This window comes from Spea bombifrons, chromosome 1 (genome assembly GCF_027358695.1).
Source record: "Spea bombifrons isolate aSpeBom1 chromosome 1, aSpeBom1.2.pri, whole genome shotgun sequence".
Classification (NCBI taxonomy): Eukaryota; Metazoa; Chordata; class Amphibia; order Anura; family Pelobatidae; genus Spea; species Spea bombifrons.
This window is the reverse complement of record NC_071087.1, coordinates 24016546-24593261: the sequence shown is the minus strand read 5'-3', so window position 1 is coordinate 24593261 and position 576716 is coordinate 24016546. Positions and strand designations below refer to the sequence as shown.

The 576716-nt window shown below is 37.8% G+C and overlaps 2 protein-coding genes across 2 annotated transcripts; both read left to right on the top strand.

Moving 5' to 3' along the window:
- The first annotated feature begins 116267 nt into the window (after positions 1 to 116267).
- SGCZ (sarcoglycan zeta) lies at positions 116268 to 447271 on the top strand. Its single transcript, XM_053458748.1, has 11 exons — positions 116268 to 116719; positions 194233 to 194322; positions 293377 to 293486; positions 306302 to 306369; positions 327432 to 327623; positions 396309 to 396410; positions 422315 to 422402; positions 429796 to 429918; positions 438614 to 438686; positions 445362 to 445485; positions 446507 to 447271. Exons 3-11 carry the CDS (start codon positions 293468 to 293470, stop codon positions 446699 to 446701), a joined length of 984 nt encoding a protein of 327 aa, XP_053314723.1. The 5' UTR covers positions 116268 to 116719; positions 194233 to 194322; positions 293377 to 293467; the 3' UTR covers positions 446702 to 447271.
- A 90510-nt stretch (positions 447272 to 537781) lies between these two features.
- Positions 537782 to 576259, top strand: LOC128479311 (rho GTPase-activating protein 7-like). The gene is made up of 5 exons (XM_053458209.1): positions 537782 to 537844; positions 552462 to 553534; positions 568914 to 569057; positions 575873 to 576007; positions 576170 to 576259. The coding sequence occupies exons 2-5, from the start codon at positions 552563 to 552565 to the stop codon at positions 576257 to 576259; spliced, it is 1341 nt and encodes a 446-aa protein (XP_053314184.1). The 5' UTR covers positions 537782 to 537844; positions 552462 to 552562.
- Positions 576260 to 576716: the final 457 nt, after the last annotated feature.

Sequence of the window (576716 nt, the reverse complement as noted above, 5' to 3'; positions counted from 1 at the left end):
TGTCTTGGGGACACTCCAGAAGACAAATGTGGGTGAAGCTTAACATCCGACAAAGGAACACAACCCGCTCCATCCATCCGACAAAGGAACACAAGAAAGGTTGCCATAAACAGAAACCTAACCTAAAGAAACCTAACCTAAAAAGAGACTTTACCAGAAAACGGTCTTGACCTTGCACTTGTAAACATAGGTTTAGTGAAAGTGAGAACATCAGACTTGGTGAGCCAAGGCAAGAAAGGGACACTACAGGTGTAGCATTGGAACACAGTCCCAATACAGGAATACAGCAGTAAACATGACTGGAGCCCAACAAAACTGCAGGATACACAGCTGGACAGGCAGTAGCACTGAGACATCCCAGCAGCAGACATACAAGACTGGCTGGCAAACACCAGGCATTACAACTGAGGAGCAGTCAAGTCAGAAGTGTGGTCAGGATGAGCCAATGAGGCAAACCAGAATCAGTCAAATAATAAAAACAATCTACCAGACAGAATGGAACAGGTGCAGAGCCTATAAATGTTCAGAATGGTAGGGCAGTCAGCAGTATCAGGAAAAGGAAAAGGGGGTCTTAAACAAAGGATTCCTGGTTGCAGTGCTATTACAAACACAAATAAGCACCTGAGCACAAGTGGCAGCTGTTTAAAAAGTAAGAGCACCTATCTCCAACATTGGATATGGCTCCTTTAAGAACCCTTTACTCTGCATGTGAGCAGCTACCTGGCCTGTTGTAGGAAGTAGTGGCCGCATGCAGCTGTGCTTCCATTGCTCTATTTCATGGTGTAGTGTTCGTTACAAAATATGTGTGTGCTAGTGCGTATGTTCGTTACGCTGGGGTGGGGCAAGGGGCCAGGGAGCACTAGGCTTTACCTGGCTCCAAGGCTGTAATGAACCACTTCTCCCTGGCAGAAATCCACATTAAGTGTGTATTGGACATAGGAATAGGAGGGAATGGACACCTTCATTTCCTGTTTTTAGGAAACCGATCATCTTCGATGACCTGGTATCTTTATGAGCATGGGAGAAGAAAAACTTCAGGGTAAGAAATGCTTTTGCTACCTTTTGTCACATATATGGCTTACTGAAAATAAACCCTTATTTTTTTTTAATAAATATCCAAAGCAATTCCACTGAAAAACAAAAACCACAAGCTATAGGTTCTAATTAATGAATACTAATTGTTGTGTAGACCGACTAGTAAATATTTCCCCCACCAAGAAGACATCTTGTCATATTAGACTGATGTAGAAGGGAAGGTCTGGAAAATATTTTTGTTATTAAACAAAATAATAATGTATTCATATTTGTATTAATACCCTAATACACAGATACACCAATGTTACTGAAATGAAATAGTGTGTCCTCCTTTGCCTCTGACAATCATTGCCATCATTACATGTCAATCTAGAAGCACAGTTGATGAGTCAACTTGTAAGAAGAGAACAGTAGTAATTCTATAAAGGAAGAGAAGTAGGAGAATGTTCCAAAATTTTTGTGACAAGGCATATTTTACAAAAATGCAATGAAAAAAATGTTTGCTTCACATTCTCAATATATTTCCCAATGTACAAAAAGCGTTCGTGGGAAAGGCTATCACCGCTAATTCTTACTTCAGTAATAAAAACAATTCTCAATTAACTGTAAATCTCTTGGAGGCAAAGCGTCACATTACATTAGTCACTAGTCTGTTGTCTTTTGCTGATGCTGGCAAAAGAAGTCAGTATTGATTAACCAACATATTGCAGAACAGCTTTGCAGTTGAGTGAATATGCTAATTGCTGCTTACCAGTGTTCTAAATGCACATACAGCATGCTGGATCATTTAAGAGTATCTTTGCAAACCATATTGCATATGAAAAATAATTCTTCAAATATACAAGTATACCTCTGTTCAACTTCTCTATATCTCTTCGTCAACATCAATTGTGAATTCCAACTTTAAAAATGTGTCAGTGTCTTCACCTTTCCCAAGATCAAATTTAAGTTGCAATGTCAAACTTACAGAATATACAGTACTTCAATTCAATTAGGTCTGATTCACATCATTTCAGTATTTGTTAAACCAGTGATATGGAATTTGATCATGTACTGCATCTCATATTGAAAGAAATAACTCATCAACTAGTATCATCTTTGTTATAGGGAAATCCTATGAAAACGACCCAGATAAGTGTATGCGGAATATATTTTTTTGTAAAAAAAAAAAGTTGATTTTGCAAGAGGTTTGTGTCATTGGTCTGAATAGTTTAATAGTGTTGTGTGAAATCCCCAATAAAAGTAGGACCTATTGTGCATTAATACTGATAAGGGGGTCATCTCCTTACCCAAACATTGTTACCCTACACATAAAAGGTTCACTATAATATTCACATCACAATAACAATGGAATTCCCCATTTACCTGGATAGTTAGGGACTTATTCTTATTTGTGTAATATATGTGCAAATTTTAGGGGAGGAGGGCAGAGGGATCAATTTTCCTAAAATTCATTATTAATTAAGTCATTATTATATTGTTTTTTCTCTAACCAATAATTTATTTTAATATCTAACTAATGATTGTTCTGAACAGTGGTTGCAATGATAAACTGAAGTAGAGGGAAACAATCCCTTCATGTGCTAGATATGTAATAGGTCCTCTTAAAGTGGCAATACAGTTTAGTTTTCAAACTTTAGAAAATGATTAGGCAAACATTACTTGTATGATAAGGTTACCACAATTGTTATCTTAAGCATTTGAGTAAATAATAAAAAAAACGTTATTACTTGCCATACTGCTGCTCACTTCCTCCTGTCTGTTTTCTTTCCGTGACATACAGTTACAGCCAGTGTCGACATTTCGACATGATGATCCAACAGTACATTATGGACACTGACAGGACCATCCATGGGATGGTTGGGTACACCACTTTGGGCTCTATGAACACTGCTCTGTGACAAAATGTATTATTTATTAGTTCATGATTGCATGTTGCAGTTTAATAATTATACCTAAAGCTGATGAATTTGTTTGCATTGCTTATTGTCTATTATATTACATCAATACTTAATCTGCAATTGAAATAATCTCCAGACAGAATATACATCATCTGGATACTGAGGAACTCTTACAAAGTATTTTTGTCACCGTCAATCACTGTTGCATCTGCTTCCGATGTCTATGAACAAACCATATGGAACACTCACGAAGAATATAACATTTGGTACAGCGGAATTGCTAAGGAGAGTCATTGTAAATTCATTCTGGACAGTATTTCTCTTCTGGGCATCTCTCCTTAAAATCAAGGCTGAAGATGAGACATTCCATATGGAAGAACCTGCCTCGCTTTTCTTCATAAAGCACAAACTTGTTTTGCTAAAACTGTTTTCCACCGATATCAGTTGCTTGCCAAAATTATAATCCATTTTTTTTCTAGACAAAGTCCCTAATAAGCACTCCATGTGTTGAAGCTGAAAGACTGTATTCGAGTTGACAGACATGATGAAATTGGGAAGGCAACATACTGATCAAACAGTAATCTGGCAGCATCTGAAAACATAAAATTAGAACAATCAACAAGTTTTCTATGTCAGATAATATATTCACATGCACAACAGAAGTCTCACTAATTTCCCCAGTTAAATGAACAATGTATCTACATCATGCAATGCCATTTCTGTTTGTGTTCATTCCAGTATTTTTCCACATTGATCACTTTCTCAAGTCATCAAAATTCCATATATACAAGTATATTTCTTGTACATTACTCTATATCAAGTAACATGAAGATTAATGCATTCAGCTTTTTTAAACCAAACTACTGGTGTTGGATTTGTTGCGCAAGAAACATTACACTGAAATATTGCAGTAGTTCCTTTATTGCTATTTCATCTTTCATTCAAATATGGGGAACATAATATAATATTATATAATATAATATAATATAATATATAATATAATGATATATTGTTAATATGTTAATATTATTTTAATATGCTACTCATGCCAGATCTTCAAAATAATTAATGGCATTAGAAAGATGGAATTTAAAATAAAACTTTCATAAATATTCTCCCTTTACTGGGGAACTTTTTTTAAATTAATTGTACGAAAACATATGGACCTAAAGCAAAATTAAACGTTTGTTTCAACTGTTTTTAGCCGATGTGCACAAGTCTATTAGTTATTACTGTTTTCCATTCATATAATCTCAGGACTGTGCATTTGCAGCTTAAACTGTACTGCATAGCTACAACAGCAGGGTCCTTACTTTATAATATAAGTTTATGTGTTACATGGTTATTCTAATACACTTTTTATCCTTTTTCCATCTTCATTTTGTGTGTTTTATTATTTTGTGTGCAAGGGGCTATTTCTCAGTGGGTAGAATCCCCTGTTTAATGTATTGAATGGAGACATTGTGCAAAAAAAGAAGGTGTCCTGATCTCCCAGTAACCTCGGAGGCTGTCAGCATCACTGAAAGATGTAACTGCAACAGTCTGCAATACTCTGGTGGCAGAGCAAGGGAAAAGGGTTACTAGAGCTAGTGTCGCTAGGGTGATGTCAGATGCGATGTAGTTCCCCATCTTCTGGTGCTGCATGTCGGGGGAAAGTATTGCTCAGCTATGTCACAGAGGGAGGCTTTTTTCTTTATTATTCCATATATGCCCCCACACTTGGCTAGCCATGACACCTCATGATACTCTGTAAAGTTCTCAGATGAGTATATCAGTATGCCTATATTGGAATATCACAGGAATGCTGTCCTAGAGGTCTCACTCACTCCACATAGGGACCATAAGTTGCAGGGCAGAGCCAGTGGCTAGCTTCAGTTGAGTGGTAAAGTTTGGCAGAGAGTGGGTAGAAGTATGTAGATAGCAGTGATAGCCTAACAATATTCCATCCATAACACCCAACAGTTAGAGGACTATGTAAGAGAACAGCCCGACAGCCTATGGTGTGAATGCAGGAAGTCCATGTGTCAGATATAGTTTTTTGTTAAGTGGATCTGTTTTTTTTTAGTTATATTTATAATATATTTTTATATAAATGTTATATGTGTGAATATGTCCTTCTATTCTTGAAAATAGATTTAAAATTTATGAGGGTGCACTAAATATAAAAATATTATTATAGCAATGGAACAAACAAAACAATGAAAATCTCAACAGAAATGCTCTTGAAGAGGCTATTCTATGCGAATCCACCTCCAGACCATGGCAGAAATGATTTTTTACATAACAGACCACATTAAAACAGTTGTATGCTTTTCAGGCAATATAACATTGCTCTGTGAATTCAAGTGTGGTACTGTGCTAGGATGCCACCTTTGGAATAGGTTTGTTCATGACAGTTCATCCCTGCTAGATATTCCACTGTCAACTGTAAGTGGTATTATTGGAAAGTGGAAGCATGTAGGAACAGCAGCAACTCAGCCATGAAACAGAAGACCACATAAAGAGTTGCATGGTGCATAAAAGTAGCCAACGCTCTGCTAATTCTATAGCTGAAAAGTTCCAAACTTCCACTGACATTAATATCAACACAAAAATGTGCATCGGGAGCTTTGTGGATTGGGTTTCCATGGTCAAGCAGCTGCATGCAAGCCTCATGAAAACTTGTCCTGTGGAGTGATGAATCACGCATTTCTCTGGCCATCTGACTGTATTGAGTCAACTGTAAACTTTTGTGGCTGTTTTTCAGGGGTTGGGCTAGGGCCCCTACTTCCAGTGAAGAGAAATCTTAATGCTTCAACATACCAAGACATTTTGAACAATGCTATGCTTCCACCTTTGGGGAACAACTTGGGGAAGATCTTTTTTTATTGCAGCATACTCTGCCCCAGTGCACAAAGCAAGGTCTATAAAGACATGGTTGGACGAGTTTAGTGTTGAACAGCTTGACAGGCCCACACAGATCCCTGACCTGAACCCCATTGAACACTTCTGGGATAAAGTGAAATGGAGATTGCGAGCCAGGTCTTCTAGCCCAACCTGACCTCACACATGCTCTACTGGATGAACAGGCAAAATTCTAAAAGAGACACTCCAAAATCTCGTGGAAACCCTTCCCAGAGTGAAAGCTGTAAAAGCTGCAAGGGGGGGGGGCAACTATATAACAATGTCTATGTATTTAGAATGCAATTAAATCAAAGTCCCTGTTGGTGTAATTGTCCGGTGTCCCAATACTTTTGTCCATATAGTATGTGTATGTATATATACACTCACTGGCCACTTTATTAGGTACACCTGTTCAATTGCTTGTTAACACAAATAGCTAACCAGCCAATCACATGGCAGCAACTCAATGCATTTAGGCATGTAGACATGGTCAAGACAATTTGCTGAAGTTTAAACCAAGCATCAGAATGGGGAAGAAAAGGGATTTAAGTGACTTTGAACATGGCATGGTTGTTGGTGCCAGAAAGGCTGGTCTGAGTATTTCCGAAAAAGAGAAAATATCCAGTGAGTGGCAGTTGTGTGGACGAAAATGCCTTGTTGATGTCAGAGGTCAGAGGAGAATGGGCAGACTGGTTCCAGACAGAAAGCCAACAGTAATTCAAATAACCACTTGTTACAACCAAGGTATGCAGAATACCATCTCTGAAAGCACAACACATCAAACTTGAAGCAGGTGGGCTACAGCAGCAGAAGACCACACTGGGTGCCACGCCTATCAGCCATGAACAGGAAACTGAGGCTACAATTCACACAGGCTCACCAAAATTGGACAATGGAAGACTGGAAGAATGAAGCCTTGTCTGACAAGTCTTGATTCTAGCTGAAACATTCAGATGACAGGGTCAGACTTTGGCCTAAACAACATGAAAGCATTGATCCATCCTGCCTTGTATCAACGGTTCAGGCTGGTGGTGGTGTAGTGGTGTGGGGGACATTTTCTTGGCACACCTTGGGCCCCTGAGTACCAAATGAGCATGGTTTAAACTTGACAGCTTACCTGAGTATTGTTGCTGACCATGTCCATCCCTTTATGGCCACAGTGTCCCCATCTTCTGATGGCTACTTCCAGCAGGATAATGCACCATGTCACATCTCAAACTGGTTTTTTGAACATGACGATGAGTTCACTTTACTCCAATGGCCTCCACAGTCACTCCTCTAGCTGATTAACTCATAACTCGTAAGCAGGGACTGGTAAACCCCTCAGAACAGTCTTTTTGAAGAGCCACTTGTCTCGGACGCAAGGATGCCTGGATCCGTCCTGGGCTGCCTGTGCATGTTCTTGCAAACACCGCAGGTGAGGCATCAAAGTTTGTGGTCGCAGCAGCAGTGGGTTTTTATAGCCATTGTGGGGACTTTCCAGAATCTTCCAGGGGTGTCATAGTGTTATCTCTAGGTGGCTTCTGTTCTGTGATGCAGGCTGGCCCTCTATCTTATGGTACTAGCCAGGCACTTTAAACAGAGGTCCTTCACCATGTTGTTCTTATGTTCTTGGGCGTTTCCTTATCTATTCGGCACAGTGGTCTTTACTTGTTGACATCTGACACCTACAAGTTACAAGTTATATAGATATACTTAGTTAATTAACCCTGTCATGACCAGGCTCAGGAGTCATATAATTAAAATACATTACAGTACACTCCTGTAGGCTTGCTTAGAGTATTCAGTTACAGGTCTAGCTCTACTTACTTACATAACCTGATAATGCTTCAAACTTGAACAGTATCTTATTGCATTATGTTGCGCCGCACTCAACAGATGTCCTGCATTATTGAAATAGACAGTAGGAGGTCTGGCAGTCAGGTGTCTCAATCCATTTTATTGAGGATTTCATCACTTCGGAGTCATCTCCCTTGAGTTTTGTATAGCTGACCAGATTTTGGAGATCAGCAGTGTTGGATGAAGTTGGAATTTGACTTCCACCTTCTCCCAACTCTTCTTTCTGTAAATAAATACATCTGACAACTCAGTTTAACTCAACCTTTGGTTACTAGACACTGTAGTGAAATGCTATGCTTAGTGACAGTTTTTTTATTACATTAGTTGGAAATCTAACATTTTATCTGATCATAAGAAAGTAGCTCAATTATGGTAATATAACAAATAATACACCACAAAAGCATTCTAGATTAATTCAATCTACAATATCTACACAAAACCTAATCATTTTAGTGAATATGTACACCTGGTATGGAAATAAACATTTACAAAACATGCAATAACTGGAAGTAACTTTTTCAGTTTTGTAACAAAGTTTTGACCCTTTTGGGTGAACAATGTCTCCTGTTCCTGATATTACCAAGATAGATTTGGCTGTTTTTAGATTATTATGCAGAAAAACAAACATATTTTTACTTGCAAAGAACAATCTGTCTTGTTGCAAACGTAATTCTTTGCTAACATTTGGGGGGAAAATAGATGAAGCTAATGTGCAAAACAGAAGTTAGTGACAATTTCTGACACTTGTGACATGATAGAACAATGATAAATTAGCTTTCTGGAAGGGAAATGTGTACAGATCTTTGACAAGGTCGCATCTGTTCTCTCCATAAAGCAATTAATTTATACAACACAGGTCAACACAAGATTCAATGGAGAAAGAGCTGTACGTAAAAGACTACATAATGTAAATGTTCATCATGCATTATGAAGGTAGCCATTTCAATGTCATAATGATGAATTATGGATTTTGAATCATTTGTATCAGTTGTAGCTTTGTATTTAGTCAAAATAACTGTATATTTTGTATATCCATATGTGTGTGTATATATAATATATACTGTATATTATTTAAATAAAATATACTTATAAAAAAGTAATATTAAAAGCCCAAAGAAAACATTTACTTACAAAAGTTATAAATAAACAAGTACCAAAAAATCAGAAAAATAAGCAGTGATAGAAGAGCTGTTCCCTGGAGATCCCCCAACTTTTCTGCTCTATGCCTTTCTCAAGGGTGAGCTAAGTTATCTATTCATCTATCTTAGTATAGCCTAAAAAATTAGCAAACAATTACCTTAGTTGTTACTCTAATTCTGGAAATGGCAGCCACCAATGTGGCTTGCAACATCTCAAAACAGGAATTAGAGAGCTAACAGCACTTAATAAGTATCCCATCAAAACCAGAATTGAAATGCAAACAAAACATAAAAACTGAAATATGCAAACCTCCAACACATTAAATAATGTATATGCAACAATACACACAATAAAAAAACAACATGAAAACAATATGCCAAAATCAACAAGCGCATACTATTTGGATAACATTTTAGTTTGTATTACAATCTGATAAGAAGGTTGGGCGATGTTTCAACAATAACCATTAATGACATAAGAGAGCAAACAATCTTAGGTATTTATAAGTTGATAACAGACCTAATATATAGGATAGTGTGATTAATACTGCAACTCAATGGTAAGCGCCTCCTCTTATAGTTTCTTCTTTTTTATGCATCTTTGAAAAGGAACAACATTTCATATAAATACCTGAGTTGTCACAGCAGTTATGTTATCTATCTTTTAAAATGCCCTTGTGGTTCATGTTAAACGAATTAGGAAACATGAGAGTGCCATCCGTACTAATAATTGTAAGTCATTGGTGGCTAAGCATTTTTATGCACACCAACATGGGGTAGCACTTGGTTTCAATAAATCTCTCAAAGCTCTGTGTTACAAGTCAACGTTTCAGTCTTTTATTTTCAGACTTTCATCAGGACATAACAGAGACATAGCGTGTCTAACATTTATACTATGTGTAATTACTATCATTAGGAACAGAATTTACTGCACCTGAAGTGTTCACAATCACCATATATATATATATGGTAAATCAGGTAATTTATTGAGCTCATACACACATTCACATTTTGTTCTGTGAACTCAATGTCTAAATTTGGTACTAAATGTAAAAATGGTCATGACTATAGCTTGTAATTTACTTTTATTGTATTTATTTTTATCTTACTAAAAAGAGCCAGTTTGACAAGCAACAAACCACTGAGAAAAAGACCAGTGCCAGTTCCATTTAGAAAACATTGTTCTAAAAACAAGTGCCAACACACAATGATAGAAAATATAATAAAAACTATTTAAAAACTGTATACAAAGAACTTAATTTAGTTATTATTGACGCTAAGTCAAGTGTCATAAGCAGAAAATGAAAATTGATTGATGAAATAAAAATCAGAGAATGCAAACACAAGCTTATTGTAATTTACGTCAACATACATAATGATTTCAAACAATGGCAAAACATCATGGGTCCTAGGCTTACAAACTAAGTAAACGTGCAACATAGACCTTCTTTGTATTACACAAGGTAAACCTGTAATCTGCATCGAAATTTCAGCCTTTTTTTTCCCCATGGTTAACTGAAATGAACACTACTGAGTCGAGAAAATAAATTACAACATGATAGATAAAACATCTAAAACATTGATGTTATTTAGTATGCAAACACTGTGGTCCCTATAACACTCTTGGAATTGATGCATAATAATAAGACCTTTTATTGATGTATGCATTCATATGCATACATTGCACCTGTTTGCGTTTGCCCTGAAGCCCTGGATATGTCTGCATCTAGGGAGGGAAACGGGGGCAATTTAAGTAGTGGAGTGGGAGACGTTTGTTGGCATATAGTCTCATTTTTCTATTATTCCTTCTGCCTCTACCTTCTAATCATGTAGCACCTGAGATTTGCAATATGCAATTGTTTGTATACAAATATCAACACTTAAATACCTAACAAGGTTATCAAGTGCCCAGTATGCCAAACATTCACAGAATCATAGGTTACAAGTACACATTTTTCTGCATTGCTATATGCAGTGTTCCATGCAGGCCAGACCACTTCAACAGTAAACCCCACCCCTTCAGAGGACGGTGAGGCATTTTTATACCAAAATATAGATATATGGGGTGTAACCACAAAGGATGGGTTTAACAGGAAGAGGTATGGTCATGGTAGGGCATGACTAAGGGGCCCTGGGACCCTAGATGGTATCTCCTATTTTGTATATTATTTGCAGGTCCTGACCAAACCTTTGGTTAAGCACCCCCTCTTGCCACACAGGTGTATGAAGGCTTTACATTTCTTGTGAGTTTTCTTTGGGTTAAAATGCCAAACTTTCCCACTGATTCTGCTCCTTGATAAGCAATACAGCCATAAAAGATTATATAGGACTCACCAAACTTGTGGTAGTTTGATGTAGTGGCAGGCTAAGCAATGTATGGCCGTATATTGTGATTGAATCTCCAATGCTTATGCCTTAGATAGTTTTTTGAATGTTATACACTGGGTATGCACTGAATTTGTGCTTTGTTTTGAGTAGTCTAGGGGAGTGATTAGGACCAATTGCCTCTGTTACCAACATCTTCTCACATGCTAGAGATTGCATTACTGGATGCCCCCATTGTATGTATATGAAAATGGTGACATGAGATATTTTTACACTACCTATGCTTTTTTCATACAATTTCATATAAATATACCGTATATACCGGCGTATAAGACGACTTTTTAACCCCAGAAAACTTCTTAAAAGTGGGGGGTTGTCTTATACGCCGGGTACTAACTTAGAAACCCCTAAGAAATGCATCCACCGGGTACTTACCAAGCCGGAGGTTCCCACGAAGCCACCAATCTCTAGGGGAGGGGCGAGTCTTCAGGGCCGCGCCGAGGTAGGTGCAAGATCGTGATCTCCCCAACTAGCCCTGATCAGCAGGGCTGGTTGGGGAGATCACGACCTCCCTCTAACTAGCCCAACATTAGGGAGCTCGAGGTCTGGCACTTCAGACCTCGGCTTCCCTGCTCTCTAATCACTACGCGCCGGCTATTGATGCTGAGCGCAGGGATGACGTCATGTCCCGCCGCTCGGCATCAATTGCCGGCGCGTAGTGCACTCACTGGTCAGTGTATTTGTAAGCTGGTGTGTGTGTGTATATATATATATATATATATCTTAGTTATCCCTAACCAAAAACCCACTCTATCATGCAACTTTACCAATCTTGCCCTGCTGCTGTGACAAAACAGGGAAAAACAAGCCCAAATTAATCAACTTATACATAATGTAACAGGAGGGAGGGGGGTACAAAATCAGGACTGGAAAACAGGTTAGTGAATCCACAGACAAAATGTCTCCCCAATATATATATGACCCCCTTAATCCCACCCATAACACCTTATATTATGTCCTATATATATCTCCTAGCTCTGTCAATGCGCACTCCACTTAGCAGAGCTCCATGGGCTACATGATTCTGGCAGCCTTTGAAAGTCTGGGTGAGGTGAAACGTGAAAATTTAACGACAGAAAATAGATTAGACAGCCATGGCTCTCTAAGAGGCTGACACCAATCTCAACTTCTATGAGGGGAAATTTAAATATTTTAAAAATAAGCACACTGATTGTCAAACAAAACCATAAGATAAAGGATTATAATATAAGGATATGACGATTAATAGATTAATTTAGTTATCTTAAAAGCCGTAACACCGGCAGGTCACAACTCAGAAAGGAGAAGGTCAAACTATTTCTTATGAACCAAAGCAAGTTCCGCTATTTAGTTATTGATCAGTCCAAAAGATAGAAAAATCTTTTACTGTATTCCATCCCATAAACGTTAAACCACACACAATCAACACAGTTTATTTGGCAACAACCTATCAGTGCCTGCTATTGTGTCAAATGACAATCAGGTATTCCTGGGCAGAAAATATGAATGGGGAAGAACTTTACATGGAAAAGGCTTAAGCACCCATCAGGGACAGGAATTATGTTTCTAATGTTACATTTAGTTACAAAATGTTATTTTAAGCAGAGTTGGTGTACATGTCTGCTGATGTTCCTTGTTACAGGCAAGTAGATTATCATTATTCTTTTTATTTAGGGCAATGTTTCTCACACACATGACATTAAAGAAAGAAGTACGTTCTATATATTTCCAATTTGCTCCCGATACTGAAGACCCAATATGTCTCATCAATAGTTGCTTTGCAGACCTCAGATAAATAAACGAGCAGATAAATAATAGTTACCTGGCTGCACTTTACTTGGGCCTCCCAGAAAAATAACTTCTTCGTCTACAGGCAGTACAAAATGCAGATCCCTCTGTACAGGCAACAAGCATCTCCCACTCAATTCGTAATGACTCTTGTAACTCGCGTTTTTGTTTTTAGACAATTGTGAAGTTTGTCTTCAGTGTTTTTGCTGCACTTTATATCATTTGTGTTTATATTGGTTTCACTGCGCATCACCTACTTCTGTATTTTTTTGGCTTAAATAAACAAGGCCCACAGTATCTGAAAGATCCCTTGTAGATGGAATGATGTTTCTAACTCGTGACTTTCCCAAAAGCAGCAAATACATCTGCACCCTACTCAATTGGGAAAACATGCTTTCTAGCTTCATAATGTGGTATTATTGGTATTATTTCTGGTTTAGTTACATCCTGATATGGCATATATCCACTAGGACCGCTATATGATCCTTGTTATGCAGGTGCACACACACATACACACACAGTCTTTCCTTCATTTTGGTTTATGCTTCCTTTGGTGTCTCTACACGGATGACTGCATTCAGCACTTTCTAGGACATTTCATGCAAATGGTCCCATGATTATTTCAAGATGACACTGGATTTTTTTTAATCCCAACTGAAAGCCATAAAATACCTCCTTTGCCTCATGTGCACTGTTTTTGTCCATGTACCTCTGCATCTCATGCTCTCATACTCTCACCTCTCTGTATTCTCTATCTCCCTCTATTCTTTTTTTCTCACTCTGGTGCACTCCATCTATTTCTCCTCCCTTTTCTCTCCTTATCACCCTCATTCTTCTCAATCTCTTTCTAGCAACCACCGCACACAATACTGTGCAGCAGCTCCTCCCCCAGACACAACACAATCCAACATCCCTTCCTCAACATCACTAGCAGCCTCTCCCTGACCCCACACAACACTATCTAGCAGCTCCAACAAAACACTGCGCTGTAGGATATTTTAAGCATCCTTTTACAGAAATATTATATAAAAAGTGAACAGATCTGTATTTGCGCTCTGAAAAAATTACATGATTTTTTAAAAATATTAAATTAATTGTCATGAAACTAGCCAGGTTTATGCACCTGATGAAAAGAAGTCTTAACAAGATGATATTTTTCAAATAGGGACAAATGCATTTCCACTGTTTTAATACAAAATATCAGATAAATGACTGGACTGAAATAAAATGAGATTATTTGTGAATTATCCTTTCTAACTGATAGTACTAATTTACTTGTACAGCTCTTTATCAGAAGGAGCTGAAAGTGCTTTACAATCACAAAATTATAGAAAATTATAGCATAGATCACAAAAAGTGGTTGAGTCTTTGGTATAATGCAGTTTACCCTGTGACTGGTGGACGTTTCACCGCAATTTTATCCTGACTAGCTTTTTTTATATCAAGTATATACTATAAGTAAAGTTCATGATTACAACTTCAATGCTGATTTTGCTTATTATTTAATCACTGAAGTGAAGGATTGCATGAGAGTTTTTGATTTCAACTAATTGACTTCATTGTGCCTTATAAAGGACCAACCCTGACAAATGTATCTACCAAGAACAGGTTAGGGGCACTGTACATTAAATTGTTTACATAGCTGAATTGGGGTTGTGCTTAACATTCAAAAATTCAGTTATGTAATTCTGCATTATCCAGGGCCAACCATCATATTCTTACATGGGAAGCTCACTGCAGTTGGCCTTTTATAAAACATAGTACAACTGCAACATTCCTACAAACTAATTTAGTGAAAGAACCTCAATAACTCAAGTTGGTACTTATTATAGCATTGATCCTAAACTACCAGCCAAAAGAGAGGAGAGGATTATAATATCTACACCATGCAACAGAATTTTAATTATTTAAATAACAAACAAAGATGAATGAAAAATGGGAAGATGCTTTTGGTTGGAGTTTTAGCAAAACGAAGCATGGTCGCTCTAAAAAGACTGTCAAATTTTCTTGAGTTATAATAATCTGTTGCAACTTTGTAGTTTAACCAGAAGATAGAGGTTTTATTTGCGAGGACAAATTCTTGCTATTAAATAAGGTTTTATTTCACCCTTTGGCAGCCACAGAGACTGATAAAGCTGAATAACATGAAAATATGCATTATTATAGATTTTAATATAGAAGAGAATTATTGATGTATGATCCTATATGTGTCATATAGCTAATTAAATTGAATAACTAGTTATATTTAATTATTATATTCTAAAAGCAAAATATAAAATTACAACTTCCTTGAAATAGCATTAATCCTGACAAATGTTTTGGTATATTTTGCTGTTAAGTATTCTTTAAAATGCACCAGGAACATGGATTAAATTGTATAATATTGAAATTGTTTCTAAATGTTCGTATTCAACCACTGTACCAATACTTGTATACTAGGCAGACATTTGGCGCTTGGGATAATTAATCTAACTTGCTTCACTTGTAATACAAATTAAACATCCATGCTCATTAATAAGTACTGCACAGACAATTTCTTTTCATGCATAAAAGGTAAATCTGCTTTAAAAATGGTAATGGAAGTACAACCCATTCCAGCTAAAATGTTTGCATTAAAAGGATTAAACGGCATATGAAAACCCAGAACAACTTGCAAGTACTGGGAGACACTTAAAGAAAATCATCATCACGATTTTGTCCTTACTAAATTAATTTAAACTACAACTTAATGTATACATAGAAGTTGTTTATATATATATATATATATATATATATATATATATATATATATATATATATATATACTGTATTCCTTATTTAAACATAATAAACATAATTTAATTGCCGTATTTAGTAAGATTTGAGAAAAGTGTTATTTCCACTTTAAGCAGATACTTAATAATATCACAGCTTTTATTTAGTGAATAATCAATAGCACTTTAAGGCTGTAAATGAGAGGTCATGCACTATGTGCTGATGACCTGAACAGTCTTTAGTACCATCGTGGTGTTCTAGGTAGACCTATTAGCACTGTGGCCAAATGATCAGAAAGAGGTCTATTCACTAAAGGGAATGTTTGCAGTAGACTCTCTCACTTTACTCATTATGAAGGGCTTACAATTAAAAGGGCTAAGCTGGCTAAGCTGGCTCTGCACAGTGAATAAAAAAAAGTAGTGAAGAGTCATCTCACAGATTTAAATATCCATTAAACAGGACCAACCAATCTGTCCCTGTAGCACAATCGCACTAGGGTTGGATGTTCATAATGCACACAGACGTTACGAAAGCAAAACACTTCTGCAAACTCTCTTGCCAACTTTACTGTGACTTGTGGTCAAAAGACAAGGCATGCTCCAAAATAACAGCATCAACCAGAGTGTAAAACCAAAGAGGTGAGAAGTGACATCAAAAACTGTAGTAAGGCCACACACATGGACAATTCCACACCCTGAAGCTTGAAGGCTATTTAAAAGCTTCACATATTCAACTACCTTTGGTTTATAATATGTGTTTGCCACTGCTCTTATTTATTTTAACATAAAGTAGGACAAATTAGCTACACAGCCAGGAGCTTGCTCCAAAAACAAGAGGAAGGATCTGCCTCTTTACCAGGTGGTGTCTTGAGCAGATTAAATGCTTTGTGACAAGATGTAATTCGTAGCTCCAACAGTCACCTGACACCTGAATTTAAAGGATTATTTTATCTCATGGCAAAAGCTAGCAAACAATTTTCTGTTCAGAAATTCTCTTGTCTGCCCCACAAAGGATGCCACAATCAGTTCTCACCAAAAGGTTAACAGTGCATTAACAAAGTAATAATCATGCAAGACTCTGTGAACAAGAAGGTAAAATGTCTGCTCCCAAGGTTAACACATAAGGCAGGTTTCTAATACATATATATTTTTTATTTTGATCTACATATAACATTTCACCCTGGGGGTTTATTGTTTTTTTCCTAGCAGGTTGATTTTCCTAGTTGGCCTAGGCTAGACTATTCCATCATATAAAGGTGCTGGATTATGACTTTGGCTGCCTTAAATCATTATCCAAGTCAACATTGCACCATTAATATTAACAATCATACTTCATGTGTGGTACTGATTTATTTGTAATTTTTTTAGACTGTCACCTTAACCCTCATCTAAGTTAAACTTTTATCTTTACCAAATTCTGCATTTTATGAGTTTTTTTCACTTTAACATAACTACAGCAAAACTGTGGAATAAAAGATCACCATCTTGTGATGCTATTATTCCGTGTTTTGTCCATAAAAATCACCTTCTCCAGTCTGCTGTTGGCAATATGTACAATGCTGTTGTATACGATGTTGAATCCAATGACTAGCATACCACCCCTAGAAGTGGTAAAGAAAGTGTGATTCTGAATTTTGCTGGTTCACCTTTCTCAATAGATTGGAAAAAATGCTTTCATGTGGCACATAAAGTCCAACACAGAGGGGCAGTTTGCAGACATGATAAGGCGTTCTTAATTAGAGGTTCTAATGCTTTGCCAAAAATCTTTTTTTTAGAAGAGATTAGTTGAGGTCTAAAGAATTTATAATACTTATCCTCAAAAAGGTTCTCTTGACATGCAAGACCATTGTAACTGGTCTATTTATGCCTCCTGCATTTAAAACTATAAAAATAGCTTGTGCAGTAATACAGAAAGTAAAAGAGAAAACCTATGGCCATAAAAAAATAGAACAATGAAAAATGAATGAATATACCCTTTCACAATTTCTACAATATTTGCTGAAAACATACCACAAGAAATGCCAATAGAGGCAACACTATTGTTTTATTTAACTGCATTGCAATAATTGTAAAAACTATAAATGACTTCGTTTTACTTAAATGCATACGTCTATTTAACCCAGTGATATATGTGTTGCTCATATGTGTTGGCCAATGCATTCTCTCCAGTTACATTTATAAACCATGAGAAGTTTCATAGGTCTGGCACATTAATTAACAAAGTTTTATGAATAAAACCAAACATATTGTGATGAAAAAACATGACATAATTTCTTCTTGAGGTTCAAGGTTCACATTCATAATCATTACCAAATCAAATCTTTTTTTACATTTGTATTCTTAATTAGGAGAAAAATACACATTTCTTTATAATTGTTTATAAGAAGACAATTGAACCAAATATACTGGTAGATATGTTTTAAACATTTTTGGAAAATGTTCAAGTCCATTTTGCTGAATGATTGTTAACATAAAATTGTCAATCTCTTAAAAATATTCATTTTGAAAGAAATATCCTTCTTTTCTGTTGGCCTTTGAACTTTTCTCCAAATGCTACAAAATGATATGTGATCATTCTGAAAGAACACCTAACTAGAATAAAATGTAACATTAAATTGCATGATTTATGGCCTACCACTTGTCTTATTAGAGTTTTTCTACCATTGTTTAAAGTAGCCCTGCTCTGAAAATTATGGTAGAAAAAAAGTGGAGAAAAGGCAACATACATGCCAATTTCATGCCAGATTAACAGTATTTATATTATAAAAATTAAAAAAAATACTTTTTCTGTTTATAGAATACTAATTAGGCTATGCTAAGGTATAGTATGCGGTATTTAAAACTGAACATGGAATTTTTATGAGCATCTTCTTAATAAATTCTTAATAAATTAAATATTCTATTTAATAAATGGATACCGTATCTTATTGTCTCTCTCTTTCGCTCTCCCCTCTCACTCCTCTCTCTCTCTCTCCTCTATCTCTCTGTCTCTCCCCTCTCTCTCATCTCTCGGTAATTATGTGCACAGAAGGCTATGAAAAATTGGATTTATTGTTGAACCTTTTCAAAGACAAAAAGAAAAAAGTTAAATATATGTTTGGTACAATTATTGGCACACATTGTGCTACCTCCCATTGCCAATATAACAGCTCAAAGCTATCTTCTATAATTCCTGATGAGGTTGGAGAACACATGGCAAGTGACCTGAGACCAATCTCTCCAGATACTTCAAATTTCGAAGTCCACTGGTGGACTCTCCAGGTCAGTGAACCATTTTCATGTCGATTGTGATGTATGTTTTGGATTGTTGTCCTACTGGAAGATCCAACCATAGCCAATTTTAAGCTATCTGGCAGAGACTGTCAGGTGTTCATTTCATATCTGTTGATATTTGACCCCACCTCTGGGGTTTAATGCCAAAAAGCCTGTTTTCCTAACAAAGCATCCCGGCTATTAATGCTCCTCATATCCCAGCACGCAGTACTAAAGCAGCCCGCACCAAGACAGATAAAATCAAGATATTGAGAAAGGAGGGAGGGAATGAGCAAAAAGGAAGATAAACAGAAATATAGGAGATGAAATAAGCAAAAAAGGGGAGGTAATGAGAAAGCGGTATCAAAAAAAGGGCGTAATAGAAAAGTGACAGGTAAGGAGAAAAGCGCGAGAAAGAAAAAGAGTAGGAGGGATAAACAGGATGAGATTGTGAAGATAAAGAGAACAAAAAGAGAGATCAAAAGAAAAGGGACCAATAAAGAGCAAGAGGAGAGATAGGAAGAAGAGATGAAGAGAAAGAGGAGGATAGATCATGACAAGAAGGGATCAGAGAGAAAGAGGAGTGATAAAGAGAAATGGAAGGAATAGGGGGAAAGTGAGTGATAAAGAGAATAGATAACAAGAAAAGGGAGGCTCAGGAATAGGGGGAAGATAAAGAGAAAGGGTAGAGGTAGGAAAAAAGGTAAGAAAGAGGAAAAAATGAAACGCATGGCTATTGTTGACCAAAGTAGGTCTAATATACCTTCCATCAATGAGTGTGCCACACATTCTGTCAATATATATATATATATATATATATATATATATATATATATATATTTCTTTATTGCCCCCAAGGTAAGCCCACCCATTACCTATCAGTGTATTAAGTGAATGTTAGCTTGCACAGAAGAGATTATATATGTTTCTTGAAGTACCATAGCTACCATAACACATCTTGTTTTCAATGTTTCTGTTCTGAAAATGAGGTTAAGACAACTCTGCTTTGAGATCCCTTTATAGTTTCAATTATGAGAAAAGAGGTTAATTTTAACTCATTTGAAACAAAGAAAATTTGAAAACCTTAATTACATTGAAAAACAAAGCTGCTACATCAGCTAATGAACTTAATAATTAATTCTCACAGTCAAATAAGCACTAGTTCTGCATGAAAGCACAAAGCATTTATTCTTTAAAAAAATCTGTTTGTAACTCTAGGCAACTAGTGTGGTAGCAGAGAGCCTGTTAAAGCAATGCTGACATCTTTGACAGCAAAGAGTCTGCAATTTGTGATACAATATACTTCACAGGATAGTACCCAATCCAATATAATTATCCTAATAAGTTTAAGATAGCACTGAGACTGATGAGTTAAGAGTTAACAGATTGACTTCAAAACAGAAAAAGGCTTGCATGGAATGTTAGCTTCACAGCTACTCCCAACATACTTTACAGTTTATTTGCTCATTTGGAATCCATGGAGTTGTAGAAATATATCTTATAGAGATCAGATATTTTTACAAATGGACTAGAATAAATGCCATAACATTGGCCTTGATATTGTTTTTCTTATTGGGGTAGCTGCATATGCCTATAAGAAAGTGCTCAGATCCATAACTTATTCAACACTAACACTAACCAGCATTGGGTTCATAGGATTCCCAAGAGTGCACGTGATGAACGAAGGCATCATGAGATCTACTGTCTCCATCATTTTTATTTTCACACGCATAGCTCTTAACTTGAGTATCACACATAGAGCTACTGATACAACCGAAAGCACTAGATGCCTAGAGTTACAAACAGACATAAATCTAATTGGAAATATTCCTGCCAATTTGGTAATCGCCAACTATGAACACTAAAAGACTGCAAACTGAACTATCATATGTTGGAAGCATACTACACTAGCATAGTATTATATTCAAACAAAATAGGCCAGATGTTATAATGTCAGAAATGGAAAATAATTGTATTTTCAAAGAACTTCAGCGAGAGATGGACTCTCAATCTGTTAATCTGTGACATTAAAGGAGCAGGATTGGGGTGAAGACTAACACAAAATAGAGTAAAAGGGAGCTAGGTGCAGGTGGGACCTGGGTAGAGCCAAACTCCATTCCCCCAACTCAAAGATTAAATACTAATCTCAGGTAATTTCCAGAGGTTACAGTACTTGGATTTTACTAACACTAGCGGTGTCTTCTGAGTTCTTATGTGGACTGATCACAAGAGGAATCTATATAGAAACAATTACATTCAATCCACTAACCTGTTAACAAATGTTCTTTCAGATGAACATGTTTGCTAGCTGATAAAGTACAATCAGCAATCAGGAATGTTCATTCATCAGTACAGCAATCAATTCATGCTCCCAGTGTTTTGTTTTTAAACCAGAAATCTTGTGCATTAAATTCCAATAAACAATAAGGTTCCTTTTAATATTTTATTATGCTTTCACAAAGCTAAACTGAGAGGAAAATTTGGTTGTGTTTAATTCAACAGCATGTGTTATTTCCCAAAATGTAAATTTTAAATGGGGCTTACAATTAAAAAAAAAAGAGGGACTTATAAATATACATAAATGAATATTTATGTTGAATATGTAAATTATTTAAAATATTTGAAATTTAAATACATTTTAAGATCGTTCAAAGATGATTAACATTTTTAACATTTTAATGTTATTTAGCATTAATACTGCAGTGCTTTAGAGATTAACTTTACATCTATTATACTCAATATGTCAGCGTAAATTTCATGTCAAACTACCATACTTCAGGGCACTTATGTTTTAGGAGCTGTGATTACAAACATGGCCAGAACTGAGGTTTTATTAAGAGTTTTTTACTTTGCAACCTAATGATAACTATTTATGAAGCTAAGGCATTTATGAGTAATATATTTTATGTAAAAAAAAAATTCTGCTGCTGATATACACATTATTGTACTTTTTAGGACTTTAACAACATGATAAGCTCTGAAGAGACTAAGACATAACCATTAGCAATTCTGAGCTTATGAGAAAAATACATCCGGATCTGATTTTTCTATAATTTATGTACCCACACAATTTATAATAATAATTATATAATAATAATTTATTATTGATAATACATAAAAAAATCTATACTACAAAAAGAAAACATTTTTTTGCTTACAATTTCTTCTACACAGTAGGTGACATAGTTGAAAAATGACCCAATTTTATTTGGCAACATCCCTTGATTACAGTAATAACCTGCATACATATTTTTATATGTTCAAGAGAGTCACATCCATACTTTACATATTACCCCATATTATACATTTGGGTTATGCCAATTACATCACTTGGCTCCCAATAAAATTTATTTATATTTAATTTCCCCCTTTTTTTTTTTTTTACTTTGTTTCTCCCTCTCCTCCCTCTATTGTCCTGCAATACTGATTGCAACATATGATCAGCCACCAGGGAGAGCAATCAGAGATCCCAGAGGGATCTACAAAGATCCAGGTGGGTCACTCCTGTATTCCAGTGAAGACAGGAGTGTCAGCATCGACATCTACCAAAAAAGGTATGTCTACTCGCATGATATATAATGGTGTACAAGCATTCGCAATAACCACTGTTACACACTATTACTCATCAGAAGAACATGTTTGCTAGCTGATAAAGTACAATCAGCAATCAGGAATGTTCATTCATCAGTACAGCAATCAATTCATGCTCCCAGTGTTTTGTTTTTAAACCAGAAATCTTGTGCATTAAATTCCAATAAACAATAAGGTTCCTTTTAATATTTTATTATGCTTTCACAAAGCTAAACTGAGAGGAAAATTTGGTTGTGTTTAATTCAACAGCATGTGTTATTTCCCAAAATGTAAATTTTAAATGGGGCTTACAATTAAAAAAAAAAGAGGGACTTATAAATATACATAAATGAATATTTATGTTGAATATGTAAATTATTTAAAATATTTGAAATTTAAATACATTTTAAGATCGTTCAAAGATGATTAACATTTTTAACATTTTAATGTTATTTAGCATTAATACTGCAGTGCTTTAGAGATTAACTTTACATCTATTATACTCAATATGTCAGCGTAAATTTCATGTCAAACTACCATACTTCAGGGCACTTATGTTTTAGGAGCTGTGATTACAAACATGGCCAGAACTGAGGTTTTATTAAGAGTTTTTTACTTTGCAACCTAATGATAACTATTTATGAAGCTAAGGCATTTATGAGTAATATATTTTATGTAAAAAAAAAATTCTGCTGCTGATATACACATTATTGTACTTTTTAGGACTTTAACAACATGATAAGCTCTGAAGAGACTAAGACATAACCATTAGCAATTCTGAGCTTATGAGAAAAATACATCCGGATCTGATTTTTCTATAATTTATGTACCCACACAATTTATAATAATAATTATATAATAATAATTTATTATTGATAATACATAAAAAAATCTATACTACAAAAAGAAAACATTTTTTTGCTTACAATTTCTTCTACACAGTAGGTGACATAGTTGAAAAATGACCCAATTTTATTTGGCAACATCCCTTGATTACAGTAATAACCTGCATACATATTTTTATATGTTCAAGAGAGTCACATCCATACTTTACATATTACCCCATATTATACATTTGGGTTATGCCAATTACATCACTTGGCTCCCAATAAAATTTATTTATATTTAATTTCCCCCTTTTTTTTTTTTTTACTTTGTTTCTCCCTCTCCTCCCTCTATTGTCCTGCAATACTGATTGCAACATATGATCAGCCACCAGGGAGAGCAATCAGAGATCCCAGAGGGATCTACAAAGATCCAGGTGGGTCACTCCTGTATTCCAGTGAAGACAGGAGTGTCAGCATCGACATCTACCAAAAAAGGTATGTCTACTCGCATGATATATAATGGTGTACAAGCATTCGCAATAACCACTGTTACACACTATTACTCATCAGAAGAAAGCCCAGGCTGTCAATAGAGATTTCCCTGTTGCTGCAACACTCTCCCTTATTGTAATATTGCTACTGAATCTGCTGTTTAAAGGGAAACTATCACCATCACAGATTTTGGTGCCATAGCTACTTTAGTTTAAACTTTAGTCTAAAGCTTCTCAGCAATAGGGCAGGGATAAACTTGGAGGAATAAATTGTGGCAACTGCTCATCACTCACTATGTTAGCATGCACATTTTAGGTCATGCCAGTCAGGGCAAGCAGAGACGTTCTTATTTCTCCCCCACCCAGCGTGACCGACAATTCCTGCATGACCAGCAATTTCCACATTGTCATTTCTTATTTGAATCTGTAAACACTGTTATACTGATTTATTTAGAATAGATAACTGTAAAATGTAGAGTTTGAGAAATATGACTTTACATTACATTACATTTAGCTAATCGTTGTATACTATGTCTTAAAGAACCATTATTTCACAGGAAGATGCCAAGATTTATCACAAAACTGATGTAGAATTGACAAAAAAATGTATCTGCTGGGATAAAAATTTGTGCTACCTCTCAACAGATCATTTAGAGCCATGTGCTGATGATGTCAGTGTGAACCCCTAACATCTTGTCTATGAGAAGAAGCATTGCAAGGGATTATCTTTCATTGCTCCATCAGTAAGAAATGCTCAAGGCAGTAAAGAGGATACAGTTTAAAAGTGCGCATTACATAAGGAGATGAGTAGTGAGACAAGTCGGATGAACATCTTCCTGCCCTTCCACCTTAGTTTCTTGTATTTTCTTAGGGCAAGTCAGGTTTAGCTTTTAAGCAGGTGTGCATACAGTTTTGTCCAACTGTAGCTTGGCTACCAAAGCTCTATTCTAAAGTTAAAGAATATAGCATGATGTGCAATGTCTGTTGCGCCAGATACTGATGTGTATTTAGAGTTTCCTATATAAGTGTGAAGTGTAGACTTCTGTAAGGATTTCGTTGTGGTTCTATTCTCATTCCATTGTGGTCAATATCTGTACAAATACACAACAATGAACTGAAATATTGTGCTATGTAACATTAGCTTAATATTACATTAAATGACCATTTTATTATTTTTTTACAAAATAACACATGTTGTGGTGATAATTGTGGCACCTTTTTATGCTTTAAGACCTAGGCTTTAAGTTCATCTTTTGATCTTTATAATTGGTACAATAATGTTTTGATGTTGCATTTGTACCGCAATCTGTTGTTCTGCTCACACACTTCTTTAGTTGTAGCCCAAATTAGAGTAATTTTCCTCTCAGCTCAAGTTTCAAAGCATAATCAGATGTCACACAAATATAATCACAATTAATATACCATGCATTAAAGTTTATACCATTAAAACTATTAAAATTTAAAGGGAAACTCCCTCCCTTTTTACATAGAATAACATGTAGTTTAGGTATCAGTAGTACTTTATGTGGTTTTTAGTAACTTTACATATAGTTTCTACTAGTAGGTATATTTAGCCTATATATTTACAATCTATCAAAACTGTTATGTAGTTAAACAATGTATTCAAATGATGAGCATTCCAACTGTTTGTTTTTTCTCTCATTTATTTAAGGCAAAATTATTCAAAAAATTATTGTAGAACTTAGAATTCTGTCTCTGTTTTCCAGGCTAGGCCTGATAATTACTGAACAATACAGTATTACAGAATACATAAATGTTTCAGTTCATTATGGCATTCCTACTGTGTGTGTCTAAGGATTGTTCAACAGTGTTGTATCTCTACAGCCATTTTTACTACTAAATGGAAGTCATGTCCATTAAATAGCCACCCAGTAGTGATACATTCACGTCTATGTAATCTCCGCATTGATTTATATAAATATATTGACTACGAGATTCCATTGAATATTTCTGCAAACTTTTTAAATGATGCTCCATCCTTTTCTGCTGTCAGTTTTCATTCTGACTTTAAGCTAATCTGATTGTCTTTATGCATGATTGATTGTCTTCCAGCACTTAAATTAATCCAATGTACCTTCTGCCTTAAACAATATGAGTGCTCATCTTTTCCTGTTCCTATAATTACTATGACAAATGTCCAGAAATCCAGAGAGAAATGACTACAATGTATAAAATATGCTTTTAGGTCACTTTAGAAACAATAATTCACATTTTTCTTAACATTAACTATATGGACAAAACACACAGAATGAATATTCAGATTCACCTGGGCCATTTTTACCACGCCTAAAGTAGAGGTCTTTTTTGGAGTAACTGGAAGATACATTCTATTGGCTTTATAGTAAATTTGTAGTAAATCAATACATTTACATTTAGAGGGGAAATCCTATTATTTTTTATTAGCAGTATCAGATTAAAAAATAAAATAAAAATATTTTTCTGCTTTCTTATTTGAAACAATTCTAGTTTTGGGGCAAGTGGAGGGTGGAAGTTGAGGGTTGTTGGGGATCAGACTTGATATCACACTATGTTATAGATGTTTATCTTCTCATGTATAATTGTATCAATGCTACATTGTATAAGTCCTGTAAGTAAGCCTATAAGTCTTGCATAAAAGCTAACGTAGAAAACTAGAAAACAAAAACATTCCCGGCAAGGCATAAAGGATGCCTTATTGAATTCCTTCCTCTCCTATACATGACGTTCAACAATTTGCATCAAGCATGAAGCTTAAAAGGAAAACCTATTGATAGGAAACTGGTCACAACAAGTTAACCTAAGAACGAATCAAAATTTTTTATAACCCAGGGTGCATTCACTAAAAGAGTTTGCCTGAGGGTCACAGTGTCAACGGTTTCCCTGCACATTATAAATGGCCAACCTCAGTGAATATCTCTTTGAAGAAAATCTTAGTTGGCCAATATAATCATACCTGGGAACTTAAAGCTTCCGCTACCTGGATCCCCCCCCCCTTGTGTGATGTGACCAGGACTACCCACTGACGTCAGTGGGCTTTCTCGCTGACATTGCGGGACACATCCCCATTTAAGGGGGAAATAGCCATGTCAGGACATTTAAAAAAACATAAAGAAAATTACATTATAGTTAGACACATCAGTTAATACAAAACACTGCTTATATTGCTTGAACAATTTACTAGACATAATATGCAATGTGACATGTATATCTAAAATTATTAGTCTTACATAACTGAAAATGTTACAATCACTGGTGTGTCGTTATGGACAGTCTAGTGTACTCTGTGGGCTTCAGTGGCTATGGCTAAGGGGAGATCATACCCAACAACTTTCACCAGGGCATACATAGAACAGGGAACAAACTATACGTTTTCAACTTTCACAGAACTACAATATATAGCATATTAAACAGTTCATACCATGCACACTAACTAAATGCAAGTATTTATAAAGGTTTCTACCAGCCACTGTATAATACAAAGTAGGATTCCTGAGATACACACATGTGCATCTTAGTTACTTAAGTATATTAAGTACTATTTCCAAAAGAAACAAGTTGCCTAAAGAAGCACACTAGGGGTTAACCCAAACTAGTTCATAGGCAAAATAGTATGTGTGTGCCAATAAATCATATCTTTGAAGAATAAATTATACAAAATGACCCTAGAAATACCCAAATGGGTATGAAAGCAAAAAACCACATATAAAGTTCCCACCAAGAAGAGATAAAAAAAATCAAAAGAAGAGAAGTCAAAAAGCTAACGGCACAGTATAGATTCAATGAATCTATACTGTTTGATAGCGGGATGCAAGCAGCTACAGATCATCTGCTCACACTGACTCAGTGACGCCCTGAGTTGGTAAGCAATTCAAGCTAGTGGGCCGTTGGAGTGAATAACTAATGAACTTCCCTGATGTCAGGATAGCATTTCAGGGTCCCTATTAATTGACCTTTCAATAAACCTTTCTGAGCTATTCTTCATAGACATCACTCCAGATACACCTTTCCCCAGCAACTCAACTCAGAGAGCCTTCGATACATTTCTTGAGGATTCCAAACTGAAACTACATATTTAAGATTTTTTGCTCACGTATCTTTGTTTCTAAAACTATCCGGCATCATGTATTCTCTCTGAACTGTTTGAAATGTATCACATTCAACCTTATTAGATCTGTAATTATGAGTTTGTTCCTTTGTTAATTACTTAATTTTAATTATCTCTGTCTCCTTCCATTTGCTTAAAACGCCCCCCACTTTCTTTCATGGGTGTAATTTCCTCTCTTTACAGCTATCCCTCACAGACGTCACTCCAGACATACTTACCCCTCGCAACTCAACTCAGACTGTTTAATGCCCCTACCCCCAGGTCAATATCCAATGTAGGTCTAGTTCATCACATGGGGTGACTTAATCTTGCATTTAACCACCTAACAAACTGCCCCTCTAGTCACAATTATCAGATATCTATTGATTATTTCACTCACTATACTCGCCTGCAGTCTCCAACCACTTTTATGTGGCAGGAGTCAGCAGGTTTACAACTATTTCCTTTCATTCCCCTTATGTCACTCTTATGTTCCCCAATTTGCCTCTTGAGTCTGAATGTGTTTTTCTAATTTTGTCTGTAACTTCCCTTCTTATGCTCTGTACCAAAGCACTGTGTACCTTGTTGGCTCTATATAAATACATTGTAAATAAATAAATATATACGTTTTTATTAGTTTTTTATTTATTTATTTGTAATTGTTAATATTGTTTAATCTTAAAAAAAAGTAAATCTACCCTGTCTTCTCAATCTGATCTCCCTATGTGCTCATCACACAGTGATCAGGAGGAAGGGCTCTGCAGCACTGCTTTCCTATTCATACTACATGTTCTGAGCAGTTATCAGTGACTCTATTGGGGCATTTACAGACTGTGTATGGTCTCTGTTTGGCTGACAGGTCCTGCCTGCAGCGTGAGTATTGCCATAGCAGGAAAGGAATGGCGATCACTGACTTTATCTCTATTCATTTCATGCCTTTCTATTTACTCTGTTTGAAGTATCCAAACATCATAATTTTTGTTTTATAATACAGTTCAATTCATGCATACAAAATGAATACTTACACTTTGAGGAACAAAGGACTATCTGACATAATCCAGGCTATTTCAATTAATTTGTAATTAGTAGAATTAGGCAGTTGCAAAGAAACAGGGTAACTGACCACTTGAGCTTCTTCAAGTGAACATAAAGTCATTTATCACAATTATCAGCAAGCATGATGAGAGCCACTGCAAACATCCTAGGGCATTTCATGTCAATTAATTCCACCTTGAAACCAAGATCCACTATGACCAAGTATAATTGCTGCTTTATTGATGGATAAATCCATCTTATTTATTCTAATTTTCTCAATGTAAACCTTTTCGGAATAGAATTTGAGATATAAGGGCCCGCTAAGCACAAAAATATACAGATTATAGTTGTGTCGATCTTAGCTACAAAATATTTTTTTTTTCTAACAAGAAATTAACATAAAAAGATTGCAATTTTACGCTTCAACAACCTTAAAAATGCACTAATCCATAACATGCAAATGTTATTTTTTGCAGTCATTTCCAAAATTCCCAAAAGTGACCTTGTTTACGGTACTTCTGTAAATGGGAGTCCATTTATTATTTATGTGGGTCAATTGCTAACTGTTTGGGTCAGACGCTTAATTAGCAAGGATTCTCTTACTGTTTTACACAATTATTTCTTTCTATTTCTGCCCTGTAAATGTTAACAGTAAACATTGTATGTGAATAAAAAAAGTTTAAATTAACACAAAATCTCAATGAAATACAAAGAAGAATGCCCAATATATATATTAATAATAATATAATAAGTGTTAGGCAGGTGAAAAATAATGTACCATAAGAATGCCTCCATAAATAGAATGTTAATAGTTTATTTTAACAAAAAGCAAAGTGAGTGAACAGAAATTTCAAGGCAACAGGTTTTTCCAGATGTTCTGTCCAGCTCTTTTGAAGAAGCAGAAAGAAACAGGCAATGTTAAGGACTGTAGACACAGTGGTCCTCCAAGGAAACTTAGTGTATGAGATGAAAGACACTTCATGCTTACTTTCCTTCTCAAGATGTGCAGCGGTGCCATCAGCTCAGTATCGGCAGAAAACAGTGTGACCCTGGTACAGCCATCTACTGTCAGTAGAAGTCTGGTCAGAAGTGGTCTTCATGGAAGACTTTTGGCCAAAAAGACATACGTCTGACTTGGAAACAAGGCCAACATGGTAGCAGGTGCTTATTTGGCTGGAGCAGAAGGCAGTTTGTTGTGCAAAGGGCTGGAGAGTGGTACAAGAATGAGTGTTTGCGGGCAACAGTGAAGCATGGTGGAGGCATTTCTGCAAATAAAGTTAGGAATTTTTTCAGAATAAATGGTCTCTTGGTGGCTGTGAAGAACAGGCAGATAATTATCCACCATGCAGTAACATCTTATTGGTCTCAAAGTTTTTCTGCAGCATGACAACGACCCCAAACATACAGCCAAGGTCAATAAAAAACAGATCTCAGCATTATCAAGATTGTGTGGAGAGAAATAAGCAATTGAGGCTACCTAAATCCACAGAAGAACTGCCTAAATCCACAGAAGGTTCTTCAAGATGTTTGGAACACCCTACCTTCCAAACTTCTCAAAACACTGTGTGCAAGTGTACCTAGAAGACTGGCAAATGATGGTCACACCAAATATTGATTTTATTTAGATGTTTCTTCTCTCTACTCACTTTGCATTTGCATTAAATGATAAAAATCTCTTTTTAAGCATTGTTACTTTACTTTTTTTTGCATTTTGCACGGTGCTGTACATATATATATATATATATATATATATATATATATAAATATATATAAATTTTCATGTTGAACAAAATGCAGCATTAAACTTCCTCACGCAAAGTACTATTAGCTGCCAATACTTAGTTATGCAAGCCTTATATACCACATATTAAACCATAATCATATGTTACAAATCAAATATTTTTTTTGAATTATAATTCTATGAAAATATTCATTTTCCTCATCTGTAAAAATTTTTTTTTTTAAAAAAAAAACATGAGCGTTCATCAAAATCTAAAAAGATATATTTAATACCCTCAATGCATGCTGCTTATAAAAAAAAATGATATTTTTAGTATGAACTAATTACTGTAGTTTTGAATTTGAAACAGATGTGCTTCATAAAACAATCCACATGTAAGGCATTCTCTACTGGCACTGCACTTTATGAAATATGCATTGGTATATAAAATTCATTTCAGTGTTACCTACTGATGAATATTAGTGTTCCACTTATTTCTAACACACACACAGATGCCCTTTTGGTAGATTCTTTATTTCTAATGCATTTTTGCACAACAACCCTCGAGTGAATATGCATTTGTAATGCACCCATTGCAATAAACATTACAACAAAGATTAATAAAATATGTAATATTTTCTAAATGTCTTGCAAAAAAATATATTCCACAATTGCTGAGCTATAAATGAATAATTAAAAAAGTCAAAATATCAGGTACTGTAATTAAGGCACAATAAAGTGATACGAAATCAAAAGTTCAATGAAGTTGTTTTTGGTGCAGTGGGCTTCCTTTTCCTAAAAAAAATCCTGCTATTCACAACTTTTGCCTTAATGAGCCTGTTTTTATCATGTAGTGATATGGTAATTATTCATCTTGTTAATATAATTGTGCCAACTAGCTGACAAATTATAATTTCAAATGTTTAATAGTTTTGACATTTATTCTCAACTGTCCTCCAGAATTGTATTTAAAATGATAAAGGAAAAATTATAAAAGCTTTTATTTGACATTTAAGGCAGCTGCTGTGTCTAGTGCCGACTAATAAATTGTTTACTGTATCTTTAAATTGGTGAAATGTCCAAAGTCAGTATAGGTCAATCAATGTAATGCTCTATTGTATGTACTGTATTTGCTCGATTATAAAACGAGGTTTTTTTCAGAGCAAATGCTCTGAAAAATACCCCTCGTCTTATAATCGGGGTCGTCTTATAATCAGACCTCAAATAGGTCTGACTATGAGACGACTAAGATCCAGATCCCCCACAGCTGCAGGGGACCTGGATCCTCCTGTCTCCCCCCGCCCCACTTACCGGTACTTCTGAGTCCCCGGTGTGTAGCTGGGGCAGCGTGTAGATGTCTACACGATTCGCGTAGACAACTTCCGCTGCAGCAGGAAGGAGGCGTGGCTAGCAGCGGGGGTTGTCTGCGTCGATCGCGCAGACCTTTCCCGGCTGTCAGAGATCAGAGTTCCCCGCACCGGTGCGGCACTCTGATCTCTGACAGTCGGGGAAGTCTGCGCGATGGACGCAGACAACCCCCACTGCTAGCCACACCTCCTTTCGGCTGCAGCGTAAGGGCGTGGGATCTACACGCTGCCCCGGCTACATGACAGGGAAGTCAGAAGCACCGGTAAGTTTGGGGGGGGAGTGTTAAATGGGGGGCATAAGGCATTTCCGGAGGCAGAGTGCTCTGTGAAATGCCTTTTAACCCCCTTAATGCCACTCCGCCTCCAGAAATGCCTTTTTAACCCTCTATACGCCACTCTGCCTCTTGAATGCCTTAAACCTCCCTATATGCCACTCTTCCCCATAATATGCCTTTTAACCCTCTAAATGCCAGTGGCATATAGGGGTATAAGGCATTTCTGGAGGCAGAGTGGCACATAGGGGGTCAAAAGGCATATCATGGGGCACAGTGGCATGTAGGGTTAAAAGGCATATCATGGGGAACAGTGGCATTTAGAGGGTTAAAAGGCATATCATGGGGCACAGTGGCAAATAGGGAGTATAAGGTATTTCTGGGGCAGTTGTGCATAACTGGGGGGCAGATTGGAAAATAGAAGGAAATAAAACCAAAATATTTTTCTCAATCATAGCTTTTATTAAAAAAATAGTTTAGATGAATTAACATTTACTGGTAAAACTTTTTTCCTATAGGGTCGTCTTATATTCAGGCTTTTTCTTTTTTTTCCTAAATTCATATTCAGATTTGGGGGGTCGTCTTATAATCAGGGTCGTCTTATAATCTAGCAAATACGGTAATTACTTAATGGTCAGTTAATGCACCAAAGTACGATTTTACAAGATACAAAAGAATCATTCACTTCTCTAGGATGACCACTTGCAGTGTCTGTACAAGGCTGTACAATCATTTTAAGTTTTACTTATTGGCTCAGGAGTAAAAAAAAATAATAATGATTGCATATTTGTGAATACAATGTTTAATGTAGTGAAGTCTGTAGGTCAGATCAAGGTGTGTAACAGGGTAGTCATCGATAAAGCCTGCATAGAAAGAAACAGCATATATAAAATCTAAAAGGGTATCAATGTTGCTTAAGGAATCTACTACCTCAATAAACTCTATGGTTAATATGCAAAATTGTAAATAATATATACAAAAAACCTTATGTTGTGACTCATGGGTTTCAAATCAGAATAGATTCTCCTTAAATTGTTCTCATTTATTTGTTTTAAAAATACATTAAGTCCCTGGCAGCACTGTAACACAAGTTCCATTAACGCACTAATGCTCATGGAGGATTCAATTCTCTGCATTTCAGGCGAATTAACATTATGGTACCTTTAATCCCTCAGCATCTTTTCACTCCTCTAAATTAAAGAATTTCCCATATCACCATCTCTCAATTTTGTCCAAAAGCCAATTTTTCGCCCTGTCTCCAGATCACAGTCATCATACGCTACCTTCTTTCAAATTTTTATAGCCTAGTTACAGAGATATTCCGATGCAATCAGGGTGAGCTTTTTCCACATATTCTGAACAGACTCTGATCTGCAGCATTCCCTGAGCCAGAGGTAGAGATGACAGGAGGTCATGCCCCTTGGAGGGGTGGACGCATGGGGCCAGAATGGTATATTAGGGAACAACGCTGCACCTTCTCTCCCTATTATTTATTTTTGTTCTATGTTTAGTGTGGTTGATCGCTGGCATGGTGCAAGATTTAACCATCCATAGAGGTGGTTGGACTTGTGCACAAGCCTCTGAGTTAAGTGCAGTGCCCTCGAGATTTAGTTTGGTGGATATGGGCTGCCGTGCATGGGATACCAAAAGGTGTCTTTAGGTTCAGTTAAATTAATTCTAGTTAAGCTCTGTTTCCATAATAAATTCAACTGGTTAGTGGTGTCGGTAGTGCCACAACACAAAATTCTGGGTTCCTCAATTTTACCTTCTGTCAGTTGTAACTGACCAAAAAAATTGGACTCAACATTTATCGCAAGCAATAATAGTTTAGAAACATAACCAGTTGTTCACTTTGCTTTAACATCCACTAGACACTTTCAAATAAGTTGCAAAGTTACCTTAAAGTTCTGTTCAATTAAGCTTCTGTGTTAGTCATAGTGCTACTTCTACTAATAACTAGGTCATAACTACTACAGATATCACACACAAATACTCTAATAATGGTTGATAGGAAAAATGTTATGCGTACATTCTCCTTGCAATGGTGTAATAGGTAACAGTCTGTGTGGTCCCTGCATTCCAGTAAAATCAAAACTGTGGGGACCTCAGTCTCAATTTCTGTCAGTTACCAGGCAGCAGCAGAGATTGTCTACATGGATTGTGCAACGTCCACCGGCTGCCCCTACTAGACACCAGGGAGTCTGGAGCAAGTCTGGAGGGGGCAGGGTGGCATATCAGGGGCAGAGTGGCATATAGGGGTATAAGGCATATCTGGGGAGGCAGAGTGGCAAGCCTGGAGGCAGATGTGCATAACTGGGGTCAGATTGGCAAACAAAAGGAAATAAGAAAAAGAAATGCATTTTTCTCAATCAGTTTTATGAAAAAAATAGTTTACAAGAAAGTTAATATTTACTAATAAAACTTTTTCCCTATACGGTCTTATATTCAGGCTTTTTCTTTTTTTCCCCTAAATTAATATTCAAATTTTGGAGGGTCGTCTTATAATCAGGGTCATCTTGTAATCGTGCAAATATGGCACAATCACTGACAAAGGAAATGGCATTCCTTATAAATGGAAAATGCTACAATACTTGTTGTTTCTGTATACCGGAAAGAGCCCTGGAGTTGATCTTGGTATAGTTCCTGGAAGGGATCTCCCTGTGGAGGCAACAATGTTCGTTCAAATAAGACCCACCTGAGTAGTAGCACAGCAAAAAAACAAACAGGGAAGAAATTAACACTTGTAATTGGGTATGTATAAGAGGAAAGTGAGCAGAGGAACTTGCTTTGAGGTCCTGTGAATCTTTAAGGATTCCAAAGGATAACGATAATGAAATCATGAATCACATGCAAGTAACAGCTGCAGCAGGAGTAAGCCCAAAGACAGCATAGGACATAAGGGCTCAAGGCATCAGAAACACATCAGTGTACATGTCCAGAAAGCTCTGTAAGTACACCAAACACCACCCAAACTTGTTTTAAACAGGTTATTAAATTACCCATTAAGTTGCTATCAAGGATCATCAACATTTTCCTCCTTAATTGTTTTTCAGAGTATGAGCGTTTCTTCAAGGTGCACTTGTTATTAGTTAAACTTTCAAAAGTGTTGCCTCTTAAGTTGAGAAAAATGTAAGTCTACTCTTCCTTAAATGTTCTGTAGAGTGCTGTTTTCATTTAAAGTTTTATATTTAAGGTAAATCAAGGAACACTGATGCAAAGTGATACAGTATATAACCCAGTAGGTAATCTCTATGGCCTGACAGACACCTCTTGGCCTTGTAAGTTTTGGCAGGCAGGGAAGTAGAGCCTGGCAGCTCTACAGAACGGAAGAGTAACCATATTTTAACATTGAAGGCGACATTTTCTAATAACTCCACGTTGGAGAAATTTCTGTATGTTAAAATCACACATACTTTAATTAGTTTAGCTTGAAAGGAATCAGATACAAGCAGGAATAATGAGTTACAAAAATGTTCTGCTTCTTATTCTTATTTTTATTTTCCATCTGCGCTGAACAAGGAAAGCACTATGAATTTTGTCGGCATGTTTCAGTAGGGAAGGCTAAGCTTTGATTTGAAAGGGCTTATTAAATGTATAGAAAGCAAATAATTTGTTGCTTTGTGGGACAATGGGGATAAGAGAATTAAATATTTTAAATATTTTCCAAAGTGATATACTTGCCTAGTGCAAATCTGGGTGTAAATGGATGGAGAGCTGTGTATTCCTTATTTTGTGGCCAGATAACCTGTGAACCATGCTGGGTGGCTGTCCCTGCATAGAAAATATAGGTTACAGATCATTCAATTTTTGTGGTAACTACTAGATTTGGGCACCGGGGAGGTCTTCGCGTTCGTCTTCCTGTTTGTCTTCGGGGAAAAAAAAATTCTTCGTATTCTGCAAATATTCGCCCGTTCCTGTCTTCTCTTCGAGCAAATATTCGTGGACATTCTTCGTGTTCGTTTTTTCTTCGTTTTTTTCGGTTTTGTAAAAGGGGTTAATACAGGGTTAACGCGGTACAGACCAATAGAGTCGCTCGTACAGACAGTTAATTGTCTGTACAAGCGACTTTATTGGTCATTCGTACGGACTTTTAACTGTTGCAGCAGGGAGACCAGTGGTCTCTCCCGGCCAAGTTACGGCACCAGGATTTTAAAAGGTTTTGTAGAAGGGGTTAATACGCGGTACAGACCAATAGAGTCGGTCGTACAGACTTTTAAAATCCTAATGCAGCAACTTGTCCGGCAGAGACCACTGGTCTCCCTGCTCTATCAGTTAAATGTCCGTACAAGCGACTTTATTGGTCGTTTGTTGGTTGATGCCAGAGAAAGACCCTGCAGGTGACCAATAGGCTCACTCGCACGGCCTTTTAACCCCTGACAGTGACCCTACGGATTTCAGCTTCCGTCAACTCCTGCGATTCCGCGAAGATAAGGTAGGCTAGATAGGGAAGGGACCAGGGAGATTAGTAGATGAAGACAATCACGAAGATTCTTCGTGTTGTGTGTCTTTGTCTTCGTCTACGTTTTACCGCCGCTATCTTCTCTTCTTCATGTCTCCGGAACTAACACGAAAACTCACTATTCGTGGTCGTTTTCATGTTTGCCCGAAGACGAATGCACAAGTCTAGTAACTACTACTACAAGGAAAGCTGATTTTAAGTTCAGCTTTAGCCATGCAATTCTCATGAGATTGCGTCTTTCTTTGCATACCCAGGTTCATGGTAGACTTGTGCATTCGTCTTCGGGCGAACATGAAAACGAACACGAAGAGTGCATTTTCGTTGTTTGTCCCGAAGAAGCGAATATAGCAGCGGTAAAACGTAAGCGGAGATGAAGACACACAACTCGTAGAATCTTCATGTTCGTCTTCGTCTACTAATCTCCCTGGTCCCTTCCCTATCTAGCCTACCTTATCTACGCAGCATCACAGGGGATGACAGAAGCGTAAATCCGTAGGTTCATCGTCAGGGGTTAAGTTGTGCGAACAACTCTATTGGTTGTCTGCAGGGTACAATTGGTTGATGCCAGAGGAGGACCCTGCAGGCGACCAATAGGCTCACTCGCACGGCCTTTTTAACTCCTGACGGCGAACCCACGGATTTCCACTCCCGTTAACCCCTCCAATGCTGCGTAGATAACGGGAGCGGATATCCGTAGGTTTGCCGTCAGGGGTTAACTTGGCCGGCAGAGACTACTGGCCTCCCTACTCCAACAGTTAAAAGTCCATACAAATGACCAATAAAGTCGCTTGTACAGACCTTTAACTGTTGTAGCAGGGAGACCAGTGGTCTCTGCCGGCCAAGTTGCTGGGCCAGGATTTTAAAAGTCTGTACTAGCGACCCTATTGGTCAACTGCAGGGTCCTCCTCTGGCATCAACCAACAGTAGAGGCTGTGTTGGGGGAGGAGGTCAGGTTTTTGAGAGCATGAACTTGAGCTTCAAGATGTACTTGGTTGTCTTGTACACACTGAATGGTCTGTGTCAGGACTGTAATTTGCTGGGTCAGGACAAGAGACAAGGAGCGTAGTCCAGCAAGCAACAAAGCTTAGCAACAAACAACCGCTTACCTTATGGTTAGTGGGGCATTTAGGGGGCTGCAGATTGGATCCCCTTTCTTGTGCACCTGTGGATAATTTCAAGTGTGCATTTAAGGTAGGGTACTGAGGCTCTGCCCCTTTCATTCTTCATGATCTTTTGTGCCGAAGGTAGCCTCGGTATAGCCATCATAGCAGCAGGAGCTGCCATAGTGATGGTTGTAGACAGATTTGGGCATCCTGAAACTTAGACAGCAGATGCAGCCTGCTGCGACCTGCTATACCTCCCACTGCGGGTAAGTGCATCAAGTGCACACAGGGATAAGGGACTGGTCAATGGACAAACCAGGCATATGCCCAGTAGATCAGTGCCCAATAACACCTCCCACGTACTGTCACTGTCCCTTTGTATCCTTTACTGGCTGGCTGCTGGCTTTATACGCATGGCCACTTTCTGCCAAAGTGTGACATCCACACACACATCATTATCCTCAATCCACCCTTGGATGTCATCCTTTCAGTTTAAACAAAAGCAACAAAATAATTTCAAATGGCATTCATGGGGTTAAATAAAATACATTAAAACTATATTATACAACTTCCAATTATCTTACTGTGTATTAATACTAATATCTAAGAAATCTACACATTTTGTGTATCTTTTCACTTGCATGAATATTAAATATCATTTTTAGGGATTAGCCAAATCTTAAATGGTACTTTGTCTTGCTTCTTTACTTTTGGTGCTTCTTAATACAGGTGTCTGGTTGATGTGCCAATTCACAATAGTGCTCTGCTGTTCCTGCAGCAAGCTGGCAGACCTAGACTTTTAATTAAGAGATTGTCCCTGAGAAGTCAGCTGTTACTTTGCCACTAATTAATGAGTTGGCAGGACACCTAGCATTCCTGGGGCAAAGAAAGTGAACTCATCAAATATTTTGTTGTTAATGTCCTTTTCATTGTGATTAACATAAATGATGATCCACAAACGACCGTACATAAGGAGTCATTTATCAAAGGCCAAAGGTCATGCAAATTAGGTAATATAGCAGATCGGTCACTTCATTGTCTAGTAAATTAATATGCAAATGTATAATAAAGCTGTGTCAGATACTTTTAGACTTTTTTATTAATATTGCCCTGCAATTTTCATATTTTCATTTATTAACAAGAAAGTTGTCATGTCATTGAGGGTGTGCATGGCCACAGTTAAAAATGAAAGTAGGACCTTTTGGACTAGGGATAATCTAGCAGGAAAAAAAAATTCTAGAGATTTTGGGGGCATTTTAGATACTGCTTGTGATATCATACTTCAAGACTTACTTCATACTTCAAGACTTATGGGGTCTTATTCTGACATTTTAGAGATCTCCCTGGATTGCAGACAGCAAACCTTCCTAGACAAGCCCTCACACCTGTCACCTCTAAATGAGGCTACACATGTGTGTAAAGGAGGAGTGTTAGCCTGCATTAGTTTATAAGAGAAGCTTCCTTGCAGGCCAGTGCTTGTTTGTTTTACAAGCTGTGATGTGAGTTCTTGTGCTCTGATCTGTCCCTCGCTATAGCGAGTTACCTGTGTACCGAACCTTGGAGATATTACTAGATTACCCTTTGCCTTATCTGCTTAACTGTGTACTGAACCTTGGCTATTTTACTGAATTACCCTCTGCCCTATCTGATTACCTGTGCCTCGGCTATCTTATTGAACTATCTGTACTACACCTTATTACCTGCATGGTTCACACAAACACATGCAAGCTCACATTAACACAAACTAGCATACATACACACACTTATACACTCTAAAACACACACTAAAATATGCTCATCATTTAATCACACCACACCTATCAAACACACCTGATATCATCACACTCTCCCGCCCTTACTTTACCTTGCCTGGAGCACTTCCTTATAGCTGCTCACACCCTGTGCAAAAAGTCATGCTTTTACTATGGGGTCATGTAATTCCATGGTACATCACCCCACAGAGCTCTCATCTTTGCGAGTAGGCTGGTCGAAGTTGGACTGGCCCTGTTTGATGAATTTTACACTGATATTTTCCCTCAGGTCAGTACAAAAATACAGCAAACAGGGCCTTACTGTTCCCCAAGGCTCAGTTGATCAACGCATTGCAACTCTAATGTGACAAATTCCCTCTGTGTTCTGTTGAGTTCAACAATGACTGAACTTCTAAAATCTCATGAGGGTAGTGTTCTGCTCAGTAAATGGTGAATTTGCTGTGCTCCAGATGGGTTGATTTGGATATTAATTATTGTAATGAATAGGGGTGCTGCCCTATGCCAGGCCTACCTTGAAGATGGGCTTAATCTTTTTCACACTATATTTCTTTGTGAAGACTACCATCATCTGCCATCTCATTGTCTTATAGGGTATGTAGGGAGAACCACATTGGTCTGTGGTCAGAGATCTTAGTAGTGTAAATTGGTGGTAACAATGGAGGGTAAATTAATTCTGATAGAGTAATCCGCCCCAGTGAAGGGGAAAGAGGCTGCTGCTGTCCAAGGAACTGTCAGCCTAGGCCACTTGCATTAGATGACAAACTAAATACATATAGAGCTGTTTATGTTCATAGAGAAGTTAATGATGACCTTCCTTGCACAAAAACATGCATTATGCACAAGAGAAGAGATGCTTTGATAGTTTCCATTGAGTGAAAGAAAAATACAGGAAGATATAAAGCAAGAATTAAATTCTATCGTAATATTTTTAATGTCACCCAGGAACACTTAACATATGAAAGATTTAATTTGCAACTGCTTGATACATTTGCTGTCAACACATTTTCTTAATGATACATTTGAAGCTGACAAAGGAACAAAAGAAGAGAACATACATTTTTTTCTCCTAAAACACTTATAAAAGGTGAATGAGAAAGAAGTGTATCTTCTACTATAGATAATCACAATATGGCAAGATCTTTTTATAATAAATGAAAAATATTTCAGGGGTCATGATTAAAGAGGTGCAACTCTTTCATAGTTGTTCCAAATATGGTTACAATTATGCACAATAGATCAGAAAATGTAATTGTATTTAATGATGTTTTGCTTTTTCTCCATTGTTCTGCTAAAATTAAAACTATCCATACATATAGTAAAAACATTTCTGTTACAAAATTAAAAGGTTCTTCCTACAAAAGTATTCATTAACACCTTTTGACTTTTCTTGAATCATCTTGCTACAACACCAATGCTTAGAGAAATTCTTTAGTATCTACCCTTGATGTCACAATGCAGGTGTACTTCATCACTCTTTGTAAATCTGGGAGCTAGTACGCCTCTGTAAGATTCTACACCAGGGGCGTCCAACATGCGGCCCGCGGGTCAAATGCGGCCCGCAGGACCTCGATGTGCGGCCCGCGTGAGATTGGCAGCCAGGATCACAAGGGCCCTGCTGCTTACTTGTGGGAGGGTCTATTGTCCTGCACAGAGGAAACGGGAGGCCACGCCCCCTGCTGAAGTCTGTGAGCGGCATCGAGAGCTGTAGTGCAGGTAAGGGGGTGGGGGAGGGTGTTTGAATGAGTATGCGTGATTGAGGGAATGAATCTGTGAATGAATGAATTTGTGTGTGTGTAATAGCATGGATGTGTAAGTGCTGGAACCTAGGCATGATGGGAATGTGATTGCTGTTAGCAATCACACTCCTATCATGCCAAGTGAGCCAGTACATGCTGAAACCTGGCTAGCTGCCCCCTTGTGTATTGATGCTGCCAGCAGTATGGGGTCTGCACTTACAGCCACCCTGTACCAGCATGTACTGGCTGATTTGGGATGATAGGAGTGTGATTGCTAACAGCAATCTGCTAACAGCAATCACAGTCCCATCATGCCTAGGTTCCAGCATTTACTGGTTGTCTGGGTATAAAAAGAGTGTGTTTGCTGTTAGCAATCACACTCCTATCATGCCAAGTCACAAAACTTTCTAGGCCCAGAAATCAGTGAGAGGAAAAGTAAAGGTTTTGTATCATTTACTTTTTTTTAATCTGCATATTTTATTAAAGGCCATATTTTCTCATAGTGAAAAATGAGTGCGGCCCTCGCACGTATACAATTCTGATGAAGTGGCCCACTGCAGAAAAAACTTGGACACCCCTGTTTTACACAGTAGAAAGTATCACTTACTGCCTTCATTATAATAACACAATGTTTTACTCTCTATAATCAGAAGGTAATCGCCCCTTTATTCCATGAAACAGGGCCTAGCTACTAGTGCACTAAGGCATCACAGGTCCATCTGTGTGCATCAATTTATTCTCAGCGCCTTATTTAAAGAAATTGGTAGTACAAGAAGTCCAAGACAACTCTAGAAGAGGTTGTTTATTAAAAGAATGTTATGCTTTGCAATATGCGGTTTTATCAAGTACATATTGTAAAATGCAGGCCATGGAACTATAACAGCTATGTTTAAAATTCTGTTTGTTGATTCTGGTTCTATTTACTAGCTTTAGCCAGGGCTGATGCTACGGTTCGTAGAACCCTAGATGAACTATGCACTGACTGACTTATAAATTTGTGTTGAAGCCTCCCCTCATACAACACTTAATGCAACCACCTTGGTCTCTTACATGACCCTAGCTCTGACATACCTAAAGCTGGTTGCATTTGCCAGATATTTTTAATCTATTTACCCATTTTACCAGATTATTTTGAAATTTGGTATATTCTCAAACCTCAGTATCAGTGATGTAATGAAGGGGTTGTTAGGTTAGGCTTGACCAAGAGCAGCACCTCAGCTGCCCCTCAGACCTATAATTTGCTGGTGCCAGGAAATGATGTCATATCCATGCACTCTGCATTAGGTGGTGCTGGAGAGCTACAATAGAGATTTGCTTTGATATCAATAGCATTACTGGACTGGTTTTAATGAAAATTATAAACCTCCCAAACTGTCCCATTTTGTGGAATTAAAGAAGACAATCAACCAATATGGCAACTGGCTCCTGTTTATAGGCTGCCACCCCTCTGACCAGGCGTAGTAAGCCTAGGAGACAATGTGCAACTGCTCAGTAGAGCTTTTCAATTCTCAGCTCAGAAAAGATTACAATGGGTAATTTCTGTGCCCAGTACTGACAAATATCAGTGAGTAACTTCAGACTCAAAGCAGATCTAAATTCATCTCACACATGTTAACAGCCGTAACCTCTGAGAGTCACACGTCAACACAATCTAACACTACACAATGTACCCCGTCCTAACCACCTATGACGTTACCCTTGCAAAACCAAAAAAAACGAGTCTTCCCCCCAGAAAAGATGCTTTTATTCACATCAGAAAGAAATATTTTTAATGTATGTAGTTGTGAGTAATTTGCGACATGTACAAAACTATAACCATACACAACATATTAATTGCAAGTGTGCTTCTTTATCCTCCATGCCTAATACCTGAGTTATCAAATGCAAGATTGATTAATATCTTAATTCAAAAAGCACATACATATAATCATGTTTGCTTCTGTCTTGGTTCTAGAATCAGAATCTTTTTGTCACAGAATGCAACAAGTGTGAAAGAGTAAAATTGAAAAACAAGTTATTTTGCCTTATAATTTAATATTGCTTTTGTATCCAGATATAATTAGGGTGCATTATGATGAGCAATGTTCCCTTACTTTATTCATCTATTCCTTTGTTCTATTACTGTTGCCTTTCTTTTCTCTTAAACTCCATTGTTTTGCCCAGTTAGTACCAGCTAGACGCGTGAGTCAGCTTGACAGGAAGATTCTCTTTCACACTTATCTAGAATGAGCCAATATTCTGATTTTAAAACATAAATGTACTGTAGCCTATTCCAGCTCAATCTAGACACCTTTGTTGTTTTTTTTTTCTTAACAGTACACAAAGCTTCCTTGTGTGTGAAAGTAAATTAGTGTGAAGTTTATGAAAGATTGCTTTTTAATCTACTTTTTCTTTGTTTCTCAGGTCAATAGATGAGCGCCGTCAGTACAGAATATTGTTTTACCCTTTTCCTTGAAATTTTATGTTTTCTTGCGTCTCATTTTGCCTCATCAAAAGTGATTGCCTCATATGGCTCTATCCTAATCAGATGGCTGATTAGTACAAAGTCATGGCATGGACTACTTCAACAGCTATCCTTCACTTTTAAATGGAGTTTATATGAACACTTGAACTGTAAATTCTCCTGTGCTAGGTGTTTGATCACATTGGAAAGGCAATTTATTACATAGATTAAGCACAATAAAAGGCTGTCCTTGAGGAAATACTATTTCCAAAGTAACTTATAACGATAAATAAAAGGATCCACACTAGATCAGATGGGTAATTGAACTTTTCACTGACAAATTTATGGAAGGTTTTAACAACACATGATCCAAATTGGTTTATGTGAAAATGTTCATGAAATTCTTCATTTTCCACTAAATAAGCCTGTTTCATTGAGTTTACAGATTACACTGGTTTATATATATTAGCAACCCGCCAAAAATGTATATACCATGGAAACTGCCATCATAACTGTCTGTTCTCTGGATCTGCAAGATTAATCCTTCACATTACATTTTTGCTTACCTGTTAATTTTACTTGATTGATTTGGGCAGCCTTTTTAAGGATGAGGACTGGAAAAGCAAAATAATCTCACGGCAGGAAGATAATTCTACACTAGTTTTGCCACACATTGCCCCCAGGAACGTTTGTACAGTTTATTATCTCCAAAATGAATAACTGGTTGACAAACAAAAAGCACAAGCTTGTAGTAAAAGGTGTAGCAGTGCCCTTTGCTGTGTACAACTGAATAGCTCAGTGATTTTTAACATGGCACCGTCATAGGATGTTAATATAATTTTGTTTTATTTTTTAGTGTACAGATATCTTTAGTACACAAATCTCAATTGATAATATGGCAAGATATAATCAGTTTTGAAAAAAATACATTTTCAGAGTAGAATCATATTTAATATTGGCAGTAACATTAATGTAAGCATAGTAGGGCAACGTAGAATTGTTTGTAGCTAATTTGGACAACACAATAGAACAGATGGTATTTGGCATCAATAATTTAAATGGCCATACTGGATGAACGTATGAAAGGATCATTTATTGCATCTTAATTCTCATTCTACTGCAAAACTAATATCTAACTAGAATCTAGTACATCAATACATTATTGCAGCATATAATATTACTATAAGATTTATAGTAAATATGTAACTATGCGCCATCATGGGTCAGTAATGTCTTAATGTACTAGGATTATGTAGGAAAATAACAAATAGAGAGCATATCAGATACTGTAGGGGTGTAATAGTTCCTGGATTGTTCTGCTTCTTTATGATTGACGAGAAACCTGAACTCATGGTATAACAATCAAAGCTAGAGGCACATACACTTGCAAGAATAAAAAACGGACATATTTCAAATGATAGCTGTATTAGTCATAACATTATGACCACTAACAGGTCAAGTTAATAACACTGATAATCTTGTTACCATGGAACCTGTCAGTTGGTGGGGTATATTAGGCAGCAAGGGAATATTTCGTCCTCAAAGTGTATGTGTTAGAAGCAGGAAAAAGGGGCAAGTGTAAGGATTTGAGAAACGTTGACAAGCTTTGGGTCAGAGCATCTCCAAAACTGCAGCTCTTGTGGGGTGTCCCGGTCTGCAGTGGTCAGTTATCTATCAAAAGTGGTCCAAGGAAGAAAAAGCGGTGAACTGACTACAGGGTGATGGGTAGCCAAGGCTCATCGATGCACATGGGAGGTGAAGGCTGGCCCGTGTGATCAAATCCAACAAATGAGCTACTGTAGCTAACTTTTTGTCAGAACACACAGTGCATCACAGTTTGCTGTGTATGGGGCTGTGTAGCCGCAGACCAGTCAGGGTGCCCATGCAATGGAAGAAGGTGGCCTGGTCTGACAAATCACGTTTTCATGTGGATGGCCGGGTGCGTGTGCGTCACTTACCTGGAGAAAACAAGGCAACATGATACATCCCTAGGGGCCCCACCTCGCAATTTACAGAAAGGATTTTCTGCTAACGTGTTGGTGCCACTCCTTCAGAGATCCAGTGGAGTCCATGTCTCGATGGGTCAGGGCTGTTTTGGTGGCAAAAGGGGGGACCTACACAATATTAGGCAGGTGGTCATAATTTTATGTCTGATCGGTGTTTTTATACTGGATCTAATGTTTTTTGATGTAGTGGAAGAGCTGTTTTGCAGCAGTGGAAGAGGTTAACACGGTAAGGAAAATGTAAACATCTATGGGATGAAGATACAATAAATATAATAGAAGGCCAGAGGAAGTAATAAGGAGGAAACTAGATAGAAAAAATAGTTCTTGTGTGCTCATATGTTTAATGTTTATTTATATTCGGGACCTCCATCTATCATACTCAGCATACCTCATATATATATATTTGCTCTTTCCCCTGCCTCCTAACCCCTACTCTCTTTATTTGCTATGCAGCAGATATGTTCAGTTGTAACAGATCTCCAGACATGTGATATCCTGTTCCACCAGTATGCGTGTTGCAGGAAGCAATGAAAATTGAAGCACTTTACTGCAACTGATTGGTTGCTTCATCATTGCTCTCAATGTTAATACATAAAGACTGGCTAAAAGCTAATTTAACCTATATTTAAATTTCGGGCCTTGCTGATAGTGATAGAGATCTCCACTGTATTAAAGGGAAGTTGTCCCTACATGTGCAAAGGCTTTAAGACATACTATTGCCTCCTATGGATCATCTAGGACATGATTTAATGTCAAATGCAAGAATACTCAATTGGTTGTAATGAAATTTTGAATTCATGGCCTTAATTTTTATGGAGTAAGAGAGTTATCTGCCTGGCTGAAAGCCTATCTGCCCCCTTCTACTTCCAGAAACTGATGTGATATCAGTAATGGCAGAACCTCTGACTCTGCCCCAGGCACTAAGAGTCCTAGTTTTTTTCTGTTTGATTTAATTAAACATTTTGAGATTTAAAAATGTTGTGTATTCTAGATCTTGTTAAGATTATTAAAATGGTTCTGAATGCTAGTTAGAGATTAAATTATGAGGTTAGTGATAGTTTTTACTGGGCCAACACACATAAAGAAAGATGCAACAGAAACCTAAGTGACTTTGACCTACTACAACTAAAATATACACAGCTATGCAACTTCTACCTCTGCTTTCTGAAATATTTCAAGGAAACTCTTGAGTTAGGGACACTACATCTCTGATGAGCACCTGTCACTAATATATCATAACCCTTATTAGTGGTAACAGTTTTATAAAACACATCTTATGTTGCTTCTTTGAGGACAACAGTAAATTAGTAGGCTCTGCTTATGAATGTAGTGATTCAGCAGCAACTTGGGTTATTTACTCATCAGTGTATGTTTAACTCTCAGTTGTCATATGTCATATGTCATTTCTTAATAAATCAAGTTTGAAAAACAGTAACCCACTATGCAGTTCTATGTACAGTATGTCTACCTCTACACCTATCTCTGTCTGTCCTGTCCGAATCCTCCATTGGTAATCTGATTTATTCAAAATAGGCAAAAAACACATGTTGTACACATAGCTCTTTGCAGTTTTTTTTCTGCAGTGATACTGCTGGAAACACTGAATAAATGAGATTCAATGCAGCCCCTGCTGGGATCTCAAATGATACTACCTCAGGCTCTAGAACACAACTTTGTCAGATGCAGTGGGAGTCAAACTGAGATGTTGTGTTTCTTTTACTTTTTTTAAAAATAGGTAATAATAATAAAATTAACAAATACACCCAATGAATGTAAGAGATATCATCATGACATCATAACGGTTAATGACTCATGACAAGTGAGATCTCTTAAGTCTATGAAAAATATAAGAAGGTGGTCAAAGACCTCATTCATCTCCCACTATAAATATAAAATCCAAATTATTGCTTCAACAAAAAACCATATAAAAAAGCTATATATGTGGGGTAGTAATATACATGCAAGGTTTCACTTAGAATGTATTTATTATTCATACTAAATGATTGTATCAAAAGAAAGCCCTATCTTTCCTTGAAATGCAATATATTATGTGCAAAACACAAAGGAAATTATGGTTAAACAAACATATGATTAAAATAGCAGAAAAGCCATAATATCATTTTTAATAAGCAATAATCATTTGTTGTGGTAAGTGAGTAATGTACCAAGATATGATGTCACTTTCTGAAGCACAGCATGATAGACGGCTGTCGTGGAGGTAAGTGGTATGACCCAGGGCAGCACTTAGCTAAGACACATATCTGCCATGCCTCCCCCATAGGCTCCCAGTGACAGTTTGTGTGTCTTGCATATGGTAGTTGATACAAGTGGCTACAAGTGGATAACAAAGAACATAATGAAAGAAAGCATGGAATGCTTCTTACCTAGTTCTTCTCTTATCCTATCTCCAAAGTTTTACATGATATGGATAGTTAACCTCGAGCATGGAACAACAAACTTTTCATGTTATGGAAAACAATATTCCATTGAAATGTGAAATGGTATTTTAGTTTAAAATCCAACAACCAAATAAAAACTATAATGAAACATGTTTAAATTAGTATTCATAAACAAGGCAACATAATATAATAAACTAGACATAACTAAAAGGACTGTTCTGCTGCTGTAATGGTTATGTAGACTAGTTCTTTCATTTACTGTCATTTATTTAATTCAACATGCATATATATATATATATATATATATATATATATATATATATATATATATATATATAGTGCTATCTAAAATAATAGATACCTGTAAATATCAGGTAAAATAGTTTAGCTCGCTAAACCAGTGATGGTTACATTTATCTTGAAAAATATGATTGACATTTTAGTGTCAGCAAAATATTTATTTTTAGGTTTCTCAATGGCAAGAAAAAAAGTATTGAAGTATTGAAGTTAAACATTATAGTTATTTTCTATACCTTACAATGAATTCATACATAAAAATAACTACACAGGCACCATGTTAATATTTATTATCTAATACATTTAGTATGTACTTTTTAATACATTAATATATTTACATTGGCTTTCTTTCATATGAACTGGCTATTGATATCACATGGAGTGAATTTGGTGTTATGATGTAAAATATGAATAGCATGAATACATTTTCCATTTCATAACCTTTTGCTAACCTGTGAGTCTGCAACTAATGCAGCTCTGGGGAACAGTTTGGAAGCTTTGTTTAGCTGGATTGAAACTAACCATTCAAATGAGTACAAATACTAAAAACTCTCATCATCCTGCTGTTCATTATCCTCCAAAGAGTGCAAAATTTTAATTATAACACTCTTGTTCCCAGCTTTGGTCAACTGAAAGTGGGAAAAAAACCTAGAAAAATATATGCACGTATCATTCATCCAGTATGATTTATGCTTTTGTGATACAGTGGTGGCTAAAAGGCTAATAATGTCTGATGTATTACATCCCATAAAATGGATTAAGTCGTTGCTATGAAGTTAAATTCCCTGAATAGGAGGTTAGAGCCATTATGCCATATTGATCGTCTATGTAATGCAGGGATTTTCCTTGACTTGAATGTACAGAATAAAGCAAGTCAGAGACACATATTAGCAAAATAAAAGCTTAAAAAAGTTTGCAAAATCATGTAATTCATACAGCATACAGTATATGCTTTTTCTTATTTTTATGTATATTATATAGGAGATAAATATATATATATAAATAACATTGATTAAGTTCTTCCACACCCAACTCATCCAACCATGTTTTTATTGATCCTGCTTTGTGCAATGGGCCAGAGTCATGCTAGAATAGAAAGGGCCTTCCAAAAACTGTCCCCAAAGTCGGAAGCAAGCATTTTGGACAATGCTATTGGCAGAAAACAAGGTGTGACTAGGCAGGGTTTTATTGAAATGTTGTATATGGCTATAATGGTTGACTTAAGAGAAGTGCATTTTATTTACATATTTGCATGTCTAAACAAATTAACTGATGTTTCTTATTGTTTAGGGCTCCCATGGATCATTTGGGTTGCCAATGATTTTCTGCCTTTTGTGGTTTTTTTTAAATCTATTTGCTGTTCTGTCCCATTTGTCTCTTTCCCACTGTTACCTTATTTTTCTTTTCTGCCTCATTGCTTTGTGGGACAGGGCCTTGAAGTCAGGATTTTTGTGGGACAGGGCCTTGAAGTCAGGATTTTACCAGGTAAATCAGATAACTGGGATGTATGGTACAAAGATACAACCATTAGTAAAGGACTTGGTGGCCATCATTAAGGCTGACTTAATATATATAATTATTTTTTAAGTTAGCAATATGCCATACAGCTACTTAAGCTAGCAAGCGAGAGTTGGAATAACTGGCACCCAGTTCATCATCCAGTTCACCAATGAACAACAGGAAAATGTATGAATCAATGGCAAGAAGTGGTTCCAGAACAGTCTGGCAAAGAAATCTTTAAGACACTTGCTGTTAATACATGAGATATCATCACTAGGTTCAAGTGACACATCATCAAATTATAGTGTTTTATACGGAATGATTTCCACCCCTAGGGACACTTCAATGAAGATATTTCCTTGTGTGCAAGTAGATTGCACACAAAGCTCTAGTTAGTGACAGTACATAACCGTACCACTGGGTGAGTTATATGTAAATATATCAAACACGTACAATTTAGACAAAAAATACATATTTGAACAAAGATGACACCCTATTTGAGCCACTGGTGCAATCAATTCTACAGGTTATAACACTGATTACACTCATCATTAATCTAAATATACAAAAAGGGAAGCACTTCAGCTTATTGTACAACAAGCATAAAATAAGGATTTGGGGGTGCAGCTGAAATAACTTACATGTACATCCCACAAAACAAGGAATCTGTGCACAGCCGTAATATAAATCCTATAAATAACATGCATGCAAATATAAATATTGCATATTTAGTCACACTATATAAGTGTTAATAACGGAGAGAAATAGCTAAAGTTAGCTCATTGTTTCCTTCTACATCATCCATGTCACCGTATCTCAGCAAAATCTTAAATGAAAACATTGTTTATATTAATTGATTTGAATGTGCTAATATAGTAAATATTATTTTCAAGGCCAATAATATGCACACAGCCATACATCAGCCATTTTATAAAGAAAATAAACCCAAAACATTTTCAATGGATAAACGAGAAAACCAAATGTACTCTAGTCAGAGTTCTTTGTATTCCATGCATTGTCAATATAAGCATTCTCTCCCAGACTTGCATTGTAAATGAAGTACGTGTCCACAGAAGAGTGTATTGGTTGCCATGGCAGCTGTAGAGTGTAATATTGTCCACTTGAGTTATTTATTTTGTACAATAGGTACGTAAAATTATGTAGTGAAAAAACCTTTGTGGGATGTTCTACACCCCACATCCAGAACCATTTTACTCTCAGTTTACAAAAACTTGGCACAAAATTATTGCACTAAAGGATTCTAAGGGATTTTTTTTTAATTTGTCAACTTAATTCAAAGTTATGTTGCAGTTTACAAAATCATTGAAATGTTCTAAGCCATATTTAACTTTGCTGTTTAATGGGGGTTTCAGTGCCTTATTAGGCCCTTGAGGGCTGCTAGGGGTTCACATAATGTGATCCCACTGAGTGCCTTCCTTCCAAAGTAGCCTGCACATTACATCAACTGCTATAGTACCTAGCGTGCATAACGGCTAATCTGATACAATTTAAGTGATTTAAAAATACACATATGAATGTCATTCTGCATGCAGTGACTACAACCATATGTTGTCGATCAAGATTGGAACAGCCTGAGCAAGCACTATTTTTGCAAAAGAAGTAAAAATTCATATTTAATCTGTATGTCGACAAAAATTCTGATAAGTGCTGCAAAAATATACATATTGATAAACTGTTTGCAGAAACAGAGAATAGTAATTGTTATAAATAAATCATGATGACTACATAAAAAATAAAAGCATTATTTTAAGAGGTGCTTGAATCAGATGCATCATATTACCATAATCATGGGCCACAAGGGTATATCCATCTAGGCATTGTTTGTAATTTAAGCCACATAATTTATTGTCCATACTGCATTTTTAGTACTGCAATGTACAATCATTAATGGTAATGGCTGCATATGTATTTGTGAAAATGTTTATGGGTTAGAAATGTTAGCAGAGGCATTTTGTTTTGTCTTCTTGACACAGATGCTGAGTCATGCTTTATTTATTATTATTATGTTACAAAATTAACTCCATGAGATACTCTGTCAAAATAAATATTTGTATTTGTACTCAGATTATCTGTCTATTGGCATATTTTAACAATTTATTCAATTTTACTTGAAGATTCTGAGTATCATAAATGATTATTCTTTCTTCCAGGGCAGTCCTTGGCTCTATGGGTTTGCCAAGGCGGTTGTATTTAGCTACACTAACACCTCAACTAGTTTTGCCCACTCACCCATTGCGTGTCTTTTTTGTTGTTGATGGTGTGATTTATTGGAGGAGGAACTTGTTACCTCACTGTGTTTGACTGTGACATATAAGTTATAAATTAGAAGAGCTAAAAGCATGCAGGGACATTGCTTGATTGATTTAATGCTACCTTGAAAACGGGAAACTACTTTAAGGCCACATCTACTCACAGGAAGGGTTCTGATCACTTATTTCTGCGGTAGGAGAATCTCATTGATCAGGAGCATTACTTCCTCTGCATTTGATTTGTAAACAACATGTACATTTAAACAACACAAGAACAACACTGGAAAATACCTAATATATACCTGAAAGATTTTTTGACCAACTGGATCCCTTATGGGATCCTAAAGCACTGACTACATACAGTATGGGATAAACAGCCCTTCAGCTTATATCTCATATGTGCTTGGCATGTACTCAATGGGTTAAAAGATGTTCAAGTTCTAAGTAGCTTTAAGAAAACATTTGAAGTGTTGCTAGTTAGCTTCAGAATTTTATTAGTGGTATTATAAAATGACCTCATGGAACAATAATGTTAAAAAAGGATAAGCGGAGGAATCTAAATTTCATTCAATTTAGGTAAATTGAAATATATATGTATGAACTACAAAGGCAAAGGACTTATGTGAAATCTTGTTGTTTGACAAAACAGCTTAACCCAAGCAAATACTAAATATATATAAAAGTCAATGTACCAAATTATCTAGGTAATTCAAAATTTACAATGTAAAGTCAACATTTACAGTTTAGCAATATATGTTTTATCTGTATTTTACACAAAAATATTGATGATTTGTTTTTAATAAGTAAACACATCAATAAACATGTAGTTCAAACAACGTAATGGGTTTAATCAGCCAATAACAGAAAATATGTCATATCATAAGTATAATTATATACTTCATGCCAGTAACACGTGACCTGTAAGCAAGTAAACTGAATGAAATGGCAGTAATTAAAATTATGTGCAATAAAAATAAGCACTAGTGTCATAAGCATAATTATACTCAGCATGGGAGTCACAAAAGCAATGTTCCGACATATTCGTCAAGTATGCATTTAAACGGGAGGGGGGGGCAGAGCCCATGCACGCTTTAAGCCTCTCTGAAATGAAACATTATTTTGAGTTATTACATGTTATTAAGATACTGTCCCTTAATGATGTTATTGCCTTCTAGTTAAAATTTAGAAGTGAGTTTATGAGTAACTTGTGATTTGTGGTTTTGAAGAACAAAGGACCAACTCAACCCTTCTCCTGAGTCTTTTGCATCACTGGAGCTCATTTGTAGCTTCTGGTGTTTTTTATGTTGGACTTTCCAAAGTGAAGCATTTAATATGCTTTGTATGTACAGAAAAATGGCCATATGGACAGTGCACATTAGGCTGAATGTATAGTACACAAAACATTTGCAATATGATTGTGGAGAGATAACACTCATCCTAAGTCTCAAATTATACACATAGCTGGGATATTGTTGTGTATCTTCATATGGTGACCATTTGGTCAAACGTGTGGAACTCAATAAGACTAGCCAAGGCAACTGAAACTAGACAGGGCTGTATCTCAATAACTTGAAATTGCCATGTTGTCTGCTAAATGTATTATTTGTGGTTATATTAAAGGTCCATTTGGCTAGGTTTGACTATCAACCAAAAATGGAAGCTCTCCAGCCTTGGGGTGGACAGAGTTGAACACCATTCCCAAAACCCAGAAACAACTTTCACAATTAAACTTCCCATCCGTACTCTGTGTGTATATACTTTATATATACTATATAATTATATATACACACACATATACACATACATACATACATTACTAAAATTATAAGCAATCATAATTATATGAATAAACTGTTTCATTAGTAATGCTTTCAATTCTTGGTTCAGCTTGCTATTATTTTAAACATGGAAGTATTCCCAACTCTTTTGAAAACTGTACTTCTTACTACTTCTCTGAAACTCGAAATATGTCAGAGAAGTGGGTTTCCATGGCAACAGAAGCGCAGGGCCAATATTGAATATGCACTTTCATCTACACACTGAAAACGATGAAGCTGAAAATTTTGGTGTTTATATGAAAAGTGTGAATGTTATGTCCTCCTTTTTAGCATAAGGAGTGAGGTTGGGGAAATTTGAGGCATGTTCTAAGAATAAGTGATTTTAAAATATTTGATTACAGCTTTTGTTCTCCTCACATTCACAATATACAAAATTCTTTAAATGGGATTAATAAAGCAAGGGATTATTAATTCATAAGGACAAAAACGAGGAACAAATCACAGACAGGGAAAGCAAAATAAATAAATCAAGCTGAACCAAGAAACTGAAGAAATTGGTTTATTATAGATGTTTGCTAGATTCACTTCTAGACAAACCCGAGAACCAGTATCTAATGAAACAAATACCACAGTTAGGTTGGTTACATGGTTGGGCATGGATTTTGAAAAAGAGCATTCGGCTGCTTACACTGAAAAACATGTGGCGGCAAGTTAAAGGCTGTGCATGATTTAACAATCCTTAAAAGCTTGTAAGAAAGGGCGCATGTGAGTGGATAGCATTGTGTCAGGGTCCACTCTTTGCTGCCTGAACCATGGCTTAATCATACATGTGGTAGTTCCATCTGCTACCTCCCTCTGGAGTGCTCACATTCAGATCATCAGGTACAGATGCGCCTCATTGCCTGAGTGAAGCTCTGCCTTTATAAGACCTTCAGTCAGGGCCTTGGCATTGAAGTTGAAGGACTGTTTTGCTCTGAGCCTCTTCCTGTACCTCTTCCTTGTTCCTGAACCCATGCCTGAGCCTGTTCCTGAGCCTGCGCCTGTGCCTGAGCCTGCGCCTGTGTCTTAGCCTGTTCCCGTGCCTGAGCCTGTTCCCGTGCCTGAGCCTGTTCCCGTGACTGAGCCTGTACCCGTTCTCGTCCTTTCCAGTTCTGCTACTCTGTCTGTACCTATCTCTCTGTCACTATGCATAAAGGGGTACAGACAAAATCCCCCGTATCCCCTGCACATGGACTCCTACCCGACCTTTTCCCCCATCGCACTACAGTTCCCCCATCACACTACAGCTCCCCCCATCTCGCTAGAGTTCCCCCATCTCGCTAGAGTTCCCCCCCGTCTTCTTGGTTTTGTGTATTGGTTCAATGTTTAGTTTCAGTTTATTAATAATTCAGTAGGCAGGGTTTAGTGCTAGGACCCACCGAATATTGGAGTAGTTTGGCGTAGTGGTGGGCTAAGCATACTATGGCCATATGATGTGACGGAATCTCCAATTGTTATCACACAGTCCTAAACTAGTTCCTATGTTCATGTTTGTCTGTCTCTTATGAACCTTTGCCCTTCTTTCCTGAATGATCTGAGGATCTCGGCTCCTCGCTCCATCCCCTGTGTTCCTTGTTCCCTGTCCTTTGTTGTGTCCTGTATCATGTTTGTCTTGTCTGGTTATGTTTCTTGCTCGGCCTCTCTGTCCCCCTTGCTCGCTCTGTCTACCTTGCTTGCTATGTTTCAGCTGTTACTCTGCTTAGCTTTCCTACTCCCAGAATGCAGCATCCTGCACATGATTCTAGTGCTATGTTTTATGCCTGCTCCAGGGTGCCTGCAGGATATCTCCAGTGTTCTGATTTGTTCGGGGACAACATCCGCTGCTATGTCAGGGCCCTGGTATGTGGCCGCACAACCCTAGAAGCCCACTCGGGAGAGTGCAGTCACCTTGCACCAGGCCGTGTCCAACTCCCCTACTACACAATAACTCCTGAACTCCATCTTTGGGCACTCTGGGTCATTACAGTCGTCTGTATGGACTTAGTCCCTGACTTGTGGGATACATAAGGGAATATTTGGCTTATAGGCCGCAGCAAAATGGTCCACAATTTCTATTTGCTAATGGTGGCACACTACCGTTTTTAGTGTACAGCAGTTTTAAGGAAATTTTTGCAAACCATTGAAATCTTTTGGAATTTGGGACACATTCATTCAGCATTGGGGCTCACGCATCCAGATGGGGCCTGATTAAGGAACATATTCAATAGATTGGTAGATGGGAGTCAAGTTTTTTTAAAAGTTATTAGGACACATCTTCTTTCAAGATATTAAAGAATAGGTGAGTGAACAATGTTACTGTTTGTTTATCAGTCAGCTTTCTAGGATGTCTGGTTTTGAGCGGCAAGAAGAACAGGTTGCCTGGGCAAAGTTGTCTCTGTGAGGTACTTCGTTGAAGTTGTATGGGGCAGGTGAACTGTTGAATTATAGGTGGTGAGGATGCCACTGTGAGAATAAGAGGTTAATGAATAATATAGTTAAAACAGACCCACCTTGTTATTTTATATGTCCAATGTTATATGTCGGGAAGTTTCTAAGAGAATAAAGTGTTTGAAGTTGAGAGGGAGCCACCCTCCAAACAGAGAAGAAAAAGGTTAGATATTGGTGTATGGATATACCTTAGATTGTACATGATTCAAATGTATTAAATTATGTTTTAATGAAAATGTTACATCATTTAATAAATGACCAGCAGTAGTGGGCAATACAAGGGTCATGATATATCAAACCCAACAGTCTTCTCTATATATTCTTGGACAAGCATTGTTTCAATTTCCTAAGCAAATTTTGTAGACAGACATATATTCGGTTGACAATCTTTGTTCCAGAAATGCCAGACGTGAAAATAAAAATCCACTAAGTACACAGCCCACTATATTATTTTATCTCCATCATACGATGCATAGAATATCAGTTTGATTATTAAAAGGACAAAACTGACAAATTATAGATTTAGTCTAAAGATTTAATAGTATCCCATGTAAGGCATATTTGAAACAGTGATGTGACAAAAACATTCAAATTAACATTGTGTTTATTTGTTGATATATTACAGATTTAAGTACAGATGTGAGGATTGCAGCATTTGTATAATCATAGTGTTTTTTTTTAATTGTTTGGGTTTTATCTGGTAATTTCTAACTGCTGATCATATAACATAGTCTCTTAAAGTGGAAAACTGGATTGTTAACTATCAGCATTTACATTTTGGAAAGTCTGAATTAGCATACTGGTGCAGAGTAATGGCAGTTTCATGCGTGGTTAATTAAATGCTTGGACAGCTAACTGCAAGCATATAGTAAAAAAATAAATAGACACAGGAAACTAGATGCAAACTATTATACCAAACACACACACAGCAAGAGCTAAAACCTTTTTATATTTCTTGCTGTGCCTATATATATATATATATATATATATATATATATATACATATATATATATATCATGCGTGTCATGCAGCTGTATGTAATCATAGTTTTGATTCAATGAACCATCAAACATATAGACTTTAGCCATCATATGCACTTTAAGATTTTGTTCTAGTGCAAACACGTCTGCTGCTGAGCAGGCTTGGCTGACATTTTCAGGGGTCTAAAATGTATGTACAGAAAGTGCTCTCATTGATTTTAATGGGTAAAATGTTCCAACATTTTAATGTAGTAAGTCATTTTTTTAATTTCTTTTACCTTAAATAATACATATTTGAGCACCTACAAAAATAAAAATGCTACTGGGTTAAATACATATACACATGTAACATGTATAATCGGAGGAATTTGTTTTTTTTATATCTTAGCCACTATGTCTGTGGTTACTGTATTTGTACTGTGGATGTTTGCACACCCCAGTGCCACAGCAGAAGTTCATTGCAATTTTTGCAAGTGCTTATGTTTGTTTTAATGTGTATTTACTTTTGTGTTAATAATATTATGAACTGATTTAGTTAACTGCTAAGAAAATAATAATTATATTCATGGGTCAAATACTAGGAATACTAGGAACTTAACTGTAAATGTCTAACTCACTAAAGAAGAAGTCTAACTCACTAAAGTAGGAGTAGGATAATTGCTCCTTTTTATACAATGACGGATGTGTTCTTATACTGTGTTTTTTAAAGGGCCAATTTACATTTATTTCAATTATTTTTCTATAAAATAAAGCAGCAGTGAAATGTTAAAGTACCTAACATCCTAAAATATTCTTGCACCTGGTATATAAGGGGATGCAAAACTAATCATAAAGTTTCAAGATAAAGATCAATAACAGGCCCAGACTAGCTATCGTGCAAAATGGGCAAATGCTCGTTGGCGTTTCCTTATACCTTATAACGTGCGGCCCAAGGGCCAAATGCGGCCCACTGGACTTCGAGGTGTGGCCCGCGTGAGCTGTAAGACCGCTTCCGCCGGCCGCCTAACAAAGTGAAAGCAGCCGGGGTGCACACACCGCCCAGTGGCAGCAGTGCCTCAGCTCTTCGTCCTGCCCCTTTTAAGACGTGCCGTTCAAGGGGGTGTCCTATGGAGGTTGGCGCTAGGCAGCAGAGATAGCCTTGCTTGGGATGGGACTAACCCCAGACAGTGTTAACTAGAAGGGAGGGTCTCGCCATGCAAGAAGAGTCATAACCATAATCTGTTTTATTCTTCAGTCATTATTCCGTTTTTGACCTTGTAGTGTGATTTGATTAATAAACTATATTCATGAATTTATTCCCTAATTGGGAGTGTCGTCTGCATACCCTAGAACCTGTTGACCCCTCTCTGCCGATGCAGGAGTGGAGAGCATTGGGTTAAAACAATACTATTTGCAGAACATATATATATATATATATTTATATATATATATATATCCATATCCATATATATATGTCACGGAAGCCTCCGTGCCATGGGCTCCTTACTACACTACTGAGTGCCAGCCTCCTTACTACAGACTATGGGCCCTGGTAAGGAGTGCCACGTTATCCAAATCATAAGAGACTCTAAAGACTGTGGAGCCCTGAAATAGATTTGGGGTTCCTGCATTTTGGGACTGTTATCCTTTTGTGTGTTATTAATAAAAAAATATTGTATTATTGCCTTATTTCTTAACCATTTACACACAGCACACTAAGGTCTGGGAGATAATTTAATCAAGACAATGTGTATTCCTTATCTTAGTGGTGTCTGTGTCCCTTTGTATTGTTAATACCTTTACTGCCCCTGTTGTCTCTGGGAGGCAGATTAAAGGGTATCTGTGTCTAAAATAAATCAGTTCTCCTCTTGTTGTACCTAAAGACTAGTCTTGCCTGGTTATTTGGGGACGGGAGTCACGTGAATGCACATCATGTGCCTCTGCTCCCCTCCTTCTTCCTCTGGGGGCGGGACAAGAGAAGTTGCAGAGGGAAGAAGCCGGACCCCTGCAGAAGTCTGTGAGTGAGAGATCTGCAGTGCACGTAAGGGGTGGGGGAGGGTTTATGAGCACGTATGCGTTGTTAAGGGAATGAATGAGTATTTAAATGTTTGTGAATGAGTGTGTGTGTGTGTGATAGCATGGATCTGTAAGGGGGGGGTGGTAGCATGGCATAGGGAGGCTGTAATCACACTCCTATCATGCCCAGGTTCCAGCATCTACTGGCTGTCTGGGCATGATAGGAGTGTGATTGCTGTTAGCAATCATATATGTATATATGCCTCCAGAAATGGGGCAGAGTGGCATATAGGGGATAAGGCATTTCTGGGGCAGATGTGCATAAGGGGGGGGGGCAGGTTGGGAAATAAAAGGAAATAAAAACAAAAAATATTTTTCTCAATCATAGGTTTTATTACATATAAAAAATAGTTTACACAAATTAATATTTACTACTTTTTTCCAATAGGGTAGTCTTATATGTAGGCCTTTTCTTTTTTCCTAAATTAATATCCAGATTTGGGGGGGTCGTCTTATAATCAGGGTTGAAAATGAAAATGTACAAAATAATATATAAATACTACTGTACTTACTTGTAGCATGCAGTATCTCATTTGGGAAGTCCACAGAGATAATATGTGAAATTCACTAAAATATATACAGGATACAATTGAGGGTACAATAAAACGTAACTGACAAGATCATTCTGTTAGTTACCTTGGTTATAAGACCACTTTGGTTATAAGACCACTTTGACAACAATACGTGTCATTTTTTTGCAGCCCAGATTCCATGTTCATTGGAAAATCTATGTTCCTGTTATATGTTTGTTCCTAAGAGAACCCAGCATGTGGCCTTCTTCCATTTATAACTTGAATTGTTGTTCCTAGCAACTTCAATGCTGTTCATCCAAAAGAAGACAAAAAACCCAGTTTGTAGCTCTTTCTAATTTTGCAACAAACTACGGGAAAAAATCCTTCTTGACCCCAGCATGGCAGTCAGATGTCTCCTTGGATCAATATGCCCAGTTTTATGGCCAGCAATGCCTATCCAACAAAGAATTACTATTTCAGGGTGATCCTGAGGGAGGGGCATCGATCCCAGGGTGCCAACGGAGAGCTCAGGGTCTGGAGATGTTCTGTTCCAAAAAGTTAACCCCAATTCTAAAGATGTGTAATAAAACCAGGGTTCCAAAATGCATTGCCCACCATGAGCATAGTGTAACCCCAGACCAGACAGGATTTTTTGGTCACCCTGTGTAAGCACAGGGTGACATAGACATGAGATGAGAGGGAACTGTTAAGGCAGGAAACAAGTCACTCCATGAATCTGTCTGAATTGGATTCTAGAAATCTGCCTCTGTAATCATATCAGAATAGTTCATCAAAAATGTGAAACGTTGCATATTTTGCTAAAAAAGATATCTATTTTACCCAAAAATGATGGCAGCACTTTTTTAAAATTTATGTTTTAAAATTATGGAGCAGTATAGCATTATAAAAAAAATTTTTTACATTAAAAACTTCTTAATACTTACATTTCCAATACACCTTAATGTTTCTTAAATGAACACCAATTATTTTATAACACAAAAAAATCATGTGTGTTATTATCACAAATATTATCACACTATACTTGACAGCATGGAGTCTCTGTGATTTATTCTTGGGAACTTCCAGATTTTATTTTAAATGCCATAGTTGTATACAGAAAACCATAAATTAAATTTCAACAGAAACATGATGTTTCTATAAAGCATAGTACCAAGACAAACAATGTTTTTATTAACTTTATTGATTGAAGAGATCCAAAATGCCATAAGACAAAAAATGCTGAACTTTGGATGTTAAAAAGCTTCAAAACTAAAATATCTTGATAAATAATATATTAATTCATAAAAAGCATGTAAATAAATGTAATATCTGGAACAATGACCTCTTGCACCTCTAGCAAGTCCAACCATGATTCTATCTAATGTGAAACTATTGGATATGGTGCCACCCATGTACCTTTACTGTTGCTTGTGCGCCCAATCCTTTCCTTTATAATGCGGCCCCCTGCTGGATACACTCTGCCAAACCTGTAAGAATGTTTTGTCCAACCCCGCGGTGCAGAAGATGTCTTAACACATGTAATTTATCAAACACTGGCCTTTAAGTGACAGGGCTGATTTTAATCCCCAGGCTTTTTTGTGCACATATGAAGGGAGGCTTTATATGTAGATTCATTATGTCAGTTTTTCTTGTTAATTGTATAGATGAATATTAGCTATATACTTTGCTAATACACATTTAACCACAAGTTTTTCCTTTGAAAATGTGTCATTAGGTCTTTCAATTACTTATTGTTTACATATTATACTCACGCTATAGTATAACACTCCACTTATCAGCTGGATGTATAATAGCTGAAGCATTGTGCACAATGGACACATTTTTACACGTGCTGTTTTTACATTGTAAAATATGCTTTCATCTTACTTCTAACACCATGGCAAAGGTTTTTATGAATGTATTATTAACATATGGCTCAAAAGAACCTTTCAAATGAAGGAGACTGTGGGTTATAATATATTGGGAAGATTAAAAAGAAATATTTTGTAACATTGTATGATTAAAATCATACATTTTAATGAGGATATGGGATGTAGTCATATAAATTTAGCTCTGTGGTAAAACTAATCAGTAGGTAATTAATGAATACATCATTGGAATTAATGAATACAACTTTGGAATCTATGGTGGTTCTAGTAATGCTTGGCATTTTGTTATATACCGTATTTGCTCGATTATAAGACAACGTTTTTTCCAGAGCAAATGCTCTGAAAAATACCCCTCGTCTTATAATCGGGGTCGTCTTCTAATCAGACCCCAAAAAAATGGCTGGGGCCATGCTGCTTACCGGTCGCGAGCAGCGTCTCTTCCGTTAGAAGCAGGAGGACAGGAAGCTTGTAGCTTCCTCACAGAACTCTATCTCCCCCTCCCTCCTCTGGGGGCGGGGCCAGAGAAGTTGCTGGTACAGCCGGTCCCCTGCAGAAGTCTTCGAGTGAGAGATCTGCAGTTCAGGTAAGGGGGTGGGGGAGGGTTTTTGGGTAAGTATGTGTGATTAATGTGTGAAGTATGTGCGATTAATGGAATGAATGAGTATTTAAATGTTTGTGAATGTGTGTTTGTGTGTGATAGCATGGATGTGTAAGGGGGGTGGGGGTTGTAGCATGGCATAGGGAGGCTGTAATCCCACTACTATCATCCCCAGGTTCCAGCATGTACTGGCTGCCTTGGCTTGATAGGAGTGTGATTGCTGTTAGCAGCAATCACACTCCTATCAAGCCAAGGCAGCCAGTACATGCTGGGTTAAAAGGCATATCATGGGGCTGAGTGGCATATAGGGGGTTAAAATGCATTTCTGGACCTCCCCTGTTGTCTCTGGGAGGCAGATTAAAGGGTATCTGTGTCTAAAATAAATCAGTTCTCCTCTTGTTGTACCTAAAGACTAGTCTTGCCTGGTTATTTGGGGACGGGAGTCACGTGAATGCACATCATGTGCCTCTGCTCCCCTCCTTCTTCCTCTGGGGGCGGGACAAGAGAAGTTGCAGAGGGAAGAAGCCGGACCCCTGCAGAAGTCTGTGAGTGAGAGATCTGCAGTGCACGTAAGGGGTGGGGGAGGGTTTATGAGCACGTATGCGTTGTTAAGGGAATGAATGAGTATTTAAATGTTTGTGAATGAGTGTGTGTGTGTGTGATAGCATGGATCTGTAAGGGGGGGGTGGTAGCATGGCATAGGGAGGCTGTAATCACACTCCTATCATGCCCAGGTTCCAGCATCTACTGGCTGTCTGGGCATGATAGGAGTGTGATTGCTGTTAGCAATCATATATGTATATATGCCTCCAGAAATGGGGCAGAGTGGCATATAGGGGATAAGGCATTTCTGGGGCAGATGTGCATAAGGGGGGGGGCAGGTTGGGAAATAAAAGGAAATAAAAACAAAAAATATTTTTCTCAATCATAGGTTTTATTACATATAAAAAATAGTTTACACAAATTAATATTTACTACTTTTTTCCAATAGGGTAGTCTTATATGTAGGCCTTTTCTTTTTTCCTAAATTAATATCCAGATTTGGGGGGGTCGTCTTATAATCAGGGTTGAAAATGAAAATGTACAAAATAATATATAAATACTACTGTACTTACTTGTAGCATGCAGTATCTCATTTGGGAAGTCCACAGAGATAATATGTGAAATTCACTAAAATATATACAGGATACAATTGAGGGTACAATAAAACGTAACTGACAAGATCATTCTGTTAGTTACCTTGGTTATAAGACCACTTTGGTTATAAGACCACTTTGACAACAATACGTGTCATTTTTTTGCAGCCCAGATTCCATGTTCATTGGAAAATCTATGTTCCTGTTATATGTTTGTTCCTAAGAGAACCCAGCATGTGGCCTTCTTCCATTTATAACTTGAATTGTTGTTCCTAGCAACTTCAATGCTGTTCATCCAAAAGAAGACAAAAAACCCAGTTTGTAGCTCTTTCTAATTTTGCAACAAACTACGGGAAAAAATCCTTCTTGACCCCAGCATGGCAGTCAGATGTCTCCTTGGATCAATATGCCCAGTTTTATGGCCAGCAATGCCTATCCAACAAAGAATTACTATTTCAGGGTGATCCTGAGGGAGGGGCATCGATCCCAGGGTGCCAACGGAGAGCTCAGGGTCTGGAGATGTTCTGTTCCAAAAAGTTAACCCCAATTCTAAAGATGTGTAATAAAACCAGGGTTCCAAAATGCATTGCCCACCATGAGCATAGTGTAACCCCAGACCAGACAGGATTTTTTGGTCACCCTGTGTAAGCACAGGGTGACATAGACATGAGATGAGAGGGAACTGTTAAGGCAGGAAACAAGTCACTCCATGAATCTGTCTGAATTGGATTCTAGAAATCTGCCTCTGTAATCATATCAGAATAGTTCATCAAAAATGTGAAACGTTGCATATTTTGCTAAAAAAGATATCTATTTTACCCAAAAATGATGGCAGCACTTTTTTAAAATTTATGTTTTAAAATTATGGAGCAGTATAGCATTATAAAAAAAATTTTTTACATTAAAAACTTCTTAATACTTACATTTCCAATACACCTTAATGTTTCTTAAATGAACACCAATTATTTTATAACACAAAAAAATCATGTGTGTTATTATCACAAATATTATCACACTATACTTGACAGCATGGAGTCTCTGTGATTTATTCTTGGGAACTTCCAGATTTTATTTTAAATGCCATAGTTGTATACAGAAAACCATAAATTAAATTTCAACAGAAACATGATGTTTCTATAAAGCATAGTACCAAGACAAACAATGTTTTTATTAACTTTATTGATTGAAGAGATCCAAAATGCCATAAGACAAAAAATGCTGAACTTTGGATGTTAAAAAGCTTCAAAACTAAAATATCTTGATAAATAATATATTAATTCATAAAAAGCATGTAAATAAATGTAATATCTGGAACAATGACCTCTTGCACCTCTAGCAAGTCCAACCATGATTCTATCTAATGTGAAACTATTGGATATGGTGCCACCCATGTACCTTTACTGTTGCTTGTGCGCCCAATCCTTTCCTTTATAATGCGGCCCCCTGCTGGATACACTCTGCCAAACCTGTAAGAATGTTTTGTCCAACCCCGCGGTGCAGAAGATGTCTTAACACATGTAATTTATCAAACACTGGCCTTTAAGTGACAGGGCTGATTTTAATCCCCAGGCTTTTTTGTGCACATATGAAGGGAGGCTTTATATGTAGATTCATTATGTCAGTTTTTCTTGTTAATTGTATAGATGAATATTAGCTATATACTTTGCTAATACACATTTAACCACAAGTTTTTCCTTTGAAAATGTGTCATTAGGTCTTTCAATTACTTATTGTTTACATATTATACTCACGCTATAGTATAACACTCCACTTATCAGCTGGATGTATAATAGCTGAAGCATTGTGCACAATGGACACATTTTTACACGTGCTGTTTTTACATTGTAAAATATGCTTTCATCTTACTTCTAACACCATGGCAAAGGTTTTTATGAATGTATTATTAACATATGGCTCAAAAGAACCTTTCAAATGAAGGAGACTGTGGGTTATAATATATTGGGAAGATTAAAAAGAAATATTTTGTAACATTGTATGATTAAAATCATACATTTTAATGAGGATATGGGATGTAGTCATATAAATTTAGCTCTGTGGTAAAACTAATCAGTAGGTAATTAATGAATACATCATTGGAATTAATGAATACAACTTTGGAATCTATGGTGGTTCTAGTAATGCTTGGCATTTTGTTATATACCGTATTTGCTCGATTATAAGACAAGGTTTTTTCCAGAGCAAATGCTCTGAAAAATACCCCTCGTCTTATAATCGGGGTCGTCTTCTAATCAGACCCCAAAAAAATGGCTGGGGCCATGCTGCTTACCGGTCGCGAGCAGCGTCTCTTCCGTTAGAAGCAGGAGGACAGGAAGCTTGTAGCTTCCTCACAGAACTCTATCTCCCCCTCCCTCCTCTGGGGGCGGGGCCAGAGAAGTTGCTGGTACAGCCGGTCCCCTGCAGAAGTCTTCGAGTGAGAGATCTGCAGTTCAGGTAAGGGGGTGGGGGAGGGTTTTTGGGTAAGTATGTGTGATTAATGTGTGAAGTATGTGTGATTAATGGAATGAATGAGTATTTAAATGTTTGTGAATGTGTGTTTGTGTGTGATAGCATGGATGTGTAAGGGGGGTGGGGGTTGTAGCATGGCATAGGGAGGCTGTAATCCCACTACTATCATCCCCAGGTTCCAGCATGTACTGGCTGCCTTGGCTTGATAGGAGTGTGATTGCTGTTAGCAGCAATCACACTCCTATCAAGCCAAGGCAGCCAGTACATGCTGGGTTAAAAGGCATATCATGGGGCTGAGTGGCATATAGGGGGTTAAAATGCATTTCTGGACCTCCAGAAATGCATTTTAACCCCCTATATGCCACTCAGCCCCATGATATGCATATATACCTCCAGAAATGCATTTTAACCCCCTATATGCCACTCAGCCCCATGATATGCCTTTTAACCCCCTATATGCCAGAGTGGCATATAGGGGTATAAGGCATATCATGGGGCAGAGTGGCAAATAGGGGGGGTATAAAGCATTTCTGGGGGCAGAGTGGCATAACTGGGGGGGGCAGGTTGGCAAATAAAAGGAAATTTAAAAAATATATTTACATGAATTAATATTTACTGATAAAACTTTTTTTCCTATAGGGTCGTCTTATATTCAGGCTTTTTGTTTTTTTCCTAAATTAATATTTTGATTTTGGGGGGTCGTCTTATAATCGGGGTCGTCTTATAATCGAGCAAATACGGTATATATACTCCTGGTATATGCGTTCTCAATCTAAGTCTTAAAAAGTTCCGGTGGATCGGGTTTCTCTCTCAGAAATTCTTTGATACTAAGTCGTGGCCCAGGTGCTCCATTACCATCAGACTCTGCAAAGCCTTTCTGAGGCTTTTTCTGTGTCTCTTTACGATCAGTCTAGTGTTTTCAACCATTAGACAATCAGTGTTCTCAATGGCCCCTACAATCATTGTTCACCTTTTATCATTTCTCAAAGCAAAATCTATTAAATATGATTTGTATTGATCCATTTGAGTTGCACCTTTAAGATAGTTTCCATAGTGAAGGTAGCAATAATGTCAATATGTTTCTCTACAAGGAAAACATCTCTGCAAGGTAATTATCTACCACCCTTATAACAAGAATGTCATGTCAAAGGAAGATTAAGAAAATGTCTGTTTGTGCTTGACATATTTTTGGTTTTAGTACCCCCCCCCCAAAATAGCCATACTTTAACATCCTTGGTGGTTTTAATGTGTACATATAGAATACATGTACTTAATTCACATGTCTTTTCTTGGAATATTCAACTGAAATTGTTCCTATTGCTCATCTTGTTCACTTTATGTAGCTATTCATTTTTGTTTGTTACTTTATGTCACATGCGGGAGTCTTACCATAACACATTTTCCAACACAGAGAAGCCAGTTACTTCTGTTTGAGGTAAAGCATGTTATCAGCATTACTGGTTATGCTATAAGGGTTTTAAGTGGTACATATTACAGTGTTCCTCAGTAAAAGTTCACAAAATCATTTTTTTCCCCCTTTTTTCCCTCTATAGATTTATATACATTTTAAACACATTTCAAAGGATGGCTAAGCTGGCTTTGGTATATGCCATTGCAAGCAAAACATTCTGAGTCAATATATTTTGTATCATTTCTCAGGTGAAAGTAGCAAGGACTTATCCAATCCATCAATGCTGAAAATAAATCTGCAGTGTTTTAGCACGAAATCCCAGAAGTAGCATTTTAATCCTGTCAAAAAGATTCTAATAGTAAATTTGAAAATATGCTGGGCTGGTCATCCATAAACACATAGTACAGATTTGATCTGAATCACGTTGCTTGTCAATTTACTCCTACAAAGTAGGTTATGAAGAAGAAGGTGCTAACACATAACCAGTTTGTTAGATGACCTACCGGAAATGACAAGTCCTTGACAAGGGAGTCTTTCCACTTATTTGCACATTTCATTGAGAGCTACTGTATGTATTCAAGAGTGATATGCTTCATAGCCTTATGCATCTCAACAGGATCAGCAATCAAAGACTGTGTTATAATAAAAATAAATTAGGAACAACAGACAAAGAAAAAGTAATACAGTGCACATGTCAAAATATAGCACATTATAACAAGTGCAGTACATGCTTAAAAGTGATCTGATCTACATCTATCCAAATGGATACGTTGCCTTTCTGCCATTCAAGGTCTGGCTATTTTGTTTGTATACATTTTCAGTGTAGTTTGTACACTACGGTCAGGACTAATTTTGGAGCATAAGAGCAAAGTATAGTCCAAAACTATGCCAGGAACAGTCCAATAGGTCAGGGGCCGGCGGTGATCAGAGAAAAAGGTAGTCCAAGCTAAGGTCAGGAAACAGACAAGCGGGGTATGAGAGCCAAAGGTCAAATACCGGATAATCCAAAAAAGGGTCTGTAGCAAGGCAGGCAGAGATGAACAGGAATCTGGAGTCCAAGGACATACAGGAACCAAAGTTCTGGGACGCTGGAGTAAAGTGGTCACAGTCTGAGGGGTTTTTATAGTTCTACAGGTATGTACTTGGTTGTCACAGAGGAGTGATTCCACAGCACCTGGTTCACTGTTTATATGTGTGAACATTATTGGTGGATACTTGATGGTGGAGGCAGGCTTCACTTCCCCTCCACATGTGTGCAACATTATGCTGATGTCTAGGCAACACCTGGGGTATGCTGGAACTACAGACTGCGGCTTCGGCCTACTCTGTGATCACAGAGCTTTTGGAAGACCTGCAATGATGGAGGACAGCTGGGGAGAGCAGGTAAGGGTGAGAGGGGCATGACAACGACATTGTAGATTATAGTTTCAAATAAATGTCTGCTTTTCATTATGATCTGTTGAATAGACATTTCTTACTTAGCCCATATGTAAATCAATTTATCTAAAGCTGTAGAATAATACTGATGGGTTTCATAAATTAGTTCTACTATGATTCCAAAATGTGTATTTCTTCTATTAATAAAATTTTTCAACAGTTGTTTTAGAAACAATGTAGGAGAGGTGGGGGGGTTGGTTGTTTTTTGCACAAATCATAATAAAAATAGAGGTTATTTATTGCTTTAAGAAATTGTTGACATTCATGAAGAAAAAAATGCCACAAATACATAAATGCTGCATGTTAAAATGCTTTCCATTTTCTGAAGCTTTAGTCCTGAATAAATTTGAAGAAATTCAAAATGTATGAAACATATTTCAGACAAATAAGAAATGCTACAATGACAGGTCGTGCTCTGTAAACTGCAGGACGGGACCCTCAAGGGAAACACTTCTTCATGGGCAATGATTTCACGCGATAGTCTCCTAAATGTGGTGTTAGAGGTTAATGCAGTAAGGGAATTTAGAAATGCCACCGAAAGATACTCAAGAATCTAAATATAAAAGGACATCAATGATCAAACAGAATCAAGGAATTTAGATTCTGATGCTGATCTAAACTTAAACATATTTCATGGAAACTAACTTTACTTTTATATTGTGTCTGGAACTGGTTTTTCTCTTGGGTGCGTTTTAGGATGTGAATGGATACCCCAAGAAGATTTGTTTCCCATGCATAAAATTAGCATGCAAACAATGTATTGTAAATGTTATATATGTATAAAGAAATCAGCCCTACAATTTTTTGTCTCACTGTGGTACCCCATGGGGAAACAGTCGTAAACATGGCATTTTAGAGATTTTTTTTTATCTTACTATTTTTTATTTTACAACTTATTAATGCATGCAAAATATAGTGGTCAAGTATTTTGCAAACTTTATCAAGACATGATTTGGTACTTTATTTATGCTGCCCATTTTAGAACTTTCAGCTACAATATATTAATACTGGTTATAAAATCTTTATGGGTAATATAAAACATGAAGCTTTCCATTGTTTAATATATACTCTATATCAGATATTTTCAACTCCTCAATCTCCTCCTTTCCCCAGAATTACCATCCCTATGCTGCAAGAGGGGAAGCTCTTCAGTAGTGGTCTCAGATAGTAATCAGAGTGGTCTCAAGTACTTTCTTTACTTGAGTAATTTTTATGCCCCAATGACAGGCTTTTTTAGCTGAAACATTGGCTATAGATATACATTTACATGAATAAATAGTTTGCTTCAAGCTATAACCCGAAAGGAGGAATATATACTGTATATATACACTCACTGGCCACTTTATTAGGTACACCTGTTCAATTGCTTGTTAACACAAATAGCTAATCAGCCAACCACGTGGCAGCAACTCAATACATTTAGGCATGTAGATGTGGTCAAGAGAACTTGCTGAAGTTCAAACCAAGCATCAGAATAGGGAAGAAAGGGGATTTAAGTGACTTCGAACATGGCATGGTTGTTGATGCCAGACGGGCTGGTCTGAGTATTTCAGAAACTGCTGATCTACCGAGATTTTCACGCATAACCATCTCTAGGGTATACAGAGAATGGTCCGAAAGAGAAAATATCCAGTGAACTGCAGTTATGTGGATGAAAATGCCTTGTTGACGTCAGAGGTCAAAGGAGAATGGGCAGACTGATTCGAGATGACAGAAAGGCAACAGTAACTAAAAGAACCACTCGTTACAACCAAGGTATGAAAAATACCATCTCTGAACATACAACACGTCGAACCGTGAAGCAGGTGGGCTACAGCAGCAGACCAGGTGCCACTCCTGTCAGCTAAGAACAGGAAACAGAGGCTACAATTTGTACAGGTTCACCAAAATTGTGCAATGGAAGACTGGAAGAACGCTGCCTGGTCTGATGAGTCTCAGATGGCATGGTCAGATTTTGGCGTAAACAACATGAAAGCATGGGTCCATCCTACCTTGCATCAACAGTTCAGGCTAGTGTTGGTGGTGTAATGGTGTGGGGAACATTTTCTTTGGACCCCTTAGTACCAATTAAACATTGTTTAAACTTCACAGCCTACCTGAGTATTGTTTGTGACCATGTCCATCCCTTTATGACCACAGTGTACCCATCTTCTGATGGCTACTTCCAGTAGGATAATACACCAGGTCACAAAGCTCACAGCATCTTAAACTTAAGCTCACTGTACTACAATAGCACCCAGAGTCACCAAATCTCAATCCAATAGAGCACCTTTGGGATGTAGTGAAACGGGAGATTTGCATCATGAATGTGCAGCCGACAAATCTGCAGCAACTGCGTGATGCCATCATGTCCATATGGACCAATATTTCTGAGGAATGTTTCTAGCACCTTGTAGAAAGTAAGCCATGAAGAATGAAGGCAGTTCTGAAGGCAAAAAGGGTCAAACCCGGTACTAGCAAGGTGTACCTAATAAAGTGGCCAGCGAGTGTTTGTATATATACAGTGGGGCAAAAAAGTATTTAGTCATCCACCAATTGTGCAAGTTCTCCCACTTACAAAGATGAGAGAGGCCTGTAATTTTCACCATAGGTACACTTCAACTATGAGAGACAGAATGGGGGGAAAGAATACAGGAAATCACATTGTAGGATTTCTAATGAATTCATTGGTAAATTCCTCGGTGAAATAAGTATTTGGTCACCTACAAACAAGCAAGATATCTGGCTCTCACAGACCTGTAACATCTTCTTTAAGAGTCTCCACTGTCTTTCACTCGTTACCTGTATTAATGGCACCTGTTTGAACTTGTTATCAGTATAAAAGACACCTGTCCACAACCTCAAACAGTCACACTCCAAACCCCACTATGGCCAAGACCAAAGAGCTGTCGAAGGACACCACAAACAAAATTGTAGACCTGCACCAGGATGGGAAGACTGAATCTGCAATAGGCAATCAGCTTGGTGTGAAGAAATCAACTGTGGGAGCAATTATTCGAAAATGGAAGATATACAGGACCACTGATAATCTCCCTTGATCTGGGGTTCCACGCAAGATCTCTCCCCGTGGTGTCAAAATGATCACAAGAACGGTGAGCAAAAATCCCAGAACCACACGGGGGGACCTAGTGAATGATCTGCAGAGAGCTGGGACCAAAGTAACAAAGGCTACCATCAGTAACACACTATGCCGCCAGGGACTCAAATCATGAAGCGCCAGATGTGTCCCCCTGCTTAAGCCAGTACATGTCCGGGCCCGTCTGAAGTTTGCTAGAGAGCATTTGGATGATCCAGAAGAGGATTGGGCGAATGTCATATGGTCAGATGAAACCAAGGTAAAACTTTTTGGTAGAAACTCAACTCGTCGTGTTCGGAGGAGAAAGAATGCTGAGTTGCATCCAAAGAACACCATACCTACGGTGAAGCATGGGGGTAGAAACATCATGCTTTTGAGATGTTTTTCTGCAAAGGGACCAGGACGACTGATCCATGTAAAGGAAAGAATGAATGGGGCCATGTATCGTGAGATTTTGAGTGAAAACCTCCTTCCATCAGCAAGGGCATTGAAGATGAAACGTGGCTGGGTCTTTCAGCATGACAATGATCCCAAACACACCGCCCAGGCAATGAAGGAGTCGCTTCGTAGGAAGCATTTCAAGGTCCTGGAGTGGCCTAGCCAGTCTCCAGATCTCAAACATCACTGCTCTAGAGGAGATCTGCATGGATGAATGGTCCAAAATACCAGCAACAGTGTGTGAAAACCTTGTGAAGACTTATAGAAAACGTTTGACCTCTGTAATTGCCAACAAAGGGTATATAACAAAGTATTGATATGAACTTTTGTTATTGACAAAATACTTATTTTCCACCATAATTTGCAAATAAATTCTTTAAAAATCAAACAATGTGATTTATGGACTTTGTTGTCTCGTTCTATCTCTCATAGTTGAAGTGTACCTATGGTGAAAATTACAGGCCTCTCTCATCTTTGTAAGTGGGAGAACTTGCACAATTGGTGGCTGACTAAATACTTTTTTGCCCCACTGTACATACTTTATACATGGATCCCATGAAGGTAAATGCCCGCTGTACAAGACAGCCTTTAGACAAAACATGGGTAAGAGGTGTAGTAGCCAGATCACCACTGATTGACAGCTGTTTCGTCCTTGATGGGACTGGTCAGCATGAGGTTGTGATACTGGCTTACTATTTGATGCTTGGGGAAGCACAAGAAATACCAATAACAAAAGTTATGGCGGGTAAAGGTGATGGAAAACCCTTCCATCTAAAATTCAGGGGTAGTAGAACCATTATTAAACACTCATCCACATCTACCAGACAAGCCAGAAGGCTTGTTTTTTCCCAGAAATCCCATGGTGCTGCCACAACCACAAGGAATCCTGGGTAGGCAAATGCAAATAAGGTCAACAATGATCACCGTTTGCCTCTATATCCACTTTATACATGGATCATATACAGATATATATTATACACAAAAAACTAAATACTGTCTACATTTCTAACCCTAATAAAGGGTCTCTCATTTATATTATGTTTATATATTTGTTGCCAACTTTATTAGGGTGAGAAGCGCAGACAGTATTTTGTTTTTTGTATACATTGTACAGCCAACACACTGTATTTGCAGCATGCTCACACTGTTTGGTAGGCCTCATATTATACATTTGTATTATTTGAGCCTGAGACTAGCTTAGCGCACCAACATTTTTTATTTTCCCTGTTTGCATATATTATACACACACCATGTGTTTGATGCCCTTAATGGTTAAAAAGAATAAAATAACTGAAATTTTAAATAAAACATTGAAAAAATGTAGCCTGTTGTATTATCCTTGGGATATATTTTTTCTTCAATTTGACTAAACGCTATTAAAAGCAGAATAGTTGTTTGTAAATGAGCTACATTTTTTTGTCCTAAGATCAACTTTCATTCACATTCAGTCCATGAGCAAAATTAACATTGTTTTGACACTGCCCTAAAATCATTGTAGCTCTGAACGTCAAAGATGTACATTTCATGTTTAGAAAACATGGATCTGACTTATCCTTTGTTTATTGCATTTTGCACATGTTTTGACCAGAGGCAATAAATATGTACCATGTTCTGATTATTATAATTTTGCAATGACCATTGAAAAGAAAAACAATAAAAGTATGTGAACCATTCCCTAAAGACTGCATGAAACTGCTCGTAACTGTTTCCAAAGACTAATTTCCTTTTGGTAATGTAGTTTCACCATACTTACGTCCTTCAGGAAGATATTAGGTTAATTTGGTTTGCTGAAAGAGGTGATGCAGTATACTGTATAATCCTGCTCTTGTCTTTTAATGAAAATTAATAAACTTCTATGTTTTTATACTACTACAGTCATGTGAAAAAGAAAGTACAAATACACTCTCTTTTGACATATTACACCGTGTCATGATTTATACAACAAAAATAAAGGCAAAATGGAGAAGCCTTGTGTGAAAAACTAAGTACACATTATGATTCAATAGCTTGTAGAGTCCCTTTTAGCAGCAATAACTTGAAGTAATCTTTTTCTGTACGACTATCAGTCTCTCACATCATTGTGGGGGAATTTTGGCTCACTCTTCTTTACAATATTGCTTTAGTTCAGTTCATTGAGGTTTGCTGGGCCTTTGTTTATGCATAGCTCTCTTAAGGTTCTCTTAAGGTCTAGACTGACTGAGCCATTGCAACACCTTGATTCTCATTGAGCCTTTTTCAGCCATTCTGTTGAATATTTGCTTGTGTGCTTGGTATCATTGCATCACGAACGGGATCCATACAGACGACTGTAATGACCCACAGCGAGCAATGATGGAATTTCAGGAGATACCAAGTTCACACTTACACCACAAAAATCTTGTTCTTTTTTCTAACACACAGCGTCAGTCTTGTACAATCTTATACAGTCCAGATGTCTCTGTCTGACAGAGCTTTTCTTGTGCCTTGTACTGTTCTGTGGCTCAGTTGCCTTCTTTACTCTGGAGAATCAGTTTTTATTTCTTCAATTATTGGGGGGGGGGTTGTGTAGATGTATGTGTCTGTCTGCCAGTGCCTGGCCTATGGCCTTCCTTACTCTGGTGGGATCAATTCTTGTTCCTTTTTTCTAATATGAGAAAAGTATAGTTAAAATGATACAATTTATTGGCTAACTGAGAGCTTACTTGCAAGCTTGTTGTTGTTAGGTCCCTTACTCAGGCATTAATGAAGCTAAATCAGATACCAGCAGCCACAAAAAAGAGATCGAGTACCATTAGTGGTAACCTACAATCCACAAATGGAAGCCCTGCTTAAGATCTCATAGGAATTACAAGAAATCTTGCACAGTGATGAAAGACTTCGGGCAATATTCAAACATCCCCCACTGCTTTCATTCAAACAGTCTCCCAATCTCAAACGTTTAGTGAAGAGCACCCTTCACATGTGAACAGCAAATGGTACCTCTCCCTGTCGACAAAAGTTATGCGAGACCTGTGCACACATCCTTCCCACAGATGAAATACAGATACCAGGCTCACACTTACACCACAAAATCAATGGCTACTTTACGTGCAAATCATCTAACGTGGTGTATCTCATCATATGTGCTAAATGCCCAACAGCGATGTACATGGGGAAACAGGCCAAGCATTACACAAACGGTTTAATTCCCACAGACATACCATCAACCAGAAAAAAATAGATACACCTGTTGGAGAACATTTCTGTCAGCCTGGACACAACATTTAGATGTGAAGCTGTTAGTACTGATGGGATCGTTCCACACTCAGAGGGAGAGAAAAATATGGGAGGTCAAACTAATCTGCTGGTTTAATACCCTACTGGCCTCAATAGAGAATTTTAATTAACTACAAACAATTTATTCCTGGGAACATTTGACACCTTCATGGATCTGGCATCTGTCAAATGGTTTTATGGCCCCTCTAACCAGGGAGTAAACTGACCAAAGATGCTCTGACTAAACCTTATCTGTCTGTTAGATCTCTGCTAGTCCAGCTAATTTACTGTTGAGCAAATTCCCCAATACCTCTGTGTTTATTTTAAGTTTTTGTTAACATGTGAATTGTGCTTTTGTATTTAGAAAATTCTGTTTCAGCTTCATTAATGCCTGAGGAAGCGACCTAACAACTTGGTCTCGAAAGTTCACTTTTAAACTCTGTTCACAATTAAACTCTGTTAGCCAATAAATGGTATCATTTTAAGTATACTTTTCTCCTGTTTTCTCAACCGCTAACACGGTACAAATCCTTTTACCATTTTTCTAATATGAGGAGAGAATCAGTCTTGACCAATCCTGTACAGTCTGGATGTCTCAGTCTGGCAGAGATTGTCTTTTGCTTTGCCCTGTCCTGCCTCTGCTGCAGCAGCTCAGTCCCCTTCCTTCCACTTGAGAATCATTTTTTGCTGCTGGTGGTGCTGCAGTGCAAAATGGAGTTTGGATCTCCATGAACATGCACAAGTGGCTCCATATGCAAATATGTTTTATGAAGATTAACTTGGTACCTCTTTACATAAGTAAAGACACAAACAGATTAAATTTACCTGAAATGTTTAACACAATGGAGAGACTGACTTTCATGGTAGAAAAAAAACATTGGTATTACCACAGTGAGATTTGTCTGTCAAATTGGAAAAACATTAACTGCTCTGAATGGAGTTCTGATACTCAGAAACCCTGCTTCCTGAATACATATTTGCTACAAGCGGCTCATCAAGATGTTCTATTGTTATCTAGCCATATACTGAATAATGTTACTTGAAATCATCACTTATCACTTACAATCACTTATTTGTGTCTAAGATATTGTCTGCCTGAAAAATCAATGGCTGTTGGCTAAAATCTAGAAAATAATTACCCAACATGTTATTCTCTAGCTTTAGGGGAGCTAGAACTTCTATGCTGCACAGATAGTAATCAAACATAAAAGTCATCTGCCTATAGCTACTGGCACACTTTGTAGTTTCACAACAGTCAAAATACCCACCAGCTCTAAAAGCAGAGCTACAGCCAAGTACACCTGAGCTACTAATTAGGACTTTTTACTATAGAGATGATATGCATAAAATTGTTTACAATACATGTGTAAGATTTAATGGGATTGCTTTAAAAGAGAATATTGGTCTGAAAAAAACACATATATACGCCGTCATATACACATAAAATACATTTTATATTATGTATACAGTATACTGTATTTATATCACATACACACTTATGCAAACAACATCACAAACACAAAATACATTTTATATGTATATATCTCACATACGCACTGATTCACATATACACAGCATCACATTCACATAAAATTCATTTTATATTATTTTGTATTATTAGGGAGCCTTGGAAACCATGTTGATAATATACAAACAATCATTACAGATATGAACAGTTTCAGAGAATTAACAGTCACCTACACACAGTCACACAGACAAACACATTCACATACACAGTCACACACACATACCTGGCGCCGGCTGCAGCTTACACTGACCTTAGTGTGAATGACGGACTCAGCCTGACAGGAGAAGCTTCTGAACTTTCAGCCAATCAGGAGACATGATAAGTCTCTCCATGATTGGCCTGCTCCACTGCAAATTCTTTCTCTTGGACAATGGACATGTGGTCGCCCCACCTTATTAGAAGATCCAATAAGACAAAACAATGTGGCACAAGCCACTTCTATCATTATTCTATACACATATGACTGCCACCCATGTTTGTTTATAAGCTGCCTGTCCATACTAATGCCCCGGGAACTTAAATGCTTTTATAAGACAAACTATCTTCTGTTGCAAAAAATATTACATCAATAATCTATGACACTACTCTTAAAATCACATCCAAAAATTGAATGAAATTCTAATCACTGCTGTCTATACAGAACAAACCTCAGGGATCAGTGAATATAATCAGATATCATGATCAGAACTATTCAGTTTTAAAGACTTTTTCTTTGGCTTTGTTTAGATATTTGTTATATTTTTTGAAGTAAGAAAGCCTGGAGTAAAAGTGGCATAATCACATTCCTCTATGGTTGAATGTGCTAATGGAAAAAAGCTAAACCACCCAAGGCTGCTATTCAATAAAACTTTTTTTAATGAACTGTAGCACAATTATAATTAGAAGAAATAGCATTTTCATAGATGCATATGTTCTACAAAGCAAAAGTATGTTTGGCAGTTTGTACTGTTCTGTAACTGCATGAAATGTTCACAAAATGGTGTAAATTGTAGAAATCTAGTATATTTTCCATTTTGTACTACATAGTTATTTTTTTTTTGCATTTTACACTAAACATCAGTTTAATTGCTGGGTTGCCTATGCTGCGCTACCTTAATAATGTAACAGAAGTAGGCGAGCACTTAAGAAAGGTTTCCTAATCCATACACTAAAATTTAATATGGAGTTGTTTTTTTTTTTATACTCCTATATCCACCATTGCAATTCTCTATTTGGTTATTTGGTTTTGACTATGACATGCTAATGCTGCCTTTAGCACAACAAACTTTGGAAAATGTCTAAACCTTGGCAACAACAGGCTGTGCACTCACTACTTTCCATTGTAGCAGAGTGTCATTTCTTCAGTGTTGACACACGAAAAGATATAATAAAATATTTACAAAAATGTGACGGGTGCACTCACTTTTGTGAGATACTGTATATGGTCTGTTTGCTGTTGTACCCCCTGTGTTTGCTGTATTCCAGACCACTTTGATTTTGACCCCTTGCCTGAATACCTTGTATACAAAAATGAGCTACCAGCTCTGACCTTTGCTTCCATCCGACTATTTCTCCTGTTTTTGGCCTCTGGCACTATGTTTTGGATTAGTATTTGTCCCTGTGCACTTATTCACTTTCCCAATTGAAATTACGCCAAAACTTATATAATGAAATTAATTTATCATATGAATTAAAACTCTATTCAGGGGAGGCACTTGTTACAATCTGTTCCTTAGCATATTGTATCCATACGCATCTCATTTTAAATATCCTATATGCCAACCCTAGCAACCCTAATATGCATACACAAAATTCATGATATTATCACCACACAGAAACAGCCGACAGTATTTTGGTTTTCATTTCACTACAAAAGTGCTATTTCTTTATGTCATAAATGCAGTTAGTAAATACTTTCTCTTTTTAAAAGCAACAATCATTATATATATATATATATATATATATATATATATGAATTAGTAAAACAAAATCATTCCTGATAGATGGATAGATAGGTAGATAGATGATAACCTTTGTAAAAGAACACTTGTCACTATGCTGTATTCTTCTCATTTTTGCTTCTTCAGTACCACAAAAAAACATATTAAGCTGACCAGTAAAGCTGAAACAACCTTGCAACCTTTTTGAAGTAACAGCAACCTTTGAAATCATGCTACAGCTGTAGAATGATAACGTTTACAGTGGTAAACACTGCTCTTCTGTTTATTTCACAGATCTTGACCTTCTGCAGCAAGTCTTCATAAAAGTGGTACATTCTTTTAACCATTATCCATTCTCAGAGTTAAAATGTCCCCCAAGCAACATACACACACACTTCAAATGTTGTACATTTAGAACCTGGCACTAATGATAGAGTAAATCGCTCCCACTCTGTGGAATAGCAATTCCAAACTCTACTTATATTATCCAATACTTGTTCTGATTTCCCATACCTTACACGTGCATTAAAAATTCCTGGGGAGGACACATAGCACATGTGTCCTAAAACTGCTAGGCAAAAGCTTACAGCCAGGTACTAGAATCAAATATGGCAACTCCATATTTATTTGGAATGTTATGTCCAACAAGCTCATATATTTGATGGTCAGGTGTCTACACCTGATTTAGCAGGACAGAAATTTCATGAACTGACTTGTACCAATGACTGTCTATGGAAATTGCATGCTTCTTTGATTTTATATACCTATTAACAATGAGTGTGGATGAAACATCTAAACTCAATAATTAGGAGGGGTGTCCACACATTTTTGGTCATACAGTGTAAGTCACTTCCTACTTCAATTATTCTCTGCCCCATCAGAGAGTTCTATTAATACTATTGGGATAGTGGGTTATCTCTGGCTTCGATCTTTTGCTGAACTGTTAAACACAGTCGGTGTTCCATGTCAATTTTGGGTATAATCATTTGGTTGTCCAGATCGGAATCTTTCAACTTTATCAATGGTTATGTTCTTGCTGATATCAAAGAATGTTCTATGACTTAATGTAGTAGTACTGTATTCATGGGTATTTTAATCCAGGGGTCCATTTTCCATGGTGTCTTTATTTATTCTTATTTTTTAAGATTAGCTGTATACTTCGAAAAATAGACTGATATTTGTACCTGGGAACCTGGCAGGTTAAGCTGCCTCTACCCATCTTTTTGCAGAGTAGCTTTGTGAAGAGTGGGCCTTGCAACAAGAACCAGAAATCCTTTGGTGCGTGGGAAGTGTGATCAAAATGAGAAGTGAGTGGCATAGCCTACCACAGGTCAGGCAAGGTGTGCTAAAATTGGAATGAACCTCATGAAACTCATAGATCAACTATATAATTTTTCATTGCATTGCAAATTAATAGCTCTCAATATAATGAAACAATTAAGGTAAAAAACAAATTCTGTCCTGGTCAACTTTAATCATAGGCCCAGATCTTAGATGAGTCTAGCAATGTCCTGCTGCATAAGATTAACAAGGTATTTGACTCAAGTTTTGCCAATTTTATCTGCTAAATATATCTCATATTATTAATAGAGGTTTACTTATACCGTATTTGCTCGATTATAAGACGAGGTTTTTTCCAGAGCAAATGCTCTGAAAAATACCCCTCGTCTTATAATAGGGGTCGTCTTATAATCAGACCTCAAATGGTCTGACTATGAGACTAAGATCCAGATGCCCTGGATCCTGCTGTGTATGCCCCCCCCCCCAAGTCACCGGTGCTTCTGAGTCCCTGGTGCTTAGTCCGGGCAGCGTGTAGAGCTCTGGATTCGCGTAGAGCTCTACACACTGCCCGGACTAAGCACCGGGGACTCAGATGCAGGGGTCCCCGGTGCTTAGTCCGGGCAGCGTGTAGAGCTCTACGCGAATCGCGTAGAGCGGAAGTTGTCTACACGAATTGCGTAGAGCTCTACACGCTGCGCGGACTAAGCACTAGGGGACTCAGAAGCACCGGTAAGTTTGGAGGAGGTAGGGGGATAGAGTGTTAAATGGGGGGCATAAGGCATTTCTGGAGGCAGAGTGCTCTGTGAAATGCCTTTTAACCCCCCTTAATGCCACTCTGCCGCCAGAAATGCCTTTTAACCCTCTATACGCCACTCTGCCTCCTGAAATGCCCTATACCTCCCTATATGCCACTCTGCCCCATAATATGCCTTTCAACCCCCTAAATGCCAGAGTGGCATATAGGGGTATAAGGCATTTCTGGAGGCAGAGTGGCACATAGGGGGTCAAAAGGCATATCATGGGGCACAGTGGCATATAGAGGGTTAAAAGGTATATCATGGGGCACAGTGGCATTTAGAGGGTTAAAAGGCATATCATGGGGCACAGTGGCATATAGAGGGTTAAAAGGCATATCATGGGGCACAGTGGCATATAGAGGGTTAAAAGGCGTATCATGGGGCACAGTGGCATATAGGGGGTATAAGGCATTTCTGGGGCAGAGTGGCAAGTCTGGGGGCAGATGTGCATAACTGGGGGGGCAGGTTGAAAAAAAGGAAATAAAAACAAAATATTTTTCTCAATCGTAGCTTTAATTAACAAACAATTGTTCACATAGTTTACATGAATTAACATTTACTGGTAAAACTTTTTCCTATAGGGTCGTCTTATATTCAGGCTTTTTTTTTCATAAATTAATATTCAGATTTTAATTCGTCTTATTTTATACGTCTTATAATCTAGCAAATGCGGTAAAAAAGGGACATGACTTTAATTATTAAGCAATTAAATGAAATTTAATGTAACTAATATGTTTTGTGAAAATTATTTATATAGGTAATTTAATTATATTATACTCAAGTGTAAAAACATTTATATCCTTAATGAATTAAAACAATTTGTTCATGGAGGGATTATAGAATGATACATTTAATGTATAACTTTTTTTTCAACCGAAACTTAATGACTCAAAAATGGCTCTTCTATTATCTTAAGAACTATGCCTTCCCTATTGATCATTTGATATTTAATTCAGCCAAGTCATTTAAGGGCATCATACTTTGCTAAAGCCAAATAGAAAATTATTTGGCAAGTAGAATAGCTTGGAGAGCAGGCTGTCTGTACAGCATAGCTAATGTATTCAGCTGCAGCTGTGGCAGTCAAATGCTTTTAAGAAATGGGAAATGCCTGCCTTTATATATATACACAGACAAATATTACTGGGAGAAGTCAGATAATAGCTACAGAAGCCAAAGTATAAAACTGCACACAACATGGACTCTTTCAGCTCCCAGTTTTTAACCAGCAAAAAAGAACCACCTGAGATTTATGAATAATTTACACAAAGTAGTGAGCTGTGCCAAGAGGTTGACAAAGTCATGCACAATACATCTCTGTTTAATGTCTAAGAATAACACTAATTCTTAAAACCTACAAAATCACTGCAGTATAGAGATTCAAAGGATTTTTTTAAACATTAATTTACGTAACAAAAAGCCAGTTAATCTTAAACCAAAGTCTCCTTATTCCTGTGCAGTATTTATTTTGCTGGTGGCACGACTTAGTGCTGCTGTGTTTAGTTCTAAGGCACCTGCATAAAGAGCACGTGAATCCATGTATAGATGACCAATGCGTCTCCCGGATATCCAGAGACATCCACTGAAAAGTGAACAATCAGGATTCCAATGTGAAACACTCTGATTAACATCAGGAGGAGGATATCATATGTTATGTTTCAATAAACCCCGTGTTTAACATACAATAACCTAAAAGATAACTGCAATTCAGGGGTCTGAGCACTTGGAAAATGGGAATTTAGTTTCCAAATGTGTCCATCGACTTTAGCGGGACTCAACTTACAGTTTGCATGGAACTCTTTGAAATGTGAGGTTGAGGATGACAACGAGAGATTCCACCTCAAGACGGGCAAATAAGCCCTTTAAATCCTTAGTGACTATGCAGCAATGCTAAAAAATAAAAATGTTCTCAGCCAAACTTCATGCCATCCATCCCTTATATAAGAGTGTTCTTTCCTCTAGAGCTGTGCACATCACTGGCATCCCTTTTACCGCTTAACGTCCGCACAGGAGATAAAATCTCACACACAGCAGAAGGGCACTTTTTGTCGCATTTAATGATAGCAATCCCTTTTAGGACTGTGTGGCGCATATGGAGCATGCATTTTATGCGAAAATGAGTTTCCTGTAGGAATAGTTCATATTTTATCAAAATATGAAAAATCATTGTGCTATTAATTATAATAGGGCCACACCCACAATATTAATATAAAGTGATACCCTATATTTTATCTCGGATCCTTAGTCTTGCAGATTATACTAAAATATTATAATTCAGAATGAGATATTATTCAACAACTAGAGTTTCTCAAAATATAATATATTTTGAAGACAGATATCTATACAGTATCCATATTTTTGCAATGCAAAATCTAAAACAGAACATATTTAAAACATTAAGTTATAGTATGACATGCAGCGTATTATTGATTGGTTATCAGGTATTACTTATTGGCTCATGAACTTTAAACAAACTATGGTGCAACAAGTTATAACACAGCACATTGCATTAACATATCATAGTCATCAAAATGACACCACCTTATATAAACAGAATGTGTATAAAGTTTGTGTAACTACAATTATATCAACTCCAAAAAATAAAACCGATTTTCTGTGTGTTATAACAGAACAGTTGTGCTGTGGTGTAAATTAAATGTTATTTCACAGTAATATGCAGACAATTTATGCATTTAATAGGTTGCTGGTTACAACAATACTTATCTGAGAAAATAGTCTAGATCTGTATTTAAACAAATAGCAATACTATTTTTCATAGACACACATTTACCATATCAATAAAGTATGAATTACTTGTATTTTACACAATTTTTAGTAGTAGTCAATTCAATATTGCCACCAATGGTACCAAACCAGTTAACTTTTTTTCAATCCACTCAGCAACAACCAGGCCCGGACTGGCCATCGGGCACACCGGGCATTTGCCCGGTGGGCCGGGCCACGGCAGGGCCGCATTAACTTAGGGGCTGATGGAGCCGCAGCTCCAGGCCCCTACCCTACCTACCGGGTCCGCCACTCTAAGGGGCCGGGAAGTCCCCACCAAGGCCGGCCTTACGGGTCTGCGGCCGCACAGGGTATAAATTAAAACATCGGGTTTTTTTTTTTTACTTTATTTAACATCCTCCATGTTAAATAAAGTTTTTTTAACTTTATTTAACATTGAGGATGTTAAATAAAGTTGAAAAAAACCCCCGATGTTTTAATTTAAACCCTGCGCGGCCGCAGACCCCTAAGGCCGGCCCTGGTGGGGGCTTCCCGGCCCCTTAGAGCAGGACCGGCCTTTGGGGTGTGCGACCGCACAGGGCGTCACACTCTAGGGGGCGGGGGGCGGTCACCACCAAGGGAGCGGTATCGGAGGTCTTTAACAGACCTCCGGCTCCCTTGAGTGATTTTAAGCCGGGTTGAACCCGGCTTAAAATCACTCAAGGGAACCGGAGGTCTGTTAAAGACCTCCGATACCGCTCCTATGCGAGCCTGCTCCTCCAGCGGCGGACATTACTGTCCGTCTCTGGAGGGGTGCCGGGTGCCGCAAGTTGGCACCCCCTGATGAGCGGCACCCGGCACCCCTCCAGAGACGGACAGTAATGTCCGCCGCTGGAGGAGCAGGTTCGCATAGGAGCGGTATCGGAGGTCTTTAACAGACCTCCGGTTCCCTTGAGTGATTTTAAGCCGGGTTCAACCCGGCTTAAAATCACTCAAGGGAGCCGGAGGTCTGTTAAAGACCTCCGATACCGCTCCCTTGTGATCTGCGCGGCAACAGCTGCTGTGCGCCGGGATCTGACAACAAACCCCGGCGCACAGCAGCTGTTGCCCTCTGAACCGGAAGAAGACAGAGAAGACAGAAGAACTGAAGAAGAGGAGCGAAGAGGAGGAAAAGGAGCTGTAAGGAGAAAAGAGGAAAGGTAGGAAAATATTCAGTGAGAGTGGATTAGTATATATGTGTGGATTGGTATATATGTGTGGATTGGTATATATGTGTGGATTAGTATATATGTGTGGATTGGTATATATGTGTGGATTGGTGCATGTGTGGATTGGTATATATGTGTGGATTGGAATATATGTGTGGATTGGTGTATGTGTGGATTGGTATATATGTGTGGATTGGTATATATGTGTGAATTGGTATACGTGTGGATTGGCATACGTGTGGATTGGTATGTGTGTGTGGATTGGTATGTGTGTGTGGATTGGTATACGTGTGGATTGGTATACGTGTGGATTGGTATGTGTGTGGATTGGTATGTGTGTGTGGATTGGTATGTGTGTGTGGATTGGTATACGTGTGGATTGGTATACGTGTGGATTGGTATACGTGTGGATTGGTATGTGTGTGGATTGGTATATGTGTGTGGATTGGTGTATGTGTGTGGATTGGTATATATGTGTGGATTGGTATAGGTGTGGATTGGTATACGTGTGGATTGGTATATATGTGTGGATTGGTAAGTGTGTGAGAGTGATGGGTGTTATGCTGTACCATTTCCAATGTCTTTTTCATGATCTAATTATGCTCTAAAAGTACATCATAACTCCCATCACTCTATACTGTTCCATACAGTGGCAGAGCTGGGAGGCAGAGGCCTTGCACCCTCACTGCAGGACTCCTGAAAGGTAAGTGAACTTCAAAGAGGGAGAGGGTAGATAGTTAGGAGGGGGTAGATAGGGAAAAGGGCGTGAGACGGGGGAAAGAGGGTAGATAGGGAGAAGGGAGTGAGAAGGGGTAGATAGGGGAGAAGGGAGTGAGAAGGGGTAGATGGGGCAGAAGGGAGTGAGAAGGGGTAGATAGGGCAATCATACTCCTATCATGCCAAGTCTGCGAGTACATCCTGGAATCTGGGTATGCCTGGGCATGATAGGAATGTGATTGCTGTTAACAATCATATATATATACATATAATATTGTTTTTTTAATTGTTTTGTCCTATTTTGGTGTGTTACTTACTTTAAATTAAAGTGTTAGATTTTTTTATGGTGTGGGGAGGTCATTTCGGTTTCGGACAGGTAAAAAGGAGTAGTCCGCACAGGGCGCCAGAACACCTAAGGCCGGCTCTGCCTTAGAGTGGCGGACCCGGTTGCAGTTGCGGCGGGCTTAAGGGGCTCTGCCTTAATGCGGCCATATTTTAAGGTACTAGCCTGGAGCTGCAGCTCCATCAGCCCCTAAGTCAATCCTGCCCTGCCACAGGCGCGGTCGCAGTTGCTGCTTGCTCTGGCAACAAGGTAAGTAGGGTGAGGGAGGGGGCTGCAGTGAGAAGGGGCAGAGGGGGGTTAGGTAGTGAGAAAGGGAGAGAGGGGATAGATAGAGGCGGTACATATTGATAAGTGGGGAAGGGGGTTACATAGTGAAAAGGGGGAACATAGTGAGAAGGGGCAGATAAGATGATGAGAGGGGGTAGTGTGAATGCGTATGAGAATGAATGAATAAATGTGTGGATGAATTGTGTGAATGCGTATGACAATTAATGAATTCATGTGAGGATGAATTGCTTGAATGATTTGTGAGACTGCATTAATGAATGTGTTAATGATTTGTGTGAATGATTAAATGCAAAGATGGTACCATGAGGGTGGGCTTTAACAATAAATAAATAAATAAATAAATATGGGCTGCTCAGGCTTAAATGCCCGGGCCTATTTTTTGTCCCAGTCCGGGCCTGGCAACAACAACAAAAATCTCAGTTTGGAATTGCAAACTGACAAAAGGCAAAATGCATTAATTAGCGTGGCAACCAACAAATCACTATGTCTTACTATGCTAGTCTTTTAGAGTGTTATTACTAACAAATAATTTAAAAAGAAACTAACAAGTACTCAAATAATTAATTTAAACTGTAATTGTGCAATTGTTACAGATTATCAGTGAGCTTTTAATAGATATAAATAATGTCTATACTTCAACAAGTAATTATATTACAATTACAGGATTAAACCTTATGCATTGCTGCCAAATTTATGAGTTATAAGATGCAGTTCTCATAAACCATTTTATACAATAAAAAATAACATTAATTATTTATATTTTATTTATGCCAAAAAGGAATACAATTATTCTAAATGCTGTAAAAGACAAATTCACCTAAAATTTGAAAAATATAATTACATTTACTACCTCTTGTTGCTGATGTCCAACTGGTCTCTGTGGATGAGGAATTATAAATCCAGTTACAATGGAGAAAGGAAGGAGAATCAGTGAACCGGCAACAGACTCATGGGCGGCAAAGGCTCCAAGATGCACATGGGGGACAATGGCTGGCCCATGTGGCAAATCCAACAGACGAACTACTGTAGCTCAAATTGATGAAAAAGTTAATGCTGGTTCTGATACATGTCAGAACACACAGTGCATCACAGTTGGTTGCGTATGGGGCTGCCATTCAGGGCGCTCATGCTGGCCCCCTACAACCGGCACATGAGCATAAGAACTGGACCACTGAGCAATGGAAGAAGGGCACTAGGATGTATCAACTGAGGCCCCACCCAGCAACTTACAGGACCTAAAGGATCTGCTGCTAACGTCTTGGTGTCAGATACCACACCACACCTTCAGAGGTCTAGTGGAGTCCATGCCTTGAAGGGTCAGGGCTGTTTTGACAGCAAAAGGGGGACCTCCACAATACTAGGCAGGTGGTCATAATGTTATTGTGTACAATTCTGGAGACCACATCTCTAGAAGGATATTGACACATTGGAGAGAGTTCAGAGGAGAGTGGTTTGCAGGACATCAATTATCAGGAAAGATTAAAGGATCATAATATGTACAGCTTGAAGGAAAGAAGAGAGAGGGGAGATAAAATAGAAACATTCAAATACGTAATGTGATTTAACAAAGTATAGGAGACAAGCTTATTTGAATAGAAGAGCAATGTTAGAACAAGGGGTCATGATCTAAAACTAGAGGGTCAGAGGCTTTGATTTAAGGTAAGAGAGTTCTACGTTCGTCTCCTAGCAGAAGTGGTGGAGACTAATACAGTGAGGGAAATTAAACAAATATGGATAGACATAAGACTTATATGGGTTTAAACCCCTGAGCAGACTAGATGGGCTGAGTGGTTCTTATCTGCCCTCAAATTCTATGTTTAAGTAATTATAATTAGAAGCCTAATCATGTGATTTAGCACTAAGAGGAGCTCTCATGTAAGGAGTCATTTTAGTTATTCACCAGTAATGAAACCAATAACTCAAAAACATGAAGAAAGTTATATCAAAGGCCAAATAACTTAATTACCCATTTATCAAATATCCAAGGCTTTGGGTGGAATTGGTCCAGACATTATGACTCCAGAATACCATCCATTAAAAGGGTTGGAAAGACTTGACCATTAAAATGAACTAATTAGCCTTGAACATAATTAGTGATATCTTAGAATGTTCTCAAATTTCTAAGATACTCTTATAATTCTGTATATGTGTAAAATAGTAGGTAGGTGTAGACTAGGTGTAGACTAGGTAAATTAGGTAGGTGTAGACTAGTAGGTAAATTGTAGACCTGCACCAGGATGGGAAGACTGAATCTGCAATAGGCAATCAGCTTGGTGTGAAGAAATCAACTGTGGGAGCAATTATTCGAAAATGGAAGATATACAGGACCACTGATAATCTCCCTTGATCTGGGGTTCCACGCAAGATCTCTCCCCGTGGTGTCAAAATGATCACAAGAACGGTGAGCAAAAATCCCAGAACCACACGGGGGGACCTAGTGAATGATCTGCAGAGAGCTGGGACCAAAGTAACAAAGGCTACCATCAGTAACACACTATGCCGCCAGGGACTCAAATCATGAAGCGCCAGATGTGTCCCCCTGCTTAAGCCAGTACATGTCCGGGCCCGTCTGAAGTTTGCTAGAGAGCATTTGGATGATCCAGAAGAGGATTGGGCGAATGTCATATGGTCAGATGAAACCAAGGTAAAACTTTTTGGTAGAAACTCAACTCGTCGTGTTCGGAGGAGAAAGAATGCTGAGTTGCATCCAAAGAACACCATACCTACGGTGAAGCATGGGGGTAGAAACATCATGCTTTTGAGATGTTTTTCTGCAAAGGGACCAGGACGACTGATCCATGTAAAGGAAAGAATGAATGGGGCCATGTATCGTGAGATTTTGAGTGAAAACCTCCTTCCATCAGCAAGGGCATTGAAGATGAAACGTGGCTGGGTCTTTCAGCATGACAATGATCCCAAACACACCGCCCAGGCAATGAAGGAGTCGCTTCGTAGGAAGCATTTCAAGGTCCTGGAGTGGCCTAGCCAGTCTCCAGATCTCAAACATCACTGCTCTAGAGGAGATCTGCATGGATGAATGGTCCAAAATACCAGCAACAGTGTGTGAAAACCTTGTGAAGACTTATAGAAAACGTTTGACCTCTGTAATTGCCAACAAAGGGTATATAACAAAGTATTGATATGAACTTTTGTTATTGACAAAATACTTATTTTCCACCATAATTTGCAAATAAATTCTTTAAAAATCAAACAATGTGATTTATGGACTTTGTTGTCTCGTTCTATCTCTCATAGTTGAAGTGTACCTATGGTGAAAATTACAGGCCTCTCTCATCTTTGTAAGTGGGAGAACTTGCACAATTGGTGGCTGACTAAATACTTTTTTGCCCCACTGTACATACTTTATACATGGATCCCATGAAGGTAAATGCCCGCTGTACAAGACAGCCTTTAGACAAAACATGGGTAAGAGGTGTAGTAGCCAGATCACCACTGATTGACAGCTGTTTCGTCCTTGATGGGACTGGTCAGCATGAGGTTGTGATACTGGCTTACTATTTGATGCTTGGGGAAGCACAAGAAATACCAATAACAAAAGTTATGGCGGGTAAAGGTGATGGAAAACCCTTCCATCTAAAATTCAGGGGTAGTAGAACCATTATTAAACACTCATCCACATCTACCAGACAAGCCAGAAGGCTTGTTTTTTCCCAGAAATCCCATGGTGCTGCCACAACCACAAGGAATCCTGGGTAGGCAAATGCAAATAAGGTCAACAATGATCACCGTTTGCCTCTATATCCACTTTATACATGGATCATATACAGATATATATTATACACAAAAAACTAAATACTGTCTACATTTCTAACCCTAATAAAGGGTCTCTCATTTATATTATGTTTATATATTTGTTGCCAACTTTATTAGGGTGAGAAGCGCAGACAGTATTTTGTTTTTTGTATACATTGTACAGCCAACACACTGTATTTGCAGCATGCTCACACTGTTTGGTAGGCCTCATATTATACATTTGTATTATTTGAGCCTGAGACTAGCTTAGCGCACCAACATTTTTTATTTTCCCTGTTTGCATATATTATACACACACCATGTGTTTGATGCCCTTAATGGTTAAAAAGAATAAAATAACTGAAATTTTAAATAAAACATTGAAAAAATGTAGCCTGTTGTATTATCCTTGGGATATATTTTTTCTTCAATTTGACTAAACGCTATTAAAAGCAGAATAGTTGTTTGTAAATGAGCTACATTTTTTTGTCCTAAGATCAACTTTCATTCACATTCAGTCCATGAGCAAAATTAACATTGTTTTGACACTGCCCTAAAATCATTGTAGCTCTGAACGTCAAAGATGTACATTTCATGTTTAGAAAACATGGATCTGACTTATCCTTTGTTTATTGCATTTTGCACATGTTTTGACCAGAGGCAATAAATATGTACCATGTTCTGATTATTATAATTTTGCAATGACCATTGAAAAGAAAAACAATAAAAGTATGTGAACCATTCCCTAAAGACTGCATGAAACTGCTCGTAACTGTTTCCAAAGACTAATTTCCTTTTGGTAATGTAGTTTCACCATACTTACGTCCTTCAGGAAGATATTAGGTTAATTTGGTTTGCTGAAAGAGGTGATGCAGTATACTGTATAATCCTGCTCTTGTCTTTTAATGAAAATTAATAAACTTCTATGTTTTTATACTACTACAGTCATGTGAAAAAGAAAGTACAAATACACTCTCTTTTGACATATTACACCGTGTCATGATTTATACAACAAAAATAAAGGCAAAATGGAGAAGCCTTGTGTGAAAAACTAAGTACACATTATGATTCAATAGCTTGTAGAGTCCCTTTTAGCAGCAATAACTTGAAGTAATCTTTTTCTGTACGACTATCAGTCTCTCACATCATTGTGGGGGAATTTTGGCTCACTCTTCTTTACAATATTGCTTTAGTTCAGTTCATTGAGGTTTGCTGGGCCTTTGTTTATGCATAGCTCTCTTAAGGTTCTCTTAAGGTCTAGACTGACTGAGCCATTGCAACACCTTGATTCTCATTGAGCCTTTTTCAGCCATTCTGTTGAATATTTGCTTGTGTGCTTGGTATCATTGCATCACGAACGGGATCCATACAGACGACTGTAATGACCCACAGCGAGCAATGATGGAATTTCAGGAGATACCAAGTTCACACTTACACCACAAAAATCTTGTTCTTTTTTCTAACACACAGCGTCAGTCTTGTACAATCTTATACAGTCCAGATGTCTCTGTCTGACAGAGCTTTTCTTGTGCCTTGTACTGTTCTGTGGCTCAGTTGCCTTCTTTACTCTGGAGAATCAGTTTTTATTTCTTCAATTATTGGGGGGGGGGTTGTGTAGATGTATGTGTCTGTCTGCCAGTGCCTGGCCTATGGCCTTCCTTACTCTGGTGGGATCAATTCTTGTTCCTTTTTTCTAATATGAGAAAAGTATAGTTAAAATGATACAATTTATTGGCTAACTGAGAGCTTACTTGCAAGCTTGTTGTTGTTAGGTCCCTTACTCAGGCATTAATGAAGCTAAATCAGATACCAGCAGCCACAAAAAAGAGATCGAGTACCATTAGTGGTAACCTACAATCCACAAATGGAAGCCCTGCTTAAGATCTCATAGGAATTACAAGAAATCTTGCACAGTGATGAAAGACTTCGGGCAATATTCAAACATCCCCCACTGCTTTCATTCAAACAGTCTCCCAATCTCAAACGTTTAGTGAAGAGCACCCTTCACATGTGAACAGCAAATGGTACCTCTCCCTGTCGACAAAAGTTATGCGAGACCTGTGCACACATCCTTCCCACAGATGAAATACAGATACCAGGCTCACACTTACACCACAAAATCAATGGCTACTTTACGTGCAAATCATCTAACGTGGTGTATCTCATCATATGTGCTAAATGCCCAACAGCGATGTACATGGGGAAACAGGCCAAGCATTACACAAACGGTTTAATTCCCACAGACATACCATCAACCAGAAAAAAATAGATACACCTGTTGGAGAACATTTCTGTCAGCCTGGACACAACATTTAGATGTGAAGCTGTTAGTACTGATGGGATCGTTCCACACTCAGAGGGAGAGAAAAATATGGGAGGTCAAACTAATCTGCTGGTTTAATACCCTACTGGCCTCAATAGAGAATTTTAATTAACTACAAACAATTTATTCCTGGGAACATTTGACACCTTCATGGATCTGGCATCTGTCAAATGGTTTTATGGCCCCTCTAACCAGGGAGTAAACTGACCAAAGATGCTCTGACTAAACCTTATCTGTCTGTTAGATCTCTGCTAGTCCAGCTAATTTACTGTTGAGCAAATTCCCCAATACCTCTGTGTTTATTTTAAGTTTTTGTTAACATGTGAATTGTGCTTTTGTATTTAGAAAATTCTGTTTCAGCTTCATTAATGCCTGAGGAAGCGACCTAACAACTTGGTCTCGAAAGTTCACTTTTAAACTCTGTTCACAATTAAACTCTGTTAGCCAATAAATGGTATCATTTTAAGTATACTTTTCTCCTGTTTTCTCAACCGCTAACACGGTACAAATCCTTTTACCATTTTTCTAATATGAGGAGAGAATCAGTCTTGACCAATCCTGTACAGTCTGGATGTCTCAGTCTGGCAGAGATTGTCTTTTGCTTTGCCCTGTCCTGCCTCTGCTGCAGCAGCTCAGTCCCCTTCCTTCCACTTGAGAATCATTTTTTGCTGCTGGTGGTGCTGCAGTGCAAAATGGAGTTTGGATCTCCATGAACATGCACAAGTGGCTCCATATGCAAATATGTTTTATGAAGATTAACTTGGTACCTCTTTACATAAGTAAAGACACAAACAGATTAAATTTACCTGAAATGTTTAACACAATGGAGAGACTGACTTTCATGGTAGAAAAAAAACATTGGTATTACCACAGTGAGATTTGTCTGTCAAATTGGAAAAACATTAACTGCTCTGAATGGAGTTCTGATACTCAGAAACCCTGCTTCCTGAATACATATTTGCTACAAGCGGCTCATCAAGATGTTCTATTGTTATCTAGCCATATACTGAATAATGTTACTTGAAATCATCACTTATCACTTACAATCACTTATTTGTGTCTAAGATATTGTCTGCCTGAAAAATCAATGGCTGTTGGCTAAAATCTAGAAAATAATTACCCAACATGTTATTCTCTAGCTTTAGGGGAGCTAGAACTTCTATGCTGCACAGATAGTAATCAAACATAAAAGTCATCTGCCTATAGCTACTGGCACACTTTGTAGTTTCACAACAGTCAAAATACCCACCAGCTCTAAAAGCAGAGCTACAGCCAAGTACACCTGAGCTACTAATTAGGACTTTTTACTATAGAGATGATATGCATAAAATTGTTTACAATACATGTGTAAGATTTAATGGGATTGCTTTAAAAGAGAATATTGGTCTGAAAAAAACACATATATACGCCGTCATATACACATAAAATACATTTTATATTATGTATACAGTATACTGTATTTATATCACATACACACTTATGCAAACAACATCACAAACACAAAATACATTTTATATGTATATATCTCACATACGCACTGATTCACATATACACAGCATCACATTCACATAAAATTCATTTTATATTATTTTGTATTATTAGGGAGCCTTGGAAACCATGTTGATAATATACAAACAATCATTACAGATATGAACAGTTTCAGAGAATTAACAGTCACCTACACACAGTCACACAGACAAACACATTCACATACACAGTCACACACACATACCTGGCGCCGGCTGCAGCTTACACTGACCTTAGTGTGAATGACGGACTCAGCCTGACAGGAGAAGCTTCTGAACTTTCAGCCAATCAGGAGACATGATAAGTCTCTCCATGATTGGCCTGCTCCACTGCAAATTCTTTCTCTTGGACAATGGACATGTGGTCGCCCCACCTTATTAGAAGATCCAATAAGACAAAACAATGTGGCACAAGCCACTTCTATCATTATTCTATACACATATGACTGCCACCCATGTTTGTTTATAAGCTGCCTGTCCATACTAATGCCCCGGGAACTTAAATGCTTTTATAAGACAAACTATCTTCTGTTGCAAAAAATATTACATCAATAATCTATGACACTACTCTTAAAATCACATCCAAAAATTGAATGAAATTCTAATCACTGCTGTCTATACAGAACAAACCTCAGGGATCAGTGAATATAATCAGATATCATGATCAGAACTATTCAGTTTTAAAGACTTTTTCTTTGGCTTTGTTTAGATATTTGTTATATTTTTTGAAGTAAGAAAGCCTGGAGTAAAAGTGGCATAATCACATTCCTCTATGGTTGAATGTGCTAATGGAAAAAAGCTAAACCACCCAAGGCTGCTATTCAATAAAACTTTTTTTAATGAACTGTAGCACAATTATAATTAGAAGAAATAGCATTTTCATAGATGCATATGTTCTACAAAGCAAAAGTATGTTTGGCAGTTTGTACTGTTCTGTAACTGCATGAAATGTTCACAAAATGGTGTAAATTGTAGAAATCTAGTATATTTTCCATTTTGTACTACATAGTTATTTTTTTTTTGCATTTTACACTAAACATCAGTTTAATTGCTGGGTTGCCTATGCTGCGCTACCTTAATAATGTAACAGAAGTAGGCGAGCACTTAAGAAAGGTTTCCTAATCCATACACTAAAATTTAATATGGAGTTGTTTTTTTTTTTATACTCCTATATCCACCATTGCAATTCTCTATTTGGTTATTTGGTTTTGACTATGACATGCTAATGCTGCCTTTAGCACAACAAACTTTGGAAAATGTCTAAACCTTGGCAACAACAGGCTGTGCACTCACTACTTTCCATTGTAGCAGAGTGTCATTTCTTCAGTGTTGACACACGAAAAGATATAATAAAATATTTACAAAAATGTGACGGGTGCACTCACTTTTGTGAGATACTGTATATGGTCTGTTTGCTGTTGTACCCCCTGTGTTTGCTGTATTCCAGACCACTTTGATTTTGACCCCTTGCCTGAATACCTTGTATACAAAAATGAGCTACCAGCTCTGACCTTTGCTTCCATCCGACTATTTCTCCTGTTTTTGGCCTCTGGCACTATGTTTTGGATTAGTATTTGTCCCTGTGCACTTATTCACTTTCCCAATTGAAATTACGCCAAAACTTATATAATGAAATTAATTTATCATATGAATTAAAACTCTATTCAGGGGAGGCACTTGTTACAATCTGTTCCTTAGCATATTGTATCCATACGCATCTCATTTTAAATATCCTATATGCCAACCCTAGCAACCCTAATATGCATACACAAAATTCATGATATTATCACCACACAGAAACAGCCGACAGTATTTTGGTTTTCATTTCACTACAAAAGTGCTATTTCTTTATGTCATAAATGCAGTTAGTAAATACTTTCTCTTTTTAAAAGCAACAATCATTATATATATATATATATATATATATATATATATGAATTAGTAAAACAAAATCATTCCTGATAGATGGATAGATAGGTAGATAGATGATAACCTTTGTAAAAGAACACTTGTCACTATGCTGTATTCTTCTCATTTTTGCTTCTTCAGTACCACAAAAAAACATATTAAGCTGACCAGTAAAGCTGAAACAACCTTGCAACCTTTTTGAAGTAACAGCAACCTTTGAAATCATGCTACAGCTGTAGAATGATAACGTTTACAGTGGTAAACACTGCTCTTCTGTTTATTTCACAGATCTTGACCTTCTGCAGCAAGTCTTCATAAAAGTGGTACATTCTTTTAACCATTATCCATTCTCAGAGTTAAAATGTCCCCCAAGCAACATACACACACACTTCAAATGTTGTACATTTAGAACCTGGCACTAATGATAGAGTAAATCGCTCCCACTCTGTGGAATAGCAATTCCAAACTCTACTTATATTATCCAATACTTGTTCTGATTTCCCATACCTTACACGTGCATTAAAAATTCCTGGGGAGGACACATAGCACATGTGTCCTAAAACTGCTAGGCAAAAGCTTACAGCCAGGTACTAGAATCAAATATGGCAACTCCATATTTATTTGGAATGTTATGTCCAACAAGCTCATATATTTGATGGTCAGGTGTCTACACCTGATTTAGCAGGACAGAAATTTCATGAACTGACTTGTACCAATGACTGTCTATGGAAATTGCATGCTTCTTTGATTTTATATACCTATTAACAATGAGTGTGGATGAAACATCTAAACTCAATAATTAGGAGGGGTGTCCACACATTTTTGGTCATACAGTGTAAGTCACTTCCTACTTCAATTATTCTCTGCCCCATCAGAGAGTTCTATTAATACTATTGGGATAGTGGGTTATCTCTGGCTTCGATCTTTTGCTGAACTGTTAAACACAGTCGGTGTTCCATGTCAATTTTGGGTATAATCATTTGGTTGTCCAGATCGGAATCTTTCAACTTTATCAATGGTTATGTTCTTGCTGATATCAAAGAATGTTCTATGACTTAATGTAGTAGTACTGTATTCATGGGTATTTTAATCCAGGGGTCCATTTTCCATGGTGTCTTTATTTATTCTTATTTTTTAAGATTAGCTGTATACTTCGAAAAATAGACTGATATTTGTACCTGGGAACCTGGCAGGTTAAGCTGCCTCTACCCATCTTTTTGCAGAGTAGCTTTGTGAAGAGTGGGCCTTGCAACAAGAACCAGAAATCCTTTGGTGCGTGGGAAGTGTGATCAAAATGAGAAGTGAGTGGCATAGCCTACCACAGGTCAGGCAAGGTGTGCTAAAATTGGAATGAACCTCATGAAACTCATAGATCAACTATATAATTTTTCATTGCATTGCAAATTAATAGCTCTCAATATAATGAAACAATTAAGGTAAAAAACAAATTCTGTCCTGGTCAACTTTAATCATAGGCCCAGATCTTAGATGAGTCTAGCAATGTCCTGCTGCATAAGATTAACAAGGTATTTGACTCAAGTTTTGCCAATTTTATCTGCTAAATATATCTCATATTATTAATAGAGGTTTACTTATACCGTATTTGCTCGATTATAAGACGAGGTTTTTTCCAGAGCAAATGCTCTGAAAAATACCCCTCGTCTTATAATAGGGGTCGTCTTATAATCAGACCTCAAATGGTCTGACTATGAGACTAAGATCCAGATGCCCTGGATCCTGCTGTGTATGCCCCCCCCCCCAAGTCACCGGTGCTTCTGAGTCCCTGGTGCTTAGTCCGGGCAGCGTGTAGAGCTCTGGATTCGCGTAGAGCTCTACACACTGCCCGGACTAAGCACCGGGGACTCAGATGCAGGGGTCCCCGGTGCTTAGTCCGGGCAGCGTGTAGAGCTCTACGCGAATCGCGTAGAGCGGAAGTTGTCTACACGAATTGCGTAGAGCTCTACACGCTGCGCGGACTAAGCACTAGGGGACTCAGAAGCACCGGTAAGTTTGGAGGAGGTAGGGGGATAGAGTGTTAAATGGGGGGCATAAGGCATTTCTGGAGGCAGAGTGCTCTGTGAAATGCCTTTTAACCCCCCTTAATGCCACTCTGCCGCCAGAAATGCCTTTTAACCCTCTATACGCCACTCTGCCTCCTGAAATGCCCTATACCTCCCTATATGCCACTCTGCCCCATAATATGCCTTTCAACCCCCTAAATGCCAGAGTGGCATATAGGGGTATAAGGCATTTCTGGAGGCAGAGTGGCACATAGGGGGTCAAAAGGCATATCATGGGGCACAGTGGCATATAGAGGGTTAAAAGGTATATCATGGGGCACAGTGGCATTTAGAGGGTTAAAAGGCATATCATGGGGCACAGTGGCATATAGAGGGTTAAAAGGCATATCATGGGGCACAGTGGCATATAGAGGGTTAAAAGGCGTATCATGGGGCACAGTGGCATATAGGGGGTATAAGGCATTTCTGGGGCAGAGTGGCAAGTCTGGGGGCAGATGTGCATAACTGGGGGGGCAGGTTGAAAAAAAGGAAATAAAAACAAAATATTTTTCTCAATCGTAGCTTTAATTAACAAACAATTGTTCACATAGTTTACATGAATTAACATTTACTGGTAAAACTTTTTCCTATAGGGTCGTCTTATATTCAGGCTTTTTTTTTCATAAATTAATATTCAGATTTTAATTCGTCTTATTTTATACGTCTTATAATCTAGCAAATGCGGTAAAAAAGGGACATGACTTTAATTATTAAGCAATTAAATGAAATTTAATGTAACTAATATGTTTTGTGAAAATTATTTATATAGGTAATTTAATTATATTATACTCAAGTGTAAAAACATTTATATCCTTAATGAATTAAAACAATTTGTTCATGGAGGGATTATAGAATGATACATTTAATGTATAACTTTTTTTTCAACCGAAACTTAATGACTCAAAAATGGCTCTTCTATTATCTTAAGAACTATGCCTTCCCTATTGATCATTTGATATTTAATTCAGCCAAGTCATTTAAGGGCATCATACTTTGCTAAAGCCAAATAGAAAATTATTTGGCAAGTAGAATAGCTTGGAGAGCAGGCTGTCTGTACAGCATAGCTAATGTATTCAGCTGCAGCTGTGGCAGTCAAATGCTTTTAAGAAATGGGAAATGCCTGCCTTTATATATATACACAGACAAATATTACTGGGAGAAGTCAGATAATAGCTACAGAAGCCAAAGTATAAAACTGCACACAACATGGACTCTTTCAGCTCCCAGTTTTTAACCAGCAAAAAAGAACCACCTGAGATTTATGAATAATTTACACAAAGTAGTGAGCTGTGCCAAGAGGTTGACAAAGTCATGCACAATACATCTCTGTTTAATGTCTAAGAATAACACTAATTCTTAAAACCTACAAAATCACTGCAGTATAGAGATTCAAAGGATTTTTTTAAACATTAATTTACGTAACAAAAAGCCAGTTAATCTTAAACCAAAGTCTCCTTATTCCTGTGCAGTATTTATTTTGCTGGTGGCACGACTTAGTGCTGCTGTGTTTAGTTCTAAGGCACCTGCATAAAGAGCACGTGAATCCATGTATAGATGACCAATGCGTCTCCCGGATATCCAGAGACATCCACTGAAAAGTGAACAATCAGGATTCCAATGTGAAACACTCTGATTAACATCAGGAGGAGGATATCATATGTTATGTTTCAATAAACCCCGTGTTTAACATACAATAACCTAAAAGATAACTGCAATTCAGGGGTCTGAGCACTTGGAAAATGGGAATTTAGTTTCCAAATGTGTCCATCGACTTTAGCGGGACTCAACTTACAGTTTGCATGGAACTCTTTGAAATGTGAGGTTGAGGATGACAACGAGAGATTCCACCTCAAGACGGGCAAATAAGCCCTTTAAATCCTTAGTGACTATGCAGCAATGCTAAAAAATAAAAATGTTCTCAGCCAAACTTCATGCCATCCATCCCTTATATAAGAGTGTTCTTTCCTCTAGAGCTGTGCACATCACTGGCATCCCTTTTACCGCTTAACGTCCGCACAGGAGATAAAATCTCACACACAGCAGAAGGGCACTTTTTGTCGCATTTAATGATAGCAATCCCTTTTAGGACTGTGTGGCGCATATGGAGCATGCATTTTATGCGAAAATGAGTTTCCTGTAGGAATAGTTCATATTTTATCAAAATATGAAAAATCATTGTGCTATTAATTATAATAGGGCCACACCCACAATATTAATATAAAGTGATACCCTATATTTTATCTCGGATCCTTAGTCTTGCAGATTATACTAAAATATTATAATTCAGAATGAGATATTATTCAACAACTAGAGTTTCTCAAAATATAATATATTTTGAAGACAGATATCTATACAGTATCCATATTTTTGCAATGCAAAATCTAAAACAGAACATATTTAAAACATTAAGTTATAGTATGACATGCAGCGTATTATTGATTGGTTATCAGGTATTACTTATTGGCTCATGAACTTTAAACAAACTATGGTGCAACAAGTTATAACACAGCACATTGCATTAACATATCATAGTCATCAAAATGACACCACCTTATATAAACAGAATGTGTATAAAGTTTGTGTAACTACAATTATATCAACTCCAAAAAATAAAACCGATTTTCTGTGTGTTATAACAGAACAGTTGTGCTGTGGTGTAAATTAAATGTTATTTCACAGTAATATGCAGACAATTTATGCATTTAATAGGTTGCTGGTTACAACAATACTTATCTGAGAAAATAGTCTAGATCTGTATTTAAACAAATAGCAATACTATTTTTCATAGACACACATTTACCATATCAATAAAGTATGAATTACTTGTATTTTACACAATTTTTAGTAGTAGTCAATTCAATATTGCCACCAATGGTACCAAACCAGTTAACTTTTTTTCAATCCACTCAGCAACAACCAGGCCCGGACTGGCCATCGGGCACACCGGGCATTTGCCCGGTGGGCCGGGCCACGGCAGGGCCGCATTAACTTAGGGGCTGATGGAGCCGCAGCTCCAGGCCCCTACCCTACCTACCGGGTCCGCCACTCTAAGGGGCCGGGAAGTCCCCACCAAGGCCGGCCTTACGGGTCTGCGGCCGCACAGGGTATAAATTAAAACATCGGGTTTTTTTTTTTTACTTTATTTAACATCCTCCATGTTAAATAAAGTTTTTTTAACTTTATTTAACATTGAGGATGTTAAATAAAGTTGAAAAAAACCCCCGATGTTTTAATTTAAACCCTGCGCGGCCGCAGACCCCTAAGGCCGGCCCTGGTGGGGGCTTCCCGGCCCCTTAGAGCAGGACCGGCCTTTGGGGTGTGCGACCGCACAGGGCGTCACACTCTAGGGGGCGGGGGGCGGTCACCACCAAGGGAGCGGTATCGGAGGTCTTTAACAGACCTCCGGCTCCCTTGAGTGATTTTAAGCCGGGTTGAACCCGGCTTAAAATCACTCAAGGGAACCGGAGGTCTGTTAAAGACCTCCGATACCGCTCCTATGCGAGCCTGCTCCTCCAGCGGCGGACATTACTGTCCGTCTCTGGAGGGGTGCCGGGTGCCGCAAGTTGGCACCCCCTGATGAGCGGCACCCGGCACCCCTCCAGAGACGGACAGTAATGTCCGCCGCTGGAGGAGCAGGTTCGCATAGGAGCGGTATCGGAGGTCTTTAACAGACCTCCGGTTCCCTTGAGTGATTTTAAGCCGGGTTCAACCCGGCTTAAAATCACTCAAGGGAGCCGGAGGTCTGTTAAAGACCTCCGATACCGCTCCCTTGTGATCTGCGCGGCAACAGCTGCTGTGCGCCGGGATCTGACAACAAACCCCGGCGCACAGCAGCTGTTGCCCTCTGAACCGGAAGAAGACAGAGAAGACAGAAGAACTGAAGAAGAGGAGCGAAGAGGAGGAAAAGGAGCTGTAAGGAGAAAAGAGGAAAGGTAGGAAAATATTCAGTGAGAGTGGATTAGTATATATGTGTGGATTGGTATATATGTGTGGATTGGTATATATGTGTGGATTAGTATATATGTGTGGATTGGTATATATGTGTGGATTGGTGCATGTGTGGATTGGTATATATGTGTGGATTGGAATATATGTGTGGATTGGTGTATGTGTGGATTGGTATATATGTGTGGATTGGTATATATGTGTGAATTGGTATACGTGTGGATTGGCATACGTGTGGATTGGTATGTGTGTGTGGATTGGTATGTGTGTGTGGATTGGTATACGTGTGGATTGGTATACGTGTGGATTGGTATGTGTGTGGATTGGTATGTGTGTGTGGATTGGTATGTGTGTGTGGATTGGTATACGTGTGGATTGGTATACGTGTGGATTGGTATACGTGTGGATTGGTATGTGTGTGGATTGGTATATGTGTGTGGATTGGTGTATGTGTGTGGATTGGTATATATGTGTGGATTGGTATAGGTGTGGATTGGTATACGTGTGGATTGGTATATATGTGTGGATTGGTAAGTGTGTGAGAGTGATGGGTGTTATGCTGTACCATTTCCAATGTCTTTTTCATGATCTAATTATGCTCTAAAAGTACATCATAACTCCCATCACTCTATACTGTTCCATACAGTGGCAGAGCTGGGAGGCAGAGGCCTTGCACCCTCACTGCAGGACTCCTGAAAGGTAAGTGAACTTCAAAGAGGGAGAGGGTAGATAGTTAGGAGGGGGTAGATAGGGAAAAGGGCGTGAGACGGGGGAAAGAGGGTAGATAGGGAGAAGGGAGTGAGAAGGGGTAGATAGGGGAGAAGGGAGTGAGAAGGGGTAGATGGGGCAGAAGGGAGTGAGAAGGGGTAGATAGGGCAATCATACTCCTATCATGCCAAGTCTGCGAGTACATCCTGGAATCTGGGTATGCCTGGGCATGATAGGAATGTGATTGCTGTTAACAATCATATATATATACATATAATATTGTTTTTTTAATTGTTTTGTCCTATTTTGGTGTGTTACTTACTTTAAATTAAAGTGTTAGATTTTTTTATGGTGTGGGGAGGTCATTTCGGTTTCGGACAGGTAAAAAGGAGTAGTCCGCACAGGGCGCCAGAACACCTAAGGCCGGCTCTGCCTTAGAGTGGCGGACCCGGTTGCAGTTGCGGCGGGCTTAAGGGGCTCTGCCTTAATGCGGCCATATTTTAAGGTACTAGCCTGGAGCTGCAGCTCCATCAGCCCCTAGGTCAATCCTGCCCTGCCACAGGCGCGGTCGCAGTTGCTGCTTGCTCTGGCAACAAGGTAAGTAGGGTGAGGGAGGGGGCTGCAGTGAGAAGGGGCAGAGGGGGGTTAGGTAGTGAGAAAGGGAGAGAGGGGATAGATAGAGGCGGTACATATTGATAAGTGGGGAAGGGGGTTACATAGTGAAAAGGGGGAACATAGTGAGAAGGGGCAGATAAGATGATGAGAGGGGGTAGTGTGAATGCGTATGAGAATGAATGAATAAATGTGTGGATGAATTGTGTGAATGCGTATGACAATTAATGAATTCATGTGAGGATGAATTGCTTGAATGATTTGTGAGACTGCATTAATGAATGTGTTAATGATTTGTGTGAATGATTAAATGCAAAGATGGTACCATGAGGGTGGGCTTTAACAATAAATAAATAAATAAATAAATATGGGCTGCTCAGGCTTAAATGCCCGGGCCTATTTTTTGTCCCAGTCCGGGCCTGGCAACAACAACAAAAATCTCAGTTTGGAATTGCAAACTGACAAAAGGCAAAATGCATTAATTAGCGTGGCAACCAACAAATCACTATGTCTTACTATGCTAGTCTTTTAGAGTGTTATTACTAACAAATAATTTAAAAAGAAACTAACAAGTACTCAAATAATTAATTTAAACTGTAATTGTGCAATTGTTACAGATTATCAGTGAGCTTTTAATAGATATAAATAATGTCTATACTTCAACAAGTAATTATATTACAATTACAGGATTAAACCTTATGCATTGCTGCCAAATTTATGAGTTATAAGATGCAGTTCTCATAAACCATTTTATACAATAAAAAATAACATTAATTATTTATATTTTATTTATGCCAAAAAGGAATACAATTATTCTAAATGCTGTAAAAGACAAATTCACCTAAAATTTGAAAAATATAATTACATTTACTACCTCTTGTTGCTGATGTCCAACTGGTCTCTGTGGATGAGGAATTATAAATCCAGTTACAATGGAGAAAGGAAGGAGAATCAGTGAACCGGCAACAGACTCATGGGCGGCAAAGGCTCCAAGATGCACATGGGGGACAATGGCTGGCCCATGTGGCAAATCCAACAGACGAACTACTGTAGCTCAAATTGATGAAAAAGTTAATGCTGGTTCTGATACATGTCAGAACACACAGTGCATCACAGTTGGTTGCGTATGGGGCTGCCATTCAGGGCGCTCATGCTGGCCCCCTACAACCGGCACATGAGCATAAGAACTGGACCACTGAGCAATGGAAGAAGGGCACTAGGATGTATCAACTGAGGCCCCACCCAGCAACTTACAGGACCTAAAGGATCTGCTGCTAACGTCTTGGTGTCAGATACCACACCACACCTTCAGAGGTCTAGTGGAGTCCATGCCTTGAAGGGTCAGGGCTGTTTTGACAGCAAAAGGGGGACCTCCACAATACTAGGCAGGTGGTCATAATGTTATTGTGTACAATTCTGGAGACCACATCTCTAGAAGGATATTGACACATTGGAGAGAGTTCAGAGGAGAGTGGTTTGCAGGACATCAATTATCAGGAAAGATTAAAGGATCATAATATGTACAGCTTGAAGGAAAGAAGAGAGAGGGGAGATAAAATAGAAACATTCAAATACGTAATGTGATTTAACAAAGTATAGGAGACAAGCTTATTTGAATAGAAGAGCAATGTTAGAACAAGGGGTCATGATCTAAAACTAGAGGGTCAGAGGCTTTGATTTAAGGTAAGAGAGTTCTACGTTCGTCTCCTAGCAGAAGTGGTGGAGACTAATACAGTGAGGGAAATTAAACAAATATGGATAGACATAAGACTTATATGGGTTTAAACCCCTGAGCAGACTAGATGGGCTGAGTGGTTCTTATCTGCCCTCAAATTCTATGTTTAAGTAATTATAATTAGAAGCCTAATCATGTGATTTAGCACTAAGAGGAGCTCTCATGTAAGGAGTCATTTTAGTTATTCACCAGTAATGAAACCAATAACTCAAAAACATGAAGAAAGTTATATCAAAGGCCAAATAACTTAATTACCCATTTATCAAATATCCAAGGCTTTGGGTGGAATTGGTCCAGACATTATGACTCCAGAATACCATCCATTAAAAGGGTTGGAAAGACTTGACCATTAAAATGAACTAATTAGCCTTGAACATAATTAGTGATATCTTAGAATGTTCTCAAATTTCTAAGATACTCTTATAATTCTGTATATGTGTAAAATAGTAGGTAGGTGTAGACTAGTATATAAGGCAGTGGCAATGGTATACCAGAAAAATATTTTATGTGCATAAGATATAAAAAAGAACTAGGTATACGCTATCATATATTCTTACTCAATAAGAGTGCCGGTGCAAAATTGTTCAGAACATCACCTTTCCGACCAAGACCTGGTGTATGTATGTGAGCATGAATGTCTATGTATAAGTGTATGTGAGCATGAATGTGTGTTTGTGTGTTACCATAGATGTGTATGTGTAAGTGTGTGTGAGCAAAAATGTGTATGTGGAAAGACATGGCAGGCATATGAGAATATAAGACATAAAGGGGGAAAGAGATGGCAGGCATGGAAAACTAAAAGACATAATGGGGGAAAGAAATGACATGGAGGAATCTAAGACAAAAAATGTGTTATATTCTTCCATGCCCGCTATCCAGAGCCATAGCTAGCTACTTTAGCTCTGGAGGCAACAATAGAAAATTTGATACTGCCTTCTCAATTTCCTCCCACAGGTCATCAGGACAGCCATTTTAAGCCAGTCAGTTTGGAGCAGTAATGGTGCAGAAGATGTATACTCTTGTATTCTTGTCAGTGATCATAAACCTGATTATTAATTTAGCGTCAGCAGTAAAGTAAAGTTGTATTTAAATACTGGCCTCATATCTGATCTCATATACTGCACTTACACACACCTGCATATAAACACACATATATACATACACTGCCTGTCCATACACATACATACACTGCCCATATACACACATATACATACATATACACTGCAATTACACACACCTGCCAATACACATATGTACACTTCCCATTTACACATCTGCCCATACACACACCCACAGCTTACAATCACCCAACCCTTTCGCTCCATCATCTACCCCCTTTCCTCACTATCCCCCTACCCCCTTTCTTATCTTCCTTTCTCCTCCTTCTCTTCTTCTCCTTATTTTTTGTCATTGTAGTGTGAAGTCTGCGTCTGTTGCTTCAGACCTCTCCCTTAACACATCCTGGTATTGCGCACAGCGATTGATGCTAAGAGCCGGGATGTGACGTCAGAAGCCGAGGTGTGGGCCAGTTAGAGGGAGATCCGTGATCCCCTAATCCATACCTCCCAACTGTCCCGCTTTGTGTGGGATCGCCCCAATTCTTCCCCTCTATTTTGTTGTCCTGCTGAGCTCTACCTCTGTCCTGCTTTTTGGGTAGGGCAGCGGGTTTCGAGACCGCATCTGAAAGCATTCTTCTGTGTGCAGGTCACAGGAGAATGCATATTGCAAATGTGCATCCCCCTTTATGATCATGTGCATGCGAATCAAGATGCCAGGGGACAGAGCTTGAGAGGTGAGCACTACTTCGCACACAATAGCTAATATCTCTCAGGTTCTGCCCCCTGATTTCCTGATGCACATAGGGTAGTGTGAGGCCCCTCACAGCTGCGCCTGTGGCCATTGCCTCACCCTTGCTACGGCTCTGCATATATCTCTTTCCCCTTACCTTATATTCCCCTGTACCTGCCATTTTCCCCCCTTCCTGTCTTATATTCCTCCATGCCTGTCACCTCTTTTCCCTGTTATGTCTTGTATTCCTCCATGCCTCCCGTCTCTTTCCCCCTTAATGTGTTATTTTCCTCCGTGCCTGCTATCGCTTTCCCTCCTTTTTCTTATATTCTTTCGTGCCCGTCTGTTTTCCCCTTTATGTCACCTTCATTACATGTCGAAAAGGGGCATAGCATGATGAAATTAAAATTATGCCCCCCCTGAAAAAAATTCTGCAGGCACCCATGGCTCTGACTCCATTTTGGTTTTTTTTGGGAAGTATATGATACCTATTCACCGGTATAAATTATCTGACACCTGGGTGAGTGCACATTTAACACCCATTCTCCCTAGTGCTGACAGAGAGTTCATGGACCAATTCAGTCTTTAATACTTAGTTTACTCATTATTGTAGCAAACTATAATTGTAATAACTAGAATATGCTCCCTACAGGGTGGAATTATACTTAAAAGATATTTCAATATAATAACAAAAAATAGCGCATATGGCAAATAGTAACAAAACAAAATGCAAACAATTATTTCTTTAAATAACAGCACATAAACTTATACTTCTCTCCACAGACTATAGAGACAAAAAACATAAGGACACTTAGGAAGTGCTCATCACTGCAGCAATCAATATTCTGACATTTTCAAAATGAAGGCCTGACACAGCATGTGAACATAAAACAGTAAATATGCTGTTCACATATAAACACACATTTAAATGCTTACTATTTAACTTCTAGTTACAGAATTTGTTTGAAAACACTACAAGGAAGAAAAATTACATGTATTTTTTACATTCTTTGACTGAAGTATATATTTGTAAGTGAATGTAAAATCTTGCCCTTTGTTGTTTGGAGATACCTTTTATTTAAGAAATATAAGGATAAACCTAGTTTTACGTGTAGGGTTGCCACCTTTTACTGAGCCATTTCCTGGACTGGATAACCTTTCACTTGCTGCTCCGGGGGTGTGGACGGATGGCACTTAGAGAAGTGTTTTGAGATTTTGTTCATCAGAGAAAAAGGAGAGCAAAAATAAAGAAAAGAAAAACGTGTGAGTGCAAAAGAAAGGACAAAAGGAAATTAGTCGAGACGAAAGAGAAAGGAAGGAAGAGAGAAAGAAAAGAGAAGGAACAAGGTAAAAAGGCGATAAGAGAAAGGAGGAATGATGAGATGGAAAAACACAAAAACAAAAAGGAGAGAATGGAAACAAAAGATACAATACAGAATAGAAGAAATTGGGAAGAGAGATAAAGTCAACACACCTCACTTTAGCTCTCACAGATGCAACCAGGCACACACACTATCATTCCCAGATGCCCACACTTACACATCCACTCACACACTAACATAATCAGACACATAAGCACATCCAGACACTAACATATATTAAGACTTGCACATAACACAGACGCTCACACTAATACAACAAACACAGACACTCACACTAACATTTCCAGACACACACTAACATATCCAGACACAAAGACACCCAGACACTCACGCACCCAGACAAAATAGGATTTCACTCACCACCAAACCAGAGACATAAAGAGGTAAGTTCAGGACCCATGACTTACCTCTTTATTTCAGGGCTCTCAGTGAAACTGGGACCTGTGGAAACTCTAGTTATATGCGTAGCCTGCTAGTGTTAGGTGAACCAATGTGCTGGAAAACTCACCCTATGTTTTTTGACAGGTAAGTTTGCTTCCTTGTTCCCCTCATGTGCACAGGTTGTTTCCTTAGTTCTTACAGCATCATCTCAGCCAGCCTGACCATAGACAAAAGAGGCAGGTGACATCCTCCAAAGATGTCACTTGCCTGAAGTCCATATGAGGTCTCAGATGCCATTTGCGGCTGATGACGTGAAGCCATGTACTGCTAACAAAAAGGATTTCCATACAAACATAATGTTGCATGACACATTGTGCATGACATCATTGCTGCAGTGTTCAGAGTTCATGGAGAAAGAGGCTGATTAGTGGCAGAGGATCATGGGCAACAGATTATTTGTGTTAAAGCTGAATTAATTCTATCTACCCTTGGCAAGCTTTTCCTGTCGGATTTGTCCATTCATAATGCATTGTTAAAGTAAGGTCTGTTGTCCTACACATCTTATCAACAACTGATTGTTTATTAAATACTCGAGTAATACAATTACACAGTCATTGTGATTTTGAAAGGCAAAGAAAAACACACAAAATACAGTATATTATAAAAAAAACACAATTGTATGCCTCAAACTTTATGGATTTATAAAACTTGGAGTTTGATGCATTGTATCTGCCAAAGGGATTTATAGTAAGATACTCTATATTATCTAGCTTTCTAGTTTCATGAGAAATACCTTAAAGCCTTAGACTGTAAGAAAAGCAAAGCCTGAGAAAAGGATTTCACCAAATTTATCTTAATACTAGCAAAATGTTTTTCCATTGCCCTGCAAAGATGTCAACAAGATATGTATTGCTTAACATTTGTATGTGTTGTGTTCAGAAAAGTAACACAATTAACAGATTTAGGTATAATGTTATTTATCTGATAAATGTGCATTTACCACCTTAGAAGTAACCCAAACATAGAAAAGGGGCCCCTCTGTTGTCGCTATACAGGGAACACTACTCAGACTGTAAATTCTATGAGGCAGGGGCCTTGTTTCCTAATGAATCCATGCCTATTGTACCACAATGAAAATGTCTGTAGACAACTGTAGTTATTATACCTCCCCTTTTATTATAGTGTAAGCTGTAAACACTAAGCTCATCTCTTAGCACTTAATAAAATATACATACAGTAGATGCGTAAATGTGCAATTTACGAGTCACAGCATAGACATTGTTGGATTATATTACACATTGCTGAACATAAATTCCAACCGCCATTAGGAAGAGACAACACATATTTTACTACATGTTCAGTCACTTCTTATGTATTATTTCTTCTTATTATTAAAGTGCCCACGCAACATATATATTGTTGGACAGGCGTTTTTAAATGATTTTACAATATACAATCCATCATTTAATGTGATTAATATGTTACAAAATATAAACCCCCCCCACACACACATTTTTGCAATCTTACTTCTACCAGTTAGGCGGCACTGATGAAAAACCTTGATTTATTTATTATTTTTATTATTATTATTAGTAGTAGTAGTAGTAGTAGTAGTATTTAAACTTCATCTTTTTTCTCTCTTGGAACCAGACAGTATCTCAGTACCCCATAGGATGTAATGGTCCGTTTATTTATTAATTTAGATTAATTTAGATTTGTGTTGTCTCTTCCTAATGGCGGTTGGAATTTATGTTCAGCAATGTGTAATATAATCCAACAATGTCTATGCTGTGACTCGTAAATTGCATATTTACGCATCTACTCATACTTATGTATGTATATTTTATTAAGTGCTAAGAGATGAGTTTAGTGTTTACAGCTTACACTATAATAAAAGGGGAGGTATAATAACTACAGTTGTCTACAGACTTATCAGATGAATGCAGGGACATGTGAACATAGAGACCCTGGCTTGTTTAGTTATCTGCCTTAATTGATATTTAATTTGATGGGTCTCTTTTTTTTAAAGTGGGTGTTAAATGTGGATGAACTACAACATCTATGATTCCCAACAGCCTTTTTGAGATACAATATGCGTTAAAAATCCAGCAATACCTCAGCTTAACATCAGTTTATGTGAAAGCTCATGCTTACCAGAATGCAGGGCTGGCCCTACCATATAGGCAAGCTGCCTATGATGCAGAGGCTCTCTGTATGAACATGTATGTTAGGAAGAGACTATATGAGGGTAAAATGTATTTAGCATTTCTTTAGTTTAATTGCTCTATTTTATTTCATACAAAGCTTGGGTTCTCCTCATTTATGAAGTATTTGATCAGTGATCACAACCTAAATTCTAGCTATCATATGATTTAATGAAAACCATAAAAAGCCCATCAGAATTCAGGTATATTTTAAACGTGTCAGATGTACTTTGTTTCTCTTTTTTCTTTTTCCTGTTTGAAAACATGCTGTCAGAATTGATGCAATCATGAGAAACAATCAAGGATATGGACTAAAGTTGATTTCCAAAAATGTCCAATGGGAACCATCTGCTGGACAACAAGAATATTACAAAATGGGAAATGGAGATGTGATCTCTTTACCACTGTCACTTCAAAACAAGGATTTTGTCAATCAAAACTTTAAACAAGATTGAATGCTTCACTTTGTTTCAATTTACTATCAGGAGCTCAACCTAGCTATAAGAAAAATAAAGAGCATACAAAAACTTTGCTTGGTAACCAAGCTAAAAAAAATACAGACAAAAAACCTTTATTTTATAGGTACAGATGAAAATAGCCTTTGCTTTAAAAAAGACGGTGATGGGGTTTTTAAGTAGCAAGGCAACTTTATTGTAAATGCCGGTCACATTTGCAAAGGGCTCTACTCTCTCATTTGGCCTTCTATTTTGTAGCGCCATCTATAGGTGGAATTACTTTCTGTTGCAAATCCAATCTGTAACCATTTTAATCTACTTACTCTGGTATTCAATATTAAAAAGGCCAATAATTTATTCCTGGGATTTAGTGTTATTGCCCAAGGTAAATAACATCCAATCGGTAAAAGTATTCATGAAAATACAGGCAAATAATTTTCTAAAGACTTTTCTGTTGATTAACAATCCATACTATTGGTCTATGAAACCTCTGCCGAGTGGTCTTTAGGCCAGCATCATGTGTTATTATAGATTAAAAACACCATGGAATTATGTAAATATGTTGATTTTAACACAGGTATGCTGAATATTATTCTGATAAATTATTATGTATAATATGGACATTTCCCCAGTGAGATATTGTACGCAAATATATATATATATTTTTAGTAGAAGAAAACACATAAATGCTTAACACAAGATTTAGCTAAGCAAGTTTGGAATTGCCCACTATAACTCCTTTAAGATCTGATACCTGGCTTTTTCACTGCAGTACCAATCAAGTGCAAAACTAAACATGCCAAGAAAATTCTATAATATAAAAAACGTATTTACAAAGAACAAGATCACAAAAAAATGAAAAGCACTAATAGAAACATAATCATAGAAACATCAGAATAAGTCACTCTATTCCTTTAGTGACAAAAATACATAACTGTAGCTGTCCTTAAAATGTCACAGGAGAGAAAATGTAGTAATATTTATTTATTTATATAAATTTATATTTACGTATATTTTATATACTCTAAGCCACACTCAGTTTGCCACTGCTTTGGGTTTAACCCCCGCAAAATTGGCGTGCACTCAATGATCAAATAATGAGAGTGGGTTTGCTAAGATCAGCTGTTGAGTACAAATGGTGACTCTATAGGCGAGCTGAAAGATTTTTGAGAGAACAGGGGCAATTCTTGAAATGGTGCACCGGAATCACTTCTTATAAATAACCCCAATATATGCCATAATAGCACATGCTTAAAGGGTCTGACAGCTCACTCTGTATATACATGCAACCAAGTCTTAAAATGGTAATTGGTTCTCTTATTGCTGGAAGCATGACTGTACCATCATCGTTATTAGATGTACTTAGCACATAGGTAGTACAATTGTACATATCTTCCCATATGTCATTTATTTTTACATAATTGTTTCCTTGCTCTTGCAGAATGTAAAAATATAGTAGTGGAGAATGAATGTTTCTACATGAGCTGGTAAGTTCTGCTGCTTCCCATTAAAGGCCACTCAGACACGTACAGTAAAAATAGAAGTTAATGACTGTCAAATTAATGTGTCTTTATATAGCTGCATTGGTTGCATAGTTCGTAATTAGCTGAATGACTCAGTGTGCTGCATTTTCGCTCCGTACTGTCCATTTCTGTATGGTTGGTAAATTTCTAGACTAACTATTCACGTATCCTGTTACAATAGTTTATTGCGCATAAACAGCATATTTCCATCACAGAATTCTGGTGGTACTGTAGACCGTTAATGTTAGAAGATGCTAACCATTGCATTTGTATATTTTCCTGCATGAACAAGCATTTTCTGGCACGACCAGTAATGTACCCTTGGATTCCCAAGATATTTTAAGAGGAAATTCTTTGAGGGGAAAGTGGGGTCCTTGACCCCACACTTGCAAAAGCAGCCAGATAGTGGCCACCAAAGAGAAGAAATAACCATTGAAAATCTTACACATTAGGCTATACACCTTAGGTTCTATACATCTTAAACAGGTTTACAATAATCATTACATGGTGCAAACACAACATTCTAAGGAGAACTTATTCTATTGTATTTACTAATATGAGATTTTAAATAAATATTGCATTTTTTGAGGCAGCTGCATATTACCCAATTTATTTTCAATCATGGGCAGGTAAAATGGGTACCGAAAAATAGGACAGAACAGGACATCTTATAAGTTGTGATACTGACTCGAGGACATTGAGTCCCTTGGCTATTAATTGCTAATTATCTACAAGACTGGTATAATTTTGGAAAATTACATTTTCTTTGAAAGATTCTTCCTATCTCATTTGAATTGCTTAACATAGTGAGGTAACTTCCTATTTAAAATTCCCAATGGTACAGTATGATTCAGTGTACATTAACTTTTTAGAAACTAATTTCCAAATCTACTTATTTCAAAGGTTGTTTTGCTTCCCTTTATTCTTTTCTCTTTTGTTCCTTCCAATATCTACTTTAAAAAACGTTATCATACAAGAAACAATAGAAAGACACTTCATGATTGAAACAATAAGGCCTAGCCAAGAACCAACATTATCGCTGTTGCCTCAGACATCAAATGGGTGGATATCGCACTCATGTGAGTATCATGTGATGTTATGTGTCCTCAGCAATGCTCTTTTTTACCTCATATGGAGTTCCATGGAGCGGCCGATCAGCTTATATACTTTGGGCAAAACACAATCCTTTTAATCATTCACGGTGTCTTTAGAACTGGAACCCCTCCACCCCAAACCACTGCCAAACACCAGTTGACCAACCGTTTCTCATTAAACTGACTACCCTCCAGTTTGTGTGTAATATGTACATGGATCAGGGTACATGAAATATAAATTCTAATTCTCTTTAAGCCCCAGATACAAGTAAATACCCCTTACCCAAAACATGTCATGATAACTCAAAATGTGAGATCTCAGAAACAAGCATAAATATACACTGACATTGTGGGAGAAATGTATTATTATTTTGAATGTATTACTAAAATCCAAAGCATATCAAAAATATATTTATAGGATAGGAACACTGCCAATAAAATAAAACCCAACACTGTGTTACATTAACAATTGTGATGTTCAACAAACACATCTATAAACTCACATGCCACAGTTCAGGTTGCCATTAAGGATAAACAATGGGAACTCTATGGAAGCCATTGATTGGTTTCTGTGTTTACTGAACAATCCAAAACCACTCACTGTATCCTATAACATTGAGCCATTAATACTTCCAACCCTTCAAGTGAAATGGAAGAAACTGTGTTTGTGAATTGCTTAATCCCTCTTTGGCACCACAAAATAAAAATACTATGCATCATAAAGCAGAATCCTAGTGAATCCTAGCTAATTCTGCAAGAAGAAATGAGCTGACCCATTGTGGTATCAGTCAAATTACAAATTCAACTCTCTTTCATGTCCTAGAAATTCTGGGGGTAGTGAATACACCTGTATTTGTTGGATCCAAATGGCCATTGTCCATTACTACGCATATGTCATGAAAAAAGGCACACTTTACTTCTTGGATATAAGATTTTATGGTTGTTTTCTGCTAATCTTTAATAATTTGTGCACCCAAAAGAAATATACTATTTTATAATTACATACATTATCCTAAGAGCTAAATGAAATAGTTAAATACTTAAGGCCTCCACTCATCTTATATACCGTAAACATGGAGATCATGCTGTATGCGCAAATGAGGCATGGATCCAGGTCAGAATACAAAAAGTTAAGGCTTTTTTGGATACATCTACGATAAGAAATAATTTGGCTTCTATCCTAAGTGTTTGCCCGTTGTCGCTGCCCCACGATCAACTCTTTGGTCAGCATTTTTCAGATTTTATTCTAATATAATAAACTATATTGTTGGAATATAATATTTAAAAATAATGTGTAATACAATATTTAATACAACTGTATATTCAACTCGAACATACCATTTTAAAATAATTTTAAATAGACAGCCAAATATTTATTGGAACAGCCTTGTTCTTATTTTTTTGTCTTCTATTCTAAACTATGTTGCATGAATATAAGTGTCGCTGAATAAATAAGCATCAAACGTTCACAAATGACATAATAGGATTATTATTTTGAAGCAAATCTTTTTTTCCCAGGCTTATACATAGAGAGACTAGGGATATGAAAAATGCAAGTAGATGTCAATTGGTTTTATTTCCTGGCTGCTCTTACATTTATGCTATCTAGCCACCAGTAGAAGGATATAATCAATCCAGCATTTTAAAAGCTATAAGGAATAAAGCTGATTGGATTTTACACCTGCAATAAATCTTGCTTATCAAGTGAGTTGAAATCATTGCAGTAATAAAAGCAGGAATGAATTGGTTAATTGGGAAAGATCAAGGTGGCTGTGGCTATCTCCAGAACCGTGCTGTGTCTGCCAAGTTGCAGAAATGCATAGATCCACTGGCTGGAGGCTTTGCAAGCTAATGTGGATGTGGGGGAAAAAGGAGGCTTTAAGACCTGGGAGGCATGTGAAAGGAAGACTTGCTTTTGACAGAGAAGAGAAATCCCTTCAGTGCTGACCGAGAGAAGAGAGTAGCGAAGTCAGTCATCTGCTGGTGAAGGACAGTAAAACAGGAAAGCAGGGGAGAAGAGAAAAAAAAAGGATTCTCTGTACCTTCTCTGGTCTTCAGACGAGAACCCACCTTTTATTCTGTCCTCTCAACTCTCCCAGCATAACCTTCAAAGGAGAGACCCTTTCCTTGGAGACTTTGTTGATTTGTGCACGGATTTGATTTGGTGGAGGGATCGCTTAAAGTGACAGTTCTTTCAGATCACAGGCAACATTTGTGATTTTTTTTTTTTTTTGGAAAGGAGGTGGGCATTGGGAAGAGGGCACATCTATTCTGCATATTGATCATTGATGGTGTGGACGCACATGATGCTAATCTAGCAAGGAGGGTAACCACGACCAGGGAAGGGATTCGATGACATGCCCTGCTCTTCAGTTTCAAAACATTTCTGTGAAATTTGCCGCATGAAGCTGAGGCTTTTTTCCCTTAGGTTGCAGCAATTCACTCATTAGGATATAAATAGTAATCCTGTGCACACAATCTCTATTTCACAGCAGACAGAGGGGGTGGTGTGCCCACCGGGATCACCTGTGGTTTAATGTTCTCTGCGAGTGACAAAAGTGAATTGTCCTTATTTCTAAGCATCTTTTAATGTCTATGCACCCTTGGATAATGAGACTGTCAGAGGCTGCCTGGGTTTGCAGAAGAAGCCTGACTTTGGAGAAGGAGCCAAGAGTCTAGCTCTTCCAACTTCCAGATCACTTTCCCACTGCATGGGCACAAACCCCAAGGAGAAGCAGGTAGGTCCTTCTGTTTGATTCCAGCTCATCTTATCAGTGTGATGGAGTAGATGTGGATGCTTCAACCTGGCATCCTTGTTCATGATGTTTTATAGCCCTTAGAGGGCCATAATGAAACCAGTTATGTAGGCATCGCATATACACAACTTTATCTAGTGTTCCCATATACATTGATTGGACCACATTGATTCTATAATGATATCCATTTCAGTATAAAACTTAGCATGTTTGTTAAATTGGACTCCCTGTGTCTGGAGCCTCAGCAGTGTTCAATGATAACTGATCAGCTGCAGGAAAACACCATAGCACTGTCTGCTCCTCATCAGACTGCATGTAGAATATAACCTTTATCAGTGATCAATACACTGATGAACCGTCATGATATTGTGCATTTACTGTGTGTTATACCTTTTATAAGACTATGGAGAAAATCCATTAACCCTCTTAGAAAGGGCTCACTCTAACACACAGCATCCCTTTTGCATATATTTCATCTGGGCTGGTGCTTATGCATGGGGATCTTGACTAAAAAGAACAAATTGTAATGCAGTGTTTGGGATTTTGATTAACTTTTTCAAATGCCTTGTGAGTTTGTGAGCTATTAGCTGTAATAAATGTATTACCGTCGTGACTGGTACATAAAAGGTTAATTTTATTTTGTGGGTTAAACTATAATGATGAAAAATGCAAGAAGGACCAGTGGGTAACCTCCAATACAAAATATATATACCTACAATGATTTGGTCAATTTTGTAACGTGAAGACTTGTCTGAAGCAATATATGTATATTTTATGTAGCATATTGGTCATTAAAAGTTTTGTTTCTACTAGGATGCTAGAACATAGAATCTATTCACTCTCTGATGTATGCAGTTGACAGTAGATCTGATAATTATTACATTCATGGATGACACAATGGCAGTTGTTTTAACCCCTATTTATAACAATGTTGGTTTGGCAAATATTTATAAATAATCTAGAACAAGGTGCCTATAAAAACATGGTAAGTGTATATTCTTGTTCATCATCACCTAACGCACAATGTGACATTATATCACAAAAACAGAATTATTTCCCGTGTGAATGGGTCGGTTTATGTACTTTATTACTCTATGTATTCTGGTTGATGAACAAGATCAGAAGATACTCGGCGACATGCATAGCTCAGCGTTCTGCTTGATAAATCCCCTGTGCATTCCTGAAGTTTTGTAGCAAAGCCAGTCTTGTTTCCAGGCAAGCTTTTTAAATTCCCAGTGTCATTTCTATAAGCAGATTGTGTATTCATGAATTGATTTGAGGACCTAAGACTGGTATGTAAAATGTTCACACATAATATTTTATGGATTCATACCAGACCCAATAATAAGTATTCTACAAAGCTTATACATAACATAATATCTGCATTGTATGTTCTGTAGCTACAAACAACCACAATAGATAAAACATATTTATTTAAGTAAACCTTATTGTAATATTAGCTGATGAATAATTACTGGGAGATAAATATTCACAATCCCAACATATCTAGCAGTAGTATCTTTCAGTGTTTAGGGATGTAACTCGTATAACCTGGGCCAGACTGGCAGTAGAGACTAGCCCTGAAAATAATGGAATTTTGGACCCATTGGGCCATTCTTGTTCACACCGCACAGAATTATAGTGTCAAGATTATCTTCCTTATTATTCCCCCATCATCATCCCCAGATAAATGAAGAGTAAAAATGAACCTACAATTTGGATATTAAATATAATTATAAATAAAATAATATATAATAAAAAAGTTAACTTTTTAGATGCCTTCACAGCTACAATGATACAAACTCAAACACACAGAACACTTTCAGGCATGCTTGTGTCACCACATACCAATCCCACCCAAACTAGTGCACATGGGGAGATGCACAAAACAATGGCAGGTGTACTACTTGTGTTTCTGCCTTTTAGCACAACTGCTAGAAGCAATGTAGAATGCTGGCTGGATGAGGATGTGCCAGGCAGAACATCAACACCATTGTAGAACCTGTTTAGGTACAGCAACATTATATAACTAGTGCCTGTATATTTATTAAAAGGACACTTGAACCATCATATGCCCTTTAATGGATATAATAGGTGCATAATGCCTCATGTGGTCCATTGTGCAAATGCACAAGGGGGTGCAGTCCGCTCCAGCTCTGGCTCTGCTAAACGCTGCATGGAGTGGCCTGCTTAGACCCCAGTGTGCTTGGGTAAAGTTTTCCCACTGAATTTGATGGGAGCACTTTCTGCCACTCATTGGATGCTTAAGCTGTCTGTTTTATTTATTTATTTTTGTTTTGGAAGAATGCACTTCAAAATACAGAGATTTGGTCTTTATTTAGAGTACATTAATATGCATGTATTTATAGTATGGATGCCAGGAACATTAGGCTGTCACTTTAAAATATAGTCTGCTTCCGGTTATTTTGCTATACCATGTAAGCTTTCAGATGTCATTGTTGGTAGTAAAGAACCAATTGGCCGTTTATGATTTTCTTGTATAGTTTATCACAATCTTATGCAAGTACTAGGGATATTTATTGCTATTATTCTGAATCATATGCTTCTTATTGCAGTCATTTGAGTGGAAAGAGGAGCTGGCTCTTGCATATCATAAAATCTTCCCAGCTTCAAAAATGAAAAGATTCACAGCCAAAACAAGGTTTGCCTTGTTAGTAAATTATGTTCATCCCCGAATCTCTCAAGTGAAAGCATGTGGCAAAATCAATTCAATTTACAAAATGAAACAAAAAAATACGTGCTTATTTCTGCAATCTTACATTTTCAAAACCGAGCATAAGTTATATCCCATAGTGTCCCCCTTTACTAACCCCCAAAAATGTGCTGGGTATTTTTTTACTCCTGCGGTTTTACTCAATAAGTTAAAGATGAATACATGTTACATGCAGTATGGTAGAAATAAACTTGATATGTTTTTTTATATTATATTTTAATATATTATTTATTTGTGCTAAATTATCTATCATATGCAATATACTAATAGATAACAAGATCAACAAAATGTTATGAGAATTCACTGGTTATGACAAGCATAATGTGGAGATTAAAAGGTGTTGGAATTCAATATTTGTTAAATAACTAATGTGTGAATTTGCATGAGAGTAGCAATTTAAACTTTGCCATCAAAAAAACTTGCAGGTGTGGGCAGTATTCTGTGTGTTGTGGGTGGAAGCTAGTGATGGGAAGTTCGGATCATTAAAGTGAATCGGATCATTTCGACTCGTTCATTGAAATGATCCGATTCATGATCCAAATCTTCGGATCATTCTGTGTGACTCCCAGGAGTTACTGTTTCCCAGTCCCTCCCTGCAGGCACACTAACGATTGGCCCCGCCCCTTTCATTATAGTCAATGAACCCTTCTGCCTGCCTACTCTAGTGATGTCATTGAAGGCAGAGAATCGTTCAAAGATTCGAATCTTACAGAGATCCAGATCCCTGTAAGATTTGGATCCCTGTAAGATCCAGATCCCTGTAATATTCTCTGAATGATTCGAATCTCTTTCTTCTGTCCTCAACTATTATTACATTTTTATATTTGTCACTTTGGCAGTAGGACTGCTTTCATTTATTATACAAATGTTTTTGTGAGTATTACTAGTAGCCACTTGGTCATAGAGAGGACAGACCTTTAGACAGACTCATATTTTTTCTCATATTGAGTAATTAGGGGCTAGGGGTGCTATAAATGATTGACTGTTACTGTTCAAAGAAAGGATCCCATGCTAGATTTATTATTTACAAATGGAGACGTAATTTTAGATATCACTGTATAGGAATATTTCTGCTCCGATGGTTATCAATCAGTGTGGTTTAATGTGGGGTTGGATGTTATAGTAAAATGGATAAGCTAGCGGCTGAAAGGCAGGAAACACAAGGTTGTAGTTTATGATGACATTAAGTAAAATTTGAGAGGAATGGTGTAGGCTAGGAAAAGCTTTTAATAAAAAAATGTTTATTAAACAGATAATATAGATAGAATACTGATTTCTGAATTTCTTCCATTAGATGTCATGGCATTCTGGATTATTTTTGTCAAAGAGCAATAAGTAGAATAGATTAATGACTAAGGACATTTCATGAACCCAATAATAGTATTATCCACATAACCAACAACAATATATGTTGATACACACTATGACTTGAATAGTCATAACAATTATATTAATCAGAAAAATTCAATTGTATTAATATTTTCTTTTTAATGGAGCCTTAAAGTTGTCACGATACAGTCTAACCATCCTGCATGAAGAGAGACGTTCAGCCGCATGCTTAACTGTGGCTAATATGTAGATTGAAAACTCACGTGGTCTTGACCATAGGTATTTTAAACTCAGCTGAAATCTCTGATTAATGAAGAATTTGAGTGCAACTTCAGATGACAGCTCTAGTCTTCGACAATTACCTCCAATGACAATGTAGTTCCTTACAAAGCCAATATATTTTTGGTGTACAATTTTATAGAAATCGTTGCCAACCTTACTCAGTCTCCTCGATAAGCTGATATCCTGGTTTACGTGAAAATGACCCCCTGATGGTAGTGATTAGTCTGCCTACTAGCCTTCGTGCTCTGCTTGAGAGCTTACGGCGACAGGGCTTTAATATGTCATCTTCTTCTTTGGCCTGGTTGTGTAAAAACAAAATGAAATGTTCAACAGATCAAATATACTTACGGTATGTTGGCTATTGTCAGTGATTAATGGCCATATTTCATGTAATCTGAAATGTCTTATTTTTACTCATGTATATTTAGAAGTATACATATAGGAAATATTCATCCAGTCATTTATTTCTCTTCCATTTTATATTAGGCAGTGCTAGGTTTATGTACAATCATTGTTGGACCTCAGGTTTAGGGACATCTGGTTAATCTGTGCTCACCATTATAATGGAGCAACAATGATAAAACCTTTCCATCAATAGAGCGTTTGTAAATCTTGGGCAACAATTACAAAGCAAAAAAGAAACAGATGTAATTCATTACTATTCAGTGAAAAGATGCAACGAGCAAACACAATCACTGCTGTAAGTAAAGCTGAGCTACTGATAATACATGTTACCTACCAACTCAGTACTGTAGGCGCATGCTCCAAGCCGATTAGTAATCAGACAAGGTGTCCACTTGTCTTCCAATTCGTGAATGGCAAGCACATCATGGTGTAGGCAAAAGCCCAATGCCATGTGTTCTGCCATGCTCTGCAAAAAAAAATATATATATATAAGCCATGGAAAGTTATTCAGTTCTTCCCTGCAAATGGCGTGGTAAGTAAGTTCTAAAATATATGTGAATTGAATGAATAATGATGCTACTACTCTATTTATAAAGTGCAATTGTGGTGGCTTCCAATTATGGGATTATAATAACTAAGAATATAATAAAGAATTTGAATAGTAGGACAAGGCAGTTGTAGCTAGACAGGAGGATTAGCATAGGGGTTTTTCCAACCAGGTGCTTTTTTCTCCTGTAATGAGTTATTTACAGGCTTTTCACTAATCTAGACTTTTCACTAAATCTTAAAAATGTCTTTTCTATTGAATGATTAAATTAAGTGTATTTTAAATATACTTACATGTATACTTGATCTCTAGTTTGTCTTTAAAAACAAGCTTGCTCACTAGCGTGGGTAATATTGTATTGCTCTGTCAACTGTCAGTACAATACTGAGAGGATGTCCCAGGAGGAGCATCACAGAACAATGGGACATCAGCATGAGATCATAATGTGCCCTGGCACGGATAAATGTTCCATGCTAACTAGGAACAGGTATAGAGTAGGGATATACATCATACATAGGTCTCACCATTATTCTATGATTGCACTATACATATAGGTAGATAGATACAATTTTAATTTTAGGTAAAGAATTTACATTTTGGGAATGGAAGGATTTTTCACCCCATCTTTTGTTTCAATTACTCATATTATTAGACTTTAAGTTCACGAGTTGGGCCCTCTTAACCCACATATGCTATATTTATGGAAAATAGCCCCCTCAGGTTATTTCAGTATTAGTACCTAAGTACTTGTCATGGAGCCATTTTGTTATAAAATTTTTGTGTTTTTTTTGTACCAAAACTCGTATGTATTTGTTGCACAGGCTATATGCATGTGAGCAAAAATTCACAGAAATTTATTCATCTGCACCTCTAGATTATGGAATTACTCCACACGTATAAGATTTTGTTTTAATTTAAAAAAAAATATTATTTGTTACAGTCGATTTCTTGCAATGTGGGGTGGCTTTTTGTGGCACCATGCCTCTTTCCCTACATGTCAAGTTTTTTCTGCCAAGTTTCTAACTATAGATCAGCTGACACAGTTTTTGTGGAGGGATGGTAGCGTGCTCAATGCAGCAAAGAGTAAATTATTGCAAAATGTGCGTATATGTATATAACACACACATATAATTTTTTGTGTATGACACTTTTCTGTATACTTACATTCTGTTATTTATGACGTTATTTTATTGAGCACCTTGCTAAATTGATTTTGTTTTCCCATTTGTATAAATGGTAACATTGAAATTAGAGATATTATAAAAATCCTAAAGGAACATCTATGGTAGGTGTAATCAGAAATGTACATTGGTGTGGGAACCAAAATATTTCTGAAAATATGATGAATGATTTATAATTTGATTGTGTCTATATTTATGTTAACAGTAGATGAGGGATATGGTATGTCCCTGCAGAAAATTAGAAATGTAAAAGGAATCAACAGCACCAAAACAGGCTCCCTGCATCAATACATCCTGGCAGCTGCAACATTATAACATTTAGTTTTTCTATACGCATCCTCCCAACAAACAATGACTATTTTTGATTAAAATAAATATATATATTTTTATGCATAAAGTGTTGTTTGCAACCTTAATAATGTAACAATTTACTCAGATAAATGGAAATCTTTACCTGTACAATAATACAGAATACATTGAAGGTCTAAGGTCTCTTAGCTTCACACTTCAGGTCTTGCTGTCTGTCCTAACCAATGTCCAGATATGTTGCAGTTTCTGTCATTACGCATCGTGATACAGTGGTAGAGGAATAGATAGGAATCAATTCCAACACCTGAATCATTCCAGTAAACAAAGTGTCCGAAAAAGGAGCAGAGCTCCTGCTCTCGTTTGGTACACCGTGTTTATTGTTTTACGGATACCTTTAATTTGCCTTGAATTTCTACCTTCTGTTCTCAGCTATCATTTCATGTATATTTTTTTTACCACTTTGTTATACAAAGATTGTTGTGCATTTTAATGCTACCCATGTGACTATCGAGGGGACAGATTTCAGTTGTGAAATACTGGGGACACCCTGTGCATATTGAGTACTTTGGGATGGGGGTGCTTCAGATGTTTGAGTGTTGCTGTTCATCCGGTGAAGACATTTCATTGGACCCAAGAAAGCAGCCCATGCTAGATTTATTAGTTGCAAACGGAGCCTTGAGGACTGGTTTCCAAATCCCTGATCTACTGTATGTAATATGTAATCCTTAAAAGATTCTACCCTCTAACGTTTTGCCCCCATAGATATGTAAAAGCAAGCACCATGCCCTAGTACCCAACAAAAAAAAAAACAAATATCAGAAGGCAAATAAAGCTAGAGTGCCCTCAAGTATTGATCTCTACCTCTGAGTGTATTTTACCTGAAGAGTAAGGCAGTTGACATTTGTTTGAAGCTTATGAAATTTATTTTCATATTCAAGTTATTCTCTCTATTTAGGTATATTTGCTACTAGAATGTAATTTATTTCTGGGAGCCTAGTGCTTGCATTTTTATATCAAGGACTGGGAAATAGTAATGCTGTTTTTAAATATTTAAGATTGACATATCTATTCTTAATTTCGATTACTTTGGAATATATTTCATTGTGAAAAATAGTTTTTTTTTTTTAATTGTCTCAAACCATCAAGGGAAAAGATATAGTGCAGATTAAAACCAAGACTTTTTATTTACAAAATAAGGTTCATCACATTGGCTGATGAAGCATAATTAATTATTGTATATGCCAATTTAATACATCCAAAAAACTGTAGTCTGGATGAAGGCACAACTTGGATAGAGAATATGATCCATTTAAACTGAGAACTAATAGTTTGGATAAGCCAGATATCATTTTTTTTAGTAAGATGATATACATCTATTGAAAATTTAAAAGTGGTGCTGATTTTACACAAATATGCATATTTGCTACTTTAAAATGCCCTACTTTAAAATGGGACCTCTGGCACTAATGAAACTTAATAGGAACTACACGGGTCTATTATTAAACCTTATCATATTATTAAAAATTAATAATAGTATCCTATTAACAATATTAGTACCAATGACATAATCAACTGTAGATTCAACTAAAGTGAACATATCAACCACGTGTTCTTTTTAATGTATAGTTTGTCCTTGATCATTGAGAAATAGAGCATAATTGGTGTTAATTAATCCAGTCCTTTAAAAATCTCCTTTCTTCTATCCGCATGCTCACAAATTTCCCCTAAAAAAAAAAATCCCGAACTACAATCAGATTCCACCAAATGGGAAGGAGGGTTTAATGTAATGCAGAGGATTAAATCAATGAGGAGGGATAATAATTTAATTTAAATTTAAACAGGATGTTAAACTCACGACTTCCATTATATAACCACATTGTGGGATTTTAAAACGTATAATTGCTTTTTAACATCTTATCAAATAAATGTAGGCTGTTTCATAATCACGGGTCCTCTGAAGTTAGTTAAACTTTGAACTAAGGGTTTTAATATTAAGTTATGTTATACTTCAATTAGGTAAAAGAAACCCCCAAAACCTAAGGATTATTATGAGAATACCTGATGTATTATGATATTAGCATAATTTCACAGATGTTCTTCTTTAATTTTTACTTTCCGTATGATCAATGTTACTCAGAAGCCAAGTATATTTCCTGGCTGAAAATAAAATTTGACAACCTTTTCTTAATACAGAATATTTATTTTTCTGTTATGACATATTACATTTGAAAACTGATGCATTTCAGAAATTATCACATCTATATACTACGAATGCCATTTCGTTCCTAAGTTGAACTAGTAAAATATTGATAGATACCAAGACCATTATTACATTTTGATGTTGTACTGATGTTTTCTTTTCATCCATTTATTTACTTTTATTTTATATTTTTTCAACATAAAAAATTAATTTTTGATGCCCAGGCGTTTCAATATTGCCAAAATGGATGCTTCTTGATTGTTGCAAGAAGTATTTATAATTTATATTTTCTGCAGTCATTTTATATCATTCATTTTCCAATTCGTGATGGAGATTTTGAATGCAATACTATGCATTTGTCCAGCATCAACATTTATTTCCTTATTAGTTAAGATCAGTCTGGTTAAAGCCACTTAGATGATTCATTTAATAAAATTATGGGGACATAAGCAGTGAAATGTTTTCAGTGCTATTTTTAGAACATGCGCAGCATGCAATATAACAGTACTGTAGCTTGCAACCAGGGACAGATTTTTTTTTAGCTCACTATAAGTGAATTGTTCAATGATGATATTCTATAATTTATAATTTTTTTAATGCTTCTAAACTTAGCAATATATAAGATGCTTGTAAGTTCTACAGTTTGCGGGGTTTTGAGCATATACATAATTTTTCAAATATTTTTCCAACAACCTGCCTGTCATTTCAGAAATCTTCAACAAAGCAAAAAGAGTTAGAGGTCGATAAAATAATTTGAAAAATAAATTAGTCATTTTAAAGTGATTAAAAAAAATTCTACATATGAGCATTGAAAACAAAGGGTGATTATAATACATTAACATTTCATAATTTCTTCTTTCAACATCTGTGATGAGGTTGTATCCTTGTTGCACAAATACTGCATTTCAATATATTTGGCGGGTGCATTTACTAGTTAGGTAGTCAGTTTTGTTATTTTATCCTGCTCTATATCATGGAAACATAGGACTTAACAACAGGCATTTTTGCCCTATCTAGTCTGCCCATTTGTTTTCTTGTAAAATGTTCAGGCCTTGGTCTTCTCTTATATCCAAGGTAGCCTTATTCAAATCCCATGCATGTTTAACTTCCCTCACCATACTAACCACTATCAATTCTTTCTAAAAGCTGTTCAGCTTTTCTACCAACGTCTTGGCAAAGTTTAGGCTTCCTTACATTACAGCTAACATTGTCTCCCCAACATTTTGGGTAGCACCAGGGCTGGATTAACCGTAGGGCAATGGAACAATTGTTTCAGAGCCACAGAATGCCCAATCTTGTAGTAAACGATTGGTAGCAGACCTTGTGTTGTAAATTGTGCTGCTTTAGATTAATGTAAGGACTGTGAGACACTAGCAGAGAGAAGTCAGCCCTAGAGCAAGTATGCACATTATCTGATTAATCTAGTGCAGAGCTAACTCGTCTCTCCCAGTGTCCGTCTACCCCCAGATAGCAAAAGTGTAAGGGCTTTAGGTCACAGCATGTTCTCTGATTGGATGTTCAGACTCCTCCTTTCCTTAATTCATTGCCCTCTTTACCTTTCTCTCCATGTTACATTGGCGTTTGGGCCTGGTCACAGGCTGCACAGGAGCTTGTACTCGAATGGTGAGAGGACTGCATCCCCAAGACAACAAGGAAGTATCTCAATGTGCAAGTCTATGTTGTTTTAGAGAAACTAGTTGTTTCTACTCATTTGTCATGTGGTAATACTATATTGTGCCCTACTACATTTTTTACAACTTATTTTAGTACTTTTTTTTGCCAATCATAATTATATGAATGGGGCAGTCTTGACAGGTGTTATGTACCACTTGCAAGTCCTGTCCAATGTTCCAACAGATTGGCACTAAATTGACTGCACATGTGCAGTGTGGCGCAATAACGAAAGGGGCATTTTTGTAATGCTCCATGGCCCCAAGGTTCTTAATGTCGCATTGAACAGCCAAGATCTCCATTGACTTTATAGCTCCCTTGGCGGGGAAGATCAGTGGATGTCCCTAACTGGCCCATGATCCACAGCATTCAGGAAAATTGGGATTGTCCTATGAAATATGGGACTATTGGTAGGTATTGTATAGTAGTCTTATGTAGGTTTGCGTTGTCATTCTTTCTAACTGTTTATTTTCATTCCTTTACTTTGAATTCCATTGCTCATGGTGGACATTTACTGGGGTCTGTGGTGGACAATTTAATGATGTTCTGTGGACCTTCATAACCCCTGCCACGGACATTGGTGTCATTGAATGAACATTTTGCCTATTCCTGATCTCCTGGCAGGTTAAAAGGAAGAAAAAAGCATAGGATCTGTTATAACATTATACAGGTTTCATGTTTTTTTTTCCTTGTTATTTATGAAATTTGTGTACTCATTCTCATGGTTCTGGTTTAAGAAAATTGGTACATATTTTAGACACGTTGAATTCTTATAAAGGAAATTACAATTACTTGAAAAGACAGACTAGGAATTGTACTTATATATTAAGATATATTCGATGATCCAGTATATAAAAAAAAAACCTCAGAAGTGCACCATACCGTTTGTTTAGCCATCTGCCTATTTTACTTTTAAGATCTATTAAGTGTGGAACATATGGGAAACCTGACTAATTATAAAAATGTTGCCCAACTCTTCTATTAAGCACTTCTTAGCTGGACAGATCCTTAGGAATCCTAGTAAATAAAAGGTTAAACTGTTTTAAGTAAATTCAGTATTTCCCACCTGTGCAGTGCAGGGATAGCAGACATCTGTTAGTGTTGGCTATACTACCATATAGAGCCGTGTTTAATCTACCATTCTAGTCTCCAGCTACTGAACTTTTCCATTTTAATCCCCTTTATAGTGTATATTATGAACAGGTTCTGCCTAACTGTAACTACAGCACTAAATCCTGTGTTCTGTCTTAATTTGGCTGAAGCTACAGAAGCAGCCCCATGTGCCTAGTTTCTTAGTTTGTTGTTTGCCTCTAGTCCAATTTGCATAACTTGTTTCTATAGTCAACTCCTCTAAGAAGCCTGAGTTGGGGCTTTGCATCTAAAAGCATGAGATTAGAGACATACAGTGTGAGCCATTATTAGCTGGTTACTGGATATAGAAACATCATTTAATTATTCCTTAGAATGCATGTTGGGTATTGTAGCACTTACGTTACTTATGTGCAATACATAATGTAAAACTATAATTCTTATATACACTTTGGAAACCTTGGTCTCTTTCACTGAAAAAAAAATAATATAGTATATACACACACATGCACGATATGGACAAAAGTATTGAGACACCTGGCCGTTTAAACCAACAGGGACTTTGATGACATTGCATTCTAAATACATTAATATGAAGTTGGTCCCCCTATTTCAGCTTCCACTCTTCTGGAAAGGCTTTCCGCAAGATTTTGTCGTGTTTCTGTGGGGAATTTTTGCCCATTCATCCAGTAGTGGATTTGTGAGGTCAGGCACTGATGTTGGACGAGAAGGCCTGGTTCGCAATCTCTGTTCCAGTTCATCAAAAAAGTTTGTGAAAAGCCTTTGTTATAGCTGCAAAGGGGGACCAACTACACTAATGTCTATGTATTTAGAATCCAATGTCATCAAAGTCCCTATTGGGACAAAGTTTAGGTGTCAAGCAGGGCCGGACTGGGACTGAAAAGCAGCCCTGGAAAAATTTGGAGACCAGCCCCATATAGTTTATCTCACGGTGAATCTCTTATACCCACACGCACCCCTTATACACACCCAAGTCACACTATGTGCCATTCTTTTTATCTCATTATTTGTATTAAAATGCCAGAAAGCAAAAGTGTTAAAAGGCCCTAATAAATGAAATACATTACACAGAATGGGATCAAAACATTTACTACTGCGAACATTTTTAGATGAAAGAGTTCCATTTTATTCAGTGGAACAAAACACTGATCACATTATTCTTCACGATATTCTGGTAAGAAACTTTTATTTCTTTATTAATTCATGTAGACTATTTTTTTCCATATTTAATAAAAGCTATGATTGAGACATGTTTGGTTTTTATTTCCTTTCATTTGACAACCTACCCCCGAGTTATGCACCTCTGTACCCAGGCTTGCCACTCTGCCCCCTGATATGCCTTCTAACCCCCTATATGCCAATCTGCCTCCAGAAATGCCTTATACCCCTATATGCCACTCTGTCCCATGATATGCCACTCTGCCATATAGGGGATTAAAAGGCATATCCTGGAGGCAGAGTGGCATGAAGGGGATTAAAAGGCATATCATGGGGCACTCTGCCTCCAGAAAAGCCTTATGCCCCCCTATATGCCACTCTGCCTCCCTGATATGCTTTATACCCTCCTATATGCCACTCTGCCCCATAATATGCCTTTTAATCCCCTATATGCCACTCTGCCTCCAGAAATGCCGTTTACTCCCTATGTGACTCTGCCTCCAGAAATGCCTTATACCCCCCATATGCCACTCTGCCTCCCTGATATGCCCAAACCCTCCTATATGCCCCTCTGCCCCGTGATATGCCTTTTAACCCCTTTTTTGCCACTCCACCTCCAGAAATGCCTTTTGACCCCCTATATGTCACTCTGCATCCAGAAATGCCTTATACCCCTATATGCCACTCTGTCCCATGATATGCCTTCTAACCCCCTATATGCCACTCTGCCATATAGGGGGTTAAAAGGCATATCATGGGACAGAGTGGCACATAGGGGGGTATAAGACATTTCTGGAGGCAGAGTGGCATAAAGGGGGTTAAAAGGCATATCATGGGGCACTCTGCCTACAGAAAAGCCTTATGCCCCCTATATGCCACTCTGCCTCCCCAATATGCTTTATACCCTCCTATATGCCCCTCTGCCCCATGACATCCCTTTTAACTCCCGTTATGCCACTCTGCCTCCAGATATGCCTTTTGGCCCCCTATATGTCACTCTGCATCCAGAAATGCCTTATACCCCTATATGCAACTCTGGCATATAGGGGGTTAAAAGGCATATCATGGGACAGAGTGGCATATAGGGGGATATAAGGCATTTCTGGAGGCAGAGTGGCATATGGGGGGACACACTTACATACACACACATGCCGATTTTTTTTGTTTTTAACAAATACAAAAAACATTATACAGTACAAAAAATACATTATTTTACTCACCTTCTACTTCTCTTGACTTCCTGGTAGCTGCACACCGTTCTCCTCTATGCTGACAGGATGCCACTGACCTGACATCCGGTGCTGCAGCAGTCTGAGTGCGAGGGGACGGAGCTTCCACCTCACGCGGCTCCCATCACTATGCAGCCATCAGACTGCCGAGAATGTAATCTAAACGGCCGATGCGTGCTGATGCCGCCGGCCGGAGCTACTTTAACACTTTTTTTTTTATTTATATGGTAAGCTGGATCGGCTTGCCATATAAAGTAAAAAAAAAGTATTAAAGCAGAGCCGGCCGGCGGCATCAGCACGCATCGGCCGTTCAGATTACATTCCCAGCAATCTGATGGCCGCATAGTGATGGGAGCAGCGTGAGGGGTGAAAGGTCAGTGCGAGGGGGCGGAGCTTTCACCCCTCACACTGCTCCCATCACTAGGCGGCCATCGCACACGGCTGCTGGGTGCTGATGCCGGCCGGCCGCATCAGCACCCAGCGGCTGCTTTGATTAGATTTTGGGCAGCCTGGGGGGCAGCTCAGCGGCTGTCTTCATGGCCGCCCAGCCCACGGACCTTCCGGCCCACCGGGAAATTTCCCGGTATCCCGGTGGGCCAGTCCGGCCCTGGTGTCAAGACTACTGTCCCCGGTGTTCCTCCACTGGAGGTCATTATATAACAGGCAGGGAGATGTGTTGGGCCAAGCACTACTCGCATATGGGTTGGATCTGCAGAAGGACTATACCAAGGGCGTCCAACGTGAGCAGGGCCGGACTGGCCTGCCGGCATACTTACCGGTGGACCGGCAGACCAATGTTCACATGGTGTGGCCGCGAGGTGAGGTGGTAAGACCGCCGTGTGTGCATGCTGGCCGCTTTTATTTTATTAGGCGGCTGGCACGATGTGTGCTGCTCAGTGGCAGGGCCTCAGTGAGGCTCTTCCTCACCGCCCCTTTCAAGACGTGATGCTCATGGGGGCGGGGCTCACAGAAGAGTTCCTCATGACAGGGAGAGGATCGTAACGTTGGAGGAGAGCAGGAAAAAAGAAAAGTGAAAATTTAAGTAGGGGTACAAGGAAAGTGGACCCTTTATTTAAGGGAGGGGGAATTCCATTGGGACATCATTAAAACCTAAATAATACAAAAGGGGGATGGCTGGGTTTTAAAATTACAAAATCAATATAAACAGGGGTGTGGGTGGCTGGAGGTAATGGGCAACACATACATTAATAATAAAGGGAGGCTGACTGGGGGGCATCACTTTAACCACTATAAAAGAGGTGGGGGCCTCAATACACAAGGGAGGAGGGTTGGCTGGGGGCAACACATAAATTAATATGCATGGGTGTGGTGGCATAAATGCACAAAGGGGGGCAATACACAAGGTTGTGGAGAGGAACACATAAATCAATACTAAAAGGGGTCCTGGCTGGGGCATTAATACACAAGGGGAAAAAATATAAAAGGGTGTAGAAAATACATTTTTTATGCTTCGTAGTGGCAGTGCATGTCCTGGTGTGTGTGTGTTTGAGTGTCGGTGTGACATAGCCTGTCCTGGTGTGTGGTGTGGCAGAGTCTGTCCTGGTGTTTGTTTGGGTGTCGGTGTTGCAGAGCCTGTCCTGGTGTGTGTGGTGTGGCAGAGCCTGTCCTGGTGTTTGTTTGGGTGTCGTTGTGTTGCAGAGCCTGTTCTGGTGTGTGTGTTTGGGTGTGGCAGAGCCTGTCCTGGTGTGTATTTGGTCATCTGTTTCCTGGCACTTTACTTTCCGTAGGAATAAATTGAACTAGTTTATTTTTTACTTATCCAGAGATAAAATGTCCTCCTGAATTTGTAGTCACTTCAGAGGACAAAGCTTTCTAGGTCCAGAAATCGGTGAGAGGAAAAGTAAAAGTTTTGTGTTATTTACTCTGTTTCAATCTGCATATTTTATTAAAAAGGATCCGTGGCACTAAATTGTGGCTTCAGGCGTCCCGTTGTATGATGATTTTTTTTTTAGTTTACTGATTACTCCCAATCCTGTCACATAAGATTCTATTTTATATTATCCACAACCAGTTACCGGAATTTCTTAGGAAGTACTGCTTCAAGGGAAGCAAATCAACCCAATTTTTTTAATGATTTTTCTAATTGCCTTTTGTGAGTAAAGGTGGGCAAAGTTCTAGGAAACGCTGTTTGTCTACAACCCTGCATGTCTATGATCCAAAAATTGAGTATCTAACCGCTGCTATGTCATATAACAAAGTGACACAAATTTCATTTGGTGCTGCTATTTGTATGAGAGCCTGAGATAAAAACTTAATTCCTTTAAAATATTGTATTAATGGTTAGAAAGAAAATAATTCAAACACTGTATTAAATAGCATACGATTTTCCACAAGACAAATCTAAGACATTTTGCAAGTACAAGTAAAACATTTATCCTAGAAATGAGATACAAAGTCTACAATAAAGAAACCGCATTATGTTTGATGACCTGCTTGCCGTTTCTTGATTTTGTTTAAATTACTCATTTTCATTTCATATGTTACTCAGGCAAACTTGTTAAAAGCATATGAGGCGTTAAGGAGGAATAATCAAGAAAAAAAGCAAAAAATATTCAATACAGGTTGGTTTTTATAACCAATATTAAATATGTGTTAGACTGATATGTTTAATTGCTGTCATCTTTAATTTCTTAGAGATAAATATGCATTGATACAGGACTGAAAACAGTATTTCTTTATATACTGGTACTTTTTAAGCACTGTTTTTTATTCCTCTAAGCATTTCAAGTATCCAAAAAGTGGGTAACATTCACCTACCCTGCCAGTCCACCCCACTGACTGCATTCAGTTTTTATACAAGCCAGAGGGTCAGATAATCTCCTAAAAATAGACAAACTAGATACATGAAAAGCAAAGAAAACCACCAAAAACATGAAAAAATTAATAATTCTGCAGCTCCCATAGATATATGATAATGATAATTACTTAAATACATAGATGTGTGTGTGTATGTACCGTATTTGCTCGATTAAAAGACGACCCTGATTATAAGACGACCCCCCAAAATCTGAATATTAATTTAGGAAAAAAAGAAAACGCCTGAATATAAGACGACCCTATAGGAAAAAAGTTTTACCAGTAAATGTTAATTCATGTAAACTATGTGAACAATTGTTTGTTAATAAAAGCTATGATTGAGAAAAATATTTTGTTTTTATTTCCTTTTTTTACAACCTGCCCCCCCAGTTATGCACATCTGCCCCCAGGCTTGCCACTCTGCCCCAGAAATGCCTTTTACCCCCTATATGCCACTGTGCCCCATGATATGCCTTTTAACCCTCTAAATGCTACTGTGCCCCATGATACGCCTTTTAACCCTCTATATGCCACTGTGCCCCATGATATGCTATTTGAGGTCTGATTATAAGACGAGGGATATTTTTCAGAGCAGTTGCTCTGGAAAAAACCTTGTCTTATAATCGAGCAAATACGGTATATATATATATATATATATATATATATAATTACACCGATCAGCCATTACATTATGAGCACCTGCCTAATATTGTATATTGCTTTTAGCAGCGAACAGGGGTCCGCATGGGCAACCTGACTGGTCAGAGGCTAGAAAGCCATTAGACATTAATGGCTGTGTGTTGAGTTATATTTGGGGGACAGCAAATTTACACTGTTATACAGGCTGTACACTCACTACTTCACATTGTAGCAGAGTGTCATTTCTTCAGTGTAAAGATATTGTGAGATATACTTTTGTGAGATACTGTGTGTGTGTATATATGTGTATATGTCTGTGTGTGTGTTTTATATATATATAGGGCTGCAACTAACGATTATTTTAATAATCGATTAGTTGGCCGATTATTTTTTCGATTAATCGATTAATCGGATAAAAAAAAACAATATGCAAATTTTTCGTTTATTTAAAAGAATTTAATGAACTGGATGTTAAAAAACAACTTAAAATTTACATTAACATTCTTATTTTGTTATGATGTAATAAAAAACAATATTTTCAAAGTACAAGAACCCAAACACAATATTTATGAAACAAAATAACCCCAAACATTCTGAAAAGAGGTGGACTATTACTGTTCAAGAAACTTTGCCCCAGCACTTTGCACTTTGCACCCAGCACTTTGCACCCAGCACTTTGCACCCAGCACTTTGCACCCAGCACTTTGCACCCAGCCCTGGCACTTTGCACCCAGCACTTTGCACCCAGCACTTTGCCCCAGCCCTGGCACTTTGCATCCAGCACTTTGCACCCAGCATTCAGCACTTTGCACCGGCACTTTGCACTTTGCACCCAGCCCTGGCACTTTGCACCCAGCACTTTGCACCCAGCCCTGGCACTTTGCACCCAACACTGGCACTTTGCACCCAGCACTTTGCACTGTGCCCCTGCACCCAGTCTCTAACTCTGCCCTGCACCCAGCCCTGCCCCCACATTCTGCCCTGCCCCCACACTCACACTCTGCCCTGCACCCACTCTGCCCTGCACCCACACTCACACCCTGCCCTGCATCCCCACCCCCACTCTGCCCTGCACCCAGTCTCCCACTCTGCTCTGCACCCACACTCACACCCTGCATCCCCACCCCCACTCTGCCCTGCACCCAGTCTCCTGCCCTGCACCCCCCACCCCCACTCTGCCCTGCACCCCCACCCCCACTCTGCCCTGCACCCCCACCCCCACTCTGCCCTGCACCCACACTCACGAACCGCTCTGTGCGAATGGAGCCACTCGCACAGAGCGAACCGCTCTGTGCGAATGGAGCCACTCGCACAGAGCGAACCGCTCTGTGCGAATGGAGCCACTCGCACAGAGCGAACCGCTCTGTGCGAATGGAGCCACTCGCACAGAGCGAACCGCTCTGTGCGAATGGAGCCACTCGCACAGAGCGAACCGCTCTGTGCGAATGGAGCCACTCGCACAGAGCGAACCGCTCTGTGCGAATGGAGCCACTCGCACAGAGCGAACCGCTCTGTGCGAGTGGAGCCACTCGCACAGAGCGAACCGCTCTGTGCGAGTGGAGCCACTCGCACAGAGCGAACCGCTCTGTGCGAGTGGAGCCACTCGCACAGAGCGAACCGCTCTGTGCGAGTGGCTCCATTCGCACAGAGCGATTCGCTCTGTGCGAGTGGCTCTGTGCGATCCGTGCACATAGACATGAAGAATACTTACCTCCGGAACGCGTCACATCCGTCACGTAGCTAAAAGAAGGCGGAGACTGCAGAGCGTGTAGCAGAAGCGGGGAACGCTCACGGAGGTAAGTAAAAGGAGCCGAGTGCTCCAACAACGAATTGATCACTCGATTAATCGATAACGGAAATCGTTATCGATGATTTCCGTTATCGATTATTATCGATTTTATCGATTCGTTGTTTCAGCTCTATATATATATATATATATATACATATATATATATATATATATATATATATATATGTGTGTGTATATATATATATATATATATATATATAAAATCACTGTTTATTCAGTAAAGTTTTTTTTTCCAATTAATCCTTTGTGTACTTCAGAGCAATTTTCAGAATAAGAGGAAATTACATGACTCAACAGGAAAACTGTTCCCAATTGTCGCTAAACAAGAGTTTATGCAAATACATTTGGCTCTGCCATGGTGCTGAAACATCCACATAGTTCTTTGTGACTCGTAAAAAAGGTTTAAAGAACATTATGATTTTTTTATCCACGCTAAAATGGCATGGTGTGCCATAACAAGAATGTCTCATTTATATATGGTAGACAAAGGTTCACATTCTACTGTATGTATAATAAACACAGATTATTTCCAGGAATCAGTTGGGTAAATAGCCTTAAGGTGATGCAAGCAGATTACATTGCTGATGAATTTGCATATCTGTATTTTGATTCACTTATCCTGTAAAACCAGATTTCGAGACAAACTATTAATGAACTTCTCCATCTTTCCTTGCAAAATGAGTTATTAACCAATGTATTCAATTTCTTTTCCAAGGCTTTTGTGATTTATGATGGATTTGGTATGTTAGAATTCTGTATCACTGTATATTGGTTTACAAAAATAAAAAAAAGGTAGATAAATTGTAGCTTCTAGTAATACTCTGACATTGCATGTTCCAAATCCCATGGTTGCAGCAAACATACACCAAACCACATACTTTTACAAAACAGTGCACTTGTTTTCTATATTTTTATTTATTACGTTTTTTTACTACTCTTGGGCTTTATTGCAAGTAAACCTAAAATGGGATCTACTGAGTTTATAAATTTCAATGAAAAGCTGGCACATGCACTGAAAGCATGTGCTGAGACCTTAGATTGTAGCTTTCTTCTGAGGAATCTTTACCCTCCAACATGATTTGATGGACAGCAGGTAAGCAGGCACTCACCTTGGAATTGCTTATCTCTTAGAAGTAGATAAGTACTGTTTGACAAAAGTAATCTGCCTTTTGTTTACCTGCAGATAGTTTTGTTTAATGTTTAGGATAGCCTTAGTGTGTTCATGTATGCTTATGCCATTCTTACCATTTTCCCCAAATCCCACAATCTGCAATTTACAAATACAATGGAATTAACTATTTTTATAGATTTGAAACAGCAATACAAAGTGTTTATGTGTATGTAATCAAAGCCTAACTTTGCGTAAATATTCTTCCAATTTATCTGTCTTATTATAAGTTGATGATTTTTGTTGAATGACTCAGGCAACCTTTATTAAAAAGGTTTCTGTCATATTGCCTCTCTCCTCACTCCACAAGATAATTATCTTCTATTTTTGTCAAATTTGTATAATTATCACAAACACAGCAGATACCTATTTCAACTATGGTTCAAAGAACAACTCTACTATTGGACCATTTGTTGCTTAGCCTGGCCTGACCTTCCATAGGGGAGAAGTGTATCCTAAGCATCAGCTCTCAAATTCAATCTATAACAAAGTGCTGTTTATTTACTAAGGAAGGAATGTTATAAATACATTTACATCAACAACATCCCATCTTGATTACAGAACAGAACATACTCCATGTTTTGGATTTATGTACATGGTAAGAACCAAATGTATGTAGATTTTTTTCTTTTCTGTTATTTATCTCTACAGGACATATGTTTGGCTCCAGTATAATTATATGACATGCCTCTTCCTGATATATAGTTTACATATTTTGTGTGCTTTAAAAAGAAGATGATCCAGTTTAGGCACAGTGTTATGTGTCAAATTATAGCTCAAGCTGTCAAATTAAAGTGACACTCATCAATTTTGTTGATGATTTCCCCAATATTAAGATGCAGAATAATTTAAAATGCAGTTCAGATTTTAACATGGAAATGAGAACTAATTTGTACAAAGTTAAAAAAATCCGTTCCAGAATTTCACACTCAATAAACAATTACAACATATATGTGCAATTATGAATATACTATTTTCTTGTTTCTAACTCATTAACTACCAGAACCATATGGTTTATCCCACCTTCTATGCCTTCCTAGATGTCAGGTCCCTACCTAAAGCTTAATCTTTCCAAAACAGAATTTATACCTTTCCTTTCTACCACAGTACCTAAATCCTAAATTAATGCTGAAATAAACCCCCAAATTATAGGCAATGAAACTTAAATTAGAAGTTTCTAATAATTGACATATAATAAATGACATAATCTAGATTGCCAATTACATGAGAACCTGTGATATAATTATCATTACATTTGAACCTACTGAAGACCAGTGGACTTTTTGAATGCGTTAAAATGCGGTTATTTTATTTGTTAAGAATGGATTTTATTTCCAAGTTAGTAAAACTGGAAGTTAGAATATTGTGCTGCTTTATGCCCTCATGAAATGAAATCAAGCCCCAGGAAAGGGACAGAGACATTGCCTGTTCTAGTCATGGTGGCATAAAGCAGCACGCTATTATAATTTCCAATTGCACTGGTCTCAAGTGTGTATTAGGGTAATTCTATATGTTGGTTGAAATTCTGATCATAGCTACAGCCTATGCAACTCTAAGATTGTTTTCTATGCCTTTAGGTGAAGTTCACTTTTCAGTTGGCCTAGTGAGAATACTCAGATGTTCAACATAGATTTTAATTTACTTATATTTATATAACAAGTCCTACAGTAGTAGTATCTACAGGTTTCAGTAAACAAAGACGAATAAAGGAAAAAATAGCTTTTTTCTGGTAGCAGATGCACTCTAAAGGATCGTTAGCAAGTGCTGGAATCTAGCCCATCTGCAATGTTGATGTTGTATTACACTTGTAATGCACCCTTTAAAATTAAAATAATAAAAGCTCTACTATCCACTGCTGAATTTAAGACAAGAAGAGGGAAATCCTGCAGAGAATGGTATAATTTTAAAAAAGCTAATTGGAATGGAATTGCTTGATGACTTTCTTGGCCAGTGTGCTCCTACTTCTCTGTAGTGTCAACCCAGAAAAGCTCCTTACAGTGGTGCCTGGTATAAAAAGCAGTCCTTTTCATTCCCTAGAAACAGCATTGGCTCTCATGGTATGCAGATGTAAGCCTGATTGTATGGATAATTCTCTGTCACCGTTCCTCGTCTGCTGCTCTTCTGTGCCAATCACTTAATTGGCTGCCCACACTGTCAAATTGAAACTTCTGACCCTGACCTACAGAGCCCCTAATAACTCTGAACCCCTGTATATCTGTGCCCTCCTATCCAAATATATCCTTAATCGCCCTCTTTGTTCCTTTCATGTCCTTTGTCATTTGTCTCTCTTCTACCATCATTACATTCCCAACCCCGCAGATTTCGCCCGTGCTATAGCCCTTCTCCGGAATTCCCTTCCCCATTATGTTAGATTTTCTCCATTGTATGCAAATTTCAAAAGGATACAACCTTTCCTCATAACACTCCCAGCCAGCATTCTGTCTAAGCCATCTGAACAACCAACAAACTTGACAGCTCATATTGACTCAACCAACTCATCCTCAACCAAGCAGTCCTCTCCTACTGTTTCACTTTCCATTTAACCGACTAGATGGTATCAGTTTGTTATAGTTTGTGATTTTAAAATGATCCTACCAACTCCGATTGTAAAGCACTATGGAATCTGCTGGCGCTATATAAATAAATGTAATGTAATAATAAGTATTCTATGCAATATATAATTTGAATCATTGACTGGTTTACTTTAAGATAGCAAATCTAAAATGTCAAATACTAAGGGAAAGAAACCTTCAGCATACCCAGGAACGCTGGCTCTCCATTTTATGTGTGGGTGGCTAAGTGAGGGGATGAGACTAACCAGCTCTGTAAGTGAAGCTAACTTGCATGTAGGTGGGACTAGCTATACATGGCATGGGGCCAGCTCTGACTAGAAGTGGATCTAGCCTCAGACAGTCTTGAGTTAGGAGAAAAAGTGAGTGTGTGGATTTGAGCATGACTAAATATTGCCCCCCTGCCCAGTGGAAAAGGAAAGCAGCCCAGGAAAGCAGCGCTTTACCTGGAGACTCCAGACACTTGAAATGTTACCAGGTGTGTTCATGAGTTAGATTTAAAACAAATGCAGTTACTGACTTTTCTATCACTACATATCATTAAAGTATGGCGGTACCTAAGTGACGCATTTAAACATGTGTCCTTGGTGATATTGATATTATTGTAATTTTTTTCTCATGACTGTCTACTAGCCTGTATGACAAATGACTATAGCTTTTTATGCATACTGGCAATGAGGATTTAGTAAACCAATAATGTGTTAGTAACCCAAAAGAACACATTAATCTCATGTGAATTTTACATTTCCTATGCATTTTTCTTTCTCTCTAATTGTGGCTGGGTAATTAAGATATCCAGTTTGCATGATCAAAACAAGTTTATTATAAACTTTTCCAGCCTTTCTGAATACATTAATACAACTGTTCACTAATTTACTTTGATTGAATGTCTTCCAAAATCTTTCGGCTTCAGTGCTCTTTTTTTTTATTTTCGTAAAAAAAATATTATTGAAGGTTAGGTCATAAGTGAAACCTAAAAATCATAATACATGCAGTGACTTCAATCGGAAAAAGAGCTGACTTAGAAGAATCCCTAAGTAACTTAAAACTATAGCTGAGATTCCATAAATTATCTATCTTGATAATCAAAAAGGATTTAAAATTAGGTTAGAAACACTGCAGAGATTTCAGAGTCATGCACTAAGAATAGTGGGCACTCTTTAAAACATAGCTTTAAACCTGGATGTTTGTCTGGAACTTAAATGGATTAAGGATTTCTCTTAAAGGCTTGTAATTAGCCAATTAGCTATTTTGGTATTACTCTGGGGTAGTTATTTGGCATTACTTAATTAATTAAAACCACCTATAGCATGTGCTTTTTGTTTGTCAATATGCATATTTGCTTAAGAGATATTAGTTGTGAGGTTTGCGGGTAGGTCTGGATCCCAGATGCAGGAGATACACATACATATACAATGTTCAATGACAAGAGAGGCCAAACACAGTCAACACAGTTCCAAGGTGGCGCAACAGCAACACTCATAAACCGCAAGGATGATAATCCAGGAGAACTGGATGAGGGGAAAGGAGAAAGTAGGAAAGGAACAAATAAACAAAGGATTCACTACAGGATAACAGCAAGTTTCAAATACATGAAAACTAGGGCAATTGAGCAATTTCTGGTGGATCTTATGTAATCCCTGGACATCATGATGTAAGGTGTTATTGCAGATGCATCCTGATTGCATTTTATGACTTGTGCAGGGAAGGACTAGCACCTTTTGGCCCAGGAGGCAGGAAAAGCCACACGACCCCATTGACATCCTGCACACAACATATTCGCTGATTGTATTGGATGAATGGGGAGAGAGGTTGTCCCTGTGGTGAGCACGGAGACTCTACCTTGTTCTTCAGAAGTACTCTGAAGAGGAGCGAAGAGTTAAGAAGTAAAGACAGGGCAGCAGAATCAGAGACGGAGCAGCGTAGAAGGAAAATCAAAGAAGGAGATGCAGAAGCAGAGAAGGAGCAGCAGCAGCTTAGAAAGAAATGCAGAATTGTAGACACATTAGTGGATAAGGAGAAGCAGGGAACCAGGTAGTAGGGAGAGAGTGGGTACAAGTGAATGGGTGAAAGCAACAAATTACGTTTCTGATAAAAGCCCTCCGAATTTAGTCTGAACTGAAAGGGCAGGAAACAAAATCCATCATACGAAAACGAAACAAACATTTTTAACTGTTCTTGGTTCACGTGCACAAGTCTAGTTAACAGCCATTTGGCTCATCTAATCTGCCTACTTTTTTTTTCTTCTATAAAGACCTCACACGTTGTTTGGCTCTTGGTCTTATATTCAGGAGAAATATGTGCACTCCTCTTACTGTGTAAATTTACCAACCTAATGATATACAAGTTAGTTCAAATTTAGCGTAACACAAAAAGTTCTACCTGCAGGAACACATGCAAGAAAGAACCACAATGCTTTGTGGATAAATCCATTTATTTTTATACATGTTCTAAATCAGTGATTACTAACCCAGCATTCCACCTGTTAAGTGATAAACCTAGACCAGAACTACCCTCACAACGAAAAAAAGGCTGAGTGGGCAATTCTTTTCCCCATAACTCTCAAATAATTATATTTTTGCATATTGTATTTTAAGACACCTTTAAAACTTAACCATGTTTTCATTGCCAATGTGTTAGATGTAATTTCACACCTCAGCAGCCGTATGCTGTCAGCTAGCGGAGCGGTTTATTTTACTCCTCTGCATTATTAAACATATTTTAGGTGGAAATCAATATAATGGACTGAAATAATAATGAACAGAGTTCTGAAATTAATGTTTAGAAGCAAGCAAATCTGCCCAGAAGCACAATTTAAGATAATAAAAATGTTTGTTTTGTTATATTTACAGAGTATAACCTAAGATTTCAGATTGATTGATGTTTCTGAAATAATTTTGGTATCGTGGTCACATTTTGCGGGTGGTCCCGCAGACATCACAGGACACGCATCATTGTATTAGTGGAGTGGGTGACGAGTGGGGTGTACCACAGCTCCGCTACCACGACCCAGAGTTTCCTCACATTGACCCGGAAAAATGGCGCTACATCCAGAGTCTCTGGGCAAAACCAGGAGTGTTCCCAGTTATGGCTATCAATATTAGATTCACAAGCCTCGATTTGATATTGGATTACATGAATCAATCAAGACCCCAGACCAGCTCACCTAAAAGGCCCACAAGCCAAGTAGAACTTGACATGTGGATAGCGTGGTCTTAAAGCATATTCATCTTGATGGCTTAATATGTCTCCTCTGATTCTATCTCGACTATGCTAAAACTCTGTGGGCTCGGGTCTGCACCAATTCACCCAGCATTGTATTTTGAATATATACTAGCTTAAAAAGATTAGCTGCCTTTAGATGTTTTATAGTATATGATTACTGGGGAGAGTTTTCACTGAGAGCAGGATCCTAATGTGTAAAACATTATACATTATTTATTTTTTATTTTTTTGCACCATGGCTTATAGCCAGAACTCAAAATGAAACTACATTGTTGTTTAAAGTGTCCACCTCTCTACCTAGCATTCTAGGCTATATACGCAAAAAAAACCCAGTTCTGGCTTTTTCAAATTTTGCACAAATTAGGGGGAAAAAATTCCTTCTTGACCCCAGAATGGCAGTCAGATCTCTCCTTGGATCAAGAAGCTGTTTCACCATAATTTAAATATTATATCCCTCATATCCATGAATATTATGTTTTTCCTCTGCCTTTGACTAAATCTCCTTTCTTCCAGTCTTTCTTCCAGTCTAAATATATATATACCTCCATCTCACCTTTATAACCGTCCTTGATAAAGGAATTATTTTTCTATTATACTTAAACTAGATAAAAGTATAACACAAAAGAATCCAACCACACTCTTCACAAATAACATAATGTTATAAATATTGTGGCATGTATAAGGATCCCATCCTCAAAGGAGGGCAACTCCTGTAAACTTTTTACACTGAGCAAGAAAAGAGTTCTGCAAAAGATATATATTATATATACATAGCCATATTTCCTCCATATGCTCTGATTTTCTTCTTTAAACCTCTGTTGTCTATATAATGAAATACCGTATTTGCTCGATTATAAGACGAGGTTTTTTTCAGAGCAAATGCTCTGAAAAATACCCCTCGTCTTATAATCGGGGTCGTCTTCTAATCAGACCTCAAATAGAGGTCTGATTAGGAGACTAAGATCCAGATCCCCCGCACCGCTGCAGGGGACCTGGATCCTCCTGTCGTCGCCCCCCCCACACACACACACTTACCGGTGCTTCCGGAGGTGAAGTTGGCAGCGGGGGTTTGTATGCGTCCGTCGCAAATACCTTCCCCGACTGTCAGAGATCATTGTTCCAGAGTTCCTGATCTCTGACAGCCGGGGAAGGTATTTGCGACGGACGCATACAAACCCCCGCTGCCAACTCCACCTCCTTCCGGCTGCCGCGGAATGAGACGTCAACCCGCTGCCCCGGCAATACACCAGGAAATTGGAAGCACCGGTAAGTAAGTGTGTGTGTGTGTGTGTGTGTGTGTGTGTGTGTGTAGGGCATTTCTGGAATGCCTTACACCCCTATATGCCACTCTGGCACTTAGGGGGTTAAAAGGCATATTATGGGGCAGAGTGGCATATAGGGAGGTATAAGGCATTTCAGGAGGCAGAGTGGCGTTAAGGGGGCATTTAATAGTGCACTCTGCCTCCTGAAATGCCTTATACCTCCCTATATGCCACTCTGCCCCATAATATGCCTTTAACCCCCTAAATGCCAGAGTGGCATATAGGGGTATAAGGCATTTCTGGAGGCAGAGTGCTCTATATAATGCCTTTTAACTCCCTTAATGCCACTCTGCCTCCTGGAATGCCTTATACCTCCCTATATGCCACTCTGCCCCATAATATGCATTTTAACCCCCTAAATGCCAGAATGGGATATAGGGGTATAAGGCATTTCTGGAGGCAGAGTGGCACATAGGGGGTCAAAAGGCATACCATGGGGCACAGTGGCATATAGAGGGTTAAAAGGCATATCATGGGCCACAGTGCCATATTGGTGTGGCAAGCCTGGGGGCAGATGTGCGTAACTGGGGGACAGGTTGGAAAATACAATAGAAAATATAAAAGAAATAAAAACAAAAAAAAATATTTTTCTCAATCATAGCTTTTATTAAAAAAAATAGTTTACATGAATTAACATTTACTGGTAAAACTTTTTTCCTTTAGGGTCGTCTTATATTCAGGCTTTTTCTTTTTTTCCTAAGTTAATATTCAGATTTTGGGGGGTCGTCTTATAATCAGGGTCGTCTTATAATCGAGCAAATACGGTACTTTATATATGTTTTTTATCAATAAGTTTTTGTACAATAATAAAATAATATATTTTATATAAGGGCTTTTGCAGAACTCTTTTCTTGCTCAGTGTAAATAGATAAAAGTATATTGCTCCCTCCCAGATTCAGCTTTCTTAGCCATGGAAATCCTAAAAGACTTTGTTTTCAAAGATGTGAACGAGGTGCAAAAACACAGCTTTTGCCACTTTCATTTTTAATATTTGACACATAGTAAATCTGCTTAACAATTACTGAAAATGACCACTGTAATGGTCATGACACAATCAGGCTAAAATCAATGTAATTTACAAGTGAAATGTAGACAGACTGTTCCTCAAGGTATCTCGCAGGATAGCGAGAAGTGCTAAATTCTTAAGGTCTTTATCTGGTGGCTGCTGCTGCATCTTATCAGGAAATTACTGTTTTGAGCTATTTATCAGTATTACTCAATTTATAATCTTCCTTTTATAACTAGAATGTTCACCTAAGATTCATAAGGTTCTGTGCACTTTTATTATGATCTTATGCAGTATTTTTCACTCCCTTGTGTTCCAGATGTGAACATTTGTAGTATTTTTGTACAGGTCAAGGTCACACAGTATTTCACTTCATTTTATGTATAGGTCAGAAACAAAGCATTCTTGGATTCCAAAGAACCCAAGTGCATGCCGCCTCAATTCCTCTGTTTCACTTTACGCAATGAACGACCAACCTTGATGAGCTAAATCCCGAAAGTATCCACATATGATTATGGAGGGCTATTTCAACTCTCCATGCAGGAAAAGCCCTTAAGTTTAAACATTTATAAAGCATAGTCGTTAGTTGAAATAGGGGCTTAGTGAATGCACCTCATAGAATATTTGGTCCCCTACCTTGGATGGTAACAAGCAATAAATGAAGTAGCCTGGATGCCATGTTGTGGTATCCTGATTCACTAACAATAGGCATCATTCACAATATTCTGTGTTAAATGCAACATCCGTTGGTTGGGAATGCAAATAAATCTTGCCAGCTAGTTGAATGACATACATCTCCACACAAACCGCTTTATACTGTTTTTCCACGGTGTCCCAATGCACGCTTGTTTGTCTGGGAAGAGCAGATTCACACTAAGATCAAAATCTGTTTTCTACTGGTGCTGGAATAAATATGTTAACAAGTATAGATACTGGTGTAGCATTTTACATTTTGTTTTGTGTTAAGTTGTTTTTTTTTTTTAAACTGTAGTATGTCAATTATTGGCATATTATATTTAAACATTACAAATTTTTCCAAGGACTTATTGTCTGTATTCAAACCAAATTATGTTCTCCATTATGCCATTAAAATTAACTATGCCTTCCTGTTTTTAAACACATTTTTATAGAACTACATAAACCCTACTCGTATAATCTAGAAGGATAAAATATAAAATTGTAGATTTACAGAATTGATTCTGGGTACTTGCCATTCACATATTCTACGGCAGTCCCTGCAAAGGAAATGTGTATTGAACAGTTACTACTTTACAGTTTCTGAGCATCATTTTCTGCAGCTAGAAAGCCTTCAATTCTCTTTGTTCATCAATCAATCATGCTTTACTTTAAATATAGAGAAATTTATATTACACCTTGATTTACGTCTAATATAATCTATATATTGGGTTTTTAGGGACAATCATGCCATCTAATGCATATGATATGTGGTCCGTTTATATTTACGTTATATCCCCCTTGAAAAATGCATGAATTTTGCACAACCCCCCCCCCCCCATTTTCCCTTTTTCCCACCCTCCAGGTATTTTCCAAGCAGGAGATGTGTTAAACCAAAGGTGTCCACCCGCGGCACTCCAGCTGCTGCAGGTCTACATCTCCCATACTCCTCAGCCAGCTGTAGGGAGATGTAGTCCTGCAGCAGCTGGAGGACCGCAGGTTGGATACCCCTGTGTACAGCTGAACACATCTCCTGCCATGTGATATACTGATGCTGGAGCAGGGGGCCTAATGAGCCAGTGGAGAGAATCAGTGGACCCCAGGTGCGGTGGAGAGCTTGCAGGTCTGTGGCTGCAGCTTCTCCTTAAAGTAAGCGATTGTTTTACTTTTAAAAAGCATATTAAAGTACATTAAAATGCATTATTCTTTGGTGAGGTTGTCAGTGACATGAAACTGTCCTGTGTGCTGTTTGAATAGGTTGAATAGGTGGATTATCTGGATTCTGGTAAGGATATAAACATTTTTTCCAGTATAATTAACCATGTCATGGCTGTGTAATAAATATGCACATTAGTGAATCTGTTGCTTAAGGGGTGGTGTATAGATAATGGAAATAAATCTCAGGCAATTTGGTTTCAATTTGTATTACTGCATGCAGGGTATCTCATATGTAAACAGTGTTTCCTATCATAGTGTTTCCTATCCTAGGGACTGTTTTTTTTACCCTCTGAGTATCATGGTATATATCTTTGACTTCATCCCAGCCTGGGAATTGCTTTTTAAAAGTCTTCACACATAGCAAACACTTCAAGGACACCTTCTGAAACATAGCACGTAGCAAATGTAGCAAAAGACACACGTTTCATCTGAAAGAAAACCCAAGCTATGGGATATGAGATATACAACTATACAATTCTTTTTAGTGTGAATTTAACTTTCTAACTGGGGATTTAAAATAGAGCATGTTCGATGTTAAATATTGAAAAAATTACATGAACAAGTAAGAAAGTGACATTTTTTGGAGCATTTAAATTCAGCTGATTGACGTTTTCCAGCTTTTTTTTCCCCAAATGAATATGAGAATTCAGAACAAAGTTCAAAGTAAAACCCTGTGGTATTTTACCAATTATATTTGTGGTGTTTATCATTGTAGCTCTTCTCGCTTGTACATCATTATTAAAGTAGTTCTTAAGGAGTACAAGGTACACTGGCAAAATGTTAAGCCTTATTGCATCAAACTGCTTTATAATATTTTATTTATTTCAGAGTTACTAGACAAATGCAGGTACTGGTTTTATAATTAATGGATATCATTAGCTTTAATAATGCAAAATGAAGATACTGCTGTACAAGTTAACAGCAATTATTAATATGAGGTATGCACACGTATAGCTTCCACGGAATATTATTACATACTGTCAAATGAACATGCCTACACAGCTCACCCAGACAAATATATCAATACTACACTTTGAGTCTTTTGAGACCTTACTGTCAAACACTTTTCATAAATAAAAGGAGAGGGGAAAATTAGAATCATTTTGATGAGCCCCATGGTTTGTTGCCTATCCTTGTGTTGATGCCTATTCTTTTGTAATCATTTTAGTCCAATATCCCAAAGTGCCAATTCTGATCTGAGCTGGAACTCTGTCGTGGTGCCTAGATCCAGTCTTGTAATTTTATGTAGCCAGCAGAAGGATCACTAAAGATCACATTGAAGCTGCCATTTGGAAACAAAGGAAAGTAAATATATATTAATGATCAGCTATAATATTATGAGCACCTGCCTAATATTGTGTAGGTCACACCATATTTGCTTTGTGGCAGGGCGCAGTATCCTGCTAAAGGGGCCAATGCCATTGGGGAATATCGTGTCCATGAAAGGGTGTACATGGTCTGCAACAATGCTTAGGTAGGTGGCACATGTCACATCCACATGAATGGCAGGACCCCAGGTTTCCCAGCTGAACATTGCCCAAAGCATCACCCTACCTCTACTGTCTTCCCATAATGCATCATGGTGCCATGTGTTCTCCAGGTAAGCGACACACGCACCCGGTCATCCATGTAAAACAAAACTGGCCCGCCTTCATCCCCCATGTGAATAAATGAGCCTTGGCCGCCAATGACCCTGTCGCCAGTTCACCCCTTTTCGTTCCTTGGACCACTTTTGACCTACTGACCACTGCAAACACACCTCACAAGAGCTGTAATTTTGGAGATGCTCTAACCAGTCGTCTAGCCATCACAATCTGGGCCATGCCTATTTTTCCGCTTCTAACACATCAACTGTGAGGAAGAAATAAAAGACAGGTATTGGTGGTGAGGAAGAAATGTTCACTTGCTGCCTAATGTATCCCACCCACTGACAGGTGCCATAATAACAAGATTATCAGTGTTATTCACCTGTCAGTGGTCATAATGTAATGGCTGATAGGTGTATGCGTGTAAATAGATATAGACAAAAGTATTGGGACACCTGAACATTACACCAACAGGTACTTTGATGACATTGTATTCTTAATACATAGACATTAATATGTAGTTGGTCCTTCCTTTGCAGCTATATGAGCTTCCACTCTTCTGGGAAGGCTGTGGAGTGTTTCTGTGGACACGTTTGCCCATTCATCCAGTAGAGCATTTGAAAACCTGACTAGCTGGCACAGAGTCCTGATCTCAATCCCTAAGTATACATTTAATGAGGGAACAATTATATATTTTTGCATCAAAAATAACTATTTAAAAACGAAATTAAATTTATTTAAAAGTGTTTGAAAATGTAACCTGCTTCCAAGTTCTGCATGTAAAGCAGTATTAGCAAACATTAGCTGTCAGTATGCTGTTTGTCTTACATCTAGGGGACCAGGGGAAGGCTGGCACTATTTAGCCCTGGGGCAAGTGTGGCACAATAACATGGACAGCATTTGACAGACAAAGGCTTTAGGCAGTGGGCCAAAATCTTGAAATCAGAGCAGCCCTGCAAGCAGAAGGCAGCCCTCCCCTGACTAGTACTACATGGGATGATGTACACAGAGCAAAGAAGATAAAATAGCATGCAGTCTGGGGTAAACAAGATATTGCTGCAGTTGTTGGACAAAATCTTACATAATTCCCAACCAGCGTTTGGCTTGCTGTATGCAGGTTCAGAATTACCTTTTTTACATTGTTTCCCTAACCAAGATTTTATTTGTAAATTTGAATGCACCCACAGAAATTATATATTGTTTTTTCAAGGGCCAGTAGATTTTTCTTTTGGATGCCATGTGTAGATGTATAGTTCAATATTTAGTATGCATAATACATTCACAAAATGAGTCTAGGTTTTATTATTTAAATAGATTCTGTAAGCTGCACTATATGATCAAGAGTATGTTGACACCTGCCCATCACACTAATATGAGCTTGTTATAAATCTCGTTCCAAAACCATTGATATGGAGCCCCCATTTCCAGCTATAAGAGCCTCCACAGAGTCTGGTAGCCAGCAAACGTCTGCGGGGTGGACACAGACAACTCCCGCAGCTGCTGGCACTTTCGCCAGGACTTCTGTGACTGAGTACCGGCATCACATGACCTTCCGGTGTTCAGTCATAGAAGCCCCGGTGGAACTTACGCCGCCCTCCACCCGCTGCCCCCACTAGACACCAGGGAGTCAGAAGCACTGGTAAGTTGTAGGGGAGTGTTATATGGGGGGCGTAAGGCTTTTCTGGAGGCAGAGTGCCCCATGATATGCCACTTAACCCCCTTTATGGCTCCAGAAATGCCTTTTAACCCCTATATGCCAAAATTCCAGTTGTGGGCACAAATAATGCCTGTAGCCAAACAATACTGCAATACACATGTAAGGTGTGGTACTGACTAGTTGTATATGCATTAGACATGTACAAATGTACATTTTTCTGTTCAGTTTTTGCTCATTATTGGGGGGCATTTTCAATTTTGGAACATACCGTATTTGCTCGATTGTAAGACGAGGTTTTTTTCAGAGCAAATGCTCTGAAAAATACCCCTCGTCTTCTAATCGGGGTCGTCTTCTAATCAGACCTCAAATAGAGGTCTGATTAGGAGACTAAGATCCAGATCCCCCGCACCGCTGCAGGGGACCTGGATCCTCCTGTCTCACCCGACCCCCCCCCATCATACACACACTTACCGGTGCTTCCTGCTGTGTTGCCGGGGCAGCGGGTTGACGTCTACGCGATCCGCGTAGACAACGTCCGCTGCAGCCGGAAGGAGGTGTGGCTAGCAGCGGGGGTTGTCTGCGTCCGTCGCATAGACCTTCCCCGACTGTCAGAGATCAGAGTTCCCCGCACCGGTGCGGGGAACTCTGATCTCTGACAGCCGGGGAAAGTATACGCGACGGACGCATACAAACCCCCGCTGCTAGCCACACCTCCTTCCGGCTGCAGCAGAAGGCGACGTCAACCCGCTGCCCCGGCTGGAAGCACCGGTAAGAGAGGGGGGAGAGCGGGGGAAAGGGGGTGAGAGAGGGGGGGTGAGAGAGTGTGTGTGTGTGTGTGTGTGTGTTAGTTAAATGGGGGTATTGGGTGTGTGTGTGTGTTAAATGGGGGCATAGGGCATTTCTGGAGTGGCGTTAAGGGGGCATTTAATAGAGCACTCTGCCTCCTGAAATGCCTTATACCTCCCTATATGCCACTCTGCCCCATAATATGCATTTTAACCCCCTAAATGCCAGAATGGGATATAGGGGTATAAGGCATTTCTGGAGGCAGAGTGGCACATAGGGGGTCAAAAGGCATACCATGGGGCACAGTGGCATATAGAGGGTTAAAAGGCATATCATGGGCCACAGTGCCATATTGGAGTGGCAAGCCTGGGGGCAGATGTGCGTAACTGGGGGACAGGTTGGAAAATACAAGAAATAAAAACAAAAAAAATCTTTTTCTCAATCATAGCTTTTATTAAAAAAAATAGTTTACATGAATTAACATTTACTGGTAAAACTTTTTACCTTTGGGGTCGTCTTATATTCAGGCTTTTTCTTTTTTTCCTAAGTTAATATTCAGATTTTGGGGGGTCGTCTTATAATCAGGGTCGTCTTATAATCGAGCAAATACGGTAATTCATTGCCTGGTGCCCACATTCGCTCTCATACATACTGTGAAAGTGTAAACCCCAGGGAGATGCTTAGTTTGGCATTTGGGTACAGGTGCTATCCAGATCGTAAATATGGGTCCCTGGGGTGGAGCAATTGGAGAGCAGGGTGGGCCAGTGCTCCGTTCCCCCATTCTGTGGAAAATCCATGCCTGCTTTTCCAGGAGGCTAGAAGTCTGCAGGATCTGGTCCGGGGTTCCTATGGGGCCGGCGTCAGGCACAGGTGCTGGACATTAAAAACCCTTGGAGCCTGATAATCAGAGAGACTGTTGGGGGAAGAAGAAGTTTCCCTGTGCTCCCAGGGCAAGGAGAGGCCCCGAAGAAGACAATCCCCGAGCCAAGTGAGGCAATACCTGCCTGTACCTGTGTGCTGTCTGGGGGAGGTTTTCTAGAGCCTGGCTTAGCTGGGTCAGGCTGGGAGGTCAAGTTAGTGGGTGATTATGCCGGTCAGTCTGGGCCAGCATCGAACAGTTAGCGAGGGCTCCCATCTGGAGCTAGGTTTTTTATGATTTTGTTTTGGGGTGTTGCATTTTCCACAGCTCTGACCTTTTTTTCAGTTTACCTAAATCATTTCTCCCTCCAGGAACATCAACCCTGTTGCAAATGTTTGTGTCGTCAGCAAATAAACATACCTTTCCATCAAGACCATCTGCAATATCACTAATAAACATATAGGAATGGGTCCAAGTACAGATCCCTGAGGTATCCCACTTGCTCTGAATATATGCCATTGACTACAATCCTCTGTTGTCTGTCACTCAGCCTCACTCCTTAATCGATTCAACAACATTGGGATCTAAACTCAGAGATTGCAGTTTATTTATAAATCTTCTATGTGGGACAGTGTCAAAGGCCTTCCTGAAATCTAGATACGCAATGTCTACTGCACCACCTTGAATTACTTTAGTCACACAATCAAAAAAAATCAATACAATTTGTTTGGCATGATCTTCTTGAGATAAACCCATGTTGTTTTTGATCTTGAAACCCATGTGACTTCAGATGTTCAACAATCCTTTCCTTTAACATTGTTACCATTCATTTTCTACAGATGTGAGACAAACTGGCCTGTAGCTGCCTAACTCCTCCCTACTGCCTTTTTTTGTGTGAATGGGCACAACATTTGCTAATTTCCAATTCCCTGGGACAATTCCCGTTACCAATGATTTGTTAAATAAATGCGTTAACAGTTTTGCTAGTACACCCCCAAGCTCTTATCCCATCAGGCCCCATCGACTTATTTGTCTTTACCTTAGACAACCGAAGTAGAACCTCCGCCTCGATAAACTCACATATTTCAAATGACTCAGTCTTTTTTCTTAACTGAGGTCCCATTCCCTCATTTTCATTTGTAAAAACTGAACAGAAATATTCATTGAGGCAGTCAGCTAGACCTTTATCCTCTTCTACATACATTCCTTTTGTTTTTAATCTAACTAATTCTTGTTTTACTTTCCTTTTCTTATTTGTATATCTATAATATAATCTTATCTCCAAGTATAAATACGCACATACTGTATACATATATACATAAGTATTATACGCACAGCACTTGCCTCATCCTCCTAATACCTCCCGCATGTTTCTTGTTGCCTGCAGCTCCCTCACTGAGCATCAATCCAGTCAGGTCCCATGATGTCCAGCAATCATCCTCCCTCATTGCCACTACACGCTGAGAAGTGATCTAAGGTCAGTGAGGGCGTGTGATTGGCAAACATTGCCGAACCCGATCTTATCGCTGCTTTGTAGGACAGGTGAGAGATGGGGACTATAGGAAAGCCTGGGCCTTGAATGAATTGTTCTGTGTGCTCCGCCATTAATCCAGCCGTGGTCATGGCTTTATCCTTCAGTGATGATTGCTTTTTGGTACAACTTTATTATTAATGGTAGTATTATTATTTTTATTATTATTTATTTCCTATCCTATTGTCTCACTCCCCTCAACCACCGACTAGATTGTAAGCTCGCAAGAGCAGGGCCCTCTTCTCCTTTGCACCAGTTTGTTATTATTTGTGTTTATAAATTGTTCTAATGAATGTAACAGCGCTGCGGAATCGACCGTCGCTTTATTAATAAATATAATGTAATGTAGTTTATTATGAAAATATAAATCATCATAAGTGAAGTAAATTCCTAATCCCATTTTAGGTTAAAATGTAACAGTTCCTTGTCAAATTTTACTAGTAAAAAAAATAATAATCTTAAATTCACTTATTGACCCTTTTTCATCTTGTGCACCCCCATTTATTCCTTTTTTAGTTGTGCCATAAATTTAACACATGGTATAGGCAGTATTATTTCTTAAGGATTTCTAGAAAGATGAGTTCTCTTGTGCAAACTACATGTTGTACAGTGCTCTCTGAAGACTGACAGACCTTTTTTTGTGACTTTAAATAAAAAATTACTTTATCAGTGGATTTTCTTTTTTGGTTGACGTATAGGGTTATAGGCTGCTTTAGAAGTGGAAGCATACCCATAATTAGGGAACTATTCATTCTGTAACGCTTAGTTTTAACTGTCTCATTGGGTAAGTGTTACCATGGGCTTATTTTTTTTTACTGCTAAATAAAACAATTGCTAGGTTTGCTGGATTTTGTTTTAATATTATAAGCCTTTGCAGCAAATTTTGTATTTGTTTCCACAAACACATTAATGGAATATAGTGGGCATTTTTTAGATAATTAAATATTTTACGTGAGTGATAGTTTTGTAATAGGATTTTCTAGCTGTGTGAAATAATGAAGCAGGGATTGTTTGCTTTACAATAAAGCCATTTTCTCAAGCAACATGATATTTCAAATGGTGGTGGGTGGCATGTAAGTCTTAAATGTATATTCATATATCTCTCACTCTGAAAAGAGAGAATAGGATGTTACTTTGTAAGAAAAAAACAAATCAAACTGTTAATAACAAATGAAATGTAGGGCTATGCTAGTTATAATGAACATTTCAAGTGTGTTGTACTATGTAAAAATTAAAAGACAAGGATGATGTTAACAATTGCCTTTAGGGAGGACCAATGTTTAAATAAAAATCTTTGAGTACCAACACAGGATTTGTAATGAGATTAAGTGGAAGAAATATGCTTCAAGGTTTTAGCTGTAGTGGAGAAATAGATCTTAATTACTGGTATCGCGTCTTATGATTTGGGAACTTTAACATTCTGCTCACATAAAAGAGAAATGTTAATCAGACTACATTAGTGGCAACTTTAGTGGTGTATTTGCCTTTTCGGTCCATCCTAGGGCAGCACCCCCAGTCGGCTCCCGCATCACCAATAAATTTCCAACAAAGATAACATACCGGGGTCAGTAGTTAGCCACATCCAGTGCATGATCCTCATATTTCACCTTGCCTCATCATGGGCTCTTTACATTGCCCAGTTAAAAGTTCCATTTTTGTTGCCTGTTGATCTGCCTGCCAGAGGCATTTGCTGCCCACTGACTATCGCTGAGTAACTCCTCCAATGTTTTCTGTGTTATTAAATTCCACAAAAAAGTACCGTATTTGCTCGATTATAAGACGAGGTTTTTTCCAGAGCAAATGCTCTGAAAAATACCCCTCGTCTTATAATCAGGGTCGTCTTATAATCAGACCTCAAATAGGTCTGATTATGAGACTAAGATCCAGATCCCCCGCAGCGATGCAGAGGACCTGGATCCTCCTGTGTTAACCCCCTCCCCCCCACTTACCGGTGCTTCTGAGTCCCCGGTGCTTAGGGGACCTGGACCCTCCTGTGTTATGCGCCCCCCCCAACTCAGAAGCACCGGTAAGTTTGGAGGAGGGAGGGGGAGTGTTAAATGGGGGGTGTAAGGCATTTCTGGAGGCAGAGTGCTCTTTGAAATGCCTTTTAACCCCTTAAATGCCACTCTGCCTCCTGAAATGCCTTAAACCTCCCTATATGCCACTCTTCCCCATAATATGCCTTTTAACCCTCTAAGTGCCAGATAGGGTTAAAAGGCATATAGGGTTAAAAGGCATATCATGGGGCACAGTGGCATATAGGGTTAAAAGGCATATCATGGGGCACTGTGGCATTTAGAGGGTTAAAAGGCATATCATGGGGCACAGTGGCATATAGGGGGTATAAGGCACTTCTGGGGCAGATGTGCATAACTGGGGGGCAGGTTGGAAAATAGAAGGAAATAAAACCAAAATATTTTTCTCAAGCATACCTTTTATTAAAAAAGTGTTTAAATGAATTAACATTTACTGGTAAAACTTTTTTCCTATAGGGTCGTCTTATATTCAGGCTTTTTCTTTTTTTCCTAAATTAATATTAAGATTTGGGGGGTCATCTTATAATCAGGGTCGTCTTATAATCGAGCAAATACGGTAATTCCTATTTCTGATGCAATTGATACTATAATAATCAAAAGTTGGAAAAACCCTTTTTTTTGAAACTAATGAAAAAATGTTTTAAAAATACAACGAGAAGTGTCAATTTTCTGTTTTCAACAAACTTATCTTTGACAAAATGAACATGGCAAATTTCATAGCCTTTTGTGCTAAGCCTTTTGACATCGCTTTCTGCAAAACTAAATTGTTCCCATTAAAGAAATTCTCTGTCTCTTTTAAGAATAAGTGACAAGGTGAGCAAATTTTTGAAAACGTTGACCTCAAGTGCAGTCATTTCAATTTAGTTCTTTCATATCACTAGATATGAATTTAGCTACAAATAAATAGACTTCGAGCGTTCTATTATAAAACATAACCTCACAGTACAATTTATATGTCAGGTCTTCTCTAGGATATAATTCTTCAACCACAAGCTGTATCCAGTAGCCCTGTAATATGCCCTTTTCTTTCTGCGAGTAAAAGTAATGTTGGTTCATAATATTTACTATACAAAATCCCATTTGATTGATATCTATGTCAAATTACTGTCAGATTAAGGCTATAGAAACCAAGAAAAGAGAGTAACATCTTAGGACATCTAATGAAGTTTCTTAGTTTCAGTTCAAGTTATAGGGTATTTAAATGAAGGGCCTTTCGTATTTTTTCAGTGGAATGCATGGATTATAGAAAAATATTTTTTAAGGTGCATGTAACCTTGTAATCAATATGCAATTTTGAATATCATCTTGTGTAGATGTTTAAACAAACAGTTTTAACAGGAAGTATAATGCTAGAAGTATTAGTGCTTGGGAAGAGTAGTGTTCTGTTTCAACTATTTTTTTCCAGGTGTAGGAAGCCAGAGACAACACGCTACTACTGCATGGTCATGTGACATTGTGCTTCATGTGTTTCCACTGAGATCCTGCCTCAAACACCACATAAAAGAGAAAAGCCTCCTGCTGAACACATAAACTGGCCCCGTAAAGAGCAGGTTTCTGGAGACAGATTGAGATCTAGATTGAAAATAACAGTCTGTGGCTCGGTGAAATGAGACAGCAAAGTTTGATAAGGACAATGGTGCTTTTTCTTGGAACAATACCTAATGCCACAACTGTGGTCAGAATGATGTTGTAGTGGCTGGTCAAGAACTGGTCTCATATTTGATTATGCAGTGAAGGCATGCACTGTAATGTGCGTGAAAGAGTGGGGAAACCAGAACACCAGAAACATTTAAGGGACCAAATGACATTTTCGCTAATCACACACAGTAGCATGTATTAAAAATAGAATGATGCAAGAGGAAAGACTGTTTCTTATGTATCTATGGCGTTACTTAGCTAATAATATGCTGAATATGTAGCTGAGTTTGGTTAGGTATGCTCTTAAAATGGGAAAAGCAAAACCTAGGACCACCATTAATACATTCATCTATCTTCAGTTTTAAAGAGTATTCATTTGAGTAATTAAGCCCTATGTACAAATATATATTGAGGGCTTCAAAATGCAATCTCATCTGTCACCGCATTGGCAAGCGGCATTGCTACGATCAGGGGAAATGTTGTACCAACTTAGACATGAAAATCCTTCAGAATGAGAATGTGAGCTCTGGAATGCAGTAGATGTCTGACAGTAGGCACACTGTAGAATGAACTGAATTCTTTTTGCAATGAAGAGAAATGTTGATATATAATTTAACAATGGTTGACTACCCTTGTTTTCTCAACCAAATTGAATTCAGTATATGAGGTACTTGTTTGTCCACGTGTAACTCAAGACGCTAGTTATTACATTAAAACATCATTGTTGCTGTATTTTCTATACCGTCGCACAAACAAGCACAGTAGCTTTATTCTAAATGTAAGAAATTAAGCCACTCTTTTATTCTGGATTCACGATCTAATTATTAATTCATATGAAATTTACAATTTTGAATATTACATAATACAGCATGATGCAAGAGGTACATTTCTAGTTGTTGTTGTTGAACTACAATTCCTCTAATGATCAACAGCACATGGAGAGCTTCCACTGTTCATATCTGGGAACTTGATGGCTTTGCTTCCTTAAGACACCAGGTGGGTTTTTTCAGTCTTCATGTAGGGGGCAGTGCTTGTTCATGCACACTCCCTGGCCAAGTTCTGACGACTTTCCTCTTACTAAGTGAGGCTAGCCACGACCCTGGAATGAAACAGGGCTCTGGGTAGCTGTGACATAGGATGTGCTGTGAGATGTGTGCTGTGACAACTCATGAGGTTTATTATCTTGGAACACTTTTCTTGTTTTCTTATTTTTATTTCAGCTGTCCATTTTAGTGAATCAGATATTTGCTTACAATCTGTAGTCAAACACGGCTCAAATTTAAACAATAGGTTTATGCATCCAGCTCGGTTGTGCTTCAGATGAAATGGATTTCCATACACTAAATATCATTTGGTTACTTGCTACCATACAAAATTATACTTCATAAGCTTTGCAAAATGATAGGGCACTATAGCTGAATCTTACGTAAAAAATCAATACTGGCAAAAATCAAAGGGACATTTATTTCGCACTGGTATTAGATGGATAGAAAGTGCAGTCCTGCTTATCAGTGTTTACAGCTTATGTTCCTGTGTCTTATTTGAACATATCACCGTTAAGACTAGATAAAAATCATGTACTGTACCTTACCCAGTCCTTATATTTGAAATACTACTACCATACATATCCTTCTGCTGCTGGGCTAATCCTGCATTAAGATAAATGGCTATTACTTCTGGTAGCTGCTAAAATTCAACAAACTACAAAGTGCTTTGATGCTTTTAGGTTTTGTTTTTAAACATGACACTCAGTACCTTACACAGTCTTGCATAGATAACTATTTGATAGTAAACTAAATTGGCTGTGCCCATAAAACATAAGAAATGAAACCACTACATACCTTTCACTACTGCAAAGCAGAAGTAACTACTTCCAAGGACATTTAAATCCTTCAACAACAGTCGTGACCATTGGTAGAATCTGTTGGCTAAGGTTACTGTGCTGAGACATCCTCGGGCCAGTTCACAGCAATTCTCTACAACTGTTGAGCCCATATTAGTATATGGTATGGGGCTACAATGAGGACTGAATACAAGTTTAACAATAACATTACAACTACGAACAATATGGACAGACATTACAACAGAAGACGTGAGCCCTGTCTATTAGGGGATCGAGACGGAAGTTGAATGATGGTTTTGACAAGGATGGTTTGATGAAGCCATAGCAGCATGCAGATGTTAGTGGTCTGTAGATCTCAAATGTGGGTTAATAGATATGGTGAGCACATGCCCCGGATTGCCCAGGACAGTCCTGCAATGGGACTTTAAGTCCCAGATCCCGGACAGCCTCAGTCCAGAACAATGCATTGTCCCGGAATAAGAAATCTGAGTGACGGAGGTCTCAGCCAATTAGGAGAGACTTCTCAACTCTCATAATTGCCTGAGAGCTCAGAAGCCTCTCCTGATAGGTCCCTCCTTTACACCAAGCTCAATGTAGGCTGTTGTAAAGTGAAGGAAAAGGAAAATAAAGAGGAAAAAGGGAAATAACCCATGTTCTCAGTTAGTGAGAACAAATAATAAGTAAATAAAACAGAAAACCTTGTGATACCAAAGGGAAATAGTTCTGTTGACTAAGTGTTGTCTGTAGTTTGCCTTCAGTTGAACTCCAGTATAAACACCATCTGTTCACATGTGATGGGTTCACTTTTAACGAGTGTTGCGTTGTTGTACCAATGTTTTTCTGTTCAGATGTGTGTGAAAGTTATCAAGTTTTGCATATTAGCTTGAAATAATATTAATTAGTTACATATATTGAAAGGATTTGAAATCCTTTCAATATATGTAACTAATTAATATTACAAAAAATAAGTGGCAAGAACTAGATAACGTACATGTGACTTGGGGAAGTTTAAGAATTATAAATTGCATGTCAATTGTGGTACATTTGGGGGGAAAAATTACTTTTGATCACTAGGATTGCCATTACTATAAAGAAAATAACCTAGAAAAAAAATCACCCTCTGTGAAAAATATTTCATCATATGTCCAATGCACTAAATTCAATAAATAACAATAGATTGTTAAATTACACTATTTTATTAATACTTCTGTCAAGTATATGACTCATGAATATGCAGTAGAACTTCCCATATCTTGTTTGTTCAAGCAAGCACGAAAGCAAAAACAAATGATATTTTACTGTCTACATGGAAATTAAGTTATAAAAAAAAGTAAACACATTGCTACAAATCTTTTGATGTAGCTAACATGCTGAGTATCTTTTGGCATGTATCCATGATTGAAGTGCTTACGTTTGCAGTGACTATGATTCTTATTATTTTATTTTGATTTTACACAAGACACACAAACAATACATTTTTATGTAAAATTTGTCTTACTATCGCTAGCAGTGAGAAGGCAGAGTGTTTAAAAATTGCAGCAGATGTATGATTGTAGCGTCAGAGGTCCTATTATTTGAACAGGTATAAAAACAAGGATCAGTTGGATTAAAAACATAAGAAGATAGGTATGCAGAAGATGATAAAAGTCTAGCTGCCTGCCTCAATGAATATTTTTGTTCAGAGATATTTATTACATATGGGTTTATAGAGGAAGAAGTCCTACTTCAGCTGTCTATAGTAAAGACAAATAAGTCGATGGGGCCTGATGGGATACGCCTTAAGTTATAAGAAGAGCTTAGTGGTGTACTAGCAAAACCGATAAACTGGTTTATTTAACCAATCATTGTTAACGGGAGGAGTTTCAGAAGATTGGTCATTAGCAAATATTGTGCCTATTCACAAGAAAGGTAACTGGGCAACTATAGGCCAGAAAGTCTTACATCAGAGTGGGGAAATTAATGGAAACCAAGATTCTTGATCACATCGATTTCAAAATCAGAAAAAAACATGGATTTCCTTGAAGGTGACAAAGAGTTTTGATTCTGAATGGAAAAAGTCCTCTGAACCGAAATTGTCATAATTGTTTTTTTGGTCCACTTGCACAAGTCTAGTAGATATTCAGCTATACTATCCCACTGACCATAAGTTTATGAGCCTTGACATGTCTTGAGGTTTTTTAATAAACTATTGAAAGGCACAGAATCATTATCACCTAAAAGCGGATCTGTCACTTTCTCAAGTACTACAGCATTTAGATGTGTGCACTTATGATTAATAGAGCAGGACCCTTATAAACCCACCAGTCCTGTACCACAGATCTCGGCTTCCATGGTGTTAACATATAAGCTAGGTGTCTTCAAATCAATTACACTGATTGACAAGCAAAAAACATAAGCTGCAGGTGATTTATTTATTGAATTTAATTATGCTAGGAATATGTAGTGCCAGTTCCCCTTTTAGAAATATGATTAGCAAAGTTTCATAAGAAGCACAATTTTTTTTTAAGTTTCATAAAAAAGAAATGCAGGTAGAATTGGTAGTCAAAATTTTTTTTGTCTTTTTTGTAAACTTTTGATCTGGAAAAGAAAATAGTGAACTTTAAAATGCACACAGTCTTAATTAACCATAAGATACCAAACTATTAAATGTATGCCTTTGACACTGGGACTCTTTAAAGCCTGCATAATGTGCTCTTCGCTTTAAACACTTAAAATATCTTTAAGGAATTTTCCATTGACTGGGCTTGCTGTTATCTGGGAGAGTATACAGCTGAACTCCTGTACTGTGAGAATCTGTTGCTGCTCAGAGTTTCTTAGCTACTGATTATAATACACATAAAAGCCAGCAATGACAGTGACTTATGTGATTCTTCCTACTTACAAGAATGTACATTTGCTCTCCAAGGGCAAATATGAGAGCTGCGTGCTGAAAGCCTGAGCAGGATCAATATGTCATGTAAAGATTAGAGCAATCTGCCGCTGTATATAGCTTGACCCAGAAAAAAATAAGATTTTTATTAAAAATACATTGTAAATGTTCAGGAGATCATTCAGGTGAAAAGGGTTTTGGTATTAGAAAAGATATTCCATTTGTGCATGAATGTTAATATGTCAAAGTCATATTAAATTCTTTGTGAAGGTGCTTAAAGAATTAGTAAATACTGTAAATACCATTATTGGTATCCACGTACATATATGTTCATTATATATACAGTACAGTTTACTACGGCAGTACTGAGATAATTCATAAATATAATTCATCATTAGACACTAGTAGGTGTCTTTACATTGATATTGGCAAACAAGGTCTTAGTCTGCTGGATTTAGTCCAGAGTGTTTAAAACTGCTCAAAAATAAAACTGCTTACATACATACTGTACTTTGTAACTTAGGGGTCATCAAATATTAAAGCTCCATTAGTTTGTCACAAAGACAAGGAGGTAGATGTATTTTATAATACATTTTAATGATTTAAGCAAAGATTTCAGCTTCTTTTTATTGGTGTCCAACAATCGGGATGCTCATATATGTTGTTAAATCGGGGGCCTCTCTATTTCTGCAAGCAAGTAAAAGAAGGTTTATATGGGGCTGCCATTTTCAGAGGTCTAGTCTTTATCCTTTATTGGGATATTTATCTTGATTCCTAACCAGTCATTGAGACTTACATTTCCTTTAGCCTCCACCACCATGAATGTTCAAGTTCAGTCTTGCTGTTGACTCAGAAGAAGGCGAGAAAACCCAATTGAAGCAATTTCCACTAGTGCGTAAAAGAGGGGACAATTCCTTCTTCACTCCAAAAAAAGGCAATCTGGTTTCTGACTGAAACAATGTGTAACGAATCCTGTCTCTGTTAACATTATATCCCTGTATAAACTTATTTGTTACAAATCAACCAGCCTATATTTAAAGGTATCTATCAATTTTGATAGCACATCATCTGGGGGGTAGTGAATTCCACATCTTTATTGTCCTTACTGTAAAGAATGTAGTTGCTGCTTTAAGTGAAAATTCCTTTCTTCAAGTCTGAATGGATAACCTCTGGTGGCAAGCCTCTAAAAGGACCTCCATACAAAGTGTTGCTAGTCTGACTGCAACCTACCTCCAAGAGTGTCACACCAAATTATGTTCATATATTTCTATGCCACTAGTGCTGAAGCATAGCATAGAACATGGTTCTTACAGAAATGCAGTGCCTTTATGAGCAAAATTTAAAAGGACATTAATGAAATACCAGTTTTAAGACCTACTGTTTCATGCGGAAATGTCAAAATATAATACTTAAATAAGGATGGATTCAGTTTTACATTCAGATAAATACTTAAAAGAGCTGATACATTTGTGTTTTTCCAGCAAGAAAAGTGGCTAGATTAGGCCTGTAGACCATACTCCTTAGAGTTCACATGGAGGTTTATGGATTTAGATTTCCTTTTACAGTACAAATTTTCATATGATTCAGCCCACTAACTTAATGCCGATAGTTTCTCTCTCTCCTAAGGCTTTTTTGAAATCATACACCTTTTCCAAAAAATAGATACTGTCTATACCAGAGAGCGTAAGTCACTTAAACAATATCAGTTTTCATGTACTTTAGTGATAAAACTTTACCTAGAAATCCCACTTGAGCAGAGATAGCATCTTTGTCTCTCAAGTATGTAAAATGTGCTTAAATACATCACAAGATTGTCAAAACATTATATTTTTACAGAAAATGCTTCACAGTTTATAACTAAATTATCAGTCATTTATAAAGTACATCTGTGAATTCTTCATGCCACGGAACAGTATTTGTCAAGTGCAGTATGTAGAAATGAAACACTGGCATAATTAAGTCACCAATTTATGTTTTAAGATTTTTACCTAATGCTGCAAAATTCATAGGTGTTCTGCTAAAAAGCCAATGTTGCATTACAATCAAAATTAAAATGGTGTAGTAGAGAACTAGCTCTAGATCACATGCTTGGACACAAAGTTCTGGTCCTTAGAACATAAAATGTTGTAGAATTTAAGAAATGCAGAAGAAGGTCAAAACCAGGACAACATGGTTGGGATGGAGGCAGGAGGGGAGGATAGTTCAGGGTTGAGATAAATCAGCAGGTAGGGAAATAAGAGTGTTTACTTTTTCAACTGGTTTTGTTTAAGGGAGCATTAGCACACCCAAGAGCACCGCAGCTGCAAGAGAGGCCCTATAGAGCAGCGGTCCCGAACCTTTTTGGCACCAGGGACCGGTTTTGTGGAAGACAATTTTTCCACGGACCGCTGGCGTTTGATGGGTTTGATTCAAGTGCATTACATTTATTGTGCATTTTACTTCTATTATTATTACATTTGATATATAATGAAATATATTAGCATTAGCATATACTCCATCTTACCCCACTTACACATACATTCTCACACATCCATGCTCAAACAGACACACACAATTACACATCCATGCTCACACAATTACACACACATGCTCTCACACACACACAATTACAAATCCATGTTGACATGTATTTATAAATACAAACACATATCATTCCTGCCTTCCCCACTTACCTCTCAGCACTCCTGAAAGACCTTAACATAAGGCAACCTATAATTTGTATGAACTCACTGTTCCTTTAATTTGTGCACCCGTTTCCCCAATAAATTGTATTATATAGACACCTCTCCCCATTCCTTTAATGTGTCTGCTCTTGTCCCATCGCCTTAACTTGTATGCCCCTTTGCCCATTCCATTAATTTGGAAAAATGGGCCTTGTATTCAAGCATGTATGTCATTTATGATGAAAGCATTTAGTTTTTAGGATTGGTTCCATTGATATTAATGCTATCTCTATATACTACAATCCTATCCATCTGTAATAGAACTGTCTCGACATTAAATTTTAAATTTACATATAAAACTTCAAGATGTACCATGCTTCTTACTTACAGTATGTCTATATATACATTTTTATACATTTAGGTTAAATTTAACAGATATGGTGATTCAATTATCATAATACATTACATTATTCTGTAAGAAAAATATTAAATAATAAGTATTTGATATCACTTGCATTGTTGATATTTTAAAATTAACATTTTGCAACATTTACAGTTGCTTGGTCTCTTAAAAGTCAAGTACCCTGAAGGAGCTGCCTGGTGTATAAAACAGTTTATTTATCCAATCTGGTTTAATAGGAAATGTCAGTGCCTTTTTCGCACTTCCAATGACAATCTTGAAAACAGGCATTATTCCTATGGATGTGTCGGGGTGTTGAGGGTTTTCCTAAACAAAATCACATTACTTTGAAAAACACTTAAAGGGTTTATTATGAAAATAAAATAGTCTTTTGTTATATATCCAATAAAGTCTGTTGCTAAACAACATAAAAAAACTGCCACTTTGTTTAGAAAATACCAATTATTTGAGTTTTTTTAGTACACATATTTCCTGCGGGGACAAGGCTAGTATAATGTGCACACCCAGGAAATTTCTGTGGACATCCATGCCTGTTCCTTCATTTAACCCTTTACATCAAGGCTGTGGCCTAGAAAATATAGCTGCAGACAAAAGCATTAAAAAGCATCTGTAGATTGTTCAGTAGTAGTAGATGTTAGGGTTTGCAGCAGGCCTTTGCATTTTAAAAAGTAAAATATCTGATTTACAAGGGACAGTGTGTCATAGAACACATCCGTAACAGGACACGTCGTACTTGGTTGATCTGGAACCCGATGGCAAGGAGCAGCAAACAAAATGCAGAAAGTCCAATAAGGGAAGAGACAAAGCCATAGTCAGACAATCCGAGGTCGGGGCAGGGAGCACAGTATCAAAGGTCCAGAGAGTAGCAGCCAGGAACCAGAAGAAATGCAGGACTACTGAAAGCTGAGCTTCAGAATAGTCTGGCACTGAGTTGCTTGGGACTGCCCCTGTTGCTGGGGAAACTAAGGTGGGCCTTCCCCATTCATTATGAAAGATCCTGGGGCAGTGGGGAGTATCTTCCCAGCCTCCAGTTAATGAATGCTTTAGGAGGCGTGCACACACCACGCCCTCAATGGACCTGGCGCTTGCTGGATCATGCATGATGATAGCGATGATCATGGCACGTGCGTGGATGTCCACAAGGGAAGGGTGGCATCTGGACGGATCCTGGCCCTGGCGAGGTGGATGGATGCCCGGGGACCGACCTGTAGGAGTGGAGGTAAGGGCCGGTCCTAGGCGCGCGATGTATGTGGCCCAGGCGCTGTGACACAATGATCACCTTTCCATCTACTATCCAGACTGTAAATAAATATTTTATCAAAGTTAAAATGCACTTGCATATTGTTTATTTAAATATATTTGGTATTTTGATTATTTGATTTCTACAATAATCATTGCTATCAGTTTTATAGGTTATATACCATATTTTACTTGTTCCTATGAGTGGCTTAATTAAACGTATAAAACAATCAAAGTTTCTTTTGTAATCATTTATATTACCGTATTGGCTCGAATATAGGCCGCACCCAAATATAGGCCACACCCTAAAATTTAGGTGCTTTTTTTTAAAGAAAAACATTTCTGCCCCCCGGAGATATGCTGCCACTCTGTCCCGAAGATGTGTCCCCCCGAGATATGCTGCCACTCTATCCCCCCGAGATATGCTGCCACTCTTCCCCCAAGATGTGCCCCCCCGAGATATGCTGCCACTCTATCCCCCCCCGAGATATGCTGCCACTCTGTCTCCAAGATGCCCCCCCCCACCAGACTTACCGGTGCCGGCAGGGGACATCTACGCATAATGCGTATTCAACTTCTGGTGCCGGCACTTCCGCCGTGGGAAACGTACATCACACAGACGTTCACCGGCTGCGGCGATGCGAGCATAAACAACCTCTGCTGCCAGCACGTCTGCACAATGTGCTTTAACAATCTCCTTTGCTGGGACTCCCCCCGTGGAGACGTGCCGACAGCGGAGGCTGTTTACGTGCATTGCCACTGCCGGTGAACGTCTGCACGATGCGCTTAGACAACCTCCCGTGCCGGCACTCCCCCCGTGAGAAGTGCTGGCAGGGGAGGCTGTCTGAGCGTATCAGAGAGTAGGATGCAGGTCCCCTGCATCGCTGTATCCTAACCCTGCTGCCTGCCCGGCGCCCGGAACTGCATGTCTCGGGCATCGGGCGTCGGGCGCTTTGCCCTCTTTTCCCTGAATCATCTGAGGATCTCGGTTCCTCTCGCCTCTCCCCATGTCCCAGTTAAGATATCCTATCCTTGCTTAAAGGAGAAGCGTCTGAGGATCTCGGCTCCTTGCTCCTTCCCCGGTGTTCCCTGCCTTGTTCCCTGTCCTTTGTTGTGTCCTGTACCATGTATGTCTTGTCTTGCTCGTTCTGTCCCCCTTTGCATGCTATGTTTCTGCTGTTACTCTGCTTAGCTTCCCTACTCCAAGCCTGCAGCATCCTGCTCATTTCTCTGTAGAGCTATGTCTCATGTTTGCTCCAGGGTTCCTGCAGGATATCACTTTGTTTTGTTCTGGACAACATCCGCTGCTATGTCAGGGCCCTGGTATGTGGCCGCGCAACCTTAGGTGCTAAACACTCGGGGGAGTGTGGTTGCCCTGCACCAGGCCCTTTCCAATTCCGCTAATGCGCAATATCCCCTGACACAATGGCTGATTTGATTTTTTTGTACCTTTCGTGACAATAGCTGTTTTAACATTTCTGTGGTGCTTATGTTTAGCTGTAATTTTCTTCCCTGTCATTTACTGTACCCAAACAAGGTATGGATTGTTTTTTCAGGACAAGAAGGGCTTTCTTTAGATACCCAATGTATTTATGCTTTTTTTTTGCAAGTTATAGGGCAATGAGTACAAGTAGTATATTGCTATTTCAAAACCATTTGTAATCCTGTCCCCATGTCCTATTGGGGACATCTTTTTAAGCTGGTCAGTTCAATTTACCCTCATCAAACAGTATATTTTTGAAAACTAGACACCCCAGGGTATTTCAAATACTGTTGTTTTAACCATTTCCAGGCACTTATTCTACTGCCAACCTTTGTCAATGTTTGTGGTAGTACATTTTGTGTGTTCACACACATAGTAATTCTGGTAGGAATTTATAGTTCCTGGTATATGTCACTGCCAAATAACATCGCTAGATCTGTTCAGCAACATCTTCTTAGTACAGTGATTCCACCCAGGGATAGGTTTGGGGGCTAAAAGGTTACATCTGGAAGATGCACATTTAGTTTTTTTTAAAATGTTGACATCTGGTCAGTGTGCCCCTATGCCCTATTTGTAACATCTTTGAAACCAGCTAATTAAATTTACCTCATCAAACTATATATATATTTTTTTAAACTAGACACCTTAGGGTATGTTAAATGTTGGTACTTTATCTCTTTTAATGCCAGGAGTTTTGGGAAGATACAGCGCCAATTTTAGAATTTGCTCTCAAAAATTGTTTTTATTTTTTCTTTTTACATTTTTTGGACTTTTTTTCTTTGAACTGGATGATTCCCCTTATGATGTCATGGTGAAATCACTGGGGTCTTTTTTATTTTAAAAAATTATTACATTTTTTATTTTAACTATTTTTACTTTTTCAATTTTTATATACTTTTTATTTTTTTAATTCATTGATCACATAGTGATTTGTGAGCTGGGCACATAAATTGTCTTCAAGGGATTAAAGGAATAATTGAAACTGGTTAACATCTATGTTTCTGAGTCTACCTTATGAGTTTGCCAAAGAGCACATTGACACTCTAAAATGCTATTGGGAAGATGTTTTGTGGACTGATGAAATGAAGGTTGAATTGTGGGTGGATAACACGCAGCACTCAGTATGGCTTAAAAAGGGCACCACATACCCACATGAGAACATCATCCCGATGGTGGAGGGAGCGTCATGATTTAGGGCTGCTTTGCTGCCTCAGGGCCTGGATAGCTTGCCATCATCGGGGAGGACAATTTATCAAGGTATCATACAGGATAATTTTAGGGTAGATGTCCGCCATCTGAAGCTTAGTAGAACCTGTGCAATACAGCAGAATGTTTTTTTTCTTTTAAAAAATCTGCATTTTGGGTGGCCCAGTGACAGCCCAGACCAAACCTCATTAGAGATGCTGTACTCCACAGGATGGTTAGACCAGACATCCTAAGAATATGATTGAGCTTAAGCAGTTCTGCATGAAAGAATGGTCTAAAATTGAATGCGGTGCAGGTCTGATCTGCAGCTACTAGTAGCTATTGATGCCACAGGAGCTTTGACCAGTTAGTAAATCCAATGGTTTGCCACCAGCACTGTGAATGTTTAATGGATGTATTCAATAATGACCTGAAAGATTATCATTGTTTGTGTGTTATTAGTTTAAGCACATTGTGTTTATACTTGTGACTTAGATTTTGATCAGATGATATTTAATGACCAATTAATGCAGAAAAACAGGTAATTTAAAAGGATTCAGTTACTTTTTCTTGCCACTGTATATACTATGTGTCAGGGGCGTATTAACAATGAACAGTTGCCCCACGACCCCTGGTGGCAAGGGCCCCACACACTGCTTACTTGCATACCTGGGAACTCAATGGGTTTGCCCGGAGATTGCCGGGTGAAGCTCCGGTTCTCTGGGTCAAGACCCGTTGTCATCAGTGGGCAGTCCTGGCTGCTTCCCGCAAGGGAAAGCTCCGGATAGCCGGGGCCCAGAAGTTCCCAGGTATGCTTACTTGATGAAGTATAATTTATATGTGTCTACATTGCACAGCATGCATAAAGTACTGGGTAACGTGGGAAGTCGGTGGGGGGGCCCTCACCTGCAGAGTCCACTTCCTTCTTCATGATCAGCCTTTAAGAAGCTCCTTTGTAGTCTCACGTTCCAGTCAGCAAGTGGAAGCTGCATGGCTCTCTACTTGTAAAAAAAAAAAGGCAAGGATCATAGTTACTGTGTGAACCTGCTGCTACAGGAAAAAAGTCTCTAGGTAGAAGCTGAGATCTATGTTAATGGCAGTGTATACAGGTGTATGTGTTATATGGAAAAGTACCTCATGTCCACTGTTAAAAATTGACATTTTGTTAAGATACATGGCATCAGATATATAATTATTCTAGGGGCCCTTTGTAACAGTATTGCCCCATGGCTCCACCTGACCATGATCTGCCCCTAAAATATATACTGTTTCTGTACCATACAGTTTTGCGTTGAAATAACATTTTGTAGATTAATTCACTTCTCATATTGTCTCAATGAGTTTTACTTATAAAGTGTAGAATTTAGCAGAGATAATGGTGAGTTAAGTCTGGGCCTGTCAATTTGTATTAGACAAGCAGAGAGTAATGAGTATGACTCAGAGCGCAGCACTCACAATTGCAATAAGATCAGTCAAATGAGGTAAAGGTCTATTATAAAAAGTTGCAGTTACCCATATGAATAATGAAATAAATAAGCTCAGGATATCTAAATTTGTCATCAATTTACTTCCTTTGCATTGCAATCTGTGAGTATGGTTATATATTACCTTGCAGGGGATATAGTTAGCCTAAGGCTTTTTTTTCTTTTTAAAGCAATAGAGTAGAACTTTGCCAAATTGTTAAACAGAAATCACTCTAACATAAAATCACCCAGGTCAAACAAGGCACATTTTTGTTCATAATTACTGTTTCTACCTGAATGCATCCACGATACCTTTGCCAAGTTATAAAAGGCTGTTTGGCCTGCATCACTCTTATAACTAATGAGAAATGTAGTTTATAGTTTGACAACTTTAAATTGAGAGCTATGCACTTTAACATTGTATTCTGTTGTATATTTCAAATGCCATCTAATCAAGAAACCTTTCTAGATAATACACTTTAAAAGTAGAATATGATGATTGATCAATATGTTTATCCATTAGATTATATTAGAATCTGCTAAGTATATACCAACTTTCCAGAAATAAAACACGCAAATATTTATACATGTCAACTTATAGATTATTTCAATGTCAAATATTTATAGCGTGAAGTGGAGAAAATACAAACATTTGCTGGGAATTTTGAGTCTGTCTCCCTGTTCAGCTGATAGACCTTCCTGTCTTAAAGGGACACAAACTATGCCCTACTTTCCCCTTTTAATTATCATTTTATTTCAGACAGGGTTCATCAGGACCCTATACTCTATTGCATTTTCCATTTTTCCTTGCCTAATAGCCATTTGGTTTGCATTCAACCAAACACATCTGCTGCTTGCCACTGTGTGTGAGCATCATGCTTTTTTTGTTTTTCATTTTTTTTTTCCTGTTGGTGATAAGGTAATATAGTCAGTAGGGTAACTAGTAATGTGTCCTTAGCAAACAGGTCAAAACTATTTTAAGGGTGTCCTAAATTACCGATTACCTCAGTGTTCATGGCCTGCAGTAAATCCTTTCTTTACAGTTCTCCAGGATCACCTCTACCAGATGAACTTCAGATTAAGTGAAGCAATACTATACCACAATGGCGTTAGACGTCTCATACATGAAGCTGACTATCGAAGAAAATAAAGCCTGACTTTGCCTGACTTGTGTATGAGATCACCATGTACAGCATCCATAATTACACAATTATGTTGAGTTCTACTTTTTACCTACAGTTGTGTATAAACTAGATTGTACATGGCGGTAAAAGAAACAAATACATCAGTATAAGCTATTTTAGCAGTATATAATTTAATTATTAAGCCATTAAACTAACTTAGTCGTAGGATATCGCTCCTTGACAATTTGAAATCTGTCACAGTTATGTCTGAGCCTCTCTAATATTAATTTGTGTAAATAGAATTTTTTTAAATGGTATTTTAACGAAAATTGGATGTCTTTTTTATGTAATACATTTTAAAATATTCAAAATCAATGTCATTTAAGGTTAGTTTCCATATTTGTTTAACTTAATTTATTTCTCATTTATGTACCATCTAAAACTCTTTAGATGTTTTTCCTCCTCATTAGTCATAGATATCTCGATTAAGCTGTGACCAACATGGGAATGAATCTAGGTGGCGAATGAGGATCTTTGAATCATAGCTTACTAAAACTTTAGCAGATTAAATTTATTGAAGCAGTTAATAATGTGAATGCAGAGCCAGAAGGTTATTGTCTCTGCCCCATTAGTGTGTGCAAATCATACCAAGGTATATAAACCAGACATATTTTTATCTTCCCCAAATTATTTCTTAAGATATTTTCTAAGAATAACTTAAATATGATAGACACCATATAACCAAAATTATGTGGATACTTGGGAAACCATGGGCATTCTTATGGAGCCCTTTGTGGCTATAACAACCTTCATTTTTCTGGGAAGGATTTCCATAACATTTTGGAGTGTGTCTTTGGGAATTGGCACACATTCAGCCAGAAGACCATTTGTTATTTCAGGCACTGATGTTGGATGAGAAGGCCTCGTTCACAATTAGTGTTACAATTCATCCCAAAGGTGTTGAGTGGGGTTAAGGTCGTGGCTTTCTGCAGGCCACTCCAATTCTTCCACACCGTGAACCATATCTTCATGAACCTTGCTTTGTACACAGATGCACTGTCACGCTGAAACAGCAAAGGGCATTCCCCAAATTTGTGCCATAAAGTTGCCTTTGTATGCATTAACACTACCCTTCACTGTAGCCTAGCCCAAACCCTGAAAAACATTACCCGTCCTCTGCCAAGCGTTATAGTAATCACTATGCATACTGGTAGGTAGGGTTCTTCTAGCAACTGCCAAACCCAGATTCATCCCTCAGACTTCCAGATAGTGGTGTGGTTTATCGCTGCAGAGAACGTTTCTATTGCTCCAGAGTGCTGTGGTGGTGTCCTTCAGCTGATGCTTTGCATTGCACATAGTGATCTTTCGGCTTCTGTGCAGCTGCTCAGCCATAGAAACCCATTCCATGAAGCTCCCGATACTGATGGGATGTTCCTCCATACTGCTGCGGTTGTTGCATGCCACTCGTGGTAGGGGTAGTTCAACCTCTGACTCCAAGCAAGAAGGCTTCTGCCTACTTGGGACTGGTATACTGGTGGTCACCTGATTACTGCTTTTTCGTACATGCCTGCCGCCAGCTCTGCCCAACCCACGAACACTAGAATCACTCCTTCTCATGGACAACTCCAAATGTTTGATATACTCGACGGTAAAAAAGAAAAAACAATTACAAGGTATACCCCCTACTCAGGAATTTCACACAGTTAAATCCCAAATTTTGTCACCAATATTTATTATTTAGCAATTAATTGAAGATAATAACAATATTTTGTGTTGTCCACAAATTAGAGATTTGGCTGATAGCGTTTTCAATTTAAAATAACTAAAAAAACAGTCACACTGTTCAGATGCACAAGCCCAGTAGAATGCCTGGTCTTGCCTGGTTTGGCAGTCCCAGTAATACACTACAGTAGTCATTACATTTCGCCAATCCACCCCACAACAGTACATTTTCTGCACTAAAATAAACTATTAATTAAAATGCAGTATGGCAGGTAATCAATGAGCATTAATCTCAGCCTCTGCTAAAATAACTGTCACTCACACTCCAACTCATCAGTAACTACTGCTGCTGACAAGTTAAAATGATGTCAGCACACTTATACCGTATTGGCTGCGATATAGGCCGCACCCGAATATAGGCTGCACCCTAAAAGTTAGGTGCTTTTTTAATGAAAAAAGTTTCCCCCCCCGAGATATGCTGCCACTCTGTCCCGAAGATGTACCCCCCGAGATATGCTGCCACTCTATCTCCCCCGAGATATGCTGCCACTCTACCCCCACCAAGATATGCTGCCACTCTGTCCTCAAGATGCCCCCCCCACCAGACTTACCGGTGCAGACTCCACGGGGTCTTGCGGGGCCGGCGGGGGACATCTACACATAACGCGTATTCAACTTCCGGTGCCGGCACTTTTAATTCCCAAAAAATTCCCGGCAAGGGAGATTGTTAAAGCACATCGTGTAGATGTGCCAGCAGCGGAGGTTGTTTATGCTCGCATCGCTGCTGCCCGTGAATGTCTGCGCGATGCGCTTAGACAATCTTCCGTGCCGGCACAACCCCCGTGGGAAGTGCTGGCAGGGGAGGCTGTCTGAGCGTATCAGAGAGTAGGATACGGGTCCCCTGCACCGCTGCGGGGGATCTGTATCCTAACCCCGCTGCCTGCCCGGGACTGCATGTCCCGGGCGTCGGGCGCTAGACCCCGAATATAGGCCGCACCCCCACTTTAAAGATTTAAAGTGGGGGGGGAAAGTGTGGCCTATATTCGAGTCAATACGTTATATCTAAATGCTTGTCCATTCCCCTTGTAAATGTTGATTGGCCATACAATATGTTTGTGAATTGTATTGAAATGTTTACTTCAATATAACATTTTTAAGTTTTAAAGTAATTTGAATAGCAAATTCTAATACTAACTATGAAATTAAAAACATTTCTTAACAGTGGCCTTGATATTTTCCTAAAAGTCCTTGCACATAATTACTTCAGTTTCAAACCTATCCATGTGTTGAAAGACAAAGTACAAATTCTCACAAGTACTAATTTAATGTTTTCCAATCTCAGAGCATTATACACTTTAAGTACTTAAAATTCTGATAACATCTAAAATTAAGTATGTTTAATTACCATTTATCAAGTACCGTAACATTACATAATCTCGTTAAGATGAAACATTTACTTTGAAATACTGTATCTTCATCATTACCATTAGCTATCTTTAATTTGTATCACAGTTGGCAAATAAAAAAAATGTTCAACATTATTGTTAAAATGTATTTTTCTTACTGGTTAAGAGGCCTATACGTTCTAATGAGGTGCCAGTTCAATAATTGTGATGACTGAAAATTAGATATACCATTAACTAACTTCCTGGTGAGTTGTCGTTAGTGGTCACATTTACGCTCAGGGTATTAGATTAAATATAAGGATTTGCCAAGATTCTGTAATGTATTATTGGCATACTTGGGAAGTTAATTGGTTTCACACAGAATCTTTGGGCTAGTATTCTCAATCTCCAAGCAGGAGAAAGGTATTGCGTCACACCTATTCCTACCACATATCTGTCTACTTCCAGCCTTCTCTCTACCCATTTCATCCTTGTTTGAAGTCAATGCCAATGCCAGGAAAAGAGGAGCTCTGGGCAACCAACCCTGGAAAGTCCCTTGATATGATTATCAGGTTAGAATGTGGCATATCTATATATATGTATGTATAAGTTTGGGGCAACCTTAACATTAAAGTCACCTAGTTGTCTATGTACCATGCTGGTGGTGCCACACCAATACATTTTCTAGCAAATAGAGGTGTCATTACCATAGATCATAGAGACTAGAAATGTCAGGGTTGGCCCTGAATCAAGTCTGCTACAAATGTGCCTGTTAGAAAAGTGTAGGAATTATTCAGATTTCATTGTTAGTGTGTTGGGGATATGAATTTGGATGCATGGATACATTGCATCCTGTGGTTCTGGAACAATTTTTAAAAACAGTGCCTTAAAAACTGCAAATAAGGGCAGAGCGTCTTAATGTCTGGAATGTGCATGTTTAATAGAGACAAGGAGAACCAATCAGTTTCTATGCTAGAAGTGTTAAGTACCGAAGAAGCACATATTCATTTGTATTTTGTAAAAGCTCTTCTCGTGTTGCATAAAATGGGTATGTGGATACAATAAAAAAGCGGTGTTCAATAGGCCAGTCTTCATTCTGTCACATACAAAGTTGTTTCCTGTGACCACAAAGGACACCTTACCTTACTCCTTGTGGTACTTTATGAAGACACTCGTAGGATATAACCATATGTGACCCAGGTCCCAGGAGTTACAGCTCTACTATAAATATACAAAGCCATACTTGAGAATATGTAATATTCATACAGAGCATCTTTACTCTGAACATGTGAACACATGCTAGACTTGCAGTTGACGTAAAACTTGTTCACTTCAATAATGACAATGCAAACACTTTGCTTTATTGAATAAAGGTGAAGAGCTGAATCAAAGACTAATAATCTCATGGAAGAAAGCCAGATGAATACATATATCTGTGGATTTGAAGGATATTTAAGGGGTGCTAAACCCACAATTGTAGCATCATGATAAGGTAGATTAAAGGCCACTGAGCTGTTTTAGTTGTGATTGTTACAGAAGCAAGTCTATTGTGCTGTTAAAACTTAGCCTACAAGAGCTTATTTCTATACCATCAAAATGAACTTACTGCAGTTGAAGCCCTGCATGATGTTGGATCACGTGACACTGAATTTAGCACAAACCTATAATTTGTTCAAGGAAGGCAGTATTTTACATTGTAAAGTGGTCTCTCATGCAAACTGTGGTAATCAATTCCCCAGATACACAGTTCGCCGACTATGTACACGAACAGGTATAAAGAAAGGTTTCCCTTAAAGAAGAAGTAAAAATAGACAAGGTCACCAGAGGCATTTCTTCCCTACAGATGGCCAAACTAAAGCCAATCAAGCACCTAATAGTATATCTATCTCTTTAAAAAAAAAACTTTAAAGGTACACCCTGCAGTAGTATCTCTGGAAGACCCCGGCCATCCTGGGGTGTAAATGCAATTTGCAAAGCATTGTGTTATATTTTATGGGAAGAGGAAAGGAGAATAAACCAGGTAATTGTGCATTCCTTGTCTAGATTAATTTTAAATGTGGCTGGGTACTAGAAACCTTGGATGGGGATTATTAGGTGTTAAACACTAACAATTGAACATCTTGTCAAATTAACAATGGAGACCTGCAATAACCTTAACCACTTACCCGCTTCCCCCTTGCAGTGGTGACTCAGTCGTGTCTCCGCCACAAAAAAGATGGTAACACCTCTCACTGGTTCGCGGAGGCCATCAAAGTCATTAAAGGCCACTTTTGCCGCAGCTCCCATTTTAGCACACCTGAAACCCAAGCTTCCATTCATACTTGAGGTCTGAGACAGGAGTCTTAACATCCTGTTCCTGAGAGCCAGTTGCACCCATGTGTAGGTAGGTATTCCTCCAAAAAGCTAAGGCCTGATGAATGCAACCATGAAATGGGTGACTGGGAGTTGCTGGCGATAATACTCATTCTCAAAGAATGGAGGCATTTGCTTAAGGCAACTTCTGTGCCAGTTGTGAACCTCACGGATCATAAAAACCTCTCTTACCTGTCTGAAGCTAAGCGCTTGACGCAGAGGCAGGCCTGAAAGGCCCTATTTCTATAATTCACTTTAATTATGTGGTCTCGTACCTGGCGGGGACCAAAAATGCCCGCGCTGATGCCCTGTCTAGACAGTTCTTGAATACTAAGGAGGAGAGTTCTCTTAGTCTGATTATTCCCTGGACCGAGTACTAGCCGCCATACGTACCAGCACAACATCTCCCCTCGGGGACATAGTATGGGCCATTCAAGTAGATATACCTACCGAAACTCTCTCAGGGTGCTGTTTCATACCCTTGAACCTCCATACCAAGGGAACTTTCTACCTATGCCTTTGTTGCTGCCTGTCCAGTCTGCGTTCAGACCAAATCACCCCATCACCTTCCAGTGGGTCTTCTTCAATCTATATCCAATAGTGAGAGGCCAAGTTCACACCTTGCTATGGACTTCATAATCGACCTTGGCTATGCCTCATAATCGAGTTGGCTATGCTCTTTATCAAAGAGGTCTATCAGCTATACAGGGTTCCCAAAGTCATAATTTCTGACTGTGGTAGCCAGTTTGTCTTGAGATTCTGGAAGGACTTCTGTGCGCAACTTGGTATCAAACCCTCCTCCTTTGGCTACCACCTGCAAACGAATGGGGCTACGGAAATGGCCGATCAGGCTTTAGAGCAATTTCTGCAGTGCTACATCTTGGACCATCAAAACACCTGGTTGGATCTGCTACAGTGGGCAGAATTTGCTCATAACAGTCTCGGTCTCCCCCCTTTCATGGTGAATTACGGGCATCAGCCCTCCATGATTCCCGATAGTTTCACTTCCCAGGGGATTCTGGCGCTGGAGGATCCTCTCCAGCAGATCCGTTCCACATGGGTGCAGGTCCAAGGTCACAACAATCCCAGGAGCTCCAGGCCAATCGTAAACGCCTAATTTACGATTAATGTGCGCATCCACAATGTGTTCCATGTTTTGCTGCTGAAACCCCTGGTTTATAATTGTAAGTTTGAGATCTGCTCCATAGTCGACTCTCTTTGGATCCGTGGGAAGCTTCAATATTTGGTCCATTGGAAGGGGTACAGTCCAGAGGAGAGATCTTGGGTACCAGCCCCAGATGTCCATGCTCCCACCCTCCTCCATGCACAGATGTTTTTTTATTATTTTTTATTATTATACTTTATTTAGCGCTGACAGATTCCGCAGCGCTGTACAAGATGAAAATTTTACAGATAACGACAAGTACAATACAGCAAATGACATACAGATACAAGAGGAATGAAGGGCTCTGTTCCCACAGGAACTTACAATCTAGGTGGATAAGGGGTGAGAAACATGAGATGAGTACTGTGTGGTAGTGAATGATGTTAATGTAGGGCGAGATAAGGGTTGTAAGTGAGAGAGAAGTTTTGATGTTTATGTCAGTGGTAGGCTTCCCTGAAGAGAAAAGTTTTTAGGGAGCATTTGAGGGAGGGTAGAGTTGGTGAGAGTCGGACAGCACGGGGAAGAGAGTTCCAGAGGGTTGGTGCTGCACAAGAGAAGTCCTGTAGGTGGGCATGGGAGGAGGTGATAAGTGAAGATGCAAGGAGCAGGTCGTTGTTGGATCTTAGAGGGCGGGCTGGAGTATATTTGCTGATGAGGGAGGATAGGTAGAGGAGGGTGGCGTTAGTGAGAGCTTTGTAGGATAGAGTTAGTATTTTGAATGTGATGTGGGTGGGGTGAGGAGAGAGTGGAAGGTGGAGAAAAGTTGTTTGGGGTTGGAGGAAAGAGATGAAATGAGGGAAGAAAAGTATGTTTGTTTAGCTTGCTGAAGGGCAAGTCAAGTCATGCACAGATAATCAGGAACACAAGATAAGGCACTTGCAACCAGAAACAACACAAGGTCAAGGAGGGAGTGAACCTTTTTTTTTTTTTTTAAATCTTCACATTTCAGTTGCCAAGTGGCTTTACAATTTATAAATTACAAACTACGGTATATGTGTATTTTTACGCTCTATTGTATTACCAAGTGAAAGTAGGCAAACTTTTTACTCAGGTCTTTATTAAGGCTTGTACACTTTCCTATTTAAGACTCAATCTCATCTACCCTTGCATGTTATGTTTGAAAGTGCTACCACAAATTGATTTGTGCCAGTTAACACTGTTCGTCAGTCAGTTGTGATTCACATGGAACTTCATTATAATCTGTTTCTGTAGTAGTAGCTGATATCAACTGATACAATTAGTTGCAAAATGCCCTTTCATCCAGCAAAAAATTCACATGTTTCTGAAAAACTAGTGAAAACAGTGGTAATTAAGGATGTTAAATGCAAAATCAGTACTTCCTATTTCCTATGGGAATTCCCACAAATCAGTTTGGTGGAAAATTGCTTAAAATCGTTTCGTGTGAATTTGCAACTAGAACATTTGTAGTACAGATGAAAAACTGTAAAGGAAAAATGATTTACTGATAAATCTGCTCAAGGACAATTAAAAATAATGTTTTTAAGTATTGGTATGGTGCCATTTCACACGTATAGCATGTGTAATACCTTACAGCATGGTTCTGTGATTTGTTAAAAAAAATCTAACTTGATTAGTAGTACTCAGTAGATAGCTGTAAAACAGATGTTACTGTCAATAATGAATATTGCTCCATGGAATACTTTGATAAACCTTTCATATTTCCTATTGAAATACAAATGTTCTTAGATTCAACACAGCATTGTGTACTCAACATGTGTGTCTAGTCATCAGAATCTAATTTAATTTGTTTCTCATTATCAAGCGGCCAAAACAAGAGAACTGGTATTTTCGCCCAAATTTACATTTTATTTGTTAATTTTGCATGTCAGTTTTCCAATGCCACTTGATTTTTGGCTCCTGACTTTCTCGCCAATGTCCATACTTGGGAGCTTTGTAAGGTTGGGACCCCAGAGCTCACCAGCTTGGAGATTTTCTAAGTATAATAATGTCCCGCATTGATGAAGCCGCATATGCTTTTGGGACCTCAAAGGTCCATACTATATATCCATTTAACGAAGGAGCCTCGAAAGCCCAAAGCTAAAATTCGGTGCATACCCAGCAAATACCATTACAAAATACCTATATAAGGCATATTGGGGATTGTGTCACACTATATGGCCATATATATTTTAGCTGGTCACCTATATCAAAGTACCCCAAGTTTGCAGAGCCCTATTGTATTTTTCATGGCTATATGTATTACCAAGGAGCTGAATTTGTGGGTCTGCTTTGCATTCTAACTCAAAATGTGAATCTCAAGTAATTTAAAACCTTCTTTGGACATCATTAATAAGGCACCTGTGTGGCAGGAGGAGCTCTTTATAAATACCTAGTTTAGGGTAAACCATACATCCTATCAAGTGATAGATGGAATATTCTTACTATGTTTTTATTAAAAAAAAGAAAAATTTCCCCATAAATTCCCAACCAAATAGTAACAATAGCTTAAACCAAATAGGCGCATATGGGAAGGCGTTAAATTATGTGTTTAAAACTCACTCTAGTTAAGAAATACATATGCCCACTGGAATGCCAAACTTTGACACCCAAGTTTGAAGACTACAAATCACTCTCATAAGTATTCTGGCTAAGAGTGACAAGTGTCAATAAAAAGTATTGATCCATTTTGGTTTTTAAAAATGTATTTTAATAAATAACCAGGACACCAGCATACCAGCCAGCTACTCTCACAATACATCAGATGGCACCATGTTGGCACTTTAAATTTCTCTACAGCTATTGCTACAATGGTAGCAATCTGCCATATTCAACTGCTTGATGTGCGGGCGGATGGCTGACTAAAGGCTATTTTGAAGATTGGTCACCTACCGAGAAAGCTGTTTCTTGGTATGTGACCAATCTGTAGCTTTTTCTTTTTTAAGAGAATGCCAGTGGGCAGCCTCCCCTATACACTACAGGAAGGTTTTATCCACCACCATGGACAGGTGTCCCCAGAGTACTGCCACCTATGTAGTTCTCTACCCATTGGTGGTCAGCAATGTACCACTGAGCTCCAATAGCTAAACCTAGGCCTCTGTACAGGATTGGGTAAAGAGGGTAAAGTGAGTTTGGCATTACATCTGCCTCGATAAATGTAGGTGATATCGGTTCAGTAATACGAAGACAACAATAGCATAAGAACAACACTCAATATAGATGCACAAAGGGGATGGTACCTCACTGTGAAAATAATTAACACTTGTTGGATATTGGATACCTTTAAGATCATAGAATCCTATTCTCACAGCAAGTGGCAAATTACAAATAATTTCACCCTCTCAGCTGGAAGTCTAGAGAAATAGTTGGGGCACATGATTGGGCCCTTGCTGGAGATAGAAATAACTCTAAGATGCATGTAGCACATGCAGCAAATGATAATGCTGTTTGGGATGTTGCGATATAAATATAGCATATCCTAGAATATTTACAAGATCAATGTAGAAGTGTTAATTAACATATAATGGCTTAGTAAAACACACTTTAAAAGCCCCTTTGTAGCTTAGTAATAAGATAATGTGTTTTTTTTCCAGACCATCAAGCTCCCTGCTGCTGGATCTGGGTTTAAGAAAACATTTTTTCTTATTTACTTGATTGATAAAAATGATAAAAATGTATAGAAAATTTGATGACCAGCAAAAAAACATTTTGCCCATTTAGTCTGCCATCTAGTTTTTTTTCTCTGCTGTAAAGACTCAAACCTTACTCTTTCATTGGTCTTGGTAGCTTCAGGAATATATATATAGGCAGAGAAATATGACAGTCCATACTGAGTGGATAATAGTAAAGATGACATAATGAAACTAAAAAAGGTAAAATTACCTAGGAAGTATGTTGTGAAATGTAAAATACTGAAGATAATAAGAAACAGGTGATAGCAGATGTGATAATGACATTGGAGGAGTCTGAATTATTTTTAAATGCAAGTCTATCAGTGACAACTGTAAAATGAGCTAATGGCACCACACCTTAAATAATTGAGCCTACTGTAGTAGCTCATCTTGGCTAAATCAGAAGAACCATTCAATCTGTACTTACTCTTTGTAACTAATGGCAAACAAAGTTAATTAAAGTGAATTCCATTAACATAAAAGGAGTATCAGGGAGGCAGAGTAGCATATAGGGGGTTAAAAGAATATCAGGGAGGCAGAGTGGCATATAGGGGTTAAAAAATATCAGGGAGGCAGAGTGACATACAGGGAGTTAATAGAAATATCAAGGAGGCAGAGTGGCATATAGGGGGTATAAGGCATATCTGGGGGCAGAGTGACAAATAGAGGGTCAAGAGGCATATTTGGGAGGCAGAGTGGCATATAGGGGGGTATAAGGAAAGTACATGAACTAGAACTCTTTTACTGGGAAAGCTAACATGGATCTGTGCTAAACTCACCCTAAGAACCATAATAAGGATTCACTTATATGTCCTTTACATACAACGTGGCAGTTGTTTTGTAGCATTTGGTTGCATGCTATATCCATCTGTTTATAGCAACAATGTGATTAATTCTCATTACCAAGCAATTAAGTAAGATAGTGCTATAATGTGATACAGTAAATGCATGCTGCTGCTGCAGGAATCTTAATATGAACATTAGTTTTATACTTACAGGCATGTTTGTTATTTAATTACATTTAATGTATTAATCTCAAATTATGCTAATTGTACAAAATACTAATATACAATATTAAAATCCAGGGAACAAATCAGAAAAAAATCTTAGGACTAACGATGTAACTTTCAAACTACTAAGTATCTCCGTGTAAGGCAAAAACGCTAAATGCAATATGACTGCATACAAATCAAATTGTGAACAATTGGAATAAATAACAAGGTTACTAGATAACAAATGCCACCATTTACAATTACTTTAAATAACACTTAAAGTGATTCTTTCAATCACTCTGCCTATCAATGTATTTGTTGTAGTGGTAGTTTAAAGAACCAATATGCTAATTTGTTAGAGTGAGCAAACTGGTATCTCTAAAGCTGAAGGAAAGCTGCAAGTGAGGTAATGGGGTGAGGGAGTGAGTGGGTAAGGGAGGAGTTAAAGTGCCAGTGTGTGTATAAGTGTGTTATTGTGGGAGTTAGCATGGATGTTTATATGTAAGTGAGGCTTAACATGAATGTGTTTGTGTGTGTGAACATGCATGTGTATGGGTAAGTGTGGGTTAACATAAGTGTGTGTGTTTCAGCAGTGTATTTGAGTTACAGGGGGTTTCAGATGGTGCCTGCCCTCCCCTGTTTACTTTACAAAAAATGTCTCCCTGGTTCCATTTCCCCTGAACATAATGAAACATAGAAACATTGGACAACAAGTAAGAACCATTCAGCCTGAGATTATACTTTAATCATTCCTTAAGTCTTGTCTTCAGGAGAGCCATATGCCCATACCATGTATGTTAACCTTTGCTGTTTTAACATCTACCACTTCTCCACTAATGTACCAACCTCTCGGTAAAATAGAACCTCCTATACATATGTTTTTTTTTAAGTGGAAAACATATTTAATGTAAAAATATCAGCATAAATTACCTTTTGTCCATTCCAAAAGCCAGCAGTTTACAGTAGCTAAGAATACAATACCCAATGAAGCTCAAAACATACCAAGTGTTTCTGGTGAGCATGTCACTGAGATAAAAATGCATCATTCTTGTAATCACAATATTTTAGTACAACTGTTTGATGTGACAAATAATTTTCTTATTTGGATCATGTTTTCACTTTTGTCAGAATCCAAAACATATTTGTGAAAAAATACTATTGAATTCAAATACATACCAGTGGCCACTTAATAATTAAAGAATCTTTTTATCGCTTTTTTTGCTTAAGCTGTGTTGCTGTAATGCCTTTGTAATTTTCAAAATGATATGGTTTGATAGGGGTAAATTTAATTATCTGGCTTCAAAGATGTCCCAAATAGGACATGGGGGCAGAATGACCAGATGCCAAAATAGCAAGTTAAAAAAAAAACTGAATTGCGCATGTCACAAATGTGGCCTTTTAGCCCCCAAATAAACTGACAAACCCATGCATCACTGTAATCAGGAGATGTTACTGAACACTACTTAGGGTGTTGTCTGACTGTGATGTATGCCAGGAGCTGTACATTTATACCTGAAGTGCAATTTGTGTGAAAAAAAACACAAAATAAATTACTACCACAAAGTTCAACAAAGACTGGTAGTAGAATTAGTGCATGAGAAGTGTTATATTCTATAGCTATGTTAAATACCAGCATTTGAAATACCTTGAGGGGTCTAGTTTTCAAAAATATATGATTTGATGAGGGTAAATTTGAATTGGTTAACTTTAAAGATATCCCAAATAGGACATGGGACAGGATTACTAAAACGGTTTTAAATTATTAACTTGCGTTTAATAACCTAAATCAATACTAAACAGTATAATTCAGCATTCAGTGTCTTGGGCTGGCCCTGTATGTTAGTCCTAAAAACTAAATTTTCTGTAATATTATTTGTGCTTCTTTTACTAATGTTCTTTAAAGGCAAGCCACGTGCCGCGCCTAATGGTGCTTTTCCTTTTCCACCAAATAAATGGTTAAAAGTCTTTGTAGACACATCATAATTTGCATGGGGTGGAGAGAATAGAAGAGGATGGCATTATCTTTGAGATTCTCCCCATTTACCTAATACTATTCTCCTAAAAACATAGCATTTTAGACACATGCTTACTCTGTCTAATAGAAAAATCCCTGGCTTAAACATGGATAATTACTCTTCACCGTTCTTTCCTCATATTGTTGTTAAAAATTGTATTTTATTTGTATAGAGCCAACAGGTTTTGTACTCTGTATAGGAGATTAAACACGCAAGTGAACTTGTTTAAAGTCACTTGTGGCCTGGACCTTTAATTCATGCAACAGTGTGACCCATTTATGTGTCCTGTATTAAATTCTTATATGAGTAAACATGTCTTGTAAACAAGCACATTTAATGATCTGAAAAACTACTAGTGCATTATTCATGAGCATCACTTTCTTAATGCCCTTTGTTCCCAATGAATTCATAAAAACTACAGAATTACGTGCCAAAAAGACTGTGATATAATAACCCATTTGAATCATAACCACTTATTAGGAAAAATTAGGAAACAAAAATAGAAATACATGCTGCTATGCCTGTTGGAGCAACCCATAGAGCTCTGCTTCCAGATCCTTTGCTGTGCTGTGCATAGAACACAACCTTCATTCACATTTACTATGCACTAAGTTTATATGGATAATGTGTGATGTTATGCCAGCGCGCAGTAAAATATTTCAGGGTGTAAAGTTTGTTAAAAACATGCACACAATGTAAAGTGAAACAGCATATACAGTAGTCTATTAGGTAAAATGTTATGTTACAACTCAAGTGAGTTTGTTATTGCGTATTATAATTATATTAATAAATGCAGGTCACAAAGGTTTTACTGCTTTTTAAGCTTTGCGCACAGTTAACAATTTAAAATTAGCAAGGACTCCAAAAGGGTTAAAAAGCAAAAAAAGAATAAAGATGCAATTTTGTGTGCTTTTGTTCTTATGTAAGAGCTGTCAGATTATTGATCATCAAGCTATTCTGGTACAGTAACTCAGTCATGACATCCCCAAGGCAAAATAATATGGCAGGATAACATTAAATCTGTTGGCAAAATAGATTTCAATTACAGTTATACTAAGTGTAATCTATTTTAATGATCTCTTTATTTTAAATAGCCATGGTTAGATAACCTGCTGAAGCTTGTACTTTGGCACATCTAAGCTTTGCATATTTTTGTATGCAAATGGACACCTGCGAAAATAATGTTGCCTTGTAACAAAAAATGTAAGATCCATAAAAATCCAGTACTGTGCCATAATGTAAATAACAACACTTTTATAATGTATAAAATGTTTGGTATATTGCTGCAGATAGCGAGACATTTTAATTATTCATGTACATTTTATGGACAAAGGTATTGGGAAACCTGACCATTTGTTAGGGACCAGGAACCAGACGGACACAAAACGTAAAATGCAATCACCTTTATTGTAATGACAATAGTGAACAAAGCCAAATCGTGATCCAAAAGCATATACCAAAAGACAAGCCGGGGTCAGGAACCAAGACAGATACTCAGACAAGCCGGGGTCAGGAATACAGAGATCAGCGAAGTCAGGAACAAGCCAGGAATCAGGAGCCGGGATGGACGTCAGAGAAAGCCAGGTCATACACAGGAATTCAGGAACACAGGAACACAGCAATAGCACTTGCAGCCGGAAACAACACAAGGGCAAGGAGGAAGTGAAGTTTAGCTGCTTAAATAGCCAAAAGGGGCTGGCTGTGGGCTGGACAATGGGCTGAGTCACAGGAGTGACAGGAGTGTAGCCATGGCAACCCAGCCAGGCTGTATAACCTCCAGCAATGCAGCAGAAAAGCAGCTAGACCATAACAGTACCTCCTCCTCAACGACCCCCTCCCCGCGGAGCAGGGCCGGGTTTGAGGGGAAAACGCGAGTGAAAGCCACGAAGGAGAGCGGGAGCATGGACATCTGAGGCTGGAACCCAAGATCTCTCCTCTGGACCGTACCCCTTCCAATGGACCAAATACTGGAGCTTCCCACGGAACCAACGAGAGTCGACAATGGAGCGGAGCTCGAACTCCTCATGGTTGTCTACAGTCACCGAACGGGGGCGAGGAGTGACTGTAGTAAAACGATTACAGATCAGAGGTTTCAACAGAGAGACATGGAACACATTGTGGATGTGCATGTTAGAAGGAAGATCCAGGGCATAGGCCACAGGGTTTACCCGTCGAAGGATACGGAAAGGCCCCACATACCGGGGAGCCAGTTTCTGGGAGGGCACCCGGAGGTGGAGATTTCTGGAGGATAACCAGACCCTCTCCCCGACCTGATAGGAAGGCGCGGGTAGGCGTTTACGATTAGCCTGGAGCTCCTGACACTGTTGTGAGCGTTGAAGTGCCTCTTGAACCTGCACCCATGTGGAACGGATCTGCTGGAGATGATCCTCCAGTGCCGGAATCCCCTGGGAAGTGAAATTATCAGGAATCATGGAGGGCTGATACCCATAATTCACCATGAAAGGGGAGAACCGGGTAGAGGCCGAGACAGCACTATTATGAGCAAATTCCGCCCAGGGTAGCAGATCCGACCAGTTATTTTGGTGGTCCGAGATGTAGCACCGCAGGAATTGCTCCAAGCCCTGATTGGCCCTTTCCGCAGCCCCATTAGATTGTGGGTGGTAGGCCGAGGAGAAGGAGAGTTGGATACCCAGTTGCGCACAGAAGGCCTTCCAAAATCTCGAGACGAACTGGCTACCCCGGTCAGAAAGTATGACTTTGGGAACCCCATGTAGCCGATAGATCTCCTTGATAAAAACTGTAGCCAACTCCTTAGCGGAAGGGAGCTTTTTGAATGGTATGCAGTGTATCATTTTAGAAAACCGGTCAACAACCATGAGGATAACTGTGTTACCATTAGACAGCGGAAGGTCGACTATGAAATCCATGGCAAGGTGAGACCATGGCCTCTCACCAGTAGGTATGGGTTGGAGAAGGCCCACTGGAAGGTGACGGGGTGATTTAGTCTGCGCGCAGACTGGACAGGCTGCTACGAAGGCAACAATATCTTTGTTAATTCCTGGCCACCAGTAGAGACGGGAAACCGACCAGAGAAGTTGGTTCCTCCCGGGATGACCTGCTGATTTAGGATTATGATAGGTGGAAAGTAACTTGGTACGCAGGTTGACAGGTACAAAACATCGCCCTGAGGGGGTTTCAGCAGGTGCATCTACCTGAGCGGCCCGTATTCTGTCCCCGAGGGGAGATGTTATGCTGGTACGTATGGTAGCCAGTACTCGGTCCGGGGGAATAATCGGACTAGGAGGACACTCCTCTTTAGCTTTCGAGAACTGTCTAGAGAGAGCATCGGCCCGGACATTTTTGGTCCCCGGCAGGTACGAGACCACATAATTAAAACGGGATAAAAATAATGCCCAACGGGCCTGCCTCGGAGTTAAGCGTTTAGCCTCGGACAGGTAGGTGAGATTTTTATGATCCGTGAGAATTAGGATTGGTACAGAAGTTCCCTCAAGCAAATGCCTCCATTCTTTGAGAGCCAGTATTATCGCAAGCAACTCACGGTCACCAATTTCATAGTTGCATTCCGCAGCACCTAGCTTCTTGGAGAAGTACCCACATGGGTGCAACTGGCTCTCAGGAGTAGGACGTTGAGACAGGAGGGCACCTACCCCTGTCTCAGACGCATCGACCTCAAGTATGAATGGAAGTTCGGGCTTCGGGTGTACCAAAACAGGAGCTGCGGCAAAAGCGGCCTTCAATGACTCAAAAGCTTTGATGGCCCCTGGGGACCAAAGAGAGGCATTGCCATCTTTTTTGGTCATGTCCGTAAGAGGCTTAACAATAGAGGAAAAATTTTGAATGAATTTCCTATAATAGTTAGCGAAGCCGAGGAACCTTTGAAGGGAGCGGAGACCTACAGGTCGTGGCCACTCGAGAACAGACGAGAGTTTTTCAGGATCCATAGCGAAACCGACCTCTGAAATTACGTACCCCAGAAAGGTGACCTGCTTACGGTGGAATTCGCACTTCTCCAATTTGCAAAAGAGATTATTCTCTCGTAACCTCTGTAGGACTTGGGCTACATCAGCGTGGTGGCTTTCTATGGAGGTGGAATGGATCAAAATATCATCTAGGTATACCACCACACATTGTTGGAGCATGTACCTTAGGACATCATTTATGAATTCCTGGAAAACTGCGGGGGCATTGCAGAGACCGAAAGGCATAACTAGGTATTCATAATGCCCGCTCCTGGTGTTAAACGCGGTTTTCCATTCGTGGCCCTCCTTTATCCTTACTAAGTTATACGCCCCTCGCAGGTCGAGCTTTGTAAATACCTTGGACCCTTTTAAGCGATCGAATAACTCGGTAATGAGTGGAATCGGGTAGGCATTTTTAACCGTGATACGGTTGAGCCCCCTGTAATCTATACAGGGTCTCAGTTCGCCGGTCTTCTTTTTCACAAAAAAGAATCCGGCCCCAGCAGGGGAAGAGGATTTACGGATGAACCCCCGGGACAGCGCATCCGCAACATACTCCTCCATGGCCTTATTCTCTGCGACAGATAATGGGTAGACTCGACCTCGAGGGGGTATGGCACCAGGTTGCAGCTCAATGGCGCAATCGTACGGGCGGTGAGGTGGGAGCTCACCAGCCCGGCCCTTATCGAAAACATCATGAAACTCTTGATACTCCTCAGGCAACAAAGAGACCGGAGAAGTGGTTAGCACCTTCACCACTCTCCCTAGGCATGTTTTGGAACAATTAGGCGACCATGCCAAAACTTCGGCCCTTACCCAATCAAACACGGGATTATGTTTGCGCAACCATGGATATCCTAAAACCACAGGATAATGAGGAGAGTGTATCACCTGAAGTTGAATAATTTCATGATGGAGAGCCCCGACAGCCATAGACAAAGGAGCGGTTTCATGGGTGACCTGCGGGGGCTGTAACAGTCTGCCATCGATCGCCTCAATGGCAAGCGGAGCAGTCCGAAGCTGCAACGGAATAGAGTGCTTCTGAGCAAAGGTGCTGTCAATAAAAAGGCCCGCTGCCCCCGAGTCAATGAGTGCCTCTGAAATGACAGAAATCTTGCCCCAAGTGAGACCCACCGAGACTAGAGGTTTATCCTTCTGGACATCTGGGGACGCCGAGACGCCACCTAAGGACTGTCCCCTCTGGAGCCTTAGGTGCAGGCGTTTTCCCGGACGTGTAGGGCAAGTTCGCAGCAGGTGCCCTGCTTTACCACAGTAAAGACAGAGACCCTCCCTCCTCCTAAAGGCCCTCTCCTCAACCGAGAGACGAGTAAATCCAAGCTGCATGGGTTCCACAAAGCCCGGAGTGTCGAGACCAGGAGGCATGGGAGGAGAGGGAGGCACGGGTGGGAATGAAAAGCTCGGGGTTAAGCGTATAGGAGGCCTCCGCAGGTGCTCCCGGAAGGATGGTCTCTCACGGATTCGTGAGTCAATAACGATACAAAAAGAGACCAATTCCTCCAAATCACTGGGAAGGTCCCGGGCTGCAATCTCATCCTTAAGTATACCCGAGAGCCCATTAGAAAAAGCAGCCACGAGAGCCTCATTATTCCAACCAACCTCAGCGGCCAGGGTGCGAAACTCAATAGCATAGTCCGAAACCGTCCTTGTACCCTGCCGAATGGACATTAATCGTTTGGCAGCCGAAGCAGAGCGTGCCGGTACATCAAATACCCGTTTTAGAGACGCAACAAACTCAGGGTAATTGTGTACTAAAGGTTTCTGTGTCTCCCAAAGGGGATTCGCCCATGCCAAGGCCCTGTCTGAGAGTAAAGAAATCACGAAGCCCACCTTACTCCTGTCAGACGGAAAGGCCTGAGGTACCATCTCCAGATAGATACTGACCTGGTTCAGAAAACCTCTGCACAAATTAGGGTCGCCCCCATAACGTTCGGGAAGCGGAGCAGACCCTGTCAAGCCTCTGGCAGTATTAAAATCACCAGTGGCAGACGGAGCAGAAGCAGCAGCAGGTGTAGAGGCAGCCTGTGCCGTGGGGACCTGAGCTGGCAGAACCAGATGTGCAGTACGGAGCAACAAGGTCTGGAGAGCTAACGCAAATTGGTCCATGCGCTGGTCTACCTGGTCCAGCCTGGTAAAAACATTTGGTGGATTGCCTGCCCCTTCTGGGTTCATGGCCCTTGTGTAATGTTAGGGACCAGGAACCAGACGGACACAAAACGTAAAATGCAATCACCTTTATTGTAATGACAATAGTGAACAAAGCCAAATCGTGATCCAAAAGCATATACCAAAAGACAAGCCGGGGTCAGGAACCAAGACAGATACTCAGACAAGCCGGGGTCAGGAATACAGAGATCAGCGAAGTCAGGAACAAGCCAGGAATCAGGAGCCGGGATGGACGTCAGAGAAAGCCAGGTCATACACAGGAATTCAGGAACACAGGAACACAGCAATAGCACTTGCAGCCGGAAACAACACAAGGGCAAGGAGGAAGTGAAGTTTAGCTGCTTAAATAGCCAAAAGGGGCTGGCTGTGGGCTGGACAATGGGCTGAGTCACAGGAGTGACAGGAGTGTAGCCATGGCAACCCAGCCAGGCTGTATAGCCTCCAGCAATGCAGCAGAAAAGCAGCTAGACCATAACACCATTACACCAACAAGGACTTCTATGACATACATTATATACATTATATTGTCCTTATATACATTAATACGTAGTTGGTCCCACCTTTCCATCCCCCCTTTTCACTATATATACCGTATTTGCTCGATTATAAGACGAGGTCTTCTAATCAGACCTCAAATAGAGGTCTGATTAGGAGACTAAGATCCAGATCCCCCGCACCGCTGCAGGGGACCTGGATCCTCCTGTCTCACCCCCCCCCCATCATACAAACACTTACCGATGCTTCCTGCTGTGTTGCCGGGGCAGCGGGTTGACGTCTATGCGATCCGCGTAGACAACGTCCGCTGCAGCCGGAAGGAGGTGTGGCTAGCAGCGGGGGTTGTCTGCGTCCGTTGCGTAGACCTTCCCCGACTCTCAGAGACCAGAGTTCCCCGCACCGGTGCGGGGAACTCTGATCTCTGACCTCTGACAGCCGGAGAAAGTATACGCGACGGACGCATACAAACCCCCGCTGCCAACTCCACCTCCTTGCGGCTGCAGCGGAAGGCGACGTCAACCCGCTGCCCTGGCTGGAAGCACCGGTGAGAGAGGGGTGAGAGAGGGGGGTGAGAGAGGGGGAGGGGGGAGAGAGAGAGTGTGTGTGTGTGTGTGTGTGTTAGTTAAATGGGGGTATAGGGTGTGTGTGTGTGTGTTAAATGGGGGCATAGGGCATTTCTGGAGTGGCGTTAAGGGGGCATTTAATAGAGCACTCTGCCTCCTGAAATGCCTTATACCTCCCTATATGCCATTCTGCCCCATAATATGCCTTTTAACCCCCTAAATGCCAGAGTGGCATATAGGGGTATAAGGCAGAGTGCTCTATACAATGCCTTTTAACTCCCTTAATGCCACTCTGCCTCCTGAAATGCCTTATACCTCCCTATATGCCACTCTGTCCCATAATATGCATTTTAACCCCCTAAATGACAGAATGGGATATAGGGGTATAAGGCATTTCTGGAGGCAGAGTGGCACATAGGGGGTCAAAAGGCATACCATGGGGCACAGTGGCATATAGAGGGTTAAAAGGCATATCATGGGCCACAGTGCCATATTGGGGTGGCAAGTCTGGGGGCAGATGTGCGTAACTGGGGGACAGGATGGAAAATACAAGAAATAAAAACAAAAAAAAATATTTTTCTCAATCATAGCTTTTATTAAAAAAAATAGTTTACATGAATTAACATTTACTGGTATAACTTTTTTCCTTTGGGGTCGTCTTATATTCAGGCTTTTTCTTTTTTTCCTAAGTTAATATTCAGATTTTGGGGGGTCGTCTTATAATCAGGGTCGTCTTATAATCGAGCAAATACGGTATATAGATTAACCAGGAAAGAGGGTATGACAAGACTATGTTATAACATGGCAATGATCACAAAAAAATAGGTGTGACATGTTTTATGCATGTAGTTCTGATGAATGTAGGCAACAAATGGCTGAATGGAACACATTGAGAAAGGACTAATGTTTGATAACTGATAAAAAAATGTAAATTATAAGATAAGAAACATAAAAGGATAAAATCAGACAGAGGCAATGAAAACCTTGTGTTTTCACAAAGAAGAAAAATAAATACTCAATGGCATTGTGGAAGATGGGAGAATTCAGTAAAATGAGATTGGTAATACCCTTGAAAACGTGTGGCACCTGCCATAATTCACCAACAATATGTCCTAACCAGCCTTAGACACTTAGATACTATAATGAAATATTCAAGTGTATTAATTCAAGCGTATTGATTATATTTAGCGTTCCATTTATGGTCCATCTATCGATGTTTGTTCCTTATATTATTATATAATGCTTGAGTGCATAAGTGTTCTGTTTTACATGATACATTTTAAAGCACCTGAACCATCTGCAAAAAAGAACAGGAGAGAAATACGGGGGCAGAAAAAAAGACATGGTTTGAATATTTGAAAAATAGTGTACTGTGGGAGAGAGATGGTAACAAACTAGAAATGTTAGATCTGATGTTTATGTAGAGAAACGACATTGAAGGAAAATGAAAGGGACAAGAAAATAACTTGACCCATAAACATAAAGAAAAAACTTTAGTGACAAATACTTTAATATTTCTTAATTACCAATTTACAGTGTTTGCTTTGAATTTTGTTATTGTGTGTATAGCAGGGTGTTGGCTCTCGAGTCCCTTGAAATATGGAAACATCAATAACTAATATTTGTAAGGAATATGACCTAGAGAAAATCTGATTATGGTTATAACTTTTATTTTTAAACATTATTTCTGCTGTTATGAAACCATTGATTTTAATAGAAAAGCTAAATAACACAATGTGTTATAGTAATAATCATAGTAATGGTTTCTGCTAACATTATCATTTTAGTAAAAGAAAAATCTGTCTTAACTTGTGCAAGAGATCACTTTATAGCCAGTGATTGGTGATTTGGCTTGTTCAAGAAGCCAAACCTGCCACCAAACAGCAACAGCAGAGGAGATGTTCACTGGAATGCTTACATATTTTACTTTAAAGTATAAATAATGTATTAGTAAATGTGTCCCTATTCTTTTAAAATATTTTTTCTATTGTCTATACGTTTATTTGTATATTTTAGTGTTGGACGATACCAAATAAGTCATTATTATTTTTTTTTTACCTACAGACTGTAAAGCATTAATATAGCATCACAATGAAATATCTTCTAATTTTAATGGACTGGTGATACTTGTGATGATACATCACACAAATGGTGGTAAGTAATCAAGTTAATATTTCAATAAATGCTGCTTTACTTACCTGGCAATACTTTTAACTTTGAATATATATGTGATGCACTACTTATGTTATGCATTATACAGCACTCCAGAACATTTCACTAAATAAATCAATAAATGAACTAATATATATATATATATATATATATATATATATATATATGTATATATATATATAAATATATTACAATTTAAATGGTCAAATACAACAATTTTAAAAGAGGTTTATATCATGTGTGGATTATGCGAGGCTCACAATTTTTGAGCATTTTCAATTTCATACTTAAATAATATTCACTTTGCACGCTTGCGACTTTTGACTCTCTAGAAACTTTAAATAACTGAACAGATTTCTTTATGATGTCAACAAATTCATTCGACAACTTCACGATCATCTTTCTATAATAATGAAGTTGCAGTTTATATGTTGAAGAAAAATATGTTAATGTAAGATTTTTTATTTGTGCAGTAAAAAGTAACTACAAGATTTCAGTGGCCATACTATCACACAATCAATTCTCGTCTAGATTGCAGTTGAAGAAATAAGACCCTGATACATTTTTTCCGTTACAATCTGGGCTACTATTATTTTTATTTGTCCTTTTTTCTTGTATTTTATTGCAACCTATGAGGGGTTTGATCACCGGATTTTGAAAATGTTTCTCTCTTAAAGAGATGTTCCTTGTAACAATATTACAATTCTACAATGTTAAGCCAATAGTTAGCCACTATTTTGTGTTAGGGAACCAGATTGTAAAGGCTTTGGACAGCAAGTACCAAGCCCCTAGTCCATGCTTTTGGAATCATAAAAAAATGTAATATAAAGACTCAGTAACTTAATAAAAAAGTAATGCACAGCCTTAATTTCATGTAATTTCACCTTAATAATTTCCTTCCCCATGTTCTATATTATGCTTACACACATTTTTCCATAAACCATTACTACTCTTTTACCGCTGGTGGTCAGTTGAGCATAGCTTGAATGACTTCTGAACAGTGGTACTGGTTGAATAAACCTGCAATTCCAGATAAGCTTTTATCCATCAGATTTGTCTATGTAGGAGTGAAAATATACTCGCTCAAAACATGTAGCTGAGATAAAAACAGGCAGACTTAATGGGCTGAATTGTTCTTATCGGTCTTCAAATTATACGTTCTTATAAAAGCCTTTTTCTTAAAGGAATTTTATGTTCTTAGTCTAGAATGTAGTCATACGGTTCCGACAAAGATATTCCTGTTTGCGTGTTTTGGTTTGTATTTCTTGTTTCCTTTTAATGTCACTTTTAATAGTTTCTGTGTATATATTTCGATAGAGTCTATATTTCTTGTTTACCACTGTGATTATTAACAATTCCTTTTAATGTCACTTTTAATAATGTGTTGGCTGTTCATTTTGGTCCAGTTTTGAAAGGCTAGCTGGGTACCAAGATTATTCGCACAGTGTTGCTTTTTAAAGCTGTGCACTAATATTCCTAAATTGGAGCAAAAGCAATATATTTATTTCACTGACCTTTTCACTAATCATCCATTGCTACTCCACATGTGGCAAAGCCTTTAGTCATAATCCTATTGTCCCTAGCCATGGTGCTGATAAAGAACAAACCAATATAATCTCAGTTCAATTATATAGATGTGTATATATGTTAACTGTCCCTGAAAGGTTTTAGTTTTGGGTTTGTTTGCTCTAAAAAAACAGAGATGGCTACAAGCAGATATGATAAATATATATGATTTCCAAATTGCAGAATAAGTACTGCTTGGGATTTCTCAGTGCAAATAGCATGCATAGCACGGAGATTAAAAATATCAATTTGAAGATTTATGGATTATGGTGTGCCTAACTAATCAGATGTCTTCTGATAGAAAGGATAAAGTGGCCATGTACAGTTAAACAGATCAATATTATACAGTGCAAGCCCTAGTTTTAATTCACTCTTATTCTTCAGAATTTAGTGAATAACACCAGGCAGCTTTCATTGAGCTATTCACTTTATAACAAATATGGGCTACTATAAATTGAATTGTGATGTATTTTGCACAATAGTTGGGTCACAAGGTTGTTATTGCACTTTTGTTCACTGCCTGCCCCATTATGTAACTCTTCTGGAGCTTTGATAGTCTTCCAGCAAGAGAGGAATGAATTAGTGTTCATACTCCAGCTAATTATAAAAGAGAAAATGTCTCTGCCAACACACCAATTTTCAATGCAATCAAGCAGAATCTAATATTTATATTCTGAACCTGTTTAATTAGACAAATGACTTTTCATTTTTCATACTCATAGAGACAAGTTTGAGTATTCACCACATATTGACTCGAAATATTGCACTGTGGCAGAGCTTGTGATAAAATGTGTGCTGTGTATATGACCAGGGAGAATGTAATGTAGTCATTATACAATATCCAACCAATTAACATTGTATGTAGTGTGGAATCTTAGGATGTGGAGAGTATGGGTAATAAGAGGTTAAATGTTTTCTGCATTCTGGTGATAAAAGTCTGATGCTCTGGGAGGTAGTATTCTTCTGTAGAAGAACATGATATATATATATATATATATATATATATATATATATATATATATATATATGGCAGAGGGTATAGGTCAAATTATACAGCTGAATTAGTTGGTGAGAAACTGGACCGTAAGTGTAGACTCGGAGTCAACTTCAGGGCAAATGTTGTCTGCTTAATATTACTGAAAACCCACCCATGTCATACATATTAATGTTAAGTAGGTTAAGCATTGCCTTTAATATTAAAAAGTACAGGTATTCTATTAGTGCCAACCTTTAGAAGGAGCGTACAGATTTTCTTTTGTGATCAATGTATATATATTGTGTGAAATTGTAAAGTTGCCTGCTCCTGTGCAGATCTCCCTGCAGCTGCTTGTATCCGAAATAAACTTTTATACGTTCAGAGAAGTCTGGAGGTCATCACAACGTTTGATTTCCACAACAGTAGATAAGAGACAAGGCACAATAGTGTGTGTATATATTTCGATAGAGCCTATAATAAAAGTCAACAGAGCAAACAAATTAAAATTAATATTCATAATGTTTGTTTTAGATACAACCATCCTTATCAATATGTAACAGATTTATTCTGCGTTTATGGAAGCTAGTAGCAGTGAGTGATATTTATGTTCATTGGCTTACCCAATTATGTTATATTAGCATGATGCAGGAGTGTGATCAGTAAATTACGTTGCTGTCACTTGCTCTTTAGTAAGAGGCGGATAATCACGTTCAGTACCAGGACTCTTCTCTACCTAGTGATCAAAATTGTTTTTTTTATTCCTTTAAAACTCTTTTTATTAAGAGAGAGGCAGGGCAATGTTTCAATGACAAATAATATGTTGGCATTACCGGTCAGTACAAAGTAGACACAACCGATAGTGTTTCAGTTTTCTTTTGATTTTTTTTTATATGTTTGTTCAGCAACAATTCACCTTTTGTATGTTTAGTGTGCTCTGGCAAGGTAGGGCAGATAGGGTTTCGTTTTCATATCATATTTATATCTGTTATTTAGTAAAAATAGAGAATATACATTTTTTTCCTTACTCAAGTCGGGTGCCTTTGATGAAGAAACTCTGATTTATGTTTAGCAACATCCCTAAGTAGCGTAACAATGTGCATCATAGTTTTTTTTAATTTTACAAGCAACAAGCACCATTACATATTATACTGTTTTTTTAAATTATTTTTTATCTTTTGATTAACCCAATTAATGTCTCGCAAGTCCTGCAACAGGGCAGGTTAATGGCTTTATCACAGACCCCCCTGCTTGCTTGTGTTTTTTTTCTTCTGGTACATAGAAAACATTATTAAAAATCTTACTGAGAAGTGTAACAGGACAGTAGAAAACAGGGATAAAGGGATGAAGTGCAGAAAAACCTTGTGCATAAAAAAAAACCTTGGTCTTAAAAAATGATATTTCAATCCGGTTATTCAGCAAGTCAGAGAGGCATCTGTGAAGGACCACCAGGTCCACATATTTATCATTTGAGAGCAATCAATTATGTGACCTCTCCAGGTCTGCAATTTGTTGAGAAAGCATTATCATTTCTTTGGTGCGCATCACCCTCTGATAATAAATTTCTGGGCCTCCCAGATATTGGCGAGGTAATAGTAAAGACAAGGTGTGAAATATCTTCCTCCTATATGCAATTGTCTTATCTGACCACATGTGAGGTAGTCCTAATACAAGATGCTCCTAGAAACTGAATTTTTAATGGAAAAATAAATAACACATGATTTTTAAAAAAGTCACATCAGTCCATTTTGTATTTTATGTTGTCTTGAGGCAATCCCTGGTTATTATTCCCGTCTACAAGATTTCACTCGAGCTGCCCCATATCTCTGGAATCTGCTCCCAAGGAACCTTCAGAATTCACCCTCCCTCCCGACATTCAAGAAACATCTAAAAACCCACTTCTTCAGAGAAGCATACCATCTTAGCTGCTAGAACATCCTTGTCATCGATACTCCCACCACAATACCTCTCACCCTTTCTCTATGCCTTATGTTTATCACCCCATTTTCCCTCTAGATTGTAAGCTTGCGAGCAGGGCTCTCTCCACCAAATGTATCGGTTTGTCTTAGTCTGTCAATTCTTGTCTTGTCATATCCCTTGAATTTATGTATTGTATTAAGCGCTGCGTAAACTGTTGGCACTATATATAAATAAAAGATAATAATAATAATAATAATAATAAATTAGGTATTAGGGAACCTCAGTACATGGGCTCAGACATAACTCCAACTGTCCCTTTCAAGATTGAGTCTGTTGGGAAGTATAATTTGCTCCTTTCATACTTAAATTTCAGTAGTTCCCTGTTAGAATACACATGTTACATAATAATGAATTGTTCCTAAAATTTGCTATAAATGAAACATTTGAACATCAGAATATGTTTTCAGTGATTATCTTTCACAAGAATAATGCAAATTATAACCAAATTCAGTAGCACTTTAAATTGTATTATGGAAATGCATTTATGAAAATACTGTTAACAGTATATCGAAATGATCAAAACCACATAGAACCTCTTTGTTTATCAAAGTTTCAAATGGCCATTTCCTAGCAACTGATGTTTTTTTTCTCTTTTGTGATAATAAGAGAAATTATCCTTGAATGTGTAAAAAAAAAAAAAAAAAAAAAACCAGCATGGCAAAATGACTGGATCTAATTCTTTCAATTTTAATTTCAACCTTTTGTTGTTTTCAGCCTTCATTATTTCCTTGATATGAGCCATGGAACAATTCTGCTTCATGAAAGCAGCTCACAGAGAGTCTTTAAAGGGAAGGATTGATAAAACTAACATTTAACCTAAAAAGTACAAAACGGCATATACATTTTGTGATATATAATTACTCCAAGGCTGTGAGAAACATTTAATTGTAAATTACTTGTAATGTTTTTACTTTTGTTGTTAGGAAGATATGTAAAACGTTAAAGACTCAAGACAAATTCTAGAATATACTGGTTATTAGTGTCTATTTTTTAGATGTACTCAGAAAGTGTCAAGATTAAAGGATTAGTGATGACCTTTTCTATATACTCCTATTTTAATTTTACCTGTTTCCACTAATCCCATGTCCCTGATGGTCTCCTGGGTATAAATGTACTGTGGATATTCACTTTATGTTAATCCCTTGAACCACTGTCCCTTTTCATCTACATTATACAGTATGTTTCTCACTCCATAGTTTCCCTTCCCATCTGAAGAATTTATATGGCTTTACATCTCATGTGAGTTTTGGGCCAAATTACTTTATCTTCAAAGTAACTTGCAATTAAGCAGTATATATACCGTGAGGTAAATAGAAAGTTGACATTATTGTGATTAATACCCAGCCTAAACTAATTAATTTAATTTATTCTCATAAATATGCATTCTCTGGCTTGCAAGAATATAAGACAATATAGCCATCTAGCTTTTAATACCTATTTAGAGCTTGTCTCATTGTACTGTTTATACATTATGAAATCAACTCCTTCAGTTTTCTAGAATATATACTCTGGTATCATATGATCCCTAGTGTATGTCATGTGACCAACTAAGCCATTATATTTAAGGAATTAAGCATTACGATTAGACTATTCTCTGTGGCAAAAATCCAAACTCTAATCATACACCCGTATGATAAAAGGGGTCATGTGTTTAATTTTTCTTTGATATTGTTTTAATTAACAGCTTGAAATACTATTACTACAAACATGTTAGGATCCGGATTCATGTTAAATAGTTTGAATACCATATTATAAACATATTATTTATCATTGTAAAAGAACATTTTCCACCCTTTTTTTTTCTCCAGAAAAAAACAAAAATGGCTTTGGAAAATAAAACCCAGACCCCCCCCCATTTTTTCCACCTCTACTCCACTCCCAGTTTAATGCTATATGGAAATAATAATGCCTTGGCTGTAGTTAGCCCTGCCCCTTGTGTGATCATACCTAGCTGTGCCTCCCCACAAAGCCTCTCCCTCAGAAGGAGGAGAGCTCCAGGTAGCATGAGAAGTTCCCAGGTACATTCGGTCTATACTTTAGCTAGGATAGTTTCATTTGAAATTATAAATACTTTTACAATATATTTTGTATTTCAACATTATCCAATATACTATAATATGGCATAAAGGCATAAACACCAAATTGGTATGGCACAGTTTGCATAATTGCCGTTGCCAGTAACTACAGTGTACAGAGTTACAGAAAATAAATATATATGAAAGCATGGTTAGGTGGGAGGCAGATCCTAGAAAGGTTAACGTAATTTAATGTACATTATGAAACTCTTGCCAAGAGATTGGGAGTTTCCTTGGAAGTGCTTTGTATCGGTTACAGAATTATCTATACTTACTGCTAAGAAGATGTATGTTAAAGAAGTAATTTTTAGTTCAATTATACATCTCTTAAAATAACCATAAGATGTTCCAAGTCTGTAAGATCTCACCAGGTAAACACCATAAGAGATAAAGAGGTTTATTCACTAAAATGTTGGTTGTAGCCGTTAGTTGTATTTGAGATGAAATTCCAGCAACATTCTTATACACAAAGGTCTGTGCTAGAGTCCTCAGAATTGTAAGCTGTCTCAATAAATTCCTAACAAGTAAAAGGTAAGAGATCGAGAACACTGATATTTCTTTACAGAGCATATTTACCAAGGCACTCTAATCCACTATATTTAGTGTATATCTTCTAAAAGCCTAGCTGGATGATCCTGACTCTTCTTATTTTTAGGGTATATAATAAAAAAACTGCTAACCTGGAATTATTTATTTTAAATCCGAACATAATTTAAAGGGGATATTTCAGCATATGATAGCCAAGCATCCTCTCGATACTTGTTTCCCCCCCTTGCAAATGCATGAAGAGATTCATCAGAATCTCTCCTATATAATGAATTGCCTAATCCTGACCTAGGCTGGCTTGACCTTGAATACCCTTCTGCCTGTTACCCTGATGCCTTTTTTCCATCTACAAGATCCTTCCGCAGACATTTGCCATGTGCTCCTACAACAGACATATGCTGTGTACTTCTGCCACTGACACCTGTTGTCTGCCAATTTCCTGTCACATATATCCTGTAGTTCCTGCCTTTGTCATACCAATACTTGCTGCTGTCATCGGAGTTCCTGCCACAAACATATTCTATCCATAGTCTGCTAAGATGTAGCTAAAGTTAGTCTCTATTTTTCTTTTTTCTTCCTTCCTTCCCTTTCTACATTCCTTCTTTTTTTATCCTTTTTTCACCCGCTCTCCATTCATTCCTCTTTCTTTCTTTCTTTCTTTCTTTCTTTCTTTCTTTCTTTCTTTCTTTCTTTCTTTCTTTCTTTCTTTCTTTCTTTCTTTCTTTCTTTCTTTCTTTCTTTCTTTCTCCCTTTCCCTCTCGTCACTGTGGGAATTTAAATTCTGGTAAGGACAGCATGGTCACCAGATCAAGACAGAGCTGCAAATTCTTCAGCAAACCGTTGTAATGAAATATAAACCTTTGCAAAAATGCATGACTGGAATAAATACCAGTTAGGTGATAGATGGAGAACAAGATCTGTTAAAATATGAAATAATCCCTACTGTGGCATGTTTTGATGAATTGTTGGTATAGGGGTATCTGAAAGGAGGCCAAGTAGCTGATTTATGTAAATTAACATAAAATTCTAAACTAGATGTTTCCATTAGAAGCTCATTGATTTACATAATGTTTAAAGTGTGTATAGGGTGGCACTGCTGAGCAATAATTGAAAGTCTATTGTGCAGAACATGCAGCTGTGAACAGTTGTTTGGCAGAGATTCGTTAGCAGTCTGTTGAATATGCATTGAAAACATAAATGCATTCTGTTTTTTTTATATTTTCTTTTAAATACCTGAGCTGGCTCTTTTTTTGAACATATTGTTTTCTTCTTGTTCTATTTATGTGTGAGAATTATTCGATTTGGGCAATACACACGGCTAGTTTGGCTTTAATGATACTTTTACATATATATGGGGAAGGATTTGACTTCTTGCCATGGCATGTAATTAGGCTACCTCTGGAAGAATCGATACATTTCCACACTGTCAACTTTTTTTTCATGGTAACCTATCATATCACGTATGACTGCTATTATAAGTAAGGAAAATATATTAACTTTGATTGTGCAAATGTTGTAGTTTGGTAAATATGTTACTATATTTATGTAATAGGTAGTAGCATTATTGCCTGGAATGAGACCATTCACTAATTCAATCACTCTAAAACTGTACACCCACACCAGCTTTAACATCATACAATAACACACACATTCACTAGGACTCCATAAACTAACAAACACTCTTACCTTCCCTAGAGCCTGAGTAACAGGGGCACCTGGGTGTGAAGCACCTGCCACATCTACTCTAGTGCTCTCCTGGGACTTTTTCCCCGAACTTCTTATTAAATATACATCAATGTACATTTGTAGTCCAGCAGCAATATGTGAGAATGTTATGGTTCCAAAATATTGCGAAACACATACAATTTTGAGATGAATGCTTGCATTTTGCAGTTCATATATATCTTCTTTCAGTATTATCCCATGAGTATTTGATAGTACATTACTTTCTGGTGAAGTCTGTACAAAATGTTCAGTGGAAAAATAAGCTTTCTGTGCTGAAAACACCTGGCTTCACCTCCTATGTTTGCTTATTATTCATTTTAATCGGGTAATTCTGTCAGCAATTATTTAAAACATGTCCTTAACTAGCAAATAAAACCTTTTTTTTATTTAAAGGCACATGAATGAGGCGACAGAATTTAATTATAATTAGAATGTGTAGAGAGAGCCCAGTTTTAAATATCAATGCAGACATTAAGATATACAGATGGGATAATATATATATATATATATATATATATATATAACACTCCAAATGCTGAATAAGGTAAAAATAGCTTGGTGTTATTGTTGCTACACAATTAGACAAGTTATACCAGCATATATACGCAACAAAATCTTTGCTCTACTGAGCACTAACTAAACAACATTAAAATGCTGATGGAGTTGGATGGCTTGTCCGCGTCCCAACAGAGTTCGAAATTTTCTGTTTCAGCTTCTCTCAGCAGCTTCCTTACTCCTCATGGGAAGCTAAACAAAATCTGCTCACCTTCTTGTCAGGGAAGTACTTAACAGCACCTATAATTAACTATATCAAGTGAAGTAAACGAGGGTGCTGGAACACTGGAACCTTACTCCTTACCTGCAGTCTCCAAGTGGTCCACCCCAGGACCCAAAACCTACACGGCAAAGTGCAATATCTGGTCTACAGTAACGCATGTCCCTGGGGGTCATATTCTGCATTATATTAAGTAGGAACCTTGCAGAATATAATAGCAATAGCTTATCATTTAAAAGCTTGAGGCAACCTTTTTTTGGCCCACTCTTCTTTACAACATTGCTTCAGTTCATTGAGGTTTGCGTGTATTTGTTTATGCACAGCTCTTAAGTAGAGTCTGATTTTTCAGACCAGCAAACAGCTAAAATTTTGGCTTTTATAAAGGTGGTCACACTTGCCGATGATCAATTAATCAAGAGCCTTTAATTAGCAACACCTGTCTGCTATTTAGCATCTTAATTCCTATGGAAGCAGTAAGGGTGTACTTAGATTTTCACACATGGCTTCTCCATTTTGGCTTTTTTTGTTAAAGCATGAAACAGTGTAATATGTCATGTGTTGTTTATATGAGGTTGTATTAACCTAATTTGGAGACCTGCTAAGGAACAGATGTTCCCGGCACGTCTGTGTGTATATATTTATTTATTTTTTTAATAAAATAATCAGTTGTTTAGTTACCTTCTCTACTGGCTCCCCCTACGTTTTAAAATTACTGTTTCTGAAATGAAAGCACAGTCATTAAAAACATTTAACTTGGCATTATCTTAGCCTCAGAGATGGAAGAACCTTAAACAAAAAGACTCTCAGGATACAGCTGGCATTTGATGCTTGAGCACTTCCACTGTTTTGATTCTCATGAATCTTTAAGTCAAGATCTGCTCACAGTAGAACATTTCCCTGATTAATATTCAGTGGTAGAGCAAAAGATGGTATTCCTCTGTAAGATGTATTCAACAGCAGAAAATACACACTGCATTACCAAACAGGAACTAGATAGTCAAGACGATAAGCCCTCAACTTTCCCAAGGAGCTTATTGAACCTTCTTTTAATACAATAATGAAAAGTATAAGGGGACCTCCTTTATTGACATAAACTTTGCTAGTGTTTTATGAATGTGTAATTCTTCAGCCTTGTACCATTTTTTTCTCTGAAATCTAAGATATGTCTCCTACCAGGATCATTAGGTTTCTGCATCTCCATTATGTCACCAACAAACACCACTCTGTACTGTAGAATCCAGTCTCCTGTACAACTGAAATCTATAGACCATCCTTGTGCTTTTTGATGAAGTATAAGTGGTTTTCGCAAGAATTGGTTCATCAGATTTCACAATAACTCATGTGTTTTAAAGTGTAAACCGTAACCTCAAAATACACAAATATGTGAGTGTACAAAGAGAGTAAGAGATAGAACTGCAAACCTCTCAAGCTGTGTTCACTGACCATTCAAAATGGCTGCAAAATGGGTGCTTGGGAGTTTAATATACAACCCATACATATTACACTCAAAGTAGTCACCAGACAGAAGCGTAGCTACTGAAACCAAATCCACTTGCAATCACCCAAAAGCAAACAGATTTGATTTATTGCATCTGTTTAAGAACAGCCCTAGAGGGAAAGCATTGGACGCAGGGGCAACATGACTGAGGTAAAGCCGGGTAGACACCCCCTCCGTATTTGGGTAGGTAATGCGAATAATGCATTAAGGGGCTGCGTGATGGTTGGTGGGCGGCAGGACACGTGACCAGAAGGGTATATTAGGGACCCTCTCAGGGAGTGGCCCCATGTTATTGTTTGCTGTATGGGACACCTTCCCACCCTCCCTCCTCTTTATTAGTGCTGTTCATATTGCTGCAGTTGGCCGCTGGCAAGGTGCAAGGGCTAACCACCCTTACAGGTGGTTGGACTTGTGGTGCACAAACCCCTGGGTTAAGTGCTGGACACTCCTGGGGCTGGGAACCTTGTGATTTCGCTTGTTGGATATGGGCTGCTGTACATGGGATGCTGGTAGCATGACAGGGATATAATTGATATGTCTATGCCAGCCTGTGGTAATGTTACAGTGGTATGGTTGATAAATACATGAGTTGTATCTCAGTTCTAGCTCATGTAATGAGCCTTGTTCATCTTGCATTACATGCATGCTGGGAGCTGATACGTAGTAGATCAGCTTGTCAACATACAGTAAAATAATTCCTGCTTACATGACAACGTTATAGAGCAAGTCTTCCCCACAAATATATAAAACATGATATTTAATGTATTAATTATAAAAAAAACTATTCTTGTTGACTGTGACCCCCATGTCTTAGAGAAAAATTGGATTTTTTTTGCATGTGTACCAGTATATCATGTGATTTGATGCACTTAAAGTCATCTATAAAATAATTAGTTTAACCAGTCCTGAAATGAAATGTGTAGGTATCCTTATGTAACATTTTATTTTCAAAAACATAATACATTAATATGATAAAAAAAAGTTTTATAAAGTTTTCGCCTTAATATAACTTGAAAACTATGAAAATTAGACTAGCCTCCCGGGGGGGTCGAATGTGTCCATACCACTACACTTGAAGGGTTAAATATAATTTTCATTTGGTAAGGTGTGGAATTTCTGTTAGTGGTTTATACTAATTTATTTTCAAATTAACACCACCGTGATCTGTATAGGAGTCACAAGGTGATAACCTAATTTGAGCTATGCCTTTTAGCTAACCTTCACTGCTGCTGTCTGGCATTTTAGACACCAAACTAAGAATTCTTGGTGCATTACTGTCAGAACTAGTTATTATTAGAACAATATGCTCTTGAATTCTATTTTTGTATTAAACCTGAATAAATTAGAACAAAAGAAAAACTTATTGTAAGATATTACAATGAATGTGAGCATCCAATATAAAAATTAGTTTAATTCAATTTATTTCATGTGTGTAAGCTTTTTTTTTTTTTTTAATAATCCAATAATGCAATAATTCTAACCTGGGCTTGTATGCTCATTTTAAACTAGACTTGGGCACCAGGGGGCTCTTCGTGTTCGTCTTCGTGCTCGTCTTCGGGGACAAAAAAATCTTCGTATTCCGCGAATATTCGCCCGTTCCTGTCTTCTCTTCGGGCGAATATTCGTTTTTTCTTCGTTTTTTCCGGTTAAGGGGTTAATACGGGGTTAACGCAGCTCTGGCGCCAGTACTTTAAATGTGTGTATCAGCAACTCCATTGGTCGCCAGCAGGGGGCCTCCTGCTGTCGACCAATGATCACAGTACCATATATAGCTAATATATTCTCGGGCAGAATATTCTGCTACTCAATGTAAAACCAACAGAGGGCAGCATTCTGTCCGATGATATATTAGCCATATGTGGCAGTGTGTTAATTTTCATTTATTAATTATTTAAATAAAATATATTTCCATGATCCGCTGGTCTTCCCACTGCAACAGTTAAATGTCCGCACTCGCGGGCATTAATTTTGTCGAATTTACAAACTCTTTTTTTCTATTTATTTTGGTTTTTTTTGTATTAAACTGTTAGACGAAAGGATCATGGGAATAAATGCAAATGATCACACTGCCACATATGGCTTATATATCTTTGGACAGAATGCTGCCCTCTGTTGGTTTTACATTAAGTAGCATATGTTTGAAATCCAAAGTTATTCTGCTACTCGACGTAAAACCAACAGAGGGCAGCATTCTGTCCAAAGATATATTAGCCATATGTGGCAGTGTGTTCATTTTCATTTATTAATTATTTAAATAAAATATATTTCCATGATCCGCTGGTCTCCCCGCTGCAACAGTTAAATATCCGCACTCGCGGACATTAATTTTGTCGAACTTCCAAACTCTTTTTTTCTATTCATTTTGGGGTTTTTTTGTGTTAAACTGTTAGACTATGGCTAATATATCTTTGGACAGAATGCTGCCCTCTGTTGGTTTTACGTCGAGTAGCAGAATAACTTTGGATTTCAAACATATGCTACTTAATATAAAACCAACAGAGGGCAGCATTCTGTCCAAAGATATATAAGCCATATGTGGCAGTGTGCTCATTTGCATTTATTCCCATGATCCTTTCGTCTAACAGTTTAATACAAAAAACCCCCAAAATAAATAGAAAAAAAGAGTTTGGAAGTTCGACAAAATTAATGTCCGCGAGTGCGGACATTTAACTGTTGCAGCGGGGAGACCAGCGGATCATGGAAATATATTTTATTTAAATAATTAATAAATGAAAATGAACACACTGCCACATATGGCTAATATATCATCGGACAGAATGCTGCCCTCTGTTGGTTTTACGTTGAGTAGCAGAATAACTTTGGATTTCAAGCATATGCTACTTAATGTAAAACCAACAGAGGGCAGTATTCTGTCCGAAGTTATAGTAAGTTATTTATGCTAAGTTAAATGTCCGTACCGGCGACTTTGTTGGTCGCTGGCACTGACATTTAACTGACACAGTGGGGAGACCACTGGTGTCCCTGCTTTGTCAGTTAAATGTCCGTACCGGCGACTTTGTTGGTCACTGGCACGGACTTTTAAGTTAACTGGTGCAGCAGGGTCCCAGGTTGCTTTTTTTTCTGCCTAGCAACTAGTGGTAAGGGGCCGTGCGAGTGAGCCTATTGGTCGCTTGCACAGCCCTTTACCCTACAGATTTCTGCTCCCATTATCCAACGCAGCATTGCAGGGGTTAACGGGAGCGGAAATCAGGAATTAAAAAGGCTGTGCAAGTGAGCCTATTGGTCACCTGCAGGGTCTTCCTCTGGCATCAACCAATTGTTTGATGCCAGAGGAAGACCCTGCAGGTGACCAATAGGCTCACTCACACTGCCCTGTAACCCCTGACGACGAACCTTCTGATTTCCACTTCAGTCAACTCCCGCGATGCTGTGAAGATAAGGTAAGTTAGATGGGGGAGGGACCGGGTAGATTAGTAGACGAAGGCGAAGATTCTTCGTGTGTGAGTCTTCGTCTTCGCCTACGTTTTACCTGCACTGTCTTCTCTTCTTCATGTCTTCGGAACGAACACGAAAACGCACTCTTCGTGTTCGTTTTCATGTTCGCCCGAAGACGAATGCACAAGTCTATTTTAAACAGGGATCAAAACCTTACAAAATGGCAGTAACCTGGATCTCTGTCTTATGCTCCTTGTGCAAGGCGGGAGAAGCCTTCCGTGGTATACAGTATCATCAATGACATAGTTATAATATAAAAAATGACATCATTAATAAAAAAATGTCTACATCACAAATTATGTAATCCATGGCACTGAAAGTGGAATGTTAAATTATGTGATATTATATTTAATTGTGGCATATCTAACGTGCTGAACTTCCAGGAGAACATAAACATGACAGAGGGCTATCAGAGGCATTGTTCTAACCCCTTAACGACCAGGCATGTCACAGAAAAACATTGCCGACCACTTACATGCTTGGCACGTCATGGCATTAAATAAGCTTATAAACCGATCTAAGACCATTTTCCTCGATTAAACAGTGTTGCTGTAATGTCTTAATGTTCATGCCTTGGGGTGTCAATGTCTGCCACATATAATATGAGAGCAAATGCCTGATTTAAAAGACCTTACAAGACGATCAACAATCACCTCCTAAGCTTAAATGGTGTAGCTGAAATGCTAAACCAAGATGTTTAAATAGGGACTGGAAGCAAGAGGCATGGAATTCAATTTGGCGCCACAATCAGTCAAAATGTAACTTCTGGTGTCAGGATCTGCGGCCATCTTGTGTGTGGAGTAATCTCCCATTATAAAGCCCCGGAGTTGACCACTAAAGTCCTCTGTTCCAGGAACTGACTGCCGCAGGGAGGAGAGTCTCCCTCTCCTGCGTGGCTGTGGAGTGGAAGAGGCTCTCCCCCTCCTCTAAGGCGACCACTGCGGAGGCGGCTGAGAGGTGGCTATTTAGCAGGTTTTTTCATTAACTTTTGTAGAGGAGCAAAAGATTTTTCAAATAAATTAGAAAAAGTGTTTTTTTCAGGTTTTCACTATACACACACACACTATAGGAAATTAGATAGATTAAAAAATGGTATCTGAAGAAAGCCCTTCTTGTCCTGAAAAAAAACCCCAATATATAACTTGTGTGGGTACACTAAATGAGTGAGGAAAATTACAGCTGAACACGAGGACCGCAAAATGTTAAAACAGTCTTGGTACAAAAAATAAAAAACAGCCTAGTCTTCAAGGTGTTAATGTTAGATTACAAGGATTATTAGGTTAGAATAAAATAGCATTGACTACCAATGCAGGTTGTTGTGCTGCCACTCCCTCTAGTGTTGTGAAGTACAATTTTACATATTAATCTTTAGAATTAGGATTAATAAAATGGATGATGAGTCACATTGCAGAAGACAAGGAGTCAGTGAATGGGTTGGTGTCTGACATGGATGTGCATTCACATCATTGGCACACTGTCAGTGCACCAGATTGAACTAAACTGCTATTGATGCCTTGTAAAGCTATGTAAAGTTAGTGTTGCCAGGTGACAGGGCCGGCCCGACAATGGAGCCGAGTGGGGCAACCGCTCCAGGCGGCACTTTTGAAGGGGCTGCACTTTGGCGCCCCAAGCCCTTTTTTTTTTTTTTTTAAAGCGAAAGAGAGAGAAAGGGGCGCCGAGTGGTTTTCGCTTACCAAGCTGTCAATACGCCCCTCTCTCTCTCCTCTGCGGCGAGTCTCCCTGTTCGGTCTCGGTGCCGGCTTGTAATGCTGAGTGCCGGAATATTACCTAATTTCCGGCGCTCAGCATTACAAGCCGGCACCGAGACCGAACAGGGAGACTTGCCGCAGGACTGCTGAAAGGTAAGTACAAGGGGGGGGTTAAGGGTAGATAATAGGGAGGGAGAGGAAGGGTAGATAATGGGGGGGCCGGCAGGGACGGAGGGAGAGGAAGGGTAGATAAGGGGGGGCGGCATTTGAAAATTCGCCCCAGGCGGCATTTTGCCTTGGGCCGGCCCTGCCAGGTGATGTGCAATAGTGCTAAAATATAGTACTGGTGCTGGATTGTTCATGTTATTAGTGATGACACTGATAAGTTGGTTTGTGATGTAATTGATTGTGCTATTTATGCTGTCATTAGTGATGCCATGTGTGAAGTAACTGACAAAGGCATTGATTGCTTGTGTTGTGTTTTCATGCCTGATAATTAGCAAAAACACGTGGGGGAGCAAACTTGTATTTCCTTTTTATGTTTAAGCAAGAAATTAAGTTTGACATTAACAAAAAAAAAGATTTTTTTTTTTTTTGAAAATTTTTTGAAAATTTAATAAAATAAACTCAAGTATAAAGTCAAGGCATCTGCTAACATAAATCTAGGGCATCTTCCATTACTCAGCCCCCACATCTTCACTCATCTGAACCCATTTAGCCACCCCAACTGCCTTTTCTGCACTTTGAGCTCCCTCGGTGCCCCAACAGCCTTCTGCAGACATCTCACGCCCAAAAAGGTCCTCTTCAGCCACCTCAGCCCCATCTGACGCCTAACCCTACCAACTGCTCCCTCCCGCCACCTCAGCCTCCCATCTGACCCCTCAGCCTCCAACTGCCCCCTTCAGCCCCCATCTTTCTACTGTATCCCTAACTTCAGACCCCATCTGCCCCTTTAGACCCTTTTCTTGAGCCACCTCAGCCCCCACATGTGCACCAATTACTTTGCCCATTTTAGCTCTCTAGCTACCTGCTGAGCCCTCAACTTCCCTCTTCAACCACCCCAGCCCCAATATGCCCTGTTCAGCCAACTGAACCTTCCCCTTCAGCCCCAGTATGTTCCTTCACATACCCCCCCTTTACTACCAACTACCCCCTTTAGACTCTCTTGCTATTGTTGCACCATGTCAGGCGCTGGTATGACTGGATTCAGGTTCAATGAGTTAAACCTTTATACGTGCTTTTCATATTACTATTCTAGACTACATTTCTAAGATGCACATACCCATACATCATCATGTCTCATATACTGAAATGGCTTATTTGCATAATTAATCCCAGGTAGATATTCTAAATAATTGAGTATACAGCAATATTTCCAATACACATCATTTTTTTGTATACTTTCATGAAAGTGGTAATTATGGCCTTGAAAATTCAAGGTTGGGAAACATTGCTACACCATACTGTATGCTGATAATTCACTTAACGTCATAACATATTGTAATGTAAGGTTCACAGTTTCAAGCCTTACATAGTGGATTTTATACTTCTGTATGTGTACTCTCTCTGAAAAAGACTGCTGCAAAGACACCACAACATGTGTGAAAATTAAACAATATTTAAATTTATCTAAGTGAACTCTTCAGTAGGTTCCTCCATTAGAAAACCCATGGAGGCCCTTCTGGAAAATGGAATGGAGCTTCTTCATAGGAAAATGCTTTAAAGCTCCCATGGAGAGGACCGGAATTGTGCCGTGCTGTAACAGTGTCCTTTGTGTCCACTTCCTCAATGGGCGTATTCATCACCCGAGGAAGACCATTGGTGAAAAGTGTTGTTTCCATTCCATTCCCCAGTAGGGGCTCCATGGGGTTTCTAATGGAGGAACCTACTGAAGAGTCCACATAAATGTATCTAAGTATTGTTTAATTTTCACACATATTGTGGTGGCTTTTGTAAATTTTGCACAACACCTTATTTTTGTGTACTATCTTTTACACACTTGTGGTCAGTGTGTTGGTTCTGCAGCACCAAGGTATTATACCTGTTTAAGTAGTGTTATTATACCAGATGTCATATCTATTTCAAACACTGAATATCACTTTCTCTTTTCCAATATATACTGATCAAGATATACAATGCTGGATTCCTTCTGACACAAAAAATGGTAAGAAAAACAAACTTGGAAAACTGAATTAAGTGGATATAAATGACTTGCATAATATGTAAGTTAGATACTATGTTGTAGAAATAAACTTTTCCATTGAAAAATAGAGGCTTTACATAGACCAGTATATAGGTCATGTCATACATTAAAATAAATTGAAATTCCTTGAACGCCACAGGACTCAAAACATTTGGGTAAGGAATGGAACTACTGCTTATGTGGTTGTTAACTGTATATACACAAAACATACTGAATTACACAGGGGCAGAAGTACATTATAAACCCAGTGTCTGAAACATATCAACTTCAAGATGGATGAGACATTAAAAAAAGTAGATTAAAAAACAAACAATAACTTACACATTTTGGAGCTCATCATGGCCTTGGATTACTATGTCAACCATGTATTCCAAGACACACAATGTTATATGGGTGACCGTGAAAAAGTGGCTTTGGATTCTAAGGTTGTATAGAGGAAAGCTTGAGGCAAATGTGTCCAGAGAGGAAGACAAATTGTTAATTTTACATATTTTATGGAAAAAAAACTGATCTAGAGAAAGCCACATCAGAAAAGTGACATTTTAACTATGTCCCTGTCCCCATACAATGCCAGTTGTTTCCACCATATGTCTGAATTATATGCATCAGTAGACATCTGTATTTACAAGTCTGCATATGTAGTATTAAATTGGATTGTTTATTACTAGTCATTTAACTGGGCATATATCAAAGCGTAGCAATGACTTGTTTGTGGAAAATCAATATGCAGCCTCCCTGTACAGTACAAAATGTAGGATGTAGCAGAAGATATTATAGGGGAATTATAAGTAGCACAACGTCACCTTTAGACATAACATATTGTGACCATTTTAAGACTGTTAAGATGTTCTCTGGTTTTCATATAAAAATAGAGCATAGTGTATGAGAGACAACAATACAAAACCAAGGTACACAGTATTAAGTATTATCAGAATCATTAAATATACCCATGGATGAATGTATGTGCATGCACCAAATTAACATTCACTGTGCAGAGAAACATTTTAAAGCTTCCTCCTATGTACAATGAATGTTGATTGATTTGGAGGTCACAATTGTCAGCATATCAGCACAAACACCTCATACCAACTGTCAAGCACCGTGATAGAGGGGTGAATTGAGCTTGTTTTGCAGCCACAGGACCCGGGAACCTTGCAGTCATTGAGTGGTCCATTAACTCCTCTGTATACCAAAGTATTCTAGAGTCAAATGTGAGGCCATCTGTCCGGCAGCTAAAGCTTGGCCCAAATTGGATCATGCAACAGAAGAATGATCCCATACCAGCAAGGTGTACTTAGTTTTTCACTCATGGCTTCTCCATTTTGGCTTTATTTTAGTTGAATAAATCATGACACAGTGTAATGTGTTGTTCATCTGAGGTTATATTTACCAAATGTTTAGACCTACTAAGGAAAAGGTTATTGCTATGTCCAAATATATAAAACCATAGAATTCAAAGAGGGTGTACTTTTTTCACGGGACTGTAGGTGTTAACTACTGGATTAAATTTCCATGTTAAATTCTATAACATCTCTTAAATGTGCTTGGTGGCAATTATGAAGTAAAAGTGAACCAATGTTTCTAAGATCAAAGATGACCGTTTCTACTGTTATGCATTATATTCTTTATCGACATTCTGAATTATTTTTTGTTTTATTACTTCTGTTTGATAATGGAAAAACAATGCATTTAATTTTGTGTCTTACAAACCAGAACATCACTTTTTGTTTAAATGGATATATATGATGAGCCATACAGAATGTAAAGATTCTTTCCTATATAGCTATTTACACCCCTTTAATTGGTAACACCAAGTTTGCAAAACATTTATAGGTAAAATGCATTGCATTATTATGATGACAAGGCACTACAGACATACTTAGAGTGACAGAAAGATGAACTGAACCCCTGATTAATAATTTTCAATCAACATAATCAATTAAGTTGATGTTCTTAACCTTGGCTTATGTAGACATTTATTTTTCAAAATTAAGTGATTCTTCTTAAGGACAACTATGCCACATATCTGTAATGATGAAGAAACGATGATTGTATTTCTGTACATATATTAATATATTTTGTATATCTAATATTTTCCATATTAATGAACTGCTCCAATTCTAGCAATCAACATGGCTAATGTGTATACCTTCAAACTTCTCGGCTCCGGCTACCTTGCGGGACGCGGCCAGGACTGCACACTGAGGTCGGTGGGCGGCTGGTGGGAAACACCCCCGTGTAAAGGAAAAAATGGGCAGTGATCGGGGCGTGTCAGGACCTGCTCCCGCGACCCGGAGGTCTTGACCCGGTGAACCAGAGGAGCAGCGCTCACTCTGCAATCTCCGGGTAAAACCCGGAGAGTTCCCAGCTATGCTAATGGGGCATTTATTTTAGAATGTTATATAAAGAATTTGTTTAAGGCAATGTTGACAGATGCTTAAAAAAACACAAAAAAAACCACACAATCGTCAGAAGGAGATAGGATTTATTTTAACCAGCAGATGGGAAATAAATAGTTTCAGTAACCACAGCAAACTGTTCATAGCAAACAATTAAAAATGTGAGGCTTCCCTCACAAGAAAAACATGCAAGAAAAACAAAATAAAGATTGTTAGAATTTTGATCATCTTGAAAGAACATTCAAAAGCTTCATAAACTAGAGGTCTCTTGCCTTGAGGCTTTTTTTTAGGTTAACTTAAGAATGCTTTTTTTCAGATCCATTGCAAAGAATTTACTCTGTTAGGAAACAACAAATAACCTGAAGGCCTCATGCATTTTGGTAAGAAAAGGACTGTCCCCAGGCATTCCTAAAATCCCACTAATTTCTATGAAGTCAGCATGACTGATGTTCTATTGACAAGCAGCTTTTATTCATTGTTCTTACCATGTTACCATGAGTCTTTGCAACTAATACCAAGAAAAATATATGCTAACCTAGTACCGCAATATGAATTGTAATGTGCCAAACCTGGTGAGCTTTTCCTTCCAGAAAAACTCAACTGGCTCTGTACAGTTGTGCTCAAAGGTTTGCATACCCTGGCAGAAATTGTGAAATGTTGGCATTGATTTTGAAAATATCATGCAAAAACAGACTTTTACCCTAATGGTCCTTATCAAAAGTTTACATACATAAAGGTTATTTTCTCATAACTGCGGCTTTTTAAATTGCAATTAATGACTGTGTATAAATAGTCAACGAGTTAGCTCTCACGTTCATGCACTGAGCAGGCTAGATACTGAGCCATGGGGAGCAGAAAAGACCTGCGTAAAAAGGTAATAGAACTTTATAAAAATGTTAAAGGATATAAAAAGATATCCAAAGTCAGTACTGTTTAATCACTGTTGACGTCTGGACTTCATGGTAACAACAATAACCGCTATGTTTGGAGAGGGGTCAACAAGGCCTATGGCAAAAAGAATACCATCCCCACCTTAAAGCATGGTGGTGGCTCACTGATGTTTTGGGGGAGGGTGAGCTTTAAAGGCACAGGGAATCATTGATGGCAAGATGAATGCAGCATGTTTTCAGAAGAAGTTTCCTTCTTTTCCCACATGAATGCGGCACATGGGACTTTTCAGCATCACAATGACCCTAAGCACAAGGCCTAGTTGACCCTCCAATGGTTACAGCAGAAAAAGGTCAAGGTCCTGGATTGGCCATCACAGTCTTCTGACTAATAAAGTTAAGCCACTCTGGGGCGATCTCAAACATGCAGTTCATGCAAGACAACCAAAGACTTTGCTAAAGAGGGCAATACACAGTATTAAGAACTAAGAGTATGCAGATTTTTAAACAGAGGTAATTTCTTTTTTGTTTTAGTTGTCATGTTTTGTTTTATGATTGTGCCATTCTGTTATAACCTACAGTTGAATATGAATCCCATAAGAAATGTGTTTTGGCTGCTCACTTTTATTTCCTTTGTGGGTATGCAAACATATTGATCACAAGTGTATAATGCTTATTTGAATCAATGAAATGGCTTTTTATAATACATTTTGCAGGGACAGCCATTCAAGTTGCCTTGCAAACGAATGGTTAATTTTGTATTTACTAAATGCAGTCCTATACTGTCTTGCAAAAAAGTAAAACATGAGAAACAAATACACTGTGCAATGTATGTAGAAGTTGTGCAGCTGCACATAGAATGATCCCAGTTGTTCCAATACTGTGTGCCAGCATTCTAAAGGCAGATGTAATGGCGATGCTCATAATTTATTTATCCAACTCAAGTACAAAACAATCTAACAATACATCACAGTAGTGCTACAACAAAAACCCTTTTATAGCTTTTATGGGCCTGTTAGCCCATAAGTGAAAGAAAACATGATCGATTAACATACTGCAGTCCCTACATAAATTATTGGGGTTTTGCATGTGTTTTGTTTTTTTTAAACCTCGGAAAAGGCTGCTGTTCCGGTGAAGTCCTCTGCCCTGATCCTCTAACCAGAGGAGAGGACTTCACCCAAAGCAACGCAACTTTGAGGTTCAGGCCAGGTAATGTCCACATAGGTGCCGACGAAGAGAGAAGATGAACAAGTTGAAGTGTTCGGGAAGGTAGGGAAACATTTTTAGAGTGAGTAAGTGTGCGAGTATAAAGGTGAACAACCAATTTCATCCCTGAATTAAAAATGATCCCTGATTATTGCTCGAACTGAATGGACAGGGAATGTAATTAATTGCCCGAAAATTAGTGGGACAAAGACAAACCAACAAGACTTTGTCCAAATAGTTTTTTACCTATTTGCACATGTATACTATACATTCTAAAGGGCTAACCCAGTGAGTTTCTGCTGCAGGAAATGCTTGACTAGCCCTGGATAATAAAATCAGTTATACTTCGCAGAGATCTTCTCATTGACTGAACTTGACTGAATGTATTTTGGACAGGTAGCTCAACACTTCAATATGATAACCATGATTGTCATATTGTGTTGCTAAACATCTTGAGGAAGAGTGTTATTGGAAGCTGCACGTTGGAATTTGGGTTGTTTTTTTCTGTATAGCTCAACACTTCATGCTGGGGAAACTTGCTACTGTTGAGTTACAAAACCACCTTGAAAACTCTATTTAATTTAGTAAATAAACCCCAGTTATGCATGTAGTCATTTGATGTATTCTGAAATGTTAAGGGATTGATCCAATTATATCTTTAAACCCTTGTGTGCTTGTAAAGGCTTGTTTCATGGTCAAGATAGCGTACACTGTGCACATGCCTTTTTACCCGAAAAATGTTTTCAAGAGCTTGTGTTTAGTTACAATTATGCATATACTGCTGTGATCTCAAAGCGTTATGTCATAACTATTTCTGTACTAGATAGTGAGATTTAATCCTTTATCTTTTTACTTTTTATTTTTTCTACTGTAGTAATTGTTTCTTTTTTGCTGTATTTCTTTCTATCCTTTATTTGCTTATCAGCCTTTTATCTTCTTACACTTACACCTTGGCTCTGTCTTAGGTTTAAATTTTAGTGTTAAATTCTAATCAGGAACTTGAAATTTAAGACTTGTTACTGATTTTGAGATGTGCATTTGAGGGTTCACTTAATTCTGTAGGTGCAATAGTAACCCATTATAATGAATGCTGCAGAAGAAAATGCTAGAAAAAATCCAAATATATATTTCTTTAACCGAAATAATAATTCTACATTAATGTCCTAGTATATTGTCAATCCTATATCAAATAAAATAACTAACCAACTTTAAATGATTTCACATGCTATATTTTGAACATAAATAAATAGCTGTAAATTTAAGATAAATGTTAGTACTATTATAAGATTGAATTATAAGAAACCGTTTTGGCTTTCTTTTTAGCGCATCTTTAATATAAAACTGAGGATTAGTAATTTGAAAAATAATTGCATTTACTTTCACATAATGTGACAATCTCAAAATTGACATTGAATTTTAATGTATTCTGATAGCAGTAACAAGTTAATAAGGTTTTATATTAATATGAAAATTGACAACCTGACAACTTATTTATTATTAATTTAGCATGTCAAAAACATTCAATATCTCAGAAAACACTGTTCCAACAACATTTTGAATGAAAGTAATAAAAATGGTTTAGTTCAAAGAAATGCACTGTTTTCATGTACATCTTCTTGATTTATCTTTGACTGGAGGGTGATTTATTTATTTTAATATTATTTAAGTAATAGGCAAACCAAGGAAAATTAATGGTGCAATACAAAAACTTAGATTGTCAAACAATTCTATGATTGGAAACAATTTTATGTTGTAACACTAATAAAGACTAATAAATGAGTGTGGGACACATGTTTCTGGATCATTCACCAGGACCTTTACTTTTTTTGAAAATACAGTTTTTGCCACCCAATGGTTTATAGACAAGCTGTCCACAAAAACAACAAATAACCTGTTGTCACAAAGATATGTTTGCGGACAAAGAGCCACAAGTAGTAGCTAAGGGTATAAATTATTCTTCACACCCACATCAGTCAGATGAACAACATCCTCGCGGAAAAGCCCAGCAGGATCCCCTGCCAAGTTGCCATGACGAACCACAATTCTACAGCCACAAAATGGGAAAGTCCGATTTGCTCCTGCTTGCAGGCGCTCTCCATACCTACCGCCGAGTTGGCCCCAAGCCACACAACCCTGGCTACCATATCCAACCACACCAAAACCAAAGAAGATAAGCGGAACACAGCCGCAGGGGATCTGCCTCGATGGCACTCAGCAATCTCCCCATGGGAACCCGGCAAGGATCATTCCCCCAAGATGTACCACCAAAATCTATGGATGACCTACTTGTTGGGGCTAACCAGTTCACCAATCAGGAAGCCCCCAAAGAAAGCCAACAGAAAAGCAGCCCTAAACAAATAATTCAAACAAAGATTCATAGAATCCTCAACCTCTCAACAAGCTGAGTCAGCAACAAAAAAGAGCGGTGCCTGGCCAGAGCACATACCCATCCAAACCCGCTCAAGGCCTGCCCAACAGCCCCTTGGTGACATCCTGGAATTTATACCACAAAGATAAAGCCAACATGCGGTGATTTACCCCAGCCACCAATAACTTAGTAGCATACACAAAGCACCTCCTGATATATATACAGTAGATATAACATTAAGTTGGTTTATCCCTAGATTTAGAAAACCTTGAAATCCCACATAGCTGTCAGTATACAGGAGGATTATTTAATTCATGCTGCAAGGAGACAAATCAAATCTTAAACTGTTTAACCCCCCTCAGAAACATACCTGGCCATTAAGCAGCTAGGAACATGACAAAGTGCTGTATGGTTGATACAACCTGCTTAGGTGTCACAATAATTCCTTGTGGCAGATAAGTGAGCTGATGCTCACCTACTTTAGAGTTAAGCTGTTACCATGCCTTTGATTCCAAAATGGAGGAGGGACAAACTTAATTCCCCCTAATGCTTGATGTTAGAGTAAAGAGAGAGAGTGACCCACCTCTGCCCCTGGGTGGGTTCCAGTGTAGATCCACCTACTGACCTACACTGGACCCCACCCAAATTAGCCCTTTATCCTCATTCATATAAGCCCTATCCTTCTCCATTATTGATCAATCTTAAAGGGGTCAACCCCCGAATTCAATCCTCACTGCTATTCAATGGAAATTATGTGCAGATTAACCTGTAAAAGGCACACCAGACAGTTTGCAGTGCCACAAATGTTCCTTCTATCATTTTTCTGGTGCTCAGTGGCAGTGTCCTACAGTCTTTGTTCCAACAAGAACCCCATGGGGAATGAATGATTTTACATCCAAGCACAAAGCTCAACAAGTTTGGCACTTCTTATTGTGAAGTTAGGGGAATGAAACTGCAACCATCCTGGCAACCTCCTCTAAATCAAATAAACCTTAGAGTTATTGGGATGTATTTGTTTTGCTGACAGATTACAGACAGCTTTGCTGACCTTTCTTTGTACTAACACAACTTGTAAGCCTTGGCCCAAAAGATATATACAATGAAGATAAAAGCTATATAGATCCTGTTACCTTTCATAAGAGAACTTAAAGGAGCCAAGACATTTAATCATATTTGAACTTTGAACACTGGGAAAAAATCCATACAAGTGGATTACAGTGTTCCTTTTTGAATCAAAATATACACTGAACTTCAACACCTTTAATACTGGCTCTGTACCATAGCATTAAAAACCTCTATATACCTAAACCAATATGACATAATTGCAGATTGTTAAACTCAGCTGTTATTAGTCTCTGGACACTTTTAAATCCTACCGCAAAGTGCTAGCATATCTTTTATACACATTTGATCTACAAAAAATATAGGTCTTAGGAGTGTAGTTTTAACGGGAAAAAGATATAGTTCTGACTCTACAGCAGTTTTAAAGTTCAATTAAAATGGGTTTTTGCACACTTCCAGTATTTGTAGCTTAGAATTACATTTTTATAAGTTCTTAAATATTTCCAAGGTCAATGTTAGTGTTCTATGATATTGTCATCAATTAAGCAGATTGCACTGAAAGATATACCATCAAAACTAACAAGAGACTAGCTCTATTTAGAAGGCTTTTATCACCGAGGAGCTGCTGATGACACAAAATGCAGTATAAAATTCAAATGTAAGTTCAAACATAAAGTTGAAACATTAGCAAATCAATTTCTCTATGGTACAGTTCAAAACAACAACTTTACCGCTAGAATATTTTCCATTAATATTTAATTTAGCAGTCATATATCTATCCAAACATATTTTTCTGCCTTTTGTGATTGCTATATATTGAACAAAGCCAAAGGCAAAACAGCTAAAAAGACATAAGTTCTTACGATTATTATTTTTTACCCGTGGATACATTTTATGTAAGTAGAAACATGCAACGATAGAATTTGATAGCGCATAAAACAAATAAGTCCATGTGGTTTGCCCCCTTTCTGAACAAAATGCTGTAGACAAAACAAGCATATCAATGTATATAATCATATACATCTTTACTTTTTTTAATGGTATATATAAAAAGTTACTGAATTCTTACTGAATTCCCTACCTTATTCCTTCCAATACATCTGACCTGACATTGAACCTAGGACCAAATCCTAGGTGTCCCATGCACAGCAAACGGAGAAGTCCAGGCAGTGGATAAGTAGTCTAAGGATCAAACTAGGTTTTATATTTACTTTGATAGATATGTTACATGTGCCTATTATAAGCAATCTTGTACTTTTGTAATTTCCCTACAGTTATTGGTGTAAATGGGTTTTTTTTTCTTAAAAGTATCAATAAAGTCACATTGAAGACATGTTATTTATGAATAAAAACAGAATTAAATTAAAAGACAAAAAGAAACACCAGCACAACAATCTGGACATTACAGATTTCATTGAGAATGACGCATTAAAATGCATCTGTTTGTGCTATATCTGTGTGTGCCATATAGCTTAACATTATATAAAACAATCCTCTTGTTCTAATTTAAACCATAAACATAGAAAGCACAAATATTGTGCCAAACTGTGTCATTTGGCAAACTGGTGCCTTGATAAATATTATGTAATATGGGTTATAATCATTTCACTCATATTTTCATTTAACATATTTAATTTAGCAGAGTGGAGGTTCTGCAAATCTAAATGATCTATCTTATCATTTTACTGCCAAGGACAGAATTGTGTCTGTTACATTTCTGCAATAAAGATGGTGGAGCCAGCCAGTACACATTAGAGGAACAAATTGAGCAAAATCAATTCCCACCCATTACGAGGCCAAGGATATTGTGACTCATAATTTGACTCAAGCTGAACATTACTGGGCTCGGTTACATTCAGAAATGTTCCCCCTTATCATTTGGATCATTTTAAGGGTCTAAGAACTGACTTGAAATGTACTGGATCATTTACCATGCATTTACTTTCAATAAGCACAACTCGATAAGAGCTACATGTATAAGAAAAGATAAAATCTAATAGTGTAGCAAATATTAAGGATATATTGTTATGAGTGGATGATAATGCGATCCATATAAGAGGAAAACAATTTTCTGGAAATAGCAGTAAAGAGATTTCTTCTAGGCTTGTGGCTGATGCGGGAGATTGTTTCATGCTTTGAAGGTTTGTTGCGTTAATCACTGGTATAAACTAATATGTGAATATATAAAGTTAATTAAATTAAAACAGCTTTGAGGTGGCAGGTCAGTGAATCTTGGGATCTTTTTTTTTTTACCCAGGGGCACCTTTTGATGAATTTCTTCAGGGCCCTCTCGTCAAAATGTATTTTCAACATAGAAAGTGCCCCTCCCCCATACAGTTACATAGTTAGGTAGCCAGGTGGGGCCAGCACTGTGAGAACAACAGCTTCATCTGATTGTACTTAGCTGTAAACTGTGTGCCATGTCTTTACATGTCTGTATGTGTATATGTGTACTGCTTTCCATCACATGCTTTGCCTTTCAGTGTTTCTATATTTCTAGCTTCCAGTTTTAAACAGTATAGAACTTCCAATATGGCAGAATATCCAAAAAAGTTTCACAAAGGCTGGTGGTAAAATTAGTGCATGGAAAGGGTTAAAATACCAGCATTTCAAATACCTTGGGGTGTCTAGTTTTTAAAAATATATGATTTGATGGGGTAAATTGCATTGGCCGGCTTCAAAGATACCCGAAATGGCACATGGGGGGAAGAATTACCAGATTTGGAAAAAAGGTTTTGAAATAGATAAACGCTACCTGTACTTATTGCCCCCTAACGTGCAGAAAAAAGCAAAAAAACATAAAAAACATTAGGTATTTCTAAACTCAGGACAAATAGTAGAATCTATTTAGCAGGTTTTTTCATTAGTTTTTGCAGATGAGTAAAAGTTTTTTGTTTAAAAAGTTAGAAAAAGTATTTTTTTAACAAAAAATACCCATATTTTATCATTTTTTTTATAGTAAATTAGATGATATGATAAAATTAATGGTGTCTAAAGAAAGCCATTTTTGTCCTGGAAAAAACAATATATAATATGTGTGGGAGCACGAAATGAGAAAGAAGAAAATCACAGCTAAACAGCAACACTGAAAAACGTTAAAAGAGCCATTGTCCCACAATATACTACGAGTAAAAACCCCTATTGTCCTTAAAGGGTTAAGGGAGAGATAACCCACCTATTGCAGGCAAACAAACAAATGTAACAGCATTTCAGAGGTTTTGCAATTAATTTTCGTTAGTTGGGATCGCTCTCGTTTTCAGAGATTCATATGAACGTGAAAAATTGTCAATTTATGCTAAAAAACAAGTTCATGGGAATCTGAATGCACAAGTCTAGTAGTACTAAATGTAGAAAAAGTTTATCTGGTTATATAGTGTGAAATACCCTTGGTCCTTAAGGGGTCAATGTAAAAGCTAACTGTTTCACATGATTATAGTTTAGCTTCTAAATAGAACCTTCTAAATAGAAATAGCTGACATCACCCAGTTTTTTTTTACTAGTTATTACAGTAGAGTAAATGCTATTGAGGTTGTGGCTTCTTATATATATAACAGGACAGGCAAATGTATTATATTACTGCTTATTGCCAAAGCATTACAAAGCACATCTATAGTTACTGTACATGTCATTATGAAGCCTTTTCTATGGTTAAATTGCAAATAAGCTTGCAATAAACTGTCATTATTTTTTGAAACTTCTTGGTTTTATTTTATGCTCTTGAATTATTTAGTAGGGTTGTGATCCATTCTCCTGGTAATATGCCCTCTTGAAAAAAGATAATATCTTATATTTTACAACCCATTTGATAGTGTAACAATGCTCTTTACCTCACAGTGTGACTCCTGCCAAGACAAGATAGCATTGCTTGCTTCGAAGGATTTTTTTCCTGGCATATACAATATAATGTAAATTAATCCTTTGGAATTACCTGGTTTTCTGCATTATTTGTTCATAAAATGTGATCTGATCACAAACACAATGTGCTTAAGCTAATAACATACAAAGATAATTTTTCATGTCTTTATTGAACACACCCATTAAGCCTTTACAGTGCTGGTGGAAAAAGTAATTGAACCCTTAGATTAAATAAGTGGTCAAACCTTCTTTGGCAGCAATAACCTCAAACAAGTGCTTCCGGTAGCTACAGATCAGACATGCAGAAAGTTTCAGACCATTCTTCCTCACAGAACTGCTTAAGCTCAGCCATATTGCCGTATTTGCTCGATTATAAGACGACCCTGATTATAAGACGACCCCCCAAAATCTAAATATTAATTTAGGAAAAAAACAAAAAGCCTGAATATAAGACTACCCTATAGGAAAAAAAGTTTTACCAGTAAATGTTAATTCATGTAAACAATATTTTAATATTTAATACAAGCTATGATTGAGAAAAATATATATTTTTTTATTTCCTTTTATTTTCCAACCTGCCCCCCCCCCAGTTATGCACATCTGCCCCCAGGGTTGCCACTCTGCCCCCAGATATGCCTTATACCCCCTATTTGCCACTCTGCCCCATGATGTGCCTTTTAACCCTCTATATGCCACTCTGCCTCCAGAAATGTCTTATACCCTCCTATATGCCACTCTGCCCCATGACATGCCTTTTCTGGAGGTGTGTATATATATATATATATATACTGCTAACAGCAATCACACTCCTATCAAGCCAAGGCAGCCAGTACATGCTGGAACCTGAGGATGGTGGGAGTGTGAGTACAGCCTCCCTATGCCATGCTACCACCACCCTTACACATCCATACTAACACACACTCATTCACAAACCTTTAAATACTCATTCATTCCATTAATCACACACACACACACACACTCAAACCCCCCACCCCCTTACCTGAACTGCAGATCTCCCACTCGAAGACTTCTGCAGGGGCCCGGCTGTGAGTGCAACTTCTCTGGCCCCGCCCCCAGAGGAAGGAGGGGGGAGGCAGAGTTATGTGACACTCTTCTAGCTTCCTATTCTCCTGCTGCTCACGACCAAAGCCCGCTAAGTAGCATGGCCCCAGCGGACATTTTGAGGTCTGATTAGAAGACGACCTCGATTATAAGACGAGGGGTATTTTTCAGAGCATTTGCTCTGAAAAAAACCTCGCCTTATAATCGAGCAAATACGGTATTAGGATGTCTGGTGTGAATGGCTCTCTAGTGGTCATTCCACAGCATCTCTAATCAGTTAAGGGCATTCTGTAGTATGTCCTGCTGTAGTGGCTCTGCTTCATCACCCAACCGCTACTTGCCTTTAGCTGGTGGACAGCCATCCTGACCACTCTCTGGCACTGCAGAAGTTACCTGTAATGAATGGAATCCTCACAGACTGAAAGGAAAGTGACTGCCACCTCTAGTGAGCATGCAGGTCAACACACCAACCCTTGTAAAAACGCCTTTTCTTTTTTTAAACTTTAAATGTGATTTTTTTTCTGGATCACAGCTTAGATTTATTAGCTTTTAGGGAAAAATCAATTAGAGACCAACCTTGCTCATCTTTGCAATGATTTTGGTGACAATCTGTTTACAGGTTTTAGCTTTAGGTCTGATTAAGGTTCCCACAGTGCCATATAGAAGAAATTTGTTTTTTTTTCTGCAGTTTGGTTCTTGCAAACTAGCCATTCATTATGTCATTCAATTTGCAGGGTTTAAAGGTATTGGTATTCTGACCGGGAATCCAAAATTCAGACAATCTGACATCTGCAGTCAAAAGTTTTGAGCAAAGCAAAAAAACAAGAAATCAATAGAACGAAAATGAAGTATTGAAAGCACTGGCAAGCTTTTAATAAGATATACATATTATGAAAAGGTTATATAACTTAGCTGTGAGTAACAGTTAATAAAGTCTTGGATTCACTTCCGACATTACCTCAGTGTCAGTCCATCTCAGTGCCCCACCTTAGAATATTCTGACCACCATGGAGGAAAGAGGCAAATAGGATGAACATGCATTCCATCAATTTGTACACAGCTGCAAAATCAGTTTCCTATAGACAACAGTTCTAAGCGTAAGGAGAGCGAGTACTTACCTCACCTTTTTAATTAAACACTTGCATGGGAACTAAGGTGAAAAATCATCTCTCCAATCAATATACTTCTCTACTGAATTAAATTGTAAAGGAGCATGCCATTCTTGTACTCTTGATAGTACAGTCTTCTTCATTTTAAAAACAGTGTTATTTGTTTTGAATAAGCAATGTGCATATGTATGCTTCTACCAATTGCATCTCCATCAGTTGAATACAGTATATCTATTGTCCTCTAAATGTTTCCCTGCCGTCTCTGCCGACCACTTCCACATCTTCTTTTTCATCTTCTATCTTTTATCTTCTCTTCAATCTGCTATCTTCATCCACGTCTCCGACATAACCCAGCGGGACCTTCCACCAAAATTGTGGCCCCACCGATCGGAGAATCAGGGAGTGGATATCACCATAAGTGCCACCATTTTGGTGGAAGTACCCTCTGGGTTATGTCCGTGGGGATGCGGGGCATGCAGACAAAGATAGCATATTGCAGATAGAAAAGAAGGGAGAAGATACAGAAGCAGAAATGGTGGGCAGAGAAGGTAGGGAAACATTGAGGGAGTGGGAAAAAGTGAACAAGAATGAGCGTGTCGAACAAAAATTCTGAGCTTTTTACTTTGTTTTTGTCCAATTTGTGGGGCTATGACCTTGTTTTCCTAGTCATAGTATACAGTAGCTACAGTATTGTGGACAGACTAGTGCACAATGCAAGCAAAGATCATAAAACCAGTAGTTCATGAACTATGTAGCCATGTTACAAAACATGGTCAAAAGAGATGAGGTCAGAAATCAGACTCAATTAACATAAGGACCACAAAAAAGGCGGTAAAAAGGGGTATAATAAGCTGGCCCATGCTATAATGTCAGGTACGTGAGCCCAACAAGCAAGCTTGGGATGTTAACAGGTTTCACCCATCTCTGGGTTAAGCACTGTTTTTCTTTGGCTTCATGCTCAGTATCTTCAGTCACCAGGCAGGGGAGCAGCGTTTAGTTATGCCCAGTCGTGTGGTTCCACCAACAAACATGGTTTCCGATTTATTGCACAAGTGCTAAGTCCCAGCAGTTCTCTGCATTAATATTCTCATCCTACTTCGTTTTATTTTATGTAAAATGACAACCGTGTAATAACATAGTGCTGCTTTATAGATTTACAAAGTTTAGTCAATGAAACTAATAAGCAAAACATCTTTCCTAGCACACAGAAGTACCTTGTAATTGAAGATGGGTAAGAAACCTCTTTCTTGCTGGCTGCATGTATCACTTTGAAAGACCTTTATGGTGCCAGTAAATCATACAGCACTGTTTCACATATTTACATAAATGTGCTCTTGTAAAAAAATAACTAGTCATCATGTTGTCTGTCTCATATGAGTAGTTCATAATGCCTGTGAGCTATAAAACATTAACAAACAGCCCCAGCAATGGTAGTCGTGGAAGATAAATGTGCAAGATGTTTTAATATTAATGTTAATAATATACAAGAATGAATATTATCTATTAGGAAGATGACAGCTTTAAAATTACATGTAGTATTTCTATTACAACATGTTCATCATTACCAGACAGAAAGGTAGTATCCATTTATGGTAACTCTGAATAGCATAATACATCTTATAACTATAACAAAAAAAATCTGGAGGAAAAAAATGTATAAAGATTGAAGTCATACAGACTTAAATTTTAATATTAGACTTTAGAAAGTGTAAAAAAGCTGAATAGATTACTTTATAACAATGATGAGTCACATCTGTTAGACTTCTATTTAACCAGTTTCTATCAGTGTTCAGGTTAAGAGAATAAATATGCATTTCTGTTTTGAAAACAAATGAGAATGATTAAATATATATGTAATTGGAGGATATATAATGAAAATGCTAATTAAACATTTATATGAAGCCCCCTCTCTGGCATTTATGCTATATTGTCTGTTTCGCTGTTCAATAACCAGGAAGTTAGTATTTGTTTTATCAGCCTATAAACCATGTGATATTAAGATATCCAGTTTTGTGTCCATTTACTGAAAGGCCATGTGTCAGAGGTATAATGGCACGTATGCCCCCAGACACCCACCTTTCTAGTCCTGCTTGGACCCATTCTTGTTTAAAGAATGGGTATATACAAAAAACTAATTTTGATACATATGGAGGACCCTCAGCTATCACATATATTATAGTGCATATACTCTTGTATGGCACGCCAGGTGTCAAGATAAGGATCTGCAATGCAGAGCTGGTAACACCTGATCACCTGGAACATGGTGCTTGAGAACTAAGAAGAATCCGGCTATACCGGAGCAGGACTCAATATGTCAGTACACAGGGATAAGGCAGGAATAAAGGCCAAGGGTAAGTTGAAGTCTAGTAGTCTTAGTCTTAGTAGTCTTAGCAGGAGGAGGGTTCCCAGGCCGGTCCATAATTGTTCACAAAGAGCGTTTCCGACCTGGTCTGTGTGTCTGGTATGTATGTTTGTGTATGAGCATGTATGTGTAAGTGTGTGAGCACAGATGTGTAAGTGTGATAATGACCACAGATATATTTCTGATGAGTATTTGTAAGGGAATGTGTGTAGATAATGTGCGTGACCATGTATGTGAAAGTGTGTGTTATTATGTATGTGTGCATATGTGTTGGTGTGAGTGTATAAGTCTGTGCAAATTTCAAAGTGTGTGAGGGGGAGGAGGAATAATGAGAAGAGGAGAGATAATGAGAAGTGGGAGTGATGGGGAGAAAAGGGAAGATATAGTGAAATAGGAGGAGAGATAAAGACAAATGGAAGAGATGAGATAAATAAAAAGAATGAATAAAGGGTTCGCCTGAGCCAAACTGAGAGGAGTCCCAACTGATAACTCATGGTAGAAAAGACCTGACAATTGCAGTGCAGTACATGCATTGATAAGTGAGAAAAGGTAGTGCTTCACTTTAAGTATATTAACTACAAACCCAGGCAGGCCAGCAACAGCCCTCACAAGGCTCCTCCCCTCAATCGCCGGTTTACCTGCGATTGTGTCCCTGCTGCCAGAGGCAGCTTCAGGGACATGGGCCAAGGTTTCTTCAGGTCAATTGCTGTGGGTTAAGTACCTGCAACCAATCAAAAGTGGGCTGATGATGATCAGGTCACTCCTGGCCAATAGCAGTGATCTGATCATAACGGCAGCCCCTGGATGACCCTGCCCTAGAAATAGAAAAGGGTCGTCTAAGGTAATAATGAAAACCCCCCACAAATTATTAATAAAAAATGCATAAATCAATGTCATATACAAAAATATTTTAAAAAGTTTAAACATTAAAATAGGCTTGTTCCAGTTTTGTCTCTGCAATGCCTGAGAAACATGACTTATCTATGCATAAGGGGTATTGCTGTACTCGTGGGGTGTTACTGAACACAAATCAAGATCTATTTTGTTCTTTCACATATCCACTCAGAAAAATAAACATGGAGAAACTGCAAAGTGGATGTGAAAAATGTTTTCTGTTTTTTTGGAAGGTGCTGGTGTGGAATCAGCTATGACGGTGTTTTGCTCAATAAATGAGGATACGGAATGACAGCACAACACACAGCAATTTGATCAAGCAAAACTTTAATATAGAACTCTTACCACAGCAGATAGAAAATAGTTGTGTGTGCAAACTTATATGTATGTATATATAACGAGTTAAGCAATCAATATCGCAACAATCCATGCTATAGTGTCAAATACATCACCAAGCCAAGTAGTTATCACTCCTCTAGCTGATTAACTCGCAACTCAGCAGGGACTGGGTAACCCCTCAGAACAGTCCTTTCGAAGAGCCACTTGTCTTGGACACAAGGATCCCTGGATCCATCCATGGTCTGCCCGTTGTGCAGACTTTCCAGAATCCTCCAGGGGCAATTATGTTTACGTCGTGGTGTTATCTCTAGGTGGCTTCAGTTCTGTGATGCAGGCTGGCCCTCTATTCTATGGTGCTTGCCAGACATTTTAAACAGAGGTCCTTCGCCATGCTGTTCTTATGTGCTTGTGAGGTTCCTTATCTATTTGGCACAGAGATCTGTACATGTTAAAGTCTGACGCCTAAGTTACAAGTTATATCCTTAGCTAATTAACACTGTCGTGACTGGGCTCAGGAATCATAAAATTAGAATGCATTACAATGGGGCAGGCCAATATGCCCCTTCCTAGATTCCCTGAGGTGTCTAGTTTTTGGAATTATATATAGGTTTAGAGGGTTGAAATTAACTACGGGACCTCTACTGTGCATACCTGGGAACTCTCCGGGTCTCCGGGTCAAGACCCGAATCCTCCGGGTCACGGGAGCGGGGACTTGACATCAGCGAGAACGCCCCCAACGTCAGTGGGACCGCCCATTGACATCGCGGGAACTCCCACTGATGTCAGTGGGACCTACCAACGACATCACTGATGTCAGTGGGCAGTCCTGGCCATGCCCCACAAGGGAAGGCTCCGGGTAGCCAGAGCCAAGAAGTTCCCAGGTATGCTACTGTGTCTCAAATGAGACCTGGACCCAACAAACTGATCTGTCAAAATTCCATGTTTGAAAACTGTTAGTGTGCATGTTCCTATTTTGAACCCGCAGTGCCGAAGAGACATGCCATACCCATGCATATGGGGGGTATTCCTTTCCTTGGGGGGTGTTTCTAAATACAAATCACAAGTTCTACCTAGGGAAACATTTTTACTGAAATACTGTGTTTGGATAGAATGGGTTTATTAAAAATGAAAAAAATGAAATGTTACAGCAATGTTTAGTACAGACTTGCAATAAAATGGTTAAATCAAAAGTGTTAAAATGCCCCTAGTAAAATACTTTGGGATGTCAACTTTCCAAAAATATATACCACATCTTGTTTAAATCTTGTTTAGAAACATTCATATTTAACCCTGTAATATAAGTGATGTCTCCAAAAACAGGACAAATACCTAAATACCTGAATTTACTGGTTATATATATATATATATATATATATATAGTTTTATTGGTGAAACTGAACATTTTCCCTTTTTTTCCCTAATTTTCCACGCATTTTTAGATACTATTCATACATTAAATGATGGTTTATATATATAATTATTATTTCAAAAGAAAGCCCTACTTGTGTTGAAAAAAAAAAAACTGTATAGCATGTGTGTGGATGCACTAAATTAGTTAGTGGGCAATGAGAGTTGAATAAAGTCATAGCAAAAGCACAAAAACTGCTCTGGTCATTTAGTTCAAACATGGAGGAAAAAAACAACAACAAAGCCCTGAAGGGCTTACTGTAAAAAAAAAAATTATTTACAAATTCATCTAAATTAGAAAATACTATATATGATCAAGGGCCAGTATAGAAAATAAATAAATATTTTCTAGCACATTTTAGTTTGTACTTTTCTACATATTTTATTTTGTCAGTTGCTTTCTAGAAAGCCTTTAATATTCCATTGGTGGCTTTGCATATCTGCACACTTATCCCAATTTAAATTGAACCACTGACAAATAATGAGCATGAATAATGTTTACAAAACATTTCTACAACATTTCTACAACATTAAAACTTGGTACAATACTGAAAAAAATATTGTACATTATTCAATGGAGAGAGTACCTGATTATTTCATCCATGCCCTACAGGTATATGCGTATTTTTAACAATAATGCCAAAATTAGTCTGTGAGATTTATTCTAAACTGTGAAATACCTGAAGGCCTATGTCTAAGTTGTGTCTGTCTTGTTAAAGTAAGTATCCATAGCAACAGATAATTAACATTTTAGGTTGGCTGACATTGCACTCCCATAGATTTTAGTCATTAATGTTTGGTTTTGATTAGTGTATGCCTAACTTTCTATCTATCTATATATCTATCGATCGATCAATCAATATGTGTCTATGTAGGACAAATATTGTGTTCTATATCCCACCTGCCATTAGTTTGTGATTACATGAAGCTTGCCAGCTGCTACTGAGATAGTAATGTACTGGCGGAAGAGAGAGAATAGACACACAGAGTAAAACGCTTGTAGCATCAGAATGCACTAGTACAATGTTCTGTATAGCATTATAAAATTAGCAAAAGTTCGAAAAATAAAGTCAGTAATTATGTCTAATAACAACTAACACATAACAACTAGTATTTATATAGTGCCTTTCTCCCTGTGGGACTCAAAGTGCTTTTTTTACACATGCTCGTCCTACATCAGTGCCTGACCTCACAAATGCTCTACTGGATGAATGGGCTACAATTGTTCTTATCTTACAAACAATCTTATGGAAAGCCTTCCTGAAAGAGCAGAAGCTGTTATAGCAAAGGGGGGACGACCAACTACATATTAATGTCTATGTATTTAGAATACAATGACATAAAAGTCCCTGTTGGTTTAATGGTCAGGTGTCCAAATACTTTTGTCCTTATAGTGTGTGTGTATAAACTTTTTTATATAAATGTATAAAAAGAAAAAAAAGGGCCAATACATAAATGTTCTTTTTGCGTAAAATGCAATTCATTATTAGATAACTCATAAGAAACTATATAATGAATACTTAAACATATAACATACAATTATTTAATTATGAATTTAAGTATAGATATTGGCATATAAAATCCTACCATATAATAAATATTTCTTATTTAGATTTCATAGTAACAGTGTCTGAGTTTCAGTAAAGTCTATTCTTACCTTTTATCATTTCGATAAATTATCCAAAAATAAAATTAATCTGCTACAAGCAAATAGTAGCTCAAGGATATACTTCCAAATATATATTTAGTAAATTTAAGCTTCTGTTCAATGCAGAGAATAAATGAAAAGCAACCTACAGAACACATTGAAAATATATATTTATAGTGGTTAAAACATACCGTATTTTCATGTTCTGCATTTAGTTGAAAATTAATGAAAAACGATGTCATTGTATTGTTATTGCTTGAACTGTTAAACAAAGCAGTTTCATTTCTACTTTTGTATTTTATTTTAAAAGCCCTAGGTACAAAGCAGAAGAACATGCCTAAGTACACATCAAAAGATATATATTTAGAATATTCACAAAAAAACAAAAACATTTAAACATGAATAGACACGGAAATGGAATGTTCGGTAGATCTGGGCATCATGGTTACGCCAATGATATGGTATTGTTCATAACGGTCATAGACATTCATAGAGAGAAAACAAAGCTTAGATATATTTTGGATATGAGATAAAAGATTAAGTGCCTGTTACGCAAAATATTTGTACTCTGTCTAATCTTTGTATGAAAGCAATAATAATCATCATCATGAGGAGATGAGTAAAACTCTTGCTGTTTGTTTAACAAGCAAAATAGTAACAAGTAGAATCCCACACAAAAATTATACCCTAAAGGGAAAAAAACTGTTGTGATGTAAAACTGTTATTTTTTTAATTTAGTTTTTTTTTTCAAATATTTTCAATTTCAAGGATCACTTCAAATGCCACTTTGCTGGTTTACTGTACTTTATTCCAACATGACTTAACGACATGTACAGAAACACAGCGGAAAGGGTTACAAATCCATATCTTCGCAAAGTCTTATAAATATAGGGAAATTAGTCTTATTAGTTTACAGTTGACAATTAGCTTATATAATGTCTGTTACTTTTAAGGTTATGTGATGATCACATTGTCTGATTGCAATTTCAATATTTATTATAGTGAAATCAATGGTGCTTTGTACCACAGCATACATTTAATAATTTGGTTACACTACTTAATGACTTTTGGCACCAACAGGTTCATTTAGAGTAATATTGGTATTCCAGATTTCTCCCTTTCTGCATCTTGCTAGGAGACTAGCCCCCGACTAAGTGAAGCTAGTATCTGGTCAATGGGTATTTAAGATGAACATGTGGGGAATAAGGCCTACACCCATACATATGCACATACTGTATAATCAGACTCTTAACCTAAAAGTAAATGTTCACTAATTATTAAATATTTGAAATGTAAGAACGCAGAGACGTTAAAGTAAAACAAACCACATCAGAACCTGATTAAATTCAGTAATTTTATAGGCCAAAAGCTTCACTTCTGGGATCGTCATCTATTAAAGCACTTGGATATGTGAAAAAGATATTTGATACAAAGACAGCTGGTGTGTCTCAGAGAAAAAATATATAAATTAGAGACTGATTATGCTTAATTATAATGTTGCAAGGCTCTGGAAATTATTTGAGATGAGCTTCAGCATCATAAAAACATTTGCTACATTTAAATGCAATATTTCGAAGACGTTTACTCAAGTTGTCCATGAGTAGCTCGCTGATGATGTTAAAGAGACAATCTGGTGTGACTCATCCATAAAGAAGAAGGTATAGTTTACTTCCATCCCGAGCCATGCATCATTAAAAAGGCAGGGTACTGGAATATGATGCCATATCCTACGGGTTCAGGAGGCACCTGGTGGCATTGCCAGACTTCGGTATGAGGCAGCATCAAAGGTTAACGCACTGATTATAGGTTGTATGTCATATATGTACTCCATTTTTTTGTGCAGACATTGCCTCATGGGATTACTTTGAATACACTGTTGTGTTCTATTATGCTGTATAGTAGAAAGCCTACTTAAATAGCTTGTTCTATAGCTTTGTTTTCAAATTATTTTGAAACAAGCTGACATGAATAAGTTGCTTTACTTTCAGGGTTTGCTGACTTCAACAAAAGAACTAAATAGTCACTGAAGGTCGGTCATGCATTAGGCTCTAATATTACCATTTTTATGTTTGTTGCTTTTTTCATTTTCAATGCAATTTATCAGTGGATACGTTCACTTCATTTACATACCATATCTAAATACAGGCTTCGTAAACACGTACAGTTCAGAGTTTTGACATGAATATTTTATTTGACAAGAACGTAAAAGAGATTTTCATTGAAATTACATTGTTACTTTTTTGGTTCATTTTAGACTAATTTGGTTGTATAATGTATTTATTCTCTATTTCATGCAATTGTGCTTTTCATGATTCAAATTTTAATTTTATATTCATAGTTTTGTATATTTATACAAGCATACAATGTGCTATCATGTTTCCTTCCTCGTCCAGCACAAGAGTTGAATCAGGTGAGTTTAATAATGTGTGAGTTTCAGCAACATATGTACATTCTATATTTTTATAGAATGCTAGTATATTCTGTAGTGCTATTACAGTAGGGGAAGCTAAAATATTAACAATAGTCTTAATAATTACAATATACAGTTTGACAATAAGATTAACATACATTAAGACATACTGACACAGAAGGAGAAGAATGCCCTGGTCTTAATCTATAAAGAGGTCTCATTGAAGTTCATGGAGAGCTATTATAAGGAAAATAGATATAGGTGTATTGGTCCAAAAGAGAAGAAAGTCTTTAGTCATAGGCTATACATTTCATAGAAAAGGTATCATCTATGACCAACATATAATTTGATAGCAGTTGAGAACCATTTGTCCATCTAGTCTGCCCATTTTTCCTGATATAAAGAATCAGACCTTAATCAGTCCCTGACCTTGCCTTAGATTCAGGATAGCTTTTTGCCGGTCAAATTCATCTTAAAATTCCCTTACGGTATTAGCCGCTACCACTTCTGATGGGTGGCTGTTTCATTTATTTACCACTGTCTCAGAAAAAAAAAAAAAGAGTACCTTATATATTTTCAGACCTAAAAGTTCAGGGTAAGACTGGTGTTGACGTGGCATCCCTGGCACCTTAAGGCCAGCAGTCACCAAATGACATAAGTGCATTTTTATATTATTGTAGCGTGCAGCTGGGCATATCTAGCTGGCGTCTGCATGCTGCTGCAGCCACTGGAGAAATAACTCACTGGGCATTTACCGAGCGTGCCAGATGGCCAGTCTGGGCCTGTAAGAGTCGCTTTCTCAGATGAAAATTCAATGCAAATTAGGGACACTAAGTAATATTAAATCCAATCTGTGAGATGATATTAAAAAATCTTAATATTTCTTGAAAATCCTGCAATTCATATATTTTACAAGTGAAATGTGCTTGGTGTGAAAAATATATACACCCTGTGGCTCAATTCAACCAGCTAGTAGTCCGCGACTTTCTTTTGGGTGTAAATCATAAGCATTAAATGTATAGCTGGCTTTTCTTCCCATTTTATAATTTAAGGCATTCTACTAGCTTTAAAGGCATATCCAATAACATACTCATGCCAAGGAAATTCAAATCCTCTTTTTCAGTCATATTGGGAAAACATTTTCCCCACAGACTAATTTTTTTTGTTTTTTTGCTACAAGTTATCTTTCAACTACACAACTACAGAAGAACTGGTTCTGCACAGGCTGGACCAATATTAAAAAGTAAGAGTTATGGTAAGTGGTGGATTAATTATATAAAGGCTATACTTCTGTTGTTCATTCTTTCAGGAAATTGAAATGCATATTATATGCATATTATTGGTAGTAGCCATCTGATCTCCATGTTCTCAGCATTGACATCACTACATTTCTCCATATCAGGTTTTTGTTCCTGCTTTGTTGGAAGCCAGTTTGCTTGGGTGACTTAAGAAGGATAGTTTTGAGAAGGCTTGCGAAATTAAGTCATTATCATTCAGTGTTTAAAACTGAAAGTCACTAAGAGAGGTTTGTAGAGGTAAAATTAGTCCTTGCCTATTAAAAAAAAAACTGTGCTAATAATCAATGAAAATGACATGTTGTAGAGAGTGTAATGCTTCAACATAATGATGATAATATTTGTGTAGGTGAAAGTCCATCTTCAGGCTTAATATTCCATCAGTGTTTAATTTTTAGCTAGATAATTAGTTCTGTGCATTTTACATTGGATCTTACGGAACATCTGTTAATTATCCATATGATTCATGTTTATTTTCTAGAGAATATTCCCTGAATTCAGATTCATTTTAATCTACTTGATTTTCGAAACAGTGTAATCGGAAGCTGAAACTATTCTTGATTTTCAAAACTCAGGCAGAGCTGGAAAGTGTGTTTACTCTCCATGCTCTCCTTATGGTCATAAAGGGCCATTGTTTTGAGGACAGCATAGAAGGCCCTCCATAACAAAGGGGTTACTGGTTTTAACATAAAAGGATTTCGATAAATTAAGCTAGGGACGTTTATTTCAAAGATGGAGAAATCCTAGAACAAGAGGTCGTACTCTAAAACTGGGTGATCATAGGTTTAGATGTAAAGTAAGGGAGTTTTGCTTTACTGGGAGAGTTGTAAATATGTGGAACTACTTCCCAGAAGGAGTGGTAGATGTTAATAGTAGGGGAATTTAAACATGCATGGGACCGGCATATAGTCTTTAAAGTAGAAAAAGGGGCAGACTATATGGGCTGAATGGTTCTTATCTGCCATTAAATTCTATGAATTGATACTTTTTCTGTTAGTAATACAATGGTGTAAGTTTGTATCACTTGGTACAGTGCTATTTTTGTTATTAATACATTTAGCCAAAGTCATACTACTCATACTACGTAGATAATAATGATAGTTGGGGTTCCTAGTTCTAGATTGTGCCTTAAGTTTGGAATATCATGAAAGGAAAGAAATGTCAATATTATGACTAGACTTATTTATAAAATCTTTATTATGTAAAGAAGAACACTTCTAGAAGTGGCCTTCAGAAGTCTACCATTTTTTACCAGGAACCTTGTATGAAAGTGCCTCGTCCCCTGTGTTTTGTGTATCTTTGTTATGTATTTATTAATCACCCCATATTTAAATTGTACAGTGCTACGAATTTCTAAAGATTAATTTGCCTTCCACAATGGTTGCTCTACATTTAGAAGAATGGCCCATGGTTGGATTTGTTATATTTTAGCTTTCTGGTTTGTTTAATTTTGCATTTCAGTTTTATTCTTGATATAAGTATATTTTTCTCTGTAATGTAATTTTTAGTGTGGAGACTTATGGATATTTCATTGCATTGGTATAACACTTAATTAAAGTTGGAGACCACCTTAGATACCATTAATGGTCTGAGTTAGGTAGGATTAATGGTCTGAGTTAGGTTAGCATTGCTGCCTAAAAGCAGATATCACCATTTTTATTAAAAGCATTGTGTTGTTAGTTTAAACATGCTCAACATCTTTGCTGTGTTGTAATGTGATCACCAAAGATGTGATTATGATTTTGTTGGCAAACATTATCTTCATTACCTTTGATCGTTTTGTTAAAAAAAAAACCTGTAAAAATGCCTCCCAATGATTATATTCTAACAGTGCATAGTAAGGTTTTTCCCCCTCTATGTTTTGATGTCTTCTGTATAGGATTTATTCACACTGCCATACGCTTAGCTTTTTAAAATATGATTTACATTTAGTGTATTCATTTACACAGAGACATGTTTCAGAAATCCTCTTTTTTTGGAGACTTTAAGAAGTGAACTGCAGGGTTCTGGCATCAATCAATCTGATGGGAATGTTATCAGGAAGAAGCAGATCTTAGTAAGACAAAACAGACTATTTTGTCATTGTTACTGTTCTTTACTCAAGTTTCTCATATAAAACTGTTGGTTGTGTATGACAGGATGAAACATGCATTTGAGAATTCACAAGTACTAATCAGTTGTATTGTTTCACAATGCTACACCACTGAGAGCAAAGTAACTAACCTTTTAGAATAAAACAATTTCAAAAGCAGAAGTTTTACCTGTTGGTTAAGTACTGTAATCTTCATAGCTTTATAATTATTTCCTTTATCTAAAACTTGAGTGAATAAAAATGCAAAGGATTCAGTTATCTTTATACCTTTGCAGATGTTCAACAAACATCTCTGTCATTTGTAGATAACAGTACATTTTTAGACAAAAAGCGTAATTACACAAAGCATCGTTTTTATGTTTTATCTGCATTTACCTTGTCTGGAGGGTTTTATTACCTACTTTTGCCATCTTTTATGCAATCTCTCTAAATATTTTAGCTACCATATTTACATTTTAATGCACCATTGTCTTGTGTAATGTAATGCCATCTTAGAATTAAGTGCACCTTATTCTGTGACAATCATATTCTGAAGATCAATTCTTAATTTTTGAATTTGGTATTCTTATCTCCATAGAATTGCAAGATACTTTTCAGGTATATTTATTAACCCCTTAAGGACCAGGCTGTTTTTTCACTTTGTGTACCCTTTGGGACCGTTTTAACACTTTTGCGTTGCTCGTGTTTAGACCCATTTCGTGTACCCACACAAGTTATATATTGTTTTTTTCAGGACAATAAGGGCTTTCTTCAGATACAATTGTTTTGATCATTTTATCTAATTTCCTATAAAAATAGTAAAATATGATGAAAAAATTAAAAACTCTTTAACTCATGCAAAAAACCTGCTAAATACATTTTACTATTGGTCCTGAGTTTAAAAAAACCCAATGTTTTGCTATTTCAAAACCAATTTTTTTCCAAATCTGGTCATTCTTCCCCATGTGCTATTTCAAGTATCATTAAAGCCGGCCAATGCAATTTACCCCATCAAACCATATATTTTAGAAAACTAGATACCCCAGGGTATTTCAAATGCTGGTATTGGAACTCTTTCCATACATGAGATTCTACCACCAGCCTTTGCCAAAGTTTGTGGTAGTAATTTTTTTTTGTATTTTTGTCACACAAGTTGTACTTCAGGTATGGATTTACAGCTCTTGGTGTATGTCAATGTCAAACACCCCAATATGTGTTCGGCAACATCTCCTGAGTACAGTGATACCACCCATGCATGGGTTTGTCTGGTGTTTGGGGGCTAAAAAGCCACATTTGGGAAGTGTGCCCCCCCCCCATTTTGGTCAGTCTGTGCCTATGCCCTATCTTTGAACCCAGGTACTCCAATTAACCCCATCAAGCCATTCTCTTTTTTTTTAATTAGACAACCCTTAGGTATTTGAAATGCTTTAACTTTAACTCTTTCCATGTCAAGATTTTTGGGAAGACACAGCTCTAATCTTAGCACTTTCTCATAATAATAAACTTTATTTTTTTATTTTATTGTTTTTGGATTTTTTACATTTAGCTGGAACTGGATGGTTCCTCTGATGCATAATTATTTTTAAATGTTACCGCTTTTTTCCCCCATATTTTTTTAAAATTATTTTTTTAAACATGTTATTAATCACATTGCATTGTGATTAGAAAGCTGGGCTCCATTGACTTGCGTGGTTGAATGCAATACCTGTATTCAACCTGCAAGTGGAGCCAGAGTTCTAGCTAACTTTTCCAACTTTTCCCAATGTGTAGCACCTCAACCGAATACCTATAGCACACGTAGCCCTTTCCCAGATACTTACATTTATGCGCTCCATCCTGGCTGATGCTGCAGGTGAGTGCATGCCGGCAGTAAGAATGGAGGCTGGTCAGACATGCCCCTGATGACATCATCACTGACTAAAAACCCTGAGAATGTTACAAAAGGAAGGTTCCTGTTGTTTCTTTCTTGATATTCTTGGTATTCTGTAAGACTCAGTACCTAGCTGTACCTGTGCTGACATATTTTGGTTATTTTTTTTTCCTGTTAACACTTTCTTATTTTATGCAAACACAATAGTGAGTTATATACATGTCCATGGGTTCCAAAGAAAACCCTAAGAAATAGAGGCATTGGGGAACTTTTATCACCGGCAAGACAAGGTACTGCATTAAATAAGTCTTGAATTTTCAATTCATTAATAGCTGACGTTTTACCGAAGGGCTGATAATAACAATAAGTTACCACATTTGCTCGATTATAAGCAAGTATGAGTGATTAAGGGAATGAATGAGTATTTAAATGTTTGTGAGTGTGTGTGTGATAGCGTGGATGTGTAAGGGGGGGGCAGTGGCATGGCATAGGGAGGCTATAATCACACTCCTATCATGCCCAGGTTCCAGCATGTACTGGCTGCCTGGGCATGATAGGAGTGTGATTGCTGTTAGCAATCATATATTTATATATTCCTCCAGAAATGCCTTTTAACCCAGAGTGGCATATAGTTGTATAAGGCATATCATAGGGCAGAGTGGCATATAGGGGGTTAAAAGGCATATCATGGAGCACAGTGGCATATAAGGGGGTATAAGGCAGGGGTGTCCAACCTGCGGCCCTCCAGCTGCTGCAGGACTTCATCTCCCATAGTGCTCTTTCAGCTAAGGGGCTGGCTGAGGAGTATGGGAGATATAGTTCTGCAGCAGCTGGAGGGCCGCAGGTTGGACATCCCTGGTATAAGGCATTCTGGAGGCAGAGTGGCATATAGAGGGTTAAAAGGCATATCAGGGAGGCAGAGTGGCATATAGGGGGGAATAAGGCATTTCTGGGGGCAGAGTGGCAAGCCTGGGGCAGATGTGCATAACTGGTGGGGGGGCAGGTTGGCAAATAAAAGGAAATAAAAACAAAAAATATTTTTCTCAATCATATTAAATATGAAAAAATTGTTTACATGAATTCATATTTACTAGTAAGACTTTTTTCCTATAGGGTAGTCTTATATTCAGGCTTTTTCTTTTTTCCTAAATTAATATTCAGATTTTGGGGGGTTGTCTTATGATCAGGGTCGTCTTATAATTGAGCAAACACGGTACGTTATTATTACACTAATCATCTGATAATATATATATTAAAAATGTACTTGTAAGTGAAGATACATATTTTCTTTTCTGGGCTGATGTTGAAAAAAGCATTTTACCTTTGCTGTTTGTGGTGGATTCCTGCTGTTTCACACAGTTGCATTATGGTTATAAAATGCCATTAACAGCATCTTAACACAGTAAATTTACTACACCATTTGGCTGAAAAACATCAATTCATTTCATTATACACCTAGACATACTATCTATATGCTGTAATAATAGGTTTTTAAGCACTTAAGCAGTTTCACAGATCTTTTTAAACCCCATTAGTACTTACGCTTATCTGTCTCTTGTGTTTAGAACTATTATCACACAGTATGCATCTGCCCTTATTTTCCCAATTGGCTGATAATCTATTTTTTAACCCGTGGAGTGGCAGCTGTTTGCATGCACCCACCCTCTTGGGAGGTCAGGACTTTCTTTTTTGCTATACTTATATTTAGGTGAAAACATTATGTATAAACTAGATGCCTAGTTTAACCCTTAGATTGCCAGCAGTGTACACTGTAGTTGTAGTTGGTAAAGTTGGGCTTAGAACGTCAACCACATATGTTGTATAGCAATAGATACAATCAATGTGTATGAAATTGTTTCTGTAGTGTAGTGGGATCTCTTTTGGCTCTTAAACTCATGGGCAGCCTTTTTACCTACAAAAAGTATAATACAGAACACTGTTCCTCTTTGGTGCAATTTATAAGTTTCATACTAAACTGCAAGGGCAGCCGCTTGCCAAACAGAACTAGCCACATGACTCGCTAAGACACGACTAATTACTACTCATCCTATCGTCACAGTCTCCAACAAAAATATAAACAGCTCTAACAAAAGTCTCCAATGACTGCCAAAGCAAAAGGTCACTTCTCCATTCTAATACTATTGGATATCTCTGCTGCTTTTGATACTGTTGATCACCACCTTCTTCTTGACTCACCTCACCAGGCATTCGAGATACAGCTCTCTCCTAGATCTCCTCTTATCTGTCTAACCCTTCCTTCTCTGTCAGCTTCTCTGGCAAGACATCATCACCCCCTCCACTTTCGGTTGATGTCCCCCAAGGTTCTTTCCTTGGCCCTCTGCTGTTCTCTCTTTATACTTCATCACTTGGCAAACTAATCAACTTTTCTAGCCTTCCGTATCATCTATATGCAGATGATACAAATAAGTAATTTCAAGTGAAGCGCTGAACAAATGTAATAAGTGCTGCTGAATCACTGAGGGTAAAACTCAACAGTTACCCCAAAAGTTATGTGAAATAGCAAAAGTAATTTAGTGACAGCGCTCAATAAAAAATAAAAATAAAGTTGTGGAGCAAAAAAAACAAAAACAGCAAAAAAAAAAATCATAAGGCGCATACCAGGAGGTTAAAAAGTATAAATATATGTTTGGTGTCTTAAATATATATGGTATCTTACATTAACTTACATTAGCTTACACTTCTCTTGCGTATAGTTCATATGGACTTCTGAGTGTGCGGCTCTTCCCCTCCTATTTTCAGCAATATGCATGACGCGTTTCACTCCAATAGCTTCTTCTGGTACGTGACTCTTGTATCCACCTTACATTATTTAAATCTTTTCCTTTCACTCAATTGGACTCACTCTATAATAGCCAACTATTCCTAGAAAATATTTGACCTGTTTCTTTCTTAGAGGACGTGGCCAATTTTCAATAGCCTCTGCCTTAGTGACTTGAGGTTTTACCAGTCCCCTCCCTACAGTATAGCCGAGATATTAGCAGTAAGACCAGCTTTCCTAATACTATTTAACACTGCGTCTACTTTTTCCAAATGGGAGTCCCAATCCTGGCTACATCATCTAAATATGCAGAAGCATACCTGGAGTGAGCTCTTAGAAGTTTGTTCATTAACCTCTGAAAGGTTGCTGGGGTTCCATGAAGCCCAAATGGTAAGACCGTATACTGGTAGACACCTTCAGGGATGACAAATGCAGTCTTTCTTTGCGTTTTTTGTCAGCAGGATCTGCCAATTACCCTTTGAAAGGTCTAATACACTTAGGAACCTGGCCTGTGCCAGTTTCTCAATGAGTTCATTAACTCGGGGCATAGGATATGCATCAAACTTAGAGCATTCATTAAGCTTTCTAAAATCATTGCAAAAAACTGGCTTAGGTACTAAAACTATGGGGCTAGACCATTAGCTATGTGACTCTTCAATGACTCCTAGTGCTAACATTTTTGCTACTTCTGTTTGTATTGCGCTCCTAGTTGCTTCTGGAATTCTATAGGGCTTTAATTTTACTGTAACTCCTGGTTCTGTGATAATATCATGGCAGATTTCACTAGTTCTGCCAGGAATACTAGAAAATGCATCTTTGTTTCTTTATTTCTTTATTTCTTTATTTCTTAATACCATTTCTTTGTCTTACTTCTGCTGTGGGGTGAGATTAGCAAATATTTTAACATCTGGGTTTGAGGATTCATCTAGTAACCATAGTGCTTTCCCTATCCTTCCAGGGTTTTAGCAGGTTTATATGGTAAATATGTTCGACTTTCCTACAATTAGGCTGTCAAACTTTATAATTTACAGGCCCTACTTGTTCGATAATCACATACGGGCCTTGCCAATGAGACAAGAGTTTGCTTTCGGCTGTGGGAACAAGGACCATCACTCGGTCCCCAGGCTGGAAGGATTGTACTTTTTTCTTAGAGTCTTAGGCCTTCTGGCTTGACTGCCTCTCTCCTAATGCCTCCAACAACTAACCTTTTAAACATTGAAGTGCAGGTCAGTTGAGCTGACTTCCATCTCCAATCTGCCCCAAATTAGACATAGAGCAACTAAAGCAAAATGTGAAAATTTGATGTTTGGAGTCCAACTTGAGCCCTGTAATATTCCAAAAACCACAAAAAAACTATGCATGTGAGCTGAACACTTGAGGCTGGATTTCTCTGCCAAAACACATACCCTGGGCAAAAAATCCTAAGAATCTTACAAAATTGTCTGCTTTACAGAAATATATTCTATGTCCTAAATAACTACCTCAAAATGAGGTATGTGGTGGTTAGGTTAAAATGTATTAACATTCACTGAACCATTTAAGAAATCTCTACACAGAACATATAGAGAGTTTTTCATTAACTATTGATTGGTGTATTTTTTCAGGTGACAGGTATTTAATTAAAGCAGGCAGAATTTACAAATAACAAATAAATGTGATCTATGAGATGGTAGAGCTATTATAATAAATACAAGTAGATCAGAGAAATTCCTTCAGAGTATAATTAGACCAATGATAATTTAAGTAAGAGAGCTGTGAGTAGTATTTTACTTATAATACTAATATTAATGATGCATGAAATAATTGTCTAGAGTCACTGGCAATATAATGCAAAATACTATTTAAAGGAGGGCAAAATCGACCTCTGTATTTCTAAATGCTGTAGAACCCTTTATTTAGAAACATGTATATGTCTATTCCCCTTATGGCTGACAAAGCAGTGATTCAAATGAAAAAATAATAAAAGCATGTTACTAACGCTTTATATACATGTAGCAGCCAACCATCTTTGAACACTAATTAACCCCTTAACGACAATCCACGTACATGTACGGGGTTGCCGTGCAACGGGTTAACGACAATGCCCGTACATGTATGGGCTGCCGTTAAATAGCTGCATCGCCGCGATCGCGGCGTTTTCGCCGCGATCGGCGGCTTTGCAGCATCCACGGAAGCCTCACAAGTGAGGCTGACTGTGGATCCGGGGAGGGCAGCCCTCGGCAGCCCTCCCCGGAAGAAAAATGGCCGCCGCCGCACCGATCATCAAAGATCGCGGCGGCGCCCGGCTAAAACAGCTTAGGAAGCGATCCGAATCGCTTCCTAAGCATAAATGGTGTTACTGACATGCCTCGATATCGAGGCATGTCAGTAACACTACCCCCCTACCCCGATCACCTTGTGATTGCTCCGAAGAGCAACCACAAGTGTCATCCTGTAAATGACGTTGCCGTCATTCACAGGATGGCATCAACAATAAATATGAGTTCATAGAGGGTCTATCCAGACCCTCTTGTGAACTCTCGAGCTCCTCCTGCAGGTTGAATGCAGGTACTGCATCCAACCATGCAAGGTCAATGGAGCCCAGCTCACTAATGAGTGATTAGTAAAAAAAATTAAAAAAAATTTAAAAAAAAAAAATAAAAAAATGTTTAAAAAAAATAAAAATAATATGGTAACATATAAAAATCCCCACTGTCACCAAAAAAAAAAAAAAAAAAATTAATAAGCAAGTCCTAAAATTCTTTATCTTTACAAAAATTCCAGCATGGAAAGAGTTAAAATATTGGCATTACAAATGCCCATAGGGTGTCTCGTATTAAAAAAAATGCATGAGTGGATGGGATAAATTGAATTGGCCGGGTTCAAAGGTGTCCCAAATATGGGACATGGGGGCAGTAGGATCAGATGTCTAAATGGCCAAAAAATACACACCTCACAAAGGCGGCCTTTTACGTCCCAAATAACCCAACATACCCATGCATGTGGGGTATCACTGCGCTCAGGAGATGTTACTGAACACATATTGGGATGTTGTGTGACAGGGACATATACCAGGAGCGATAAATTTATACCTGAAGTACAACGTGTGTGAAAAAAATACAAAAAAATGTACTACCATAAAGTTTCACAAAGGCTGGTGGTAAAATTAGTGCATGGAAAGGGTTAAATTACCAGCATGTGAAATACCTTGGGGTGTCTAGTTTTTAAAAATATATGACTTGATGGGGTAAATTGCATTGGCCGGCTTCAAAGATACCCGAAATGGCACATGGGGGAAGAATTACCAGATTTGGAAAAAAAGGTTTTGAAATAGCAAAACGCTACCTGTACTTATTGCCCCATAACGTGCAGAAAAAAGCAAAAAAACATAAAAACATTGGGTATTTCTAAACTCAGGACAAATAGTAGAATCTATTTAGCAGGTTTTTTCATTCGTTTTTGCAGATGAGTAAAAGTTTTTTGTTTAAAAAGTGAGAAAAAGTAATTTTTTAACAAAAAATCCCCATATTTTATCATTTTTTTTATAGTAAATTAGATGATATGATAAAATTAATGGTATCTAAAGAAAGCCCTGTTTGTCCTGAAAAAAACAATATATAATATGTGTGGGAGCACGAAATGAGAAAGAAGAAAATCACAGCTAAACAGCAACACCGAAAAATGTTAAAATAGCCATTGTCCCACAATATACTACGAGTAAAAACCCCTATTGTCCTTAAGGGGTTAATCATCGATTAAGGGAGATGTGGTCTCTAGAATTTTACATAGTAGTTTGTTTGGATTCATTAGATTCATTGCCATGTGTAGCCATCATTACAAGCCATTTTGGTGCCATTATAAGGATTTGGTGCTCCTTGATGAGGTAAAGTGGGACATATCAATACATATCAATAACAGATAGGTAGAAGTAAAAATGGGGGTGGTATCATTGATTGTTATGGCTGTGGCTGATGAGTCCAACAACCTGTGGGAGCTTTTCCTTACCTTTTTCACTCAGCATTTACAATAATGGCAAAGACTAGCTGTTGTCTGTTGGGGGGCCGGGGGAATTTTCACATAAGGGCCCGGTGGTTTCTAGTTATGCCCCTGTCACTAGCAGTAGTTACAGACTGATGGGAGTTGGAGTGTGAGACAGCTTAGCAGAGGCTGAGATTAATGGTCATTGCTCACCTACCATACTGCAAATGAATCCTTTATTTTAGTGCGGAAAATGTACTGTTGTAGGGTGGATTAGTTGATTAAGACAGTTGCCTGTTGATGTTACTAATAGACTAGTGCATTCGTATTCGGGCGAACATGAAAACAAACACGAAGAAACGAAGAAGCGAAGGTAATGGCGGTAAAGTGTACATGAAGACGACGATGCCCAAATGAAGAATCTTTGCCTACATCTACTAATCTCCCTGGTCCCTTCCCCATCTAGCCTACCTTATCCACGTGTCAGACCGGGATGTGGAGCATAGCGCAGGGACGAACATAAAAAGTTCAGAGATAAGTATACCGGGTGCCAATCCAGAAAGAGTAGTCGGGGTCACAATCCAAGGGTCGAGGCAGGCAGCAAACCAGCGGTATTGGGGTCACAATCCAAAGGTCGAGGCAGGTGGCAAACAAGCGGTATTGGGGTCACAATCCAAAAGTCGAGGCAGACGGCAGGCAGGCAGTATCGGGGTCATAATCCAAAGGTCGAGGCAGACGGCAAACAAGCGGTATCAAGGTCACAAGCCAAAGGTCGAGGCAGATGGCAAACAAGCGGTATCGGGGTCACGGAGTAAGGGTCAAAGTACAGGTAGACTTCAGGTAGATAGAGCAGGTATCACACATGTACACAGCTCAACTAGTAAGCAACCAGTAGCGTCTCCTCACCCGGCTGCCACGATCATGGAGGCAAAGCCAACCCCCCTTCTCATCGGAGGCGCTCGCGTGTGGGAGATGCAGCGCGCGCTGCCCGCAAGGTTGGGGATGTGGCTTGCCTCGTGGGAGTGTGGTCATGCCGCGGAGAGACCGGCGGTCGGGAGCAGCGAGTCGGGCTGACGGTCCCGGAGATGACGTAGGAGGTGGTCGCTTGTACGGACCTTTAACTGTTGGAGCAGGGAGACCAGTGGTCTCTGTTGGCCAAGTTGCGGCACCAGGATTTTAAAAGTCTGTACAAGCGACTATTGATTGCCAGCAGGGAGCTCCTCTGCCATCAACCAATGAAGTACAGGTGTACTTCTTTGGTTGCTCGTACGGATATTTAAAATCCTGGCGCCAAAGCTGCTGCATAGTCCGAACACAGGAACAGGCGAGTATTCGCGGAATAGGATGATTTTTTTTGCCCACGAAGACGAACACGAAGAGTTGGCCGGGTAGTTACTAGCCAAACCTGTAATTTGTAGACAAGCTAATATTTTATTATCTTTCTATATCATCTCTTATACTTCATTGATAAATGTTGGTGACAAAACCAGGCATTATAATATATAATATTGGGGAAATCCATGGGGCTGTATGTGCCTATGAAATGCCATGTCTGCTTGCCCAGGTCCAGTGCTCTACTTCTACTAATGTTGTTCCGAACCAAAAAAAGACCTCTGAATTTATCCTGCAACAAACAAAGTTTTTTGCCCACAAAAATGAAAAGAACATTGTGTTCAAAGCAATTTCGCTCGCCATGCACACATTTAATATTAAAAATGAATAGGCTTCTGTACTGACCTCAGAGGTAGTAACAAGACCTTTCTCTGAATATTCATCACCATACCTGTGAACTCTCCAGGTTTGGCCCGGAGAACTGTGGGAGAAGCGTTTCAAGCCATTGCATCCATTCGACTATTTTAAGATTGAAACCCAAAAGTTGCTATTTATTGTCTCCTATGAGGCATAGTGTTATATGCCTTGTTGAAATCTAGATAAGTATATTTACAGCCCCCACCCAGTCCTTTGTTTTACCCAGAAGAGAAAAACCCTATTTTATTATATATTTTATTGACCACTGTTGATGCTGCTTAGTGGCATGGAGTGCACAGGTAAACAATCATGTTTTGCTCCTAATTTCCAATGAGTTTCCAGAAATGTCTCCTTTCCAGTGTATAGCTTTTGGCCTACTTAAATGGGGTTGTCAAGGCAAAATATTTTTTTTATTCATTTAACTTTACCTGACTCCTCCCTGCCCCCCACTCTCATCTGGTTCTAACCATGTACTAGGTAACATTGTCCCCAGTACTTGGTCACATGCTGTATCAATTGTCAAATGTCTGCAGGTGGTATAGGAAAATTAGAAAAGTGCTCCGATTTCACCGAAATGGCGTCCAATAAATGAAACTTGGTGTGCAGCTGGCAGAGATATGTTACTAATAGTAACTAAATTAATTCACTGTGGGACTAACTGTTTGACAGAAATATGTAATTACTTTTATAAACTAATTACTTGGATTTAAGGCCAGTTAATTAGAAATCAACGTATGTTTGCAGAAAGTTTAGAGTAACAATTTGCTTTTTTTAAAGTCAAGTTATACATCCCAAATTAGCTATTGGAAGTTAATTATTTATAACAGAGGAAAACTGAACAGACAATAGACACAATGACCTTACACAATATGCACGATTAACCTTAACTATAACACATAGTGCTGTCAGTAGTATTCAACCCCTTCATGACAATGGCTGATTTTATTTTTGGTACCCTTCGTAACAATGGCTGTTTGAACATTTCTGTAGTGCTCATGTTTAGCTGTAATTTTCTTTATACAAGTTATATATTGTTCGGGACAGGAAACCATTATTTTGATTCTATTTTGATTGCATTGTAATTTACTGTATAAAAAATGCCGAAAATTTTTAAAAAAGAGGACTTTTTCTGAATTTGACTTGAAAAATATTTTACGCATCTACAAAAGCTAGTGACAAAACCTGCTAAATAGATTTTACTATTTGTTTGGGGGGGGGTTGCCTTTTTTTTACAAGTTATAAGGCAATAAGGATAAGTAACATTTTATTATTTCAAAATATGTTTTTTCCAAATCTGGTCATTCTGCGCCAATGTACTATTTGGGACATGTTTGAAGGCGGCCAATGGAATTTACCCCAATCAAAACATATATTTTTGAAAACTAGACAGGGTATTTCATATGCTAGTATTTTAACTCTTTGCATGCACTAATTGCCAGATTGTGATTTTTCACACACATTTTACTTCTCAGTTACAGCTTGTGGTATATGTCACTGTCAAAGAATACCTCATATTTGTTCAGCAACATCTCCTATGTACAGTGATACCCTCATGCATGGTCAGTTTCTGCCATGTCCTATTTTTGGGACACTTTTTTTAAAAAAAACTAGACACCCCATGGGCATTTAACATTGCATGCAACATTTTTTTCTGAAGATATAGCTTTTTACACTCTTAAAGTCATGAAGTGCCAGGCATATCAATTGTCGCCCACAGAATGTTTTTCCGTGATGTGTCTCTCACGCCAGTTGCTGTTAAGGGGTTGTTATACTATAATATGTATTGTGTTATATACCTAACTTAACTATTCCCTAAAACAAAAATCTGAAACCTGCGTGAGACACAATAAATGCTAACTAAATGATAACAGTTTATCTGGTCCTCTATTAATTGAAATTCCACATACGGCCACCAGGGTGCCTAGCATAGCCAAGACATAAGGCAACAGTCATACCTTAGCTGTATCCTTTCCATGCTCTGGGCAAGTTGTCTGCCACATGTTGTTTGGCATACTGTATTATTGGGTTGATTGGCTGGACTTGCCACCTGTAACAAATGATGCAAACCCTCCACTGAAGGTGAATGAAAAATTAAGCTTGTTATGAATAATTTATTTTTCAGTTTATATTGAAAATGCCTATTTGGAATTTTATAATTTACAATTTTAAATACTGACGGATAATGGAAACACATTATCCTGCCAACATATAGCTTCATCATTGCTACATTTTTTTACATTCAATCTTGTGGGTTCAAATATCCAGTAACAGAACCCCCCCAAAAAAAACCCCCCACTGTGGAGCAATTATTTTTACCATTAGTTGTAAGGTTTGCCACACAGAAAGCCCTGGTTGGTCTACATTATAATACAGAATTGTTTTTATGAATGCTAAATCAATACCCATTAGATGTCTTCATAAATGTGAAAAAAATAATTTAATCATGGAAATATTTTTGCAGGCAAGTTGAATGAAGCTTAAGTCCGGAATTATTCTTTATGCTCTAAGCAAGTATATAAGGAATCGATCAGGAAACTGTTTAAAAGCAAAAATTGTTACAGCATTGCAATAAAACATGCAATTTCCCCTATTTCATTGATGAAAAAGTCCACTCATCCTACCTGTGTACTGAAAAGTGTCAATTTGAAAGTACCCAACTCATTAGTTTGGTGTGAAAGGGGAACTCTAGAAAATCCTGAAGCTATAAGCACAATGGCAGCATGATCCTGAAGCCAGGCCAATCAGACTATGCTTTTATCACCCATTTAAGCAGCTATAAAGATACATAGAAAAGGAAAGCATAGGGTTAAAAAATGATGAGTTTGAAACTGTGTTCTCTCACAGGCAGAGGCAGTCCTAATACCCAATGATGGATGTGAGGGCATGATGCTGCCCTCACATGGTGGTATGAACAGCACAAACATTCATTGGAGTACATTGGTTTGTAGTAGTGTTTCTCTCATATAGAATTCATTTTTATATGTGTAATCAAAATGGCTTAAACCACTTTTATCCACATTTAGTGACCAAGTGGTTTTGTCATGGGACATAGGAACCGGGGGGGGGGGGATCATGCGGGGGGATAGATAATGGAGAAATCCCCCCAAATAAATTAGCAGGGCTGTAGGAAGGACGAGGCGGGGAAAATACGGGAGTGGGGTATGTCAAGACCCAGCTCCCGCGAGCCGATGTTGACCAGGAGAATTTCCAAGTATGATAGTCAAAAGAGCTGCCCTGTAGTTATGTTCATAGCTCCCTGTGGAAGTGCACAGGTAGCACAACCCTAATGCTATCCCAATTCTAGGTATAATTTATGTGGTTATGTTTCATTTAATACTTCTGGTATGGCGCAACATTATTAAATCAAAGATTAATGAGCTGGTGAAAACACTAGAATCAAAATAAGTTAAATATTTGCTACTTTCATCTGCATTAACCTGATCATAAAAATCAACCTCAAAGTAGTATTTCCAATTAAAGCTGAAAGCAGTAAACTAGAAGCATTGTTAAAATAGAAGCCATTGCTGTAATTAATCTCCCAGGCAGAATAAAATTAATGTTATTTAACCTTCTAGTTTTTGTGCTTTTTATCTTCTGGTACCAAAGCAACAATAAGGTAAAGTATATTTTATACAATGTAAATTCTTTTTACAGGATTATGTGGATTCCATTTGAAAAATGATGTAGAATAACTAATCTAAAAAAAATAAAGCTGTGTTTTGAGTTCCAGTTGTACATTATTTGGTTTGTCTACAGTCTACGTTTAGCGATATTCCTAAAATTCTTCAATATTGTCATTTTAAAACGGGTTCAAATTGATGATGATATACGCAACATTTATGAAAAGGCCAAGCAGTTTGTATAAGTGAATGGAATGTCACTGGCTGAAATATTACACATCACTTTTCTTATGATTAAGCTGTAATGTTCCTATATTACAGGATCTCTGTCACCTGCTCCTCAGATCAGAAGGTGATTGTGGCTTGAAGTAAATAATAAACAGCCACAGCACTGCCTGGTCAGAAAGAGCAAGTGTACCACCCTAATGACCTCTGGTGAAGTGTATTTCACACTACCAGGAAACAGTCTTGCTGCATCTGCCTGCTAATATTAAAGGAAACAAAAGTAAGGTTGGACTTACATCCCAGGCTCATCTGGGCAAAAAGATCTATTGTGCGCTCAACAAAAAAGGAAATTAAAATGGTTGTAAGTGGCATAGGCAGAAAATGTACACAACAATAAAAAATGAGTGCCGCTGCAATTGCTTAGAATTGGACAAAGCTAACCTTAAACCCATTTGTGTTTTTTTTTCTTGTATATGCTTAGGTTTTGGGTCACTTAGCTGTTTTCATGGAAAACAAGGAAATATCTAGCTGTGCTAACATCATTGTTATATGTTATAATTTTATAGTTTTATAATTAGCCCTTTAAACTTGGATTAGCCAAGACAATGTGCCATTGACACACGGGAGTGACGGGAGTCACAAAGTGCCTCTGTATTAGGGTGACCACATTTTATTTCTGCCATTCAGGGACACACTATGAAGCACATGCGATTACATTACACACACATGTATTTATATATATATATATATATATATATATATATATATATAAATACATTTTATATATATCTCACATACACACTGATTCACATATGCTATTAGATATTAATGATTAGGAAGCCTTTGAAACCATGTTGATTTCAGATTTAATAATATACATCCAACCATTACAGAGTATTAAGCCTTCCTTGGGCCCTGCCCCAAGCTCCCTAGAATGCAATCACTCCCTCCGCTCCCGCACCAAAAAACATATTTGCCACACTGACCGCAGAGAAGAGGAATTGTGAGAGTCACTGCAGTCTTCCCTCCTTCTGACCCTACCGTGATATGAGAAGTCCTCTCCCCCGTAATCATCCCCAGAGTCCCTGAGCCAGCACCACCTAATAAATTGTTCTTTGTACTTCTTATGCTTTATACATGTTGAATGTGTTTTGTATATATAATACATTAAGGTGATGTTCCATCTATACTGCCCAATTGCCATGTATAACCTTATGTGACATAAGAACCATAATTTTAGTTAAATGCCTAAACCCATCCCAGAAAAAAAGTCCTTAATCATTTTTAGGCAAAGCTTAAATGTTATATGGCACAAGCCTGGCATTGATTGGTGACAGAAATAAAAAACAAAATACTTAAATTTTCAGTGTTATTATTAGGTGATTAAAACTTGAAACAATAAAACAGATTTGTTTAAGAACATGTTTACTGTTTTGTCTAAATTGAACACCATTTTTAGATTTCAGAAAATTAGGTAAATTTAACGTTTTCAGTTTTACTCTACTGACCATTCAGATATTGTTGCCTTGTGTGTGATTTGCATAATATTTTATATTTCAGTTTTTCTGTTTCCAATTAACTTTACATTTAAATGTTGATATAGCTATGAGAATACCTACATTATAACTGTGTCAGAGTATTTTTTTCAACGCTTCTGACACAGTTATGGGATTAATCTTAATTAATGTGGAATTATATAATTTTCTTGTGCAGTTTCATCTTTAAAATCCTACAAGAAATTCTAGGTCTAAACTTACAAGGTGAATAATTTTGTAGATGCAGAAGGCAAATCATTTCTTTGCATATAAATATCCAGTTAATGCCTTTGAAATCTAAGTATCTGTTCTACAAACGTAGACTAGACACAGACCAAAGGTTTTCATTTAATTAGATTTAAGTTTAAATTAAATTTCTTGCTAATAGTCCTCAATCTTATTATGTAGGGAAAATGAGTAATTGGTTAAGGAAGCAAGTCCGCATCATGTTTGTAAATGAGGTAGGGTGAATTGTGTGCATATCATACATTTAATACATTTTAATAACATTTGTCTTATCAAGAGTCACGTGTTTAAATCTGATTGTATTAATTAACCCACAAAAGACCAGAACTTATCAAAGCTTAGAAAATGGAATCCAACATAAATTTGGTTAATGGAGGACTCCACCGTAATAGATCAATGTGTGTATCTTTATTTTAAAAGTAGACTGTGAAATTATTACTAAATGGGTCGTATTTAATTCATAACTTAGGAGATGGGACTACTGATTTGCCAGACATGAAATATAGATCTTTGAGATCATGAGTTTACATCTCATGGAATTATTTGTACAGTGGATGCATCTAAATAAATATACAGTAGTAGGGAATATAGTTTATGAAATGTTCAGCCTGGGATGGAATGCATCCAAATATCTTATCCTTCCTAACAGATGTTCACCAAAGGGGACCCCACAGAAAGCCTGCAAAGGATCCAATCTAGTAAACCTTTGCAGCTATTAGTACACTTGCAAGTAACACACACAAAACTTTACTACATCTCTATAAAAAAATAATACAACATTCTGTATAATATATGTACTAGCACCCCCCCCCCCCAAAAAAAAACTGTAAAATGTTCACATCTATCTTTCACAAAATGCAGTGATATAAAATCTTGGAGATAAGGGAGCATTTTATGTCTATAGTAATGTAATTTACATAAAGATGGAATTCGTTAACATGTGAGTAATTGTGTTATGGTAAATGCTGACTTGGCAGTCAAACGTGCTTTTGCTTTTTAATGACAAAATTGAAACAGTAAAATGAATGCATGTTTTGGAATATGTGATGCATATTTTAACATTCTTTCTAAATTCTATGCATTGTTGAATAAAATGAAAGCCTCAAGCTTCATTTGTGTGCCAAATAAATTGATTTGTTTTTTTTGTGTTTGAAAGTAAAATTCTGTATACGTGCACAGATGTTGCTTATCGTATGACACATATGAAGGTATTCTACTTATAAAAATGCATTTAAGTGAGACTCTTTAACAATATTAGAACATAATTTTACATCGTACCAGGGAATGCCCCATATCTGCTACTGCCTAGAGTGCAGCCATCAGTTTCTAATCAACCAACTAACCAAGAATTCTGTTTGAGGTACATGGTGACCATCAACTCCAATCCATTGCTCTTGTCCTTTTGTACAATGAGCCCTGAAAGTTTTATGCTAAACCCAGCCATCAGCCACCTGGACAACTAAAATGGAAGTGCATGTAGATATTTCCAAAGAGGGGGGGGGTGTATGTGTGCTTGTGACAGTTCTTACTACTTAGTTCTGTGACATCAACATGAAGCCACTGGGTAAGGAATGAAAATGCTGACCAGTCGTATAGTGAAAGTGATTTGTTTCCTTAATCTAACAGAATAGACAGTTCTTTATATGGGCAGAGAATGAAATTTATTGCCCAAAAATGAATGGGCCAACAAAAAATCGAAACATTTGTCCAAATCATTTTCTTTACGGATTGTACGGAGTATACCAAACACAATGTTGGTCTATGTAGCATGTGGGCACGAAACAGTATTTAAATGTAGAATTTAGATTTAAAAAAATGCTGATATAGTTCATTTTACACTGAAAGTTTAGTTATACATATATTCTGGGTAGATATTCTATGTTTTATTCCATGACCTTAGCTTAAATGTATTAGTCAGACTATGTTTATGAGATTATTGCCACTATTGTTAAGAAAATACCTGAGCACAGCAGGATATTATATTAAGGGCCATCTCATTATATTGGATGCAAAGTTCCTTTAAAGAAACTGCAAAAACACACAAAACAATGGACATTTAAAATATTGTTTCCATGACATACTTATCGGGTTAAAAAAGTGTCATAGCAGAAATTAAAATCTTTAAAATACATTTTTGTTAATTTACACTGAAATAATTTATTCATGTCAAAGAAAGAAGCAAATAGTTTTATTGAAAAGAGGAAGGGACACTTTTGATAAATTAAACTCATAATGTGAAGATATGATTTACTAAAATACTTAATTTTATTTCCCTTTTATATTTTACCTATTCTCTTCCATGTAATTTTCTAATGCATACTATAATGTTCCATACTGGTGCACTTTAATTCTTCCCTTGTTATGTAAGTGAATGAGTTTTATTATGAAAATACAAGCAGATAATGTACCTCAAATTTCTCCATGGCTCTGCCATCTCTTTGGATCTTGTTTTACTCAGCACTGATTTCTGTGTGCTACCAAACGTGAATATAAGGACACGTTAAGTGAAAATAAACATAATATTTCTGTGAATCATAATAAATGTGTTTTACAATGTGTTTAACTCTTTGATTTTATTGTAACTTTTTTCCCAGAATGTTGTTTAATACAGTATTACATACATTTTGCAATTTACTAAATTGTTTAAGCTGTGTATTTGCATTTTAAGACATTAAAGCATTTTAATATGATAACTAATTGAGGTAATTAAAAAATGCAGTGTTCTAATTATTAGATCAACCTAAAATGCCAACTCACCTAGCTATGAATAAACATCAGCTCTCCAGACATTGCAACACCCATTATGGTAAGCTGTTTGTTGAAAATGAACATATATGACACATATCGTATATTTCTATATCATTACTAGTTAAAGAAAATCTGTCACCTGTAACATTCTTATCTCCTTAAGATACCACTAGAAATGTTCGATATGTCTCTATATTGTAAATATGTAAGGGTTTTAGTTTAGGACTATCATACCTATTCAGACCTTTATCTTGTGGCATTTTGTGCCTAAAGCATTGTTATTTCTCACCTGTCCTGAGCTTACCTCTCCTTTTTTTATTTCTCATCTTCAAGCTGCCTTATCTTTTATCACGGGTGTAGGCTTAAGGGATAGAAAGGACTAATGTTGTGATAAACCTACTTTAATATACCTGGGATACAACATGTTCTTTACGTTCTCCTTGCTTCATGTAAAACTTTTGGTGGCAACTTTACAGAAAATACGCATATAACAGAGAGGGTATTATATTGGAGGAGCTATTTATTTTATGACTAATTCATTTATGTAGCATCATTATAGTCTGTGGTACTGACCAATGGACTTACAGAAGCCAAAGGTAAGGATGGAAGAAAACCAGAATGTATGGGGCGCAGGTGCATATATAGGGAAAAAAACAAAAAAACAACACAATATAGTATTTACATATTTATTCACTATTTATCACATTTCACCTAAGTAGCACGTATTTTTTGGATTTCTTTTGTTTTTAAAGGTAAGGATGGTCCTGCTCAAATGAGTTTAGAAGACTATTACTTGGCATCACTTGTTCTTAGGAGTTATCTTTGAGAAAACTTGAAATTCTGTTAGCATGTACCTTAATGGTGAATATGCGGGAAACAATTTTCATTTCCTGTGGGTTTTGCTATTACTTCATGAAAATAATCAGCACGTATTTCCCTAAGTATCTTCTTCTGACAATAATGCAGTAAAAAAACCCATATACATAGTAAATGTTCCCATTCTAAATCACATTTAACACATTAGCTCATCAAAGCTGCATAAGGAAACGTATTTGGATATCTCAACGCCTGCCTTTTTTTCGGATAAAAAATAAACCTTTTGAACAAATTGTAAATGCTCTTTGCAGTTATTTTCTATCCTAATCAAATAATGGTTATCTTAAAGCAATGTAATAAAGGTTGCTCTACTTAGTTACAGACCTCCCATTGTTATACTTTATAGGAACAGAGCTGCTGCCTTGTAAATTACCTGCTTCTAGAAATGTGAGATGTAAACATTGACCTACATATCAACACATGCATTCAATATGCCAAGATAAATAACATGTTTGTGTTCCAACTAATCATTTAGTAGGAAATTATTTTTTATTCAAATACCCTAACTGATAATAAATATGATATAAATATACTACTGTATTTCCAACTGGCAGTACAAACTACTGTTAGCTATTATTTATATTAAGTGTCATAATAACAATAATATATGTTAATATTTGTGGTTTGCAACATTTTGATTTGATGAAGTCGGGGGATACACATAAATAATGACCCGCTGGTTAGGTTTGCATCCAAGTGGCTGGAAAATAAAACCACCAGCACCCTGTATACCCTAAAAAGAGGTTGTAGACAGTGGGAGTTGCATAAGGAGGGAGAGTAAGATTGGCTCTGTTACAAAGCTCTATATGTTAAAAAAAAAAGAAATGCTAGCTCAGCTTATGGCCAATGTGTCTTTTAGGGAATCTGGCCCTGCATTGTGTCTGAACTGTGAAAAGCAACCCTTAATGAGCTCGGAATACTTTTTTGATTACAAAATATCTTTTGCCAAAACTCTTTTGTAATGTTACAAGGCATTCAGGGTTAGGTGGTCTGTAAAATATTTATCAATATCTTGGAATATCATATGGACTCTTTGTCAGATATTTTTGTAATAAGAATAGTTCAGCACCAAAAAACCCCTGACACCGGAGCTTCCAATGCTTCCTCTGGAGGACGACACGAGGCCTCTGTCCGACATGGCGACACAGGCTTGCACAAAACAAGACATTGCCGAAATCAAAGAACTTGTACGCTCGGTGAAACGGGACCTGATGGACCATATTCACACAGAGATCGGGGACCTGAAACGAGATCTCCACGATATCGGCACCCGCACTGACACGCTTGAACGATCGCACGCCATCATCCAACGTGACAAACGCAAAATGGCGGACAATATTGAAGTCTTGCAGCAAGAGGTCCACGCGCTCCAAGAAGCCCAGGAAGATTTGGAAAATAGATCCTGGCGCTCCAACTTTCGGCTGAGGGGGATCCCTGAAACCTACCTGGACCTGCACGGTGTGCTCCGCTCGCTCCTACACCAACTCTTCCCGCAGTCTCCACAAGAGGATGTCTTGGTGGACAGGATCCACAGGGCCCTAAGGCCTCGCCCGGGCCCTACAGAGAAGCCTAGGGATGTCATCGTGAAACTGCGCGACTATAACCTCAAGGAAGAAGTGATGAAGGCGGCCAGGTCGACGACACTCACACTCCACAACTTTGAGATTCAGGTCTATGCGGACCTCTCACCCAAGACCCTCCAGAGACGCAAACTACTCAAACCCATCACCGATCATCTCCGGGCACACTCTATTGCTTATCGTTGGAGGTTTCCGCTCGCCCTACAGGTACATACCGGTGACAAGCAAGGTTCTCTACGTTCCATTTCAGAAGAGGACTTCCTAAAGGCCCTGGATCTACCCCCTCTTTCTCTGGGTCGCAAGCGGAGCAGGCGCGACCCTGACGATCATAGGCCGGGAGACTGGCAAGAGGTTCCAGTGAACACCCCACCGTGAGGACACCTGAGTTCCGAACTGCGGTGCCACCGTGAGCTTTGTGACCTCATAGACTTTTTATTGTGAATGTTTTATTGCCTGATTTTCTCCTTCATGTTGCTCTGTTGAGGCAGAGTCCACTAGCATATTATGTCAACCTTGATGCTAGGACACAACAGACTGTTGCCGCCACTTTCCCATTCCAATGGACATCTTCATCACTTAAATATTTGGGCATCAACATTACCAACAACCCTCAGAAACTTTATGCTGCTAACTATCCCCCTCTTCTGACACTACTCCGACATGATCTCCGACTGTGGTCTCAGTACCGCATCTCCTGGATGGGCCGAACCTATGCGGTGAAAATGAACACTCTACCACGTCTGCTGTACTTATTTCGTGCCTTACCAATTGCTGTCAACGCCCGCGACATTGACATCCTTCCAATCAGGCATATACCAATTCATCTGGAATGGCAAGAGGGCCAGAATCAACCGACAATGTACATGCCTAAGGAGCGGGGCGGTCTGGCAGTTCCATGCCTTCACCTTTATTATGTATCCGCCAGACTTTTACAGATGGAATCCTGGTCTTTTCCAGCCGGCACGTTGCCCTGGGTTGACATTGAACGCAGTTGTATTCCTTACCACCAGCTACAGTTAAGTTTATGGCTCGGTCACGATCATTTGCTGGGCTTCCCACTTCTTTCCACTATGCAGGCGTCCTACTCTCTCTGGAAGAAGTCCAGACTTAAGTACCAGTTGCAGGGACGAGTGTCCCAACTGACTCCAATCCTCTTTAACCCCCTCTTCCCAGAGGGCATGGATACTGGACGATTTGGGTGGTGGATCGAGGCAGGGCTGAGCAGATTAGGAATATTAGTACGGAGAGGACAGGTACTTTCATTCGAAGAGCTACTACATCACAAGCATATGCCCCCAAAGCGAGAGATTTCAATATCTTCAGATTAGACACTTTGTGCAAACCCTGATACGTTACGTAGGTGTCTCCGAGTTGACCCTCTTCGAACAGAGGTTCCTTACCCGCCGCAGACTGCAAAGCTCTATCTCTTTACATTATTCGCATCTCATGGTCAAGACATACGGTTCTCCCCCATCATACAGAGCCCGCTGGCATGAAGCCTTACAACAAACCTTTGAAGACGATGTTTGGTGCAAGGCAGCGACTAACACACACCGACTCACTATTAACACGGTCATAAGGGAGCAATCCTACAAGGTTATTGCACACTGGTATCTTTCGCCGGTGCGGCTTTCCAAATTAAGCCATACTTCTAATGCCAAATTTTTTCGTCACTGCGGCGATGTGGGCACCTACCTCCACGTCTGGTGGTCCTGTCCGCTTGTTCTACCTATTTGGACTAAGTTCTTCCGAGACCACTCGACAGCACTGGGAACTCAATTGACCTCCCCCTCAAACGGCTCTACTAAACATGGACATAACAACGACACAGGTGTCGGTGCCAGGGCAAAAACTGGTGTTTCGGATCAAACAAGCCATAGCCAGGAGATGGAAGGGTGTTCCACCTTCGGATGATGAAATTCAATCCAACATCTGGCATATTATCTCGATGGAAAGGATTACAGATAAACTCAATGATGAGATGCAGAAATTCTCAGATGTTTGGGACCCCTGGATCGCTGCCTTTTCCCGAGGGAGCGCAGTACTGCCATTAGTTTCTCTCTGAACCAACCCCCCCATGGAGATCTACCCTACTGGGAAACACTTTTTTTCTCTCTCTCTCTCTCTCTCTCTCTCTCTTTTCTTCTCTCCTTCCCCAATTTCTTTTAGTCCTTTGTCCCCCTCTTATCCCCCCCCAGCCCCTGTTGGTTGTTGCCAATTGGCGGCAACCCTGTCAATACACCACTGCATACGCTATCTATAAGCAATCAAGAAAACGACCAAAAAAAAAAATACTGTCGACTACTTGATCAGCTGTTCCACATACTGTTAACAAACATACTGTACCAGCCATCTCTGTATGTAATCTCTTTTATTTCTGTACAACGTTTAACGTCACCTTCTCTGACAGCCTTTACATATTTTGTCTTGCAATTTGTTCTGTGACTGGCTGTACCTTTGTCTCATTATCCATCCACTGTGCCAATGTCGACATTAATAAACAGATTAAAAAAAAGAAAAAAAAAGAATATTTCAGGATTTAGACATTTTTTAACATGAATTCTCTTTTATGGATTCTCAGAAGGGCTGCCATGTATATTCAGCATGTTCAATTGAAAAATATTGTTTTTTATGACATATTTCTGTACTACCATTTATAGCCAAAAACAATGAATCTCAACAACAGTCTCACATACAACTCAAGAAGAACAACAATACTTAGCAAAATGAAAGTGAACGTTTAATTCTTAGCTGGTTGGTTTTATTTCATGTAATGTGAAAAGCTGCCACTAATAATGTCTTTTGGTAAACGTTTGACAGTTTTGTGTTTTGCAGACCATTACTGTTAATTTTAAGGATACATATGACACAATACAGACCAAATAAATGTACCTTTTCTTTAACCCCTTCGCGACCTTTGCCGGTTCAGGACCGTCATGACATGAAGGTCGCTAAATGACCTTTGACGGTCCTGAACCGTCATAAAATTAAATAAGCTTAGAAAGTGATCAACGATCACTTTCTTCGCTTAAACGGCGTTACTGTAATGCCTCGATGTCGAGGCATTCAGTAACGCCGAGATCGGCATCGGGGGCCATGTCTGGCCCCTCCCCGGGGCGTCAACAGCCGCCATACATTGTATGGCAGCGGACGCCCGTTTTAAAAGCGTTTAGGAGGCGATCGACGATCGCCTCCTAAACTTAAATGGTGTCGCTGGAATGCCTCGATCAGGAGGCATCCAGCGACACCAAACACTTACCTTTGGATGGGCTGTGACCGCTCCGGAGAGCGGTCACAGCCGCCGCTGCCGGTGATCTTCACCATCAATCAAGATGGCGGCGGCCCGGGAAAATAAACAATAAAGATGAAAGAGTTAGCTAGACGGTCTCCAGACCCTCTAGAGAACTCTGGCTCCACTTGCAGGTTGAATACAGGTACTGCATTCAACCATGCAAGTCAATGGAACCCAGCTTTCTAATCACTATGTGATTAGTAAAATATTCAAAAAAAAAATAAAAAAAAATGGAAAAAAAATTAAAAAAAAATGTGCTAACATTTAAAAATAATTATGCAGTGATGTCACTAGATGAACCATCCAGTACATTGCAAAATGTGTAAAAAAAATATAAAAAAAGTATTAAAAAAATAAAATAAAATAAAAAAATAAAGTTTATTATTTTGAGCAAGTGCTAAAATTTCTCAAAAATCTCAACAAAGAGTTAAAATAAAAGCACTTCAAATACCCAAGGGGTGTCTAATATATATAAAAAATGGCTGATGGGGTAAATTGGAGTGGCCAAGCTCAAAGATAGGGCATAGGTACAGACTGACCAAAATGGAGAAAAAAAGCGCACTTCCCAAATGTGGCATTTTAAATCTCAAACAACCCGACAAACCCATGCATGTCGGGTATCACTGCACTCAGGAGATGTTCCTGAACACATATTGGGGGGTTGTTTCACAGTGACATATACCAGGACCTGTATATCTATAACTAAAGTACAATTTGTGTGAAAAAAAAAAAAAATACTATTACAAAGTTTGACAAAGTGTAGTTCTATAATTGGTGCATGGAAAGGGTTAAAATAACAGCATTTGGAATACCCTGGGGTGTATAGTTTTCAAAAATATATGGTTTGAATGGGTTAAATTGAGTTAACCCGCTTCAAAGATATTCCAAAGAGGAGATGGAGGCAGACTGACCAAATGACCACCTGAATTACGCATGCCCCAAAAGTAGCCTTTTACCAGCCAAACAATCTGACAAACCCATGCATGTGGGGTATCGCTGTACTCAGGAGATGTTCCTGAACAAATATTGGGGGGTTGTTTGACAGTGACATATACCAGGACCTGTATATCTATAACTAAAGTACAATTTGTGTGAAAAAAAAAATAAAAAAAATTACTATTACAAAGTTTGACAAAGTGTAGTTCTATAATTGGTGCATGGAAAGGGTTAAAATAACAGCATTTGGAATACCCTGGGGTGTCTAGTTTTCAAAAATATATGGTTTGAGGGGGTTAAATTGAGTTAACCGGCTTCAAAGATCTTCCAAAGAGGAGATGGAGGCAGACTGACCAGATTTGTTAAAAAAGATTTGGAAATCATAAAACGCTGCTTGTACTTATTGCCCTATAACTTACAAAAAACAGCAAAAAAACATAAAAACATTGGGTATTTCTAAACTCAGGACAAGTAGTAGAATCTATTTAGCTAGTTTTTTTACTTGCTTTTTTAGGTGAGTAAAAGATTTTTCAAATAAAAGTCATAAAATGTGTTTTTTTTCAATTTTTCACCATGTTTTTTTTATTTTTTTTATAGTAAATAAGATGATACGATCAAAATAATGGTATCCGAAGAAAGCCCATCTTGTCCTGAAAAAAACAATATATAACTTATGTGGGTACACTAAATGGGTGAGGAGAAAATTACAGCTGAACACAAGCACCACAAAAGTGTCAAAACAGCTGCGGTCCCACAGGGTACAAAACGAAAAATGAGCCCGGTCCTTAAGGGGTTAAATCCTCTTTCTCTAGGATATAATTAAGTTTACAATTCTTTGGTAGAGTGTGCGTGAATCATAGGTTCAGTTTCTGGTTGGTTTCATATTTTTTCCGTTTTATTATAAAGACAACATTTTCAGTTGCTTAGAACTATTTGATTTTGTATATACTTGTATGTTAAATGTTTTCATCCAATTTAAAATATTTATTCATAAAAAGGAAATTCACAATTTCCTATGAATAATATTTAATTTCAAGTTGGATAGATGCCTAAATGCATAGGATAGAAGGGTGGGGAGATCATTATAATACTGGTAGTCAAAACACTAGTCATTCCAACAGATCATAGGGGTATATTATCAGGGTATCCTTTAAACATAATTTTCTTTCTTGCTTCTCATCCATTCTCAAAATGTATTAGAGATTAGATTAATTTAAAAATGATATTCTGATTTGACCTTTACAGAATTTTTTTTTAAATGATATACTTTATAAATTGACATATGATCATTATTATAATTAATAGACATAATAGGCAACCATAGTTTATACAACCAGTTGGAAATACAGTAGTGCATTTTGTTTATCGCTGAATAGATATATATACTGGAGTTCCATTGAGGTTCCGAATACAGAACATTTGAAGGCTATTGACCTTAAGCAAAGACTGTACTATATGATTTCCTTAATGGACTGTTTAGCTAAGTGCATGAGAACTTTTGAAGCGTAATAAGATGCATTTGTAGCTCAAGAGATAGTTACAATTGCAGTCCATGTTGCATTTTTTACATTTACACAAATGTAAGTTATTAGTGTGTAAATGTATGCATGTACTTTTCTTTTTTTACATTATTTAATGATTGCACCTTAGTGTTGGCCACTATTACAGTTATTTAAATAAACAAAATATAAAAAATATATTAACAAAATATACTTTAAACATGGATATAAAAGTAGTCACTGATTTTGAGGCTTCTTTTATAAAACAAATGTAGAAACTGTTACATTAATTAGCTTGATCAATAAGTGCTAGAGTTCTTGCAGACTTTAACAAGTACTAAATTTCATTATGCACTAGCCTAGTTATATATAATTTCAAGGATATGCCTCCATAAAAGAGAGTGTTTTTGTGCTTAACACTCTGACGTTAAAGATGTAAGAACATATTACCATAGTTTTTAAATACAATTTACATTGGGATGCAAATTGAGACATGGCAACAAAAGTGCTACATTCAAATGGAAAAGGAACAGGAATTAATGCTCTATAATACAAATAAATGGCGCTTTGGGGAAATCTGAGTCATTGATGCAAATATGAATTATAACATTTTCTAAGGCTCAGAATACGTGAATATGAGTAAGAAGTATTGTCTTAGAATATGGATGTTTAGCTGGATGTTTAAATAAAGCTTGTCCCCCAAGCTTCTGAATGCTACTCAGCCTATTTTAAAAAAAAACTTCATTCTATTATACAACATATAAGGTTAAAATGGATCCCCCTCGTAAGTGAAATCTGAATCCAATATGGGGAAGGGGCCCCATTTAATTTTAAATTGAATTTTTCATAAAATAAACATTAATCTGCTACCTGATAAATGCATCACTGGTTTTATCTTTAAACCACTCCATACTATATTACAAAAGAATATCTAGATAAAAATCATAAAGTATTCATAGGTAATATAATCCAAGTCAGTAGGTCAAATATATTATGCAGTAAAATGTATTCTGTAACCCTGCACAATTTTAATTATACTCTATATTTGGAAACTAATGTTCTATATGTTTTAGGATTCATGGAGCAGAAATTTAACATTTTCAGCCAATAAATACATACTTCATTATCCATCAGATGTTTAATATAGTTTTGACAGTATAACTTTTACAGTTAGGTGGTGGTGGGTAGTTGCATAATAATAATAAGGCATATACTGAATTTCAGGAATACCTTTGCCTGATTAACTAGCAGGGGAGGACTTCTGTGCCTCTTTCAAGATATATCAATCTCATCCTTCTCTTTCCTGATCCATGGAGACCTATGATGTTCTACAACAACAGAGAAATAAGAACAAACAAGATCTATGTCAATAGAGGCCCAGTCATGACAACTTAAATATATTAACTTAAACTGAGTTTCTACTGAGTTTAAAGAGCTAGCTTACATTGGGGATTGGAAGTCATCAGCCTGATAGTGTTCATTCTGCCTGTGGCGCAACATAAAATGCTGGGATGTCACTGATAACCTTTCAATGGGACTCTTTTTTCATGTTGTACCCTGTTGTAGATCTAAAATGCATTTGTTCTAGAATGTTTTGGCAGATCTGAATTTGGAACTCTGGTTATTAAGCTTGTGAGCAGGGCTCTTTGCCTGATGTATCAGTTTGTCTATCAACTCTAGTCTTGTCCCAGTACTGTAAGAAAGGCTGCATGAATTGTAAATGCTGTATAAATAAAAGATTAAAAAAATAACTCACCTGTCCCATTGCATTATGTAAATAATGTATGATAAGTGTAGAGTGTTGATTATCATATGGCAGATGTCTTCTGCGTGCCCATCAGTAACTAATTTTACTCTTGGCCATGCAAGAGTAATATTATGCCATTAGAGACCATATTATAAAGTAAAGGTCCTGTTAGGATCGAAGAGCCTTGGGGACCGCCTAAATCCTGCCTCCTGTTTTCACATTTCCATTTCTTTTATATCCTAGTTCCTGGGGCATATTTAGATAAAATGGCAACCAACAAAATAATATTTGCTTCTATTAACTGTGCAAACAGAAAAAGGGATACTTCTTTTTAAATGAAGTCTCTTGGGAACCATTTTTACTGTTTCATATATCATCCAGAATCAATGGTAGACCTGGATCAGAAGAATGGGCTGAACAAATAGTTATTTCAAAGTGATTACGGTGTTTTTTAACAGTTTTTCAGCATGCTTTGACAGTTTTGTCTACTGCAGACCTTCAGTTCTAATTTTAAGCATACCTTTCACGCAATACTGACCAACTAAATGTCCCTTCTCTTCAAATCGTCTTTCTCTAGGGTATCTGTAAGTTCATTCAGGGATAAAGTTACATTATTCTTGTGCTGGTAGAATAGGTTAGGTTTCTGGCTGGTTTCACCAATGTAACATTCTGTTTCACACTTCATGCACTTTACTATAAAGACAACATTAGCAGTTGCACAAGATTCTTTGTGTATCCTGTTAAGTAGAAGGCTTTGGTCCTATTTTTAACATGTGCATTTTATTCATCAGTTCCCTTCTAATTGTCATTTATTTCAGGTTGAATGTTTCTGGTATCAAAATCGTGAGTGGTGGCAGACTACCTGGGGGGTACAGGCAGGATTTGGGGGTTACTTTGGTATAACTGAAGTTAGTAAACCCAGAGACCTGGTGGTATTAACCACTTCATGCCCACGCCCTCCACAACGTCATGGCTTGGCAAGTAGTCCTGACCGTGACAGCATTAATGAATATGTGTAAATGATTTGTCTGAATGAGTGACAGAATAAATGATTGTATGAATAAATTGTGTGAATGAAAGTTTGAATTAGCGAGTGACTGTAAAAGTGTTTGTGTGTATCATAGATGTATAATTGATTTGTGGAAATGCAAAAATGGCAAAAGCAGGGTGTTTATGGGACTAAGATGGTACAGTTAGCGTGTTTATGGGACAAAGATGGCACAAGGCGGGCTGGTTGGGGACAAAGATGTCATATGCTGGACTGTTTGGGGACAAAGTTGACTCATGCTGGGCTGTCCAATGTGTGTAATTTGGGTGCTGGTCAGGTTCTATGTTGGCAATGTGGACACCAAGGCTGGCTTTGGGGTGTGCAACCTGTGATCTGTGCCTGTAATTTAGGAGGTTTTATCTATACCTTTTAGAGCTGAGTTCTTATGTGAATTCCAATTAATCTATACCTGCAAACCTGGGTTTTTGTGTTATTCTGTTGATCTATACCTGTTATGCTACGTTTCCTTACATTATTTATGTATACCTGCAAATATAGGGTCTTTTTGTCTTTTTCAGTTGAACAGCATGTGCTGTTTACATGTGTTGTTTGTCTGATATATACCTGAACTACAGGGAGTAAGTAAAAGAGAGCTGTGGCTTAGTGACAAATGTTTTTTTTTGGTGCGGGAGCAAAAGGAGTGATTACATGCTAGGGAGCGTGGAGGGGGCCCAAGGAAATGCTTGCCTAGGGTCCAATTTTTTCAATATAAAATATATTGGCAGCAGGGTCTAAATATATATAATATTATTAGCAGGATCTAATATTTATATGTATATATATATATATATATATAATATATTATCAGCAGGATCTAATATATATATATATATATATATATATATATATATATATATATATATTAATATATATATTGTCAGCAGGGTCTGATATTTATATATATCGGCAGCAGGGTCTAATATTTATATATATCGGCAGTAGGGGCTAATATTTATATATATAAACATATATATATCGGCAGCAGAGTCTAATTAAATTTGAAATCTTTACTTCAAAAAGATAAGTATATGTTATGTATTTAAAAATGCATGTCTAACGCATATATATACACAATATATATAGGGAAAGAGTTTGTGTGCTTTTGTCAGAGAATAGATTCGTGACCAGTTGTCTTAAACTCCTGGCTATTCAAATCTTCCATCTGTATTACTTAGTATTCAATGAAAAAGGCTGAACATGCAATATCCATATGGTTATGAAGAATATCCAGCTTTTTGTTGATATACTACGTATGTGTATATGTATGTGTGTGTGTGTATGTATGAGCATGGCAATTTGTGTATTTCATGTGTGCGCGTGTGTACATCTATAAATAGCTGGTGAAACGAATTCTCTTACTTATAGAATATTGTTTATGCAATAAATACAGAACTAAAATGAAACATAGCATAAAGCCTATCCCTAGTCAAATACATGTATTTGTTATGTAGATCATTGGAATGAACATAAATACCAAACAACTGCGGTACCAGACTGCACATGACTTGAAATGCAATGAAAAAAGTATAATATATGAAAAAGTATATTACTAGATTAATAAAAGCCCCAACTACATTAACATGTTATGGCAAAAGTGGAAAGTGATAATTGCTGGATTATTTGTTGATATCTTTCTATCAAAACCCAAATCCTATATGTGACCAAAAAGTTTTTTGCGGTCAGCATAAGAGATGAATGAGATTTACTACTGGTTATTTCACTTTACTATGATAGAACATTTACAATAAATCTGTCAAAAGGACATTTAATCTAGCTGGAGCCTGTTACAAAGATATATGGCGTGAAGGGTACAAATAATTCACTTGGGTTCCCAAACCACTTCACTATTCTCACAAATCTCTACTTCTGTAGAAAAAGCTCATTTATAATACTATCTACACCTACCACTTCCAGCACCTTTTTGGAATGAATTTGCTTAATATATATACAGTGGGGTTAGTGAATTTATATATATATATATATATATATATATATATAGTGTGTGTGTGACACACTGGAATAATAATGTCCATGAGTCTAAGAAAAAAACTTTATATGGAAAGGAAAACATCTAACTATTGTAATAATTTGTTGCACCCGGGGGGGGGCACTACAGTACACTGCATTATTGTATTTGTCTATTCGATCACAATTTTCCATCTTATTTAGCCGTGGTTCATTTTATTTATTCGCTTTTTATTTCATCTGGCAAAATAAAGAATGGAGGACACTTACATGTCCCTCACATTAACATGCAACAGTGTCTACTATGACAGAGATCTATCCCCAAAGTCAAGGCCAGTTGTAGTGTCCCAGGCAGATGGCTGTGGCATCTACGCTGAGAGGTGCTGCCACAACTTATACAGGACTGTCCCAGTTGTACTGCGCTGCCCCAATGCCCATTCTAGCCACTCCACAGACCTCTTCAGCACAGACCCCCGCATCTTCTTAAGTCAACTTGAATGCCAACCCACGTTGAAATTTTATGAAAAGCTACTTTGAAGTCACCTTTGAAGTCACATCAACAGTTACATTGAAAAAAAGCTTTAACTCAGCAAAACCCTCAGGCTAAAGTAAGATAAAAAATTAGCAGAACTCAACAGGTGACTTGCGACGTGAATCTCAGCCAAGTTGCTGTTTAAGTTGACTTAAATGCTGCCAAATTAATCTGTCGAGTCACCTTTACCAACTCTCAACACTTGTTACTCAAATAACAATTCAAACCTAATTGAATGACCCATGTTGAGTGTTGTCTTTTCAAAAGGACATTTTTTTTACATTCTGTGACAATTACGTTTATATATATATATATAAAAAGGCAATTGATTTTTACATCACAAAAGTATAACATATGGCCATGTGCAATGTATCAAGAAGTGATGTACATGGTTTCCTCACATTTTGTGCTCACAATCTCTTCTGCTAGGCTCACTGTGGCAGAAGGAGAAAAGACTGTTTGCACTAATGATCTGTAAATCTTTTACAGAAGAAGTTGGCTATATCCCAAGTAGCATTAACATAGAACCTACATATCTTACAGGTGGGCTCCCTATGATCCGCAAGACATATCCAAATTAGAATACTATATAAGCTGAAAATGTAAACTATAAAAAACATGCTACATTGCAATGGTTTTATTCAGAGATAAATCATGAGAGTGGCAATCGTAAGTCATGTGTGTAATGTCACTGTGCACTGCGTGGAGCATATCACAAAGTCAGGGATGCGCATGAAATACATTTTTCATATTTGACTTTATAATGCCATTTACATAATTTTTTTTTCTTGCTGCATGCGTTCAAAAATGATACAGTCAGCACAGGGTTGGTGTATAGATAGACTTTCTAATAAATAAACATTAAAAATAAAAATTATACATTAAAAATAACAACAACAAAAATGCAAGAGAAGCTTGCACATTTCACTTGTGGATAACGCTACCAACCTGCCTTCAACTTGTTTATAGTAATTCTGCTTAGTATTTAGTATTAGCTTGATATATATATATATATATATATATATATATATATATATATATATATATATATATATATAATCTAGTAGCATCCACTATCTAAGGCAGAACCTCTCCTATTAATGATCAATGCTTAAAAAGAACTAAAGAGGATATAAGGTTATTACTAATGGCTTGGAACTAATATCTATACTGTATATAAATATATATATATATACACTGTATAACCATTTGTACTTTGACACTGTTTTTCTTTTGCAACATGAAAAATGATGTCGTGGAACTTAGAATACTAATATTACTTGCCCGGTCTTATTTCTGTTATGATAATCTTATCTATGCAATTCTACTGCACTCCTGGAATAAAAGGTGTGCACTATGTATGAGAAATTAAAGTGTTTGTTGTATTGACAAAAATCAACATCACATTTCAAGTTTATATATATGTCCTGCCAAATACCACCAATGCCAACATAATGGGTCAAACACAGGGGTGGACTGGGGATAATGAGGCTGCCCTGGCACTTTAAGGCCTGTGATCACCTAATGACACAAGTATATCCAATGATTGGATATGACAGATCAGGAGCTGCACTGATCCTGGTCTTTTTTCAGTGCCTTACTGTTTCCCTGGACTACTTCTACTTGAAGTCTATTATAAATATCTGTTCTTTAAAAGTTTACTCCCATTAAGATAAATATGTATTGACAAATATATCACTTTAATGAATAACAAAGTTATTTTATGTAGAGAAAATGTTCTTCATAAAACATGATCTACTCTGATAACATTTGGATGTTTTGTGCAGTCTATTTAATTATTTCTCATTCTTTTCCTGCTTTACTTATTTAAATATCTTTTTTAAAATATATTTTTACAAAGTTAACAAGAATATTCGGTACTAAATTTATTGAATAAAGAATAGTCTATTTGATGCTATAAATCAATTATAGGTCATGCAGCAGACATTGAAACTAGGTTACAGTATCTTTACTAAAATATCCACACACTTAATGAGACCTCCAAGCACCTTAATGAGTTCTTAGTGTAATATATAAAACAGAAGGAATGAAATCATTAATCTTCCCTTATGATCTCTGTTTTATCATTAACCACAAAGGATTATCCTGCAAAATGAAAAATACTGTTATTAAAGTGGAATCTGATTCTGTCTATTGCAATCTCATTAGGAAACTGTAAATAAGGGATCACGATACACGTATATACAGTATGAGAGAGAGAGAGAGAGAGATAAACATGTACAGTATAAACCTAGAAGTAGGTAAATAAATTAGAGCAGTCAAAGGCAGGCCAGGATCAAGCCAGGAGATATCTAGCAAACAGAATTGTAACCCAAATAATCTAGGTTTGGAGCAAGCTGAGGTTTAACCAGGTAACCAAATGTTACACAGGCCAAATCAAAAACCAGAGATGACATCGGGAGAGTGGCAGGGTCAGAAACAACAAGCAGGATCATCAAGTCGATGATCTGAGGAGTAGAATAAGGAAGGGGTCCAAAGAAGGGTCAGGTGAATAAGCTGTGTTAGCGACTGGTATCAGGATTCAGAGCTATAAACAGCATACGCAGCAGGACACCTAAACACCTACTGGGTACACCTTTTTTTATTTATTTATTTTTAAATGTGCTTATTTTTTGGTGTTTGTATTTGATATACTGTATTATTATTGGACTATAACCATTAATAGTTACATTGCAGCATATATCTAATGCACACATACAAACACAGTTTTCATGTAGGCATCATCAGTGTCAATAAGGTTTCAAGTTAACGTATTTTATAATAATATTTTATAATAATAGTGAAATGCAAATAATCCTATATCATGCTGCTCTCCATCAAGTTTAATAAACCACCCTCCTGGAATGAACGCACCACTAGTTTTTGTTGACCTTTCACTATTTTTTTCTATTAAACTTTGAGTAGTTTTTTTTTCTCTTCTTTAGGTATGTAAAAGAAAACCAGAATATATTTACATTTTTATGTTGTTATCCCGCTGTGACCATCATTGTCTTCTTCACAGGCATCATTATTTTCTTTAGAAGTAATTTACATTTCATTCTCTCTCTCTCTCCTCCTTTTTTCATTGATTCAAATATTTTCAAGACGTTCTTATTTGTGAATGCATTACCTTATTCTATCTCGTCATAGGAGATTAATAGCACGCCTTAGAGTTTTGGGATTTTATATCAACTCTAATCAAAGTTCATTATATTATGACAATTCATATTTTGTTCTATGCTAACATTAAACTTTTTAAACTGTTTTGGATAAAGCAGTTATTATATGATTATATATTTTTGTTTTAATATTGCAGGTAATATTGCAGGTTACAAAAAACAAAAACTGTCTACCCTAATAAAGTTGGCAACAAATATATAAACATAATATAAATGTTTATACTGCTACCAAAACCTTATTAATGTGTTGGGGGAGGTGCAATTAAACCTCCTCCCTATTAACCCCTGGACAGCAAGCTGCAACCAGACTGATGAGGAGCAGTATACTGGTAGCAGTATAAACTGCTTTGTGTGCCCACTATGTAGGAGGTGAGAGTAGGTTCTCACCCTATTGAGAGTGTGCCTTGACGTGGCGGGTGAGCTTAATTATGCTTTGGCCAATTCATATAACCAAAACCTCTCATTTATATTATGTTTATTTATAACTTTATTAGGGTGAGAAGCGCAGACAGTTTTTGTTTTTTGTATACATTGTACAGCCAATACACTGTTTCTTGCGGCATGCTTACACCTGTTTGGTAGGCCTCGTATTATACATTTGTATATTTGAGCCTGTGACTAGCTTAGCGCACCGACATTTTTTCTTTTCAATATTGCAGGTTAAACAGATATAAATAATAATAGATATAGAAACAAGATACAAATTGTATAATTATTATATATTGCAACATGGAGTAAGAAAGAGACATAGAGAGTTCACACTGGGGATAGGAGGAGCATTAAATTACATCATTTAAATAATACACCTTTGCACATATCACAGACATTTACAAACACATTTCTTTTGACATATTACACATTCTAAACTTATATTTTAACAGTGTGTGATTGACCTCTTAAATGCATTTTTGTTAAATAGGTGTGATATGTATGTGCAAATGGGTAGTGGTGCATTTAACAGTCTTGATGGCACTTGTGAAGTTTGATAATGCTTAGTAATGTGTAATTAGTGCAAGAGTAGCAGTGTGGTTGAAATCTTGTTACAATTTATATCTCATGGGGTTAAATGTCCTTGGTGAAGTCTTGGCGCGTATGCCATGTGTTTTATTGGTTCTTGTATGGTGTCTAAATTTTAGTTTAGTTAGCTCTAATAGAGGTTAGAAGAAGGATCTGATGTATCTACTTCATGTGCTCAAACACACTGCGCATCTTATTAAAACGTTGTAAGAAAAGGGTTTGCTATGGTTTTAATGCATTCCTGTGGATTTCCTGTGCAGTCGTACTGTAGAACGTACCATCATTCTATGACAGGGGCGTCCAACATGCGGCCCGCGAGACCTCGAGGTGCGGCCCGCGTAAGATCGGCAGCCAGGGCAACCGATCTTACGCGAGCCGCACCTCAAGCCCTGCTACTTACTTGTGGGAGGGTCTTCTGGACTGCACACAGAGGAAGCGGAGTTCACGTGACATCCTACTTCCTCTGTGCTTTAGCAGAGAAGGCCGCGCCCCCTGCTGAAGTTTGTAAGCGGCATCGAGGAGTTGCAGTGCAGGTAAGGGGGTGGGGAGGGTGTTTGAATGAGTGTGTGTGATTGAGGGAATGAATCTGTGAATGAATGATTATATGAATAAATGAGTGTGTGTGTGTGTGTGTGTGTGATAGCATGGATGTGTAAGTGCTGGAACCTAGGCATGATGGGACTGTGATTGTTGTTAGCAATCACACTCCCATCATGCCAAGTCAGCCAGTACATGCTGAAACCTGGCCAGCTGCCCCCCTTGTGTATTGATGCTGCCAGCAGTATGGGGTCTGCACATCACTTACAGCCACCCTGTACCAGCATGTACTGGCTGACTTGGCATGATAGGAGTGTGATTGCTAACAGTCCCATCATGCCTAGGTACCAGCATTTACTGGTTGCCTGGGTTGCCAGCATTTACTGGTTGCCAAGTCATATTGCTAATTTTGTCCAGTTGTGTGTTACCTACTTTTATTAAAAATGAGTTTTTATTATTATTTTTAAAGGTGGGTGTCATTTTCGGTTTTGGCTAAGTGAACCCTGAATGTTTTGGTCCAGAATTTTCATTTTAGTTCATCCCTAGAATAAATCTAGGGAATCCTGAATTTGTAGTCGCAAAACTTTCTAGGCCCAGAAATCAGTGAGAGGAAGAGTAAAGGTTTTGTGTCATTTTACTTTATTTTAATCTGCATATTTTATTAAATATTTTTTGTCACAGTGAAAAATGAGTGCGGCCCGTGCACGTATACAATTCTGATGAAGTGGCCCACTGCAGAAAAAACTTGGACACCCCTGTTCTATGAGGTTTAGCCAAGATGCTTAATGCAAATACGGCTTAGTCAGGTCATTCAAACAAGCTTATGGTTTTCTAGGTTAAATTGTTCATCAAATTTAAATGAATTAAGATCTCAATAAAGTATGACCATTGATGTTTATGACTTCCTAATATTATATCATACTAAGTGGTGCAATTGAAAGACTGCTATGGATTACGTGGATAACTACTAATACTAGTTACGTATTTTAACAATTCTGGTGTATCAAAGTATTATTGATACATTTCGGGCCTAAAACAATTGTAACATGTATCAAAGAGAATTTGTTATTTGTTCTTCAATGACTTTAGATTTGTATCTGATTCACTTCATCGTGTATTAATGGTTAATACGCTGAAATATATTATTCAAACTGATAAAATCATGTGTTCTTAGTTTTTGTAAGAAAGTTTTGCATTTTTTAAACTACTGAATTATTCTGCAACAATATCTAATCTACTAAATGACAATTCATTTGTCCTTGTCGTCATTTTCAGTCAAGTTTGCCTGTTTGCTGTTGAATATTTATTAAATTCTGCTTACTTTTTGAGCTAATTTTTCAAAATATGCTCTGCAAGCACAGCTATTATTCATACACAAAGGAATTAATTTGGCAGAAGATTTTTTTTATATCCTCATATGATCCTCACTTCCAACCACTGTAGATAATTACCATCTACTCTGTTTGTCACGCACCATAATAGGCACTGTGATTGACTTTAAAATGTATGATTGTGAAAATCCACTTAGAGTAGCAATATGTGCAGTGACACTGTGTAATGCTCGATGTGTTTCACTAACCTCAAGCTGAAAACCAAAATGGAAAGTAATCTAAATACAAAGAGATTTTTTGTTCAGTTTGTTATACTATGTCCTATTCATGTTTGCAAAGTTATTAATCATTCTATTGGTAACTGCATCTGCAGATGATCAAAAAACAGCAGGGCCTGAGTTCCCATTACCTTAAACAGTATTTTGTATAGAGTGGGCACCATACAGGGGTGGCTCTAAGTTTTTAGTGGAAAGTTTTATTTGGAGGGGGGGACACATCTTGCGCAAGTGAGAAATAGAATAATTACACAGACTGCCATGCCCTATTCAGGCTGCGGAGCTGCATAACTCTAAATTTCCCAGTCTCGCTAGAGTTCCCCTTTGCTGTAATCCATTCCTGGATTTCCTTATGCTCTGTACTGTGCTTCTGATTCCTTGATTCCAGTTCTGCTCTTTGCTTCAGCTCTGTTCCCTTTATAAGGTGTGCCCCACCCGTTATGTCTGTTTCAGTCTGTGGTCCACAGGTATGTCTTTCTGACGTGTTTAGTTTCAATGTTTAGTTTGTTTAGTGCCTCTGTAGGCAGGGTTTAGCGTTAGGACCTACCGAATATTGGAGTACTTTGGCGTAGTGGTGGGCTAAGCATACTATGGCCATAAGATGTGACTAAATCTCCAATTGTTATCATATAGTCCTAGGCTAGTCCTGTATTTATGTGTGTAGCCTGTCCCTGTAACCTGTATCCCCGGTAGAGGGGTGTCTTGTCCTGAATACCCAGTTAAGGGGTGTCTTGTCCGCAATCACCCGGGCGAGTGTGGTTGCCCTGCACCAGGTTCCTGTGGCTCCGTTTCTGCACAGTGACTCTTGCAATTCTATCACCGAGAGCTCTGGGTCATTACAGTCGTCTGTATGGACCCAGTATGTGACATAAACTAAGGAATATTTGTAAATTACTACTGTATAACTTTGTAAATATGTCACTGTTATGCATTCCTCCCTTTACCCTCTAAAGGGCACCAAGACCACTGGAGGCCCTACACAGCTACTTAAACTGTTTATTTGTAAGTGCCACCCTTGCAGGCATACTATAAAATATAATATATAAAATATACCTTTATATCTAGGTTTTTGGGGGCTTAAGCAAAAAATTTAAAAAAGATTTACTGAAAGCCTCATCTCTAACACATGTAATAAAAAGAATAATAATGCATATGTATTGAAGGAATACTCCAGCCATCATATGCAATCTGATGCATGGCTTCTTTGTGTGTTTGCAGTTTTGCAAATGCATCGGGCAGGGGTCTGTAGAAAAACAGAGCAAATTGGCAACTTTAAAAAGGCAACATAAGTTTCAAATACCTAAGCCAAAGCAACTATGCGTACTCCACACAGGAACATGGTCATCTTGGTCATGATTCTGTATACTAAGGTTTTGTGGTTCTCTGTATTTAAGCATGTGCTAATTTGCTTTGTTATTCTGTCCAATTAAAATGGATTCTGCAATTTATCTCAGATATCTTAACAAATGTAAGTATTCCTTAGAGTTTAGCCATAAAAGTACATTTTTTGGTGTGTTTTGGATTAAATCTGTCAGTTTACATTATGAGGAGGTTTGTATAATGGATTGTGTGTAGAATGTAAAATGAAACATTTTTATGGAATCATAATAGTTTCCCTTCACCATATGTGCAGATTATTAGAATTTTATCTGTACATAAAATAAAAGGTTTCGGATTAAATATATTCCTGGCTCGTCTATTCCATAGTAATCCAGTATATCCAGGCTTCGTGGAATTCTACATGTTCATTGGACCCTGCTCTACTCAATATGAGGGATTGACCTGCACTCCTCCACTCTGGGTAGTTTCTTGGCCTACCTGCTAGTGGTTCTCCACTCTCATTCCTTTCAACCAGGTAGAACATAACACACTCTAACCCAACCTCATTTGATGCAATGATTTTACAGCTAATAGGGACTCACTGAACTTCCAGGTGGTGGACATTGGATGGGACAAGAAGGTCTGGACTCCCAGGGCTACCAGAGCATGGTCTAACCATCTGTCACATCCTATCTCCAACCCAGAAAACTGAGCCCAGATAGTAATGCTGCACAAAAGGGTGTCAATTTAGGTAAAAGTCTGCAAACTGGAAATGAGCGAAGGGGAGGATAGCAGATGTCCCGCTGACATGTCAACCCTGGGATCTAACGGGAAATCCCCTCCAAAATTGAAGTTACATCTAAAAAAAAAAAAAAAAAAAAAAAAAAAGATGGTGACGTATCTGCAAGAATGCAGATCTCTGCCCTCTACTAGCAAAGAGTAAACTTTTTATACCTGATGACTAATATGACTGTGTAGAAAGGTCAACCTCCCCTCTGGATCCAACAGATAATTATCCACTAGTAGAAGGTGTTTGTCTAACAAGGGAAGTAGTTCTCTTGGACACTTGGATTATTGCTGTAATAAGCCTAAGGGAAATAGTGATCTCTAAAACTTCTGGGAGTTTTGGGAGCCCAAATCCAGAAGCAGCCACACGTGTGGGTAAAGGGAACAAAAATTAATCATCTATCCCCGCAATACCATCAATGGGGCATATAAAAAAAGTAACCCGAGGGTCCATGCCCCAACATTTTCCTACACACAAATGGTATGATCATCCATAATATTCACTTCTTTCAACAACCCTCCCAAGCAACTCCCACACTCCAGGTCTCCCGAGGGGTCAATTTACAAAACATCTTGGGGCCCAGTGGATCACAATACATAGACTTGCAGTGGACAATCCTCCACAGTGAAAGTGACTCAAGACATACATCCATTTTATCCAGAAGACCAGGCTCCTGGTAAGAGAGTGAGAAAAGGAAGGAAGAAAGAGTAAAGAGGAGAAAAAGAGAAAGTAAAAGAAAGAGTCATGCTTCAACATTGATCTTGCCATGTTAGCCTGAGGGTCTCCCCCTCCCAACCTGAACCACTAGTTGTTGGTGCTCCGTAGGCAGATCCCAACTTGAGTATTGAGGGCGCCGGATATCTACACTGGCTGAAAATGTTCATAAGCTGGGTGGCTGAGAAAAATAAAAATAAATTGATATTACACATATATGTGTAATAATAAAATCCAATTATTATAGCCTGCATCTAGTAAAATCAACAAGGTTAATGTGGCCGGAGAGGGCACGAGAGGTTCAAAAGGCCTCGGCAAGAACTGATATGCCATCATATCGGTGCTAAGGGACTCATTCCTCTCTTTCTGGCATTATCTTGGGCGCGTGATAGGGGGTCCCCTGCCACACAGAGCATGCAGAGAAATGGCCAAGGGTAAGGAAAAGTTATCAGAAAGTAAATTATTTGGAGAATTGTGCTCTAAAGATTTTGGAAATGCTAGTGACTGACTAAAAGATAAGATTAATACTTTTGTTAGCAGTTTTTAGGCTAGTTTTGGGTTTATGTTTATTTCTGGTGTTATAAGTATTATCCAGTATCAGCTTTTAAAGTATTGGACAAACTGTCCCTTTGTTTAAAGAACATTTTCTTAATTTTACTATTATATAGCAACGCTTAGAAAGAGGAGCATTGTAATCATTAGTATTTTTAGTGACTATTGATCTAAAACCTCAAAAGCACATTTCTGCTTTCTTTGTCATATACAAAATTATAAAATACATTATTCTTGCTTTCAAAAAGGGCTTTTTAAAATCAATAATAAAGTTTCCAGCCAACAACCAGGCAAAATTTCCACATTGAATTTTAGAATCATTACAAAAATACTAATTTGTATTCATCTAAACTGTATAGGTCAAAATGAAATAACCACAAGGAGAGAGAACCAAGTTCCACAGATGATTCAGGGAAAACAGGGCAAAGGTAACACAAAATATGGATACACACAGGGCCGGCCCTATAATGGGGCAGACTGGGGCAATTGCCCCAGGCGGCACTTTAGAAGGGGCGGCACTTTGCCGCCCCAAGCGCTTTTTTTTTTTTGAAGCGGAGGAGAGAGAGAGAGAGGGGCACCGAGTGGTTTTCGCTTACCCGCTCGGTGCCCCTCTCTCTCTCTCCTCTGCGGCGAGTCTCCCTGTTCGGTCCCGGTGCCGGCTTGTAATGCAGAGCGCCGGAAGTGACGTCAATTTCCGGCGCTCAGCATTACAAGCCGGCACCGTGGCAGAGCAGGGAGACTCGCCGCAGGACTGTTTAAAGGTAAGTACCGGGGGGGGGGCGGGTCATAGATTATGGCGTCGGCGAAGTTTAAAATGCCCCCCCCGGCATCGGCGGGGGGGGCGGCATTTTAAACTTCGCCCCCCCCGGCGTCGGCGGGGGGGGCGGCGTTTTAAACTTCGCCCCAGGCGGCGTTAAGTCTTCGGCCGGCCCTGGATACACACAAATACAGGACTATCCTAGGATAACAATTGGAGATTTAGTCACATCATATGGCCATAGTAGGCTTAACCGACCACTACGCCAGCACTCCAATCTTAAGTGGGTCCTAGCACTAGACCCTGCCTACTGAATGTCTAATAAGCTGAAATCTGTGCTCACACACACACACACACATCCATGCTCACACACGCACACATACATATCCATGCTCACACACATACCGTATGTTCTCACACATACACACACATAAACATCCATGCACACACATCCATGCTCACACACAAACACACACACATCCATTATCACACAAATCTGTGCTCACACACATACATCTGTGGTCACAAACACACATACATACATACATGCATGCTCACAAACACATACACTTTCCCTCTCCCTCCTTCCATTACTCACCCCCTTTTACAACCTGAGGTTCTTGGTGGATCATCATTAAGTCCCACAGCCACTCAGGGGGAGTTGGTTGGAAGGTGAAAAACTCTGCTTTGGCTTTTTTTTTGGTATACATTGATCTTCAGGTTCTGCTTGGATTCGTTAAGCATGACAATTCCAGAGCTCATATCTGGAGGAGATTGTAGAGTAATGTGACTAGTATGGGGAGGCGGCAATTACGTAATAAGAGATATATCAATATTATATATTAATATATTGTGTTATCTTTAGTTATACTTCTTCTCTGTTAGAGAAGGTCAACATACCAGTGGTCACTAGGTGACCATAGATAACAAAACAAAACTGGATATGTTATGTAAATCTTAATGGCTTCAAGTAAGAAATGTCTGGTTTGAAGAGCTGGAGGAGAATATAAAAATGCGTGACATTAAAGAAGGTTAAAGCATATAAAAAGCACTTGTTATTTTTCCAGTAATTCTTTCTATGCTCAGTCATTGCTGCTTTATTAATACCACAGTTCATTTTCAAAATGTAAAATAGTAATGTCAGACATAAAAGTTAAAGTTGCCTTTGGCTATGAAAAAGAAGTACATCCTAGACTGTGAGTCAGCCTTTTGTTAAGAATATTAACTAATATCCACCCTCTGTATTACTACAGTCAGTGAAAGACAGCTGTGGAAGAAAGTTACCCTCCTCAATGTACAATTTTAACTTTAGAAAATGTGTTAATTTTATTGCATCTCGTGAAGAAGCATGCTTGCTTTTTTTAATATACACACAAAAAGAAAGCAGTAGACTTATGACACATGGACCAAAACAATTCAGGCTATTTTTTTGTGTGAGATTTGATTTCATTTCTTTTTTGGCAACATGTTTTGTTTTCTACCCTTTCAGTTTGGACAAGGTTTGGAGGGTGTTTAACATTCTGAAATGAAATTAGTTGTCACGCACCCTCATTCACTCTCACACTCTCACACTCTCACACTCTCACTCATTCTGTTTCACTCTCTCTCAATGTCTCCCTACCATCTCGACCAACTATTAAAGAAATGGATCAGAAATACAGTGTAGACGTTAATGTTGCAAATTACTATTGTAGTTGGAAACAACTGATTTTTAATGAGATTTCTTCACAAAGGTGTACAGGGGCCCTTTATCAGCAACCTTCACTCTTGTGTTCATTAAGGGCTAAATGATCTTTAGAAAACCCTTTTACAATTATGCTGCACAACTAGTAATGTATATGTGTATATATATATATATATATATATATATATATATATATATATATATATACACACACACAGTACCCTTCACAAATTGTTTGTCTTACATTCTGCACTCATTATATCAAACAATTGCAAACACAACACAGGTTTATTAAAAAAAATGTTAAATATTTGTGTGCCACAATTATTAGCATCCTTGTAGTCAATATTTTGTGCTACCACACCTTGCCAAGATAAGAGCTCTGAGTCTTCTATAATGTCTTATGAGGATGGAGAATACACGGCAAGGGATCTGAGACCATTCCTCCATGCAGAATCTCCCCAGATCCTTCAAGTTTCAAAGTCGACATTGGTGGACTCTCCTCTTCAGTTCACCTCACAGGTTTCCTATGGTGTTCAAGTCAGGGTACTGGGAATGGCCATTGTAGGACACTGATTTTGTGGTCAGTAAACCATTTTTTGTGTTGATTTGGTTGTATGTTTTGGATCACTGTCCTGCTCTATGTTCCATCCATGGTCCATTTAAGCTTTCTGGAAGAGGCAGTCAGGTGTTCATTTAACATCTGTGTGTATTTGATAGAGTCCATGATGCCATGTATCCTAACAAAATGTCCAGGTTCTCTGGCAGAAAAACAGTCCCAAAACATTAAAGAGCCACCATGTTTACACCACACTCTCTGTGTGCGCCAAACACAGCTTTGGTGTTTATCGCCAAAAAGCTTTAGGTTGGTTTATTTGCTGGTATATACAGCAAAGCAGAAAAAGCAGCAATATAGGCAAGTGATAGTAAATGTATTTCAAAAAATATAAAAGTACCTACATCAACATAAGTGACAATGATCAAGATTTTATGTACTCGTTTTAATATGTGTGAATATTGCTGTTTTTATAGTCATTCATTATACATACACGTATAGCCTATATTGTGGTAAACACCAACAAACACTGATTCACCTATCTATTCTGGTTAGAAAACAGAACTACATTACTCAGCATGCTATATAAACCTTGCAAGATGATAATGTCATTTTGAATTAAATGTGGAAATGACAAAGAAGATTCTGTTTATTTAACCCAAGGGATACAGTCGTGGACTGCTCTGTAAAAAAAGGGTGGCTACTTGGGAGTGGGTTATTTTAACCCCTTTTTTATACTGTATCTGTTTGCTTTTTCTTTCACATATGCTTAGTGCACCTACTCCCTGTATCGTCTTTGAATTATGAGATAAGCTCATGTATTTTATTTTGTGTGTTTACAATGAACATCACCACTTTTATATTTTTCTTTTTACTTTTTTCTGGTAGTGAGACACTAGAGGGTGAGGTGGTGCCATTTTGTCATTTTACTGACTGCAGTGTATATGTATGTGTGTGTGTATATATATAGATATATATATATACAGTACAAAATAGCCACATTCTCACAATCAGATTTCAATACAACAGAGCCATGGTTTCCTTATAAAATATATTTTTTATAAGTGTAGATTATCATTTAATACATTTTAATTTAATTAAGGGAATTTGACACATAGTTTACAAAGTAATGCAAACCATAAGAAAATAAGATTACAAAAATAATTAAATGAAATTAAAATGAAAAAGATTTCAGCGCTATGTATAATCCATCAAACAAAGCAGCTGAAAAGAAAACAATAACTGGATAATACAACAAAATTAAATACTAATTTGTACAGACACAGAAAGAACATTTGCTCCATTATGTGGTTAATGATTGTGAAATATCACATAATACCAAGTACATCTATGCAGTAATTTCTTCTGTATAAAAGAAGAAAGCTCTCAATTTTTTATTGATATTTCCTTTTAATACATACTTAATCAATACCCAGCACTAGCTCTCCTTATAAATCAGATTACTTAAACAATGAGAAATATGTTAGAAGGTGAAAACTCTCAAAAATATTTTAGCAAAGCTCCTGAAATATGTGACATCTCTATAGGCATTCTTGTTATTGTTATGATACATTTCACAGTGGCGTAACTGAAATCATTAAAACACAGGAGACTCCAAAGCTGCATGCCATAATTTATATGGGGTAGAGGCAAATAAACACTACAGTATCGTTGATCCTTTAAGGGGATGGAGGTACATTTACCAGAAAAGAAAAAATGCTTATTGCACTTGTAAAATAAAAACACAGAAACCTCACCATTGAAATGGGACACAACCATGTTTACTGTTAAGGGCAAGATTGGATTCTTTTTAAAGGCTTCAGTTTAGGTAATGAATATTATTGAATTAAAACCAGGACCATCATGGCTTCAAACAGGCGTGTCGGGTTCCACCCTGCTAGCCTGGGCTATATGATAATTATAATATTGTCATGTCTACCTGCAGCCACTAATGGCCACCCTTTCCTCTCGGTGCACCCCTTTCTGAGCCACATTTCCTGAGTTTAGCCCTACCCTTATATACCTGCTCTGCCCTTCAGTCTGGGTCTTTGCATTGTTTGGCTTTATCTTGCAGCTAAAGTTCTGTCTACCCCGGCGTGTCTCAGACTCACCTACCTGTCCAAGCCATGTGTCCTGCCTGAGGGCTTCCAAGCCGTGTGCCCTGCCTGAGAGCTTTCAATCCATGTGCCCTGCCTGAGGGCTTCCAAGCCGTGTGCCCTGCCTGAGGGCTTCCAAACCGTGTGCCCTGCCGGAAGGCTTCCAAGCTACGTGCCCTGCCAGTGGGCTTCCAGCCCTGTGCCCTTCAAACAATTCTCGCATGGAAAGATACATGGAAAGATACTGGGGTTTCTACTTTTAAAAAATGTATGATTTAATGCGGTAAATTGAATTGGCCTGGTTCAACAATGTCCCAATTAACACAGGAGAAGGATGACCACGTGTCAATTTTCCAATTTGAAAAATGCACACGTTCCAAATGTGGCCTTTTATCCCCCAAACAACCAACTGTACGTGGGAGATCCTGAACACATAAATACTACTACAAAGGCTGGTGGTAAAATGTGTGCATGAAAAGAGTTAAAATACCAGCATTTTAAATACCCTGGGGTGTCTAGTTTTCAAAAATATATGGTTTTATTGGGCACATTGAGTTGGCCAGGCTCAAAGATGTACCAAATAAGACATGAGCACAAGATCACCAAATGTCCACATTGATCAGCAAAGTTCAACATTGAAAAATGTGCATGCCCCAAATCTGGCCATTTTCCCCCCAAACAGCCAGATGCATGCATGGGTCTAGTCTTTAAGAATATATGGTTTGATGGGGAAAGTTACATTGGTCGGCTTTAAAGATACCCGAAATAGCACATGGGGCAGAATGACCAGATTTGGAAAAAATGGTGTCGAGCAGACTAGCACAGCCACCCAAGCCTTTGATTGCTCCTACAGGAGTGATTCTACAGGCTCGACATGCAAGCCCTGGAAGCCCAGGCAGACCAGTAACAGCAAAAGATAGCCCCCCACGAGACCTTGGATCACTCCTACATCAGTGATCAAAGAGGCTCCTCCCCGCAATCACCGGTTTACCGGCAACTGTGTCCCTGCTGTCTGGGGCAACTGAGTTCAGTATAAAGCTACTGTATAGATTGTTTAAGAGGTGATTCATGATATTTTGCCATTAAGGATTTACATCATTTAACTTATTTTGCTGAGAAACATATTCAGAAATAATGTGAGCATGCTCATCAAGAATGTGATAAAGAGGTAACACATACAGAAAGGTCAAACAAATGTAGCTCTGAGTTGAAAGAAGCTAATATTAATAAGCACTTACTAAAGTATATCAGAAAAATAGTATATGTTGAGGTGGTGTTACAACAATATTTATGTACAATAACAAAAGGCATAAGACCTTTTCCTGTACTGATTGTAAGTGCTTAAGACTTTTTTTATATTGACTTAAAGGTTGACAACCTTGTACATTGGCAGAGAGGTAGCTGCTATTACAAAACCAATTAGGCTTCCGTAATTATTTCTGTAATCCATTAATTTGTTAGCAAACTTACATTATGAGCAAATAAATGCATTTAAAAAAATCACAGAGTAGCATGTTAACTAATACCTAGTGTGTGCCAGATGCTAATACCATCAGATTAAAGTGCCTGGGAACCAGGGAACAGTAGAAAGTGGGTGGGGTAATAGGCTGATAGCTGCTCCTGGGCTCTTGGAAAAATGTCACTGACCCTGAGACCCCTGGAAGTAGGGTCTATTGTGGAGTTCTCCGGCATGCAGATTAGGGGCAATTTCACGCTTCCTACCTCTGCACCACAAATCCTTGTGGTGTCCTTATAGACCTAGCCCTCCCCTTAGACAGCAAGGACTACAAGGCATGTATTACTCCCCTGGATCTATGTAAATGCCGAGATATAAACTTAAGCATTAAAGAAATATTTTTTTCTGGTTCTGTAAAACAAAGCTACATCACTTCATTTGTCTGAAATAAAGAAAATAGGTCTAAAAGTTATGTGGGCATTCTTCAAACACCTTCAAGGTTCCTTGATTAAATCCTGCACTGTTGCTAAGATACTTAAATATTACCTGTACATCTAAATATATTAACTATCCTTTATTGAGTTTTTACAACTATATAGTTGGTTATTTAATGGTATTCAGCTTTCTGGCAGTTTTAATCTCAGTGGACTGCTTAACCAGTTAAAAAACAAGCACTAATTTGCTGCCTCAAATTCATGGTAGGTAGGTACTGTATCTGGGTCATGTAGTTAACCACTGTAATGGAGAACAAATCCATTTAGGGAAAGTTTAAAAAATCTTATTTTATGCAGTATCTTCCCTCTGAATCTGTAAGAGTACGTTTTACAATCATGGCGACAAATGTTTGCACATACTGAGACACTTGCGAATGTTTTTACTAATTATGATACTGCACATGGAAATAAGTCTATGTCAGGAGGTTTTTCTTTGACTTTAACGTGCATTATTTAAACAGAGTTGCATCTCCTTTCCTCCTCCATGGTTCTCCATAATGATTGGCTGTTTGAAGCAGCCAATCAGTGGCAGAAAACACTTGTATTGTATATAACTAGTTAGAAGTGTAGTGTCCATTATTAGCAATTTGGTATACTTTAAACATGACTTCTTGTTCATCCTTGATACTGGAAAGAAAATCAGGACTGATATTTTAAACAAAAATTATTCATACCAGAATTAGCTTTTCTGGAAATCTGGATTTGGAATGCTTCTGTGTAATTTTCATCCACTGAAATTTTTTCTCTCATTTCATGTTTTTCTTTCTCCCTTATAAGTTACTACGCTGCTACTTGTCTATTAATCTTAATGAATGTTCTTGTTTTGTCCCTTCCTATCTATCTTTCCTTTGTTAGATGTTTAATTTAATTACATTATTTCTTCCAAGAGGAATTGAAGCTCTTAATATAACTTTTCTGAGCTTTTCTGCATTAAAAAACTTTCACTTATAGAAATGTTTTTTATTTATTTATTTAGTATTTATTTGTATACTGAGTTGCACATTTGTCTCTGCATTTTCATCTTTTTGCCTTGTGAAAAGCCAGGTCATAAGAGGATTAGTTGCAGAGAAAGTAAATTGATGAAACTGAGATATGATTCTATGAATTTTAGTGAGATTCCTTTGACTTAAAGAGGTCACTTGCTATTAGTAAAAAAAAGTGATGGAAATGCTAGAAAAAACTGGGATCGTTTCTTTCATGTATTATTCGAATACAAAACAAATGGAGTTTTTGACAGTTTTGAAAAACTGCATGTCTCTTCCCAAACTCTTTAATATTGTATTCAGATTAATAGTGAATATGTAATGTATGTTGTAATATGTAGTAATATTTGTATTGCTTTGACAATTAAAGTGGTTATAAGAATCTTTATCGTGTGTTACAAAAAGCAACTGATTTTCTACGCATTAGCATTTAGAAGGGTTATCTGTTTTAATTCTTGGTTTGCTCTTAATTGATTATTTTTTGTTCTCTTATATGCCAAGAAAAGCTAATCCATTTAGATTTTTAAACAAATACATAATTTAAGTTTTGTAATAATGCATAGTTAAGCCTTTAGAAGCCTTGGAGGCAGAGGTGATGCAACTTCATGGACAGCTGCTTAGACATAGACATAATCAAACATAGTTGCATGTTTGTAATATGTTATTATAACAGTATTAATGAAGAAATGTTCACCTGTAACAGTTAAAAAATGTATTATTATGGGATTGAGTCTTTACTACAGAAAAAACGAACAGACTAGTAATTATTTACTAGGATGTGCTGAGTACAAGCATTGTTTACAGTAAGAGTACTAAACAATGGACACTGTATTTTCCCAAGTGTTAGACACATGTTCAAACTGTATGCATTGTGTACACAAAACCCTGATGCTGAATTTCCATTTAAGTAAAAAATACTGATTAAGCATTGCTATGCCCGCAAACTCCTAAATTCATATTGGGACCTTTGTACTACATGCAGTCCTCATTTAATGTTTGGTTAATAATGCTCAATATAAGCTATTTTGTATGGAAAATAGCCAGATACTGAAATTCTGCAGGGCTTGTCCTTCATATAGTAGAGTTAGGTCCGTGAAATAAACATTATTGGACCAACCACAATTATGTTTTTAATGAATAAATCTCATAGTCAGGGTTTACGCAGTAAGCCTATGTGCCTTTGCTACACCTTAAATGTCTTCTGGCAGACTTAAAGATTAATAGAGCTTATTTATTATAAGACAGGCAGTTATTCATGTATTTATTTATTTGCTAGTACTACCATGATGGTCCTATTTACCCTTAGAATAGGAATAATTGTTTTTTTTCTTTATAACAAAAAATTGGTGACATTACCAAGTTCTTCCTCCTATATTTTAGCCATACTTCCCAAGGATACCAGCTTTTGAGAGACAGTCATGATGTTCAGGGACTGTCATGTGTATTTTCCCACTGCCCCTAAGTTAGTGGGGATCTTGGGCCTGCCGGGAGGTCCTCTGATCTTCACTGACTGGCCCAGGGAGCTGTAAAATCAACTACAGGCCTGTGCTGTTGTAGTAGAGTGCTGCAAGCTTGCTTTTCAGGTAACATGAATGGGTGGCTACACCTCAGTTCCTGCCCACTTGCTTCTAGCTACCCACCACGACACAGGTATCCCGGTTGGGCACCTGAAATCTTACGGTTATGTTCTAGTTACATTGAACAATATCATGCAACTGTTTCATAACCAGCTGTAATCTTCTAAACATATTATAAAGAATCCTTAAAATAATGCTTGAAATACCTGCTAGCTATACTGATGTAATTTGAAACATATAATGGTTTTAATGGCAGCAGGAGAGGAAGATTTAGTGTTAACTTAGTCTAGACACACACTTCATCATACTGTTTGGCTTTATCTGTCTCCTTAATAAAATCTAAACCTTTTTTAAGAGGAAGTCTTCCATACTAATATATTTCACTTCCACTTGCGTTATGTGCCAAGTACATCAAACCTTTGTCCTTTTACTGCACTTGAATTTAGATTCTTTCAAACTAGCGTGCTAACTGAATTACCATCTGGCACAACTTTGATAGAAAATTCTCTAGCAGAGCCAAAATTTTAAATATAGGACTGATTCGTTCAGTCAGTTTAAACATTGAAATTATTAATACACATACCTGGATGAGTATTAAATAGTTAAGATTATGTGATATACGTTTGAGATAACATTTTATATGTGGCTTAAATGCCATATTTGGTTACATATTAAAAATATGAATGGTGAAAAGTGAAATATATACTGTAAAAAAAAAGCATACCTTCTAAGTGTCCAGTATGCTCAATCCCTGATAACCCTCTTTTATAGGAGCTCAAAAAATATGTACTGGTATGAGCTTATCTCAGTGTTTTACAGTCCAAATAGTGTGTATAATACCAATCACATTGTGTGTACACATTCAATTGTGCTAATTAAATACTTCTAAATACCTAATTAATAGCTGTTAATAAGTCATATAAAAAGTATTTTATAGCCCTGCTTACTGACCATAATTCAACTGTATATGCTGAAATCCTCTGTGGTGCCTGTCAGGAGGTAACCTCTGTGGGAATAAGTAAAACAACATTTTTATGTGAGATGAAACTACTTTACCTAAAGGATTTCTTACCTGACAATTTGTTTCACTGGTACAACAAGAAGGGTCATGACTCCCTCTTCATTTAATATGGTGTCTGTCTGAAATTGTACAAAAGCACTTGGCTACATTTTGACGCACAGGTTGCTACTTGGTTTTCAGGTAGCTCATCGCTGTTGAAAGATTGCCAGATTGAGGGTAAGGAATGTTTGACACATGAGCTTTATGCCAGGCACAAATTGATCCCATGATGCATTAAAGTCCAGTAATACACCAATGATTTGAGTAGCAGTGTACAGAGTTTTTTTTATATAGTAAAATGATGAAAGTTATTCATTATGCTACTTCATTAAAAAAAAAAACATTTTGTACAACACTATTTAATACACCCTGTAGTTCACTGTTAAATTACTCAGTAGCAAATATACTTTTCCTTCTGCCCTACTGTTAAGATGCTTACTGTTGTTGATTGCTTCAGGGAACCATCGTAAGGGTGGGTGAGGAGTAGGGAGAGAACTTCAGCACAAGTTGATAAGATAATGCTGGCTATGCGTAAAAATAAAATAAATCTCAGCTTCCACAAGGTGAACGTTTAAAAACTAAATATGTTTAGAGAATTTACATTGATTGACAAAATGTAGAAGCTGTTGGTAGTTTAAATTGATTTAATTATGATAAAAGTTGTGACAGCTAAAGTTCCACTTTAACAATGCAAGCTCACCGAAAAATGGATTTTTGCTAACTAAAGATAAAGACTTCAGTAAACACCTGAAACACTGTGTAAACATCAGTATTTATTGCACATAGCTAGACGATTAAACATTTAGAAAATGGGCAATCCACTACAAATTGGAAAAATGCTTTTTCATTGTCCCCAAGTTTATGATTTGAATATATATATAATGTAAATGTTGTTGTATGCATGATGCCCAAGTCATACATTTTATAATACTCAATATTTGAAGTTTATTCATTATAGAGCTGACATCTCAACTCCCTGATGTAAGTTGCATTCAATCATATTTAAGGGAGTTTGTTTTGTATTTAGGCAACTTAGGTGAAAGTTAGCCATTCCAACTTACATGCAGTGCTATTGCCATGAATTGTTTGGCTAATAATCACCTTAACAGCTTTTAATGACTTACCCTTTACCATAATGATTTAACTTTTTTCCCTTTCAGCAGCTTTAAGTATCAACATACTCCAATATAAATGCAGGGGTCTTTACAGTAATTCAATTTTTAAACACGTTTTTGAGAGTATCTGAACAAATACCACTGGACTAACAATAGTCCCCAACAACATACTTGGTTATTTTTCCATGAGTAGTTTGCATTTTTAATTTGAACTTTACATATTTGTATGTTCATGATGATAGCTGTTGAATAGGCTATGCATTGGTTCTCTTTAAATATTTTAGCGTAGGGATTGGTATAAGGCATTATATTAAACCACATTAATAACAGGTCTGTGGCTCAACAATGTTTTAACTTAAAATGTGGTGTTTTGACTGTAAGAACAAAAATGGGCTGAGTCTATCATAAGCATTAAAAAACTATCCTACAAAAGGCTAACTTGTTTGACTTCTATATTGGCAGGGGGAGTTCAGGACACCAAGACATTTCCTTTTCAAGCCCAGCAGGTACATGTAAATCAAGATGGTGTTCTGAAGAAGAAGAAACATTTGAGATGGAACTTGTTGACAGAGGTGATAGTCCTGATGTATTAATTTGTCTTCGAATGGATGTGGAATTGAATCATAACTATCGCTAATTATGACTAAAGATGGGTGATAAGGATACACTTGTTTGCATAGTTCCTGATCTATATAAACATTTAGTGCAATTTCTAATAATGTTAAGGTTTACCAAGACAAAACAACATATTTGTAATGTTGTAATGCCTCTTTTCTTGCATTAAGATGTTATAGTGATACATTGTTACATCATATATACAAGGACACATTACAGTTTTTATTTGTTATGTGTTTTGTACTTGCAAGGACTTTATTAACAACATCACATTACCTGTCAGCTCTCATGAAACAAATGTGTTATGTTTTTCTACTATACCATTTTCTCCATCGTTAGTCATTGTATGCCATTTCCTGGCACACACAGAAATTAGTGCAAGCCAAACAGGGTTAAAATAATGTAAATACATTCCTGTGGGAATGCGTCTGTAATCTTAGTGAAGAATACATTATAATATGGCCCTTACATGATATTAAATAAAAGAACACACCATAACCATCAAAATAAACTCTAAAATGTTAAGAAAAAACATTACCAACTATTTTATTATATATTTTATTATATTTATAAAAAATTATAAACGTTACATGTGTGGGGTTAGAGATATTGTATGATAGTTTGAAAAGTTGATGCCTGAATTCATCAGAATTAAGTATGTTACCACTGTAAATATTCCTGTTGATAAAGATATTTTGCAGTGATTCATTTAAATTTGTCATCCAAATGACTAGGTGTGTGTGAGTAACCTAGATCCAGAAAGGATTGCTGGGCTCCACACAGAAATAAATAGAAATATATTTATATTTTATTCATTTATTTTTGGCATATTAGATGCATATCGCAGTTCGTTTTCCATAGACACCAGTGTATTTTACTGCAGGCAGATGTGTGCAAGCATTCTTTAGCAAATGTGACTTCTCCCAGCTTCCTTTACTAAAGGTAGCATTTATCAGTAAACTTAAATATGTTTATTAAAACTCCTTTAGTTGCAAATAGGGGTAGAGGCAACAGCCAATCACTTCTGACATCTGAACACTGATGTTTTATCAACATAGATGTGGTTGGCTGCAGCTTCAGTGACTTCAATATGAAAGATGTTTACATACCCATGCTTCCTAGCATCCAGACTCATTTTCTAACTACAACAACATGCAAAATATCCTCAAGTATGCATTAAAAAATATGATTTTGGAGACTAGACTGCTCTTAATTAGACAGTTTAATAGTTCGTGAGCATCAGTGTCAGACTTGCAGATAACGGTGATTGAAAGCAGGAGTTAATTCGAAAGAACCAACTACCTATTCCATGTTATTTCTGGTGGTCAAAAACTATACGAGTAGCTTACATTAATGATAAACAGTGCAATTTAATATGAAACTTTTTTCTTGTAATCTTTAATCTGGTGCACATATATATCCTTACTTGTACATTGTTCGTATGCTTTAAGGGTCAAATGGAAAGGTTGTAGGGGCGACAGTTTGATTGCTGTTGTTGCTAATGATTATGAAGGATAAATGTTGCATTCCAAACCACAGAATAGAACCTTTTCATGAATAAGTTATCAGACACAGATATCAGAACTCCTCACTTAAATGAAGCATGTCAATCAAAGACAGACTTGTACTGTCCCCAGCCAAGTCCATCACAGTAATAAAAGATTAACGAAGACACATATGCAGTATCCCTATAGCATGCAATATCCTGAACTAAATGTGACACATTTTTCTCCATGAGATCTACTAATCACCAGGGAGAATTGCATAGCATAGCATTGTTGAAATCTCTTGGTATGTCCCCTTCAGCATACCAAGACATTTTGGACAATGCTATGCTTACAACTTTGTGGGAACAGTTTGGGGAAGGCCTTTTTCTATTCCAGTATGACTGTGTGCCTGTGCAGAAAGCAAGGTCCATAAAGCCTTGGTTGGATGAGTTTGGTGTGGAAGAACTTGACTGGCCCACACAGAGCCTGATCCCAATCCCCATTGAACACCTTTGGGATGAAGTGGAAGGGAGATTGTGAGCCAGGCCTTCTTGTCCAGCATCAGTTCCTGACCAAACAAATGCTTTACTGGATGAATGGGCAAATATTCCCGCAGAAACACCCCAAAATCTTATGGCAAGCCTTCCCAGAAGAGTGGAAGTGGTTATACCTGGGGGGAACCAACTACATATTAATGTCTATGTATTTAGAATGTGATGTCATAAAAGTCCCTAATACTTTTGTCCATTTAGTGTATGTCACTGCAAAACAAGTACAGTGATACCACTCGTGTATGAGTTTGTCAGGTTGTTTAGGGGCTAAAAGGCAACATTTAAGTAATGCAAAATTTAGTTTTTCAACATGGAATTTTGACATGTCATCCTTCCCCCGTGTCCTATTTGGGACATCTTTGAAGACGATTCAATTTACCCCATCAAACCATATATTTTTTAAAAATAGCAACCCCATAGTATTTCAAATACTATTATTTTAACTCCTTCCATGCAATAATTGTACAACAAATTTTTGTGGTATTTTGTGGTAGCATTTGTTTCATGTTTCAATTTTTTTTACATTGTACTTCAGGTATGAATTTATAGCTCCTCACTGCCAACTATCATCTCAATATGTGTCCCGCAATATCTCTAAAGTACAGTGATTCCATCCATCATACGTTTGCTTGGTTGTTTGGGTGCTAAAAGGTCACAGTTGGGAGGTGCACATTTTTCCATTTAGAATTTTAACATTTGTTCATGCTGTGCTCATGTCCTTTTTGTGAAGCAGGCCTATTCAATTTACCCCATCAAACCAAATATTTTTGAAAACTAGACATCTTAGAGTGTTTCACCTGCTAGTCTTTTAACTGTTTCAATGCACTGATTCTACCACCAGCCTTTGTCAAACTTTGTGGTGGTATTTTTTTTCTTCACATAAATTGTACTTCAGATATGAAATAAGAACTCCTGGTATATATCACTGCCAAACAACAACCCAATATGTGTTCTGCAACATCTCCTGAGTACAGTGATACCACTCATGTATAAGTCTGTCGGTTCTTTTGGGGCTAAAATTTCACATTTGAGAGGTAAGCTTTTTATTTATTTGACACCCGGTCAGCCTGAACCCATGTCCTATTTGGAAGATAATGGTTCAGTAGGTAGGATCCTCTTGAACAGGATAGGTGAAGGAGTAGCAGCAGTGAAACAGGAAACCAAAGCAGAATCGTAGCCAGGTCAGGACTAAAAGAATGCTCAAATCACAAAACAGTAGACAGGGTCAAAAACTGAATAAATCACAAAAACAATGCAGGAATGATGCAGGAGTGTTACACCAATCAAGGACAAAGATAAACTGAAAGTCCTGAGTTAACATAGGCGAAACATCAGGCAACTCCAGGTCACATGAGGTTAGCCAGGGGTCAAGGAAGCCCTATGTGTGTGCCCCTAGCGTACTAGAGGAGACGTATGACCACCTAATTGCACACTACCGCAAGAGCAAGGCCTACCACACAGCCTTGCGGGCCTGCACTGTGGGAACCCACTACTTCAAGAGGCCCAGTGGAACATTGTGGGAGTCTCGACAGGGATATATTAAACAATAACCAAGTATCACTAATTAACAATATCATTGATATATCATCACTACAAAAACAAATAATATCATATACATACTTTCAATACTGAAAATATACAAAATACTGTATAGCAATAAAAAAACAGTGTTTTAACATGCTTAATTCAATGTTAGACATAAATCTTTCACAGGTAAGAGAATAGCAATACTTGTATAGTCATCTTCTATGCATGGATTACAGCAATTACTGATAGAATTATATTTTACATTGAATCAAGTTTACAATTTCCTAAATATTGCATTTATCCAGATGAAAGCAAAAAAAGCCATTATTTAAGTCACAGCTGTTGTTTTTACCTTGGTCATAGATTAATGATGTTCTCATTTTGCATGAATGAAAAATAGCTTTTATTGTTCATTTTCATATGGTTGTTTAATCAAATACACAAGCAAAACCTTTTCTGAAAATAAATCTCCCTTTGAAACTCTTATTTAGTTTGTATTCATTGCATGTATTTATTGTGTTTTTATAAATTTCATAGTGGATTTATGTTATGAACCAGGTTGGCAATTATGGCTGTTGCTGTAGTTACTCTTGCCATTATTATGTGCAATGATACCATATCATAAATGTTGCAGCATTGCCCTGATCCATCACTTTCTCCCTATAAATTGTCTCAATGGATTCTCCCCACAACCCTACCTCCAAAAAGTGACATAGGCAAAAGGCATGGCAAACATGTGCATTTGTGGCACAGAGCAATTAGCATGGTGCACTCCTGCATCTGCAGAATGCGATATTTGAAGTAGTTTTTTTTAAATGTCCCCTAAAGTAGGATATTAAAGACCTGTGAGCACTTTATTATGCATTCTCCTAACCCCCTCCCCAAAAAATTAATAATAATAAAGAAAGAACTTACCTGACACAGATTCACCCTGAGCTTTCCCAGCTACTTGATGTGTAGGGAGATATGTTTCTGTAGAACACATTAAGCTGGGGGAGAAGGGAAAGGGGCAAATGCATAATCTCTCCACACATTTGCAAAAGGAACAACACCAAAATGTAAAGGGGCCACACAGCTATCATGTATTAAAGTGCATATGATGGCAGCAGTGTCCCTTTAATTTATCTACCGTATTACATTTTAGACTTTCCAATGCTGTTTATGGCACTCCTATGTTAAATCACTGGATTATATTTCTGCGAAAGTTCTGACTGCTGCAGAAGGAAATACGATTTTGTTATCACAAAGCTATTTTGTTTCTTCTCTTGATTATAAAACTAAGCATTGTCACAGCTCCAGTCAAGAATTCTGAGTTTATAAATTATGGAACACAATCCAACCAATGCTATTGTTTAAAACATCAAAAACATTTTATGTAACACTGCTATACAAAAAAATACATTTATGTGAAGTGTCACTGGGGCTTGTGATATATTGTTTGTCCTTATGGCCTTATTTCGTAATGGGCTTCTAATGCATATTAAAATGCTTTTCAATACCCTCTATGCATTTCATTTTATTGATTTTCAGCATGTTAATTTGGAAATATGTCAGATTTAGTTGGCACCAGATATTTATTGCTTCAAGTGTGATTAGTTGGTTGCATGTTTATTACTGCTCTGCTTTTTGTAATGGGAAACCATCACAGGTACAGCATTAAGCTTAACTACATTCATTGCTCAAAAAGTACCCATACAGTACAATTTGTGTTATTGCTTTAGAAAATGTAAAAGTGATGGGCCATGTTACCTCAGTAAAGCTTTACAACGACAAACTGAACCCAGTTGGCTCTAGAGTTTGTCTGAGATATACTAGGTTACTACTAAACGTCACCACCTCGTGCATAAACTTCATGTCAGACATAATAAAAGAGGACCTTGTTGTTGCACCAGGCCACAAGGTGGATGCCCTAGAGGGTCACTTATATGGTTGGTAGGAGGAGTAAATGAAAAGTAGAAGAAATGTATGCAGAATTTTTGTCATGTCATTTTGATGACCAATAGTCTAGTGAATACTCAACATGGTTAACATTTTTCCCCCCAGAGATATATTTCAGAACCCACTATAGTGGTTCCCCTGTTTCCATGGTATGACAATCTTTAAAGCGCTATGTATTAAGTGGGGCGAAGGCATTTGAGTCTCTGATGTATATATTATTTACTAAAATTCAGCTCTTTGGTGTAATCACATAACATTACTGTGACATCTAATTATACAGCTATGAACATTTAAGTGCTTAAACAGTCATTTGCCAGTATAATTTTCTTACATATTACACTTTCTGCATGTTACTAAACAGTATCACAAGATATTATTTTATTTAAAAACTGCAGAAATCGCCAAAACAATACAAAATGGGACAATGCTGGAACCTTTTCCGCTCTGAAAGTAGATTGTAACTGGCTTTCAAAGTTTGACATATCTTGTCAAAACTAAAACCCTTTTTCTTTGAACAAATTATTTTATTATCTTTATGCCCCCATTGTCTTCTGTTCCCCAAACCCTGCTCACTGGAGTTAGGGGGAGTTAAAACGTTTTGGAATACCTCTGGAGAGGCACCGACCCAGAGGAAAGTAATAGAGAGGATAATTCACTATACCCACCCCCTTGTTTGATTTAATAATCCCATCACCATACTGCACACATACTATGGGAGTAAGTACACAACATATATATATATATATATATATATATACACACATACATACACATACATACATGTATCTCAAAAACATAATTCTACATATTTTAAAATAAGAAAATGAAACATGGTTTCATTTCCAAAGTGTCTACAGAGCTGCACATTTAGAGAACATATGTTGAATTATAGGATGATCCAAACAAACATTTACCTGGCAGGATTTTAGATGAATATTGCCAACAAAAAAGTGATGTTAAGTTCCATGCTTAACTCATCTTATTAATCATCACAACTGTTTTATTAAGGTTTAACAAAAGCTGACAGATTCTGGAAATAAGTACTTTACTTATAGGGCTTTCTTGTATTTTTTATTATGGTATATATAATGGTGATGGTCATTACTTATTTCTCTCATTATTATGTCAACATATTTCACACTTTGCTCTTAAACACCTGGTGGTGCAAACAAAATATGAGGGTTATATAAAAGCACATAGTCAATGTAAGCACATAGTCAATGTAGTACCTAAAATCATACAATGATAACCATACATGGGACTGCCAGACTTTTTTCCTGCAAAAACCTGACATTTATTCACAAGTGGGAATCTCTCCAATTTGTAGACACATAAACAAATTCAGCTATTTCATCTATGATCATGATTCATGATCATCTATGTTGGTCAAAGATGTTCAGGTTTTTGATTACTTATGTATAACCTCTAGGTGAGAGAGCTTCTTAAAGGACTACAGAGACATTTTTATTGGAAAAGTTCAAATAGATGTGTAAATAGCAGCAAAAACCCTATGTGAATAATAATATATAAAGTTTAGGACTAATGCTTAACAACTTCAGCCATGTATGATTCATCTGAAGTAATGAATGATTGGTAATCCATTCAGTGTTTGGGCCTAAAGTAGAGTAGAACATGTAAAAATGTTTTAAAAACATTTTATGTAGTCATGAGACCGATCTAGATGATTGACCCAATAAAATCCACAGAATGAAAATACTTTTCGGTGTGCATGGGAGAAAAATGTTCAGTGTGTATGGTATAATTTGCTTTTCCTTGGGCCTAAAGTATCACCCATAGCTCATGTTTGGTGCTAAATAGATTTTTTTGTTTACTCGCTTATTTGCCCAGAATTCCACACATTATTGTGTTTTTGGGATGGAGAATAATTGGAAGAGAAGGGTTTTAGCAATAAAAAAAACACACAATGTTTCATCTGATGGTAATAGTCTTGTGGGCATGTAGAGGTTGGGAGTGGGAGAGCGAGGTGAACAGATGGAAGAATGCTATGTGTATTTTACATGATACATGATGTTACTGCCAAAGATAGACTCACCTGAAGTCCCAGTTTAAAGACAACCATGAGAAATGAATGTGATGGGTCTTTTGCCTTAATATATAAATAATTATATAGAACATTATAACATAAAATTGCCAACAACAACATATTTTACTGTTCTAAAACATTTTAAGAATCCTATTAAAATGTGTAAGACGGAATAATTGCTAGAATAAGTTTAATTTTATGTTTCATTCTCTCTTAATAGAAAAGCCATGCCATCCTTAATTTTCATAAAATAATTATTTCAGTCATCTGGGTAGATACAATATGCTCAATGTGTGCTCACTGATGAAATTTGCATTACCCTCCCCACAAATAAACAAAGTATGACAGATGGGATTTTCTTTAATTATTCTTTGGTTATATTAGTGGTTATCAGCGGCTCTGTAGATCTGGAAGAAGTGTCAGTGATTGCCCAATTTAATGCCACAGATAGGAGCAGGTGCGATGTAAACACTCCCTGATTAACAATTTCATTTAAATGTTATAACACATTTCTGTAGGGCAAATTACTCCCGATGGTAAGGAGGTGTAGTGTTTTTATAGCATAATTCACTAAACCTAGAATTTAATTATTCTAGCAATAACAAAGGCCCTTAACGTGCCAACAAACCTTCCAATATATTGGGTTTTTAGTATCAAAATAACTACAGTAAAACAAATCTATTGTTATTGGAAACATTCCTTGTGGACACAATGTAAATTATCACCTTTAGTGCTGCTGGGTATAAATTCTGTTTAGCAATTTCTGCGGTTTGGAATTGGGAACATGTACATCCTACATATTTATCACCCGGCAGCGCTTCTGCATTAGGTTGTGGTGTTGTTAGAAGAGAATTACACACAGTTATTCATTCATTTATACAGGCAAAAAAGACCATACTAAAAAGTAACTTTTTTATTTGTTTTGAGAGTTATGTTATTGAGACGCTGGATTTTTTTTGAAGCAAAGAGTCCATAAACAAGTTACTTTTTTTATAAGGTAATATTTAATAAATACATTAATGTATACAATTAATGTATATATTAAACAATATTTTACCAAATGTATATGCATTTAATATTATCCCATTTGGAGGGTTTTGCATATATCTCCATTTATATCTGTCAGTATTTGGCATATAACCTGTGCCTGCCACATTCTGTGTTAGTACAATTGTGCACATTGCGATCATTGATTGATAGAAGGTTGACTGTAAGCATAAGCGATGGGCAAGCCAGCTGCACATTAACAAACCAAGCCAAATTCTAGCCTCAACTCTTTAGTAATTATAGTTATAGTAGTTTAGGTTGAGAAAAGACTTGCGTCCTTCAAGCTCAACCCATTTCCTATTGCTTGTTAACTGCTGTTGATCCAAAAGAAGGCAAAAACCCTTATGTTTAATTATGCTTTCAATGGGGAAAAAAAACTTTCTTGATCAGATTTCTCCTTGGATCAACATGCACTAAATAAATATTAATTCCTATGCTATCTCTATCGTCTGCTTTATTAAAGAAGTATCCATGCCCCATTTAAAGGCATCTAGTGTATTTGCTGGCACCACCTCTTGACCAAAATACCAAAGCTGATTAAGCTAGAATGGCTTGAGCTTGCCTTTTTTCTTGGCAGAGACTGTCAAAGGTGTGTGGCAGCCAATCAGTAGCCAATGTGGAAAAACTCCAGGCATGCTTGTTTTTCTTTGTAAACATAGGCTATCAAACTTTGCAGAAAACCATTTACAACTTATGCAAAGCTAATGTATACATTTATTGGATTCATTATGTAAAGCATAATTTAGGAGAAACACACAATAGGCAATTAAATAAATAAAAATAATAATACTAGTAACACAATAAAATGTAAAATCATGTTATTAAAATAACATTCACAGATTTTAATAATTTAATCCTGAAAGGAAAAGTATTTTTTGTGTTTTTTTTTCTTTGTCCACAATATTTTGATTTACTTAATGTTATTTTGTATTTCTTGCATAAAATTAGAACTATGTCATGTTTAACTACTTCATGACTAGAGGTTTTTCATGTCATAGTTCATAAGGTTGAAAAAGACCAAAGTCCATCAAGTTCAACCTATATACATATTGTGTCCCTACCGTGTTGATCCAGAGGAAGGCAAAAAACCCTTATGAAGCAGATGCCAATTGCCCCATACCAGGGGGAAAATTCCTTCCCGACTCCAAATATGGCAATCAGAATAAATCCCTGGATCAACGTTCTGTCCCTATTAATCTACTATCCATAACTTGTGATATTATTGCTTTCAAGAAACACGTCCAGGCTCCTTTTAAACTCTTTTATTGAGTTTACCATTACCACTTCCTCTGGCAGAGAGTTCCATAGTCTCACCGCTCTTACTGTAAAGAACCCCCGTCTGTGCTGGTGTAGAAACCTTCTTTCCTCCAGCCGTAGAGGATGTCCCCTTGTTATAGATACAGTCCTGGGTATAAATAGGTCCTGGGAGTGATTTCTGTACTGCCCCCTTATATATTTATACATAGTTATTAAGTCCCCCCTAAGCCGTCTTTTCTCCAAACTAAATAACCCTAATTCTGATAATCTTTCTGGGTACTGCAGTCCTTCCATTCCCCTTATTACTCTGGTTGCCCGTCTTTGAACCCTCTCCAGTTCCACTATATCTTTCTTGTACACTGGTGCCCAGTACTGTACACAGTATTCCATGTGTGGTCTGACTAGTGACTTGTACAATGGTAGAATTATTTCCTTGTCATGGGCATCCATGCCCCTTTTGATGCACCCCATGATTTTATTTGCCTTAGCAGCAGCTGCCCGACACTGGTCGCTACAGGTAAATTTACTGTTAACCAAGACTCCTAAGTCCTTTTCCATGTCAGTCGTCCCCAGTGTTTTCCCATTTAATACATATTCCCAGCCTGGATTTTTCTTCCCCATGTGCATAACCTTACATTTATCCGTGTTGAACCTCATCTGCCACATCCCAGCCCAAGCCTCCAACCTATGATTTTCTCTTTTCATGTTTATCACTTTTATGTATAGTTCATTAGTTAGTGTGAATGTCTCACAAAACAATTTCACTTAGGATTTTTTTTGCCAGAAAGTAGAATACATTGCATACATAGTTTTAAAAAATATATATATTCAAGTATTCAAGAATTATTTATTGTTTTTTTTTATGTATTGCAGCAAGAGATGAAAGATTTTTAGTTTCTAGTGGGAGTTGGTATTTGAGCACTTTTTTGAGTTTTATTTTTCCTTTTTTTTTTTTGAAAGGAGGCATATTTAAATACATAAGCTATCTCTCTTGGAACCAGATGGAACCCATTCCAATGTCATGATTACATAACTGAGATCTGTGTAATTATTCATTTTCTTTTTGTTTGTATATTTAGCTATTTTTTTAATGTTTTTTTATATTTCTATTTTTTGGTACGGAGAGTTTCACTTTGATCCCCACTGCATTTGGTCACAGCAAGTGATCAGCAAGCACAACTGTATAGCCCTGCATTGGCAAATACAGTATCTTTAGCGGTAATGGGGGGCTCATCTGAGGTCCCACGATTATCTGGCAACTCTGATCATTGTTTCTGGGGGTTTTGGCTGATCATTGCTTCTGTTTGGGTATTTTTACTTTATTCAAGGCCACTCTGTTATTCATGGCCATTTACACCCACTTACCAATCTACTTCCCACTCACTTAAAACTGAGTCTATCCTCACTTCTCTGAGCAGCTAGCCCTGCCCAACACACAGCTAACTCTGTCCCATTCAGGGATTGCTCCACACCTCACAAAATCCCCAAGAAGTTTCCAGGTAGGGCAATTAGCAATAATTTGATTCTATTCACTCTATTGAATCCTAATTGAAGGTTAATGTACTAGAACAATTTCGTAATGCCATGTTGTTATAGTCCTTTCAACAGCCTTGCAAATTAAAACAATATCAGTCACCAACTTGGTTACATAACGGTATTTCACTATTCTAAGAACAAGACTCTGATGGTAAAAAAATGGAGAATCATTTTGAAATAATGTGTATTGTCATTGTGGTTTATCCTTATCCAAGCATTCATATGTTTTATATTACAAAATGGAGTGTCCTGGAAAAAAAAATTACTATTTAAAGAGGAAAGAACAAAAGAAAAGAAAGAGATGATAGAAATTGTGAAACTATGAGACAATGTTTGAGGAATAAACAGTAAGCAGTATTAACAGACAAGGAGGCAGGCTACTCATATCCATTATAATCAGGAGACCATAATCTATTTAAGGCTGGTAAAACTCTATTGAACCCAAAGGTACAATGGTTTCATCGAAAGCTTAGAGACGAAAATGCTCAGTACTAAAGTTATCCGTGTAATTAATTTCAATACAATTTGGACAAACGAAAAATTGTTCACTAAATGAATTTTGAAAGGTGTGTAATTGGTACATTTAAAAATACACAATGCTACAGCCTTTTATCACAAAGATCGATCACCTATCGTAGCATTTTGACACTGCGTGATCCCTGGCTTACACCAATTTCATAGTTCATCGCTAGCATATTATTGTTAGCTAAATCTACTCAATTTGCAGTATATTTTCTTAAAAAATATGCATAAAATGCTTAATTCGGAAACATATAGAATGCAAAAAAGTTAAAAACCGAAGACTAGACTAAATTTCCATGATTTTTTCTTACAGTACATGTAATTTATTTTATAAAAGACTGCATAATACACAAAAGGCCAGTTTTACATTCTGACCAATATGAATTGTGGAGTATTGAGCAGATATCTACACTGAATTATTTATAATCAACATGTTCAATTGCTTTAGAAAAAAGTGTTTTTGCCAGCTGGAGATATAATCGACTCCTGACTATAACGATTATGATCCTTGCTTTGTCTCTGTTAATTCTGCATCTTTTAAAATTTTTAAAGCCTCAGTCTGTCTCATTGATTCCATGTTTCTATTATTCTTTCAGACCTTAACTTCTTTTCTTCTTCTTTAAATAATAATGTATTTTCTTTTCCAGGATACTGCAAAGAACCATCTGCATCATCATGACAAGGAACCAGTAGAGATGAAAATTGGGAATGTAAAAAAAAAACATTTCCTTGCCTACCAATCTCATTAGATAAGTATATGTAAATATATTTCATCAACTTCAAAGTTATGTTGAAAGTATTAGAAATATTTTTGTTTATTTCGTGAGCAATCAGTAGCTTTTTTAAAATGTATTTTGTTGCAGAACAAGAATGGTCTCAAGAATCCACTGAATCGCCAATAAAGAAGAATGCCGTGGTTTTATTTCACAAAGTAAGAAAATTCTAATTTCACAAACTCTATTATTATACAAATGCAAGGGGGGGGGCATAGAAATTAAAAGGGGTCTCTCAACTATCATATTCATTAGAGTGCATATGATGGCTGGAGTGTGGCTTTAATTTTTTAATCCAGTAAATAAAATGGTCACTTTTAGAAAATCTATGTTTTTTTGCTATAACCCATGTACTAAACGCAACCAAATGTATTTGATGGAATACGGTTCAGAAAAAAAGAATTTTCTACACTGCATATAAAAGAGAGTTATTAGCATTCTCTTACCACGCGCTTACGCAGACACAAATAATCCTGTAAGTATTCAAACAAATGTTTCCTGATTTAAATAAATGTTGCAGTATTTTGAGTTAATTCCAGATAAAACAAAAATAAAAGTCACCCAGATGAGCTCTGCTTCCTTTTCCTGCCAAAGGAATTAAATTTCTGTACCACTGGAGACCATAACATTCAAACTAGGCTAGTGAAAGCAGTCACATAATTGTTCTCCTATGCATGCTGAAGAAACTAGTATCAGAGAGAAAAAATAGGGAAATGTAAAATCATTTTCTAAAGATACTTTATACAAGTGTAGAGCATCTAATATATATTTTAATGAATATTAAATTCTATTAGCCATTTAATTGTTTTTCCCATTTATACAATACAGATGTTAAGATTAAGCAACATCTAGAAAACATGCATACTACCAAAAACTAATTACAAGAAAGTGCAGTAACATACCGTAACCTTTCTGAAATTTCAAAGAGCCAAGACATACGTTTAGTTTTAGTCTTAAGAGTAAGGGAATTTACTGACAATTTTTATGTGACTTTGTGACTTATTCACAGCTATTTATGCAACTTATGTAAGTGATTTCAGTCAATTCTTTTTAATAGAATAGAAACATTTAGCCCATCTAGTCTAAACACAACCATGTTGTTCCCAGCCCTGAAGATGTATGAAATGAAATAAACTTGTTGCCAATTGTCCCCATGCCTATTTTCTGCTCCCCCTTCATAACATTTATTTATATATTCATTTATATAGCGCCAGAAGATTCTGTAGCACTAACCCCATGTTAATTACACTTTTTCCATTTCCTACCCCCTTTGCTCCATGTTTGTCCCACAACTCTAAATTTATAATTCTTTATAGTTATGCTATATAACAGGGTTTTTTTCTGCAGTTGGCCACTTCATCAGAAATGTATGTGTGTGTGCCGCACTCATTTTTCACTGAGAGAAAATATGGCCTATTAGCTTTATAATGGATATTAATACAGGGTTAATTTGGCGATAATGAAAAAAGCAGTGGAAAAGTTTTTTTGATCAACTTTTATAACACACACACCAGGACAGGCTCTGCCACACCAACACCCAAACACACACACCAGGACAGGCTCTGACACACCAAACACACACACACCAGGACAGGCTCTGTCACACCGACACCCAAACACACACACACCAGGACAGGCTCTGCCACACCGACACACAAACACACACAAACCAGGACAGGCTCTGTCACACAGACAGCCAAACACACCAGGACAGACTCTACCACACCGACGAAGCATAAAAATTTATTTTCTACACTGCTTTGTCATTAACTGCCCCTTTTGTATTTTTGCCCCCTTGTGTATTGAGTCCCCAGCCTGGTCCCCTTTAGTATTGATTAATGCCCCCCCATTTTGTGTATTGCCCCCCTTTGTGTATTTATGCCCCTACACCCTTGTATATTGATTTGTGTGATGCCCCAGCCAATCCCCTCCCTTGTTTATTGATGCCCCCACCCTTTTATATTGGCTAATGTGATGCCCAACCACCCTCTTGTCTATTGATACCCCCACTGCCATGTGTATTACCCCCAGCCACCCCTTATTGATTTTGTAATGCCACAACCTAGCCTTCCCCCTTTTGTATTATTTAATTTTTGTCCCAAGGGAATCCCTCCACCCTACAATATGGGTCCACTTTCCTATAACCCCCAACAATTTTTTTGGTAATACTTAAATTTTTGTGTTTTTTTTCCCTGCTGTCTTCCAACGTGACAATCCTCTTCCTGTCAGGAGGAACTCTTCTGTGAGCCCGCCCCCTTGAATGTCACGTCTTAAAAGCGGCGGGACGAAGAGTTGAGGCACTGCTGCCACTGGGAAGCACGGTGTGTACACGCCGCATGACGGCTGCTTTGAAAGTGGCCGTCTGGACGCGAAGTTTAAAGCATCCGTCGTGCGGCCGCTTTGAATGATAGCCCACAGACTGGCAGGCCCACCTGCTCATGCGAGACGCACCTCGAAGTCCGACGGGCCGCATTTGGCCCGGGGGCCACGCACTGGACGCCCCTGCTATATAATATACTTAATAGATAAAAGATACATAGATAATAAGCCAACACAGAACTGAAATGTTGCTTGTTCATTATTATTCCAGCAGCAACCCTATGCTTTCTAGGTTGCGCACTCCCCTATTTTTGTACATTTTTCTTGGGGCAAACAAGACAGATGTCAGCAATCCATAGTAAGTACCTGCTTGTATCCAGCAGATTGCCACATATTATGTAATTCATTGGCTGCTGGCTTTAAAGTGCCAGGTCGATTTTAATCTCCAGTCCTTCCAATACCTTCTATTGGACTGACATTCATACAATAAGATGTTGAGTCGCATAAGCTTTCAAGACCTAAGAGATCACTTCTTTTTTTGTCTTCTTGTAATAGATTTGAGTTTTAAATTCCAGCATTCTGTGTACCATTGTACTTTTCCCTTGATTGATTGACTTTTTTCACTGTACTACGTTTGACATTAACCCTGGTGACATGACCCAAGCTCTTAATGGAGCATAGAATGCTGAAAGCAGACTTTTAAATTACTTGAAGGCACTGTTGCTCATGACACCAGTGCCTTGGTTTCTAACATAATTGGTTATTGCTCCATTCTACATTTGTAGAGTAGCTACTGTGCTAGTTATAAAGTCCACAATTATTATTAAGTACCATTGTTTAATTAGAATTGTCACACTGTTTAATTAGAGCTGCAAAGATCTATGATTTTGTTTTGATTTTGTTTTGTGCTTTGTGGAAATATATACTTTCTGCAAAATAAAGTGACACGCTACTGTGCATTTGTCTACATGTCTATAAATATACAGTCTATCTCTTTGTTTGAGATGCTTTCCTATTCTGGACAACTGCTACTTTTAAATCTAGATTGCAAAAAAAATTGCATTATATTGTAAATGGTGCCTTATGTTTTATTATTGTTAAAATAATGGCATCCAAGGCATACACATGACTCATTTTTCAGTTGTAACCTGACTACATTTGAAAGATTGTGGATGTGACATCAGAGAGCAATGCTTTTTACAAATTTAAATATATTTCAAAGCAGCCAGTTTAACTAAGCAGTAGACAATTAAGTTATCAGAAAGACACCAGTAACAATATAAATCATACAAATCTACTAACACTGACAATTCATTTCTGCAAGTATCAAAATAGCATAATAAGAAAAGCACACAGGTAGATACAAGCTCACACTACAGGTTGGTCTTAGTAGCATTTTAAAATGAATATAACATTATTAGCATATAATGTATTTTTTTTTTTGCCTCCGTTAGAGAAATAATTTGTCTATGTGTGATATTTTAGGTGCAAAAACAGTGGCTTTTTTAAATAGAAAACCACTTTTTCTATTAGGTTTACATTTTAAGTGCAACGTGGGTCTCAGCATTCCAAACAGGCAGCAATTAGCAAAGGGTCATGCAAAAGGCTGTCTCAGTTGCACTGCAATTATGAAATGCATAATAATTTAAAAAAAATAAACATATTAGCAGTCATGGTCAGATGGTGTGCGAGGAGGTGTAATAAGCCAGTTCAATTTTTCTCATAAGAGTATGCAGATGTCATGTATAAAACCCAGGGGAGTGCTGTCAAGGGGGGAAAGGCAGTTGCAACCAGGATTCGGTTGGTGTTCAATACAGCTGCTTCCTGTGCAACCCCTTCTGGGCCACTTGACTGCACTTGCCCCCCGACCAAATGATGTCAGCCCCCCTCTGATAAAAACTGATTCTGATGCTTTTTGATATATAACTCCATTTTCTCACCTTTGCTCCACATCTTGCTAGAATCTCCATAGTAAAGATGGGACATCTATATCAGCTTATGGAAACTTGCAAGACATAGGTTAGGAAATTCAGCACTCAGACTGACAAGCCCCCCATCCCTTACTGAATTATCAAAAGCCATAACCTTTAAGATCTCAGAGATAATTTCTTCAGTTTGCATAACCTCTCATAGAATTAGAATCCACATTGCTAGTGGAAAAAGTAAGTGAAGCCCTGGATTTAATAACAGATCAAACACTCCTTTGGCAGCAATAACCTCAAACAAGCGCTTCCGGTAGCTGCGGATCAGACGTGCCTAACGTTCAGGAGGAATTTTAGACCATTCTGCCTCTAAAACAGAACTGCTTAATCTAACCCATATTTCTATGATGTTGGGTGTGAACGGCCCTCTTGAGGTCATCTCATATCTCCAACGGCTTACGGTCTGTGCTCTGGCTGACCCACTCCAAAATAAATTCTGCAATAAATTTACTTAGTGTTTAATGTCATTGTCCTGCTACATAACTTCTACTGAGTTTCAGCTGGCCACCCTGACATTATCCTGTAAGATATGTTGATAAAGCTGTCCAGGCCTCGAGGCAGCAAAGCAGCCCTAAATCATTATGTTCCCTCCACGATACTTCACCATTGATGATGTTTTCACGTAGGTGCCCTTTATTCTCCACACTTTATATGTTCCCAAAAGTGTATTAAGGGGCTCTTTGGAAAACTTCAGGCGAACAGCAATGTTATATTGGAGGGCAGCGGGTGTCTCCCTGCCATTGACTCCATGTTCAATGTTTTGCACATGTCTCTCATGAACAGAGACGTTAATCAGTTCCAATGATCCCCTCAAGCCTTTAGCTGTTACTCTAGGGTTCTTTTTTTTACCTCATTGAGCATTTTGTGTTTTACCCTTGAAGTCATCTTGGCTGGGAACTCACGTCTAGGGAGAGTAACCACAGCCCTAATGTGTACCACATTAAATGCACACTATATACAGGAGCAGGCATGTATGAAATATAAAGAAATTACATTTTGAGCACTAATCATCAGATTACAAAGGAAACTTTTGTATAAGATCAGCAGCAGTTAGGCATGATCATACTCTAAAACTCAGTAAATACTAAAAAAGTTCTGTAATACATTTCCAATATAAGTAAAGATTGGCCACATATAACTTACTAAAAAAAAGACCAGATTTCTACCTTTTAACATTGACACTGTGCCAGAAGCTCCATAGTAGACAGCAGTGGCATAACTATGGGAGTTGAGCTACTGGGGGACTGAAGCCCTGAATCTCAACTTCATAGCCCCGAATGGAGACTCTGGGGCTAAAGTATGCTTTAGCCACTAAAGCATACTTTAGCCCCAGAGTTTTCATTCAGGGCTCTGAGCCGGTTGGAGAGATCATAGCTTTCCCTCTAACCTGCCCCATAATAAAGTAAGCATGAGGTCTGTTTATACTGACCTTCGTCTACTTGCTACCTCTTGAACCACCAGCAATTAATGCCGAATGCCAGGACATCATATCCTGGTGCTCACCACCAATGGCGTATGTGGGGTGTTGCCTTGAGCACCATGTGGACAAAAGTATTGGGATACACCTCGTAATTATTGAAATCAAGGTTTGGACTTAGGTACTTTACTTTCATTGAAGGGAAATCTTAATGCTTCAGCATACCAAGACATCTTTGACAACGCTTCAAATTTTGTGGGAACAGTTCTCTCTTCCAGCATGACTGTGCCCTGGTGCACAAAGTAAGGTTCATAAAGACATGGTTGGATGAGTTTGGTGTGGAAGAACTGGCCCGCACAGAGCCCTAATCTCAACCACATCGAACACCTTTGGGATGAACTGAAATGGCAATTGTGAGCCAGGCCTACTTGGAAATTAGCGAATGTTTTGCCCATTCACAAAAAAGGCGGGAGTCGGGCAACTACAGGCCAGTAAGGCTTACATCTGTAGTGGGGAAATTAATGGAAACTATGTTAAAGGTCATGATTGTTGAACATCTGAAGTCACATGGGTTTCAAGATCATGCCAAACAAATCTTATTATTTTTTTGATTGTCAGACTAAAGTAATTGATCAAGGTGGTGCAGCAGACATTGCGTATCTGGATTTCAGTAAGGCCTTTGACACTGTGCCACATAGAAGACGTATAAATAAACTGCAATCTTTGAGTTTAGATCCCAATGTTGTTGATTAAGGATTAAGGAGTGGCTGAGTGACAGAAAACAGAGGGTTGTAGTCAATGGCGTTTATTCAGAGCAAGGTCTTGTTACCTCTTGGGCACCTCAGGGATCTGTACTTAGACCCATTCTCTTTAATATCTTTATTAGTGATATTGCAGATGGTCTTGATGGAAAGGTATGTGTATTTGCTGACGACACAAAAATTTGCAACAGGGTTGATGTTCCTGGAGGGAGAAGCCAAATGGCAAATTATTTAGGTAAACTGGAGAAATGGTCAGAGCTGAGGCAACTCTCATTCAATGTGGATAAATGCAAAGTAATGCATCTAGGGCATAAAAACCCAAGGACACAGTATTAAATTGTTGATACTGTCCTAACCTCAACGTGCGAGGAAAGAGATGATAATGATTTTCTGAGGTAGGTAGACAATTCAGTAGAGCAGCAGGAAATGCTAGCAGAATGCTTGGTTGTATAGGGAGAACATGGATGTGTATGTGTGTGTGAGCATGGATGTATAAATTAGTGGCTTGCGTGTGGCTTTCACCACTCAGCGTTTTTGAGTTGAAGATGCTTTTCCTTCCAGGCTAAAAGTCTCCGTTACCTCTGTTGTTGATGTTTCTGTAGTACGCTGTTTTTTTTTTTACAGGATAGGGTTGTTAGCCCCACACCCAACAATCTACCTTTACCCTGACTCGAGTTTGCCCAGAAGGAACTCACTGGTGGAGTTCAACTTCCTGTTAACTCCTAATAAATCTCACACGCTGACAAATAAACCCCACTATGTTTTCTAATATATTTATATTTGACAGTTAAAATGTTTTGCCATGAGATACCAATGATGCCTCTTTCAAGTGGATTAAAGTGTGTAGAACATTCACAATGTTTATCTTAAGTTACTTTTTAAAATACTAAGCTTTTTCCATATCGTTTTGAAAAGATGCTAACATAACTGTAGGGAGTTGTTTGGAAAATAGTAGGACATTATTTAGGTCACAGATTTAAGTTTATTTTTATGGTCTATTAGGGTGATCATGAAAAACGTTACAATTCCAAACACACATCTGACATTTTTTGAACATGAATGATTCATGTGCTTTATCATATATTCGGACAATCATTTTAAACACATCTTAAACTGCAAATTGAGATTTTGATCCTTTGATCTCCTTCTGCTACCATTATACACAAAGCAGAAAGCAAATGCAGATTTCAGACCTTGTGTGCAGTAGACCTTGTTTTTTCTCTGCAATATGTCCCACAGAGCACAGTGAATCAGTGCATCTAATTTCATGGTGAGTCACAAGGAGTTTATTTCATGAAGCAGGTATAACTTCTATCAATCTATCAATCTATTTTCTCTTGTTCACTCTCTGTCTGTATCATCTCTGTTTCTACTTCTCCTTTTTTCTTTCCCCGACTTTCCTTATTCTATCTCTCCTCTGCCTTACCTCTAATCCCTTTTTTCTTCTGCTATCTCTTCTTCTTTCCATCCTCTGTCCCCTTCTTTTTTCTCTCTTTCCTCTTTGTTCTCCTTCTCCCTTGCACTCCAAAAAGGTCCTCCCTCCATACAATACATACATGATCTGGCAGGTCCTTCCTTCTTCTTGCATGTCATACAAATCTAGGAATTGTACCAGAGGATTGGAGGAAGGCAGATGTGGTTCCTATTTTCAAAAAGGGTTCAAACTCTGTGCCCGGAAATTATAGACCTGTGAGCTTAACTTCCGTGGCTGGGAAAGTATTTGAAGGGCTGTTTAGGGATAATATTCAAGAATTCCTTGGGAAGAACAGTATTATTAGCAAAAATCAGCATGGTTTTAAGAAACATAGGTCCTGTCAAACTAATTTAATTGCATTCTACGAAGAAGTAAGTAGAAGTGTCGATCAGGGTGTTGCAGTGGATGTAATCTATTTGGATTTTGCCAAGGCGTTTGACACGGTTCCACACAATAGGTTAGTATTCAAACTGAAGGAAATTGGTCTAGATGCAAATTCTTGTTCTTGGGTAGAACATTGGCTTAGAGGTAGAGAACAGAGAGTTGTTATAAATGGTAAATTTTCAAGCTGGTCAAAAGTGGTAAGTGGTGTCCCTCAGGGTTCTGTTCTGGGAACATATTTATAAATGACCTGGCAGGAGGCATTGAAAGTCATGTTTCTGTGTTTGCAGATGACACTAAACTAGGTAAAGTTATACAGGGCGAGCAGGATATTACTGTGCTGCAGAGGGAATTAGATAGACTGGGGGACTGTAAATGTAAAGTTATGCACTTCGGGGTAGCGAATGCACAAGCAACCTACACCCTAAACGGTAGTGAATTAGGGGTAACAACAAATGAGAAGGATTTGGGAATTGTTATAGACAACAAACTAGGCAACGATGTGCAGTGTCAGTCTGCGGTTGCAAAGGCCAGTAAGGTATTGTCGTGTATAAAAAGGGGCATCAAGTCACGGGATATATAATTTTGCCTCTGTATAAATCAATGGTAAGGCCGCACCTTGAATATGCTGTGCAACTTTGGGCACCTATTCTAAAGAAGGATATCATAGCACTAGAAAGGGTGCAGAGGCGGGCTACAAAATTAATAAAAGGAATGGAGCACTATAGTTATGAAGAAAGGTTAACTAATTTAAATCTGTTTAGTTTAGAAAAACGTCGCCTCAGAGGGGATATGATAGGTTTATATCAATATATTCGGGGCCAATACAAACCATTGTGTGGAAATCTGTTCATAAACAGGACTATGCATAGGACACGTGGTCATGCATTCAGACTGGAAGAAAGGAGATTTAGTCTAAGGCAGAGGAAAGGGTTTTTTACAGTAAGGACAATAAGGATGTGGAATTCTCTGCCTGCAGAGGTCGTTTTATCGGAGTCTGTACAGACGTTTAAACTGCAACTGGATGGATACCTGGATAAGCATAATATTCAGGGATATAATCTTTAACTATGGGGAAACAGCTTATTGATCCAAGGAGAAATCTGACTGCCATTTTGGGGTCAAGAAGGAAATTTTTCCCCTGGTTAGTGCAAAATTGGAAAGAGCGAAACGGGGTTTTTTTTGCCTTCTTTTGGATCAACAGCAACAAATTAACAGATATAGGAAAGGCTGAATTTGATGGACGCATGTCTTTTTTCAGCCTACATAACTATGTAACTATGTAACTATGTAACTATATGTTCTCCCTTACATGCCATATGATTGCCATATGATTGCCATATGCCATATGTTTGGACTATTGAATCCATATACAGTTTTTACACATTACAAGTAATGGTTCACACTGAATTAGATACAGAGGTGAATACTGCTTGTTGGAAACTCAGATATTAGTTAGATATGCTAAAACTGTTCAAACATTTATTCATTATTTGTTTAGATACTTGGTTTGGCCATTTCAGCTATGTAGACAAGAGTAGGAATAAATCTAGATGCTTTGATGGTAGTAGCATTACTGCTTGGCTTGCACTTGTAGAAGGAAGAAAATATTAAGCATAAAAGGCAAATTTCTCCTAAGTTTTTCCATTTTAGGATCCCTATTGGTCTAAAGGCACTCTCAAAAGAGTAGTGAGGGAGGAGGCCCATATTCCTCTTAAATCGATATCACTATAATGCATCTCCTGTTTATTAGCAGTTTTGTGTATGCATAGGTAAAGATGTCATGGCTTATGAGGTACAAATTTGAAAGACGCTCAGCAATAGGATAAATGAGCGCAATTTTATTCCAAACGTGTGGCGATGTTTTAACCCGCTCAGGGGTTTTTATCAAGCCAGATTTTATTCAATGTTTTATTCAAGATTAAAAATATATTTATACTTTTTAACCTCCTGGTATCTGCCCTCTGATTTTTTTTTGGCGAAAACTGGTTTCATGTACGCCGTCAGGAACACCTGAAAGTTGCTTTATAAAGAAACAAAATACAAAGAGGCCAGGCATTTACCTGCAAAGTGTAAGAGTCTCTCCTATACTCACATATATCAAAAATATCACATATACCACTTGTTATTGTGCATGCTACACCATAAAGTTCCCTGTTTTTCTATTTTCTTTTTTTTCTTTTAAGTACCTAGAATTCTTGAGAACATATATCATCTGGAAACAAAGGTTTTGGGAAGTATATCTTTGATACAATTTTATTTATTGATATGTTTTGTTTTTTCCTTCTTTTCCCCCCACAACTTTATTTTTTTTTGAGCGCTGTCACTAATTACCTTTGTTATTTAAGGGATTTGGTGGATTTGGTGGATTTGGTGGAGTTCCGCTTATGCAATAAGCAGCCTTCATTATTGGTGCAGTCTGCCCTCTTTGCCCGCTGTATGGCTTACAAGTAGGCTTTGCCCTAGCCTAAGCCAAAATACTCACATCTACCATATATGTAATTATACTAGAGAACTCTGGTCTGGTGCGTTGCAGAAATGTATCCTTCAAATTAATTTAGAATGGTTATATTAATTTTGATCATATACCGATGATGCCAAGAGTTCACGCATATGCAGATGAAGCACTGAACACACATATATATACCTACAAACATAATATATTTGGCTAGGAATTTAAACTGAGACTTTGTTTTTGTTTTGTTAAATTGGTTTTGTGTGTTTGCTTTCCACAAATCTTGAATATTTTGAAGGGTTTTTTCCACAACATCTGAAACTTTAAATTTAGTCAGCTTGTTTGTCAAAATATGACACACAACCACTGTAATTTATAAATAGATTGTCACAAACTGGGTAAACAGATCTGATAGGAGTGCAGGGCATACAAGGGGCTCCGTCTGTACCCCACGATGCATGATGGCTTGGGGTTGTTCCAGACAGGCACAAGAAATAAAACACAGACAGAATATGCAGGTAAGATCTGTATTGCAGATGATGATAAAACAACATAAACAGATGGAAAGTCTCTAGGCTGGAAGCCTGCTGGCGGGGCACACGGATAGTAGCCCTCTGGATTGGGCGCACACAGATAGTAGCTCTCTGGATGGGGCGCACACGGCAGGTAGCCCTCTGGATGGGGCACACACAGCAGGTAGCCCTCTGGATGGGGCACACACGTCAGGTAGCCCTCTGGATTGGGCGCACAAGACAGGTAGCCCTCTGGATGGGGCGTACACGATAGGTAGCCCTTTGGATGGGACGCACATGACAGGTAAGCCCACTTACAGGGCACACGGCAGATAGCCCACTTGCAGGGCACTCAGCATGGGAGTCCACTTGTGGGGCGCTGGACGGAACTCAGGAACAGATCAGGAACAGATCAGGAACAAAATCTAGTTACCACTAGTGGTTGGTAATGGAAAATGAGCAGCACAGAGTGAACAGAATTCCAGACTGCAAAGGGTGGAACGTTACATAGATAGACTGGATAGAGGTTATAAGTAGTTGAATCCTTGGGAAAATATGAAAGTGTTAAATTAAATTAATATACCAGGGAACTTACCAGGTCTTGAGGCCGTTCCTCCAGGGGCGAGCTGACCTCCAAAATTCTTAGAGATGGTCTAGTCTGACTGGGAATGCCCCATTCACAGAGGTGAGAATGTAACAGTGTCACATAACACAACATATGTGTTAGTATGTATAAGTGTGTCTGTTAGCATGAGTGTGCGAGTGTTATCATAATGGTAAGTGTGTAAAGGTGTGTTTGTGTTGTGAGAGAATGTGTATATATGTGTCATATATGGTGCAATATGGAGTGATAATGGTAGGGAATTGAAATGATGGTTGGGGATGAATGATGATGTGGAGGTATGAATATGGTTGCAGGTGGATAATGATTGTGGTGGGGAATGATAATGAATTATGATGTGGGTGAGTGGGTATGATGATCACATGCACATGCATGCACTCTTTGCACATACATACAAATATACATACACACACCCACCAATTCTACACTTTCATATATATACACACACACACTCTGATTTGATCATTCATGGAGCACACACAACCCCCCCCCCTCAACCTCCCTCTTACATGGTTTTAGAAGAGCTACAAATGTGTTTGCACTTATCTACTGTGAAATTTATTTCTGTGTGTTAAAGAACTTTGTTTTCAGTAACTTATTTTACTTGAAAGTAATAAATGTCATACTTAAAATATTTTTTCACATTATTTGGACTATACTGGTGGTCCCAGTTGGCTTCAATCCATTACATGATGTCATGGGCCACAATGATATTAGGGTGTTTTCATATGTATCACTAATAGGTTTTTCAAATATACTTTAAAACTGCATGGTTTGTCTCTATTCTGAACAAAAAATATTGACTTGTGCCCAATAATGGCACCATAAAATATAGGGCTAGTATTCAATTATGTCTGGGGCTGGGTTTTAGTTATTTCCAGGACTTATTTTTATTGCTATTCCAGCCCTGAACTACCTGGGGCTCTCACACATGTAAGGAAGTGGCTTTGTGAGGGAGCGGTGGTAACATTGTGTGCAAGGCTAGCTGAATATAGGGGCAGGGCTAGCCCCAAGCAGCATTGAGTTTAAGGAGAAGTGGAGGAGGAGTGGGCAGGGCTAAAAGCCACTTCCACCTCCCTGGAGAAAGAGAGAAGTAACTGGGAGACTTTGGAAGCCGTTCTTAACCCGAGAGCTCCTCAGTATGCAGCTGAAACACTGTTAACTTGCCCTCCTCTGTCAAAGAAACGGTGCACAGATACATAATATATATCATAAATGAATCAATGAGCCAGAACGAAAATGGAAAGCAATTTTATTTAACCCCTTAATGACAAAGCCCGTACACGTACGGGCTCAAAATGCATTGTTTTCAATGGGTTTAGGGACCGCCCATTGTCCTTAAGGGGTTAATAAAGTACCTGCTCCAGTGGTAATTTTACGCCCACTAGGCCTGACTCACAGCAACTTGCTAGCCACTCCTAGCACCTCAATGGCTGCCATCTCCTCTTCCAGAAAGATATATGGTGCAGGGTAAAGATACTATGGAGGCTGTATCAGCCTAATTAGTGTGAACGGGCATATTACAAGAGAAATCTTTGATTTCTTCAACAGCCCTTTGAGCAGCAGTGCAACAAGGAATCTGATCGGCCAACAAGACCTTCTGATCCGGTTTTGCAGCAGTGGTGGTACAATTAAAATACCAATTGTCTGTAGTTCTAAAGACAAACCTACCTACATTCACATGGGGTCCCAAAATTATTCAGTATGTCAATAATGGTTTAAGGGACTGAGGCATCTGGGAATTCAAGTATAGTTCCATCTTTAACTCCATTAGAGACAAGTCAGTGGATGAAGACTTTTACTTTGCAAAGAGAATCACGTTTTTGATGGTGATGCGTTCCTGATTTAGCAGAAAATTCAATTGCTTTGTTGAAACAAAATTAATTCAAGAAAAAGTAGAATGCAATAGTACATTTTCTGCTGTCTTTCAAATGCATATACAGTAAACAGTGCGAGACCAGATATCACTTTCATGCTACTTAAATTTTATAATCTGCGGTAAAGGATTTTATCAAGAGAAAGTAATGTAAGTAGAGTATTTATAAACCCAAAGGATATTTTAAATGGGACTGTTCAGTCATCTAACATTCTAAGCAAACCTTTTTATAATAATACTCAATTATATTGTCACAATGTTCCAACCAGAACAACATTTTGAATTAATGTTGTTTTTTGTTCAACTACATAGTTTGTTTTATCTGAACTATATAATTTACTACATTGATATGTACATAGACACATGGCTTTATTGAGTTCCAAACAAAAAGCTTTTTTTGCCAAAAAGTCAGCATAACTGACCCAGAGTTGATATCAGCCTTTGCACTTTAAGAGACTTCATTTCTGTCTGGGGCTGGAGTCTTCCTGCACAGCCTGTGACTTTTAACATCAAATTTAACATAGTAACATAGTAACATAGTTCATAAGGTTGAAAAAAGACCAAAGTCCATCAAGTTCAACCTATATACATATTGTGTCCCTACCGTGTTGATCCAGAGGAAGGCAAAAAACCCTTATGAAGCAGATGCCAATTGCCCCATACCAGGGGGAAAATTCCTTCCCGACTCCAAATATGGCAATCAGAATAAATCCCTGGATCAACGTTCTGTCCCTATTAATCTACTATCCATAACTTGTAATATTATTGCTTTCAAGAAACACGTCCAGGCTCCTTTTAAACTCTTTTATTGAGTTTACCATTACCACTTCCTCTGGCAGAGAGTTCCATAGTCTCACCGCTCTTACTGTAAAGAACCCCCGTCTGTGCTGGTGTAGAAACCTTCTTTCCTCCAGCCGTAGAGGATGTCCCCTTGTTATAGATACAGTCCTGGGTATAAATAGGTCCTGGGAGTGATCTCTGTACTGCCCCCTTATATATTTATACATAGTTATTAAGTCCCCCCTAAGCCGTCTTTTCTCCAAACTAAATAACCCTAATTCTGATAATCTTTCTGGGTACTGCAGTCCTTCCATTCCCCTTATTACTCTGGTTGCCCGTCTTTGAACCCTCTCCAGTTCCACTATATCTTTCTTGTACACTGGTGCCCAGTACTGTACACAGTATTCCATGTGTGGTCTGACTAGTGACTTGTACAATGGTAGAATTATTTCCTTGTCATGGGCATCCATGCCCCTTTTGATGCACCCCATGATTTTATTTGCCTTAGCAGCAGCTGCCCGACACTGGTCGCTACAGGTAAATTTACTGTTAACCAAGACTCCTAAGTCCTTTTCCATGTCAGTCGTCCCCAGTGTTTTCCCATTTAATACATATTCCCAGCCTGGATTTTTCTTCCCCATGTGCATAACCTTACATTTATCCGTGTTGAACCTCATCTGCCACATCCCAGCCCAAGCCTCCAACCTATGCAGATCCATTTGTAATCGTGCACTGTCCTCTATTGTGTTAACCACGCTACAGAGCTTAGTATCGTCTGCAAAGATTGATACTTTACTATACAATCCCTCTACAAGGTCATTAATAAATATATTAAAAAGAATAGGACCCAAAACTGACCCCTGTGGTACCCCACTAGTAACAGTCACCCACTCAGAGTATGTACCATTAATAACCACCCTCTGTTTCCTATCACTGAGCCAGTTACTTACCCACATACACACATTCTCCCCCAGCCCAAGCATTCTCATTTTATGTACCAGCCTTTTATGTGGCACCGTATCAAATGCTTTGGAAAAATCAAGATATACGACATCCAGCGATTCTCCCCGATCCAGTCTTGAGCTCACCTCCTCATAAAAGCTGATCAGGTTAGTTTGACAGGACCGATCCCTTGTAAACCCATGCTGATATGGAGTCATACATTTATTTTCATTGAGATTCTCCAAAATAGCATCTCTTAGGAAACCCTCAAACAGTTTACATACAACAGAAGTTAAACTAACAGGCCTATAATTCCCCGGGTCACTTTTTGTCCCCTTTTTGAATATTGGCACAACATTTGCAATGCGCCAGTCCTGGGGAACAGACCCGGTCACTATAGAGTCCTTGAATATTAGAAATAGGGGTCTGTCTATTACATTACTTAACTCCCTTAGAACGCGGGGGTGAATGCCATCTGGACCTGGTGATTTGTCTATTTTGATTTTTTTTAGGCGGCACTGCACTTCTTCCTGGGTTAGACAGGCGACATGTACTGGGGCATTTATCTCATCCTGCTGTATATTACCTGGCATTTCATTTTCCTCTGTGAATACAGCAGAGAAGAATATATTTAATAGATTCGCTATTTCCAAATGGATAACCAGTGTCTTACCCACACACAGGTAATAGTCACGCACGACCAAAATCAGTGCTGCTGCAACGTTTCCCCTCCAGAATAAACAAAATTTGCAAAGCTTCTAAGCAGTTGTGTCATGCCCATAAATAGTAACAATACACCCGTTAAAAATTCAAAACTTTATTCAGCTTCACACATCATAGAAGACAAGACAAAGAATCGGCATCATAGACTAAACACACAAGCCCATGCAACATGGAGGAAAAGGAAGAGTTGAGTAGTGTATTAAGGGAAAAAGAAGATTGCTGAACACCCAATCAGAGCGCACTTTGTGACCTAAAGCCTTCTGATCCTTCTTGTCTGAGATGATAAGAAAGATGAGCTGGCTCTGCACTGGGGTAATATACATATCTACTGTAGGGTTGGCTCCTTTCTGCTAGTGTCTGACAGTCACTTCCAGTCACCTTAGGGCAAAATTGTGGCACTTATGGTGACGTCTTCTCCCCTGATCCTCCAATCGGTGAGAGGACACCACCATTTTGGCTGAAGTTCACATTAGGGAACTGTCATTTTAGTGGACGTTAGCACAAGGTTATGTCTGATCCAACCATCGGGTGAGGAGACGTCAACGAAAGCACCACTATTTTGCCCTAAGGTGAACTTCCGACATTGCAGCGCTTTTTGTGACATCCTCTTCCTTGAAGGATCAAGTGAAAGGATGCCACCGGAAGCGCAGCCTTTTTGGTCGAAGTCCGTTCCAGGTTATGTTCACAGAGGTTCACATGAAGATAAAAGAGAGAAGGTGAAGATCAAGCATTTGTAAAATCGGAAGTGTTCGGCAGAGAAGGTAGGGAAGCAATTAGGGAGGGTGAGTGTGAACAGAAATAAGAGTGTGGGAGAGTGAGAGAAAATGTGGGCACCAGGCAATAAATTTTGTTCTCGAATTAAAAATGCCCCTCGATTTACGTCCGAAGCAAATGGGCAGGGAATGTAATTTGTTGCCTGAAAAGGAATGGGCCAAAAATTAACCAAAAAGTGTGTCTGAATCTTTTTGGCCCATTTTTACATGTCTAATAACTTGTCCCATGAATAAGAAAGGTCATTAAATGAGTAAGTAAATTCCCCAAAACATAATACATAAATGCATTCCCTTTAATGATTGCTATTAGGGTATGTGTTTTGGTCACTGTAAAAACAACATCTAATCAAGCATCAAAGGGAAACCAAAATAAAAAAGAGCACAATATTCATATAGCTTACATAATGTAAGTTCTCTTCCAACTTTCATCCGTGAGCATTCTATTTTGTCACTTACTTTCAGAGATAAACTTTATTTTTAGCCTTAGTCATCTACCATACTAGTATTGTCTTGTAAAGGACAGACATACATTGATATGTCAGTGGTATTAATGCTTATATGTTACTATTGTAAGTCACTATATATAGAGTATGTTTGTAACAGACAAAGAAAAGTGTTTGAAGAATATAGTCTGATTTTCAATAAGGTCAGAAAAACAACTGAGCAGGCGATGTGACAAAAACCGAAAGGCTTGCAAACGAAAAGTGTTTCTGCATTAAGTTTCACTTCAAACATGGGTAAATGTCATGAAAAGGGAATGGCAAGGGCATTGTCAGAGAACTTTCATCTTCATCAAAGCCCTTTGAAGCAGTGATTGGGTCAAAGCAACAAGGAATTCTCCAACAAAGAAATTAAAAATGTGTGCCACTAAAAAATATATATTCAATCTGATTAAGTTAGGGGGTTGCATAACAAAAAAAGAAAGAAAACAGAAACTTCTGTAGAAAACAATGAAAGCTTTTAGAGTTTAGGCTTTCGGTTTTACAGATTTAGAGGATTTAAGACTATGTTTTATAATCTTTTCAGACTAAATGTTAGAAAATTGTATGCACTTATGAAATCATCTCAGGTTATTATGAAAATTATTTTTTTAATACTATCTCTAAGAAATGGGATTTAGTGTGATATTCTATGCAATTGTTGTAATAACTGTTAAGCTGTGTTGGGATCACAGGGAGAAAATTGTATACACCTTAGTTTCAGTCCTGCTTGTGGCTGTAATGAAGTCTCTGTAGTAATCTAATTGTATTGACTTAGCAGGAATGTGGAATTCTAATTGACAACATAAAGCCAAGTAGATTGCAGTATCAGAAAAGACATGCTGACTTAAGCCTAGTTGACACTGATGTCAAAACTATTAGTTGTAGCTTAAGAAAAAAAGCTCAACAAAGTTCCTTTGAATTATTATTTTTTGAATGTCTATATTTCACTTTAACACCCTTTTGTGAATGCTGAGTTTACGAAACAGTGTATAAGGGTGAAGCAGGGTGTTAACTGGGAGAGGTAGCCAAAAATATAAGGATACATTTACATGCATACCCAATAGACACCCCAATAGCCACCCCAACCCGCACCCCCAGTTGGTCATCACACCAGGCAGAAAAAACAAGGGAACTTCAAAAATCCCTAAAGACATTTGAAATCAAGATGACTGACCATTTCAACACTAAAGAAACAAGACTTAGGATTCCTGTCTCATTAATATAACCTGCATAGGGTTTTGTATCTTTTATCCTATTACACCATTATGATGGGACACATGTTTTCCTGTGCTGGTGTTAGCAATGCTTATGATTCTTTAACTATGATATGTATTCTTCACTCTCTCTGTGCTCTCCACATCCCATACCGCCACAGAATTAATGTTCCATAGAATAAGAAGTAAAACCGCATAGGCTTCCAAAGCTTCAGATATGATTATAGATGCACATAACATGTATTTACTATAATCGGTATGAATTGCCAGGCACAAAAAACATATAGTGCTTTGCACACCTGTTATACTTGTCATACATTTGGCAATGTTGACCCAGAGTGCCAAATGCTTTTTTTTAATACTGCTGCTGGATACATGTGTATCACCATGTTAATCGAGCACATGGACGTACAGCTCTGAGAAACGATATTTGCCTATTTGTCAGGAGATGTAAAGTCATGATAAAGTACAATGTATGTGTGAAAAACAAACACACAAATTTACTACCACAAACTTTAACAAAGACTGGTGGTAGAATTAAGGCATGGAAAGAGTTTAAATAATAACATTTGCTCATGCCTTTTAGACTCCAAACAACTGACAAACCTATGTATGGGTGGTGTCACTGTACTCATATTTCGGGTGTTGTTTGGCAGTGGCATATACCAGGCAGATATAAATTCATGCCTGTATGTACAATGTGTACAATGTGAAACAAAACACAAAAAATGCTACCACAAATTTGACAAAGGCTGGTTATAGAATTAGAGCATTTGAAATACCCTGGGTTGTCTAGTTTTCAAAAATACATGGTTTGATGGGTGTAAATTGAATTGAATGTCTTCAAAGTTGCCCTAAATAAGACCTGACAGGATGGCCAGATTTGAAAAAAATTGTTACTAATATGCCACTTGCACTTATCATCCTCAAACATGTAAAAAAAATTAAAAGGATCCTTCTCTCTGGCAGCCAATGAACGTGCGCGTAGACAATCTCCATCATAGAAGCCCCAGAGGAAGTGCCAGCAGCAGCAGAGGTTGTCTGTGTGCATGGCGCAGATGTCCACTGGCTGCCAGAGAGGAGGATCTAGGTCCCCTGCAGAGCTGCGGGGGATGTGGATCTTGGTCTTGTAGTCAGATCTCTATTTGAGGTCAGATTATAAGAATAATGAAGATAGGCTTTTACTTCCATGATATCAAAAATCAAAAGACAGGCTATAATGGCATCGTACCATCACAGCCAAATTAAATTAATAAAATCCCAAACAGTTACAAGATATATTGCACATAATCTGAGATGTGCAAATAAACAAATGATCTAAAGATGACGATGTTGTCTTGATCAGAAAAACTTTATAAAGTGCTTTATCAAAAGTACTTCTCAAAGTACTTTATTAAAGTGCTTTAGTTTTCCAAGGTGCTTCCACAAAAGTTGGCATATACCAAATCTGCAAATGCCTGTAGCTGCAGGGGCGTAAGATAGAGAAACAGAAATAAATAAATATAACAATAAAATAAACAATAAAATATATATCACAAAAAAACGCGTTCCGCCTCTATGTGGCTTCTTCAGGAGGAAAAAACATTTATAGTTTGATCCTTTCTAATGTTCTATTTTATATAGCCCCAGCATTGTATATTTCTGTATACGTCACCACGCTTTCCAACATGGTCAACGTATAACTTCTGTGTGTTGTTTTCAATGTGGTGCACATGTAGTTTTGTCTTCCACACATTATCACGCAATCCAATACAGCCAATGTATAGCTTTCAATACAACGGACATGCAGCCTTCCCTCCAAGGTTGCACATGCGGAATCACCAATGGGACACAATAAATTTAAAGAAAGCAAGTACATTCCCCCAGCACTCCACACAACATCCTTGGTGCCACATGCCCAAACACATATTTGGCAAGTTTGCACTCCAGTATTGACGAGGTAAAACACACATAGAAGTTTTGCAATCCCTCATCGTAAAAGGTTAATTACAGTCAAACAGTTGTTTTTCCAAGGTCTGCCTACCCCTTGCTTTCCTTATAAATGTATCAGTGCTTCTTGGAAGCTGTCACACTGTGTCTGATAGTAAGGAGTCAGCTCTACTATAACATCTACTGTCAGGGGAGAGAGCCTTCTCATTGCAAAAACAGTGTCTCTGTAGCACTGGTCAGGGTATCCACCCAGCTACTTGGCAACCCAAGAATACAATGATGTTAAAACTACTTTTAAATTATAAGGTTATACACATTAAAAACATCAAATCTATTGATGTTATTGATTACATTTTGACGATGCATTTAGATACCACTTTTATTCTGTTTTTAATGACAATGATCTATATTAACTCTTATGCAATTTCTTCAGATTACCTTTGTAGTTTTCCAGACCTATTTTAGTATCATTTAAATTATCCCGCATTGTTTTTATTTATTTATACTACAGCTTCTGCTACATTAGTTTATATGCATTATTTTTCTAATTGATCCTTTTTTTTAAATATTTCTTTCAGATGACACGAGAACAGTATATTTTGGCCACACAGCAAAATAATCTTCGCAATGAAAATACTCAATTTTATCCTGTGGGGATTTATGGGTGGCGAAAGCGGTGTTTATACTTCTTTGTCCTGCTTCTGTTGGTCACCATGATTGTTAATTTAGCAATGACAATATGGATTTTAAAAGTTATGAATTTCACAGTGGTAAGTATCAACGCTTTTACCTTGAAATTTTAATTACTAAAAAAGTTAATTCATAATGTTGTAATGCTCCATTAATTGCAATTAATAGCAATTGGCTATTGTTAATAAAACTAAGGAGCAAATGAATAAATTATCAATAATAAAGTACATTAATTACATATTTGTTAATGGTGGCATCAGTACTTAAGCTGAAAAGGTCTAAACCCATTGCACTGACAAGAAATGTTGTAAGAAAATCTGTGGTGATCACTATTGTCACATGCCAAAAAAAGCTTCCCATCCATATCCAATAATCACATTTCCAAATAACAGTGAACAACCAGATACCTAAAACATGAAAGAACTGACCACTACAGGTAAAACAAAGACACATTTTACTTAATTAAGTGACTCATAAACAAGTCAAACTTGCTGAAAAGGCATATGATAAATCACAAGCCATTCAGCTACCAGCGCCCAATTCCAAAAAATGATTGCTAACTGCTCAACCTCACTTACACTTTTAGAACACAGCACAGCACATACAGATTCCGCATTCAAACAACTGTGTGCCTGATAACATCAAAGGGATGATTTTAATTGATGTTAGTGCAGGTCACTGCCACAGTTAAAGCACATCATAGCCAATGTGATACAGCCTGTATTGTGAGTACCTTTATACTTCCTGACATTTCTTTTGATGTTTTTTTCCCTTGTGTTAATTTTTTTCCTTCTTTTGCAGATAATAATGCATATGATTTGAAATAGTTATGTTTTAATAAAGATATAATTGTATTACTATATCAAATATATATGATAGAAAATCTTCCCTATGGAATTGACCATGAATGTGGTGTAGCAATAAATACATCTATGTAAATCATAACATTTACAATTGAAGTAGTCTGGTGGCTTACTATGGGTGTGATGTGTAAATATTTCATTTTGAAATATGTATTGATTTAAGTTGGCTAAAACTTGGAGAGCTAATTGAGGTATATGAATCTACTTAGGAGGAAAAGGGAATAGTATATGTGTATGCAGCTGTATATCTTTGGGCTTACCACTCTTTACCACTCTTATTTGGGTTTATACTTCCTGACTAATGCTATTATCCTTGGCATTACATTGAGATATTTTTGAAAATGTTTTTGTGGTATTGCACATTTTATGATTACGCATGTTAGTGCGAAACACGTCAAGCTATTGTTTTTTGTTCTGCTTTGGTATGTTTTGACCCACGTGAACACTTACAAGCACTGGATCGACTTTTAGGACTTTTTAGTTTTGTTTCCTTTTCTGTTGTTCTTGCGTATTGCACAAGTAACTCAGACAACCGAAACCCTGTATTTCTGAAAAGAAGCTCTGGGGCAGAGTTACAAATCTAAAGCAATTGTTCTATAAAACATGCTTCCCAAGTGTCCCACAAAAATATTCACTTAGTGACAATCGACAGTTGACATGGATTTAAACGGCTGTAGAAAGCGAACTATGTTTGCTTTGTGCACCCAAACAGTGTTGCTGTAATGCCTTGATGTGTTAAAAGGCTGTGTATGTGTTTATCTGGGTTTATGGACAGGTGTGTGTAAAGGCAGTGTGTGTGGGCAGGTGTGTGTAAGACCAATGCATGTGTATATGTGTGTGTGTAAAGGCAGTGTGTGTGGGCAGTCGTGTGTAATGGCAGTGTATGTGTCTGTTTATGGGTAGGCATTTGTAAAAGGCAGTGTGTATGGGCAGTCATGTGTAAGGGCAATGTATGTCTATATGTATATTTATGGGCAGGTATTTGTAAAGCCAGCGTGTAAGGGCAGTGTATGTATGTGTATATGTGTGTTTATGGGCAGGTGTGTGTAAAAGCAGTGTACAAGGGCAGTGTCAATAAAATAACTTCTGTAACAAAAATAAATAACGAGGGCACAATATTCAATTCTTGCCTCAAGCGCAATAGGAACTAGCTACGGCTCTGCTCACAACAGCGTGAGAGCCTGTCGCTCTGCCTTTGCACTTATTTGTAAAGTTTAAAGAAAAGCTTTTGAGAGTTTTTCTCTCTTTCTCAGGTCTGAAGCAATACCTGAGCAAGAAAGGAAGACTTTTGAAAGCTTGTCTTTTAACTATTATGTTAATCAAATAAAAAGGTATCATTGCATACTGCAATATTCTGGTAGTTTGGCATCTTATTTATAAATATATATATATATAAAAATTGTCAGTGGCATGATTTAGTGGTGGAAGTTATTTTATTTGTGCCCCCCCCAGTTTTGACTGTGATATCTTATGTGCCCCCTATATATTGTTCCTAGAGTCACCACTGCCGCAGAAATGTTAAAACAGCCATTTTCATAAAGGGGATAAAAAATAAAATCAGCCATTGTCACGAAGGGGTTAAGATATCTAAGGCCAGCCCCACCCTTATAGCTGATGGACCCACCCCCTTGCATGGCTAGCCTCACCCATTTACATGGTTAGCCCCACTCTTTCCTAAGCCTAAGGCCCTTTCCTTAATTACTTCTCTAACCATACTGCATTTTATTGAAGTGCCCCTTTTTGGCCATTTGAAATGTTGGTATATGAAGCAAATCAAGTGTTCGTTATTTCTCTTAATATATATACCTCCTATGTAATAGATGCATCGAGTTGCAGCTGTTTCTGCCACACAAAAATGTATTTATATGAAAGTTACCTTGTAGTTACAAAGAGTTGAAATGTAAATTTTGCATACATAATTTCAGGTATTTTACTATTTGGATTTGCAATGTGGCTGTCACATATTCCTCATTAATTAAGAATGTAGCAATATTCTGTTGGATCCTGCAAATGTATTTTAAGCTCTGCAAATGTCAATCATAAAGTTTTATTTCCTATAGAAATGTTACAAAACAAAATTCAATCGGAGACATTGTTCTAAATCCTTTATAAATATTTTGATCAATATATCAAGCGCCTTAAAGCAAAGTATGTTTATAGTAATTAGAAATTTGTGTAACCAATGTGTTATTATTGAAATAGCCAGGGGCAAAAAATGCAAAGAACTAAGCAATTTTATTTTTATCAATAGTTTTCTTCAAATTATTGTTTCATAACTGAAATGCATTTGCCAGTGTCAGATTTTAAGATCCATTGTGCTACAGTTCTTGTTCTGAAACGAAAATTATTTTAAAATGCTTTTATGAATGCAGAACAAATTCTTTTCAGTCAACCGGTCTATGCAATCAAATGTTAAAGTTGGTGACTAGAACAATCTAGTGAGCCAATTCTAGGTGTCTTGTAGTGAATCGAAGGCATTGGTTCAGTAACCTGTGAAGTATGTGGCTGAAGTAATTACGGCCCGTCAGGCTTAGTGACTTCAGAAAAATAACATTTGAAGTACAATGTGATTTATTCCAACAATCAGCCACTCATGTCTAGCTTCAATTATTACAATACTTTTTTTGCAATTATTGGATTTTTGACAATTAGATTATACCTAGATATAGGCTGCCCTTAATCATAAACTGGTCTTATATTGTGTAAAATTGATTTTCAATATGTTAAATGGTAAAATCTCAATTAAAACGAATACATTACTTTTATAAATAAATAATGACAAAAATAATAACATTTTTTTAAATGGATTTTGGAGAAAATGTCAGCCTAATATTCAGGCCAATATGTTCATGGGCATTGGTAATATGTGATTAATTTACAACTATTTTTTGTTCTGTTTTTTTAAGCGATTAAAGATTAAATTGAAAATTTAGCGCAAATGTTTTTGATGTTCTACAAAGCTATATGGACTATGCTCATTGTCTTTAGTTTGGTCCTGCAGGCAGAGTAATTTAATTTACATACTTTACTGCCGTTGCATCAACGCAAATGAACCGATCACTGCAAGCACACAAGTTTAATGTCACATTGTTCTATTTCAGAAGATACACAGTTTAGATAAATGTATAGTACAAATGTATCCCATTGTGTATATACACTCACTGGCCACTTTATTAGGTGCACCTGTTCAATTGCTTGTTAACATAAATGGCAGCAACTCAATGCATTTAGGCATGTAAACGTGGTAAAAATTGCTGAAGTTCAATCCGAGCATCAGAAGGGGGAATAAAAGAGATTTAAGTGACTTTAAAAAGTGGCATGGTTGTTGGTGCCAGAAGAGCTGGTCTGAGTATTTTAGAAACTGCTGAACTATGGAGAAGGTAGGATCACTCTGGAGCCGGAGACATGAGCTTTACCTGACAGCCCCTATAAAAACCCAGCACACCATTCATTAGATGCTTAGTTATTAAGCTGACTAGCTAGCTTTGTTCTGCTCAGTTCCAATTCCCGTGTGACCTACCTAATCTACTTGAATGACTTCCGGGCATCCGACCTTGGCTTGTTTATTGAACTCTGTGTATCTCTCCAATCCTGACTCGGCTCATCTCCCGTATTGCACCTCTGCTACCTGTCCTGATCCCAGCTCACCTACCTTACTTCTGCTTTTGCCTTTGGCCCTGAATTACGGACTCCCTTGTATACCTGTTGGTATACACCCTTGTTCTCCACCCTGCTCTCCACTCCCAGCTCGTTCTGACAGACTGGTTCGAGATGACAGAAAGGCAACAGTAACTCGTTACAACCAAGGTATGCAGAATACCATGTCTGAACGTACAACACGTCGAACCTTGAAGCAGATGGGCTACAGCAGCAGAAAACCACACCGGATGCCACTCCTGTCAACTAAGAACAGGAAACTTACTGCAATTCCCACAGGCTCACCAAAATTGGACAATGGAAGAGTGGAAGAATGTTGCCTGGTCTGATGAGTCTTGATTCCAATTGCAACATTTAGACGGCAGGGTCAGACTTTGGCGTAAACAACATCAAAGCATTGATCCATCCTGTCTTTTATCAGTGGTTCAGGCTGGTGGTGGTATAATGGTGGGGGGCACAGGCTACCTGAGTATTGTTGCTGACCATGTCCATCCCTTAATGACCACATTGTACCCATCTTCTGATGGCTACTTCCAGCAGGATAATGCACCATGTCACAATGTTCACATCATCTCAAACTGTTTTTTTGAACATGACAATACGTTCACTGTACTCCATTGGCCTCCACAGTCACCAGATCTCAATCCAATAGAGCACCTTTGGGATGTGGTGAAACGGGAGATTTGCAACTGCGTGATGCCATCATGTCCATATAAACCAAAATCTCTGAGGAATGTTTCTAGCACCTTCATCTACAAAGAATATGTGTACAGTGTACATGATATACTGCAAGTAATACTTACTTAGACTGTAACCTCCTCAGTGTTACACCTACTGTGTTCCCGGGATGACATGTGCAGCAACGCGGCACACCCGCGACGATTACGAGTGGACGTGCACGTCAAAGCAGCATGTCCACGGCGTACGCACAAGTGTATGAGCGAGTCGCTGCGGCACGTCCGTGGTGCTCGCACATGGACGTACGTGTCGGTGCGGCATGCCTGCGATGCTCGCGGGTTGGTGTGCATGCCGACACAGGACGTTGGTTGTATGATGGGCGCGACGATGCCATTCTCAGTGTTAACTGGTTCATTACTCCACTTTCCCACCCTTGCTCTCTTTTAAACCCTCAGTTCCACTACTGCAGTGCCCGTTCAAAGAGTATTACTGTTGTTTGCTCTGAGTTTTTGTGTTTCTAGCACTTGTGCTATCTCTGTGTCTATCGTGTACCGAACCTTGGCTTGTCTTTGGCCTTGATCCTGTGCTGCCTGCCCCGACCTCGGATATCCTCGACTTTGCTTCAGTGCTGCCTGCCCTGATCTTGGACTTCCCTGATTTTGGCTTTGTCTTCACTACCTTGTGAGTCTGCTATTCTGTCTCTGCTACGTGGGTTCAGCTACCTGTGCTACCCCAGGGCCGCACATAACACTCAGGGCACAAACTTCTATTTCTAATGTAAGCATACCTATTGTACCTCAATAATGATGTATTACAATTGTACTTCACACATAAGTGCTTGCCTCTTCATATGCTTTAAACTGTAAATAAATGATAGCAATATGTGTGATAAAAGTTATTGGTAAGTATTAAAAATAAAGCTATAAACTATAATGGCTATATGGTTATGTCAAGGATTTATATAACACAGAAATTTAATTTGTCCATCTGCAGAGAAATATTGTTTGCAGAGTTCATTTATCAGCAAATATTATATAACCCTCTAAACTCTGAATATATGTTTCTTTGTTAATCATCCATACTCATTTCAATTGCCTGGACAATCTAAAATACTGGAAATTAAAAGTAAAAACATCGACCAACCAGCTGCTTTACTCTGCAGGTTGACCATTTGTGGTCAGAGAGAATCAAATGTTTTACATCTAGTTTATTTCATTCAAGTTTTGAGATATTTAATTAACAACTGTTAAGTCGGGACCAGACAACACCAGTAGCGGACCCACAATGCAGAGACGGGCTAGGTACAGCACTAAACAGTCCAAGGTCGCGGCAGGCAGCACAGGAGCAAAGTCCTACAAACAATCCAAGGTCGGGGCAGGCAGCACGGTAGCGAGGTCCAGTCAACAATCCAAGGTCGGGGCAGGCAGCACGGTAGCGAGGTCCAATAAACAATCCAAGGTCGGGGCAGGCAGCACGGTAGCGAGGTCCAGAAAACAATCCAAGGTCGGGGCAGGCAGCACGGTAGCGAGGTCCAGTAAACAATCCAAGGTCGGTACACGAAAAGGCAAGGCAAGGAAAATACACCCAGAGTACATATAGAGCTCATTGAACGGGCATAGACAGAAGTCAGGAGAAAGTTTAAATAAGGACAAGGCGGGACAAAACAAACAGGGGACCAATGGGAGAGGAGTGACGTCACTGCGTCCGGCGCCAAATAATGGCGCCGGAAAAACAAATAAAACAAGTGCTAAACCCGCGAGTATCGCGGGTCTCGCACTACTTAGTAGATCGGGAGCGCCGCGAGCATGCCGCAGCACCTCGCTTATTACTCTGCGAGTGCTGCCGGCATGTCGCGGCAGCTCCCGCAACAGAGTCTTGGGGGCGGCTCACGGCGGTTCGCATAGACGAATGCGACCGCCGTGAACGCGCTGCGTCTATACGCACGCCCCTCCGTGTGCGTGTAGTACACACGTCACTCGGGGAGGGCGTGTGTCTGTAGACGCGAGCGCGCCGCCCACCCGCGGTCGACCGTCGCGGGACATCGACGGAGCCGGTAAGCATAACAACAACATCTAAGTATACAGTAGCACGACCATGAAAAGTTGTATAATTTTGTTGTTAATGTCTAGCGCCATTGTGCCATAACCTCACAAGAAGAGCATTGTTCTACCCAACCGCAGATGGGATGTCCAAAGGAACTTACCATAGTGTAACTTTGGTTGCAAATTATGATTTAATTGATGACCTTGGGAATAGAAGAATACCTGGGAAATGATAGCGAAATCAAAGGAACTGTTTATTTATTATCAAACTTTCTTTTATAAAAATAAGGGTCAAAATAGATCAACAACTGCCATATATTTCATGTATTAAAGTATACTTTAATTAACATTAATGGTTAACTTACCATTAACATACTATTCTTGCATTATTACAAATAAAATTATCCAAATTTTTTTTTTACAAAATGCAATGTTTTTTCTTTCTCTAAGGTAAAGAAATTATTGATTTCACCAAATTTTGAGTTACTCCATTAACCTTCTCCTTCAGCTCAGCAATTTATGATAGTGAATTCCAAAGCAGAGTATTTTTTTTTATAATAATTTTAGAATACAATTAATGCATCAACTTATGTCATCCATAATGTGCTCAAAATAGCCTGTATAAATTAAAAGGGGCATATTGATGGAAAGTGAGGGGCAATGTGTTTTAAAAATACAATAAAATGCACAAAGACATAGTCACTGCAGTCATTGTTTTACTTTAAATCTTGTCCTGAAAGGGAGGGAACTGCCAAAATAGAATGCCAAATAAACGGAAAATATATCAGTTTTATATTCTTTTGTTTGCGAGCATGTGTGCAAATGAAGCTAATAAATGAATACTCTGACAAGCATAATAAAAAATGAGAAGCAGAAATTAATGTGTAGTTTGCCATTGGGAAACTATTAACATTTTCATTGTGCACTATATTTCATTTTGATTGTGGCATTGGCATACCATTATACAGCAGCAAATGTAGAACTTTTTAGCCATACTACAGAAAAAATATTTTCTTATCAAATTAAGTTAAAATGCCCCAAAAAAAGATTATATCATTTTGCTTTTGAGTTTTTATAATTGAAACTAGACATCGCCACAAATAGATTATTTAGCTATTCCTATTAATAATGTATTGCTAACAAATATTTATACTGTTTCAGAATTCTCAGTTTATAATGATCTACACTGATGCAATCAGTTAAAAAGTAAATGTGTTTTTTATGAAGTTTGAAAATCTGCTTTTATGAACTTTTTTGGCAATATATCTTTCCATTAATGTATTCAATAGTGATTTGACAAGGGTTTTCATCGTAGTATTTATTTATTATTATTTTATTTTACCATTCCATGAAATTGTACTATTGATTGAATAAAAATGAGATATGTTAGACTTAACTTCTACAGTATACATAATCTAGCTTTTGAAAATGTTTGTTTTCAGCCATGTTTTATTGATTGAAAATAAGAAGGTGATAAGGTGGAAAATTAAATACCATCTTTTCTGTATAAGTGGTTATGTAATCTGCATTGTACATACAGGGTGCATTTACAGAGATGCAGAGATCAGGGAATATGGGGGAGCAATATGTTTAAGATGTTGACTGGACAGGTCTCCTGGGGTTTGGCGGATGCCAGGAGAACACTACCTAATAGAATGCATAGTGCCTTTTACAAACTTTGGTGGAGGAAGATTAATGGTCTGGGACTGTTTGTCAGGGTTTGTAAAGGGTAATGTTAATGCTGCAAATATTTTTTAGACAATTGTATTACAACTTTGTGGAAACAGTTTGGGGAAGGCCCTTTTCTATTGCAGCCCAAGTGCACAAAGCAATGTCCATAAAGACAAGGTTGGATGAGTTTGGTGTGAAAGAACTTGACTAGCCCACACAGAACCCTGATTTCAACCTTATTGACACATTTTGAATGAACTGGAACAGAGATTATGAGCCAGGACTTCTTGTCCAACATCAGTGCCTGACCTCACAAATGCTCTACAGGATGAATGGGCGAAAATTCCCACAGAAACAATCCAAAATATTGTGGAAAGCCTTCCCAGAAGAGTGGAAGCTGTAATAGCAGCAAAAGGGAGAGCAACTACATATTGCATAGACATATTGTCTATGTATTTAGAATGCAATGTTATAAAAGTCCCTGTCGGTGTAATGGTCAATACTTTTGTCCATATAGTGTTAGAGTTGGACCGCCTTTTGTCTTCAAAACTGTCTTCATTCTTTGTGGCATACTTTCTACAAGGAAAAGAAAAAATGTCTTGCTACTACCAGACAGTGTGAGCATGCTGCAAATGCAGTGTGTTGGCTGTACAATGTATACAAAAAACAAAAACTGTCTGCGCTTCTCACCCTAATAAAGTTGGCAACAAATATATAAACATAAGATAAATATATATATATGATGTTAATATATTTGTTGCCAACTTTATTTGGGTGAGAAGCACAGACAGTTTTTGTTTTTTTACTTTCTACAAGATGCTGGAAACATTGCTGAGAGATTTTGGTCCATATGGAACTGATGGCATCACGCAGTTGCTGCAGATTTGTCGGCTGCACATCCATGATCCGAATCTCCCGTTCCACCGCATGCCAAAGGTGATCTATTGGATTCAGATCTGGTCATGCCCACACTTGAGGCACCCACCGCGGGAGTTCTTCTGCCCAGAATACCGCTACTAAGAGAGAAGCACTTGGGATCATCTAAGTCCTGGACTATTGCCAATAACAGCAAGGAGGCCTTAGTGCTGGCAGGTTATATAGTCAATGTAGCAAGGTATAGGTACAGCTTGAGGCAAGATACACACAGGCAGCGCAGCACATTAGGGGTTAACTCGAGCAGGATGGTCAGGCCAGCTGGGTTGGTACAAGCCAGGAGTCAAAACACAAAGCGGGTAGTATTCTGCATACCTTGGTTGTAACGAGTGGTTACATAGTTACATAGTTACATAGGCTGAAAAAAGACATGCGTCCATCAAGTTCAGCCTTTCCTATATCTGTTAATTTATTGCTGTTTGATCCAAAAGAAGGCAAAAAACCCCGGCTTCGCTCTTTCCAATTTTGCACTAACCAGGGAAAAAAATTCCTTCTTGACCCCAAAATGGCAGTCAGATTTCTCCTTGGATCAATAAGCTGTTTCCCCATAATTAAAGATTATATCCCTGAATATTATGTTTTTCCAGATATCCATCCAGTTGCAGTTTAAACGTCTGTACAGACTCTGTTAAACTACCTCTGCAGGCAGAGAATTCCACATCCTTATTGTCCTTACTGTAAAAAACCTCTGCTTTAGTCTAAATCTCCTTTCTTCCAGTCTAAATGCATGACCACGTGTCCTATGCATAGTCCTGTTTATGAACAGATTTCCACACAATGGTTTGTATTGGCCCCGAATATATTTATATAATGTTATAATATCCCCTCTGAGGCGACGTTTTTCTAAACTAAACAGATTTAAATTAGTTAACATTTCTTCATAACTATAGTGCTCCATTCCTTTTATTAATTTTGTAGCCCGCCTCTGCACCCTTTCTAGTGCTATGATATCCTTCTTTAGAAAAGGTGCCCAAAATTGCACAGCATACTCAAGGTGCGGCCTTACCATTGATTTATACAGAGGCAAAATTATATCTTTATTCCGCGACTTGATGCCCCTTTTTATACACGACAATACCTTACTGGCCTTATCAACCGCAGACTGACACTGCACATTGTTGCCTAGTTTGTTGTCTATAACAATTCCCAAATCCTTCTCATTTGTCATTACCCCTAATTCACTACCGTTTAGGGTGTAGGTTGCTTGTGCATTCGCTACCCCGAAGTGCATAACTTTACATTTATCTACATTGAATTTCATCTGCCATTTGAGTGCCCAGTCCCCCAGTCTATCTAGATCCCTCTGCAGCACTGTAATATCCTGCTCGCCCTGTATAACTTCACCTAGTTTTGTGTCATCTGCAAACACAGAAACATGACTTTCAATGCCTCATTTATAAATATGTTGAATAAAATTGGTCCCAGAACAGAACCCTGTGGGACACCACTTACCACTTTTGACCAGCTTGAAAATTTACCATTTATAACAACTCTCTGTTCTCTACCTCTAAGCCAATGTTCTACCCAAGAACAAGAATTTGCATCTAGGCCAATTTCTTTCAGTTTGAATACTAACCTATTGTGTGGAACCGTGTCAAATGCCTTGGCAAAATCCAAGTAGATTACATCCACTGCAACACCCTGATCTACACTTCTACTTACTTCTTCGTAGAATGCAATTAAATTAGTTTGACATGACCTATGTTTCATAAAACCATGCTGATTTATGCTAATAATACTATTCTTCCCAAGGAATTCTTGAATATTATCCCTAAACAGCCCTTCAAATACTTTCCCAGCAACGGAAGTTAGGCTCACAGGTCTATAATTTCCGGGCACAGAGTTGGAACCCTTTTTGAAAATAGGATTATTTGAGTTACTGTTGCCTTTCTGTCATCTCAAACCAGTCTGCCCATTCTCCTCTCATCTCTGACATCAACAAGACATTTTGGTCCACACAACTGACACTCACTGGATATTTTCTCTTTTTCGGACCATTCTCTGTAAACCCTAGAGATGGTTGTGCATGAAAATCCCAGTAGATCAGCAGTTTCTGAAATACTCAGACCAGCCCGTCTGGCACCAACAACCATGCCACGTTCAAAGTCACTTAAATCCCCTTTCTTCCCCATTCTGATGCTCGGTTTGAACTTCAGCAAGTTGTCTTGACCACGTCTACATGCCTAAATGCATTGAGTTGCTGCCATGTGATTGGCTGATTCGCTATTTGTGTTAACAAGCAATTGAACAGGTATACCTAATAAAGTGGCCAGTGAGTGTATATAGGGTATATATTAGAGAGAGATCTGCATATCTGTATGCCTTATGTTTGCATGGTTAAATTTGCAAAATGCCAGATAAATGTGTATTTGTATAAAACCTTTTTATTGATGTTTGCAATGTCATATTGTAGTTGACGCATTTAACAATCAGCTCTCATGGGGATCTATGACTTGTTCCCACATGAATAATTTATGCTGTAGCTATGATTTTTGCAGAACCAGAAATAGATACAGCTGGAGATCATTTATCACTAGGAAACTTTTCACTGAGCAAGTCTGTTTTCTCCTGTGTGTCAGGAATCAGCATTTCACTACTATTACAGTTAATGAACTGATGTTCAGGCTTTGCTCAGGACAGAGTAAAAGTTTAGCTTTGTAAATGTATCTTCAAAGTCACATGCCAAATACAGGATCATTCTATTTTTCTTATCAAGTCCCTATTTATCATTATTTATTTAATTACCTTCGTGGGCGGTGACAGCCCCGTTCAGTAAGGAGGGTGGGAGGAGCCGCCGGCAGCAGCGGGGTTGTCTGCATCGCACAGACGTCCGCTGCTGCCGCAAAGGAGGATCCAAGTCCCCTGCAGAATCCTAACCCCAATTATAGGCTGCACAATCACTTTAAGTGGGGGGAAAGTGCGGCCTATAATAGGGTAATTAAGAAACGGTTCGTGTGAACTGATCATTTTTTAAGAAACGGTTCGCGCGAACCGGTGTGAACTGGCTGAATCCCATAGACAGGTTATCACCAGTTGTATCACAATGATTACATAAATATATTTTAATTAAAAAAACTTTTTTTTTACATTTGTGTTATAATTTCTGCAGTGAAGGGTGAAACACTGCTATTAATGTAGCATGCGCTGCCTTGGAATCCCATAGAGGCTGCTGCATATATCTTAGATGCAATACACTATTTGGCATTACATGGTTGGATACCATACAATACACTTGTACATTTCCTTAAGATTGGATTCTTATTGCTTCTATTATGAACAGCCTCTAGTATTCCATAAAGAATGTCAAGTAATAACAATTGTTTTTCTCAACTAATATGTTTTACACTGAATGTATTGAGGTGACATTTTTATCAACAGAAATTCATAAAATTCTGAAGCTGAGTTCTTTCTTATGATTTTAGTGTTGTGTTTCATTAGGATGTAGCACATACAGTTATGATCAAAAGTTTTCATACCCTTGGAGAATTGGTAATATATGTACCATTTTTAAAGAGAACATGAGTGAGCAGGCAAAACATATTTCTTTTATTTCTTATGGGATTCATATTCAGCTGTAGGTTATAACAGAATGGCTCAATCATAAAACAAAACATGGCAACCAAGAAAAAAAATGAAATTACCCCTGTTTAAAAGTCTGCATACCCTTAGTTCTTAAATATTGTGCCCCCTTTAGCATTAATGACTCACTGTGGCCCTGCCCATTTGTGAAAGATAATAATAATAATAGAATTAGATAGAATAAAGATAGAATAATCTCCCTGGTCCCTTCCTCATCTAGCCTACCTTATCCACGCAGCATCGCTGGGGGTAACGGGATTTGAACTGTGTAGGTCTGCCGTCAGGAGTTAAAAAGTCCGTGCAAGTGAGCCCATTTGGTCACCTGCAGGGCCCTCCTCTGGCATCAACCAAGATGGGGAAGGGACCAAGGAGATTAGTAGACAAAGACAAAGATTCTTCGTTTTTGTACGTCTTCGTGTACATTTTACTGCGGCTATCTTCACTTTTTCGTTTATTCGGGACGAACAACGAAAACGCACTCTTCATGTTCGTTTTCATGTTCGCCCGAATACGAACGTACAAGTCTATTTTTAATTTCTATTCTGCTTTAATTTCACATAGCCTGCTAGCAAAACTCAGTTACTCAACTCTCTTTAGTCATACCATTAACATACCTACCCTTAGATCCCTACCAGTTGGTTTTGATGTTATTAGTATTGTTGTTGCTATCATTCAGTCATATAGCGTGTCTACAAATTACTAAGTATATATCTTGTACATCTGAGAAGTGATAAGAGGTGCAGGACAATGCAAGAGCAAAACAACTGGAGTGTGCGCCACAAAAAAGCAATACAATTACAGTGTATGTGCCACAACAGCAGCATCGGGAGCACACACCACAGTAGTTATTCATCCTGAATAAACTACTGAATAATCACAAAGAATGTACACAAATATTTGCTCGAACACAGGAACGGGCGAATATTCGTAGAATACGAGATTTCCCCCACACGAAGACGAACACAAAGAGTTGGCCGCTGCCCAAGTCTAATTAAAACTACTTTTAATTTCTACTGGAGAAAGTAGAGGCCTTAAAGAATATAGTAATATGACTTCAGCAATGGCCAGCAAAACCATCAGGGTATATATGTATATATTTGTTGCAGGTCAATTTAACCATATAGAATTCAAATTTATTTCTGAGATAACATGTTATCACCAAAGTTAGGTTTTCTGAATTTTAAGTGACAAAGTATACTTGTGGGATCAATGTTTATTTTAATGTTTATCCCAGTTAATATATGTATTATGTATTTGATTTTAAACAACTTTGTTAAGGTTACAATACAAACCCTCTGAAATGTATTACTTTTTTAACAATAACAGGGTTCTTTAACAACATACAGTTTTAAATCAAAGCAGAAGAAATCTGAGAACAGATAATGAATCAAAGTAAAGGTCAAGTAGCTCATGCGTTAAAAAAAAGTGTTAGGCTTTCTATCGGGGCAAATAACCTTTCATCATAATAATGTCAAATGAGCTTTCTGCTGTAATTTGGAATTCACTCAATCAAACATTAATTGAAATTCAGAAAACATGGATATGCGCTTTCATGTTTGCCCAGTCTATGATTAATTGTAGTTTTTACTTTAAATATAAAAACATATGCATTTTGAGATTCCCAAGAAACTACTGACCATTATTCATTCTTTCTCAGACAAAATGAGCTCGGAGAGGAATGAAATATTTAAATTCACTGATATGATTGTGTATTATAAAGAACCAGTCCCAGTGAGCTTTTCTTTCAAAGAGGACTGAATTAACTTTTTTGAGCTCAGCAAAAAAGTCGCACACTGGGGTTATCTCTTCATCAACTGTGTTACTAGGATACAAAGATGACCTCAGGCTGTGGTCTGAGTATGTGGATTACACTCATACCTGGGAACTTCTCCGCTCCGGCTACCCGGAGCCTTCCCTTGCGGGACGCGGCCAGGACTGCACACTCATGTCAGCGGTTGGTCCCGCTGACGTCGGTGGGCGGTCCCACTGACGTCGGGGATGTTCCCAATGACGTCGGGGGGAAACACCCCCACGTAAAGGAAAAAATGGGCAGGGAGCGGGGCGGGGAGCGGGGCGTGTCAAGACCGCGCTCCCGCGACCCAGAGGATTCGGGTCTTGACCCGGAGAACCAGAGGAGCAGCGCTCACCCGGCAATCTCCGGGTCAAACCCGGAGGGTTCCCAGGTATGATTACACTGACTGTAGGGTTGCTGGTAGACATGTAGACAAAGGCAGCAAAATGTAATATTTGAAGGTGCTGAAACAATAATAGTGACTAATTAATTTATACTATGGTAAATTGTCAATTAAAAGCAATGAAAACTAGAATTCAAAGATATAGTTGTACTTAACACACTTTAACCTTTCCTGAATAACTTTTGTTACCTCTTTATTTTACCATCTAAGTTAGGTAAAATTTAAAAAAAAATGTGTTTCTGGGTAGAAATAACAATGTTAAATCAATTATTAATTTCACAATTTGATCCAGGGCACTCATAACGCTTTCAGCAAAATTATTTATTGATCATTAAATAATAAGCTAAAATTGACAAAAAAATAATTATATATTAAAATATATACAGTGCTGGCCCTTACATGGGTCCTGGAGGGTGTGTGGGACCCAGGCCGTGCTTGGTCAGGGGCAGCAATTTGCTGCTCCAAGACACATTTTTTATGGGTGGATTCGTGAAGTGTTTCTGCACCTCTCTTTCGCCATAAATCTATCTGCCTTATTCTGGCCTCTCATTCACTTCTGCAAAAAGTCAGTGCCATGGGGACAGCCTTTCCCCCATTTGTTCAATTGGGGCAGAGGATGTGCCCAGAAGCTCTAGCCGTTTGTGGAAGTGACCACCAGGATCAGAGGTATACTGTGGGGGAACTAAGGACGCAGTAGGATTATGTAATAATGGCTCAGTTGTCCAGTAGACAAGCAAATACAAAAGGTGCAGATTATCTCTAACGGTGCAGTTGTGCATTGAGCAGAAGCAAGGCTACCCAGAGGTAACTGATGCTGTCAATTCAATATGTCAAGTTAGGCTTGCCTTGGTATAGTGGATGGCTCACCATTAGGCAATCATCAAAGATAGCTGCCCATACCACCTTACCAAAGGTTTGGCTCTGGATGGACCCCACCCAGCTCACAAATTATTCTAGTAGCCATAAAACAAAAGTGTTACAGCATTACTGTAGGTTTTTATTTTTATTTAATTTTTAATCTTTTTAGAAAAAAAATCCAGTGTCTTAACAATTATATATTTTACATTTTTGCTAATAAATAACATACCTGGTTGATTTTGAAAGCACTGTTCTCAGCATGACGTGTAGTCATAGACATAAAGTCATAGCGTAAGTATACTTTTAACTATATTTAACTATAATTGAATCTATACATTTATTACATCTATACCTAATCTTTACCTACATTTTTACATTTGAAAAATGGCAAAGGAGCCGTTAGTAATCGGAACTGAAAGAAGTATACGTCACCAAGTATTCTTGAAATTGCAAATTATGTCTTAAAAATGTTAACTGTATGACAATAAAAGGTATCATGTGAACAAATGAAATTAGCTAAATAAGAATATTTGAAATGACTAGTCATTTATTTTACTAAAGCATCTGAATATAAATCAAATCAAACAAAAGGTGATCATCTCCTAGTTTTATCTCTGCAGACAGTTTCAAAGCTGACATTTCTCTGTACTTTGTAGGAAGACTTCAAATACAGTTAAGAACAGATGCTAGACAATATGGCACATTTGATTTCATGCTGCTCATCACATGCCTGCCTCTGGCAAGTTTTAAAGGGTCAAAGATGACTCAAAATTAGTCAGTAAGGACACTGGCCATGTATAAATTCTTATCAGATAAATCAGGTGCTTCATTTCATGATAAATTACATTTACATCTATATTTTCACATATTCCAGACAACTTTGCTAATTTATTTGATTGAAGAGTGAATTGTATATTTCAGATTAGCTCCAGTCCTAATTCCTGCAAATATTTAATACTTATAATGTTATTTTTTCCACTTAATATTATAAAACATAGTCGGATTATTCTGCAGCATGCAAGTATACAAAATGTGCTCAAACCTTCTGATTGGGCTAACAAAGGTGTTGTAAAGCAATCATCACTGGAGGATGAGGGGAAGTGATGTCTTTGGTGTATGTCAGAGCTGTGAAATATAACTTCTATAATTTTGAACATCAAATGAAAAATAATAATACCCCAAAAGATGTTTTTCAGTGCTGGAATCATGCATGGTTTTATCAGTTAAGTAAAGGTTCCTCTTTAAGAAAAAGAGCACAGTATCTGCATCAGCTTTTTCCCTGCCCTCGGTTATTAGCCTCTCAGGTGATGCATTTTGCCAAAACTGTCTCCCGCTTAACACACGCTCTGGTTACTCACCACCAGGAGCTTTCAGTGGTGGCTCGCGCGTGAGTGCCAGGGCTCTAAGAAAGCATTAAACATAATTGCATTGCCACAGAGAAGGCCAGCATTCTTATAATTGGTCGACAGTAATCTTGCTAACAAAACTACCAATGCATCCCATCTTGTTCTTCAGCCATTTTTCCTACATGTTTTCTTTGCTATGTTTCTGACCTTCACATCTATCACTTTCTTATAACATATTTGCTTCATAGTCATAATACTTCTCTTGTGTTGTCTCATTATATAAGCCTTTCATTTACATTCTTATCAACTAATCAGTTATTCAACATTTACATTTAAATTTGCAAGCAATTTATTTTATTACTTTGTAGTACGTTATAGACAATAATAGTGTTTGTAGTACGTTATAGACAACATTAGTTTGTACCCAGGGGCATAACTAGAAACCACAGGGCCCTGGTGCGAAAATTGCCCCATAGCCCCCCAATAGCTGATCTGTGCCATCATTGTCCCCAACCAACTTGTCTGTGCCCCTTGCCCCTGCTTCCGACATACACTCTGGCACACATATTACACACACACACTCATACTCACTAACACACACACACACACACACACACACACACACACACACACATACACATTCATTCTAACACACACTCCATCTTACCCCACTTACACATACATGCTTACACACAAACACCTGCACATACACACACACAATTACATATCCATACTTCATACACACAAACACACACATCCATGCTCACACAAACAATTACACATCCATGCTCACACAAACAATTACACATCCATGCTCACACAAACAATTACACATCCATGCTCACAAACACACAGATATCCATACTCACGCAGACACGCAATTACACATCCATGCTCACACACACATACACACACACAATTACATATCTATGATACACATCCACTCCCCCCCCACACCCCCTGCTACCTCACACTCCTCCTGCAGCTTTCCATCTGGCTGCTCGCACCGTGGGGTCACATGATGTAACGTGACCCTGATACATTCCTGTCTCCCCATGCTGGTTCAAAATAGCTTAGAAAGGGCCTTTCCGACCTGGAGCGTATGAGGAGACAGGATCAAGGGGTCGCAGGGGTCGCCCCGGGCTCCCTAGAGGGACAGGCCCCATCGCAGTTACGCCAGTGTTTGTACCATTAGTTTGTTACGAACATGACTTCTCACATTTTAAAACAGCTAAAAAGTAGACATTCATAATGAAATAACACAAGAACATAAAAATGCATGATTTTCTTAAATCACAGCATACACTTAAATACATGCTGTTTTCTGCAGAGATTATTCTTTCCAGGAACCCTTTGGGTTGCAGAGCTGTTACTAAGGCTTTGGATGATTATTCCTAAATGACTGTCCCTCTTTTGTAAGCAAGGTTTTTATTCAGCAAGGTAGAAATTAGCGCGCTTGTTCTGCACTTTCACAACAAATCTTCCATAATGCAAAAAAGTCCCTTACTTTTATACCAAATATCTCCAAAACTATTGAAAATTAAAATAATGTTTAAAAAAATGTAATAAACATATTTATTTTCGAGGTTTTGTAACATGTTTTAAAACTGGTGGGGAAACAATGGGTAATAGGAGAATGTTTGAATGCCCATGCAAAGTACCCAGAGCTTCAAAACTATTCACATAAAATTATTTTACAAATACTTTGAAAACCTAAAATAACCCTATTGGGCAGTGCAATTTTTAGGATATAGATTAATAAATCATACATATTCACTCACAGATATGTACCCGTTTTTATTGTTTTGTTCACAGTTCAATTTCTTTCCTCACAAGAGGGAACTTTTCCATAGAGTTTCCTGGTAACATGAAAGCAATGACAGCCATTAGCAGTTTGTTAAAGTAGTAAGGTGTTAGATCTAAAGCTATATGTCAGCATAACCTTAAAACTTTTACCAGTGAGTGAGCTTTAAGAAAATGTGAGACTGGTTTATGAGGTCATAGTTTGTAACTAACATTTGTTATGCACAGCGTACAGATGTATTCTCAAAGATGTTTGGCTTTTGAGTTACAGAAGTACTTTACTGAGGTCTCTGTGTAATTTAAAAAAGCTATTATTTTGTGATATTTACACATCAGAGAACATGATTTTTATTGGGGACAGATAATAAAAGAGCTTACTTGAGTAAAATTGTTAAAATCAAATTCACGGTCTATTGCTTTCTGCAAGCAGATAAAAAATTCAAGTCGGTTTGTAGCTGTTCTTCTTAAAGTGTATCTTTTAATCTAAAACGATCAATGCAAGAACTGAAATGTCAATAATAGATTCAAATCCAGATAAATAGTCGCTTACAGGCTAAATTATTCATGCCTGCATCTGGGCCTTTTACTGTTTTTATCTTAAAAAATATAAAGCAGCGTTAATCAATAAAGCTGGAATGTATCGATCGTATTAAACCATTTGCATAACCTTTCTATTAAAATATAATTTTAAGATTGAATGTTAATTTAATGCTATCCTGTCTTAAATTATCTTGTTTATTATAATAAAAATTGAATATCAAAAATTATTTCTTTGGCGGATATCCTTGGATAATATTAGAGAGAGAATGAATAAGTGCCATGTTTGCTTGGTTTGCTCCATATAATATTACAAAATATGAGAGTCTCACAGGCTTTGTGGTCATTAGTCTCACAGAAAATGAAAAAAGTGACATACGCTCAATAGAAACGAAACACTTATTTTGCCTGAGTATTTATATGATTTCACCATAAAGTTTTTAGAGGGTGCCCATGGCTGGTTGTGTACTGTAAACAATGTTGTTCAAAGTTTTAGATTACTGAAATTACGTAACTCCTGTGAATGAGACAAAATAAAAAAGTTACTAGCTAACGATTAAACAATTACTAAGATAGGCACATGCATATTTGATATGTATATTTTATCACTATATGGTTTTATGCCATACTCCTATATAGATCCCTACAAGCACCTTCCTTTGTAGATGGCTTATGTTTTTTATTTTAAATTAATATATGATGGGTAGAGTGAAGCCTTATCTCTATCATTGCTTTGTGTGAGCTGGTTTCATGAACACAAGCTAAAAATGCACATTTGCACTGGTTAGAAAGGCCACCATAACATCAGGAAATCAACTTTATGATCTAAAACAGACATTTCTAAAGTATGTAGAAAAATGATTATATATACCTTACTGTTATTGTGTTATGTTCAGTACACGATAACCGTTTGACTTCTATGAGAACACAAAGTCATATCGGCACTTACCATCAACGCTAGTTATGTTTTCTCCTACATTAAGATTGTTTTAATGACTTCCTTAATCCACCTAGAAAATGCTATTTTTTTCATTCATCTTCTTCTGCACAGGAAATAAGTGTGTTTTCTGATCTTTTGACTGTTCTTTTTCCTTTCATGTATCTCTTAAGACAGCTGTGAACATCAATTATGTTTATTCTACTTGAAAGTTTAGGACTCAGAACAAAATGATGGCAAAACATCTTTGATGAATATGTACCCACAAAACATGAAATTTTCCTGATATATCAAAAGTTTATAAAGTTCAGATGGGTAGCTCAACATCATCCAGTTTGACATAATATCATCTAAAGGGTCTTGCGAAGCAACATATACAACTGTTGAAGCCAAAATATCCTTCCTAGCAGCTATCACATGCAAATTGCATTAAGCAGAAAAATTAATTGCTTTATATACAGTATAAAGCAGAATATACAGTACAAGCAACACCATTTTCTCTGATGCCATTCCAGTTCAATTAGCTGTTTCAGTAATCCTTGTGATACTATATAATGCTCAACTTATTTTATTAAAGATCTTATTAATGTCTCTTTAATGTAAGTGCTCTGTAACTGTTCAATACTAAACATTTAGGGTGTGGTTGTTCAAGGAGCAACCCAGCCATTATATGCTCTTCAATGTAAATGATAGCTAAGAGATCTCCTTACATTTATGTGCTGTCATCCATGCAAATACATGGCAAAGTTCTGTAGAATTCACCCCATATCAATGTCTCCCTTTCCATCCCAGTTATTTACTGTGTAGGAGATGTGTGCTGAACTGATCTCCTGGAACAATATTTACTTACCGCTGGTCGGCTTCAGTGCTGGCTCAGCAAATGTTATCCCCCACACAGTTTGGCTGTTTCAGGTACAATCATCAGACCACAGACAAGGGACATGCATCTTCTCTCTTAGATACAACCCTTTCTAAAAATGCATGTTAAAGTGCTCATAAAGAACTTAAATAACCATTCTTCTTTGGTGAGGCTGTCTGGGACATAAAACTGTCCCTTTAAGGGTCAACCCTGAAATTTCCATGTCTTGGTTGTCACTAAAGTATCTAATTTAGCCTTACTCTTTATACAAGCAGGAGTCCCTCATTAAGATACCAATAAGTCCTAATCAAAGTTGCATAACTTGGTTGATAATCATAATCATAATTTTATATTGACCATAGCTCTGTAACAAAGTAAAGGGAGTAAAATGCTTGTTCATCAAATATTTAGTATGGGTATGTTAGTGTGTGTCTGTATGTGTGTGTGTGTATCAGAGTTAGTGTATGTGTACATGTCTTACTCATCTTACTTCTCTATTTTGTCATTCTCTCTTCTCTTCCTTTTTCTCATACCACTCTTCTCCTCTCTATCTTTTCACCTTTCTCTGCTTTCCTCTTCCACGTTTCTTTCTTGTCTCTCTTCCATCTCTTCTCATTTCTCCTTTCTCTTTCTATCTCTTCTTTTCTATTGCCTCACTTTCTCTTCGCATTTGTCTATCATTTCTTTCTTCCTCTCTCTAATGAACAAAATTATGTTTTGCTGTCAATTATAAAACCATATCCCTGGTCCCACCCCTGACCCCACCCTTACGAGCAACCATTTTAAGATTGCCCAGGAAATGGCTTGACAAAAGGTGGCAACCCCAGTAAGTACACAGGGCTCATTTCATAGTATGGACAAAGCTGCATTGACATGATGAGCTTATGCACTATTGTAAATTATTTTAGGATAACTACTCCAATTTAGGAGTAAAAAATGAGTGGGGTTTCTTTAGTTGTTAGCACCACCAATATTTAAAACACCACATGGATGTTCTTTATAGATTAAAGGCTTGCCTCCTCCTTCCAATTTAATGTAAACTATGTTGGGTTTTACTAAAGTAGAACTACAGTAATTCTGGGGCAAAAATGCTAAATCTGGAGGAGACACAATTTAATGTTTCAATTAGTTGTTCCACATTTGCTCCAGAATTGGTTTGCTGTTTTCTGCGTTGTAGAGTTTGCGATAATCTCAAAAATAAAATTCAAGCACACAAATGCAACATCTAGTGTTTCCTTTCAGTAAGAGTAAAGATTTTAAGGCAGGGCTGCCCTCTCTAGAATAATCAACACATTCAGTGGATAAATCGAGAAAGAGCAAGTGTATTCTTCATGAGTCTTATAAGTGGCACTAGCCTGTGAGATGTTTTTCCTAAACCATCGTTAACTTGGATGATTGGTAATTAGAAACCGTTACTTATAATTTCTGTTTATTAACCACATTTTTGATGATATTCCACAGAATTTTTGCAACAAATACAAAGCTATGCATAAACATGAATTAACATTGACAAAGTATTTATTTTAAGGATGACTTAAAGTAGAAAAGTGTATTCATAGGACTTCATAATGTTCTAATTAGCTAGTTAATGTGCTCACTAATGTGAATATCACTGGCAAAGGCAGTTATGTTTTAATTTATTCTTCCATAATCTCTCTTGTTTTACAATATGTGGATTTGATCTCTGTTTAAAGCTCAATAAAAAGTCAATCTGTTTGCAAACAATGAATGCCAGAATTTTAAACAAACGATAATACCTTCTTATAAAAGAGAGCTGTTAAAGGGAATTATACTAATATACATCAATGTTCTTTTAGGTTAAAATGTTAGCGATGATCACCACACTTGACCAAACACATTTAGCATATGCGTTATTATCATTGTACTTATTTATTATAGAAGCACTGTTATAATATAGTCTGCAAACTATAGCCACTGAGAGTGACAGAGAAAATGGAATAGGGTGCCCTTTCACAGCAAATGCTTTTCTAGAGGTTTATTACGGTATATTGCAGAAAGGTTACCGATATTTCATGTGTGTGTACAATGGCGCAACAGTGGGACAGTGTGCACTGGCTAAATCAAGAAGATACTGTATATGCATTCACTGGAATTGTTGAGTTAGGATGTCGATAGTCATAGTGGGCTGATCCAATTTCTTCTTCTTGTTACGGTGCTGTTGTCTCACTAGGTTTTCATATGAACTATGAACTTTCATACCTTTCTAATACTTACATATGATTTTAATTTAGTAAGACTACAATTAAGGAGACTTCTAATCTGTTTTGTCACTAAACTTTAGCTGGTCTGTGAAAACATATTTGTCAAGGTCCTTAAAAGTCCTACCGTGAGCTGTGTCAAGGACTATATGTAAAATGTATATTCCTGAAGTTTTACCAGCACACGTCAACACTCTTACACAGTGTATTCACTGCTACAAACCTGATTTAGGCAAAGATGCTTTATATGTTAAAATACATAAAAAAAACTATAAAATAAATTAAAGGGCTAAGCACTGACTAAGGTTTAAGTCTTTACATCTATAAGGTCGGGCAGTCTAGATGGGAAAAAAGTTGTTATCTGCTGTAAAATTCCTACACTTCTTATAGTTTGTTCCATGTAGTTTAACATATAAAGCTTTTTTGCCTAACTAGGAGGGGCATCAGACCAGAAAATGCCCCTGATATGTAGTCTGGTTTCTGTCTGGGATGCCGTGGAATCCTTCACAATGTGTGGTGCACTCACGAGACATTTATCCCTACACTGACGTTCCAAATGCAACGAAAATGGCATGACATGCTTGCATGGAACGACAAAGTAACCTCTTATCTGGGAGTTATTTAGTCAGGGTCCAGATCCAAGCTGATTTAAATAATTTTGATTTAAACATTTTTAACATGTTTTTTTAACTTTATTTAACATGGAGGATGTTAAATAAAGTTGAAAAAAAAACCCCCCGATGTTTTAATTTAAACCCTGTGCGGCCGCAGACCCCTAAGGCCGGCCCTGGTGGGGGCTTCCCGGCCCCTTAGGGCAGGGCCGACCTTTGGGGTGTGCACCGGGTGCCGCTCATCAGGGGGTGCCAACTTGCGGCACCCGGCACCCCTCCAGAGACGGACAGTAATGTCCGCCGCTGGAGGAGCAGGCTCGCAAGGGAGCGGTATCGGAGGTCTTTAACAGACCTCCGGTTCCCTTGAGTGATTTTAAGCCGGGTTCAACCCGGCTTAAAATAACTCAAGGGAGCCGGAGGTCCGTTAAAGACCTCCGATACCGCTCCCTTTTGATCCGCGCGGCAACAGCTGCTGTGCGCCGGGGTTTGTTGTCAGATCCTGGCGCACAGCACTGAAGCCGCGCCCACCGCTGTCCGTGCCCTCTGACCCGGAAGAAGACAGAGAAGACAGAAGAACTGAAGAAGAGGAAAAGAAGCTGAAAGAAGAAAGGAAAGGTAGGAAAGCATTAAGTGAGAGTGGATTGGTATATGTGTGGGTTAGTATATATGTGTGGATTGGTATGCGTGTGGATTGGTAAGTGTGTGAGAGTGATGGGTGTTATGCTGTACCATTTCCAATGTCTTTTTCATGATCTAATTATGCTCCAAAAGTACATCATAACTCCCATCACTCTATACTGTTCCATACAGTGGCAGAGCTGGGAGGCAGAGGCCTTGCACCCCCACCGCAGGACTCCTGAAAGGTAAGTGAACTTCAAAGAGGGAGAGGGTAGATAGTTAGGAGGGGGTAGTTGCGGCGGGCTTAAGGGGCTCTGCGTTAATGCGGCCATATAGGACCAGTCAGTCCGGTCCTGACTGGGCCTATTTTAAGGTGGGGGCCTGGAGCTGCAGCTCCATCAGCCCCTAAGTCAATCCTGCCCTGCCACAGGCGCAGTCGCAGTTACTGCTTGCTCCGGCAACAAGGTAAGTTGTAAGGCGGTACATATTGAGAAGTGGGGAAGGGGGTTACATAGTGAAAAGGGGGAACATAGTGAAATGGGGGAACATAGTGAAAAGGGGCAGATAAGATGAAGAGAGGGGGTAGTGTGAATGCGTATGAGAATGAATGAATAAATGGGTGGATGAATTGTGTGAATGCGTATGACAATTAATGAATTCATGTGTGGATGAATTGCTTGAATGATTTGTGAGACTGCATTAATGAATGTGTTAATGATTTGTGTGAATGATTAAATGCAAAGATGGTACATGAAGGGTGGGCTTTAACAATAAATAAATAAATATGGGCTGCTCAGGCTTAAATGCCCGGGCCTATTTTTTGTCCCAGTCCGGGTGTGGTGTGATGGTTTGCAAAATGACCTGTCAGCTCCTCTATCACCTTCCGACCAGCGTTTCAACCTTCACATGTAACCCAGATAAACCTCATTTTGTTCCAGGGAGTCATGCATTTTTTTGTATAACGTAGATAAATAGGGGACAACCTGACAATGTTCCCCATTGCCAGCAAAAATGTGACAGTGGGGCATTGCCCGTAAATCGGGACTGTCCCATGAAATACGTAAAATATACCAACATTTTAAATTACCAATGTAGGGCACTTGTTTTATGGGATGTGGATATATATTATAGAGATGTGATTAGGTAAAGGGACTTTACCAGAGTTGTACACATCAAGCAAAATCGATTTGGATAACATTTTCATTTTGTTTTTGCCATCTATTTTTGGGCGATGAATTTTGCTTACCAGCCATTCAGCTAGGACAAAATGAGGGGGAAAAAATAATAATTGATCCCCTGGAGTAAGGACAATGAAAGAGGAGCAGCAGTAATAGTAGTAGTAGGGCACTGAGTCTGGGCAGGCAGGCAGGCACTGGCAGATGATAGGCACATGTAGGCAGATGCAGCCCCTGGGAGCAAGAGTGAATTCCCCTAATGTACAGCACTGCTGTGAAAATGTCACAGTAATTGTACCATGGACAAAAAGACATGCTCCAAAAATTATAATCTTTAGAGTAATTAAACATATTCATACTAAAAAGCAAAAATGGGCTCAAAGATGGATATTAGGAGAGGAAAGGCGGACACAGGGATTTGGGTTTCAAAGACTATCTTAGTGCTGTACATATCCCTTTAATGGAAAATTAGGGAGCATTCAAGTTCATTCTACTAAGATATAAAAGATCATCAGAGAAACTTTGCACTTGACTCTTAACTTTATCAAGTTTATTTTCATCTGTTTACAAAATAAGGAATGCTGAGCCAATTAAAACAAAGGATATAAACCCTGCTGTTTTATAATACTTTGTTGTTTACGGCATGTTGCTTACAGAAGCGGGAAAACTTTTATTAAAAAATTCAGTTTGTAAGGCTGAAGCTCAAAGTTTCTAAATAAATAAATAAAATATATAAAGTACTTTTTCTAAAAAAATAGCTGAAACTCAGACACTCTTTTGTAAGCTTATTGTTGTAATGTGTTCAGCTTTTTTTTCATGCTTGCACTAAAGGGACTTGATGCCTTGCAGGAGGAAAACTCTCACAGCCATTTCATTTTAGTAGAACAAACAAAGAACGACTCCACGTTGCACTATTTGCCTGCGTTGTTTTTAATGTTTCTCCAGTGGCTTTGTTGGACCTTTATTGTATTATATGTAGGTATAAATACATCACACTCTGCTTGCGTGGCGTGCACTTGTCTCTGGTATGACGTTAAGCTCTGATCTGAACGATAGAAAGAAGATAAGTCAACTGACTTCACACTGCAGTAATTATAAGAACCTGGAGAAACCAAAATGTGCTTCTACCACTACTTAATTTTCTCTTAACTAACTGAGATTTAATTTTTATTAAAGTTAAATATGTAAAATACTTAACTTTAATTTTACAACACTTGCATTTACAGAACTATTTAACTATTTTGCCCATACGTTATATTAACCCCTTAATGACAAAGCCCGTACATGTACGGGCTCAAAATGCATTGTTTTCAATGGGTTTAGGGACCGCCCATTGTCCTTAAGGGGTTAATATACTGTAGGCACACTAGGTCTTGGACGGCATTTCTCTTGCTGCAAAACCACTACTCAATTGTTGATCACATGGGAGATTTCTGACCTTCAAAACCAACCCGTTTACACTATGGAGGACTGTGCCAAGCTAGCACAGCCGTCATAGGATGCAATAACATATGCTATATGCCTTTAAGACATTTAGTTTGCATGATCATTCTTACCCTTCTGCAAGTGACAGGAGAATAGAGAAATAAGAAATAGGAAAGCTCTGCTGAGCCAGACTGAACCTTACCTTAAACCAGGGATTTTCTAAACAATAACACAAAATACAGCCAGTTTTGAGAAATATATTTTAATACCAAATCTGAATTTTGTGTAGATGACAGCTCTGCTGAAATCAGTGAAATCATCAGTTATTGGAGTATGTTACACTACATAAATATACTCATTAATAATCCCAAAATCATCCTATAAAAGTGGACCTTAATCCCAAATGCACACAATGTCTCAAAAAGTATTAGTAAGGGTCGTTACAAACATTTGCATGGATAATAATTCATGGCTCTCTTTTGGCAATTCATTTCAATGTATGTCATATCTGTTTTCAGTCTGATTTGAACAATGCATGTAATAATATGAAGTGACAGAAGATAAATATTGAAGTGCATTATGTTTAATATGAGAATTGTAATCTTTCCAGGTATCTATCAGTCCATCCAAAATATTATACATGCACTAGATAGAAATCAAGCAAACGGGAATGCAGCCACTTGTGTTTGGCAGAAGCTACACATTATCAGTAACAGTATTTTTACATGAAAATGTCTCAATTTTTCTACTTAACTGTTTTATAGTTTGTATTAAAAAATGTATTGCTGTCTCCTTACCTCAACATACATTTGTAGGATTTTTGTGCCCCTAACCTCAAACTGAAGAACAGCTCTGGGCCTTGCCATTGCTCATAAGATTGATTTTGAAACATTGGCGAAGGACTTTGCTAATGCTAAAGCAAGAAAAGTCCATTTTTTATAGCGCTGATAACCTTTGTGAAATTAGACTCGAACAGCTCAGATATCAAAGATTGGCACTTGCATTATTAATTGTATTTAGCCTTGTACTGTTATACATTGTTTTGCACTATAATTTTATTATAATTTGCTCTTTTGCACTTTGATTTATTGACCCATATTCATTTCATTTTTCTTGTACTGTAGTTATTTAAAGATGTTGCCAGTTGATATGCTGTACAATGCTGCAATATTATGTTTTGCATATAAAAAAAAATGTTTACAATTAAAATCTACTATTTTACCTTATTGAATTGTTTGATCCAAAAGCTTAATGGGTGAGGGGGCTGTAAAATATTTAAACTTTTGTCACCGTAGGGAAAAATTGCCCCCCTTGGCTCCGCCCCTTCTATACCAACCTTGGGGGCTGAGTCATATGAGCCCATCATACACATGATCCAACCCCCCATAGATCACAAGTCACACACCCAAAGGCCAGCCCTGGCATCCGTATTCCACACATATGACTTTCCCAGCACCCAGATTGCAGAGATACGACTTTTCCCAGCACCCAAATTGCATCCACAGAACTGACCAGCACCCATAGGACTGGGCCAGCACTCCGATTGCACACATAGGACTTGTCCCAGCATCTTTTTTGTCGCTCTCTTCTCTTTCTCTTTATATCTCCCCTTTTTTAATTCCTTCTCAGTATCTCTCCTTCTCTTTATCTCCTCTCTATTTTTCCTCTTTTCCTCTCCTTTTTATCTTAATTTCTCCTCCTCTTTCTTTTTTACCTCGCCCTTTTTCACTAGCTCTCACCTTTCAATTTATCTCTTCTCTTCCCTACCTCCACCCTTTATCTTCCCCCTTTTCTTTGATCCCCTCTTTCTCATTAGCTCTCTTCTTTTTTTCTTTATCTCATCTCTCCCATTTCTCTTTATCTCTCCTCCTATCTCTCTTTGTCTCTTCCTTTTCTCATGAACTGCTTCTCCCCTTTTCTCATTATCTCATCTGTCCCTTTTCTCTTTATCACTTCTCTTTACCTTTTCACTTTATATCTCCTCTTTTTCCAGATCTCTCCCCTTATTCATTGTCTCTCCCCTTTCTTGTTTTCTCTGCAACTTTTCCTCATCTCTGATTCCCACACTCTTCCTTTCTTCCTATCTCTCTTCTCATTACTCCCCTTTTCTACACATATTCTCTTTCTTTCTCTTCATTATCTCTTCCCTATATCTTTTTCGTTATATGTCAATCTTCTTGCCATCTCTCTTTTTTTCTCCCCATCATTTACCCTCATGAGGTCCTGTGGTGGGATGTATATGTAGATCATGTAGTCAGAATCAGACTAGAAGAATAACTGTTTATATTCAGGGTTATTGGAATTCTGAATTCTGAACATTAAAAACATATTTTAGAATTCATTGAATCCAAAATAAAAATGAAACCCCTTTGTCATATATTAATATGTTTCTCTTTACAAATCCCGATGAATGTTTTATAGATTTGAAGTTAAAATTAAGGTTGCTTGGGTGCAAATGCTTGTAGTCAGAGATGCTGGACTAGAGCTTACATCTTGATATACTATTGTATTGTCAAGATCAGCTTTCTTTTTTATTTCTGTGCCATAAATGCAAAAGTTTTGTAGAAGCAACTAGTCTCAAATTATATTATAGCAATTTGGAATGGTTTAACAACTTGGCAACCATAGCACAGCATAATCTTTAGTGTTCAATAAAGATAATCTACAATAGATCATATTTTTTTAAACTGCTTTATGAGTACATGAAATTGTGTTTCATTTAGGAAGCAATACACATTTTTAAGAATATTATTACAAATTAATTATCAGTCCAATTTAATTGACAACAAATAAGAATTATTTTGCCTATGCAGTTTAGATATATGGCCTTTTTTCCCCAAAATAATTGCTGCAATAGTTTAGTTAGTTTCTGCCTCCCTACAGAGAGAAATTTGTTGTTTTTTTTCCTTCATGTGTTGCCATGTTACCAGCGTCATGCTTACATATAAAGGAACAAAGCCATTCTTATCATTATTATCCAAAGCACTGTACAATAGGAAAAGCAAACCAAAATTTTAATGGCTTGGGGACTTTTTATGCCATTTGGGAAGAGAGCTGTCTGGTAAATTCAGGCGGATTCACAGGAAGATGAGAAGTGCCGCAGAAAGTGTCGATTTCAAGTTGTGTTTCTTGAGAAAAGTAGATTACAAAACAGATGAGGACACATAAATGAATTGTATTTTTATGTTAACACTCCAATTGACAAATAATTCTGTAAAGAAAATATTTGTGCAAAAAGAAGTTTGGTATTAAGTTCTGGTTATTTGGTTGCTAAGCGTATGGTAGCTATAGTCATGAAGAAACAATGGCAGGTGGAGTCCATTTAATTTAAACTTGGCATTAATTCCCACAGCTGGGACACTCTGTCTTTTCCTGCGTTTTTCCTGTATTATTCAGGTTTCTAAATATTAACACAAATTCCGTGGACTACTCATAAGGTATACTTGGCTGCAAAAGTTTACAGATGGTGCATTTTAAAATTTGTATTTAAGCAGCAGCATCTGGGTTTGCGGTTGACTAGTTTTGGGTTTTGTTTCAGCTTTTTTTGGTCAATTAACAAACTGGTATTGTGGTTTGCTGCGAGAGTAACATATGTGGCTGTCTTGGGATTATAAAGCAACTGGACAGCATTCCCCATCTGGAAACATTGTCTTTCATTTATCGCAACCTTTTATCTTCATGTCTCTTTTACAGTTGAATGATAACAGTGAAAAAGATTAAATCATGTGTACATCTGCTGTTAAAGGTTTACTGGAAATGTGCATGTTAATATTTATTAGGGTAAAGTATCTTAGTGTGCAGAATGGTACTTTTTGTTTTGTTTATAGAATACTCCACTTTTCCACTCCACTGTTCTAGAGCTAATGTTTCTTTAAGATGTTCTGAAGTCTAAGGCAGCACATGACCTAGTCAGTTCTCCTTGAAGATAGCTGAATTGGGGCTTTAAATACTTCCTCAGAAATGGTACTTAAGAAATATTTTTTAGGGTGCTTTTTAGGGTGCTTCTCGAATCAGTTAAACTGTTTTGTACTATAGTACAGTACATTTACCGGATGTGCATTGGTCTTTTGATTTGTTGTGTATAGTTGACAAGACTATACATTGGAATCTAGATCCCCTGGTATCCCTTTTTTCTAAGTATGAGTGCATTACATTGTTCTATGCCTGTAAAAGTCATAATTTGTATATATACAGCATAATGTGTGTTTATAAACTAAAATGCACAGAAAACAAATATATTTGGCTTTATTTTATACCGTTGATAAATAGAGCACAAGAAATCTACTGATACTCTGTAAATCAAAATTGTGCAAATGATTGACAAGACTAGATAAAGTAATGAGGCAGCACTAAGCCTTTTTGTATCCAAATACCCTCTAGCACATTATAGAGAAATGCCCCATATATGAATATGATAGCAAATTTGGTGAACAAGGGCCAGATCAATGGACATCAGAGGCAAACTTTTTTTTCCATTTTTGTCTGCATAGGTGAACTGCTTTTTAATTATTTGGTATAAAGTTATCTCCAGTGTTTAATCCAGCCAACTAACATTAAACACTTTACTGAAATGTGTATCAACAGATATCAAAGTCAAATAAACAGCTAACTCAAAAGCCATATCCCTAAACATGCCTTAAAACAATCTTGTTTAGAGACTCTCGTGTAGAGATTCATACAAGATGATTGTAACAGAAATAAATTAATAGATGTTTAAGTCTATACTTAGGACTCAAGCCCAGCAGTCCATCGCTTATTGGCCCCAGTTGTTGCTTTTTAATGACCTGGCAGTTCCCAGGGTATCATATGATACAGAGAATCTGTTTGAGAAATTAAGTAAAACTGTGGAAAAAACACTTCACATCCCCTTTAAGTGGTTTATTCCATAACTCTGCAGAGCTACATACTCTGAAGTACGAGCAAGGAGTGCTCCCGGTGATGGTATATGAAATAACAACAGTGCCTACTTTGTTTAGCATCATCACAGCAAATAGATGTTTTAAATGGTTTTAATGTGTAATCTTACTTATAAACACAATTAAAGCTTCTTGTCTTTAAAAAGGAAAGCATATTACTTAGACAGCATGATGCAAGTTGGTAATTGGTACATATATATGTTACAGCTTTAACTAACAGAATAAAGTAATTTAATATAATTTTATATATGAAAAAGCAAACTCACTAAAATACATCACAAAGCAATCTGCAGAAGAAACAGAAGTAGTAGCAAAATTGGATGTCATGCTTTGCACTATAAATAAAATCATCAAACCTCAACAATGTGTTTCGGGTTCTGTAGACTCAGCATTTACTGCAATCCGTTCTTTTAGCGTATACCATTATCAGTAACTGTTTTCAAAAACATGATTTACTCTGTCAAAATGTGATCAGCGTATCCCTAGTTATTACCACCTGGGAGGGGATATCATTGACGGATGCATTTCTGTTTACTGTTTTTATATAGATGATTCCTTTTCAGATTACATAGTAAACATCTGAAAATGTGCTTGGCCAATGTGCTCTCAGGGCAGTTGTTTTATTAACTCTAAACATTCATGCAACATTCCAGGCCAGAAAATAAAAACTATATTGTGTCAAGATACCATAAAGGGTGCTATTGTTTCCATGAAGCCAGTGGGATGTCCACATGGCAAAAGGGACGGCTGCCTATTGTCCAAACATCCCCACCTGTTCATACATAACTGCTTTCCTTGCTGGCATTCAGTGACATAGCTGACCCCTGTATGTCAGGCCTAGATCTAAAAAAACTGCTGTAAATGTTAGGTAAAACCAAAGAAGGTAGAAACAAATAGTTTTTTCAAGTGATTTAAAATATGTATTTCCCCCCCTAATGCATAAGGGATATGTATGGGTACCACCTAAAGATACTTACCCATGAACCCGCTTGATTAAAAAAGCTATGAAGATGTACTGCAAAGCTACAAAATAAGTGCCAGTGAACCAGGAGTAATACACAGAGTTTTGTTTGGAATACAGGTACCATTTATAAGGGTAACTAGAACAAATTTTTTGTTCTTGTTGTTACCAAGTACATTTCAAGTAACAATTAAGTACACTGTCCAAAAATACATACTTCTGAACACCAGCGAATAATAACATCTATATACATATTTTTTTAATTCTACTGATATGATAAATTAAAAAATTCCATTAATGTATTCATGTCTGACTGAGCTTAATGGGGGGGGGGGGGTGTCACAAGTAAAAATATTTTTGTCTTTGAGTGTACAACCCAGAGTTGCATACAGTAATGTAAGTTAGCACTGAGAAGAAAAAAAAACTGGTTGTGTCATTTAGTTCCAATAAGACTTGGATGCTGATATTGTTATGAGTCATATGAAATGATGATTCTTTATGGCAATGCTAAGTCCATTCCTCCATAGACTGTTATTAGTCAGATTGTCTTCCTGAGTGATTAAGATTGAACCATTCTGTTGTTTACCACTAAGTGGTATGATATGGATTTCAAATGTTTACCTAGTAGACTAGTAGAGCTAGAATGCATACAAATGGCTAACATGCAGCTGCTTGACAACAATATCTTATGCAAAGAGCAGAGCTTTGTAAAAATAAACACAATATTTGTGAAAACGTATTTTTAATCTGATGCTAGCAGGTGCTGGGTCTTGAGAAGCCGGTTACTAGGCTGTGTAGCAGCAGTTATTGGTAGTTCCATCTTACAGCTCTCCTGATAACACTATGATAATATGGTCAGGAAAAGAAGCAACTCTAATATTATTGATTTTATTAAGTAATGTTTTTGGTGTTTTGAACACTAGTTGGATAAGATTATTTTTGAAGATATTTGTGCATGTTTTTGTAGCGTTTCTGTTTCAGTACATCCACTGTTGAAGGTAACTTAGATAGTTCAGGACAACTAAAACACAAAGTAAATTTAGTGGGTTTGTTTTGTCATACTAACACACAGTTAATACAAGTTGTACTGTATGTGGTTGCCAAGGCTGTAGTTACAGAACAGTCCAAAATATAATTCCTTTCCTCTCTGGATGATCAATGATAATCTCAATATAGAGAATTCATTGATAATAAATCTTGTGTTGAAAAATCTTGTTACAGAAAGAAAAACATATATGAAATGGGAGTAATACCAGAAAATCATATTGTATTGGAAATTAAAATGATTTGTTCATTATAGCTTACTAAAGGGTGGCTAAGGCTAAAAATAGATATATGTAATAGTTCAAAATTCTGTATGCTCCTGATATTCACAGATCAGGTAAAATAATTCACCACGGTAATTGTATGTAATATTCAAGTAATTGACAGATACTGAACTTCAAATTTCAAAATGACCCTGTGTTCAATATATATAATGACAAGAGAGAGTTGTGCTCAAAAGTTTGCATACCCTTGGAGAATTGGTAATATATGTACCATTTTTAATGAAAACAGGAGTGAGCAGGCAAAACACATTTCTTTGAATGGCACAATCATAAAACAAAACATGGCAACAAAGAAAAAAATTAATGACCCCTGTTCAAAAGTCTGCATAACCTGAGTTCTTAATACTGTGTATTGCCCACTTTAGCATCAATGACAGCGTGCAGTCTTTTGTAATAGTTGTCTATGACTCCCAAAATTCTTTCAAGTGGTATAGCTGCCATTAGTCATGCCTCCAGGTCAAGCAAAGTCTTTGGTTGTCTTGCAAGAACTGCACGTTTGAGATCTCGGAGTGGCTCGATGATATTAAGGTCAGGAGACTGTTATGGCTACTGCAGAATATTCGCCTTTGTCTGTTCTAACCAGTGAGTTGTCAACTTGGGCTCGTGCTTAGAGTCATTGTTGTGCTGGAAAGTCCAAGAGTGTACTAAATGCGGCATTCGTGCAGAAGATTGTCTGCCAGTATTTTCTGATATGGTGTGTTCATCTTGCCATCAATTTTCACAAGATTCCCTGTGCCTTTAGAGCTCACAAACCCCCAAAACATCAGAAAGCCACCACCATGCTTCCCAGTGGGTATGGTATTCTTTTCACCTTATTGACCCCTCTCCAATATTTCTCATATAGACAATCAAAAGTAAAAGCATTAATTAAACCAGCATTTAATGCATTTTGTAATATAGATAGGGTTTTATGAGCTACTTCATTAGTGGGATCTCCCCTTACCTTATAATATAACTTTGAATCAGACAGCTGCTTTAAGAGTTCCTTCCTGTAGTCAAAATAATTCAACATGGTCACTCCACATCATTTATCAGCCAGATGAATCACAATGTTGAGGTCCTTAGCTAAACTTTTTATAACAACTACCTCATTCTTGGAAAGATTTTTTGCTTGTTGTTTATGCTCCCTTACTGTTGGTATATGGATCAAACACACTTTTTAATTTTAAATACCAATAACAAAAGTTATGGTGGTTAAAGGTGATGGAAAACCCTTCCACTTAAAATTAAGGGGGTAGTAGAAACATTGCTAAACACTCATCTACAAACACCAGACAAGCCAGAAGGCTTGTTTTTCCCTCATAAATCTCATGGTGCTGCCACAACCACAAGGGATTCTGGGTAGGCGCATGCAAACAAGGTCAATGATGATCACCTTTTGCCTCTATATCCACTTTATACATGGATCCCTTGAAAATAAATGCCCACTGTACACGACAGCCTTTAGACAAAACACATTTGTGATGGATATTGGTTTTCCAACTTGGGGATTGACTCCAATGCTACAAAGTGAATTAAAAATGTCATAACTTGGAACGTAGACGCAAATTTTTTCCCCAAACTCTCACTGCAGTGTTTTAGCCAACAATAACAATTAGATATTCCAACTATCCAATAGATAAGTATTTTTGTTATTGTACATTTTTTGTTAATCTAGCACACAATGGTAAAAACTAAGGCTTAGCACTGATAATTCAGTAAAAAAAAATTATAAATTGAAATGTGCAGAATTAGACGAATGTACCTCGTACTTATAACTGTAAACTAAAGTGTCAGATAAAACAATAATTGTAAAATCCTTAATTCTTATTCTGCCTGATTTATTTCATTATCTAAAAACACACAGGCACTGTAATCCAGTTGTCTAATGGCAAGTTTATTATTACTGTATGTTGCGTTAAATGAATATAAAACTTTTTCCCTTTTTCACTTCTAACTTTTCATTGTTAAGAAACGTGACTATTATTTTCTCATTACATATTTTAAAATTCTTTAACTTCTTATGAGATATGTCATTCTGCGATTAAAAAAAATGTATAACTTTATTTTTTGAAATCTATAATTAAAAACAATGGATAAACTATGGAAACAAAACAATTCAGTTATAATTTTGTTTCTAAAAGCATGTAATCAACATCGGAGACAATGGCACCTACAAATTATTGTCCAACAGATTCAAATTATACATAATGCGGCACAATGATTTTCATAAATCATACTCAATAGATTATAGTGTATGTATTTCACAGGCAGGGTCCCAAAGTCTGTACTAGCTATCTGAGAAATGTATCTTCAAGTGACTGTCAATTAAACTGAATGGAAAATGAAAAACAAAACATTTTGGCCTATCAACAGGTTTTGGCAGGCTTAAATTCTCTTAATTACTGATGTATCATGCACAAAATATTCTACTGCATACTGATAACCACATTTAAACATTTCTTGTTTATTTTTTTTTTTTTTTTAATGTACATTTAGGTACATTTTACATTTGCAAGTAAGCAGCAAGTGGGGGATCATTAGTACCATAGACCCTGGGGCAAATGCCCCTTTTGCCCCATTTTAATCTCCCTGGGTACAAAACGCATTCATGTAAACCTCCCACAATGTCCTGTTTTCTGTGCCATTTGTGAAACTAATTTTATCTCATTATATTAGAAAGTGTTAGTGCAAAACATTTATTGCAAATACCTTAAAAACTGCATAATAGTGTTTTAACAAAATATACAAGCAGTCTAGTATCCACTGTTGATTAATCCTCATGTTCTACAGGACAAAGATATCTGTTGACATTCATGTATTCAGTCCATCATTTGTGAAAACGTAATGCACCAAATAGCCTTATTATTTGCATGCTACTATACCATACATTGGTTTGTAGTTTTACATGAATAAAAAAAATCATTAAACTCTTGCTATCTTACTGCCAATTACCTTAAGCACGCAGAGCTCCAGAAAAGTATTACTTAATTAGAGAAGTTTGTGTAATGCCTCTGGGAGTCAGGTAATTCTAAATGCAGCAGCAAACTTTAGTTTTTTTGTCTTTTTCTGTCAACTGTAAAGCCTCTAGTCAATAGCAGGACATATAAGGGCAGAAACAATGTTATGCAATTCGAATATGTCTTTGATTATTGTCATCGGGTTCCCCGAGCAAAAGACACAAAGCCAAACATTATATAAAATGCTGTGGGATAAATGATATAAAGGTGATATTTCATTTTTATCCTGTGCATAGCTCAATTTTAAAGTGGATAGCATAGGTTGTTAGTGCAGATAAAGTCAACTAAGCCTGAGGCAATGTGCATTCATTTATTTTTTGTCTCTTAAAAAAGCACGTAGCAGAATCCTAAAGGCCATCTGAACCCCAGAGAGTCAATAGGCTTAATGGTAGGTACAAACGAGTAGGAAAGCTTTTGATTTGAAATTAACATACCTTTTTATCATTAAAATTAATATATATTTGAAGTACACAAATCAGAACATTTTAAAGTTTGTTGGAATATTTGTGTTAAATCTACAAAACTTTTGCTTATTAACCCCTTAACGACCAATGACATGCCAGGCATGTCACACAAAATGTTCAGTTAATGATGTGATGGTCAGACCAGTGATGTGGCTGGCACATCATTAAAGGTCACTTTTTTTGCTCAGTGTTACTGTAATGCCTCAATGTTAAGGAATCCAGCAACATCGAAAACTGTTCCAAGGACCCTGGGTGGTCCCTTCCAGGTGGTCCATGTGCACCATATACAAAGGCCTTCTCCTAAGCTCAAGAGGTGCTGCTAAAATGCCTTAATATTGAGGCATTAAGTGACACCGAAAACCCACCCTAGGATGCACTGTGATCGCTCCGGAGAGTGACCATGAGTGCCATAGCGAGAGATGTTGCCTCTCGCAAGATGGTGGCACACACCAAACAATAAACATGTTCCCATAATGGCCTCTCCAGACCCTCCTGAGAACTCTCAACTCCCCCTGCAGGTTGAATACAGATACTGAATTCACCCATTTAAGTCAAAGAAGCCCAGCTTACAAAATCTGATTAGTAAAATAAATAGGAAAGAAAAAATAAATAAATCCGGTAACAAGTAAAAATAATTCTCCAATAATGTCACCATCAGAGGAACCATCCAGTTCCAAAAAATATAAAAATAAAAGTTAAAAAATCTAAGTCCTAAAATTAGATGTCCCAAATAGGACATGAGCACAGACTGGCCAGGTGTCAAAACTCCAAGTGGAAAAATGTGCACCTCCCAAAAGTCTCATTTTAGCTTCAAAACAACAAACCTATGCATGGGTGATATCACTTTACTTGCTAACATTAACATAGATGTTGCTGAGCACATATTATTATTATTATCTTTAATTTATATAGCGCCAACAGTTTACACAGCGCTTAATTCAAGGGGTATGAGAAGAAAAGAATTGACAGACTAAGACAAACCGATACATTAGGTGGAGAGAGCCCTGCTTGCAAGCTTACAATCTTGAGGGAATGGGGTGACAAACATAAGGCACAGATAAAGGGTGAGAGGTAGTGTGGTGATTGTATCAATGACAAGAAAGTTCTAGCAGCTAAGATGGTATGCTTCTCTGAAGAAGTGGGTCTTGAGATGTTTCTTGAATATTGGGAGGGTGGGTGAATGCTGAATTCCTTGGGAGTAGATTCCAGAGATATGGGGCAGCTTGAGTGAAATCTTGTATACGGGAAAAGGAAGAGGTGATAAGTGAGGAGGAGAGCCTTAGCCCATGGGAAGAATGTAGGGATCGAGTAGAAGAGTATTTGCTTATGAGGGCAGAAATGTATGGAGGAACAGTATTATGGATGGCCTTATATGTCAGTACCAGGATTTTAAATTTAATTCTAAAGGTAATTGGGAGCCAGTCGAGGGTTTCACAGAGTGGGGAAGCAGAAGAGGAGTGACGTGCAAGGAAGATAAGCCTTGCAGCAGCATTTAGGACAGACTGTAGAGGAGAGAGTCAAGACAGTGGAATGCGAACCAGAAGAGTGTTGCAGTAGTCAAGACGGGAAATAATAAGTGAATGAGGTGTTGTTTGGCAGTGACTTATATCAGGAGCTGTAAATTTATACCTAAAGTAAAATTTGTGTGAAAAACCCCCCACAATAATTTATTAAAACAAACTTTTTTGCAAAGGTTGGTGGTAAAAGTAGTGCATGGAAAATGTTAAAATACCAACATTTGAAATACCTTGTGGTGTCTAATTTTCAAAAATATATGGTTTGCTGGGGTAAAGTAAAATGGCCGGCTGAAGTGGCCTCTTAGCCCCCAAACAACCCAAGAAATTTGTGCTACCACTATACTCATGAAATGTTGCTGAACACATATTGGGGTGTTACTTGTCAGTGACATATACCAGGAACTGTAAATACCTGAAATACAATGTGTCCAAATATCCCCCCCCCACAAATCTTGAGAATGGATGCTGGTACAATTAGTATATTGAAAGAGTTAAAATACTAGCATTTGAAATACACTGGGGTTTTCAAAAATATATGGATTTCATAGGGGTAAATTAAATTGGTCGACTTCAAAGATGTCCCAAATAGGACATGGGGGCATGATTACAAGGTTTAAAAAAATGCTTTTGAAAGAGCAAAACATTACTTGTAATTATTGCCCTATAACTTGCAAAGAAAAGCATAATTGGGTATTTCTAAACTCAGGAAAAATATCAGAATCTATTTAGTAGCTTTTTTCATTAGCTTTTATAGATTTTATAAATGAATATCTGAAAAGGTGGGCTTTATATTTTATTATTTTTATAGTAAGTTAGATGATATGCAAAATATTGGTATCTAAAGAAAGTCCAATATGTAACTTGTGTGGGTACAGTAAAGGTAAGAGAAGAAAATTACAACTCAACGCAAGCACTGCAAAAATGTTAAAACAGCCTTGGTCGCAAAGTGTACAAAAAGAAAAAAACAAAAAAAGACAAAAAGGGGTTAATGTAATTATTATAAATACCATTGTTAATTAAGTCTAACCAGTTGAATGTTTTTAAAGAGCTCAGAGCTACTTAGGTTTAAATGAGTAGTTTTGCTTTTCACAAAATGTTTAAGCAAAGTAATATTTAATAAACTGATCTATATAAGCCTATTTTGTCTATGACTAATCCTAACTAGTCTAGTATTCAACGTTCTGAGTAGCAACATAGGTTTGAAATTTCATAATGTTGCAGCTAAAATTAATTGATAGTAATGTAATGTGAAGATGTAGGGCCAGCAATATTTTTGTATGTGTTTTTGTATATGGCTGGGTTCCTAGTAGCGTTTAAAAGTTGCCTTTTAAGTTAATGAGCTAACACGGCCAGCTTCACTCAACAGCTCTATAGACTGTACATGACTAACCTGATTTAAATAGCAAACTGGGTGTTAACTAAAACATTGAAATGCTATCCATCCAAGTAGAGGCTGAGGAGTTTACATTTTGAGTTGTGCTGTGCAGTAGCGTACCTAACGGGGGGCGGGGGTTTGGTCCGCACCGGGTGCCGCTCATCAGGGGGGTGCCAACTTGCCGGCATCGGATACCCCTCCAGAGACGACAGTAGTGTCTGCCGCTGGAGGAGCAGGCTCGGTTGGGGAGATCAAGGATCTCCCTTTAACTGGCTTAAAATCATTCAAGGGAGCTGGAGGTCTGTTAAAGGCCTCCAAAACTGTTCTCTTGCGATGCACATGGCAACTGCTGCTGTGCGCCGGGGTTTGTTGTCCCGGCGCACAACAATGAAGCCGCGCCCACCGCCGTCCGTGCCCTCTGAATCGGAAGGAGACAGAAGAAGAAGAAGAAGAAGAAGAAGAAGAGCGAAGAGGAGGAAAAGGAGCTGACTACTGTAAGGAGAAAAGTGAGGAGGAAAGGTAGGAAAGCATTCAGTGAGAGTGCATTAGTATGTGTGGATTGGTAAGTGTGGATTGGTAAGTGGGATGGGTGTTATGCCGTACCATTTCCAATGTCTTTTTCATTATAAAATTATGCTATAAAGTACATCATAACTCCCATCATGCTGTACTGTTCCATACAGTGGCATAGCTGGGAGACAGAGGCCTCGCACTCACACCGCAGGACTCCTGAAAGGTAAGTGAACTTCAAAGGGGGAGAGGGTACATAGTTAGCAGGATGTGGATAGGGGGTAGATAGGGAGAAGGGCGAAGCGAGTGAGAAGGGGTAGATAGGGCAGAAGGGAGTAAGACAGGGGAATTAGGGGGTAGATAGAGAGAAGGGAGAAGTTAGTGAGAAGGGGTAGATAGGGCAGAAGGGAGTGAGACGGGGTTAGGGGATAGATAGGGAAAAGGGAGTGAGAAGGGATAGATAGGGCAGAAGGGAGTGAGAAGGGGTAGATAGGACAGAAGGGGGTAGACAGGACATTTTTCGTATTCGACTAAATTTGTCTGTCTCCGCGTGCTGTTTGGACAAAGTTCGTCCAACATTTTCATTTTCAAACATCCCATTCCTCCGTCCTGGTTGTGGTGGAAACAAAAAATAAACACGTAGAAGAAATTGAAATAAATTAATGAGAATCCCCTTCTCTTAGTGCAGTTAAATTGGCAGCAATGAACAAAGATTTTCATATTGCGCACATTTGTTTTTTGTTTCTTTCGTCCAATGTTGCATTTGTTAATTAGATGAAATGGTAAAATTCGGCATGAAAACAAATGCGCAAGTCTAGTTGATATGTGGAACAGTGGAAAATTAAACATGCATGGGATAAGTTATCCTGAAAAGAAGACCAAGTACTATCAAATTCTATGTTTTTATTATAATGGCTGCTATGGTGATCTTACCAGTTTGACCATTTTACCTTTGCTGTTGATGTAATTCAAAGATGTTTGGTTATATTCATTCATTCAAGAATACGTTGGCGGTTACATATGGGTTTAAGTACACCTCATGAAGAACTAAATCAATTTAAAAAAAGTGTCAAACAGGCCCTGCATAAAAAGATGAGAATTGTAATAATTCCATTTCACAGATTGAACTAGGCAAACTATGCACTTCCAAATTATAGCACCAGGCTATGAGGATAATATATGAGATACAAAAGTAGATTATACATTAATCATTTGATGCTTAGTTCAGTAACTGTAGATTATTTTTATGTCTTTCTTATTACTGGCAAAATCTACTGCAACATTTTTTTTATAAAATAAAATAGTGATTGATTAGTAAAAAAAATACTGCCTGTATACATCAGATCCATGTAGGTTTAATTTTCCAAACAACTATATTATTTAATGTATATTTCTTATTAAGTTACTATAGGGTTAAAGGCAGTATTTCACATTTTGCTCTAAAAGAGAATGTATAGGGCATCACTAAGTTAAGCGGTACCAGACTCCCAACAGCTAGCAAATAAATAATTTAGCATTTTATATAGCCCAAATTCTGTGAGTATGTCTTTTGAAGGTTTAAATTAAATACTTTTAATCTCATATAACGTTGCAGTCATGTAATATAGAAAATATTTATTTAATAGGTTTTATCTATTCCTCAAGCAAGTTTCACATCAATGCCAATTAATTACCTGCTACATCTAATATATAAAGTAGGTTATTTCCTGTCAAACATATTTACTTTCAGACAAAACAAAATCTAAAACAAATAGGACTTTGGCCTAAAAGCACTGTACTTTCATTATTATACAAGAAATATCTCCTATCAAAATACGGAAATTTCTCGGCAAACTAATTCATAACTACACTTTCATTATCAAGTCCACTTCTATCAAAATATTTTCAAAACCACAAGGAAATTGAGTGTGGCAGCTTCATTGCAAAATTTACTAGAAGGAATGCAGGTATTATTTCGCGAAAAATGAAATGCCAGAAGTCCAATGAATCATCGGCACAAGTTGTCTACAGTAATATTTCTTTTGCCCTCAGAATGTTCTAGAGAATCAAACAGTAATGGAAATATTTAGTGATTGGATATTATGTGTTCCTTATTTTTTTGTGATCTATTTCAGATCAAGGGTAAACTTTTTTGTCTGAAAAAGACAAATTCATGTGTATATTTCTTTTCTTTATAAAACAGCATTCTTGTCGTGATTTTCAGGCCCCCTGGCAATGGCAGCTTCCACATGGCCAACTTGTGATGTATTTAATCGGAACACCACAATATAATGTCATATCTCACTGCTGTTCTTCAATACATAGCAAGGTAGCTGGATGGATAAGCTAGGCGGTAACATACCTCATCCAGCCCATTCTGTGACTTGGTTTGTTAATTGGTATGCTTTTAATACATATAAAACACATGCTTCGTTTTTGTACAGGCACTGTCACATCTTTAAAAAATATTGTGCTTAAGTTGAGAGTGTCTATTTTATTCATGTACACTAATATAATCATGTAATTACAGGTCATAATAGATTTATTGTAATGTGAATACATTTTGTACAAAACTGGGAGCTTTCCAGGGCAGGCTATACAAAATAGTGATGGGAAGTTTGGATCAGTAAAGTGAATCGGATCATTTCGAGTTGTTCATTGAAATGATCTGATTCATGATCCGAATCTTCGGATCACTTAGTGTGACTCACAGGAGTTACTGTTTCCCAGTCCCTCCCTGCAGTCAGACTGATGATTGGCCCTCCTGCCTGCCGACTCTAGTGATATCACTGAAGGCAGAGAATCGTTCAGAGATTCGAATCTTACAGACATTCGAATCATTCAGAGAATACCACTGACACCATACTTTTATAAATAAATACATTAATAATCTTCACTGCCCCAGGATTTAGATTGCCCTTAGTTTGCCCCCCTTTACCTCTAACTGCACCTTAAGTTAACTTTATTAAATTAATTAAATTAACTCAGTCCTCAGCATTAAATTAACCCTAAAGACTCCATTAACCATAACTGCCCCTAAATTAACCCTAAAGACCTCTTTAACCATAACTGCACCTAAATTAACCCTAAACACCCCATTAACCATACCTGACCCTAAATTAACCCTAAACATCCTATCAACCATAACTGCCCCTAAATTAACCCTAAACACCCCATTAACCATAACTGCCCCTAAATTAACCCTAAAGACCTCTTTAACCATAACTGCACCTAAATTAACCCTAAACACCCCATTAACCATAACTGCCCCTAAATTAACCCTAAACATCCCATCAACCATAACTGCCCCTAAATTAACCCTAAACACCCTATTAACCATAACTGCCCCTAAATGAACCGTAAACATCCCATTAACTATAACTGCCCCTAAATTAACCCTTAACCCTTTGAGGCAAGGGGAAAACGATAGGAGAATTGGCGTTCTGAAGAGGAAGTATTGCTCCTAAAGAGGTATGGAAGTCAGTGTACAAATATTTGACATTTGGTACCATCTTCTTGGTACTGTATCATTTGAGAACATTTTTATTGCTACCACTTAATGGTACTCCACAGGGATTGCAGAAACTCATTTAGCAATATTAAATTGCAAATCAACTATGGCTGCTAGAAAAAGCTTCCCAGTGCCCCCAGTGAAAATAATGTTACTGATTAAAATTAGACTTCTGCATTCGTAATCGGGCGAACATGGAAATGAACACGAAGGGTGTATTTTCCCGGTTCAGCCAGAGTACCGAACACACGAACATGGCGACAGCAAAACGTATACCAAGATGAAGACACACAACACAAAGAATATTCGTGTTCGTCTTCGTCTTCATCTTCGTTTACTAATCTCCCTGGTCTCAATTGGTTGGTGCTAGAGGAGGCCCCTTCCAGCGACCAATAAAGTCGTTCTTCTGGCCATTTAACTCCTGGCGGCTCCACTCCCGTTAACCCCTGCGATGCTGCATAGATTACGGGTGGAAATACGTAGGTTCACCATCAGGAGTTAAAGACCTTTAACTCTTGGAGCAGGGAGACAGGCCAAGTTCCCCGTCAGGAGTTAAAGGGCAATGCAAGCGACTCTATTGGCGACTCTATTGGGCGTTTGTACGGACCTTTAACTTTTGGAGTGGGGAGATCCCGGCCAAGTTGCGGCACCGAGATTTTTAAAGTCTGTATGAGCGGCACCGAGATTTTTAAAGTCTGTATCAACCAATGAAGTGCCGTTGCTTAGTTGCTCGTACGGACCTTTAAAATTCTGGTGCCAAAGCTGCTGCGTAGTCCGTACCGCTTCTACAAAAAATGGCAAAAAGCAAAGAAAAACAACGAACACGAAGAATGTACACGAATATTTGCCTAAACCAAAAACAGGAACGGGCGAATATTCGTGGAATACGAAGATTTTTTCCCACACAAAGACGAACACAGAGACTTACACGAAGAGCTGGCCGGTGCCCAAGTCTAATTAAAATCTCTAATCTTCTTATAGATTTTATCTTTCTGGCACCCTCAATATTTACACTTAAGGTCTGGATATAATGCCAAGAAAAAGTAATGATAAGAATGATTCTTGAAATTGCGTGTGACAACTGAGAGCCACGGTTAGTAGAAATAGATCCCTGTCACAACTGTATCTGTTCCCAGGTAACACTAAATAAACCAATTTACTATGTTATGCAACTAAAATGTAAAAATATAATAATAAAAAGTTGGTGTGGAGTTATTTAGAAACCAATCTTATTTCTCTGTCTACAGAAAATGATATGTTTCTCTGACATTGTATTACTGCTTATCATCTGTGCTTTGGAGAATTTTGACAGGACCAAATCAAGCTTACTCAAAGAATATTACGACTTATTTTAGTACAGCATGAACTAGCTACAGATATATCATTAGATGAAATATGTTCACCATCTTTTGTGCAAAGTTTAGATTGGATGCATTTATATTATTTGGTTCTGTTCTTTGTAAGTTCCATTTTTCCACTTTTTATTCCTCAAGGACAACATTTAAATTATTAATTATTTTCACCCACACATATTTCATTTCTTTCAACACAATTCATTTTGTTTGTTTCATTTATTATGATACGAAACTGATGATATGTCAATAAAGACTGTAATATGTCATTGATCATTCAATTTTATATCTTAAAGAGTCTTTTACTTCAAACACACTATCCTTGCAGTTCCAAGGCCTTAAGGACCTCTGGACCTTTTAAATGTCCAACTTCAGCCACTTCCACCACTTCTCCCCAGGTTCCATTCCATTTTAATCAAAAACATAGACAAATCAGTATTAGACATGGCACTAAATAAGCTTTCAGGTGCACTGGTCCTCCCTGAAGTCGAAAAACATGATAAATAAAAAGCTGCACTCACAAATAAATAATTCACTATATCCTTGTAAAGACGTGGGTATTTGAACCATTTGCAAAAAGCATATTTGAGTAAACAATTTGTGAGAGCATTAAACAGTTTATTTGCGAGACTGTAGCTTTTATTTGTATTTACTCAAGGCCTAAGATTTTCAATAATATACTATTATCAAAACCATTATGACAAAAGATGTCTGAATTTCTCTTTGTCTCTTTTTTTATCAGCTCACAGTCTTGTCTCATCTACATTTATCTGTTGGTATCTCTCAAGATGCTAAAGACATAAAAGCAAAAATTACGCCATAAAAAGTGGCACATGTATTGTATAGATATTCCTTAGGTTTATACACAAAAAGAAAATATTAACTGCCAGATCAAATGTTTTAGATTTATGCACAAAAAAAAGACAGCGTTAACTGCTAGATCAAATGTATCACATTTGCACAAAAATACATATAAAGACTACTAATTCTATTTATACATATCTTCAATGGATGACTGGCAAGTCTTGTCTGTGAGTGTCTATTTTGTGTGGCCACCATGATTTCCCAGCACTGCCTTAACCCACTTGAGTATGGAGTTCACCAGAGCTTCACAGGTTGCCACTGGAGTCCTCTTCTACGCCTCAATGATGACATCATGGAGATGGTGGATGTGAGAGACCTTGCACTCCCCCACCTTCCATTTGAGGATGCCCCACAGATGCTCAATAGGGTTTAGGTCTGAAGACCTGAATGCTTGGCCAGTCCATAACCTTTACCATTAGCTTGGAGGTGTGTTTGGGGTTGTTATCATGTTGGAATACTGCCCTGCGGCCTAGTCTCTGAAGGGAGGGGATCATGCTCTGCTTCAGCATGTCACAGTACATGTTGGCATTCATGGTTCCCTCAATGAACTGTAGCTCCCCAGTGCCGGCAGCACTCATGCAGGCCCAGACGATGACACTCCCACCACCATGCTTGACTGTAGGCCAGACACACGTGTCTTTGCACTCCTCACCTGGTTGCCGCCACACACACTTGACACCATCTGAACCAAATAAGTTTATCTTGGTCTCATTGGGTTTTCTTGTGCATCATCTTTAGAAGAGGCTTTCTTGTAGGACAACAGCCATGCAGACCAATTTGATGCAGTGTGTGGTGTATTGTCTGGGCACTGACAGGCTGACCTCTCAGCCTACAACCTCTGCAGCAATGCTGGCAGCACTCATATATCTATTTCCCCAAGACAACCTCTGGATATGACGCTGAGCATGTGCACTCAATTTCTTTGGTCAACCATGGCGAGGCCTGTTCTGAGTGGAACCTGTCCTGTGAAACCTCTGTATGGTCTTGTCCACCGTTCTGCAGCTCAATTTCAGGGTATTGGCAATCTTCCTATAGCCTAGGCCATCTTTATGTAGAGCAACAATTCTTTTTTTCAGATCCTCAGCGAGTTCTTTGCCATGAGGTGCCATGTTGAACTTCCAGTGACCAGTATGAGAGAGTGTGAGAGCGATAACAGCAAATTTAACACACCTGCTCCCCATTCACACCTGAGACCTTGTAACACTAACGAGCCACATGACAACGGGGAGGGAAAATGGCTAATTGGGCCAAATATGGACATTTCCACTTAGGGGTGTTCTCACTCTGTCACTGTTGACAAAGTTTAGACATTAATGGCTGTATGTTAAGTTATTTTTAAGAGAACAGCATTTTTTCACTGTTATACAGGCTGTACACTCACTACTTTCCATTGTAGCAGAGTGTCATTTCTTCAGTGTTGTCACATGAAAAGATATAATAAAATATTTACAAAAATGTGAGGAATGTACTCACTTTTGTGAGATACTGTACATTCTAGCATACATTAACACTACCTCCTTAGCTCACTTATTGTCTCTCTCTCTCCCTACTCCCTCCTTGCCTGACTCTTCCCCTGCTCTTACTACCTTACCTTCTCTCTAACTTTCTCCATGCCCCCCTTTCTTATAGTCTCACTCTATTCCTTCATTATCCTCTCTCTCCCCAACCTTTTTACATTCTTTTTCACTTTTACTGTGGGTATAACAAAGCATTAAGTGACCCTGCCACATTCAATCTCTGTGAGTGATAATTTACTGGAGAATAGGGCTGTTCTTTTGCAAGACATTGGTGAGGTTGGTCATGGCATTTGATGTTTAAATATTTCATTTTTCAGCAAGTCACCAGCTAATTCCTAGTTGAGGGAGCCAACCCAATAGCGTAGTTATTTGCAGTCTCAGCAAATTATCAATGAATAAAATAATCAGCATATATGACTATGCATTAGTTTAACTAGAGTTCATTAAACTCTAAATAAACTTTAGCTTGACATTTGCCCTACTGTATCCGTGAAAGCACATTTTTTTTTCATCATTCAGATCCCATAACTTTTATGGTTTAGAATGTCAAACAGCTTATAAAACGCAATCATTTTTAATTAAAATCATGTCATTCTTGTAATTCATACAGTGAATTCTAAAGTCCTGACACCTTTGACCATTTTAATTTTCATTACCAATGCACATGCAAATGTTATCCGTTGTGCACAAAGTTGGTTTCCTATTGCGTGTCCTGATCACTGATTAAAATTATTGGCACAAAGGAGAGGTGCCATATTAAAGGTTAGATTATTCATTAAAATACATGTAATCAAAAGCACAGCTGGCATAAAGGTATGGTATAGCTTTCTGACTTGTGGATTGTTTTATATGTTATTATCTGCCTGCTTTATGGGAATTATAGGGAAGACAGTACAAAATTGACACAGTGTCTGTTTTGTAACTGTTGATCTTTTGCTGGTCTTAAGAGCTAAAGGGATTTCATTTATTTGTTGAGCATAATAGATATATATCTATAAACAAGACAAGAATCAAACAATAAATGTAACAATTATTTATACATTTAAATAGAATAAAAGTCACAAACACTATCAAATGAAAATAAGTGTTTACCGATTTCTAAATGAGTAGTACCCCATTTACTTATTTGTTTCTGAATTAAGTCCTGGCTTTTTACACTTCTGCAAGTTGTGATCAATGACTTATTCTTATCAATGACACTTTTTGGTTATTAAGAGTGCCAGATTAAAAATACATTTTTTTTAAATATTGTGTTGTTTTATTTTTTTATTTTAAAGAGTTCTAGATAATATAATCTTTTCAGGCATACCCATTTTATACATGTGCAGGTACTCTAGCTCTATTGTAGTAGCACAATTTTCTAGCAAACACCTTGACTTCTTATCATATAAACAACAGAACTGCTCAGTCTCAAACACCCGACCAGACACACAGACTAATGAAAGTTTGTGGAGGAACGAACGTCATTATAGCATTACTATAAAAAAATCAGCTCAACATAGTGACTGTGGAGAGAAAGTCACCCAAACTATCTGACTGATAACAATGGCAGCTTCCAGGTCTGCAGATAAAGGAAGCAGAATGGAATAAAAGGAGTTGAAAACCTTCCTTTCCAATGCTAAACTACATTACTGTATACAACACTGTTTCCATGAGACTTCTACTTTAATTATGCATTAAAAGCATGAACCCAGGCATGTTTTCCTTGAAAGATGGCCCTGCATTTTCCATAATTGAATTGGTGATATTTTTTCAGATTTTATTATGCATTATGCAGGGCCAAGTTGGCTTTCCTTGCAGAAAAACAAAGATCATTTGGGTTGGTTATTTATAAAGCAATAAAGCAAGTGACCAGTAATGCTCACACAAAGACTGCATTTGAATGTATTATCTCCTTTGCCTTGTTCTAGCTATGCCTAACTCTCCCTTTTTCTTGTTCTTTGTACATACACAATACATAAAAATATGGCTTAACTTTTAAAAGATGAATGGTAAATAACCTAACTCTTCAGACATAATTCCCATCTAGCATTGAGTGAAGCTTTTAAACATTTGTTTTTGTTAGTTGATTGCACTTAACGTTATGTTCTCATAAGGCTGCTTTTCATAATAATTTTTCATTATGTAGTATTAAAACAATTGCTGTTATCATTTTCATATCACTACGATGGAATATATCCATTGAGTACTAAATGATAATTATATATATATTAGTAGTGAATTTGGTCTGCTTTTCCCATGCAAATATTGAAATTAATTTACATATATTCTCTTTCATACCGGAATCAACAGATGCTGTAAACCAGTAACACAGTTCCCAGAAGAATCTCTATGATGCTGCTGAATTTCTAATCATAACATTTGCTGATTTCATATCAACCCAGTTAGAGCTGTCCAAGGGAAATATCTAGGGTCTTTGCAACTTTTACTGCATGAATAGCATCAATTTACTGACTGGGGCCAATATTTAACCTTGTGAAATTAAACAGAACAAATGCTGTAAAGCTGTCCTAAACATATATTAATATGACTAATTTGAAATCAATTTGTGTTTTAGTGTACAATGTTAGAATGAGTGTGTTTGTAATATGAGTGTGTAATGTTAAACTGTGTGCGTGTGTCAGTGTACAGTTTTCAGGTGTGTGCGTTTTGGGTTATGTAATTGTACAGTGTAAGTGTATAGTGTTAAACTGGGTTGGGCATTAGTGTGTGGTGTTAGAACGAGTCTGTGTTAGAGTACACTGTGTACAGTGTTACAGTGAGTGTATATGGGGTGTCAGTGTATAGTGTTAAACTGTGTTGGGTGTCAGTGTACGGTGTTAGAGTGGGTGTGTGTTACTATATAATATTAGACTGTGTGAAGTGTTCACAAGCAGTGTGTCAGTGTATGGTGTTAGACTGTTTGCATTTAGTGTATGAGCCACAGAGGTGGTACAAAGAGCAGAGCACTGAGTAGTGAACAAGCTGTACAGAGGGCAGAGAAGTTATTTCATGTCTTTACTTGGCTCAGCTGCCCCTGCATAAAGAATATTACCCTGCAACCTTCTCTGTACAGCTTCTTCTTTGCTCTGTCCTGCTAGGATTCAGAAATATTGTCAGCTATGTAATAGAATTGGGGTGCAAGAGAATATTCTTGCCTGGGGTACCACTTTTATGTGATTGGGTATGTTACTGTGTGTGTATGTGTTTGTCTGGGTATGTTACCTGTCTTGCCCCTCTACAATCTACTATGAACGCTACTGCAAGACTTATCTTCCTCTCCCATTGCTTTACTGACACCTCTCCCCTCTGTCACTGGCTGCCTGTGCGCTTCAGAGTTCATTACAAAATCCTGACTCTTAATTTTAAAGCACGTCATAGCACTTCCCCTACATACATCTCATTACTCATCTCTAAATACACTTCTTTCTGGTCTCTCTGCTCATACAATGATCTTGTTCTATCTTCTCCTAGTTCCCATGCACGCTTCCAAGTTTTATCCGAGGGCTACCCCTATTCTCTGGAATGCCCTTCCCCCTGCCTTTGGTCCATCAAAACAGACCCACTTCTTTAAGGACCTTACAACATTACACATCTACGCCGTCCCATATTCTTTTAGCTCACCTTTCCTAGTCCATCTCCTGCAATACTAGAGTGGCTGGTCCATCCTTAAAAGTGGCCCTTTTACCTAGACTTGTGCATTCGTCTTCGGGAGAACATGAAAACGAACACGAAGAGTCCGTTTTTTGTTCGTTCCGAAGAAACGTAAAAGAGAATACAGTGCCAGTGATCGTCTTCGTCTACTAATCTCCCTGGTCCCTTCCCCATCTTCACAGCATCGCGGGAGTTGGACAGAAGCGGAAATCCGTAGGTTCGCCGTCAGGGGTTACAGGGTAGTGCGAGTGAGCCTATTGGTCGCCTACAGGGACCTCCTCTGGCATCATCCAATTGGTTGATGCCAGAGGAAGACCCTGCAGGTGACCAATAGGCTCACTCGCTCTGCCTTTTTAACTCCTGATTTCCGCTCCCGTTAACCCCTGCAATGCTGAGTTGGATAACGGGAGCAGAAAACCGTAGGTTAAAGGGCCGTGCAAGCGACCAATAGGCTCACTCGCACGGTCCCTTACCACTTAAACCCCCTTAATCAATACCCTACTAATAAAACCTTCATCATCCCCTACAGCCTGTTAATAAGACATTGACTCATACTGACGATGATTTGCCATAGTAACTTAAACACACAGATTATGATCTGATACATTGATGAGGACAACGACCACTCTCAGCCATACTGATGCAGACTCATACTGGCTTTTTTCAGCTCAGCTTGTACAGCTCATATAGCATATGTTCTTTCCAATAAACCCAGTAGTTGTTAATTATTCATAGAGCATGCATATCAGCCTTCTCTTTCATTTAAAATGTTGCTTTTAACTGACATCTGCATTGTGTCTTACTGTGACATGATCTTAATATACTCTTAGACTCTCAGTATGCGTTCACCATCTGACAACATTTTCCACATCAATAGATATTTTAATTTTTGTCAATTACTTGCTGGGAGAATAACAACAACCATATTTGTCCTCTTAGTTTTTTCTTCAAAGCAAGCAACTTAACAGTTTAGCATATTCTACGAAGAGAAAACAGTATAGCTAATATGATTTGACCTGTTATCTCTGTATGTTCTTACCTTCCTAGTCTGCATTACACAAAACAGAAATACATAAAATAAATATTGAGCCCTATTTGTTGGGTGGTTACACACTACCTTACTAGAGACACATCAGTAATATGTTTGCATTAAGAATTAGACCTATTTATTCATTTTCGGGCTTTGAATACGCATTATACGCAATATTTTGTAATATCGGGAAACAAAATCTTTTTTTTTTTTAACGTTTATTAGCGTCTTCTACATCTTTGTAGAAGTCTGCCACTTAGTATCCTTCTCTTTTTGAAATCAATTTGTATTTGATGTAAGTAGAACTTTTACTTTCATGCTACAATGGAAAGTTAGTAACAGCAGTGACAGTCATTCCAGGGTTTTGTATAAGCAGATATCTGCAGACTGCCTTATATATACTTCATTTACATGATGTTACCACTTCATATAACAATACGTTAAGTATCCGCAGAAGCTGTGTGTGATAAGCTTTTTAAATAACAAAATACAAAGTAAATACTAAAAACAAATAAGTCCACAAAAGTAACAAAATTAAAATATTTCTATGTTTTATTTCCCTTTAAAAGTACCGTCATTTTGCCACCTTTATTTAAATAAAACCATCAGATCTGTGCTTTACCATGTATCAACTTTTATTATTTGGTTGCACAGAAAAACAGTTGGATAGACTGCATCCTTTATCTTTCTCATGAAGCTGTAGCTATTGTTCATTCATCAGTGACGAAGCAGATCTGATATTTAAAATAAAAAATAAGACCAAAAAAAACCAGAAAAAAAGTGGAGTAAAATGACTGAACAAGCAAAGCTAATAAAATAAATTAGGTTAAAAATAAATAAATCAGGATATGGGTAAAATAGATAAAAACAAAAATCCACATATAAATAGAATAAAATCCTCCAGATGCTCCTGGGATGTCAATAAAAACAATCTCAAACATATCTCTGAGGAACAGTCCTCTTCAATAATCCATCAGGTGCCATAACAGCAAGTAGGTTTTAGCATTCATATATTGGTGGTATGCTGCCAGGGGATCTACACAGTTTAAAAAAAATACCAAGTTCATATTTTTAGAAACAACACATGAAATTATTACCGTATTTGCTCGATTATAAGACTAGGTTTTTTCCAGAGCAAATGCTCTGAAAAATACCCCTCGTCTTATAATCGAGGTCGTCTTCTAATCAGACCTCATTCTGCTGGGGCCGTGCTGCTTACCGGGCTTTGATCGCGAGCAGTGGCATATAGGGGTATAAGGCATATCATGGGGCAGAGGGGCATATAGGGGGTTAAAAGGCATATCATGGGGCACAGTGGCATATAGGAGGGTATAAGACATTTCTGAAGGCAGAGTGGCATATAGAGGGTTAAAAGGCACATCATGGGGCAGAGTGGCAAATAGGGGGGTATAAGGCATTTATGGGGGCAGAGTGGCAAGCCTGGGGGCAGATGTGCATAACTGGGGGGGGGCAGGTTGGCAAATAAAAGGAAATAAAAAATATATTTTTCTCAATCATAGCTTTTATTAAATATGAAAATTGTTTTACATGAATTAATATTTACTAGTAAAACTTTTTTTCCTATAGGGTCGTCTTATATTCAGGCTTTTTGTTTTTTTCCTAAATTAATATTTTGATTTTTGGGGGTCGTCTTATAATCAGGGTCGTCTTATAATCAAGCAAATACAGTATATCTCTTTAGCTATACATCATGGAGCACGTAGTGGGCAAATTATATTCTAATTCTTTACATTCATATTTTTAACAGTTTTCTATCCGCACATGTATACATTAGTAAACATTGCAAAGTACATTTTTTTAACTTAAGAATCACATTCATTTTTAGGTCAAAATTTTCAGCTATAATCCCATGTTGTTAAAGTATGTAGTGTCACAACAATAGCTACTAAGCACCGAAGAGAACCAGAATCAAGAGTAATAATTTTTGCAGAAGAAATCACTTTTGCTCCCACAGTGTAGATAACTCAAACAAGGTCCTACTGAGGAAACATGTGGATAATATTGCCAATGACAAGTATCCATAATTCTGAATTGTGTTGATTCAAATGATGACACACTCAAGGTCAGCTTTTGCCTAAAAGTGTGCTTGTGTGCAGAGCCGGCCTTAAGTGTTCTGGCGCCCTGTGCGGACTACTCCTCTGGCGCCCCCCATCCCAAAAAAAAGAAAGGAAAAAAATCTCCCCCCTCTGCCACTTCTCACTATCTACCACCTCTGCCCCTTCTCACTGCCTTCCCTCCTCTGCCCCTTCTCACCCAATGTTTTAATTTAAGTCCCGGGCAGGCGCCCCTGTTGCCATGGCGCCCTGTGTGGCCGCACAGGTCGCACACCCCTAAGGCCGGCCCTGCATGTGTGTGTGTGTATTTTATTATAACAAAGGCAGTCTAGTGTCCCATACAGCCCCACCAAGGAAAAAAAAAGCGTTGTAAATACTTTAAACTGCATTCTTTATCTATAAAGAAATGCACCACTTACTTGTAGAAGAAGTTTTGCCTTTTGCACCAGTTTTGGCTTCGTGAATCCCTCCATGCATTTGCACTGGAATATACGGTATAATATAAAGTTGATATTCAGCTCAGTAGCGTACCTAGCGGGGGGCGGGGGGGGGCGGTCCGCACCGGGTGCCGCTCATCAGGGGGGTGCCAACTTGCCGGCACCGGCACCCCTCCAGAGACGGACAGTAATGTCCGCCGCTGGAGGAGCAGGCTCGCAAGAGAGCGGTATCGGAGGTCTTTAACAGACCTCCGGCTCCCTTGAGTGATTTTAAGCCGGTTCCCTTGAACCGGCTTAAAATCACTCAAGGGAGCCGGAGGTCTCTTAAAGACCTCCGATTCTGCTCCCTTGCGATCCGCGCGGCAACTGCTGCTGTGCAGAGGGCACTGTGGGCGCGGCTTCAGTGCCGCCGGGATCTGACAACAAACCCCGGCGGCACTGAAGCCGCGCCCACAGTGCCCTCTGACCCGGAAGAAGACAGAAGAAGAGGAGCGAAGAGGAAGACTGCTGTAAAAAGAAAAGACTGCTGTAAGAAGAAAAGAAGTAGAAAAGAAGGTAGGAAATCATTCATTAAGACTGAGTGACAGTGAGAGTGGATTGGTATGTGTGGAATCTGTGGATTGGTAAATGTGTGGATTGGTTTATGTGTGGATTGGTATGTGTGGAATCTGTGGATTGGTATGTGTGGAATCTGTGGATTGGTATGTGTGGAATCTGTGGATTGGTATGTGTGGTATGTGTGGAATCTGTGGATTGGTATGTGTGGTATGTGTGGAATCTGTGGATTGGTATGTGTGGAATCTGTGGATTGGTAAGTGTTGATTGGTAAATGTGTGAGAGTGATGGGTGTTATGCTGTACCATTTCCAATGTCTTTTTCATTATAATTATGCTCTAAAGTACATCATAACTCCCATCACTCTATGCTGTTCCGTACAGTGGCAGAGCTGGGAGACAGAGGCCTTGCACCCCCACCGCAGGGTGCTGGTCAGGTTCTATGTGGGCAATGTGGACGCTGGCTTTGGGGTGTGCAATCTGTGATCTATGCCTGTAATTTAGGGTGTTTTATCTATAACTTTAATGCTGAGTTTTTATGTGAATTCCAATTGATCAATACCTGAAAAGCTGGGTTTGTGTGTTAATGTGTTGGTCTATATCTGCTATGCTATGTTTCTATACATTATTTATGTTTACTAGCAAATACAGGATTTGTATGTCTTATTCAATTGATCAATAACTGGGGTGCTGTTTCCATGTGTTGTTTATTTGATCTATACCTTCAGTGCTGAGTGATTTCCAGTTGATCTATACCTGCAATGCTGGGTTTGTGTGTTCTGTTGATTTATACCTGCAATGCTATGTTTCCATACATTATTTATGTATACCTGTAAATACAGGATATTTATGTCTTATTCAGTTGCACGTGCTGTTTCCATGTGTTGTTTATTTGATCTATACCTGAACTACAGGGAGTAATTAAAAGAGAGTTGTGGTTTAGTGACGTAGGGGACAAATGGATTTTGGGGATGATTACGGGGAGAGGACCTCCCAATGTCACGGTGCAGTCAGAAAAAGGGAAGGCTGTACTGACTCTCACAGTCTTCCCCTGATCTGCAGTTGAGGGCAGTACAACATAATCCCTATCACTATACATCGATCTAGACATTTACAATAATGCAGCATAACCCCTACCACTATATACTAAGCCAGACACTGAAGTGGTAGGCCTACACCACATCAATGGCTTTGTATATAGTGATATGGGTTATGCTGCATTATTGTAAATGTCAGGCTCAATGTATAGTGATATGGATTACGCTGCCCCACCGTCAATGTGTGCTCACTATAAAGTGATAGGTGTTATCCTGTATCACCGGCAATGTGGGCCTCAGTATATATTAACAGTTATGTTGTACCACCGTCAGCGCGTGCCTCAGTATATAATGGAAACAGTTATGTTGTACTACTGTCAGCGCGTGTCTCAGTATATAATGATAGCAGTTGTGCTGCACAACTGTCAATGTCTGCCTCAGTGTATAATGATAGTTATGTTGTACTACTATAAGTGTCTAGCTCAGTATATAAAGATAGCGGTTATGCTGTACCACCATCAATATCTGGCTCAGTTATAGTGATAGGTGTTATGCTGTTCCACTGTAGTATCTGGCTCAGTGTATAGTGATAGGAGTTATGCTGTTTCACTGTAATGTTTGCCTCAATATATAATGAAATTACTTAAGCTGCACCACCGTCAATGTCTGTCTCAGTATAGAGTGATAGGCATTATGCTGTACCACCGTCACTGCCTGGCTCAGTATATAGTGATAGGTGTCATGCTATACCACAGTCAGTGTCTGGTTCATATGGTATATATAATCATGAGTCGACATGGCAACACCACTATATATGCAAATGCTTAAATGAAAAGAGAACGATGTTATGGTGACTCCTGATTATAATATCAGAATTTTTTTTAGTTTATAGTGTCTTTAGCTGCTTAGCCAGTACTTAATTTGTAATGTTTGTCACTCATTTGTTAGGGCTTCTTAGAAACTTGTTGTGTTTGTTGTTTTTTTGGGGGGTTATTAAAGAAAGCACTATTATATGTTCAGTAAATGTTATTTAAACATATTTATTTTACTTATAAGTTATTAATTTATTTTTTCAGATTTCTTGTTGTTTACGGTTGACATACAGTTTACAAATTGGTGCAATAAATATTCTTGCCAACATAATTTTGTAGATGTCTTTACATTTGGGGGGGGGGGTGCCACTTACAGGATCCGCCCCGGGTGCCAAATACTCTAGGTACGCCCCTGATTCAGCTATCATATTTATTAAAGTGCATATGTTGGCTGGAATGCCCCTTTAATTTAAAACAACTTACTCTTGTAAGATAGAGAAACCAATGCTACTAAAATTAGTATGTTTAACAATGCCATCCAGGAGACAATAAAGTTAAATCCGGTTAAATTAAGAACAATATCATCATTAGGGATGGTGTACAGTTGCTAAAGGTGCTGTTGTGTGAATCTGTTAACTTAATTTTCCTATTAGAATGTTCGTATCACATCTTTTCTACCTAGAGCTCCAATCCTGAAAACAGCAAAATATGGGTTAAGATGGGTAAATTCAGGATTTCACTTTCTCTATGCACTCAGTTTAAAATGGATTTGTTGCACCGTTTATTTTTATGCGAAACCTTGCTAGACAGTTGTCGTCATTCTAGTCTTCTAAAAGCAAAGAGTGATTATGTGGAAATAAGAATCTAACTTTCTGGTATGCTTTGTCAACCTGAACAATTCATACTTTAGGAACTTTAAATTTGCAAATTAGTTAATGCTGCTTTTGTAGCATTCGCATCGGACTACAAATATCTTCATAAGAGTACTGGTGTAAATTAATAAATCGTGTAAATCTCTGATTATCAAATATTCCATTACTGAAGTGTTGTTATGTATCACACATTCCCAATATTTCAATTAAATATCCAGATCAAATAGTTTTATCTGATTTGAACTTTGGAGTTATTTTGGATCCATATTATTTATAGAAGAGTCTTAAAATTATTACCATCATACATCGCCATGGAAACTGACAGTTCAAGCAAGACAAATACCGGAACCTTACTAATGGGAAAAATATATGAACAGATTGAATGAGACTGGCCTGTTCGGTTTTTAAAATACAGGGGCAGGTTTGGGGCCTCATTAGTGTGGGTATTGTTTCTTTGCATATAAGCCTGGAAAAAGATAGAATTCACTTTTTAAGAAAACATGGCTTTTTCAATCATCTATAGAAATGAAATCTTGAACAGTATTTATGGGCATAGTGTTGGGATGTATGCTAATAATAATCAAAGTAGCTATTAACTGTGATTCTGTTGGACACCTTTGGACTATTAGTAACATTGTAGTTGATTCAATGACTTAACAACGGTCATAAAAACATCACAGTAAGCAATTCTATGACGTGATTAAACCTCAAGCAACAATATAAATGTAACAGTAGAAACATGTACAAAATGCTTTATTCAAACCATTGAGGGCCCTGTCCTAAAAGCTATTCATTGAGATGTGTAGTTTGGACATGGACTGAAATGAATATATTTTTGCACATACATTTTCATCTAACATCCACTAGAACTGACTAAAGTAAATGTAGACACTGTACAAGAAATGATAAAACACAATGCACATGGCAAAACCACTTAACCAATAATGAGATGAAAGGAAAGATCCAAAATGTTGATTACAGCAGTTGACTAAGTTCCCATACTCAATAAAAACTTCAAAAAGTGCTCTGAGAACTCTGCCAACTCTTATGTTGGCCACTAATAAGTTATTATAGAGCTGTTAGAGTTCCCAGAATAAGTTTGGGAATTTAGCCAATAAATAATGTGTTTTTTATGTTTCCTTTTGCCTCATTGTGGGTTCTCAAACCACACGTTGTCCTCATACGGTCGATTCTGGCTTCCATGAATTTGGGGAAGGCTGAGAATGCTCGTTCTTATGCAGGTAATCAGGAGCATTGAATAGCTCCTCACATTGGTATACAAAATAAATGTGCTTTATTTCCCATGACTAAATTTAGTTGGGAGCATTAAATCAACCTTCTTATGTATTTAAGGGGAATGTTATATTGTACATTTCTTATTCAGTTGGTATTTTCACATTAGAACTGCATGAAATCATATTAGTGCAAATTATTCATCTATAAAGCTCAGTTGTAAGCAGGTCCACCATCAGAAGTTTTGAGCACAGTAGAACCCTAAAGACGGTGACCCTCTGTCCTATCTCACCCAAGCTCCTCCTATCACCTTGGTCATGCTCCTTTTATTACCCTGCCCGATCCCCCAATTGCCTCATGCTATGGTCGCATTGGGGCCATTAGGCCCTAATGCTTGCATCAGCATCGATAGTGTCATTCTTCTCATTTCCTCATACAGTTGCAATCAAAATTATTCAAACACAGTTTATTGCCAAAATGTAGACTTTCAGATGTTTGCAATGCACAAATTAAACAAAAGCAATTGAAATAGCTCAACATAATAAATGCTTCAAGTGGCTTCCCCAAACTTATAATGACTTCTCCAGTCTCAGAGAGCAGTCACAAGCGCAATAGCTATAGACTTTGCCTCTCGCAAGATGGCGGTACCAATTTAAAAAAAAAATTCTCAAGAGGGTCTCATTCTCAACAGGTACTGCATTTAACCATGCCAGTCAATGGAGCCCAGCTTACTAATCACAATGTTATTAGTAAAATAAAAAAGTGGTTAAAACCTGTTACTTGCAGTATAGTTTGAATAAAAAGCAATACGATTAATGATAGATAGTGAATAGATAAATAATTTGGTCCTTGTTTTTATTAAACTTACAAACTTTTGCTTATGTTTCCTTATTTCTGTACTGAAGCATTAGCTTTTATATTTTAATGAAACACGTGAATATATCTTGGTAATAGTGGTATCTGAAAAAGGCAATATTTCAAATCTGTTTGTTTCTCCAGCTAACAAAGATAAAGGAAATACGCTGCAATAATATTTTTGTTATGAATGAATTAGGACAGTAAACTATGTTGGTGTAAATCACATAATGTATGGAGAGTGGGTAAATGTAATGTCAAGTCATAAATATTCATTAGCAGTTCTGCAACAATTGTTTTTCATACCCTTACAAAACCTTAAAACATACTGTCTACAATATAATATATTGCAGCTTAAAGTGATGTTTTTACTTACAATAAAATACATAGATGTTAGCTATATAATTAGTTTTAAAAGTTTGTTTTCCAAGTTACATGTAATTTCATTATGCAAGGATAGAAAAGGTAAATCAATAATTCCCTTTTAAAATACAACATTTTTGTTCTAGAACAATAACATCATTTTTGAGAATTTTTTTTTACATTCAAAGAAAAATATGGCAATATTAAGTAAAGATAATCTTCTTTAATAAGCATTGTAACAGAAAAACAATAAAGCACAAAGTATAGTACAGAAAAGTAAAAGTAATTATACATGTGTGGCCGTAGGACACAATTATTTGTGGATTTAATAAACTGTCTTTGTACTATAAAAAAAGAGCCTAAATCATGATGAAGTATTAGTATGGGATTAAATAACTTAATTGTATTAAATAGTCTTGCACAATGATTTTTTTACATTTTCCTTATTCTCATGTACACTAGTATTGAAAAGTATTCTCCTTGACAATTTTATCATGAGGCCATGTTCCATAAATAAACCAAATATGCCACAGAGGTTTAGATGAAATTCAGCCTTGTAAATACAAAACAACAAAACATAGATTACATATCTTTGAGCATCAAGATGATTCCTTGCGTACATATAATGACCTAGTACAGAAAATGAGTCATATTAATTCAAGGCCATGTACATTGAAATTCTTTTTGCCATACCATCAATAATATTAATAATAGGTTTGAGAACAATTTGCAAATATTTGAGTGAAGTCACTAAGTAAAGATTATGTTGCCAAAACTAAGATAACTCAATTGACAAAGTTATTTTTTAATAGGAACCAATACTAGGAAATTGAGCAGAGAAGAACATAAATATTCCACAGTTCCATTTAAGCCTAAATAGCCCTTTAAGTGGATGGTAAAGAAACAACTTTGCCTACATTTATAGGGCGCACATGGAATTTTCTTCAATTGTTGAAATGTGAACCAATAGATCGGACAATGCTATGACTTTCACATTAAAATATTTAAAGCATCCATAAGGCTAGGTTTCCACTTGGTTTTTTTTTTGCTGAAAACGCCCATAAAAACGCCAAATTCAGCCAAATTGTGAAAAAACGCTGCGGCCAGATGTTAGCTGTTCTTCAATAGGAAATCGCATAATGCCATATCCACTTGGCGTTTTTTTGTTTGGCGTTTTTTCAGTCCTCTTTGGCTTTTTTTGCTTTTTTTGGGGTCTGTGGCAGTTTTTCAAAATCGCAGCATGTTGACACTCTGGCGTTTTTTGCAAGGAAATCTTGGCGTTTTTCTTCAACAGAAGTCTACGGGAGAGAAAATACACCATGAAAAAGCCATGTGGGTTTTTTGCCTTGATGTTTTTCATGGCGTTTTTTTCCACAGTTACAATGCAGAGGATGGACCCAGTATCTGTGTGTCCTACGAGAAATAGGCTGGAAACAAACAGTTTCACACAAAACAAAGTTCATATTGAATTGTACACCATTTGGAACAAACATGCCATTACAAACAAACATACCCAACTGGATCCTGAGTGCAACAGCAAAAATTTGCACCATCATTTGGGGCCAATCTTCCTAAGGGAACAGACATTCGGAATAAAGCATGCCTTACAAACCACAGAAAAGAGGCAAAAGGGTCCGCTGGGGCGTGTTTAAGTAGAACTCTACCAAGTAAATGACATCAGGAGGGGGCAGATACTTGCCATTTATCCTAATCCATTTTAGCTGGGTGAAACTTCTAACTTGTAAAAGCTGGAAAAACTTCCTAAGGTCAAAAAAAGCAATTTCCACAGAAAGGCTAAAACGCCAGAAAAAACTCCAGAAAAAACACCAAAAAGCAGGAAAATGCAGTGGCAGTTTTCTTGGCGTTTTTCCTGGACAAAAACCCAAGTGGAAACCTAGCCTTAGTCAAGTATTTACCTACAGTTTGAAGTACTATTTTAGTGCATTATCACACATTATCATGTATTTTGTATAGGTCTTAATATTGAATCAAATGTGCAGCACACTATTCCCAGTGTTTCACAAACTACAAAAAATATATATTTGTTCCACTGAAGTCAATAAGATGCTAACCTCATCAAGGTAATAAAAGGACACATAAACTGAGTTTGCTGTAGTAGGTCAGCCAAGACAAACATGGACAACTAATCAATCTGAGCTTGACCTTTGGAATTATAGATAGGATAGACAACCTTAAATTGTTAAACTGCATAGAAGTTACTGTTCACCTCCCCTTCCATGTTCTGAAAATTAAAATGATAATTAGATGATAACTTCTTAAATCCATTTGAAGAAATGTTTTGTTTTTTCCTTTTTTCATAACAAAAACATAATCAACCAAAGCCCTGATGTTCTTCATATCAGCTCTTCATAATGCATCAGACTAAATACAAGTAAATGACAAAGGTCAGTTAACGTCCCTATGGTATGGGAAGCATATAAACTATCGAACAGAGCTCATAAAAATTCTCATTTGGAAAATAACATCACGAACATGATGCTTGTGAAAATATAAGTTGAAGAGATGTTACACATCTATACTTCTTATTGTAAATTCCATTTTACTCTTATTGGTTTCGAAGAAAAGAAAATAATCGCCAGCTTATCATATTCCTCTATATTGAAAGATTTCCTAAAAACCTTCTTAAGCGTTACTAGTCCCATGTCTCTTTTGTATTCCCTTATTATTCTATCCCACTACATGGATGTAATTTCCATAACAATAAGCCAACAATAAATCAACAGTCCTGTAATATATGTGTGTTCAGAAAATGTCCTAGCAATGGTAATTTTCTATCCTACAGAATTTTCAAACATTATTTTCAGTTATATCTGTTTTATGGCACCACAGAATCATTTGGGACAATTATTTGGGACTCAGTATAACTACAAACTGTTTTTAAAATGTCCGCCGTAAATTACTTTTTTTTCCGGTATAGGGGTTGACCTACTTATATGCTAATACTTATAGCATTATCCTTATAGACCAGGCTTCAATTTAGATTGTTTTAAATTGTGAGAGTTAATCTGATCACGGCAGTCGTCTGTTTGATAATACACTTTTCACACAAAAATATTATTGCAGTTGTCTGCTTTTAAACAATTTGCTATTTGATATATAGCAATTAAAGATATTCAAATGATATTGCATTAGCAATAATAATTATTACAAAATTGTATTCTTCAAGGGTGGTAGCAGATAAGGTATAGCAGATTACAAAATTGACATATGACAAGGTTAGAGTATTTTTAATGTCCTGTTAACAGTATCCTTAATAACTGTAGCCAACTGAAGATTTGTAATATGCAGGTAATACTGATTGAAGGGCTCATGTTTAAAAAGTGTACCAGGAACAAACCAAAACAAAATTTCCTTCTAAAAAACCTTAGTTTTTAAACGTCACTAACTTAAGAGACCAAAGGAACCAGCAGCAGAGCCCATGCTGAATTGTGACTTGAAGTATCTTTAACACTTTAATAATTTCTTGCAAGAATATTACATTAGCACAAGAATGGATGTCTATGTGTTTGCCTCTGCTATTACCCATTTACCAGTGTTATCTCTGTACAACCATTTAATTGACTTTATTTGACAAAATCCCTGAACATAACCAGTGATCTATATTAAATGACACCTTGACCTTTCTTTGCTAATACTACATATACCATAGTGTGAAAATACAATATGCTACTTTTTTTTACAAGTACTATGGTAGCCGGATACATTTCTATCAGTGATGAACATTATCAATTATAGTAAGCGAGAAGAAGCACAAGTTTACACTCTACAATAGGGAATATGAGCATGGTAACCTGGAATAGCACTTATGCATGAATTCAAGGGTTTCCTGTTGGAGTAATTTTCTTCCAGACTTTCTTTACAAAAAAATGAAACATACTTGCCATTGGGCTGTGAAAAGCAATTAGGATACAAACACATTGCGATTCTGAACCCTGATGAAAATCAATTTCTGGTTTCTTATAGAGAGCGTTGCTCTTCAATAGGGAGTGTCCTTAGGTTCATTATTTCCAAATGCTAAGTACAAGTTCTTTGTGAATAGAATTTACTGGAATTATAGAGCATCTCTCAAGATTAGGCCACTGTACTAGGAGCCTAATTCCTGCTCAGAGTTTATACATCGCCAACCGCCTTGCAAGGTGGCTGCCTACGACACCATCCGAGATTCAAAGAGCAATCTTGAGACATCCACACCCTTGGGCAAGCACAAGAGAACGTTTGCAGAGCCTCTTCTATCAGGAATCAGGGATAGGTCAACATCGCCTCGCTATGCAAATATTTTCTTACTCTGGCAGACCTCACCACTCCACCACAGGAGAGACATGAGGCTCTTTCCCCTGCAAGTTCAGTGGACATGGACGACAGTAGGCCTGACTTGAACCACAGTCTGGGAGCGGACCCTCCTAACTCAATTAACCGATCTAATCTTCTTTATGGCAATCTTTGTGGCAAAATCACTTTAGTACGTTAATTTTGGAACGCCAGTGATGATTTCGCAATGTTGTGCACTGAGCTCACAGGCTTGAGACCTGTGTCCCTAGTCTTTTGAGGGGCATACAGCACCTCTTAAATCTCACCCTAGCAACTTGCAGACTCCTTCACTCACTGATGCTAGAACTGGAGAAAAGAGGCATTCAGTACAGTTGGGGTTTCCCATTGAATACCTAGGTGAACAACAACAACACAACAAGATACCATCATGAATTACCATCTGTGTACAAAGTGCTGGGCATCCTAGGACTACACATTGCAGACTGGAGCCTGTCAGATCTAGATCGTGAAAGAGGTCCAACCACTTAGCTAACCAGAAGAAGAATGCAAGATACGTTACACCACCCATGACGAGCACCAACAACGCTCCCGGCTAGTACCTTAAACGGAGACTGCACCATCAGGAAAACAAATGAAATTGAGGAATAGTATACCATTGCAGCTTGTCAATAATCAGAAAATAGAAGAAAAATCTATTCTTTTTTCATACATAGGAGACTGTAAAACTCACTTTAATAAATGTTCTATTGGGAATCCATCAGGTAGCATCCAGTCCTAACATGAAGACGTCTGGCCTCTCCCTCCCAGTTAAAAACCATAGCACTTTTTAACCCAAGTGATCAGCCTCCATGATCCACCTATGCAGCCATGTCTATGCAATGCAGAAAGAATTTGAAAGGCCTGACCCCCTGTCATTATGTTGGAGGGAAGGGTTTATATACTCCATCACACTTACTTTATCGAAAACCAGTACTCAGTCATCTTACCATTTACCGTCTGGGACGCACGCAAAAAGGGACTTCTCTGCTCCAAGCATACCACCTGCTACAACCTCTTTAGTATACCATGAGTACAGCCTCTTTTGGCTACAACCATAGCAGGCAACGCCTTTGGTGAGACATCATCCACTATCTTGAGCAACCCTTCTCACTTTGCAGTTCACTTATAGGAAACATCAATTAACATCTTTGCCCTCCCCGCTAATGGCGATCAGAAGTAGCCCAGGCTTTCCCCCGGGACAGGACTGGGGAACCTTCCTCTCCACTACTCTAGAGGGATCCTCCCTGTGTCAAGATTCATCAATTGTGGCGAGCTTAAACCATTGAGAAACATGAACACCCTTCTTTTCTTGATTCTTTCCACTACCTTCAACTAGGCAACTTGATCCACTCCATACCACAGCAACACACTCTCAGTAGAGAACTTAGTCAATTTGAACAACTTTATATGGGAGAGAAGCCACCCGAACATTATACAAACTATTACTCCAAGGGTAAAAGTAGAGTTACCCAATGCCAAGCTCAAATATCAACAATTGAAATCCCATAAGTTAAACAACGTACACAAAATCACAGATAAGAACAAAAGTTGATGCAATTAGCTTGCTTGGTACTAAGTGTATTTTATCCTTCAGTCTTTGATGTGTGTTTCTTTGAGGGAAACAAGTGCAATATGTTGTGTTTGAGAAAGGGTTAAATCAAACGAAAAGAGTATATTTATGACTGGACTCTTGCTTGGGGGGCTAATCCTGCTCCCTAAGTGATGAGGTGTTCATATCAGAGGATTCAATTGTAACGGGAAGCAGGTGAACTTCAAGCTGTGCAACCAGTTGCCTTTTTTCAATCCTCTTCTTGCCTATGGCCCACTGCCTAGTACTGATAACATGTGTGCTTGGGTGCAAACAGATGGAAAATATAATATGCTAGTAATTATTATGTGACATGTAGACCATAATATTTTATTAAATTAAAGCTCTGTAAGTTTCAAAGGATAATTCTGCTGAGTTACCACGAGTATGGACAAAATCATGCAGTAACATTTCCAAAGTTCAACCAAAGTGCCAGAGTTTCCTGGTGGTAAAATATCTAGTATGTAGCAACACAGTATAAATCACTTAAACTTTGTTTATTCAATACATAAATTGCATTTCATATTGCTCCATTTCCCATTTTGTCAGTAAAGTAGCAGTAAGCATGCTTGTTATATAATAATGCATTTTCACCGAATGTTTAATATATTTGAATTGATGAAATTGTTTTTACTGTTTTTAATGCAGGATGGGATGGGAAACCTAAGAATTACAAAGAAAGGCATACGACTTGAAGGTGTATCTGAATTTCTTCTACCTTTATATGTGAAAGAAATCCATTCTCGAAAGGTATTTATGATAACTACTAAAAAACTAAAATTATCCCTCAAATCTGGAAAACACCTTTGTTCATATTATCTTGAGCTGGAATATAATGTTTTTATCTTATTATGGATTGATGAAGCAGACAACTTAACTCTTGTCCCTGATTTAGAGGACTGCATTGGGAGGCGGGTCCCGCGGGAGGGCTTGCTGGTGCTGTGGGCTGGAGCAGGCGGTCAGACACTGTACATGCGGGTCCCGGTAATCCCGCGCAGTCCCGCAAGGCTGCCTTCGCGCTGCTCCCTTGCAGTGTCTCCTCTCTTGCTCCGCTCAGGAACAAAACGGAGTCACGTGATGTGACGTCACTTCCCGTGACTCCCCCTTGTTCCTGGGCGGAGCAAGAGAAGACACGCTCCAAGGGAGCAACTCGAGGGCAGCTTTGCGGGACTGCGCGGGAAATCTGCGGTTCAGGTAAGGAGGTGGGTGTGATTGGCCACAAATGTGGCGGGAGCAGGCGGGAGTGGAACACCCACATTGCGGGAGCAGGCGGGATTGTGCAGTAAGTCAGCAGGCAGGAGCGGGATTAAAAAAGCAGTCTCACGCAGGGCTCTACCCTGATTTGTGTGCCACTTTTTTTTTTGCTACTTACTAATTTCTGAGTTTACCAGATGCTGCCAACTTGAAGGGACACAAGCCATCATATGCACTTTAATGCATATGATAGCTAAGAAGTCCCTTTAAATGTACATAGTGTCCCCATAGCCCACCTCATTGCTGCTTTCCTTGCATAAAATGTTTTCGGCAGATATAGTTACCGCCATTTGGCTTCAGCCCTGGCTCAGTGAATGCTGCCGGAGGAGTTACTCTTTATACCCCAATGTGCATGTTCAGAAAATGCTCCGCTCAGGAACAAAACGGAGTCACGTGATGTGACGTCACTTCCCGTGACTCCCCCTTGTTCCTGGGTGGAGCAAGAGAAGACGCTCCGAGGGAGCAGCTCGAGGGTAGCCTTGCGGGACTGCGCGGGAAATCTGCGGTTCAGGTAAGGAGGTGGGCGTGATTGTGCAATAAATCAGCAGGCAGGAGCGGGATTAAAAAAGCAGTCCCACGCAGGGCTCTACCCTGATTTGTGGTGGTATGCATTAAAATTAAATTTACATACACCAAAATAGAGCCGCAAGTAGAGGTTCCCTCACCCAAACTTCTCATTGTAGATATCCATGAAGGAGTAGGTATTTTTGCCAACACATATCTTCATCACTTTTATCTAACATTCTTGTTATGAAATATATCACATTACCACTGTTCCTATTACTGGCTTTAGGGAAATAATTTTCTGACCCTGGAATTGCATATTATTCATTGTTACTATATTTGGATGAGAATAATTGGTTTGTCTGCTCTTAAAACCTCTCAATCATTAGCATACAGTAGCGTTCATATTAAAGCAACTAGTCAATATCTTATGATATGTTAAACATTAAAAATGTAGTAGTTGTTTCATGTAAAGAAATCAAGACACAGTAAGCTGTTGGTTTGAGGAATCATGTTGAACTCCATAACTGCATCCAGGTCAGAGGTTGGAACAGGAAACAGGAAGTACAAGGCAATGCAATATTACCATAAACAAACAGTCACAGTATTTGCATAATAACTCCATAACATCTCCCCTTTTTTGCATTCAATACAGAATTTGCAAGCAATTAACCAAAAACAGATCCTGAACAGTCTAAAACATAACATACTGTGTTACTGGTAGATACACTACAGATTGAGTCTATCTGGTGGTCTTGAAACTCGACCACTACGCAGGGCCACAGGGATTTTGCCTGGGGGAAGCTGTTCAGCTCCAAAAGGCATTGATAAGGGGCTACCATTGTTCCTGGCTGGTGTGTTTGGCACAGAAGAACATACTGGTACATGCGGCTGCATTATGTCATCCTCGTATCCTTCTGATATGACAGCAGTATTGTCTCTTCCTTGCTTACGTGGTCCAGTAGGACTAGGGGCATTGAGCGCCTCGGTAGGGTCCCGTGCAGGATGTTCATAGGTTTGTTCGGTGAGTTGTTCAGCCACTCGCAGGTCAATTCGATTGCGGCGGTAGAGACTGCCTTCCACATCCACAAGATATGAGCGAGGAGCAACCCTCTGAACACAGGTACCCAGTCTCCAGCGACCAGTCCTGTCACCAGGGAGTGGCTTCATACGGATTGGCTCTCCAACACTTAATTCAGGTAAGTCTTTGGCAGAGACATCATATGTCAGTTTGGAGAGCTGTTTCCTCCGTCGCAGTTTCTCCAGTACACCTGTTACCACACAAGGTTCAAGTAATTTGTTGGCCACTGGCAGTGAAGTCTTCAGTCTCCTTGACATCAAGCGCTGTGCAGGACTACTGTCCATGCCTTCGGTTGGGGTGTTCCTCCAATGTAGAATGGCTTTCCATGGGTCATTTCCATCATACTTGGCCTTCTTGCAAAGATTCTTTACTATCTTTACAGCTGATTCCGCTTTACCGTTAGCTTGCGGGTGCCGTGGGGAAGAGGTAAGATGCTCAAACCCCCAATCTGTAGAGAACCGTCTAAATTGCTCACATGCAAATTGAGGTCCATTATCCGAGATTACCCTGTCCGGCTGTCCATGACGTGCAAACTGTGCTTTACAACGCTTGATCGTAGTTTCAGCAGACAGATCGGGAAGGAGCTCAATCTCCCAAAAGTCAGAATAGTGATCAACAATTACTAGAAGATCTTGCCCTGCATAATTCAATAAATCCATGCTTACAATTTGCCAAGGCCGGGTGGGCAGCACATGCGACATCATGGGTTCTTTCTGTTGTGCCTGTGCATATTCATTGCATGCTGAACAACGACTAACAAAGTCTCTAATCTCATTCTGCATGTTGGGCCAGTATAAGGTATCTCGTGCCTGCCTATAGCATGCTTCTCCACCAATGTGACTGGCATGTATACGTGTCAGCATCTCCGATCTTAATGATCTTGGAATGATGACCCTTGACCCTTTGTACAGTACGCCATCCTGAATGCCGATTTCATCTCGGAAAGTCCAGTATTCTCTCACAATTAATGGCACCTCTGCTTTCGAATCTGGCCAACCATAAAGAACAACAGACTTAAGTGCTTGCAAGCTCTCGTCGATTTCTGTGTGCTGTCTTATCTGAAGCAATCGTTGGTCTGTGACATTTATATAGTCTGAATGATTAATCTGCGACAGGTCATCCAGGTGCAGCTGAACATTGCAAACTGTGTGTTGTGCACACTCAGGTGTACCACCCGCTGCTGTAGCTCTGCTAAGAGTGTCACTAATGTACATTTCAGGTCCAGGTTTATAGACAACATTTAGGCAATAGTTTTGTAATGTGAGCAACATGCTCTGTAAGCGTTTGGGTGCACACAAAAGTGGTTTCTTAAAGATTGATATCAGAGGCTTATGGTCAGTTTCTGCTGTGATCTTGTCACGACCATAGAGGTAGTGATGAAAGCGCTGGCAGGCAAACACAATACTCAGACATTCCTTTTCGATCTGTGCGTAGTTTTGCTCAGTAAGGGTCAGTGCCCTTGAAGCAAAAGCGATAGGCTGGTCAGCTTGCAATAGGCAACACCCAAGTCCACTTTTGCTTGCGTCACTTTGAATAGTCACAGGTTTTGTAACGTCATAGTACTTCAGGACAGGCGTATCCGTGACCAAACGTTTGATCTCCTGCACCGCATTATCATGCTTAGGAAGCCAATGCCAAACTGCATCCTTGTCCAGAAGCCTTCTCAACGGCTCGCAAACCTCTGAGAGATGCGGCAGGAATTTTGCTAGGTAGGTAACAAACCCTATGAAGCGCTGCAGGGATTTCACATTCGCCGGCTGAGGCATATCCAGTATGGCTCTGATTTTTTCCGGGTCAGCCTTCAAACCCTCCAAGGATAGTATGTGTCCATGGAAGCGGACCTCTTTGACCTTGAACTGCAGTTTTTTCACGCCAAGTTTTAGTTTCACCTGTCTACAACGATTCATCAGGTCAAGCAGTTTGCCATCATGATCTTGCTCTGCTTCCTCATCTGTATCCCCACAACCAACCACAAGGATGTCATCAGCTATTGGTTCAATACCACTGAGTCCAGCCAATAGTTCATGTTGTTTTCGTTGATACACCTCTGGTGCAACGGATACTCCAAAAGGCAATTTGAGCCATCTTTTCCTGCCCCAGGGAGTCCAGAAGGTTGTCATGTAGCTACTTGCATTATCCAATTTACATTGTAAAAATGCATCCCGGGCATCAACAAGTGTGAACAGACGTGCCTTAGGCAGCTTGTACAAAACATCCTCAAGAGTTGGCATGATGTAGTGGGATCGCCTCAGTGCCAGATTCAAGAATTTGGGATCGATACATATTCTTAGCTTATCAGGCTTCTTTACAATCACCATGTTACTTATCCAATCAGTCGGTTCAGTCACCGGTGCAATATGTCCATCAGCTTCATACTGGTCGAGTTGTGCCTTAACTGCCTGCTTAATGGCTACTGGCACATTGCGTGGTGCACATTGGACTGGAGGGACACTCACGTCAAGGTCAAAATGAACTTCCCCTGGTACAGATTCTACAGGTCCAGTAAAAACATCACTAAATTCCTGTAATAGAAGTTGTTTTGTCAAGGGCCCTTTGAATTGATTGTCCATCACGTTGAGCTCTGCAGGGATGGAGAAATGTATCAGCCCTAGACGCTCACAGGTTGAGCCGGATAACAGTGGCTTTTGGCAGGCTTCCACAATTTCAAACTCTAGCTTGTGCCTTAGTCCACGTATGACACATTCAGTCTTGAAGAGTCCTAAAGATTTCATAAGGTCACCTGAGTATAACTTTAGTCTGGTGTCACTTGGCAGTAGACGTGCTTCTGGTGCTAACTTCATTTTGTCTCTCAAGCACATCACATCACATGTTGCTCCTGAATCAAGCTGGCAGGATTGGGGCTTATTATTTAAATTTAAAGTGACAAACCATTTCTTTCCTCTGGTTTGCACAGCGCCGATCAATTCACTGCTGTATATCATTTCAGCGGTGTGTGGTTCTTCCTCATATGCAGATGCATTCTCCATGGTGTGTAACTTTCCTATTGATGGCTGTCTTTTACTTGACAAACATACTTTAGCAAAATGATTTGTTCTGCCACAAGACCTACAAGACTTCCCATAAGCTGGACACTGCTCTTTAATTCTTTGATGCAGAGTCCCACAATATTTACACGCTGTAGGGTCGGCAGCATTTGTGCTAAACAGGCGGCGTTGTTGCTGCGGTTTGCTTATGTGGTGTCGCTGCGTTGCAATATTTATGCTGTCGGTCTGCTGTCTGTCCTGGTCCATAACTTTCATACGCCTGTCAGTGAGCTCCGCTGTACGGCACGTTTCAATGGCTGTGTTTAAAGTTAAGTCACGTTCTCTTAGGAGACGCCTGCGTGTGCTCTCACTAGCTATACCGAGAACAATTTTGTCCCTTATTACCGTATTTGCTCGATTATAAGACGACCCCGATTATAAGACGACCCCCCAAAATCAAAATATTAATTTAGGAAAAAAACAAAAAGCCTGAATATAAGACTACCCTATAGGGAAAAAGTTTTACCAGTAAATATGAATTAATGTAAATTATTTTCATGTTTAATAAAAGCTATGATTGAGAAAAATATATTTTTTAAATTTCCTTTTATTTGCCAACCTGCCCCCCCCCAGTTATGCCACTCTGCCCCCAGAAATGCTTTATACCCCCCTATTTGCCACTCTGCCCCATGATATGCCTTATACCCCTGTATGCCACTCTGGCATATAGGGGGTTAAAAGGCATATCATGGGGCTGAGTGGCATATAGGGGGGTATAAAGCATTTCTGGAGGTATATAGGCATATCATGGGGCTGAGTGGCATATAGGGGGTTAAAATGCATTTCTGGAGGTCCAGAAATGCATTTTAACCCCCTATATGCCACTCAGCCCCATGATATGCCTTTTAACCCAGCATGTACTGGCTGCCTTGGCTTGATAGGAGTGTGATTGCTGTTAGCAGTTTGATATATATATATATATATATATCAAACTGCTAACAGCAATCACACTCCTATCAAGCCAAGGCAGCCAGTACATGCTGGAACCTGGGGATGATAGCAGTGGGATTACAGCCTCCATATGCCATGCTACAACCCCCACCCCCCTTACACATCCATGCTATCACACACACACTCACACTCATTCACAAACATTTAAATACTCATTCATTCCATTAATCACACACACTTCACACATACTCAAAAACCCTCCCCCACCCCCTCACCTGAACTGCAGATCTCCCACTCGCAGACTTCTGCAGGGGACCAGCTGTAGCAACTTCTCTGGCCCCGCCCCCAGAGGAGGGAGGGGGGAGATAGAGTTCTGTGAGGACGCTGCAAGCTTCCTGCCCTGCTTCTAACAGAAGAGACGCTGCTCGCGACCGGTAAGCAGCATTTTTTTGGGGTCTGATTAGAAGACGACCCCGATTATAAGACGAGGGGTATTTTTCAGAGCATTTGCTCTGGAAAAAACCTCGTCTTATAATCGAGCAAATACGGTAATTCATCCCTTAGTGTACCATATTCACAAGTTGCTGCCTTTTCTCTCAAGCGTGTTACAAAGTTATCAAGAGATTCTCCCTCTTCTTGTTTGCAGCATCCAAACACATATCTTTCATATATGACATTTTTAGCAGGTTTGAAATAAACTTCCAGTGCATCTAAAATTGCTGTAACATTCTCTTGCTGCCCTACTGTGAGGTTCAGATTGTGCTTATACACATGCCTACATTCACTGCCCATGATTCTCCTCAGAGTTGCTGCTTGCACTGCTGCAGATTTCTCATTTAACCCTGTAGCCAGGGAATAATCTTCAAATTCAGCTCTGAAAGTATCCCAATTGCTGCTCCAATCCCCACTGATTCTCATGCCCTCAGGGGGAGGTATGCAATTCATGGCTGCCATGTTTAAGCCTCTGAGCTCTCAAATGTCAGAAAATCCACAAAGCACAGTCTTAGGTTGTAATTCACAAACCTGTGCAGTATCCCACAGCTGCTGTGCTCCAAACAAGAGGCTCAGTTCTGAATCTAGCCACTTCTGACACCATGTTTCATGTAAAGAAATCAAGACACAGTAAGCTGTTGGTTTGAGGAATCATGTTGAACTCCATAACTGCATCCAGGTCAGAGGTTGGAACAGGAAACAGGAAGTACAAGGCAATGCAATATTACCATAAACAAACAGTCACAGTATTTGCATAATAACTCCATAACAGTAGTTCCGAGCCCATTCTATAGAATTTTAATTTCTCCACCATGCAGCATGTTCCTCTGTTGCAGAAATGAATTTGTCTTCAAGAAATATTTTTTTCAATCTATATCATAGCAGCACATAAATTTTTTTTAAAACATTGATTAGCTGTTGAATGTATGTAGATTTATCCGAACCAAAACATTTAGTGTAAAACAGCAAAAAACAGATGGCTAATCATTCCTCTGTACTTCAAAATAAACAAAAAATAATTGGAGAAACAGTGCATAAAGCCTTTATTCAATAAATATATCACGCATATATTAAAAAAAAGCTTGCAGCTAAAAGACGTGAAAAAAGTGGTTGCATTATTTTGTGTCAGCATCTTGACAGAAAGTGGGGCTTAAAATACAGAAACAGCGATTAGTAAAAGTGATGTGGATCAAAAATAATTTCATTACAAAAATAAATGAAAAAAGTACTACAGCTGTATAAATACTGTAAAAGTGCGCGCTTCAAATATATTAACATTATTTTAATCATTGTGAGAGACTGTAAACAAACATTCAATATTTGCTATTTACAGCAAAATGGCAGAAAAACAAGATAGATATGGAAATGACCTTGGTAATTCTTATGTTTCATTCAAGAAGCCATGAACTGTGGGCATTTAGCTTATTAGTATATTATTAATACAATTAAAGAATGTAAATGCAAAACTTGCTTTATAAAAAGTACAAAACATATAAATATACCCGAACTTTCTGTACTTTTCTGTTCAAACAAGAGATAAAGGGTTTTGCTAATTTTCTTTGAGTGGCTGTTATTGTTGAGTTATGGTAGTATGTAACATAACAATTTGAACTTACAGAAACAAAAGGTAAGGAGGGCCCTGCTCAAACAAGCTTACAGGGTAATCTTTCTGAATCACTCCTATCCATCCATTCATCCTTGCATGCAATCTACTACACATATAAACATTATGGGGAATAACATATGGCTTCTTTATAGTTATTCATAGCACTTAACTCTGCTTGAAAACTGGTTAGTCTTATATTTTTCTAGACAGTTTATTTTTATGATAGACTATAAACATACACAAATTATGTGTATGTTTTAATGGAGTAAATATGCTCAGTATAACCCCCTAGTCAATGGGAGCTGTGCTCATATTGAAATCAATGAGAGCAGCAGCAGCCAGTCACATATATGAACACAATGTACTGTACAATATTTTGTTAAGAATTATTAGCTTTTGACGGAGAAGACAGGTTAAAAATCAGATGTGAAACTTTAGATGAAATGTAACCAACAGTCTAATATGGCTGCTTATAGTGTGCTTATGGCTTGATTAGAGTCAACAAAGTTTGTAAATGTTTAGAAAAATGAGATAACGAGAAAACAACCTTGAAAATTACAAAAAAAGAGAAAATGCAAAATACATGAAATAAAATAGCTGGGAGGGCATGAATTAGTCCTGCTAGTGGTTATTAAAATGTATTATTTGTTTATTTGAATGTATTTTATTTTTGAAAAATTTATTAAAAACATATGTCCTAAGGAGCTTATCAGTGCCCCCTCCAACATGCACTATGGCACCCATACGTAAACACACTTACACATACTCACTAACACACATGTACACACTCATACTAACACACACTCCCTCTCAAACCATGTTATCATACACTCCATCTCCCACCACTTACACATACATGCTCACACACACTTACACATACATAGACACCCATGCTCAGACACACACACACACTTACACATCCATGCTCACACACTTATACATCCACAGTCATGCTCACTCACACTTATACATCCACTTCCATGGTCACATACACCTATACATAGACATGTATGATCACATACACTTATACATAGACATCCATGCCCACATAAACGTATACATAGACATTCATGCTTGCATATACCTGTGAGGTCACTTTTGGGTTGAGCAATCATGTTTTTCATTTAAAGGGACTATTTCTATCTTTAATAATGTCTTCCAAAGACACTTTATAAAAACCTGAAAGGTTTCCCTAGGAAACAAAAATAGACAAACCTTAACATGATTATGAGTTGTGCACTTGATATTTACTTTATTGATCTGACTAAAGAATCTAATCATTCAATCATACAAAGCCTACTTAGATATATTCTAAGGTTCTTTTACAAATTGCTGGCATGCACGCAGGCATCAATTTTTTTTAGTACATTATTTGTTATATTTTACTTGTAGGTGTGTCTGTCTTGTTTCATGAAGCTTACTGCTAATTTAAAGATCCTCTATTTCAAAAAAATAGAATAGATGAACCAATTATGGAATTATTGAGATAACAGCATGTAACAGAGATATTCTTTTTCAATAAAATAATAATAATAATAAAAAACAACAAGATGATTAATACTTCAAATCTATTATCACTTATATTTGGTGGGTATTTTTTGGTTTGTTTTGGGCTTACATAATGTAAAAGCAATTGTTTCCCCTTCGAGTTTATCGAGAGAAATTGTGGTTACTGATATCAATGCAAGCTCTAAGTTTTCATAAATTTGCATATAGCAATGCTAAAAGATCTGTGTTATTGTATAAACACAATGAAAGAAATATCTATGTACCGTTGGTACACGGATGGTGCTAAATACATGTGTTATAAAAAATCTTATTGGTCTAAAAAATGTGTTGCATATTATATGAGAATAGAATGATGCAAATAAACAGTCATTGGCCTTGTCAACATCAAAGAATAATTCATGCTGCTCTCTTCGAAAGCAGCAATTTATTTTCAGACTATAGGATTAACACTTTGACACGCAGCATAATGTATGCCAACGTCATTAATACTTCCACTGAGACAATATAAAGGGTCTTTGGATTCCACATATTTTTTTTTCTTTCTTAAGGGTGGGGTGGTGATGTCAATCTCCCTTTTTTCTTGGTTGTAAACAACATACACAGTATTTTAAAATAATAAACCGCAGTTTAATATGTATTTATTCCAGCATCTAATCAACGTACAATATAGTCAGGAAGAAATATAATTTCAATTAGTTAACTTCCACGGTGAAGGCTAAGGTTAAATACAGGGTTAAAGTAAGGCAGTTCTAAATCATAAGCAATAAAAACAAATCCAAACAAGGCACAAGATGTAATCAACTATTGTACTTTAGCGCCATTGGAAGTTGTGATGGTTACAATTTATCTTTAACATAATACATATATATTTGTGTGTGTATATATATGGACAAAAGTATTGTGACACCTGACCATTGCACCAACATGGACTGTTGTGACATCGTATTATGAATACATAGATATTAATATGTAGTTGGTCCCCCTTTGCAGCTATAACAGCTTTCACTCTTCTGTAAAAGCTTTTCATAACACTCTGGAGTGTTTCTGTGGGAATTTCAGATTAATAAAAAAACACGGCATGGTTGGTCACGTCACCTGACCAAAAATCCCGCAATGGTGTCTTGAACAGTGGATGCAGGGTGCAAAATAGTGGAGTTCCCAGCCACAAAACACAGCAATGCACTAAAGTTGGAGTATGGAGATGCATTAATTGCTCACACTTCTTTCTTCATTGCTCTATGGGATTTCAGCCCATTCATCCAGTTGAGCATTTGTGAGGCCAGGCACTGATGTTGGATAAGAAAGCCTGTCTCTCAATCTCCCTTCCAGTTTATCCTAAAGGTGTTCGATGGCATTCAGAACTTTGTGTGGGACAGTCAATTTCTTCCACACCTAACTCACCCAACCATGTCTTTATGGACCTTGCTTTATCATTGGGGCACATTGATGATGAATGGAAAAGGGCTTTCCCCAAACTGTTCTCTCAAAGTTGGAGGCATAGCATTGCTAACAATGTCTTTGTATGCTGAATGATGAAGATTGTGTTCATTATTGTAACTTAGGTGAAGATTATATGATATTTTAAGAAAAATTTATACATATATGCTAGGAATTTAAAAGGGTTCACTTACTTTTTTTTGCCACTGTATATACTACTTAGTAATTTCTGAGTTTACCAAATGCTGCCAACTTGAAGGGACACAAGCCATCATATGCACTTTAATGCATACGATAGCTGAGAAGTCCCTTTAAATGTACAGTGTGTCCCAATTGCTGCTTTCCGTGCCATTTGGCTTCAGCTCTGGCTCAGTGAATTCTGCAGGAGGAGTTACTCTTTATACCCCAATGTGCATGTGCAGAAAATGGCCATAGTGGGCCAGTGGGAGCATTTTTCTGGCAGTGGTTGGCTGCTTTAATTCTTGGACCTTTGAGGAGCAGTTCTATTTACAAAGTACTTAAAAATGCATTATTTGTAAAGGGGGCTTCCTGGAACAATGTAGTGTTCTTTTATAGTCTTTTTTTATTTGATACAGATACTGCCTGTTTTCCCAGTATGATTTACCTGTAATAAACACTGTGTTTGGTATCACAATAAAAATGTGGTGCAGGTGCGAGAAGATGTTCTTAAAAAGGACATTATGAAACTTGACAAAAATACAGAGGTTTTGTTACTAATTGAATGGAACACCTCAGTTATGAAGCAAAGGCTAGAGAAGTTGAAATTGTTTTACATTAGAAAAACAAGACATCTTAAGAGGAGATATGATATATTTATACAAAAACATACTGGGAAAATACCAGCTGCTCTCTGATGACCTGTAATAGGGCTGTGGAAAGAAAAAAAAGGTCATCCATTCGGTCTTAAAGGAAGGAATTTTCACTTAAAGGAGTAAAAGGGGTTCTTAATAAACAGCTGAATTCACTACCTACAATTGTAATGCTGTCAAATCCGATAGATGCCTTTAAATATGGGCTGGATTAGGTTTTTTTTAGCAAAGAAGAATATACAGGGACATGATTAGTTATAGCTTATTGATCCAGTGAGAAATGAGATTTGGAGTCAAGAAGGAATTTTTTTTGAGGCACAATTCCTTCATTGTGGGTTTTGTCATCTTCTGGATCAACAACAACTTTGAACTTGATGGACTTGTGTCTTTTTTCATCCTAAATTACTATGTTCCTATGTTACTATGTATATTACAATTATTTGTTGCCTGTCATAGTTGGACTTCTTAAACTAAGGGGAGGCACAAGCCTGAGCTAATGTGTGAGATAGTGGCTGGTAAATTTACCATTCGCCAAGCATTCTGTCCTCATTGATTTTATTGATTTATGTGAAGCAAATGCTGCTTCTGATGCGTTAGCATCATTGTCACACAAGTCACGTAACTTGCTAAAACGCTTACTATGGTGCCAAGAAACAGATGTAGCGAGGGGGCCCATTAGTTTCCCCTACAAGAGTGGCTTGGTTAGCTTTAGTTTGTAACACAAGCCCCTAAAGCACCTTTCAGAAATGTAACATTCTGTTAATGACATCTGTATCAGCTTATTGCCAGTTTATAAACTGGCACATATCGCTGGCTATTTTTTGTTATTATTTATTGATTTATATAGGGGCATCATATTCTGCAGCGCTGTATTCCATCAGTGCACTTAGGTGAGCACTAATATTTACATCTTCAATCATCTTCATGTTCCAAGACGCAGACATTTAAATCCAAATCAGAATACAAAACACAGGAACCTCACTACAGCTTGCAAGGGAACCCCGCAATTTTATGTTATGCCACTGCAATGGATTGGCCCAATCAGCAGGACCACCTCATTGGTAACAATTCCACTTATTAAACTTTGCATCAGAATATTGTTTAATACAATATCAAAGTATTTTAGTTTCAGAATGGAGTATGGAGTTTTATTATACATTATTAGGGACAAAGCAGAGGAGGGATAGCACCAGGGTTACATTTATGTTCCATGGAATACAATGCCAGAAATGCAAGTTATCATTTGCTAAACATTAGTAGTTTTTTTTGTGTTTTTAGCTCCACAGTTTATAGGCTACATTTTAACAAGGATTGAATTATAAAACATTTAACTTGATATTACATTAATTCAGTTATATAAACAAAATTTATATGTGTGTATACTTACTATTGTACCAAACACTGAAAGGTGCTCTGTTATTTTCATATCTTTGTGTTACCTTATATTAGGAATTTTAGGCTTTTCTGATCGATTTTAACAATCCATCTCAATAAGGCATTTTTTATAAATAAAGATTCAAGAGCAAGTTTCAGTTTTGTTATTACCTTTAACCATGTGATGAGATGGCTGACAAGGGCAGCAAGTGGATATTTGCCCCTGGAATGCTGTGTTTCAAAATGTTGGTCTACTACTTGAAGCTACATTGCGTGTTTTACTTGTGGCTCCATATGTAGCCGCTAGGATGTCTAGATTAGCAAGTGCTTTAGGGAGAACATTCCCTTTATGTGGTTTTAGGCATTACATTTCTATTAATCATGCATGTACAAATTGGAGATGTTGTCTTCCAAATACACTTAGGGATGACTATTAATTTGGCCATGAGGCTTGAATTTCTCCCTGGGGCCAATTTTTACAGCCCTCCCCTGGTAACCATACAACGAAAGTATTCAATATATTATGATTATATTGTAGTAGAATGTTGAGAAAACGGAATTCTAATGCTACTATGAAATAATACATGTAACAATTATGTTTGTCATAAAGTTGTCGTGTCCTTAAATGTTTCCTTGTCTAACAAATTGATTTCCTTTATGTCTTTCTACTTCTGTGATTTGTATGATGCTAAATTATAAGAGTTGCTTTCTCAAAAGCTATATGATTGAAAGACAGCGTGACAAAGGCTCTACAGTTTTATAATATTAGTTTGTCAAAAGATCAAAGCTCTTTTTTTAACAGAAGCATGTGAAGATAAAAAAGGCTTTGTTTATTTAATACACTTTCTGTAGAGCCAGAAAGTGTATTATATAATGAACATAGTTTCAGCTTCTAAGATTACACATTTTATCATTTTGTAGTTCTTTAAACATTAAAGAAGATTCGTAAATAAAAAAAAAAGACAGGACACTGAGACAAGGTCAATCTTTCTGTGATGAGGCTCTTTGTAAATGCATTTATACATTTTTGAAAGGAACATCAGAGTTTCTGAATCTGAAACAAATAGGTAGACTGTCAGTACAGCTGGGTGACTTTCAACTGTACAAGGACATATTGCTGAATAAAAGGTACACAAAAGTCACCAAACATTTTAACATTCAGTACAATTTCTCAGCAGGACTTGCACAAGTTGAAGTGAGAAATATTTTACATTGCTAAACTATCTATTGTCCGGTATCTGTTTTGAAAATTAATCATAAAATGACCTTTGGCTTGAAAAGTCTAAGGATCTATTATCAAGAATACTTACACTGATTGATTTTGTCTGCATTTTCATTGCAATGCTTTTTTGCTTGGAAAGATTCATTCAAAATTCAATTCAAAAGAATTCATTTGGTAATAATGTTTTCATTGTGTCACTGCTTAGCATTCATTTGACCTGAAACTAATATTTTGGTTATTCATTAAATGTTCAAAAATATTTTATTTCTTTATATGGTATTATATATATGTATTCAGGGAACAAATATAAAAAAGTATTCTTTCAAAATCTCTTTTCATTTATTGTATATAGAATAATCATAAGAATATCAAAAGAGAAGTTTGTACTAGTCGCCATATGGGAGTTGCAGCCCTCAAAAACAGGTGCACTAGCGGTACAAAAAGTATGTTATACTTTCTACATATAATATTTTTCTTTAGCATTTATGGAATTTAACTTCTTTATGTGTATATAAAATATGCATATTTATATATGACACTTTTGCATTCTGATTCCTATGAATTGCAACTGTACTGAATTTGGGCACATTCTGTGATTCATACGAAGCACTGAAAATGAGGCTAGACCCCCACGAATTAGTCAAAAACATTCAAGCACACTCTCTCACTCACTCTCTCACAATCACTCTCTAGTTGGTGGAGTTTGCGGTGACATTCTCTTCCCTATACTCCAATCGGGGAAGAGGACATCACAGAAAGCTCCGCCATTTAGTCTTCATTTCAACTCGGGCAATATGGCAGCACTTGCTCTGACGTCCTCTCCGCTATACTCCAATTGAGGGGGGAGGATGTCACTTAAAGCTCCATTATTTTTCCCCCCATTTGAAATATGGCAACGAGGATTGCCGAGATTACTTCACAGCAGGCATGAAGTATGTGAGAAAGGACATCACCGTAAGCACCACCTCTTTGGTGGAAGTTCCTGCTGTATTATGTCCAATGAGATGTGGATGAAGATAGCAGATTGAAGACTGGAGATAGATGATGAAGAACAAGATGCGAAAGCGGGAGTGGTCAGCAGAAGCGGAAGTAGTCAGAGAGGGTAGGGAAACATTTAGGGAGCATGAGAGAGAGAACGAGAGTGTGTGAGACAGATTGAATGTGGGCACTCGGCAACAAATTTCTTTCCTGAATTAGAAATTCCCTCCAATTTTTAGCCAAACCATATGGGCAGGGAACGCATGGGGGTGCATTATCCTGCTGAAAGAGGGCAATGCCATAAGGCCATGCATGGTCTGCAAAAATGCTTAGTTAGGTGGCACATGTCAAAGTAACATCCACATGAATGGCAGGACCCAGGGTTTCCCAGCAAAACATTGCCTAAAACATTACACTACATCCGCCAGCGTGCCTTCTTCCCATAGTGCATCCTGGTGCAGTGCTTTCTTCAGGTAAGCGATGCACACGCACCTGGCCATCCACGTGATGTAAAAGAAAACATGATTAATCAGACTAGGCCACTCTCTTCCATTGAGCCATGGTCCGTTTATCTTGCTTATGTGCCCATTGTAGACACTTTTGGCAGTGGACAGGGGTCAGCATGCGCATCCTGACTGGTCTGTGGCTACACAGCCCCATACACAACAAGTTGCTATGCTATGCATTGTGTATGCTGACACCTATCTATCAGAACTAGCATTAGTTTTTTCAGTAATTTGAGCTACAATAGCTCGTCTGTTGGATTTGACCACATCGGCCCCCACATGCATCAATGAGCCCTGGCCGCCCCATAAGAGCTGCAGTTTTGGAAATGCTCTGACCCTATCATCTAACCATTACAATTTGACCCTTGTTAAAACGTCGCTCAAATCCTAATGCTTGCCCATTTTTCCTGTTTCTAACACATCAACTTTGAAGATGAAATGTTCTCTCACTGCCTAATATATCCCACCCACTGACGGATGCCATGATAACAAGATTATAGGTGTTATTCACTTCACATGTCAGTGGTCATAATGTTATGGCTGACCGGTGCATATATACTGTATATTTGTTTAAAAACTATACATGTGACTGCAAACACTCAATGGTTTAATGCATGAAACATTGCATTAGATATCCATTATCAGAATAATCCACCCTTCCCACTACAAGTAAGTGCGCAATACATATTTATCCTGTTTTCAAGCACAAATGTGTAGGTGGAAAGTAAATAGTCCATGGCCTTTTTCAGAAGGTTCACTAAACTCAATTAAATGAAAATTAGATACATAATCCTATTAGTTTAGAACTTTTACAGTTAATTATGCAGAAACAAAGTAGTATAAAGCAACATTTATAGTCTTGTAAAAAATATCTGTTCACATTCAATACAATTGTGTATGCATAACACAGCAGACACCTTCCTTACGGTTTCACTACAACAGAGACAAAATGACAAGTTGTTATAGAATGTAAATAGCTGGTTATGGTTGAATATCTCTGAAATGATAACATAGTCCTAAACCCTTGAAATAGATATATAATTTAGCAAAGATACTTTACTTCGAAACTAATATTTTCATAAACCCTACCTCAGAAAAACACTCTGCAATTTTCATGTTGATTTTGACTATAAGCTACATATTTTTCTCGCATCAAATAAGCAAAACCTTGGAAGAGTGATAGCCTAGAAGTAATTTTTCCCTTCAATGTGACATTTAAGTAAAATGCACTTTTTTTTTTACACTTAGGCAACGACTACTATAAATTAGTCGAACAATAATACATTTCTGTTAACAATGTGTCAATGCCTTTGGGAGCACAGGCCTGAGAGTGTCCTTGTTACAAAAAGCTGTAACTGATAAGTAACAACAGTATGTAAACGATTGGTTTGCACATCCGTTAAAGAATAACAACACAGGAAAGATTGATCAAGTTTACTTAGATATAACAAAGAATTCCTCCAGCATATATTTCCATGAACATCTTCTTATTTGGTCAATAAATAAACAAATACGGGCAAGTAAGATTTATATGGACGAAAGTCACGTCTTTCAGTGGGACTTTGATATATCAGGTATGTCAGAAGTAATGACAGTCTAAAGTCTAAGTGATATGTTAAAGCTAGTCCTAAAAAGCTCTCCAGATAGGGCTTCATAATAACAGAAGATGAATCTGTCGAGGTTACAAAATAATCTAAGTACAGCGGCCAGCAGGGATTGTGGAGAGTATTATTAAACAGACCAAAATGAAAAAAAAAATAGCAAAAGTAGCACAATATGCGAATAAAGCCAAACTCAAACTAGATACAGTCCCTTGTGTTTAATGGTATTCCTGGGATATAATCGGTTTTCAATCCATGAAAATCTTAGTGGCTCCTGTCTGGATATATTAACATAATATGAAAGCACAGTCAATCAATGTGGAAGCCCTAGAAAAAAGAGCAACTTGTTCAATAGTAAAGAAGAACTTCCTTTTATAAGAGCGAACATTATAGCCACTGCTTTAGTGCTTAGTCTCCTTAAGAAAGAGCTGCTGTTTAGCAATGTTTTCCAACACCACCACTACTGTTCATAGAAGGGAGTCAGCCATGATTGGAGGTTGCAGGGTTGGAAGGGATCCTTATGGATGATAGGCATTTTGTAAAAGATGAAAACAATGACTAATTTCCATTTTCGTAATTATTCCTTTACCTATTTATTAACTCTTTGGAAAGTAGTAACTTATCTTAAAACATATCTTGTAATGGCTTTGTTTAAAATGAAAATGGAAAATGGAAGTAAGCTCTATGACCCGGGAAAAATAAAACATTAACAAAGCCTAAAATCATATACTTCATTCACCCAGCAGATAATTATTTTGACCTCCTTAAAGTGATAAAAGATCCCCCAATTCTGTGCTAAATCGTAATATTCTTAAAGATTGACAACAACCAACAACTCCCAGATACACAGCAGCAGCTTGTTCGCTTCATCAGAGACTGAAACTGAAGGGTATTAGCGGCGGGGTTTTTTGAGACCAATCATGATGACATCACAAGCTTGTCATAAATATTATTGGAGGAACATTAAAGGGTAGTTTTTATAACCAGCTCTGTGTACGACTGTAACTCTGATTATGGCTATGCAGTGGCTATTTGCTCTGTCCATTTCTTACCAAACAGCCAACACAGGGATCCAAAATGGGGGTTTATGGAGGACCCTCCCTACCAAACTGATCCTTATGGAGGCCTGAGCAAGCCATATGCCTGTACCACTAGTGACTGGCAAATTCTGACGAGGACTTACAAAATGACCATTTGTATCCATGCATATATGCTGCATAATAAATAATGGTCATACTTTTGTAATTATTTCAGCAATGTTACATTGATATTTATATGTCTTCTAGTTCATTTTATAGAAAAATAACGTTTCAAATAACCAAAATAAAGTTAATGGTTGAGTAGCAGTTGACTGAATTTTTGATCTACACCTACCTATTATTTACAGATTAGCAATTTTTGGCTTTTCAGTTTGCCTAAGTATCTTTTAGTTAGTATGATATGGGATCTAAATTCTATGCTTGGTTATCATCCCAAACCAAAACTATATAATCCATGTCTTAGTTATTGTTTCAAATACAAAATAAATATTTTTTTTTTTTTATTTAAACCCTGTAAAGAAAATACACGGAAAATACAATTTTACAGAACAAAAGTCTAAGTGAAATGGTAAGACATCATCCTACTTGTTGATGATCAAAAAGGACCTACTGTGCTAAAGATTTATTTCTCAAATAGAGATTTATAAATGAGTAAATATAGCACTAAGCATTGATTTTCATCCAGAAGTGAGCATTCGCACACCAATTCAGAATTCTATTTCATGTTAGATTTGCATTGGATTGCCACAATCATTCTTTTGTTTGAGATCTGGTATCCAGGCTCCAGAAAACATTTCCATAATTCATGAAGCCTCTATTCAAACAAAATAATTCTTTAATTCAGAATAGTATATTGCAGGAAAGAAAACGTTAATAGCGTAACATGTATGCCAAGTAAGTACACAATTGTAATTTACAAAATAATACAAAAATGAAATTACATTCTTTTCAAGAGGCACTCTCAAAATAGATGTTCTAAGCAGCAGGAATAGTTTAAATACTTAAACGTGTATTATTTTATTACAAGCAACAAAAGACGGGTAATCAGTTTACCCCAGATGAAATTTAAAATTGCAGTCAATGGAAATTTACAGATTTGTTTGTATGTTCAAAAATGTTTTTAAGAAATTAGGCTGTGTACAATACAAGACAAGACTATATAAATATAGTATCAGAAACTAGGAAATATAACATGTAACACAATAACACAATACACCATGAGGTCGGATAAAGGCAAGGGGTTGCCATAATAGTTTCCAGTATAGTGTAATAAAAGCTGATAAGTCACATATTTTTAGGGGATAGCTTGATATAGATAAAATGTTCAATGTATCTTAATGGAAATAAAAAATAATTCCATCTGGCTGACATATGAGAGAAAAAAGGTGATTTACTGATATTTAAATATTAATATAGTACATTGTGACAGTGATTTTTATGTGACTTTGTTGCTATTGCCATGGAAACAAATTATTCTCAATGTATGGCTTATCACATAATTTCATACCATAACCGACAATATAAACACAGGAAAATCAGATGTTAAAAAGTATAATTTCCTAATAGAATTTAGGTATTGATTTGCAATTGGGTGATATTTCAAAAGTTTTTATATACAGAAACATTTTAATAATAATGATATATCCTGCCAGCGTTGGGTTGGATTCCGTGCAAAGATTAATATATCACAATTAATTATCAATCCTGCCATACACTGTAGTAGGAAAAACTGAGATAAATTGGCTCCATTCATTAACTAAGATACAATGTATCCCTTATTTTTAATCAGATTTTTCCCTTGCAGCCTATGGAAGGATTTCTATTCAATTGCACATGATAGATTTATCACTTACATTAAATCTAGTCCGTTGCCTCGTGCAGTGCTACTTTAAAGATGGCAATTATTTTATGGATTTATTTTATGATTCTTGCTTGAGCATTCTTTGCTTTTTAATATTACCACGCAAAGTAATATATTGGATTAAGTGCATGAATATATGGAAAGGATATAAATCGAATAAGCTTACGTTGATTCCCTGTCTAAGAAGCAAAATATTTCTTAGATGTTATGGGATCCAATCTTTCTACTTTATTGTATATATATATATATATATATATATATATATATATATATATATATATATATATTGTAAAGACATGATAGCTAATATTCAGAACAGTTAATGTTGGAAATTAGTCAGATCTTGGTATATGTATAGTTTAGATTTATGCAACCTGCTTTGCCTATGGATGCTTCTTGACTTGTATGCGCTAGCCTGGGAAGGAAAACTTAGTAGCTTTATCCAGAATTCATAAACAAGACTTTGTACAGGGAAACGACTCCGCCGAGGGATTGACTTCCAATCTTTTAGAAGCCTCATGCAGAAGCAGATGACATGGCACTCCAGAGGAGTCAGGGTCAAAGACAAGCTGGGTAGTGGAGAAGCTGCAAGAAAAGCAGTGTCAGAATCTGCAATAGGGAATCCACAAGAAAGGCATGGCTAGAGGCATGCCGAATCAGCAACAGAAAACCTACAAGAAATGCAGACCAGAGGTAAATTGGGTCAGCAACCGGTAATTTACAAAAAAAGCACAACCACAGGTCACAAGAAAACAGGCTGTAATGCTCCAGCCTTGAATTTTGGGAGCAACAGTTTTATATAAGTAAGAAAAGTGTGTCTGGAGGGCTGGAGACACCCATCTACAAACTAAAGATTCAGAGGCAAGGGCAGGAAAACAGCCAGCAACATATGCACCAAGTGCCCTCGTTCACCCCTCTGATTTTGACAGAAGACAACTAGGCCAAAGGGGGCATTATTTGGTCATGCCTAATCCTGCCTATCCCACTAAAATCTAACTGGGGCTAGCCCCACCCCTATACATGGCTGACCCTGCCTTCTGAATGAAGGTGCACTCCTAGAAGAGGGGGGTTCAATGTAGCCAACACTGGGAAGATTGGCCATTTAAAGGTACTAGGAATAATATTCTTAATTTTTGGTAACTTCAGCACCTCAGATTTGGTCTCAATCTCCTCCATCTTTCTTGTTGAAGATGGCATGTAATGCCAAGTGGGCCAATCTGCCCCTTGCCCCCCATAAGCACTGGCACACATATGTACATTTACACACTCACGCTAACACACATGCTCACACATACTTACACTTACTACCACACACTTACACAATCTTGCTAACATACATGCATACACATTCATACTCACACACTTACAAATGCATGCTAACACACAAATGCTCACATACAATTACACATACACTTTCATGTTAGCACACAAACTTATACATATATTCCAACATAATACATGCATTCATGTATACTCCCTCCCTTACCCACTCACTCACTCACTCACTTCACCATCCATCCATCACCCCCTTAGCTCACCTGCAGCTTCTTCTTTTTCTGGCGCTTGCATGAGCAGCCCAGCTTTTACCACAGGGTCACCTAACCTTGTTATGCCTCCCTTGGGCTGGTTGAAAGTTGTTCACAAAGGGCCAGTTTAACCAGCCCTTTGTAAAAAAAATTCTGGACCGGCCCAAGAGGGTTTTTGGGCTCCCCTGCCTAGAATGGCTGTATTTACAAACCGTCATCTGATAGAGACAGCACTTTCCTATACTTTCACAAACCTTCTAAACACTAATAATCAGAATTTATTCGAAGGATAATTGTTGTTTAAGCCGCTTCCAAAAATCTGATTTTTAACCAGATAACATTAAAGAGAAATTGATCAACATGTACAAATGGCTGTTTTGAATGTAGTACAAAAGTTTAACTACATGTACTTATTATAATAGTACATAAATATTTTGTTGTGACTTAATTTTGCAGTTTAGCTGTTAGGCTTTCAGTTCTGTTGTAAGGTGATCTGAATATAATTGCCAACGGTGTGTAAAGCATGCAAATGGGTCACTAAATTACAGTAATTCTTACTGCCTCTAGTGCTTCCACTTTATTACAGTCAATTTGTAGTCATTCTAAATGGACATAATGAAGTTGAAAATAAAGATTATTGATAATCAATGTCACGTAGCACAAGACTAATGGTGTCAGTGAACCAATTAATCAATATGTGTGTGTATCTGGAGGAGTTGTTGAAAAATAGCCAGCAAACCTACATTAATTCCATTTGTGAGCATCATTAATACTAATGGGCTCCCATTACACAGTCTACAAAACCTTTTTTTTTTTTTTGCACCTTGCTGCATTTTAATATGTTTTCCTATTTTAGTGAATTTCTGAAGCTTTTCATATCTGTAAAATGTCCCTAAGAAACCAACAATAAAAAATTAAAAGAAAAACTACATAAAGACAGTTTTATTACTTATTTAAACATTGCTTGTTTGTCAGAACTGACAGATCTTTATAGCCTGCATTCTCTAGAAAAACTCAATATGTATTTGCCCAGTGAGTGGTACTTGTGGTTAGTTTATCACTGGTATATAGAGCATTTAAGATGTGTCAGCACTTAAAACATGTGAGATATTAGAGCATCTAGATATAGGTTTGCATTTCCTGAACATTTCCAGAGAGGTTGCTTCTGGGTGTGGGGTAGACTATCACCAGGGGCATGAACATCGGCAACAGCTACAATCTTTAGTTTAGTAGAAAGAAAGAAAAGAGAGAAGGGATAATAAAAGTAAGACACAAAGAAGAAGAGAGTGGAGAGAGACAAGGACAGATTAGCAATGGGGCAAGTGGTGCTTTTATCTGCATGGCCCTTGGTGGCAAAGAGGGTTTACCTGAAGTTGCCAGATAAATACACATGGTTGCACATTTTTTACTCACACAGCGTGTGGCTGCTTATATCCAACTGCACACTATGGGACTCAATGTGCTGATCTATTGATAATATCCACCCACCGGCCACTGGCCATTTTCCTGGTCATATATGATGTCCCAAGACTATTTATTGTTTGATTGTCAACCTGAATCCTGGATAGGTTGTAACCCGATATAGAAAGGATGATTACGTAATGATTAGATAATTATGGTCTAAATATTTCTAACACAGTTAAAGTGAAATGTATGGCATGAAAAAACAACAAAAAGAGAGGTGCAGTTGTGATGCTTTTGAGTGATGCTCTTATTTTTAAAGTAACAGAGATTCATATTATCCAATTCACCAGATAAATGAAAACAACATATTATTACCGTCTTCCTAATAAAATTGATACACAATTCTAAGTAACACACTAAATGTTCAATTAATGACCATTTTTAACTCCCTTAGTAAAATTAAATGCCCTGAAGCATTGAAAAGATTAAACCCAGTTTTTGTGTAACATATTTCTTAAACAGTTATCAAATTTTTACCACTTTTTTAAATATTTTACTATGGTATTCAGTTTCTCCTCACTTAATTTTCCTTCTAGATCTTTTGTTCCCCATGTATCTTTGCATTTAATGTTTGTTGTCAATTTTTAAATGTAATAAAGAATAAATAGTATTAAGTATTAAATGTTCTTTTAAAATATTGTTTAATAGCATCTTGGCATTAGGTTTGTTGAAATTGGAACCAGGAAAGATGCCATTAATCCAGTACTTCCATTTTCTCTTCACAGCGTACTAACTCCATACCATTAGATATATTTGTTAGTTTTCAAATATTTTTTTTTTTTATAAAAAAGTTCCGTTATCAACAACCATTTTCTTCTACTATATCAAACTAAATAAAAGGATTTATGAAAATGGCTTGATTTGCAAGTTAATCTAGCTCTGTCTCATATTTTAATAAAAGACAATGTACTATATTAATCTGTCATTTTTAGACTTAATTATTTAGTTTAACATTTAGTTAAACATAAATGACGGGCTGGAAATTTTACTTTCGAAACAAGATTATTCTATTTTCGCTGATTAAGAAGCTGAATTAAAATTGATTTTGAAGTGATATATAGTTATTAAGGAGCTAAGGAAAACCCAAAGACATTTGGTACAGATAGCAGCGGTGAGATATCTCAGGATTACTTTACATAAACACACACTCACTCTAACACATACTTACTCACATTACATACACTTACTCATACATATTTACACTGACACACACATACACACAAGGTACAGTAACACATACACACTCATTGGACTGGCCCAATTTGAAGAATTTTGGACTGGCCAGAGTAGCAAATGCCCCTCTGCCCATGGGCAAACTCGCTCATGTTCACTAATTTCATAGCAGTCTTTAATATATTCTAATCGTAATATAGTAATATAATCTAATTTAGTACAGCTTATTCGTATCTGCTAACACATACTGTTATCCACACCTATATTATTGTAGATTGTTTCTAATTTGCGGCAAAATCTGATATAGATGGGCATTGCAATTATTAATTAGAATAAAGTATGGCGTTATATTTGATGCAGCTTTTAACTCAATTGATCATCTTTTAGGTGAAAAATATTCTTAATACTCACACAATACCAATACATGAAACCAGTACTCCCAAATAGAGACAAAGAAATAGAAACAAACATATAAATGTATATTATTAAATCATAAATATATTTAATAATGAGCAATGTTTATATAACATTAAGCTAGGCATACGTTAAACCATATTATCCCAGCAAAATTGTTTTTTTTTTTAATATAATTTAACCCAAAATGCAGAAAGATTAAATGTGATCCTGCAACCAGGTGGACAATACAGGTCTACATAAATCCCATTAAAGAGGAAAAATATATATAGGTAGTCATCAGGTAGCTGTGATTTAACCTAAGTTTAAGACAGTTTTTATATGAAACATTTTTTACTGGTTTTAAGATCACCTACAGTAATACAACCATTCAATAACAAGATTACCATTTTGAGTACATTAATTTTATCTTGAAAATGTTACAATCCAGAGACTGCATATGTAAAAAATATATATTTCCAATGCTTTAAAATTGTAAGCTATAAGATTCTATTAGTATGTAGCACAATTTTAATTATACATAAAATATAGTTCCTGTACATGGCTTCCATGAAATATTAATGTTTAGATGACTACCCACAGTTTTTGTTCCATTGAGTGCTCTATATTTTATTATATATTTATTTTATTTTATTATATTTTATTATATATTTATTACAATTTAAGTTAAAAATATAGGTTTTTAATACAATATAACTTTGAGCCTTATGTTTTACTGGACTGTACCAACAATTTTCATGTGTATTGCATTTAATATTTGTAAATGTACTGTAACAATGACAAATAAACCATGTGATTTAAACCACAAGAATTATTATAACTACATTTTTAAAACATGTTTTTCCAGGACAGTGGATTGCTATTACAATCAGACAGGAATGTAACATTGAATGCAAGAAATCAGAATGGGCAATTAACTGGCCAAATGACAGTAGGTGAGTATTTCTGAAAATGTTATAAATGTTTTTGCGTGCTTTCAGTTTTAAAAACACTATGAAAATGTATGTGAAATTATGGTATATCCGAGGTCCAACCTACATGCGGCTGTTTCTCCCGCATCCTTGACACAGACAAGAATGTGCCTGATGCACGCTCTTTCACTTACACTCTCTGACACACTCTCTCAATGTCTCTCTGCCATCTCCACCGACGGCTTCCATTCTCCTTTGCCGCAGCTTTGTTTCTTCTCTGGCCTCTCTTGTTCTTCTGTCTTTTTTCTTTGTCCGCCTTTCCCAGGTATCAGCTCCATTAACTAGGCTTCCCAAAGAACTTCCTCAAATGGGAGGAACATCTGAACGCAGCCTCTTTTTCTTCGATTAGAGGGCAGAGACTATCCCCATGGGCCTTTTACGAACGTACTCCAAAAGGCCAGACTATTGCAGATAGATTCCTGGAGAAAGAGAAGCTTCCGCATCTCTGTTTTTTTGTGAAAAAATAATTGCTGCCTTAGTTACTAAATCAACTAATTGGGTTACATTTAGACACACCCAGGCATGATTGCTGCCAGCCCCATTGAATCTAACCATCAATTAAATAGAACCTGTCTTGCAAAGTAAAGTAGGCTAAAATGTCTCAAAAAGCATCACATAATGCTGTGATCTAAAGAAATTCAAGAACAGATACAAAACAAAGTCATTACCATCTATCTGTTTGTAAAGGGTTACAACACTATTCCTAAGGTTATGGGATTCCATAAAAGAGTATATCAAGGACTCATCCAGGAGGTCAAAAAAAGAACATGTAAAAAACTAACATCCGTTTGTGACCTAAAGCTCATGCACTCTTGGGTTATACAGCAAGACAATGATCCACCTCTGAAAGTCAAAAGAAACCAAATTAAGGTTTTGAGATGGCCTTGTCAAAGTCTGATAGAGATGCTGTAGCATGACCTTAAAAAGGCAGTTTATGGTTGAAAAGCCTCCAATGTGGCTGAATTAAAGCAAATCTACTATGAAGAGCAGGTCAAAATTCCTCCACAGCAATGTAGGACACATTGCCAGTTATAGCAAACATTTGGTTTTGATAATTTCTTTACCTTGAATAAATAAAAAGATCATTTAAAAGCTGTTTACTCATGTTGTTTTTGTCTTTTATTAAAATTAGTTGGATAAACTGAAAAAATTCAATGGGGCAAGTAAGCAGAAAATAGAAGAAATCTGGGAGGGGGCAAATACTTTTTCACAGCAAAATCTCAACTCTTTTCTGACAGAAGTACTAGCTCTGTTGTGGTAAACACTCTTGTTGCTAGCATTAGAAACAAAGTAACTACACAGATCATTATGTCTTAACGTAGAAATTAAAATCAATCACTCAATCTAAAAAATAACATTTCCCAAATAGTATCATCATGTGCACCAAGCCCGATATGTTTCATACTAAAGTACTGAATCAAAGGCACACCCCAGCATGCCCCAGAGTAGGGATAAAGAGGTAAATCACGACACCCAGATTTACTTCTTTATCTCCCTAATTTCCATGAGAGCCGGGCAGAGCAGGATGAGTTTCTTGTGTGTGTCTGTGTATGTATGTTTGTATGTGTGTCTTGGTATGTTAGTGTCTGTCTGGGTTTATATGTGTGTCTGACTAGGTATGTTAGTATGTGTGTATATGTAAATATGTGTGTGTTGGTATGTCAGTGTGCGAACATGTCTCTTTGGGTATGTTAGTGTGGTTGCCTGGGTTTCTTAATGTGTGTGTTTGTAGTTTAGTATGTGAATATGTCTTTGTTTAGGTATGTTAGTGTGTGTCAGGGTATTTGTCGGTGTCTGAACATGTTAGTGTGTTTCTGGGTATTTTAGTGAAAGTTTGCAAATTTAATGAAAGTATCAGAATTCATACAAATCTCCAAAAACCAGGCCAGACCCCATGAAACAGATGAAAACAAACCAAAAACACTATGGATTTTTGCAGACTTTTTCAATCCCACTCTTCACACTCTCTGAATGCCTCCCTACCTTCTCTTCCTACCACTTCCACTTCTATGTTTCGCAGCTCCCCTTCTGTGTTTCATATCTTCTTGTTCTTCTCTCTTCTTTTTTTTTCCTTCTTCTTTTTTCTTCATCTGCATATACGTGGACATAAGCTCTTCCGACTGGAAGTAGAGGACAGCATCAGAAGCTCTACCATTTTACCCTAAGATAACCCTGTGTAAAGTTCTGCCCAAATGGTGCATCTTCTTCTAGTGACATGCTCTCCCTTGATGTTTTGTCCATCGGCTCAAAATTTCAATAATAATTCAGGCCAACACATGTTCAAAAAAGTCCTTTTAAAAATGTAATATATTAATTTTTAAAAATTGTCTATAGGCTTATTTTTGATGTTGTGCTTAAGGAACCACTATTCATTGTTAGATAAACATTTATAAATAATGTATAATGGAATAACTAGAACATCAAGAATAATGGATGTTGGAATGAAATATTAACTAAATAAACTTAGTTGGCTTGCTCATTTTCATCTACATGTGATTCTTCCTGCAGATATTGTTTTCTTTTTTCAAAAGCTAGCTCTAAATCAAATTGTATAACCAACCATTATTACTAAAATGTTAACCCTTTAACTTCATGAAAATAAAAAACAAATCGTTATATGTGCTATCTCCTCAGACATATGTTACTAAAACTGTCATTTTTAAATTGAACCCCTTACATGTTATCCAAAACATCCAAAATCTTTAGTTTAGATAAGAAAAATAAATCTACATCCTTATCATGGAGAAAAAAGTTCTTTGTGATTTAAAAAAAATAATAATAATAAATATATTCAACAAATTTGAGGGTGAACTCTTTTTCTATTGAGCAGGTAGCCCTGTTAACAACTTCCTTAGAGTCTGTAGAATGTATCATTAAAAGCCACATAATAATGTGTTAATTGGGTTAATTATACTCTATGCTACTCTTAATAACTGACATCACAGTAACCATTCCATATCTATCTATCTATTCATCCATCCCTTGGCAAACCACAGACTTTTCCAATGTTTTAATGAGCTTCACGGCATGTGGTCATTATGGATTCTGCACATATAGAGATTTGCATACAATTAAATGAAAACATAATTACTTGGGTGATCTCATTGGTAAGGCAATACTTGTATATTCAGGAGATATGAAAACGTGATCTTTCCAATGCACAGTATTAGAGTTTTCATCTAATTATTCCTTTTATCTACATACCGATAGCTTAATCAAGTTTTTGAAAGTCCATAAAAAGATTTTACTACTAAATTTTCACCTTTTTCTTCTGACATTTAGACAGATCATTAATTTTGGCGTTTGCCATTTTGCAAGTGAGTAGTTGAAAGGCATAAAATGAACTGGAGATTTCATAAAATAAAATTTTGTAGGCTTATTGCATAAATTCTAAACACATAATTGAAAATGAAGCACTTTCAATTAAAAAATAAAGTCTATTTTATTAAAAGGCTTTCAGGGTTTTTTTTTTGCAATACACCAAGGCCGTGTGCTTCCGAATAATAGAATATACTTTTACTTTATTGACTCCTGCTTCAAAGTAAATACAAGCATAACGTATTAAACCATATATGAGTAAATATAGACGTTATGTGCCTGCAGCTCTTTGTTTCATCCTGTCACCTGGTATTGACTCAAAGTGTTTTACATTCTGGTCATTACCGATATATTTTGTGCAGCTAGAATTATAAATCTATAGGGCTCTTACAGTATTTTAATTATGTGACTGGTAAAACTAGTGCATTTCTTTATATTGGGGTTGTTTGTTTATTCCTGATTATATTTGCCAGATCTATAAAAAGCCTTTTCAAGTTATATCTGCTAGAAGAAAGAAAATTTACAAATTTTCATCTGTCTCTTTCAATCTTCATTTACCGTTCTTTTTAAGAGGTTTATAGAATATATATATTCATTTACAAATCCCTTTTTGTTTAAAGAATTAACAATATTGCTTATAAAATAGTGATAAAAATTTTGGTTTGACCATTTACTGCTACCGAGTACAAATGTTCCTCGTTATCTTGTGTCACTGTATCTGCTCTAGAAAGCATAAATCATTTGGGAAGAAAACGGTAGCATTGATCACTGTATTAAGTGTTCATAAAATCCAACATATTGCACACCTGTCAAACCCTGATCAATGCCATATTGGCTTCTATTTATTGCCACTAATTAAATGCATCATACTTACGTAACACAGTACATTAAAAATATAATTAAATGAATGAAGGCACATATAATTCTAATGAACTCAGACATGTTTAAGCTAATGTCCTTTTACAATGGCCTGGTATAGCTTAGCATTGTTACCTAATGTTTATCAGCATGTTTGGTTCAACATGCGTTTTGCTGAAGCCACCACAGTCTTGTTTAGCTATAGATAATGGCTTCGCCTAAAACTTCATTTGTGGCATATGAATACACAGACTTACTTACCAGTGCTTATACATATTTTCTGTTGTGGATGTGATTCTGAAACTTCATATATTTCTACTTTTTATGGTGTGATTGTGCATCTCATCTTCCACATGTTACTGTTGCATTCTTTATAAGTTGGTGCTTTCACTGCTTGGCACATCACAGTTGTCCTCAGTCTTCAGTCCTCAAAAGATGCATGCTGCTGTCATTGCATTTATTTACATTGTATATATTGGACTTCTAAGAAACAACATCATAGACAGCAACAGGAACAGCATGAACCGTTTAGTAATACAAACTACTATATTATATATTATAATGTATGTGTTCTATTGTGTGTAGCAGAATAAAACATATTTTCATTCTTATGCTTTTCCTCTAAAGACTTACCCAATTGTGTCATGCACAACATCTGAGTGTGGGTGCTGGACCTCCATTACTATGTTTATCATCTGGGCCAGGTTTTGGAGGAGACTCATGATGCAGTCAGATATAACACTCAGCTGCTCACAGCTCAAAGAGAAGGCTAAATTGCCAATGACACTGACATTCAATATGAGCATACCTGGGAACTTTCTAGAAAGTAAGGGGAACCTGCCATAGATCAGGGACTTTATGCCAGATGCCTGGGAATCATCTATTCCCTTAGAGACTCTGGTTAAACCCAGCAATTTCCAAGATATGAATATGAAATGGACATGCTGGATTGATGCTCTGTGAATCACCTAATCGCTCCTGCTCCTGGCATTCAGGATCTGGACTACAGTAGCCTGCACCCACCCAAACTATATACTGTACTTGGTTCACTAAGAAGTTGACTAACCAAATTCAACTTCGGTCACATGCCATTTCATACCACGTCTGAGTTGTTTGTGAGGGCATTGAGTGCTTTTGACATTTAATTTTGAAGGTTATAGCAGAATGCACGTGAAGATATGCATGGCCTTGCCTGTGATTTACAAAATTACCCCCCACTACATAAAAATATAAAAAACAGAATCCCTAAGATCTAAATTAACAAATGGGGTTAAGAATGAACCCTGTGCATGATGGGGGTAATTCAATAACCCTGAGGGTGTATATGTCCCTTTATACCACCTGATGGGATAAGAGGTTAAATAATCTTAAAAGCCCTGGGGGGGGGCACATATCCCCAGCTGTGTCTCCGGCTCGCCCCATCCCATTCCCTGTGGATGAGGGAGGATACAATTCTTGTCACACCTTATATAAATGTGGAAAAGTGAGCAACAGTCTAAGAATCTAAAAAAATATATACCAAAGGATTTACAAGACATAAACACTAAACAAAAGTTTCTAGGAGGCAGCTTTAAGCAAATGAGTAGCCTAAATACAGTTATTTTAGGGTTAATGGCAAAATCAGTAGGAAACTTTATGCACGGTTCTTAAACTTCATGGAACATCACTTAAGACTTTCTGAACTAAAAACTAGAGCACAACACAAATTTGAAATTACTATGTAAGTGTACTAATGCTTAGATGAGATAACATACATTATATGGATAACATGTAGTCTTTTATTACATTTTTCATTACATTTTATTTATAGACTGTCAGCAGATGCTGTAGTGCTCTTATAATATGAACGAACGAAAGATAACAATTAGGGTTGAGAATATACAAAATAAACAATAATGTTATAACACACTGGTATTATAGGTGAACCCCACTCTTGTGAGCTTACGATTTATTAGGGGGTGAGGGGTTATGAGACAGAAGACAAGGTAAAATATAATGCCAAAAGATGCCAGCAGCCCGTGTAATTAAAGGAGCTACTGACAGTCCAGTAGGTTTCACTGTGCCCAGCTTCTTTTCCAAAGAGCATTAGAAAACTGCAGGTATTGTGAGGGCCCACCAGTATCCTTCCAGCGCCATTACACATGTTTATAAAAATATACTGTATATTTAATTTGGTTTTATTGCATAGAAAGCTGTCCTTTGCTGTTGTCCTTGCTACATTGCATTTTGTTTTTACTTTAAAATGATTTAGGTATAAATGCCAGTATGCCTCTAAAACATTGTTATACACATCTGGCTATATATGGCATTAGCATTCATTTTGCAAAAAGCGCCCGGGAAGTTGCAGTGTAAGGCACTAAAATATTCTACTACCGAAGCTCATATGAAAAATCAATAGTGTGAATGAAATAGCCGTCACACAACCACTGCTGGCAGCCTGTTCTTCCAGTTTCTGAAATTCCATATGGCATTTCATTCATCTGGTGGTGGTACCATAAAGGTCATTTTAAATTAAACCCACAGAAATGGCAGTGTTATTGCTGGCTACAAAAACAACTTGAGAGTTTATGCAAAGTAGCATACAGAGAAAAAGGGAAAGACATTCCTCACGATTGTACCTGTTTAACACTATATTGTTTATAATAATATTTCAACATAAAGGGGAAATTAAATAAATTGGATTTACTGCAGATAACAGTGAAATAAACCAAGCAAAATGAGTATTGAGTAAAATGGAAGCATGCATACACAAAAAAGTTTTAACAACTTTAAAACATTAAACAGGGTAAATTGGAATACAGTAGTAAACACTAAATCTCATGGAGCCAGTAGTTTTCTGCCCAGACAAAATCAATAAGTTAAATCATTTCATAAAGAAAATGTTAATGGTTATCAGTAATTATGGTAACAGATCAAAATCAAGGGTTCCAGTTCATAGTTGTCTCCAGAACCATTGACATTGGTGCTTTTAAAAGTGTTATACAACTGTATATAGTTAACTTTGCCCTTAAAAGTATCATCCTTAATGAAAGAATAGGCCATTTAAACATTTAGCAATCAATCCTTTAGGCCACAGATCAAATTAACAATATAGAGAAAGGTATGTAGCTGCACAGCAATTATTCATCTATTTTCTCTTGAACATTGCTCATGGGCTTCCCATTTACTTTTTTCTATTAAGGGGCAGAAGCTGTAGAAGCACAGTGTAAAAGATTTGAGGTGAAGTCAAACGAGGATGGAAGGATGCTGTTTTCTGCCGATGAGGAGGAAATCACCATTGGTGCTGATAGACTCAGAGTAACAGGTAAAACAATGTTTGTAAAATTGTATTGGGGGTGACTAAGATGCTGATTCTCAAATGTTAAAGTCACTTGGCAGCAAGTCTAGGATGCGAATCCAAACACTCTGACCTGGTGTAAATGGATGCAATGGAATCAATCCAGCTCCGCTGAGTTTCAGGTCTTCTACATGCTGAATTTTGCATATAGACAGGATAATCATGGTGGCAGAAATTCATGTTTAAGATGGACCTAACTTTCTCAGCTTTCAGGCCTCAACTAAGCCGTAATAACTAAACAATTAGATAAGTAAGAATTGCATTGTATTGGCTAAACTAATAGCTAATAAATAAAACTAATGGTCAAGGTTCTGTTCCACTATTACAAATCATTAAACTCTCTATTATATTTGAGGGGGAAACTTAGGAGATATCTCATCTTATTCCTCTCTATAAAGGTTGAATCACAAGCTATTTAACATTCTTTGGTAACAAAGTAGTAGTGCCTACCTTTGTGCCACATGGCAATTATGTATTACAGGTAAGCTGAAACCTCTCATCATGCTAAAAACCCTGTGTTTCCCCTGTATAAAGTATAAGTAAATTGGTGGGATTTCTTTGATGATTTCACTGTGCAAAATTAACACAGACAAATTGTTCTGATAAAATGTTACCTTTACCTTTGAAATATGTAAATAGACCCAAGAATGAATGTAGGAATCTCCCTAAACAGCACAATCAGTCACCGACTAATCCAAGAAAGGGGTAGGTAGTGGAACTGGATTAGTTCACACAAAGGCAAATCGCTTTTACTTTCCAAAATGCCACTATGTGGTTGAGCCTCTTTTCAGTGTCAAAGTACACATTCATATCTGATGGCATAAATTATGCATTTATATTCAATGGATATTAGTAGCCTTCTATGTGGATATGAAATTGAGATTAATGAGGCCATTATAATATTAATTTACCTTTATCTTAAAATATACTTTTCTTCATATAAAATGTCTTTTGGAGCCATATTGCATAACTTGACTTTCAACAACACAGTAAATGCCATTAATTAACCTCAAGATAATATGTTAATGGAACTTTGACTTCATATTTAGAACAATAATAGGGTTTTGAATATATGACTTAATTTACATTAACATTAATTAGAGATTAGCCCAGAGTTGTTTTAAAGAGCATACCAAAGCATGTATTATATTGATGCATATATTAAATTGTTATGCTTTATACAAAAGATAAATTCAAACTATATCAAATATATATTTTTTTCAAATGCAACTCTGTTAAAGGTAAAGTCTCTAATGTCCCTTTCTACGTTGTTTATTTTTAAATTGTGTTAATTTACATTAAGGTTTAGATTTGCGTGTAGTCATTTTTTCTAATTTTTTAAATTTATATTGAATGTTTAAAAATTAAAACAGATTTCAGGTTCTCACACTACATACACATTTGTTCTACATACATTTCATGGAAGTCAGTAGATAGGAGACTGAATCCTTTTAACCCCTAAAATGATACATAATGTGCTATAACACATAATAATATTATCTGCTCACTAGGATGCAATCTCAACTAATAATAAACCAGAATAAAATCAAATGTTAACATTATATACAGTCTTCTTTATCAGTATTCCATACATGATATACCGTATTTGCTCGATTATAAGACGACCCTGATTATAAGACGACCCCCAAATCTTAATATTAATTTAGGAAAAAAAGAAAAAGCCTGAATATAAGACGACCCTATAGGAAAATTTTTTTACCAGTAAATGTTAATTCATTTAAACAATTTTTTTAATAAAAGCTATGCTTGAGAAAAATATTTTGGTTTTATTTCCTTCTATTTTCCAACCTGCCCCCCAGTTATGCACATCTGCCCCAGAAGTGCCTTATACCCCCTATATGCCACTGTGCCCCATGATATGCCTTTTAACCCTCTAAATGCCACTGTGCCCCATGATATGCCTTTTAACCCTATATGCCACTGTGCCCCATGATATGCCTTTTAACCCTATATGCCACTCTGGCACTTAGAGGGTTAAAAGGCATATTATGGGGAAGAGTGGCATATAGGGAGGTTTAAGGCATTTCAGGAGGCAGAGTGGCATTAAAGGGGTTAAAAGGCATTTCACAGAGCACTCTGCCTCCAGAAATGCCTTACACCCCCCATTTAACACTCCCTCTCCCTCCTCCAAACGTACCGGTGCTTCTGAGTTGGGGGGGCGCATAACACAGGAGGGTCCAGGTCCCCTGCATCTGAGCCCCAGGTGCTTAGTCCAGGCAGCATGTAGAGCTCCACGCGAATCGCATAGAGCTCTACACGCTGCCCGGACTAAGCACTGGGGACTCAGAAGCACCGGTAAGTTGGAGGGGGGGGCGATTGTATCGTGTAGAGCTCTACGCGATTATATCGCGTAGAGCTCTACACACAGCCCGGACTAAGCACCGGGGACTCAGATGCACCGGTAAATTGGGTCGGGGGTTAACACAGGAGGATCCAGGTCCCCTGCATCTGGGTCCCCAGTGCTTAGTCCGGGAAGCGTGTAGAGCTCTACGCGATTGTATCGCGTAGAGCTCTACACGCAGCCCGGACTAAGCACCGGGGACTCAGAAGCACCGGTAAATTGGGGGGGGGTTAACACAGGAGGATCCAGGTCCCCTGCATCGCTGCGGGGGATCTGGATCTTAGTCTCATAATCAGACCTATTTGAGGTCTGATTATAAGACGACCCTGATTATAAGACGAGGGTTATTTTTCAGAGCATTTGCTCTGGAAAAAACCTTGTCTTATAATCGGGCAAATACGGTAAGTTGCTATGTTGCCTGGGTAGAAAATTCAACTGTTTATTTTAAGCTAACAATAAAGGTGTTGACCATACCCTGTAGCATACCCAAATGACTGATCTTTTAATAATGTAGATTATACTTAATGGTATAATAAATTGCTGTGTTTTATTTGTTTTGTATTTCTATTTGTAAGCTATTATCCTTTTTTTTACCTTGTCAAGTGTAGGAAATATGTGATTCAGAAATAGTTGCTGGGCATATTAACTGTTTTTCTGCCAACCACTTTGTGCTATTTTAATAATTATATATTGCTTACTTTACTGTCAAGCAAATTTGTTGGCATTGCATAAATAATAATAATATTTCAGAATTTATGATGTTATTTGATTTAGTTTATACCAAAGGGCCTCCTTTACATGCAATGGCGTTTTCCAGAAAATGTTTTCTTTTTCTATTTTTTGTCACGTAGAAGTAGTTAGGAGACACCGTGGTCAGGTAGGACTCCAGGACAGAACAGGTCAAACAAGCCGAGGTCAGGTTTCCGGAGAGCAGGATAGTCATATAACGAGCCGAGATCAGCATACAGGAAAACAGGATAAACGTAAACGTAGCCGAGGTCAGGTATCAGGAAAACAACGAAGTCAGACAAGCCGGGGTCATACACGAGAATACAGGATCAAAGCACTATCTGGGTACTAGCACAGGGCATAGTCAACCATCAGAAGGCTATGCAACATAGAACTGAGCAGGTTTAAATAGTGAGCCGCGGGGGAAGTATGAATCTCCCGCCAAAACGTCATGACGTCACTTCCGGTGTCCTGGATTCGCGGCCATTATGAGTGTGGCGTAACCTCCCTTCATATAGCCCTGCAGTTCGCGAGCGCTGGTACAGGACGTCGTGTACCCGGAGGTCTGCCTCTCCTGCGCGGCATTTCCGAGGACGGCAGCGGTAGCGACTGTGCGGTGGAGGGTGGTCTCCCTCTCCCTCGTGGTGGCTGCTGCGGAGGTGGCCGTGCGTTGGAGGGGGGTCTCCCTCTCCTGCGCGGCCCTTCCGAGGACGGCAATGGTAACGGCCGTGCGGTGGAGGGAGGTCTCCCTCTCCTGCGTGGCACTTCCGAGACGGGCAGCGGTAGCGGCTGTGCGGTGGAGGGAGGTCTCCCTCGTGGTGGCTGCTGCGGAGGTGGCCGTGCGTTGGAGGGGGGTCTCCCTCTCCTGCGTGGCGGCTGCTGTGGCGGTAGCCGTGCATTAGAGGGGGGTCTCCCTCTCCTTCGCGGCGGCAGTTGCGGCAACGTGGGAACCGAGGATGGGTAAGTAACATTTTTATTGCAAAATGACATATCATTCTACAAACAACAGGAATGGAATTACATTATGTTTCAGAATCTTAACAAGTCCAGGTACAAACTAAAATAGATGTTGTACTTGAGATCCTCTTCAAGGCGCCAAGGTACTGTATCCTCTCCAAAAACATAATCATTTATTCAGAACTGCTGTTTTGTTCCTTGTTTTTTCTAGGAAAGACATGTATCACACATTGACATGAAAATAAGAATTTATGGTGTAATTTTTTTTTTTTTTTTAATCAAGGTCAAATTCTTTGACTTAATACAAATACAATACAATCTCACTTACTTTGAAATATTACACAGTTTGAAAATAGCTAATTAAACTGGGGGAAATGTCTCTTAGGGAATCTTCACTCAAGATTAAAATAATCAAAAGATTATCAGAGGATACCACAGGGAAACGGCATGAGGTTTGAGATTTTTTTTTAAAGCATGTCAGCATGTAAAAGTAGTTATAAAAACATAAGCCAGCAAAATTAATTTTACCCAGTGTAATTTTTTGATGCGAGGTAAACTTTAAGTCGGTCAGTGCTGAGTTAAATGTCTTTGTCAGGCACACACAAACAAGGCAAGAACTTAAAATGTCCCTCGAACAATGAGTTACTGGTATCTGGTATCAAGAATACCTTTAGAAACTGGTGAACCATTAAAAGTTCTTGTCGGGAATAACCTAAAAAAAGTAATAATAAAAATTTGAAAATGTTTTTGTTATGTATCCACTTTACCAGTGTATATACTAATCTAAATGCAAAATGATCACAAATGTTACGTAGAGCTCATTAAACCAACAGCTTTTAAATACATACTTTGAACTAATGAATGGGGAAAAATCTTCAATAGCAAGGGATTATTATGTCTTACTTGAATTCTATGGTCATTTTTAATAAACTTATGCTTTCTTCATTGTTTTTAAGGTCTACAAATTAGATACCTCTGATTATGATGTAGATAACTAGGCTTCAAAGCAATGGTGGAATTAAGCATGGGTGTAGAATTTATATCAACACGTATTTAATATGTGTGGCCGCACTCTGTGAGTGTATAAGAATGTAACAATGTGTGGCCGTGTATACCCAGAAGGTGGCAACATGCAAACAATTCAGCAGCCACTGGGCTTAAAGTGCCAGGGACACGTAGTCACCCCCCAGTCTGACCTTGGTCAATGATGAAGAAGAGGAAGAGGTGTCTTTCTGCTCCTGCATTTGTAACCCCCAGTTAGACCAGGCCTGCTAAATCTATTGTTGTTGCACCCCTTGTAACCCCTACCTTAACAATACTGTTATAGGGAATGTATGCAGTGTTACAGTCTTTCTTCAGAAGCAGAGTTTATCAGTGAACTGAGCTCCTTCTTATTATTTTCTCTTATTTTTATAGTGCCAACAATTTACGCAGCACTTCATGCAATATATATATATATACAAGGGGTATGACAAAACCAGAACTGACAGACTAAGACAAACGAATGCATTAGGTAAAGAGGGCCCTATTCACAAGCTTACTTTCTTAGACATTTATCAAACACTCTGCTGGATATAGTTCCAAACAGATTGTTATCCCCACTGAATTACAGTGAATGATGATTCACAGCAACTACTGTTAAAATGAATTTCTTTTTCAGGATTATTCCTGAAGTTTTCAACATGGTCTGAGTCAGTATGTATAGATAAGCAAATTATCCTTACACTTTGTGATGCACTGCAATTGGTTAAAAGCAGCAAGATACAGTTTTATGCTGTTCTTTACGTAACTCAATGCTTTATTGGGTTTCAGCAGAATGTTCACTGCATTGCAGAAGAAGAGTGTGTTAAACAGATACACTAGTAAATAAGAGACATGTTCTTCTTATAAATGAAGATATTTAAGGAGCACTCCAGCCATATTTCAATGTAAAACACATATTGTGGTCCATTTTACATGAAAACTAGTACATTTTACTGTATGCAAGTCAGTGCAGTCTTCCTTTAGTTATTGGAGTTAGATAAATAGACTATCCTGGCTGTCTCTACTGATGGTTCAATGACTCTAAATCATTAATAACTAAAGAATGAATGCACAAATCTGCATTTTAAAATAAAATACAGTTTTGGGATCTAATTAATCCCTATTTTTTTTTACTAAACACTACTTGTTATTGTAAAGGTTTTATTTTTACAATGCCGGATCCTTTTGTGACTCCCTAGTGTCAAAACGATTAAAAAAAATCTAAACCTAGTAAACGTAGCTCATTCTGCTAAAAGTAGTCAAAATGAGTCTTGATATTTGGCTAAAAGGTGTCACATATAGTTTTAACACAGGTATGGAATATAAAAGATCATTGGTAACAAAGATGCAAATAGATACAAAGGGATAAAATAATATATATATAGTGGATAACATAGATTAATTTGGAACTTTATGGGAAAATTGTTTTTATTCTAAATAAAATTTGAAATCACTAAAATAACCACATTGATATGTGGGCAACCAATAGTATTCTGGATTTATTTTAATGACAATATGTTTTCGCACCATATGGCTACAAGCATTGACAGGCTTCACTGGATGTATAATTCCTTCTCTCCATCCTCCTCTTCTTTCTTCCAAGCCTTAAGAAAGCCATTCATAAACATTAAAATATATGACATGTAAAAGCACATTTTACAACACATTTTCATCTAAAATGCTTTAAAAATGGAAGAAGGTTTTGGACACCATGAAAGTGGTAATAATTCCATGCATGTGGCGTGGGTAATTATATGAATCATAGTTAATGAAACAGAACCATGGAATAAGAGACTAATGGCTCTGTTAATACTTTCCTGAAGAAGTGTGCTGTATTCTAATCTTCCGCTTTACTGCACAAAACTTGGGTCTGTCAAGTGACTTATTACTTCATATTTACACACGTTCAGGCAGTTTGGTCCAGATACTGTTTTTTTTTCCCAAACACATTTTGCCTATATTACTTATAATAAATAAAGAAGAAAAATAAAATTGTCTTCTGTCTGCAAAACAATAAAACATCTCTGGCAACCATCAGAAAGATGTTTTCATAAGCACAATCCTGACACAATCTTACATGTGTATATTTTTCTTGCTTTTCATTTTGAATATTTAATTATTTGTCGAAAAAGAAAATACAGATAAGGGAATTGCCTATTAAATATATGATGGTATAATTACAATACATGTGTGTATGTAGATATTATTTCAAAATCATTCTTTATTTAGTCGGTTCCATCATTTTGTGATTCTGAGTAGAAAGATATACACTGTTTTTACATAACAGACATTTATCACTACGTTTCTACGTTGGTGGCATTTATGCCCCTTGATATCATGTCAAGCCATGCTGCTTGGGGCAAGAGTGCTGCTGAGGGCAGATGGGCTGATTGTGTCTTCCTAGCTGGCCAATTCATGAAACGGTGCTACAAGAAGCCTGATCATCCATTAACTAACATCCTCTCCCTTGCTGAGCCTATGCCAGAATATACCACTATAAACAGTTTAAAACAGATTATTCAAGACATGGCCAAATATTAAGGTTAACACAGGATACATTATACTTACACAGCTGCACAAAGTTGTAAAGACTTATCTAGAAAAAAAATCAGCGTAATATGCTGTACTGTTTTTGTCGACTAAAGAACATTTTTTATTTCACGTAATTATTCTCATGAATACACACATAACTGTGAGAAATATAACTTGGCTTGACTTTTACATGTCACTTTGCCAAATTGTGTGCCAGACAATAGCTTGATGATTTATTATGGGTCTGTGCTAGTTCTTTTGTTTAAATAAAAGACTGCCCAAATTTAGGTGAGAGCCTCCAGTATATGCTTTCTTTTCCAAAGGCTCGTTATGTGCCTTTGTTTGCCGTGCTTGGCCCTGTCAGGTGTTAGCATAATTGTTAAGGATGTCAGTATGGGGTGTGATACATATTGTTATTACATGAAAAATCACAGGCTTTGAAACAGGCATCAAGTCTTATATTTCCTGCTGCATTCTACATTTTTGGTAAACATACTCCATCATCACACATTTTTATATAATTCTCTTTTTTGTGTGGTATGTTTTTCATATGATTTCATATGGCTCAATGTATACCACAAACATGTGGCTTTTGTACTGTATTTTGGCCAAAGCACATGACCTTATGTGTCAAGGCATCCCGTGGGATACGAGAGAGAGAAAAAACATGTTACTTATGTAACATGAAATTATTAGTCTTGTAGACCAAGTACATATTTGAGGCTTTACACGCCCATGTCAAATAATTAAATATGGCTAAATCTCATGTCAATGCATTCAAGCACAGTAAATTTGGGATTGGGCAAAGACTCATCTTTACATTAATTGGTTTTAACAGAGGAGATTAACATGGTTTGTGATTCAGTGATCTGTCTAAAATTAAATCCTCAAGCGTAGAACTAGACAATGGGCACAAAAAAATGGCACCATTAAAGCCACAGGAAGCATTTGAACTTAACCTATTCAATGGGTTGCATAGAAAAATAGCACATGGTAAATATATACATTGCTTATCTATAAGGGCTATAATTGAGATAATATTGTTTTTGTTTCTTCTAGGAACTGAGGGAGCAGTTTTTGAGCACTCTGTGGAAACACCACACATAAGAGCAGGACCTTCTCAAGACCTCAGGTACATTATTATATTCATTATATTCACCAGTCGACTACTGATAACTGCTATTACAAATTTATTATTACATAGTGGAAAAGTAGTACTATGTACACATTGTCCCTTTTGGGATTGTATGTGCACAAAAAGGAGAGAAAACTTGCCTCCCATTTTGGTTCTAGACTACTCTTGCAGTAGGATTAGGCTGCAAGATTTTCCTCTGCAATGGCATATAAGAGCTAATGTTTGAGGCAGTTTTGAGTGGGGGTGCAACCTTATTACAATAAGTGTAGTCCGTTCATGACTGAGTAAGTCTCATAACATTTTCTATGTAATTACTCCCATTGGGAATTGGGTTCTCACTAAGAGCCAAGATGAGTTCAGAACCGGACATCTGTGTTCTCTGTGCATATCGTTTTATCAAACTCACCTTAGTGACAAGGTTCAAGGAGATGGCAGTATGTTAGGGGAGTAGGGATAAAGATATAAGTCCCAACTTCTGTTTATTGTGAGTGTCTAGGTTTGTGTGGTAGTGTGAATGCCCATTCCGAGGTCAAGCTCTGTATCCACCTCTGTGTAAATATAGATTAAAATGTGTCCTCAGTTGTGAAGATGCTCCAGCCTGCAGCTGCACCTTACAGAGCACTCCTGATTATTTTACAAGGAGTTAAAGACGGTAGCCGACAATAATGTAAATAAAATCCATGATAGATGTACCTATCACATGATAGATGATCCCTATGGACAACTAACAAAGCATATTGTCCATATCATACTGCATCAGCACTGGCTTACTACTTAGTAAGTATTTCAGCTTGTCATGGTCGCTGTCCCTGTGGAGTGGCCATTATGCCCAGTTAACTACAAATATCAAAATAACCAACCAGTTTGCTGGTGTGCTAAAGTTCTAATGTGACTATCCTGGTTAAATTGGTTTCTTGTAGTAGTTATGCAGTGGCATAAAAAATGCAACTAGATTCTACGCAACATAGCATTAAAAGGAAAATATCTAAGAACCAGGCAGTTCTCCTGTTATGAGATGTGGAAAATGAAGGGCAAAATGTTTGTTCATGTGTTATTCATGAAGGTCTAAAGAGAAATGTCAATCTAAGACAAACATTCACTGGATTAGCTTGGAAAGAAATCTCTGCTTTTTTATTGAATGCATTTTCAGGTCTATATGCATTATCCTGCCATCCACAATATATTCAATGTCGCTTTGAGGTTGTTGCATGTATTTGTACAGCAGTAAATAGTAAAGGTTAAATTGTGAAGTGAAAAGTTAAGCCTGGTAAAAGAGTGATCTGCATTAGGGAAACGTACTGAATCCCGAAACAGCTTTTTAAATTGGCGCTTAGTAGAAGGTAGCCTGGTAGAATAATACAAAATGTAATGTTTAACAATAATACCTACTCCGAGATGCTGCCCTAGACCTGACCCAGGCCAGTGTCTCCAGGTGCCCAGATCAGAGATCGCCCTTTTAACTGACAATTAAGCATTTAATGACATTTAAATTCAAAAATGATCTATGCTTTATCTTTGGTGCACGATCAGCATACACAATAGTATAAGTAAAATATAACAATTATAATAATTTACAAATTATCCTTTTTAAATGAATGCCCCCATTGTGGGTGTATGGTATCCTTGTCCATGCCATCATTTGACTTCTAAACAATTGTCATCTGACATGTAATTTTATTACCCTATAAGTAATGATATGTCACCTCAATCACCACATATCATGCCACATTATCTTTTCAGAAAGAGTTTGCTGCGAAATAATGGGAGATTGTCCCTAGTATTTTTTTTTTCAAGCGATTCATATGGGTTAAGTTATTACTTGAGCATTAATATATAGTTTTTCCCCTTTTACGTCCTCTTTCATATTAGTTTCCAGACACTGAATTTTTCATATAGTGTGCAAATCTGAAATCACAATGCTAATAAAGTCTCACTTTTTCATAAAGTAACTATCATTAATAAAGTAGTAGAATAGCCCTACTACTTAGGACAATAAACATATAAGAAACAGAATTACAGAATTAAGTATTACAGTAATAAAAAAAATCTGTATAAGTAAGCGCCAGAGGAGGAGAGAGGAAAGAAAGAAAAGGTAGGATCTGAAAAAGATGATTGTCACTCCAATGAACTGTTCCCAAATGTTCAAGGACAAAGAAATACAGTAAAAATTTATTGGGTGTGAGTGCTGGTAGGAACAACTAGACTGTTGAAATTGAAACAGTCAATTTTATAAACTATTTAAAAAAATGTAATTCCATAAAAAGGTACAAAATAGCTGTTATTAGTTAAAAAGTTGCAGCATAATGTTTCTGACTGATGCTGTAAACTGTCACCAAAAGTTAAAAAACGAATAGGTTTTGCTGACATGGCTTCTTCAGAGGTACATAAATGTAGTTGCAGCATACAATATTTGTTGTTTTAATGACTGTGTTAATCAAGGAACTGAAAAAAGTCTGTTCAATTTCATTCAGATATAATTTTTTTTATATAAAAAGTGTATAAGATGTGGACCCGTAAGTAGTGTTGGTGCAGCATCCGTTTATGGGCTCAGGTGAAGGCTGGTCTACCAAGATGGTACAGGTGACCTATTAAATTGACTGTTTTTTTATTTCAATTGTCTAGTTATTCCTACCAGCACTCACCCCAAATACATTTTTAAGTGTTACAGTACAAACAAAGTTTTCACTGTAACTCAGATGTAATTATTTAGTATTAAGTAGTGAAATGTCTTGGCAACTGTCTGCTTTGTGAGTTAATGCACAATAAGTATAGATTTGTGTGTTCAGTTTAATTATGTGTGATGTTATTGTCCTCATCTGTGAATAAAAATCAGACTGATTGCATAACCTTTAGTCATTATGACTAAAAAGCAAATAAGAAAAAACATAAGCACAATTTTAAAAGCTTGTTTGAGAAAGTTAGCAAACAATGCCTGGCAATTAATTTAAAGGATTGCCTTTAATAACTTCACCTAAATGCCACTACAAGGGTCGGTGGAATCAACATGAGACATTTGTATGTCTCCAAGTCTCCTCATGTCTCCGACCCCCTGCTTTGAACTTGAAAGAGCAGACATAGGAGGATATCCACTGTACAAAAGTAGTAATTGGAGAATTCAGTACCATATTTCTTTAGAGATCTCCTCTCATACTACTCTGTTTACAAGATCATAAATCTCATCTTCACTCCAATGGGATCCCCATTTAATCTAAGAATACCATGTTTTTTAACAAAACTATTATTTTAACTTACTTTCACCTAAAATTTGCATCTCTTATTATGTAATATGTAAAGTATATATTGCTGTTCTCAGGCTGATATGGCTATTGCTTATTTAACTCAACATACACCATTGCAAATGTTTATTTAGTGTATTCAACTGTAAAGATAGATAGTGGCATCACATTTAAGAGAGCCAGTAACATATGGATGAGGAGCCTGTACATGTACGGGCTTTGTCATTAAGGGGTTAAGAGAGTCAGTAACAAATGGATGAGGAGATATCACTTCTTAATCCGACCTCCCGCATTTAAAAAAGTTCTGATGGACATTGACAATGTGTACCAGGATGTCATTACATCAAACACATAGGCAGCTGGTCCTTTGAGGAAGGTTGAAATATTTTGGGTGCAGCATGCCTTAATATGCTACAACAATACTTAAGACTTATTTTTTGAAATTATGCCAGAAATCATGTTCCATGAGCCCACACAGCAAACTTATATAACAATTTGTGTAGTCAGATAAATCAGATTTTCATTTTTGTGTACTGCATTTCTGAAACTCTCTACTGGAGAGTCTGGGTACTACAATGAATGTGCTTTTTCATTCTGTAGAAAAATGAATTCATGGGAGTTTTATGGTACAGTGCAATAACTGATCTCAGGCAATGTAACTTAATTACATTTCATAATATATTGCCCCTTCTAACCTATTTTTGATTACACTTCAGACTCCACAAGTGAGGCAGATGTGAAAGAATTTCTCTCACTACAGTAATGACCACAAACAAATTGGTCTGAGCCAGTGGCTGAGTGACCTTTAATACCAGCAAGATAACCTTAACTTTAGCCCCAAATAATACGATATTAGCAATAATACAACACATGCCACAAAATATGTTATTTTACTCAATATTGTTTTTATATCATATTATTAATAGGGGATGCAAAAATTGTCATACTGTATAAAATTCTGCAATCCTTATTAATCACTGTATCACTAAAAAGGGAAGCAACACACCGCAAATGCTGGCTTCAATCACTTTATTAATAGAGAGTAAAGGGCTTGTGCTATTGTCTTCCACCCATGGGGTCCATAGGGAATACAAAAGGGTCACATTTAATAGGTTTTTTGTAGAAGTCAATGGTAGCATAAATGTTAGAGAAAGGCCGTTTCAAATAATGACTAGAGTATAATCCTAAATCAATACGTCACATAATGAGTTCAAATTCTTTTCATGCAAGTCAAAAATTCACAAATGATCCTAATACTATGTTTTCTACGTTTATACAAACACATTCTCGGTATAGTTCATTTTTTAAGATCTATACAAATCCCCAGTTTCTTCCTTTAATAGAAAATGTATTTCAGTTTCAGAGAGAGACAGAAAATGGTGGATTTCTATGTAACTCTCTTTTGGGAAGGGAACTTTTCTGTGGGTTTTGTTCACGGGCCCGATGGTTTAACATGATCTGAATGTCACATTAACTTTCAACAAACATAACATTAACAGATACTGTACATATTGTATTCTTTAGTATTATTATGTATATTTTTATTTTACTTTAACAAACCAGTAGGTTCCTGATATATTCCTCAGCACTGTAGAATGCTGTACTTTTAGCAGTATGATGGTTTGGACAAACAACTATTAAAACAAGAAAATGTGTGAGCTGTGCTTATTAAAGTGTACAGTATAATACCGTATTGGCTCTATTATAGGCCGCACTGTATTATAGGCCGCACCCTAAAAAATTTATTTTTAAAGAAAAAATAATATGAGTGGAATAGTAAAGCAGTATTTTATCATTTTTGGTATCTATCAGGAAGTTAGTCAGCATATGTTATATACAAACAGAAATTTGGAAAACCAATAGCCATTTTAAGGTCCTCCCCCTTAATTCATAATGCACCTTACTTATAGATACACCACTCTGCCCCCCAGATATGCTTTATAACTCCTGATATGCCACTCCGCCCCCAGATATGCTTTATAACCCCTATGTCACTCTGCCCCCTGATATGCTTTATAACCCCTGATATGCTACTCTGCCCCCTGATATGCTACTCTGCCCCCAGATATGCTACTCTGCCCCTAATATGTTTTATAACCCCTGATATGCCACTCTGCCCCCCAGATATGTCACTCTGCCCTCTGATATGCTGCTCTGCCCACCTCCCCCAGACTTACCAATGCATCCCCATCCGATGGGCGTCTGCGCGATGCAGACAACCGCTGCTGCTGGCCGGTAGTTCCGCCGGGCTTCTTTGACGGAGCACCATAAGGTCATGTCACAAAGTGCCAGCAGCAACAGGGGTCCGGCGCCCGAAAACCGCATGTCCCGGGCATTGGGCGATATGAATTGCACATCCCTGCGCTAAACCCCAATTACAGGCCACACCCCCACTTTAAAGACTCAAAGTGGGGGGGGGAATGTGGCCTATAATCGGGCCAATATGGTAGTTTGATTTAAATTGATCTCACATTGTGAAAGAGCAATTGAAATTGATGGTTAAAGATGGTGATTCTAAGCTAGTGCTTGTATGAATGGTTCCTAGGAGTTCATCAACAAAGCCTATATATTGCTCTTGAAATGATAAATATGTGTTCAGTACATGTTCTTGCATCGTTTTTTTTTCCTTTGAGGTCAGAGCCTAAGCAGTTCTATAAGGAAGAATGGTCTTAAATTCCTCCTGAAAGTTGTGCAGGTCTAATCTGCAACTACTGGAAGCGCTTGTTTGAGGCAATTGCTGCCAAATGAGGTTGAACCAATTACTTAATCCAATACACTTACTTCACTTACTTTTCCATCAGCACTGTGAATGTTTAATACGTGTGTTTAATAAAGATATGGAAGATTATCATTGTTTGTATGCTAATTGCTTAAGTACATTGTGTTTGAATATATTTGTGGCTGAGATGTTGTTGGTCAGATCAAACTTTATGAACAATTAGTGCAGAAAACTTGGTAATTTCAAATAGGTTAAATTGCTTGCTTAATACCGTGCTTATATACATAGATAGATAGATAGATAGATAGATAGATAGAGAGAGAGTGACTAAAAATGTGCATAGCACCTTGGACGCAAAAGAAAAAATGGGAAATGTGTGCAGGCTTGTTTAATTTAGGCCACTTCTGGTTTTGTCCATTCATATTACGCATATGCTTCTGCTATACTCCTTTTATATTTTGGTTTTCAGCAACAATTTGCTTTTCAAGAAAATTGAATTTTTCGTTTTGCCAACGAATTTCTACACTTGTTAAAACTTTTATCACAGTAATAAATAAGTAGGTTACATTAAGGAAAACCTGATTGAGGGCTTGTTATATTTTGTTCAAAATATTTATTATAATATGAATAATGTAAAGCAGTTTATCTTTAACCTTGGATAATACAACAAATTTCAATATGTTTTTCTTTTGTCTGCAATGCTCCTTTTTATTTTAGACTTGAGTCTCCAACAAGAACTTTAACAATGGAAGCACCAAAGGGAGTACAAATTAGTGCTATTGCGGGCGAATTTAAGGCCAGCTGTAGAAAAGAGCTACAGCTGCAGTCCACAGATGGAGAGGTAAGTATGAGTTAAATGGCAAAATGAATAGGAAAATATTATGGTATGATTTATGAGGATAGAAATATGGAACAGTCATACTTAATGTTTATTTTTATTATTGTACAGCACTACAGAATATGATGGTGCTATATAAAACAATAAATAATACAAATCATTATTATTACTATTATTACTTATAAAGCCTACATTTTTAGCATAAATAATGTTTATGACCTTAAAATACTGTGTATGTTGAACAACATTTTTGCACTATTTTTGCTACACAGAGATATGCAGTCTAAGAAAAATAACAGTTAAGAGTGAGAGTAAAGAAAGAGAGAATCTATGTTAAAAGAAAACAAAAATTCATTAAACTCCATTTTTAACTAATAAAGTTAAACTACTTACTAATTAAAAGCACATTTGTATGGTAACAGAATTTCATTGGTTAATATCAAATCTAACGTAATTAGATTCTCTCCCTAATTCTAAATCCCATGACATTTTCTGGCTTCGGCCAATTTGGTCCAGGCCTAGGGCTACATGTCAAAGTGGGGGTCACTCTGTTGAAGATAACTGAGAAGCAGAGGATGACTAATGGTTGGTGAGAAGTAGAAGATGACTGATAGGCGCTAAGAGGTAGTAGCAGCCAAGTAGTCCAGCTAAGAAAAATATACACTCAAGTATGTTTCTTGCCTTCAGTGAAGACAGCCAGTATTTTGTAATGCTAATAACTAAAGAATGAAAACTGTAAGTGTGCATTTTATCTTCAAATAGGGCTGGAATGTATATTTTTTAATTAAACTAGGATTGTAAGATTCCAAATATGGCCCTCTTTACCTAATGTATCAACATGTCAATTTTAGTTTTGTTGATATATGTACTGTAAGAAGTGCTGCATAAATTGTTGACACTATACAACAGAAAAGTATTAAAAAAATCACTTCATCTGTTCAAGTATAAATATTACATTGGGTTTATTGTTAATATTTTAATTTCTTCACAGCTTACTAACCTGTTCTTCTTTTTCCCCTTTCAGATATTTTTAAATGCAGACACGATCAGGCTAGGAAATTTACCACACGGTTCATTTTCATCGTCATCACCTAGCTCAGCAGGACCTCGACAGACCGTCTATGAGTTGTGTGTCTGTCCCAATGGAAAACTCTATCTTTCTCCAGCTGGAGCTAGTTCTACGTGTCAATCTAGCAGCAACATCTGCTTGTGGAGCTGAAGACACCCTTGTGTTTTCACACACCAGAATAGCCTTTTGCTACTATTCCTCTGCTTCACAGCACTGCTCACTGCCCCTTGTGACACATTACAACTCTTTAATGACCTAAAGGGTCTCTTCCAGGGTAAGAGGATATATGCTAACTGTCTGTCTTTGCAGCAGTGGTTACAATCCAAAGCAGAGGACTACAAGAAGTAACCAAACATTAAATGTTATGTTCATCAGGAAACTTGGATTACTATATACATTTTTTTGTCAGAGTGACTTACACTGGTGCCTTTGCTAAATCAAGTGAAGCACATTGATCTTGAAATTGCAGGAACCTGGGAAACTTATACAGCAAAACAAAACTGAACGGCTAACCCAAGCAAATTTGCTGAATACTTACTGCGGGAATACAATAATACAACCTTGTGTGAACAATGACAGTTGTTTTAAAGCACAATTTTCCATTTAATATTTTTGGATGTATACTTTTACCCCACAAATTAAATAAGGAAATAATAAAGTATTATGTGATATTGCCTTTAATAAACAATTAAATTCAAAATATTGTTTCTAAAAACAAAAGGCTGGATTCCTTCTCGGTGTTTCATACGACCATAGAAATGAATATTTATATGTGCTTGTTCCAGCAACAGAAGTGTGTGTCATTGATTAATTAAAAATGTTAAGGAGATACATGATAATACTGCCCAGAATGCTGGCATTTTTGGCTACACAATATACAAATGGTAATAAAAGCCATATACATATTTAAAATGAGAAAAAAATATTTGTCATAATGAATAAATGTGTTTATTCTCAAAACTCCCTATAGAAGTCAAAAGGAAAAGGTACTGTATCAATTATAAATTAGTTGAGATAAATTGAATATAGGCAACTGTTTGCAAATGCAAATTATTAATATTAAGATTAATATCTTATATTACATGGTATTGTACCTTCTAATGCTTTTAGCATAAAACATTGTTGCTCAACAATGATTCCAGAGTCTGAATGTAGCACTCAAGAGTATTTGTGTGTTCCCAACTTGAGAGGCAATAGGTACTATATTGCATTAAATAATAATAATGATTTAAAAGTGCTGTTCCACCTACTCTGCTGAATATAACATTTTTAGAATCAAATTCAACATTACCAACATCATTGCTACATCTACCCAGTGCCCAAAAATAATTCTTAAGTCATGTAAAATGTTGATTAATTAATGATTTTGTAGGGAATGGTTAATTGCCACGCGACACAAAAGCATGCAGTCAATATACAAAAAGCATTCAGCCATAAAATGCATTTTAAACCTTTGGGGGGGTGCAGATCCAAAGCTGCAGCATACCATCCCTGGCGTGGTCCCATTTGTGGCAGCTTGAAGCAGCCTATCATGGCATGAAAGTGTTCCCAATGAAATCAATGAGAATGCTTTCAGTTAATGCATGTGAGGGGTCTTGTAGCTTGTAGCTGGCTGGCGGCCAGTATAGCACTTGCGTGCAAGCTAAAAATATGTTTGGTCATTAAAAATCAAACAAATATTTTGATACATTTTAATACATTCACATTATGTCACATATTAATAAAAGTAATAAAAATAAACAAAATTTAAATGAGAAATTAGCATTGTGTGTTTAAACAAATCAAGACTTTCAGTAGAAGAAGCAAGTTTCTCTGTGGTATACTGGTAGTTCTTATTCAGGTTGGTCTCCCTTCATTAAATCTTCATGAAAAAAGAGACGTAATGTGTGACCTGTAACAACGTGTAACTGTGAATTTAAAAAAAAAAAAAAACTAAAAAAATGTCTCACAAAATGTCACACAAAACATACATTCAATTTAATTTACAGTCATTTCCATTTTGGATTTTCATCAGTTTTTAACTCGTATTGTCACATTATATACAACTGATCAACATTGGATCAACATTCTTGGAGTTCCAAGAGCTTGGCTTAAATGCTCAAATACGTTCCAATCTAACTAGGTTATTACTTTGTTTTACACAAACATTTGTTTGCACAGGTTTTAAGTAATCGTGTCAAATACATTTTTTTTAAACTAAGGTGAGATGTATATCTTATTAGCAAGATCTCGTCTGGATTTTACGTGACGCATATATCTGGAAAATGTTGCCAACAATGTTATCTTTAAAGTGTAAACAGATAATGAAAATTCCCCAGGCTTGAAAACCACACTTTGTCTTTTAGATAGCGGAATAAATTTGAGTGATCTGTTATAATTTTTTAATTGTCTCCAGTGTTACAGACAGAAACCAACCTTGGATGAAACATAATTTTATAGGATTTACTGCTTTCTGTTATTTTAAAAAGATTACTTGAATAGGATTTAAAAACATGCATAAATATGAATTATCGTCACAAATATAGTTTAGTAGAACAGTTATTTGGAGAAACTGGAAGAAATCAGTTACAAAATAGGTTTAAATTAATCCAGAAAATGGCTGAATTGAAAACTGATAGATTGTTTGCTTAGAGAAATCAGATTTAGTAATTAATTGTTATGTTAAGTATTTTCTGTTTAGCACAAAGAAAATACATTATATATATATATATATATATATATTGACTTTAGATACTCTTTTCTATCTGTTTTATTCTTAGTCTAGAGGAATGAATCGTCTACTGAATCCATAGTCACGTGCCTCCAAGAAAAAGAAAATACCTTTACTTACTGGATAACTTACCTGCCCTTGCTGGTGATAAATGTGGTTAAAAACAGGTATTATTCAGTGAGTGAATCATACTTTCCTGTAAAGTTATTACTAAGATAATGTTTTCATTGGATTGCACCTCTAACATTATCATTTAGTACTGGCTACATACGGAAGCCTAATAAAGGTTGACACTTGTAAATGTTTTACACTTACATGTAGGGGGTAAACATGTTCATTTGTCAGTGGTCCATAATGTATAGTCCTTCTTTTTAAGTTTAAAGTATATATTATGACTGCTTTATGTAAACAACAGTTTCATTTGTCCAAAAAATATTTTACATGGAAATAACTTTCAGCTGAAATATACAAAACTAAAACTACATGATGTATTACATCAGTGTTCACAAACTGTCGCATTTTATGCAGCAGATTTTATTTCTTTTATGTTTGTGCAGAGACGTCCAATTACCTGTTTTTCAAATACAAGGCGCAATGAAATCGAATTGATTACTCATGAGATTACTGCAAGACAATGGCATTCTGAAATGAGTCCAACAAGAAGCTTTTGTCAAGTGTATACATAATTTATACTGTGTTATTTGCACATAGCTGGGTAACACAATTTTCTTTGTATAGATTTAGATGTAGACTTTTATTAACTATTGATTTAAGTTACAATTTGGGGTATAATAGAAATTCACTATGAAAAAGTATACACCTTGTGTATTGAATACAGTAGAATTAACGCATTTAAACTCCAAAATTATTATTTCAACTTTTGAGGTTTATTAAACGTTGACGCATTTGTCATTTGTTCTGTCTTACCGATTTAAAGTAAAGCCTCTATGAAGGTGGCTTATTTCATCAATTTATGTAGCGTATAACATTAACATTTTCATTTACACATTTCTAGGATAATATATTGTTTGCTTAATAGAAAAAACAGCTGTGATTCCGATTCACCATTTACCAACGCTGTGGTTTTCACACTGTATTTGAAATCTCATTTTACCTGTCGCTTGCCTTGTTGTTAGTATTATTTCCAAAGCCATCTGCAAAGCTGGTGTTTGTGTAATATTTGATTTTGCTACAAAACTGCATGTTTTATTCCTACAGAACTTTAAAAAGCACAAAAATCAGATTCAGCAACCAAATGCGTTTGTGCATTTCTGACGTATGCTTTGTCCAGTGTTTGCAGCTGAACATAATTATTGTGGTAATGCAACAGTTAAAGGAGGATCACAGGCCATTAAGAACGATGATTTGCAACCTTAGGCAAACATTAAGAAAAGTGCAACAACGGGATACTGATTGTGAAACCATCTTTCATTTATTTTTGGTTTCATGCACAGTTTTTGTTCACTGTTTGCTATTTCTTCACATGTCATTCTTTACGTTTTTTACATTTAGTTTTTTATCTGCTGAAAAATATGAACCATCTCCCTGTCTGTCTGTCCATCTGTCTGTTTGTAGAGTTTGGTTTTATAGGCTGCAAAATATGGATTACCCTCATGTTTGCCCATCTGTCTATCTTAAGATTGATAGAGCCTGAGAAGCACAAAATGCTAAGGAGCCCCTATTGTAAATACCCTTAAAACAAAATATTCATATGGAAATTTTCCAGAGCAAGATAAAACAACAATCTGGAATATGATACTATATAAATCACTTAATTGCAATAAGAAACTTTGCATAAACACAATAAATTAGTTTATTATATTTTCTATAACCAAAATTGATACTGAATTTTATCAATAACATTTAAGGTTCCTTATATTTCTTGTATAATTTTCATATATGTTATATTTTTTATGGACTCAACATAGTATAGTGTTTTATGTTTAAGGGTCAGGCATTTCCTATCCATATATAATATCTGTCATTAAGGCTTTAGCTCACATATGAGTAGATTCCAAATTTGCCAATTTCATATGGTGTTGTAGTGTGTTAGACTGAGTGTGTGTTTGAGTGTATGAGCCAGGAAGGTGGTGCGCAGAGTGACATGCAGGGAGCAGAGACTGAGCAGTGAAGAAACTGTACAGAGTAGTTGGCAGAGCAGTTATTTCCTGTGCCTGAGTGTGATGCGCCATGTGTATATGGCTCTGTATAGCTTCTTCACTGCTTGATCCTGATAGGCTTAAATCACATTGCTATCTATGTAAAAAAAAAATGTTAAAGACCTTTCTCATGCTTTGGATTCATCCATCAGATAAAGCACCACATACGGTGCTGTAAAAAGTTTTTACCCTTTCACTGTTTCTTCTGCTTTTGTTATTTGTCACATTTAAATGATTCAGATCATTCAATATTTTTATATATCACTTTAATATAAGACAAAAACAACATGAGTAAACACAAAATGTAGCTTTTAAATGATCAGTTCATTTACTGAATATAAAGTGTTATTCAAAACCTATATCACTCATGTGAAAAAGCAATTAGCCCCCTACACCTTGGATTCAACTCAGGACTACAAGGCCACTCCTATTGCTTCTTTTGAGACATTCAGATGTAGACTTGCTTGTGTGCTTCGGATCATTGTTCTGCTGCATAACCCAATTGCGCTTGGGCTTTAGGTCACAAACTGATGGCTGGATACTCTCCTTCAGGATTTTCTGGTGGAGAGCAAAATTCATGGTTCCATCTATTATAGCAAGCCCCCCCCTGGTCCAGAAGCATCAAAGTAGCTCCAGACCATCACAGAAGCACCGCCATGTTTGACTTTTGCTTTGATGTTCTTATTGTGGGATGCACACTAATACAAGCTTAACATAAAATGTAACAAGACATATGTCATCCAAAAAGATTCTCTTTTGACTAAATTTAAGGTAAGTGAGGGTGCCATCTTGTACTGACCCACTTGACATTTGCCCAGTTTGCTCTCTATTGCAGTTTATCAGATGGCAAGTTCAGGACTGGTGGAAAGGTACTTCTGGCCATTTATTTTATTAAATACGTTTATGAGGGGTTCCTTTAGGGTGGTTATCAGTACCAAGCAGATGTGTAGGTGCTCATTCCATACAACCCACCTATGGTTTGATCAAGTAAACCCAAAATTAGAAGCATTGCGTAAAAAAATGTCAAGCTTTAAATCTAAAGAGAAATATGTTTTACATACTGGTATAAAAATCCCTCTTTATATATAATTTGTAGTGCGCTCATAAAAGGGATGTCATCTTTCATCCTGGTGGTGCAAGCTCTACAAAAAGGCCCAGTAACATACCAGGACTGAAGGTTTTAGTAGCCCCCAAGGTTTATTAGAGCAAAATTAGGTCCTCTGAAACTGGTCACAATCTGCTGTTAATAATGTGTGTAATATTTGATCACCCAGCATGCATATTACCCAGTGTTTGTTAACATACCACTAAATAATATATTGAAAAATGAAAAATGTGTTTATTTGATCCATCATATAATTGCACATATGCGGACATTAGATTCACACATTCAATGGCATACTCCAAAACATATCCTTTTAGATCCAGATCAGGATATGTTCATGGGGAGTATATGTATGAGGAGGGGCCCTTAAACACAGATTGCACAAGGCCCCTAGTTTTCTTGTTACATCATTGGTAACATAATGGTCCAAAACACATTTGGCATACACTGTACCCGATGCAAACATCCAGACAGGGTGTAAATACTGACAAAATCCGTTTCTATTTTAGACAGGAAAAAAAGCTGTTGCCTAATATCTCCAAACAATGATAGTAAAGAGAAAAATCCCCCCCCCCGCTATGGTGTAATTAATATTATTATTAATATTATCAGGGGATGAAGTATGCCATGGGACATACAATTTTAATTTGCCATTGTTTGATACCACTGTAGATGTAAAAGTTCAAGAATAAAGTATTTTCAAAACAAAACTCTAAACAACAATAAAAATAAGTTTATAACTAAACCATAGACATTATAAGCAGCTGTTTACATAAAAATGAAGATGGGAATTATGAATAATGTGTGTGTTATTGGTTATCCAAATGTATATGAGACTAGTTTTCTCTCAATTATTTAAATGGTATTTTCAAATTATTGTTTTAGATGTGAGTTAAAGAAAATATTATACATTTACAGATGTTTATCAGAGCAATGTCTAAGGGCTTGAATTGCTTGCAAGCTTTATAAAAGCTAATGGAGTGTATTATGTACAACTAATACTCGCGATTAGTGCTTCAACAACCAAACTATTATCTATGATGAGTACATTTTGTAAGTGTTTTTGTTTATGAGATGCAAAACAATTAAAAGATGCCTCAAAATCTGTATGGAGGCATTTATTGTGCAATTTTACAAAGACATAAAAACCCAGATTCCCTGTGCTAGAGAGAAATCTATCATCTATATATCAAGACTCAATGCTAAAATCATAGATAGATAGATAGATAGATAGATAGATAGATAGATAGATAGATAGATAGATAGATAGATAGATCACAACTGGCCAGCTTGTGTACAACAAGTTACTAAAAATCAACAATCCACCATCAAACCAACTACTGAGTGACAAGTACTCAGCTGAATTGGACATGTGGTTTGAGTGATATCTATTTGTTCTTCTGTTCCAGGGTGATCATGGCAGTGTACAGGAGCATGAAAGTACTAGCACCATCATCCTTGCTTGTGTAATAGCACCATCACTCCGCATTCAATGAAGTAATGTTCAGATGTAGATTATATATATTTAGTTTATTAAGTGACACATATGCTGTACAGCAGGGGCGTCCAACATGCAGCCCGCGGGCCGCACGATCTTACGCGGGCTGCACCTCGAGCCCTGCTACAACAAGAGCCCTGCTACTTACCTGTGGGAGGGTCTTTTGTACTGCACAGAGGAAGCGGAACCCAGCAGAGTTCACGTGACATCACATGACACTGCTCCAGTCCTGCTTCCTCTGTTCAGTACCAGAGAACGCAGAGGGAGGCCGCACCCCCTGCTGAAGTCTGTGAGCGGCATCGAGGAGCTGCAGTGCAGGTAATGGGGTGGGGAGGGTGTTTGAATGAGTATGCGTGATTGAGGGAATTAATCTGTGAATGAATGAGTATATGAATTAATGAGTGTGTGTGTGTGATAGCATGAATGTGTAAGTGCTGGAACTTAGGCATGATGGGACTGTGATTGCTGTTAGCAATCACACTCCTATCATGCCAAGTCAGCCAGCACATGCTGAAACCTGGCTAGCTGCCCCCTTGTGTATTGATGCTGCCAGCAGTATGGGGTCTGCACATCACTTACAACCACCCTGTACCAGCATGTACTGGCTAACTTGGCATGATAGGAGTGTGATTGCTAACAGCATTTACTGGTTGGATGTGTAAGTGCTGGAACCTAGGCATGATGGGACTGTGATTGCTGTTAGCAATCACACTCTTATCATGCAAGTCAGCCAGTACATGCTGACACCTAGCTAGCTGCCAGCAGTATGGGGTCTGCACATCACTTACAGCCACCCTGTACCAGCATGTACTGGCTGACTTGGCATGATAGGAGTGTGATTGCTAACAGCAATCACAGCAAGCACAGTCCCATCATGCCTTGGTACCAGCATTTACTGGTTGCCTGGGTATGATAGGAGTGTGATTGCTGTTAGCAATCACACTCCTATTATGCCAAGGTATATTGCTAATTTTTTTTGTCCAATTGTGGTGTGTTACCTACTTTTTTTAAAAAAAATGTGAATTTTTATTATTATTTTTAAAGGTGGGGGGTCATTTTCGGTTTTGGCTAAGTGAACCATGAATGTTTTGGTCCAGAATTTTCATTTTGGTGCATCCCTAGAATAAATAGAACTATTTCATTTTTAATTTTCCTAAATTTGTAGTCACAAAACTTTCTAGGCCCAGAAATCAGTGAGAGGAAAAGTAAAGGTTTTTTTGTGATTTACTTTATTTTATCTGCATATTTTATTAAAGGCCATATTTTCTCACAGTGAAAAATGAGTGCGGCCCTTGCACGTATACAATTCTGATGAAGTGGCCCACTGCAGAAAAAACTTGGACACCCCTGCTGTACAGCGTACAGCTGTGTGATTTAAATATGGAGCCATTAACAAATAGATAACAAAGATACACTGATCGATACAAATACAACTGGAGTTTGTCTGTGAGCTTTCAGTTTATCCTTATGGTACTTTAATACAAAATTCCTGGCAAGAATGATGGGCTTCTAAAAAATAAACATTAAAGGCAGCACTGCTGATTACTTGCCATGTTCTCATGCAATGCATTCTCCCTTTGGCTGACACACCTCAGTAATGCCCCAAAATGACCTTACTACAAGAGGAGTATAAAAAAATACCTATAAAAACATTACTGTTTCTTTATAAAAATGAAAAAAATGTATGTTGAGAATGTACTGCCTTAAAAAGTTTTATTTGCCTTCAACTTGCTGTGAAGTGGTGAAATATTTTGCAGCTCTCAAGTGTTTTCTGGAGGAAACAAATCATCCTTGTTTTGTACGTTCAAGTTTCTGCTTACCTTTGACTAAATACTCCTGTAAGATCTCCCAGATATTAGAATTGTGCTTTTCAGTTCACTTTCTAAACGACTGTTTAATGTTCAACTGCGTTGTAAGTGAAATGTTCAATGTTGCAAATTATTTACATTCGCATTATAGTATTTATGTTTTGTTTTTGTCAATTTACCAGCTGCTGGAAAAACAGAATGTTGAGTCTCATACTGTTAAGCATCTGGATTGAGTTCATTTTATGTGAGTTCTGCCAACTAATGATTAGAGCTGAAGCTTACATTGGTATTCCGAGCCACCTTCTTTAGTACAGAATGAAAAAAATGGCAACTCAAGAATATTTTGGAATAAATTCAGTTTACAATCAGAGAAGCAAATTTATATAAAGAGATGTTTTTTTTTTGTTCCTTACATACACTATCAACAAAAAGAGGTATAAATGTAAAGTTCCATTCTAAATGATGCAGTTTTTTTAATCACATGATGCCTTTATCTTCATAACTTATATGATTGACAATGATAGCAGAGAACTGTAGCCATTTAGATACACCTTAATGCCGGTGGCATATTGGTTGGTTTAGCAGCGACATATAACATACCTGATGTTCTGAATCACTTATCTAGCTAGTTACATATAACACGTTACGTTATTACACTTTTGTTAAATTTTATTGTAGGTTTTGCATATACTTGCAAAAGGGAAATAGTTTTAAAATCTCACTTTATAAAATGACAAATTGAATCAAACAAATTACAGTATGTTTTGGGATTCTTTGAAGTATAAGTCAAATCTTTGACCTTTTTCTATATTTGCATTGGCGTCTAAAGGTGTGAGCTTTCTTAGCTTTACCATAAACTGTAGAGACTACTTTATTTTTAATGTAATTTACCAATTTCATGTGTTTTTTTACAAACCTCCAATAATGGACTTTTTCCTTACTTTTTTTTACTCTGCCCAATCATGACATATAAGCATGCTGATGACATTTTAACTGGTAAGTAGCAGTCACAGACTGATTGAAGTTCGGAGTGTCAGCATGGTGTTGAAGCTAAGATTGAAGCTGTCCACTTATAGTTCATTTTATTGATTTACTGCAGCTGCTCTCCCCTTTTTATGTAATATTTTACTTTTTTGTATTTCTCATTGTAAAAATAAATTTAGGAGCCATTGTAAGTTGTGCCCTAATAATACACCTATTCTTCTAGCAAACCATTTTATTTTGGAAACACAAAACAATAAATCATTATTATTGGTAACAAATTAGGCAGGGCAGGACTGTACAATTCATGCAGTGAGTTTTAGTTTTTGAAATACTATTCTTGAACTGGGTTTAAGACAGTTGCACATTTACAGTTGCACATTCACCAGCAAAACCTCTTGTTTGTGAAAAAAAAAACAGCAAAACCTCTTGTTTGTGGAAAAAAAACAATAAATCATTAATATTTGTGACAAAAAGGCAGATAAGGGGACTGTGCACGCGGGCAGTGTGTTTTACTTCTTTAAATACTATTCCTGAATTGGGTTTAAGACAGTTGCAGATTTACACTACAAAACCAAACAATAAGTAATTAATATTGGTGACAAATTAGATAGGGCAGTAGTCTGTGTGATGCACTAGTATACCAGTCCCAAGTAGGCTGAAGCCTTCTTGCTTGGTGTCAGAAATACAACATACCACATGCAGCGGAAACAGCAATACTATCATACATCCTGGCTGTAGTACCACATTCTGTTGTAAATTATTCTCCACTCCACCTACAAACGTGAGGCATTACCAGGGACTCACAGAGGGGTAATGTTCTGGTGCCTTGGTGAAATCAACGGCGAAATAAAATTACTAACAGTGCTACCACAACCGCCACTGGTGCCACCATTACCTCAAGCACTGCCATCACTGGAACATTATAACTACCCAGAGTAAAGGTGGACAGGCACTGTCAGAGGATAGCAGCAGATCTTTGTTTGGGGCAAAAGGAAGCAATAAAAGGGAAGGTCAACCGTGAAAAAGGATATGGTCATCGATAATGGCCTTGTTTTAGATTAGGAGTCAGAGGAAGAAGAATCAAGAGACCCATCTCCTAGTGATCTGTTGCTCATTCCACTCTCAGAAGCGGCAGCAGCAGGGTAGCTATATTTAAACAATTAATAATATAGATTCCATTTTTTCTATTATTAAGATAATAAATATGTTATATAAAGACACATTGTTTTATTACAGTTAGACTTCATCATTTCAGATATGTTAAATCATGTAAGAAAAATGTTGCTGTTTTCTTTATTTAAGGATTATCAACTGTTAGTGATCGCACGTTTATTGGTGTCGCATGATCCATTGATTACATTGTTTAAATAGCTCATTTTGCACTTCTTAGCTTATGAGTAAGCGCTAATGTGAACATGAAACACATTAAGCTTTAATCTGATCTTTGCCTTTCCTGTTTGGTGCCTGTTATGTGTGATTTCATGGCATTAAATAATTAAAGCAAAGAGAGTACAGCGGGTTTCCTTCATTAATCTGCATTGGCTGGTGTTAGATTGGAATCATCCTTTCTACTCCAGGCACCTTACTGTATATATATACTACAGACTTAATGTGTTGGCATCCCTGACCAGACTGCAAGTAAGATTTACCTGTTCTATACCACTGGTTCCCCTATATGCACTGGTGACTATACCACCACCACCATCACATACTATCATGGAACAAAAGGCTACTACCTCACCTGGTGTATAGTATCTATAGTGGGATTTTTTTTGTCTAATTTTAGTGTGTTATTTACTTTTAATAAAAGTGTGGTTTTTTTTGTTTTTGTTTTTAAAATGAAAACCAATCCTTAAATAACGGAGACACACAAATTCTATGGTGCAAACAGTCCACAGCGTTTATTAATTCACCACTAATAAAATGTTGTTCACTGTAACATAAAACATATTAATATATAATAACCCTGAATAACTTGTCCTTGCCAACCGTCATTTACAATGACATAAAAGGAGTATTCTGGTGCATCCCCCCCCCTCGTCCACCAACCAATCGACCTCCAATACTGGCCTTACCTCCAATTAGTGCCAACCACTAGCCGGCTTTTAGCTCAGTGGGCACGGCCATTATCCAGTACCGTTACCAGAGACTATAATGATAACAGTTATGCTGTACCCCGTCAATGTCTGCCTCAGTATATAATGATAACAGTTATGCTGTACCCCTGTCAATGTTTGCCTAACGATAGAAGCTATGCAGTTTTAAAGTGTGTGTGTGTGCTGATGTAAGTTAAAGGTGATTCTATACGGTGGCAGAGACTCCTGCTTTTAGGAATACCCTCCAGAATGCTGTTTCCAAATCACAAAAGGCCTCAGAATTTAATCAGAACCGAGGAGTTGGGAAACTAAACTCGTTGTCTGAAAACTTACGTGGCAAAAAAATCTTTATCTGTATCGATTTTGCTTGCTGTGCACAAGCTTATGGCAGGTGTGAAAAAATTTTGTAAAGTAAAAATGCTTTCAAAAATATACATGTTAATAGTTTATTTTTTTTCATTTAACATAAATCCACAAAGCTTGCACTGTTTTTCTGCATAAATAATAATTGCTTGCCCGGGTGCAGCTGCTGCCAGATACATACAGTGTCCAGAAAAGGAGATTTGCACTCACAGGTCTCTTTCATAAATAATACATTATTCAACAGATAAGTAGAATCAACATTTTGGACTGTACTATGGTCATTTACCTTTTTACTTATCTGTTGAAAAAAAGTATTATTTATGAAAGAGACTTGTGAGTGCAAATCTCAATTTTTGGACTTTCTGTATATATATTAGTTTATCATTAGGATAAAATATGTTCCACGCACATGTATTCATGTATTACAATTTAGAGGGCTATATGATGTAAAGCTGCAGAAATGGCCTATCACGACCACAAAGTATGATCATTTCCTTGAGCAGATACTTCTCTACTATTGTTGTCTGATTATATATTATTTATGGATTTGTTAATGCTTTAGTGTAAATCATTATAGTTCCCTGGTGTTTTATTAGAAAGGTTCTTGCGCACTATGATTGAACCCGAGCGATTCAGCTCTTTCCTGCAGTGTTACTAAGCCTCAGTGCCTTTCTTTTGCATTGCAGTGCAGACAAATAGAATACCAATATGTAATGTTGATCATTATGGGAGAAAAGGGTGCTTTAATAATAAATGAAGCCATGAATTATGTGTCTCAGTAATATGTCTTTTCCATGCCTTTTGCTCTCTGAAATATCACGTGCTATCATATAGTAAACAGATGAGCAGCAAGATTAAGGCTCTAAAGGTCCCCTAGGCATTCAAATGCTTTTCCAAATGTTTTCCTAGGTTTCTGTACTGATTCAGTCGTGGATCTGTGATCTGGCATCAATGTTCACCTTCTTTGTTTCCTGGGACATTCATCTTGGTTGCCAGGATATAGCATCTGGTGGTCAACTTTTGTAGGCCATGCAGAGACCACAAAGGAGCTCCATGTGGGGCATATGAGACAACAATTGCAGTTTTCTTCCCATATATGAAGGAATAGTTGCTCAATCCTGCCCATGGTTTCAAGTTGTGCATGGCTGGTTTGAGGAATAGTAGAATGTCAAATACATTAAACACAGGGGTGAACAGTGCACTCAAAACATGCTATAATGTAATTTAATATACAGATAGTGATGTATTCTTCAATAGAACTACCAATTTCAAGACTTTACCTAAAATTGCACTATGTATCCTGAAAAATAAAAGTTATATAATGATCAGTTTAACAATATACTAACATATGAATCGATTCATACTTTTATCTCACTAGCCTAAGGAGAAAAGGGGATGCATTTGTTTTTAACATATCCATTACGCTGTGAGACAATGCCAGTTACCAAATTATTATGCTGCAAAGCTGCCTGGAACAACATTTGCATTTATAGTTCAAACATTAAACTCTGGGTTTTTTTTGTCTAGGGAACAGTATGTTAAGCAGACTACTGATCTTATGATTTACTTGTCATTAAATTTTTAACTTTTACATCAAAAGTAAAATTCAGACAGCTTGTAGATCTGTTGAGGTAGTACCTAACTAGGAGCTTAGAATGTATTAAAAGAAAACTGCTAAAAACGAATTTAAATAATTTGAAAGAGATACGGACATTTTGGGGGTAATTTACAAGTCGGAGTTTGTAGGGCAGTTGCAGTTTCAGGCTACAAAGTGAAATATTCACCATGTCAGCAAGCTAGTTGGGCCTTTAAAGCATATTTCTCCATAAAGGAAGTAAGGAATAATTTTGACCAAGATGTTATTTCTTTTGACATGTATTCTGAGTTGAGTGGCATATTTACTCAGATTCGGTAGGCCCAGTACTTTAAAGCAATCGGCCACCAAATGGCATAAGTGTGCCACCAGCCAGGTTCATGTGGCCATGTCCTGGAAAACATGGTCGATGTGGTCACCCTGAGACAGACATTGATGGTGGTATTTAGGTATTTACCACCATCAACTACATTGTAAGCTTGTTATGTGATTTTAAATTTTACTGACTGAATGTAACGGTGCTACGGAATCTTCTGATGCTATATACATTCATATAATCTAATGTCTGGCAATGATGGTAGTACAGCATAACTCCAACCACTATACACTAAACATTGACAATAGTACAGTATATCTCCTATCACTCTCACACACGTTCTAATGCTTTCTCACTCTTCCTCCCTTTCTCTCTCCCTCCCCCATATCTCTCTCCCTCTCTCTCTATGAATTTCTCCCTACCTTTCCATTGTCACTGTCACTTTTCCTCCTCCAACTCCTCCTCTTCGTTCTTCCTCTTGGCTCTTCTTTTTCTGTGTCTGTCCTGTGCGTTGGGTGTGGTTGTCGTGGAGGGCAGTGGGTGCGGCTTCAGTGTTGACCAGAGGCCTGTGCATCATGTGCATCAATGAGCCTTGGCCGCCCATGACCCTGTCGCTGGTTCACTGCTTTTCCTTCCTTTGGATCACTTTTGATCAGGTACTGATCACTGCAGATCAGAAACAGCCCACAAGAGCTGCAGTTTTGGAGAGGCTCTGGCCTAGTTGCTAGCCATCACAATTTGGCCCTTGTCAAAGTCTTTCAAATCCTTACGCTTGCCCATTTTTCCTGCTTCTAACTTCAACGTTGAGGACGAAATGTCCAATTGCTGCCTAATACCGTATTTGCTCAATTATAAGACGACCCTGATTATAAGACGACCCCCCAAAATCTGAATATTAACTTAGGAAAAAAAGAAAAAGCCTGAATATAAGACGACCCCAAAGGAAAAAAAGTTTTACCAGTAAATGTTAATTCATGTAAACTATTTTTTTTAATAAAAGCTATGATTGAGAAAAATATTTTTTTTGTTTTTATTTCTTGTATTTTCCAACCTGTCCCCCAGTTACGCACATCTGCCCCCAGGCTTGCCACTCCAATATGGCACTGTGGCCCATGATATGCCTTTTAACCCTCTATATGCCACTGTGCCCCATGGTATGCCTTTTGACCCCCTATGTGCCACTCTGCCTCCAGAAATGCCTTATACCCCTATATCCCATTCTGGCATTTAGGGGGTTAAAATGCATATTATGGGGCAGAGTGGCATATAGGGAGGTATAAGGCATTTCAGGAGGCAGAGTGCTCTATTAAATGCCCCCTTAACACCACTCCAGAAATGCCCTATGCCCCCATTTAGCGCACACACACACCCTATACCCCCATTTAACTAACACACACACACACATTCTCTCTCCCCCCCCCTCTCTCACCCCTCTCTCCCCGGTGCTCCCAGCCGGGGCAGCGGGTTGACGTTGCCTTCCGCTGCAGCCGGAAGGAGGTGGAGTTGGCAGCGGGGGTTGTATGTGTCCGTCGCGTATACTTTCCCCGGCTGTCAGAGAGCAGAGTTCCCCGCACTGGTGCGGCACCGGTGCAGGGAACTCTGATCTCTGACAGTCCGGGAAGGTCTACGCGACGGACGCAGACAACCCCCGCTGCTAGCCACACCTCCTTCCGGCTGCAGCGGACGTTGTCTACGCGGATCGTGTAGACGTCAACCCGCTGCCCCGGCAATACAGCAGGAAGCACCGGTAAGTGTGTGTATGATGGGGGGGGGTGAGACAGGAGGATCCAGGTCCCCTGCAGCGGTGCGGGGGATCTGGATCTTAGTCTCCTAATCAGAACTCTATTTGAGGTCTGATTAGAAGACGACCCCGATTAGAAGACGAGGGGTATTTTTCAGAGCATTTGCTCTGAAAAAAACCTCGTCTTATAATCGAGCAAATACGGTATACCCAACCCACAGACAAGTATCATGATAACAAGACCATCAATGCTATTCACTTCACCTGTCAGTGGTCATAATGTTATGGCTGATTAGTGTATGTGCTCTGCAATGGTAAGACAAGGAAAACTGTGTTCAGGTAAGTTTGGTGAATTAGTATGTTTTGATTTATTAGTGTAATCACCTCAGAGCAGTACTTGACCCGGTCACTGTACGCCTCCATTTTTGTAAGAGAGTGCCTAGCTAGGACATACATACAATGATTTGCCGCACTACGGATCATTTGTTATAAACTAAATGACAACAACACACAGTTAATAATGTTTAATTAACTAAAAAATGTTTTATTTCCACTTGAAAATATTTTGATAAATGAAATAATAAGTAGCATTAACAGCACATCAGAAACTCAAACTGAAAATACCCCAAATTCTCCTAAGAAAACTGTGGTAGACTTCATGGGGTCCAGAGTGCCAAACAGGGACAGTCTCTGCTCCTTCTGTTTTCTCTCCACTCTCTGCAAATCTTTCTCTGAGAGGGGAATTCAGGCTCTACTGCAAACTGCTCTCTCTCTTTTTCAGCCTCTACCTTCTCCTCTAGTTCATATACCAAGCAATCTTATTGAATGGTAGGCTGACGTCTCCCATGAAACTTGGTAAGGCTTCAAGCTTATCCCTGAATATTCTGGATATTGTAGTCTCTGGGGGTTACACCAGCAAGATAAAATAAAAAAATAATAAAAATAATGAAAGTAAAAAAAAAATTGTGACCGCTAATCTTTATATTTATATAGGTCATCTATAATGAACGGTCATTGAGTGCTCAATAAAATGTCCTCCTGTCTACCCATTATGGATGTAGCATGTAGACAATTTCAGGCACCTTAGGGAGCATGGTAAAAAATTAATTTTAAAAAGATCTAATATTACAGTTATTATAGGTGTAGAAGTGGTTAAAGTAAGCTGGTCTCATTAAAGAAGATTTGGCCTTTTGATTCGCTATAAGATTTACCATGTCCACAGGGAAACCATTTTAAATACAATCTCTGTGGTTTGAAACATACATCTAAAGATAGCTATTACCAAGTACGACAAAGTAGCATTTGTTTGTGAATTGTATATTGTCCTTTGATAGTGCTATGGTATCTGTAATAAGAAACCTGTAGCATTTATTTAGTGTGAGGCTTTTGATCTACGTAAATGTTTCTTTGTAAATACGTGTCAGCATTATCCCTATAAGAATTATGTGCATCCCCCCTTTACTTTATTACATTCCAGTTACAATAGGTTACGGCCTTGTTACAATACCTATGTGTATTCCCAATGTGTATTAGGGTTTCAAAGGCTTTAATACAACATTAAACCCTCAATTTCCTTATGAAAGAAGCATTTTCTCGATATTATTTGTACTATGTGGATTTAAACAGTTTACCCCAAGACAAAGGTGTGTTGGCATCTGGAAAGTCCTTATTTCCAACTTCAACACCCACTACGTCACATGTCACTGCATACTGTAAAATAATATGCCAGTCTGGAAATGCCAACCATGGATTATAAATGCAGTACTATACAATGTCCTTGTGTGTACTTGTGGTAAATGTAGCTATAGCTTTATATTTTTTTAAGTCAGTATGTTCAAATATTTCTTATAGGGAAGCCCATGTCATTGCTTAGAGCTCTATTTCTAAGGATATTATGGGGCATGTACTGCAGAGCTTAATAATGTTTCAACGCCACTCCACATTCTATCCCTTTGGGAAGACTCTCCCTCACGTTATCCTTTCTAATCATTTGTATCCGTAAACCCCTTCAACATTTCAATGGCCCTTTTCTGGGCTCTCTATAATATATATTTATATCTTTCTGTAAATGCTGTACACAATACCCTAAGTGATGAATGCCACAGGATAATAGTAGTCTTGTTTTTATTCTTTTTTATTTCATCACAAAAATAAAAAACAAGTAACAAGGTTAGCATCAAGATAGACTTCATTTGTATAATTTAGCTCTATTCTGTGTTTTATTAATGACAGCACAAATCTTCACAAAATAAAACATTGTTAGTATAACTATAATAAGACATAGTGATGCTTGTCAGAAACCTACACAGGGATACATCATCTAGGCATTTGATTATTGTTCTTCTAAGACTAAAAAAAAACAAGAAAGAAAATGGCATATATGTCACCAAACTTGAAATGCTGGCATGAGTTTAGTGACATGGGTCTTTTTGATCAGAGGCAAAAAAGTCAACCAAGGCTGAGGGATGAAGAAAAAAAAAGATCACAACTTTCTTAGAGACTCAGAACTGACAAGTATTGAAAAACCTATTGATCTCAGGGTACCTGTATTAAATTCAAATGGAAAATATTCTACAGAGCAAATATTGTAGTTAAAGGGTATGTCAGGATTTTTCACAGGTCTGCATAGTCTCTAGAAAAATGTTTGCTATATGTTGGTTCAAAATACACATTACATATTATGATAGTGTGAAAGACATTATGTGTTTGAGATTATTATTATTATTTATTGTTTTACATAGCATCATCATATTCCGCAGTGCTGTACAATGGGTAAACAGGACATAACAAGTAGTATATAACATAACAATTCGGCCAATTCATAGTATCTGGGTATCCAGACAAAATGTAGTTTAAAGGGGTTTGGCTACACCCCCCCCCAAAAAAAAATGAAATTACAATCACTTAGTCATGCTAATTTAGTATAACGAGTGACACTTACATAAAATGTGTCTATTGTAGTTGATATATGCTCACACATTAATATTACTTCCCAGGTAAGGTATGCTTTAAGTGTCAGCTTTAAAATGAAGCGATTACAAAGGTATTTCATCTGAAATTCTACAGGTAGAATATTCTAACTTGCTTGATGAAGGACATTTCAGATTTGTTAATAAACACAAAATGAAAAGGAGTCAGGAGTCTGTATGAGCGACTGTATTGGTCGCAGGCACTGAGCTCCTGCCGGGGACCAATAGAGTCGCTCATATGGACCTTTAACTTTTGGAGCCAGGACACCAATGGTCACCCCAGGCCAAGTTGCTCCATGGTGTACCTTGCCGTGCCCTTTTGCCACAAAGACTGAAATCCCTGTTCCTCCCTAGCCAAGTTGCTCAGAGTTGTTGTCTGAGTCTTAGACAACAGCTCTGAGCCACCTGGCCCCGGAGGAAAAGCGCAGGGCAAGGTACGCCTCGGAGCAATTTGCCTGGGGAGATTAATGGCTTCGGCGTCATGAGCTAAAGGTCTGTAAAAGTGACTCTATTGGTCTCCAGCAGGGGGCTCATCTTGCATCAACCAATGAAGAGCAGCTTCCCTTTATTGGTTGATGGCAGAGGAGCCGCCTGCCGGCGACCAATAGAGTCGCTCTTACAGAGCTTTAAAATTCTGGCGCAAAAGCTGCTGCGTATTGGTATTGCGTTAACCTGCTAAAAAAAACCTGCAAAAAACAAATATTCGCACGAAAAGAGCATGTAAGCAGGTGAATATTTGTGGAATACAAAAGTTTTTTTTCTCACAAAGACGAACACGAAGACTTGGCCGGCGCCCAAGTCTAGTCGATATCCTACCTGAGATGGGGTCTACAGAACTGTACACGATACTATATGTAAGGGCTGACAGAACCACCTCTCTCGTTCTGCTACTAATGCCTCTAGCCATACAACCAAGCAACCATCTTGCTTTTCCCAACACTTTGTAGCATTGTCTGCTTATTCTTAAGCCCCTCTCTTCTGTTGTCACTGACAGGTCAGTGCAGGTTTGCGACAGGTCTAGGGGGGACCCTCTGAACAAAACAGAAAGCCTATCGTCCTTTTGGTTGATCAGGCTCACTGCAGAACCAATGTTTAATGGGCCAGTTAAAAGTGAGATCACTGATCTCCCTAGTTGGCCCGCTAACACAATGAGGCCTGTACCAAGTCGACACAGGCTTCTATGGTCCATTTCCAGCCAGCACAAAGTTCTAAGTTTCGGGATAAGACATCATTTCCCGGCTCTCAGCTGTGAGGAAGGCAGCTTGCATTAGCCGGTTCTGACAATATGCATGTATTTGCACATTAGGTTCTTGCTGAAAAATACAATATAAAGAAGTGGATTATTAAGACTGAACAAAATGTAGACTGTGCTCTTTCCACATCACAGGTGGTGTTAATGAAGGATTATCAATTTTTTACAGGGATTTAAGCCTAAGCTTCCAGCAGAATTGGTAGATGTTAACACAGTAAGGTAATTTAAACATGCATAGGATAGGCATATGGATATTGTGAATCTAAGACAAGGATCAAGGACTGATTAAGGTTTGCATCTTTAGAGCAGGAACATGGGTAGACTAGATGGGCTAAACACCTTTATTAACACCATCAACATCTTTCCAATATTTGCTTGTCTTAAAAGAGGCATAATGCTAGTAACTATTCCTAATTAATATTATTATTTGTTTTATATAGCACCATCATACTCCATAGAGTTGAACAATGGGTAGACAGGACATAACAAGTAGAATGTAATATAACAATTTGAAACACCTCAAATTGAGGAGGACTCTGCTCAAACAATCTTATAATCTAGATCAGGCATGTCCAAGTTTTTTCTGCAGTGGGCCACTTCATCAGAATTGTATACGTGCATGGGCCGCACTCATTTTTCATTGTGAGAAAATATAGCCTTTAATAAAATATGCAGATTAAAATAAAGTAAATGACACAAAACCTTTACTTTTGCTCTCACTGATTTCTGGACCTAGAAAGTTTTGTGACTACAAATTTAAGATTCTGGATAAGCAAAAATTAAATAGTTCTATTTACTCTAGGGATGCACCCAAAGGAAAATTCTGCACTGAAACCGAAAATTCAGGGTTCACTTAGCCGAAAATGACCCCCCACCTTTAAAAATAATTAAAAAATATTTTAATAAAAGTAAGTTACACACCAAAATTGTACAAAAAATGTAATAACAATGTTAATATATGATTGTTAACAGCAATCTCAGGCATACCCAGATTCCAGCATGTACTGGTTGGCTGGGCATGATAGGAGTGTGATTGCTGTCAATAATCTTATATAAATTGATATTGTTATTGTATTTTTTTGTCCAATTTTGGTGTGTTAACCACAGTTTTATTAAAAGTAAGTAACACACCAAAATTGGAGAAAAAAATCAACAATATGACTTGGCATAATAGGAGTGTGCAGCCAACCTGTGCCATAGGAACACTACAGCCATCATATGCACTTCAATGGCATCCATTTTGCAAATGCACGAAGGGGGATTGTGCTAATGCCGGTAAGAACATTTTAAAATTATGTTTTGCTCTCATTATTATTATTTATTGTTTTATATAGCACCATCTTATTCTGTTCTTATGTTATTTTTTTAATAATAACTATTGGTGTATTGATATTATTTTTAAGGTTGGTACATTTTATTTACTTAGAGAGGGGCTTCTACGTGGTAATGGTGATTCAAGACAGGAAATACATTGGAGCTAATATTGGTAGATTTGTTTCATTCATTTTCATTTTATTCAACTGATACATGCTTTAATTTAAGCACATTTACTTGTTATAGTATACATTTTATACCAAATTATAATAATTCAAATGTTTTCTTTGTTATATATATTTTACCAATTCTGGATTCCATTTTGTGCTTGTGCTATTAGCATCTAATTTCAATGTAAAATTGATGCAATAAAATAAAACAAATAGCACTGAAATTTTGAAAATATGTATTATGTCTGATTGTGTTTTTAATGGTTACAAACATTCAGATGATTCATATTCTTTATTCTGCAAGCTATATCTTATATTCTGGTCTACCACTTAGTGCCACTCTAAATCTAGTTGATTTCACATAGGCATGGCTCTTGTAACCGTATGCATTTCAGCTTGTTGTCAATAGACGTTATTCAGTGACAGAACTGATTTCTCGTTGTAGGTCAATAACTAGAGCAAGTTGTCAGAATGGAAGATCATATACACTACCATTTCCTGTAGCCAAAGTTACAAGAAAATATTATAAGCATTCCTCAGTTCTTTGAAACAACCAAACTTTAAGTTATTCTGCATTGGGTAGTGGCTTTGAAATGCTGGAAAAGGCAAATACAGACAATTATAATTGCTTACTTGGGGGAATAAGCTGATGTTTGGGCCAGGATATGCTAAATCCTTTTGTTATTTTAGGAGCTTAGCAGAGCAATCATAGCTCTGTTATACACCTAGAAATCCACCAACTGGGTTTTCTTTCTTCTAGTGATGTTAACACAACATGATTTCCCCCTCTCCACAAGCTGTGTGAAGTTCTCCCCTCTTGCTACAGTTGACAGCACCTTGCATATGCCTAAGGAACATATCTGGGAGCTCTGCAGGTTTGACCCAGAGTTTCCATGGGAAGGCTTGCTTCTGCTCTAGTCTCCACCCGCTTGTCTTCACTTCGCACCCACAAAGACTATTTGCCAACATGTGGCTAATCCCACGCCTTCATGTCACATCATGGGACAGCACTGCATTTTAACCCAAGTAAAACGCTCAAGCAATTTAGTCTTCTCTAGACACCATTAATGAGAAACCTGTTTGGCAGGATAGGCTGCTCAACCTGAAGGTTTGGTCTATATTTTTTACCCAAATCTTGGGGTTAAGCAGACCCTACACCCCGCCACACAGGTCCAGTCCCATTAATTGGGGTAGTTTGACCTAGTGGCTGGCTAAGAATATATGGCCATATGGTGTGACAGAATCTGCAATATTTATGCCTTAGATATGTGTTTTTGAATGGTATTCACTGGGCATGTGCTGAATTATTGGTTTGTTTTTTCAGCTAAATCTAAACTTGAAAGCCTATAGTGCATTTTGTTCTAATTAATATGTTGGTCCACAGTCTAATAAACCATAATCCATTTATTTTAGTGTATTAGTCTCAATTATCTTACTGATTCATTCCTACACTGCGTGAAGAACACAAAATCAGAAAGTTATTTTTGAAATGGGGACAAAATGAACATTATGCAGCAAAGAATTTTGCAAACAATACATTGCTTCTAACACAATACAGATCAGAATTCCTTTGTTTAGGCGCTGACAGCAATAGTTTGGTATACCATAGTTAAGCTGTCACATTCTTGATAGGATTTTCCGAAGCACATTTCTTTTCAAATGACAAATGATATTTAAATTGTTTTCTTGTTGCATTCAGCATATTCTTTCACAATGAAAAGTGTTCTAGATAAATGTAGTAAACATTTGCTTAAAAAAAGTTATTTAAATATTTCTATTACAGATAAAAACAGATTCAAGACATACCAAACACAAATTACATTACAGATTCACTTGGCTTGCCTCTACCCAGTAAGGGCAGGATCAATAATGTACTACCTTCATTGGAAAGGACTTTAAGGGGATGTATTTGTGGCCATATCCCAGCTGTTCCAACAAAAGGAAATAGAGATAAATATGCCTTAGGAGGCACATATTTCTCTGACTGTGCTCTATTGCCAATTGGAGCACATATTATTTATGAGCCATGTAAAAGACTGTGAAAGGAGTGCAGTAATTGGAGGCAAATATCTCTTAATGTTTTTATACCAGCTAGACCAGCAGGTATTACAGGCAAGAGAATAACTAATATTGTCTTAACCAGCCGTTTTGCCATATTTCAGAACTCTGATTGGCATTGATTTATAAAACGGAGGAATTGAGTGTCAAGGGAATTGTTACCCTAACTGTCATGAGGCTGCACGACTTCATTCATTGCACTTCATCCCTAGTTTATTCTTATTGACATGTTTCTTGAGGCCTTTTGTGAAAAGATGTGAGAAACATATTTAGTTGCTGAAATGTTTTGATTACCTCAACTATTATATATCTTCACATATTATATATATATATAATAATAGCATAATGTAGCAGGAACAATAGTATTTCAGTAACTAGTAATAATGGTGCAATAGGATCACAATAATATATTACATGGTAAAGCAAAAATATATAAAAAAAAAACCCTACTATAGCCTACTATGTCTTATTTTAATAGTTCCATCTTTGAGTCAAGAAAAATATCTAAAGTAGTAACAAATATGTAAATGACAACACAGCTCTTGAATATTGAAATAAATAATTGTATTATGTATTGTATATTTTCTTCCAATGAGAGCACTATAAAATACGTTTGATGGAACAGACTTTAATTATGCAGGAGGTGATGATAACTGGGCTTGCCTTCATTATTAATAATCATTCATTTAAAACCAATATATTTATGTAGGGCATATGCCATCTATTCTAGTGTTTGCTTATGGCATACGGCTGCATTTCATGAACAAATCTTCTCTAAACACAAATTTACACAGCTGTATGTTAAAATGAAATCATACTCAAACTTTAAAGCATCTACCATTGTAATTGGCAGAGCATAAGAGATTTTCCATAAAATAAAGTATGAGGAGCTCCAGTTATTCTACAAATGTAAGCAAGTAAAAACATTCTTAAATATCATTCTCTGAATTAACAGATAAAGGTTTACTCCTTCATACTGTATTTTGATGCTCTTGCAAGACTTACAGCAGCCTCAGGCTGCTTAATGGGTCACCTAAATAGAAATGCGCATGGAGAAAACTGGTCACCTGACATTACACAACCTTAGATGACCTGGGAGTGGAACACACATACTCACTAACACACACTCTGACACACATTTACATACTCATGCTAACACACACTTACACACGCATGCCAACACATATTCCCTCTAACACACCCTTACACATACACATTCATGGTACCACACACATTTACACGTATACATTCATGCTAACACATACACACACACATACACATGCACTCTAACATACATACATAGATACTCCCTCCCTCCTCAACTCTCGTCCTAGATCCAAGTTACAAAAGTGGTTTCCATAATTGATAAGCAACAACTATAAGACTTTACTTGGACCCTTCTTGGTTTGCTATACCCTCTGCTTTATAGAAGTTGTTTTAACCATTAGAGTGCCTATTGGCAGGGGTCAGACATTTTTTGCATGCCAACCAGCAAATCTTTAAAACAGATGTGCCGCATTAAGCCACCATTTTTTTTTTTTACTACTCTTCTCATTGTCGGAAGCTGCCACCAGCTCCCTTGGCCAATCAATACTTTAAGATAGAGATTCATTTAAAAAAATCACTGACTAAAGCAGTATCCTATATGGATTTCCTAGATGGAGTCCTGGCATTTTAAGGGTAAATACAAACATCTGTCTTTAAAGGGAGATCTGCACATGGTCCTAAATGGCTGCTGATTGGCTTAGCTAACCACTACAATAAGGAAACGTGGTGGGTTTATAATGCTTAATATAAGAAGGCATGACCAATAACAATAATCTTTCCTTAACAAAATATATTGAAAAGAGTGGCAAGATTAAAGTAGATTAGGCACTGATAAAAGCATAATGCAATGACATAACAGCAATGACAGAAATATATTTATATTGAATTAATCAACTGAATATTATCCTTGTTGGAAATCCAAGGGGCAAATGCATTCTGAAATCTTATGCTTTAGTTGCAGCACCACATTCATATTTTACGACCGATGTTTCGATCTGCTTTACTAAGAAGAAAACTCAATACATTTGAAGAACAACTTAGACAAGTAGGATGTAATGAGAATAACCCATTCTATTTTAGGTATAAATTTACAGCTCCTTGTGTATGTCACTACCAGCAAACATACAACACATTCTATTATAGAGAAATAAAGGTTAATTGTTTAATATACTATTACATTTATAGATATGAAATGAAGTATTCTTTGTTGAAAAGGACAAAAAACAAATATATAAAAATGATGTCTATTAGTAAAAACTCTTAGGATGCCCTTGGTGCTCAAAAATAAAAATGTGTTAGGCTTATGTAATGGTATGATGAGGCAGGACCCCAGATGGCGGAGGTAGCCAGGCCAAACAGGAACCAGAAAGTCAGAGAACCAACCGGGTCAGACAGGTAATCAGGATAAGCCAAATCAGAATCCAGAGACGAGGTCAACAAGCCGAATCAATACCAGACGAGCAGGAATCAGGAGCCGAATCAGGAGACAGGAACGAGGTCAACAAGCCAAGTCAAACCGGAGCAGTAGTCACAATCAATGCACAAGCAAATAGCAAAATACACCAACCAAGGGTGAACCAGAAGAGGAAGTCCAGGTTTAAATAGGGACAGGTGGAGGTGTGTCTAGCATTAAGGAGGTCACCTGAGGTTATAAGAACACGTTACGTATGTAACGTGTAATATTACTTTTTGGCCACACGGTGGCGCTGTGAAGACGCCGACCGGGTAGCGGTGGTACTAGCTGCCCGGGAAGCCGGTCGAGGAGGCAGCGTCGCGGGAGCGGCCACGGCGCGGGACCGGAGAGGCAGGTAAGTCCTTACAGTACCCCCCCCTCGAGAACCGCCCGAAGGGCGACCAGGACCCCTGCCAGGCCTCCCGGGGTATTTGGAATGGAAGAGGCGAACCAGCCGAGGCGCGCGGACTTCAGAGGCGGGCACCCAAGATCTTTCTTCAGGTCCATAACCCTTCCAGTGAACCAGATATTGCAGAGCACCCCGGAAGATGCGGGAATCGAGGATGGAACGGATCTCGTAGTTCTCCGAGGAGGTGACCGAAACGGAACCAGGACTGGCCAGAGGACGAGTAAAACGGGAGAACAACACTGGCTTCAGGAGGGAGACATGAAACGTGCGAGGAATACGAAGGTTACGTGGCAGGTTCAGTTCATATGTGACAGGGTTAATACGGCGTAGGATGGAGTATGGTCCAATAAAGCACGGTGCTAGTTTTTGCGAAGGACAGCGAAGGCGTATGTGACGGGTAGAGAGCCACACCTTGTCTCCAGGCATATAGGAAGGGGCAGGTAACCTTTTACGGTCATAATACTTCTTTTGTGTCTGAGAAGCAGCTATGGACGCAGAGCGGACAGAGGACCAAACAGAAGACAGGTGTTTTAGGTGTGCGTCCAAAGCAGGTACCCCTACCTCTGGGGTGTCTGTAGGCAAAACAACCGGGTGGAAACCGTAGACACAATAAAAGGGAGTGTGTTGGGTGGAGCCTTGCACGGAGTTATTGAGGGCGAACTCCGCAAGTGGGAGGAGGTCAGCCCAGTCGTTCTGGTTGTCGTTAACAAAAGCTCGTAGATATTGCTCAAGGCGCTGATTAGAACGTTCCGCTGCCCCGTTGGTTTGGGGGTGATAAGCCGTGGAAAAGGACAGGGTGATACCTATGGCTTTACAGAAGGACCTCCAGAACCGGGAGACGAACTGGACTCCACGGTCAGATACGATATCCAGGGGAATTCCGTGGAGTCTAACAACTTCTCTCATGAAGATCTCCGCGAGTTCTCTGGCCGAGGGAAGTTTAACTAGCGGAACAAAATGAACCATCCTGGAAAAGCGGTCCACGATGGTGAGTATGGTGGTGTAGCGGCGGGATAGAGGAAGTTCCACTATGAAGTCCATGGCAAAATGGGTCCAGGGACGACAAGGCACCGGAAGGGGCCGTAGGTGACCAGCTGGAGGAGTCCTGGGGGTCTTGGTAGTGGCACATATGCGGCAGGATCTGAGGTAATCAGCCACGTCTTGTCTCCAGGAGGGCCACCAAAAACGGAGGCCTAGGGCCTGGCAGGTGCGTCGAAGACCAAGGTGGCCAGAAAACTTTGTGGAATGGTGTAACTGAAGTATCCTTTCACGGTACACAGGAGGCACAAACAGTTTGTCAGGTGGGGTATGGGCTGGAGCAGATGGTTGGCTGGCTTGAATGCGTTGTAGGAGGGGAGAAGCAACGGCTAGAGATACAGCGGAGATAATACGGTTAGCTGGGACGATGGGTTCCGGGTCTGGTTTCTCCTCTGTGGCTGTGCAGAACATACGGGATAAAGCGTCGGCCTTGGTATTTTTAGACCCCGGGCGATAGGAAATAACATAATTAAAACTGGATAAGAAGAGAGTCCACCGTGCTTGTCTGGGGGTTAAACGTTTGGCATCAGCAATATACTGGAGGTTCTTGTGGTCTGTGAGAATAGTAACAGGTATGCGGGAACCCTCTAGGAGATGACGCCACTCAGTAAGGGCGAGGATGACTGCCAGTAGTTCCCGGTTGCCGATGTCATAGTTCCTCTCTGCAGGAGAAAAGCGTTTGGAAAAGAACCCACAAGGATGTAGCGGCCCTTCGTATGTTTTCCGCTGAGATAGGACCGCTCCAGCGCCGATTTCTGAAGCGTCTACTTCTATAACGAAGGGTTGAGAGACATCAGGGTGAACGAGGACCGGAGCAGACACAAACAGATTCTTCAATTTCTGGAAGGCCTGAACAGCGGAGGCAGGCCAATTATGACAGTCAGACCCCTTTTTAGTGAGCGCAGTCATGGGAGCCACAACCTTAGAAAAGTCTCGGATAAATCGTCTATAATAGTTAGCAAAGCCGAGGAACCTCTGGAGGGCTTTCAGTCCTTGTGGTTGAGGCCATTGCAGAATGGCATGCAGCTTGTCAGGATCCATTTCGAACCCTGTATCGCTAATGACATAACCAAGGAAGGGTACGCGGGAAACTTCAAATACGCATTTCTCCAATTTAGCGTATAAACGGTTTTCACGAAGGCGTGCCAGGACCTTTTTAACGTGTATCCGATGTGAAATAGGGTCCGGCGAGTGGATAAGTATGTCATCAAGGTAGATGACAACGAATTGATGAAGATAGTCCCGGAAACAGTCATTAACGAATTCCTGAAATACTGCTGGGGCGTTACAGAGCCCAAATGGCATTACTGTATACTCGTAATGGCCAGAGCGGGTATTAAAAGCTGTCTTCCACTCATCGTTCTGACGGATACGAATGAGGTTGTAAGCACCACGTAAGTCCAATTTAGTGAACACCTTTGATCCCTTCAGGAGGTCGAACAACTCGGTAATGAGTGGCAAGGGGTATGTGTTTTTAATGGTGATTCGATTGAGGCCCCGATAATCTATGCACGGGCGTAGACCGCCATCTTTTTTAGACACAAAAAAGAAGCCTGCACCGGCGGGAGAAGCAGAGCGGCGGATAAAGCCCTTTTGGAGGTTTTCTTGGACATAGGCCTCCATGGCCTCAGTCTCGGCCGGGGATAACGGATACACTCTGCCCCTTGGGGGTACGGTGCCAGGAAGCAGGTCAATAGGGCAATCATAGGGACGGTGAGGAGGCAAGGAGTCGGCCTCTTTCTTATCAAACACGTCAGCATATTCCTGGTATTGCGGAGGCAGGGTGGTGGTATCTAAAGAGGCGATTTTCACTAAGCATGGTTGAGGGAACATGCAGGAGGAGCACCGCCAGGAAGTGATCTCACGGGTAGACCAATCGATGTCAGGGTTATGCAGCTGCAGCCAAGGGTAGCCCAACACTATGGGAGCAGCCGGAGAAGATATTACATGTAGAACCACAGTCTCTTTATGGAGAACCCCTATTTGGAGACGAAGCGGTGTAGTGTCATGGGTAACCTCTGCAGGTAGGAGAGGCCGCCCGTCGATTGCCTCCACAAAAACTGGAGAGGCTTTCTCCTGCAAGGGAATGTTGTGGAGCCTGCAGAAGTCGCGGTCGATAAAGTTTCCGGCGGCCCCAGAGTCAATAAGGGCTGGGGCTAGAATGGTTCTCTCCTGGACAGTGAGAGCAGCAGGCACAAACATACGCGATGTCCGGTCGTGGGGAAAAACAGCAGGAAGGCCTAGAGGAGACTCCCCAATCCTCCTTAGGCCTTGTAGTTTCCCGGCTTCACGGGGCAGGAGCGCACGTAATGACCTTGTTTGCCACAGTACATACAGAGGTCCTGTTGGCGCCGGAGGGTTCTCTCCTCCTCGGAGAGATGTGTGGAGCCAATCTGCATGGGCTCTTCAGGCGGAAGAGAAGCAGAGTCAGAAGCAGCGAGACGTGGCGCAAAACGCACTGGACCCCTTCTTTGGCGATCTCGCTGTACCTGGCGTTCCCGGAGGCGTAGATCAATGTGGCCAATGTAGGCGATGAGTTCTTCCAAGTCCGTGGGCAGGTCTCGGGCTGCTACTTCATCTTTCAGGCGGTCAGTCAGGCCATTAGTGAAGGCAGCAACCAAGGCGTCGTTGTTCCATGCCACTTCTGCAGCCAGGGTACGGAATTCAATGGCATAGTCCGATAAACTGCGTGTACCCTGACGCAATGAGAAGAGACTTGACGAGGCAATATGGCCGCGACCTGGCCTGTCAAACACTTGACGGAAAGTGGTTACAAAGTCATTATAATTGTTGACCACTGGAGAGTTGCGTTCCCAAAGAGGAGTTGCCCAGGCCAGAGCCCTGTCAGTGAGTAGGGCGATGACATACCCCACACGGGCTCTGTCGGAAGGAAACAAGTAGGGAGACATCTCGAAGTGAATGGAGCACTGATTGAGGAATCCACGACAGGTAGCAGGATCTCCTCCATATCTGGGAGGAGGAGGTAAACGGAGGGTATGAAGACCTGGGTCAGCAGGCGGTGGAACAGCAATAGGTGCAGCAGCGGGCACAGGAGGAGGACCACGTGCTGGATCAGTCCTCGCCAGGAGGGTTTGCAAAGCCTGAGCAAACTGGTCCATGCGATGATCCAGACTTTCAATACGGGCTTCACAGGTAGACATCTTCTGGCCAATCTCCGCGGGGTCCATGGTGACCCTTGGTACTGTAATGGTATGATGAGGCAGGACCCCAGATGGCGGAGGTAGCCAGGCCAAACAGGAACCAGAAAGTCAGAGAACCAACCGGGTCAGACAGGTAATCAGGATAAGCCAAATCAGAATCCAGAGACGAGGTCAACAAGCCGAATCAATACCAGACGAGCAGGAATCAGGAGCCGAATCAGGAGACAGGAACGAGGTCAACAAGCCAAGTCAAACCGGAGCAGTAGTCACAATCAATGTACAAGCAAATAGCAAAATACACCAACCAAGGGTGAACCAGAAGAGGAAGTCCAGGTTTAAATAGGGACAGGTGGAGGTGTGTCTAGCATTAAGGAGGTCACCTGAGGTTATAAGAACACGTTACGTATATTTTTGGCCACACGGTGGCGCTGTGCTACCTGTTTGCCGCGTGGTCGGCCACGCGGTGAAGACGCCGACCGGGTAGCGGTGGTACTAGCTGCCCGGGAAGCCGGTCGAGGAGGCAGCGTCGCGGGAGCGGCCACGGCGCGGGACCGGAGAGGCAGGTAAGTCCTTACAGCTTACCTTTTAGTGCCATCTATCAACATCAACCTCCTGAGGAAGCCTTTGATCGGCGAAACGCGTTGAGGATTGAGGATTGTTAATTTTGGACTTTATTCGTCTTTTTATTCTTTTTATCTTACTTACATATTTTTAATACTGCTCAATAACTTTTTTATCACGTTCGGACAACTTTGTAAACACCAATATGGTGTAGTTGCCGACGAGTATTTTGGTAAGGGCTTAGTCCCAGATTAAATTATTTATTCATTTTTATCTGGTATCCTTTGATCTATTTATGGCACATATTATCAGTTCATGAATTATTGAACATACACCATTCATTATACTATTCACATAAGCACTTGCACTTTATCAACATCCACACTGGAACATTGAAGAAACTTTCTTGTGGAATCCAGCAAAGCCACCTCAGGAACTTCATCAAGGGATCGGCTCCACTCCAGGACAGCAAACCAGATGAGCTTGATATCTTTCTACTAAATGTGAGTGCATTACATCATAGCACACATATTTGATCGTAAAGGTATTACCCTATTAGATATTTCTTGTCTTACATAAACGTGGAGCCAAGGAATCAACACATATACCGAGGAGTGGTTTGATACACGCGCTAAAGATCTATCCACATTGTGAGTGCATTCATTGAAACTTTGTGCCGGAGTTTCATTGTTTTACTGTATCACACTATATTTTTTTCTTTTTCTTTTTCCTTTTTTACATTTTTATACGAGCTATTCGTGATCGTGTGTTTGCAAGCGCCCCTAGACAGAAGTCAAATTTGTATTCCCTTTTTCAACATTCCGTGGAGAGTGTTGCAGCTATAAACCCGATCTCAAGAAAGGAAAGTAATTCTTTTTTCTTTTTCTTTATTCTCACTTTTTGACACTTGGTTTCACATTTTTCACGTTCTTATGTCAAATGACAGCAGATAAAAAATGGTATATACTCTCCAAGCTTTTTCTGAAAGGGGGTTTACTAGTTTCTGTTTAGAGTATCAATATTTGGGTTACACCAGTTAAGTTGACTTGTAGGGAATCAAGCCATTATGTAATACTACACCAAAAATATTACATTCAAATATTTGAATTTGTAATCTTTGTGATGGTTAATTCACTCTGATGTTCTCAAAAAATGAAAATTTCTTCTTCAGTGACCACATGAATTTCTACATGATCCACATATGTACATTGATCTCAATAAATGATGCCAGAAAAATATTCTTAATAAATGTAAGTTTTACTAAATCAGAATAACACAGAGCACACCAAACAGCGCAGTTACTGCTCTGTGTGCGATATTGAGATGAAGGCCTGGTGGCACCCAAGTAATGAAAGAAATGGCTAGATAATAAAACCTAAAAAAGTCTGCCTAATAAAACCTTATTTTATTCAAGTAGCAACAATGTCTATCACAATGTATATATATATATATATATATATATATATATATATATATATAATTATAAACAGGATAACCTAAACCTAGTTTTTCTTCGATTGCAAGTTAAAGTTCTATCATGATTCAAAGTAACATTTTCTATCTTTTTTGGACTTTGACAAGTAATAACAAGATACCAAGAGACAAAGTAATGATTTCGAACATTTTCAAAATTAGATTCTTATAGACACTGTTCTTTCCAGAAATAGCTTAATTCCTTATTGGCAAAACTCAGCTTCTAAAGTATAATATATTTCTCAAGCTTGATACATGCTTGAAGCCAATACAATATCGAGTAAAGCAATTGTCGGTAAAGCAATATAGAAGATAACTATATATTGCTCAAGATTGCAGATTTTCAAGTCAACGAAACAGTTCTAAACGCAAAAGTGTTGTCTTCTCCAATGGAGACCAAGGATACAAATAATCCCCCTAAATATACAAAGAAAAGAAAAATCTATTAGTGTAATAGTTTACATCTTTCCAGCATGAAATGATTGGTAAGCAGCACTCCTTCAAGCTACAGGGAAGAAATGAAGTACTTGAAATTTTGAAAGAAAAAGTAATTCAATTCAAGTAAAAGTTATTCAACCCCTTTTGATTTTCTGATAAAATAAATACTTGTACAAAAGTTTTCAACATTTATTTTACAGGTTTATCAATGTAAGAACAATAAATCCCTTCATGACAATTGCTGTTTTTTTTGTACCCTTCGTGACAATGGCTATTTTTCTGTGTTGACAATGGTCACATAACTCGATATGAATATACAGCTCTTGTTATATGTCACTGTCCAACAATACCCCCATATGTGTCCAGGGTGTGGAGGCAGGGCTGCCCTGCCGGCGTCGTCTCGCGGCGGAGGCGGAGCCGCAACACGGACGTGTGCGCACGGCGTCGGGGGCAGTGACGGAGGTGCCGGGGGCAGGCGAACGGACGCGAGCGCCAAAGGTACGAGCCGCGGCGGCGTGCGTGACACCAGGCTTATTTGGAAATTTGACATGAAAGTTTCTGACTAGGACGGCACATGACATCCTTACTTGCAACCCAATACCTCTCCTCAGGACCATACCCTTTCCTATGTATAAGGTACTAAATGTTTCTCTGTACTTCCCTGGAATCTATAATCAATTGGATCTCATATTCGAGGTGAGAGTCAAATTTCACAGATTTAGGTCAAGGAATTTACTTGAGTGGCACGCGTGCCACTCATGGCGCACGGGGTGCAAATGAGCGGCATGCGGGGCTGCAGACCAATTGAAACACCGTTTTTTTTTTTGCAGTCCGGAGGAAGAGCTAGATGCGAAGAAGAGAGAGGGGCGCCAAGATGTCGCTTAAGTTTTCAGCAACCACTCGGCACCCTTCCTACGCAAGGCTTCTGTCTTCAGTGTCTTCTTCGCGGTGCCAGAATAAGTCATATTCCGGCGCTCAGTGAAGGCACTGAAGACAGAAGCCTTCGCTCCCACCACAGGACGTCTGAAGGTAAGTGAAGTACAAAGGTGGGTAGATAGTAAGAAGGGGGGAGGGGGTAGATAGTGAGAAAAGGGGGGAGAGGGGGAGATAGTGAGAAGGGGAGAGGGGGTAGATAGTGAGAAGGGGGAGAGGGGATAGATAGTGAGAAAAGAGGGTAATAAGAATATTGACATAAAGTCAGAGTGTATGAATTGTGCAAATGAGTTAGAGAATAAATGAATTCATGTGTAATTATTTGCATCATTCATAATTTTAGCCAGGAACAGTTGTCATGTGGAAAAAAATCAAACACTGACAGGTTGTTGCCATATAAACTGAAAATCTTCTTAAACAGTACTGTTTATGTAATTAAACCTTCAACGAAAGGATAACATTATATGTTAATATACAACAGAGTGCCATTAATTTTTTGGTAAGCGGAGAAGCACCTCTAAAATGTATGAAATTACAATTTTAAAGATACCATATAATAAATAATGACATATCTTTGTTTAATAATAAATCCAGAATATATACCATAACATTTTATTTAATGAAAATGAGTAAGCAATATTCAGCAAGAACTGACATTTTCATTATTACAATTTTTTTCTTACATTTCTAATGGAATGTAAACGTTTATGGTAAAACAAAACATGAATGCATGTTTTTTTGATGTAAAAGCAGCCATGTAATCAAAGATGTGCCCTTCAAAGTCCTCTTTTCCCACCACAGGAAACTTCAAATGACAAATCCCTCACAAGCAGAACATCATGGATCATGGTAGAGCTGGGACCACTGCTCCCTTATCTAATTATAGATGTTACCTTGGGGCTGATTGGATGGAAATGTAATAATACCACCTGTAAAACAGACAGAAAAGGCTCAATATATAAAGGAATAATAGATTAATAAATTACCATTGTTTCTGAATGGTAACATGCAAATGGCTGATGTCCTGCATTGCTTGGTAATTGACCACAAATCTAATGCTGTATATTATTATGATTAGAAATAGCATTAGTAAACAACACCTGCATTTGAACTTTCTTTTCCTTTCCTTTCTTTTTTCCTTCCTTTATTCTGGAATTGCGCTTAAACATGCCAAATCGGAGCAACTGGGAGATAACAAACTGTTCGGCATTTTGGGTTCAGCGCAACAGATTATAATATCTACCTTCCTTATAATTGAATCTCTTACCACCAGTGTAGCCTTCGTAGCATTATGGTTCCCCACTAGGATAATTAACTGGCTGCTAGGTGAAGCAACCTGCCCCAGAAATGCCTCCTCTGCACTGATCTCCCCAGCATCCTCAAACAAACTGACAAACATGTCGGGGGAAACTAGCTGAGAAAGTCTCCTTAGCTCTCTGACCCCTACTAAGTGATATATTTATTTTCTTACCACAGGCACATAACGTATGTTACAGTATGTCCATTTAATCTCAAAGGAGCTACCACATTTCTTACATTATTGTGCTGGATTCATTTTTTTAAATATCTATATCCCCTGCAATTGTTTATTGATCAGTGTAATTGTTTAGGAGATATTCAGTTTAAAAGGATTATCTGAAATATATGTCAAAAGAGGCAGTACTAGCATATTAATTACCAATCTTGATGTTTTTTCTACTCCCCTTATAATGGCTGTCTGAACCAAATAGCTGCTCAAAAGAAAGCTGGGAAACAGGATCGTTTCTTTTTAGAATATGGGCTGTGGATTATTAAAAGGCTATAATCTGTGATTATCTGACCAAGTTTTGAGTGTGTAGAGCAACTTTAGTCGTATTTATTATGGCTGTGGGTCTCATAAGGTGACATTGAAACCATTTAACACTGTAGTTAAGGGTTTATTGAAGCAGAGACCTCTTCTTATATCCTGAGTGGTTTTACTTTACTTTTTGAAGTCATGTGTTTTACATTACACTTGTCTACATCTATGATGTAGACAAATATAAGGTAGCTTTCCAAGGTTTTGCTTACAATGAGATATCAATTTAACCTAAAATAGGTGGAAACTTATTGGCCGTAGCTTACTTGTGCCATTATAGAGGAAATATCTACATTGACATTTCAGTCTTATCCTGACCACATGGGCAGTCGAGATTCAAAATGCGAGGCAAACATTGTCTGCATGAGAGAACCAGCAATTCCAGACATAAATAACAGTGATAATCTTGTTATCATGGCACCTGTCAGTAGGTGGGATATATTGGTCAGCAAGTGAACATTTCATCCTCAAAGTTGTTGTGTTAGAAGCAGGAAAAATGGGCAAGCATAAGGATCTGAGTGACTTTGGCAAGTGCCAAATTGTGGTGCCTAAAAACTGCAGCTCTTGTGGGGTGTTCCCAGTCACTGGTCAGTACCTATCACAAGTGATCCAAGGAAGCAAAAACCCCTGTCCACTACAATGGGCACGTGAGCATAAGAACTGGACCACGGGGCAATGGAAGAGGGTGGGCTGATGAGTCACGTTTTCTTTTACATCACGTGGATGGCTGGGTGCTAATGCATCACTTACTTGGGGAACACATGGCATAAGGATGCATCCATGGAGGCCCCACGTCATAACTTACAGAACTTAAAGGATCTGCTGCCAATGTCTTGGTGCCAGATACTGTAGTACACATTCAGAGGTATAGTGAAGTCAATGCCTCGAAGGGTCAGGGATGTTATGGTGGCAAAAGGGGGACCTACACAATATTAGGAGGTCATAATGTTATGGCTGATTGGTGTTTGCTGAGTTGTTATGTACTTTGTTATGTATTGAGCACAGACTGAACAGGACCTTGAGTATTTCAATATAACTGTAATATGTTGACAAGACTTACCAAGCTGTATAGCAGGACCAAGCCCCAGTGTCAACTGAGTAACCAAGTGCTCAACTTATGAAGAAGGGGCTGAAAAAGACGAATCCTTGCTGCCAGCACTGGACATCATACTCCTAGGTAGGGAATGTGTGTTTGAATTGTAATGTGAAGCGTGTGAGGCAGAGCAGAACAGCAAATGAAGAGTTATGGTTTAGGAGTCTGGCAGACAATCAAATAGTAAAATTAAAATCTTTGAAACATATTTTTCTTAATCTTGAAGGCCAAAATATTTGTGATAATCCCTTCAATTTATTCCTTATCTCATATGTAGGAAATGTTTTTTGGGGGTTGTTGTCACTGCAATAAATAATGTTCTCTAAAGATCCATCCTGGATTTGGCCACATTATGTTAATAAAAACCCAGAGTGAGTAAAAGTACTGCTGGCTTAGATGACTTTTTTATTTGATTGTGCTATAAAAAGTTTCCCGTTTCATTAATCTCAGTTCCTAAGTATTCATTTATTTTTATTGCTTTTTCTATACTGTCTGTGCTTTCTTTCTTTTCCCACATCTTGCTTAAAAATCAAATACTTTTTTCCCTTATGGTTTTTCACAAGTCATTATCAAGTGTTTTCTTGCAGAATGTGAAGCCCATTCTAAAGAAAGGAAATCCCTCATAACCAGTAAGCTTTGCCTTCTTCAGTTAAACTAGGTAACTGTGTGCAACAGCTCAAGCTACTAGTATCCTACATTATATATATATATATATATATATATATATATATATACACATATGTATATATCAACATTTAATAAGCATTTCAAATTCCATTTAATATAAGTAACTGCCATGAGAGGTGGAAAGATTAATTATAATCTCTATAACATTGAACAGCAAGGAAACTAGAGCAGACATTTATTATGACTAGGGAAGTCCGGTTATTATTGAAAGTCCTGTCACTGCACTAGTAGCAAACTGACTTAATTTTCTTTTGTAATTTCAAGCAGTGCCAAGGCTCATATGTAAAATTAATTCTGACTTACTTTTGAGAATAATAAACAGAATAGTGAGGATTAATCTTAAAACCTGTCAATGAATGTCTTTCACAAAAGGCATTTAATAAGTAAAAAGGTAATATCTAAAACTTAGAGTATGTGTCTCTGTATGTTAGAGTGAGTGTGTATGTGTCAGAATGAGTGTGTATGTGTAAGTGTGTGGGTGTCAGAATGAGTGTGTATGTGTAAGTGTGTGGGTGTCAGAATGAGTGTGTATGTGTAAGTGTGTGGGTGTTAGAATGACTATGTATGTGTAAATGTGTGTTAGCATGAGTGTGTTTTGGCAATTATAATAAATAGTTTGGATTTTATGTTCTTTCTTTTTTCCGATTCGGACAAAATTTTCATTATGTTTTTGGTCCATTCATTTTTCAGACAACAAATTTAGTTTTTAGCTCTTTCAGTTTGGATGATATTCTGAGGGCTTTTTCCATTCAGAAACAAAATCTGTTGTCATTCACTCTCCTATGCTTTCACACTCTCACTCATGAAGGATGGGTTAGTGGAGAAAGAAGTGTTTCTTCAAACCGATCTGCATTATTTTGGCCTCCCTCCTCACTTCTGTAAAATGGCAGAGCCACAGGGAAAGTCTCTCCCTTTTTCTTTTAATTAAGAGAGAGGGTGTGGTACACCGAGAGGCCTGGTCAATGTAGAAGTGGTCAAAGAAAAAAACAGGGAAAATTGAATGAAGAAGACAGCAAAAAAGACAGAAGAACAAGAAGAGGCAAGAGAAGAAACAGACCTGCGGGAAATGGGGACACTTGAAGTGGTCGATGGACAAGATAGGGAGACAATGAGAGACAGCATGAGAGATTAAAAAAACAATGAAATTCAAGCAATAATTCTGAGCTCTCTACTTTTTTATTCGTTTCGTTGAGTCAGATATTTCAGGCTGGAAAATATGTATATTTTGCATATTATACGTCATACATAAACAAAATGGATTCTAAGCAATCTTGTTCTCTAAAATCACATGATAGTAATATTCTTTCTTAAATTGAGAACAAAAATGTTTTTAGTAAAACTAGATACCTTATTATTTATGTCCTTATTAAATTTATGGCCCAGATACTCAAGTCAGCAGCAATTTGATGAGTACAAACTGTTTATCTCAGCAGTGCCTCCAATTATGTAAAGATAATTATGATCAAAATATGCAAAACCATTTGTTACGCAAGGCTGTGGCAATGGTACACATGGAACACCAGATATTACTAACATGTGCTGGTATCATTTTGATATGGGATGTTAATGCAATATTCTATGCTATACTTGTTGCATCATTGTTTGTGTTAAATCCATGAGCCGGTAACTGATTCCTGATAACCGATAAATAATTCAATAATACTCTGTATTTGAACATAATTAGTATATTTTATAACACACATGGATGATATAGATTTTCTATAGATATTTGTCTTTACAATAAAATTACATTTTGAGTAACTAACTATGGTTATGGTATAATATCTCAGTTTGAATTATGAATTTTATTCTGATCTGCAATAATTTAGTGTCAGAGAGTCTCTCTTTATATTACTATTATGGCTTGGTTCTACAATAATTAATAGCTCCATACTTTTTCATATCTTGATAAAATATTGGTTTTGCATATTTTGATCGTAATTATTTCTACTGTTGGGGGTCCCTACACTTTTTCAGACACTTGTACAAATTGACAAAATTAGCAAATTCCGTTAAAATTGAATTTCATGCAAAATTGAATGCACAAGTCTAATGTGCATGTGTAAGTGTGTGTTAGCATGAGTTTGTAAGTGTGAGAGTGTGTATATATTTGTGTGCATGTGTTAGCATGCCTGAGTGTATAACTGTGAAAGTGTGTGTTAGATATCTCGGAGTGATGGGGCCAAAAGGTGCTAGTCATCCTCTGCATCCTGGCCACGTCACAGCCTCCTCATAAGAAGTGGAGTAAATGGGCCCTAGCAAATAGGGAGACATCACAAGGAGTTGCCCGTTCAGCTTGTGCACCTCAGTCATCCTTTTTTGGAAACCGGTTTTCTGGTTGTGTATACTGAGAGGGGGGAATGCAATGCTTCACTACAGATTGTATTTTTTATTTTACTATCAAATTAATAATTTTAATTTTATGTTTTTGTATTATATTTGGAGAAGTAGTTATGTTATATTTTGTGTATATTTATAAATATATTGTGATTGTGCACCCACACAGGGTACTATGTCCTTGCTAACAGCACAGCCTTCCAGTAGGGTGCCCACATTTTTTCTGCCATTCAGGGACACACTATGAAGCAGAGGAGACATAAGTAGACATAGAATGTTAACCCCTCTAATAAAAGGAATGAGTAGATTCAGATAATTAACTCCTCTATAACCAGACATTACACACACAGTCACACAAACAAACACAGTGACAAACACAGTCACAAAAACACTGTGACAAACTGAGAAACACAGTCAAACACACATACCTGGTGCTGGCTGCAGCTTACTCTGAGTTGGTGTGAAGGAGGGACTCTCAGGAGAGTTGAGAAGTCTCTCCTGATTGGCTGAGACCTCCTTCACTCAGACTCCTCATTCCGGGACAAGGCATTGCGGGACATGTGGTCACTCTATCTTCCAGAGTATTAAAGGCACAGTCTTGGTGACTTAATGATAAGCCACAGTTTATTGTATAATCCACATCAGCAGTACGTAACAGAAGCATATGTCCCGAATTCCCTACAAACAAAATCCTACATGGTTTCTCACTCTCCTCCCTGCGATCCCCTTGCACCGATCACACTGTGATCTCTATGCAAGTCCTCACCGACTTGCATAGAGATCACAGTGTCTGTGCCTCATCGGACTGGATTTCACTGCAATAAAATTAAACAAGTAAAATAAAAATACATAGAAACTCACTCACGGCCCACTCTGCTCCTCCTTATACAACACGTTTCACCCTCTAACTGGGCTTTTTCAAGTATCACTCACTGTGGTATTATGGGTTGCCATTGCCCACATTTAATTGAAATATTTTTTTGTTAACTATATTGTATTTTTATCACTTTCTGTTTTTTATATATACATTCATATGGAGTTGTACATTTGGAACTTGTAAGGTGCCATTTTTTTATTTTTAACACTTGAGTGTAAGACGTGCACTATCCTAAATTGATTGAATTTATTTGTCTATATTTCTGTTTGAGACAACTAGAGGGAGGGTGCAGCTGGTGTGGCGAGAGGTGCAGTGCACACAACACAAAATGTTTTTGTAATATATATCTATATCTTTCTATATCTATCTATCTAGCTATCCATCCATCCATCCATCCATCTATACTTCTATATCTATTATTAAAGAGAGTTTTTTGAATTGACCTATAATCATAATTACCTTATAATCAAGGAAATATGGCATTTAAACATTGATGACCTTAATTTTCGTTTTAAAAAATTACATAAAACGTAACATATTGAATATTAGATATCCAAAAAAGGTGAGCAACAACTTCTAAATGACTATGTTATACCTTGCAAGTAGTCAACAGTGAATACTGTGTTTGTTACAGTTGAGATTATTTCTATAATAAAATGCCTTCTTTCTGTAAAATGATTTTGATAACTTTTTGTTTATGAATAAGTTATTTTATTTATCATTTGTATTTTTGTTCCCAGGGCATCCTCTCTTCACAAGCCATTAAGTTTCACACTGTGCTAAGGGTTCCTCTGTTCTTTTATTTATTATAAGCAGTTTCTATCTGGTGCAATCTAAAGATATGGTCGGATAAATATGAAATACATTTAAGTCATCTTTCTTGAAATGGCATTCAAAATGATACCCATAGGGACTGTGCTTAACAAGTAAAAAAACACATTTGATCAATAAACTTTATAAAAAAGAAAATCATTCAAAAATATTATATCTCATATTTCAAGAAAATGACTCCATCTACACAAAGTCCTTGCCCTGACTTCCTAAGGTCAATTCAAAATGAAAACAGAGATAATGAAAACATTGCAAAAATTACCAAGAAATGTGGTGTATATTTAAAAAATTTCAGCTGCAGTATACATTTATGAAAAACTCACCAAAAATGTTACTGGAATGTTTTGCTTTTTTGTGGAAACAAAATATTAGAAAGCCCAGACTATGCCAATGCCTTTCTTCCTCTTTCAAGTACTTTCTATTATGTTGAAGCAGAACACTAAGCACGAAAATAAATCCGGGTATGGAAATATATTTGTTATGACATCTATTATATTCTTGAAATGGATTTCTTTCATTGTAAAACCAGTAAGTTGCCATTGACTCATTTTCTATAATAACAAAGAACAGTATTTTAGCAGTTTAAGCTTGAAGCTGGTCGGATTTTATCAAGGTCACAATAACAACAAAATATAAAAAATGGTCTTTGGAATGTGCAGCTTTCACTGTATCATTAGAATTCTGAAATAAATGCTGATATCAGAGTAATCATTGAGTAAAACTGTTTTACTGCTTAACTAAAATGATCTGCTCTGTTTTATTATTTATTATATATTATGATATGGCCAAAATTTACATCTAGTATTTGAAGTATCTTTTGCGAAAACCAATTGCCTAAACCAAACTGAGCAATGGAGAATCAATGTGTAAGTAAATTATGTGTAAGTAAATATAAAGCATTTTCATCATCCAAATAAAGCAGTAGTTTAGCCTCAAGGGAAATCACTCTCCTCAACGTATCCAACTGGGCAGAAGCAAACTTTTATTTAGTGTTCAAGGGCACTACTTTGTCCTAAACTGTTGCTTACTACCCTTGGTCCCATATTTTCTAGATGGAATGACTTCATTGGTTGATAAAAAGAAGAAACACTTTCAATGATATGCTATAGACTTGTACATGGCAAGCAATTTCAATTCAAACTAATTTTTCCTTTTGACACATTTGAGAGACATTCGTCTACATGGGATGGGGCTTTTTATGAATTGATCCCTCAAAGAAAGGAAGGTGACAGAGTGGCAGCACCAGTAGGAAAATGGGCAGGCACTGGCAAAGAGGGTGAGCTACAATGCATTTTGGGCAGAATTTTCCCAAACTCGGACCATTTGTATGAATTGATCTCTCAGTGTAAAGAAGGGACAAAGAAAGAGAAGAGAGAAGAAAAAAAGATGTAGTAAAAGAGAGATAAAAGAAAAGGGTAAATAGAGAAGAAACATAAGTGAAAACACAGAGATAAAATGAGGGAAAGAGAAAGAAGGAGGGAAAGCAAGTGAAGAAATAAAGAGGATAGGGACTAGGGAGAAAGAGGGATAGACAGAAAAGAAAGATGAAAGATAGAGAGAGAAAAAAGAAGGTAAGAGAAAAAAAGAGAGCGTTTGAGAGACAGAGAGAGAGAGATAGAGAGAAAGAGAAAGAAAAGAAGAGCACAATACTAATTATCTGCATCTATTGTTTAAGGTGTTCTGAGGTAACCCTGTCTCTTTTCTGTAAAGTGATGGCACCTGGCAGGAACGAGTAGGACTTCAATAAACCATAAGGACTTTGTTGAATGACAAGAATGTCTGGGGCAAGTTCCAAATGATTACGTTAAGTACAGGAAGAATAAGCTGAGGAATATTGCCAAAACCAAAAACTCAGATTCCTTGCTTGCTTACATGATATATGCTATGGAACACACATGTTACTGGGACACTGATGTGCTTCAAATGCAACCATTATATATGGAACCCCTGTCTCATTTTATGTGTTTTGTACTAATGAAATGATGTATTATGCTGCTTATTGTTCCTAATTATTTTGTTTATTTTTGTTCCCAGGCTTTTGGACATTAGTCACCAAGGCTGGAGCTTATATACTGTCCCAGTCCATTTTCCCATAAGGCTTTTTAACTGGATCAAGTCATAGCTCTAGAGACCACTTGTCCATGCTGTAGCCTAAGAAGCATGTCAGAAAGACTACAATGTCAATGGTAGCCACGGAGAAAGATTTAGCCTATTTACATCACTTTTATAAACAAAAGTCTTTAAAATGTTCTTGTATAAAATGTATAATATCTTCAATGGCACTTATATAAAAACAATTTAAATAGTCACATATAAAAGCTATTTATGTTTATGTTTATGCACATAGGATGCTTAGCATGCTTTTGCAATAATTTAACCTGCTAATTACTGAAAATATTTTCTCGAAAATAAGAATAATCTATATTTGTTCTTGCTATGTAACGCAACCTTTTAAATAGCATGGTTGTTTCTGTAATTAAACGTCTAATTGTATTCTGGGAAGGTTGTAATTAAAATTGAAATTAGAAGTTAGAAATAATTAAATAGTTAATTATGAAATACAATTGAACAAATGTTTTTTTGTATTATCTCAATTGGGCAGTGACATTGATATAAAGCCAATTTTCTTAAAGTGCACTCTAATACTTTGTTTTCAATAAGCAAGACATTTAAATAAAATATACAGTAAGAGGAAAACTTTAGTTAGCAGTATCTTTATAGAGCATTACATTGCATTGCAATAGAATAAATGTGGAAGTCTTTGTGGAGAGCTAATTATGAGATTCCTGTTCTTAGCTGGCAGGAGTGGCACCGCTGTAGCCCATCTGCTTCAAGGTTTGACGTGTTGTGCGTTCAGAGATGGCATTCTCCATACCTTGGTTGTAACGAGTGGTTATTTGAGTTACTGTTGCCTTTCTGCCCATTCTCCTCTGACCTCTAACATCAACAAGGCATTTTCGTCCACACAACTGCCGCTCAATGGATATTTTCAGCAGTTTCTGAAATACTCAGTCTGGCACCAACAACCATGCCACTTTCAAAGTTACTTAAGTCCCCGGTTTGAACTTCAGCAAGTTGTCTTGACCATGTCTACATGCCTAATTGCATTGAGTTGCTGCCATGTGATTGGCTGATTAGCTATTTGTGTTAACAAACAATTGAACAGGCGTACCTAATAAAGTGGCCAGTGAGTATATACACACAATATTGCCCCGATTATATGCCACACCCAACTATAGGCCGTACGCTTATAGTTTGGTCGTATTTTAAAGAAAATTTTATTTTTAAAAACACATACACAGTGGAATGGTAAAACAGTATTTTGCCTAATGAACAGGAATACACGTATTTTAACATTTTTGGTATCTATTATGCAGTAAGTCCTACTTTTAAAACACTATGTTACATAAAAACAGAAATTTGCAAAACCAATAGCCATTTTAGGCCCCCCTTAATTCATAATGCACCTTACACATGGATATGCCAGTCTGCCGCCAGATATGCCACTCTGCCCCATAGATATGTCACTCTGCTCCCCAGATATGCCACTCTGTCCCCTAATTATGCCACTATCTGGAGCCTGACACTGCTGCTTGCCCGCAGCAGGACTAAATGAAAAAGAAAAAAAACACCTACCCGGCACCAGGAACTGCATGTTATTTCCTTTTGATGATTAATCTTGTTTTTTTTTCCCCAAACATAATATTGATAAGTCAATTTAAATGTAATAAATGTCACCCCTTCTTGACCAATTAGGAAAAGAGAGTACTGTATGAACGATATCTTATAATGTAAATGTTCTATAACATGCATGATGCATGAGTCTTGTCCAAAAAACACCAAGCCAACAATTTGCTAATGTAGTGTAGATTTAATGCATTTACTATTAGACTATATAGGCAAACAAAGCAATTCAACTGTGAAAGGCACTATGCCATTTTTATCTGCATCTTGATAACACTTCAATGATTTTTTAATAAAATAGTATACATTTAATATGAAAGCAATTTCTTGTTCTAAACACCTCCTGAAAAGGAAACATGCGATGTCAAAACACAGTTTAGAGATGCAAATAAACATAGGGGGACCTAATAATACTCTACCAGTAGAGGTCAACTAAAGTGAAACTAAATTCACTTTAATTTTAGGGAATAAAATCCACTTGGTTGTAGAAACATATTTGAAAATCATAAATCATAAAGGAATTATAGAAGCAAATTTATTTAAAGGATATTCTGATTTATAGACACAAATCTCTATAAGAAAATTATTTTTGGATAGAATTTGGATCTTAGATCTTACAATGCAATGACAATGCAGTATGTAGAATTTATAGATACAAAAGGCGCAGAGCACTGAGGTTTTTTGGTAACCAAATTTGCCCCCAGAATACTTGCTGCTTAGTACACATAGTATGTTTTAACTTTGAGCTTGAAAAAATAGAGATTGCTCCAAAACACCATCTTTCAGGTATACAGGATATTATTTAACTCATTATCATTGTTAGAACATAAAATTAGGACTTACAAAATGTCCCAAGTGACTATTAGGATGTGAAATTATTTTCTAGCTATTTTGCAACATTCTCCACATTTACAAAACAGATCAAGATAACGACAGCCTGGGGTCTTGTCAGTAAGACACCACTGGCTCAGCAATGATGGCTAAAGTGTTCAGTTTGAGGGCCAATATTGTCTGAATGCCTAAACTCAAATTGCACTGGCGCTGCAGGAACACAAAGCATGATTAGCTGCAGTGGCGTAATGGGTAGATTAGATGGGCCAATTGTTTTTTTTTTATCTTATTTCTATTTTAACATAGCAAGGGAATTTAAACCCTTATGGGATAGACTTATGGCTGTCCTGAATCTCACATGAAACTGATTAAGGTTTAAGTCTTCAAAGCAGGAAAAAATGGGAAGACGATACGGACTGATTGGTTCTTATTTGATGTCAAAATCTATGTATTTATTCACAAGTCCTAAGAGGTTAGAAGCAGAAGTTAAAACTTTTTCATGTAAAAATAGAAATATAGACTTTTACTCCATAGAGGATTTAATGGAAATTACCACTTTATTACTAGTCATGTAAATTAAAGCACATAGTAAGAAAATAACCACAAAGAACTTCTGTGATGAAGCCAGTGGCTACTTTGTATGCAGAAATAATTTGTTTCCTACATAATTGACTATGTGCTAAAAAATAGCTACTTACACTAATAGAGGTTTGCAACATTGATAAGATAATTAGAAACCCATGTCACTTTCTCCTGCTAAAAAACGTACATTGCAATGTGCTGTACAGGATAATGTGTATTTAAAGTTGCATGCTGTAAATATGGAAATACGAAAACTAAAACACGTAATAAAATACGAAAACTAAAATAAACATATGGACAAAATAGCACAACTATATTTGGTTAGAAAATTGGAAAATATAATTCTTTGATTCTTTGGCTATATATTATATATATATATATATATATATATATATATATATATATATATATATATTGTAACAAGGTGCGGGGTGTTGTTGTGGAAGGGGTATTTTGCAGGGTTTTCTATGACATATAGGGCAGGCTGGTGCTCCGCCCCGCAGTTTACATGCACCTGGACTGACCCAGGATCCAGGCCAGGAGTTTAAGCTGACTCTAATGCACTGGTCAGCTGCAGGTAATTAGCTGCACTGGCTGCAATATAACCTGACCTGTTGGACAGAAGAGAGAGAGTTTGTTTGGAAGCAGCAGGGCTTGCTTTGCACAAGAGAGACCATCAAAAAGGTTGGTGGGATTACGTTTTGTTTAGTTTTAGACCCTGTGTAGTGAGGGGAGTTATATGTTAGTAAGCGCTCAGACGAGCTAGGCTTTTGTTTGTAGAGAATTTGTGTTCTATGTAATCCTGTAAATATCTTCATACGTGGACTACAAATAAATCGTGGGTGATTACCTAATTGAGATGTGGCGTTAATACCCTAGAGGACCGTGCTGTTTGGTACCCTGTGTGGGTGCAGGATCACAACATATATATATATAGATAGATTCCAAAAATAGTTACCGGCACTCCTGGGACTTGGTTTCAATAAATCTCTCAAAGCTCTGTGTTACAAGTCAACGTTTCAGTCTTTTATTTTCAGACTTTCATCAGGACATCATCAGTGTATGTGTGTATATATATATATATATATATATATATACATACATACATACATACAGTATATCCCCACTTGTATTTATTTTTCATGAGTTTAATCCCGCCGGAATTCCTGTGGGTAAAGGTTGAGTAACTGTTGCTTGTTTTCTCTACTTTTCCCTTTGTTTTATGCTCGTCTCCGAGCAAATCTGATAGGATATATAGATAAACAGACAGGCAGATATACCATGATCTAGCTATCTTTAAAGATCTATATATCTCCATAATGTAAATCATATAAACAAAAGTATACGAACACCTGACTATCACACCTATACAAGCTTGTTGGACATCCCATTTCTAAACCACAGGCATTATTATTATGCGGTTATGACAGCCTCTACTCCTCTGTATGCTGTAGTATACTGGAACTAAGGCCCAAACTCTGAAAAACAGCCCCAGATCATCATTCCTTTTCCACCAAACATTACAGTAGGCACTGTGTATTCTGGTAGGTCTGCTACTCAGATTTATTCATTAGACTTCCACATAGTGAAGCGTGGTTCATGTGCTTCAACAGCCTCACTCTGTGAGTGTGAGTGGTCTATGGCTTTGTGCCAGAGCTGGTATTACTTCTAGATGCTTTCATTTCACGATAATATCACTGAGAGTGGAGTGGGGCAGAAATAGCAGGGCAGAGATTTCATGAACTGACTTGTGGCAAAGGTGGCATCTTATAACAGTGCCACATTTAAAGTGAGTGAGCTCTTCAGTGTAACCCACTCTACTGCCAAAGTTTGTCTATTGTGATATATGTGCTGCATATGTGCTTGATTGTATATACCTGTTGGCAATGGGTGTGCGTGAACCTCCTAAACTCAATAATCAGGAGAAGTTTCCTCTTGCTTTTGGTCATACAGTGCAGATACATTTAGAAAAGGATGCACTATTTATCTTGATAAAGGCTGGACTGGAATGTTAATTGATCATCATTTTTTTTAATGGATTTAAGAGCCTTGAACACTTATTTTTCTATTATTTTCTATTTACACTGTGAGGCAGAAGGTACTTAGAGAATATTTTGCTTTGAGTGCAATTATCTGTGTATAGTGATAGATCACCAATTCAAATAATTTTTATTGCATTTAAATAATCAGAATATTATATATTAATAATTTTTCATTTAAATAATTTCATGTTTTCTTTATTTTCGATTTGTGTCTTTATAGCGGTATTGACCCATTAAGCTGGTTGAAATTACAGACACCAAGCACAGCAAAGATTCCTCACGTAGAAGATAATTCCCTTTTCCTTGACATTTCCGTTATCATTGCAAGCAGATTATGTATATATTATTTGCCTCTGTTTAAACTTTCTGTCAGTGCTTATCTCTTTTATTTCTCTCATTTACCCTGACCTTGCGTGCAGTCAAGAGAAAAAACCAAGGACAACTTTGAGGCGTATAAATAAACTAGGGTAAAATGATGGTCAACGTGAGCTAATAAACAATAGATTCCGATTGTATTCCAATTGACTAGTCTCCTAAAAGCCTCATAAAACAGTACATACACAAATAGGTTTAATCAATAATTATATTGTCTAGATCATAAACAAATAGTTTAAGCCTATTAAGGTTAGAAACCAAATTGCTATTTCATATGCATGATACAATAAAAAGATACATTTAAAATGTGCAGTTATACTAAAGTAAATAATAACGGATTGATAGAATCATGCAATGATTAATGAGATCTACAAAAATTTACATTTTCTCACCATCCAATTATTTTATAAGTTTATGATTTAAATTTAAAATAATAAAAATTAAAACATTTTTTTTAAAATAATTAAAATAATAAAAATTGAAATATATCTCCTTTCTTACAGATCTTACAGTACATGGAAATTAGTTTAACAGTATCAAAATGTAACGAAGCAAGACTTTACATATATAAAGTTTGACCTAATGTATTTCTGTAGTATCACTATGATTACACATTGTTTTATGCCTTATTTGTTGTATCTCTTGCAGGTTTAGAGAACCATTAGTTGACCATTACAACATGTTAAGCAGATAAACATTACCAGATCCTGTCACTTTATAATTACCTCTAAAGGTTTACAAACAGAAGAACAACACAGAAGCTTTTAAGATACTTTTTGCTTTGTTGCCATGACAACCATATGCCATCTTTTGTGTCACGCAACACCTAGTTATATAGCAAAAATATAAAGCTGTGCTTTACAGTTTTTGAGTGAAATAATGTAGTAAAAAACAAAACGCTGTATTTTGAAGCTTTTAAGTCAGAAAGAACACAGGCTTCCTTTCAGAGATATATAGAAAGTTGTAAAAAAGCAATCAGGCTACCTAAAGTGGAGAAAAGTATGGCAAAAGGAAGTAGAACATATTCATTTATTCAGAATATATCAATGGCAAAAGAATGAAAGCAGAAAATGCTGGATCTCTAAAACAGGGACGTTTATGCTGGTTATGTGTGAAGCTAAAAGCAGTAGTAATTATTTTACTTTTTTCTTTACTTTCTACTGTATATTCCAGTGAGGAACCCATGGCATCGATCTCACTATTAAACAAGTCTGTAAATGTGTCATCATCATTTACATGGCTGACCCAGGAGTCAATGAATTACACTGAAGGTTAAGAAAGAACCTGGACCACATGGGATTCACTACCTAAGTACTTTAGGTGCTCAGGTCAGTAACTGAGAATTCATTTTAATATTTTTTATTTTTTTATATTTGTGTGAACCTGGAGAGGGCCTATTTTCTTGCTGCAGGCACCAAAGGAGCTAGCTACGGTTCTGTGTCTTGGTCCCATTCAATGATATGGAACAGGGCACTTAAATCAATAGCTTCATGTGAATGATACAAAACCATGTAAGGCAAATAAATAAAATACGGATGTCATCTCCCATTTGAGAGACTGGGTGGTAAAAAAAACTGATGCATTGGATCATAGAAAAATGTAAATCCTTTTGGGGACAACATACGTGTAAATTAAAAATTAAGTGGATTCTTATTGGGAAATCCACTATGGTTAAGGATCTGAAAGTACTTGTAGATAATAGACTTTTTGTCAGTGTGCAATCTCAGGTAATTACTGCCAGAGCAACTGAGTTATTATGCTATATTGAAAAGGGAATCCGTGTATACAATGCAACGGTAATATTGCCTCTTTATAGACCATTGGTAAGACATCTTGAGTATGCAGTGTAATCTTGAGCACCAGTTCATAAAAAAGGCATCAGGGAACTGGAAAGGGTTGAAAGATGGACAATAAAACTAATTAAATAAATTGGCCTTGTTTGCATCAGATAAAAAATGGATCTTTTAAGTCACAGAATTTTACAGTCAACATAGGAGAATTATAAGGTAAAAGGAAACAAAGCAAAAGAAACAGTGTACATTGCTGTGAAAAAGCATTTGTCCCTCAATTTCTTCTTATTTTTGCATATTTGATACAGTTAAATGTTTCAGATCATCAAACTAATTTTAATATTGGACAAAAATAACCACAGAAAACACAAAAAGCTATGTAACCCTACCTGCTCCTTTGTTAAAAATGTTATTAAATCAACAAATTTACCAAATTTGATTGATAAGTGATTGATTGATAATTGGGTTCACACCTAGGCATGATTACTGCCAGCCCCGTTGAATCTAAACATAAATTAAACTTGCAAAGTAAAGTAGACTATAAGGTCTCAAAAAGCAGAATAAGCCAAACCTCAAACCAAGGCCAACACCAAATCCCAGGATGATATTAACCATGCAGCACTTATCACTGCAGCATTGTGACTTTCTTGACGCTATCAATGCCTGTATAAGCCAATCAGGTAGCACCAATCAACAATCAAAATACCACGATTTTGTGGGACAAATATGTAAGTGTATAGCCTCATCTCCAGCATAAAAACATTAGACTTACCAAGCCTGGGTGCAAATAATAGGAAGTCGTTTTAAACGGCCCAGAAACAGTTAAATGATATTTAACTTAAGTTTAAAAGAAGCTCTAATTGATTAAATATAATCCAAAATCCATACCAAGCAGATCCATAAGACATGAATATGTAAGGGTTACGAGGTAATTTCTAGGGGACTCCCGTGAACCATGGTGAGACCGCTGACTGCTTAGGCCTAAAGTCCAGACAAGATATGCTTCCATGCCTATTGTGTCTGAACAACAGTATTCCTACTAAATCTTAATGTAACTGGCAACCAGTTCCCCTGACAGTTTCTGATATTAAATAAATATATACTTGGCTTTAATGAACATTTATACTAAACGCACTAAACAGCATCACTGCGGATTTTGAAGAGACCAAAATTCAATATGAGCAATTACTTTATAAACTGCAAACAACTGATGAATTCTACCTGACACAACTGGCATAAAATACAATAACTTACTTAAACCTTGAAATAAAAAAACTACAACCAGGACACAGTTATGTCCTATATTAACTGAAACACCAAAATGTTCCGCAAGTAGGAGACTAGTAAACAAGGGACTGAATCCATTTCACATTCCCACAGCCCCTGTGTAACAGGAAATCACCCAAATAGGATAGGATAGATCCTGAAAAGGTAGACCTTTTTCTAGTTTATTTTCCAAACTAATAACAAGAAATGGGGGATCACAAACATGGTAAATAATTGAGGCCTTGACTTTTCACTCTGTTACCACTGTTATTAATATTAAAAGGGACGTAGCTGTGCCTCTCGGTCCTTACAGCTTCTATACCTGATTCATACAAAGACATTTTGCAGAAAATTTGGTAAAAAATATTTGAGTTAATTATTTTTACCTTTAATGAAAATGCTAAGCACAACCCAAATAATTATATATTAATGATAGCTTGTGTGCCGTTGTGCAAATACATGGTTTCGTTTGGTAGCTAGTCTGAGGAGAGAAAAAAGCAATGTGCATAAACCAGGGCCGAAGTGGGCAAAAAATGCTGTCCTGACTTACTGTCTCAAAATTGTTGATATTGGGCTGCCTGATGGATACAAGCGGCTGCATGCTAGCCATCCAAATGTAGAAGGGCCGCTTGCAGCCAGATATATTCAACAGATTATATTAAGCATTACAGCATTGTATTGCCTTAAAAGCATTGAAGGTGGTTCTTGATCTGACCAATTTCTGGCTTAAGCTTCCCCTTTTAACACTGCACCACCTTCCACAGTCATCCAAATGTTCCAAAATGTCTAAGGTCATTCTTACAAAATATCCCCTAAAAAATGTACTACAAAGCTAGGCTACGAGGCTCTCTTTGGCGAGCATATCTAAAACTTCTTATGCAGGAACATAAAAATAGTATGTAATGGTGGGCTTAGTGCATTTTTACATAGCATGGATGGGAGCCAGAAAACTATAAGGTTTGAGCATCAATATAAATTATTCAGGAAAAGTAAACATTCCCTTTTTAAATAACATGTTTTTCCTTTTATTTTCTCATTATAGTAAGTATTATGCATATGGCACTTCTTAAGAACATTAATACTTAACACAAATTATTTCAGAAACAAGCCATTAAAATGAGTATCAGTCTATTGATTTTAAGATAAAGCAACAAATAAACCTTAGGTTACCCTAATGGCCAATAAGAATTTAATATGGTATTTTAGCATTTATATTGTAAAACACACATCACTATGCCTCACACTTTCACAGAAGTATAATTTTGTGAGTACATATATCTTATATTAAGGTCTTCAGGGGCTCAGCATTTTTCCAGAAACATTGAAGCTGATTGAATCTAAATGCACTAAAAGTAGAAATGCAGAAGCTGCCGCAGGGTCTCAAATATATAATCTAATCCAAAAACCATGTCAATTCTGTAACTGGAGATTTGATGTATTTTAATGTATCAGCAACTTGTGCACTTTACACCTAAGCTACAGGGATCTATATTTGTTTTAGAAGACAGTGTTATATGCTTTAACCATCTGAATGCCAACAAAGCTGTACCCATGCTTCTTGACAAATGTCAAAAAACCACACTCAACAGTCACTGTTCCCTCTAAGGTGTGCGCTTGTGCGCGCGCACATAAGTTTTGATGAGAGCGCACACGAAGAAAAATTGTGCGCACAACGGCTTTTACCAAGAAAAAAAAATGAAAAAATAAATCCTTTACCGTGATTCGGCAGGCAGGCAGTCATCCATCCATCCATCCAACCGCAATCAGTGAGACAGACACGCGACGTCGTGACGTCACACGTCACGCGTCTGTCTTTTTAAAAGCTCGGGGGCAGTCCGTTGCAGAGGCAGAGGTGTGGAGAGAGCTGAAGGACGCCGACCGCTTTCTGCACGAGCCTGGTGAATTTCTGTTTTGCGGTGAGTATTCTCTCTCTATTGTGCTCCTCTGGTCTTTTATTTATTGTTCATTATATTATTTCTTGAAAAAAAAAATCCTACCTTTCCTCACTATGTTGAGCAAATACCCATATATGTTCTGGTGCAAATTGTGCTTTCTTTATCATTATTTAATTATTATTATTTACCTCCGATTTCCCGTTTTTTTTTTCTTGTGTTTTTTTTTTTTTTTTTTTTTTTTTTTACTTTTTAATTTGTGTATCACATTAGGACAATATTTCACAAAACCAAAGATTGTCTCCTGTTATTTTTGCCTGTAGAATCTATGTAAAAATCAGCAGAAATTTAGTTTTGTATTTTTTTATTTTTTTTTTACTTGCTGACTGCCCCCCCCAAGTGCGTATGCTGACTGCCCCCCCCAAGTGCGTATGCTGACTGCCCCCCCCAAGTGCGTATGCTGACCGTTTGGCGGGAATTCAGGGCGTTCTAGCTCATGCCTCATTTATTAACACCTAGCAGGTCTTGGCGTCTTAATGATTATTTTTATAGGCAAATGGACGCCTATAAAAATAATCATTAAGACGCCACAATTGTCATTATGTTTGTAGCCACTGTTCCAGACTTCCAGCCACAGAACAGAAGCCCTAGCCAGCCGGTGCCACCAGCATCGAAAGGAAATGTGTTTTCATGGGTGAGTCTAGTACTACTATTGGATAATTATATTTGTCTGCAGTGCTGAATCTTACTGTTTGTGCCTCCTGTGTAAAATAAATAAATAAAAATAAAAAATATAAATCCCATTAGTAAGCTTTATTTTTAATGTTTGGAAACACTGCTTATTTATATATCACATTATTGGGTAAATCATTTGCTTTTGCCTCCATTGTATAGTTTGCAGATTTTCCATCATAATTTTTTTAATGTTTAAGAAACATTAATATATAAAAAATACTGTCCTGCAGATTGCCGTTTGATGTTAGATGAAATAGCCCTCAATTGCCTGACCAAGAGACCAACCTAAATATTCAAGCCACCCTGTCCAATGCTTCATTTGGCTGTCTGCCTGATCTACTGCAACTCTGAACGGTAAGTAGTAAAGTCACCCAAGACCCTGTACACTGTTTCCCCTCCTATTTTTCTTTATTTTCCTCCTACAGAAATCATTGTTTTCTTATTTAATATATAAAAATACTGTCCTGCAGATTCCTGCAGACTGCCGTGTGATGGGAAATGAAATAGCCCTCAATTGCCTGACCAAGAGACCAACCTGAATATTCAGCAACACTGTCCAACGCTTCATTTGGCTGTCTGCCTGATCTACTGCAACTCTGCACGGTAAGTAGTAAAGTCACCCAAACCCTGTACACTGTTTTCCCCCTTTTTTTCTTTTGCATAGTTGGTGTATTTACTTATCAATGATACTTTGGCCATAATGATGGCAATTGAACAATTTGACATGACGTACAGTGAGAATTTCACCTTTAAAATAGACCATGGAAGTGGAGTCAAAAAGGGTGGAAATATATTGCTCCATCCCCTTGCAATGTGAATTTTTTCAGCTCCACCAACTTAGCTTTATATGGACTGTGACATTAGGAGAGAGGCTTGTCTGTCAGACAGGAGGACATTACACTAAGTAATACTGTTGTGTAGCTTATACTATATTATCACACTATAATGTAGTGTTATTAACCATGAGCGAGCTGTACCAAAAATATAGAATAACAATTTAAATTTAACATTTGCAGAAGCATATTGTGCGCACAAAATTTTGGCTCCGGGAAAATTTTTGCACAAGAGAAATTTTGTGCGCACACCACCTAAGAAAAATTAGAGGGAACATAGTCAACAGTGTATTTTTACATTGAAATAATGGAATTTGTAATTTGAAACAAAAATTATCTACAATGAAATAATAAGAAGAAAGCCAGGGAGCAGGGACATAACTAGAAATTGCAGGGCTCCAGTGTGAAAATTACCCTGCCCCCCCCAATTCACCAATCAATATGTCTCACAGTGCCATCTTTGCCCCCAAACAGCTTGTGAGTACCTCCTTTGGCCCTAAACAGATTGTAAGGGCCACCTTTGCCCCCAGGCACCGTATCAGTGCCCCTAAACATCCTGCCTGTGCGATCTTTGCTACAGCTTGTCAGTGCCCCAAACAGCTTATCTGTGCCATCTTTTGCCGCTTGCTCCCCTTTAACATACACTATGACATACATATGTAAACACACTTACACAAATTTACACATGCTAACACACACACTTACGCATACTCACACGTACATACACACTCGTTCTAACACATACACTCCCTCCTCTCACACCACTCATGCTAACACACACTCCATCTCTCACCACTTACACATACACATCTGTGCTCACACACACACTTACACAAACACACCCAGATCCATTCTCACACACATACATATAGATCCACATCCATAGTCACATACACTTATACATAGACATGCATGCTCATACTCCCTTATACATAGCCATGCATACATACATACACTTATACAACATTCATGCTCACATACAGTTATACATAGGTATCCATGGTCAAATCCATACAAACATACATACCCCTTCCCTCCTGTCCGCCCACACATCCTTACCTCTCCTACAGAGTTCGGTCTGCCTTTGTTTCACCATGGGGGTCACTTGACGTAATGTGACACCGCTGCGTGCCTGTCTCTCTCTGTGCCATTTCAAATTTATTTAGAAAGGACCCTTCCAACCTGGGCTACTCTTGTTGGATAATTTTGAAACAGTATAGAGCAAGACAGGAACAAGTGGTTATACCTCTAGTTATGCCACTGCCTAGATCTTGTGAAAGGATAGTAGTCAATTTTGGCCTGTTTTTTTTTTTTTGATGTTTAGTGATTTCAGTTATTTTCTGGGTCTTGAGAGAAAAATATCTACAGGCACAAAGGGATATTAGCCCTCCGGAGTACCTGATTTCAAATCATAGCCTGGGCACAGCCACCACATATTCTTGTAAATAACCTGCTAACAATGTTATTGTTATAACTTTTTACAATATGTGCATCCCTGTCAGAGTAGATTCAGACAACTAAATGCAGAAAAATGCTAATAATATGTTGCCTACACGTCTGCCCTAGATAATGAGAAGTATAATCTAGGTACTTGTAAGGATGAATAGTATTCATTTGTAGCAAGCTATTAGTTCATCATCAATCCATCATAAAGTAGTAGAGACTGTAGTGATTTAATTTAAACAGCCCATAAAAGATAATGCTGTAATAAAAAATATGTAACAATGCACAGCTTATTAGTAAATTGTTTTAATAATGTAATTGTTCAAAAGGTCAAAGTGCATGTTGTCATTAGAGTTCTGGAACTATGATTTAATAATTAGGGTAGACAGATAACATTCTATAATCGGTTGTTCTCATGCACAAATATAACTTTAAAGCATTTTAATTGTTTTTTCACACTGTGCCAAATTTCCTATGATTTTAGGGATTCCACAGAGGCAGAGGGAAGGGGCATAATTCTGACTCAATCCACTCTTTGGTATGAGCTGCAACTTTTACCAAGGAAGTCCTGCTATCTATTCATTTTTATGAGTGGCCCATTTGACATCATGGACATTGCAATTGACCAAGACCTTAAAAACCTGAATTAAATTTTGTTTTTCACATTGCAGAAATTGGAGCAGTTTCAGCAAAACCCCAGACGCTGTATCTCTCACCATAGTGCATCTAGGCCTAAACAAACCAGGTGAAGGCTTCTATGGTTTCAGGGAAAGCTGGCCTGACAATTGTCCCCTAGGTAGGTCCAAAATTAAACAAACATGCCAGCTCTCCGAGGCAGGAGCACAGTGAGGTCATGTAACGCAACATTATGAGAATCTGAGGTAAAAGCATTGCTACTCATCGTGTGTTTTATGTTTTAGAATGAATGTGGTTGTAAGTGTGTATGTTACAAGGTGGGGCAATGGGCTGGGGGCTACTCAGCTCTAACTGCCCCCCTGGCTATGTGCCAAGCATGATCTCTCAGCATATCTGGAAGGTGACCACTTTTACATCTTTAGTAATATATGACAGTATATGAGAAGTTGTTTACCAATGCGTGTGTTAACCCTTATCTAGAAAATTGTGATTACTTCCATCGAAATGCTTAATTTATCTCTTATATAGAAACTTACTTTCCCACCAGGGGCAAGAATATGTTATCTTGACATTTCATATTAAGACAAGGTTTCTATTTTTGCCCTAGCTGAAAAACATGCCTATGTATTGACCATTTATTTAGCAATTAACTCTTACACCAACATTCCTTCATTACACTATTAACTATTTTGTGTCACAATTTTCTTCCGGGCACTAAAACTAGTACTACTACTACCCACTGTATTTGCCATGCACAGGCTAGTGTGTGCAGTCTTAATTGGGTCTGAATCAGGACATTATTTCCTTTTTGCTCCCTGTAAAAAAATGACGTCCCAGCAAGAATTTCAGTGGTAACTAAGGGCACCAACCCATGTCACGTTCAATGTTTTTAAGGCTTGTGCCTCTAAAGGCCTTTAACTTTTTATCTAACACTGTGCAACTACTGTATATCGTAAAAATACTGTATTAGAAAGTTTTATGGTAACTTCTGTGTACATGACTAAGTCAGTGATCGCTCACATCGAGTAAAATAATACAATAAATCCAACTATATAGAATTTCTACTATTAAAGATTAATTTGCATTTTAAAGACATTCTGCTTAACTGCAAAAAAAATAAATCAAAAAAGACCTGTATTAAATCTATACAGATTTAGTAGAAACACGAAACACACATTAGCATAATCCCCACATGGCTTTATGTTCACAAATCTATATTGTAATTCATGGAGGTCATAATTAATTTAGTCTTGTTGCTTTCTATGAAAATACTTCTCTTAATATTCAACAAAATGTATTTTCATTATTATCTTCAAAGTATAGTTATTTTTATATAAAGCTTATATGCATGCTTTTATAAACAATAATATATAATTTTTTAAATAAGTGAATATATTTAGCAAACAATTGGCTATTATTACTATTCTTATTATCATCAGTCATAGTTTCCTGTAGCATTTGATTATGTTTCTTGATTAAAAATATGGAAACCTACATTAGGAAAAATCGGCAGACTAGATGGGCCGAATAGTAATTTGCTGTCAAATTCTATGTTTCTATGCTACATATACAGGTTAATTTCTTAAAAAAAAAAAAACAAAAACAAAAAAACACACAGGTAGAGGGTGCACAGGAGGTAGCAAGAACTGGCAGGTAAGTAAAGGGGCATTATTAACTTAACCTCTTAAGAGGTTCAATGGAAAAACAAAACTTTACTTTAACAATCAAGATGGCAGATCACACATATTTCACAACAGAAAATTATATTTTTTATATAGCTCCCAGGACTGGCATTGGGGATAATCTGGAATCTGGTTATAACTCATTACATCCACTGTCAAAGAACATTCAAATGCGTTGCATTTTATTCACATTTTCTATTCGCTAGCAAATATGTTTGATGATTTTGATCACATTATGGCTGTGAATTTCCATAATTTCCTTTCAGTGTCAGTTCTCCAAATAAAAATCATGCAAAAATCCACACAGAATTATCAGATATTATTTTCTGAAGGTAGAAATGTTACAATGGAGCCTGTGTACAGAATGCAAAGATATATAAGTACCGTATATCATTCATATATGCCCCTTTTTAAAATGCATACAAAATAAATCATATTTCTTGCTAAAAACTGCCCAATGTTAAAAAAAGCAACCATCATTTATTAACAATTATTTTATATTCTTACTTGTAAAAAAAAAACAAAGTTTGTTAACAAATTTCACAAATACAAATCATGGTAAATAAATAGTTTGCCTCTCTTATCCCTTCCCCTCTCGCCCCAGAGACACATTTTTCTGCCATTGTGTGGTATATAAGGCATGGTCAAGACTAGGGAGAGGTGATTATTTCGAGGATTTTCCCTCCTGTGTGTAATGTGGCCTTCTCATACAGAAATGTATAAATATTATCTATGCATTTCTATATGAGTGGTCCATACCTATACTGTAGATATCTGTTGTAGCTAAGAGCTTACCCTATACATTATTTGCATAAGTAATAACACTAGCCAGTTTTAGTTATGCACGTGTTAACAAGATCATTTAAATATATATGTCAAAAAGGCCTTTTTAACTTATGTTTTATATTCTTGATGCACACAATGCTTTCTAGCACTTGGTATGCAGAATCCTACCTTTCCTGTATCTAAAAATGTATATGGGAGTACCCATAAAACAGGGTATTCTAAGCATATTGCCTCTTGGAGTCAAGAAGGAATTTTTTCCCCTGATGGCAGAATTCGAAGTAGCTTAATAAGGGGTTTTTTTGCCTTCTTTTGGATCAAGAATAGAAAGGTTAGGTAGAAGGGTTGAACTTGATGGACTTAGGTCTTTTTTCAACCTTATGAACTATATGTAACTATATATGTCTAGTGGCAAACACAGTCTTTTATCTATATTTCTAACTTCAATTAGAAACCAAAATAAGATTTACCTTCATTTTTGAGCACATATATATGTTTTGTGCAGTATATGTTTATTACTTTAAATTAATTTCAGTGTGACTGTATGTATTTAATGTTTTCAGCATATAGTGGCACAAAACATATTGTGCTAGGGATACAAAATATAGAAAATACATGTCCACATGGGGCCTTCCAGCAAGTATGTATTATTTAAAAAGAGAGAGTACTTCTAGAAGAAAAAATAGTGAATAATGTATTGTAATGTTCTATAGAATAAAGTCAAGCTACAGGTGGCTACCCTGACAGTGCTATAAATTCCTGAAATATTCAGTGCTATAGCCTCCATTTATTCCTGACTATGTTATATTTAATGTCAGTGTAAAAAAAAAATTCTGTTAAGCAAGGGAAAGACATGTAAAGCTCTGCATTTGTTTTTGGTGTTTTTTTTTTCTAATTTTGTAGACATAATCACCCGTGTCAAGCATTTTCCTAGATGGAAGAAATGCTGAAATAGTAATCTTTGTGAGAATTTTTATAACACATTTGAAATCTGCCAGGAAATGAAAATGCTAATTTGTTTTTTTGACATATCAGATTATATTGTAGAATGAATGGTAACTGGAAACTGCGCACATTTTCATATCTCAAAGTCATGTGATTTGCGGTACATTTTTCTGAGCACATACAGTGATGTATTTAGGTTTTGTGCTTCCCTAGGTCTGACCATATCAGTACTACCGCTCTATCATTGCGGTCCTTTTAATCCCAATGCTCCGACTCAGGCCATATTGTCAACTTTTCCCATCAACGCCTACCTTTTTAACAACTAATGATCCTTCCATGTATAGACAATAATATCACCCTCCTATTCTATGCAGCCAGTAATGTCTTATTTTCTCCAATAACAGTTATTTCCAAAAAGCGCAAACTTTCCAAAATATCACCAACAATATTGAATCAGATGTGGAACAAAAGAACTATGATAAACATTTCAGGCCATTGGCCTAGTTTTGTATCAAAAAAACATGAAAGTTAAAAAATAAGAATAGAAGTATCGAAAGCTTGTCACGTGTGTTAAACTTCAAATTATTACACTGGGGGCATTTATGTCTGATTAGCTTAAAAAACAGTGTCAATCAGATGTACCCTTTTTAATTAAGATCTACTGAGATAAGTTAGAAAGGGAAGAGGAAACACTAGAAAGGGACATTTTGATGAGCCTGCTTTATCCAGTCCTTTTGTGAGTGGAACTTACACATTATAAATATATAATTTTTTTAACAATATTACACTATTGTATTTGTTTTTGTATTCTTCCCCTATGTGTATGCGCTCCATTATTTCAGATGTATACATGTATGTTTTTATTTATATATCACTAACAGATACACTTAGTACGTTTTGTATCTTTCATACGCAGTTTATAATAAAGAACAGCCCCGGAGGGAAAAGAAATTGGACGGAGGGGCCACATGAATTTAGTGCGGACAAGGTACCCATGGTCAGGCCTGTTGAAGGGGTTAAGGCATGACTAAGGGAAATTTTGGCACTGAAGGTGTTAAGCTAGTGGCACGTGCAGGGCCAGAAGGGAGGGGGTAATTACCCTCCCTTGGGGGTATATAAGGAAGGGTCGTGGCCTATAGGGGCAACCATTTTAAAGAAAATTTTCCCACCCATCCCTCCCCTGCTTTTGGCATTTTGCCGGGTACTCTGGTTTTAAGCTGGTACGGTGCAGGAGTTAACCATCTAGGTATGGTTACTTGTGGTGCACAGAGGTGTAAGTGCAGGACACTCCAGGGGCATGCGCCTCTGTGAATCATATGGTCATGTGACTGCCGCGCTGGGGGACGCCAGCAGTTTCAGCAGGGATACAGGTGGACACGCCCATACCAGCAGGTTACTTATGTGGTTATTAATTTGGTTATTAAGTGGTTATTAAAATGTTTACAATTGGTTATGTTATTGATATATATTGTGTCAAATTGGTTGTGGTAATAATATTTGACACTTTGTAACATGTTAATAAAGGTTGAGTGTCGCGGTGCTGAAGTTATTTCAAGTCCGCACCGCGGACAAATAATTCCATATCTGACATTAATAAAGCTTTTAAAATAAAGAAGTGTCTCTTGTTTTATTTGTAAAGAGGTACCGAAACTGGACGCTACTACATTCATGGGGAGGTGTAAGAAGTGCAGTCTTGTTAGAAGTGCATTCGTCATGGGAAAGGAGGTTAGTGTAATTTTACAAAAGTTCTGATTGTGCTTGTTAAATAAGGGTTTGTAAGCTACTGTAGTACTACAATAAAAATATGTTTGCATTTGAACTCTGCAGGTTCAATAGCTTTAAGTCCTTTCCAACCTCAGTAACTATGGAACAACATGAAAGTACACTTGATGCAGAATTCTTTAAACAGTACAAGAGTACTTGAAAAGGCATCGTGTCCAACTGCTGATATATTATGTCACTGTTACTGCTTTATTATGTTCTCATCAAGCATCGCTGTACATAAATAATTACTCTATAGTCAATACCTTATAGATTAAACCTTAAAACACCAAAACATATGCATTTTTTCCTGGAGTTAAGGAGTCTGATAAATAGCTATTAAAATTAATTTTTACTCACTTTCATAATCAAGAAATATAATTGACAGCTGCCTGAATATTTCTCATGCAGGCTATACATTAACTTAATTAACATAGTGCTGTCTCCTGTGTGGTCCACTTATTGCTCTCATTGTTAAGTCCCAAAACGGTTCATAAGGCATGAATTTGACTCTTCTCTTATGCTAAATGATGAGTTTGATGTTCCTTTTCATTTAACTTACTTTGAATATTCTGCTTTACTGGGGATCTGGCACGTTTGGGATGCCCGCTGATACAATCTATCCTCTGGCTTCTACAATAATTGATCATAGCAGGAATGCTGTTTAGAAAGCACACTGGGATACCAGGTCACAGCGTAACATAAATACTGTCACACTGGTAATTGACAGCACATCTAGATTTGTAAGCTCTGTGGGAAATGGAAGTTAAGTCTTTGACTCGGTCATCCCTGTAACCTTGTGCTACAATTAATAATATTTTCTTACAGATCTCTTGATCATAGAGATGAAGGTAGAGTAGATCTTGTTTCATCTATCGATTTTGGCAGGAGTTTTAGCTGTCTCCTTGGAGTGGCTTTAGCCAAGTGTTTGCTAAATGTTTATGCCATACCTTTACATATGAAGGGCCGTTTTGCTTTTAATAAATAAACATAATACAACATTGTAATACTGAATAGGCAAGCCTAATAATAATTTTTTTTTTTAAATCAGGGGATGTTTGGGAGGCAAGTCCAGCTAAATAATAACAATAATAAAGCAGCCAAATCTGGTGGAAACAGCATTTACAGAGAATTAATGCATAGATTACAAAGTGATTAAAGGGATAATAGAATAGATCCCTCCATGATGCAAATGGTGTCTTCGGTTTTTGTTTATCTTGGTTCCCTTGTGGATACATAAAGTAGTGGCCCAAAATGATTGCATCAGCCACCTTAAATGGGTAATTTAAGCCTAAGGACAGGCATTTCCCTCCCTCCCCTATAAATGTATTGTGATATTTAATCATGGATGTGCTTGGTTGATTTTGTTCTGTGGTTCTTATTTTATAGTCACAGCATGGAAGATCTGAAAGCTGAGCTTCTGAATGTGCTTGGGGAGGTGGCTCCAGCAGGCCGCTGATGGTACCTGCTGTGCCAGAACTCTTGGTATCGTGTGGTTTGGAACCGCCTTATGGGCTTTGGCCTAGCAGCTGGCAGGTTGTTATTGGTTATGTGACTGTTATGCTATTAGGGGGAATTGTAATAAAGCTGCGTCCAATGCCCTTACCCACACCAATGATTCATGTCTTTATTTAGGGTGGGTAGGTGTTTGAAGGTGTTGGATTGGTCCTTCTGGAGGATCTGAGCCTAAGCAGTTATGTTTTACTTTTACTTTGTTCACTTTGCTCCAATTGTTTCATTAGCTGGAACATTATTTTGACTATATAGAACATTTCTGAATTATATATAGACTAGTCTATTCAGTCTAAAAGATTGAGTTATACGTAATGACATGTATGAATCACTGAATTGTGGTACAGTAGTGTTATGCTAAGTAATATCAGCCATGCAGAGTGACAGGAGGAAACTGAGAGACATTTTCCAACTGAATTTAAAAGACTGTATACATCTAATTGATCTGTCCCGATTCTTTGTTCTGTTGTACTTATATACTGGCAGCGTAACTCTTTTCCTTTTTCTAATTTTTTGTTTATATTGTATGTAGAACTGCGCTTATAAAATAACGCTCTAGCTTCAAGTTAAGCACCGGTTCTAACGCGTTGACATTAGTCTCATTATTTTCCAACTGTCTTTTATTATCACAACATCATTGCGTTTTATTTTTAGAGCACTGGCTGATTCCGTATGAGTACCTATTGAGTCTCTATTCTTGCTTCAAGTTGGCATTTGGTATCAATCTATATATGGTTTGAACTATTTAAGTAAAAGGGTATAATCAAAAAAATCATATCTACAGTCTATTATGAAATGTCTACTTGGGATAAAATAAATGTACCAGCTTCCTTTCTGCTGCTTTATTTCGTCGCTGCTTTTGCGTCATAGCTGCATGATGTTTTTGTTGCTTCACAGTAGGCAATAATAAGATATCCAACTGATGAAATACCATTTGGAAGATGGCCTTTCTTGTACAGTGTATGTCAGGCTTGGCTTACATTTGCTTCCAAATACCCTGAATAAAACTTTATTTATATATTTATGTATATATTTCTGCAACATCTATTGCATTACATACATTTCCAAACTCTGTGGATTTACAACCATCATGAAGATAAGCATTGTCATACTCTCAATGTTAAAGGTATGCGTTGCCCTTCATGTCATCGTCACTGCCATACGCTGAATTACTTTGTGTATTTATACATGCTTCAGTGTCTCACATGCACTTTAACATTGACTGCTTGAAGCAGAATCAGTGGCAAGAATCATCGCACTGAAGTAGAAGTAAGGCAGCTGCAGCTTCTACTTCAGGTAGGTGCTTTTATTTTGTTGTTTGTCTTTAAAAAACATATATAAACGTACTCAGAGTACTTATATATGCATTATTCTTTAGTGGGGGAACAGAAAACAGTCTCTTTAATTGAAAAGACAGCTTAAAGCTATCTCAAGTTTCTTCCATTTGCAATCCGTTCTTGCATGAGTGTGAATCTAGTATTTACTTGGCATACACAATCGTTCTAACACCAAATCCCCAAGTACTGACTTTAAAATAAATAGGAAACAGCAAAAGACAAAAGAAAAGTCAACCTCTTAATTCATAACACAATTACTGTATGTTCTCAGCATAACTCATTAAAGAAATCACTAGAACATTAACCTTCCTTTAAGCTCTTCAGTTGTTCCACACATACAGATCTAAAGGAACTTTGTCTTTAATGACAGTCAATCAATATCTCTTTTTAGATCTAACATGTTGAATACCCATGCCTTTCAAGATACATGGAGATTCGTCAGGGATTTATGAGAGAGGGAGGACTTTCCATGTGGCTTATCCATTCTTGAGGTTATTTCTCTAGCATGGCCTTGTTGCTCTCATATTTTATCTTTCCCCTCTCTTAAATTATTTCTCAATTCCTTAATCTATTCTTTTAATCTGGTGATAGCTAATTGGTTCTAGTAGTCTTTAAGTATCAGCTTTTGTTATGCCAGTTATGTCACATTTCACTTTAAAGCACATCAGCAAATGTAAAAGGCACCACAACTGTTAAAAAAAAAAATCCAAAACTGACAAAAACCCCAGCTATATGTAATTCTGATACAAGAATTTAATAAAAGCTGCAACAATTCCCCATGTAAGTGTTTCTTAACAAGGGCTGGGTGGTTGGGGCTTTGCCGTGGATCACAATTAGGACTATTATAATGTGGTCCATACCTTTATTCTCATTTTTAACGTCTTATTTCTCAGGACAGCACCCAACTAAAATATATCACTGGCCCCAGGACCAACATACCAAAGGGTAGGTGTAGTTTCAGTCAGCTCCAACTGGCACTGCTCCCCTTTTGATGTATATGGCCAAGTCTGCTTGAGTCCTTTCTGGTTTATTCAGCTATAATAAAGATTGTTTGTGTCTCAATCACTTTAAAAATAGAAGAGCAACATAGGCATATGTTGTCCATGCAGTACAGGTACTTATTAGCTTTAAGTGTTTGTTATAACACTGCCTTTTTTTGTGCAACATACTGTATATACCTTGTGCTTATTTGTACCATAAAAGCAACACATAATTAGGTATTGATTTGGTACGTGTAACAGTCTAAGACACAGCAACTGAGACTGAAAATAGGTTACATACATAGGGAATAGGGCTCTCAAGTCATCAGTGTTACATCAGTGGTGTACAAGTCTGGTCTTCAAGGACCACAAACAGGCCATAGTTTCTGGATACCCCAGGTTGAGAACAGGCATCTCAATTAACAATTAATTAAACTACATGTTTTCAGGTAAGGATACACAGAGTTACAGAGATGCCTGTTTGCATCCTTTGGGCAGTGGGGTTGTGTATTACTGCATTACGCCATTGTCTTGAATAAATTAACACATTTGCTTTACTACTGTAATGAACGGGCTACAGGATAATATCTTTTTGATTGAGTGTCACACCTGTTCCCTGTATTTGAATTCTTCGTTATCAAACTTGATTGCCTGAAATGAAGTATTAGCATTAAAATATTTGAACTGTTTCAGCAGTGAAATAAATCTGATCTTTTGGTTCAATTTTGTCAATTCATTCTCTCACATAAAATGCAAGACATCAAAAAACATCTAGTGGTATTAATATCATTACAGGAAACAGAGGGGAAGAAAAACAAAATCCACAGAACCCGTTTTTTTATGCCAAGGATGAATGAATAATGCTAAATACTGCTGGTCAATCTCCAAAAGACAGTTAGATATTTTATATTTTAGTTTTTTCAATTTCCATTATCCAACACACTAAATTTAACAATTAACTTCTGATTATCTATAAAGGTGCCTCATAGTTTATAACTCAAAAATGTATATATATATATATATATATATATATATATATTGTATATACACACATAATAGATAGATAGATATAGGAGTTTCATTGCATTGTAATTTATTTTTCTTTCATCTCAAACACGACAAGGTGAAAAGGAAATTAGAAAGAAAAACTGCAGCAATACAGAAAATCTCCCTTTTCATTTTACTGGAGTTAAGGCTGTACATCATGAAAATACTCACTTAGTATGTGATCCTATTGCAGATAAAATTAGAATTGACCTCGCGGAATACATCATCTGATAACAGCTGGGCTCAGTTATGGCAGCTCAGGGAGCCATAGAAGGTGGCTGAAGCAGCTTCAATATGAATACAATTAAACAATGACAAGCAAGCAAGTATTGCTACTACAAGGATTTATGAACACAGTCACAGTTTAAAAAGACCCAATTGTTTAAATACCTTAGAATACAACATTTGGAATCGCCTCCATTCTAATATATATGAATAATTTGCCTTTAAACACAAAATCCATGTCATTACATTATAAAGATCCATACCCCAGCTGTACTTGGAACCGAGTATTTGGAACCGACTATATTCTACCTTTATATTACCAACAATACATTTAACACTTCACTAGTGTCATTCACTATTTACTTTTTATACAAGACCACATTAAGTGACCATACTTGCATACACTAGTGACATGCAAGTTGTTGCAGAGAGCTGTGACTGGTGGAACAAATATGGTCCTACTAGAGATTTAAATTGACCATGGCACTTTAAGCCCAGAAGTCCAAAAATGATGTACATGTGCAGTCTGCTGGATGCCTGTAGGGGCACGCTAAATTCTCGGCCCATTGAGTCAGCGATGAGAAATTACATAGGGTTATTATTCTAGATATTGGAAATTGATAACATGGAATAGTCACTTTTGACCATTGATTTAACGAGCAATATGTTGTGTGATCCACCTCCACTGTAATCCATATGTTTATTTCTTAATACATTGCAAGTGGAAATTGCTTTATAGATTTTTCAAATGTTGACTTTAACTTGGAATACCTGCTGCTCATAGATTCGTTGGCAGAATATGGCAGATCACAAGAATGACAGTATAGCAGAAAAAAAATCTTTCTGAACACTATATACCTTCAGACTAACCCAAAATAAAAAGAGGTGATCTAAATATTAGAAAGCATTATCTATTATCTATTTAAAGCAAAAATATTTTTTTTTAATTCCTAGGATCAACCAATTGTTTACATCCTCTAGTGTTTCACAACCAGAACTAACACATTAAACACCAAAAATGGTGAAATGGTGCATTAGCCTACACCTACCGCCAGGGGCGGGCTGGGCCGGGGGGCAGGGGGGCAATTGCCCCCCAGGCCGCCCTGAATCTACATTAAACGGCCGCGCGGCCGCCCATTTGAGCGGCTGATCTGGCCACTTTAACGACCGCAGCATCCGCTGTAGGCCGGCCGAACTGGCCGGCACACCGAAATGCCATTGCAGCCGATGTGGCTGTGACTCTTAAAGCGGCCAGCGTGTCTTACGGACGCTTTAAGAGTCACAGCCACATCGGCTGCAATGGTTAATCATTAAGCGGCCGTAAGACACGCTGCCTGCACAGTGCCACCCTGTGTCCTGTGTGACTCCGCCCTCTTGAGCGGCACGTCACATCGTCAATGTGATGGGCCGCTCAAGGGGGCGGAGTCACACGGAACAGCTCCTCGTGACAGCTAGAAGAGCACGTTGGAGCACAGCAGCAGTGAAGGATGCGGCAAAAAACGTAAGTATTAAAAAAATAAAAAAAATACACTTTTGCTTCTGCAGCTAATGAAAAGGACACTTAACCATATCATTTCTGCCAATTAAAAAAAAATAAAAAAATAAATAGTTGGGGTAATAGGCGGAAGGGGAGCCATATTCAAAGGGGGGCTGCATTGGGACAACAATTAAATGCAAAATGGGGTGGCTAGGGGGTATACGTACACAAAAGGGTGGTTGGGGCACCACATAAATCAATACACAAAGGGGGGTGGGGGGCTGGGTTCAAATTACATAGGTCAGTCATTAACAATACAAAGGGGGGCATCAATACACAAGGGAGGGGGCTGGCTGGGGACATCACATAAATCAATACACAAGGGTGTTGGGGCATAATGTACAAAGGGGGCTGGCTGTGGGCACAAATCCACATGGGGCAATACACAAGGGGCATAATGTACAAAGGGGTCTGGCTGGGGGCACAAATCCACATGGGGCAATACAGAAGGGTGTGGGGGGAAATACATTAAAACCAAAGGTTGCATTTTGGATGTGGGTGTCAGTGTCGCAGAGCCTGTCCTGGTCTGTGTGTGTTTGGATATCGGTGTGGCAGAGCCTGTCCTGGTGTCTGTGTGTTTGGCTGTCTGTGTGGCAGAGCCTGTCCTGGTGTGTGTGTGTGTGTGTGTGTGTGTGTGTTTGGGTGTCGGTGTGGCAGAGCCTGTCCTGGTGTGTGTTTGGATGTTGATGTGGCAGAGCCTGTCCTGGTGTCTGTGTGTTTGGCTGTCTGTGTTGCAGAGCTTGTACTGGTGTGTGTGTCTGGATATCGGTGTGGCAGAGCCTGTCCTGGTGTCTGTGTGTGTGTGTGTGTGTGTGTTTGGGTGTCGGTGTGGCAGAGCCTGTCCTGGTGTGTGTTTGGATGTTGATGTGGCAGAGCCTGTCCTGGTGTCTGTGTGGCAGGGCCTGTCATGGTGTGTGTGTATTTGGGTGTCAGTGTGGCAGAGCCTGTCCTGGTGTGTGTGTCTGGGTGTCGGTGTGGTAGAGCCTGTCCTGTAGTGTGTGTCTGGGTGTCGGTGTTGCAGAGCTTGTACTGGTGTGTGTGTTTGGGTGTCGGTGTTGCAGAGCTTCTACTGGTGTCAGGGCAGGCTGTTTGGGGACAAAATTGGCTCACCCTGGGCTATTTGGGGATAAAGTTGGCTAACTCTGGACTGTAATTTGTTAATGTTATCTTGGTGCTGGTCGAGTTCTATGTGGGCAGTGTGGACACCAGGGCTGGCTTTGGGGGTGTGCATCCTGTGATCTATGCCTGTAATTTAAGGGTTTTTATCTATACCTTTAATGCTTAGTTGTTATGTGATTTCCAGTTGATCTTTACCTGCAAAGCTGGATTTGTGTGTTATTCTACTATGCTATGTTTGCATACATTGTTTATGTATACCTGGAAATACAGAGTTTGTATTTCTTATTCAGTTGATCTATACATGCACGTGCTGTTTACATGTGTTGTTTATTTGATCTATACCTGAACTACCGGGAGTAAGTAAAACAGAGGTGTGGCTTAGTGAACGAGGGACAAAGGGACCAAGGATAATTACAGGCAGGGCCCAAGGAAATGCCTAGAGTCCAATTCTTCCATATTTAAATGTTATTTTGTTACAAAGATTAGCTGTTTTTAAATGTATTAAACATAATTTTTTTTACTCCCAGTCCCATCACATTACATCAATATGCGTTAGAAAATCAGGAAAAGATGGGCATGTATAGTGGGCTGATTCGGTGGCGCAACGGGCCACTTGACTAGACTTGCCTCCCAGGCCATAGGCTGCCAGCCCTCCCCTGCCTACCGCACTCACAATTATCTTAATATGATTTGTATTATATTATAGAATATCCAGCAAGTAACATACAACAATTTAAAAACAAATAGTGTACTGTAATATATTTTAATTTTATGTCATCACACAGTACACTATTACACAGTACACAGTATTATATATATATATGTGTGTGTGTGTGCAGGACACATGCTATTGTTAATAGGGAAGTGAGTGTAGAGTGGGGCAAACCACAACGCATCTGTAGATTGTAAGCTTGTTTGAGCAGGACCCTCCTCCCCTGCTGTCTGTCCCTACAGGCTTCTGCTTCAGATCCCTCACGGTGTGCAAGGCTTTACTGCTGAGTGCCGGGATATGACTGCATCAATCGCCGGCACACAGAACGAGGGAGAGTGCTGAAGCAGAGCTCTGTTTGAACAGACCTCACGCTCCCATTATTTTGGGCTAGTTAAAGGAAGATTCATGATCTTCCCAACTGGCCCCCAGCTTCTCCAGAGGCAGACACCCCCTGATTAAGGCACCCTTGGCAGTTGCCTCGGGCGCCTGATTCTAAGACCAGCCCTGACTTCCAAAGAAATTTAACGCATCTCAGATAGTTGACGTAAACATGCACCTACTGTTAAGGCAATTTTGCAGAGAGACAGTACAGATTTCTAACGAGTTCCGAAAATATTTATAATACAGGGGATGTGGTTCAGCATCAAGATGCAGAATTCATTATGTATTCTTTTGCAGCTTGTATGCCTTCAGATGTCCGTTTTTTATTCACACACTCTTATGTTTTAGGAACTGTCATTGTTTTAGTCCTGCTGTGAATAAATGTATTTGAGTCACAATCATGTTTCTTGCTGAACCATGAACCTTGGATTACTCATCATTAGATGACTTTGGTTCTTTTTGCTCTCTGCAAGAAGTATCCTTTGTCAGGGGTCTGCCTGCTAGCTGCATCACAGGGGGCTCCATTTTCTGTTTAGAAGGTATGTGACCATTTTGTACAAGATTCAGTTGTTGTAGATAGTCTGTAGGGCACCAAATGTTTATGTAGTTCCCTTGTTGAAGCTTTTCTTTCGACCTGACTTAGTTTAACATTGGCATTGTTTGTTTATTATTTTCCCTCTTATCCTGTGTCTTATTTTGTGACAAACACTTTGGATTCTTTATTACACTAAAATATTGTATAAAACATATCACTGTATATAATATTATCATGCTGTCCTCATAAATGTTATTCTACATTGCGCAAATACTGATGTGTTTTTACCCCTCTGTTATTTATATTGATATACTTGCAGTTCTGGAACAAATATAGTCAAATATGACCCAACCTTTAAATACTGAGTCTGAAGAATAAGCCTTTGGGTAATACAACCTGAACATGAATGTTCCTCCGCTAAGGTATTTACGACATATACTGTATAACTCTTATTAAGACAATTTCATTTTGTCAATAGTATGCTCTAGGCAAACTATAGAACAGCAAAAAAAAAAATCAAATTAACAATAATATATATATAGATCAGTGTTTTGAACAAGAAAAGCCAGGATTTAATATATCAATCTTAATGGAAAATTAAAACACGCTGTTAATTTACATGTTGTATGTGCTTTATTACCAAACACTAGTCATACATATTCCACAGCACATGGCTCATAGCTTATTGGTGAAACACAATCCTAAAAGGACAATGAGGCCATCTAGTGGTTGTATCAAAGCTACACCATCTACTTCATGTTATAGATCCATAATCCACAGCTGTGGTTTTCTTATTTATATTAATATATTCTGTATCATTGAGGTTTGCAATAAACAGCTAATGCAGGTTGGAAAACATGTTGAAGCATATTTTCCTATTTATACAATATAAACATATATGTTTGTACTGACTGATGCAGGTGTTGCTATTTTTTGCATTTACTTACTTTAAAGCGCATCTTCCACCATAATATATACTTATTGCTTTAGCTGAACCTCCCATAAATTATTAAATTTTAACTGACCTTAATGTTTAACGCAAGTACGTACCTACTCACGATCAGGGCCGGCCTTAGGTGTTCGGTTGCCCTGTGCGGACTAGATCTCTGGCGCCCCCTCAACAAAAAAGAAAGGGAACAAATCTAGTGTTAATTAGAGATTATGTATTTGCAAGTGCAAACAAGCAGAATAATATATAACTGGAAACACTGGTAACAATAATGTACCTTAAATACATTAAATATAGGAAAAAAGACAGCTAACAGTGCAATCTTTGTAACAAAAACATTTCCCTTTAAATATTGAAAAAATTGGACCCTAGTGTCACGTACAAGTAGTTTGGAGACACCGTGGTCAGGTAGGACTCCAGGACAGAACAGGTCAAACAAGCCGAGGTCAGGTGTCTGGAGAGCAGGATAGTCATATAACGAGCCGAGGTCAGGATTCAGGAAAACAGGATAAACGTAAACATAGCCGAGGTCAGGTATCAGGGAATCAACAAAGTCAGACAAGCCGGGATCATACCCGAGGAAACAGAATCAAAACGCTATATGGGTACTAGCACAGGGCATAGACAACCATCAGAAGGCAAGGTCTGGTTGAACTGATGAGGTTTAAATAGGGAACTGCATGGGAAGTTCGAATCTCCCGCCAAACCGTCATGACGTCACTTCCGGTGTCCGGGAATCGCTGCCATCATGAGTGTGGCGTAATCTCCCTTCATATATGCCTGCATACATGCCACTAGAGGGTACGCGAGCGCCGATGCCGTGTCCCAAGAGGTCTGCCTCTCCTGCGTGGCAACTCAGCGGACGCCGGCGGAAGCGGCAGTGCGTTGGAGGGGGGTCTCCCTCTCCTGAGTGGCGGCTGCTGCAAGGGGGGCCGTGCATTGGAGGGGGGTCTCCCTCTCCTGCGTGGTGGCTGCTGCGGAGGTGGCCGTGCGTTGGAGGGTGGTCTCCCTCTCCTGCGTGGCGGCTGCTGCGGCAACGTGGGAGCCAAGGACAGGTGAGTAACACCTAGACAATTATTTCCTTTGCACCCCCTCCACGCACCCTAGCATGCAATTACTCCCTCCTCTCCCACACCACACTGACTGCAGATTAGGGGAAGACTGTGAGAGTCATGGCAGTCTTCCCTCCTGACTCTACTGTGACTTTGAAAGGTCCTCTCTCCAGTACCCTTCCCCAGAGTCCTTTTGTCCCTTCATTCACTAAGCCACACTCTCTTTTGTTTCCTCCCCATAGTTCAGGTATAGATCAAATAAACAACACATGTAACAACACTTGCGTGTATAGCATTGCAGGTATAATCCAACAGATTAACACATAAACCCAGTTTTGCAGGTATAGATAAACTGGGGATCACATGCAAACACAGCACTGAAGGTATAGATCAAATAAACAACACATGGAAAGAGCAATGCAGGTATAGATCAACTAAATAGGATCTACAAACCCTGTATTTGCAGGTATACATAAATAATGTATGGAAACAGCATTTCAGATATAGATCAATAACACACAAATCCGGCTTTGTAGGTATAGATCAACTGGAAATCACATTTAAACTCGGCATTAAAGGTATAGATTGGCGCTGTTCAACCTGCGGCCCTCCAGCTGTTACAGGACTACATCTCCCATACTCCTCTATCAGCCACTTAGCTGAAAGAGCATTATGAGAGATGTAAACCTGCAGCAGCTGGAGGGACGCAGGTTGGACACCCCTGGTATAGATTAAAAAAAACTAAATTACAGGCATAGATCACAGGTTGCACACCCCAAAACCAGCCCTGGTGTCCACATAGAAATTGACCAGCACCCAGATTACACACACAAATTACACACCCTGCCTGTGCCATCTTTGTCCCATAAACACCCTGCTTGTGCCATCGTTGTCCCATAAACACCCTGCCCATGCCATCTTGTCCCCAAAGCTCAAACACCCTGCTTCTGCCATCTTTGCCTTTCCCCAAATCACTTATACATCTATCATACACACAAAACACTTATATAGTCACTCCTTCAATCTGTCATTTACACAATTCCTTCACACAATTATTAATTCTCTCACTCATTTACACAAATCATTTACACATATTCATTAATGCATTCTCACCATTCATTCACACATTAATTCAATAATTCTCTAATTCATTCACACAATTCATCCACACATTAATTTATTCTCTCTCATTCACACAATTTATGCACAAATTAATTTATATTCTCACTCATTCAAGCAATTCATCCACACATTAATTCATTCATTATCCTCCTCAATTCCATCACACTTCTTCACATACTTACAAAGAATACACCACTAGGTACCCTACTAGTTAATAAACTAGTTAGAAATCTGAGAAATTCCCCTTTAACCCCATTAAAAAGTTTTACTTTCCTTCTACTGTATGTATTTATACAGAGGCAGTGTTTAGGAATAAATAATATACTTGGCTATAATCGGTAACTATATTTAATTAATAATCTGTATTGATTATGTCAATAAAACACAGCATATACTTAACAACAACAACAAAAAAACAGTACACTAGGATATTAAGGTACATCAGTCTTTAGTATTGCCAAAGTCTACGCCAAGAGATGCATTAGACTTAAACACATTACATTCATTTGAAATCCTATGCTTGCCCTAAAAACTATCAAGGGGGAATACAAGAAAAACACAGAGCCCATGTTAATGCATTTTCTCCCATTTTCTTGTTACATTATTGAGAAGAAAATGTATTTCACTGGAATTGTAATCCAGTCTTTCAAAAGGTTTCTAAGAAAAAAAATTGGCAATGTATTATTCCTATTGAACAACTGAATTCCCATTATACTACGTTTTAATGCTTTAGTATTCCAAGAAAAAGAAGTACAGTAGTAACTGATTAATATCATATCCTAAGACACTTAGCTATAGTGCTATAGCTTGGGTAAGCCAAGGCCACAGACATCAAAATAAAAAATTAAATAAATAAGTGGCCATACAAATGATGTAGTGACTTGTAGAGTATTTCTAGATTATTGACCTAATATCTCTTAGACTCCCTGGTAATCTGGAGATGCCCCTCTCCTTGTATATGGCTATAATAAGGGGATGGGGCTAGCTGTGTAGGAACCCTTTGGGACCTAGGCTGTTTTAACACTTTTGCTGTGCTCGTATCTAGATGTAATTTTCTCTTCACCCATTTAGTGTACTCACACAAGTTATATATTGCTTCAGGACAAAAAGGTCTTTCTTCAGATCTTCAGATTTCTTATCATATTATCTAATTTCCTATAAACAAAATAATAAAACATGTTGACAAATTGAAAAAAAAAAACTTTTTTAAAAACAGCTAATGAAAAAACCTGCTAAATAGATTTATATAGAGTTTAGAAATACCCAATGGGTATTTTATGGGTTTGTTTTTGCTTTTTTTCTGCAAGTTATTGGGCAATAAGTACAAGTAGCGTTTTGCTATTTCAAAACCATAGCGGTCACAGCACGTCCTGGGGTTAGTGTTCGATGTTGCTGATTGCCTCTTTATTGAGGCATTTCAGCGACACCTTTGAAGTTTAGGCGGCGATCATTGATCGCCACCTAAACTCTTTTAAAACGGGCATCCACCGCCATACAGTGTATGGCGGACATTGACGCCCCGGGGAGTGGCCAGACATGGCCCCTGATGCAGATCTCGGTGTTGCTGAATGCCTCGACGTCAAGGCATTACAGCAACACCGTGTAAGTGAATAAAGTGACCATAGATCCCTTTCTTAGCTTGTTTAATGACGTGCCAGGCAGGTCATTGGTCGTTACCTGACCTTTTGTGTCTAACGTGCCTGGGCCGTCATTGAGCGTTAAGGGGTTAAAGAACCAAGTAGTGGGCAGATAGCTGGTAGGAGTAGGCTGTACCTGGGCATAGAGTGGGCATTAGCAAACACTGATCCAGAAATTAAGAAGAAAGGTGTGATCTCAAGTACTCTCATAAATGTCATATTTGGACTGATTCCTATATTGCCCTGGTATGGGGATACTATAATACCATTACTGCCATAAGTTAAAGTTTGTTACAACTTATAAAGATGAGTCATTGTGCCGATGGATGAACCCAAAACCAAAAATATCTATAGAATGTAGCCCGGATTTGTAATTAGAAGGTGAAGTTAAAAGAAAAAAAAAGGGGTCACCTACAGTGACTCCATTGAAACATTGAAAACTGAATTATTGAAACTGAGAGGATGGGGTGTACATGCAAGCGCCCGCAATCTGGTGTGTAATGTGAGACAGCAGACTGGGTTGTGGAAATGCATAAAATAATTGAAAACAAAATTATATATGTTTGCCAACCATGTATCCCTGAGTTATTCCATGTAGGTAAATCAGTACATTTGTGTTTTTACTTTTATACTCCAAATATTCATATACATGTCCTGATGAAAGTCAGCAATGACTGAAACGTCGACTTGACTTTGAATAAAATGAAATTGTCAATTTAAAGACCTGGAGTGCTGACCATCTTTTGAAAATGTTTTATATATATATATATATATATATATATATAATTTACCCTGTATCAGAACATGTACTGTACTGTGTTTTTCACTTGCTTGGTCAGAAATGCTTTTGACTTGATAAAAGGAGGACTCCCGAAAGCTTGTCTATTATTTTAAATACTGTTAGTCCAATAAAAAAGGTATTACAAGATTCTGCAACATTCTGTTTTTTTGCATTCGTATACACTGGACTAATACGGCTACCCCAAACTACAGTACATTGTGCATTATATATATATAGCTATATATATATATTATGCACAATGTAAATATACCATATTAGTTACTAAAGCTTCATGCCTGCAGCATTCACCAAGCTAGTGCTGAAAATGACTGGCAGTAAGTATATCCTGTGCATGGAGATGTGTTTGGCTCAACACATCTCCTGGAAGGCAAATGGCTGGGTGTGGGCAAAGGGCCAAATGCATATGTGGGGATACTGCAGAATCCAAATCCATTGCAAAGGGGAGCACATGGAAATTTTAAGGAACCTATCAGCGATCATAGGCACTAACATGCATTTCATGGCTGGCAAGTACATTTAATGGGCTTTGTAGGGGAAGGTGATCGTTCTATTCATTCACACAGACCTCTATCTTCCCCTCATTTATCTGCATACCACACAGCATCGGAATACCACAATATAAAGTGCCAATCCATTGAGCTTCTGTTCCAAGGATAGCTTGGTCGGTACTGTATAAAGCAAATTTGAATTAGTGAGATTTCTTGAAAATAATCTCACTGAATGAACTGCATTATACAGGACCAGATCAGCCAGATTTGACAAAATTTGGAACTACAACTTTCAAACCAACTCCTTACCCTTATCCCTTACCATACCAATTCTCTGTTTATTATTATTATTATTATCTTTTATTTATATAGCGCCAACAGTTTATGCAGCACTTGATACAATACATATACTCAAGGGGTCTGACAAGACGAGAATTGACAGACTAAGACAAACCGATACATTCGGGGGAGAGAGCCCGGCTCGCAAGCTTACAATCTAGAGGGAAATCAGTGACAAACATAAGGCACAGAGAAAGGGTGAGAGGTAGTGTGGTGGTTGTATCGATGACAAGGAAGTTCTAGCAGCTAAGATGATGCGGCTTCTCTGAAGAAGTGGGTTTTTAGATGTTTCTTGAATGTCGGGAGGGAGGGTGAACGGTGAAGGTTCCTTGGGAGTAGATTCCAGAGATATGGGGCAGGTCGAGTGAAATCGTGTAGCAAAATTGGAACATCTGACCACTGTGCATTCCACGGCTAGCCAGGATATCCACTATAGCAATTCTGCTATAATAACTAATTTATTAAATATCCTTGGGAGCACCAGGATAAGGGTTGCCAATTTGTGCGGGACTGTCCTTACATAATGGAATTTGTCAAGTGCCATAAGTACCTCTAACAGTGACACTTTAGTTGTCCCCACTTCCTGACCAAACAAACAAGAGCAGCAAGAAGAGAGAAACTGATAACAATGCCTTGTGAAGAAGACAGGCTTCCCCAGTATCATCAGACAGGTACTATGTATAGCATATGTAGTTTGTGTATACTGAATCTGTATACATGTACATGCATGTGTATTTTTAATGTGTATATATGTACTGTATCTATGTAGAGAGATCGTATTGTGTATTGTGTGTGTGTATATGTCCCCACTGTGTCAGTATGTATTTAAATTCAGTAAATCAGTAAATTTTTAATTATATATATATATATATGTATATATATGTGTGTGTTTTTTATATTTACCAAAACAAAGCATTTCATTTCTTGCAATACTAAGAAAATGACACAGGATGTCACTATTTCTTTGCTTGTGTATTGTTTGGCAAAATTATCCAGTCTCCATAACAAGCCAATAACTATTAAATGTAACTACATTTTCTCACAGACCATCTTCCAGAAATACTTCACTCATTTTGTTCTCCTTGAAATACATTCCCAGTGTCATATTCAGCACTTTACAATTACTTGTGTTAAAAGACATTTCTACATGAAAGTCATCTGAGAAGAAATGTTTGAATACGTTCTTTGTTTTTATCCTTTTACTATGTAAACTGAAAGGTGAGAGCTAATTATGGATTAAATTAAGGAAACTAAATTTCATCAAGAATCTTCCAATTTATTTCAAACAAATTAGTATTTCTATAAGTTCCTGATATTTTATTTCCTGCACTGTGGGAATGCTATACAAATTTGCTTAAAGGTATACCCTCTAAAAAATGTACATAAGCCTGTGGTGAAAATTCCAAGATTGAAAACAGAAATGTGCATGTTACAATTAAGATGTCCCATGGGTGACATTGCTGAACTCAGAGTATGATGACCCAAATTGTGAGGTGTTTACATGCACACATCCAGTAAGAGAAAAATTACGCTAATACGACAATTGATTCATACCATGGATTGCCTAGTGTTTAGAAACATATACCTATAGTTTTCTGACTTTTATGAGTTTTTGTACCTTTTAATCAGTCTGTAAATATTCCAAGTTCTAAAACCAAAATGTCAATATTCCAATTTAGACCACATAATATCCCAAAAAGGCATATTTAAGGCAGCACTGTAGACAGCATGGGCAAAGGGGCAGCATGACCACGGCTGGAGGAATGTAACTAACAGGGCAGGGGTTCATCTTAAGGTCAAGGAGCCAGGCAGTGTACCGACCACTCTGCAGTTTGGCGGCATAGATGTAGGGGATGGGCTGGTTCTACTTAAGGGGGCTTTTGACTAATATTTGATCGAACATTAAATCTGAATATTTTGCTAACTAATGAATAATCTAAGCCAGGTGCGTCCAACATGCGGCCCGGCCAGGGCAACCGATCTTACGCGGGCCATACCTCGAGCCCTGCTACAACAAGAGCCCTGCTACTTACCAGTGGGAGGTTCTTTTGTACTGCAAAGAGGAAGCAGAACCCAGCAGAGTTCACGTGACATCACATGACTCTGCTCCAGTCCTGCTTCCTCTGTGCAGTACCAGAGAACGCAGAGGGAGGCTGCGCCCCCTGCTGAAGTCTGTGAGCGGCATCGAGGAGCTGCAGTGCAGGTAAGGGGGTGGGGAGGGTGTTTGAATGAGTATGCGTGATTTAGGGAATGAATCTGTGAATGAATGAGTGTGTGTGTGATAGCATGGATGTGTAAGTGCTGAAACCTAGGCATGATGGGACTGTGATTGCTGTTATCAATCACACTCCTATCATGCCAAGTCAGCCAGTACATGCTGAAACCTAGCTAGCTGCCCCCCTTATGTATTGATGCTGCCAGCAGTATGGAGTCTGCACATCACTTACAGCCACCCTGTGCCAGCATGTACTGGCTGATTTGGCATGATAGGAGTGTGATTGCTAACATCAATCACAGTCCCATCATGCCTAGGTTTCAACATTTACTGGTTGGATGTGTAAGTGCTGGAACCTAGGCATGATGTGACTGCAATTGCTGTTAGCAATCACACTCCTATCATGCCAAGTCAGCCAGTACATGCTGAAACCTAGCTAGCTGCCCCCTTGTGTATTGATGCTGCCAGCAGTATGGGGTCTGCACATCACTTACAGCCACCCTGTACCAGCATGTACTGGCTGACTTGGCATGATAGGAGTGTGATTGCTAACAGCAATCACAGCAAGCACAGTCCCATCATGCCTAGGTACCAGCATTTACTCGTTGCCTGGGTATGATAGGAGTGTGATTGCTGTTAACAATCACACTCCTATCATGCCAAGTCATTTGCTAATTTTTTTTGTCCATTTGTGGTTACCTACTTTTATTAAAAATTTGAGTTTTTATTATTATTTTTAAAGGTGGATGTTTTGGTCCAGAAGTTTTATTTTGGTGCATCCCTAGAATAAATAGAACTATTTCATTTTTAATTATCCTGAATTTGTAGTCACAATGAAACAAGGTTTTGTGTCATTTACTTTATTTTAATCTGCATATTTTATTAAAGCCCATATTTTCTCACAGTGAAAAATGAGTGCGGCCCGCGCACGTATACAATTCTGATGAAGTGGCCCACTGCAGAAAAACTTGGACACCCCTGATCTAAGCCCAGAAGGCGTGCTGGAACAGATCTGGGCTTCCGCAGGGAATTCGAACAGGACTTTGTGGTTCCAGGAGGAGCTGGAACAGATGACAAGTTCAGAGGCAACTCCCTCGGGCTGTTCTGTACCCTAGTTGGGGACAAAACCTTCAGTAAGACTGAGCCCTGACTTCCAGGTCTGGTCAGGAATAAATGAGCTGCCGACTGGAGGGATGGTGGTCCGTGGAAGAGGCATGCTGCATGTAGGCATCTGGTGAGCAGCAGTCAGGGCAAAGAAGCTGACTTTGCGGGAGATGCAGGCTCTACTAGGTTAATAAAATTTTGCATGCCAAATTATCCATATGGGGCACATATTTTGCAGGCGCCTGTCTATGGCCACAGTGGGGGTGCAGGCGACGCACCACTTGTCCATAGAGCTGAAGGATGATCTGGTGATTTGTGATGTTTTCTTGAACAAATTGAATGAGCTGTCGGTTTTGATGGACGTGTCGGTTTTATTAAATAATACCACTCCAGCAGCAGTAAAGATTAGTGACCCATGCCATTGAACACTGGCTCATTGGTCATTTTGCAAAATGGCCGGTACTTTTCCCTTGTTCTTTGGTTTATATGACATATTAGATGGTTTTATGAAGTAAATAGTTTTATTATGCATGTCACTGAAAAAAGATTATTAGAATATATTAAGAATTATTAAACGTCACATTAAAATAACATCTTTTTAATAACAAATCTGCAAAGTCCTAAGAAATATGTTGTCATTAATTTTTCCTCCCTGCAGCTGGACTATAAAGTCTTTAGAAAAATCATTACTCATGTTTTAGTTATGTGTGACATGTCTTTTCTGCCAATATTTCCACCCTGTTCACAATAATAATGGGTGTAGTGGCAAGATTTATACCTCCTGATATGGTTCCCAAAATAGTATATGGTATGTGATGGCAATGGCCAAATGTGACTAATTATACAAATAAGAGACATTAATTATAAAGTAATTATAAATGTGCTTCACAAACGTGCAAAACATGTTTAAAGTGTCAGTTTAGTTATATTACTTTTTTAATGCTTTAATGAAAAAAAAAATATTTAAGGCACATTTCCTTGGCCAAAGATCAGAAACATGTAGTGCTACTTGTTCCTAGTAGAGATCAGGCTCATTGTAGCTCTGCTGCTCAATAGGATGTTAAAAGGGAGATCTCCTGTCTCCCCAAATGTCCAATTACCACTGAGGACTGTGCCAAGTTGAGTCCACCGATTGCCATGTGTCTTTAAAAGGCAGAGCACCAGCATAAGGTGTCATATGGTAGCACGCAGCAGGATGGTGGCACAGAGGGGGCAGCTGGTAGCGGAAGATGAAGATTAATATTGCACTGGCTTTAATAAGTATGTTTTCCATTGTTTGCATTCCAAACATGTACATATCTTTATTCATTACTTAATGGAGAACTCATTAGCAGTGAAGTAAAGAAAGCTTCATGTATTTCATGTCTATGTATTCTGGTAGGCTGCTCATTATTTTGTGCTTACTTTAATCATCATAAATCAAATTAAATCCTGTAATCAAACATGCTAAACAATTGCTCAGTTACAAATGAAAAAGAATTAACTTTTTGAAGTGTAGCAAAAAAAAATAGAACCGAAATTCATATTAAAAGGTATGAAACTCCAGGTCCTTTAGGCAGTTTCCTAATATAGATCTTTAACCACAGCTCCAATCCTCAACCAGGTTGGCAACAGAAATAAGGTTGGTAGCAACTTCACATTGATTTCAACCTCCAAGGTCCTGGATGGGACTGGTACATGTCAGACCACACCACACTTCTCCAGACAGAAAATTACATGTCCGTGTTATTCTTTATAAAACTAATATTAACTTCCTGATGCGCACAGAGCACATACCAGTTCAAATTCTGAAATAACGCAAAAGGCGGAATGATTAATGGCTTCTCAAAGGAAAGGGATAATATACCAAATGTAATTTTATTTATCAAACAGCACATTCTTTATACAATGTCCTTGCGTGTAATGTGATTAAGAGAGAGTCATATTTTGATGACTATTGGATTTTGTGTCTTCCTGGTGGTTTATGGGAATAAAATGAGTGCCAGATACAGTTTCTGTCCCGTAGCACCAAAGAATGTCGCTAAATGAAATTAATTAAAACGTCTATAAATGACCTTCAGCAGTCATGCTATTTTCTATTAGTGTCTGGTTGAAAGTGGAGAAAAACAGTGAGAATGTAATTTGATGTAAATCCCAAGGATGTAAAGCAAATAAACCAATTTGTTACAATATTAAATGACAGACATCTGATCTTTAACTTGGTTTGTTTCTAGGCTTAGAGCTGCAACACTACACTGACTCTTAAAGTTATATGTAAAACATTTTAGTGAATATGGGTAATCTTACAATTACCTGTACCTTCAAATTATGTGCTATACATACACAATGACTTTTGACCACAGTGAGAGACATTTTAAGCACAAACTAAAGCTACATTCCATTGTATTTTTCTATAAGAAAGATAATTCAGTTATATTTATACATGTTTAGGTTGTATTTATGTTTTGTACATACATATAAGAAGATAAGTGGTGCTGGTACTGATTCTAATTAAATGAGGGCATTGATTGTGAATTAGAGTGACCACATCAGCCATGTTTTCTAGGACATATTTGTGGGATGTATAGGCTTATGGAAGGGAACCAATTAGTCAGTTATACATTCCCTGTACTGCAGAGCAGCGTTTTATATTGGCTGCTCAGCATTATGTAACAAATATATTCTCTCCCACTGATGCACCCTGCCTACTGATGGCATTAGCCCTGCCTACCCAAACCATCGGACTACTTGAAGATGGAGGGTTCTGTGAACCTGAGGCCTTGAAGTTACCAGGTATGCCAATCATATGTATGCTACCACGTGCAGTATGCTTACAGAAGTTTTATTTTCTACTTTTAACCCCTTAAGGACAATGGGCGGTCCCTAAACCCATTGAAAACAATGCATTTTGAGCCCGTACATGTACGGGGTTTGTCATTAAGGGGTTAATAAATGAAAAATATCTGCACTGATATCCATGTAATAAAGCAATGCATTGGAACCTATATAGAACAGACATCATACATTAAAAAAATCATTTTAGAAATAAATTATTGGTATTTGGCCAAAGTTCTGGAAAACATTTATGCATTATGTAGGGTCAACAAATTCAGTATGGTTAGAACTTAGCAGTATACTTGCTTCTCGTGCCAAATTTTACTGTTTCATCTATTCGTCCAAAAAACGAACGAATGCACGCAACATTGGGCAAAAAAAATGAATGTGCGCAATACGGAAATCCTTGTTCCGTCACTGCGGCCACCAATTTAATTACACTAGTTGCAGGAGAATCTCGCCATTTTGCCTACACTAAGAGGAAGGACATTGCAAGAGCTGATCTTTGTTTGCCCAATCAGCTCACTCCTGTCACATCATGCTGAAGGCTTGTCCAATGGCTGTGCCTCAGCCTCTCACAGTGTCTAAGACTCTCTAAAGTTTTTATTTTTAAATAATTGATTTTATTTAATGAATAACATCTATTAAAAATTAAGATCATTTAACCAGTCCACTACAATCTTTAACCTTAACTCTATAACTATAAGTTAATTTTGACCCTCTTTCTTTCACCCATTGGTCTCAAATTCCATAAGCAACTTCTTCTACACATTTATTTCCATGGCAACCGGACAAACTAAGGAGATTTCCAAAAACAAAAATGTTGGACGAATTTCATTGAATACGAAGAAAATTTCCCCCCCAAAAACCAACATGAAAGAACAGAAATTTTCCGCCGGCGCCCAAGTCTAGTTAGCAGTTCATAAGGCATAGTTAAGTCAGTGAGACAAAAAGCTCACATATAACATAAAGACAAATATTTTACACCTTAATTATAAAGTACAGTGCTGTATACAGTAATGTAGATTAGCATTGACACAATGTGATTTTTTTTCAATAAACTTCTTTTATCTGGAGGCTGCCAATGTTGTCAGTCATGTAAGATTTTGAGTGACAATAAAATTGGTGGGTATTCCGCTTAGTCAGTAAAATAGGGCCTGCTTACTTTTAGGGATACTAGACATCCCATTCAATGAAAAAGTACATCTTCTAAAAGAGCTACATTTTTTAAAATGTATTTTCATTTATCAAAGAGTTCATATCTTTGCACATAAATTAGTGGTTTTCATGTAATTATATGATTCAGAAAAGTTTAGTTCATATATTGTGTTAGTATCCAGACATTGCTCTTAAGGGAATTGAGTTACCTTTAAGTTCAAAAGGAAGCAATAAATTACACACTGGGCCTTCTTTTGCAATTCATCATTTTGACATTCTAAGGACTTGTTTATTTCTTCCATCAAATACTTCTGATTTTCCAGTAGTAGTGTCACGTCACAGCGTACAAAGGAGACTCCGTAGTCAGGTAGGACTGCAGGGATGGTCCAGAGAGCCGAGGTCAGGATACCGGAGAGCAGGAAAAACGAGGAGCAAGCCGAGGTCAGGATACCGGAGAGCAGGATAAACGAGGAGCAAGCCGAGGTCAGGATACCAGAGATCAGAATAGTCAAAACAAGCCGAGGTCAAATACAGGAATCAAGCAAGGAAACGCTATCTGGGTGCTAGCACAGGGCATAGACGACCATCAGAAGGCAAGGTCTTAGTGTTCTGAAGTCTCTTAAGTAGGCACAGGAAGTTAGGCACTAATTGGAGATCTCCCGCCAAAATTTCAAAGTGCCGTTACGTCACTTCCTGCGCGGCCATCTTGTGGTTGGCGATTGCGTAATCGTCCTATATAAGTAGATGCAGTTTCCTCGGGCGCCACTAGGTGGCGTGAAGCAGAACGCGTCCGGACACCAGAGCTGGACCTGTGAAGCTGCTGGGAACGCGACGTGGAAGAGGTAAGTTCCCCTTCCATCTGCAGCGGCTGTCTCCGCTGTGCAGAAGCGGGGGGTCTCCCCCTTCTCCGCGGCGGCTGCGCCTGCCCTGCAGAAGCGGGGGGTCTCCCCCTTCTCCGCGGCGGCTGCGCCTGCCCTGCAGAAGCGGGGGGTCTCCCCCTTCTCTGCGGCGGCCGCGTCTGCTGTGCAGAAGTGGGGGGTCTCCCCCTTCTGCGCGGGGACCGAGGTTGCCGTGCGGGAGCAGGGGGTCTTCCCCTACCTCGCGGCGGCCGCTGCTACCGTTCAGAAGCGGGGGGTCTCCCTCTTCTTCGCGGCAGCTGCGGCTGCCGGACCGAAGCGGGGGGTCTCCCCCTGCCTCGCGGCGGTTGCTGTTGCCGGCCGGGGGACCCAGCGGATCTCCCTGCCGGTAGCGTGACAAGTAGTCTTTATATTTAAATAAGTAAAATGTATTTGTACATCTAAGTAAAACAGCCTTAAATATAATAAAACTTTAATCAATTGATCACATCTGCCATGCGTGTATTCAGTATTTATTGTAATAAAATTCAGGAGCCTAGTTATTGTAAGGGCTTGGCCAGGCCAGAGCAGTAGAGATCTTAACACCTTTTATCGGTTATGGATGGTTGTTTTTAGAAATATAGTAAGACATGGATTTTTAAACATTTTATTAAATGACATTACAAAGGACCCAGCTTTATAGCACAAACTATAAAGATAAAAATTGGGGGTTACATTTTAAACAACTAAATTAAGCAATGCTAGTTTTGAAAATGTATTCATAAAGTTTCAAACTTCAGACACAAAATATACAATTAATTATTGTTACACTATTAATAGCATGAATACATGTTAAGATATTAAATCACATAAATAAAATATAATCTCCGAGTGGCTTAGTAGTTTACAGGTACAGGCCACTTTCCATGACAAATTCTTAAGTACCATCAAGACTGATTCCACTGCATACTCTGCCGATACTTATGCCATACTCACCATCCTGAACTAACTTATGACGTTTCACCTCTCTCGTCTATAGGTATGCTACTGTTTTTTAATTTATCTCACATATAGGTGACCGATGCAACTCTCTAGTGTGCCAAACCAGTGAGGGTACCATTATCAGGCTCCAGTTAGGATGCAGCATGTGGACCAACCCATTAATAATCTTAAAGTAGCTTTAAAGACACTGGTCACCAACAAGTAACATTCGGCTACTTACTACAGTAGTCATAATTCTCTGAAAGCCACTATGGTGGAGTAGCACCCCATGAAGCAACTTGTGTTGTTTTCAACAAATTGCAAAAAATATTCTTTAAAGCACATGATCAGTTCACTTCATCAAATTGTCAATGCCATGCATGAAAAGGAAATGTAACTTGACAACACAATATGAATGAAGTTCCTTGTCTGTTTGGTTTTTATGGTCAAGAGCAAATAATTAAATATGGCTCCAAGAAATTCATTATGTTGCAGACGCTGCTTATGAATTGCACTTAGTTATGACATAGCATAGCAGAAATCTATCAATGTATTCTCTTGAAGGAATCTTCTAGCTCAAAACTGTCTGATAGTTTACCTGTATCTCATTGATTTTGTGTTGCATTTACAAACACAGGGCCATCTTTAATGTCGATGGAGACCCGGTCAAGCATCTGCTTTTGGGCTTTTATAACAACTCTTGGCACCTGCCCTCTAGTCCCTCCTGTGGACTCAGTGTCACGGTCACAGCAAGCTAGGATGATAAAGGAAGCTGTGGTCTCCATTCTCAATTGCACATCTATTCACACCATTGTGCTGCAAAGCCCAGTTACGATATTTGGTGCAGACAGCGGAAAAAGGAGATGTCTCAGATCAGCATAACAGTCCTAGTACCCAGACACACACAGCAATAAGTAGACATGTTTCCATCAGTGGCTCTCAGACATTGTATTGCCACCTGTCTCGGAGCAGCTACCCCGTTTTTTCACTGTAGTAAATAAGATTTCACAACCACAAGTTGTTAAGATTTGGTTGATTGTTCTAAATAAAATAATTTTATGTCATTATATTCAGTGGTCTCATTTAACCTATATATTTAAACAAATGAATGGACAAGGTTTCTCTTGAATTAATGTGGAAACAAATGGTCTGACCTTTGGCTGACTGAAGACCTGGCAAAAAAAAACCTGACGCTCACATCAATACTCCACAAATGCTGTAAACGCTACATCCAACAGAATAATGTGTTTATTATTAGCACACTTAACGTGTTAAATATATAGGTTAGTTGTTGTATCAGGGGAAAAAGGGGACCACAGTATCTAATATTACTGCTGACTAGACCACTTTTAATCATTTAGCTTCTTTACATAAACCTAATGGTATTGGTAAAAAATATGATTACAACCACTTCTTAAATGTATACAGCGTTGTGTAATGGATAATAAGAAGGTAGGTGGGCACTACCAGCAAATATATCTTTGCATCTCACTCCCTTATAGATGGCATGTCGATAAATCCAGTACTTTGTTAACTTCATTTCTCCATGTTCTAACAAAGTACTAAAAGGCAGTGAGTGGTTTGCCTATTAAATTAAATGCAAGTATTGCCCGTCTTTCATGGTTATGGCCAAGATTTCCTTTTTATATGTAAGCTATGTTCTACCAGATGTTCCTCTACCACAGTATGGTATGGATGGGATACAAAATCCTAAAACTATCTAAGTATCCTGTACTTCCATCTAGTATCTGGCAAACACATTTCTTTGGTTCAGGAAGCCTATAATTTGCTTATAATTGTCCTATTCTTTGTAACATCTAAGTGTCTAGTTATCCTGCTCTAACAAAGTTTGTAAATTGCGTTACAGGGTTGGTAATGGAAATTAAAAAAAATCATATTTACCATAGGAAGTGATTATTTACAATGCAAACATATGTTATAAGCAATGCCAAAAATTGGACTTGCTGCATAACAATCAGAATAAATTGAATTACTAGCCTTTTTACATATAATTGTTTTATTTCGGACATTCCAGGTAATTTTTTTGGTGTAAAAACTTGGCTTATATTTATAAATGAAATATATCACTTTTTAGGAGACATTGTGTGCATTTTCACTCACAGAACTTTGTAGCCTGAGTGTCATATACAATGAAATTATGCAAAACACACCAACAGTCACAGTTGTGCATGTTGCCTTAGCGAGCGTGTAAAAAAAAAATATTTTATTTATAATTTCACAGGCATTTGCCTCTATTAACTTACATTACATCTATCATCATACTAGACATGTGTAAACTCATAACAAGCCTCATTTGGAGGATAAACCTATAGCATTGAAAACAGGAGACCGTACATTACTGCTATACAGACTTCTGTAGCCTTTCATTTCTATTAGTTTTGCAGCTGATTGATTTTTCTAAGTGGTTTGTCGCTAACCATTCAATGTACAAATGGACAACCACTGTCTAAAACCACAGGGCTAAAATTTAGCCTGATTTAGATTGGGACATTTAATTACTGTATTGGTTCCTACACAATAATTGGTTTACAGTACTGTGTGTTGTATAGCATCCCCTGGGAGAGGATTGCTTGCATTGCTTATCCACCCAGTACTAAGCAAATGACATTATTAGGAAAGCAATCAGTTAAAAGCTGCTGGTAATAATGTTAAAGTGGCTTCTATGTCGGTGACATCACTATCTGAAGGCATGTTCCTTTATACTCCAGCCTCAGTACATGAGACCCACCCTGTCTAACTGCTGAAAATTCACTGGATGTAGAGAGGTTGGAAGGAAAGTGCCAGCTTTCTTGCCAAAGGTAAGTTTCCACATGTGCTGGGGTACTAGGACTTTGGTGTGATATAGTTTTAGTATTCTGTGTGCTACTAATGTTATCCTGTACATGTATATGTTACACACAACATAGTTTCCTCTAAGGGTTCTCTGAAATAATCATTGTCTATGAGATCTTTTTACTGCAACTGGGGAAAGGAACTAGTGACACCCTTTGAGTACCAGAAGGATGTTTAATGTATTGCTCAATGATTCTTGCCATATGGATAATTTCAGGCAAAGGGTGCATTTGCTATATTCACAACTCCTTGACATGTGTAATACATGCTTCATATCTTTCTGTTCTGACTCCTTGTCTGATCCCTAAATGGTAATTAGACCAATTACTTTTAATGCGTTATATGTATAATATTTTTTTAACAGCTGTAAATAAACACCACTGGCTGCTGTTTGTCTTTCACAGATGATTTGCTTTATTGTTTAGTTTACAGGAGGTATTTAACCAATATATGTTAATGTGTACATCAGTATCAGTTTAATTTATGGGATGTTGTAGGTTGCATGCAATAACACTAATGCACAGTGCGTTTAAGTGGCCCCCTTTTTGATCTATGAACTTTGTGTCGGCTGCTAATTAAATGGCTTGCACTTAAGGACTGTGTAGGTTATGTTTTGCTTGTTTATTAGTTTGTCATTGTAACGTTGCCTTCCAGGTTTTAATTTATTGTCAATAAGCATAGCTTTCCTAGATCTGGGGCAGTGATCCAAAGAATAATAATAATTTAACTGTTTCATTGTCAGCAACAGATGACAGACTTAATAATGTCCTTTATTGTAACAAACTTAATCGTCATTTGAAACGTGTTAGATTTAACAGTTTATAACATTTTAGGTGAAAATATAAATTGGGAGATGTATATATCTTCATCTGAAGGTGGCAAACCATTGGCATTTCAGGTGTAGTTTATAAGAAGCTGAACAGCTTGTTGACTTTGCTTGACTTAGACTACCATAACCTAGGGAATTGGTGTCTAGCCTTGAACCCGGATGACCTGAATCCATTCAGGAGATAATAATGTGGAGCTATAATGTATTTAAAAACAGTTGTGAAATTGTATTAATGTTATTATTATTGATACTTTGGGGGGTTTTTCACTAAAAAGAGATAAACATTAAACTACATAATATCTCTATGCATTATACAGGATAAACCCAATGAACATCTCTGCAGAAAGGGCTGAGCTGGCCCTGTATAATACGTAGCCGTATTAGCAGAAACGTATTTATCTTTTCCCCCAGCCGTCCCTTTCTTTGTAGGCGTCTGCACCCCATTAAAAAGATGTCATATACTGGCACTTACTGTCTTAAAAGCTCATAGTGACTTTTATGGACATTATAGTGTAAATAGGCCAATTTGGGAGACCGAGGCACTTGTGGCCACTCTCCGGAGATGTCACAGTACACCCTGGAGTGGGCTTCTGTGATGTTGGTAATGGTATCGAGGCATTTGGTCAACAACACTTAACCTTAGGAGGTGATTGTCTCCTTCCTTCTTTTATTTTTGTGGGCTGTGCTGCTCAATAATCTTTATGGGCAGCACCGTCCACAAAAATGATTGGGCGGGCTCACTTCTTCTTCGGGCAGGTATTGGCATCTGAGCAAGTGTGTAAGGGCTGCTTTTTAAAGTTCCGCCCTAGGCCTAGTTGGTCTAGGCCAATATATTGCCCTGGGGTTCTGCCACCTCCTGGACCTGCTGCCCTATTGGTGAGGAGAGTTTTAAGGAATCTCCCACTTTACCAATGCATTTTGTATGGCCAACTCAGACCTTCTTAAGATGTTAAGTTAAGGTGTTCCAGTCTGGCAGTTGTTATGTGGTAGTGTACAGGTAGGTAATTTGGCAGTGTTTCCGGTGCTCCAGTGAAAAACTGATAATCATTGGCATGACTATACCTTGTTATATGCTTCTATAGACCATATAAAGTACACGTCCAGGCAGTTGGCAGACTGTGACTGTACTTCATCCGCATGCGGTCTTGATGTTAGTTGGTATAACTGCATTTAAAAAATGTCCATGGATTTTTTGCTAAAAGTTCTGGTCACCTTACTCTTACATTTATAGTTTGTGTGTAGTTTGTAGAAAGTTGAGAATGTATGTGAAATATATATATCGGCCAAAACCCACTGTATGCCCTGTGTAGTGCCATCGGTCTCTTTTTATTTCACAGGAATATCACTAGAAACATCCTATGTACCAATGTTTTAACAAGCTTTTGCGAACTTGGCTGGAAGCTGAAACTATAAAACCGATGGCAGTTTGTAGACCTAACTCAGAGCCTGGTCTCATATCCTAGTGTTCACCTCTGTAGGGCTCACAGGGCAAAGAATCCCAGTACTCTAATCCAGAATGCCACCCTGTCGTACCATTTAATTTTTTTTACACTCCTGTAAATTCTCTCTTAAATGAATATCCTCCACATTGTGCAGTTTCTTCACACTGTGTCATTTCAATATCACAAGAAAGCATTGTATAGACCGTTAGAGTTGTGGTTAAGCGTTTCACTTTGAAACCAAACTTTCTAACAATTTGCTTTTTAAGCATTGGCCCAGCAGTGCAATTGCAATGCTACTATGTAACAAATCAACATACATTTACTAAGGATAAAGCCGCTTTCTTTCTGGCCCGGGAGGCAGATTTAGCTGATTAAGGGAGAGAACTCCATGACAGAAAACTGATCAGATAATGCTGATCCTGCCAGATAATGCCACTGATCTCAACTTCCACAAAGCTCAATTAGCTCTCAGAAACAATTATGACTGACAAATAAAAAGCACTAGCTAAGTGTAGTTCAATTGGTGTATTTAGTAATGCTAACTTCTGTGACTTTTCACAGCATTTGAGGTACATGCAAAATGGACTTAAATAGACCTAAAAAGGTATAATTATAACCTCTTAAGTTCCTGTGGTTTTCATACCCAAACGACAAAAATATTTTTTGTCATTTGCTTGTTAAACATGATTCCCCTTTTCCATATTTAATAAACCCACACAAATTGTACATCATTTGTTCAGGAATCATATAAAAAAATATATAATTATTTATTTATATAGTGCCAACAGCTTCTGTAGCACTGTTACAATAGAGTCAGTAAAATAAATTAAAATGACAAACAACCATAAACTGGTACAAAAAGAGGAGAGGGCCCTGCTTTTGAGAGCTTACAATCTTGCCTGTGGTTGAGGGGACTGTTTGGATGGGGACGAGTTGGTCAAGTCAGTATGATCTGCAGAGGTTGTTGGTCGTTCAGATGCCTTGATTAGGATGTTGGCTAAGAGTGTTAAGAAGAAAGGTTGTACACTTCTCAAAAAGTGGGTTTTCAGGGAGCTTTAAGTCTGACGAGGAAGGGGTGCAGCATGGGTAAAATCCTCAATGATGGAGTGGGAGGAGGTGATGAAGGGAGAGTATGATGCAGATCATGAGAGGAAAGAATAGGGAGGACAGGGATGCATTTGGATAGGAGGGTAGAGATATAAAGAGGTGAGGAGTTGTTAAGTGCTCTGTAGGTAAGGTAATATTACATATTTTTGAATACTATTGACATAAAGGGTTTGGTGTAGTGATTTTTTTAATATGCTGGCTTCTGCTGACATAGGAGGGTCCAAGCTATCACTACACAGCCTGATTCCCTGTGTAGCATCAGGAAGATGTCCCTACAACTAGAAACTAAGTCAGGACGTACCTGTAGGTCCTAAGGATCTATACAGCTTGTGAGAACCTTAGCCCCAAGCAGCTTCTCAGTGCCCCCAAACATACTGCCTGTGACATCTGTGCTCCAGCTTGTCAGTGCCCAAAACACTGTGTTGTCTGTGCCAACATAATGCCTTGCCCTCCAACATACTTTCTTTCACACACATACACACTCACACCGCTTACACATACACATCTGTGCTCACACATACATTCTCACACATACTTATACATCCACATCTATGCTCACACACACTTACACACAGACATGCATGATCACATACACTTATAGATAGACATTCATGCTCAAATACACTTATACATAGACATCCATGCTCACATACACTTATACATAGACAGTCATTCTATGATGTAACGTGACATAATGTGACCACACTGTGTGCCTGTCTCAAGCAGCACTAAGAGAGACAGGAACAGGAGAAAGGTGGGCCATGTCTCACTTGTGACTGCTGTGACCTTTGTAGTTATGCAACTGGGCCTCTCTATCTGTTCTTTCCTCCAAGTGATGCTTATTGAGATCCCAGTCTTTCCTGGTGATTTTTATCCTACGAACCATATACCATTTTAATAGCTCTCTTCAGAATAAGTGTCAATATTCTGTATATACTGTACACAATACTCTAGGGGAGGTCTGACCAGAGATCTGTAACCACCTACCTCTTTATGGTACTAAAGGCTCTTGCTATACAGCCCTGCACCCTGCTTGCTTTTTGACATAACCATTTACATTGTTTAATGTTTACTTTAAGGTACTAGTGTTTATGTAAAGTAGTTTACTGTTTAGTAGTAACCAAGATAGCAACTGCTTCATGTTTATTTTTCCGTTGTCTTTTGTAATTAATTTTGTAATAGAATTACTTATTCAATATGTATCCATAGCTACCTTGTAAGTCAGTTTTTTCCATTCATTTGTTAAGTTATATTACAGTACATGTAATAATAATAGTAATAAAAATAAGGTTAAACAGTGACTGACATATTTTATTATTATAATTATCTTAGGCCATGTAATCACATAGCGAAAAAATTTATTTTTTTGTTTAGTTTTTTTATGACCACAAAAAAGGGAGACACTACAAGCTGTGGGTTACCTGAGATGCAGCCAGAGACAAAATCCTCTTATTTTGATGTTAAACTATGTTCTGGCAACATAGAACAGCTTGATCAGAAGCAATCCAATCCATAGTTTACATATCACTCAATATTTAGAGTAACCGAATACGGAGAAAAAGGAAATTAAGTTAACGACTGTTCAACTCTTATTTGGCCAATGCAATTTTTTTATCAAATTTATGCTATAATTTTATTTAAAACAAAATTTAGTATGTATGACTATCATTTACATAATCCTTGTTGGTTTATATCTGGTAACTCTCCAGGTTTGACCTTGAGTGTTTAGAGGGGAAGCCCTGCTTTCCATGGGTCTGCAGATTGATTTGGTTTGCTGGCAGGACAGCAGCATTTTGCCAAACCCAGTCCAAGTACACTTCCTTATTGCCTGCCCAGTTCCATTTTTATGATCGACATGAATATTCCTCCCCATGACGTAATCTCTCACCAAGTTGCTGATTATTATTGACTGGTTCAGGCACCCTCTGTAAGGGTAGGTGAGGAGAAGGGATCAATTTTCAGGATGGTATATAGATTAGATTACTGGCTTGACCACCATGAGACACAGCTCTTAGCTTCTATGAGGTGATATGTAAACGTAACTAAATATACCCCCAATAATTAAACTGATTGACAAAGATCCCAAGGTATAGGTAGGTAGATAAAATTTAGTTATGGTAAAAGCTGTCGCATACAGCTTGCCTTCTGTAATTCCCCTGCTCCAGCACTCAATGGGTAAATCCCACGATCTCTGCATGTAAGACAAAGGGTGGGGGTGGAGGGTTATGCCTTTTTGGAAAGAATGAGCTCTCTCCTTATGAGTAATTCTGCAAGTTTGACCTTCCTCTTGGAATAGTGGGTTATCTGATGTAATGCATGGGCTGCAGAGTTTAAATAGTTGGAATATACTGTCACAGTCCCATTCCAAGGTTGTGGTTTACACATATATTTAAATTCTATAACTAGCTGAACTAGCTGTTTTCCATCAGTAATTTTAAAAGATCACGTCAGCAAATTTGCTGATTTCTTTTGGATACTTCATCTGGGAACAAACTTGTGGGGTTTTTTTTGCCTTGTGGAAATAGTTTTATATGTTGGAACAAAGCATGTCTGTGTGTTATTTATGTGAAAATGCATGAACGTCTAACACAGATTTCTTACTTAAAGGGGAACTGTCACATCTGAGAGAAAATCTTAATTCGACCCAGCATCAAAATCCACCTTTACAATACATACTGTTAACATTTGCTTAACACACATACACACATATAATAGATGACCCTGATTATAAAGAGAGGGCATTACAGAACCGAACCCTCTGGGAGTCACAAGCATGAATTATGCATAGGAGTGTGGGTCAGGATACACAATTGCCAGTACCAAAGGTGCCAGAGAGCAGAACACACGGCTCCTAGAACGCCACAGCTCTCAGCCGCATTTACGAGTCCAAACTGCAGGGGGCGCACAGGGCGCGCAAGACTCTCAGGCACTTTTGTGCCGAGCCTTGTGATACATGTTCTTGGATTTCAAAAGCAATTATTAAAGGGACATTTCAGCCATCATATACTTTTAAATTTACATGGTGTCCCTTTTGCAAGTGCACGGAGGACATTCTGCAGTGTCCCCCATATGCATTTGCCCCTTTCCCCCACCTCCCAGCTATTTTCCGTGCAGGAGATGTGTTCAGACCCTTGTGTGCATGCACGGCAAGCATTTATCTACAAGAGAACACTTTCCTGCCACCGATTGGTAATTTATTAACTTTTTTGCTTTCCCATTTGCTACACCTGAGAGTATTACACCTTTGGTTTCAACGGGTTTTTTCCCGAATTTTAACCCCCAGGAAATTTATATGGATTTATAATTTATATTGATGATCTGCTTTATAGAATGTAAAATATTGTATGCTGTAAAATTATTCGATTAAAGCTGAACATCTGGTTTCATATCTTATATTCTATACAGTTAAAAAAATAAGTGTCCAGAATCAAATATAAGCGTGTATTGTTTGATTAATCGGACATCCATTAAGTAGTAAGATTTGAGAAAGCTGTGAAAACAACCTTTAGCATTGTCAGTCTTGCAACTTTGAAAGGATTATATTCTATTTTTAACAATCGTGGCAGTCAATGTAAGAAAATCTGGAAATTCGAGAGAAATAAAAAACCCTCGCTAAGCAAAAATTTTCAGAAACATTCTCTGTTCAGGAATACCAGAAGACTATCAATGTTTGCCAATAAAAATACTGGTCTTGAAATAAGGAAGAAAGCATTTCTTAGGTATGAATTGGATATTTATTCTCCTTTTTTAACACTACCACTGCTTCTGTGTTTAAGTTTTGTAAAAAGGTTTTTTGTGCTGCTTAAAATCTCAAAAGCTAGCTTTTAATACATCCAAGATCTTAATATGTGATTGGGTGGCTGCTAGTGTGTTTAATACTATATTGTATTGGTGTTACAATAGGAATTGCACATATGCATATTTAAAATTATTGATGGGTACAACATCTAGGTAGGAGGTTCTCAGATTCAGAGCTAGTGAACTATCTCCTGAGAACAAGGTTGCCCCAGACATGTAGGGACCATAGTATGGAAATTAACTTGGTACATCTAAGCTCTGAACATATCCATGCTTGAACACTTGAATGACAGAAGCCTAGTGCTGTATATACAGAATATGAAATCTTCAGTTATTGTCTAAATAGAGACGTACAATTTATCAACTAATAAGATTTAGCTTACCTTACCAAAAACCTTAAGAGACCTGCAGATGCTCCCCATACTTTAAGGTTACTAGAGTAGACTTGTTTTCTTTTCACAGTTTACAGTTGAATGCCATTGGGAAATATAAGTAAAAAAAAAATAAGTATTGCAATGTGCATACAAACCTTTTTTATTACACTTTTGTTGAGTTTTAAGGGTGAGTCTTTAAGTTTGAACCTCTGGTTTCAAGGCTAATGCAATACCAATCAGTAAACCACCTGGTTGCAAGTGTACATGGATTAAAAAAATATTAGTAGTAGTAGTAGTAAGAGTAGTAGTAGTAGTTGTTTTCCTTATTGTAATATATACATATTGATGAGGGAGGATCATTAAAAAAAATGTGTACACAACTGTGAAAAATTACAACTGTTCTGTTGCAGAGAGATTCATTGTCGATGCACATCTGATTTAATGGTTAATACACAATACATGGATACGATTATCTGCAGTAGTCCTGGTTCCATAAACTAATGCATGGTCATCTAACCTTCTAACTCAATTACTGTGACTGCTGATTGTGATTTGTCAAAAAAATTGGTAGCATCCCTCCATGGAATGTGATTGCCAAAACTAGGACCCTAGTTTAACCAAAAGTCTTCGCGTAAAGCCTTGCTTCCCTGGTCACCTTGGTCCGATTCCTCTTTCTTCAGGTAGGAGAGTGTTTGGCAAAACCTACTCCTGCCTACTCCTCACACATTTCCTACCCACTTAAAAAGTGTCTGGGGGCAAAACTACCCTATACAGTTAGCTCTACTCCTTCACAAAGTCACTCCCCAGAAGAGGGAGAGCCCAGGGTAGCCTACCCTTGTAGGTTCCCAGGTATGGTGATTGTGAGTGCATCTGTCACTCATGCTTCTGCTTTTTGGTGAGGCTACTACTAGGACACCACAGAGTGATCAAAAACAAAAAATATCTGGGAGCTGTAATTGCTCCCTCTGGAAAGGGTTGATATTTGTTCAGACGCTCTTATTCATTCATCTTAAAAACTATTAATATAATGAGTTCTTATTTTAAGAACTCTGCATACATGACAAAAAGTAAGAAATTCACCTTGGTTCTTTTTGGCCAGGGTCCATATTTCACTAATATACTGCCAAGTAGGTACAAGTACTTAACAAATTAAAGCTCAATACATGTATTTTCCATATCTGTAGATACACGGGTAAAAGTATAATAGACATAAATTTCCATAAAATAGAAAAGCAGCTCTGTTCTGTTTCTTTCCTATGCCAGGGAACAAAAATTCAAAATATTAGACCACGTATGGTTTGCTACAATAATTCATATTGTGAACTAGACATTTCATTTGTACGTACTATTTAATTTTTTGGTTACATCTGAACATCTAAGAAACAGTCTGTCTGGATTTAATCAAAACCAAATGGGATGCAAACTCAGCATAGAGCAACCAGAAGGAAGTCATTCTACGGAGGCAGAAGAGAAAGAGAAAAAGATAATGGTTGACAGTTTTACAGCATTTCAAGAAAAGGAGAGATTGTTGAGCTATGTTAGTCCACAAATTAAAAGGGAAGAAACATTTCAGCAAACTTAAACCTGAAAACTGTAAAGATATTTGCTTGTATTTAAGAAGTACGGGATTGATGCGACTCGAGGTCTCACAGGAAAGGTAAAGCAGTGCATGTGTGTTAGACTCTGATGTTTTAAACGAATTGTGAAACCACTTTGTTTTAGTTGGAAAAAGAACATGAAGCCGACGGCTATTTTGGGTTGTTTTAATATAATAATTTTTGCAGTTTGACAGTTATATAAGATATCAGACGTTAAATATTATAGGTTTGCGAGATGAAGAAGCGATTAAGCTTTATTATTATTTTACAGGGCTTGCCTTTTTTGCTTTCCCAGTTCTCAGACATTTTAACTTGGTATAAGCAATGTAGTGTCTAAGGGAATACATCTGGAGCAGAATTAACTCTCTCAAGGTTCCATTTTTTTTCTCTTCTGTATCATGTAACCTTTCTACAGTAGATGCATTCAGGGCAGGAATACTCTACATGTGACCTTGCCCTGGTGGCTCTGGGTCCACTATACAAACTGGATTTGGTAGGCATTAGAAATTCTGCAGGGGGAAATACCTAGAGCCTTTGGTTTCTTACACACTCTTACACCTCATCATTTAACATATTGGATTTTTTTTTAAAACATCCCTTGGTTGCTAGAAAGAGATTACCACACACTGGTAATCTCCAAATATTTTTTTTCTTGTGTATTATGCTGATGTGGTTTCCAAATACAGGATAAACATTTTTACACATTGGTTATCGGGATTTTTTCCTGATTTTCCCTTCTTCTATAAAGAATATTTTCGCTTTAACATCTACCTTGTGTTGTTACTATTCAGGCCTACAGGGAAATCTTTTTTTCCTGTTTTTTAGCATTTAATCTCACATGTTTGGCATCTTTGATAAATAAAAGGAGAATTAAGAAAAAATTTGAAATTGCACAATTTTGAATGCTATCAGTTTTCCTATTCATATACTGTTTAATGATTTCTTAATTGGTTCATATATGGTTGGTAAGTAAGGGATTATATTACCGAATTATAAACTCACGTAACTGCACATCTTTAGCTGTAAAATCACCTCATGAAACATATTTCTTTATAAATAACCCTATTTTTATATTATTTGGAGTTATACTAATTTATGTACGTGTATAAAAATTGAGTTCTGAAATTGTCAGTTCAATGTTACTTATTCTGTCTCCATCACATTTCTACAAGCATCTGTGGAATATCAGAATTAGGGGGTGTTGGGTTGGTGGTATAAACAGACATATATGTGAGGTTAGGGTGTGTGTGTACCTGTGTATATGAATGTGTGAATCGTGGTATGTGTGTGGATCATCCGAATTATAATCACATTCACTGACCTGAAATGTCACTGATTAAGCCACACCCAACTGGCTAAACCCCAGCTCAAGTGGAGATTCCACCATAACTGAATATAAAATATTGGTTGTCCTATACTGGTTAGCATACGCAGGAACTTTTTATATTGTACCTGAAGAGGTCATGCATGGTAATGCCAGCGATTGGGAAGGGCACAGCCGACCATAACTCTTCCACCCAACATCAAAGGAGTGTAGTATCTGGGACCTTCTAAATAGACCCATCTTCCAGATTGCTCCCGGCACCCGGGTCAATCAGTCAGGTCTGTCGTAAGGTGGGTATCACTATCCTGACTGTACTTGAAGCATCTAGGGATTCTCTGTGACATACACCCACCTAGAGCTCTTTGTAAAGGGACCAGCACTCAATTTTGGAAGAAGACCCCAGTGACACCTGGGATAATATTTACAACACTAACATCTTCAGTAATGTCCCCAGTTGTCTTTAGAGCTAGTCACTACAACTTGTCCTCCACCAGTTCCTGGTCCCCTTTATTCTCAGCTCCCTTATCCTTCCTGGCTGTTTCTCCAGTTTTACCTGACTATTGTTGCTTGGGATTTGTCTCCTGGAAAGCTCTCCGGCTTTTCGTATATTAACCTGTTGCTGACCCCAGCTTGCACTAAGACTACTTATTTGAGACTTGTTAACCTGCTGCTGACCCCAGCTTGTACTCCTGTTCCTAGCCCATCTTGCTTTACAGGAAGGTACTGGCTTTGCTGACACTCTCTCTGTGAAATGACTGGTCAAATGACTACTCTGCAAAAGAGTTTCCAGTCCTTCCGATTCAGGTAAGCCCCAGACTGTGTGACACAACGGGGTCGCAGATATACCGGTAAGATTGTTTGGGATAGACAGGGAGGTCTAATGACCACCTAATATTTTAATAGAAAATATACACTTCTAGCAGATATTTGCACAATGTAAAACTTAAGGCAGAGCCACTGATTGGCTGACTCCTGTTTTAATAACCCACCAAATAATATTTGATGCATATCCTGATTTTATACAGTCCAGATTAATAATTATTAAATGTTCAATTGATTCACACAGATTAATTCGGAAACTACCAAAAAGTATTTTACATTTTACATTTTACGCAAAGAAAACCGAGCTATATTTTTAATATACCCTATAAAGGACCACAAGCCTCGGATGGAATAAGGGCTGTAAAGCGCAGTTTCAGCTTTTCTGTTTTCGTGGCGCATGATCTAATTGAGTAGAAAATAAATTTCCATGACTGTATAATTTTAAACATATGCTATTATGATGATTTATATGCTTTGTATGTGGTACTAATAAATATTCTGGAAATGAATAAATATTTATTGGTTTATGAATATTTGTTGTCGTTTTTGAAGACCAGTGCATGATCTATATTACAAAATAAGTGATGGTGTACGTAAAATGCATGTCTCCAACATTTCATTTTATTACAGTGACCTTTTTTGAGAGCTGCTAAAAAAATGTGCTGAAAAGAGAATTTTTTAGGTTGCTATGGTGTTTTTTTTATTAATATTTATTTCTAATTTAGCTGTGCTTCATACACTATGCCATTCCTACAGATGTGCTAGATACCTAAAATCTATTTGTCAGTTTACTTGTGCGTTTGCAAGCTACCTGTTAGAGACTCCTATCAGGTTTATATGTAGATAAGCAGAAATATGTTTATACGTAGATAAGCAGAAACATTTATAAATGTTGCCATCCACCAATTGTTTTTAGCGTGTTGGTTACCATAAATTATTTTTCCTCATGCCCCACTACCCAACTTAATGCCAAACAGACATTCTGGACCAGTAAGTAACTTGAAGTACATCATCAGTCCTCCTGAAGAAAATAAGAAAGTGCATTTCTGAATAAATTCAAGTATGCTGTATGGTTAAGGGTATGCAGATGTCCTACCTGGCATGGTTTTGAAAACATTACTACATTTTCCTCTCCCACATTCAATGGAATACAGTGTATATTTTTGAGCAATCAGTTGGTTGGAGACCCAAAAAGTAATTTCCTCCAAAGTTACTGAACAATCAGTTAGGGCTCCATACTTGATTTTACATAAAGTGCATATGTAACCATTGTAATGTCCTATAACTCCAATAATCAACCTGGAATCGACCAGAAATTGATTTTATTTTTTGGTATCTGTGGTCACGGACTAAGCTTAGCAATCAGGTCACAATACTGTATTTGCAGGTATGAAATAATGTAAAACAAATATTTAGAATTCATATACAAATAGGCAATGATAAGTGTTATATGGTATCATTAGGTATATTATTGCTAGCCAAGTGCTTTCATGTTTGCGCTGCTTAATTAACATTATCTTTTCAAACAATACTGACATACCATTCTTACAAGCGTGGGTAGATTTTGGTCTCATTTTTATTTTGGATGTTTGTATGACATTTAGGAAAAAATGTTGCTAATAGGCAATGATAATCAAAGACAACTGAGTCATGTACAGAGTATTTTGTATCATATTAGCGTCTTTCATTTCTTCAGGCACATGATTTGTCAAAGTTCTTGTGATTATATAGGTAATCAGTCTGTTCTGGGTTATTCTAGAAAAAAAAATATATGATGTTAAGGAATGCATTAAGGATTTTTGTCCTTAATGCATTCACAATTTTTTTTTATATACATTTTTTGGCTCTCAAAAACTGATTTTGTTCATGTTAAATACATATTGGAATCCAAAGCATGGAATCGAATGCATTTTACTGCATGCAAATTAATTATGAGAGCTATATATGCTGGTTGCCTTTTCTGAAAGCAAGAAGCATATACAGTATATGTACAATCCTGAAAATGTTCAGTAGCACTCTCATTCTAGTTAATGGGATTTGGGATTCCACGGAAATGAATGAGATAAGCTGAAAAGTCATCAGGATGGTACAACCAGTATGGGGTATGGGCAAGTGGGGGGGGGGCTTTATGGACTATAGGGCCCAATTGCCACATTGCAAGGTTGTGGAAAGAGAATGGGATATGTGGTGGAAGGGGAATGGGATAGGTGGTGGAAGGGGAATGGGGTGGGATGGGACAGAGGGGCTTTAAGTTTGAATGCTTACAGAACACTGATGTTTAACTCACATACATACAACTGGCTGCACCTACTACCATATACACTTATATTATTGTAACTAGGGCCGTATAGCACTGTGATAAACTCACATCTACCAAATGTTCGAGGCTACTAAAAAAATAGATTTCAAAGGAAGAAAGAGAGCCAAAGAGATTTCGGAGCATAAAATAAATTACTATGGTCAAGGATATTAGGTGCTTTTAAACAAAATGCTTTACCTGAATTGCATCTTTTCCAATATTCTGAACAACAAATGCCATGAAAAGAAAAATACATCATAGAGATCTACATTTAGAAGGAATTTGCATCACGCTTGTATACGACTTTCTCCTGTGTAGGCCTGTTAGACCAGTGAGGCCGTAATAAGCTGCTTAGTCTGCTAGGATCCTGAAGGGCCAAATCAAGAAAAATATCAAATGGACAGTCTGGTGGTCTGTTTCATGAACCTGAGAAAAAACAGTTGTTGGCATCAGGAAACTTAGCTAATTCATTCAGATTCTTGTCTTCTCGCTCTTCTAAGAATAAATAAAATTACAATTCATGAATTCCTTACCAGACTGTAAGTCTTAAGGAACTGCATATCCAAATTCAAATGTTTGAGTTAAAATGAGTGGGGCTGTCACCTTATAATCTGAATCATAAAACGTGTCTGTTTTAAAGTAGTTTTTTCTCTTATGATTTGCTGTATGGGACCAATATAGTAATTTCCATTCTTGCATCCAGTGATAAATTATGTACACGCTTATATAACAGCTTTATACATCTGACCCCTGAAACCATAAACTGGACATTTGTAATTTGTCAAGAAAGTCATGAGATGCATGAAATGATCAGATGACAAAAATAAAATGAGGCTTATTGTGCAAAATTTGGCAAGCTAGTGTGACGCTTCTTAAACATTGGGCTTTTTCTCAACACAAGATCTAGTGTATTGCATGTTGATAGTTTGTCTACATGTAGTTTTTGTAACTCTGTATAGTCTAACTAATTATTTCTTTTTTTCTCTTAAGATGATTTTCCTAAATAATGAGTTATCTCCGTGTGGCACTTCATTACTGAAATAACATGTCCTGCACTCTGCAAAACCTATCCAACAGCCGGGATACTTGACATGTCTGTGGTCATTCGGAAAAGGAGCTGGGAGGACCATGAAACTCAGTGGCTGGGATTGTCTTCAAATATTGCTGTTTATGATGCATTGTGTTGTCGTGGATTTACAACAGATCATTTAAAATCAACTATGGAAGAGCATGAAGTCTTGGCAGAGAAACAAAAAGGTGCTTATTCCTCCTTTTCCGAATGTTGTTCCCTTGGGCATTATAATGGGGTTTTTGAAAACCAAGGACCATTATCGAACAAAGCTGATGAAAATGATAACTTAGACAAGGAAGGTGTTGATACGTCCTCTGACACAAGTAGGGAGGCAGTGGCTAGTTTTCCTGGAGAAGATGAGAAACCAAATTTCTCAGAATATGCCATTGTCCAGTACGGTGAAGAAGATGTCTCTGTTAATAAGAATGTAGAGGAAAATGGCAAATATGAGGAGACTGAAAAATGTGAAGCAGACACTATCCATGTAGCCAAACAGCCTGCAAAAGGGGTTCAGAAGGACACTAATAACAAAAACAACCAAGACAGTTTGAAAGAATCCGACTTTATAATAGATGCAACAAAAGAGATATTATGTAAACATACAGATGTGGAGGAAATTGTTACGTCTGGTGAGCAGCTGCTACAGTCTGCTGTAATTGCACAACAACGGAGAAAATTTGATGCTTCTAAAGATGTGCATGAAAAAAAGATCTATGATGTGGTGCTTGATGATAGCCATTGTGGTCCGTGCTCTGCTGTTTGTAGTCAAATATCTGAAACTGGTCTCCAAAGCGGCTTTAATGGGTCTCATCTCTGTCCAAATGGAGTCTTAAAAGAAAATTGTGTGCAGAATATCGAGCTTAAGGGTTCAAATAATCCAAAGAAGAACCCAAGGGTTATAAAACCAGAGTTTGCACAGTGTTTACAGTTCAAAGATAATGGGACTAGCAGCGCTTCAGGATATGGCCATGTTCGACTTCGAAGAAAAAAGGTAGGACAGATACTCAAAGTAGACAAAGAATAAGAACAGATATACATGATATGTAAAGCACACTTATACCGCATATTACTGCTGCTTAAAGTGACAGTCTAGTGTCCCATACAGCCCCAATCAATGAATAATGCTGTTAAATTGTAAATATTGATTTCACATTCCTTCCACTGATTTGCTGCTTCAGTGGCAAGAGATGCTAAACACAGAGGGATGGGAAGCTGCAGCTCTGAAATTCTTCCTACGGTAAACTAACCCCTCCCCCAATGTTGAACAATGCAAATGAAAGTACTTACAAGGTACTTCCATATGCATTAATTGTTTAGGGGGATTCCTGGGACACTGGAGCGTCCCTTTAAGCATGTAACAAACAAAACTTTGTCTGATACAAGAAGTGCGTATTTAAATGAAAAAAGGGCACACTACATGAGATTTCCATGATTTATACATAGTGCCAGACTGGCCATGGCGTAGCGGCCCTAGCACTTTCAGGCTGGTGGCTGCCTGATGAGATAAGTGCGGCCGATAGCTGGATATGAGTGGCTACTTTTTATGCTAACTGGCCGCACGCTCCAACACCTGAGTGTATGACGTAGTTAGCCAATGGTTCACCAGGCATTTGCTCAGTGTGCCAGATAGCCAGTCCGGGCCTGCCTATTTTCATGACAAATGCATATTGGAATCTGCTTTGCATGGCCTCCACTGATTTGTTTCTTAATTATTTTTTTTTGCTTTTGTGTGGAAGTTTCTGAAATGTGCGATAAGCCAGTTTTGAGCATTTTTTTTCTTTCTTTCAGGCATGTTTTCAGTGGTCTGGTATTGGTTTTCTATTATTTTAATGTTTAAATCAAAGCTATTTTTAAAATGGTTAAATACTGTAAAAAAATTGTTAAAGGAATAAATGGCAGAAAACATCTTGACTGCTGCCAAAAATGTATAGTTTCTAAATATGCATTAAGTTATACATTTTCAAAGGTTGCCAAGTAAGTCTAGACTGTTTCATCCCATCAATTTAAGATACCTTAAATGGAAATAGATAAATTATATTGTTGAGTTTAAATGTTACCTCTCTTTCTAGGCTAGAACAGCTTATAGTTACTGTCTTGGAAAATGAAAAGCAGATTGTTTTAAAGGGGCAGTCTCACAGAAAGATTAAATATAATTATATATATAACGGGTCAAGTAATATACTAAGCTGAAACTGGAGCAAAGTCAGGACTAGCCAAAGTTACTAGTCAGAAGGTCAAGCTGGCCGAAGTCAGAAGCCATAAAGCGTAGTCTGGACTAGCTGACGTCTGTAGCTGGGAGGTCAAGCCAAGTTCAGAAGCCAAAGAGAGATGAGAGAGTGAGAGTGGAGTGTAGTCAGGGCTAGCCTAGGTCAGTAGTTGGATGAGAGACCAGAGGTCAAGGTAACCAAGGTTCAGAACACAGAGTGTAGGAGGGGGGGTAGGAAATGCTAAATTGCTAAATTATATGACAAGCACTAGGGAACAGCAACTAAGCAATTTTGAAAATGGTGAATGCTCCACTAAATTAGAATGGTGAGCCTTTAAGAAAGGTTCTGCTTGTGCATGCATACCAGCCATCACATGCACGATGAAGAAACTGCCAGAAATCTGCAGACAGACCATCGAAATATTGCTGAATCAACAGGGGCGTACCTAGATTATTTGGCACCTGGGGCGGATCCTGTAAAGTATGTGGCACCCTCCCCCACACACTTTAAAACTGCATAACTGCTATCATTTTATACTGAGGCAGACATTGACGGTGGTACAGCCTAACTTCTATCATTATGTACTGAGGCAGACATTGCCAGTGGTACAGCATAAATCCTATCACTAAATACCAAGCCAGACATTACAGTGGAACAACATAACTGCAATCACTATACACTGGACCAAACAACATAACTGCTATCATTATATACTGAGGCAGGCATTGACCGTGCTACAGGATAACTGCTATCATTATATACTGAGACTAGGGTGATGACATCAGCCATGTTTTCCAGGACACATATACTTTTTACATACTGCTGACCAGACCAGATAAAGTCCTGCCCTGAAGTATGGATGCCCTGCAGTATGGATGATGTATTGACTCATGGAATGAAACCAATTATTCAGTTGGTAATGGTACAGCATAACTCCCATCATTCTCACACACTTACTAATGCATTCTCACTCACTCACTCACACTCTCTCTCCCTCTCTTTGAATGTCTCCCTACCTTTCTTCTGTCAATTTTCCTCCTCCACCTCCTCTTCTTTGTTTTTCCACTTTCTTCTCTGTCTTCTTCTGGTGCGGTGGATGAGGCTTCAGTTTTGTGTGTCAGGATGTGACATCAAATCCCAACGCACAGCATCAGTTGCCAGCACGCATCACAAGGGAACATAATTGGAGGTCTGTATTAACAGACCTCCTGCTCCCTTGATTGATTTTAAACCGGTTAGAGGGAGATCTTTGATTTCCTCAACTGAGCCTGCTCCTCTAGTGGCAGACTTTATAGTCCGACTCTGGAGGGGTGCGCACCCGATGCCGGCCTGGTGGCATTCTCCTGATGAGTGGCACCTGGGGCGTACTGCCCCCCCATGCCCCCCTCTAGTTATGCTACTGCAGAGCAGGACTGCTGCCCAGACTGCCACCCAGAGGAACGTCTGGCGCCCACCTTCATGGGACCAAATGAACAGTTGCAGAATGAGCATTCGCTGAGCCTCTGGGCAGGCCAACAGTAGGAGAGCTAGAAATCATAGCAAATCCAGCAAATAAAATTTAAAAGCACCATCACACTCTATTCTGTTACACTGTATGACCACCTAAGTAGGTGACAATCCACAACAACTGACATGGTAGGGACACATAGGCAGCGTTCTCATCATCAGTCTGACTGCTCTGGGGTACCCTAAAGAAGTCTAGGTGGCATAAAGACCCTACTAAAGCACCGGCCTTCAAAACTGTATACCTATTACAACAAGAGAGCCAGTAAGACACTATTCTTAAATCATAAGTTTTACTTTTTTTTTTACTTGCTAGATAGCTAGTTTTATCTACAGTAGTGGAAATGCATAATCTAAAGGCCCATGAACATAAAAGATGCTTATCACCATCATATGAATTCAAGAATCTGGGGACAGCAGACAGTTAGTCACATGCCACGTGGTTGACATAAAAATAGAAATTAAATTGGGTGCAGAAACGCTTTTCTTATTCCACTAATGCACATTCATTATTCTAGCCTCTCTGAGTACCTCTGCAGAAGGACAGAGTTACGTGGACATTCCTCTAATCAGTGAAAGGGTGTGCAAGGAGAGGGACCAAAAAAGTGAACAGAAGAAAGAATGATGGGAGTGAGACTGAGTCTGAGTAAGAGTGAGAGTGTGGGTAGTTTTTCACATTTAAAATGTATCTACTACAGTATCAACTTTACCAACAGTCATATCTGTTTACAAAGTACTAAAGTATGTTGATCAAGGCAGGTAGGGTGTGTGTGTTTGTATGGAATTTGTATGGAAATGTTCTGTTACCTTCATTTATTCAGTAGGATGTTCAAAAGTGATTCAGAGGATATAAATCTTTATAATTTATATATCTTATGTATAATATGCCTGGCCTGACCATCTGCCACTCCATGGGCCACTGGGCGCCACACATGCCCCCGATCTGTCACTGACTGGATATGCTCGCCAACTAGGTGAACATAAAACCGTAGCGTGTGACAACGTATAAAAAGGCGTCGGCCACACATATGTCAGCACGCGGACGAAGATAATCTTATTTGGTTCAGATGGTGTCAAGTGTGTGTGACGGCAACCAGGTGAGGGGTACAAAGAGATGTGTGTCTTGCCTACAGTCAAGCATGGTGGTGGGAGTGTCATGGTCTGGGCCTGCATGAGTGCTTCCAGCACTGGGGAGCTACAGTTCATTGAGGGTACCATGAATGCCAACATGTAATGTGACATACTGAAGTAGAGCATGATCCCCTCCCTTCGGAGACTAGGCCACAGGGCAGTATTCCAACATGATAACGACCCCAAACACACCTCCAAGGCAACCACTGCCTTGCTAAAAAAGTTGAGGGTAAAGGTGATGGACTAGCCAAGCATGTCTCCAGACCTAAACCATATTAAGCATCTGTGGGGCATCCTCAAACGGAAGGTGGGGGAGCGCAAGGTCTCTCACATCCATCAACTCCTTGATGTCCAGTGGCGTCGCTACAGGGGGGCAAGGGGGGGGCAATTGCCCCCCCTAGGTTAATCCTTGTCCCCCCTGTTGCCCCCCTGCCGAATTTGGAATGAGTATGCGTGATTGAGGGAATGAATCTGTGAATGAATGAGTATATGAATGAATGAGTGTGTGTGTGATAGCGTGGATGTGTAAGTGCTGGAACCTAGGCATGATGGGACTGTGATTGCTGTTAGCAATCACACTCCTATCATGCCAAGTCAGCCAGTACATGCTGAAACCTAGCTAGCTGCCCCCCTTGTGTATTGATGCTGCCAGCAGTATGGGGTCTGCACATCACTTACAGCCACCCTGTACCATCATGTACTGGCTGACTTGGCATGATAGGAGTGTGATTGCTAACAGCAATCACAGTCCCATCATGCCTAGGTTCCAGCATTTACTAGTTGGATGTGTAAGTGCTGGAACCTAGGCATGATGGGACTTTGATTGCTGTTAGCAATCACACTCCTATCATGCCAAGTCAGCCAGTACATGCTGAAACCTAGCTAGCTGCCCCCCTTGTGTATTGATGCTGCCAGCAGTATGGGGTCTGCACATCACTTACAGCCACCCTGTACCAGCATGTACTGGCTGACTTGGCATGATAGGAGTGTGATTACTAACAGCAATCACAGTCCCATCATGCCTAGGCTCCAGCATTTACTGGTTGGATGTGTAAGTGCTGGAACCTAGGCATGATGGGACTTTGATTGCTGTTAGCAATCACACTCCTATCATGCCAAGTCAGCCAGTACATGCTGAAACCTAGCTAGCTGCCCCCCTTGTGTATTGATGCTGCCAGCAGTATGGGGTCTGCACATCACTTACAGCCACACTGTACCATCATGTACTGGCTGACTTGGCATGATAGGAGTGTGATTGCTAACAGCAATCACAGTCCCATCATGCCTAGGTTCCAGCATTTACTGGTTGGATGTGTAAGTGCTGGAACCTAGGCATGATGGGACTTTGATTGCTGTTAGCAATCACACTCCTATCATGCCAAGTCAGCCAGTACATGCTGAAACCTAGCTAGCTGCCCCCTTGTGTATTGATGCTGCCAGCAGTATGGGGTCTGCACATCACTTACAGCCACCCTGTACCAGCATGTACTGGCTGACTTGGCATGATAGGAGTGTGATTGCTAACAGCAATCACAGTCCCATCATGCCTAGGTTCCAGCATTTACTGGTTGGATGTGTAAGTGCTGGAACCTAGGCATGATGGGACTTTGATTGCTGTTAGCAATCACACTCCTATCATGCCAAGTCAGCCAGTACATGCTGAAACCTAGCTAGCTGCCCCCCTTGTGTATTGATGCTGCCAGCAGTATGGGGTCTCCACATCACTTACAGCCACCCTGTACCTGCATGTAGTGGCTGACTTGGCATGATAGGAGTGTGATTGCTAACAGCAATCACAGTCCCATCATGCCTAGGCTCCAGCATTTACTGGTTGGATGTGTAAGTGCTGGAACCTAGGCATAATAGGACTTTGATTGCTGTTAGCAATCACACTCCTATCATGCCAAGTCAGCCAGTACATGCTGAAACCTAGCTAGCTGCCCCCCTTGTGTATTGATGCTGCCAGCAGTGTGGGGTCTGCACATCACTTACAGCCACACTGTACCATCATGTACTGGCTGACTTGGCATGATAGGAGTGTGATTGCTAACAGCAATCACAGTCCCATCATGCCTAGGTTCCAGCATTTACTGGTTGGATGTGTAAGTGCTGGAACCTAGGCATGATGGGACTTTGATTGCTGTTAGCAATCACACTCCTATCATGCCAAGTCAGCCAGTACATGCTGAAACCTAGCTAGCTGCCCCCCTTGTGTATTGATGCTGCCAGCAGTATGGGGTCTGCACATCACTTACAGCCACCCTGTACCAGCATGTACTGGCTGACTTGGCATGATAGGAGTGTGATTGCTAACAGCAATCACAGTCCCATCATGCCTAGGCTCCAGCATTTACTGGTTGGATGTGTAAGTGCTGGAACCTAGGCATGATGGGACTTTGATTGCTGTTAGCAATCACACTCCTATCATGCCAAGTCAGCCAGTACATGCTGAAACCTAGCTAGCTGCCCCCCTTGTGTATTGATGCTGCCAGCAGTATGGGGTCTCCACATCACTTACAGCCACCCTGTACCTGCATGTAGGCTCCAGCATTTACTGGTTGGATGTGTAAGTGCTGGAACCTAGGCATAATGGGACTTTGATTGCTGTTAGCAATCACACTCCTATCATGCCAAGTCAGCCAGTACATGCTGAAACCTAGCTAGCTGCCCCCTTGTGTATTGATGCTGCCAGCAGTGTGGGGTCTGCACATCACTTACAGCCACACTGTACCATCATGTACTGGCTGACTTGGCATGATAGGAGTGTGATTGCTAACAGCAATCACAGTCCCATCATGCCTAGGTTCCAGCATTTACTGGTTGGATGTGTAAGTGCTGGAACCTAGGCATGATGGGACTTTGATTGCTGTTAGCAATCACACTCCTATCATGCCAAGTCAGCCAGTACATGCTGAAACCTAGCTAGCTGCCCCCCTTGTGTATTGATGCTGCCAGCAGTATGGGGTCTGCACATCACTTACAGCCACCCTGTACCAGCATGTACTGGCTGACTTGGCATGATAGGAGTGTGATTGCTAACAGCAATCACAGTCCCATCATGCCTAGGCTCCAGCATTTACTGGTTGGATGTGTAAGTGCTGGAACCTAGGCATGATGGGACTTTGATTGCTGTTAGCAATCACACTCCTATCATGCCAAGTCAGCCAGTACATGCTGAAACCTAGCTAGCTGCCCCCCTTGTGTATTGATGCTGCCAGCAGTATGGGGTCTCCACATCACTTACAGCCACCCTGTACCTGCATGTAGGCTCCAGCATTTACTGGTTGGATGTGTAAGTGCTGGAACCTAGGCATAATGGGACTTTGATTGCTGTTAGCAATCACACTCCTATCATGCCAAGTCAGCCAGTACATGCTGAAACCTAGCTAGCTGCCCCCTTGTGTATTGATGCTGCCAGCTGTATAGGGTCTACACATCACTTACAGCCACCCTGTACCATCATGTACTGGCTGACCTGGCATGATAGGAGTGTGATTGCTAACAGCAATCACAGCAAGCACAGTCCCATCATGCCTAGGTACCAGCATTTACTGGTTGCCTGGGTATGATAGGAGTGTGATTGCTGTGTGGACAGTGTGGACGCAACCTGTGATCTATGCCTGTAATTTAGGGGGTTTTAAATATACCTTTTAATGATGTGTTTTTATGTGAATTCCTGTAGGGTTTTCTGTAGAGCCATATCTATATATTTCCATACATTATTTATGTATACCTGCAAATACAGTGTTTGTATGTCTTATTCAGTTGACTAATACCTGCAATGCTGTTTCCATGTATTTATTTGATCTATACCTGCAATGCTATGTTGCATATGCTATTGTATACCTGCAAATACAGGATTTGTGTGTCTGATTCTGTTTATTTGATATATACCTTCAGTGCTGAGATCACAAGTCAATATCAGTTGATCTAAACATGTAAAGCTTGGTTTGTGTGTTAATGTGTTGATCTATACCTGCTATCGTCAACTGGGGCTAATATTAATATATATGGGCAGCAGCGGCATCAATACACAAGGGGCAAAAACACTAAGGGGGGTATAAACGACAATGCAGTGTGAAAAATCCTTCCTGATGTAGACGTCTGTGACGTAGATTTTGTCCTGCTGTTTGTGTGTTTTTGGTTATCAGTGTAGCAGAGCCTGTCCTCGGGTGTGTGTATAGGTGTTGGTGTGGCAGAGCCTGTCCTGGTGTGTGTTTTGGTGTCAGTGTGTCAGAGCCTGTCCTGGTGTGTGTGTGTTTGGATGTGTGTGTCTGGGTGTTGGTGTGACAGAGCCTGTGTTGGTGTTTGTGTTTGGTCATCTGTTTCCTGGCACTTAACTTACAGTAGGAATTATTTAATTTATATTTATCCAGAGATAAAATGCCCTCCTGAAGTTGTAGTGACTTCAGGGGACAAAACGTTCAAGGCCCTGAAATCATTTAGTGGAAAAGTTATTTATTGTGTTATAATATTTATTTCAAGGATTAGTCGCACTCAATTGTGGCTTCAGGCTTCCCATGTTGAATGATCAAGTATTATTTTAGCCCAATAACAAAAGTATAATTCCATAGCACATTACTTTTGGAAATTATGAATGCCCCCCCAGTTTTACTGTGGTATCTTGTGTGCCCCCCCCTATGTATTGTTTCTAGAGTCGCCACTGTTGATGTCGTCATGGAGGAGTGGAAGAGGACTCCAGTGGCAACCTGTGAAGCTCTGGTGAACTCCAGGCCCAAAAGGGTTAAGGCAGTGCTGGAAAATAATGGTGGCCACACAAAATATTGACACTTTGGGCCCAATACGGACATTTCCACTTAGGGGTGTACTCACTTTTGTTGCCAAGGTTTAGACATTAACGGCTGTGTGTTGAGTTATTTTTAAGGGAACAGCAAATTTAGTTATAAAGACTGTACACTCACTACTTTACATTGTAGTAGAGTGTCATTTCGTCAGTGTTGTCACATGAAAAGATATAATAAAATATTGACAAAAACTTTTGTGAGATACTGTATATTTGTATATATTGTATCATGTATAATGTATGTTTGTGCTTGTATATAAAATATATTGTATATGGTAAATGCTGTGTTAAAAAATAGCTGAAAACTTGGCTGTGGTTATATAAGAGCAGTTTTATCCAGGAAGTAACTCATGTGGCAGAAATGTGATTACCATCTGTTAAGATGTAGCCGTATTTTCCATTGTAACAAATGGCCCTGCAACACACATCTCCGTATATATATTTCTTTGTAACGCTGCAGCTCTTAGTTGGAAATGTGTTCAATGATCTTTTGTTTTCTCCAATGAAAGATGTAGCATTGTAGGTTAGAATGTAAGCTTGGTTGGTCAGGAAGTAGTAAGTGCTTGGTAGGGAGTATTCTGAATGAACCGATAAGAAGTCTTTGTCTTTCAGAGTCAATATTTGTTTATACTCCGTTCCCTACTGTATAATACTGAAACAAAATGTGTTTGTAGCCTTCCAGGTGCAAATGCTGCTTCGGAAATAAGATAAATGGAAGCCACAACTGAACTAAAAATAGTATAAGGACTTAATGTAATTGTAACACCTGCTTGATCTTATTTCCCCAGATACTTTAAGAGACCAAGCCAGGCTAAAGTGGTGCCAAATTAGCTATTGGAAGCACATGTGATATGGCCTGATCAAGCAAGATTACTCCCACCTCTCCAAATGTGATCATTTTTAATGCGGGCTCTGAATTAATAACGATAAACCGAAGAGAAGATGAGCTAGGCCAAGGTTGGGCACAATCATAAACCAGCTCTCCTGTTATTTCCCAAGGCTGGCAGTAAACACCATTGAAATGATAATATTGAAGATGTGTAAGAGTTATCACCTAGTCCTAGCCTGACACCACAATATGAACAAAGTACACTATGCTACTACTAATGTGGACAGGGTAGCTGTTATGTATGTGATAATTTCATTTACTTATATGTTGCACTGTTAAATTGAAATTTGCGTGGAAAAGGTGAAGGTTTGCTTGATGCTTGCTACAGAATGATTTTTACTTTTACTAACAGTTCACACTGGAAGTGGCAAGCTATAGTTTTGTCACTGAATATTTTGCTAGCAATCAGGGGCATTTGACAGGCAAGCAACATATAAAATGGAGTAAATTTCTTCAGCCCACAAATGTATAGACAGAGAAATATAATGTGCAGCACCCTCCAAAATAAGGAAAAAAAAAATTGAAAGGTTTGTATCGCCATTTTTATACCTTTTCTGCTGCTCTTATTTGTTTCTTCAGGTTTCTTGAACATATTGGCAAACAATATAAGAGTAATTTAAACTTTCTGTGGATGTGAAGAAAACATAGTGATATAACAAAGAGACATCTCAGAAATCACCTAATCTTTGACTTATGTTTTGATACCACTTACTCTTTTTTTAAAAGTGCTCTTTACAAAGCAGGTTTAAGAAAGGTGTGAAATGGTGGCTCGAGATTAACACTTTGTAGAAGAGTTTCAACCTAGACAGACCTTCTTAATAGCTTTCATTCACATACCGCGTTGAACCGTTCCGAAAATGATGACTCCAACAAAACACAAGAAAACGAAGCAGAGAGCACTGACTTTTTGTTTCCATGTTCTTGTGTTTTTCAATCGCGTATGCGCTCTCTTAATGTTTCCTACCTTCTCCACCAACCGATATCACGTCACTGTCTCCTTTTCCGCAGCTTCACATTTTGCCTTGCCTCTTTTTGTTCTTCTTCCTTTTGTCTTTTTTCTTGGTCCGGTTCTCCCCATCATTGGCTCTGTTAACCTGGCCTCTGGGTCTCTCTTTCTGTGTGAATACATTTGCATTATTCTGGAGTATCTCTGCAAAAAGGTGATGGATAGCCTCTTCTTTATTCCTCCAATCAGGGGAGAGGGTGTGCCTATAAGGGCCCCACCCTTTTGCAGAATTGCTCCAGGAGGGTTGGACAACACAGCAGATAGTGGGGAGAAGTAGACCAAAGAAGAAGAAATAATACAGAAGAAGCAAGAACAAGAAGCGGAGGTGCGGAAAAGGAGATGAGGACATGGAAGCGGTTGGTGGAGAAGCTAGGGAGACATTTACAGAGAGCATGAGGGAGTGTAAGCGATCACTTTTGCTCCATGTGCACAAGTCTACCACTTAGAATACTGTCCTTACCTTTGACAACATTATATCTTATATGCCAAATTGCAAACTTGAGAAGGCAATCCAGACAGCTTTATCTTTCCTTCTTCATTAAGTCTCAGCATTGTACTCTGGGAAGGCCCTGAGACCTCAGGAAGAGAGATCAATGCTGTCAAATATTTCTGTAATTATATTTTATACTTCATATTATAAATGTACAAACAAGATCACAGTCACCCATGTGCAGAATTGCATAGTTAATTTAACCCTTTGAGTGCTGACGAGCAGAAATTAATTTTAAGCATTCAATCGGATCACATGATTTCTATAGTGAGCCTTCATAATGCCATTATTTACACTATAATAATTGGCATTCTAAGCCCAATTTGTCCGCTATCCTAATCTATACATTCTCATGGAATGCAGCATTCTATATAAAAAGTTGGACAAAACTCCACAAAAAAGCATTGAAAACCTTTCTGATTAAATATAATGCAAATGTTATTATATTTGTAAATATAGCCAGGTGGAAAATATACATTACTTACATTGCTATTTAAATCTAAACTTGTATGCAAATTTTCAAATAAACACAAACAGCTTTAAAGAGCTGTGTGAAGACACAGAGGTGAGGAAATGAATAATTTGGTGCATTGAAAAACACCTGGTGGCCATAAATAATTATGGGAAGGAAAAAGGATAGATGTGGGTTTTTTTGGCGTTTAAATCAAGTGATGAGATACTCATGTTTTTGGAACAAAAGGTTGTTTATTCACTGTTTTTCTTTTAAACAATAAACCACATTTTATGTTGCTTTCTGTGAAAACAATACAAGTATAAAAAGCAACAAAAAAAGCAAAATAAAAGAAATACCCGGACAGGCCATGGGGTACACTAGTTGAATGGCCACCTACCATCAAGGCCCATGTCATAATATAGAAGCATAGTAATTGACGGTAGATACGAATCATATTGCACATTTCATCTGCACATAGCATTGCAGGCACATATCAATTAAATAACACAAAAACCCAGCCTTGCTGGTACGGATCAAGTGAAAAATCATAAGCAAACTCAGCATTGAAGGTATAGATCAAATAAATAATGCATGGAAACCCTAAATTCCAGACATAGATCAGAGGTCAAACACCCCAGACTGCACACATAGGACCTGCCTAGCAGTCAGATTGGACGCACAGGACTTGTCATCTTTCTCCCCAATCAGCATGTCTGTGCCATCTTTGCCCCTCACAGACACATCTATGCTCTCACACACATACTCAAGCATTCAATCAGTCACAGATACTCATTTACAAATACTAATTAATTCACTCATTATTCACAGGTACTCATTAATTCACTTATTTACACATACAGTATATACCAGGGACAGTGCCAAAAGCCTTACTGAAATCTAGATAGGCTAAATCTGTTGCTCCTCCCTGGTCTGTTATTTTAGTTAGTAAGTTAGTTTGACAAAATCTCCCTGTGGTAAACTAATGGTGTCTCTGATCATACAAACTATTTACATCTAAATATTTAAAATCCTATCCTTTTACATGGTTTGCATTAATTTTCCAACTACTGATGGCGGGCAGTCTCCTGAAAGATATACACGACTTGCCTGTGATGGCTGAGCTGCTAGTCTTTAAAGTGCCAGGCCCTATTTTCAGCAGCGTCCCTAAGGTGGGGGTGGGCAGTTCACCCCCGGTGCAGATGTCTTTGTGGCCCGATGGCTGCCTAATGCAGCCCGCAGATTACTGCTGTAGAGCTTGCACACTGTGTGAGGAAACTTTCTTTTCCAGTCTAGGTTCCTACTTTCCCTGGGTGAGAAAATATATTTTTGCTCGGACCAGTGAGATCTGAGAGGTAGGGGGTGCAGGAGAATGAATGGGTGAATTAATGAGTGAGTGTTTATGGGCAGAAATGGGACAGGCAGGCTGTTTGGGGGGCAGAGGTTGCACAAGCAGGCTGCTAAAGGAGCAGCGGTGGCACAGGTAGGCTGTTTAGGGGCAACAACGGCACAGGCAGGCTATTTTAGGAATAGGGGCCTACCATGTCAATGTCTGGTAATGTAGGGGCAGTGGTGGCACAGACAGACTGTTTTAGGGGCAGCAATGGCACAGACATGCAGTTTTAGGGGCAGCAGTGGCACAGGCATGGTGTTTCATGGGCAGAGTTGACACAAGCAAGTTGTTTCAGGGGCAGAGTTGGCACAGGCAGGCTGCTAAAAGGGCAGCGGTAGCACAGGCAGGCTGTTTTAGGGGCAGTGATGGGAGTTACGCTGTACCACACTCAATGTCTGACACAGTATATGGTGATAGCAATTATGCTGTACCATATCTGTTCAGTAAATGTTATTTATTTAAACGTATTTATTTATAAGTTCATTTTTTTTTCAGATTTCTAGTTTTTCCAGTTGATATACAGTTTACAAATTTGTGAAATAAATATTCTTGCCAACATTATTGCCAACATAATTTTTTTGTATGTGCGGGGGTGCCACATACAGAATCCGCCCCGGTTGCCAAATACTCTAGGTACGCCCCTGCCTATTTTAGGTCCCTGAGTTAAGGGACATGACTCTTGTGCTATGTTTTTGTTACTGCTTACAGCTATTATTATTATTATTATTCAGCAGTGAAAATATACTACATACGTTACCTGTAGTATATAAATATACGCATATATCTTTAATTAAGTTATTTATTACTCGGATTGATTTATACAGAAATTATCCTATTTCCAGAGATCATACATCCATGTTTTATACATACATGTATAATTGCAGACCACTTTAGTGACTATAATTTAATGCTTTTTGGATTATTTTTAGAAAACAAGGCTTCCTTTAACATTTACATAAGGAGCAGGACATAACAGGCTTTGTTATTAGCTAGTGTCCTTGTACAGACACTGCTTATAAAGTATACTTTTTATTTAATTTTTATTTCTTTAACTTTATTAACTTATGTTTTTAATTTTCCACAAACACAGATGTTTGTGGAACACTAAATTACAGTGATTCTATAACATTATTCGTAAAACAATAAATTACCGTGTTTCTATCAAAGCAGACATTTGGCTCACCTTGAGATATGTAGAGATAATGACTTATTGAAGGTTATTGAAATTCTTTTTTTTCTTCATGCAGGTGTCTGCTTTCTGTGGGAAAATGTGTCTGTGGTGGTTGGTTAACCATTCTTTTAACTCTAAAAATAGAGATTTTTGACATTTCTGCAAGAATATTATGACCTAGAGGACAATTCATTATGTTATAATATTTTATTTAAAGATTTAAAGTGTCTTTCTGAATATATATGTATACTCATACATGACAATTTTCTAAATGAGCTACACCAGAAAAATTTAAAATATTAATCTTATAAGCCTAAGAAGCCCAGCTACAAGATACATAGCAGGCAAACTGGACTCGCTAACAACGATTGCTCAAATAGCGGCCAACGGACAGCCTCTTCCTTCCTCTCCAGGCAGAAATCTCACTTTGAGTACTTATCCATAGTTTCAAGGCCAAGCTATGTAGTCTTCTCCTGCAAGGTCTTAACTGAGCGTGCATAATTAATGTGAGGCAATTTCTTGAAAGTTATCTGACAGGTTTACAGGGTTTTTTTTGTGATGGTACACCACATTACTGCGTACCGCCACCTCCAGTGGTCGGCAAGGTGTCAGTCTCCCTTCCTGGTTTCCCAAAGTGGATAGACTGCCAAAGTAGGATGAGGTCTGTTCCTACAGACCTCTGTTACAGTGCTAGAATAGAGGTCTGTAGGAACAGCCCTTGCACTGCCACTGCCACTGCTGGAGCTAAGTAGAAATAGAGAGGAAGGGGAGAAAGAAAGGGAGAAAGAGAAGGGATAAAGAGGAGTGATAAAGAGAAAGGGAGAGAAAATGAGAAAGAGGAGAGAGAGGTAAGGAGATAGGAGATAAATAATTAGAATGTAGAGAGTGTGTGTGTTTGGAAAGTGTTTGTATGTTAGGGCAAGTGTGTCTAAGGGCAAGTAATCATGTGGCAAGCAAGCGTGTGGTAAGCAAGTGTGAATGTGCGTGTGTGTATGGGAAGAAATGTGTGTGGAAAATACCCACACTTGAGGTATCAAATCTTTGCAGATTGTGTCATGATAAAACTTTTTTTGTATAGTTAATTTTTGATATGACTGGTTTTATGGTTTTTTCCCCCCAATAACTAGTTATTATTAGTAGCATTTTGGCTACCATGGCACCTTAATTGTTATATGATGATTTGATTTTTTTTCTAGTGTTAGTTCCTGCCAAAAAAAATAATAAAATTGTAAAAAAAAACTTTTAAAAAACATAATCTACAATGTAGTAACACAAAGTAGTGTTTATAATCAAATTCAAAAATGATAGTGTTTTTTTACCTACAGAAATTAAGAGATGAACGATCAAGACTGGACTCAATGGTGTTGCTTTTAATGAAACTGGACCAGCTAGACCAAGACATAGAAAATGCTCTCATTACCCCATCTCCACCAGACCAAGCGACAGGCAGTAGTGGGAACAACCCTCAAGTAAGTAAAGGATCTGTTTATGGTACTAAACCTCAAACCTTTTCTTTGCTGACGTTTTCTATTTAAAAATCCTTAATGTCCTATACTACTCTGATTGGTGTCACATATAATTAATGGATCTAATAACCAATAATTTCACCAAATTCCTGTTCGGTCTATGATGAAATTGATGGTGCATAATAATGTACGGTATTTATGAAATTTGTATAATATGAAATATGAAAGTTGTAATACCAAGGCTTAAAATATGAGGTTCTCAATCTAGGCTATAGCAACATGGGTCCTTATTCGATCTGGTCTCCTTAACATTCCGTATAGGGTAAAAATTCCCTGCATGCCACATTCTCTACTTCTGCTGGGAGGGAAAACCCCAACTTATGGAAAAAGTTGTTGATTTAAAACATATGAAACATGATTTAATTCAGGTGGGCATTATCCTACATTTTTTCCAAATGTTTGAATCTGGCCACTATATCCTCAGCACTACCATATAGACCTTACGTATAGCTTGTTAAAAACTTCTCTATTAGCACATTTACAGTTCTTCCTTGCGACAAACACTAACTGTGAACAAAAGGCCTTAGGTGAAGTCAAATCACATTGCATTTTATTAATCAAAGAAGAAATGGATTTCCAGTGGCGTGGTTAGTTAATACCTGCCAGCATAATGATAACATAGGGCTTTAGTACATTTATCTGAATGTTCACTGCCTCAGGTTTAACTGCATGCAAAGTGTACCCTTAATTCTAATCCAGCCTATACGTATTTTGTATAAAAAAAAGTTTGCACAAAAAATTCCAAGAATCCACTATCCCTATTTGATTTTGACCTCGGCACGATCCTGACTATTCAACAATACTGTTCTAGTTTGTCTGCCTCTGTATTTGCAATACCTATGCGTGCATCGTGGGTCCATTCTTGTACAAAGTTCCTAGACCCTCTAGTCTAGCAACTTTGCTAGACTAGAGGGTCTAGCAACCAAGAGCTAGTGCCTCTTGGTGAACAACTTTACTATGGGTTTCTGGTCCTGGGTTCCTCATTCCAGCTTAAATTAAGTTAAATTAAATAAAATTGACGAGTGTATATGATTTAGTCAAACCTTATTACTCCACAGGCTTTCCACAGACATAGTCAACTTTAGTTGGAAAAAGTGACCATCGGCTTGCATCTCATCCAATTTATACTCTGGCAAATGTCTCCTGAAGAGTGAAATAATAAAATATTTAACTTGACAGCCATCCACTTGAATCAGAATTAAACCAAAATGGAGAGCAAGTCATCTTAAATTTTGGTAGTCTCAAAACCCTGACAAAATAAAAATCACACATTGATGCAGAGTAACTCTTCTGTGAATAGATGCACACACTTTAAACTATTTATTCTATACATCTCCTCACCCACACCCAGCAGGCCATTGAGTGGCCTGAATCACCATTGGCCTGAATCACCATTGGCCTGAATCACCATTGGCCTGAATCACCATTGGCCTGAATCACCATTGGCCTGAATCGCCAACCTGGTTCCCCTGTTGCTGGCATTTCCGCAACTGCAGCAGTTCTTGTTAGCCCTGCCATTCCTCTACCCTACTACTAAGCGAGTATTTATATTAAACAACATACTCTTCCATACGAGGTTCAGGTAAACAAACACCTCTCTTCAGTATCCCATTCTTCCAGGTACATAGAGAGTAAACTGTACTGTATGAAGCAAATAGCGGTCGCCTTAGGTTGTTTTAGGATTGCACATATATTGGATTAAAAATGATGAGAGCGTGGGTCAGACTGCGTTCCCATGTACGTCTCCAGATAGGGTTTGTTCTATGAGAACTTACCCTAGCCTGTCAATATATTTATTTTTGGTATACGCTGGCATTTTACACTTAATATTCCCGGGCCATGGTTTTGCCAAGAAATCATCTCACGTACTGAACTAAAGAAAAACAACAGTCTAAAAAGCATCGTTTTAATCATTCATTGGAGCTTAAAGCTGAAAATTGGCATATTGTGTGAATACATTTACGAATAGTTCAGTTTCTTAACACATTAGAACTTATTTTTTTTCCCATAACAGATTAGAGGGCTGTTCTGTTTGGCAGATGTTGACACATCATATGAGCATTTCAACATTGTCTGGTTAATTACACTTCAATTTCTGCTATTTTCCCATGTATTTTAGTCCAGAATTTCCTTTCCTTAAATCATTGTAAGTAAGACCGATGTTCAGATCTGATTCCGCTTGGTGGTGTGAGAGGTGTGTACAAATATTCATTACTTATGATGTGACATTAAGTTGGCAGCCATTGTCTTCAGCTTTTGGGATACATGATAGCAAATTATTTTATTATTAGACTACAAAATAACATAGCCTTAAAGGTGCTGTTCCACCATTTGATTTAAATACTTTTGTAACTAAATGCATCATTAGAAATATCATTCCTACTAGTGTTAATTGTCCAAACCCTTCTCCATTAGCCACGAACATATCATGTGACCCAAAATCATGCATTGATAGGTTGTTGCCATAGAATCTGAAGAAAGCTTAATGATAGTTGTGTTGTCTGTGATTAAAACCTTCTCTCACAGGAAAAGGATGAAATTACAGATCTTCTAAAGTTTATTTGCTTAATGCAATTAATCTTTTGCTTAATAGAACAGTACCTTTTCAATATAGCTGTGACAGTGACACTTTAGAGTCCAACACAGCCGTACTAAAAAGAATGCATATTAAAGTACTTTGTAAGAACTTTAAGATGCATGAAAGTACATATGATGACGGGAGCATCCATTTAAAAACACTGTCAGTTGGTCATCCATATATAAGTGTTTATGAGTACTGTGTTATTAAATCATAGTTCTTAAGTTGTGTCTAAACCCATAAATGATGCATTGTATAATGCAGGATGAATAATTTCCAAGGGGGGGTAAAACAGCAAGGTTTGTACAACAGGAAACTACAATCTAATCTAAAAGCCAAGCAACTGCTGAAGCGTTCTGTGAAGTAATGTACAGGTCTTTCATAGGAAGTCCACAAGAGGGAGCCATCTGAAAAGGAAAAATAATCTGAGGTAAAAAGAGCGATAAAAAGAAATATTCTTGGATGATCTGGAGTGCACATAACTTTGTGAAGGTGAAAACGAGCATGATTCTCGTTTTTTTTTTTTATATAACTTTAAGACTATGTGTAAATCCAACTCCAGTTGGTAACTATGCTGGTCACACGCAGTTCAGAAAAAAAACATTACATTAAGTTATTAAAGTTACATTATAGTCAGATTTCTTTTCCACGACTCTAAGGTCAGCCCCATAATGTTGTGGGATATACATATATCCATATCTGTAAAATATATTGTATATATTCAGCAAAAGCTATAGTACAACGGTTACCAATGCAGACATTAAAAGAAAGTTAACCCACACAGCATCATTTGCCACCTTCTGTATTTTGCAATCTTTTCTGGAAATATATGGGTTTGCCTGCATCAGCTTTTTACTACTACAAAACCTCCGCATTCTAAAAAGGGCTCACACACCTCAAAAACAAATATCAAGTGTTAATTTTATTTTACAATTCGTAGTGGAAATGCAAATTCAAAGCACATTTGATTTTTTGAAAGGGAAGGGTTTCATTTTATGTCTGAAAACTGGCGACTCCATATAGTTTGCTCTTTACATGCGCCAGGTATTCAGTACTGGAATTGGGCACGTTGTCTAGGAAAAGAAAGGCTGCTTTGAACTAATCTAGAAAAAATGAAGGCATGTATATAGCGTCTTTCAACTCTAACCCTACTGGTATTTTTGGAGTCCCATATTTTGGCCACAGCCATCTGGCAGCCGTATGCAGGGTTTACGCTTTTCAGCTGTACTACTTGAGCTATAACTATTGTAGGAGGCTCCGCAGTGCATGTGTAATAGCCTTCCACGGCCTACATATGGAAGAAGCAAACGTTTCCCACAGCCCCAAATGTCTTAAACATGACATCAGTGCACATCCCTAATCTGCTACAGATGTTTCTAGAGCTTGTAAACACTTCACAGGTTAATAAAAAAATTACAGGAAACATTAAACGCCGTCAAAGGGATATTTAAAGTTTCACGGTTTGGGGTGTGTTTTTGTTTTTACTTTTGAATATAATTTATTTCATACCGTACTTAAAACTCGGCAGCTTTATGTTGAAATTTTAAAGGCCAAATTCTGTGTATGAAAGGCCTGTAAATTTTTATTACTTCAAATTCATATTAAAGTATGTTGCCAATAAATGTATTATATAGTATATGTGATTATATTAAATATAGTTGTATTCTGTGTTTATGTTTTGGAGTGTTTCATGGTTCCCTAGCAAACTAGATGAATTCATAGATAACTGTATTTCTCCTTGCCTTTTTTAATGTTTTATTATGGTCTTGCAAGATATTCCCTATGACTTCTCCTTTAACATTAGTTGTAGTAAACATCATACAATAGAAAGGTCCTACAAAAATTAGTCTAATGGCAAGAAAAGCTAAAACTATAACTTTTTTCGGTCTTTGTCCCCAATAAAACATAGAATTTCATCATTAGTTATATAGCAGTTTCTATGGTCTTTAGCCAGTCAGAGCTTTCCTTGAAGTAGCTTTGAAAGGTCTGACATTGTTTGCCCAAAACTAAACAAATATATAAAGATAATGCAGGAATAGAATTGAGACTTGGGGAAGAGCTTACTTGGCATGGTTGGAGAAGATTTTTATTTTGTGGGATATACAGTATATTGGCTGTATTGTATCAGGTTATATGATGGATATTTGTGTAGAACAATTAACACTACCCTAGAAGAAAAAAAAAACTAACGCACAAATAATGGATTAAAGTACCACTGGTGTGACTCCAAATCAGTGACGCAATCACTAGGTAGTAAAGAGGCCTAAAAAACTATGCTCAGAAGTAGGGTAATTTGGTGAGCCAGAAGTCAGAGGAAAATAGAGGGGTTTGTGAATCCTCATCTTCAGAATGTAACAAAGTGTTTTTATTTTGTGATCTGGTAGATTCTAAATTTCAAGACATTCACATGACTTGTGGTGCTCCAGGCAATGAACAACATCATAATGAAGTGTTCTGCAGCACACTAGGCTTGGTGTTGTCTGGTATCTCCCTGAGCATTTGATTGCATTCTTAACCTTTTGTATCCTGATTGCACATGACTTTAACATAGGAACACAAACTTAGACTATTTCCTTTCAGTGTTAAAATGTGGTGTTCTGGATTTTGATAGAAAGCAATAACAAGAGCCTTCAACAAGGCAAAATCATCCGTTTTTCTGAGTTAAATTATTATACATTATAGCTTTATTGCAATGTTAAACCCTAAGAATTAAAAGTGAAAATGTACAAAATTGCCAATAACGTTAACGCACATTAAGGTCATGCTGGTACAGACTAAGCAGGCCCTGCTCTAGCAAGCTTACAATCAATTAGGAGGAATGAGAAAAGTTACATAGTAAATAACCGTTAGAAAAGTATAATTCAAGTTTTATTTCATCTAAACAAGGGAAAAACCTTTCATCAAAGAGAAATTGCACTATTCTCAAATTTAACTTAACCCCCTAACAATCACATTTTTCATTTGATCATCATCATCATCATCATAATCTGTGGGCTTTTTAACCGTCTGAACAGGGAAAAATCTCTCTTCAAAGGAGGGAACAACTATTCTAAAATGGTTAACATCAAGACAATATGGTTTTTCATTTGATCTTCATTATAATTTGTGGGCTTTTACATTGTATATGTATAAACCTGTATAATTATGTTACATTTATATATCTTCTGTTCCAGTAAATCTTCCAGCGCCAATTCATATGTTGGCTAAATAGTGTGGGATTGATCTACTAAAAAGGGATTTGGCAGGAGTTTTATCTCAGGAATTCACTTTTTAGAATGCAAGGCCAACCCGCGTGAACTTCTGCTTTAACTATTGGCCTATATAAAGAATATTTAAATGAGTGAGATTTGTCAGATTTGAAATGGTGTACATTTCAGAACAGCTTTAAATGTCATGACATTAATATATAATTTGATGTGCATGATAATTATTTGATCCCAACTAAGAAAACAAATTCATATCCTAACTGCATTAACTACTCTTTGCTGATATGAGCAGTTGAAAGTATTTATACCACTGATGGGCAATCTTTGACATCAAGGCAAGGTCATAACAGGTCATGTAAGACAATATGATGTCGGTCTACATGAGAATATTTCTACATTATACACAGGGATTAGTAATTTTCTCCACCCTGCAGTGATCAGTTCTGTAAATTCTCATTTATAAAAAGAGAGGGTGTCCCCGACATGCATTTATATCTGAGTTTTAACTACATAGGCTTCAATTTGGCCCAAATCTTCATAGAATTATCATAGAAAGTGTATAATAATTGCAAATTTAACCATTGTGGGGGGGGGTTAACATTTATGATATTTAAGCAGAATAGGACCAATGAGAAAACCCTTATAGTCTTCTACTTGCACACTTATTTAGCTGAAAAATGTTCAGTTCATGTATTTGTTTTACAGCCAGCGTTGTATCCACACCTTAAAGTTTTCTAAGACACATGATGAATATATATTTAAATGCATTCTGTTAATGACGGTTTCTCTTGTGGTTTGCCATTTATTATCAAAGTCCCTTCCTTTTAAAACGTATCGTTAAAATTGCCCCTTGTATAATGGAAACACTGCATATTTGGCTAAACTCCAACATTGAAAATTTGGCAAATTAGTGACTCAAACATACGGTAATCATTTTTTCAGTATGCACTACAAATACAGTGTGTTTCTTGCAGGAGACTCAAGATGGTACAGAGGATGTAGTAGATCCTGCTTCTGTTGGCCATTCTCTAAAGAACGTCTCACAAACTGTGGCTACCGACTGGGCGTCATATCCAGGCTTTGTAAATGGAGCCAAGCCAAGGATGTCTGTGAGTATTACACTGTCCCCAAGAAAGTTAGTAAAAACATTACCAACTCGCAACCCTTTAGAAATAGTATACAAAAATATAAACGATAAAGAATTTGTTACTCACTGATTCAAGGAATATTCAATTCTATAATGTGAACGGATATACTGTTTGTTTACGTAGACACAGTTTAGTTGGGAGACACTCCTGGTAAATGCTTGCTTTGTAAGTGTTGCTTGTAATGCAAACAGTGACCTACCTCCATATCAGTAATCTCAGAGCACATTTATTCCAGGGCTAAAGCTATGGTGGTGAGAAAGAGTCTTAAAAAGGAATAAAAACGGTGAGAGCAACAAATGACAGCTCCATATTGCAAACTTTTTATACAAATCTTGTGTGCAAACCAGTTAATTTACATGGTAAAACAAGATGAGCACTAGCCCTGATATAAATTCTTATGCATATAAAAACCCTTACGCTGACTTAATTATCTTGGTTTTCTTTATTTCTCTACATGCATTTTGAAGCAGCCTTTGCCCCCAGTTGGGGTAACTGGAAAGTGTACTTAAGTAACTTATTTTGGCCAATTAATGTGCATACATGATACCCTCCATAACTCGCTCTAGGAGTGCTTATGGATACCTCTATTTAACGTGAGCTTCTACTATCCGGAACTTGCAGAACTCTGTGAACTGCAACTTTGAAATAGATATGTAGGCTAATTTTACAG

Coding starts and splice junctions, on each gene's coding strand:
- SGCZ (XM_053458748.1), top strand. Junction 396,411..422,314: donor AAGAAATCCATTCTCGAAAG/GTATTTATGATA, acceptor ATGTTTTTCCAG/GACAGTGGATTGCTATTACA. Junction 438,687..445,361: donor GGACCTTCTCAAGACCTCAG/GTACATTATTAT, acceptor TTTTTATTTTAG/ACTTGAGTCTCCAACAAGAA.
- LOC128479311 (XM_053458209.1), top strand. CDS start 552,563: ATGTCTGTGGTCATTCGGAAAAGGAGCTGGGAGGACCATGAAACTCAG. Junction 569,058..575,872: donor GTAGTGGGAACAACCCTCAA/GTAAGTAAAGGA, acceptor TGTTTCTTGCAG/GAGACTCAAGATGGTACAGA. Junction 576,008..576,169: donor GAGCCAAGCCAAGGATGTCT/GTGAGTATTACA, acceptor TTGTTTACGTAG/ACACAGTTTAGTTGGGAGAC.